Source organism: Erpetoichthys calabaricus, chromosome 18, assembly GCF_900747795.2.
Source record: "Erpetoichthys calabaricus chromosome 18, fErpCal1.3, whole genome shotgun sequence".
NCBI classification, from domain to species: domain Eukaryota; kingdom Metazoa; phylum Chordata; class Cladistia; order Polypteriformes; family Polypteridae; genus Erpetoichthys; species Erpetoichthys calabaricus.
Window position 1 is genome coordinate 75668912 of NC_041411.2, and position 576716 is coordinate 76245627.

The window sequence follows — 576716 nt, forward strand, 5'->3', positions numbered from 1 at the left end:
CAGGACAATCAAACCCATAAGAAAGCCAAATTACCAAGATGGCAAACATCACCTCAACAAGTGGTATAAGGGGATGGGGGGGGGGGGGAGTTTGGGCATAATTTGCACCAGAATTCTAATGGTCTAAATCTGAATCCATTAAGTACCACGACACACCCTATTGGCTGTAGGGTTTGGACCAAGAATGTATAAATTTGGCTCCTTACCTCTCTCTCACTCTCACACCATCATGATGAAGGAGCACACCATGGACTGGAATGAAGACCACCCTGAGAAGCACAAATTGGCAGCCATATTGAGACAGGCATGCGGCCCATCCTGAACAGAGCCATAAAATGACGACTTAACTAGAGATATTCTAAATAACTAACAAGTCTGTGTGCCACCTGAAACACCACCTCTGCATTCATGAGGTTGTATGGTTGACAATATTCACTTGTACTTTGCTTATTATTGATAATTTTCATAAAATAATAATACATTGTTTAAATTGGAGCTTAACTCCTGCTTGTCTTTTACTACACCTAACTGTCTGAGGTCATAGATGTGGAAGGGAAGGTGGGGAGAAGTCATAAAGTACAATACCGTATAAACAGGGCTACATCTGTGAGATCTGAGGCATTCTGACAAAGGCTACATAATAATACAAAAGGGGAAGGCAGAGTCATAGAGAACTGTAAGACGAGACAGGTAGCCACGCTACGGACACAGTGGGTGACATAGTAACGTCAGAGTTTGATGACCTGAGGGGGCGTTGTTACCTGCTGGGTGCCGTTAATGAAAGTAAAAGTGCACACGCTCCGTCCACCACGCTTCTTAAAGTCCGTCATACTGTATGTACACAGAATTTGTGCTACTGAAGGAGTGTGCACTGTGGACAATGAGGCAGAACAACCCCCCACCCCTCTTTCACACCCCACAGGTGGTTAAAATTCTAATAAAACAGACTACCTGATATGGATGACGAGGGGTGATAACTGCCCACATTGCCTAGGGTTCCAAATAGACTTCAACTGGCACGGCCCACTACACTATGATCAATGGTTCAGCCTACGCGACCAGTCAAGTTCTGGTCATGATGTTACGAGAACTGCAGAGCAGCCCTGGAATATTGGTGCAGAAGAAAGCAACCAAGGACGAGTCCTACTGTAACAGATTCAGAATGAACAGCGCGAGTCTCGAGCAGAGGAGACTGCATGTGGGGACATCATCCAGATCTTTAAAATTATCCAAGGCTTTCATAAAGAAGATTCCTTTCAATTTAACGGTGAACCACATCCTCGGACATCGGTGGAAATTAAGGGTAAGCGCTTTCAGGATTGACTCCACAAAGCACTTCTTTACGCAAAGAGTTGTGGGAATCAAAGAAACTGCTGAGACATGGAATAGAAGCAGAAACCTTGAGATCCTTTAAGAAGGATCAGGATGAGATATGGGGACAGCATAGCTATTAGCCTAAGAAATGAGCAACACGTGGACTGCATGCTCTCTTCTTGTTTGTCATATTTCTTACGTTCACACTGGATTCTTGGGAATATGAAGGGTTGCAAGGGAGCCCTGACAACTTGCCACTTCTTCTGGTTTCTTAATAAGCTGCCTCCATTGCCCCCCCATCCTAAACACATTAGGAAGTTACATTTTGGCCTCATTGTTTTCAGTACTTGTGAATGAGATTAGTATCTGAGGCGGCTCATCCACCACCAGTGGACCAAACTCTATCCATCTGAAATCACAAGTCACTTCACCAGTAAAAGAAGGACCTTCATCACTTGGACGTTTAATCTGCAAGGTCGGAAGCAGGCTGGCACCTCGAACATGGTCTCTGTATAATTATTAGAATTCTTAATCCATCCACCCTTTTTGCCATGACTGCATCACCGAGGTTCTGGCGCCAATCACAGCAGAATCTGATCCAGAGAAGAAGCCAAACCACACCTGGGAAGCCAGTTGCTCTTACTGCGATTTCATTTCTAATATTACCCTTCTTCAAGTGCCATTAAGGTGCCACTCTGCCTCCAGAAGTGAAATGAATAAGTAATCGCCTCCCTTCAGATGTATGGCGTACATCAATGACACTTCTTAATTGCCCTGTGCCGAATTCTGTCATGTGAATAAATCATCGCGCTATAATTGGTTGCCTAGCAGCACAGCGAGCCTCCCCACCCGCCTCCACCGCCATCTGCCACCTCTCCCGCCTGCCAGGAAGGAGCTCTTCAACTATTTGCGCTGACTCAGTCGGCACACCGCGCTGCTTATTAAGACTGCCTGACCTCCTCAGAAAAGCCGGCTCGCCACATTTGACCAGGAATAATGCGCCTCTTCTTAAATCTTAACTAGTGGAACACGCAGCCTTCTGGTCCTAAAGTGAATGGGACGTGAAAATGTATGCACAGTGTCTGGATGTGGGGGGGCTCTCATAAATCCCAAAAAAAAGCAAGGAACTGTTGATACATCTCACGTGTTCTAAAGAGCTGCTTCTTTCATTTCCGGTCAAAGTAGGGCCATCTTAGCATTTGGGCATAATGGGCAGTGGCTGGGGGCCCCAGGAACAGGGTTTCCTATGATGCTGTTAAGACAGCCCTGGGTCAAAGTTTCAACGTCTTATTAGTTCTGGTGGATCACATCAAGCAAACTGAGCATTTCCATTTTGGCAACCCATTCTTTTGTATTCTCTATATATAATGTGTGTGTATTGTAAAAGGAGCTATATAGGCGCCTGACCCGACACAGGCTCACACCCGGAGGCACGTATAAAAGCAAAAGCAAAAGAACAGCTTATTTTCTTCACCTGTGGGTCACGTCTTCCCCGTGACCCCCACAGGCTCAACACAGTCCCCAGTACACAAATAAAGCACTCCAAACACTCTTCTCTAGCACCACCGCTTCGTCGTCGTCCTCCTCCTCCCGACTCTGGCCATGGAGTGGTGGCTGCTGGCTCCTTTTATAGTCCACCCAGAAGTGCTTCAGGTGGTTGATTGCCGAGTTCCGGCTGCACTTCCGAGTGTGGTGAATACGCTGCCCATACGGGCTCAGAAGTCCCAGCTGCAGCACCCCCTGGTGGCACCTGCGGGACCCAACAGGGCTGCACCCAACTCTAATTCCCATGGAGCCCTGCAGGAAACCAAGGCACCGCTCCAACCCAGGGGGGTGGCCACCTAGCGTTCAGGGGGAGATGTTGCACAGTCCATGGCTGCTTCCCCTGACCATATAACAAAGGGGCATCCTGGTCCTTGCTTCTTCACTGAGAGGACTGGGGGAATAAGCCTGGGCAGAACATTAACCTCCCCCCTTGGAATGCTAGATGGCAGTCCCCATGGGTTTCAGCGGTGCCTCATGCTCCCACAGAGCTTCATGGGAAATGGAGTTGTCTACAGCCCTTTTGGGATCTGGGGGTGCTACAGCTGCTCCTAAGCTCGTATGGGGGATACTTTCACCACACCCGGAAGTAGGTCATCAAGCACCTGGAGCACTTCCAGGTAACATCTAAAAGGAGCCAGCAGATGGTACTTGGTGAGCCAGAGTCGGGAGGAGGAAGATGAAACTTGCTGAAGGAGGAGTGGAGGAAAGAGAAAAAGACAAAGAAAAGAATAGAGTAGTGTGCTGTGATTGTGCGTAGTAGGACTGTGTTGTGACTGTGGGAAACGGGGAAGGTGTTTCCCACGAGGTGAAGAAAAAATTAAAAAAACATTTGTTTTTATAAGTGCCTCCTGTGTCTGTCTGTGTCGGGTTGAGTGGCTGCTATGCCCTCTACACTTGTCACAATGTGTATGTATATATGTGTTTGTATATATGTGTCCCACAGAAAACACATTGCCGATCTAACTTTTTTGAATTTTGCTCTTCAACCAAATATTGATGTAAGGATGCAAAAGCAATGCTTGCATATGGGTGGAACTTATGGGTGTTTGACGATCTCCTCGTTTGTTGTTGTCGTCGTCCTTGCATTCTGTATCGTGGAGTGTGGCTGGCATGTCAATTTGAATGAATGAGCCACAGTACTGGCCGGCTGCTCAGTGGCCCTAAATTCAAGTTTACCTCTCACTGTGTCCCTGGTGCCTCAGTGTCTTCTCACCTTATTGTTTCTCGTTCTTCATCACCGAAGCGACTGCTGTGTTTGCCTTGACGTTCAGTAGGTCTCGTCGCCGGAGGTCTTTTCCTTTCCGGCATACCGCTACGTATGCTTCTTGTCTTGCGTCCAGTGCTGCTGGGATAATAACAGCATCATAGGGTTAGGGTAAAGTGGTACACTAGGACCCCTGTTTTGATCGTAAAACAGAAACATACATAGGCATCAGAGACATTGTGGGCCCCTATACTCCTTTGACCCCCAGCCCATACATTAAGACGGCCCTAAGTTTTGATAAGCAAAGTATTGTGTTAGTTTACTCTTAACCTTAAAAAGTAATCGGACTACATGACACGTGTTACTTGTTAACGTGTTACCCTCCTGCTTCCAAGATCGTGTTGCTAAATTCGGCGCTTTACGTTTAGCTCATTAACATCTTCTTTTGGCTGCCCCCATTAGGGGTCACCACAGTGGATCATCTTTTTCCATCTCTTCCTGTCCTCGTCATCTTGTTCTGTCACACCCATCACCTGCATGTCCTCTCTCACCACATCCATAAACCTTCTCTTAGACCTTCCTCTTCTCCTCTTGCCTGGCAGCTCTATCCTTAGTACCCTTCTCTCATTATACCCAGCATCTCTCCTCTGCACATGTCCAAACCAACACAATCTCACCTGTCTGACTTTGTCTCCCAACTTGAGCTGACCCTCTAATGTCCTCATTTCTAATCCTGTCTATCCTCGTCATACCCAATGCAAATCTTAGCATCTTTAACTCTGCCACCTCCAGCTCTGTCTCCTGATTTCTGGTCAGTGCCACCGAGTTTCAGCTCATCAACATAAATGTATCAATTTTTGAAATACTGAGACGGATCATTTCAGCTAACAACAGGAATAATGAGATCATCTGAAGCTTTGCCTCAGGAAATTGATCTTTGTGGAACCTTCTACTCTTGGCTGCAGAGAGCGTGCAAAGCTGTAGCAGGCAAACAGAGTGAAACGGACTACAAAAATCTTCATTGCTTACCCGGTTAAGGGTTTTACGTGGCCACTTAATCGGGTTATTTGCGGAGAAATCGTCCCCCGTTAACCTGGTTTCTCTATTCTGAATAAGGATATATGTGGCATCGGGGATGTACCACAGAACTCTGGGGCCTTTACATAAGCAGTCTCTGTGGGCCTCTCCTCTCGAAAACAAACTTATCATTCCCTACACCCTTTCTTCCCCCCCACTACAACATCCATGAGTGGCATTTTAGAAATCAGTTTTCTATGAATAACCAGGTTTATTAAGGCACAGGTAAACACTCTGAATGACTTCTTTATCCACTAAATTATTTTTTAATTAATAATTAATATTTTCTGTGACAAGATGCTACACTTTTCTGAGTGGCCCATTCTTTTTAATGTAATGAGTCCTGTTTGTAGGACCGTCCCGACCTAACAACGTTGCGCTTTAACAATGGAGACACAAGGAATGCAATTGAATGGCATTGAAATGCCGTCATAAGCAGTTGTATTACATACTGTATATATTGTTGTTAATGTATTAGTGTTTTTCAAGAATTCTTATTTACGTGATATGTGAGTTATGCTAATGTTGGGTTACTTGAGGTTAGGCTAGCTTAGGGTAGGTTACGTCATGGCAGTCACAGCAATGGAAATAACACGAAAGCTCAACGTGGAATGCAGCAATGCAGACTGGTGCCTTGTATCTAAAGTCAGCATGGCCAAAATGGCTTTAGACACAGCGGTACACACCCCCGTGTCCTTAATATACAGTTTGCCAACTTGCTTAACAACCCAATCGACTAATGACACTCTGGCTGAACCGTTGCACCATCATTAAATGAGACATGACTGTACTTGGTCTGTCCGAGCTGTATCCCTAGTAGCAGTGCCGCTCCTTTTAGGTCGCCACAGATGTTCCAGTTGTTTGTGTGCGTGTGTGTACTTTGACAGGCACAAGCGCTTAGGTGTCCCCTTCAAGGCTCTGAAGAGGTAAACAGTTCCACCCTAAGCCAAGAGGTGGCACCACTGCGAACACTCTTCGTCTCTGTCGGCAGTTCAGTTGAGATGTATCGACCTGCTGAGCCACAGCACCATTCCTCCCCGCAGGTCTATGCCAGCACTTTCAGGGTGGAAGTGACATCATTTAGATCATTTATGTGAGGTAGACCAACACAAAGGGTTAGGGTGGGCCTTCACATCTCCTCGGCCATCAGCATCGGCACCGGCTCTCCTCAGGGCTGTGTGCTGAGCCCTCTGCTCCTCACGCTGTACACACATGACTACGCAGCAACACCATCGTCAAATTTGCAGACAACACCACTGTGGTGGGGCTCATCTCTGGGGAGGATGAGTCCGCCTACAGGGACGAAGTGGAGCGGCTGACAGCGTGGTGCATGGACAACAACCTGTTCCTGAACACAAGTAAGACCAAGGAGCTCGTTGTGGACTTCGGGGAAAAAGAAAACAGACATCAGACCACTTTACATCAGAGGGGACTGTGTGGAGAGGGTGTCAGACGTCCGATTCCTGGGAGTCCACATCATGGAATACCTGTCCTGGGGTGTGAACATAGCTGAGCTGGCCAAGAAGGCTCAGCAGAGAGTCCTCAGGAAGAATAACGTCCCCCAAAAACTGCTGGTGTCCTTCTACCACTTCTCTATTGAGAGTCTCCTGTGCTGCTGCCTCTGCGTGGGGTTTTCCAGGTGCACAACAGCGCAGAGGAAGACACTTCAGCAGATCGTAAAGACGGCCCAGCAGATCATCGGCTGCACTTTACCCTCTCTGGATGAACTGCACAGCTCTCACTGCCTCAGGAAAGCAGAAAACATCTTAAAAGACTCCTCACACCCCACTCATGACGTGTTCCACCTGTTGCCATCAGGCAGAAGATAGAGGAGCATCCAAACAGACTAAGAGACTGAATAACAGTGGAGTTTGCATGTTCTCCCCGTGTCTGCGTGGGTTTCCTCCCACAGTCCAAAGACATGCAGGTTAGGTGTATTGACGATCCTAAATTGTCCCTAGTGTGTGTGTGTGTGCCCTGCAGCGGGCTGGCAGCCTGCCCGGGATTTGTTCCTGCCTTGCGCAGCAGTGTTGGCTGGGATTGGCTCCAGCAGACCCCCGTGACCCTGTAGTTAGGATATAGCGGGTTGAATAATGACTGACATAACAGTTTCTACCCTGTTGCTATTAGGGCACTGAATGCCACCTAATCACCTCCAATGCACTAGAAGACATCTTGTACAATAGTGTTTCATGCGCACTAAGGTCTTATGTTGAATGTTTGTGTTCTACCTCATTTCTTCTTTTCCTTTCCTATCCTTTTGTAATTATATTTATTTATATTTTGACACCGCAGGGACTGCACCTAATTTCATTGTATTTGTTACAATGACAATACAAATATTCTGAGTCTCATGACCTTTGAACCCCTGAAGATTTTTTTTTTTTCCTGCAGGCCTCTGGAGTTTTTGTTTTTATTCTGCGTTCCCAGCCTTCGGCCCTTACTTTAGACAATACTAAAGAACAAAGAATAATCTTATTTTATTTTATAAACTTATCTTTCATGTAGTAGTAGCAGTGATTGACCCCCTAACCTCATTTACCGTACACGCTAAGCATACTAACCCCCTACCCTTCACTTCTATCCTGTAACTGCTGGTCTAGACCTGAGGTGACATACAGTGGGTACGGAAAGTATTCAGACCTCCTTCAGTTTTTCTCTTTGTTATATTGCAGCCATTTGCTAAAATCATTTAAATTAATTTTTTTCCTCATTAATGTACACACAGCACCCCATATTGACAGACAAAAAAAGAATTTTTGAAATTGTTGCAGATTTATTAAAAAAGAAAAACTGAAATATCACATGGTCCTAAGTATTCAGACCCTTTGCTGTGACACTCATATATTTAACTCAGGTGCTTTCCATTTCTTCTGATCATCCTTGAGATCACCTTCATTTGAGTCCAGCTGTGTGTGATTATACTGATTGGACTTGATTAGGAAAGCCACACACCTGTCTATAGAAGACCTTACAGCTCACAATGCATGTCAGAGCAAATGAGGAACTGCCTGAAGAGCTCAGAGACAGAATTGTGGCAAGGCACAGATCTGGCCAAGGTTACAAAAAAATTTCTGCTGCACTTAAGGTTCCCAAGAGCACAGTGGCCTCCATAATCCTTAAATGGAAGACGTTTGGGACGACCAGAACCCTTCCTAAAGTTGGCCATCTGGCCAAGCTGAGCTACCGGGGGAGAAGAGCCTTGGTGAGAGAGGTAAAGAAGAACCCAAAGATCACTTTGGCTGAGCTCCAGAGATGCAGTCAGGAGATGGGAGAAAGTTGTAGAAAGTCAACCATCACTGCAGCCCTCCACCAGTCAGGGCTTTATGGCAGAGTGGCCTGTCGGAAGCCTCTCCTCAGTGCAAGACACATGACAGCCCGCATGGAGTTTGCTAAAAGACACCTGAAGGACTCTGAGATGGTGAGAAATAAGATTCTCTGGTCTGATGAGACCAAGATAGAACTTTTTGGGCTTAATTCTAAGCGGTATGTGTGGAGACAACCAGGCACTGCTCATCACTTGTCCAATACAGTCCCCACAGTGAAGCATGGCGGTGGCAGCATCATGCTGTGGGGGTGTTTCTCAGCTGCAGGGACAGGACGACTGGTTGCAATCGAGGGAAAGATGAATGCGGCCAAGTACAGGGATATCCTGGACAAAAAACCTTCTCCAGAGTGCTAAGGACCTCAGACTGGGCCGAAGGTTTACCTTCCAACAAGACAATGACCCTAAGCACACAGCTAAAATAACGAAGGAGTGGCTTCACAACAACTCTGTGACTGTTCTTGAATGGCCCAGCCAGAGCCCTGACTTAAACCCAATTGAGCATCTCTGGAGAGACCTAAAAATGGCTGTCCACCAACGTTTACCATCCAACCTGACAGAACTGGAGAGGATCTGCAAGGAGGAATGGCAGAGGATCCCCAAATCCAGGTGTGAAAAACTTGTTGCATCTTTCCCAAGAAGACTCATGGCTGTATTAGCTCAAAAGGGTGCTTCTACTAAATACTGAGCGAAGGGTCTGAATACTTAGGACCATGTGATATTTCAGTTTGTCTTTTTTAATAAATCTGCAACAATTTCAAAAATTCTTTTTTCTGTCTGTCAATATGGGGGTGCTGTGTGTACATTAATGAGGAAAAAAATTAATTTAAATGATTTTAACAAATGGCTGCAAAATGACAAAGAGTGAAAAATTGAAGGGGGCCTGAATACTTTCCGTACCCACTGTACAGTATGGTGCTGCGGTTCTGCAGTTGGATATTCTTGGCTCAGTTCAGACACTCGTGACCAGAGGAGCTGTGACATCACTTCCTCTTTCAAGCCCCGCCTCTTCCAGGATATCAACCAGACGAATGTGTTCAGATTGACCCAGGAGACCAGACTGCTCACTAGTCACACTCCTCTTTATTTGTTCTTTATCTTTATGACAGCTGGCTGGAACTTTGTGCACTTGTGTGTGTGTCAGCATTTTTCTCAAAATTTCACAAAGTTGTTGGCATTTTTTCAACCTATGCCTCTATTACAACTTAGAATCTGGCAGGAAAGCACAAATACAGTAGGTGATTGCAATAAAAGTGTACGTGAAGGTGGTGATCAGCAAGATTCATCCCAACGTGTTCAGGAAGCAAAATCATTGTCACCATCCAGCATAATCGGTCACTATGATGGGCTCAGACTCCTCTCAAGCACCGTAGACAAAACTTGGGCACGGAGAGTCTCTGACAGAATTTCTTTCTAGGATGTTTTATGAGGTCCTTGGCGTAGTTTTAATGGACACCAGGCTCTTTTATGTCCTCCTGCTGTCTCTGAAAATGCATTCCTCCCACAGTCTACTTCTGAATGGTGATGCGGTCATTCCAGCAGGGTGCTCTCCTTTTGGGACAGTTGAGCACAGCTTGGTCACTTCCATCCCTAGCAATGCAATCGGGTGTGAACGGCTCACGTCACCTGCAAGGAGGCGCCTTAGAAATCCACCAAGAGAACACAGCGAGCTTTCTGAAGGCCTCTGAATGCTGCCAGCCATCCAAATGAGCGGCTCAGTCGCTTGCACCCTTGTTAACTCGGCTTTGCCTTCAGGGCACAGATAAACGCTTTTAAGGTTTATCCTCCAGAGATCAAATTAATTATATTTATATATACTAGACAAAGAGCCCGTTTCGACAATGTAAGATTAAACGGGCGCGAGTGGAACAGTAATAAGTATAAGCACCACAAACCTGATATAGGTGTATTGAATGAATGCGTAATTAGGCCTGGAGTTGTAGTCGAAATCGCCTTTCAGGCCTTTAGAGCTTTAATCGAAGTCGCTTTTCTCTTTGAATTTTTGCGGCCGTAAATCTGCCACCTGCCGCGATGTCGGTCTTGTAAGGTTTTTCGGGCAGCTGCACAGAAGGTGAGTGCGCACTCGGCTTTGGACGGATGTGAGTGAGTGAGGAGACTGGTGAATTATATATAAGATATTTATTTTTGGGTGTCGCATAGGTGGAGAGTGATATCTGTTATATAGTGCCTTTCATATCTCTGTGGTGTCATTCATCTTCATTTGTCTATGTCATATAGTGCCTTTTATATTGTTATCTATCTATCTGTTTAATAGATATATAAGAAAGGCACTATATAACAGATACATAACAGGCACTATGTAACAGATACATAGATATATAAGAAAGGCACTATATTACAGATATATAGTGCCTTTCTTTTTTATCTATGTATCTGTTATATAATGTCTTTCCTATATATATGTGTATCTGTTATTTATCCATCCATTCTTCCATTATCCACCGCTTATCTGAGGTCGGGTCGTGGGGGCAGCAGCCTAAGCAGGGAAGTCCAGACCCCCCTCTCTCCGGCCACCTCCTCCAGCTCCTCTGGGAGGACCCCGAGGCGTTCCAAGGCCAACCGGGAGAGAGAATCCCTCCAGCGTGTCCTGGGTCTGCCCCATGGCCTTCTCCCAGTGGGATATGTCCGGAACACCCCCACCAGAGAGGCGTCCAGGCGAACCACCTCAACTGACTCCTCTCAATGTGGAGGAGCAGCGACTCTACTCGAGTCTCTCCCGGATAACTGAACTCCTCACCCTATCTTTAAAGGAAAGTCCAGCCACCCTGCAGAGAAAACTCATTTCGGCCGCTTGTATGCACGATCTCGCTCTTTCGCTCACTACCCAAAGTTCGTGGCCATAGGTGAGGGTAGGAACGTAGATCGACTGGTAAATCGACAGCCTCGCCTTTTGGCTCAGCTCTCTCTTCACCACGACGGACCGCTGCAGAGCCCGCATTACTGCAGATGCTGCACCGATCCGTCTGTCAACCTCCCGCTCCATTCTTCCCTCACTTGTGAACATATCTGTCATATAGTGCCTTTCAAATTGTTATCATTCTATGTATGTTATATTTCATATCTCTCTGTAGTGTCATTCATCTTCATTTATGTTATATAGTGCCTTTCTTATATCTGTCTCTGTTATAGTGTCTTATATATCTGTATCTATTATATAATGTCTTTCCTATATAGTCATATAGTGCCTTTCATATTATTATCCACCTATGTATGTTATACTTTCATATCTCCCTGTAGTGTCATTCATCTTCATTTGTTATATAGTGCCTCTTATATATTTGTCTATGTGTCTGTTATATAATGTCTTTCTTATATATCTGTATCTATTATATAATGTATTTCCTATATAGCCATATAGTGCCTAGCATATTGTTATCCATCTATTTATGTTATACTTTCAAATCTCTCTGTAGTGTCTTATTTATATATCTGTATCTATTATATAATGTATTTCCTATATAGTCATATAGTGCCTTTCATATTGTTATCCATCTATGTATGTTACACTTTCATATCTCTCTCTATAGTGCTATACATCTTCATTTATCTGTTATATAGTGTCTTTCTTGTATATCTGTATCTATTATATAATGTATTTCCTATATAGTCATATAGTGCCTTTCATATTGTTATCCATCTATGAATGTTACACTTTCATATCTCTCTCTATTGTGCTATACATCTTCATTTCTCTCTTATATAGTGCCTCCTCTCTCTCTAATCCTGGCGGCTCTACCAATAATCCCAGTACTGTAACCTCCCTGAATATGCCGGGCTTCATCTCCGTGCCCCCCGCTGCCTTAAGATGCCAAGCCCCTCTCCCCGTACTCGGCGCTACAGTTAGTGAAGAGATCTTCTCGTCGGTATCAAGAGAAGACGGATGTAATCAGATGTGTGTCTTATGGTTCAGTGAGCAATTTATCGTTCAAGGGAGACGGTTATTGGCAAGAAAACGCTGTAGCGAAGGTGATTACGACCAAATCAAGAAACAATCTGGCCGAGTACACTTGTGACAGCAACACCGAACAGCAGATGGCTGAAGCAATAACCCCTGTAGAAAAAAATAAATAAATTCCAAGTGTGAATCGAAATTACCACCTCGTAAAAATAACTCCAACGTGTTAAAAAAAAGTAAAATATCAGAAACAAAGAAGCGCTTTTAACAGATCTAGGAAGGCCACTGACCTGTCACGTGATGCTCGGTGACGCATGACATGACATGACATCACACAACGCGGCAGGACGTCCCTTAACAACTGGACCACCCTTAGGCGCTGCACCCCCGCGCGACCCCCGAGCTAGCTATCTGCCGTTGACTTGTGTCGATGCCAGTTTGTTTGTTAGCTGGCCTGCTGCACCCTGGTTGGTTTTCCCTTCATTGAGAAATTCACCCCTGGGTGCCATTGTGCCGTTTTTTATCGTAACAAACGTCTCCATCAGATTGTTTTGTTTTTCACAGTGAGAAACAAGTCATTCAAAAAGCAGACGTGAAGTGTTACAGGGGCGAGAAAAAAGTGTGTGAACCCCCTTTTTGGAATGACCCGATTTTCTGCATTAACTGGTCTTAAATTGTGACGGGATCTTCGCTGAAGTCACAGGTGTAGACGAACACAATCCGCTCAGACTAACGGCACACGAATTCTTCGAGGCTTTGATGCCGGCTTTGAACAAGCATTTACAAATCCGTAGATGGATTTAAAAACTGGCCGAGCCTCCTTTTGGCAGACTGGTAAAGGTTCATTTTGTATGCGCTAGCGAGTTTTGGTGAGTTTTTATTTTGCGTCTTTTTTTTTTTTTACTCTGGATTTGTGATTTGGGACACTTTTGCTTTTGTTTTAGGCAACTCCATTTTGCCACGGTGATCTTTTGGGTCCTCACCGTATCCCATTTATGGAAATAAAAGACTTTTCATTTTTATAACGTTTCTGTGTTTGTCCGTTTTAAGTAGCCGGGATTTGCCGGTTTATCGCCCTCTAGTGGGCATTTGTGGGACTTGCAGTCATAACCGAAAGCTATACAGAGTCCTGATTCTTTTTGATGTCTATTAAATATTTTGTTATTGAGCACCTTTTTCTCCTGTATTACATATTTTGTCTGTTAATTATTTTGCATTTTTAATAATGTTATTTTTTCTTATCTGTGTTTTTTATTTCTGTGGAGCCCATGGTTGCAGCCAAGGACCACCCTCCGGCCTTCATAAGCCTGCTTACACTGCGGTGCTTCGGTTTCATCTTTCATAGATTTTTGTTATGTATTTTCTGAATCAGAGTTAGGATTCATAATTTGTTATGATGTGTATAATTATGTTCTGATATTCCTTGTGTTTTGTGGGTGGAGCTCCCAGGAGGCGGGGTCACCCTGACATCACCACTCCCAAGCCCCTCCCTCTGTCTATACCAGTCCGGCGTGGTCAGGCACAGCTCTTGGGTGGCATTCTGTGTGACCAGAGCAGCAGAGACACATTTTGCCTCATTGTCCACCTAAACTTGTGCTTTTTTTGGCTTCCTTAATGTATCCTAAACCGCCCCCCCCCCTTTTTTAGACCAATGGCATCTTGTACTGTAGGGATGACTCCCCCAGTTTATTCCTGTCCCATCAGGGCACATCTTGCCCCCCGTTGAACTCCAGCTGCCGGATAGTCAGTCAGTTCCTGCTTCCCCTTAAATATTTTTTTAATTAAATTGAAAAGTATGGCTACTTAACCACAATGCTATCCTATAAAGTATTTATCATAATATTCTTTGTTAGATATTATTAAAGTTTTTGCTCTTCATTACATGTATATAGTTTGAATATGTATGGATTTTGCATAATTTCATCACAGTGAAGCAGAAATGGGTCACTTCAGTCACTGTGCTAAGAGGGGTACCTGGTGGGCCCAGCATAGGGGAACCAACGAAATTTCAGAACAAACCACGGCCTATGGTGGTGTACCGTGCAAAATCTGACGAGAAGCTTAATGGTGCAACAGTGATGTTTGTGGGCTTAAATAATCGGGAGTCCAGGAGCGTGTAGCCCCCTGGTGAGTGCATGTGAGTGAGCATGCGCTGCTCCAACGTTGATTGGGGTGCTTGGCTGATCGTGCATCTCGGAGCGGGTGGACAACTGAACCTGCACCTGATTGGTGCGTTAAAGGGAGCCTGCCTGGCAAAATCAGGGGTGACGATTGGTTAATCACAATAGTAAAATTATTATTATTAATAATTCATTACAATAATATATGGAGTTTTTATCACTACTCAAAGCACTACCACACAGGGAGGCCAAAAGAAAGGGTTTTGAGAAAACCAGACTGCAGCATATATCAGTCAGTCAGTCAGTCAGTCAGTCAGTCAGTCAGTCAGTCATCGTCCAACCCGCTATATCCTAACTACAGGGTCACAGGGTCTGCTGGAGCCAATCCCAGCCAGCACAGGGCATAAGGCAGGAACCCCGGGCAGGACGCCAGCCCACCGCAGGCAGTATGTATGTATATATATATATATATATGTGTGTGTGTATGTATATGTATATACTATATATGTATATATATGCAGTGGAAATATCCCCAGTTCCCCTTCCGAAGTTCACACTCAAGTCCAAGGTTCCAGCTCAACTGTTAGCTGCAGGTGAAATGAAGTGTAGAATTGGCGGTCGACCCCAAACAGTGAACGTCTTAACTGTAAAATGTTCTACAGTCAGTCTGCGCCATTGAAAAGAAACATAAGGTCTTTGTGAGCTCAGCCGAGTCTGCTAGAAATAACAGAACGCCAAATTGACAATTCCGGAGTGAATTTCCGACTTCCATCTAACAGACGGGTCTGGCGGAGCTACAGAACCTCCTCTCATGGCCCGGCCAGATGTTGATCTGTTTAGTCCGATTTTTTTTTTTCCATCTTCTTCTTGGCTGTTTTAACAGTGCGGTTTATGCAAATTTCCCCGAGGGGGGAAAAAAAAAGGAAACCAGATGTCCCGCCTTCCGGGGCGCCGCTGCCAATCATAGCCTGCAGGGCTCTCCACACAAGCACACCTGACAGAGAGCAGAAAGACACATTGCGTCTGTTTATGTGGCGGCGCTACAAGCTGAAGGGGCAGAAACCGCTGCTGAGCACCGCGTGAAACCAGCAAGCACTGACCGCACCCCACCAGACTCCAGGCTTCTGCAGCCGTAAAACGGTGACTGAACTGCCTATTTAATTTACAGTCCTTGATTGTATGGAATGGTACATGCTTTTAATAAATTAGAATAATTTACAATACAGGCAGGTGAACGGCAGATTTGGTCATCAGATTTTTGTTTTGTTCTTTATTTCGCCTTATACAATTTCTTGTATTAGGAATTTGTAAGTTTTCGCATACCCCTTGGGGTCAGAGCGCAGGGTCAGCCATTGTACAGCGCCCCTGGAGCAGTTACAGGTTAAGGGTCTTGCTCAAGGGCCCAGCAGAGTAGGATCTCTTTTGGCAGTGACGGGGATTCGAACCGGCAACCTTCTGGATCCTTAGCCTCAGAGCCACCACTCCAGTCTCGGAGTGTAAGATCTCTGCGTCTGTTTGTAAAATGGTATCTAATGGAGCATGTCAGGTCTCAAGGCTTTTTTTTTTTAAAAATATTTTGTATTCCAGAAGTATTAAGTTTTTAAAAAATAGAATACTTCTACAAGACCGCCAGCCAGTCATCTTCCTAACCTGCTTATGCAGGGCACAGTCGCGGGGGCAGCTGCAGCCTATCTCGGCGATCACAGGGCACAAGGCAGGCACAGTGGTGGACTGAGCACCATCATATAAAAAAATAAATATGTGTGTGTGTGTGTGTATATATACAGTATATACAGTACTGTGCAAACGTTTTAGGCAGGTGTGAAAAAATGCTGTAAACAAAGAATGGAAGTGTTAATCATTTATTGTCATCAATCAACAAAGTGCAGTGAATGAACAAAAGAGAAATCTAAATCAAATCAATATTTGGTGTGACCACCCTTTGCCTTCAAAACAGCATCAATTCTTCTAGGTACACTTGCACACAGTTTTTGAAGTAACTTGACTGGCAGGTTGTTCCAAACATCTTGGAGAACTAACCACTGATCTTCTGTGGCTGTAGGCTTCCTCACATCCTTCTGTCTCTTCATGTAATCCCAGACATACTCGATGATGTTGAGATCAGGACTCTGTGGGGGCCATACCATCACTTCATACCAGGACTTCTTGTTCTTCTTTACGCTGAAGATAGTTCTTAATGACTTTGGCTGTACGTTTGGGGTTGTTGTCCTGCTGCAGAATACATTTGGGGCCAATCATACGCCTCCCTGATGGTATTGCATGATGGATAAGTATCTGCCTGTATTTCTCAGCATTGAGAACACCATTAATTCTGACCAAATCTCCAACTCCGTTTGCAGAAATGCAGCCCCAAACATTCAAGGAACCTCCAACATGCTTCACTGTTGCCTGCAGACACTCATTATTGTACCGCTCTCCAGCCCTTCGATGAACAAACTGCCTTCTGCTACAGCCAAATATTTCAAATTTTGACTCATCAGTCCAGAGCACCTGCTGCCATTTTTCTGCACCCCAGTTCCTATGTTTTCATACATACTTGAGTCGCTTGGCCTTGTTTCCACGTCAGAGATATGGCTTTTTGGCTGCAACTCTTCCATGAAGACCACTTCTGGCCAGACTTCTGCGGACAGTAGATGGGTGTACCTGGGTCCTACTGGTTTCTGCCAGTTTTGAGCTGATGACACTGCTGGACATCTTCCAATTTCGAAGGGTAATAAGCTTGATGTGTCTTTCATCTGCTGCACTAAGTTTCCTTGGCCGACCACTGCGTCTACGATCCTCAACATTGCCCGTTTCTTTGTGCTTCTTCAAAAGAGCTTGAACAGCACATCTTGAAACCCCAGTCTGCTTTGAAATCTTTGTCTGGGAGAGACCTTGCTGATGCAGTAGAACTACCTTGTGCCTTGTTGCTGTGCTCAATCTTGCCATGACATGAAACTGTCTTCCACAACCTCACCTTGGTAGCAGAGTTTGGCTGTTCCTCACCCAGTTTGAAGCCTCCTACACAGCTGTTTCTGTTTCAGTTAATGACTGTGTTTCAACCTAAGTGTGACATTGATGGTCATTAGCACCTGTTTGGTAGAATTGGTTGATCAAACACCTGACTAGAATCCTACAAAATCCCTGAGTCTGTGCAAGTGGACCCGTAAGAATTGATGCTGGTTTGAAGGCAAAAGGTGGTAACACCAAATATTGATTTGATTTAGATTTTTCTTTTGTTCGCTCACTTTGCATTTTGTAAATTGATAACAATAAACAATCATTATTTATATTTCTGATAGCATTCTTTGTTTACAGCATTTTTTCACACCTGCTTAAAAGTTTTGCACAGTACTGTAGTACAGTATATATATGACTTTTTTATGCCTTAAATCATATGTGGTGGCACAGATCCGAGTCTCTAATGATTTCTTCCTTATCATTGTGACCTTTGCCAGTACTGTAAATAGAATGAAGTCGAATCCACCACTAAGAAGGTCTTAACTGCAGCTTTGGAGCGCCATCTGCTGCCAACAGAGGTTAAATGCAGTCATCGGAACAGCTGAAAACCGAACAAATACGCAGAAACTTAGCCTTTCCAAACCTGCTTTGTTCAGTCCAGAGGTCATAGAGATGGGGTGGGGGGTATTCGATCAAACACTAGGATGGAGCCCACCCTGTCTGAGTCACTGTTCTGACTCGTGAAAGAGACCGAGACGTTGTTTTTAATGAAAGAGGACTGAGAGATGTTCATACATTCAAAAGTCGGGCCAATTTCATTATCAAGAAGTCAGAAATGCTCTTCGTCTGAAACGAGAATAAAAACTCGCCTGGAAGGAGTGGAGGAGAAAAGAGAGGCAGAAAGACCAAGAGGAAGAAGAGGAGCTCATGGTGCTTTTTTTTTATTAAGAATATAAAATCAGCCCTGTGAAGGTATTTGTGTTTCAATAAATCTTTTATTTGAAACTGGGACTTGCGTCATTGAGATCGTGTCTGGGGTCTGAGGCGCTGCAATGCCCCCCTACAGGTCACACTGTCTGTCTATGACCGGGGTGGGCAATGGCAGTCCTGGAGGGCCGCAGTGGCTGCAGGTTGTCTTTCTAATCCACTTGCTTAATTAAAAAAACAATCCACGCCAATCTGTTATTTAATATTATGGCTTGTTAATCTGCAATGTTAGCTTCTTATATCGTAGACTTTTTCTCCTTTCCAAGGATATCATCCAAATGATCTGAAGTCTAAAATGGATCATTTTCAGTCTGTCACATTTGTCTCTTAAGTGTTTTATTAAACCCAACGGTGCAAAATGAATCCACACAGTTGTGCATGGAAACAAGTTAGATGGAAAACTGCTGGCTCCTTTGTCTTTTGCATTTTATTGCTAATAAGGAGCCACTAAAAACAGAATGCAGCTGATTAAGACTGAAATAAGCAATTTATAAGGGTGGGGGGACTTAACAAGTGAGACCACTAAAATAAAGGCATCAAAATGTCACTTGAGCAATAAGTGCTTCATCAGCGATAATTAGATAGATACCTCATTAATCCCAAGGGGAAAGTCACAAATGTTTCTTATTAAGACACTGGGCTGGAAAAAAAAACTTGCAGCCCTCCAGGACCGATGCTGCCCACCCCTGCTCTATTATATAGTGCCATTCCTATCTATCTTATCATCTGTTATAGGGTAGGCACTATATAAGAGATAGGAATGGCACTCTATTTATGTCTATAGATCTCTTATATAGTGCCATTCCTATCTATCTTATCATCTGTTATAGGGTAGGCACTATATAAGAGATAGGAATGGCACTCTATTTATGTCTATAGATCTCTTATATAGTGCCATTCCTATCTGTCTCTAATGGGCAAGGTGCCAGTCCATCACAGGCTAAGGACCTGGCCAAGTCAACCCATGATAAATAATCCCACAATACATTTAGATAAGAACATTCTTCCAAAAATTGACATATATTCCTAAGTCTAGCTATTTAAAGCCATTGATTTTCTTTACTCCAAGTCAAAAACTGTGTTTGATTCCTCTTTTTATGTCAAATGTTCTACCTGTGAAATCCGTCCTTTGTATTTTGCCTGTATGGCTGCCCCAGTGCTCTGATCCGGCACTCTGTGAAGAACGTTATGCAAAAATCAAGTGCATCTGAATTGAATTGAATTGAATTGGGGCGGCACGGTGGCGCAGTGGGTAGCGCTGCTGCCTCGCAGTTGGGAGACCTGGGGACCTGGGTTCGATTCCTGGGTCCTCCCTGCATGGAGTTTGCATGTTCTCCCCGTGTCTGCGTGGGTTTCCTCCGGGCGCTCCGGTTTCCTCCCACAGTCCAAAGACATGCACGTTAGGTGGATTGGCGAATCTAAATTGGCCCTAGTGTGTGCTTGGTGTGTGGGTGTGTTTGTGTGTGTCCTGCAGTGGGTTGGCACCCTACCTTGTGCCCTGTGTTGGCTGGGATTGGCTCCAGCAGACCCCCGTGACCCTGTGTTCAGATTCAGTGGGTTGGAAGATGGATGGATGGATGAATTGAATTGAAGGAGGCGGCACAGTAAGGAGTCCAGAGTTGTCATGCCAGGTGGTCCCTGTGTCTATGTGGGGTTTTCTATGGGGGCTCCAGTTTCCTCTCACAGTCCAAAGACATGCAGGTTAGGTGGGCTGGAAATGCTAAACTGGCCCTGTAATGGACTGGCAGCCTCCCCAGGTGGTGTTCCTGCCTTGCTATCTCTGACTGCTGTGGTGGGCTTCAGATGCCCTGCATAAGCTGATTAGGAAGTGAACTGAACGAGTACCTCACCTACCGTAAGTGCAAGCACTGCTTTCAGGCTGCAGAGGCTGTTGTTACTTTCTCTGTCCACCAGATGTCACTGAAAGCAGGGGTTTCCATCGACAGTTCAAGAATGTCCGGCATTCAGAAAGTGTATCTCGGCGGCAACTGGTGAATATTATTTTAATATTTCAAACCAACAGTAGAACCAGTGTTGTATAAAATACCTAACAGCCATATTTGATTTAAGAGTAGAGATACCTTTCTTTAAAAGTGAAACAAGCAAAAGTAACATTTGTCCATCAGAAAACTATTCAAGTGGAAGTTTTACACTATTTGATATTAAGTTTAGAGTACAAGAACATGTAGGATCTCTCCCTGTATGATATCCCTCCATCCATCATGTAAACCGGATTATTCAGAGGAAGGTCTCGGGGAAGCTGGAATTTATCCCAGTAAGCACTGGGCACAAGGCAGGAGCAATTCCTCTAAATAGCGCCCGTCCATTGCAAGTTGAACACACACACCACACAGGGTCAAGTTAACCTCAACAGTCCACCTAACCTGCATGGATTTGGATTGTCGGAGGAAACGAAGGCACCTGAAGGAAACCCACATGGACATGGATGAAGCTGGAGTCTCCCAGCAAATATCAGGCACTAGGCAGGAGCAACTCCTGGTAATGGCGCCAGACCATCGCAAGTTGAACACACAAACACACAAGGTCAGGTTAACATCACCAATTCACTTAACCTGCATGTCTCTGGACCGTCGGAGGAGACACAGGGAGAACTTGTAAACTCCAGACAGAGACCACCCGGGATGTGAACCCTGGTCTCCTTGCAGCAAGGCAGCAGACCTGCTATTGCACCACTGTGCCACCCTCCCATTTTAAGTATTGCCACCAAAGGTTCTTGCAAACTTACAATAAGTCGGACTATCGTGTTATTACAATCAGTAAATGAGCCAAGGTGCTGCACTTTGATGAGGTGACATTCTGTGTGAGCAGACATCTTAATGATTGTACCGTAATTCAGTGGAGTGGAGTGCAGGTTTTTTCCACTTTTAAAAGGGGATAATCCTTTACTGAAGACTCATTTTGTAAAGTTAACTTCTGTGACACCACCAAATTATCATTATTGGTGTGTTTGTTCTTTATACAATTTCACACCCGTGGTCCAACCTCGGAAAATCCCACTTTGTCAGGAAGGGACACTAGACTACTTTGGAACTCAAAACTAACCCTGGGGGGTCCTAGGACAGGGGGTGTCTTTTTACTACAGTTTTAAGGCCAGTAAATTTTCATATTTTTGGAGCCCTAAAATAAATTAAAGTGTAGTGACAAATTAAAGAAACACCATGTATAGACTTTCGATGGTTCTACTTTAAAATTGCTTACCCGGGCAATGGTGTGCACTGCTGCTTCTTTATTATAAATGTAAACCTCTTGTACCCTGTTAACTGCAAAATAAACGAAGAAAAAAAAAAATTTAAATATCGCTTTTAAGTAGAATAAAAAGTACTCAATTATTATATTAGCTGAGATAAAAATCGAAAGCCACAGTGGGATCCCAGAACTTTTCACAAACTCCAGCTGTGAAACTGCACTTGAACTCGGAGATACAGACATGCGCTCACCTAGTGAGTCGGGTCTGAGCTTTTATTTTGATATGCATCTTGCGCCGCTCTTATGTATCGGCGCGATTGAGTGCTTATATTTTGGTAGGATTTTAGGGAGGCTTTACGAGCCGGAAGTGATCATCCAAAGCCGTCCTCGCAAGTTAACGCTTGAAACGCCGCCTGCGAATGGCGCGGGGAGATTTTAAAACAGACGTGACTTGTGGTTTAGAAAATCTTCCAGTGTTTGTGGATACTGGTGGAGCATCAGTAGGGGACGGCTGGCGCAAGTTTAAGGTAAAGAACGCAGCCATCATGACGCAATTGTGATATTAAAGGGGGGGAAAAGTGCCGTTGGATCTGCGGGTGCGGTGGACTGGAGGTGTCCTGCTTTGCCCCCCGCGCTGTTGGTGTAGGCTCCGACTCCCGCGATTATAAATGACTGGATACAAACAGGAAGATTATTCGATCGATTGCTTTTCACTACGGCACGCAGTTTTCGTGTCAGTTTAAAATGCACTACACGCACGCATTGCATTTGAAACGATGTTCGCAGATCGCGTGTCATAACTAAAAGCAAAATAAACGCGTTGCCTTTCGCATAGCGGCAGCGCCGTGTGTATTTCGATTTAAATCTCAAGACCCCGCATCAAAGGGGCTAAAACTAAACGTAATCAAATGACCAATCAGCGTCAAAAGGTGGGGGCAAGGGGCGTCAACAGCCACGGTCCGTGGTGTTTTAATCCTCCAATAATTACTGATCAAGTAATGTAAGGAGAGGGGATGCTATTCCATCCAGAATAAAGGCATGAGAGCAAACGTAGAACACACCTGGTCCTGAAACGGAGCGGTGGAGGGGAACAACACCAGCGTGGGGTTGGGTAGGCCTGGGGGGCTTGGAGAGAGGAGCATAGCCTCACTCATCATATTGGGTGGCAATTTGGATGAAGCTGGAAAAATGGATTGGTATTCCAAAAAAAAAAAAATGGAGCTCCATATGCAGATTATAGAAGGCTATCTGGAGCTCAGCAGGAGGTGACATCTGCTGGAATACCCTGGGGCTTCCCACTTTGGTCAGAATGCTGAGGATACTGACGGACCACCAGAGCTGCGATGGTCTGCTTCACTGCTGCAGTTGGGGAAAGTGAACTGGGAGGACTTGGCTAGAAATTCTCATTTTTGGGGCTTCTCTTTAAACATCCTTAGTGGTATTGGACACCTGCATTTTAGTACGCAGTAATTTGCAACACAAAAGCAGTACTTGAAGCGATTTACAAGTCATTTTTTTAATGTAATATTTGAACAATTTTAATTATTGTAGTCAATCGCTGTATTTATCCACATTATTAATTTAAGCAATGGTAGTTTTTATCCATCTACGCCTCCGTGCATTTCTCCAGGGAAACTAATCCCAGATCTGCTTTTCCGTGGACACGTTTGCTGTGGCTAAGGGATTTCCAGATGATCCTACGCTTTCTCTCATTTCTAAAATAAACCGTTTCAGCCTGGCTAATTTTAAAGCTTTCAATTGGAAGGCCCCTAGTGTTGCCAGGAATGCCAATTTTTCTGCGTTCTTTTCAAATGTAGTGCCTGACTAAACTTAACTTAAATTCCTATTTTCAGCATTCATTCTTTAGGCTGAACCAAAAACTTGCAGTGACTCCCAATGCTTTTGGAAGGGAATTTTCTGAGCTCACTTTGTGACATCACAACTTTGTAATGTTATTTTTCTTTTCACATGTAGTTTTCCTTGTGGCTTTGTGAGATATGTTTTTGGTCTGCTGCCTGCTCTGCACGAGAGGGTACATACAGTATCATATTGTAGTTAAAGTTATTGATAAAATGTTCAGACTCCAGCCCAACTTAACTAAAGTTCTAGAACTTTGATGGCCGGGGGGACTTTCAGCCAATACATTATTCAGTAGACGCGTGTCATGAAACGCTACGGGGGCTCCTTTATACCAACGGCCACACGTCTTTATGGAGCCTCGCCGTGACTGGGACTGCTCTCTTATCCTTAAGTTGAGTCCGAATGTTTTTGTTCTCTTCTGTAATTCTTGTGAGTTTGTTGTCATCTATCTGTAATTTATTCTTGGGAACAAAAAGTGCTGTCTGTCTATTATATTGTATATTATAAACAGGGGGACTATGAATAAAAAGTGTTGTAATATCTACACGGTGTAACCAAAATGTATGCAAATCCCCTTCAATGAGAGTCTGCAGTGTGCACTTTCATCACACCTGAATTGTTTGATTTGTAATTTTAAACTGTGGAGCACAGGGGGAAAAATATCTTTATCCCAAACATTATGGAGGGTGCCATATAACCCCTTATATCTACTATATACCCCACTATCTCACACCGCAAGTATCGATGTTACCGTATCCGCTGGTTCACCACAGGACCGCCATCTGTCTCCTCTTCTGTTTATTTTGTATTCAAATGACTGCAGGTGTTCACATAACGACAGGCTCATTTTAATATTTGTGGGCAACTTCTGTCATTTTGATAAGGACGACAGTTATGGACGTGTCGTTTTAAAAGAGTTTGTTCAGTGGTTTTATTGTTCCTGTTCACAGCTAATGCCTCGTTCACGTGTGATCCTGCGAGTTCCTGTGATGTTTCACTTTCCCATTTCAGTGCATTCACAAAAATTTCCAGATGGACATTTCAGAGATAAGTGGGATAACTGTTGATTTTTTTAAATTTTTTTTTACAGACCAAATAAAAGAGAAGCTGTAAAGGTAAACAGTATTTTTTGTCATGAATATAAATAACAAACTAAATGTAGTAGTGCATTCCTTCACTCCAAATGCAGTTCAACCGCAAAAATTGCATTTCTGGCTGACCAGGTTATATTTTTGATTTACGGTTCTGCACCGAGCCTATGCCATAGACGCATATCTCCTCAAAAATGTGACTTTGTCACGTTGACGCAAACCCTTACACAGAACCCTACATCTCTGGTTGGCCAGTTTGGTAACTATGTATTTCCTGAAACGCGTTTCCGTCTGTCTTCAGCTATTCTGAAGTAACCAAGGAGCAGAATGAGAAAAGACTTGTCAAAGGAGGCTGAAAATATACACATTTATACAATACCTAATCATAACGCCACAAAGACAATCAGATGGTGGTCAATTTGTGGAGCAGAATGTCGGCTAACATCGGTTTGGAAGTCGGCGAATATATGAAAAAGTGGGAAAGTATAAAGGGTAAAAATATGTACCAAGAGAAACTCTGATCCAGAAGGGCAAAAACTGCCTACGCTTTAATGGGTCGTTCGTTTTTCTTGCGTGCTACAAACACTGGCAACTAACATTCACTAATGGAGCTTCAGCCCAACACAACGGCAAAGTATAAACGGCTTTCGATGGCGTAGACTCGACTCATCAGCCCTAAGGAGAAATGGTAGCACTGTGGCACAGCTTAGACAATTTGGGTAGCTTTGTTTCCTCTGAATTGTCCAGCATGGTTGTCCCAAGTTCATAGAGTGTTCACGTGAAATTTCCATGTGATTTCGGCACATGGACACGTGATCATTTACAAGGGGAGTTTGGCCAACTGGTGATTTCAGGGTGTGGACACTTGATAGTTTCTTCAAAGGGAGGGCGGGGAGATGAAAAGGCCACACCCAGGGACACCCTGATGGTTGATCCGCCCCCTGGTGACACACCTCATGATTTTAGTTTTAGCTAAAGGGTCACTTTACAGACATATTTAGTAAATTTATAGTATAAAAGTATTACGACAACAGACCAAGAAGTGTGACCATGCAGTAATGATCTGTTGGCATTTTTATTTCCAATTCATCGTTCTGAGGGTGAGGCTGTTGTCCCATTTGGGTACCTGCAGCAGCCACTCTAAGAGTTCAGTCTACTGAACTCTACTGAGGAAAGCAGGCTCTATTGTAGGCACGGAGCTGGACAGTCTGACATTCGTGGCAGAGCGACGGGCGCTCAAAAGGCTCCTATCAATTATGGAGAATCCAATGCATCCACTAAACAGTGTCATCTCCAGACAGAGGAGCAGCTTCAGCGACAGACTGCTGTCACCGTCCTGCTCCACTGACAGACTGAGGAGATCGTTCCTCCCCCAAACTATGCGACTCTTCAATTCCACCCGGGGGGGTAAACATTAACATTATTCAAAGTTATTGTCTGTTTTTACCTGCATTTTTATTACTCTTTAATATTGTTTTTTTTTTTTTGTATCAGTATGCTGCTGCTAGAGTACAGTAATCCCTCACTTATTGCGGGAGAGGTTCCAAGGCCGACCGCGATAACTGAATTTCCGCGAAGTAGGGACACCATATTTATTTAATTATTTAACGTGTATTTGGATGTTTTTAAACCCTCCCTGTATTGTTTACAACCCACCCTTTACTCTATTAATAACAGGGACAACTGCTAAGCAATATGAAATCGGTAGATAAGTTTGCACTTACTGTATAGCAAAGTACACGTAGCTATATATGACGTGATGAATATGCTGTGCAGTAAAAATGATGACGATGAAGGTGATAATCCCCTGAATGCAGTAGCAGGAGCACGTTAATGCTGAATGAGTGAGATGAGACTTCCTGGTTAATGCAGCACTCCGTCGCTGAGCCAATCAGCAGCACATAGGAACTTAACTGCGTGCTCTGATTGGGTAGCTTCTCAGTCATCCGCCAATAGCATCTCTTGTATGAAATCAACTGGGCAAACCAACTGAGGAAGCAAATACCAGAAGTAAAAAGACGAATTGTCCGCAGAAACCTGCGAAGCAGCGAAAAATCCGCGTTATATATTTAGATATGCTTACATATAAAATCCGCGAAGTCGTGAATCCGCGAAAAGTGAACCGCGAAGTAGCGAGGGATTACTGTATGTGAATTTCCCCTTGGGACTAATAAAGTATCTATCTACTTTGTCAAATGTGATGAACAGTCACCTTTTCTGGTCTAGAGTCCACATGACCAGAATAGCTGATCCTCTCAGCAGACCCTCTTGGGTTGTATCCATCCTTCATTTTGGTGTGATTGCCTTGTGACACTCTTCCAGTCTCCTTTTCAAAGTAAAACAGGATAGGCTTTCAGAAATTTAATGTCCCACAGCCTCTTTACAGGGCCTTCCCTGTGATCTCAAGACGTTTAACCTGTGGACACATCAAGTGATGACAGCATATTTTTTCCTTCCATACTGAGAGATCTTCATAGTTCTGGTCTTTGATACACTTTTCCAGGCTGAAATCTTTTTTTGCTCTTTTGCAGTATTCTCCAGAGAATGTTAGTGGCCCTGGAGCGGCCCTTGATCCCAGTGAAATAACATTTCCAGGATGCGACTGCCTCTCTTCTTCCTGTCAGTCAGACTCGTGCCTTTGTCTCCAGCGTCATGGAACGGCATACACCGATGATCTGCGACTCGCGAGCAGTGCAACTCAGCAAGAAGCGGGCTTTTCCAAACCAGTTTTTGAATGCAATATCATGTGCAAATGTGGTGACTCCTGTAAGAACCGAGTTGTGCAGAGAGGTCTCGCCTACAGATTTAAGGTGTTTGAAACTGAACTGAAAGGCTGTGGCCTGCGCACACTGGAGCCGATCCCTCAAGGGAGTTTTGTGTGCGAATATGCAGGAGAAGTCCTAAGTTCAGCAGAAGCACACCGGAGATTACGGCGTCAGAGTTCTACCGATATGAACTACATAATCGCAGTGAAAGAACACGTGAGGTGTGGACAAGTGATGGAGACCTTTGTCGATCCAACTGCATTGGGCAATGTTGGGCGATTCCTGAATCACTCCTGCCAGCCCAATTTGTTCATGGTACCTGTGCGCGTCAATTCTCTTGTGCCCAGATTGGCTTTGTTTGCTGGGTGCGACATCCCTGCAAATGAGGAGTTAACATTTGACTACTCGGGACGGTATCGAAATTCAGAAGGTAGCAATTTTGTCCCTGAAGAAGCGTTGAGTGACATTCCTTGTAAGCCATGTTACTGCGCCAGCAAGACATGCAGTGGTTTCCTCCCATTTGATATTTCACTTTAGAATCGTGTCAAATAAAACTTGTTGACCTGGGATTATTTCTTTGCACTTTTTAAGTCAAAGTAACATGCTATTGTATTTTTCTGCATGTACCCTGTTTCATTGTGGATCAGAAGAGATTGCATATCAGTAAAGAAGATTATTGGGAATTTAGTACGGTGTTAACACTGAAGACAGCTTAACAATTCACTTAAGTTTTACGAGTAGATGCTCAGTTCTTAATCAGACCAGTGGACAGACTAGAGGAGTTTTTCATCTGTTAGGGAAGTACAGAAATGTTAATATCACCGTCACAAAATAAATCCATTTACTTAACATCCATTATTACAACAGGCCTGAAGGAGCCTTGTCATGTAGTCAGATCAGCATGACAAGACTAAGGAATATGACAAGGTAGCGATCTTAAACTGTCAAGAAATGTATGAGTTGTGTCAATCAGCATACAGATAAATGGTATAATCTTTGACTCACCTATATCTTAATATTATCTAAAGATCCCAAAATAGCTTAATGGATTAAAAGTCCTCGGTGCACATCTTTATGTGAAAAGGAACTTCTTAATTGTAAATTACTCCTGAGAACAAATATAACAAGTATTAATGATTATGATCTCATTGTTTCTTCAGTAATATGCGGAGTTACAGAGTGTCTTCGCTAAACAGGCAGTCACAGTCAGAAGCACCTTACAAATTCATACAACACATTTTATCCTAACAGTTTCTCCCTTTTGGTTCTTTAGCACAGCGAACTGTCACAAAACACGGTCTTCAGTCAGTGTTTCGTAAGTAGTTTGTAGCTGGATGGCACTCAAGGTACCCCAAAACCCAGATAAAGTACAGGGTCTCAGAAAGTCACCAATGTTTATTACAAAAAAATTGATAAACCAGTAATTGTAGATGAGTGAAAGGACAAAATCCACAAAACAAAAAAAAAATAAAATGTTAACAATCCAGCTGAACGAAATAGTAGCATCCAACAAACAGGACGAATTCAATAAAGTACTGAAAAACTTCCATGCATAGTAATTATAGGTAAGGGCTCATAAAATGTACATAGTCCAAAGCTGCCAAAAAAAAAAAACAGTAGAAAGAAAATGGTCGAATAACTCTTTCAATGGCTCTGTAGCAGCCAAAAAAAATCTAGGAGACTTACTTGGCTTAAAAAGGTTGGAAAAATACCATTTAAGACAACGTTGAGCATACGGGGGAAACAAATTAACCTTTGTAATATGCAGAATAGTGACACCAATCCTCACCACTCACCCCTAACTAATGGCACTGAGGCCTTTTAAGTATTTGTACCCATTCGCTTAAAGGCAATGGGCTTCTACCATTCAGAGAGAGAGGAGGAGGAACACCGCCTTATCCTTACTTTTTTCCTACATACAGTATATACCATCTTACATACATGTCACACATCCCCGGAGATTACATTTAAACTGTTAAACAATAACAAAACATATAATATATGAACGAATGGAGTAAAACTATTACTATACTGTACCGTGATTGCTTTCCCATTTCATTCTTCCTGACTGTTGTGAAATCAGCTGTTTGCCAGCTTTTAGCAGTGTAAAGGGAGTACGCAGCCACGCGTGCGTAAAATGAAAACTGCCTGTCAACTGACCACTAACATGGCTAGTCTGCTTAAGAAGAGGACTCCACCCAGCCAGTTAGTGAAGGCATTATCTAAAATCAAAAATCTGATATTTACTGGAATGATGTGCTAACATTAAGTGTCTTATGGAGAATCTTCACTTTACGAGTCTTTCAGCACTGCACCTGTCAACTCTTTACTGTACTTTATTTAGCTAAACAAAGGCTGCTGCTGGTTCTTCTCGCTACTCACACGAACACGTTAACTAATCTGCGTTTTTAACACCAATATGAGTGTACCAATCAGATTCATTCTGAGCCTCAGTTCAAAAAGAGATCTCAATAAATGCAGTTCGGTCTTCTGACAGAAAGACAATCACAACAGGAGTCCCAATTGGTGTTATGAGCAGACCCTGCTACCTTCTTAGAATAGGAATTTGTGATCAGTTATTCATGCATTTTTCAATCACTACTTGTCCTCACAGGTGGCGCAGTGGTAGTGCTGCTGCTTTGCAGTAAGGAAACTGTGGAAGATTGTGGGTTCGCTTCCTGGTTCCTCCCTGTGTGGATAGCGCTTTGAGTACTGAGAAAAGCGCTATATAAATGTAATGAATTATTATTATTTTATTATTATTACTTGTTCCAGTTTTGTAGGGTCTGAAGTAAGTGCAAAGCCATCACAGACGGTTCATCATACCTACATGAAGTGGATAACGACTACCTGGTTTATGAAATTCCTCATCAGTTTTAACAATTGGTAAGATTTGCTCCTGTGCAGCCTTTATGCCAGTATAAAAGACTAACTGACTCTACTCATCAAGAAACAAATAGCCTTTCACATCTCGGCTAGCCACAGTGACCACTCCACCCAGTTGTTCCTTATTTTTTGCCGTTGATGCATTTAGCCACAAAAACCCCTCCTGAAGAGCTAACTTAGTCTGCATTTATTTTTAAACAAAGACGAAAAAAAGGCCAAGACGTAGATGTTTGTCTCAGGTGGCACAAGTTATAAACCCATTTCTCTCCTACCCCCATGATATTATATTACTAGCATCCCAGTGGACAAATTGCATTAAAGACAATTAAAAGCGTGCCTTGGGGCCCACTGATATAGTAACTGAGATTAATTTCTTCAGTGACAATTTGAAAAGCTGTCCTAGTTAAGAAGAATCATTCTTAAATTTCCTACTTTGTGGACTCCTTTTGTAATTTATGACTATTTCTGTTGTTCTCTCACTTCACTTTTCACAAGTGTTCCATCTTATATTAAGGTCGGGTCATCATGAAGGTGAGAAAAAAAGAAAATGAAAACTGATTCAGTATACAGTAGATTCTCAACGTGAAGCCTGTGGCTAGCACTGTGTCATCTTTTTAGATTTAGATTTGTGGTTTTGGTACTCTAGGTCTAGCTGACTGTCAATACAGAAGTTGTAAACCAAACATCACAATGGCTGTTGCCCACAACACACCCTTATTTAATTCTGCTTTTAGGCACAACACCTTTTTAAAAAGTGCCAGTAAGCTCCACTGCACTTTGGCATCTTGACGTGACCTTAACTCTATGATTCTTTATTTTGTTCAGGTCAGGGCTCAGTGTTGGCTGCTTTTGCAAAAACCTCACATTCACATTTAAATCTCATCAAGTAGACGGCCCCTGAGGTGTCACAGTGGTTTACAAATAAAAAATAACAGAAAAAACTTGGAACATTGTGTTTATGAACGACTCACAGGTGAACCTTCAGATTTTACAGATTTGAGTCTTGTGCGCATATTCCCAACCAGCATAACTGAAAAATGCAACACAATATGCAAGAATGAATGTAGTGAGTACATACAGTAGATAGTACAGTAGTCCTCCTCAATATCTGCAGGTGATAAGCTCTTAAGACCTACCGTTGATACCTGAAACTGCAGATGGTAGCAAAGCCTATATATGAAATTTTTCGTTTACATACATGTACCAATGATAGTCTTATTGTATGTAATTGATCAATTAAACTCTACCAACGTGAGATTAAACACATTATACATTATTATACTTGTGCTTTCTCTCTCGAGAATGAATGATGTTCAGACACAGATGCACGGTCCCCTCAGATGCTGGCATGTGCTGGGTTTTCGCTGCACGCGGAATGCGGTGACGTGGACAGGGTGCAATGTATTCAAAGTGGTGAAAACATTTACTCAGAATGGCTCACAATCGGAAACTTATGAATCGTTTTTTTTTCTGGAATTTTCCATTCAACACTTTTGGCCCACGGATAACTAAAATCGCAGAAACCGAATCTGTGGTTATGGGGGTTCTACAGTAATAAACACACATCAGAAACTCCAGTTTAGACAACCCATGTAACGAATAGGTGGCTGATGCTGATGTGTGTGTTTAGAACCAGATTACTGCATTCATTTTCATACTACATTTCAGCATGCAATCGCATGGGCCATGTCATCCATCTTGCGGTAGAATTTATGTATTTTTGGTTATTTATTTATCATCACCAGTTTTTACACATAAACAAGCATTTGTTGAGCACCTTTTCTCAACCTGTGTTGCTGGACACCTTAGATGGGCTCTCAGCTTAATTTTAAATGGAAAAAAATTTGATCTGTCATCGCTTTCAAGTTTGTTTTTTTCCTATTGATTGTAAATTTTAGCTCTGCACCCAATCAGAAGGGCATTTTGCTCCTGCATCTCAAACTGAAACGAATGATGCAAGTCCAGATGACAGCCTGTTATATGCCACACACTAAACTAAGAACTATGGACAAGTTCCTCAAAAGCCCCATAGCATCGCCTACTCTGAACTCTTCCAATTCCGTAACAGCCTCACAAGATTCATCCCAAAAACCTGAACCAAATAGGAATGTTAAAAGAATATACAACCCAGATTTTCTGAGGTATCGACAGGGCCCACCATGACTCACTCCCATTATAAACAATACCAACTCAAGACCCATCAGTGGCAACCCACTGTGGTTAAGAAGAAACTTCTCTACATAATACCAGACGCTCAATCTACAAACCTAACATCTGAAGGTGTAATAAAAAAATGGCAGTTACTTGTAATGCTGAATCTATTATGGGCTGAGAAGCCGTTGTTTGATTTTGGGACCCTTGGACCTTTCACTGGCAGAGAGGTATTGCTGGCTAAAGGCTGTGGCCTTGAGAAGGCCGTGACACAACATTTTGAGGTTGAAAGCATCTCTTCATCTTAAGTTGGCCTTCTTACTGTTTTATAACATGAAGTATAACAGGAAGGTATTTCATTCAGCTGACAAAATGTAGGACATGCACAGAAACGCAGAGTGTGAATAAAGACTGTGACACACTCTTCAATTACCAAAATGAGTACAGACACAAATCCAGCATACAATATTTGAGGGAATTTACTGGTAAATAAAGACAGCAAAAATGCAAAGAAAACAGAAAAAAGTTAGCAAAAGTACAAAAAAGAATGTTACATAGTAAAAACAAAATGCCATATGAGAAATCATACCCATCTACTGAACAGTGGGCATGATAAACCACAAGAGTTTCCAGATCTTGACCTTAAATCGCAGTCACTTCTGGTGTCAGATGGACAACTGAAGGCTTTGTCACATTACACGACATTTTCCGTCGATTTTCAGTCGTAGTACTTGCACTGCGTTTTTATTGCTCTTTAATTAATATTGTTTTTATCAGTATGCTGTTGCTGGAGTATGTCAATTTCCCCTTGGGAATTTAATTAATTAATTATGTATCTATCTATCTATCTAATCCTGCCTACTATACTAAAGTCTATCTATGTATCACGTAACTTTAGAGAGTCGGTGGCAGGCTCCCGTGAAGGTCAGTTATTTAGTCGGGTATCACCAGCGACTCACTCTGACTAGTCCACGGCCCACCCAGTCTTTAGTTGCAGCAGCAAACCATGAATGCTCATCTGGAAATCCAATGCATAGAATGCAGCTATGAGGATTGACAAACGCTTGTGTTTTAGACCTCACAAACAGAAAAGAAGTTCATATGTCTGATGTCTCATCTTTTACGTACCCCGACAGATTGAAAGAGATGGCAGCCGAACTTGGCGTACATTTTTAATCCTTTGTACAGCACGGCTCTGTGAAGCAGTCATGAAACAGGGCAAGCAAGATTGTGCTAGAAAGTCGTCACGCAATGCCCAGCAATTTACGGTCATTTAGCTTCCTTAGTGTTAGACCCAAGTGTCACTCAGGCAACAGTATAGACACGTCTCCAGTAAGACCCGAGGTTTACTCGGGCTGTAAAAATGTCAACAGCATTAGTGCCAAGCATTGTTCAGGCAATGGTATAGCTGTGTCTTACATAAGAGTCAAGCCTGAGTGTTACTCGGGCAAACGGTGTAGACGCTTCTTCTCCTGGCCTCATAATGGCGTCTCGTAAGAAACGCCTCTCATTAGCAGTGATGACGAAGTGAAACTGAAACGGTCAGTGAAACCAAAAGTGATTCTAAGAATCCGAAAATGACACTCCTGTCACACATGTGCAGTGTGCCGTTCACATTATTATTATTATTATTATTTGTATCGGTATTACACTTTCTGCACTTCTGACTTTGTGCTTTTAGTGTTTTGCACATTTTACAGGAGAAAGATGAGATTTAATAAGCCAAAAACTGCTATGTGTTTTACATATTTTTTCGAGGGGAAAATATAATGCTAAGGAGGTTCGTTTGACATGATCAAGTGTTATTCAGCAAGTCAGACATACTTGACGACTAGAAATTTTGCAATGTGACTTTGGCTTTGGCTACGTGTGCCTTTAGAGAGCCACACATCCCAGATCCTCCAAGAGGTGTACTAAAAACCACTCTTTTAAAGAGCTGACCTGTAATTGATAGTGCGACTGCACAATGAAATGGACAATGGCCTAAAAGAGGATGTGGGTGTAGGCAGTCATCCTCTGTAGAAGATGAAGAAGGACACCTCAAGAAGAAAGAAATCAAAACAAATAGTGAAGATTTACCCTTTCAGCATCACATGACCACCTGAAACTGTCCCCATCATCTTTATGACACTGCACAGCATAAGAGGTGGCCGGCATCTGGAAGATTTTCCAATAGCTGCAAACTTTCTTCAAGTATGAAGGATCCTATAACTTAGAATTTTGAAAGACTGTAAATGTGACCAAAAAAAGTTAGGTTCCAGATATTACAATACTGTATTTACCTGCATTTTTAATTTGCAATTTCAAATTACTGTAACAGTAATGTGACAATTCCATAATTACAAAATAATACTTTACCTACTGCCGAGTTAAAAAAAAGAACAACAACAAAAAAAAAAACATTATTCCAAAGAGTCTTGAGAATGGACTAGAATGGTGTCCCAACGCCGCTTCAGGTAAGTCGTTACATGGCGTCTCCTTCCAAGGGGCTGCATTATAGTTTTGGTGTCCAATTAACCCAGCAGCTCCCCAGTCACGTTGTGTGCCCCTCATGGTTCAATTGCAGTTACGGAGTCTCCGACTGAAGTTTTTGAGCAAGCATCTGCTCAGTGCAGATAGCTTGGCAGGCTATCGGCAGCACAACGAAAACCCAAATTTGAGGCAGAACTGTCAGGGGTGTTCTGGCTTCGGGCAGCACATCGATATCTGTAGCAATGCGACTAAAGAAATAAAAAGAAAAAAAGAGATTACCAATACAGCCAAACATTATCATTCGACAAGTGTGTCAGAAACCAGCGTTTCTCAAGCACAGGGTCGTGGGTTGCTGTAGTCGGTGGGTGAGTCGGTCGCCTAAGTGATCAACAGCGCCAAGTGAAAATTATCTACAATTGTCTCATGAATGGGTATCACCCGCCAGTCCCGCTATTAAAATGTGATCTCGTTAACACCAAAAGGGGACCTGCTCCACCTGCTCGTTTTACCAATGGAGACCCCCAACCCCCTTCATTGTGGGTCCTGAAAAACTGGGTCATGACATCATAAAGGTTGAAAAATACTGTCTTAAACAATTCGTGTGTAACGTGTCATGTTCAAGTAGTGCTGGCAAAGGCCATGTCACATTATGCGACTTTTTCAGCAATTTTCAGTCGTAGCCTTCATTTATATAATCTTAGGGAGGTGGAGGCAGGTTAGATTTTATATTTCTACATTTGCTGAGGAAGAGAAACCAAAAATGCTGAAAATCAATTAAAATTTGAATTTATAACAAGCACTTATTTTGCAAAGACTGAAATACATGTGTTTACAATCAAACATATTTGAGCATACATAAATATAAAGCTCTATAAGGGAGGACTGAATTCAATCATATAGGTCAGGGGTCCTCAGTCATGGTCCTGGAGGGCCGCAGTGGCTGCAGATTTTTGCTCCAACCTAATTGCTTAATAAGAAGCCCTTATTGCTCAAGTAACACTTCTATTTCACTTTAGTGGTCTCGCTTGTTAAGATTTTGAACCCTTATTGCTTATTTTAGTCTTAAACAGCTGTATTCTTGGTTTTTAATGGATCCTAATTAGCAATAACATGCAAATGATTCCTCCATTTAGCTTGTTACCATTTACACCTGTGTGTATTTATCATGCACTATTGGGTTTAATTAAATACTTGGAAGGAAAGTGAAGAGAAAAAAGTGAAGGACTGAGAATTGCTCGTCCATTTTAGCCTTCAAATCATTTGGATGATACCTTTAGAAAGGGGAAGAAAATCCAGGATATGAGAATGAGCTGACATAGCAGAGTTAAAGCACTAACAAGCCATGAAATTAAATTATTGGCAAGAGTTGCTTTCTAATTAAGCAACTGGGTTAGAACAAAAGCCTGCAGCCACTGCGGCCCTCCAGGACTGTGATTGAGATCCCTGATATAGGTGAATAGAAAATTAGTAAGGCATTAAATTTGGCCAACAATTTAAAAAACACAATAAATGAATACTTGTACTAAGTACACAACCTTTAAAATAACAAATTCATAATTCAGCTGTAATTACATTTTGAAACTTGTATTGATTTGTACATATTCTTTTGTTTGCAATGTCTTACTAATTTTACGGTGAAAAAGGAGACTAATATAGAGAGATCTACTTAATCCAGTTCAACACTGCTAGGTCATCAAGCCCATCGAGACATCCACTGCAAGGCTGGAACCAACCTTTGAAAATTTAAAGAAAAAGACACACAGCCATACACGGCTGATTTAGAGTCACCAATTAACTGACCATGCATTTCTTAAAAGCCATGTCCAGTGATTCAGTCATAGCCTTCATTTTTATTTAGCCTTCTTAGTGAGTCTGAGGCAGCTGACTGAATGCTAACTATGTAACGTGACATACCCAGTAACTCACTCTGACAAAAATCAAACGTTTATAGTCGTAGGAGTGGGCTCTGTGTGAGTGAGCCAACAACCAATCAATGCTTATCCCGAAGTACAATGCATATAATGCAGCAATGACTAATAAGGAACGGGGGGCTTTGGGCCTCACAAACTGAACGTCTGTGTGACTGTACCATGACAGAAAGGCTGTCACCGGACCACGTCCGTTTATAAGAATGAAAATCGCCGGACATGTCAAATGTTGCTGTAACCTGCAGGAACTGAACTAAAGTACATAAATAAATATGAAATCAGTTTAGGAAACTAGCATTTCTTTCCCTAAAGGTGGATGTACTTCAGGGAAGTTTCTAGAGTGAGAGGTAGAGGAGCCGTGAGTACCTGAGCACAGGTGTGAATACACAATACGCAGAAAGACTGTGAAAACAAGGCACGTAGCAACGGCGACTTCGATAAGCAGCATTTCAACAGACCCGGACTGCGCTAAGTGTGTCTTTAAGAGAAACTAACAAAACAGAGGATAGAATCTGACACCTGAACGGCAAGCTGAGAGGAAGAAATTACTAGAAGGAATCTTTTTTTTTTTTTTATTTGTTGATATAGGGACATGTTATAATAATCTAAGCAGAGAGGGAGAAATGGAATATTAAAGTGAATTTTATTTTGATCCTGCACTTTGTTTTCATATTAATTGGACTGATACTGAGAAAGAAAAAAATACATTTGTTGAAAATTTTGGCTTTATGAAGTCTTATTTACACTTATTGAATGTTTTGTGTAAATAGTTGCTGTATAATAGATGAATAAATTGCTTTTTTTTCCCCTTCTATTAACAATGTTGTTGGTAATTACAAGCCAGTTGTGTGTGTATTTTAGTTAAACTGAATATATTAGGGCTTCCTAGAGACTGTGAGGGCACGGGTCAGCCCCACCACCACCAGGTCTTTCCAGGGAGCCTGTTGAACCCGCTAGCACCAATAACGTACCTGAGGGATAAGGGGATAAGCCAGCAAGGGGTAGCTGTATAACTGCTTCAGTTCTTTTTATTAAAAAAAGTCAAAACCAAAGTGTTCAAAACAGTGCAGTGCAAGAGTTCAATAAATAACCCAATAAAAAGAATTGATAGTTGGGATTAAAATGAATCAAATAAATGATTCCATTAAAACTCTGTCTGGCAGGAATCTGTCCTTTACATGCTAGTCCCCGTTGCTTCCCTTGAGCCTGGTGTCTACTCCCCTTATCCTAACCAGAACTTGAAGGAGGAGAAGACTCCTAACTGACAGTCACCATAATCCTTCCACAGGTCCGGGTCCCCACCATTCTATGACTCCCTATCCAAACCCAAGGCTTGGGTCCCCACCATTCTATGGCTCCAATAAGGCTCTCACGCTGAACCTCATTGACTTCCGCCACCATCCCGGACATACACGGTAAGTCGCCTGCTCCACCTGATCAGTCCAGCTCCCTCAATCACTCAGCCAGTGTGATCCACTTCACCAGCCCCAAGCGTCAGCCACACGCTCCCTCCAAAGGGGCTCTCTTCCCAACTGTCTGCCGTCACTTTTTCTATCACGTACTTACACATGCACTGGCTGTCTCGTCTCTCTCCTTGCTTCTCTCTGTCCTGTCTTTTAACCTCCGGCTCCTTCTCTCCTCTTCTGCCGATCTGTTTTTCTTTTTCTCGCACCAGCTCATCCTTACATGCCTCCATGGACTCTGTGTCTCAATCGTGCGCTGCAGGAAGCCGATGAAGCAACTTGAGTCAGACCTCACTGACATGTGCAGGTACGACTCTGCCCAATTACTCCACTGAGCAGATACACCCACAGAGATTGAGTCGGCCAATTAATTATTTATTTTAAATTGGCCACCTTTTTCTAAGCCGCAGACCCACTATACCACAGAGACAAATAATATTAACATTGGACATTAAAAACCATGCCCTAAAAATTTAAAGGGACGTTGCATAGTGATCGCCTTGACGTCTTTCCAGCACAGTTATGTGCATCCCTTTTTGTGACAGCCTACAACGTGCTGCCTGACAGAACCAGAGCTGTATGAAGGGTTAACAGGTGTGAAGAGTTCAGCTGCAGCTTTGGCTCCTTTTTTTGGTCTTTTCCACATTCTGTTGTGGACATCAGACAGAGGTGCTTCTCTTCTGCTTTGTGCCCCTTATTCCTCCTCGTATTCAATGTTATTGAGCATTCATTGCTTGCCCGTTCGGAAGGCTACAATTGAAAACTGCTGGAAAAGTCATCAAGTGTGACATGGACTTCACCAACGCCATAGCTGTTTTTACTGTGAATATTAATATTATAGAAGCCATACAGAAGGCATGTCACACCATGAAAATAAATGGGGTCAGCACTTGGTCCATGCTTGGACTACAATGCACACACAGAACATGTTCCTCTGTATTAAACCAGTATGTGACCCGTGTTCATGATTAAAAGAGGACATCTCTGCTCCAAATGTTCTATAAGATTTGCTTCTGCCTGCTTCTTTATTCTAAATCTCTCTATTATAAAAAAAAATCCTGTAGGAGGGAATGACTAGGAGATGATACGTGATCTTCACGTTAAGATCACGGAAGACAAATAAAAGACCTGCGAGACGAAAGAGAATGGCCATGGAGCGTCTTGCAGGGATATAGAACATGAGATTCTTGCAAGACATGCCCTACTTACAAGCAATAACAGAAAACGGCTAGCAAAAAAAAAATCAGTGGTGTAAAGAAGGCACACAGCACACACAGATCCAGGGGTCTCAGTACATATAAAGTGGATAAAGGACAAAACATAATAAATTAAACATCGACGACTAAAAGATCGCATTAAGTCAAAGTCAAAGTGAACTTTATTGTCATCTCAACCATATACAAGTATAGAGATAGACGAAATTGCGAAGCTCAGGGTCCACAGTGTAACAACATGACGTGCAAATAATAATTTAAAAATAGAATTAAAATTTAAATTAAAATTAAAACATAAACAAGACATTGTGCAAAGACAAGACAAAGACGTAGCAGCAATATCGATGTGTAAGATATGTAATATAATAAATAGTAGATATAGATAATACAGAAATGATCAGTGTATGATACTAGTTGTTTAAGACCTGTGTAAACAATGACAGGTCAGAAGGATATCAAGAGTGTCAAAATACTTAAAGGTCAGTATGAGATTTTCAGTTCTTCTCCACCTGCACACTCGTCTTTACAGGACAGTGCCTCGCATGTATAAACGTTCTGTTTTTAAAGGTGGTTGAGGCCGTGTGGAAGGGCAGGGGGCAGCCTGGTGTTAAGTAATTAGCGCAAACATAAGGAAATTAATCATCAGGACCAGGTGTAACTGAAAAAATAGCAGGACAAAGCGAAGGTCAGAAATAAAAGGCAAAGAGCAGAAAACAAAGTCTTTTCGCCTTCGCAACATTTAATGCACAAAATGTACTGTAGATTTACACAATAATGGAACATACACTATGAGAATCTGTGGTCCCGCAACAGTTAAAGCAACAAGTTTAATTTAAAAGAAAACACAATTCGGTCAGGTGTATATTTATGATCACGGAGAAGCGATCACAATGCGAGTAGCAGAGACACAAAGTGGCAAAAAAGACAGCGGCTGTACAGGCTTTAAAATGATCAAAGGGCAGCTCCCCCCCCCCCCCCCCCCTCACAACACAAGCAGCGCTATATGTCCTGCAAGAAAGAGATTTAACCACGCCCGGGGCCCGTAAATAAAGAACAATTATTGTTTTTAAACCGTCACGCAAGATAAGGCAGAGAGCCATCATTTAAAACAAGTCCACAGTCATCTAACCTAGCAGTTGTTGGATTGCTTTTTGCAGACATGCATCATGTGCTCCCAGCTCTTAAAACAACGACATGTGACAAGCAGAACAGGCAGCTCACCAGCAGCAGAAAGACAGCAGATGACCAGACGGCATATCCTTAGCGTGCGTTCAGCCGCCCGTCCCTTCACAACGCGAGCAGCATTATATGTCTTGCGAGAAAGAGATGTAACCACGCATGGGGCCGGAAATAAAGGACAAGTATTGTTTTTACAAAAGTGTTTAAAAGTAAAAGTGAAAATAATGCATATGTAAAAATTCCCACGAAAATAACAATCTCTTTAAATTGTATATCTGGTAAACCAAACATGGGGGTTGGGCAAGCAAAGCGAGCAGGGGGCTCCACCTAGTCTTTAAAAAAAAAAATGTCCACAGTCATCCAATATCTAGCTTGAAATGACATCTAAAGACCACTTCTGTTGTCTGACTTATTTCTTATCTTAATGGTTATTTATGGGAAATTTCCACGTTTTCCTCGGCAGTAAGGCGACTGCAGCTAATCAATGGGTGCTGTCACTTCAGGCTGGGGCGAGGAGGCAGCCCTCCCAAAGAGTGTTAAGGGTAGCTGATAGGGAGGTCCCGTCTGTGAATGGCTGCCTAGCAACTGTATCACTGGACGCAATTTCAGCGGATTACATTGTGCTTACTGTTATGTGTTTATCATATCTGCTCCAGACCCAGTAAAGGGTGTCCTTTCAAAAACAAGAGCACTGGGCTGGGTTCAGTTCTGGAGTAAGATGCACACTGGAAGCGAACAAATAGCGATAGATAGCATTGTTTTCACGTCTCTAACCTGACTGATAAAAACAACCTTCTGCACTCCGAAGACTAAGGCAATTTTATCTTAATGCACCATGTTTTTCCCCAAAGGCATCTTGTCAGGAAACCACTCCACTATGAGAAATCCATGGAATCCTTTCTATTATAACATTATGTTTACAATATTTTTGTTCAAATAATGATGATTATGGTTTCACACTAGAAGATTACATTTCCAACAACTAATCAAAACAGCAAGCTCAATATATGGCTGTTATGGCTTTTGAATGGTTTAAACCTTCTTAGTTTTCTACATTTGGTTTTAAAACTCTGCTCTGAGCTGCTCAGACCAGGGTCTCTGAGCTTAAGCACCGGGCTGGGTGGCACAATAGTGTTGAAGGCAGAGCTTTAGTCAATGAATGGCATCCTGATATGGGTGTTTTTCCTTTCTAGATGTCCCAGAGCAGTGTGCAGGATGAGGGAGATGGCAACATCCACAGATCTGTGAAGCTGGTATGCAAACTGTAGGGTAGCAGAGATGTTGTGGATAATGCTGAGTATGACCAGTTTCTCCAGACACTTCATCACTATGGAGGTTAACGCAACAGGCTGATAGTCATTCAGAGCAGATACAGCTGATTTCTTTGGAGGGAAAATGTTTTCAAAAATTGGTTTGGACATTAGCTTTATCCACATTTCCCTTTCCATTAGCCTTGTGCACATTCCCCAGCATTTGAGCCCTGGATTGCCGAAGTCCAGTAATGATGCCCCGTCCATTTTATTTTATCCTGCGTGAATTTGTTTTCAGCTCTGTACACTTCTTGCCCTTTATGCAGCTTTTTCTTCAGCACTCACTGTATGTCCTTTAAAATCATGAACAGGAAAAGGGACAAAATTCACTTGGGTGGGATTCTGTGCCTATTATAACTGGACTTGAGTCCTCAGATACAGGAAATGAACAGCATGTAACAGCAGCGCTGTAGTCAAGACCACAACCTATCGTGGTCAACAGGGGCTTGGAAAGTTTCCAGTTTTAGGATGCAAGTGTTGCATCCCTGCCAAATGATGATGATGAAGATTTTTAAACTTCACCAGACTGATCTCTGGTGTGGTTTTCAGTTCAGTGTGATGCAGTCAGGATGAGATTGCATAACACTAAATCTAAAGTCAGGGTCCTCCCTCCTCGAATGTTTATAAATACTGCTGTAGTCAGAAAGCAGTAAAATATCTATTTTTGGGTACATGTTTAATCTCATAAAATTGTAGTTTCTAAATTATTAAGAAGAGAACAAAGTCACATATGCTCTGCCAACATCACCAAATACCCATGCCGTAAACTCGCATTCTTCAAGTATTAAAGAAGTCTTGTATGTGACTTGTGTGCGTATTCAAGTACTAAACATTTTATTTTTGTCCCAGCTTTTGGTTGGTTCTCAGAGATAAATCACAAGAATTTGAGGATCAGATCTAGCTGGAGAATCATAAAATGTCAAGGGAATTGGCCAGTTCACATTTCTGTTGTTTTGTGTCCATTGTCATCTGTAGATTGCTTCAGTAATCCTCACTGCTGTATAAGAATTGTAATGTCCATACTAGGCCTGAAAAACCGGTCAATAAAATTCAGAAGAAGTGCAAGCTGGGATTTTTAAGGAAAGAGTCTTGCGGGTTTTTTTTTCACTTAGGAATTTTGACATAAAGTGCTTGTGCTGATGAAACCCTAAATAGACAAATGGGATTAATACTGCAAAAAAATATGGCGGCAAGAATTAATAGGAAATCTTAAAATAAAGCTGTTGTTTATGTGGCATCTTTCATGAGAACCCTGTACTGCTGCACAGTTTCTTAAACGTTGGGGGTCACAGCTTTGCCAGAGTTGTGTTGCAAAGGGTCACAGCTCACCGATGCATTTAATGGGAATGGATCACGGACGGTTTGTGAAGTTGCTCACCATTGCTCCACTGTGATGTTGGTGGTTGTTCTCCAAGGAGAGGCCCAATGCTGTGACTGTTGGCGGGGATTCTCCAAGGGGGAAAACTGATCTGATGGTTACCATGGACTGGGTCACAAAAATGCTAAAAAGGGCAAAATTGAGTCACGAGAAAACTTCAGTTCAGAGTACTCAGGTTTTTTGGGTTTCCAAGAGTCTGTAAAAGTAATTGCTGAGCCTTAAATTAAAGGAATACAGTTATCCCTTGTGATTCCTACAATCTGTGTATACCAGGGTTCCACGATCAAAGCCCTTCTTGTCCTGGCAGTTCCAAACTGCTTCCATTTGACAATTGCTCCTGGGAACATTCAAATCCTTAGAAATGTTTTTAAAACTTTGACCTGATCGCTACCTTACCACATTTTGATTACTGAGGTCTACAGAGTTTGTGGAAGAATAATTTTAAGGTAACATAGCTTTCACCTTAAAGAAATAGCATAAAGGGTTAATGAATGTCAGAAACCTTTGCAGTTATGTCAGGAGACCAGATAATGGTCAAGTGATTGGCGATTCTAAATTGGCCCTAGTGTGTGCTTGGTGTGTGGGTGTGTTTGTGTGTGTCCTGCAGTGGGTTGGCACCCTGCCCAGGATTGGTTCCTGCCTTGTGCCCTGTGTTGGCTGGGATTGGCTCCAGCAGACCCCCGTGACCCTATGTTTGGATTCAGCGGGTTGGAAAATGGATGGATGGATGAACAACAAAATGTACTGAAAGATGACTAAGAGAAGATTAAGAAATCAGCAGCTGTCCTGTAAAACAACCAGAATGGATAGTTGTCATATGCACAGAAATTTCAAGGGTGGTGGCTCAACTCAAGGGTACAAAGAAGAACCAGAATATAATGAAGCAGACTTTTATTTTATACTAGCTGTAAAAAGTCTGGGGTCCTAGAAACTATTGAAATCGTCAGAAAAAAATTGAAATGTAGAGATATCAGGTAATTCAAAGGAACATCTCTCTCCTAGGAGGTTTCATTTTGCTGACGTGCTCGCATCACTTGTGTATTAGCATCTGGAGGAAAAGTAAAAGGGATACCGTTTTGCCGATGTGCACGCCTCGCTTCTGTATTAGCGGCTAAGCGACTTTGTCTTTCTTCGAAGGTTTCGTTTGGCAGACATGCTGGCCTTGCTTGTGTTATTTGCAGCTAAGTGAGTTTCAGTTTAAATTTAGAACACTCTAGACGAGAACAGGCCATTCAGCCCAACAAAGCTCGCCAGTACTATCCACTTATTTCTTCCAAGAAAACATCAAGTCGAGTTTTGAAAGACCCTAACGTCTTACTGTCTACCACACTACTTGGTAGCTTATTCCAAGTTTCTATCGTTCTTTGTGTAAAGAAAAACTTCCTAATGTTTGTGTGAAATTTACCCTTAACAAGTTTCCAACTGTGTCCCCGTTTACTCGCAGGTGGAGCCCTTACCCCGACTCCAACTCTCACTTCCAGGCCAGGCCAGGCCAGGCCAGACAGACAGACGTTTATATATAAGAAAAGTAATTTGGGTGTAAATCAACAAATCAACCAGAGTAAATGTATGCATTGATTGACACTGTATGTAAATTCAACAGTTCATGAAATGAACCTCTATTGTTTGATTCTCTGATCATTCGGACCAAGGCTGTAACAGACTGCTTTTGAAGAATGCTCCCTCCAAGACATTTTGCTGAGGAGTAATTAAAAGATACAATCAACAGCTTTTCTCCTTTCCGATAAATGATTTGTCCTGTTAGGGGATGGATGTTTCTTTAAAATGATGTTAAATTTCTACCACAAGTTCCTTGGACTTCATGGCTTGCTGTTTGCCCTGATATGCACTATGATCTGTCAGACCTACTACACACAGGTACACGTGATGATGCGCTCTCAATTCAATTGGCCACAGGTGGACTCCCATACAGTTCTGGACACATCACAAGGAGAATTAAAACAAACAGGATGGACCTGAGCACAATTTGGAGTGCCACAGCAAAAGGTCTGAATACTTCTAGGAATGAGAGATTTCTGTTTTAGATTTTTAATAAATTTGCAAATCTTTCTGAAAAGATGTTTTCACATTGTTATTATGGGGTATTGAGTGTAGATTGATGGGCAAAATTGGCAAATGTATCCATTTAAAATTCAATCTACAAAACAACAGTGTGTACAAAGTTAAGTGGACTGAATATTTTCTGAACCCCACTGCAATAATTACAAGAACAAAATGCTAATAAATTCCCTTTCATACAAAATTAATAAACAAACACAGAAATAGCCAAAAATCACACCACCTGTTCAGGGTCACATGGGGCTGCTGCTTGGATAAGGTGCCAGTTCATCACAAGTTACACACACATGCACACTTGCACTGAGACAATGCAGAATTGGTAATTAACATAACACAAGCAGTTTCGGTATATGGACGGAAAATAAAGTACTGGTCGGCCCTAGAGATTTACGGGTTTATGATTCACAGATCCACCCATTCACAAGTTTGTCATCAATACTTAAATGGAAATTAATTTGCAAATTTTGTAACCAAGCAAGGAAAATCATAGATGACACAGTAGCAGCTCTATTTAAATGGACTGCAAATCCCAGCAACCCTAGGAGTACTGGGTCATTGGGCAGCTTCGCCAGCTGCTGCAAGGGCTGCTGGGTAAAAAATGAGGGCACTAGTTTTAAAAGTGAGTACAAGTTTGATAAAACCTCTTTGAGGCAGAAACCAGGCAGGAAACCTGTTCATTGCTTCTTTAATTATCTCTTCAGCAAATGCCAAAGAGGGAGCATGCATCACATTCTGTTATAGAATAGTCAAAAATGGAAGGGCAGTGAATCAGTAAACAACTGAATTTACATAATAGTAGTACTGAATAATCCTGACATTTACTGATTGGTTCATTGGCTTACACACCCAAATAACTTATGAGGAAGAAAAAATAAACATTATTTAACTGTAATGATTATAAATATTTAACTCACAAATACAGTACCGAGGACTGTATTTTGTATTAATCATGCTGCAGAGAGCTATATGATTTTTACTTCTATATGATTTGTTCTTCATTTAGGTAGAAAAAGAATTAAGTTTGTGCACAGAATTATGACAGTAACTTGCATTCTTTTATGAGAAAATGCTGACCTCTTGATACTAACAGAACACCCTGTGATATTATAAATCAATGTGATAGTTTCTGAATTCTTGGTTAAAACTATAAGAAACATGTCCCTTATGGATTAATAAATAAGGATTTATTAATCTAACCAAACAAAATCTAATGAAGATATTAAAGCTATAAGAATGTAATTTCTTTATAACTAATGTACTGAACTATAAGAAACTGCTTTAAACTGGTCTTGTGTGTGTGTGCTGATAAAGGCCCTGATGACTCTTTAAGTTGGTAATAAACTCTGTACACTCTTGCATGTAATAAATTAGGATGTAACCATAATTTACAGCAATCTATGTATGACCTGCCATGTTTTTTCTCTTTGGTTAATGAATAAGCTAGGTAATATAAAGAGAGGATTTCTTTCTTTTAGGGTGCTGTCTGTTCTGACCAGTCAGTGGCACTGAGCTGGAGGGGCGGCAGTCTCTTTAACTCACCAAGAATAAAGAAATTGCTTTTTATTTTAAATTGGTGTTTTTGTCTCCTGTTGTTTTTCTGACTTCAACGTCCACACTTATCCAAATAAAAAGACTATTCTACTACACTCCTGTTTTTCCTCATATCTCTTAGATTCAGCTGTTAGCCTTGAAATCTGTGTGTATGTCACAACCGTCCAGTCTGGTTATTTACAGGACATCTGCTGATCCCTCGGTTAAATTAATCATTGTTGTCATTTATTACCATAAATATACATACAACTTTGATATAATAATTTAAATTTTGTTAAAAGTTATAGTTCACTAAAGAACTATTGAACTACAAACTGGGGGATGCTCCCCAAACCTTTGTCTTGGCAGCCAGCATCACACACGTGATCGTTTGATCTTGTGTTTCTCTCAACATTTTGCATCTTATTTATCTTTTATAAACTGAAAATATACAGAAATCATGGGCCCAAAACGTATTCATGGATTTTCACATTCGTTCACAAGAGATAACTGTATATGTAATTTAATCTAAAATTTTAATACAGAGGGATGCAAAAAACTAACAGTACGAGCACATAAAATCTCAACATCAGCATCAGTCCCCTGAGGATTTTAGGGAACACCACTACCCATTGTGCCACTATTGAGTTAATGTAAATATTTATATATGCCATATTCATAAAAAAGGACTAATGAAATCAATTATTGGGATAGGCACTGCCAGTTTAAGTGTGTCTGGAAAATGAAGACATGAATAAATTACTGTAATGTGAATGTAATAATCTTACCAACAAAACACAAAACATCCATCTCCCCATCTTCCAATTCAGAATGTCTATGACCCCCAAGGGTCTATTATTTGTCCAAAGTAATCCCAAATGAAGATTAGGTTGACTAAAATAATTTTATGGATTACAATTCTCTATGTAAATAATTGAAATGTTACTTCAATAAAGTAGTAAATTTAGCAAAGCCGTGCATTAAGGTTAAAAATGAACAGTGAAAATGTACTTCTAAAACTGAAGCTTCAGTTCGGCAGAATGAGAGAAAAAAAAATGCATTATTAAAATCTATTTTGGTATTTTCAAGGGTTTTGCAAACATCTGGGGATTTTTCACAACCTTCACCAAAGGCGCTGCACACACTGACCCAGTTTTGTCATCTAAACTCAAGGTTAAATTTCAATGTGATGAGCTGCAGTCTGACCTTCTGGAAAAAAAACGCACCTTTGTTAGATTAATCAAGATTCGAGAGTGGTCTCTTAACCTCCCTAGAGGGTGTGTGAAGGTATCGTGATGTTTTTGTACATTCACTTAGGCACATGGCTGGCTGCACAGTCGGGGAGGTGCCACCTGTTGACCTAAACTGTAGTCTTAAACCACAACTATCTCCGAGCACATGCAAAACAGTGATGGCACCAAATGGCCGGCTGAAGATGGGGGCATCTTTCAAACATATTTTTAACATATCTGGACAAAGCAAGATTTGACCTTCCTTTAATCAGAATCTATAGATAAAAGTGATGTACAGTAATTGAAAAATATAATGAACATTTCACTTTGCAATAATGTATTCAACGAAACTGAACAGATATGCCATTTCCATCTGTGGAAAAGTAGGCCCCCCACCCCCGCTCTAATATCTGGTGTTGCCCCCTCAAGTCATGTTTCCTATAATTGTCAAGCAGTCGCTGACATCGACTGAAATATCACCCTAGCTGCAGCGTGTGCTTAGATCTGCTGACCTCAGTAACGTCATCTGTGGAAAAAATCCACTCTTGGATCAAATAGGTGGCATTGCAATTCCTAACTAAAGTATCTAGAAGCCTCTGACATCAAACAGGAGAAAGTTTTTCCTGCTCATCCAAGCAGAATTCTTTCAACTGTGAGATGTTTGAGGGGCATCTTGCATGCACAGCCCCCCACAGCACCTCAATGTTGGCTTTGGCTTGGCCAGTCTAGAACCCTAAATTTCTTTCTTTTCAACCATTCTTTTTGTGGATTTACTGGTATTCTTTGGGGCCACTGTCATGTTAGAAGGTCCACGTTTGATTCAGCTTTAATCTTCTGAAAGATGGTCTCACATCATCATTAAAAACCCTCTGGTATAGTAAGAAAATCACACTAGACTCTATGATGGTGAGCCGCCCAGGTCCTAATGCAGCAAAGCAACCCCATGACACTACCATGGTTTGTATCAGGATTTTCTGGTCAAATCCCACATGAATGCCACATTGGTTGGACGGGCATCCCAACCAGAGAAAGTAAGGAGCCAGACATGGAAATGACAGCCGGAGGAGACATATGGACAGCCCACCGGAAGTGGAAGATATTGCTAGGGACTTTTTATTCCCCCAGAACAGGAGATAGCAGCATCCCTCTGTATCAGCACCCATTTGGGAAGCAGTAGGGAATTGTGGGAATGTTGTCCAGCAATACAGCCCTGCTGGGAACCATGGGTGCCACAAGGGGGCGCTGTCGGAAAATGCACTCCCTAAAATGGGATTTCCGTATGACCCGGAAGTACTTCCATTGGCCTGGCACCTGAAGTACTCTCGGTACGTTCTTAATAAAAGGGACCACAATCCCTTGTCCAGGTGAGTCGGAGCTGGGAGAACATGGAGCAACACTCAACTGGAGGAGGGCAGTGTGGTGGTGAAAGGAAATACTGTGGAAGGAGAAGAAATTATTGTGGAGAGAGAAACCTGTGCTTTGTGCTATTGTTGAAGGAATTTGGTTAATAAACCATCCTTTATATGAACCCAGGACTCTTTGTGTGTTCATGTTGGGGTTTGGAGCAGGCTGATGCTCATCTTTGGTTTTTGCCAATCATGTCTTCTGGTGCTGTGGCCAAATAACTATTTTTGGCTTGTCTGTCCAGAGCACATTGTTCCACGTCCTGGCCTTTACCTTGATGTTCATGAGCTAATTTTAGTCTTGCCCTGATGTTCTTTCTCGACACCAAAGGTTTCTGCACACCTCCCATGTATATCTCATTTGTTCAGCCTGTTTCTAATGGTAGACTCATGACATCAGCAGCCACACATGCTACCTGTAGATCCTGTGATGAAATCCTGGAGTTCTTGGGGATTTCTTTCAGCATCTGGCATTCTGCTCCCAGGCTGAACTTGTTGGGACCATTTGGCAGTTGTATGATATCTTCTCCAGGTGTAGATGATCTACCGGATAGTGGAATGGTTGATTTCCAATTGTTTGGAGAGCTGTTTAAATCCATTCCCAGACTCCTAGGCATCTATAACCTTCTTTTTGAAGGCATCAGAGAGCTCCTTTGACCTGGACATGGTGTTAGCACATACTTCAACAACAAAGAGCAAGCCAAACTAAAAGTGTGAGTTAGTTTAAATAAGAAGACAGGGCCAGACAAGATCCTTTTAATCCTTTACACATCATCTGGTGCACCCGATTCTAATTTGAGGTATTTAAGGTTGGGATACACGTAAAGGTTCACTTACCTTTTCCCACATGCTAAATTTCCATTTGTTTAAATTATACAATGGACTACAAAATGCAAATGTGTGTTTATGTTTGTAACATAGTAACACCTTTATCTATAGATATTGTTTAACTGAAGATCAAACCTTGATAGGTCCACACTTCACAGTGTGTACTGTCTTGTGACTATATGTACTTTCCAAAGACTGAAGAGTTTAAACTAAGTATAGGAAACAATATGAACCATCTGGATGAGAATAGGCCAGGCCGTTCACACCAACAAAGCTTGCCAGTTCTGTCCACTTCATTCTTCTAAAATAACATCAAGCTGAGTTTTGAAAGTCCCTAAAGTCCTACTGCCTACTGCACTACTTGGCCATTTATTCCATGTGTCTGTGGTCCTCTGTGTGAAGAAAAACTTTTTATTGTTTGTGTGAAATTTACCCAGCTGTGTTCTCGTTGAACTCATTTTAAACCACTGGACTAATTCCCTTCATAATTTTAAACACTTCAGTCAGGTCTCCTCTTGATCTCCTTAAACTATAAAGGCTCAGCTCTTTTAATCTTTCCTCATAATTCAACCCTTGTAGCCCTGGAATCAGCCTAGTCACTCTTTTCTGGAGATGTGATTGTGACTTATATGAGCTGAGATAGACACTGGTTACTGCCATCTAGTAAAAAAAAAAATATATATATGCGTGTTTTTAACAGTGACTCCTAATATGAATGCTTTGGGTGACATAAATAAGCCTGGCAGGGATTCTTTGCAGCTGTCCTTATACACACCAGTGCGTTCAGCAGTTAAGTACAGCAGACAGCTTACATGAAAGTCATAGACGGTGGAACATTCCGATCATGTTCCCCACACGCTTCGTAGACCTGTGATATGACTATATATGAATAATAATGAGATGCATGAATAGGGAAGTTTTCAACATTACAGGAACTGTATGCTTCACTGCATATGTCTTTGTACTTTACAGAAATATTTACTATGCATGTAACATTTTTATGTAAATAACAAGCATGTTTGAATATATGGGGTGGGCAAAAGTAGGTTTACAGTTGAATGTGAAACACAGAGTTTATTCTTGTATTATTATTTACTTATTAATTATTTTATTATTTATTTGTCATCTTATTATTATTATTAAAATGTGCTTGAGCATAGCAATCATAACCTAATAGCAATAATAAATAATACATTTTATTTATATAGCGTCTTTCTCATGCTCAAACCTACAGGTCTTTTTCCATATGAACAACTGTAAACCTACTATTGCCCAACCCTGTATATTACAGTAGGACATTTAGAAGTTTCAAGTCAACTCAGCTTTTCATTGTTCCATATGCCACTATGCAGGATGTGATTATACTCATACAGTTATGTGAAAAAGCAAGTACACTCTTACAGGAAATGTTTTTTTCCTTTTTAACATATGTGGATATATCTAGATTTGAGCTTCACTTAAACAGTACCTTTAGGTAAATGTGATGTGATTTGGAAATAAAAAAAAAAATCAATGATGAACTGACGCTGCAATAAATTATTCAGCGACAAAGGAATAGACATGCCATTTCCATCTGTAGAAAAAGAAAGCCCCCAACCTGGATCTATTAGCTGGTATTGCCCCCCTCAAGTTGTGTTTCCTATAATTGTCTATCAGTCTCTGACATTGACTGAGATGTCGCTCGAGCTGTACTGTGGTGACCTCACTAGCAACGTCTGTGGAAAAGGTCCACCCCTTGGCTCTTATAGATGGCATTGCACTCCCCAGCTGTCTGGAAGCCTTTGATGTTGAATGGGAGAAAGTTCTTCTCACTCATCCAAGTAGAATTCTATCACCTCTGTGATGTTGGAGTGGTGTCTCTTATGTGTACAGCCCATTTTAAATCCAACCACACAGCACCTCGATGGAATTCAGATTCAGATGGACCATTCCAGAACTCTGTTTCTTTCTTTTGACCAGTTCCACGGTGGATTTACTGGGATGTTTAGGGTCATTGTCATGTTAGAAGACAGATACTCTCACGTTACTCTCAAGCATCCTCTGGTGCAATAAAGAATTCCTAGTAGATTATATGATGGTCCGCTGTGCAGACCCTGATGTAGCAAATCATACCCCAAACCAGAACATTTCCACCACAATGCTTTACACTTGGTATCCTGTTCATCTAAGAGTGTCTGTGATTTTTCCAAATACTTCCTCTGGTACCGTGGCCAAGTAACTTGTGTATCCGTGCGTCATGTTTACTGCACTACTCAGTTTCTCTTTCCAAGACTCTGCTATTCTCAGGATGAAAACTTTTTAACATTACTGAGACATTTACACTCCACTAGCTCCCATCTGTTCAACCCACATTCTAGTTAAACTAAGATCTAAAATCAACCATAATAACTCCTTCCATTTTTTATTATAAATTTGGATTTTGTAAAGTTAGCGACGGACTTAAACGAAGCCACCTTTACTTTTCCACATGACAGTACAAGCAGAACCCATTATTGTACAAGTCAATGTGCTTGGCGTCCAAAGGAATCATGCGTTGTACTTTCATACACTCGGGAGCTTTGTAGCTTTAAATGGCGACAGCACTAAACGACACCAAATTATGTTTCATCAGTTTTATCAAATCAGAGCGATCTCCATCCAGAGACTCTAATTATAAAGTGAGCACTGATAGTTAGGTGGCAATTAAGAAAGGAGATCTCAATAGTACGTTTTCAAGATTATTCCACCAGCTGCAGACAATTATCAAATTCGGAGAAGCAGGGGTTGAAGCAATGTATTTAAAACAGAGCTCTTTTTTCCCCCACCGTGCCCAACACAGATTTTTAGCTGACCAAGATTTCAGTAACTACGTAATTCCTCTGAATATATAGAACATTAAAATACTTGGAAGCAAAAGATATGAGCAGCTCAGGAGCCAAAAATGTTGTTATAAAACTGTACTTCTGCTTCTGCCCTAACCCTAACCTTAACCCTGAAATTACATTTGACCTTTTTTTATTATTATCTTATGCATTCTGAGCAGCCTTAAGTATTAAATTATAAAACACACACAAGCACTAATGATAAGCCCAGAGGGCTACAAGGTCATTCATTGAAATTCACAGCTGAGCCTGCTGGTGACAAGCCACTAACATTTTAAAAACCATTTGGAAAAACTGAATTAAAAATATTAAAATGTCACAAGACAAGTGAAAGTGAATGCCACATGCTATTGGTTAATAAAATAAATAACCGGCTTGGAAATGGGTTCAACCTGAATAAATAAGTAAGTGGCTTCCAAACCACCAATTAAAAATAATGTAGCAGACTCCATTGTTTGTCATAAGTCCGCCTGGACCCTTACTGGCTGCAAAGCTAGGCGTTAAAGCACACAATGGTTTTAATAGTTAAAGTAATGCTCACGGGGGGGTGAGTTTTCACAATTTCTGAGAAAACATCTTTCTGACGGGCCCAGGTAAGCATAATATAATGATGTGCCTTGACGTTTTACAATGTTTTATTACAGTCACATAAGACTGATAATATGTTTACTTCTGAACACACAGTATAGATAGATAGATAGATACTTTATTAATCCCCAAGGGGAAATTCACAGTATAATGATACTGAACTGCACAACATATTGAACTGCATGAAAAACCTATTCTCACATTTGATAAAATGATTTGGAGTGTAAATGACAAGATGGCCAGTTAAGTTCCCACTATCATGTCACTATGTGACCCCAATCAAGCCATAGTCTGTAATTGCTAACATTGTGGAAATGTAGAAACAAATGTCCTGTGCAGCTAATACTTGTGATTCACTTCATACAAAAGCAACTGAAAACTAAATATGCATTTTGATTCTGAAGAACAAATTAAATACTTCACAAATGCAAAAATTAATTTAATGTAGTAGTTTTCGTCAGTAGAACGTCAATAGCTAGCATTGTAACAGTTTCATGTTTACATGTTCTCAGTGAAAAAGTAATTACACCCCATGAAATGTGTTTTTTTTTCTTTTCTAACATATGTGGACATATCAAGATTTGATCTTCATTTTAAACAGTACCTACAGACAGAATTGACATAACATCTCATCTCATCTTCCCATCTGCTCTTTCTGGTGAGGGTAATGGTTTGATATAACATTTTGCCACATTTTCATTTTGTAGTCCATTGTATTATTTAAATAAAAATAAATGCAAATTTCACATGTGGGAAAAGTAAGTCTACCCCTCCTTTTACCACTACCTCAAATTGTCTTATCCTGTCTTATGTAAAACTCAGGCATGTAGTCTGGTGTTAACTGTCGCTGTTATCACCAAGCTCAGATCAAAAGAATGTTATAGATACCTAGGATTCTGGGAAGAGATTGCAAAAGACCTCCAAACAGTTGGAAATTACACATTTATAAGTGAAGAAGATGTCAAACAACTGTCAACTTGCCCAGACTAGGACACCCCAGCAAGTTAAGCCCTAAAGCAGAACACAAGATACTGAAAGAAGTCTCCAAGAACCCCAAAATTTCATCACGGGACCAACAGGTAGCTCTTGCCACTGTTGATATCAAAGTGCAAGAGTCTAGCATTATAAAGAGTCTGCACAAATTAGGCCTGCATGGGAGGTACGCCAGGAGAACTAAGGCTTGCCATGAACACCTAGGCAAAGAACCCTAGAATTTCATCATGGGATCGACAGGTAGTTCTTCCCCATTTTCATACCATGTTGCATTTCATTTTGTTTCTGGAGGCGTTCAAGGCCAGACTGGGTCAGGTGTACAGACTCCCACTTACATCAAAGGATAGTTTCTCCATAAATGTGAGCAAGACAAGGGGATGACAGCTACAGTCTCACACACCAGCACATATATTTTAGTTATACAACTTAAATCTTAAAACAATACAAAAACAAACAAACTGACAATTATTATGCATTCTTATTTTTCTACACACTTATTATAAGTTTCCAGGTAGACAGACAGACAGACAGACAGACAGACTGACTAAGTTTAGTATAGTCGGCAGGATTAGATAGACAGACAGATGGATAGACTTTAATTTTAGTATAGTTGGCAGGATTAGATAGATAGATAGATAGATAGATAGATAGATAGATAGATAGATAGATAGATATACTTTAATTTTAGTATAGTTGGCAGGATTAATTAAGATAGATATACTTTAATTTTAGCATAGCTGGCAGGATTAGATAGACAGATAGATAGATACTTCATTTATTCCCAGTGGCACATTAAATAGACTATAGATTAATGATTTAAATAATCTTAAATGCATGGCTATCAATCAAACCGGCTGACAAGTGTCTAGTTATCAATTCAATGATAAATAAACAAAGTACGTGGATTTTCACAAATGCACACCAACACTCTTGTTTACTATCACTTTATTTCAGTCAATTTCATCCTTAGTGTCGAACATGAATTACGTACGTTCGCACCCACTCACATTCACACAAAGGTCAATTCTGAATAACTTTATTAGCTCATCTTTGCCAATGTGGGAGAAAAACCAAAGAAATTTGAGTAACGATCCCCCACAGAGACAGGGAGAACATGAAAAGTCCAATTGGACAATGCGGAGGGGTGGGTCTGTCCTGATCCTTTTAATCCATATTAACAGCACTTCAGTTAACCTTAACTTGTACCAGAATTGAAGTCCTAAACTCAAAGTAGCTGAAAGCATGCTATGTGGTGAGTGCAGGGGAGGATGTTTTAATATTAATTAACCTAATTAACTAAATTTCACCTATAATTAGAATTGCCCCCTCCCCATTCTGCCCACACTTTAAACTGCGGCTTTTTCTGTTCCTCCTAATTTAGTATCTTTTATCCAAGTGTGGCTAGCCACAAAAAAACATTAGTAACGGTCAACTTTCAAAGTTCTATTTTCAACCAGCAATTTTAGCAAGTGTTGCCGTCTGTGAGAGTGTGATGCTGTTCTTTTTCTGAATTTTAATCCAGTCACTGTGGAAACAGTTTCTAATTCAATAGGTTAAAACAGCACATGAAGGTTATTTACAGAGCAGGGTGCGACTTTGCTTTACTGTTGCCTTGTTACTTACACAAGGCACAGCATATACTTTTTGAAAAAGCTTAAAAAGAATGGGGAGTGAGGTTGAGGTTTAATCTGTGAATGCTAAACTTTCTTTCTACATAAAATGTATGCATTGATTTGTTTCTACAGTATTAACTCTTCTCTGTTTATTCTGTAATTCCTAGTTGATTTCTAGTTACAATCATTAGGATTGTTGTTGGCTTGCACTCACCTTGTGACACATGTATGAACCACCTTTCTTCACTTTATCTGTTCCACTTTCTGGGCCCTTCTGAAAAGAAAAAAAAAAGTAAAAACACGATAAACAAGTGAACAACCAAAACAAGAAATATACAAAGCTGTGCAAAGGTCTTAGGCGACCTCGATTTTTGCTATAAATGTTGTCTTAGATGTTTATTTGTTGTTCCCTGCATTAATGAAAGAGCAGAATTCCTAAATTAATTTTCTAAAAAAACTTTTTGTATTTTTTTAAAGTAACAATATTAAGTAAAAGTTCATTTTTCATACGAAAGCTTGGTGACACTGTCAAACTCGACTCACCGACCTGAATGTCATGGATGATGTGGCACACGCAACTGACTCTACAGGAGGCTGTTCTGCAACTGGAACACGAAAGGAGGAAAACTGGCCTTCAAAACAACAATTTGAAAACAAAAGGCACGCCAGTTCACCCAGTAGGAGACAAGAAGGTCAACAAGCTGACCAAGTTCACCTATTTAGACAGCACTGTTACCAGAGGCTCTGATGAATATCCATAGCCAAGCAACAGGCGTATTTGAAAGGCTACATCAAAAACGGTTAACTGCATCGACTGCTCATGCAGCCAAGATCTGCCTCTACCATAGCATCACAGATGGCCACATATGCCAGAGAGACCTGAAGGACAGCACAGAGACTCAGTCGACAACTTAATGTATTCCATAAATGGTGCCTGCAATGGATTCTTGATGTCACCTACTGCAATCCCATCAAAAACAAAGGAATCCTATGGCAGAGGGACTAACCAAAGCTATTGGGCAACATCACCATCCGCCAGATGTGTCTCACCAGCCACGTACTCATGCTGTCCCCAGGATGGCATTGCACTGGAAGCTAGAAATGTTAAAAGGAAGCAAGGCTGCCAGTGCAAGACCTGGCGAGTGACTTGCAAAGGGGATCTCTAAGCCACTGACATCGATTGGGATGAGGCTGCAAAAGTCACAACAGACCGAGTTCGTTGGAGGATTCTTGCTGTCTAATGCACCAAATGGCACAGATTGGTTTAAGATTAAGTGAGACTATGAAGATCTACAGCCCAGTGGAGAACTAAACAAAGATAACAAACAGGGGCTAATGATCGATGAACTCGTGAGCTGTTTGAACCACACAGATGCAGAAAGAACGGCCAGCAAACAAAAGGCAAAGAAGTGACAGATGGAAGAGTCTAACCTTCAAACCATCAATTCAAGACTGAACACAGAGTGTCTTCCAGAATCTGCAAGGTCTCTCCCAAAAAATGGCAGTTTCCAAGGTGTGCTGTTCAAGTTTTTGATCAGAAGTGGTTGGCCACAGAAACGAAGAACAGCAGATGAGACAGACGTCAAACTGTTGCCACTTTAAGAAGTGGCCCAGTACTGCTACTAGATCTCTCAGTATTTACCGCAACCCCCTACAGTCTGGTGATGCCTTGTTAGAAGTGGTCCTTTTGGAATACTTGATGTAGAACAAAGAGCAATATAGTATCCAACCATCCACACAACCACCCATTTTCCAGACCTGCTTATCCCTGGAGCTGGAAGCCTATTTCTGAAAGCATTGTTCAAAAGGAAGGAACTGTCCCTGAACAGAGCACCCCAAAAACACACACAAGGCCAAATTCACCAATGCCATTCCACCCAGCTTGCATGTGCTTGGACTATGGGAGGAAACCACTGCACTGATAGGAAACCCATGCAGACATGGGGAGAACCTACGCACTCTATGTCAGGAGCAGCTCTGATGCAAACTTTAGTCCCCTTGTTGTGAGGCAGATTGCTACACACTGTTCCCCCAATCCCCCTACCCCAATAGTATCAAACAATAAGAACATGAAGAATCACTGGAAAAAACATCTTGTGTGCTCCATGATTTAAGTAACTGGAAGCAAGAATTACAAGTGACATGTAACATCTACAGGTGCTGGTCATAAAATTAGAATATCATGACAAAGTTGATTTATTTCAGTAATTCCATTCAAAAAGTAAAACTTGTATATTAGATTCATTCATTACACACAGACTGATGCATTTCAAATTTTTAATTCTTTTAATGTTGATGATTATAACTGACAACTAATGAAAGTCCCAAATTCAGTATCTCAGAAAATTAGAATATTGTGAAAAGGTTCAATATTGAAGACACCTGGTGCCACACTCTAATCAGCTAATTAACTCAAAAGCCTTTAAATGGTCTCTCAGTCGAGTTCTGTAGGCTACACAATCATGGGGAAGACTGCTGACTTGACAGTTGTCCAAAAGATGACCATTGACACCTCGCACAAGGAGGGCAAGACACAAAAGGTCATTGCTAAAGAGGCTGGCTGTTCACAGAGCTCCCGGTCCCATCCGGTGTCCCACCACAAGGGGCAAGGATGCCACGAAAGGGGGGCCGAGCTGGCAAGCACCGGGGTGCCGGTCAAAGGGGGGAGCGTTGCCCTTATAGACGTCAGAGAGACGCCGAGTGGCGGCGTCTGGGCAACGTCTCCGCCCCTTGTTCTGTCTTCTTTTTTACAGGACCGGGTCCTGGAACAAAGTGTGTCGGCTTCCCGCCAAGGAAAACCTGCCCTCGCGGAATTGGCTGCTTGTCCCTGGGGTCTCAGCTTGTGGGGGGGTACTGTGGCAGACGGCTGGGTGCCACCCCCAGCCGGGACGCCCAGGAAGACAGGAGGAGGGTTCATGCCTCCTCCAGAACACGAGAGGGCGACCGCCCTGGTTTCATTAGGGGCCACGGGTGCAGGGCTCCACCAGGGGACGCCCCCATGCCTGAAGAACTCGGAACCCCAACACTTCCGCCACACCAGGAAGTGCTGGGGGGAAGAAGACTGGGAACACCCGGAGGGCTTCCGGGAACACAGCCGGCACTTTCGCCACACAGGGGAGTGTCTAGGGAGTGTTGGGGATCACCTGCACTTATAAAAGGGGCTGCCTCCCTGCAAAGAAGGACTGGAGTCGGGTGAGGAGTGGACAAGGTTTTGGAGGAAGGAGAGAGGAGGCGGCCTGACGAGCAGGCAGAGAGAGTGAGAGCCTGGACTTTGGGGGAGATTGGTGCTGGAGGCACTGGGTTTGTGCACAGTAATTGTACAAATTATGTATGATAAACGTGTGGTGGACTGTACAATGGTGTCCGTCTGTCTGTGTCCGGGCAGCTTATCACAAAAGGTAGACTTTATATGTTCAGTTGTGTAATGTGCAAATTACTGCGTAAGTCTTCAAAATGTGGCAAACAACATGTAGTGATGGTCACCTACACCCAAGCAGCAAGCACCACCAGAGAGCATGCAAAACATCCAAAGATACAGGAAGATGATAATGTACAATATGATACAGATGTAAATTATTTAAAACCAATAAACATCCTACAAATTGTGAAGGTGTTACCTAAGCAAATGTGCATCATGAGTAACTAATGTACGTTCACCATGAGTGCATGACGTGGAAGTACATAGTTATTTATCTTCCACAGTGTTCCAACTAGTTTTTAGGGCTCCTGACTTTAACAAGAAACTCTGAAACACATCATACTATATTAAAATAAACATCACTACCAAATAAATATTCATATTGCTTTAGAATTGATCAAACCAATGTTTACATGTACAGTGATCCCCTGCCTATCGATGAAGTTACGTTCCAGACCCATCAGCGATAGGTGAAAATCTGCGATACAGAAAGACCATATAAATAAATATTTTTTTATAGTTTAAGCCTTAAAATACCCCTCCCACACGCTTTAAACACATGTAAACTTATTAAAGCACACTTGTAAACACATATGATATGTGGATGTTGGGCTAAGGATATGAGTAACATAATAATAATAATAATAATAATGTAGCGTACCGCCGATTTATTCAAGCCGTAATGGTGCGTGATGTCTGTGTAACGCTTTCCTTCCCTTCTTAGAAGATGCAGGACACTTGGGAGCTATCACATGGCTTAATACAAAACAAAACGTTCAGAAAAAGTTTGCTCACAACAATCGGACAACAAGCAAGGTACGTGATACGCAGAGAACTGAGATGCATCGGGGACCCACTCTCGCTGTTCTTGCGAGAGCACACCACGTTAGCAGCAGCCAATCAGAGCCCAAGAGAATGAAAATCCCGCTCTGATTGGTTGAGTCTCCTCTTTCAGCCAGTAATGGGCCTTGTAAGAAATCATCTGGATACTGTAACGCAAAACTCTTTGTTTCAAACCGTATGCTTTGTTATGAACTGGCTGCAAAGTATGCTACAGGTAGGATGTATTTATTGAATTTTTCCGCGATGTAGCGGGGGCGCGAGAGATGAACCGCAATACAGTGGGGGATCACTATATTTTCTTAGCAGACGCTTTTATCCAAAGTGACTTACAAAAGAGGTCAACATAATCAAGTAAACATCAGTCTAGGGCAGTGGTACCCAAACTTGGTCCTGGGGACCCCCTGTGGCTGCAGGTTTTTGTTCCAACCAGCTTCACAATCGGTGATAATAATCAATAATAACTGATCTCATTTAATTAGCTGGTCTTCTCATATTCTGCATGCAGTAAAACACAACAGTATGGCTACATTTATAAGACATTTAGAGATATTTCTCTTTTTTTCTAAAGCTATCAATGGTTAACTCTCTTTTGTTGTTTTCCTATTATTTTCCCTTTTTCCTGTGTACTTTGCTCCCTTCATTTAACCCTAACAGTGACATTTAACAACCAGCACAGCAGACACCCAGGATGATGAAAGCAGCAACGACTTCAGTGTCAGACTCGCTAATTAGTAAAGAATCAATTAAATAACTAGAACACCTGGAAAAGCAGAATGAAAATTAGGTTGAAAATACTGTTAACGACTTAAAAAAAAGACATATTCCCCATATAACTGCTTATTATATTTTAATAAAAATCTACCATACTTAGTTTGTAATTTCTACATTGACTCCAAAACACAGAAACTGGGAAATAACGACTCACTTAATTAGGCTAAGAGTCCAATGAAAAACGGAAGTTGCTTGGAACAAAAACCTGCACCCACAGTGGGTCCCCAGGACCGAGTTTGGGAACCCCTAGTCTCGGGCATAGTTCCTTAACTCTTGAGGTATGAATATTTTTTTTCAAAACACTCACGTTTTCTGTAAAGCACACAAGCCAATGGTTTCACAAATTAATCAACGTAAAACATCTGTTGCTGCGTGCTGTGGCTGCTGTCGGTGTCTCTGGCAGCGGCGGCTGTGTCGGGGCAGGTCGATGGCCAGCAGGAATACGTGGTGGGCCAGTTGCCTGGCTGTCGTCATGTGGCAGGTGGGTGATGGTGGCAGTCGCAATACAACACCATCTGGTTTGTACCGCTTGTCATTGTAAGTGGTGGTCCTTCCAGTTGAACGTTGCTACAGGAGCATCACTTACATGAACGTGTTCAGCACCACAATCAGCTGATGCTGGTACCTCATTTTCATTTTCCTGCCTGGCTGTAGTCATGTGGCAGGTGGGTGGTGGTGGTGGCAGTCGCAATACAACACCATCTGGTTTGTACCGCTTGTCATTGTAAGTGGTGGTCCTTCCAGGTGAACGTTGCTACAGGAGCATCACTTACATGAACGTGTTCAGCACCACAATCAGCTGATGCTGGTACCTCATTTTTGTTTTCGATCTCCATCTCCAGATCACTTACATCAAAATCGGAGTCCGACATGTCAGAGTCCAATTAAAAGATAATACACAAAACATCATCCATGGAGTATTTTGCTTTGCGCATTCACTTTGGTCTCTCGCCAGATGTTGATGCCATTTTAGAGGTTACTTGCTCTTCACTACTCAAGAATACGCAGGGAATGGAAGTGAAATCAACTAAGCTAACTGTTCTTCTAGCAAAGAGAGTTGACCTAAAACATAACACTGAGTTTTGTCACAGTTTACAGCTGATTACTGTCCTGGACCCCTGAATTTTGACAAAAGTCAACATCCGCCCTGAAAGAGTTAAACTATGGGCAGCATGCTGTCCGATTGCGGTTCGCATTAAATCTCGAACCACAATAGTACTTGTGGGAAAGGGTCACGTATGGATTGCGAAGTGTCTTGCGATGGGTCGCCGCAAGTAATTGCCATTGCTCTGGTATGACCTGAGAAGGCGATTCTCCAAGGGGATGACAATTGGAAGGGATTCTACAAGGGACTTAACCACAGACAAGGATTACAATGGGCACAAATCCCAAAGGAGGGTGACGAACGTCAGAGATTCTCCAAGGGGGGCACCCCCTGGATGACAATCGGTGGTGATTCTGGGTCTCGAAGACACAAGCAGGGCAAAATTAGGTCACAATAAGTGAAAGGTTTAACAATCATTGGTCTATGGGGACTGTTTATGAACTCTGTCACACACGTGCAAATAGGAGGCCGCCCATAGGCCCGAAAGTTAGTAATTACAGGCAGGTCCTGGGGGTGGCAGTGCTCAGCAACCCTTTCTCTCTTTCCCCTGCAGACCAACCAAGGAAAATCCCACCTGAGCCTGTCAACATCACATCCAGTTCTGGCCCCCAATGAGGTCACTTCCTCCGACCTGGCTATAAAAACACCATCTTGTTACCGTTAATTCAGTTCTGTCTTCAACACAGTCTGTAAAGACTTTCTGACTGCTAATTTTTTGCTTCAAGTATATGGGGTGGCTACCCCAAACCTTTTGCTGCCTCCCTGTTATGTTTTCACAACATGTGTTATAAAAGTGATCATCACATGTGAAACACTCAACAAACAGCTAAAATCAAACTGAACTTCAGCAAACAAGGGAGTCTTCAAACGCATTGAGGGAGTCAGCCTTTCAAATGGAGGTGGGCAGTTTAGACATACACATGAAAAGAGTCAGGATTAGGATTTGATGCCATGCAGTAAGCAGCACCACCAGACACTGTTCATGAGAAGTGGTCAAGAAGATGTATAGGACCTTGCAAGTGTCTCCATATATACAGTATATACTGTAGGTGCTGACCCACTGACTACTCTGTAGGCAAGCATCAAGGATTTGAACTTAATACAAGCTGTTACAGGGAGCCAATGTAGTGATCTGAAAAGTGGAGTAACACGTGCCCACCTCAGCTGGTTGAAAACCAGATGTGCACTGAATTTTGAATCATCTGCAGCAGATTGGTGTCACATGCTGTCAACAAAGAGTTGCAGTAGTCTAGATGTGACAAGTGGGTTAGAGTATGAATGGATGGAATGGGCCAGCAGGTATTATAAAACCAACATTTTTGTGACACATAATGGTAAAAAAAATGTGGCATAGTCCTATTCATAGTGGATCGTGACCTGTCATCATTACAGTCCTGGACGTTTGCCTGGACAGTTTTGCTTGTGCAGTGTTAGAAAACTCAGTGATGAGACATGTGTGTTGCTGGCATATAACGTATTCCAGAACTGCAGTTTGTCCCATACTTTTACTTCCTCCAGGAACTGCTTCACACTGAATTTTGTTTCCCTGTTCTTTATTGCAAATAAGCCATGTTTTAAAAGATTCGTAATCTTCCCCTATTGTCTGTTTTTATATTTCTCTGTCATCTGCTGTGTGCTTTCAGAACTTTGAACCATATAAGAATGTGTAAACTTTATACAATGCTAGTTGTTTTTGCAGTGAGCTGTTGATATCTTGTCCTTTCTAGACTCTTCACTCAGACAACAAACGGAGAAAACAAAAAGTGTTCAGTATAAAGGAGTACTTGTTCTGTCTTTAAGAGACTTACTAATTCACACATTCTGGGGAAGTCCACTGCTCTGAAGCGAGGAGGTGACTAGAATGCAAATATCCTTCGAATTGACCTTTATAACATTTTTCTTAGGTTTATATCAATCCAATGATATGGATAAGGATTTTGTGAATTTCATGACAAGTTTGTATTCAGTCACTAAATCATATAATGCCATAGTTTGCAGAAGGAATTAGAAAATCCTTTATCAAAGTATAATGAATACAGCACATGGGTTTTCCTCTCACATGCCAAAAGGTGTGAGTGTTAACTAGCAACTCTGAATTGGTCCAGTGTGTATTTGAGTGTACCCAGTAATGGACTGTCTCCAATTCAGGATTGGGTATGGTTTTGTTCCTGATACTGCCAGGATAGAAATCAGTTGTTCTCAATCCTGGACTGGATATACAGTGTGTGTCTGTGTATGCGTATATATTGTGATGGAACCGGGCCGTTATCGATCCTCCAAACCCCTAAACACAAACACACAAAGGGTCCCGGGTTAAATAATGGTAGGTTTATTCCACACAATACCTCCAAAAGCTGCAAAAGCACAAACACAGGTTTTTCTTTCTCTCTCTGTCTCTCCACAATATTCTCTTCTCACCACCACGCTACCCTCCTCTAGTCAAGTATTGTTCCACGTCCTCCCGGCTCCAACTCGCCTGGATAAGGGAGTGTAGTCCCTTTTTATGAAGGACTAGGGAATAGTTCAGGTGCCAGGGCTACTGTCCAATGGAAGCACTTCCAGATCAAACAGAAGATCCATTTATTAGGGAAGAAATCTCCCTGCAGCGCCCCCTTGCGGCACCCACGGACCCCAGCAGGGCTCTGTTGCCAGACTACACTTTCCAGAATGCCCTACTGGATCTGTATTGGGCAACGATATCCAAGGCCACTGCCATCTAGCATCCTGGGGGTGTAATATATCCCCTGTAGCGTCTTTTACAACTGATGGGTTATCCGGCCATCCCATCTGACCATCTCTTCCCGGTCTGACTCCTCCCTCTCTCATGGACGGGATGCCCATCTGTCTGCTTGGAGCCTCCCATTCAGGTAAGGAACTATCCCCTTTTCTGGTCAGGATGCCCATCCAACCCCTGTGGCATTTACTATATATATATATATATATATATATATATATATATATAATATATATAGATAGATAGATAATATATACCTCAGCCACAAAGGCCAAACTGAGCAGTCAGAATGCTTGGAGGGAATGGACACACACACACACAAGAGACCTTAGACAATATGGCCAAACTAACCAATCAAATTACTCAGATAGGCTAGGCACACACACACAGACCTAAGACACAAAAGCCAAACTAACCAATGAGATTGCTCGTAGGGACTGGGCATGTGCCCACACACACACCCACACACAGACCTTAGCCACCAAAGCCAAACTGACCAATGAGATTGCTCGGAGGGAATGGACACACACACACACACACACATAAACACCTTAGCCACTAAAGCCAAACTGACCAATCAAAGAGCACAGAGGGAATGGACACGGACGGATACACACACACACAAAGACCTTAGCAACCAAAGTCAAACTGACCAATCAGATTGCTCAGACCGAATGGACAGACAGACACACACACATGCACACACAGAGCTTAGCCACCCAAGCCAAATTGACCAATCCGATTGCTTGGAAGGACTGGGCACACACACAGTCCTTGGTGTTTTATTATATTGCAGATATATGCCATATAGTTGCACTTTAATGAATTTTCTGTACTTTCAGTCATTATTATTAACATGCATTCACTTTGGCTAGAATTAACTAACCATAATTGCAATCTGAAACCTTGGTAATTGTGTTACTTTTATAACATGTGCACTAAACATCAGTATATAGCACAAAAATGTCAAGCAATTGTATTATTAAATAGTGCACATTTTGAGGTTCTTGTGCTGCTATAATGCATAAAGACAAATATAAATATATCCCTTTCAGTAAATGTATAGCATATACATTAATAAACACATGTATTGCACAAATGTGAAATGAAAAAAAAAAAACTTTTAGAAGCTACCAGGAAATTACAACCGGTCGGCAATGCAAATAAACAACTAAAAATAACAGTGCTTCCCCTTTTCAAGGAGGAAACAGGAGGGTTCACTTTTTATGTGGTGCCATTCCTATCTTTCACTGCAAATAAAAACAGGCAGAGGAGACAGAGAGGACCCATGCAAATCCTAATGCCTAGATTAGCAGCCACCATAAATAATCAATCCTTTCATGGCTAAGCATCAATTAAAACCCCTGGAAACTTCCTTTGAAGTGCAAATTATCAACAGACTCTATTAACGCATCACAGACAGTAAATGACACAACAACTAAATACTGTACGCTGGAGTCCCACCTCACTGTGAGTGTCAGACATTGGCATCCTTTAATTGCATTTGTGCCATATAAGATATCAACAGCATTATCACAGCCATTTAAGGTATACAAGTGAAAGAAATGTTATCATCGTGCAATGTACAGTTAGGTCCATAAATATTTGGACAGAGACAACTTTTTTCTAATTTTGGTTCTGTACTTTACCACAATGAATTTTAAATGAAACAACTCAGATGCAGTTGAAGTGCAGACTTTCAGTTTTAATTCAGTGGGGTGAAGCCTTCCCTTTACGGACCTCGCAGTTCAGAAACAGTTTCATCCCAAGAACTCTACAGACACTCAATCAGTCCTTGTAGAACTGTTTGTACTTATAAGTACAATCACCTCACTGTAAACTTGCAATACAGTTATAAAGTGGCTCAGGTTGTGCAATATTATAAAGCGCGTATTTACATATGATGACAATATCATTTTTAAGATGAAATGCAGCAAAATATGTTTATTATATTATACAGATAAAACTTTAACTATAACTACATGGTGCCGCAGCGCTAGCGAGCTGCTGGCGCTCCGTTCACGGATTGTTCCTGCCTCGCGCTGTATTCTTGCTGGTGCTGGAAGGATAGATGGATAGAATAATTAAACACGTACTACGAAGATATTTCTATGTTCCTTAAAAGTTCTGAAGAATCGGCGTTCTAAGCTTACAGATGGCTTAACGTCTATTACTGAGCTGCTTGTGTGGTGATTGGGTATTTGGAGAAAGAAAAGTAAGGACAGGAATTGGAGGTTAGTACGTTTGAAAGAGACAGTACTACTGCAATAAAGTATTTCATCGAAGGTCGCGCATGGCGCAACAAGCATCTTGCGTGAGACATGAACAATCACTGCGCCTCCGTGTTCCCATGTTTAATAACATGCTTTAACTCCTATCATCATGAAAATGATATCACGTATGCATCTCAGTATTTTAGTTATTCAGAGAGCTGTAATATCATGAATGTAATGGATTCTGTGTCCTGTCGGAGGAAGAGAAAGAACGGAAGCACGTAGTGATTCACACACATAGAGCACATAGAAGATCAAATACAAAACAAAGCATTTAACGTGCTACTTTAGTCATGATGGGATTTGAGAAACTAGTAAATTAAACGATTTTAAGATTAAGTTTATGATGTTCTACTTTAATGACAAAATAAACTACGTGATTAAAGTGGAAATTTCGAGATTAAAGTTGACATTTCATGCTTTTTCCCCTAATAAGCTTTCATATGACACTCAGACGATGGGCTACGACTCGCCTTTTCACAGCGACTTTGATATGTGACAACTTTTTTATTTCAGGCACTGTGCGACTTTGTGAACGTGAGCTTTCGAGTTTCTCCAATACGCTATGTCACTCGATCAACTTCCTTTTGTTGTTTATACCACTGTTTAAACCAACAAATAGTAAGTTTTTCCTTGCCTCCACTTGGTATTCACTGAAATTCTTCTGTTTTCCGTCTTGCTTTTGCCATTGCCTTTTCACAGAAGGCTGAGCTTAAGGGCTATTTATATTGATTTGCATATTCAAAGAGACGTAATTCTGGGAGGAGTTGGGGCGGGACAGAAGGCGCATGCATGTACGTTACTTTTCACGCTGGCCAGGATTTATGGAGCGGAAGAACGTGGAAGTTGGTGTTCGCACAGATTTATGCATCTGGATTTTTTTTGTGCGTAAGCACATTTCCACTTTTGTGCTTAAGTCATGTTATAGTGCGAATTCTACGCACGACGTTATGCATGAGGCCTCTGGTCTCTGTCCTTCCACTATAACAGAACGACCAATAAAAAAGGCAGGTGAACAGATGATTACTCACTCATAGAGAGTAACAATAATTTGCTGCTGTCAAGCTGTTAGTGTCACCATATTAACTGCACTTTACTCCAATGACCAGATGGAGAGAGAAAAAAAAAAGGATGAAAGTGGATTTTTAAAATTAAACTTACCAGAAATTACAGAGGTCCAGCCACCTTTATACTGAAACTGGCAGCCCATATTTAACAGTGTATTAACTGAAAAACTAACATAACTAATTTAACTTATTGTGTATTGTTACTGTCTTGGATTTAATAGGTCTGTATTGGGATTATAAGGTTGTTTGCTCAGCAGTCAGGTACCCAAGCAACTGAAAAGACTAGGACAGAATATGTCAGTTAATTTAAAATCAAGGTGGGACACAGCTTTTAGACACATTTTCGAACATGGATTAGGAATAAATTCATAAACTGATTACATCTTTGTGCATGAACAAGCACTGCTTTCTCATACATGATTAATACATCCGTACCTCTAATGTATGAGTCAAACATCTGCCTTTTTCCCCAACTAATAAAATGTTTCTTATCTATGCAAGTTGATTTAATTTATTTTGAAGAAGCCAAAATATCAGGGTACAAAACTATTTGCACACAAAAGGAGATAGCTTTATAAATCAGTGGAAAACCATGAAACCAGCTCAAGATCAGATCAGACCACACATGAGTCCATGCCGAAATTAATCAGACTATCAGAACATTCTGTGTGCCTCAGAAGATAAAAACATTCCATGCTTTTTTAAGACAGAGAAGAATTTTGTTTTTGTTCAAAGCAGATCTTAATGGGCTCCAGTCCATGTCTGTCATAGACTGCGCTTATCAATAAGATATGTAATTTTGTGAAGTTTGGGACACACTTGAAATCTTTTTTTATTGCCGATACAAAGTAAGTTTCTTCACAGGGTGGCTAGGCTGACACTCCATGATAGGATAAGAAGCTCAGTGATTTGAAAGAGCCTCAGAGCAGGAGAACAGAGTTGCTGCTCCTTGGGATTGAGTTGAGGTGGTTTGGGTATGCCCCCCAGGCGATTCTGCCTTTAGCTGCTCTGGGTACATCCCACAGGGCGGAGACCCTGTGGCTGACACAGGACATACTGGAGGGATCATATCAATCGGCTGGTTTGGGAACGCCTGGGAATCCCCCCAGGAAGATTTGGAATCTGTAGCTGGGGATGGGGAAGTCTAGGTTGACCTGCTTGGCCTGCTGCAACCCTCACCAGGAAAAGCGAATAAGCAGATGAGATGAGGTGTTGTCATTATTTGTATCCTGGAGTCTTCTATTCTGACTTTATTTCAAATCAGTTAAATACGAGTAACATTTTGTTACACTGCCGGATCTTTTTAACATTACCTTTCAAACAAAATAAAGGTATGACGTTAACTGGGTAATGACACTAAAATAATCAAGTTTGAGGTCCATAAATTGTTACTACTGTAACAATCTTTTATAAATATTAAAATCATCAAATACTGCAGAAACTAATTTTGGATCCTGGAGCTCAAATACTTTAACAGGTCAAAGACACTCTGCACCTAATTCAAAGTTAGCCAAATATGGACAATGTCAGACCGAGTGGGTAGAACAGCAGAGGAACTGTGCAGAAAAAAATGATGATGCACCTATGACTTCCATGTTGCTTCTCTTCTCATTTTCAAAAAACTTACTGTTGCACTTGAAATTATGAAAAAAAAATCTATTTTCTTTTCTACTTATCAGGAATGCATTTTTAAAGAGATGCAAAACATTTCTTACTGGGTTGTGAGTCTCATCTGTGGTGTGATGTACGTTCCACCAGTCAGCTGTCCATTCCCATGCATTTCCCACCATATTGTAAAGGCCATATCCATTAGAAGGAAATGAGGTTACCTAAGAATAACAACATTTACTAAACATAAAATGCTAAAACTGAGTTACCTAAAAATAACATTTATGCAATATAAAATGCCAAAATGGAGTTAACTAAAAATAACATTTACTCAATATACAATACTATAATAATCAAACACCAAAGCTGACCTGACCAATCAGACTGCTCAGAGGGAACTGTTCATTTGCTGTAGTTATTTTTCCAGGGGTAAGCACAAAGTAGAGGAAAAAAGAGAATTCTAGAAGATTGCAAAGTAGTCTTATCTATCAGCATTGTACCGTCAAACTCTCCCTTAGAATTTAAATTACTCAAGAATTGCAAAGCTGCTGAGCTGGAGTGTGTTAACAGCAATGAAGCCTTTAAATATGGAGCATGCTATGCCTATACCAGCACATTCAGGCTATAAAACGGACAATATCACAGTGATAATATGGAACGTGTTTAATATCCCTTGACTGAATTAATATAATTTTATTCTCAATGGATACTAAGAGCCTTAAAAGAGTTCAAAATGCCGTAGCCAAAGTCCTGAAATATACAGTTCTGTTTTATTCATATCACTGTTATGTGCATTAAGTACAGTGAAACCCTTACTTGTATGCTTGACCAACATGTAACACATTGCCACTTTCTACCACCACACCATGACCATAAAGTGGCCACTTACCTTGATAGCTAAAAGGTTTGTTAGTTCAAAAGGTAGCCTGGAAGTTCAGAGATGCGGAGCAAATATTGCAATAAGTATATACAGTACTATAACTCTATTTTAATCTGTGACAAATTCAGTTTACTTTCTCAGATGATTCAAATTCAATCTTGAAAATCAATATCAAGAAATCATCTCATCAACTTTTAAACCTGATACTGCAGCATTTTGACATCATCCAAAATGTTTAATTGAACTTTTCAATATGTGTGGCCAAGTATGCTCTGATGTCTTACAGCCGGTTCAAATCCCAGGCTCACTCACTTACTGTATGAGGTTTACAAGCACTGTATCCATTTTGTCCCCGGAGTACTCTGGTTTTCCTCACACATTACAAAGACATATGTCAATTGATGATTCTGAGTGAGTAAATGCATCTTGTGAATGCTTCTGGCCATATCTTCAGTGATGTTCCTGGATTCCTCAAGTGTTTTGGATCTTTTAACATCATGCACTCTCCTGCAGGAGACCCAGTTGAGGTTGATGAGGCCTCAGTTTGTGACCAGACAGAAAATAGGTGATTTCACCCCGATGGCTCTCATCTCTTGAGTCATAGCCAACTAACGGCTTTTTCTGCTACTTTGATGGTGTTGCTGATGGCTAATGACCCAAGAATTCTGAACATGGACTGGCCTGCAAAGTCTCTGCATCCTACCACTACTGGTAGCACCTTGCTCTCCAATCATCTTGTCTGCAATCACTGACCTGTCCCTCATACTTGGTGAATTTTCTCTCAAAGGCTTCATCAATATGATCTTTCCATAGGACCATCAGCTCCAGCAGAAAAACTTGTTTGGTGACTCCAGATGTGAGTACATCATCTGGTCTCATGATAGTGACTGCAATATGCTTGGAGAACTCCAGTTGTCTCTCTAAGTTCACTATCAGCTGTCAGTCCTTTGCAACAGCCAAGATTCCTGTAGATCTTTTTCCTGGGGGATTTAACTGTTCACCAGCTTTAGTGAAGGTGTTCACCTGTTTAGAAGGACAAACCTGTTTGCATCACTTAATCCCCTCGCTGATGATTTCTGTCACAACCTTCAAAAAACTTGACTATGATGTTGCCAGCATCTTCACTCTCCCAGTGCTCAAAATAGTTACTCCAGGGTTCCACTTTTGTAGCATTGTGGGCAAGCTGGTGTCTGTACTTTTCCCTGTATGTGGAGATTAGATAGACTGGGAAGCACGTCATATACTTCCTGCTTGAGAAATTGGATCTGTTGAGGGTCAGCCCTCCACATCCCTGCCCAAGTTAACTTCCTCTTCAAAGTGCTGTTCTAGTCTCTTCCATGCACCTTGCAGGTTTACTGCCACCATTCAGCAGGACCATTCTTCCTCCACTACTGACCTCACTTGCTCCTGGACTAAGTGCCACTTCTCTTTCCTTATTTGTCACTATAGAAAGGATCCCAACCCAGCCCTACTTTGTAGCAGTCTCGAAGAAGCTCAGATTCATACTGTTTGAAAACTGTGATTTGTTGATTATACAACCACAAGTCACCACACCAACCAGCTGGTTATGCCTCAATCTTGCTTTAAGTGGCTCGACAGCTCCTTCTACCTGCCACTTTTTCCCAGTGCTCACCTCAACTCTGGCTTTGGTTATCTTTGGTTCATGTGAACTCCAGGACTGCAGCACTTCCCTGGTCTTTGTTACCTTTAAATTCCTCTTTCAAGGATTTAACTGGCACCTGCGCTTATTGCTGTACCTCTAGAGTGAGATGGCACTGGTGTGATAGAGTGTATGCGTTGGCATCCCGCCTCACACCTCAGTGCTGTCAGGAAAGACTTTGTACTGGGTAAGGAAGGTAAAGATGGTGAATGGTTGAAACTTTTAGAACAATACCCTAACTTTGCATTACCAGTACAATTTTCTGCAGTACAACTTTCAATGTTTCACTTATGTGTTGTAGAAGATCGGGGGTCAAACAGGCTCAGCGACAAACAAGTCCCAAAAGCACACATTTATTTTCTTTTTCTTTAGCACACAGTGCACAAATCACCAATTACTCTGTCCCTTTCTTTTCTCTCTTTCCTTTTTCCTCTTTTTTCTCTTCTGCCTCCACTCCACCTTGCAGCTTTGTCCACCACCACTCGACTCAAGCACCCCAATTGGTGGTGAGGTGGCTCCTTTTATACTGTAGCACACCTGGAAGTGCTCCACGTGTTTCTTGACCTTCTTCCGGCTGCACTTCCGAGTGTGGCGGAAGAGGTTCCTCTGAGGATCCAGATGCACCTACAGCACCCCCTAGCAGCACCCACGGAACCCAAACTCCAAACTATAAGTCCCGGCAGTCCCTGGGGGAATCCGTGGTGCTGTAGCAACCCAGGGAGGCTGCCCTCTAACATCCCGGGGGAGATAATGTCCCAAACACGGTCTCTCCCTCGGTCCTTCAACCCAGCTGGCATCCCGACTAGGTAATAATCCTGGCCATCTGCCACAGTGTACATTTTTAAACAGCTTTAAAATACACTATGAAGAACTTTACAATGGCATTTAAAGCAAAAACCTCACTAACTGAAAACACCTACAAAATATAATGCTGCTACTTAACTTACCGGACAAGATCTGACATAGCCATCCTCGCCAGTGTTCTTATTTGGGAATTCTCCTTGCCAAATATTGGCATAATGTTGTCCTTTGGGATTTAATTTATTACCCCATGGATATAACCTGCAAAAAAACAAAACACAATAGTAACAGCAAACTGCCACAATTCAACATGTAATATACTTGTTAGCTTCAACTTTGCTAGAATGATGTCAAGTACAGAAAATAAAATGTTAAGCTCTTGATGTGAGGGAATTCAATTAAAAGGTCAGTACATTGACTCAGTAAACATGTTGCTTATAGTTTATAGAGCATAGGTTAGGTTAAAATCTGTACATTAAGAAGGGGATTGGAATTTCCAGTTTAAAAAATAAGAAACAAGACTTGAACAGCACTAGTTTGTGTTTTCCTCTGCTTTCTGACTGAAGTTTTTTCTTAAAGTTACCTAAATACAATCACATTTCTATGTACTAGAAGAGGGGCATTTCAAAATACAAAAAGGTGTCAAAAACCAAATTTTAAATGAATTTTCCAATCAAGACACTTTTTACATCCTTCATCATACATGATGCAGTTTCTCTATCAATATGTGCAGCTTTTCTATCTGACAGAAAAATGTCTCACCTGCTCATTCTCACCATGCCTGTTTGGTTAACTGGCAATTTTAAACTGACTGTCAGTGGGCCCTCCAAATGAACAGGCATCAGCCTACCCACGTCATGAACTGGATCAATCAAGTCTGCTTGTAGTGTGTTTAAACACTAGGAAGAAGCAGTTTTGAAGAAAATGTATCCCCCCCACTTCATGATGAGTGTGAACTGTGTCGAAAAACACAGAGGCCTAGATTCTTGTAGATTTGGCCTATTCAAAAGGCAGCCTGCAGCCACCATGCAGCCCAGAAGCAACCTGGCCCAGCCTGTGGTCCCATTAGAAACTCAGAGAAAAATGGAGAAAAACCTATTTTGGGATGCCTACTGAAATTCCTACATAAATTCCTACAGTAGTACAGACCATGAATGTAACACCCCGCGTAGCCTAGCAACATTCAACCCACAATGCAGTGCATTGTTGTGTGTCTGGAAGTGGTGGTAGTAGTTTATGATATAGTGCTAATTTTTTTTTTTGTAACTATATCTCAGCCACAACAGCTGGTCACGGCATCAACTACATATTAAATAATTCTATTATCAATTGTGTGCTAAGCCTTAGTTATATTTCAGTTTCATCAAGTGAGTGTGAATGTGGGTTTTCGCAAATTAATCTGTTACTCCAATGAGAGTCTCGTTACTGACAAGCACTGTCTCTGCACTTCTCTTCATACAATTGGTTGGTCCTCCACTCACATGCGGCTTTCATGGCTGTTACAAGGACGACAATCAGTCACTGACACTCAAAGCAAAGAACGAATTAGAAAGACTGCATTTGATGTAAACATGCAAAAAAGTTTGTAATTATCTTTAAAACTCAGTCAAATTAAACACTGCTTGCTTTGTGGAACTACATAACTTTTTTATAGAATGCAGAGCTTGTTATTATCCTACGGTTAATATTCTTCAATTTTGGAAATTCTATGTTTGTAATTTTAAACTATAAAGCACAATATTATGCAGTAAAATACGCCTACGAAAGGAGTCGTAATGAATGCGCAGGTGCTTCGCAATAAGGAGATCATGGGTTCACGTCTCGGGTCCTCCCTGCAGGGAATTTTGAGTAGTGAGTAAAGAGAGAGGTTAGGAGCATGCACCACATGATGAACCAACTCAGGATCCCAGATTAGGACCCGAGTGTAGCCATGCAACGGGTGACACCTCAGCACCACACTAGTTCAGGTAGAATGGAACAGTGTGAGGTTTTTTATGGTGGCCGGAGTGCTAATTCTGCCACCAACCCCCAGGTTTTTTAATCTGCATTTGCAGGTTAAGGGCCTTGCTCAAGGGCCCAACGAAATAGAGTCACCTTTGGTATTTACAGGATTTGAACCGGTAACCTTCAGATTGCCAGTGCAGATTCCTAGCCTCAGAGCCACCACTCCACCTGTAGTGAGTAAAGCGGTGTATAAATATGAAGAACTAGACAAAGAGCCAGTTTCGACAATGTAAGATGAAATGGGCATGAGTTTGTGTCAGCAGTGTATGAAGAACAAATGATAAGTAACAAAGAAGTTGTGATGTAACGATTGTAGTCCGCCCAGGCCTATAGTATAATATTGAATGATGAATGTTCCAGTACAATATGGAATAGTAATAAGTATAAGCACCACAAATCTGATATAGGTGTATTGAATGAATGCGTAATTGAATCAGAATGCGTAATTAGGCCTGGAGCTGTAGTCGAAATCGCCTTTCAGGCCTCTAGAGCTTTAATCGAAGTCGCCTTTCTCTTTGAATTTTTGCTGCCGTAAATCCGCCGCCTGCCGCGATGTTGGGGTTGGATGTCGGTCTCGTAAGGTTTTTCGGGCAGCTATGCAGAAGGCGACTGCGCATTTGGCTTCGGACGGACGTGAGTGAGTGAGTGAGGAGGCAGGCGAATTATGTATTAAGATTATTATTCTACTTGACGATTTCTCCATTTAAAATTTTAAATGTTATGTTTTTTCACCAAATAAACAAAACTTGTGGCACTAGGACTCTTGTCTTCTATATACCTTCACAGTACTTCAAACCTGACTCAAATGCAATGTACTGTATGTGTACCGCCACCTTATTACCTGCTCCTTACTGGCCGCTGAAAATGTCTGGCCTAGCTAAATTTCTTGGTTTGAAAACCTGAGTTTCTAATTGAACAGCCCTGCTGTAGATCTTTTTCCTAGGGGATTCAGCTGCTCACCAGCTTTAATGAAAGTGTTGGCCTGTGTAGAAGGACAAACCTGTTTGCTCCACTTAATCCCCTCGCTGATGATTTCTGTCACCGCCTACAAAACTTGATTGTGGTGCCACTGCTATCTACCAAGCTTCATTTTACTATTACGATTTAGAGTTAGAAGTTAAAAATCTTAATCACACAGGCATGTACAGTTGTGGCTAAAATAACCAAAGTAAAAACCAGTAGGGGAACCAAAGAGAACACCTGGGAAGATGGAGACCAGTGCCTCACACAACACACAGTAAGCCACCGTTAACATACAGGAACTACAACATTATGAAAGCCTGCTTTATTCTGTTTATGCATCCGTTGTATTTTACATTTCACGTACTTATTATGCAAATATAACTGGAAAGCAAAGAGCCAGCTGTTGTTATAAAGTACACAGAGGAAAGACTTAACAGAAGGACTGAAACTATAAATGGTGTAAATAATGGTATTTAGGAAAACAATTGTGTGCAGCTGATTTTTCTTTTTTTTGTGTTATTCGCCAGAATGGGAGGTCGACCACAAAAAAAAAAAAAAAATTGATATTATTCCATTTTGAACAGAAAAAAAAGCAAAGCCAGAGCCAAATAAAATAAATGACCTCTTTTGGTAAAATGGGTCTTTTCAATGAGCTATTAATTATTTTCAAGCCATTTTAAAAGGGCAGTTCTCGAGCCAGTTCATCCCTTAATAATCTAGCAAAACAGGAAATATTTTAGGGTTATCTCTTTATTCTGATGTATCCGTAGGAAAGGATATCAGACGCTAATACACAGCAGAAAGCCAAATAAAGTAATTACTACCTCAGAAAATACAGTGTCTTTGAAAAAAAACTAATCATATCAGGTTTAAAAGGAGAACGTTTCTGTAGAATCTGTATTCCCTCTAGTAATAATTGACTATCAAAATCCCAATAAGGACAGTTAAAGGTCTTCTGTCTAGCAGGATAGAATATCAGAACACCCAGATGGAAAACATCAGAGCTACACAAGACTGAATGATCAAAGCAACCCAAGTCCTGCCTCTTTACCGATTCTCCAGTGTGCCACGGCAAGCGTATTCCCATTCAGCCTCAGTAGGTAGGCGTTTGCTTGCCCAGATGCAATATGCCAGGGCGTCATTCCAGGAGACATGGACAACAGGATGTTCAAGGCTGTAGGTGAACAAAATAAGAGATCACAAATTAGTAAGCAATGTACAGTATAATATGCTTTACTTTCCAAATTAGATCTCTCTTACACCTTCCATCCATCCATCCATTATCCAACCCGCTATATCCTAACTACAGGGTCATGGGGGTCTGCTGGAGCCAATCCCAGCCAACACAGGGTGCAAGGCAGGAAACAAACCCTGGGCAGGGCGCCAGCACACGCACACACACACACACAAGGGACAATTTAGGATCGCCAATGCACCAAAACATGATCCGAACATGGAGTGACTGCATCCACGTCAAAATGATTTGCCTTATTTTGTGGTGGTGTAGAGCAGGATGAGGCTCTACCCTCTTACACATTTATTGAGTGTGCAGTGTAGCGAGTGTGCTGCATGTCCAAGAAGATTTTTACAGTGACAAATGATGTTAAGGGAAGAATTTGCAGCTTTTCTTGCCAACTACAATTCACATTCATGTGTAAGGTAAGAATAAAAACCTGTTTTTAACTCACAAGATATTGAATGAAATGAGAAAACTTACACACACACACACCCCCGGATCAAGTTGGCCACCCTTATTACATGTCAGCAAATTTAGGTGCTTTTTTTGGGCCTCAGTTCTCTTTGAATTACAACACTGCATGTTTGAGACCCCCTGCACATCTTGTGTATTGATAAATCACTTATTTATTTTTTGTTAATTTAAAACATGGCACTCGTCAGAGCCGCCCTCTATGCCTTAATGAGTGAAAGTGACAGCTTTAAATTTAGTCATATTTCATGTTGCATCAGGAGGAACATCCATCCATCCATCCATTTTCCAACCCGCTGAATCCGAACACAGGGTCACGGGGGTCTGCTGGAGCCAATCCCAGCCAACACAGGGCACAAGGCAGGAACCAATCCCAGGCAGGGTGCCAACCCACCGCAGAGGAGGAATATTATGGACAAAATTTTAAAAAATAGACAACAAAAAACCTATTCCGTGACACATTTATTTAATTACACTCACATTTCATGCTCTTTTTCTTTCTTTATTGTCACATTTCACAGCACTTTTATTTATTTGTACATTTATTTATCATTTTGCCAGAACATTTCTCCATAGACATGAACATAACGCAAAACACAATAATCACTCATCTTCATTTTTTATTTCCACTTTGCAGTAAACACTAACATGTTTTAAAATAACTTAAAACTACAAGAAAGACTAATGAATTGTCATGAGAGGTTAATACAATATTAAGCATATCTGTCCATCCATTTTATAAATCTTCTTAATACAAGTTGATGCTCATGAGGAGTCAGAGCTCATCATGACAGCACAGCAGGAATCAACGTTGGATGAGGTGGTAATCCATGGCTGGGCACACCAGGTCAGTTTAAGGTTGGTGATTAATCTAGCCTAAAGGTCTTAAAAGAGAAATGCATAGCCTGGGAAAAAAATCATTCAGGTGGACATGGGGGAAACATGCAAACTCCACACATACAGGGATGAGGCTGGTATTCAAGACCAGCTTAATGAAGTTATGAGGCTGCATCATTAACCAATGTACCACTACGGTTAAGCACAGCCATTTTCTAACCCATTCATCCAGCCGGGGTCACCTTGCTGCTTTATACTGAGCAGATACAATCTTGAGTTGAAAACAGCAAGTATTCAAGCCATCACAAGGCCCCACAGTCAATTTTTCGGTCACACTTTACACCAGGGGTGTCCAACTCTGGTCCTGGAGGGCCACAGTGGCTGAAGGTTTTCATTCTAACCATCTTCTTCATTAGAGAGCAGTTTTTGCTGCTAATTAACTTCTTTTGCCTTACTTTTAATTGACTTGACTCAGGCCCCTTTTTCGTTAATTAGCAGCCACACAATAATGAGACACAAAACAAGCAGCCACATGTACCCGTCACACAATATCTGAAAATAAAGAAGGGTGAAGGTCTCAAAGGTTGATCTCTCAGGTCACCAAAACATTTTGAAAGTATTCTAATAAAAAACAGAAAATCAACAGTTTTGGAAGTGTCTGCTGTGGCAGAATGAGAGCAACAACAAGCCATGGAATTAAATGATGGGTTTAATTAACAGCAAGACTTGGCTTCTCATTAAGAAACTGGTTGGAGTGAAATTGGCTGGAGTTTGAAGCCCCAATTTAGCTGGTGATCTGTTGGCTTGTTTCACGTCTCATTTCTGTTAGGCAGTCATTTAATGAAGAAAAGAATAAATTCAGAGGACTGAATCGTTAAAAACAGGGCTATTAAAATGAAGGGAAAATAAGTCAATTAACATTGAAAACAGGTCACTGATTAGGAAAAGGGTTAGAATGAAAATCTGCAGTCACTGCAGCCCTCCAGGCCTGGAGTTCAACAGCCCTGCTTTACGTAGTTCGTCTCACAAAACTAAGACTTTATGTATAATCCATTTAACTGGCCAATCAATGCACCAATTGACTCACCATTATGACTACACATTTACTAAAATGTAAGGTAATCTGCTTCAAACTGCACCCTCTCCTAATACAAACAACATGAGTTTTGTGGTCAGATTCTGGGCCTGTTTAACAATAACCTGTTTATTGGATATCCATTTACACTGTCAACTAATAAAAGTTAGTTGTATGATGTTACCTTTCATAAACTAGTTAGTGATTGGATACCTCTGTGTTTATTTCAAATTTAAATAAAAAACTGGTTACTTAGCTTTTATGTAAAATGTTGATTTTAACCTAGGTAAGCATCATGTTAATACAAGGAGATGTGCTATTCAGATTTGCAGTATACCACATTTAAGAGACACAAATGGGAAATTCAAATAAAAAGCAGAAGAACTATAAATCCCATCGACTATACAACCTGTGTCTTGATTCTTAAATAGGATTTGAGTGTACCTGTCAGCAATGCTCGAGTCAGGACCGTAAGGATGCCTCCAACTGGCACCCTTGACAGGCAGCCACCATGGCGCAGCTGCAACCTTGAAAGAAAGAAGGTAACAAAAGGATCAGTTTTAGTGCTGGAAATGGTAAATATATTGTTGAGTATTACATTGATTATGTCACACTTTTGAGCCATGTAATCGATTATGAACTATACCCTCAATATCACAAAAAAACATGATCTTTCTGGTACTGCTGTGGTCATAGACTTTCTTTGTTGTAGGAGAATCCCAATTATTTATTTGTTCCAGTTGTTATATGGACTCTGGGTCACAGTGATGTTTCCAAGTTTCATCCCATTATGAAACTGTTCTTACATTTTACACTTTCCGAATTCATTAGTGAGAGACTCTCCTTGGAACATCAGATGCAGCAACGCTTCATTACAGGAATCAATGTTCTGGACCGCCAACATGCACAGACCTTGGTGATGTTTAACCGTTCATGAACAGTAGATTCAAATAATCCATAACTAATCCCTACTATCTCACACATTGTCACTCTTCAGTACTCCATTTACAATTCGCTCAACAAGGGCAAAATTTTCTTCAATGTTGAAAGCCAGCCAGACCTTAGGTCACCTTTGAGAGACATCCTGCCGTAAGGGAACTGACGTGACTGTAGCATATGAAGGGGGACTGGTCTTGGTACACTGCAACAAAGCAAGAATAAATCTCTGAAGGCCCACACTTCTCTAGCATTTGACATTCAAGAATAATGATTGACTTGGTTCAGAAGGAAGAAGCACACATTTTAAACCACACACCATGCCATAATTCAGTTAAAAATTGTTCATCTTGTTAAAAATTGTCAAAAAATGTACAAAAGCGCAAGCTCCAACCTATGAACAACGCCATCAAGTGCATGCATCAATAGAACAAGTGTTTTGGAAATGCCCTACGTGGAAACTGTTTTGAGTAAAATATTTGTTTATCTTGTCTGTATAAATACAAATATAGTATCTAACTACATATATATATATATATATATATACAATATATATATATCCATATCCATATATATCCTCTAGCCGGAGGACCTGAAGAGGGCTTACGCCTTCCCCAGATCATGTGGAGGTGACCACCTTGGCGGCTATGGGGACCACAGGCCCCTACAGGGTTGAGCTTCCATAGCAGCCAGGGGGATGCCTTGGGAGCCCTGGACCTCAGCATTTCCGCAACACCCGGAAGTGCTGGGGGGAAGAGGAGCAGAGACACCCGGAGTGCTTCCGGGGATGCAGCCGGCACTTCCGCCACACTGGGGAGAGCTGGTGGAGGATTGCTGGGAAGCACCTGGAGCACATCCGGATGTGTATAAAAGGGGCCGCCTCACTTCATACGTTGACTTGAGTCGGGTCGAAGAAGGCCGAGGTCTGAGAGGAGGCAAGGAGGCGGCCTGAAGAGAAAGTGAAGGCATTGTTGACTGTTGGCCAGGACTTTGGGGACTTGGGGACTGAGGAGCACTGCTGTAAATAATGGACTTGTATAATAAACGTGTGTGGGGTGATTACAGCGCATCTGCCTGTCTTAGTCCGGGCCAAGTTCCACAATTATATATATATATATATAAGAGAGAGAGAGATATATCAGGTCAACAAAACAGCTCGGGACCCTGGTAGGAAACTGCACAGGCAAACACGTGGTCCAGTCCCAGCCTTTTGGAAATGACCTCTTATCTGCCACAGCCAGGTGTTACGTGCTCGTCCCCTTGGCCTGGTTATACAATTAGGGTCCTCAACAATGAGGGTCCTGTGAGCCGGATCACCCTCTGGGAATTGAGCCACATGGCTGTAGTGCCGTAACTGATGCTCCCTCACAATGCAGGTAATGTGCCTCATTCAGGACTCCATGAGCAACACAAAGTCAAACCAGCGGTACCCAAGGATTCTCCAAAGAGACACAGTACCAAAGGAGTCCAGTCTTCATCTCAGGACACTCATGTCTGGTAACCATATAGCAAAACAGGAAGCACCAGGACTTATATGCATATACACACATATATAGTGAGGGAGAGAGTCATGCATGGGTGCCTTGTGATCACCTTCCAGGCTTAGATAAGGTATTCAATAACCCACCAGGACAAGATGGAACGCCATTGCCAACAATGCTATTTCTTTCTCCTCTATAGCTCTGAGAAGACGCCCAAGGAGAGCACATCAGCCATGCCCCAACTCAACTAAGCTACGCCTCTTCTGGTTGAGATGATACAAATCCGAGGACTCCCGGAAGATGTCATCTCAGTCAGAGTTGACATCTTTGGCTTGCAGAAAGGAAGGAGGAGGAGAATGAAATGGAAGGTGGTTATTGTTTGGAAGGAGCTTCCTTATACAAATCTTTTCTTTGTAAAATTGTCAAGATGGTGGATTTCGACATGCTGTACATATTAGCGAGATCGGTCACATGTGCGCCGCTCTCATATTTCCACACAATTTTCTTCTTCGTTTCGATTGTGATCGCTTTATTTACCTTCATTACCTTCTCTTCCTTCCTTAGCAATTATCGAAATAAATTATATAAATCATTGCATGACCGAAATTACGTCCACAAACACACGTATCTGGGCTCCGACTGACACTTACAAACGCTCTCGGCTGTTTGTTTACAATCGCACAAGCGGATACACGTGACTGCATTTGGATCGTAATGCAAGACGTTGGTCGTAATTCAAAATAAAAATTTTGGTCGTAAACCAAGTTGTTCGCATGTCAGGCTGGTCGTATATCAAGGGTCGACAGTACTTAGTACATTTTCTTAATTTTTCACTTAAGCTGGCACTTAAGTGTTCAATCTGCCTCGAGAATGATTTATGATAGAAGAGGTGGGGGAAGTGATGGCGAAGGTGGTAGGGATGAGAACGTTGCCCGTACGCATGTGTTGCCCTGCTGCAAGCTGCCGAGAGTTGATTCTACAATAAAATAAAATTAAAATAAAAGGTGTAATAAAAACCATCACACCAAAAGCAGACAGTAGATGTCATGTAGTATATGTGTACCAAATTTCAGGTCAATAGGTCAAACGGTCTGTGAGCTACAGGTGATTTAAAATCCTGGACAGACAAACAGACAGCCACGGTAGCATATTATATAAGAAGATTTTCCTCCATTCAGTGCCAAGAGGTAGCTTATTGATTCTTTTTTTTTTACTCAAAGGTGGTTAACTGTTTCAAGATTGTGGGTGACAGAGTGGCACAATGGTTAGTAGTGCTGCCTCACTGGTCCACCATCCTGGGTTTGAATCCAGCAGCCAGTTGCTGTGTTATATTTCAGCACAGTTTCCTCCCCTGGCTTGCTTTCAAGTCCTTTACGTTCATTTTTACTTTGCTTAATTAATTGCATTGTTCCTTGCTTTCAATTTTGCTGTATTGCCGTTGGGTGGTCCCCAAAAAGGCAGGGCTGCGTGACAATCACTATCAGGAACTGTGGGAGACCCTTGCGATATATGGAGCGGAGGACAGTTCATTTAGAAGAGGCGAGTTCTTGTGCTTTTTGTAAATTCTATGTGCTTTGTGATTTTTTCAACCTTTTGCTCTGTGTTTTGACCCTTGCTATTGGAATCTGTTTTATGACTTGTCTGATTTGGACTTCCTTCTTGTTACAGGAAATGTCGTTTTGCTTTTGTGCTCCAAGGAGCTTCATTGTGATTGGAATACTTTTTTTTTGAAGAATAAACCTTTTATTTTATAAAGATTTTGTTCTTGCCCTTATTGATAGCTGAGGTTTAACGATGATATCCCCTTCTACCTGGCATTACTGGAAGTGTTTGGGGCTACATGGTCAGGAACTCTTTACTGCTTGGGACTCCTAGTTCGTAACACACTGATTGTGTGGAGTTTGCACGTTCTCTCCCTCTCTGCATGGGCTTTTCTCCAAGCACTCTGGATTTTCTCCCACATCCCAAAGACATGAGTGTTAAACCAACTGCAAAAAGTAAATGGAGGAAATATTAGGTGTGAATGAGTAGGGCTAGCACCCCATTCAAGGTTGGTTCATTCCCTTTGTGCCCAGGTTCTGCCATGATAGACTCTGGCTCCATGAGCCAGAATTGGGTTCAAAAACAGATGAACAGATTAATAGTGGTTATAAAAAAGCTAATTTATCTTTATTTGTTAAGCACTGGCAGCGGATACATCTATATTGTACATTGCTAGTTTTTTGACAGATTTTGGTCCCGCATTTGTTGACTAAGCTGTTATGTATCAAAAGCGGCATTTTAATCTGGGATTACTTATCAGTTTTTCTGTTGTATTTTGTTGAGAGTAACGACTGTCACTTCAAATCAGCTTTGCTTCTGACTCTGGTTTTAATGTTGCATGTTGGATGTGCTCTTTTCTAAGACTAACTGCATATTTTTATTATAAGGTTTATAAATTGGCATGAATATCAGGCTCGAGGAGTGAGGACAGAAAAGCCCTAGTGACCTCTATTTGCTGCCAAGGACAGAGAAATGATTACAGATAAATATTGTAATACTTGGAGACTCTGTAATGTTAAACCACCCCTTTTACATAATCAGCTTGTCACTACAATATGGGCACAAGACAGGAAACCAATTCAGATCAGGAGGCCATCCTCTGCAACATTTTACAGTTTATGACTGTAGAGATACACAGTATTAGTTAAAAGAGTGAATTTAACACTTAGCCAATGTTGCTCCTTTGTTGACATTAAACAATAGTACAATTAAGGTAGGCTGACCGTCATAGTTAACAACAGTGCAGCACTCCCAATGATGGAACAGTACAACCAAAAGGAAGAATGATTACTAATTAATTACTAATTAATGACGCTGTTCTACAGGAAGCAACATCTGAAAAAGATTTTGGAACGAAGCTCCCAAGTTCAGTACAAGCAACCCCTGGCACTGTGGGTTTTTATTCCAGCCAACTTCACTACTAGTAAATTATTTTTAGTTTTAATTGATCTCATTGTTTAGATCAGTAAACTGTGTGGGTACATATGTTGTGTGAACTTTATGGTACTACAAGTCACCATGCCCTATGGCATGTGCAGATTCATAGCTGATATCCAAATGTGCAGCAATAGCCCGGACAACGTAATCCATCAGCCTTCTCTGATAGATAGATAGATAGATAGATAGATAGATAGATAGATAGATAGATAGATAGATAGATAGATAGATAGATAGATAGATAGATAGATAGATAGATCTTATAGTGTAGTCGGCAGGATCGATAGATAGATAGATAGATAGATAGATAGATAGATAGATAGATAGATAGATAGATAGATAGATAGATAGATAGATAGATAGATAGATAGATAGATAGATAGATAGATAGATAGATAGATATCTTATTAATCCCAAGGGGAAATTCACTTACTCCAGCAGCACCTTACTGATACAAAAAACAATATTAAAGATTGATAAAAATGCAGGTAAAAATAGACAATAACTTTATATAATGTTAATGTTTACCCCCCCCTGGGTGGAATTGAAGAGTCGCATAGTTTGGGGGAGGAACGATCTCCTCAGTCTGTCAGTGGAGCAGGACAGTGACAGCAGTCTGTCGCTGAAGCTGCTCCTCTGTCTGGAGATGACACTGTTTAGTGGATGCAGTGGATTTTCCATAATTGATAGGAGCCTGCTGAGCGCCCGTCGCTCTGCCACAGATGTCAAACTGTCTAGCTCCATGCCAACAATACAGCCTGCCTTCCTCACCAGTTTGTCCAGGCATGAGGCGTCTTTCTTCTTAATGTTGCCTCCCCAGCACACCACCGCGTAGAAGAGGTTGCTCGCCACAACCATCTGATAGAACATCTGCAGCATCTTATTGCAGATGTTGAAGGACGCCAGCCTCATAAGAAAGTATAACCGGCTCTGTCCTTTCTTACACAGAGCATCAGTATTGGCAGTCCAGTCTAATTTATCATCCAGCTGCACTCCCAGGTATTTATAGGTCTGCACCATCTGCACACAGTCACCTCTGATGATCACGGGGTCCATGAGGGGTCTGGGCCTCCTAAAATCCACCACCATTTCCTTGGTTTTGCTGGTGTTCAGGTGTCATTTGCCATGTTGAAGGTCAACCAGATCGAGCTTCATCATTTACACTTGTTCTTCCCTACTTTCTCTGCTGGCGATCTGTGCCACCACCACCTGATCAGGGCACCATGCAGTCCCTACATTGATGGATTGAAGGCCAGATGTCCACATGACCATCATCATCTAATTCGTCCATGTGAAGCCTGAAAACCACGAGGACTGATTTAGATCACTTATGTGCAGAATTGCCCAGTGGGAACCACTGCAGATTTTTTTTTTTTTTTTTTTTTTACCAGCTCTCTGGAGTTTTTTTTTTTTCTGTCTCCCTAGGCATTGGACCTTACTTTATTCTCTGTTACTTAGTATTGCCTAGTCTTATTTTTATATATATATATTTTTTTTATAAACTTTTCTTTCTTCATCTTGTAAAGTACTTTAAGCTACATCTTTTGTATGAAAACGTGCTATAGAAATAAATGTTGTTGTTTAAACCTTTCTGCCCATTCCTAAACTTTTCATTGTGTCACACTGTTTTCACTTCTGTACTGAGCCAACATCCTTTGGTGAATTTCAGCAGGTTTCATTCCCTCTGCCTGAAGAAACCCCACTAATCCATGTTGTTCAATAACGGTGTGACCCTGCAGCAGAGGTCATGTTCATTTGACATTGATTTCCATTAGACTAACAGCAGAGAGCTGCACTGTGTGTGTGTTCAAGCTACCCATAAGCCATTGCAAACATGTTGTATTGCATCAGCTTCTGTGTGTTGCAGTTACCACGTAATTTTCATATTGCCTTTACTTGTTGATTTACCTTTGTATATTTGGGAAGTAGAAGGAAATCCCACAAAGACATAAGGAAAATTGTGTTAAGTCCACACAGACAGTGACTGGGCCCAGACAGCCCCACTAACCATGACATCAATGTGCCCCTCCAGAGTGTGTGCACTATTTCAACAGAAGCATTACTGTATTTGTAAATGTGCTCTTCCAGATCAGGGCATTAACATTCATGATACCAGACAGAATGAATTCTCCTAATTACATGTGACATTGAATGTGTGCCCATCAACTTGCACAGTAGCCACCTTAAAATGTATGTGTCTTTAGCTTCATGATGTCTTTTTCTGTGAATCAGAAGGTCTAATTTATAGGATCATCTATCAGCTTTCTAATCTGCAAGGAGCCGGTGCCCACCAAAACTGCAAGGTGAGAAATAAACTCCAGACAGAACGGCAGTTTATCACAAGGCATACTCTCACTCTAATTTAGAGTTTCCAGTTAACCTAACCTATCTTCTTCTTCTTTCAGCTGCTACCATTTAGGGGTCGTCACATCAGATCATCTGTCTCCATCGATCCCCATCTTTTACATCATTTTCTGCCACCCTGACTGCCTTCATGTCCTCCCTCACCACATCCATAAACCTCCTCTTTGGCCTTCCTCTTTTCCTCCAGCCTGGCAGTTCCATCCTCAACATTCTTTTCCCGATGTCCCCCTCATCTCTCTTCTGCACATGCCCAAAACATCTCAATCTAGCTTCTCTCACTTGGTCACCAAATTATCGTACCTGTGTTATCCCTCTAATATACTCATTCCTAATCCTGTCTACTCTCGTTATTCCAAACGAAAATCGTAGCATCTTCAATTCTGCCGCTAACAGCTCTGCCTCCTGTTTTTTCGTCCGAGCCACTGTCTACAAACCATACAGCATAGCTGGTCTCACTACCATTTTGTAGACTTTCTCCTTATCTCTTGTAGGTACTCTTCTATCACAAATCACTCCCGTCACTCTTCTCAACCCAGTCTGCCCTGCCTGCACTCTCTTCTCCATCTCTATTCTGAACTCTCCGTTGCTTTGGACTGCTGAACCCAAGTATTTAAACTGGTCTACCCTCACCACCTCTGCTCCTAGCAGCTGCACCTTTCCACCACGTTCCCTCTCACTCACGCACATGTACTCTGTCTTACTCCTACTGACTCTCATTCCCCTTCTCTCCTGTGTACCTCCACCTCTGCAGGTTCATCTCAACCTGCTGTCTACTCTCAATACAGATCACAATGTCATCCGCGAACATCACAGTCTGTGGAGACTCCTGTCTGACATCCTCTGTCCACCTGTCCATCACCACTACAAACAGGAAAGGGCTCAGCACCGATCCTTGATGTAATGGCACTCTCACCTTGACAGTCACACCGTCCTCATACATATATTACACCACCCTCACATACTTTTCTGCTTCTCCCAACTTCCTCATACAGCACCATAACTCCTTGGCACCCTTGTAATTGCCTTTCTTTAAAGCCAGATTTATACTTTATGCGATGCGACGCATGCTGCAGCGGATGCTCCTGCTATGCAAGCGTTGTATTGTTTATACTTGCGCGTGTACTTTACGTAAATCTGGAGGAATCCACCAGGTGGCAGTGTGAGATATTATCACGGTGAGAACAGGTTCAGCTTCGCTGTGTTATGAATTGCCTGGAACAGCCATTAAACTCCGATGACACCTTACAGCAATATCTCTGAAAAGGATGTTTAATGATTAAATCCATCAGTCCAGGGATTTGTCCATTTCAGCTAGCATTGGGCACGAGGCAGAAATAATCCCTGGACGAGGCATCATCTCATCACAAGGTGAATACAAGCACTCACATATACTAGCATCATTTAAGTGTCACCAAATCTGCATATCTTTGAAAGGAAACCCAGCAGGAAAACATGTAAACTCCAGGCAGGGAATATCAGCAACGTGACTCCCTGCAAGACAGCAGCGCTAACACTCCACAACCGTGTCACCCCCATGTGTGTAATTATTAACAGTATTCATTACTTAAACGAAATTACCAATTTATCTGTAAAATGTAACATACATAATTTAATGCATTTCATCATTAAAGTGATATCAAGTATAAATCAAAGGATTCTAAATGTGCAGAGAGTTGGAATACCATACAGTTAGGTCCATAAATATTTGGACAGAGACATCTTTTTTCTAATTTTGGTTCTGTACATTACCACAATTAATTTTAAATGAAACAACTCAGATGCAGTTGAAGTGCAGACTTTCAGCTTTAATTCAGTGGGGTGAACAAAATGATTGCATAAAAATGTGAGGCAACTAAAGCATTTTTTTAACACAATCCCTTCATTTCAGGGGCTCAAAAGTAATTGGACAATTGACTCAAAGGCTATTTCACGGGCAGGTGTGGTCAAGTCCGTCGTTATGTCATTATCAATTAAACAGATAAAAGGCCTGGAGTTGATCTGAGGTGTGGTGCTTGCATGTAGAAGATTTTGCTGTGAACAGACAACATGTGGTCAAAGGAGCTCTCCATGCAGGTGAAAGAAGCCATCCTTAAGCTGTGAAAACAGAAAAAACCCATCTGAGAAATTGCTACAATATTACGAGTGGCAAAATCTACAATTTGGTACATCCTGAGAAAGAAAGCAAGTACTGGTGAACTCAGCAACGCAAAAAGACCTGGACATCCATGGAAGACAACAGTGGTGGATGATCGCAGAATCATTTCCATGGTGAAGAGAAACCCCTTCACAACAGCCAACCAAGTGAACAACACTCTCCAGGGGGTAGGCGTATCGATATCCAAGTCTACCATAAAGAGAAGACTGCATGAAAGTAAATACAGAGGGTGCACTGCAAGGTGCAAGCCACTCATAAGCCTCAAGAATAGAAAGGCTAGATTGGACTTTGCTAAAGAACATCTAAAAAAGCCAGCACAGTTCTGGAAAAACATTCTTTGGACAGAAGAAACCAAGATCAACCTCTACCAGAATGATGGCAAGAAAAAAGTATGGAGAAGGTGTGGAACAGCTCATTATCCAAAGCATAGCACATCATCTGTAAAACACGGTGGAGGGAGGCAGTGTGATGGCTTGGGCGTGCATGGCTGCCAGTGGCACTGGGACACTAGTGTTTATTGATGATGTGACACAGGACAGAAGCAGCCGAATGAATTCTGAGGTGTTCAGAGACATACTGTCTGCTCAAATCTAGGTAAATGCAGTCAAATTGATTCATGATACAGATGGACAATGACCCAAAACATACAGCCAAAGCAACCCAGCAGTTTATTAAAGCAAAGAAGTGGAAAATTCTTGAATGGCCAAGTCAGTCACCTGATCTTAACCCAATTGAGCAGGCATTTCACTTGTTGAAGACTAAACTTCAGACAGAAAGGACCACAAACAAACAGCAACTGAAAGCCGCTGCAGTAAAGGCCTGGCAGAGCATTAAAAAGGAGAAAACCCAGCATCTGGTGATGTCCATGAGTTCAAGACTTCAGGCTGTCATTGCCAGCAAAGGGTTTTCAACCAAGTATTAGAAATGAACATTTGATTTCCAGTTATTTAATTTGTCCAATTACTTTTGAGTCCCTGAAATGAAGAGATTGTGTTAAAAAAATGCTTTAGTTGCCTCACATTTTTATGCAATCGTTTTGTTCACCCCACTGAATTAAAGCTGAAAGTCTGCACTTCAACTGCATCTGAGTTGTTTCATTTAAAATTCATTGTGGTAATGTACAGAACCAAAATTAGAAAAAAGTGGTCTTTGTCCAAATATTTATGGACCTAACTGTATATTTAATGTGCACAGTGAGGCGATCTATTGCTGGCGATCCGCTGCTGTCAGGACCAGAGGAAGCCCTAGAAAAAAAGACGTCACAGAAGACGGTATGTTAGACTTTTAAAATGTATCATGTCATTACGATTGGGAATATAAAAGCACCACAAACGCATGTGTATGTCGGCATTTTGCTTCACCACATCGAACCATACATCAGACATCAAAGCGCGCACATCAATCTCGTAAGTCCACAAACACACAATGCAATTCCATCTGACCTTCTCTGTACTTCTCTATCAACACTTTTAAAGCAAACATCACATCCGTTTTACTCTTTCCTGGCATGAAACTATACTGCTGCTCACCTTGTTAACCTAACCTATAATTGTTTGAAATGTGGGAGGAAAAACCTGTATAAACACAGGGGGAACATACCAATTACTCATAGTTTCCAGATCCAGATATGGTTTTAAGTTCATTATACATGTCAGCTAGAGACAGTCAATACTAAATGCTCTTGCAATTACATTCTTCTTGTACATTAGGCTAGTAGATATCAAATAAGGTGCAGTGCATAGCAAGTATAATGACCAGTCAGGAAAGAATACATCACATTTACAATAATATTACACAAGAAATTAATTAAGGCCAAATTGTCTACTGTATCTCTAGAATACAAAAAAGCAAAGAGTAAAGCCACATTTTGTCATATTTAATCTATATATATAATCTGTGAAACTAGTTCAGGGAAAATAGTAGCACTGAGAAAGACATCAGCAGCTTCTCATCACGTCAGCATCTCATCTGCTGCTGAGCAGGTACTGAAAGAGTGAAGCCGCTGTCAGAATTTGAAGAACACAGTTCTGCAGCAAGTCAGCAAAAATTTCTTAATAAGCAATACATCATATGATTAACATGCAATGACCAAAAAAGGTACAGTCACCTTTCATAAGGCTTGAACTTAAACATTTTTAGTTCTACCACATCATGTGATAAACGTTATAGACTAACCCTACATATGAAACACCTTCTCTTCTGTGTCTCCTTTCACCCATCAGAAAGGATGTGGCTCCAGCCTGGTGCAACTCTTATTTTAATAAAAGATCCTTTTTTTTGTCTCCATCAGCACTTTTTCCTCCTCTTCTGCTGCTATCTCTTGTGGAGTTCCCCAAGGATCCATTCTGGCCCCAACACTTTTTGTCCTATACATGCTTCCTCTGGTTATTCAGAATCATAATATTGCATTTCATTGCTATGCTGATGACACACAGTGATATCTACCCCTCAAGCCAACTGATAGGAGTTCAATTACCAATCTTCTTGACTGCCTTAAAGATATTACATGTTGGATGGCTAACAACTTCCTTCAGTTAAAAGAGAATAGGGCATTAGTGCTGGTTTTCGACTGCCCCATTTCCATCAGTAGACTTGCCAATAACATTCCTCCTCCCCAAATGAAAACATATGTAAAAAAAACCTGGGGGTGATTTTTGAATCTTCTCTCTGTTTCAGCAGATTAATATTATGGTCAAGGGTAGTTTCTCTCTCTTTATCTCAGAAACATAGCCAAAATCAAGCCATTTTTATCTGCCTACAACCAGGAGACTGTCATCCATGCCTTTGTCTCCAAAAGGATGCATTATTGCAATTTTCCATGTGTTGGAGTCAGTCAGGCTTCCCTGTCTCATCTTCAGTGGGTTAAAAATGTTAATAGGTTCCTGCAACAGGGAACATATTACTCCTATCTTGGCCTCTCTTTACTGGCTGCACATCAGAATCAGCATAATGTTTAAAGTGCTTCTTTTTGTTTCTAAAGGACTCAGAAAAGCTCTTAATAATAAAATCTGGCTCCTCCATATAAAAATCAGTAAAATCAAAATTCTCCATAATAAAAATATAGCCCCTGTGGTGGGCTGGCGCCCTGCCCGGTGTTTGTTTCCTGCCTTGCGCCCTGTTTTGGCTGGGATTGGCTCCAGCAGACACCCGTGACCCTGTAGTTGGGATATAGCAGGTTGGATAATGGATGGGATGGATGGATAAAAATATAGCTCTTCCATATATTTCAGATCCATCCATCCATCCATTTTCCAACCCGCTGAATCTGAACACAGGGTCACGGGGGTCTGCTGGAGCCAATCCCAGCCAACACAGGGCACAAGGCAGGAACCAATCCTGGGCAGGGTGCCATCCCACCGCAGGACTATTTCAGATCTCCTCATTCAATATTTTTCTTCCAGCGCACTTAGGTCAACCTCCCAATTTTTCTTACCAGTGACGCTTTCCAGTGACCTGAGACAAAAACTGGACTCCTTTGGTACTGTGTCTCTTCAGAGAATCCTTGGGTCCCGCTGGTTTGACTTTGTGTTGCTCATGGAGTCCCGAATGAGGCACGTGACCCGCATTGTGAGGGAGCATCAGTTATGGATCTGACTCACAGGACCCTCATTGTTGAGGACCCAAGTGGCTGGACAAGGCCAAGGGGACTCCCACATAACACCTGGCTGAAGCAGATAGAGGGTCGTTTCTGGAGGGTGGACTGGACCTCATGTCTGCCTGGGGGGTTGCCAACCAAGATCCCAAGCTGTTTCGTTGTGCGGTAGGTGCGGCAACACGCTGTACCAGTGCATGCTCCCCAACCTGACCTGACCTGAGTGTCACATCCTTGCCTCATAATGAAAGGCGACTGAGCTTTTTCAGTGGCTGCCCCAAAAGGTAACTCATTCCCGAGTTTATTTGTCATAACTGCTTCCATGGTCCTGACGTTTAAATCTTGTTAAAAAGACGCATCTTCTGTGGAGACACTGAATAATGTTTTTGCTTTGCTACAGTTTGGAAATCATTATGTCCTTGTAATCTTTGGGGTTTGGAGACCAAATTGTATTGTCTTTGTATAGTTTTATTCAGTGTTTTAATGTCACAGTTGTATTGTTGTTTTACTTTGTACAGCACTTTGGTGTTTTAAATGTGCTTTATAAATAAATTTGATTTGATCTCAGAATCCGGTTCACAGATGTGTGGGGCTGTGCTTTGCTTATCCTGATAGTACAGCTCTGAAGATGATGCCCATTTATCACTTGGCACAGCTCTGGACAGGATGCCCGTTTATCACTGGGCACACTCATACACACCCACACTGACTCACAGCACCAATTTAGACTCATTTGTTTTTGGCATGTGGGAGGACAACCACAGTACCTGGATAACAATAAACATGCTGTATATAAAGGGACTCGTCAGCAAATTCCGCACAAACAGCATCCAGACGAGGATTTGAACCCAGGAGTTTGCACAGGAAATTTCCATTAAATGACAAAACATAGAGAGGAGCTTGAGAAAGAACTGAACATTTTATTTTTGCTTAATATTATTTTAGAAAATTATAGTTTAGTCATGTTTATGCCACAATCATTTTAAACAGTGAATTCAGAAAGTCTTCAGATCCCTTCACTTTCTGTACAAATTAGATTGGGCTTCAGGTTCCATGCATGCTCTGTGGGGTTCAAGTCTGGGCTTGGGATGAGCCGCTCGAGGATAGTCAGAGACTCTGGAGCAGATTTTCTTCAAGGAGCTCTCCGTATTTGGATGCCTTCATCCTTACTTCAATTCTGACCCATCTCTCTGTCCCTGCCACTGAGAAACGACCCCATAGCATGATGTTGCCACCACCATCTTTCACTGTAGGGATGGTATTAGGCGGGCGATGAGCAGTGCCTGGTCTTCTCTAAACATAGTGTTGGTGTTGAAGTTCTGCCCAAAGAGTTCAATTTTTGTCTCATCAGATCAGAGAATCTTTTATCCTCAGGCACTCAGCGTTCTTTAAATGCCATCATACGGTGTGTCTTTTACTCAAAAGTAGCTTCCATCTAAACGTCTGATTGATGGAGTGCTACTGAAATGATACTCCTTGCTACACGTTCTCGTACTTCGGCAGGGGCTTCTGAAGCTCAGTTAGTGACCATTGGGTTCTTGGTCACATCCCTGACCAAGGCCTTTCTTGCCTGGTTACTCACTTTTAACTCTAGGAAGGGTCCTAGTGGAATCCATCTTTTTCCATTTTACAATTATTGAGGCCACTGTGCTCTGGGGAACACTCAAAGCTTTGAAATGGTTTTATCTCCTTGCCCTGATCTGTGCCTCATCACAATTTGATCTTGGAGGTCTACAGTGAGCTTCTTGGACTTCATGGCTTGGTTTATTGTCCTGACATACAGTGTGAATTGTGGGACCTTCTACACACAGGTACATGTGTGCCTTTCTAAATGTTGTCCAATCAATTTGGTTTGCCACAGGAGGACTCCAACCAAGTTCTCGACACATCTCAAGAAGGATTAAAGCAAATAGGACGGACCTGAGCACAATTTGGAGTGCCACGGCAAAGGGTCTTCTAGGAAGGAGAGATTTCTGCTTTTCATTTTTAATAAATCTGCAAACCTTTCTTAAAACATGTTCTGACTTTGTCATTATGAGTTACTGAGTGTAGATTGATGGGTAAAAATGGCACCTTTATCTATTTAAAATGAAATCTATAACACAATACAGTGTGCAGAAAGTCTGAATACATTCTGAATTTGCACCCTATTAAGCAGGTCTCATAATGTTCTGCTATGCTAAAGGTCTTCAGTTTGAATTTAAATGCCTGTATTTTGAGTTCAAATCCCATGACTGGGTGGTGTCTGTGTGGAGTTGGCATGTTCTCCCAGTGTCTACATGAGTTTTCCTCCATATACTCTGACTGTCTTCTCACATCCCATTTAAGTTATCAATTGGTCCTGTTGGTATGAGTAAGTCTAGTATCGGACTGGGCCACTGGAAAAGGCTCCGATCCCTGGGATTCTAAACTGCATTAAGCAATACTGTTAATGCTGTGTTAACTGAAAACCAAGCTGAGAAGAAACACAGTGAAAACAAATTCATTCTAAAACTCAAATGCTCTACGAAAGGAAATTAACCACCATTCCTAAACTATAGATTGGCTCCTGTGTCTTTGTTTTTTTAACCCTGGGAAATTAAAGAAATGACCATCCTGCAAAAACTATAGAGCCACATGTCTATGATTATTACAAATTATGGAACCGCCCCGGGAAACAGAAGGAATAAGGAAAAGCGGAGATACTTGCTGCATCAAGCCATGTAATGATGGTAAAAATAAATCGTTCTGGCATTTCAAAAGAAGAAAAAAAAAATGACCTTCATCACCAAGCACGTCCCCTGGGATCAACAGTCTTGAGAAAGGCTACATCTCTTTGGCTAAGTAAAAATAGAATAAACCCCGCAAGACGATCATGAGCATATTAGCACATGCATTCTATAATATTTGTTTAATGTTTTGCGCAAGAAAGACCAAAGTACTTAAAGAGTCTTGCAGACGCCTTTTTAATTGTGCACAGTGTTAGAAACGCTGCATCGCAAATTATTATTTAAACCTGACTTTCCTTTCTCATTGCCATAGTAACTGTCTAATGTTCAAGAGGTACCATCTGTAAGTGATTACGCATCACGCTGTATGTTATTTGAGCAACTCGAGCAAAAGTAAATAAAATGGACATTCGATTCAAACGCTCTTCTTCCGCATCAGCAGCTCAGTAAATTTTTTTGTAAAGAGACCTGACAACTAATTAGCTCACCTTTTGCTATGCAACTGACCAAAAAACAAAGTCACGGCTAAATAATGTAAAGCTCTGATATCGGAAAGGTTCAAGCTGACACTAGACACAGCTTTTAGGAGAATAATCAGCTATTACTACTGCTCATTCATCTTGGGTAATAAAATGACTATAAATGGTCAGGTTCAGATAACACATGCTGTAAAGCGAAAAGCTCAGTGAAACAAGGCATGTAAGAATCCCATTCTACCGAGACTCAATTCATTGCTGAGATGTGGCTGCAAGTACTTTGTTAAAAGATGGTTTTTTTCACATTGTGTTCAATAGTAAATTTAGCTAAACATGTTCTGCCGCATTTTCAGTTTCATTTTTGACTAATATTACATTTGAAAGTAATGGTAATTAAGTATTTATCCTGTGATCACTCAGTTCCATAAATGTAATAACACAGTCCATTAAGGGTTTCTCCGCACTAAGCTTTGAGCAGATCCTAATTACTACAAATAACAAGCATTACAAAATGGGACATAAAGTATGAACAGGCTCACTAATGAGAGTCGACCGAACTAAGGATAGAATTACTTCACCTCAGCGTGAAGTAGAAAAAAACGTCACCCAATATAGAGGAATGTTAATCTGGATGAAGCTGGGCATATAACAAATATGTCTGGAGACAACCGTGAGTGAATTTTGCTTTAAAGTGGGTGGGAACAGTTAGGCGGCTCATTGAGTGTCACATTCCTGAACCAATCCAACGCCTCATGAACTGCAAAGATCAGAGGTACTCTCGTTAATCTGGACCAACAGAGAGTAAGCTTCCATTTACAAAGAACTCTCTACAGCTGAAAAGCCTCCTAAAATCCCCTATTAGACATATAAATGAGTGTTGTATGTACAGAGAGCACATTATATGTTTTAAAAATAAAAACAAATAGGGAGTAGACTCCCCTATACTTTCTCGTATACTCAGATATGGGGATGGATATTTGAGGAGTAAACCGCAAGACAATGATTATATTATTATTTTATGTACCTTAAAGAACCATCAACAACAAATCAAATCAAATTAATAATATATTGAACAATTATTATAAAAGTAAAGTTGAATAAATTGGCAGCTGCATTAATAAAAAAGTACCACTTCCAGTTAGCAGAAATAGCTCAAAAGTTGACAGAAATCTACATTTGTACGTAATACTTGTATGCAAAATTTGGTTTATCTAAGTAAAAGTGTACTCACATTATTATGTTTACACACACACACATACACACACAATTCCAAAAATGGTATTTTCTCGGACTGGGGGGTCTAAAACATCAAGATTCATCAAAATGGACGATTACAGTACTTTCCCTATGAGAAAGTAAATCGGACTCAGGGAGGTCTAAAACGTTGAGATTCTTCAAAATCTCGAGGTTGAATTTTTGGACGATTACAATACTTTCCCTATACTTCGTTTACGAGAAAGTAATAACCTGTTTTAAAAATAAACTTAACCTGATGCAAGGGAAAATCATTTCTGTAGCATCAGATTATACTGTACATTGACACTCAATGGCATCAATAGACGAAGGGCAAACGTGAACAATATGTTACAGGTGCTGTGTGTGCTCTCTGTTGTTCACAGTTACAGCGATAGTGTAGACGTTGATGTAAGCTTGAAAGAATTGACAGCTATATTCATGAAAATACGAAATGAAGAATATGCTTTTGAAGTAAATGGTGTGTCACGCTCAATCAAAAGAACTGCTGTAAAGAGAGCTGACAATGAAGAGCGACAGGCAATGCAGATTTCAGTACTCAAAACACCTGAATCAACAAATCTGCCCAACACTAGTAGATGTTATTTATTAGAACGCATAGTCTGAAATCGGGACTGTCTATGTCCCAAGGACTTCCGTTAACCCTAGTAAATTATACTGTCTGAGAAAAAGTGAATCATTATTATCCACATAATAATAATAATAATAATTCATTACATTTATATAGCGCTTTTCTCAGTACTCAAAGCATATACAGTAATAGAGCAGTAAAGTTCCTTTAGTATAAGGTGAATACTAAATAAATGTAATAGTTTGCACGCCACGTAGTACTTCATTCATACATAGATAACCTTTTGTTTTCCTTGCTTGCATTTTATACTTTTACAGTTAAGAAGATTGTTTAAAATACCTGTTAAGAGCATCAGGAGGAGTGACATGCTGATGTACTGGTTGTCTTCCATTTGCGCTCAAGCAGCTGCGAAGACTTCATATAGCAGAAACAGTTTGCTAATGCAGACATTTCCACATTCCTTACTGCCGCCTGCTGGTCCATATGCACAGGCAGCTCATGACACTGACCTCCTACCCCGCACAGTCTGCTAGTGTTTTATTAACTTGTATTGGGGATCTGTTTGTCATCATTAGAGGCTAGAGGAGATGAAAAAGAAGAAAATATGCAAAGATGGTATACTGTAACTGCTCTCAAGGTAATATTGAAATAGTAATTCGTAGTTGAAGTCGCACAGAACGTTTGTCTGTCAAAAGATAGGAGAATTTGCAGATTCACCAAATGCTTTCAATATACAGCGCAATCTGTTTGAGATATCTCAATGAAAATTAAATAGTCTCGACAAATTTCTTTGAAGGGACGCACCTAACGGCAGTAAAAAAAAAAAAAAAAAAATGGGATATCTGTCACACCAAATACCAAAAACCAAAATGCTAGACAAAAAACATGGACAAAATATCAGGCACATGTCAAACAAACAGCAAGGAGTTTGTCAAAAAGGTTTAGATAAGGACACTTAGAAAAAGGGCTTTGAATCTAGCAATTCGGATAGTGAAGTAGCTCCAAGAATTAAATTTTAACCCATCACATCATAATTCAAAGGTCACAACCTCTGAGCACAAATCTGTTATGAATTCAAGAACTCGTATGGCACAAAGTTCTTCTAAGAAATCCCCACTAGCGTAGAAACCGTCAACTCCGGCTAGTGACAAGAGCAAATACGGAATCTTCATAAACGAAAAAAAAATTGTTCTTCACAGAAAAGCTCTATAAGAACAAGAAGCTCCATGGAGCACAAAAGGCAAAGGCAATCCAAGACCAACAAGACTAAATCATAAAGCCAAAGAAAAGTTGCAAAACCAGACCAGAATCCAGTAACACAAAAAGCACAAGAATGAACCATAAATCCAAGGACTCACCATGCACATTTGAATGAACTGGAAGGAATTGTGGGTTACCCCCCCCCCACACCTTTATAGGGCTGAGGGCAGTCCCTTATAGTGATGGACAAGCCTTTTAGGAGACCACCCACAAAACACAAGGCACATACTGTAACAAAGGCATGAATGTGGATACGTAAAAAGCAAACAATAATGCAAAACACAAACAAAAGTAATATTAACATAAACAAAGGAATCAAAATTAAACAAGAAAGTCATAAAAATAGTACTTGAAGCTGAAAAAACAACAACATCGTGATGACAACAACGTGGGAGATGCCATAAAAATGAAAAGACAAAAATGTCAGGGAAGGTAACTAAAAAAAGACAGTGGGGAAAATGGCACAAAACATTTATCCATATTAAAAGTAGGTTTTAAATCAGAAAACCCCTGTTAAATTTGAGTTCTAGGCAAAAAAAATAAAAAATTTAAATAAACAAATCTACTCATAACAAGATTGCTTTCAGCAACTTAAGATTTTTGATTAATTTTAAGCAACCCGTTCAGCACATAGATAATTAAAATACGTTTATAAAATACGGTACTTTGGAACCTGTTCTGATAACAATTTTTGTGCCAATTATAACTATAGTCTTCAAGCATGCCAGTGCTGTGCAATAGGATCTGGCCACCTCATGATCTTGAATTGGTTTGAGAACGTTTTGTAAATTCTTAAAAATACAGTGTTGTGTTACAGCCAGGCTTCTTCCTTATTTTTTTTTGTAGTACTGTACAGGGCAGCACAGGGAAACGGGAAGTTTTGCAACTAGGTGTTGGCGACCCTGCGCCGTCAACAGTAGTTTTGGACCAATGTGACCTCGTTTAGAACCCCTTGCCATTAGTTATAATGGAGCAGTGGAGTGGTGCGCAATGAGTGTTCACTGTGAAAGCCTTTTATAAGAATGGAAATAGTGTGACTGGTACGCAAGGGGAATTTCAGCGAATATCAGAACATCATGATCGTGTCCCGTCTGTTCATGTGATTACAACATGGGTGCATAATTTTGAAGAAATGGGATCAGCTTTAAAAAAGAGCATCCCCAGGTGGAGCCACTTCACAAACTGCCCGACAATCGATGGCAGCTATTTGACAATTGTTTGGAAGGCGTGTCATTTCACACAACAGTGACATTCCATGGCCTCTGAGATCCCCAGATCTCACCATTTGTGACTTTTTTTCTGTGGGGACATCTTAAAAGCCAAGTGTGCTGCAGATGAACTGCAACCATTGCTGAACTAAGATGGAGGATTGAAGAGGAAATCACTGACATTCCACTTGACATGTTACGTCAAGCGTTGCAGAATTTCCACAACAGGCTGTCAGAATGTCTGCGGAGAAATGGACCACACTTTCATGATGTTTTCTTCAAAACATAAAATGAATATTGAATGGATATTGATTACCATCATTAATTGCATATCCTGTACAATACATTTCATCATTAAATGTATTTTGTAATGTGTTTATTCGTGTATTGAATGTCAATTGAAAATTTCCTGTTTCCTTGCGCCACCCTTTGTTTTTCATGTTGTTATGGTATTTCAGCAGTTTTTATGTAGCATTTAATATTTAAACTCTGTATTTTTAAATATGCTGCTGTTTTGGTTTTTTTTGCTTTGGGGGTGAAGCCCAAGGAGGCGGGGCCACCCAGACATCACCACTGCTGGGTCCTCTTGCTAGCTTTATATTGTTGTCAGAAAGACAAATCCAGCAGTAGATCATTGAGTTTCCAAGTAGTTGTTTGTAAGTATTGCTTTTGTTCCATTTTCTCTGGTTTATTGAATTTATGCTTTGGTTTGTTTATCGGGACTTTTGCTTTGAATTTCCTTTCTCTGCTCTTTGGATTTATCATTGTCTGTTGTTCACAAGTCAGAGGTTTACAGTCATCCTTTACCTTTTAGGACATTATGGTATATTACTGAAACCTTCTTTGTATTTTGACACAAACAGCAGGCAACAGTCGTAAGCTGGCTGACTTGGACTAAGCCTCTTCTGGGCTGGTCAGTAAAGGTCTTGGCCTGTTTTATGATCTTTTGGGAGCCATACACCCCTTCTTGTTATCTATGTGACTCTGGGATATAACATGCAGAAAAAAATTGAACAGCTAATTTGTTAAGTTACTTTGGTATAGTGGGGCAAGAAGCCTCCAGATGAACACTTTGGGGTGTAGAGCAGATCTGTAACTGACTGAAGAGAGATTAATTTCTAAGCCTGGTATACCTGAAGGAAATATATATTATACAGCCAAAAATGTAGAACAAATATTAAAATTTAAAAACTAATCCCTAAGAAGTTATTAAGTTTTTAAGCCCTTTTTCAGAAATTTACTAAGAAATCAGATCAGCTGCTTCCCTAATGAACAGTCATCAAAGAAAAAGGAGCACTGATGTAAGACAGAAACTCCCTGGACAACTAACCCAAATTATCATTTCATTGCCCAAATTAGTGAAATTATATTTCAGATTATCTTTCAACAAAGGCCTTTTTAATATGCAATTTTCATTTTAATGTCCTATGTTTTAATTCTTTCAATCTAAAGTAATTTACAATTTCAAACTGAAAATAACTAAGTGAACCAGAACAGACTGCCAAGATATTAGACTGGCTCAGAGTATGGCACACATTTACAAATATATTAAAATTTTAAAAAGTGGTGCTACACAAATATAACATTTTCCAACTTGCCTAATCCAACCCAGCATGATGTTGTGTGTGTGGGTGTTGGGGGGGGATTGGGCACCGTGTCTTTATGGACCTGACATGGTGCTCAGGGGCACAGTCCTGGTGGAACAGAAAAGGGCCTTCCCCAAACTGCTGGCAAATAGTTGGAAGCACACAATTGTCTAAAATGCTGCTGTAGCTCCTCAACACTTCCACTTCACAATAACAGTACTTAAAATTGATCAGAACAGGTCTAACAGAGCAGGAATTTCATGTACGGGGTTTTGGCAGAGGTGGCATCCTATGACAGTGCCATATTTAAAGACACTGAGCTCTTCAGTACGACCCAATGTTTGTCAATGGAGATTGTATGGCGGTTTGCTGTTTTAATGCACCAGTTACACAATGCAACGCCTGAGCTCGTAATCTAGAGGGTCGTTCACACACGTTTTTGTTCATATGGTGGATCTCATTCATTTTAAGATACCTTACATTTCATTTGCAGGTACAGATCTCTATCTGATAACCTGGATTACCACACATTTGTACTGTACATTAATATTTAATGAAAGGTGAGGTTTGCTCACTTCTCTGTCTAAACCAGTGAATCTTAACCTTTTTCGAGTCACGGACCCCTTTAAGAATCTGATGAAAGCTATGGACCCCCTTCCCCAGAAATATTCACATAAACACGACTTTGCATGCAATGAATATAATGTACTTTATTTATCTAGATTTGATTGTCTCTTACATATATGACATACACAAAGTATTATTAAACTTTAAAGTGAACTATGTAAAATAAAAAAAAACTCCCTTTTTATGCAAAAAATAATGGCCACTCATTACAATTACGAAATACAATCCTCCTGTGAAAATTAAAACAGATTTACTACTACTACGTTTATTACTACTACATCTACTCTCAATCAACAGTGCCAGGCTGTATAGTGAATATAAATGTTCATTGTTTATCTGACCCTCACGGACCCCCTGAAACCCATCCATGGACCCACCTAGGGGTCCACAGACCTCAGATTAAGAACCCTGGTCTAAACAGTACACAGACTAGTGATAAATATTTTAGCGAACAATGTATGATATTATTTGATTTTTAGACACTGTTATTCACATAAAATATTTTAAAATTCATACTATGAACACATTCTACACATTCCTAACCCTTGCTATGAATAATGGTCCATTATGTTTGATTTTAATATATACTGAAAAATGCGATTGCTAGTTTCTTTATTTTAAACTAGTTATCCCCCACGGTTCCGGCCGTGTAGTAGTGAAACAGGACAAACTTTAAAAATCAATAAACAAACAGGTATCGCTAGCTAGGCAGAGGCAAGATACGGTCCAAGACATGGCCAGAGGTAGACTGATCCGAACAGAAGCTGGCGCGTGAGTGAGGAGGGCCCTGCCCGGCTCTCCGCTCCTGATGTTACGCTACCCCCTCCCCTCGGCCCGCAGCCTCTGTGTCGGATTAGCACAAATAAATCGCTCCTGCAAGTGAACTATGATACATAGCGCGATGACAGAAGTCACAAAATCAACCAGAATGTTCAAGCAAATTACAGAAGAAAAAAAAACAATCTAAATCCGTTAAGTAGTTCTCTCGTGAAAAGTGGACAGACATGCATACAGACAGACAGACGTTGGATTTTATATAGAGAGAGATGATTAATCAGTTCCTCACAACCTTGGCTATTCCTAATATATTTATTTGCTCAGTTAAAATCTAAATATCGTATACCAATAGTAGTGTTGGACTGGTAACAAAATGGTTCCCGAGGCAAATAACGAGTAACTCCAGCCTTGCTGATGTGCCACACAATTGGCTCACCTCCACGGTGCACCGCACCATCAAGACGCTCTACGCATGACTTCGCTCCTGAAGACGTGGCGCACCAATCACGTTGAAGCAATAAAGGGGCAGGAAGGGGAAGTCCTCTGAGAAGTCCTGATCACGTCAAAGCAATAAGTAGGTTGAAGTCCCAACTTAGTCAAAGCACATAGCGAGTGTCGAGGGTATTGATTGACAGGAAAGCTGACATTTATTTTCGGTACTGAAAATCTTGAAACGTTGGCACCGTGCTGTTTTACAATTTGGATTTTACGGTACTCTTCCAGTACCAGTATACCATACAGCCCTGATACCTTAATAACATTATAAAAATATATATATTCTGGTTAAACATGATAACTAATATATTTGAACTGTAAGATCTCAGCTATTTCCTTTTGTAAAATGAACTGCCACAATGTGAGCATAGTAGAGGGCAGCTCTATACTTCCTGGATTGTGCACAAGTGACATTCGACACCATGCCTTGAAACCCACCCACAGGGAGAGGCTATCTTAGTAACAGTACTTCCTAATACAATAGCCACTGTTGTATTTAATAACACCCCCACCCCCCCCCCCCAAAAAAAAGATGCTTTAAGAAAATGAAAAACACTATCAATATCCAAGATTAAAAGTACCTTTACTGAGTAATAAAGATACTGTCGTTTGACGCTCTAATCATCTTTGATGCATCAGTTAATTCAATTTAGCACCATTGTCTACCTCTAATTTAAACAACTGAGAAATGTGGCTTGTTTAAAAGACAACTGATAAGTACAGCACCATTCATGCCATGTATGATTATTTGCATAATATATATATAATACTCTTCAGGTAAAACTGAAAACGCATTCTAAAATTAGGTGGTCAACTTGTGTGGGCTTTAGGCAAAGATGTAAAATCATTGTCAAGCTGCAACAGAATCAATGTTATCATCAGAATAATTTGTCCATATTTTTCACATTTATTTTTGTGTTCTGTTATGAGTTCTTTTGCTAACAATGGTTATACTCCCAGGGGAGCCACCTCTTTACAGACGCTTGCTTTTACTTCCAAATTATGATCTACTTTAAAAGTCCAGCTTTGTTAAACTTGTTTGTATTTTTTTCATTTCCAAAGCGGGAAGAGATGACTGTTGATGAGTCACACAATATTTCCCTCCTCCAGCTCTGGGCAAAAACACTGTGTCATTTGGCACACACTCCACACAGGTTCTTTCGGCCTCTTAATGCGAAATCTGCTAAGCTGTTCAAGATCTACTGTAGTTTGAACTGAATAGGCAATTCTCATCCATACCAGTGCCATCTACTGCAGAATTACCAAATAATACAAAATGAAGCAATGTTGTAATGGCGAGAGTGAAGTGCAATTTTACATCAATGGCCTGTTGCTGAAACATGGCATGCAATATACTGTAGAGTGCATTCACAAAGTATTCAGGCCCCTTCACTTTCTTCACGTTTTGTTATGTTGCACTAAAATCTTTCAAATTATTTTTTTCCCCTAATCCGGGAACACTCAATCACCCGAACTGACATACCAAAAAGAGAATATTACAATTTGTTTCAAACTTAATAAAAATAAAAAACTGAAATATCTCAGAACACTTGCTTTGGCTCAGATGCATCCCATTCTATTAATCATCACTGACATATCTGGAGTCCACCTGTAGCCAATTCGATTTATTGCACATGATTAGGAATGGCACACAGCTGTCTACAGAAGGTGCAACAGCTGTACACAACCAAGCCGTGAGGTTGAAGGAATTGCCCATAATGCAATTTGATTGAAGGTTCCCAATAGCACAGTGGTCTCCATAATTCTTAAATGGATGAAGTTTGGAACATTCATGGCTTTTTCTAGAGCTAGTTGCCTGGCTAAACTGAGCAATTGGGACAGAAAGGCCTTGGTAAGAGAGGTGACCGAAAACTGAGGTTGGGAGCATCGACACGGCACTAGGGAGGCAAATGGTGCAAGGTGGCCAACAGCCTCTCTTTTAACAGTTGCACTCCAGAGGAAGGACCAAACTGACATCGCTTACCCTGAAGAACTTGTCTCTTCTGCCTGGTGGCTTACTTAACCAATACTGTTTCCAGAAGTCAGATACAAACCTGAGGAAACCGAGCATGGAGCTCCATGAAAGAGGGCATCCTCATGACCGTGAACAGAGACGCATAAAGTCCACCACTATTGGGCTGACTGCTTTATTTTCTTTTTGCACCCCTTTTTTGTTTCGATTAAACAGGGTGCTGTCAAGTCCTCAACACTTAATGTTCTCCCTCTTTTGTATCTCTCATTACTGTACATGTATATATACAGTGGTGTGAAAAACTATTTGCCCCCTTCCTGATTTCTTATTCTTTTGCATGTTTGTCACACAAAATGTTTCTGATCATCAAACACATTTAACCATTAGTCAAATATAACACAAGTAAACACAAAATGCAGTTTGTAAATGGTGATTTTTTATTATTTAGGGAGAAAAAAAAATCCAAACCTACATGGCCCTGTGTGAAAAAGTAATTGCCCCCCTGAACCTAATAACTGGTTGGGCCACCCTTAGCAGCAATAACTGCAATCAAGCGTTTGCGATAACTTGCAATGAGTCTATTACAGCGCTCTGGAGGAATTTTGGCCCACTCATCTTTGCAAAATTGTTGTAATTCAGCTTTATTTGAGGGTTTTCTAGCATGAACCGCCTTTTTAAGGTCATGCCATAGCATCTCAATTGGATTCAGGTCAGGACTTTGACTAGGCCACTCCAAAGTCTTCATTTTGTTTTTCTTCAGCCATTCAGAGGTGGATTTGCTGGTGTGTTTTGGGTCATTGTCCTGTTGCAGCACCCAAGATCGCTTCAGCTTGAGTTGACGAACAGATGGCCGGACATTCTCCTTCAGGATTTTTTGGTAGACAGTAGAATTCATGGTTCCATCTATCACAGCAAGCTTTCCAGGTCCTGAAGCAGCAAAACAACCCCAGACCATCACACTACCACCACCATATTTTACTGTTGGTATGATGTTCTTTTTCTGAAATGCTGTGTTCCTTTTACGCCAGATGTAACGGGACATTTGCCTTCCAAAAAGTTCAACTTTTGACTCATCAGTCCACAAGGTATTTTCCCAAAAGTCTTGGCAATCATTGAGATGTTTCTTAGCAAAATTGAGACGAGCCCTAATGTTCTTTTTGCTTAACAGTGGTTTGCGTCTTGGAAATCTGCCATGCAGGCCGTTTTTGCCCAGTCTCTTTCTTATGGTGGAGTCGTGAACACTGACCTTAATTGAGGCAAGTGAGGCCTGCAGTTCTTTAGACGTTGTCCTGGGGTCTTTTGTGACCTCTCGGATGAGTCGTCTCTGCGCTCTTGGGGTAATTTTGGTTGGCCGGCCACTCCTGGGAAGGTTCACCACTGTTCCATGTTTTTGCCATTTGTGGATAATGGCTCTCACTGTGGTTCGCTGGAGTCCCAAAGCTTTAGAAATGGCTTTATAACCTTTACCAGACTGATAGATCTCAATTACTTCTGTTCTCATTTGTTCCTGAATTTCTTTGGATCTTGGCATGATGTCTAGCTTTTGAGGTGCTTTTGGTCTACTTCTCTGTGTCAGGCAGCTCCTATTTAAGTGATTTCTTGATTGAAACAGGTGTGGCAGTAATCAAGCCTGGGGTGGCTATGGAAATTGAACTCAGGTGTGATACACCACAGTTAGGTTATTTTTTAACAAGGGGGCAATTACTTTTTCACACAGGGCCATGTAGGTTTGGATTTTTTTTCTCCCTAAATAATAAAAACCATCATTTAAAAACTGCATTTTGTGTTTACTTGTGTTATATTTGACTAATGGTTAAATGTGTTTGATGATCAGAAACATTTTGTGTGACAAACATGCAAAAGAATAAGAAATCAGGAAGGGGGCAAATAGTTTTTCACACCACTGTATATATATATATATATATATATATATATATATATATATATATATGAATATTTTGTGTGTGTGTGTGTAAAGAAACTAGGGCACTTTGCTCGCCAACCCCCCTGCCTGTGCTATGCGCCAATAACTTTGCATCTCTGCCAATCACAAACAACAAAACTTTTAATTCTCACAGATACACCTTTTCCCTACTTTTCCCTGATGGCAACACGAATTAGACAATCTACAAGTCTCCGACTTAAACTTTAAACTTGAACAATATATTTGATCATTTTTCGCTGTTCCGTTATTTCACCGAGTAATAATTTCCATTTGTTTGCGCTAATGTGATCTTTATTCTCATTTTTTTGGGACTTTCGAATTTTCATACTTCCATTATCTCTAACCTGCTCTGCATATGTATCACCCAAACGTTTTTGAATTCTTTACTACGTTCTACTTTGTCATCTACTCTTTATCTTTAATTTCCGGCCCCGGGCATGGTTAAATTTCTTGGCAAAAAGTCTTGTCTCGTGGGATGTGAAAGTGTCTCTCCTCAAAAGATCACGTCACGTAGCAGAATAAAAAGTCTTGTCTCCCAAGATTTTTTTATTACAATAGAGAGATGTAATGCATTGCAAAGCACAGCAAATGAACATTTGAAATTAGTATTCTGAATAAGGATTTAATTATTGAAAATCCATTTAACAAATATAAATTGTTTTGGATACTGGCACAGACATTAGTAAATGACAAAATGCACCAATATGTCAAAAAGTGTGAACTGTCCCCTTCATGGAGTTTTATTTAACGCTCTCCAACTGAATCAATAACATAGCACTATCAACCTACCAAGTATAACAGCAGCTGTACCTTCAAGTGTATTTATTGTAACAGAAAGTTGCATCAGCTAGGGGTGTGTCACCCATAGTATGATCTGGCATCCCATCACCAGTGACAGGGGTGCCTATAAAAACAGCAAGCCTGCAGAATCGCAAACAGTATTCCATCTAGTGCACCAACAACTTGTAGTTATTTTTATGGATAGTAAGCCACCTAAAACAGCCAGATAGAGAGCAAAAGAGGATCCACTCTGGCACTCAGCACCAGCAACACATTGGTGCCATTCACAGGACGAGGAACTGACCAACACTCTGATTCAGCAAGGTGATGAGTGCCTCCATGTCCTGCAATGGACTTGATTGGCTGTTCTGAGGAGGAGTTCCTGGAGAGTCCTGAGGACAAGATCCAGGATCTGGAAGTACCATTTACAGCATCAGTGCAGGGAGGAAGACAGGCGAGTGACTGGTACCTCTGTAGCTCCACCACTGCTTCTCCATCTGCTGAGATCTATTGGCCTGGGTGTACAGACGCTGGCAGAGATTCCTGCTGATGGTGTTAGGAACAAGTGTGGCAGATTGAATTGTCACTGACCCCAGGTGAGCTACAGTATGTCAGGAAGAGCTGGTGGTAAAATTGCACAGGCGAAACATAATCGTAGAGGCTTTACAGAGCAGCAGTATAGGGAGAATCTCAAAGCTGAGATCCATCCTGGAACAGTTTTTGCCGCATAAGTTCAGTGAAGGAAAACAGTCAACGGACTAGAACATCCGCAACACCTGACAAGGAGGTTTGCCTGTTCACTTGTAATCCACAGATCACACCTCTGCAGGACTGCATGACTGAGCAGCACTCAACATCCCTGCTGTTCCATCTGACAATGCAGCACTCAACATCGCTGCTACAACCACCAAAAAGCAAAGTGCTCAAGAACCCTGCTGATGTACTTTTTTCAAAGGCCACCAAGACCACAACAGAAATGAAGACCAGCCCACCGTTTCATTTCAAAGAGTTGGAAGTGGTTGCTGGGGACAGTAGCCTCAAAGGGATGGCTATGTAATGGTGCTAATAAGGTGCATCAGCAGCAAGGCAGCCCATAAAAATGACAATCCTGCAAAGTCACAAATAGAATTCCATCTAGTGCAGCAACAGCGAGTAGTCCATTTACAGACGTCAAGCTACCTAAAAGAGCTAAGTAAACAGCAAAAGAATCCGTTTGACAAGGTACTAAAAGAATGAATTTCACGTTTTGCCGTATAAATTATTAACTGATTAATTAATTAGATGTTTTGCTTAGGAAGAGTCCAATGAAATCCATTTTAAAACAGTTAATAATAAACTCACAGTAGAAAGAAAAATAAACCAAAATGTCTGGAAACATCTTACAGTACAGCAACAGCATTGTAGTGTGTATTCAAGAAAAAAATAACTTACTGCTTGTTTAATTTCATTCTTTACTTTGTCACTCAAGAGACCTTCAAACACAAAGGAGTCTCCAAACTTTTCAGCCTAAAAGGAAATGAATTATAACATTAGGAATTGTACAACATAGTCATTTTGCATTGTCTTGTACAAGTAAAAAATTGTAGGCCTAGAACTATTCCAGAATAGTTTTGCTACATGCTGTAATTAGTATAGAGAGGTCACTGTGCATTTATTCCATAGAGGTTGCCTCTCAAAAATTTAAAAATGCTTAGATTTTATCTTTAGAACATAAGATGTCTGACAAACAAGACGAGACCACTCAGTCCGTTGGGCTTCTTCAGTAAGTTAACAGCTAATTCGCCAGTCATTTAGTATTCTGCTTCAACTACTTTACAGTACTTTGGTCCACTTTCCCACAATACTCTGTGTGAGGAAGCACTTCCTAGATTCCATTTTTAAATGCCGTCTCCCTAATTTTCAGCAGTGTTCCCAAGCTTACAGTTCACTATTTTAACTGAAACAATCCAGTGCCACAGAGAATTTTAAACAATTTGTATTTGGTCCCTACACAGATGTCTGTTCAATCCTGAAAAGGCTCGACTCCATTTGCAGATTTCATATAGGGAGAAAGGATCTTGGTTTCAAGTTTTAGAGTATCTACCGTATAGAGGATTTCTTAATAATATACTCTATCTCTTAAAAAAAGAAATGCCACATAATGGTATAAAATGTTAATACCTCTGTGAGATAGCCGGTTGCATTAACAAATTTTTCAAATTCCAGGTTGCTGACTTCATACATGTCCATGTAAAATGACTGAATGTGCACCCTTCTGGCTGGCCCCTCACCATCCTGAGGGATGCCAGGTTCATCAGTGCCCATAAGGAAAGCTCCACCTGGGATCAACACCATCTGGAAAACAACACAATCATCATTACTCCTACAGTCTATCTTAGAACACCTACTGCATTATGTGCTTTCTTGTTTCTTAGTGTTGCTATAAACACTATATGATATAGGGTTGAAATATTTATAAGGAAGAACCACAAAGATACCAGTTTGACTACCAAAACTGGCATCTTCAGTATAGAGATTGCAAAGCCTTCCGGTGTTCACACGGAGTTCCTCTACCTGTCCAAATAAATGCTGCTAGGGTGTAGAAAAGTAGGTGATGAACAGATTATTTATATTCTCTTCTGTTAGATTAAGTTCTTGTTTTTCACAAGGTTACCATTTTTTAAGTACTATTTAAAACTGAAATAGATAATAATTTTTAATAATGCCATGTGAAGTTCTGGGGACTCGGTCCAGGGCTGATTTTTGTCTTATACCCAATGCTGCCACCATTGATTTTATCCCCCTCAGCCCTGAACTGAATGCATGTTTGATGACATTATGATGTCTAATGAGCCTTCCTTGTGCGTCTTGTTGCCTTTGTTCATTGAAAAATTCTACCCTTACGCCCATCTTTCTTTGTATATCTTGTTGCTTTTATTCTTCGGACACTCTAGCCCTAACATCCCTCTTTCTTTGAGCTTTGTGTTTCCTTTGTTTAGCAGACATTCTAACCCTTATGTCCCTCTTTCTTTATGCACCTTGCAGTCTTTGCTCATCGGACATTCTAGGCCTTAAGTCCCTCTTTCTTTGAGCTTCTTGTTAGCTTTGTTCATCGGACGTGCTAACCCTTAAACCCCTCTTTCTTTGTGCATCTTGTAGTCTTTGTTCATCCAACATTCTAACCCTTACACCCCTCTTTCGTTGTGTGTCTTGTTGCCTTTAGTGGACTGAACTGAAGAAACGTGTCCAAGCAAGGAGGCTCACACACCTGAGTTCATCAGACATTCTAGCTCTTATTGTCCCTTCCTTTCTTTGTGCTAATTTGGGTCTTTCTACATTGGACATTGCAGCCCTCTTGTGGATGCACCATAACATGTTATATGCTGTTTGGTTAGGAATTCATAAAAGCAGTGTTAATGTTTGTGATATGCAATCCGTTGAAATGACAAATGCAATGTATATGTCTGTTGTATGTTATCTGATATGAGAGTCATAAAAGCAGTGTTAATGTTTGAGATGTGCCATCTGTTGGAATGACAAATGCAATGCATTTCTTTATTTAAAATGTTTGTGATGCGCCATCTCTTGCAATGAGACAGAGCAACCGGACGGACTCAGAGACAGACACACAGACACTTATCCTCGTGTGGGTTTCCTCCCACTGTCCAAAGACATGCTGGTTAGGTGAAATGGTGATGCTAAATGGGCCCACGTGTGTGTTTAGAGTGTGTGTGTGTGTGTGTTCGCCCGGAGATGGACTGACGCTCTGTCCAAGGTTTGCTCCCGCCTTGCACCCTATTATAGCTGGGATAGGCTCCAGCACTCCCCGCAACCCTAGTCTGGATTAAGTGGTTTAGTAAATGCCAATTTAATGCCAACTTCAGCAACTATTAACTTGGTGTATTTAAAGTTTTAGCCTACTGAAAATTCATCATTAAAAGCTGAATTAAATCTGGTTCCTTAATCATTATTTTGGAGGATGCTTCTTACAGGCGGCACGGTGGCGCAGTGGTAGCGCTGCTGCCTCGCAGTTAGGAGACCCAGGGTTCGCTTCCCGAGTCCTCCCTGCGTGGAGTTTGCATGTTCTCCCCGTGTCTGCGTGGGTTTCCTCCGGGTGCTCCGGTTTCCTCCCACAGTCCAAAGACATGCAGGTTAGGTGGATTAGCGATTCTAAATTTTCCCTAGTGTGTGTTGGTGTGTTTGTGTGTGTCCTGAGGTGGGTTGGCACCCTGCCTGGGATTGGTTCCTGCCTTGTGCCCTGTGTTGGCTGGGATTGGCTCCAGCGGACCCCCGTGACCCTGTGTTCGGATTCAGCGGGTTGGAAAATGGATGGATGCTTTTTACAGAAATGAAGTAGACACTGCTCTTTTCAATCTCCATGCTTCCATTAGGTCAGATTATCTCAAGGCACAACATGAGCTACCACAGCTTTGCCAATGACACACAACTGTATTTATCAATAGCGCCCGATGACCCAGACTCTCTTGGTTCACTGGCCCCAATGTCTTACTTGTGTTTCTGAGTGGATGAGTAGTAATTTTCTCAACACTAAATAAGGAGAAAACCGAAATCTTAGTGATTGGCAAAAATGGATATAGTGAGGGTATTAGAAATAAACTTGATCCATTCAAGACAGAGCTAAAGAATTTAGGGGTAACTATTGACTATGACCTAAATTTTAAATCACATATTAATCAGATTACCAGGAGAGCATTTTTTCACTTAAGAAATATAGCAAAAGTTAGACCCCTTATAACTTTGCAAGATGTAGAAAAATTAGTTCACACTTTTGTTTTTAGTCGGCTAGATTCCTGTAGCGCACTCCTCTCAGGACTACCCAAAAAAAGACATCAATCAATTGCAACGAGTGCAGAATGGAGCTGCCAGAATCTTAACTAGGAAAAAAAATCCGAGCACATCTCTCCATTTCTGATGTCACTACACTGGTTACCTGTGCCAGTTAGAATTGACTTTAAAATACTGCTTATAGTTTACAAAGCCATAAATAATCTCCCTCCATCCTATATTTTCAGAATGTCTATCACCTTACATTCCAAATCATAAACTTAAATCTTTGAATGAGTGTCTGCTTATAATACCAAGAGCTAAACTTAAAAGAAGTGGTGAGGCAGCCTTCTGCTGTTATGCACCTAAAATCTGGAATAGCTTACCGATAGAAATTCGCAAAGGCTAATACGGTGGAGCACTTTAAAAAAACTGCTAAAATCCATTATTTTAACATGGCTTTCTCATAACTACATTTTAGGATAACCTTGATATTCTGTATATGCACTGAATTATCATTTTTATCATGGCTTCGCAATCTGTGCTAACCCCTACTTTCTCTGCTGTTCTTTTTCTGGTTATTCTGTGGTGGCGACCTGCATCATCACCACCTGATCAAAGCACCATGCAGTCCCTACATTGATGGATTGAAGGCCAGAGGTCCCACATGACCATCATCATCAAGTTATTTCACGTGAAGCCTGAAAACAATGAGGACTGATTGAGATCATTTATGTTAGGTAGAATGCCAGTGGGAACTGGGTGGTCTCATGGCATCGGAACCCCTACAGATTTTTTTTTCCTCCACCTGTCTGGAGTTTTTTTTTTTTTTTGCTTCATTTTGTTTTTTCTGTCCTACCGACCATCGGACCTTACTTTATTCTGTTATTTAGTAATTGCCTAATCTTATTTTTATATTTTTAAACTTTTCTTTCTTCATCTTGTAAAGCACTTTGAGTTACATCATTTGTATGAAAATGTGTGATAGAAATAAATGTTTCCGTTGTTGTTGTAGACACTCGAATTGACTAAACACAAGAATTGGTTGGTAACATGATACGTGTGAAGCTGAGTGTTGGGTTTGAAAGTTTTTCCTCAAGGTGTGTGTAAACGTATGGCCACAACTGTATGAACACTTCCACAAAATATTTAAATACAAATCAACATGAGTAACTCAACTATTAAATAAATTATTTAACTTCGCACAATTATGACAGAAAACAAGATTTAAAGTGAGAAAATTAAAAATAAAAAGAATTGGTGTCATGTAATTAGTGGAGGCTCTGTGACACATTCCTGCAACAGTATTATCGTTAGAACCTGTAAAAATTATTCAGTTAGCATAAAACCGTTACATCCCGTAGAGATAATCAGTTAAGTCATTGGGTTTTGTTTTATGTGCCACTAAACCATCCTGGTCAGCGCTCGGGACACCCGTGTCAGTTTTAAAACTCTCTAACCTGATTGAGTTTTCCGGGTGCAGGCTCTGTGCTGACTTCTCTTCTCCTTTCGTGACTGTCGTCTGGGTTTGCATTTTTCTCTTTGCTATATTTCTTTACTGCCTCTTTATAAAACGAATCGTCTCCGCGATCGTTTCCGTCTCTATTCAGAGAGTTACAACCACACTCAGAAGAAGGTGCGGGTGAATTACACCCTTCGGGAAGAACCACGTGAAATTCGCTAAAGACGATCAGTAGCACAATCAATGCAAGGTTTGAGGCACTAAAGCGATGCCCCGCCACAAGCTGCGAAGCACAGCTCTGCAGAGCCATGTTGGAATTGGGTCACATGTTCTGTCACATGATATGACCATCGGCGCGCCAGTTTAGGTTACCATGGTTTCAGCCTCAAGGTTAAAGGATACGCTGCAGAATCTCCGTATGTCACTGACGCGCACGTGCGACAGAGTTAAGTAATGTACGGGCACAGAGGTTTATTCGGCAGCCGATTGTTATAATTTAACATTTTGACACGAAACTAAGCCGAGTTCACCGGTATGAGCGACTCCTAACATTGATCTTTCATAGTTTAACATGTCAGATGGTGACATGGTGGCAATATCCAGAAGGTACTGAGGGCAGATGATCCGGCCTAAATCTTTGATTGTCCGTGAGTTGTGTGACTATTCATGTTTCTAGGTTGCGTGTTGCCGAAGTCAACCTTGACAATACTGGGCTCATGGTGAGTGCCACACACTGAATGAAAACACAAATCCGTCGCAGGGCACGCTGATTGGCAAGTCAGCGCTTTCATAAGACTGGGCAGTGCACCTGATAAGCCACTGAAAAGTGGGAAGAAACATAAGTCCTGGAGAAACGCCACGCACATAAGAACAAACGAATCAACTTCACAAATTAACGTATGCACCAGATGCACGTAAATTCGAACAGCGGGTGGGGGGCTGCACAAAGATCAGTGGCTGGATGCCAGAGATCAGGGGCTTAAGCCTCTGAAGTCCCATAACGATGTCACGGGTATGCCCTCACAAGGCAAATTCACAGGGCACACTATATTTATAGGGAGCCACAGTGACACAGTTGTAGCCTTGCAGTAAGGAGACCAGGGTTCCTGTCCTGGGTCCTCCCTGCGTGGAGATTGCACGTTCTCCTTAAGGTTAATGGGAGGCGCTAAATTGACCCTAGTCTGTGCTTGGTGTATGGGTGTTCGCCCTGCAATGGACTGGTGCACTCTTCAGGGTTTGCTCACCACAATTGTATGGAGTTGTCATCTGTGTTACCATAGCCTTTCTGTCATCTCAAGCCAGTCTGGCCATTATCCTCTGACCTCTCTCATCAACAAGTTGTTTCTATCTTCTGAAATGGCTGCTCACTGTATGTTTTTTTTTATTTTTCATACCATTCAAAGTAGACTCAAGAGACTGTTGTGTGTGAAAATCAGACCAACCCATCTAGCAACAACAGTCATGCCACAGTCACTGAGATCACATTTTTCCCCATTCTGGTATTTGATGTGAACATTAATAATAATAATACATTTTATTTATAACTTTAACTGAAGCTCCTCACCTATCTCTCTTTGTATGATTTGATGCCATATGATTGACTGATTGGATAACTTCAGGAACAAGCCAGTGTACAGTTCTCCCTAATTATTTGCTAAATAAGTTCATATTCTTTAGGCTAACTAGGATAGTCCCCACCTTCCCCACCACACTGCCCTGGATTAACAGATTAAGAAAATGGATAGATGGATGAATTTGTATTATAATCACAGAGTCATGTTAAAAGTTGGTGTCTACTTTAATAGCATTGGACACAAGACAGGAAGTTACCACTGCCCTGGATGGGGCGCCAAGTATATGGTGAGAACTCTCTCTCTCTTGACCGCCAAAGAGCCTTTCTGCAAGATTTGGGATGTGGGGCACGAGAAACACAAACAATCTATATATTCATACCTTCATTTTTAATCTTAGTTTTCTCTAAAACACCTTTGTGGTGATCTAAGCCTACCTTGCAACACCCAGAGCAAAGCAGTCAAATGAACAGCCACTCACATACTCATAATAAATTAATAAATTAATTCAAGTCACCAATCAATGTGACCTACAAATATTTATGGTGTGGGAGGAAACTCTACACATCGACTATACATTTAGATGTGCCATAAATCTTAAGCCATTTTGCAAATATTTATACAGGGCAAGTATTGACTATTAAAGGAACACACTTGGATTAGGGGGAAGTGGTGAGCTCTGAACTAGCAATCCATTTCAAACTGAATTTTATGTACCGTGCTTCAATAGTGGACACCATTCCAAAGTGCTCCACATATACAGTAGAACTGCTTGCATATTTCCACTGTGAAAGCGCTGGAAAGGTGAGTGACCTATTTAGGGTCAGGCAGTACGTTAGTGGTGGGAATTAAACATGCAGAATGGTGGTTTACAATTAAGAGCTTTAATTCATTCACTAATTCACTAATTCATTCTTTCTTCAAAGCCATTGGCTTCCAAAAACAGCCCAACCATTTTCTGAATCTGTTTTCTGTATAAGTAGCTTAGCTAGATGGTTGGTTTTAAGCCTTGAATTACATAAAACAGATAGATAGATAGATAGATAGATAGATAGATAGATAGATAGATAGATAGATAGATAGATAGATAGATAGATAGATAGATAGATAGATAGATAGATAGATAGATAGATAGATAGATAGATAGATAGGATTCTGGTGTGATTCAACTACAAAGCACTTGGCATAGTTGGCAGGAGTTGCACAATGGACAGGATTAATATAGCGGTGGTGTTGCAGATAGATAGATAGATAGATAGATAGATAGATAGATAGATAGATAGATAGATAGATAGATAGATAGATAGATAGATAGATAGATAGATAGATAGATAGATAGATAGATAGATAGATAGATCTTTGTGTCCAGGGGGAAATTTGGGTTGTTACAGAAACTCAATAAATAAATAACCAACATTATTACATTATGATGAAATACAAACCCCTCTCAAATACACAGCATAATGACTAAAAGAAAGAACATTTCTGACTTGGAAGTTACAGTCCCAGTGAGGAACTATAAAGGAGTAATGCTGTTGGTATAAACAAGCCCCCAGTAGCATTTCTTGACACACTTTTGTTAAATAATTTTTTGGCTGAAAGTCGACAGTGTTTGTGTCACACAGCGGGGATGTGCAGCAGTGTTCATATCGGCTGTCAGTTTTGTCTTTATTCTCTACTCCACTGCGACCTCCAGCAGGTACAGAGTGTATCCCACTACTGAGCCAGTCTTTTCTACTTAGTTTGGAAGGGTCTCCTGAAGTGATGTGACCAGCCCAGCACGCCACAGTGGCCATCACAGAGTTGTAGAACATGTAAAGGATGTCACTATCCACACTAAAGAAATGTAGTCTCCTAAGAAAAATGGGTCTGCTCTTCCCTTTCTTGTATAGTTCCTCTGTGTTTCATAGCCAGACCAGTCTGTCATTGATGTGGACCCCCAAGAACTTGGAGCAGTGCACCACTTCCACATCCACTCTGTAAATGGTGACCGGGCATACAGGCTTTTTGGTGTGGTGAAAGTCAATAAGCAGTTTCTTGTTTTTGCTGATGCTGAGTTGCAGACAATTCTCAAAGTTCTCCACCTGGCTCCTCTTCTCTGTTTTATCCCCTTTATCAATGCACCCCATTAGCGCAGAATCTTCATAGAATCACTCTAAGTGACATGACCAGGTGTTATATTTATAGTCTGAGGCATACAGAGTGAAGAGAAAGGGAGACAGAACTGTTCCATGTGGTGCTCCAGTGTTGCTGACATCCACATCAGAGACATCATTGAGCCTCACTATCTGTTGTCTGCTGGACAGATAGTTAGTTATCCAGAAGACCAAAGGGTCATCCACCAAAATAGCCACAAATGTGCAAGAAAGATATCTGTTCATGGCCAAATCTAGTTCAGAATATTGGGGTTCAAAGTCACATCTGTGTCATCCAACAAAAAGTAGGAACAAATCCTGAATTGAGCACCACTACAGCTGTAGCCTCAGTCATGGACCAGACTTGAGAGAAGCCACACTCATGTTGGGAAAAACAATTTACAAAATGACATCCTCGTCCTCTAGGCTTGCACAACTTATACGTTGCTTCCTCACTTATAGTTATTTATGTTTTTCTTTCTCACCACCCCTTGCCCCCCATATTTAATGTTCTCTTCCCTTGCTGAGTCCCCATGACCCCTCTCTCTCTTTATCTAAGTGCCCTTGCCATCTACTGATCTTTGGCCTACAAGTACCCATGTTTTCCACTAGGCCACCCATCCTTTATTGGTGCCTGGGCCAGGACAGGACATCAGTCCATTGCAGGGCAAGCACACACACACACCCCAACCAGGAGCAATTTAGCAATGCCAATTTATGGCATGAGCAGACCAGAGCACCCTGAGGAAACCCAAGTGAACAAAGGAAAAGCATGCAAACTCCACACAAGGAATACTCAAGATGTGAATCTCAGTCCCCATATCCTAAGGCAGAAGTGCTACCACTGTGCCACCATGACACCTCTGTTTCTTATAATGCAACAAATAATATTTGTTATACATGTCTATTATATACTGCGGTGGGTTGGCACCCTGCCCAGGATTGGTTCCTGCCTTGTGCCCTGTGTTGGCTGGGATTGGCTCCAGCAGACCCCAGTGACCCTGTGTTCAGATTCAGCAGGTTGAATAATGGATGGATGGATGTGATAAATAATGTAAAGATTAATAGGTAATATTATAAACCATTGACTTGGCACAGCTGGGTTCACATCCTGGGTTTGCATGTTCTTCCCATGTCCACATGGTTTTGCTCCAGTTTCCTCTCACAGTCCAAAGATATGCAGGTTAGGTGGACTGGCGACACTAAATTGTCCCTGTTGTGTGTGTGTGTGTGTGTGTGTGTGTGTGTGGTGTGTGAGTGTGTTCACCCTGTGATATTCTGGTTCCCTGTACCTGGGATTGTTCCTGCCTTGTGCCCTATGATAGCTTGGATAAGCTCCAGCCTCCTGCAGCCCTACTCAGGTTTAAGCAGGTTAGAAGCTGACATGACTTATTACTTGGCTGACTCCTGGAGAAATCAACTGGGTGCATTTCTTTTTATTTTTCCAATTGGAATACCAGCAGTGAAGTGACTTGCTCAAGATCACACAGTGACAGTATCGGGATTTGAATCCAGTCGTATTTTAAAATATAAGAAATAAGCAATCACGTATTTACAACCGACTGATTTAACTACATACCCAAATGGTAATGTATAAAACAAATTTCAATCTAACTCTTACGGAACGCACTTTCACTTACGACATCTCAAAATGTATGTGTGTCATTAGTAAATTTCCATTGTACAGTGTAGGATGCCATGTAAAAGAATATTAGTATAAATGTATTGCACTTCTGAAAACTACGATTTTATTGAGGTTAAATGTTAACTAAATAATGCTAGAAATGCAGTGAATGAGTTTACTTAACTTTTCTGTCATTTTGCTGTTCCTTATAGTTACAGTTTTACGTATAAAAGGATATTATTGTGTGCACTACAGCTGCTTCAAATTTATAATTATCACGTTAACTCTTAATTATAGATTATGGGTAGGGATAAAATAAAAATGTGCTTCTAGCACTGGTAAATATATGTAATATTAAGAAAATTCTTAATTTTTATCTTCCCTACATAGAACATTGTTTGATTTTTGCCTCTGGATAATGCTATCGCATTTCTGTTAAAATAATCTTCAGCGTGCCGATTTGAGGTGCATCATGGGATTTGCAGTCTTTGAGTAGCACTCGTGCTTCTGATTGTTAGAGAGTCTCCTTTCGATTGGACTACATTTCCCAAGGGTCACATCTGCTATATAAGAAAGACGAGCGCCTCTCTGCCGCGCTCGAGTGCTCATGTGGACATACAGCTGAGTGCAACGTCTGTAAGCTCTTCTTGATCCGCTTCTTGTAACGGAGTTTAAGATGGATTTATATTGTACGGGGGCATCGGAAACTTTCCACGTTTAATGTAGCTGGCGGCTGAAAGGTGCGAGGAGAGCTCTTCTCGGAGTAGAGGTGAGGCCGCCTCGGGGGGGCGTATAACTCGTAACTTTAAAGTTCAAGAAGAAAGTGCTCACGCGTTGCGGCGCTTCGCGTTTTGTGGACGGCGTCTGAGTGTCAACATAATGTGAAGTTTTTTTAAGTGTCCGCGTAAATTGTTCACTGTTGGTATGACGTGCTGGCAAGCGAGCCGGCTGAACGAGCGGGTCGGCAGGAGTTAATTTAATTCGCCGCTGTGTTCTTCCCGAAGTGAAAGCGGATAATCTGTCTGACTGGCTCCAGAGAAGCTCAGTGTACAAAAGTGCGCTAGTAGTTCTCGTTGGGCTTTTCTTGCAAGGGGATGCGCACACTTAACGCGGCTCACCAACCTTTAATCAACCAGAATTCTGATTTTCTTGGCGGCTGAAAGATCACAGCTGTATAATTAAGATCCGCTATTTGGACTGCTGCACACCCAGGAGTGGGCGGAGTTGTGGGGGGTTAGAGGAGCGGGCGAGACAGGTGGCCCTAGTCTTGATTGGCGCTTGCGTTTCGGGAAACTTCGGCATCCGTCGTCTTTCGGGAGCAGGCAGGACAGATCTTGGGTTAGAGGCAGTCTTCTTGTAATTACTGCTTCTTCCGCGGATTGCCGGAACGTGTACCCTGGCGGGGGTCACGCTGCGCGACGTTATGTGCACCGAAGGAGGAGGGGGGAGGCGGCGATAAATATATGGCTGCTTACGGGCTAAACCCATCAGCAGCAGGTGTCAGTCGTTTTCCTCCAACACTGAAGTGACTCTAAGTTTCCCACGGCGTGGGCACTGGGATAACTGGTGGGGCGCAGTGGCCAGTAAATTCGGCAAAAGACGGGGATGGCACTCATGGTGCACGGGGCCTCCAATGAAAACCATCGCTTTTTTTTTCTGAAAAATGCCAGTTATCATGAGATTAAGGTTTTATTAATCGCTTTATTTTCGCATGTGCCAGGCTGCTGAATAGTTTCTGTCGTTGCCCAGCAAACAATACCTTGCAGAATATCACCAAAAAAATGCAACATGAAGGCGCAGTACGGTAAAGGACTTCGATGTTGTTGATGGACAACGTCCAGCCCCGGAGTCCGGGCTGCAGCTTGGTTGTCGAAGCTCGGTTACCAGGGAGTCCAAAAAAAGCTTTAAGCGGGTTTTGAACATATAGTTCATATTCATTTAATATATCTAGTAGTAATGTCGAAGTTTTTTTAAGGTCATCGAGATACTGGCGTCAAGTATCTTGATACAAAACTTTTTTTTGGTGTGAAGTACAGTATTAGTACAGTATCTGTCCTTCTCCATCCAGACGCCCTCTTTGGTTTTCATGCTGTGAAGCAGGGGTGTCAAGCTCGAATCTTGGAGCGCCATAGTGGGTGTAGGTTTTCCTTCCAGTCACTTTAATTTATAAACCCTTAATGCTCTTATTTTCCTTTGATAATTAACTTGCATGTGTTTCTCCGTAACTGTCAGCCAAATATTATAGAGATGCAAGCTAAAAGCTTACTCCGTTTTGACTCTAATCAATCTTCAATTTTGCTCTTATTTGTCATTCTAGTGTCCTCATTTTGCCACACCAGTCATTTCTAAAATGGACTTTCTTTTTCCCAGTAGTTCAGCATCCAAATACCACAGAGAATCATTGGTATTTGTCAGACTTTCACTTTCCATTTCCATGTAAATGGAAGTTTGGTGGTGGGCTGATAAATTCGTTAAGTTCAGATTCTATGATCAAACGTTCAGAAAAGTTGATTTTAGCATGATGTCTGTGGAAACCTATGCATAATAACTTCTGGAAAAAAATCATGTTTTTCAGGCAAGGTGCTTCATGTTTTCCTTTTTAAGGGCTCTGAGAATTGGTTTTGATCTAGTACTTATCCCCATATCCTTCAAAGATTTGACCTATGTCCAGTGATAAGTGCCATAAAATGGTTTAGTTTAACTAGGATTTTTGAAGTCTGCTCTATTTAGATATTGGACAGTGTCTGTTGATCTGCAAAGTATTTCCAGTTGTAGTTTTTGCAATACTTAATTTATGTATGTACAAATGGACATCTCCAAGAACATGCAAAGACAGATTTTTCAAAAGGAATTTTGGTGAAGATAGCTGACAGCATGTTTACCCTACCATATACTTGATGAAGAGAAAGATGTGACTATGCAAACACCTCAATAGATTTGTAAAGTTAGACAATTACAGGGGTCACTTACTGTAATGACCCTGTGCATATCTACCAATCTGTGCAGCTTTTTTTTACGTCATTTGACACAATGTGTTTAATTTCAAATTAAATATTAGGTAAGTTGTCCATTTTATTTTACTCTGTACTTGATGTATATTTATGAAATACACATCGACGTGATTGCATATAATTGTACAGTGTAATAGTTTGTATTGCAGAATCATTCAATTAATTATTTCCTGCAGTACAGTTGAAGTGAAATTTACATGGAGGTGCCATATGGAGAATTCCACACTACACGCATACCCAAACTCCTTAACCTTCAGGTACCTTATTGAGACCCATGAAAGGCATGGGTAAAAATGAAATCTGATTTATCTGGTCATCTCTTGTGTCCTATTGTATCTCATTGGTTAAAGAAAAAATAATTAAAATACAAGTCAATTTAAACTCAGCATGGCATGGCAGCATTGTATATTTGATCAACATTAGTATTTGGTTATGAATGGGGGAAAATTGCTAGAATGAAAACCTGCATCCCTACTGGAACTGATTTTGACACACTTGTTGTAAAGTAATAGCTGCCATTCATTTTGTATTTTATATTCATAAGTTTAGTTAGAATGGAAATAGTAATGCTTAGACTCATCAGTCATGGCTCTTGTCATCATGTTACTGAAATATAGAAAAATTTAACAGAAATTTCTCGTAGGATGGAGGTGGCTTGTACAAGACTGTTACTAGTAATTTTGCACAAGTAAAATGTTTTCTTTGCTTAGGAATCAGGTTGTGGATGTTGATTTGTAAACTTGAATTTAGTTTTGGTGTCAAGGTATAGTTTAAGCATCACCCTACAATTGCACACAAATACGAGTAAAACTTTATTTAGAAAAACATTGGCTCAAATCTGAAATTTACCCAAATCTGTCCAGGATTTTGCTGACTGTAGGGTTTTGCCAGGCAATATGGCATTCAGAATAAGGGAAGAGATGCTGGTTCATAATTTCCTTTCTCTGACCCCTAGCAGGTCCTTTAACCTGTTCTCCACATGTTTTTTGAGGCTAAGGGCTTTGGGACAGCAGTGCTAAAAAAGTAATTCTTTGTGAACTGCTTTGGCATGGTGGAGGCTGTAAAAACAGACTGTTTAAAATGTGGTATTTCTGATTTTTTTTTTTTTTTTTTCTTCAGCAGCAAAAAAAATCTAGCTGTATATAGCTTCAGTACAGTTGCTACAGTACTAATCCTAGTCATAATCTTGTAGTGACTTCATATAATGCAAGCAGTTCTTAGAGACAAGTCTGCAGAATTTGTTTTGAGCTCTGAGCTTGAAATATGTGATGTTACTGTCTGTTTGATACTACATTTTAGAGGAAGGTTAATTGAGTTTGATACTTTTAACACTCTTGGGTCTTTGTTTTGAGATTGTCAGAAATTGTAAAGTTTATCTGCTTTGTTTTCTTTGCCTTTGGAAAGGGCTTTGGCTCATCTGCTACCGTGTGTTGGACAAAACAGGATCAAAAAAGTTTTTCTAAAAACCTTAGTGTGGTTGGGGGGATTTTTGAATAAGATTTGTATTTTATTATAAAGCAGCAATATTTATTAGCGTAGATGATGTGAAGCTTCTTTAGTCTGTCCTAATGTCTAGGGAATGTCACTTGGTGTGACTGACTGACTTCCTTTCTGCGTTTAAATTGTAATATTGGATTCATCTTTAATGATGATTGCATTACAATGGACTTTCTAAATTTTGCAGCATCTGTAGGTAGGTAAGTAGGTATAATGTGCTGCATAAGGCTCATTTGGCTAAGTGCCTTTTACACATCACAATAGAAGGATCATTATACAGTTAATTTTATCAGTAGCACTCTGTTAATTGCTGTTTTGTGAAACTAAATACAATTCCTTTTTAGCACTGACTTCAAGTAAAACATCAACTTTGGTTGTGAACAGTTCTCTGTACCCAGCTAATCTACTCATTCTTGACTTAATCTGTGTGTATTTTTTGTATAATCTTAAAACTAGTATGCATTTTGTTTGCAGTTGTAATGTCACAAGATGTCTTCCTGTGTTATCACATTTGAGTATATAACAAGTCAAAGCTTAAATTATTTTTGCAGCACTTGAAACAGTCTTGCTTAGTTATCACCACTTGATTATGGTGGCATCTTTGTTAGTCATGTTTTCTCCTTCATATGTATAGAGTCTTGTTGCATTGTCCTTGAAGTTTCTGTTTGTTCTCTAAGTATCATGATTCATTAAAAATGTATATGTATGTATGTATGTGTGCCACTTATCCAAGGCCCCAAAAACTGACAACCATCTTATCAGTCTTGATTTTGAAGACTTGAGAATGACTGTGGGGAAAGCTTGCTGTAATCCAAGTCTGTAGAGGACAATGTCATAGAAAAATATCCTTTAATTTTCCCTTAACAATTAGCCTACATATGATCCACTAATGAGCCTTCCTAATCTTGCCCTTGCCATGAGGCTTCTTGTGTTTTTAAACACTATCTGTTTGTTGTGATATAGCAGAGAATTAAATTGTTTCCAAGTACTGTAACTGCTGTCATCATTGTCCTCACAGGTGGCGCAGTGGTAGTGCTGCTGCTTTGCAGTAAGGAGACTGTGGAAGATTGTGGGTTCGCTTCCCGGTTCCTCCCTGTGTGGATAGCACTTTGAGTACTGAGAAACGCGCTATATAAATGTAATGAATTATTATTATTATTATTATTATTATTATCAATACACAGTACCTGATTCACTATAGACGGTAGAATGGGTTAGGATATATATCAGGGTTTAACAGCAATTCCTAGTTTTAAATTTACTTTTTGTTGTGCATTCTTCCATTAATTAAACCTATTTAATTCATTTCAGGATTGTGGAAACTGTAGCCTATTCTTTCAGCAACAGCTGCATGGTAGTAACTAGCCCCATAACAGGCATCTTTTGGTGTTCCTTTATGAATATTTAAGGCGACTTAACTATTGTAATACTTTCCTAGCCTATCAAACTGAAACACTAGTTAATCCCTTCATTTGAAGAGTCAGTCCGTCATTTTCTAACCTGCTTAGTCCTGAATAGGGTTACAGGAGTCTGCTAAAGCCTATCCCAGCAAGCACAAGGCAAGGTTAATAGATTGTGTTTGTATTTAACAGATTCCTTTATCTAAGGTGAATTATAAACCAGGTTATTATACATACAAGAATGATTAGAAGGTGCAAGCATCAAAAGCAAGTGTACAAGATAGGAAAAACAAGCAAGAGGGAGGAGGTCTATTACTATATATTTTAATTATGCCTGCAACAAGACTAAAACAAATTTGTATCCTAAGGTCTTTGTCAATACAGCAGCAGCTATACTGTAGAAGAGAAACTGAAGAGTATCTTTCAAGACACCAAAACATGAGGAAATTTGGTGCAGACAAAAGGGAAATTGTTCCACTGCTTTGTAGTGAGAATGAAGTCTTGTTTTAACAAGTAAATGTGTATAGCACTTGTACATAGGAAATGTACTATTAACAAAAAATTAAATAAAATGATGCATGTCATATTGGGAATTAACTTTTTATAAAATCTAATTTTGTTTTGAATTTGGCACCTTTTGGTTTGTTTATGGTAAATCTAAATTGTAATACTAATGAATTTTGGAGTTAAGTTATGGACTGCATGTACTTGAACAGTTGTATAGGTGAGCATGGCTCTGCCTTTTACCTGAAGTTCTACTTAAAAGAACATCTTGCCATGCAGTATTACAGTAAAATTTAAAGTATAGCTGAACACAGAAAAATACTATCTGCTATAAGTTAATGGAAAGTTGAGCAGATAGTTTTTATATGCTGGTTGGAGTCAAGTTTTTAATTGATTGGGGATAGTTCTGGTAGCAGACTCCTGCTACTGTCTTTCCAGTCACACAGCCCTACAGTTGGTTCACAGTATGGTATACGTCAAAGTTGATACCAGCCTAAGATAAAGGTCTCACACTTAGGTACGTTTGGTGACCAACAGTTCACTTCAAAATTCAGAAGGGTTAGTTTGACCAAAACTACAGTTCTGACACGTACCACTGAATGACACAGAAAGGCTTTAATTGTTGGCAGGTGCTAATAAAGATAATTACTACTAATAAATTCAATATGACCAGCCTCTGTACTAGCTTAAAAAAAAAAAAAAAAAAAAATTTACTGTAATTATTTTAAAGGTTGTTGCCGACGGGAGGTGGTAGGTGCTGTTACATAATATTGGCAAGTAGATCATTCCAGAATTTTAGTTCCTACAGCTGAAGCTTCTGCTTTCTATTGTAGATTAAATTGTCTTGGGATTTAAGCTGGCCTAAATCTAGTTGACAAATTATAGCCAGTCTTTTTGTAAGCTAAAAATTGAGTTGGTTACTTCTAACTTTAACCGATGTAATAAAGAATTGTAGTGTGCATTTTTGTTTTTTGTTTTTTTTTTTTTTTTTTTTTTACTTGGCTCAGTTTTAAGCAAGTTTTAAAGATTCCTTTCATTTTTCCTTTAACCACTGTTAAATTATCTACGCTGCAATGTTTAAGGATTGTTTGGCTAATTCACAAGTAGCCTTTGCTTTGTAAATATAAATTTCAGCATAGTTTCCAAATTATGTCCAGTTGGCAAAATAAAAATTTTATAGAAGTTTTGCTCAATATAGCTTACGGTAACGGTGCTGCTACTTTTCTGTAAATATGAGATACTGGTCTTGTATGCTGTAAACTGAAGGCAGTGTCAGTCTAATCAAATTCACAAGTGCCTGCCCTTTTATAGTTTATTTGCACTTGTGTGCCAAGAATAAACTGCCTAATATTTTTGTTCAGAGGGAGACATTTTTTAACTGTTTTTGTAATGAGCTTTGTATGAGGCTGCCGCAGAGATACTGTATATAAATTACATATTTCCTCATTGTGATCACTTACAGATCACGTGATTTATTCAAGGAAACAGTGGTGTGGGATGTTCTGCATAACTCGGAAGTGGACTATCATGTTACAGCTTTTTGTTTTTCAGTGGATTTGCCAAGATTCTAGTCATTTACACTGTGCTCTTGTCTCGACGTTTTTAACATTAAGAAATTTAATAGCAGCCTTGGTCTGTTATTTGTTGCATGCAGTTCATAATTCATATAAAGTAGATTTGAACTTTAGCTCTTTATAGTTGGTGCCTTAGGCACTAGTTGGCATACTGCATTTTAAAAAACATTGTATGCGCGTCTTGTAATTTCACTGAAAGTTAATGTGACTAAGAGTGACACCATAGTGTGCGACATCATTTGTGTAAGGTTTTTAGGATAGAAACCTTTGCCATGCAGTTGTTGCTGTTCCCTCATAGACAGTGACAGTCCGTTGACTCCACAGTTGCAAATGCCATCTTAATTTTGATTTGATGCCTGGCCATTTACAAGATCTGGAGTTTCACTGTGCCTTTAACCTTATTGGTGTTTTGTTTTATGCATTGTAATAAACCTTGTGATGGCCATGCTGCTAAAAAATGTTTTTTGCATAATGTTGTATTGAATCTCTGGATCTTTTTGTAGAGTATTGATGTATATGTGAGTTGGGAGACCAAAGTCAAATTGACTGTTTAAATTTGTCCTACATGTACTTTAAGAGCTGCAGAGCTGTGGTCCCTTTAGACAGCACTGATAGTATTTATCTGCCTGTTTTGGAGAGACTGCTGTTTCTGCTTCATATGGTTGTAGTCTGTTGCACTGACAGGTCATACTTTCATCAAAGCAACAGCTTTCAGATCCTCTTGCAGTGTGAGAGGTCCCTTGGGTGTTCCCAGGCCAGCTGAGATGCAGTTTCTCAGTCTCTAGTCTCTCTCAGTGGGCTATGATTGTTATCTGTAGTGGAAGCTGCATAATCCAATCCAGTGATCAAAAGAAGCAGCTTTTGGGCTCCTTAGAGTAATGGTAAAGTTATGTTGCAGTTCAGGAGACAAATCTCTGCAAAGTAGTCTTGAAGCTTAATACATTCCTTACCAAAACCTCTCCTTGAAGGCCTTTTGTGTATGTTTTTCATCCTACAGATGCAGTTTGCCTGGATGGAGGTGCCTTCACATTGTTTGTGTTGCAAGTTTTTTACTGCTTGGTCTTTCAACTGAACTGCTACTTGCCTATGTGTCTAGCAACTTCTGCTTTTTTCCCTCTTGCAGAGCATAAATTGTTTAGGCATTTTATTTTCATAGTTTCAATAATTTTTGAATTCAAAGTTAACAATTGTCTGACCATGTTTAAGGGGTATGGCATGCTTCTGGTTTACGTTGGTTAATTGTGATGCAATTTCTAAGGTTTAAAAAGATGAGCCCCAATGACTTTATACGTCTCTGACGGGAATGAAATGCATCCGGTCATACTTTGGTGCACTGGTGGTCAACCATTTCTGTAACTTACTTTATTGGATCATAGAGACAGTTCTTTAGTAACATAAATGAATTTTTTAGAATTTGTGGTTAAAAGTTGGTCAAGCTTGTTGCTTTGATTTAAAGTTATGTTGAAGTCCTATTCAGTGTCTTATGAGGAAATTAGTGATGCTGTGATCGAACAGCCAATTTAGGGCAAAAAGGATAAAGAAAAACTCTGGCGGCTACTTGTGACATGAAATTGGTGATTGGTGTCAGTCTGAGCATCTCTAGAGAAACATTATCACTGAAATCTTAATCTCAATTTGGTTCTATTTGCTTGTTTACAGCTACTGGGAAATGTGCCCTCTTGTGTGTGTAAAACCACAGAATTGAATCTAGATAATTTAGTCATGTTCTGATAATACTAAAATTATATTAATAGGACCTTGACTGACAAACCAGCAGTTTGTCTAAAAGCCAGACATACTATAGTCACTTAATCCCCAGGTTCACTAGCTAGCCGTTGTCACCAGACTTGTGGTTCTCTCATAATTTGCGTCTAGTGTGCTCATTTCTCCTAAATAATGGAGCATCTCCTCATTTGTGAAGTACACCCACTGAGCAATTCTTAGAAGCACTACTGTATACTAATATTTGGGTAGGGTCTTTTGCTTGCAAAACAACCTGTTTTTCATGGCATGAATTCCACAAGTAGTTGGAAACATTCCCTCAAGATAATGCTTCAGGTTGACGTGATTGTGTCATGAAATTTCTCTGACAGAATGAATGTGCAGCTGACAGATCTGCAGTCTTCCCCTTCTACTACATCCCAAAGGTGTTCTATTGGTTTCTAATGCTGCCGAAGGACTAACAGTCATGTTCAGGAAACCAGTTTGAGACCTTTGCATTGTGACATGGTGCATTACCATGTTGGAAGTAACCATTAGAAGATGAGTAAATTGTGGCCATGGAAGGGATGGTCAGCAATAATCCTCAAATAGGCTGTGGCATTCAAGCAGTGATTGATTTGATATTAACAGGCCCAAAGTGTGCCAAGAAAACATTCCCCATACCATTACACAACTACCACCAGCCTGGACTGTGGACACAAGGCAGAGTAGGTGCATAGATTCAAATTCTGGCCCATATGTATGTCTGCAGAAATCAAGATCTGTCAGACGAAAGGTGTTTTTTATTTATATATAATATAATATAATTATATATAATAAAAAAAAAAACCTCAATATACCCCTTCTGGCACTAGCTTCATGCAACTGCCCACCTCTGAGGCCCCCCAGTGTTTGATGTCATTAACTGAAGCTCCTGACTTGTAGAAGCATGATTCGGTGCTTTGTACTGCTGCCACATAATTGGCCGATTAGATAATTGCATTGATAAGCAGGTGTTCAGTTCCTAATTTGCTTTGAGTGTATACTTTGTTTTCTTCTAGATGGGCAGTGGTATTTTAAATTAATTGAACAGGTCAGCCAGTCTTTCAAACTTCTTTCACAAAATCAGATTTTCAGTACGAGGCTCAAAGCTGTACATTCTAACTACTGTATTTGGGTATTTTAATGTTTCCTTTAAAAAGCATTTTATTCAACCAATTAGTCTGACTAAATCCTGTTTGTCCCAAAGTAACACACTGATGAATACAGGTCATTATTTACACAATTTGGGTGCGAGTTTTGTAAATGTGAGGGTTTGGGCTGGTGTTCCATCCATAAGTGTTTCTTTATTCTTTTTTGAAAGTTTACTCTCTTAAATCTCACACCTTGTGTGCCATGTGGTACACATTAAGTCCATCTTAAGCTGCCTATAGTATTAACCAGATTGCCAACGGCTAAATATCCGCTTTGGCAAGAGGCTTGGTAGCTATAGATTGTCCAACATAGTGCACTTTCCACAGCTCTGTGGTTGTTGCTTCCTAAGTGCCTTTTGTGATTTTAATTGCACATCCGACCCTAATGCAGGAGTGAAAAAGCAATTTTAAAGTAAACTGAGAGCATTTGTATGCTACTTATATGGTTGCATTAAGTCCTTTCTAAGCAGAGGTGGCTGTACCTGTTTTATTATCTTCTGTGGTCAGAGATTGGGCTATAGGTAGCACCAGTCTTCAGTTAGAGTGAATGAATTAGATTGAGTTTTAAATTGCCAGAGACTCTGATGTGACACTGTAACAAAATAGAGATGCAATATTTTTAACAATAATTGATAATCCTAGAGCCCATATAGCAATAAAGGCTTGAGTGGATTTCAATGTAGAGTTTGTAAAAAAGTGATTATCATCTTCTACCTAACTTATCTTACAATGTGCAACTAGTGAGTTTTGTTCACTTACATTCTGTTTGGTGATTTATAAAAGTACCACTTTTCAAGTACTGTATTTTCTTAATTAGTATCGCATGAATTGCTGAATACCATTATTATTCAGTATGTCTTCAATTACAAGCTGTCTAAGGCTGCTTTAGCAATAATATGCTTAAAATCACATTTATTGGAAAATCAATTTTTCAGGTTGAAATTTGTTTATGGAGGAAATACTGGTTAAAACACACATTTCCTCCATGGTATTTCATAGACAAGTCAAATTTGAATTTCAAAAAGACTTCTAATGCTTTAATTTTACAAATTTCTCCTTTTTTCCCTACTTGTCCCATTTTTAAGGCAGCCTTTTGTAAAATGAAACTTAATTGAGGATTATATTCCACCAGTAACGGCGCACTGCACGTTACACTTGTGCATTCCAAGTTTTCATCCTCTTTCTCTGTACATTTAGCATTCATTTGCTCAGAGGTTGATGCGATTGCTGCTTCCTGAACAGCTCTTCTTTTCTCCACCCTTGCAGCCCGCTTCTTCTCTTCATTAGTCGGCATCTTTTCGCATTAATACTGATTAAGTTAATGTTTGTGTTGCAATTACTTAGTATGTTTTCCTTAATTTTTCACTTAAGCTGGCACTTAAGTCTTCAATCTGCCTCAAGAATGATTTAAGATATGAAGAGGTAGGGGAAGTGATGGTGAAGGTTTTAGGAATGAGAATAGCGCCAGTATGAATGCGCTGCCCTGCTGGCCGCTGCAGAGAGTTGATTCTACAATAAAATAAAATAAGGAGTAACGTTGGAGGTCAATCACCATGAAAGCAGATAGTAGATGTCAAGTAATATATGTGTACCAAATTTCAGGTCAATAGGTCAAACAGTTTGTAAGCTACAGGTGATTTAAACTCCTGGACCGAAAAACGAACACCCACAGTAGCGTATTATATAAGATTATTTTGGAACTTCTGTAAAGCATTCTTTATTCTGGGTTTTTATATATGTATATATATGTATACTAGCAAAATACCCGCGCTTCGCAGCGGAGAAGTAGTGTGTTAAAGAGGTTATGGAAAAAAAAAGGAAACATTTTAAAAATAACGTAACATGATTGTCAATGTAATTGTGTTGTCATTGTTATGAGTGTTGCTGTGTTTTATATATATAAAATACACACACACACATATAAACATATATATACATATACACATATATATACATATCTACATATATATATATATATATATATATATATATATATATATATATATATATATATATATATATACACATACATATACACATCCACATCTCAACATATATATATATATATATATATACACATATATACACACACACACGCTTTATGGGTGATGATTGTTTTACTCTTTTTATCTTTATTTTATTTTATTGTAGAATCAACTCCTATCTGCGCACAGCAGGGCAGCCGTGGGCGGATGCGTATGGTGTATTCACTCCATGTTATCGTGCATTGCGCTGTCAGTGGTATTTTGATAAAAGAATTTGAACAACATATAAGAAGCATATAAATTATTAAACAGTAAAACATTAACATTTAAGAAGTAAAGTTACATTAAGTACTACTGCAGTGCCTTCGGGTATACCTCATTTTTTGTTTGCCCATTACATGCTTAAATGTATACATTTTTTGGTGCACCTACCCGAGAACACCCGACATATAACAGAGCGTGGGAGAAGCATGGATTTTAAACACGCGTTGAGTTCATCTGCTGGTCTCCCTCGTGGAATAACTGGTAATGTTTGACTAAAATCTACAGCGAGTAAAACGACATTACCTCCTATTTTTTTTTTTTACGATCTCTGAGATCTTGCTTTTTTCGGTTCAAGGCGTCATAAGCTCTTTTATGTTGTATGGTGTACTTATCCCAAACCATCATCTTTGAATGTTGCAAGACTTTCGCCTTGTATGTAGATCGGGGTAATTACATTCATTGCATTCCTAGTCTGAATCACAATCTGATTGTATGGGTGGTTACCTGGCACTGTAGGGTTGCCACCCGTCCTTTAAAATACGGAATCGTGCCGCGTTTGAGAATGAAATTGCGCGTCCCGTTTTGAATCAATACTGGACAGGATTTATCCCGTATTTTTTTTATCATTTTTTTTTTAAAGCAGCGTCTCATGCAAATCATCCCACACGCATTTTATGAAGATGCCTCCTTTCCTAGTTTTGATTGGGTAATACTTGATGTCATCGTTAGTTTGATTGGTGTTTTTAACTGTCCAGTGAGGAGGGCGTGTCTTTTAAGTACAGTCTGCAAAGTGTTGGCACTGAGATGTGGCGTCAGCGCCATAGTTGAAGCCCCTAACGTTGCGGTCAGCAAGTCGGCTAACATCCGCCATGTGCCGTCTTTCAGTTGCGAGAAGCAGATCATAGAATGGTTGAAACTGTTGCCCCTAACGTTGCGCCACGGCGTGTGGTTCGTTTATACCTCGTGTCTTCTCATTAAACTTTTATCTCGTGAATATGTTATTGCAATCCGCAGCGGGAGCGTTTCTATAAACTTAATTTAAACTTACGTTTTACACCGTGCTTTGTTTCCCTTATGAACATGCTTGTATGCTTAACTCGCTCCGTTCTCAATTGTTTAATTAATTTTTTGCTCTTCGCTGTTTGCGGCTGTTCCTCCATTTCCCCCTACTTCGTTCTTTTATCTCGCGAATATGTTATTGCAATCCTTAACGGGAGCGTTTCAATAAACTGATTGAAAATAGTTTTGCATTTACCTTTTTAGTAAAAGGCGAGCTTTTAAGCCTGAGAAATCACCCCGTAAATGCACACGTTTAATTGGACATGTGTTAATATGTATGGTTACACAGTATTAAAAGACAGTGAACAACGTCAGTTACCGTTGTTCCCGCGTTTGATAAAAGGTGAGCTTTTAAGCCTGAGAAATCACCCTGTAAATGCACACGTTTAATTGCACATGTGTTAATATGTATGCTTACACAGTATTAAGACAGTCAAAAATTAACGTCATTTACCTTCGTTCCCGCGTGTGACTCGTGCTGTAAATGTCTTCCTTGTTTTTAGTTCACGTGATTACGTAGGAGGCGTGATGACGCGATACGTGACTCCGCCTCCTCCATTACAGTGTATGGACAAAAAATATGTTCCAGTTATGACCATTACGCTTTGAATTTCGAAATGAAACCTGCCTAACTTTTGTAAGTAAGCTGTAAGGAATGAGCCTCCCAAATTTCAGCCTTCCACCTACACGGGAAGTTGGAGAATTAGTGATGAGTGAGTCAGTCAGTCAGTCAGTGAGTCAGTCAGTCAGTCAGTGAGGGCTTTGCCTTTTATTATTATAGATGTGTGTATGTATGTGCCTCATTGTAAGTAATCACAACTCTGCTATTGCTTATGCTTGGGCACTGTTCCTGAATTACTCAAACAATATTGGATCGGCTTTAACTGGCGATTGCATCCCATTTACTTCCATACTGTTCAAAACGTTTTGTGCTTTCGCTTAATTTATTCTTTTTTCATTCTGTACCAATGAACATTATCTTTGTTTCGAAAGAACACAAATATGATTTGCTAGTTAGTTTTCCAAAATGAAGTATGCTTTTTAGCAGCTCTGCTAACTTCCCATCTCTGCAATTGTGCACTTTCATTAATGCATTACATCTTATACGATTTGCCTCGTGCTTTAAAGTATTATGAGTTCAGCCTCACAGTTGTCTGGCTGAGGTTTTAAAGTTATGAGAATTTTGTTTTGTAATAAATATATGGAGCATGTTCTGTCATTGTTGCAGAGTAGCCACATGTACAGAGAACCTCACTATTAGAACCTTGCTTTTATTGTGACAAGCAAGTTTAATTTTTTTGAATTGTGGGATTGTCTGGGCATATTCATAGCTTTACAGTGTATAATAGGTGTCAAGAATATGTGTGGAGTGACTGTTTCTCCATGTTCTTTGATTTACACAACTTTATGAGAATATATTCATGTAATGAATTTTAAATAATTTTTAAGTGACCCATTCAACTAGGGCAGAGGTGTCTAACACATCGCTCACGAGCAACTGGTAGCTCACAACCCCTTTCCTAGTAGCTTGTCAAAGGGTTAATGAATCCTACATAAATTTGAAAACTTGATTAGTCAAATTAGGGGTGGGTGATCTTTCTTTCCTAAAAATCATATAGTAACCCTTTTAACACAAAATCACGATCCACAATCTGAATTGCAATGTGTTTTCAATGTGGCATACGCTTAAGAGAATATCCAGACTCACTCATCAAGACTTAAGTAATGCTTTATTTTAAATATCAAACAAAGATACCAAAAACATTTGTAATTGCAACAATTTTCTGGGAGAAATGGTGCATTTTCTGGGAAAATTCTAGGGGTGCCAGTAATTTTGGCCATGACTATATAGTTGCAGCTTGTGTACTTTCACAAAAAGATTCTGTTTTAAGACCCTCTGACCAGCTGGTGCAGTGAAGCATTTCATCTTGCAAAACATGAAAGCTTGTTAAGTGCACTTTTACCTAGCAAGGTCCAGTTGGTTCAGGACACCTTTTAAAAAGATGTAAATTTTAAACTTGTTACTGGCAAGACAAAGGCCACATTTTATTCATTTTACTGGTTTTTCCATAGCGCCTGGAATGTACCCAGAAGCAGGCACGTCACATTTGAGCATTGCCCGACACCAAGAATTGCACTGCTCTTACTGTGCTCTGAGTGCTGTAATAGTTTCAGCAGACTGGCAGGACAGATGACTGTCCCAATTCTGATGTTCAAGTGACCACTCCAAAGCAGATCTTTACACATTGGATTGGTCCATCTGAGTGATGTGTGTGGCAGATCCAAAACAAAATCTGTTCAAAATGCTGGCAGAAGCCATTCCTGCATTAGTGACAGGACAGCAATGATTATTATTATTATTATTATTATTATTTTTAAATCCTAGCAAAATAAATCAACATTTTAAAGTTCATAAGGTAGGGGTGGGGCTATATAATAAGCTAAACCTATTTAGAAAAGTTTGAACGTTGGATATATCAAAATACTTTTTTTTTTTAAACTTTATCAATGTATTTTTATAATTGAAAAGTTTTTATAAATTACAATTAAACAAATCAAAGCAAGAACTCATTTATGAAATACTGTTTTAGAATGAAACCTGTGGTAACTGTGCAGAAATCTCCTAAGTCCCTAATGTGCCACCTCTAATATTTTCACACAACTTGGAATACAAATTAAATAGCCAGTAGTAAAGTGTGCCAAGTGTCTTTGAGAGTAGCAAAGCTGTCAATACATGAAGTACACAGCCAGCACAAGTTTGTTGGGAAAGGAAAACACAAGGTGGCATGTTGTGCATGTAAAATGCATAGCACACGTCACTGTGTCAAACCAGACATGCATGGAGAAATGAGAATAAACATGTGCACGCCTCTGCTGTTGAACCGTGTGGGTGTAATTCATTGTTTGAGTGTATGTGATTCAATACATGTCTCAGCATTTCATGATATACTTTTTTTTTTTTTCCCCCTTCCTTAAAAGGTACTGTATTCATGGCCAAGTACCATGTTTCATCAGTTCCATGTTCACAAAGAAAGCCCACTGTTAATTCTCACATTTGCATACATCGTCCGGTCTGGAGGAACATTGTGAGTGAGCCTTCTGTTTTATCACATGTACTGCAGATTGCTCGCCTTATGTGTTTCCCTGTTTCCATGTCAATTTGATGTTGGTGGTGTACTTTGTATTCCAAGTGTGCAAATATTGCAGTGTGATTTCAAATGAGTTTTACTTTTTTTAGCAAACTGAAATAACTGGTACACTCCTAGCTTTCAGATTAGTGTTTACATGTACTGAAATTTTAAATGCAATACAGCATGGTGGTAAGTTGGCATTCTGTTACCTTCTGACACAATGGGGCACATGGTGGTACAACAGTGCAGATGGGGGGGGGGGGGGAGGACAGGAATAAACATTGGGCTTTCGTTGTGAAAAATGGAAGAACTGATGGGATGTGGTACTTCCCCATTTATGAGGTTGCTTATAGAAAGGGGGGGGGGGGGTGGTTTGAGTACCTCGATTTTGAAATGTTGGTGCACGTACTGAATCACATGCTCATCAAAATGCACTTAAAATACATTTTAAAATCTAAAAATGTTTAACTTCTTTCATATCAAAAAAAGAAAATAATGTCATGCTGCACTCCCACCACTTAACATTAAATCTGTTCAGTCATCATCCAAGTACTCAACATTCTTTTTCATCTTCTATCCTTGTGTGCATATTACTGGCTGGATGCATTCCTGCTAAATGTTGGAATCCATAAATTATTCCTAACATCTGGACTAAAGTGAGCTGGATGTGGTCATTATTTCAATGTATCATCACTCAGCTTTTTTCAGACTTTTCAGTGATCTAAAACATAAACTTCATTTGGATGACCTTGTATGAAACCTTTTTTCATGGAGGAGCCATAGAAGCCCCTCTTGCAATTTTTTCCCTGTCTAGAAGCTGGCCTGTATTGGCTGATGGTTCCTTTATAAGGCACTTTTCCACCATTATTGCCAGTAAACATTTCTAAAGTAATAAGTTAAACTGTTCACCACTGTCACTGTGTCCATTATTTGACCCAATGGTTCATTTTTCCTAAACATACTTTTCTGAGCTCCAGCTTCTCAGTGTAGTGCCAGTCTGCCCTGTCTTAGTGACTAAATAGTGCATAAGGTTGACATTCTCATTTTATTACTTCGCGTCCAACTGCTGAAACAGGTTAAAAAAAACAGATTATGTGCAGGAGGGAAAATAAGGGGAATGTTGAGTGCGTTGTGTGGTGGTCCATATACAGCCTCACTGTGCCCCCCTGTATTGTGGCAGATTAAAGTACAGAGATGTGTCTTCCAGGGGACAAAGCACCCTAACCCTTTTCATGCTGGACTGAGGCCTTTGCTCTTTTGTTAAAGGCCAATGGCCGTAAGCACTCTGTTGAATTAGGTTTATCTCTGTGGGGACAAATATCTTGCATACCCACTTCAAAACAGCTTGTTGTTCCCAAATAGTATGTGTAAAACAATTTAAGAACATTACAGATCATTCAGACCAGCAAAGCCTGTCAACCTTATCCACCTAATTCCTCCAAAATCAAGTTGAATTTTAAGTGTCTGTGGAATTCTCCTGCCACCCCCCACATTACTTGGCCAATTATTCCATGTGTCAATAGTTCTGAGTGAAGGAAATGTTTATAATGTTTATGTGCAAAATTAACCCCTAAGGTTACAACTGTTACCCATTGTCCTTGATTAATTTTAAAGCATCAGTCTTGATCAACTGTAATAATTCATTTCATAATTTTAAGCACTACTTTGTCACCTCTTAAACTAAAAAAGTGATCCTTCTTCAGCCTTTCCTCATTACTTACACCCTCATTCCTGAAACCAGTCTAGTGGCTCTTCTCTACACTTTATCTAATACTGCTAATGACTCATTTAAAAAAAAAAAAAAAAAATGAAATTACAACTGCATGCAGAACTTCAGGTGAGGTCACGCTAGTGAGTTACAAAGCTTAAGCAATTCCTCACGTGATTTGTACTCCACACATTGTGAGAGAACCAGACATCATGTTACCCTTCTTAATGGTTTCTGAACACTACCTGGAAGTTGATTGGGACAAGTCTAATATGATTTCATCTTGCAAGGGTTACTTTCAAATTTCAGGCCTCCCATTGTGCATTCAAATCTAACTTTTTTTATTTCCTACATGTAATACTACACTTGCATTAAAATTCATCTGCCACAAATATGCTCAAGCCTGTATGCTATCCAAGTCCCTCTGAAGAGTGCATAGAAATCCAGTTAAGCCTGTTGCTCCTTTCTGGAGAAAAGACCATCCCTCGTTCTCCAGCACAGTGTCTGTTCTGTGTTGCTATTACCAGCTGTCTCGATTTCAATTCTGTTAGCTTGATGTCACCATTTTGGTCCCTTCTCCAGGTGGTTCTTGGTCTGTCTTGCTTCCTCTTTCCTTGTTAGTTCCAGGTTAAGCCCTGGATGTTTCCTAGCCAATACAATATTGTCTTTAACTCCAATCTGATAATCTAGAATCCAATAAATTTATTTTAATCTGTAAATATGCTGGTTTAGTTTCTGCTTTTGTCTCAAAGGGTCACTTGTGCAAAGTCGATATTGGGCATTTGCCTTCCAACTAAGGCTGTGATTTTTCTGGTGTCTGATATTAAACTAGTCTAACCCTGTATTTGCTGAATCAAGTAATACATAAATATATATAAAATATATAATTTCTTTCTCTTCTGGTTCATCCTGCTTCCACTTCAAAACCGACACGGCATTTCTCGATTCCTATTTGTCCTCTTCCATGTCATGCACTATACTGGCCTGCGGAGCGTAATACATCCAAGTACTCGAGGTGCTGTCACAATGGTAAAGTAGCTTTACCACCTTTGTGGGAGCCACCTGTGTCTTTACAACAGCTTCTTACACAGCAAACATCAGAAGCTAAAAATTATCGTGAACACATTCGAGACTACAACTCTTCACTAATGTTTGCTCCCATGGGTGCATAGATAAGTCCACCTCCTGGCCACAGACCATACTGTTTTAAAATACACTGGCAAATTTATCACCAAATCTCCCCACTATATGCTAACACTTCTACATCTCCAGGATATGGACAGTTGTATATTTTTGACACAGCACAAGCTACTGAAGTACGCTTACAAAATAAAGCAAACTCTACATGCAGTGAAAATGTACTTCTCCAACTAGATTCCATGCTCAGAACCATCAACCCCTTCGCTAAATCATACAAACGCATGCATGAAATCGCTCAGTCCAATCCAACAGCATCTGTACGAATGGTTTTCAAGGAAAACCCTAGGCAGGATTTACGACGATACAATGCCCCGACATGTCACACTGATGTTGCAGCGATTTTCGTCTGAGAAGATGGCAAAATGCCTGCCAAAAGGGACATTTGCATCTGTTCCATAGGCAACTCCTGTGAACAGATTTCCGCGCTCAATATGAATTGTGATCCTATGGTTTACCCACTTTTATTCCCTTACAGAGACCTTGGCTAGCAAAGATTTACAACCTGATCCCAGTAAAAGAACCGCCAAACGAAAAAGGCTTTCTCAATGCCAATTTTATGCGTACAGATTAGCAATGAGGAATACATTTAGTATTTTGCACTCCAGCTGCAAACTTAACATACACATCTACGATGTACTGTTGGAATAAACAGTCGAGACACGCGCCTTCTATCTCAGATTACATCAACAAGATCTGTGCGTGGAACTATCAGACGCTCTGCAAACAAACGCTGAAAATAACGTATGTGTAGGCAAAATGATTGTATTACCGTCCACGTTTCCAGGAAGTCCAAGATACATGCAACAAAACTATCAGGGTGCCATGGCCATAGTGCGTAAATTCGGAAAGCCTGATTTATTTATCACTTTCACATGTAATCCTGCTTGGCCGGAAATTCTACATGCACACTGCGTCTTTCAAGAAGTATTTTTCTTCTTGATTTCTGAATTCCTTTCTCACCATTTTCCATTCCTATTCTTACATCTCCGTATTCTACGGCGGGCGTCAGCTAGTTTTCAATATTTGTCCATGGGTGATCTGAAATGAATTCTCCTCCTCCTCCCCCCTCAAGGAACAGCATTTCATACCTTTGGCTGAACCAAACACAATAGGCAACTTGGGGCTTTATTTCACAAACTGAGCATTGAGTAAAAGCTTTTTTTTTGAGTGAGGTTTTCTTCATGGTTGGAGCTTTGAAATGACAATTAGTCTTGTGTTGCCTGAAATTAGAGAATTCAGATAAATGCTGCAATCAAGAAAAGCGCACCTTCACAGGTAGAATACCTGTGCTTGTCCCTGGCTCTGTAGGGTGCAGAGTAGCTTGGGTTTTGGAGAAACTAGGCGATATGAAATCAACAGTAAAATGCATCTCTTCCAGCAGTACTAATAAGTAGATGGTTTTTCTGTTTTACTCACAGAGCGATAGACATGCTAGCTGCCTAGCCTAAAGGCTTATCTTCAAAGGGGCCAGCTTTCTGCAGTTTTTAATATTTTTTTTTTATTTTTTTTTTTTTTTGCAAGCAGTCCTGAGCAAAGGAGAGTAAAGTGGATCTCTGCTTAGTATCTGATCCTACGCAAGGGGGTACTCACAGCAGAGTCTTTATTTAAATCTACAGCTGTTTTCACACACAAGATGGTGCATTTTTAGCACTTTATCTGCTGCCTTATCTATTACATAAACACTGGTAGATGCACTAGATTGCTATTGTTTCATTAAATTGTACACTTCTGGTAGACCTATTCAAGAAGCAATGTACACGAGTCCATCTTAATTGCTCCTTTTTCATTATGGTGAACCTGTTCGTTGCAACTTTAATTTGTGAGAAGTTGTAACTCGTTCCATTGCCTCATCATGCACCAGGAAAGAACCAGCACCAAATCTGGTACCATTCCATCTCAGGAATTTCTTGCAGATATCAAATTTGAACACCAACTTGAGTGTCCAGTCAGCTTACCCTGCACACCTGTTAGCCCTAACAAATGTTTTAGACAAGAAAAATAGAGTGGGGTCGGTAAGAACAAATTTAGCATAGCTAAGGGGAGTGAGAGGCAGGACATAGCTGCTTTATATGTATCAAATATATAACCAGTAGCACTTCTAGAGTTATTCAGTAAAGTCCCAATGCTACCTCTAAAGGCCGTGTCACATTAGGTTGCTTTCCAGGTTTAATTTTTTTTTTTTTCGTTCTCCCATCGCCAACTTCATATATATGATTAAACAATTGCAGGCAGTCACAGTGTGCTCCTATGTCTTACAACTGTGTAATGTGACATACCCAGTGACTCAGTCCAACTAGTCTGTGGCTTGTCTCAACCAGTACTGGTTTTATTTTTGTTTTACGTCATGTGGCAGGCTTGTGTGTGTGGGTGCTAAAAGCCAATGACAGCTCACATGGAAATACACTGCATGAATTGTAGCTACGGGCAATAAGGAATGTGGGCGTTTCAGACCTCCAAAAAACAAAATATGTGGGGGGTAGGGGAAAGAAAAGGGTAAAGATTGCAGTTCAACTCAGTACCTTTCCTGACTTGGCACAGGACGTGGCTCTGTCTGACAGCACGTTATTGGCTGTCGCGAAAAAGGGTGTAGTTCAGTTTTTTAAAAATATGACACTGTGCTGGAAAGTCATTATGCAGTCATCTAATTTGACTTTCCATGCTACAGTATTTTTAATTGTGTAATCTGACGTACTCAAGTGGTGAGTTGGACAACTGCTGTTCAAGTTTGTCATCTCCGACTAAGCTGATGTCGCATTACACAACTTTTAATGTGTTGGAGGCAGATTATCCTAACAAATGTGTGTAGCTAAGGCTGCTCAGAACAACCCAGTTCATTTCTAGAAATTGCATCCTAAATGTGTAGTACTTTTTACACCACAAAAAGTACAATTAACTTCTGTATCGATACTGACTTTTTTGAACCTCTATACCAGTACTAAAACTGTTCTGATGCCAATAAGTGATAACTCCAAAACCACAAGCCATCTTAGTTAAACCTCCCTGATGTACTGCACTACGCACACATCAAAGCAATAAAGGGGATGGTCCCTTGTGAGGTGGTCCCAATTCCGTCAAAGCAATTAGTAGTCAGCCTGTGGTTTCATTTTAATGAAGTCGGCAGAACAGATGTTTTTTCTATGTATACAATTTGCGGGGGGAGGTTGAGGGATTGAGAGTAAAAGGTAATGTTTACTTCCAGAACCAAAAATCATGAAATGCTGTTATTGTACTATTCTTTTTTGGTACTTTTCAGAATCTGTTTACATTGCAACCTTAAAATAAAACAGTCAATCTTTTGTGTGTAAACAAAAGAGCCCTATTTTTTTAAATACATAGAGGTATCCACCATAATAAAGACAATGGTGGAAGGATTAGAAAATCAAAAATACCAAGCAAGGGTCTGAAAATTGATCTTATTTGCCTATGCTGTTAAATGCCAGCAAAAGCAGCTTGATAGTGAATTTCTTGCACCTTCTTAGACCATGTGAACAAGGTTTATAGCTGTTATTCTAGTGACTGTTTTTGCATGGTGGGCACGGGTGATTGAAAGTAATTGACGTGCTCATCAGGAAACCAAAGCCCTGATACAACTAGGCTAGAGCTGCTAAACCAGACCTGTGTGGTTATGATAACTGATGGTGTTTTTTCCAGAAAAACACTTTGTGAGAGTGGTCAGAACGAGGCGAGAGGAAGCAGTGAAATGGGGTGCCTCAATCTGTAGAGGAAAAGGCTGCTGCAAGGGAAAAGGATTGGGTACATAGTATTATACCAGATCAGGGGTGGGCAAAGTCATTCCTGGAGGGCCGCAGTGGCCGTGGGTTTTTGTTCCAACCCAGTTGCTTAATTAGAAAACAATCCTTGCCAATAATTACGTTTCATGGCTTGTTAGTGCTTTAACTCTGTTATGTCAGGTCATTCTCATAACCTAGATTTTTTTTTTCCATTCTAAGGATATCATCCAAATACTTTGAAGTGTAAAACGGATGAGTAATTCTCAATCCTTCACTTTTTTTATCTTCTTTCCTTCCAACTATTTAATTAAACCAAATAGTGCATGATAAATACACAGGTGTAAAGGGTAACAAGCAAAATGGATAACTGCTGGTTTCTTGTCATTTGCATCTTATTGCTAATAAGTAGCAATTAAAAACTGAGAATGCAGCTGTTTAAGACTTAAATAAACAATAAGGGTTCAAAATCTTAATGAGGGAGATAACTAAAATGATGCAGAAGTGTTTCTAGAGCAATAAGTGCTTATTAAGCAATTGGGTTGGAACAAAAACCTGTAGCCACTGCGGCCCTCTAGGAATGACTTTGCCCACCTCTGTACCAGATCAATAAGCAGACCACATCAAATACAAAAAAAAAGTGTTTTACATTGACTACTTAGGCTTCAGCCTGTCTTGGACAGTTAACTGTGCACAGCTAGTTCTGAAATAATGGGTTTGAAATCGAACCATGTCATGTAATGTGACATTGGCTTGAAGTGGCCATGTTGCATGTTTAAGGAAAGTGTGTTTGGGTTACTTTCCTATCAGGCAAATCTTGTTCATCTATGTTGTCTATTTAAACTTGGCTATTTAAGTATGCCCTTGTTTTGTGAGGGGTTTCTGCATACTAGTGGAGTTGCACATTCCTTTGACTAACCTCTACTGGGTTTTAGGTATTATTTATTTTTAAATAAAACTTCGTAAGAATTTTCCTTGGCTGACCATTGTATGGATCCCAGGATGGAGAGCTGTCACTGCGGCTTTCATTATCCTTTTTTGATGCTTCCTTTCTTATTGCAAAGGTGGTTCTGTTGTGGACTTGAATGTTGTTGGCAAGGCATTACTATGTAATTTGATTAAATGTGGTGTAGTTCCAGATCTAAACAGCTGATTTTTTTTTTTATCCCTTTTTTTTAATGCTTCCTCGATCACATTTGTCTGACTGTTGCATGCTGACATAGCTGTGCAGTGTGCTCATTTGTCTTCACACTGTCCTCCAACATAGGATTTGCTTCTGCTTGTGAAAATTGGCTCTTTACAGTATGTATAACAGTTTTGAGACTGAGACCTTAATAAGCAATTGTTGAATCTTGATATGAAATGCAAAATTTATACTAATAACCACTGGCCAACAAGCATTTTGCTACTGGGAATCTTTTACCTGTACTTTAACAAATTTCACTTGCTGACTTCAAATCTGAAAACCGTTTTCGTCCAGCACGTCCCGTTTTTTAGTTATGATATTCCAGGTCTTGGACAACTAGGGTGACTGGACAGTAAAGGCGATACGTTTCAGCATTTAAGACATAAGTTTGATCTCGAGAAAAGTGAATGCAAAATTAAGGAAGGTGTTTGTTGGCCCTGAAATCCGTGAACTGATGCTTGACGATGAGTTCAAAAGGAAACTGAAGCCCACTGAACCAGCATCCTCATTCGTGCAGGTTGTCCAGAATTTTCTTGACAGTCACAGAGCAGAGAATTATAATGAGCTTGTGGAGAATATGCTGAAAGTATATTAGCTTACGTGAGCCAGAATGTCACTGAAGATACATTTTTTACATTCTCATCTCAACTTTTTTCCACCAAATCTAAGTGATGTCATAGATGAGCATGGGGAAAGATTTCATCGAGATATAAAGGTGAGGAAAAACTGATATCGCGGGAAATTTACTCCAAGCATGATGGGTGACTACTGTTGGTTCTTGCAAAGAGAGACGGATGTGCAGTACAAGCGCAAAAGCGAGTGTCTCCAACATTTTTGGACACGCTGACCTCACTTTTATATTGAGGTAAATTGACATAAATATACTTTTTAATGTGTCTCTGGTATCGTCTTCTGGTTTTGGTTTCAGAATAAACGCATCAAAATAATTTTGGTGGGATATAGTCCAAACTCCAGATATCATGTTGATATATTGATATTCAAAAGTGTCAAAACATCAATGATGTGTATTTCAAAAACCTGACGTGCTGGCTTAATGCTGATTTTTATCATAGATGAAATCATTGTAAAAAAAATCTTAGAGCTGCTTGGAATTTCCCAGTAGCAAACAAAAGATATTTTTTGAAGACCAGTGTAACGTATTTTTTTTTTTTTTTTTTTTTTTTGGTTTGGGGTACCTAACTTAATATTCCACCTCACTACCTATATATATATAAATAAATCTCACTTGACTGCTCAAGGATTTTTAGTGGGACTACCCCAGAAACGATGGTTATTTACAGGCAAAACCTTTAGTAGTTTTTCACCCCTGGTCCATGAACGCTGACACGCTGCTCATACTGAACCAATGCCTAACGGCATGTTCCTTTTTCGGCCACAACAAGCTGGACCTGCTTTATTCAAATGTTAATGCCTTCAAATGTATATCTGGACAGGTCTGACTGGCTCACTGCCACCTATACCTCTGTTATTGATTGCACCAGTTCTTCAGTATCCAAGCCAAAAGTTCTTGTTTAGGCCCTAAACTTTAGGGGGTGGTTTTTTTTTTTTTTTTTTAATATATGTATGTGTATGTATGTATATGTGTATGTATGTATTCTCTCGAGCTTTTGTAGTTCTAATTTCCCCTTTGGGACAAATAAAGTACACCTATCTATACAGTATTCTTTTGGTGCAGTATGTTTTCTTTGAATGATAAAAGTTCTCTGGCAGAATCTGACGCAAGACAACAGCCAACAATGAATATAGGACACCAGTCAATTGCTGAGCCTACTGACACCCCCCAGGTGTGGCCAATTACGAAATAGGTTAACAGAACTTGCCTGGGTTTTGGGGATTAAAATGGAATATTGCAGTACTGGGAGGAAAATCCATATAGAATTAGGGAGACCATGCAAATTTCACACAGATAATGTCTGGGCAGGGGATTTAGACCTAGACTGCTGCTTCCATGAAACAGTAGCACTAACTAGTCTGGCACCGTGAGAGTTTGTTAGAATGTTTTAGGAACTTTGGTTTTTATTAACATGTATGGTTTCTTGACTGGTTTTCTTTGTTTCAGTTTGAAGTGCTTTTAAATTGTGAACTGCATTTGAACATTTGGTGCTTGTGGGTTTGTGTATAACAGAATTTGCAGTGGGATTTACTCCCATACACTAATAAAATGGGGCAGGTCTTTATAGACGTATGGGATTTCAGAGAAGGGTTTTTAGAGCATATGGTCATCATGGACTGCCTTATCTTGCTATGTAGAGTATACTGTATGTAGATATAGATAGATACTTTATTAATCCCAAGGGGAAATTCACATATTCCATCAGCAGCATACTGATACAAAAAAACAATATTAAATTAAAGAGTAATAAAAATGTAGGTAAAAACAGACTAACTTGGAATAATGTTAACGTTATCCCCAATCTCCCCCCCCCCCCAATTCCGGTGGAATTGAAGATTCGCATAATTTGGGGGAGGAACGATCTCCTCGGTCTGTCAGTGGAGCAGGACAGCGACAGCAGTCTGTCGCTGAAGCTGCTCCTCTGTCTGGAGATGACACTTGGTGGATGCAGTGGATTCTCCATAATTGATAGGAGCCTGCTGAGCGCCCGTCGCTCTGCCACAGATGTCAAACTGTCCAGCGCCGTGCCTACAACAGAGCCTGCCTTCCTCACCAGTTTATCCAGGCATGAGGTGTCCTTCTTAATGCTGCCTCCCCAGCACACCACTGCATAGAAGAGGGCGCTTGCCACGACTGTCTGGTAGAACATCTGCAGCATCTTACTGCAGATGTTGAGGGACGCCAGCCTTCTAAGGAAGTATAGCCGGCTATGTCCTCTCTTGCATAGAGAATCAGTATTGGCAGTCCAGTCCAATTTATCATCCAGCTGCACTCCCTGGTATTTATCTCTGTCGGCTTGTCCCTAAGGAGCAGAGGTTGGATGGTGTTGAAGGCGCTAGAGAAGTCTAGAAACACAATTCTTACAGCACCACTTCCTCTGTCCAAGTGGGAGAGGGATTGGTGTAGCATATAGATGATGGCATCCTCCGTTCCCACCTTCTCCTGGTATGTGAACTGCAGAGGGTCGAGGGTGTGGCATACCTGTGGCCTCCGGTGGTGAAGCAGCAGCCGCTCCATGGTCTTCATCTCATGTGACGTTAGAGTGACCGGCCGGAAGTCGTTCAGCTCACTAGGACGTGATACCTTTTGGGACTGGGGTGATACAAGATGTTTTTCAAAGCCTCGGGACTCTCCCCTGTTCCAGGCTCAGGTTGAAGATGCGCTGTGGAGGACTCCCCAGCTCCAACGCACAGGCCTTCAGCAGTTGTGGTGATACTCCATCTGGACCCGCTGCTTTGCTGGCACGAAGTCTCCTCAGCTCTTTGCTCACCTGCGCTGCTATAATTGTGGGTGGGGATGTTTCTCCTATGCTGGTATCAGCAGAAGGATGGGTGGAGGGTGTAGTACTCCGAGGTGAGAGTGGGTTAGGGTAGTCAAACCTGTTAAAGAAGTTTTCAGTTTTTTTTTTTTTTTTTCCAGTAACTAAAAATACTCCTTAAAAGTCAATACTAAAAAAAGAGGGAGGATAATTTCACTAATGCAAACTCTTAAACTGCTTTGTAACACACTTTTGAAATCAGATTTGTTGGAATATTACCAAGGCTTGACCTTTGTTGTAGTGTGATTTGTTTGCATCAGGTATATGGACAATATTTTAGCTGGTTATTTTGCTGAAGAATACCATTTATTGCACAAGTGAAATTATTTTGAATTTTCCAAATCTTTCCCACCTTGTTTCAGATTTGTGTTAAAAGGAAGGTGGGGGAGGGAGGGGGACTCATTTCAGAGTTACAAAATGTTCGTGTGTGTGTGTGTTGGGCTGTTTAATGAGGACACGTTTCTGGTCTTAAAAAAAAAAAAATCTGGTAGCCGACTTCACAAACTCTGCAACAGATTAATTTGCCCAAAGGCCCACTTTTAGTGTTAAAACGCCACAACTAAAACTTCAACCCTTTATAGGGGAAACTAAATCTGTTGCATAAATATGAAGGGGGGGAGGGAGGGGGGGTTAAGTAATAGCAAGCTAATTGAGTTGTTCGTAGCTTGCGAATACACCAGGCTTTGCATTTTAAAGCGGACATCAAAAGGCTTCCATGAATTCATTTATTAAATGTAAATGGCATTCCTCATCCTATGAGCTCAATTGCAATTCACAATAACAAAAGTGAAAATTAACACTGATTTGAAAAGTGACAGCAAATCCATTTTTTCTCCCCATCTTAATTTTTTTTTAATATATAACTTTACAGCTTGGCTTCATTTTGGAAGCTTCAACCTCAACTCCATCCATCCATTTTCCAACCTGCTGAATCCGAACACAGGGTCACGGGGGTCTGCTGGAGCCAATCCCAGCCAACACAGGGCACAAGGCAGGGAACCAATCCTAGGCAGGGTGCCAACCCACTGCAGGACACACACAAACACACCCGCACACACTAGGGCCAATTTAGAATCACTAATCCACCTAACCTGCATGTCTTTGGACTGTGGGAGGAAACCCACGCAGACACGGGGAGAACATGCAAACTCCACGCAGGGAGGACCCGGGAAGCGAACCCGGGTCTCCTAACTGCCAGGCAGCAGCGCTACCACTGCGCCACCGTGCCGCACCTCAACTCTTAAATTCAATACTTTGGTGCCTCCTCAAACTAATTATGAAGTGACAAGAAGTGGTAGACATTCAACATCAACCCGAAACTGATGGTGCATACAGCAGACTTCATTATAAGCCAGGCTTGCTGGGTTAGCATCCACTCCATGCACAATGTTGAAAGTGTGAATTTTAAGTGTTTGAATTCTGGGATTCTGGCCTTTGGTTGTTCTCGGGTCACTGACTCCTGACGTGACGCAGTTGTATTTCCAAGATTAATTTAATGAGCATGCATGCTTTAGTTGATGTATGCAATTGTGTGGTAAGTGAATTGGGTCAATAAGCAGTTCCCAACCTTGAAGACTCCTCTGTTTACCAAGTTTGTAAGCAGTTTTTGCACTTGTGTTGACTCTGTTTCATCCTTCCAGGTTTTAAGGCTAACAAACTGTGCAGGTGGCAGCAGGATTATCCCACCTTTCATGTCCGCAAGACCATTACTTTTACTTTCATACTTGCCATCAGTTCAGCATACTGTCAAGGGAGATAGTTGTCCTGAATTGGGAATCTTGGCTATTATAAAAGGTACAAGAAAAAAGGTCAAACTCTGTTTTGTACGCTTTTCATTTCGTAGTATTCAGTCTTTGAGGTACCTTCATCTGAGACATAGTAGAATCTTGTGGCTCTTAACCGTTAAAAGAGCCACATTTCTGGACTATCTGCACTGTATTTAACTGGTAGCTAAAGCTTCAGACTTTTTCTGGGAAAGTTAGGCTTTGCTGGCTGTCACACACCTAAAAAGCCAGCTTCAATTTTCTCTGTCACTAGAGAGCATATTCAGCACAGTGGGGACTGCAAGTTGTCCTGAATGGAAAGACCTGCCTATCACCTCTGTGTTCTTTTTCACTTTCTATATTTTGTTAGAAGTTACTGAATAATCTGTGTTCTGGCTGAAGAGTTTCATAAAATACTATTGTTTTCACTTATAGCTATTGCTTGTTCACAGAAATGCAGCAGAACATCAAGCAAATACAAACCCAAAAAGAGACCTTGCAGTAATTAACAGTTGAGGGCTTCCATATAGAAACGATTGAACACCAGTATAGCCTTGCAGTTATCACAATCTAAAGGTGTGTTTATACTCTCTTCTGTACACTTGTTCTATATATAAGAATTCCCACATCTCAAGTTTTCTTTGTAAAGCTGGAATGGAATATTTGGCCACTCCAGTCTCTGTAGCCGAAACTGATCCTTGCTGAATAAGTGGTCTCCTGTAAAAAAAAAATGTAGTGTTTTAGACGTGTTTGTTAAGAGAATACTTTCTCTTTAATTCTTGATTCAGCCCTTTAGTATTCCACCTCACAGAGTTAACTGTTTGGTCATGAAGATATTGCTTCTGAACTTTTGTCATTTTGTAGTCTTAAGATGAGGCAGCTTTGACCATAATTTCCAGTTTTACCAGGAGTTATTGCCATGAAGCCTAATGTTATGTTGGCACTTATAAGAATTAAAAACATAGATTAGAAATAGCTTGCTGTCTTTCTCTCTCCCCCCACTAACAGTTGTCAATATTTAGATGTGTTGGATCTAAATCTACTACTTTTAAGTTAACTACTTGTGATCAATTCTGTTGTATTTTATATTTGTAATTAAGACCACTTTGCACATGTTTGTCATTAATCATTTTTGTTTTCTTTTTATCAATGTCAAAAAGGCCGAATTATGTACATGGAGATTCAATGTTGTATAAGAATAAAATGTGAAAGCTTCCACAGGGATGCCTACTTTTTATAGGCACTGTCTTTCCATTGTGCTATTGTAAGTTGATTATGTTGCTTCTAATGGAGCAAAATGGTGTGATGTGCTACAAGAATAGTAATCTACCACCATTGACTGTTCATTAAGCAGTGTTATCTTGTTGAGTATTACTCCGAACAGTGCTGTAAGTGGATTAGAGATTAGTGACTTAATGTTTCCTGTATAGACCTTATAAAAGTCATGCAACATATGAACAGTTTACATTTAATGCCCTGATTTGGCTAATTTCTGAATAGTCTAAATCATGGAAAATTTGTACAAAAATTTATAGTGTATTTTTAGTCAGGGTGACTTCTGTTTATCTGAAAATCCCATTGAAATATATTATTCCCAGTCCTGCTCAAATTGTGCAGTTGAAAATAGTTTTTTTTGTCTACACTATTGAACTCAGCTTCTTGCTTATGGCCTGGCGCGCTGCATGTTATGAGAGAGATTAATGCTATTGGCTGCTTTCTGTGAAGGAATTGTCTCATCTCTGCACTACACCCTTTACTTGTGTCACCATGTACTGGTTCAGTAGTTGAAGAACCGGCTGGTATATCTGACACGTCCTGGTACTCTTTGGTTGTGGCAGATTGACACTGCCATGTCGGTGAATTTGAGCAGTTTGGAGGCTTGAGGTGCTCCTGTATAGAGATGTTGTTCATCAGCAAAGTGCCTTTGCAGAATCTTGATGCACCTAGCCCGAGGAGATTATACACAGCAACTCTCAGACTAAAACCGAACTAGCAGATTAAGAAGTTTTTAGCTGTGTGTGTGTACCTTGTCCACCAAAGGGAAGCTGGTATCCCTTACATATCTCTTCCCCACGGCTTTGACTGCATAGTTATATTTAGGGGTCTAGCACATCAATGGTGAACGTATGAAAATTGTACCTAGTACTACTATCCGTCAAATCTTCCGGTAGTGATTTACATTCACTAATGTAAGAGCATACTGTATATTAAGTGGAAAGCTTAATTAAATATTTAACTGGGCTTAAAGGTCTCATTTGTAATGAAATTGTTCATTTTAGAATTGTGAGAAATAGAAAAAAGGCATTTATATCCTGCAGTGACTCTCTTCCTTAATGATATAAACCTGCAAATCCCAGCACATCAGATAGCTTGCTAATTTTACGACTGTGTGCTGTCATGTATAGGTCAATAGGTCAAAGGCATGTGCTTAATAACTCTCACTTCTGGAATGATTATACGGATTGGTGGGTTGTGCACTTGTCGAAGCGATTGAAGTAAGCAACATTGGATGATGTATTGGTTGTCAAATGAGTTGGTTTAATGCATGCCTGCAGTTGATTCCAATATACCAGCATGACTGCAACCTCATTCCTACAGTTGGAAAGTATCAGGAATTCAAGATTTAACTTTATCCCGCCTCTTTGACATAAAGTTGAATAGGATCTGTAGGTGGCAGTGGTATGTGTATGTCTGCTCACTGAAGGAACCTGACACAAGTTTCAGTTGCTACAGAGGTTGTTTTTTAACCAAAGCCCCACCAAACCCCAAGGAGACTGGCTTGTATAAATGCTTTAATTGGGGAAATCACTTTTTACTAGTTTGATGCTATTTTAATGCAGGCTAATGTCGATGGAGGGAATTGCCATTTATTAAACACAAGTACCAGTCTAAATGCTGGCCATGGTGTATATCTGTTTGTAAACTCACTGAAGCACAATCCACTGAAACACTTCCTTTTAGCATGTCAAGTTCTATCCAACTCCAAGGTCTGAGCACATAAGCAAAGTTTAGCATTATTATTTATATAAAAAAAAAAAAAAAATCCTCTTTTGAAAGTCGTAACTGCATTTCAGAGTGTAAATCCAGGTGCTTGAGTTGCATGGAGCCAGTGTCTACCCTGGCAGGGTCTGGCACAAGGTATAAACCAATCCAATGCAGACAATACTTCCTTACACACCATACATAAATTCATTCTGGGCAATTTAGCACAACCTGTTTAACTTGCCATCATTGATCCAGTATGTCTAAGGGAAATCCAAGTGATCCCTGAGTAAACTACTGTACACATAAACGGTGTATCGAAGTGCAACAGTTTCTGTGAGGCAGGAGCACTAACCACTGTGCTGCCCTCTACCTGCAATTTGAAAATGTACTTTTTTTTTTTTTTTTCCCCCTTCATTCCTCTTAAGAGGATTTACAATCCAGTCATAAATCATTGTCCTCTAACTTTGAAGGATAATTTTGACAGTTATCGCTTGCCAGTATCTTTCTCTTGGTTGTCTGAAATACTGTTGTACGTAGCTGTTGGTTTAATCATTTCTGGAAGTGAATGTGTGTGTATGTGATCAGTCATCTTCAGTCTGTGATCCTCTGTTTTGAAACATTACATAATGTGAAGGAAGTGTTTTTAGCATTGAATGAATTATTTTTGATGTTTTAATCTTTAAGAAATATGTATATATTGAGTTGCTTGAAAAGGTAAAACTGCTTTCAGTTTTGTGCCTAATTCTTGTTCCGTATTTTGTTTCACTTGCATATAACATTCTGTTCAGTATACGCACTTTATAGTGTAAGTTGTGATATTTTGATGGTTTTAATGGTATATTCTAAAATGTCTTGATAGCTAAAGGTTGACTGTTTTCTTTTGCAGGGAGAAGAAGAAAAGATGTCTGATAAAATGTCAAGTTTTTTGCACATTGGGGACATAGTCTCCCTGTACGCTGAGGGGTCTGTCAATGGCTTTATTAGCACTTTAGGGTAAGTATTCAGCACTATACAGCATGGCTAACCCCCTATTCCCAAATGGAGAAGCTGTAGGCCCTAGATCATTCTACTGAGGAACTCCGTAAGGCAGTTAATATTTGCTTTTTATGTTGTGCTAGCTTAGCTAGTGTGGTATCTTTTTTTTTTTTTTTTTTTTTTTTTTTTTTTTGATCTGGATTTGACTTTGCATAGAGCTGTATTTGTATGACATGTTAACCTTTATACTGAGATTTTTACATTTGGATATTTTGAGCCTTATTTAAAGGTTTACATTTGACAAAGAAAAGGCTGGAAATAGTCTGAGCTGCATTTTCAGTTCTTGTTAAGTAAATAAACGGGCTGTTTTGAGCATCTTCTGTTGGATATTTCTAAATGTGTTCGCTGAACACAATCTGCTCTTGAAATTTCAGCTGAGTCTGAGTTCAGTAAAATGTTCTGCTTTATAAGTGAAACTCGGAAAGAAGTTATCTAGCAATATTCCAAAAAACCAAAATATTTAGGATTGAGAGATGCGGATGTGGATTCTAATGTGGGACAGATTTGAGACTTGCAATATTTTTGTCATCAATGAAACAACTTTATTACTTATTTCCAGTTGTGTAAATGAGACCTGCATATTCAAGAAAACAAGTTAGGCTGACTGCTTGACTAATGCTTATTTGCTTTAGTTAAAAATTTAAAGTTGAAAGCACATTGCATCAAGATTACAGAATTAATCTAGTCTCAGAGATTTATTAGTCCGTTCAAGGCTGGCCAGTTGATGCCATGTTCATTGTCTTCAGATCGAATTCACTTTTCCTCATTTTATGTTGCAGCCTTGTCCAAAAATTAATACTTTCCCCATATCAAGAAATACTCAATACCACAGAATGACAAAGCCAAAATAGGATTTAGATATTTTTGCAAAAATGTAATTGTTTTTCACCTTGGTTATTCTGGGGTATTGAATGCTTTGAGGGAATAAATGAAAAATGATTTTAGAGCAATGCTGCAACATATTTGAAAAGTGAAGGGGTCTGAATACTTTCTGAATTCATTGTTTATGGGTGTGAATTCTTATGAGTGGAAGCCAGTTGAACATTCTGGTCTTCTGATATTACAAGATGGGAATAAGTAGCTTTCTTAAATAGAAATTTTGGTTCTGGTCAATTCATGTTACTACCCCCACCATAGTATTAAAGTATTTAGAGGGATGTCACATTGACCATAGTTGTAAAACTGAACTAAAAAAGAGTGATATTTCTCTATGAAAAACGAACACATGATTCTTTTGTCTCTAAACTCGGACCTCCTGATATATAAATGTTTGATTGTTGGACATGTTTGCAGTTGGAAAGTAGAGATTTAGTGTTAACCTGCCTTTAAAGCTTCTCATTGCATGTGTGCGTCATAGGGAGTTTCAGGGCCTGCATATTTTTTTTTCCCTGTTAATCAGTTTGTTTTCCCTTTAGGCTTGTTGATGATCGTTGTGTAGTTCAGCCAGAAGCTGGGGATCTCAACAACCCACCGAAAAAATTCCGAGGTAAAGAACTTGTGATTAAATTTATTTTCAGTGCTACTTTAGACCATTAAATGTGGAATGTAATAGTGAAAGCTACAGAAAGGAATATGCATCTCACTGGGGGAAAAAACAAGGAGGCTGGCCTTACAATGTAGCGTGTGTGTTTGTAGTAATTGGTATCCAGATGTGGTTTGGGGGATTGACAGTTCAATTTCCTACCCTAATAGGTGTTTCTGTGTGCTTCGATGCATAGCTATGATAGTTACTATAGCCTTAGTGTTCTTTCTTGCACACATGGTCTGTTATGAACTGTAGGCGGTAGTTTTAATACACCCCAAGTATTGGTTTTTAGCCTATCTGTTGATATAGAAACATCCTTCAGGGCACTGCATGCTTAATTTGGGGTGTGTTCCCATCTTTTTATTAAATACCCAGCTATCTGTGTGTTAGGAACCCATCTAGGGTATCCTGGACAGTAACTCCAGGAGTTCCATAATGTAGTAAGCTACCTTTTCCTTGATAGTGGGTGTATGTCATAATCTTATAATTCCTGTTGGTGAGACCTAACATGGGTTACATCATGCTACAAAAAAATCGACTTGTTTGGCCACTTCTTAGATGTTCAAACAAGTTAAAATCTATTTTGTCTTCAGAGTCGTATTGGTAGCATATTGGGTAAACAAAGTGAGTTATTAGTGAAATTGCTCATAGCTTAACAAACAGAACAACAAAGTGAATATGTATACGTGTGTTTGCCCTGCAGGTTACGAACTCCCCTGTCTGGGCTTGGTTCCGGTCTTGTGCTTAATCCAGTTATGATAAAACCTTATGGTCATGAGATGGAATATTCTATTTTAGCAAATGTGTGGCTTAGGTGTGTGTGTATATATTGGTGATGCTTATTTTGTAATTTGTGCCTCTGACAATTGCATATAAAATCAATGAGTTGTCCAGTGCTTGTGGTGTTGTATTAAATCGTACATGGAGTACTCGGTGGGCCCAGGATCCTGAGTGCCCATTGTGACTAATCTGCTGTGGAGTCTCCATTTCTTTGACCAAAATGCTAGTTTAATTAAGTCACTATGGAGTCACTTTGCATCAATCTCCCTTGGAGCAAGCAGTTTCCTGCTCCAAAGTAGGAGTCTTCTGCTGTAGCCCTCACTAGTGCTGATTTTGGGCAGCTGCCAAAGTGCTCTGTTCACAATGCTTCCTCACAGAAGTATGTACACGATTTCCTGTTAATGTAAGCAGTGCAGAGCTCATCCAGCTGATTTTTGTCTAGAGGATTATTTTCAAGCACAAGAACAATATGATTTTTAGAGGATAAGAAGTACAAGGTATATGGTCAGGGTGATACCCTTTGTTGGTTATTGTCAGTGATGAGCCCTTAGCAAATTATGGTCAATTTTTTGTTTTTAAGAAAAAGGAAAGTTGGCCTTCTCCCACTGACTAGCTAGAGATGAATATTGTCTATGAATATTCAACAGCATACAGAAATGCAGGAGAACTTTTGTGAAGAAACATCTAGTTTGCAAGGTCCAAGCATAATTAAACCAAAAAGGGTGAAGTCAAATGCCACTGTGGTGGGAAATGTAGGAATAAATTGGCAATGACTAATCACAGCAATCATCATCTAATCAAACAATAATGTTAACAAATATGAACATGTTGGACTAAAATGAGTTTTCTGTGACCCTTTTTAATGCTGCAATTGAGTTCCAATACTAGTAGGTACCTCATTCTGGATGGGAATGTGTTTATGGTTCAACATTGGATTGAAAATATTGTATTGTTTCTTACTTAGGCAGTTTTGTTTTTGAATAGCTTACACATCTGCTTTTAAATGTTCATTCTGCCTGATCTAATTGCAAGAAAGAGTCAAAGTCCCTGTGTGTTGAAAGTTTAATTTCATGTCTGATTACACTTGATGTCTTTGGTCATAAGGTATGGATGGTAGTACTGGTAGCCTGTGAACACAGTTCTTTTGATCTTAAAGGTGGTGGTGGACTGTGGGAACCTTGGCTCCTTAAAATCCTGCAAGTATTAGTGTTTGTCTTGATTTGAGCTTTATATTGATATGCTCACTCAAAACCTTTGTAGGGAAATAAACTGATACTGTAAAAGGATGCATTTGAAAGACAAACATACAGGCTAAATATTTCCTCACCTTGTCTCTGGCACCATTATATTGCATGATGTAATACTGATCACTTACGTACAAATATACCTTTTGTTACATGAAATGTGGTTCATAGTTCTTTGAGCACTATTTTGACATGTTTATTACTTTGCTACCTTGAACATCTGTCCTGGTTTTGGTCTCATATATATATATAAAAAAAAAAAAAAAAAAAAATAACTGTTACACCTTCCAGGTACCTTAGGGCTTAGATAAAATTTTAATTGTCCCAAAAGAGAAATGTGGCTTTTTACAGAAGATACATACCTACCTACTTACCTTGTTCCATAAGGCTTATTCCTGTCAAGACAAAGGTGGCAGCACTATGATAGTGTTTTTGATTTCTGTAATGCCTTCAAAACCATCCAGCCTTCCATGTTAATGGATCTGTAGGTGGATGAGCCGATGGTCTCCTGGGTAAAGAACTTTGTCCATCAGACTATTTTGTGAGGCTCCAGGTCTGGGTCTCTAATGTGGATGTGAGCAACACTGAAGCACTACAAGAAACAGTCATGTCTTTTTTTCTCTTTACTCTGTACACCTGTGACTGTAAATATAACTGAAGGTCGTGTCCCTTGCAGAAATTGTATGATTCTGTATCAATGGGGTCTATTAACAAGGAGCTTAAGGCAGAAGGTGGGAGTCCGGAAGAGAACTTTGAGACTCAACATCAGCAAAACCGAAGAACTGTTTGACATTCGCTGTCCCTGTCATTATTTGGGGAGTTAATGTGGAGGTGGTTCGCTGCTATAAATGCTAGAGGGTCTATGTCATTGACAAGCTGGACTTATCTAGTAACTTAAAAGAACAATTCTATTATTTTTTTTCTTTTCTATGTTGTGGTATGCTGATAATATCATTTCAAGAAAGACCCCTCAAATTAAGGTAATTTAAAAAGATGGGCATAGTTATGGGACTCTCCCTGGACCTGCTGGAGGTTGTAGTGATAGAGAAAATGGGGAAGGAAAAAAAAACAAAAAACTAATGGTCATTGAACAGTGCTGCAAATTAGCATATTAGTATATGCTTATTAACATATTAGTATTGAGGGCTTTCAGACAACAATTTATTCAGCAGAAATGTTTCAAGAAAAGCTATTTAGCAATGGTTGTATCTGTGAATCATTTAAAGCAATCTCTCTCCCTTATTGCCTAGATTTCAATCACTCCAACTTTTCTTGGGCTAAAACTGAAGGTCACGATATTAATTCAGTGCTTATTGCAGTTGAAATGTGTATTTCTGCAATTGTAATTGGGTGAATGATTAAGGGAAAAATGTCAGTAACTGTGTTCATCGTGAAACTTCTACCAAATAAATGTTAGAGTGCACTGTGATAAACATCAGCCCATCATTTTGAAACACTTTAGCATTTCTAGCCTTTAGCCTGGCTAGAAACAAACCGTTCTGTCACTTTTGTGAGAGCCCCATGATTTCTGTGCAGATTACTTTTTTCCCCCCTTTAAATCTGCTTTGTATTTGATTAACTGGCTGGCCAACCTGAAGTTTGTCCCTGCTTTCTGTTCACTTGCCTTATTTGGTAAGACTTCTGCAGCAGCTGAAGAAATGTGGGGGCTGGTCCGCCAGTTCTGGTGATTTTGATGTCAGCGTTTTGCCTTTTTTTTTTTTTAAGTCCATGCCCCTTCCCACCCTTCATCTGTGCAGCTTACATTCATAAAGATAAACTTTTGCCAACTGTCCATATCACTTTACCAAGATTTCTGTTACATTTGCCAAATGTTTAACTTTTCCTGTGGAACAGATGAGCTGACATTTTAACCATTGCTTGTCGTTTAAATAGATGTGTAATTATATGCAACTGTTAGGCAACACAAATAAGTGTTTTGACCTTGTTTCTCATGCTATGTAAGAATATTTCTTTAAAGAAGTCACTTTATACTTTACACCCTTTACCAGTCATTGTTCCTTATGTTTTCTTTATCCAGACAACAGGGAAAATATTACTATTAACTGTCAGTTTAGATCATTTCTTGATAATTGCTGCTGTTCTCCCACCCACGCTAGTTTGTAATGCCAAATATGATCTCTGCTTACCAGAGGTCAACTACAGTCTGCTTACTCTAATTTTAATTCATGCAAAGGATGCTGCATGTGTGCACTAAGTGCTGTAACTTCTCATGGTACAGTATCTGGAATGTTCCTGGTTAATCACCATAAGAATCGTTTGTGATTTTTGTTCACACTACTCCATTTGATTTAATTTTCTGTTTAGTAACATTTACGTGTTGTAGGTAAAACAGTGAGGGCTCAGGACAGAGTAGTGTTCATAACCACAATTGCAAGTGTGTGTGGTTTTTAATGGCTGGTGGGCAACAGTAGTGTTTTTTTTTTTTTATTTATTAATATGTGATATATAGATATAGATAGATAGATATATCTATCTATCATATATATTTTTCATCTCTATCAATCATAGATATAGATATATTTTCATGTGTTCCACTTAAAGCAAACCTTCTCATTATTTGCAGTGTTTAATTCAAACCCGGAAGATGCTGTTAAGGTATAGTTAGCTGGTTCAGTAAGTGTGAACACTAACCTGATTAAAGCCAGAAAAGGTCTGTTTAAAGCTCTGCTGCGATCACCACTGGTGATGAGCTCAGGGTATCCTAGAATAGCGTGATCTGGGCTTACATCTGTTTTTGCCTTTGTCAGGTTTCATTCCACAGAAGTACTTTAAATCCACAATTTGACATTGTATAAAATTGTCTTGTTTACACTTACTGCTTTTTTTTTTTTTATATAAATAATGCTCCTTTATGGCAAATGTAATCTTTTACTAGATTTTATTACATTGCACATTTACCAAGAAAAAACCCACAGCTGTGTTAGATTCAAAGTATTCAGACTTCTTCACTTTCAGTATACTTTGTTTATAGATTTTATTTTTTTATAGATAAATTTACAATTCTCCCATCAGTCTATACTCAATAATCCATAACAAAGTGATAACATGTTTTCAGAATGGTTTGCCAATTTATTTAAATCTAACTGAAATCTCTCCTTCCTAGAATTCAGTACTTTGTAGAAGCTCCTTTTGGCAGCACATAGTTTTGAGGCTTTTTGACAAGTCTCTACAAACTTTGCACACCCAGATTCAGGCAGTTTATCCCAAGATTTTTGAATATTCCTGGAGACCTACTGTGCACCACACTACTTGTTAATTTTATTTCACATCTTTAGTGTTTGCGAACATTCATGTGAAATTAACCCTTAAGTTTCTGACTCTGCCCCATGTTCCTGTTCAATTAATCTTAAAATAACAGACTGGATCCACTGTACTAATCCCTTTCATAATTTTAAACAGTTATGTTGTCCTCCTAATCTCCGTTTGCATTCACTGTTAATGTTCAGCTCCTTCCATTCTTTCCTAATAGCTCATACCTCTCAGATCTTAATAAGCCTACTCACTCTTCTCTGGACCTTCCAGTGCTGCATGTCCCTGTAGCCTGGAAAGCAACATTGCATGCTGTACTCCAGGCAATGAAAGTGAAAAATTGAAAAAAGTGACAATTTACTGTACTATGCATCCATGTTAGCGATAGTTGCTACAAATCTCTATCAGAACTACTTTCCTTTCTTTGTATAAAAAAAAAAATCATATAGAAGTTGCTTGTTTGCAATCACAATGTGGCTGTAAACAAATCTTTTTGTATTTCACGAGCTTGTTTTTTATCTTCCAAGTTGTTTTAAGTTGAGATCTTTGTAATCAGAGATCCAATTGTTTAACTTATTTTACAGTGGAAAATTTGTAACATTTAGTTTGGAGACTGCAAACATGATGCTTAAGTACAAATTAAATAAACAATGTCACATAACTTGGCAATGACTGGTTATTCCTGATACTGTACTTTCATTTGCAACAGTTGTAGGACAAAACTGGGATTTAGGTGGATTTTGCATTTAGTGGATTTCCCAATAAAAGGCATCTTTTTCCCCAGTAGATAATCGGACCTAGATGCAACTCTGGTTATACATACCCAATTTTTGTATCTATTAATTGATTGTGGTAAATTCCAATTTATTAATTTCCAATATGTTTAGTGTAAAGTTAATCTTCAGATTCACTGCTCCTCAGTGAATGTTGTCTCATTATGTGCTACATTAGTAGAACTGCTGCCTGCTTGACCTTTTTTTTTTTTCATATATATATATATATATATATATATATATATATATATATATATATATAAAAAATAAATAAATGTTGCTGTTCTCAGCATACCTACTGCTTGTCCTAGCTATGGTAATTTATTATCTGTGCAGGTGCTAGTTTCCTTAGGGACAAAAGATGGCTTATTAAGCATTTTTACTCATTGTTCTTATTTTTGTGTAATCACTTGGATGGGTACAGTGTTTTAGGGAATATTCTCTGTTCCCTATGTGCAGATGAGGTCAGTTCTTAAAACCATGAAGTTTTCTGGTCCTCTCTTTGAACCTTCCATGTTTAATAGGGCAAGGGTGAAGAGTGGTTGGGGTGGGGGGTGTCTGAAGTTGTCTTTGTCTTGTATAATGTAAGTTATCATAGTTGCTTATTCTGTTGGTTTATCTGAATTAAATTGATTGCAGTAAAAATGATTCTACATTGTCTTATCACCTTCCTGATGGTTTCAGTAATCACCTGCTACTCTTCACTTCTTTTTTCTTTTTGTAGTTTCATCATCTCACAACAAGAATTAGACCCAATTTTATAAGTTGTAACTGATAGTTTTGGGTTTTCACATCTGCTCATTCTGCTTGCCTTTAAAAGTTCAGCTCTGAGTGTTTGGTATTTGATATGTGAAGAATTTGATCCACAGATTAATGTGTAGCTAACATTGAGATTAGACGGCACTTGTTTGTGTCCTGATATGACATCGGAGCAACAAAACTGATAGTTCAAAGGTTACAGGCGGTATTTGTTGAATAACAGTTTATATCGTTATTGGGAGTAAAACACTTACATTTTTCTCCTGGCTCCTGTCAACTGCTATATTTGGTGCCCTAGCCTGGAAGTTATCGTAAACTCTATTTTAGTACATAAACAATTTTGTTGAAAAGGCCATTCAGTCCAGCCTAGACTGTCCTACCCTGTTCATATAACTTTTATTACAAGTTTTGAAGGGCCCCAAAGTACTATCCATCATAATACTTATATTCCACATATTTATACAGTAGTTCTGTATGTGAAATCTTCTAGTGTTTATGTGAAATTTACTTTTAACCAGCATCCTTTAATGTGCCCTTTAGCAAACCAATCTTGAATGACTTATCACTAGACTTTTTCCCATGAATAACTGGAAATATATGACTATCCAAATGGTTAGTTTGACTACTCCAGCTGTACAATTCCTTACGGTTGTAAAGTGGCTTTATCTGAAGTTTCTCTCGGTGATCCTGCAGAATAATCTCCCTCTGGTCTCCCCCAAAGTACTGTTGTCCTTGCAAAGGCTTGTTCTTTAATACAGTTTTTTAAGGATCATCAGTATGTCTGTGCTTTGTACATTTTCACCCAAAATGTGGCTTGCGTTATGGTAACCTCTAATTTCAAGAATTTTATTTTCAGGAAGTCCTTTGACCAGTTTGTGCTTCATTTGTTTTGTGAAATTCAGTAAGTTAACTTGTGACCCTAGTCTTGCGTGGCCGCACATGATTCTTTACACACGTTTGGGGACAAATTGTTACGTTTGTAGTGAATAGCGACCAAATCTGCCAATGAGAATGCTCTCAACCATAGGGTTTCTTTTTAAAAAAAATTCTATTTCCTCCAGCCCTTACACTAAACATTTGGAGTTGCAGTGTCCTATTTTCTATGTATGTTATGGACAGCTATGTAAAATACCTGTGGAGAGATGGGTAGAGTGAAAAACTCAAACTTGACACTAAGAGAAAATGGAAAGCTAGAGTTACTGTTATCAATTCAGGAGTTCAGCAGCACAAGATAAGCAGTTAGCCCAGCAAAAGAAGAAACGGACGCACACCGAGACCCATTACAGGTACCAGGCCTCGCGTGTTTGAGAAGTGCTACTGCTTGCTATGGTAGACTTTTTTGCAATTTTTAACTATTGCATTACTATATAGTATAACAGCAAACAGTTTAGATAAGTGTTGTGGTTTTTGTATACAGTATACCATGTGTTAAAACACTGACAATAAGATGACGTGGCATGTTTGCATTTACTTTTTGACAGTAATGTTAGATATTTGTTTAGACATGATGTCAGAAGTTGGGTGTTGTGCTTCCTCGGCTGTGGTTCTGCTGAAGTGGTGTCAGTGGGCACGTTCACTGTTTTGGGTGTTTCAAGTTTTGAAATCTGTATCTCTTGTGGCTCTTCATCTCTAACCGCAGTCCTTTTCACCACCTTTTGATAGCATATGACATACAGGTTACTTTTATATATTTTCATAGATGTAGCAGCCATTTCTTTTAGTCTTGTATCTGATTATTGCTGTAACTGAAGAACAGCACCAATGTATCCTTGGATTGGTTTAGAAATGTGACACTCTGTGAGCCATCAAACTGTGCTCTTCCACTTAAGTAAAGTTCACCCCTGGTAGTCTCCAGACATGTGTTATCTCGCTGTGTGTGGCTTAAGTGGTCCAGTCTACATTTCAGCCTGTACCTCCAAGTTACAATGGGTGGAGATCCAATAGTACTACAGAAATGTTTATTTTGAAAAGCTAAAGTAGTTTGCACTCTTAAATTTATAGAACACTAGCTGATTACCCAGTGGCTTCACTCAATGAGTGCAAGGGAAAAAAATAAAATGTATTTATAAAATAAGTTTAATTGCCAATTTTATTTTTCAACAAATAAAGAGCACTTACAATAACATAGAAATCAATATAAACAACATTATTAACATCATTATCATATGAGAATATGAAGTAATACATAAGAAGCTCATTGCATATAAATATAAAATTATTAAACAGTAAAATCTTCTATAATACGCTACCGTAGCTGTTCGTTTGTCTGTCCAGGATTTTAAATCGCCTGTAGCTCGCAAACTGTTTCACCTATTGACTTGAAATTTGGTACACATATACTACGTGACGTCTACTATCCGCTTCTGGGGTGAAGATTTTATTACTCTTTTTCTTTATTTTATTGTAGAATCTACTCTCGGCAGGGCGGCTGTGAGGTGCATGCGTATGGGCGCCTTTCTCATTCCCTACCACCTTCGCTAATCATTCTTGAAGCAGATTGAAGATTTAAGTGCCAGATTAAGTGAAAGGTTAAAGAAAACTTACTAAGTAATTGCAACACAAAAACTAACTTAATTAGTTTTAACGCAAAAAGATGCAGACGAAAGAGAAGCAGCGGGCTGCTAGGGTGGAGTAAAGATGATCTGCTGAGGAAGCAGCAAGCACATCAACCTCTGAGCAAATGAATGCTAAACATACAGAGAGGATGAATACTATGAATGCTCAAGTCAAGTGTATTCGTGCAGTGCGCCGTTACTGGCATTTTGATAAAAGAATTTGAACAACATATAAGAAGCGTATAAATTATTAAACAGTAAAACATTAACATTTAAGAAGTAAAGATACATTGAGTACTACTGCAGTGCTTTCGGGTATACATTTTTTGTTTGCCCATTACGTGTATAAATGTGTATATCTTTTGGTGTACCTACCCGAGAACATGCAACATATAACTGACATATGGGAGAAGCATGGATTTTAAACATGCGTTGAGTTCATCTGCTGGTGTCCCTCGTGGAATAACTGGTAATGTTTGACAAATCTCCTGCGAGTAAAACGACAATACAGTAATCCCTCCTCCATCGCGGGGGTTGCGTTCCAGAGCCACCAGCGAAATAAGAAAATCCGCGAAGTAGAAACCATATGTTTATATGGTTATTTTTATATTGTCATGCTTGGGTCACAGATTTGCGCAGAAACACAGGAGGTTGTAGAGAGACAGGAACGTTATTCAAACACTGCAAACAAACATTTGTCTCTTTTTCAAAAGTTTAAACTGGGCTCCATGACAAGACAGAGATGACAGTTCCGTCTCAATTAAAAGAATGCAAACATATCTTCCTCTTCAAAGGAGTGCGTGTCAGGAGCAGTGACTGTCACAGAGATAGAGAGAGAAAAGCAAACAAATCAATAGGGCTGTTTGGCTTAAGTATGCGAAGCACCGCGCCACAAAGCTGTTGAAGGCGGCAGCTCACACCCCCTCCGTCAGGAGCAGACAAAGAGAGAGAGAGACAGAGTTTGTTTTTCAAGCACAAATCAATACGTGCCCTTTGAGCTTTTAAGTATGCGAAGCACTGTGCAGCATGTCGTTTCAGGAAGCAGCTGCACAAAAGATAGCAGCGTGAAGATAATCTTTCAGAATTTTTAGACGAGCGTCCGTATCGTCTAGGTGTGCGAACAGCCCCCCTGCTCACACCCCCTACGTCAGGATCAGAGAAAGTCAGTGCAAGAGAGACAGAGAAGTAAGCTGGGTAGCTTCTCAGCCATCTGCCAATAGCATCCCTTGTATGAAATCAACTGGGCAAACCAACTGAGGAAGCATGTACCAGAAATTAAAAGACCCATTGTCTGCAGAAACCCGCAAAGCAGCGAAAAATCCACGATATATATTTAAATATGCTTACATATAAAATCCGCGATGGAGTGAAGCCGCGAAAGGCGAAGCACGATATAGCGAGGGATTACTGTACCTCCCATTATTTTGGTAGGATCTCTGAGATCTTGCATTGTTCGGTTCAAGGCTTCATAAGCTTTTGTGCCATGGTGCACTCATCCGAAACTATCTTTGAATGTTGCAAGACTTTTGCCTTTCCAGAGCCCATGCGTATGTTGGAAATTGGATTTTCGTCATGAGCGAGGTTTAATGGTAATTGCAATGCCGAATGTGCTGTATGGCCTCCATCTAATGTAGAAGCAATTCCCCATGACGCTACAGCCAGAGCTATGTCACCATTCGCTCTCTCGGCAAGAATCGGGTTTTATTAAGAATGTTTTTCCTGTTCTTCTGTGGTCATATGTAATTTCCGTTTCAAACGCTCATACGTAATTTCTGTTTCAAACGTGAAAAGAATTGTATATATTTTAGATTAGGAAGTACCTTTCATTACAGTGCTCACTAACTAGACTGTAATAACTTGATTCTCAGTGAGGGTGGCTCCAGATGCCAGCTAAAGATACTTAAATTGTATGGTTCTTGGCAGGTAGCTATCCTTACTTTCTAGAAATGTAGTCATGTACTGTATGAGTTGTTTATGGCTTTAGTTTTGAGATTTTAATTTTTGTTTTTTTTAAACCCCCTTCCCTTTTCTGTCCACTTGTGGTTCCTGTCAAGGATATTTTAAAGTTGTGTTTTGTGCTCAATGTGATGTGGGGATTCATGGCAAAGGGAGATATGTAAATATTATAGTTAATGTGCTTATTTTTATGAATCAGTTCATCTCATTTCACAGTTCCATCTCTAATTATGTACTTTTGTTTTGTTTTTCTTTTTAAATTAGATTGCCTTTTTAAACTCTGCCCGATGAACAGGTACTCTGCACAGAAACAGTTCTGGAAAGCTGCGAAGCCAGGAGGGAACAGCACTACAGATGCGGTGTTGCTAAATAAATTGCATGTAAGTGGATTTTTGAGTGTTGTGGCTAAGCACCTTTTATTCACTTCTGTCATTGTTCCAAATTTCCCATGTTATCTTTAAGCACAGAAGCTTTATGGAATGTTACTTTTGGCCCATGAGGCTTAACAATATCAAAAGTCACTGAGCATGAATGCTAATGATTGGGACCTCCAATTAGAAACTTGACCTCACTACTATTTCCATCTTACAATTATGACTTATTTTCTTTGGAGTATAGGAAAAAAGTGACCCAAAATGCCCCTAATTGTTTTTATTGTATGTTCAAGTTTAGTAATCTTGTCTACAGTTTCAGAGGGAACTTTCTGCACATACAAAATAATTATTAAATGGCAGCACGGTGGTGCAGTGAGACCTGGGTTTGCTTCCCGGGTCCTCCCTGCATGGAGTTTGCATGTTCTCCCTGTGTCTGCGTGGGTTTCCTCCCACAAATCAAAGACATGCAGGTTAGGTGCATTGGTGATCCTAAATTGTCCCTAGTGTGTGCTTAGTGTGTGTGTGTGCGCACGCCCCCTGTGGTGGGCTGGCACCCTGCCCAGGAATTTGTTCCTACCTTGTGCCCTGTGTTGGCTGGGATTGTCTCCAGCAGACCCCCGTGACCCTGTGTTAGGATATAGCGAGTTGGGGAATGACTGACTGACAAAAAAGACAAGGTTTCATGTCCGTGGTGCTTTCTGTGTGAAATTTGAATGCTATATTGGCCCTAGTGTGCGAATGTCCTCCCTGTGATGGGATGAAGCACTGTCCAGATTGTTCTTGCCTTGTGCCTGATGCTCCCTGAGAGGCTCCAGTTTCCCTGTGACCCTGGTCAGGATAAGGGGGTTTGGGAAGTGGATGGATATAATTTCAGGCAATAGTCAATGCTTTGACACTTTTTTTTTTTTTCTTTGATTTTCAGTATGTGTATCATATCATTTAACCAGGACTAGTGATGTTTCTGTGGTCATTACACTCCCTAAACTGAGCTTGCATTCCAGTTTTTATATAAAGGACAAAATGAGTGTGTATTTTTTGTCTCCACCTAAACTATTTCTTTGTATTTTCATTTTCTGCAGCATGCAGCAGATCTGGAAAAGAAGCAGAACGAGTCTGAAAACAGGAAGCTGCTTGGTACAATTATCCAGTATGGTAATGTCATTCAGGTAAAATAGTTTTGTTGTATTTTAGGCCCATTTTAAAGGTACAGCTTTGGAGCCGCCCATTTGGTGGTAGCAGTTTTTAATGGATATATTGGTAGCTATTCTTGGTAATGAAATACTTTTAATTCTGTCTTGTTAGTACTCATGTTACCATACCACAAATTTTCAAAACTGAGTGTATGTTGTTGTCAAATGATTCTGATACAATACTAAGTTCACTCAAGGTTTCCATTTGGAAAAAAAGTGATGTGTAAAGCATGGAAGCAAACAATTTTTAAAGTACTATTAAAAATAAACTTCCTCTGTGTACAGAGATTAATATAAAACAATCAATGAAAAGCACTTCAAAAACAAAATTTAAATGCTTAAAACCTGCACAAAGATGATGAATGTGTAAAACAATGTGGGGAGAGCTGGAAAGATTCCTTTTAATGCAGGAGAAATGGTAGAAGCTTAACTGCACATATTTAGTGCTTATTTTTAAATATTTCTTCTCACCTTTAATTTTGTGTAATCTTTTTAACTTTGTGAATTTGCATATAACCAAGTTCAATGTATATGTTTTAGCATTTTGGCTTTATGCAGCAGCAACAGTTTTCATTAGCTGTGAGGTGTATTTTATATTTGCCGTACATTGCATCAAAAGTTTTTAGTGTGTTTTTTTTTTTTTAATGAATTTCATAATCAGGGCTGCAGTTGCTTTTGGGTTGCCAACAGGCTGTGGGTTGTCCATGCAGACATTATCAAACCTGAAGGTATTAGAGGAGGTATAACCTTGGCTTTTTGAAGCAGAAATTGGTGTGGATTGTGTCATAAAGTTATTCCAACAAGAAATCGGTGTCCAGTGCATTTAATTTACTGTATACAGTTGTGGTTTCATGTCCTTTTAAACCTTACTTGCTTAAAGGCTGTAATTACTACGGTTACTTTAGCGTATCTTTTACATACTAGGATAAAATGCATGAGGTTAATATCCATTGGTCAGCAGGGAGTGTCAAGTGAGTGGTATTGGAAACATTTGTAATGGTTTTATAGCCCCACATGCTGTTCTGTCCAACTAAGCTGGGTTGAAATCTAAGTAATCATTCTAGTTCTCTACATTAACATTTTCAGGACACCATGCAATGCATATGTCTCTTATGCTGTCTGTTATGGTATTTGTAAAATCACTGTTAATGTTTGTGATGGGCATCTATTAGAATGACAGACACAAGAACCGGATGGACAGTTACATGGGCGCAAATTTTTATTAGGGTGGATTATTGAAATTGTTAGGAACACAAAATTTTGGCTTGAAGGTGGTTATGTGGATAACTGCAGCTATTCCTAAGTATTTTAAATTTTACCTGAAATCCTCTCCAAGGATACAAAATGTCATAAGACGTTTTTGTGCGAACAATGAACCTATTTGACCATAAAGATCCATTGGGTGAAGTGGCAGTAGGTCTGAATGAGATCACGCATGATGTTTGTGTAGACCATTTTCACACTGTTTACCTTGAACTTTTGATTCACAGTTGTTACACTTGAAGAGCAATAAATATTTAACTGTGAACAAGCGCCTTCCTGCCCTATTGGAGAAGAATGCCATGCGAGTAACATTGGATGCTGCTGGAAATGAAGGCTCCTGGTTTTATATTCAGCCCTTCTACAAACTGCGGTCTATAGGAGACAGTGTGAGTATAGCTTTGCTAATGACTTTGTTAGGATGCAACCTATCTAAACATCTTATTTTGGGCAATAGAGTAGCATGAAAGTGAGTGATGTTGGATTCACTCTAGGACACCGTTTGAGTTCCACCTGGTTGTCATTTGTGTGGAGTCTGTGTGTATTTGTCTTATCCGTGAGGGATTTTCTTTTTATTCTAATTTTTCCTTGTCCCATCCAGATGTCATCCATTAGATTGACTCTAAGTTGGTATGTGTGAGGGTATCCTTAAGTGAAATGGTGCCCGATTTTTACACAGCATCCCTGGAATACAAGTTATAAGAAGCCAAAGCTTAACTTGGATTAAGAGATGTATAGATAATTGATGTATTACTCTTGGACTGACTCATTAGGCACATTACAAACGAGCCAGGGACAGAACTATAGAGGTGTGGCTGTTATAGTACTACTGAGAAACAGTGCACATTAAAATAGAAATGCCTGGTTGTGTTATCTTATTATTTCCCTCTACTTATCCTTTACCTGATTTCTCAAGGGTAAGTGTTCTCGTCAAGTTCGTTATCGGGTTGGTGTACTGTTGCACTTTAAGATGCACACATACATAGCTATACGCATACACACAGACCCTAACCACAACAGTGCCCCATGAATGAGACACTCACACACGCACTGATTAATCTTTAGCCCTTTAAACCACACAAGTGCCTTAGAAATAACACAGCCTGTCACTCAGCACTTCAAGAGACTTATCAGCACGATCAACATATGATGTTTTAATGATATCTCAGACCTAAATTACTTTTGGTCTACAAGAATATACATTTGAACATACAAAGACTCCGCACTCTTGACTAGGCCGTTTATCAGCCAAGAATACCTGTTCGTACTGTTACAACTATTGAGTGGAGCTCCTCACTCTCAGCCTTCTAAACCTTGCAGCACAGATATAATGGCAAATGTCCGTGGCTGCTCCAGGTGCTCAAAGAAATCTAACTTATTATTTCAGTCACTCTAGACATTGACAAAGCATAGAAAGTTAAAAGCAGCATGGTATTTATTACAAGAAGAATAATACCACTGGAACAAAGAATAACAGAAAATAGGTACTGATAGGAAAGTCTGGATATATATAGTCTTTAGAAAAAGCTTACGAAAAAGTTAGATGTCAAGGACGAATGTCCCAGGGAAGCGTTTGATTTAGCAATCGATGTTCATGATGCTTTTCTGACGACCAATGATGTCTTCGTCCGTTCCTCTTCTTCTTCTCTGACATTGCTTCCAAAACGAGGCATATTTATTATGAAATGTCATGCCGTGGTTTCACAACAAATGCACCTGATTGTTGGCTGACAATATAATTGATGAATTTTGTTCAAACTCGTTCCCAGATAATAAATTTTTTTTGATGTTGCCTCGTGTCCATCTTTCCCAGGCTGTAAACCAAATTGTTGTCCCAGATGTCCATTTCAATAGCCTGAGGTGTCGGTTTAGTCTTCCTTTCCCAGGTTATAAAGTAATTGAGCCATCAGCATGTCTTCCTTTCTATGTTGGAACAGCTGTTTTAAAAGTGAAATGTAAGGGATGAAAACCTGCTTTGATTTGTATTAAATGTAGTTCATCTGTTGTCTTGTCTCGAACAAAATATAATTAAACCAAAATGTTCAGATTTTATACACCATAACACTGGTTTAATTGGTTAATGTGCTATGCTGAAGCCCTGTAACTGGTGATTAGTATGCTTTTTTGTTTCGGATCGTGGTGTAAGTTGTTCTCATGTTCCAGTGTAACACTTGACAAATGTATAGATATCATTGAACTTGGCCTATACCATATGCAGTGACATTCTGTCACTGTGCAGGGTTCAGTACTTGGGTAAAGTCCTATTCATTATTACCGTACATTTTTCTTACATGCTGTGCATATAAGCGCAACCATCCAAGGTTCTTGAAGTAACATCTATTAGATGTAGAAAGATTGTCTGCAAATTGCTGCTTAACCTGTGGCTGTTAATGCTGTCCCATTTTTATTGGTGTAAACATGCTATTGCATCCTACTAGAAAATGTATTTTTTTCCCTTAAAGGTGCAGCATATCATTCTATACTTTATCACAAGGGGTTTCCAACTGTATAAGAGGCATACATGTAGCTAATATAGACTAAGTACTGAATTAATTTAATTTGTCTCTTTCCTTTAGGTTGTGATTGGTGATAAAGTAGTTCTCAATCCAGTAAATGCAGGACAACCTCTGCATGCCAGTAGCCACCAATTAGTGGACAACCCTGGCTGCAATGAGGTGGGTTTGAGATTATGCTCGATTTAGTTCTCTTGTGATTTGCATAATAGTGTTTCAGTTCACCATAATGTGCATGCATGCTGTCCTATCTTTAGCCTTAACAAACCCAACAATTTTTAGAATTTAACTGACTCTTGTGCACTGTTGGCTGGTTTCAGATACATACATGTGAAGCTCCATGCTGTGTGGTTGCTCTTGTGCTTCAGAGTAAAGATGAAATTATGTACATGGCAATCCTATATATGCTGCCCTATGTGCTGTATGATTGTGTTTCTTTGTTTGCTTTTGTTATCATATATGCTCATGTTTTATCCAAATATGAAATTCTATATAGTCTGTAGTCTCCAACAGAGAGCTCAAAACAGTTAATATTCTAGTTTTTGTTTTTTGTAATGCTATGACAGTAAACGCAACTTTTTCCCAATTCAAAAATGGTTTTATTTTTAAGGTCAACTCTGTGAACTGCAATACAAGTTGGAAGATTGTGCTTTTCATGAAATGGAGTGATAATAAGGAGAGTATATTAAAAGGGGTGAGTGAGCATAGTTACCATCCTGTTTTTTGACTAGATCCAACCTATACCCTTTCACAACTGACAGTACATATAGGGATTTATTCACTGCATAAAGATACTAGATTTGACAAGTCTTAATTTTATAAGAACCTTGGTTTTTTAACTTCACAGGGAGATGTGGTGAGACTATTTCATGCAGAGCAAGAAAAGTTTCTTACTTGTGATGACCACAGAAAACGGCAATATGTCTTCCTGCGAACAACTGGCAGACAATCTGCCACATCTGCAACAAGTTCGAAAGCTTTATGGGAAGTGGAGGTAATTGACAGAAAAAGAATATATTGCTTAGGCATAAGAGTTAAAGGTGGTGTGGGTCATTACTACTGTAACCTGGTTGCAGGTTGTATTACTAGTTTTTAGTGGATGCTGTAAACATTTTTTGGTAAGATGTACTAGGTTTTTTTTTTCTGTTGTATAGATTTTGGTTTATTTATTAACACATTTTTTTTTTCCCCTTGTTAACCCTTAGGTGGTTCAGCATGATCCTTGTCGAGGTGGAGCTGGCTACTGGAACAGTTTATTTCGTTTTAAGCACCTTGCTACTGGGCATTATTTGGCAGCTGAGGTAAGAATAGAGTGGGAGATTTTTGTCCCTTGCTTGTTAACACTGGAAATATAACCACCTTCTCTAATTAGCGTAGCTGCCATTGCTTTGCCAAGTGGTGTGCGTTTTTTTTTTTTTTTTTTCTCACTTTTGGCCCATCAGTTCAGCATCTTGTTAACATGTCCCTACTACTTTGCCCCAAAAAATACCATAAATAGGTTTACATGAGATTTTCCAATTTTGGGGAAATCTTCAGTCTAGAGTTGTGCTGCTGCTCTGTATAAAACCACTTTAACTGTAAAAAGCAAAACAAAACTCCGTTCGAGCAGCTACTTCTGCCCATTTTGCTGCATCTACTTCATATGTTTGACTGGTGAAGCACTCATTCTCTGAGCAGTTTGAAATGGATACTCTTGTTTCATTTTGTTTTGTGTGTTGGATGGATTGTTCTTATTATTTGGACTTCTGTGGTGATTGGCAGGAATGTAAATTCCTACTCATTCAATTGGGACTAATACAGTATATGAATATAATAAGGCCCCTTTTTTAGACATTACAGCTTTGCTTTCCTATTTTTATGGTAATCCTTTCATTTTTAGTCTTCACTGACATTTTTTTTAGATGAAATACACAGTACAGGTGAAGCAACACAAACATTAGCTCATCAAAGTTGTATATAATTTGATTCTTTTCCATGTTCTTTACCCCCCAGTTCCCAAGTACCTGAAATATTGTATTTATTTTTTTTTTCTTAGTATATTAGGCACAGGCAACTTTTTGGAGAACATACCTTAAACTAATTCATAATCTATTATCCATTACCGTACTGTAATGATTCAGTTTTCTGAATTTTAACATCCTGGGACTCTATTGCATGCAAGTGAACTTCATTTAGCTAACTGAATTCTGCAGTTTGACTTTTTTCCTGTCATATAGCAGGGTCTGCCTCAGAAATTACAACCAGTCTATATTTTTAGTTTATGATGAGCGGTTTGTCTGGGTGTATTTTTTTAACTTTCTACAACATTTTTCAAATGAGATCCCAAACAAGAAACTTAGTACCCTGCTTGCACAGAATTAACTTTCATATTCTCAAAGGTAGGGGGAAGACAAAAATGGCAGTGGGCAAACAAACCAAAAAATGTGCCTGAATAACCAGGAAATGTAACTGTGCTGTAAGTGAAGTGCAACGGTGTACTGTAATTCAGTTTCAAGACTTTAAAGGTGATGTGTAAAGTGACTAACTATGGAATCTTTGGGATTATTAATATACATCTTTATTTTCTTTGCTTGTTCTTTGTTACGTTTCACGATGCTATGAGATTGTCTGTTAAAGTATGATGTAACATTTGTAAATTTTCAATTTGACTAGTGTATGAAAGGGTATGTTTTCTGAGCCTTTAAAGTCTGATGGGATCAAACCACAATCCTGCTTTTTTGTTTACAGATTTGGTGTTAAAGTGGAAAAGGACGTCTGTGTGCCTTTCCTTTACAAAAACAATTTTTTTTTAATCCTATCTTCACATCTTTATTTTGAGCTGCAGAGTACCTTCCATTCCTATAAAAAATTTGTATTGTTTTGTTAGGTAAACCCTGATTATGATGAAGAGTTTCAAGAATCAAGGTCATCTGTAAGTAGTCATACTATAAACAGGTTATACAAGCATTGATTAATGTGTTCCTTTTTTAGTTAACTTTTTGACAAATGCCCTTTGCACTGTAATTGTTTAAACCAAGAGATGCTTGTTTGAATGTATTGCAGTAATTTTAATACCAGCTAAACGTGCGAGTGACATTTCTAGTACTGACCACTGCAAAGAGGCATGTTGTTGGAAAAAGCTGATCAGCTGAGAATTTTTCCTACACCAGTGTGCACCTAGTTTTCTTGATTTGAAACTACAGTGGAGCAAAAAAGCTACTGTCTTATCAGCAGGTGGCAGTGCATCTTTCAGCAGGTCTGCTTCTCTTTGTTTTAGAAAAACGGACATGGCATGCCTTTAGCTTAATAGTGCTTAAAGTTTGTATAGCTGTGCTTCAAAGAAGGTAAGATTTGAAACGTTTAAGTTTCTTCTTAAACTTGCATCTCAAAGGGGACTAAAATGTGATGGAGGTCTTGTAGATCAATGACAAAAGTGCTGTGATGAAAGAGCCCAGTAGGATGTACAGTATAAAGAACACATAGGCAGAGAAAAGAAGAGAGTGCACCCTAGAAAGCTGTGAAACAGACTATGCATCTAGAGAGTTTGTGGTCAGAAGCTGGCTTCACACAGTCCTGTGGTTTCCTGTAGTCATCACAGCAGGTATCTGACCCCAGCATATCAATATGTACTTCTATTTGTTGGGTGCTACATTATCTACAGTTTCTTCAAAAGCAACAATCGTATAATGTACAAGGTAAAAGTTAATACTATTTACTGTAGCTTTTTTGCAGGGAACTGCTCAAATGTTTGGGTATAAATTGCAGAATATGGAGGTTGTTCCTTAACCTACTGTTTATTATCAAAGACTATTGAACTAGAGTAGAACTGCAGAACTCCTACTTAATCCACGGTTTAGTCTTGTGATTACTTGTACCAAAAGTGAACAGTCTTGCTCTGGCTTTGCTTTCTTAGTTCTGCATGACTTTTTATTACTTTCGAAATGTGCCTTAGAAAGGCCTGGCTTCAGTCTTTTGTGTTTCAGGAAACCTACCTATATTTTGTAGCTGTGTGGTACATGTCCAACAGTAACGATGATCAACATTTCAAGGCTCTTAAACATGAAGACGTTAACTTGAATACTGAGTTATGTTCCTTTATTGTATTGCCAACTTTAATCTACTGTATTTTAAGCTTTCTAGATTCTAGTCCAGTTCTTCTATAAATGGCATTACAATCCAGTAGTACCTTAAATGGGAGATCTGAAACTTGAAAAGATTCCTTATGATAAGGACCTAGCAGTCCTAGTGGACTCCCCACTATCTACATCCAGTGTACAGAAGTGACCAAGAAGTTAAGCATAATGCAAGGTTGCATATCATGTGTACAGTACATGTCAAGGAAGGTTATGCCCAAGTTATATAATGCACTACGGAGGCCTACTTGTGTGCAGTTTTGGTATCCATATTACAGAAAAATTCATAGCAGCACTAGAGAAAGTCCAGAGAACAGTGATTAGGCTGATGAGGACTGAGAAGTACGAGTTAAAGGGACTGAAAGTTTAAGTGGGTACATAAGTATTGGAATTATAAAGGGAATTAGTACAGTAGATCTCAGTTGTCACTTTAAAATTGAACGCTGGGACACGGCTGGAAACTTCAGGGCAGATTTCGTGCAAAAAACCTTAGACACGTTCAATAAATGACAGGGTAGTGTGGTGGAAAGTAGGAGTTCAGGGCCCTTCAGATCTTGACTTGCTACTGTTTTGGACAATCCTCATTGAATAGAGTGAACAAGTTTGTGCAGGATGACATGTTCTCCTCACAATTTTTATAATGTTCTAAAAGCCATGTTGAAACTGGGAAACTGTGCATATGCTACAGTAACAAAAACGGGGCCCTGCATTCAAACCAAGGATGCTTTTCACATGAGTTAGAAACATCATCCACTGCACTAACTTGTTTCCTTAAGGTGAATTACGCTTTATTTATTTATTTTTATTTAAATATCTCAGTTCATTTGATAGGAAGCCACTGGTGTGAATAGCAAGTACAAATTTTAGTATTTTGATATAAAAAGGTGTCTGCTTATTTATAACATACTTTTACAGCAAAATGATAGACTGATATATAGACCCTTAAAAAGCAAATTTAATTCAGTTTGGAGTCTCTTGCTTTCTGAGAAGGGTTTAGATTCCTTATTCACAGATTAAATGATCTACTTTGTGCTTGCTTCAGTAGTTCTTATGTGCTTGTAATTTAGCCATCTCTCTTGTTCCAGATGGACTCGGAGCAGGATGTGCTGAGGACCCGTCTCCGTACAGTCCAGGAGAAAGTAAGGTATACCCTGGTGTCTGTACCAGATGGAAATGATATCTCCTCAATTTTTGAGCTGGATCCTACAACTCTGAGAGGTGGTGACTCTCTAGTGCCAAGGTAACCATTTTAAGAGTAATTTTTTTTTAATAAAGCACTAACCCTGTCTCAGATTTTTTGGTTCATGTTACACTTAAAAAGTAATGCTTTCATATGTAGTCTGATCTTAGATGTTGATGGATGAATACTTGCCACTAACCACCTGTCACCTTGATTAGGATACTATACCTGTTCTTTCTTATATTATAATAGTGGGAAAGAAATATATTGTAGAATAAAAACCTACCACCCTTTCTGCAGTGCCTATTCAAAACCACTTTTGAATATTCAGTACACACCACATCCAAAAAATGCGAGTGAAAAGCAGTTCAATTATTTTTTGCATCTTGAGTTACAGTAAAGGAAACCAACTACAAAAAAAGACTAAAAAATTGTTTAGCTGTTTGCAATATGTAGGATGTGCCGTATTCTTTACTCCCAATAATTGTACTATAAAGGACAAAAAGAAAATTCCAACTGAAAGCATTACAGTAAAATGTTGTACAATCGCAACATGTTGCTGGGACAAGGTTAAGGTAGACACAAGACTTCATCTTGGACAATGTTCTCCCTTGCAAGCCACTGGGAAAAGAATCCTGTGGTTTGCTGAATCCATCTTTGATCACGACTCCACAAATGTGTCTCCGTAGGCCAAGTCCAATAACTGAAGAAGATTTCAATTGTTCTTTTCACCACCCTGCTGAAAAAAAACTTAAGGTATTTAGGAAGAGAGTATAGTGGAAGGAAAAGATTACCAGACCCTGGTTATTGTTAAACCACTCACACATCTGTCTAGTACATGATTAGAAATTTTGTGTGAACAATTTTGAGTTGTCTAAATGATGACAACTATGTGCTAATTGCTTAACACTAGAATCCCTTAATCCTATGAAAAAACTCATAATCCCAGCCCAGCTTAACTTTTGTTGTCTATTTTCCATTTTGCATCACAGTTCATCCTAATTGCAAACATGATGAGAAATTTTATGAATGATATGTTTAGACATTACAAAAGAATGAATGAGCTCTGCAAATGCCTATCTAGGTGAACATTAAAGTTTTTCAGAAAGTGATTCAATAACCGAGTTTTGGCCTTTGACAATACTGTTCTGAGAATCAGGATTAGTATGTAAGCAATGCAGAAACTAATTTACAGTGTAAATTGAAAGTTGTTTTTTTTTTTTTGGTCACGGGTTCTATATTCTTCCAAGTGTGTGCCTGACATAATTATTAGGGGAGATTTGTCATAACAGATATTTCAGCTTATTGCTTTGGACAGCAGCAAGGAGAATGTTCATTCTTCAACCAGACATTGCAAGTTTGATTGTATCTTGAAGGGGGAGGGTAAGAAGGGCTGAGGGGGATGCCAGCTTAAAACCTTTTATCTTTTGGACACTTTCAATTTAAGGTATCCTGCTTTGATTAAATTTGTTCATGTTTGTGTTCCATACAATATGAAGTCAACACAAATCTTAAGTTTTTAATTGTTGAAGCATATTCACCGTGATTTTATTTAAAGCACATGGTGATTTTTCTCACCTTTTTCGTCTAGTTTTGTACCATTTTAAGCAAATGGAATGTTAAAATGTAGTTTAATTTTTTCATTTTAGGAACTCTTATGTGAGATTGAGGCATTTATGTACAAACACCTGGGTACATAGCACAAACAATCCAATAGACAAGGAAGAGGAAAAACCAGTCATGCTGAGAGTAAGTCCTGTGAATATAAAAATGGTCTGGTCTCTTAAGTCAGATACTTTTTTAGCATGGCACTTTATTTTTATAACCTCCCCACCCTCATTTTTTTTTTTTTTAAAGTGTAATTGGTCTTCATTGATACCTGTCCCGAGTCCCTTTACTGGGTTCCACAATATTCATAACACTGGTACATAGAATAGTAGGCAAGCAAGCAATTTCCTCAGTTTTGTTGCTACTCTATTTTTCTACACTTGTCCAGTTGGGCCAACATTAATTAAACCCGGTCAGGATAAATTTCAGCTGTGGTCCAGTTTTGGGTACTGTTGTCTTGCAATCATTGTTATCAGTCATGACTTCTGTCTGACATTTTGCGAGCACTATGAACAAATTGTCTATGCCACTTAAACTTATTTGGAGTTCTGAGTTACTGTGTTTTTTAAAAATAAATGTACACCTCTTGAAATCCTAATCAAAGCATACCTTCAGTATCGTAACAGTGAAATTTTTTGCAGAATTTTTTTAATGTCTTGTTTAGATTGGCACTTCTTCGCTGAAGGAAGACAAAGAAGCTTTTGCTATTGTTCCTGTTTCTCCAGCTGAGGTGCGAGACCTGGACTTTGCTAACGATGCCAGCAAGGTGTTGGCATCAATTGCAGGAAAACTTGAAAAAGGCACCATAACCCAAAACGAACGGAGGCAAGTTGCATATTGGCACATGTGCAGTGTATTCAGAAGTAGTGAACTGGAATTGAATGGTCTTATGAGCAAAACATTTTTGCTAATTTGGTTAAATTTGTAACCACTTGTTATCGCTCAGTAAAATCAAATTGAAGTGTAACTGGATAAATGGAATTTTTTCTGCATAAACATACTGCTCTTTAATAAGAGTGCCACATGCATGAGAATTATGCTTGACATTCTGCAGCTTCTAAAAGCTACAAAGAACTTTTGAGTATGGGTTTTGTTCTCTTCTGACAGGTTCGTAACAAAATTACTTGAAGACCTCGTATTTTTTGTTGTTGACATTCCAAACAATGGGCAAGATGTTCTAGAAGTTATGGTCAATAAACCTAACCGAGAGAGGCAAAAACTCATGAGGGAGCAAAATATTCTGAAACAGGTAACCTTTCTTAAATATTCTGAAATGTCGCACATTAAGACTGAACGTATTATCAAGCAGTTTCTTACATGATCAATTAGATTTTTAAGCTGCTGCAGGCGCCCTTCACGGACAGTGGTGATGGGCCAATGCTGAGACTAGAAGAGCTTGCCGACCAACGACATGCACCATTTCGACACATATGCCGGCTGTGCTATAGAGTGCTGAGACACTCTCAACAGGACTATCGCAAAAACCAGGTAATCCTGCTCACAAGGAGTTTCATAAATTGATAAAATATTCGTAAAATAACTGAATCCATATTATGGTTTTTACTTTTAAGTGTATATAATGCCTGTATTGCCATAACTGTGGAACTGCATAAAGTTTGTTCCTCAGTCATAAATTGCTTCACAGCAGACACCAGTTTCCACAATTCACAAACAGAAGTGCTGTCCCTTTATTGATCTGTAAACAGTGTTCATTTCACTGCAAAAGTAGCTGTAACCTAATAAAGTGAATATGGCCTTCACATGTAAAGACTTGATTATTTATTTTTTTTTGGACAAGATACAGGAAGTTGTAGGATATGTGCTAAATTACTCTAAATGAAATTTTTTAAACTGACTGTAAATGAATTGTGCCCCATAAACCTTCATGTAGCTACAGTATTTAATGATTGTTGCTTTAAACCCTAGGGAAAACTAAAAATGTAGCATTTGTAACATTTTAGCAATAATTCCTTGAACATTTTTTTGGTCCCCTGCTGTAGGCTAGATGGCAAATAGATGAATTATAGGAATGCAGATTAAAATACTCCTTTTCTATTTCTTTCATCCTCCACCAAAAATGACCTTGCAACATTCCTTGCAGAAAGTATAGCTGACCACCTTTGGTGGAGGGACACTAGTTGGCACTCTCCTTTACTTTTTCCAAGTACATTGGAGTGTCAGTTTACTATTCGGCAAAAAAATTATGCATATCAAGTGAAGTGAGCTGTTGTATCCTCTATTTCAACCTAAACGTTTTGTCTTGTAATGGGTGTGGTGATGTGCTGTATCGGTGTAAGCTCCCAACCTCTAAATGCTTTTTTTTTTTATAACAAGAACTTAAAATAATTTACTATTAGAGCATGTTAAATTGTACTTTATTTTCTCTAATAGGCATTTTATTGGTGTTTCATTACCTTCCTGAGCTATTGTCAGTCCCCATTATTTTGGATAATGCTTAACGGTACTTGAAAGTACTTTTGTTAATTGACAACTGTTGAAAGTTGTTTGGTTTGCATTAAGTAAAGATATCAAAAAAACACAGGGCTTAATTGGCACAGCTATTTGAAGTGTTTAATCTCACTTTGTCGTCTTCCTATTGTTATTACTACATTAATTTGACTGTTGAACTATCTTGGCCTTGTTTTCTAGTTAATAAGCTATCCTGCTGTTGTGCTCTCTCTCTCTCTCTCTCTCTCTCTCTATTTATTTTTATATATATATAATATAAAAAATGAATGATGCCTACAGAGATCAGTATCTTTAGGTTGTTTCTACATTTACCACTCCATAATCTAAAAACTATAATTTAAAACCTACCAGTCTTTTTGCATGTATCTGAAGTATTTAGCAAGTCATACCTTCAGTGTAATCATTGAAAGCTAGGGAATAATGAAATGTCAATAGCACTAGATGGCATACTTGGGCCACATCAATTTTTATTTATTTATTTTTAAATATTCTCCTTAAAATGTAAATATGATTGACACCTGCTGAATAATTAGGGTCAATACAGCCCTCAATCCCATGAGATTTGTTTGTAGGCATAAGTCTCTCACATTTGCCTATTCCTGTTTTCATTTTTCTAGCTTTAAGTCAGAAATTGTATCTTAATTACACTTACCAGTGTTAACATTTATCACATATTTGTCATAATTTACAGTATTTGAGTTACCCTGACAACTATACTTATTTTTTTTTCTCCTTTTTTTCTTAAAGGAGTACATTGCGAAGCAGTTTGGCTTTATGCAAAAACAGATTGGGTATGATGTTCTGGCTGAAGACACAATAACTGCTTTGTTACACAACAACCGCAAGCTTTTGGAAAAGCATATTACTGCTGCAGAGATAGATACCTTTGTCAGTTTAGTGAGGAAAAACCGTGAGCCAAGGTAAATTGTGTGATGTCAGTCCCCCCCAATCCCTTCCTGTCTACTTTCTCAAACTCCCAACTTTTATCAGATGTTGCCAACGGTGGTACTTTTAAACAGCTATTACAAAATAATTAGTGTCTGACTAGGTGTCTTGTTCATATAAACATTTTTATTTTGTAACTTCAGCTACGGAGTGTTTGGCAGCATAGCTTTGCTTGCTGTGTGTGTTTTAAGATTTGCAGCCTGGGAATGTTGAAACAATTTACAACTGTAAGACAATTTGGAAAGCAGTCACTATTTGAATATTGTGTTTTAAATTTCTCTTGCCACTCAATATTTCAACATTTTGGTTTTAAAAAAACAAAAAAAAAACAAAACCTTGCTGGACTTCAGTTTTTTTTTTTCATAATGGGAATATAGCATTGGGATTGTATAGTAAATTGCAAAAGTATTCAGACATCTTTTGCTTTTTTCACATTTTGATATGTTGCAGTTTTGTGCTAAAATATTTTTCCCCACATGAGAAACCAAAAGCAGGATTGTCAAAATTTTTGCAGACTTATTAAAGATAAAACTGAAATATCGAATTGACTGAGGTATTCAGACCTTTGTAACTTTGTAGTGATTTACAGCCTGGAATCAGAGTATGGAATAGGTTTCCATTAGATATCTCTGTAGTTTGTGCTGTTCAGCTGTCCCACAAACCTGTCCAATCTCCCAGTCCCTGCTGCTGAGAAACAACCCCATAGCCTAATTCGGCCTCCACTGTGCTTCACTGTTGGGATGGTATTACGCAGGCAATGAGAGGTACCTATTTTTCTGGAGACACTGTGCTAAACTTGGTTCCATCAGACCAGAGAATCTTGACTCCTCAGTCTGACAGTCTTTTATTTATCTTAACTCCTAGTGTGCTTCCATGCACCTTTTACTGAGGAGAGGCTTCTGTCTGGCCACTATCATAAAGCCCAGACTTGCGGAGTGTTGCAGTGATGGTCGTTCTCCTGAAGTTTCTCCCAACTCGTCCAGAGTGACTGTTCTTGGTCACCTCTCTTATAATGGTCCTTCTTCCAGAATTTCTCAATTTAGTCAGGTGGCCAGCTGTTTCAAATGTGTCTAATGTAAGAATTATTTAGGCAACTGTACCCCTGTGAACCTTCAAGTGCTGTAGGATTTGTTTTTGTAGCATTCCCAAGATCTGTGCCTCAACAAACTCCTGTCTCTAAGCTTTGCAGGAAATTCCTGTGACCTCATGGCTTGGTCTTTTCTCATGTGGGACATTCTGTAGACAGGTGTGTGTCTTTCCTAATCATGTCAGTCAACTGAACTGACCAAAGGTGGACTCCAGAGATGATATAGAAACCTTTCATTGATGATCATTAGAATGGAACCTGAGGCAAATTTAAACTGTCATAACAAAGGGTCCAAATACTTAGGTCAATATATTTCAGGTTTTATTTAATAATTGTGCACAATTTCTAAAATCTTGTTTTCACTTTGTCATTGTAGAGTATTCCATATTGCTTGATATGGGGGGGAAATGAATTTAAACAATTACAGCAAAAGATTGTAACGTCATAAAATTTACAAAAGTGAAGGTCTGAATACTTTCAGAATCCACTATAACTGAGAGGAAGGAAATGTTTTAAAACATTTCAGAAGAAACTCTAAGACATATTTTGGGGGTGCTTGGTGACATGTTTCACAAGTCATTAAATCTTCACCCAACCCACATAGTCAATTTATGGCAAAACTTCATTTTAGTAAGTTAACTTTGTTTTGGACCTTATTGATTCATGTCCCATGAGTCAATACTCAAGTACAAGACCAACCTTTCAAACTGCTCGTATCGGTTATTTCTTTGCTGCAATAACTTGTTTAACCTAAATTACATCTCGGAATGAGTTGCCAACATTTAGACCATGGTAGCTGACATAATATGGTATGACCCTTTGTACTTGGAGTGAATATAAGGTGCTCTCAATAGACAATAGTATTTAATAGCAGAGTGGTATAGGGATTTAATCTCTGGTTCTCAGTTCTACATTCTTTCCATAGTACAATCATAAACAGTTCTACATTTTCCAAAGCATCCACGCTTCAATGCAGGGCCTTAACTACTGTACTCCTGTGGCTCCCACCGACTGGAAAGTCATCTCATTAACAATTTTAAGTGCTCAGCCTAAAATCGCACTGGCAGTGTTCTGACTTTCCTAGGAGATATGCAAGCTTTATCTTTGAGTCTCTGAAATATTTTTTTTTTAAAAATGGTTAAGGTTTTTAGATTACTTATCGGACCTTTGTGTGTCAATGAACAAATCCATTCCTGTTACACAAGAACTCATCTGCACTGCGGTTTTGGACCCGGCCAATGCGGACATACTCATTGAAACCAAGTGAGTTACTATCCAGCTGTATGTGTATTATGTACAGTAAATGTTGAACATTTCCTGCTATTAATTGCTTCTGCTGTTTTCTGTGGCAATTTGTAGGCTGGTACTGTCCCGGTTTGAGTTTGAAGGTGTGCCATGTGGAGAAACCCCTGCTGAGGACACTGAAGAGGATGAGGAGGAAGTCTGGCTTTTCTGGAAAGACAGTAGTAGGGAAATTCGCAGTAAGAGTATCCGTGAATTAGCTCAAGATGCCAAGGAAGGACAGAAGGAAGATGTGGAAGTTTTAAGCTATTACAGGTGGGATTAAAAAAAAAAAAAAAAAAGTAAGCTAATATACTGTAGCTCTAGCGGTAAATTGAGCTAGGATAGTGTTTGCAACTAAAAAATTCAATAAAATAGAGTGATTGTTTAGAAATGTCCAGGTACTAAGAATCTTGCACATATTGTGCTTGGAGTTATGTTGGCAGTTTCTAGCAGGCATTTTGTTTGTACATTTGGCACAGTCCATGAGGTGGAGTTAACTTTTCAGTATTCAGTTAACACCTTAACTGCTCCAGTGTTAAGTTCTAATCATTATTGGCGTTTTTAGCCGAAAACAAAATTGCAATTTATTTCAAGAATACTGCATTTTAACACCAATTGTCTTAGTCTGAGACACAACACATTCTTTCTCATTTCTACTGTCGGTTTTTGTACAGTTAATTTCTTTTCCTTGATCTTTTCTGATACGTTTATTCCTAGTGTGTTTTTTTTTTTTTTTTTTTTTTTTTTTTTTTTGAGGATGAAAATTCAGCCTTTTTTTATATTCTGTGGAGTTTCATATTTTACTATTTTTTTGGAATGTATGAAAATATGCTTTATCTGGAGTGGTTAATAATATAAACTGTGCCAAAACACTGGCACAGTGTAGAGATTCTAATGTTTTTTTTTCCCCCTATGTTGTAACCCTTCATAAACCAAGAGTAGGATTATAACTTAAACGTTTTGTTCAAGTGCTGCCTCTGCAATAAAAATTGAGCCCCATAGTTGAAGACTATAAGCTGATGCCCATAAATATCCCCTTTCTGCTTTTCTTTTATACATAAGGCTAATGGGATGTGCTGTGGTAGACCTCTTGGGACAAGCCTGGAGAGTGTGAAAAACTGAATATATACATTTTTATTTGAGGCTGGTGCCAACTGTGTGCTAGTGTTTCAATAGATTTGATTAGATTGTACTTTATTTGTACCCAAGGGAAATTTTTAAAATAGTATAGCAGAATATCTTACAAAACAAAAATTTGAGCAATCCGCGATTCAGTAAACCAATGAGATATGTAAGCTTTCTTTCTGATAAATTTACGTCTTGTAAAATTGGAGTTATGTAGCTCAAATTGTATTTGGCCAAATATCTCCAGACTCCCACCTTTTTCTGTCTTTTTTGCTTAAAGACTGGACCTTTACCCAAAATGTACTATTTAGAAGAGCAGTTTTTAAATATAATGGTTTTATTTCTGTCTGTTACCTCTTGAAGTTCCTTGGCATGCATTGCCTAACTGTTTATTTTTATCTCCCCCTTTAGATACCAGCTGAACCTCTTTGCTCGGATGTGTCTTGACAGACAGTATCTTGCCATCAACAAAATCTCTGGCCAACTGGATGTGGACTTGATCCTACGATGCATGTCTGATGAGAACCTGCCATATGACCTCAGAGCATCCTTCTGTCGGATGATGCTGCACATGCATGTGGACAGGGATCCGCAGGAGCAGGTCACTCCTGTGAAGTATGCCCGCTTGTGGTCAGAGATTCCATCCAAAATTGCTATTGATGAGTGAGTGACTTTGTTTGGAATTTGAAGGGGGTGTAGTGATGATGGGCTGTGCGCTGTTGAGAGATTAGTTGCACAACTTATTTTGTATACAATAAGCTATTTATGCAAATTAACATTTATTTTAACCAATGGCTTTTGCTGTGCATCCTGCATTGTATAGCTCAGTTAAAGAGACCTGAGGTACTTCAAAATTAAAATAATGGAAACCAACAGTTTAAAGCCAGGAATGATTCTATGGGTGCCCATCTTCTTTGTTAGTTCTCGGGTGTTGGGCAAATCCCTTTGTTACCAACTTGGTCGTCGTTTCATTTTATTATGGCTTCTGATGTGCCTCGATATTTACTACATATATTGAGAATGGTCAGTGATGGTCTTTTGACATGTTGACCCTTTATATTCAGCTTATTAAAATATGATTTTAGTGAACTTCATGTTGCTTACATCTCAAAAGTATTCAGTGGAAAGTTATCAGCTAGCTAATGGTGTTTTTAATTTTATTGAAATCAGATGTTACATACAAACAAGTCAATTTTTACAAAAATAAGATCGAAAACAAATCAACCCCCACCCCTGAGAGAGAGCTCAGCCAGCAGAGTAAAACTTAAAGCTAGTAAAAATAAGTAGCTAGCTAATGTTTTGAAGGACAGTTTCTTAGTTTCTTGCAGTTGTTGGCTTTCCTGGCTGTTTATGCTGTATGCAGATACCAAATACTGGAGCAGATGTTGACTCTTTTGGTCAATTAAACATGTTGCTGCTTATTTTAGCATGCATTTGTGTGTAATGGCACTAATAGTATTTTTTAAAGTTGTGTTTAAAGAGGTGTCCCTAACATGAGGGGTTTCTTTGCATGTATGTAGTTTTTTTTTTTTTTTTTTTTCCCCTTAATATTCTCAGAGCTTTTAAAGCTGAGGCTTTTCTTTGGCAGCTATGACAATAGTGGCACTTCAAAGGATGAAATTAAGGAGAGGTTTGCACAGACAATGGAGTTTGTTGAGGAGTACCTGAGGGATGTTGTTTGCCAAAGTTTCCCATTTTCTGACAAAGAAAAAAACAAGCTCACTTTTGAGGTATGTGCATTTTTTTAGCCCTTTTTAGTTCTGCAACTTTTTAAGCTCATTTAAAAATGATAGTCATGTATTTAAGCTTAGACACCATATTATATGCTAGGCTGTCTTTTAGAGAAAAGGGCCTGTAAGCCCCATTATTTTCTGCAGTTTTCCAAACTTGCATTAAAAAAAAATATATAGTCTCCAGAATTAGTACTGTTTACGCATGCTTTCTCTTCGTAGTAAGTGTTGAGCCATTTTCGGAAGTTCTCTGTTGCACCATGGGGTAAAGTTAAAGTAGCATGTGCATGGTGGCTGAGGTGTACTTTACTGGCTCCAGTGTCCCTCTTGTCAAGTGTTTTTTGTCTTGATATCTTCTCTGCTACTGATATTGAATAGATACGCATACGCTTGTTTTTTTTTAAATCTCCAACCCCCCTCCCTATCTTATATCTTAAAGGTTGTGAATCTGGCCCGAAATCTGATTTACTTTGGCTTCTACAATTTCAGTGATCTCTTGAGATTAACAAAAATTCTTCTAGCCATATTGGACTGTGTTCATGTCACTACCATGTTTCCAGTTAACAAGCTGGAGAAAGAAGATGAAGCCAAAGGTACCATCTGCCTTTTAGCTGCTTTGAACAAAACAGTTTCTTTGCTTGGAGACTTATTCAATAAAGCATATTTTTGCTTTTTCAGCTGAGCAGAATTTTAAGGAGAAATAGGTTAAATAGCTTATGCTGTAGCTAGTGTAAATAAATGGAAAAAAAACCAGATTGGAACATTTTCGTCCAGTACTGTTAGAATATGCTGTATTTTTCTTGTAAATTATTGGCTTTGGAGTTTTTTTTGCAGCAGCGGGGTAACACACGAACATCCAGTCTTGTGGGAGTGTAAATTGAGGGAAACAAGATGTTCCATATTGGCTTTCCCTTTTTTGTCTTGTATGTTTTGTTTGCTTTTGGGGGTGGATTATTTTATTTATTTTTTTGTGCTAAAACAGAGATGCATAATCTGATTTATTTCTTAATAGGAAGTAATGTGATGAGGTCCATACATGGTGTAGGGGAACTCATGACACAAGTGGTTTTAAGGGGAGGTGGCTTCCTCCCCATGACTCCAATCAATCCTCCTGATGGTGATGTTGTGAAGCAACAAAATGAACCTGAGAAAGAAGATATACTTGTAATGGACACCAAGTTGAAGATTATAGAAATACTTCAGGTATGTGACTATAACTGTGTGGGTTTGCGGAAATCTCTTGCATTACCAAAGCATAACATATAATCCAGTAGATGACGAGTCAAGTTCATATACTGTACATACAAAAAGTATTCTTTTTTTCATAATTTATGTTGCAGCCTTATGGTAAAATCATTTAAATTCGTTATTTACCCCAAAATGACAAGGTCAAACCAGGATTTTAGAAATTTTTTCTAATTTTACTAAAAGTAAACTAAATACTACATTGTGACAATCATTGGCTTGGGTGTATTTCATTCTGTTACGTATTGATGATTCTACACCTTGTTTGGAGTCTATAAATAGTCAATTGATTTGATTACACATGAAAGTACAACAGATGACAATGTGTATCAGAGCAAGAGCCAAGCCAAAAGGTTGAAGGGTTTTCCTGCAGAAATTAGACATGATTATATATAATGCTGCGTGGTCTGAGTAGAGGCATAGATCTAGGGTACATTAAAAAAAAATGTCTGCAGTATTGAAGGTTCTGTAGAGTAAAATGTCCTTTATAATTCTTAAATAGAAAAGTTTGGAACAACCATGATGCTGATTTAGAGACTGGACAAGCTGAGCGATCTGGGAAGATGAACCTTGGTAAGAGGTGGCCAAGAATTTGATGCTCAGTCTGGCTGAGCTCCAGAGAACCTCTGTGGAGATGGGAGAAACTTCCAGAACAACCACCACCACTGCAGTGATCCACTAATGTTGGTGTATGGAACAGAGGCCAGACTATATATGGAAAGCCCACTTAGTGTGCAAAAAAGGCATCTAAAGAACCCTCAAAGTATAAAACACAATTCATCTGGTCTAACGAAACCAAGGTTGAATTGTTCGGCCTCAATTGTAATTGTCATGTCTGGAGGAAACCAGGCACTACTCGTCACCTGTGCAGTACTATTCTATCGTTAAAATAGGGTGGTAGCTGCATCATACATGTGGCAGTGACTAGGAGAACAGAGTTGAGGGAAAGCTGGGTGGAGCAAAATGCACAGATCTTTAGTGTTCATTCATCTACCCTAGAGTGCTATGTGCTGCGTGTTCTCCTTCCAGCAGCACAATTACACTAAGCACAAAGCAAAGACCATACAGGAGTGGCTTATTGTCATCCCTGGGAATGTTCGATCTGATCCAGCTAGAACTCAATTGAGCAGATCTGCAGAGACCTGAAAGGTGTGCTCCAATAGTCTTTATCCAGCCTGACAGTGCTTGAGACTATCTGCAGAGAAAAATGATTGAAACACCTTATATCTAGGTGTGTGATGTTTGTCACATGAAGACTCCATGCTGGAATTGCTGCCAGTGGGGCTTCAACTAAGTTCTGAGTAGTGTCTGAATTCTTGTCCCTGGGGTACCTCTTGCTGATGCTAACCCTACTGAACCATGCCTCCACATACAAGTGCAGACGTGTGTGTGTGTGTGTGTGTGTGTGTGTGTGTGTGCACGCTCATGTAATATAAATTCGCAGGTCTTCGTAATATAGACCAGGGTGGCCAACTCCGACCCTGGACAGCTGCAGTGGCTGCAGTTTTTTTTTTGTTTCAATACAGTCGTACCAATCATAGATCTTACTTAATTTCATGGCTTGTTACTGTTTGAACTCTACCATGTCAGTTCATTCTTAAATCGTAATTTTTTTTTCTACCCTGTTCCAATCATACATGTGTCATTCAAGTAATTTGAAGCCTAAAACGGCTGAATAATTTTCAGTTGTCCACTTTCTCCTCAGTTTCCTTTTGAGTACATAATTAAACCAAATAGTGAACGACGAATACACATGGGTGGAAATGGAGACAAGCAAGATGTAGAACTTCTTGTTCCTTTGTCATTTGCATCTTATTCCTAATAAGAAACGGTTAAAACAGTGAATTCAGGAATGTAGCTGTTTAAGACTAAAAAAAAATCTTAAAAAGCAAGCCATCTAAAATGAAGCATAAAAATGTCTCTTGAGCAATAAGTGCTTCATCGGCAATGAATGATTTCTCATGAAGGAACTGAACAAAAACCTGAAGCCACTGTGGGCCCTCTAGGATCGGCATTGTTCAGCTGTGATTTAAACGGTCTGACTCTTAAATAGCAAATAAATGAAATAGTAGAAAAAAACTAGTCAGTATCTTAAGTTGTAGCCAGTGTGGCTCTCCAGGATTGGAGTTGGCCACCTCTGGTTTAGACGATCCTTCTTACTCGTTTGGGATGGTCCTGTTTTGAGTAAATTTTAAGCACAAAAATGTGTTGCTTATTACCCTGAGGGGCATGATTGATATCTAAAACATGGTTCATGTGAATTGCAGATTTTGGAGAGGACACTATCTCCTAGCTGGCTACTTTGACATGGTTGTGCAGAGGACTATTATGATATATACTTACCGAGGGTTTTTTCCCTCTCAACATGTGCCTTCTCTTCATTTGTTTTTTTTTAATCTGTGTTAACAATCAGCTGATTTATTTTGTCAACCAGAAGGCATACATATATACATTTTCGGTTTTCTCTCTCAGTTCATACTCAACGTCCGACTGGATTACAGGATTTCATGTCTTTTGTGCATATTTAAACGGGAGTTTGATGAGAGCAATGCTCAGAGTGAACTGCCATCTGGAAGTGCCATAGAAGGAATTGCTAATGTACCAGGTTAGTATTAGGATAAACATTCCCCTTAAAGTATCATTGTTGGGTTAGGGTTCATACATGCACTTAATTTTTATTACACAGATACTTAAGATATTTAATTTCAATTAACACTTCACAGAAAACCAACCACATACCTTCCTGAAGTCCAGAAGTAAATTTTCCTTGCATTTACCTCTTATTGGATCTACATTTTAGAATATAACTTGTGGAAATTTGATTCCATTGATAAAATTGTTACTAGTATTTTTGATTTAACTACTTAGTTTTATTTATATTTATAATATAAATTTATAATTTTGTTTTCCCTCTGAAGTGCTTAGAGTCAGACCAACCACTATGGGCTGTACCACGTATTAGTTGAAACATGTGGCTCTTGATTGGCTCACTGTGGTATAGTGGGACTGTAGCTCAGATAAAGGTGGCAGTTTTTAATAAATATTGGCTGGTTCATTTTCACTATGTGTGCGTACTCATGCAGCTGCAAGGAGAGTTGGCGGAGTGATTGGGGCGAGAGGCACCTGCATGTCAGGGTGCAGTCTGTTTCAATTGCTTCATCAGCTTCCTGTGATGCGAGTTTGAAATGCTGCACCTACGGAGGCCTATAAGAATGAACCGGTAAGAAAAAAAAACAAAATGGAATTTAATGAAAGGAGGAAAGGGAGGAGTGAGAGTAAGCTAGTATTTAGAGAGAGAGAAGCAGGTGGATGGAAATGGTGCCCCAGAGAGTAGCATGTCACCAGCATGCAAGGGGGCTCGGGGATCAATCCTGTTGTGACTTGGGAGCAGGAGTGATCATCATGCTCCGGAGTGTCCTCTCGTTGGGCAGAGCCGTATGGCAGCAATGAACACGGAGCAGAGCAGGGTCCAATGGCTCACTATGAAAGGCCATGGATTGGGTGGTGGGAACACGGGCCTGGACTAAAAGGTGTCTGCACCTGTTAGCTGATGTCCCACTAAGCTTCAAGATCCAAGTAGGATAAAGTCAGAAAGGCATCTGTTTTTAAAGGGAAGCACCGAAGACTGAGAATTTTAAAGGAAACTCCTGCATTGTTTTAACCTCATTTTTAATGGATTATTTCTTTGGATTTTTAACCTCCACTATCACAGACTCTTAATGGAATATTTATTGAAGAGTTGCACTGCACTTTGGAACACTGGCTTTTGCTTTAATAAAAGCACTAAGCACCTTTTTCGCACCTACCCCTTGCTATGTGTGTTTTGTCTTCATGTGCTAAGCTCATCTGGGTCATGACTATCTACTGTTGGATTCAACAGGCTTCTGAGATCATCTGGGAATGTGGGGCCGACCTGCGCCTTCATTCACAATACCGTACATTTACAATTTGCTTTAAGACGAGGGTTTTGAAGTAATCGACAGAAGTTGGGACACCTGTTTGCTTCAACTTGCAAAGCTTAATTTACTTCAATTGCTGTAGAATATCTGTAGCTTGTAACCTATTAGTTGTTCCCTTGAACGGCTCATTTGTAATATTCTGAAATTTCCTTTTTTTCAGTTTTTATTAACCTAAACTTTAAAATGAATCCTCTGGCAGTTTACTGCTTACCTTTTCACTGTTTTAGGTCAGTCATTGCATTTCACCCGATTACATTTAGAACACCTCAGCTTTTCAAGTTTTTCTTTAAAACTTTTGCAGGGTAGTGTATATTCCTTCACCCTTAAATGTTTCAATCGTTCAGTCACTAGTTCTTAAACCCCTCCTACAATATGGTAGAGCCAAGTTCCATGGAACTCCAAGTCTACATGTGCTTGCACTATTTGAATTTTGAACATAAGTTCATGACAACTGTGTTTGAACTTTCCACTTTCAATTTAGGGGTTCATCCTACTGTGCCATTCATACATGTTTAATCACCCAAGCAAATAGCAAAGGGTCATTTATGCTTTTTGAATAGTGAATTATCTTGTGATCAAGAGTAACCTCTTCACCTTTCTGTCTAGGAACTCTTGATTTTGAACATATTGAAGAACAGGCAGAGGGCATCTTTGGTGGAAGGTGATGTACTTTTCTATGTTAAGTTTTTGAAATATCAACTGGTCAAATGGTGGGCTGCTTGTGCGGCTTTGGCATGTGTAACTTTTTTTTCTTATTTCAGTGAAGAAAATACACCATTGGATTTGGATGATCATGGAGGCAGGACATTTCTTCGTGTTTTACTTCATCTCACAATGCATGATTACCCTCCCCTGGTTTCAGGTGCTCTTCACCTTCTGTTCAGACACTTCAGCCAGAGACAAGAGGTCTTACAGGCCTTTAAACAGGTACCTTGTATTTTTTGTAAGCATGGATAATGAGATCTTTGTAACTGAACAAATTATTGTGCATTTCATTAGGGGATAGCTAAGTGGAGCAGTAGATGGTATGAAGAGAGACTGCTCTAGAATTCTGGGTTAACATCCGTGTCTGAACAGTGTTAAGTTTGTATTTTGTTTTTCTGTTGTCTGTGTAGATTTGAAACCTGCTTTCTCTACCATATCCTAAAGTCAATATCAAATTACTCAAATTCTAGTCATGTTATGTCAGAGCTGCTGATCTTACCACTGAGTTATGCCAAATTACACAACTGTATATCCCTGGTCATGTCAACTTTGGTGACTGAGTACCGACTGAGTGGTCTTGGTTGCCCCTCTTTTGAAAGGTAATAGAAAGCCACCTGGCAAAGAGTTAACAGGTACAGTAAGTTCAGCCATGACCTTGGTCCAATTTTGTGATATGTAAAACACCAGACAAGTGTCTTGTTTGTAAGGTCCAAAACACTTGCATTCATTAAGCTTCCTCATTGCATTATATGCATTGTATTCCTGGATAAGCATTCACTGGTTGTTGGCTCACTTACACACAGCCCTCTCCTACGACTAATGATAAAAGTTTGATTTTTGTCAGTGAGTTACTGGATATGTCACGTTACATGGTTAGCATTCAGTCAGCTGCCTCAGACTTGCTAAGAAGGCTAAATGAAGGTTATGACTGAATCACTGGACATGGTTTTTAAGAAATGGATGGTCAGTTAATTGGTGACTGTAAATCGGCAATGTATAGCTGTGTGCCATTCGATAGAATTTTACATTTTCATAGGTTGGTTCCAGCCTTGCAATGGATGTCTCAGTAGGCTGGATAACTTAGCAGCATTGAACTGGATTAAGCAAATCTCTCTATATTAGTCACCTTTGTCACCATAAAATTAGTAAGATGTTGCAAACAAAAGAATATGTAAATCAATACAACTTACAAAATGTAATTGCAGTACAGCCTAATTATGAATTTGTTGTTCCAAAAGTTGCTTACTTAGTACAAGTATTAATTTATTGCACTTTTTAAATTGTTTGCCAAATTTAATGCCTTACTAATCTTCTGTTTACCTATATGATTGAATTCAGTCCTCCCTTACAGAGATTTACATTTATGTATGCACCATATGTTTTATAGTAAATGCAAATATTTTAGTCTTTGCAAAATGCATGGTTTTTATAAATTTAAAATTGATTTTTCAGCTTTTTTTGGATTTTCTTTTTCAAATGTTGGAAATAGGGATTCAGTTGACCCCTGCAAAGTCACGGTTCAGAATTCGTGGCCTCAGTCATTCGCGGATTTTTCCTTAGAACCTAATCTAATAATTAGCAGAAACAACAAATATTCGCCGCAATTTTTATGGCTTTTTTTGTGGCAATACTGTAATGATGAGAGAACAGGAAGCAACTTTAGTGGAAACGTGGCTTGGGATGGTGAAAGTAGCCAATAGAATTTGAAACTGTGACTCCCAGCAGTCCCTGAAGTGGCTCTGATTGGTCTTCTGGGGTTATTTGGGGTCAAAGGATGTCAGCATGGCTTTTACAAAGGGGGCCGGTGACCAAAAGCAAAAAAAAAGTTTTTGTAATTTGTTTCAAGTTCCTGTCTCTCTGCCTGCCTTCTGTTGGGTTACTTATTCGTTTTGTCCTGGATTGTTTCGTGTTTTGCGTCTGCTGTCTGCCTGTGTACATGAGGACTGTAAGTGGATTCATGGCCATCCTGCAAAGAAAGAAGTGCGCCTGAACCCCTCTTCACCATTTCAGGAACTAGCAGTAGGACTGTCTGTTTTCATCATTACATTTCATCCGTTGCCGTTTTTTATGACGTGTGTTGGTGCTTTGTTGTATTTTAATGTGTAATCGCTGTAAAGGGAACAGGGGTGCTATCGTTTTAATTTATTTCATTTGTCTTCATTATTCTTTATATTTGCTGTTTGATTACCAAATTGCTTTGTTTTTCTGTTTGTGAGTGTGTGTGGGTCAGGTCAAGGTTGGGTTTGTCCTGGAATCTCCACCATAAAAATAAATAAATCGCCGTCTTCTCAACGGTGTGAATCTTAGCTGCACCGGACCGCTACAGCGTTATTCATTTCTTCTTGCTGCTGATTGACTGTGATGCATCTCTAGCTGAGTGTTCTTGTGTTTTCTGTTTTGTTCCTCTGAACCCTTAAACCGACACAACCAGCTATAGTTGTTTCCCAGTGCCATTTGTGAGCACGCAGGAGCGGACTTAAAAGCCTGAACAGCACCTGTCCTTTTTGGCTGATTGCTTTTTCTCTCTCCTCCCCCAAACACCCTCTGCTCCTATAGGGGGTTGTGCTCCCCTATGATGTTTGTCTATTCTTTAATTGATAACTAACTGCATACTGAGCTTGTTTTACTTCTGAAAGAGACAGGTTTATTTGTTTGAAGTGTTTGAATGAACTTCCTGTCTCTACAATCTCCTGCGTTTCTGTGCAATTCTGTGACCCAAGCGTGACACACTGCAGCCTCACTGTCTATGGGATTGAGACCGCGTCAGCGTTTACCTCTGTGTGTTTTGTGTGCTGCCAGTTCAAGCGCAGTTGGCTCGGTGATTTACTTAATTTCTTCCATGGCGTCAGTTGCATCTTGTTCTTATTGTTCCAGTAGTTTTTAAGTTTTTACAGTTCATTAGGAGTGTGTAAAATGATCAGTGTTGCAGTAATTGTGATGCTTTTTGCATAGAAGAAAAATGTTCTATTAAAATTTCACTTTTTCTTTGTGAATTGTGACGTTTACTTAAAGTGCAGCAAAAAAGTATTTGGCGTCCAGGGATGCATTAACCCCCAAGTATGTGGCAGTTTTAAGGGTTAAAGCCCCAAGATGCCATCGAAACGCCCTGCACCTTCTAAGGCTTCTGGCAATGAAAACGTGCTTGCATGAACTTCAGTACATATAGCGGTAACATTGGTATTTTACATTCTAGCACTGCGGGAGACATAGCAGTACAGTATACAGGTTTACTTTTACATTCTTTTTTTGTAGGTAATGCATTAAGCTGAGTTTGAAATTAAAATGTTTTGGGGGAATATTTTTAGGGTTTAAACTATAAAAATAGGCATTTTTTTTAATCACATCCAAAATTCAGTTTTTCACAATTCGCGAGTGCTCTAGAAATGTAACCCCTGTGAATTTTGAGGGTGTACTGTATTACAAATTCAGTCTGTCTCCACATCCTTCGCTTAGACCCCTTTTACACAAGATTTGTGTTTGTGTACAAGAATATATAATCTTGTATGGGTAGGTAAAATATTTTGGCTAATGGCTAGTCTTTTTCTGAAATTGACTGTTCATTGTACTGTCCAGTAATTTTCTCTGTAGATAATTGCATTTTGTGACGTTCATCTTAATTTTTTCATGGTGACCTGGGATTGGTTCCTCTTGAAAGATTTATGCTATTAAGTTACTTTAATTTTAAGGTTCAGCTACTTGTAACAAGCCAAGATGTTGACAACTATAAACAGATCAAGTCAGACTTGGACCAGCTGCGTTCAATTGTGGAGAAGTCTGAGCTCTGGGTGTACAAGCGTCAGGGACCAGATGAGGCAATTGATGCTGGAGATGGCCCAGCAGGGGAGACAGAAGTGAAGACAAAGGTAAGTCTCAAAAGTTGGCTATACATGTAGTGGGAAGTCCTTAGGGGCTGCCACATTAATAATGGCAGTGCATCATTTTTTTTTTTTTTTTTGTCATAAGCTGACTTTGTATACACTGAAACCTTACTAAAATTGTTAATATTACAAATAAACTCATACTGTAGAGCGATTGTGCAGGCAATGTATGCGTGTACTTTGCTTTTAACAGTTTACTTGAAAATATCAGGTTGTGTTTAGATGATAAACTCATTCTCATGTAAAGTTGATTGTTGAGAATGTTAGAAATGTGACAAATGAGAGGAGACCATTCAGTCCTTTTAAGTGTGTTTTGTCTTGCTAATAGCTAAGCTGTCTGTCTCATCCAGATGCTTAAGATTGTCAAGGTTTCTGCTTGAATTCCTGATTGTTACTCCTGTCTTACCCTGCAGGAAGAAGCTGATGTTGGTGGTTCTGACAAGTCTAGTAAACATGAAAGTACCAGCAGCTATAACTACAGGATTGTGAAGGAAGTAAGTGCGAAATGTTGTCCAATTATTTATATTCCAAACAAAAAAAAGGTGATGAGTAGCACAAGCGATTCCCAGCTAGGCCTATTGGAAATAGGGGAGCATGCAATGGCAAGGAAGACTTTTCTTATGAAGCCAGTACAAATGGAAGATCCTTTACAATCATATCAACCCCCTGGATGTTAATAGGGTACTCTGGAAGGGCTAGATACAAGAGCACCAAAGATGTGAAGGGCTAATTTGGGGGAGAATTGGTCTATGCTTTCTTAGGGAGTTATAGGGCATTTGCAGATGTTCAGGATATCTAGTCCTCTTTGTGATAGGACATCACAGTACCACTCTTAACAGAACAAGTAGTGGAAGTGCAGCGTGTGTGGATATAGTCTGAACATGTGATGGTGAACAGGGACAATAGTCACAACCAGAGAGCTCTAGAGTGTTACTTTTTGACTGTGTACCTTTTTGCTAATTTTTCATTGTTACTCAAGCTGAGCATTGTCTGCAGAAATCCTGCAAAGAATAAATTTGAACCTGTACTGGCTGAAATTTTTATCTTCATTCTTTTACAGATTCTGATGAGACTTAGTAAACTGTGTGTCCAAGAAGGCACAACAGGTAGAAAAAACAGAAAACAGCAGCAGCGACTCCTGAGGAACATGAGCGCTCATGCTGTGGTGCTGGAACTGTTGCAGATACCTTATGAGAAGGTACTGGCTTTGTTTGTGAACTAACTATGCTGTGATCCGACCTACACTGCACATGCTATAGAGAGGAGTTAGACTATGGGGAGCGATTATTGAAAGCTGTTGGCAGGAGCAGGTGTAAGGGTGGATCAGGGAAATTTTCAGGGTTTAAAGCAATAATGGTTTAAAGGATCTGTTAAAGGGGCAAAGCAAGTGATTTTGTAAACTTGCAACAGGTATACCCTATGCTCAGTACAGAACTTAAAATTTAAGAGGGTACTCACAACTCTAGCAATTTGTTCTGTGCCCAAGCACATTTCTCCACATAGAAGTCCCCTAAAGTCTAATTCGTTTAACTAGTCTGATCATTCCATGCTGGGACAACCAGCATGGCCTGCTTGGAAGAGATGTGCCTGGGAACAGTGTAATCGCTAAATGTCCCAGAGCATGGAAAACAGTCAAGTCAGATGTACAATTCTCATTTCATTCGATACCACTGGAGTTAAAAACGGGTTGTTTACTCACCTTACAGGTGGATATAAATTTTGTAGTTGGCAAGGAAACACTGCAAAAGCCTCCCTTAACATTCATCTGTAAAAATCTTCTCATACGTGCGGCACAATTCACGGCAAATACACTGCACTGCAAAAATATGAATGGGAAGCAGTTAAAAAAAAAAAATAAATAAATAAATAAATCTGCTAGTGGGGCCAATGGAAATCACAAAGAAATGCATTCAAGGAATTTGCGAAGAAAATGTTCAACTACAAAACACCAACCTGCATCCATCTGGTTGAAAACATCCTTCAAGCATACAAAACCACGAAAAGCAACATGTCACTAAAGATTAATTTTCTGCATTCATACTTAGACTTCTTCAGCTCTTATGCTGGTGCATTCAGTGACAAACATGGAGAAAACTTTCAACAGGACATGGCAACGATGGAAAAGTAGTATCGGGGCAAGTGGAATCTGCCTGCTGGCACACTGTTGGACACTGAAAGCATCAGCTGTGGAGTACAAATGAAAACTGGCAGCAAAACATTACCTAAATTGATGTAATGTGTCAGAAACATCAAGCTATTAAGTATGCTAAATCAATAAAAACTGATGTCCTGTTCTCCACATTTCTACATGATGCAATCAATTAGGTTATATTTATGTTCAGGTTAAAACTGTCAATTACTATTTTTATCTGTGTACTTTAGTGATCCTGTGTTTATACATGCACATATGGTGCTTCATTTGTTACAAAAACCCAGTTTTACAAACTAGCTTGTTTGTAGTATTAAGTTGGCTTTTACTTAAACAGTCATGTAGAAGTATGGAAACCTGCCATGTAGTGTTGCTGCACTCCTTATGTTGCAGTTTGGCAAGGGGTATACTTTGTTATGAAAAATGTGACACTGCTCATGGACAGCTGTATAGTTTTTAGATTTGAGCTTTTCTAGGTGTGCTGAGAGTTCAACACCAAAGCTCAAAGGGTGATTTTTGTGTTGTCACATGTAATGTTTAAAGTCTTCACCAGGGAATTTAGATGGAAAGTGACCATACCAACATTTCTGTTCAGAATTTACTGACTTGTAAGCATGGCAAGTTATTTCTAAAACATGATGTGATGTGTAATAACCAGCATATTATAGGCCCTCTTTTCTTATGTTGCTGATTTTCACTGTAGTTGGAATTAAAGTAGGTTTTAGAATGCTATGGTGAGAATATTACTGTAGTTGGTGTTACTCAATAGTATGCTAAAATGTTTATTTGTGAAAGTTAACTTTTTTATATTATAAAACCTAATGGTTTCTTTTGTTAACTTGCTATAGTGGATACTTGCATAACTTTGTCTAAGACAATATAGTGTTTGATTTGGCAAGCTCTGAGATGTTGCATGTTTTTTGACTTTGTTTTCCAATAAGGGGGAAGATATTCGCATGCAGGAGATCATGCGATTGGCTCACGAGTTTCTGCAGAATTTTTGTGCTGGGAACCAGCAAAACCAAGCACTACTTCACAAGCACATCAACCTGTTCCTTAATCCTGGGGTAAGGTGCTAATTGTTTGTTCAAACCTCAGACAGTTACAGGCTCGGCTTCTGCACTTAGAGCCACACATAATTGTGATTCTTGTTTTCAGATTCTGGAAGCTGTAACCATGCAGCACATCTTCATGAACAACTTCCAGCTGTGTAGTGAGATCAATGAGCGTGTGGTGCAGCATTTTGTGCACTGCATTGAGACCCATGGCAGGAATGTTCAGTACCTCAAATTTCTCCAGACCATTGTAAAGGCTGAAGGAAAATTTATTAAAAAGTGCCAAGATATAGTAATGGCAGAGGTAAGTTGCATATGAGAGGTCTACAAAATGGACAGCAGTCTTTATCCAATAATACTACCAAATGTACCTTGCATGCCTTCATTAAAATGGAGCAGCATACATAAATTTCCACCACTATCTTGTTTGTACGAGCTACATTATGTGGAAACTGGACTAGGATTCAGGGAGTCTTGGTTGCATTTCACTGTAAACCTCATTGTGGAACAGTTAACACTTTTTATCTAAAAGCAATGCAGCAAATGAATACATTTTATAATGGACTGAGCGAGGAGTAGCTGGAATGAGTCGATTTCCAGAGTGTGTGTGTGTTTAGTATCCTTGGGATTAGTTTAGGGATGTTGGGAGTGCTGAGATCATTTTTGTAAAGCTTGAGTTATTTGTATGGAATGTTGTTTAATTTTAATAAAATCAGTAAAATTAAAATTGTGGAACAGTGTGAAGACCAGAATGTTTTCAGTATCAGAACTGAAAGTATTGCATAGTCAGACTTCTGAGAATAATCATGAGTGTTGTCACATCTTCAATATACCATCTCGATGAACCACAGTCTTAAAGGAAGATTTTGTATAAATGAAGTTGGTAGGATGGTGAGCTTTGTTGGGTTGAATGGCTTGTTGTTGTCAAAATTCTTTTAATGTGTCAAAGCCAATAATCAATTTACTCTGCAGTAGTTGCACAGTCCCTGCTTAGTATAAAATTGTGTGTTGACTTCAGTTATTTTTCTTTTTAGCTTGTTAATGCTGGGGAGGATGTCCTGGTCTTTTACAATGACCGAGCATCTTTCCAAACACTGGTTCAGATGATGCGCTCTGAGCGGGACCGCATGGATGAGAACAGTGCTCTAATGTACCACATCCATCTGGTGGAACTGCTAGCAGTGTGTACAGAGGGTAAAAATGTTTACACCGAAATAAAGTGCAACTCCCTTCTCCCACTGGATGATATTGTGCGTGTGGTGACTCATGAAGACTGTATCCCTGAGGTAAGTTTCCGTGGTGCCACAGAATGAACTTTTGGGGTTTTCCAGAGTTAATGTGTGTGATGTAGATGTGTCTCTAATTTAGAAGAGGTATTGATGAAGCTTTTTAAAGGGTGGTTTGTGGTGTTTGTTTTCCCTTTTCTGCAGAATATAATTCATAACTGACTCCATTTCACACTGTGACAGCAACTCATTAAAATATTTGTAGTGTAAAAACAGATATACAGAAATTGATAGACCTGTGCAATGCAGGTAATCCACTGCATACCAATAAAATTATAATCAATGGCTCTCTTCTGTGGAGTAATGAAATGTATTTTATTTAGAAATGAGACCTCCTGCATATTTTCTGCACAAATAAACACAAATATACAATTGTGCACATTTATTGTATTCTCTGCAGAAAAACTCTCTATACATGAAGCCCAGCACTTGCCATTACTTAGCAACCAAACTTTGTTTCATGATTCCTGTAGTTAAGGCTGAGGATATGCATATGGAGTATTTGTCTCTTGATGCATCTTCAGGATTGTAGTCTCCAAACTTGTCATTGTGATTGGCAAAGTGAGCATCATACTGCTGGAACAATCACCACAAATATGTAATGTCTACATATGACTGGAAGTGACTTTAATCCTAAATAGAAAACTTTCTTTTAAATCCACATGTACATTTAATCTGCCCAACTTCATCTAGGTCACTTGTTGGTAAATGACAGTTAACAGTATAAATTACATTTTTGGTTTATTTTTGATTCTTGCAGTGAAACTGCATTGTGTATCACTGCTTATAAGAATATCCAAATGATTTGATTATAAGTGGAACCATGATTAGTCTGTAGACCCATCTGAATTTGTGGAGAACAAAAGCAAACATTGTACACACTTAAGCAAGTTTGAGTTAATCCTTTAAAAACCTTGCGTATAAAAACCTCCTGATTTGCTTAAACAATATGTCAGTCACTATTCCACCCACCCAGCATTAAAACTTTGGCTTTTCCATGATATATGAATTAGGCGGGGGGTGTATTTGCACTTGGATTCTTAAAGGGTTCTGTGCACTTTACACATTTTGAGTAGCTTATTTTTGTGAACAATTTTCATAATTAAACATGCTGAATATTTTGAGCTTTATAAACTTATCGACCCTGCTTTTTCCCAAAATATATTGCATTCTCAAGTGCTTTATTTTTGAAATTCTACGACATTTCCTTTAGTAGGAAAACCTAAAGTTTTTTTTTTCCCATACTTAAATTGATTTTATTTCTTTTTGGCTCAAACTAGGTGAAAATTGCCTATATCAACTTCCTGAATCATTGTTATGTAGACACAGAAGTGGAAATGAAGGAAATCTACACAAGTAATCACATGTGGAAGCTCTTTGAGAATTTCTTGGTGGATATCTGTAGGGTATGTTTTTCTACCATTTATTTGCAAAGTAATTTGCAGTTTTGACAATGGAAGAGTTCGATTTTATTAGAAAAGACCAACATTTGGCAAGAATGATTTCATGAGTCAGTTTCAGATAGGTTTTCTACAAATATGAAATCTTTTTTTTTTTTTTAAACTGAATATAATTTCACTGGCAAATCTTTGCTGTTGTAGTGTTTGACCTACTGTCCCTTCAAGTGTTAAGAGTTTAAAGTAGTAGGTAATGTTTTCTTGTATTGAAGATTGTGGTGCCACATACTTGGAAACAAGTCTGAAATGATTTTGTTGTATTGTGAGTTTCTGCATGAGTGCTATGGATGTTTTCGAAGTTCTCCATCTGTGTTTGTAGGTTTGCAACAATACGAGTGACCGTAAGCATGCAGACACCATCCTGGAGCGATACGTGACGGAGACTGTAATGAGCATTGTTACCACGTTTTTCAGCTCTCCCTTCTCTGACCAGAGCACAAGCTTACAGGTAAGTGCTTGAGACATAAGAAATGCCAAAATTCCTGAAACATTGTACAGTTTTTCCTCTTAAATCATTTAATCTTTATTTTTTTTTTACATATCCCAAAGGGAAATTTAGATACAGAAACAAAGATACCAACTCGCAGCATAACAAATCAATTGGCTATTTCTGCCCAAATATACATTTATCTATTTATTAAACAGAGTATAAGAATTGTGTTGAACCTCGGGAGGAAGCTTTGAATTTCCTTATAGCAGTTGGCAGAAAAGATCCCCATATGCTTCCTTTCTAAATATGAAAAGTATGAGCTGTATTACAGTTTGTACGAACACTGATGTCTAGATTTTTTTTTTTTTAAGAAAGCGTTCTTGATCTCCCAGTGTTGCTCCTGCATACTTACTGCCTTATGCATAAGTACTCTATTACTGTACCAATTATTTTGTTCTGCATACTCTTTTATATGGCAGCTAATAAAGGTTAGGGAAAGCTTTGCCTTAGCCTTTTTTTTGAAAATGTATGTTCATTTGAACTTGTAAAAGATTTAATATTTGTAATTCCTTTGGGTTTCTGATCTACTGGAGTGGTCATGCCTTGCTTGGCTGGTGAGGAGTCAGTCCTTGTAAACCACCTCTCCCCACCTTAATGGAAAAGGCTATGCAAGTAGCATTTTAACACTTCAAATTTTGTAGAAAAGCTGTTAATGTGGCAGTGAAATGTATGTGTCTTGTTTTTTTTTATGGTACTAATTTTGGAAAGATGCTTTAGAGTGCTCAGCCTTGCAAACAAAATTCACCATAAATGAAGTGTATTAAAGGGATTGAAATAAATTTGATGTCATTCTTGTTCTACATGGGGGACAAATGTGAAATTTAGAAGAGATGGCAGAAGATGCTGAAAAATCATTTTTTCACTCTATAGCATGTCAAGCTTATCGCCCTGTTGGCAGGGAAAGGTCCGACTTTGACACCAAATGTTAGTATGTAAACTTTTTAAACATTTTTTTCCAGTTTCTGAAGTGGGGAACAAAACAGCATGGCACTTTAATTGTAAACTTGATGGCTTTAAGAAATATTTTTAAATTAGAGATTGTTGAAAAGACACTGAATTGAGCTGACTTGTATTCAGTCAATGGGCAGGAATGAATTGGAGAGTTGTTTAAGCATTTGTTAAATTACTGAAATGCTAAGTCTTAGGTTTCTATGCTTGGCTTTCGTATTTATGATTATTCTCACATTAACATATATAAGCATGTAATGGAAATTATTGCATTGTTTAGTTTAAGGATTGGGAAATCTGAATCAAACTGCTTACCTACACTTTGTAGACTCTGATACTCTTTCAGTTTGTGTGATCCAAAGGCATCCAACAATTTTATTTGATTAGCTGGAGATTTGCAATGCTTAATTACTCTGATGGGTTTGTTATCCTACATTAGATTGTTTTAAGATTAGACGGCTGTAAAACATTTGATTTTTCTAGCTTAATAAAGGAAAGTTATTGGAAGACTTAAACATAAGGAAATGAGACAGTCGCCATTTTAGAATTCAATACCTGGTAATTATTATCTAGAATGACACCAAATGCATAGAATGGAGCTTATGCGTCTTCAAAACAGTTGGAAAGTGCAGCCCAGGAGTTGACGGTGAGGGGTGTTTAGTTTTTTTTTTTCCTGCCTCTGAACATTTTAGATTGATAGCGTATATTCCATTTACCTGACCCTTCTGCGTTGACTGGAGAACCATCTAACAAATGACTTTTTAAATGTCTTTCATAGGTCTGTTTCCTCATTTATGTAAGTATCATTGTATAGATGTAACACCTTGGCTCTTGTAGCCCTTAGTGTGTATTAGTGTTTAGTTTGTGCTCTCTACATCCTTAGGCATAGTATGCAGAGGTTCATGACTTAATGGTACATGATGAGCAAGCAGTGGCTTAGGCTCTAATTAAAGGTTTGCACCAAATGTGTGGAAATCGACTTGTCTTTTGATTTTGATTCTGATGTGGCATTGGGTTTGTAACTGTGGAAAATAGAAAATAAATCTCTACGTTAGTTGCATCCATTCCAAGATGTATTAATGCTTCAATATTGTTTAAGGAGCAAGTGTCATACTGGGTAGGTTTATGCTGTGATGTTACTTTCTGGTGAACTTGTGCAACCTTAACTTGGAAAGTGACGTTTAAGCCGCCTTGTTTTTTTTTTTTAACTTTTACATATTTAACCAGTAGATATGTTCTACCTAGATCAGGGGTCTATAGAGTTGGTGATGGAGGGTCACAGTGGCTGCAGGCTTTTTTTTTTATTATATAAACAATTTCCTAATGAACAGTTATTGCTGTTCAAGCACTTCTCAAGCAATATTTTTATTTTAGTTGTCTCACTTGTTCAAGATTTCACAATCTTAATTGCTTATTTTAGTCATTAGCAGCATTCACTGTTTGCAATTCCTCCTTATACTAGTAATAAAATGCAAATGATAAAAGACCCAGCAGTTCTCCATCTAACCTACAGTATATCCATTTACACCTGTGTGGATTCCTCATGAACTTTCTGGTTTATTAAATTCATTTGGGAGGAAGCTGAACAGAAGGGTCTGAGAATTATGTTAAGGTTTCAAATCAAGGAAAAACTCTGCAATATAACCATGAGCTGTTAAGGCCAAAAAACAACCAGCCATACAATTAAATAAGCTCTGTTATTGGCAAGGATTGGTTTCTGATTAAGCATTCAGATTGCAATATAAATCTGCAGCCGGCTATGGCCCTCCAGGACCGACCTGCAAGACCCCTGACCTAGCTGCATTTAGAGAGCAGACCTTTAGCTGTGTGCCACCGCCTTATTTTCCAAGGGGTACCAGCTATGTGTAACTGTCACTCTGACTCAAGTTCTACAGAAACATTTGAATGAACATTAACGGGCCCCCAAAGGGGTCTGTGTCACGCTATACTATTTTAGGTAAGCAAAGTATCGATAGTTAGCTTCCAGGTGTAATTGTTCAAGCAAAATGCTGTTGATATTTTTTCATAAAGTAGGATTATTAATTATTTGGTGCATAGCTTGCAGTAACCAATAGTTCATGAAGTATATAATCCAGTAAATGTGCAGAGAAAACTACAATTTCCAACATCTTTGTGGGCAAAGCACAGTTGTTATAAGGTCAGCTAAAGAAAACAATTGCAGAGTAAATAAAGAACAAAATAACAGAACATCACAAGAAGTAAATCTTTCACTAGTAGAGGGGGAGTGGGTTGGGGGAAATAACAAATTTGGGATAAGCCAGTAGATTTCTTTATAGAAGAGGCAGATGCATTACTACCAAAATGATGGCAAGATAAGAGTGAAGATGAAAACAATGATGTTTTCAAAGGTTCATTGGGATCACACTTAACCAACTTCTATACTCAATTTTAGCTTTTTGGTATTTTTGGTATAAATATGTTTTATCTAACTGCCTTACCTTAACCTTTCTTATTTCTATTTGTCTGTTTTATTTCATTCTGTCTGTTACCTGTTAGATGCAACTGAGAAGGCAAATTTCATGTTTTCCTGTGTAAACATGACTAAATAAAGAAACCTAACCTAACCTAGCTTTCAAGCTGCAGAGAGTATGTGAACTCTAAACTTTACATAGTACAGGACATACCTTTTGAACTTGCAAGGATTAGGGGTGGAAGGCAGCAGGTCTTTTTATTTTATGCAATACAAATCAGTTTCAGTATTTATGTTTTTGGGTTACACGTCCTTGGAGTTTCTGCAACCATTTGGCAAGCTGCAAAAATATTCCATTTTAATTGTTCATAGTGAACTTGCAAATAACCAAAACCACAAATGTGACATTCACTTGGGCTGCTTAAAATACTATTTAAGCATGTTATACATTAGATGTGCACCTTCTTGATCTTGAACCCTAAATGACTTCAGGCACTTAAGTTCCCTACACTTCAATATGTCCCCACACCTTTTGACTTAAACCCTATACGCTGTACTTTGAGTAGTCCTGCTTTAGACTTGAGTTAACCTGTGTTAATATGAATTTTATTGTAGTGTTCTCTGACCAGAACCTGAATTCTTATTTTAAAAATAAAACAAGTTTACATATTTGGGATTGAGTGCCTTAATGGCATGTCTCGCAACAGGACTCTAAAGACTTGGACCTTCGTCCTTTTGCATGGATATTGGGAATGGTGCACACCCCTTCCCAGTGACCTCATGACCTCCTCATGCTTTCCAAATCCATCTGACTTTTTTATAGGAAGTCTCCAGAGACCTGAATGTTGCTGCTGGGGTAAATAAACCCCTCAGCAAGGTCGACACTCTCTCCGCAGATGCGCACACTGCCGATTTGCTGTTCCCTAGAGTTTGTGCGAGACCTGGATCTTGATTTTTATCCAGGACACTTGCAACCCTAGACACCCCATGTTACCCCATGTAATTTGTAGTGACGGCAGAAACTTTTAAAATTTCTGATAGAATAGGTGTTTACGGTGACCAATTCTGGGTAACAAACAATATGAAAACATCCATGGAAAAATCTCTTGTGTTGCGTAATCCACTTGAATGGTCATCCAGTTGTATGCTCAAAATGTCCCAAACACATGCATTTCACTAAAATAAATCCCGTCCGGCAAAAGCTCTTGTGAACTGAAATGGAACTCATTTGGATGTATCTGAGCATGCCATATAAATGTGGTAAGGTAGGTCAATATTTTTGGGTTCTCTGTTTTGATGGAGTACTAATTTTTATAGGGAGAAACAAACTGAAAACAATTCTTTCAGCAAGAGAATTTCATGCATTTGTTTAGTTGAAATCTGAAACTTGGATTACTTTCAGCGCCTAAAGGGAAGGATTTTTCAAATGTTCTCAGCTTGTTGTTACTAAGGTGTTTAGCAGATTTTACAATGTCTGTTTTTGCTACTAAAATTTTATATATTTTTTTTAAACCCTTTCTTTGTAGCAGGCTTCTCTTTTGGGAAGAGTAACTGAGGTATTTAATACATCATTCTGGTATTTTATGCACAGTAGTGGTGCTGGAGTTGCTGGGCCTTTTGGATTGATAGACATCTGGGAAGGAACTGTTATTATTCAAGGGCTAAATGTGTTGAACACTCTCAAATCCAGCATCTTAGATTTGTCGTTCACTGCCTGGTTGCTGCCTGTGTTGACATGGAAAGTTCTTCTTAGCACATGGATTTTCTTATTAACATTAACACACACATGTAACTCTCCCTGCTGTGGATTTTTGCATTAGTGTGTTGTGGCTGGAGCCCACTGTTTATAGGGATAGTTTAGCATCCTATGATCTTAGTACACTTGGAGATAAAAAGCATTCTCAAACTTTTGAATGACATGTTTTGCAATAGATAGATAAATTCACATACTCCAGCAGCAGCATACTGATAATGAAACAATACTAAATTAAAGAGTGATAAAAAAATGCAGGTAAAACAGACAATAACTTTGTATAATTTTAAAGTTTAATCCCCCCCCGGGGTGGAATTGAAGAGTCGCATAGTGTGGGGGAGGAATGATCTCCTCAGTCTGTCAGTGGAGCAGGACGGTGACAGCAGTCTGTCGCTGAAGCTGCTCCTCTACCTGGAGATGATCCTGTTCAGTGGATTCTCCATGATTGACAGGAGTCTGCTCAGCGCCCGTCACTCTGCCACAGATGTCAAACTGTCCAGCTCCATGCCTACAATAGAGCCTGCCTTCCTCACCAGTTTGTCCAGGAGTGAGGCGTCCCTCTTCTTTATGCTGCCTCCCCAGCACACCACCGTGTAGAAGAGGGCGCTCGCCACAACTGTCTGATAGAGCATCATCTATATCAAAACCCAATATGTGTTGGTATTTATTATGACACATACTGTATCAAGTCAGTCCTTAGGACTGCAGACCACAGTATGGGGACAAGTACGTTTAGCCTGCTTGTGAAATGTACAAAAGAAACTGGAATATAAATAGTGACAGGATCAGAGCTTGAGGAAATGTAAAAGGCAAATGCTCTAGTCTCCACATGGCCATCCAGTAAATGTAAACCACCCTGATAGTGCACAAAATAAGCATAACAATATAAACTGCTCTGCTTTTTTGCAAATCATTTATGGATTTTCGGGTCTTTTGGTAGTCTTTCCCCAAGCCACATTCAGACAAGCATATTATACTATTGTGATGTTTGTAGCCATTTTTTGCCTGTGTGTTGGCTAAACTGCAGTGTGTCCGGCTACAGATCCCACTCCTTCAAGGCTATGGAGGATGAAAATATGTAAATGTCTTTGGTGTCCACAGTATAAGGAAGTTTAGTGTTTACATTTTCAGGCAGACTCCTCTATGGTTTTAAACCACTTAAATATTATTACTAGATTTTTTGTGCTCTTTAATCAAAGGACCAAATAGGTTATTAGAACGGACACGCACAGACAGGTTTAGGTAATAAACTGGAAAAACAGGCTTAAAATATCCCAATGTGAGCTCTTTTGAAATACAGAAATAACCACAACATTTTATTTAGCAGGTTTTCATACGGTGTAGCTCAGTGTTTTACAACATGAAATAAAATGAAGTTTATTATAAAACCAAAACAAAATTTAAGCTGCTTAAACAGTAATGTAACAAAGAAAAAGGTAAAGTCAGATGGCCTGGAGGACTGAAGAAACAAAAAAACACCTCTAGTTAGGCTGGAGGAGGGGGAAAAAAAAATCAGAAGGGGTTCCAAAAGACCACCCAGGCCCCACCTTGGTATACTGCCTAACGTAGATGTTCTAAATCAGCCCTTTATGGTTTAGAGGCTTCACATGGAAAGAATTGAAGGTGATGGTGGTCATGTGTACATCTGTGACATGTCATTCAATCCATAAACACAGGGGGCAGCATGAGACCTTGATCAGGTGGGGGTGGCAGCACAGAAGAACTGGAAAAGGAGGTAGAGAATAGTACTGATTAGTAGGGAATTGCAGAACTCGGAGGAAAATAATTCCATGCCCATATAGACCAACAGGATACAACCAAGATGTAGTTACGAAAAATTGATTTTTAGCTGTTTTTTTTTTTTTTTTTTATATTCTTCTACCTTTTAGATCTCTAATATGTTTTGCTTATTTAAACAGCAGATTACTATTTCCTTCTGTGTTTAAATTGTGACTAGTAAAGCTGTTGGTTCTAGATAATTTCTCTATAGATCATTGTGTGGTAAGTGTATTCAATAGCTTCCAGTGACCTGGAAGTCCCCTGTTTCCGAGGGGAATATCTCCTAAACCTGCTATGGTGTTCTTCCACAGACTCGTCAGCCAGTTTTTGTTCAGCTCTTGCAAGGCGTGTTCAGAGTTTACCATTGCAACTGGCTGTTGCCTGTCCAGAAGGGCTCAGTTGAAGGATGTATTAAGGTCTTATCAGACGTTGGTAAGTGTGACACACACATTTGTTGCTTTTAAAGAATATGAATAAAGCTGCCAGAGGCTTGAATTATTTAAAACAAAATGCCTGTAAAACTAAGACCTGTGACAGACTTGACTAACCATAAAACACCTGATCACCTCAACACTCTAATCTTGATGATCAAGGATTTCTTATTGATGTAGTTTTAGCATGAGTGGTTGTTCAGTGTACTTGTATGTTTAAATATTTATTTGCAAAAAGAATTGTACTTTTAAGACCTTGCTATTGGATACTCTGCAGTTTCTAAAAGACGTTTTGTTGTATATCAGTTAAATGATTCAGTACTTAGATTTAATGTGTTAAATTATTTATGCTCAGGTATTGTGACTTTGCACAATATTATTTATTAAAAAAAAAATCCAAAATATTCTTCCATAGTTTAAGTGTGTATAGTGAATGTTTGTGTTTTTTAAATGGGGGGCTCTTCACAGAGCACACTGACACGGTGGTCTGCAAATAAGCAAGAACCTGATTCAGAACAGCAGTATGAGATTAAGGGATGTGAAGGAACATCTGTGGTTCAAACATTAGAACATGTGGATAATGGAGATCCATCTTGTAAATGGAAACATGATTTTGGGTTTCCATTTCTTTCTGTATTCAAAACAGCAAATACATAAGCAGCTGGAATTTCTAATTGCGGACACTTGCATTTAAAGTTCTCAAGTAACACTAGCTGCTCTGTCACAATTTTTATTGACGAAATGATTAGAACAAATGTCGCATCTATGGTTACTGTGGGTCCATCCTTACGTGGTAGAACCCTTGTTTACTCTTGCATTGTTTCTCCCTAATCGGTAGGTACACTTTAGAGTGTCTGATTTAGAATTTATTATCTGCTTTATTGTATATTGCCAACATTTCTTGGTTATCAGTTGGTTTTAGCTCCTATAATGTGAATGAGCTGTCTCAAACTTTTTCAGATTTTGCCTGGACTGTATGAATTTTTAGTTTATCTGTATAGATTGTGTGTGTGTGTGTGTGTGTGCGCTTGTTTAACACCTAACTTGAATAGAGTCGTAACTCCTTTTAACACCAAAAAAACTGAAATATTTTGGCTCAACTGTGTGTATAGTGTGTGGATTTTTTGTGTAGTAACCTTTTTCTTCCTCATTGTTAGCTAAAAGCCGGGCAATTGCTATCCCTGTGGATTTGGACAGTCAAGTCAACAATCTTTTCCTCAAGTCTCACAATATTGTCCAGAAGACTGCTATGAGCTGGAGAATGTCTGCCCGCAATGCAGCCAGGAGAGACTCTGTCCTTGCTGCATCCCGGGACTATAGAAACATCATTGAGCGACTGCAGGTAAGACTGTTTTACAGAGCTCAGCAAAGGGGCTTATGGACCAAGTTCCTACCCTCCAGGAATCTTGGAGGGTAGACTCCCTTATTTACCTTGCCTGCATCCAAATGTTTGTCCTGTTATAAAGCACATTGTTTTAAGGTCATGTATGTGTTAAAATATTTAATACTGCATGATGCTGGTATATAAAGTGTTATCAACATAACCTGTAAGTCGGGTGGAGTGGTGGCTCTGAGGCTGAGGATCTGCGCTGGTATCCCGAGGTTTGCTGGTTCGAATCCCCGTCATTGCCAAAAAGAGATCCTACTCTGCTGGGCCCTTCAGCAAGGCCCTTAACCTTCAATTGCTCCAGGGGCGCTGTACAATGGCTGACCCTGCGCTCTGACCCCAAGGGGTTTGTGAAAACTAACAAATTCCTAATACAAGAAATTGTATAAGGTGAAATAAAGAATGAAAAAAAAAAGTCAGAACTCCAAGATACTGTTCATAAAATTCATGGCAGCACTGTACTTAAACTTTTAAACACACCATATGACAAAACTGCCAAGATGCTGTGATTCAGGTTAAGTATGAAGTGTTTCTCAAATATGTAAGCACTACATTGAATTCCACATTGCAGATGATTTGAAGTAGCGCTACTCGTGGGCAAAAGGAATATCAGTTTATAAACACAAGATGGTTGCAAGACTCTGTTCTAAAGGAAGCATCCTCCGAAATGGTTTTGTATTGTCCTTGTTCAGTTTCCTCCAAGAACACTCCTGAGGCGTAAATGACATTAAATCCTGCTATACAAGCGATGGTCATCCCAGGATGGCTAGTTTAGGAGATTATTAGTAGAGTAGCTGTGGGTACCATCACTGCAGGATGTCTGGACTGTACTTTGGCCTACTGACTCTTGAAGTGTCTGTTATTTCATGGGCAGGGCTGAAGAGATCTATAACATGAGAACCCTGTGGAATTCCACTTAAGCAGGGGTGTTTTTAAGTAGGCAGGCATGTGGGTGATGCATCCTGTGGGCTGCAGGTACCTCTTGAAATCTAGGCAGAGCTCTGCTACCTTGTAGTAATTTGTATTTTGAGGAGTGATGGGCAGACTTTGTTCTACAAAGCTTTAGAAGATTGCAATATTAGAAACACTGGGCCAGCTTTAAATGGCATCCTGTCAACAAAGCTGTTTTAACAGAGCAATCGACCTTCATGAATCCTTCATCAAACACCACAGGAGCCACCAAGAAAGCAGGAAGTTCACTAGCATCCCATGCCGCCTTCTTCCGTGCCTTCATGTCATCTTTCACTGCTGCCAGTTGGCTTTTAGCTGCAGCTATGCTGACACCCTCCATCTTCCAGAGCTTGGGTTGCTGCTGCTTTTGTTTTGTGGAATTGCAGTGCCGGTTGGTTAACTGCCTTCCATGTGTTCTCAAGTTTGCTCAATTGATATACTTCTGACCTCCTCAACCAGATAGTAAACCCCAATGCCAGAATCCATGCAAGGTATCTCCTTCTGTCTTGTGAAGTCAGTTGTTCACTTCTCAGCATACTGTTTATACCTTTCTGCCATTAAGAGACGAACCTCTCTTACAGTCAAGTTCTTCTGGAACTCCACATTCTGTTTTGCAGTCCCAATGAAAGATCAGTTGGTCAGTTTGGATCCTGCAGAGTAGATCTCCTAAAATATGGACCAATGTGTTGCTTCTCCAAAACATATTTCTCCTTGATCACTGAACCTACTTGATCCTGCACAGACACAAGATGGACACAACTGCCAAGACTGACAAGATTTTTGTAAATAGTGAGAACAATGCCGGGCAGTATCATATTAGTCCTGCTCAAGGCCAAGCACTGGATTTTACAAAATGAGCAAAACACTACCCTCAGAGGTGCAGGTGGGAACCTCAAAGTTCTGTAACAACTACCTCTTCCTTGTTAAGAAATAGACTGGTCAGCCTTTCTTAAAAGGTAATGAATTAACAGAGAAGACAACCTCATCACTTTCTTCCACAGGCTTACAAGAGGAAGGCTTTGCATTGGCCAAGGTGGAAGTGTCTTGAAAGCTGCTGCTTTTGCTCTTTTCAGATGAGTTCCTTTGTAAAGTAGGCTTTAGGAATATGGGTAATGGTTACAGACACTTGGGAGAATGAAATACAAAATGGTGAGGAGCACGTCATGCTACCCCATCATCTTCAACTTCACCCGTGTGTGCCTGCTTTACAGGAGTGGTGCTTTCTGGATGCCCCGTTTCCTCGGGCATCTGCTGCTTGGCTAGTTCATGAACAGTGTTTAAGTATATACTGTATTTGAATGTAAATGTTATGAAGCAGTGCGCTACATGATCATGCATCATAGAATGCTACAAATGGAAAACGCGTTTTCTTTTCATTTTAGATCATGCAGTGGGCTGGTAAAGACCAATTTCTGCTTTGCTTAACTCCTAGGATATCGTGTCTGCTTTAGAGGATCGTTTGCGACCCCTGGTGCAGGCTGAGCTGTCTGTCCTTGTTGATGTTCTCCATAGACCAGAGCTGCTATTTCCAGAAAACACAGATGCAAGAAGAAAGTGTGAGAGTGGAGGGTTCATCTGCAAGTAAGTTCTGTTTTAATGCGTTTAGTGTAATTTGCTCCACAAAATGAGTGCTTTGAGTACCATTACACAAGTGTAACTGTCCGTTACTGTGCTGTAATCTCCTTCTTTCCTCAAAAAAAGGCTGCTTGACTTGATAAACATGATTTAGTCTTCTAATATGAAGTGGAAGTGCTTCAGTCTACAACCTAACCCGTGTTTTAACCTGTTTTCACACACCTGGCCTGTTTACTTTATTCTGAATCGGGATGATTCAGTAATTTCTTTCAGTTTCCAGTTTGGTTGTGTTTCACACTATAAACTTTCAAGTGAACTAAACATGTCAATAAACATCCCATGGGTATATAGTGGACTTTTTATTGGGCAGCATTTTTTTTTTCCTGGGAAAAATCATTTGAACGTTAACAGTGGTGTTTATGCATTGTTCATCATTTTTTGGTTTATTTACTGAACAGCCCCGTGAAATAAATGCCTATAAAAAACCTACTTAAAGAATGCGCTCGTACACATGGTACAAAAAGGACGTTTTATAAAGATTTTAAGAAGGGCTCTGCTGAGGGCATACACTGATGTGCTTCAGTTGTAGAACATCAGATCTATCGGATGGGTTTGATTTCACTTTTGATGTTACTGGTTTACTCTCCAGCAGCCACAATATAAATGTAACCTCATTTTACTTTATCTCCAGTCACACATCTACTGGCTTAACTTATTTGACTGTTTGTTAATGTTCATTTTGGTCTGTAACATTTACTACGTATGTCAGTTACTCCCCCTCCTTATCCACATTGTGCTTGAAAAGCGGTTGTTTTGGGAGGACACCTCACCTGCGTGCATCATTTTTGAGTAGCAAGATTAAGGGCCCTGCTGTTCGTGTCTCGTCACCTTTTTGTATGTTTTTTGATTGACCCAATTATAAGTGAATGTATGCATTTTTCTTTAACTCCAGTACAATTGTGCACATAGGCATTTGTAAGTTGCTTAATCAGGCTTTGCTACGTTTTGTCTGATTTGGATGTTGAGTTGAGTTATGTGAATTGTCACAGCTTTACCTAATGTAAAGGTTTATATTTACCTTTTTGTGTTTTGTTTTTCCCTCCAGGCTTATTAAACACACAAAACAATTGTTGGAGGAGAATGAGGAAAAGTTATGCATCAAAGTCTTGCAAACTCTTCGGGAAATGATGACCAAGGACCGCGGCTATGGAGAAAAGGTACGTCACGCTGAAGGGTGTCCATATCCTCACAAGATGATCTTATCCAGGCCATTGCTAAAGATGCTCCTTTGTCATGTTCCTCTCCTAATTCTGTTTTTATTCTTTTTAACGTTTACTGGAGATATTGTATTTCAAATCTGCTTTATTTGGATCACAATTTGCCAGTCCACTCTCTATCCTTCAACTTTAAAGACTGATGCATGGCATACATTCATAAGCTCCTTTTGGTTGTATACCAGTGGAGCTGAGAAACAGTCGTAATAATTACTCAAGTGTATTGTGAAATGTGACAGATGAAGTAAATACATAAAGAAATAATCAACAAAAATTTTCATGGCACATTTATGTGCAAATATTGTGGTTGTATTTTAGTGATGTTGCACACAGCATGAAATATGCCTTGAAATTAAAACTGTCACTTCCCCTGTCAAAGTTGAGAAGGCGCGCCATAGTGAGTGCTGTTTTTCTAGTATTTCCAAGGCAAGCAAAGCTCAGGATCAAAGTTAACTCGGCGCGTTCATGATGTATAAAGTATGACTGAATAAAGTTAGCAAGAATTACTGTACGAAGCGGTTACTTTAATTCAAGAAGCTCTGAATTCATCATCCTCCCTGAAGCCTGCATCTGATTGTGGAAATGACTGTTTTAATGTCAAGCAGAAATTCTTGTTGCGTGTGGTGTCCCTGAGGAAAATTTTAAATTTAGAAGTAATGTAAATACATAAAGAAAGCGGCAACAAGAACCACTTCATGACACATTTAGTTATGTTCACATATCATTGTTTTTGTCACATATCACATTACATTTTTGTGTATTTAAATTTGTCTGAAATATTCCTCTGCAGTTCAGTTTGTCTCTTTTATGAACTTAGTCAAGTCTGTGTGATGGAGCTTTTCTCGTCTACCTTTGAGAATCTTTCACTAGTGGCTGTTACCTTTTAGATCAAAAATTTTTTACTAGTGGAGATTTTCAAAATTCTTTACTGAGATGCTTATGTGGTTCTCTGGTGCTGGAAAAATACTGTTTTGTTACCACTGGCTCATAGTTGCATGCAATTTAGGGCAGTCTTGGGTAGTCGGTCAAGCGGTTTAATGCTAACTGCGTTCTTGGGGGCTTGGAGTCGTTTGAGCTTCTCTGTAGGTCACTTTTAGCTACAGCTCCTAATTACCAATTGAGGTTACGTATACCAATGGTAGTATGGTAAACAATACACAGCCTCAAGATCCATATTGATTCTAGTTTGTGACATTTTTCCTAATCTATACTTTTTCAATCATGGGCCTTTTTGTTTTTGCTTTGAGTGCTTTGTGATCTAACTCTCATTGACTAACTGGTTAACTTTCTTTCCTCTAACCAACGTTTTAATCTGAATTTCCTCTGTCCTGTGCTTGTGCATATTTTACTAATACTTGCTTTCAACTCTTCTTTTCACAGCTGATTTCCTTTGATGATGAGTTGGATGTTACTGAGGTTGATAGTTTTATTCATTTTTGGTTTGCCTTTAGCAGTAATGGTGTACTATGTAGCAGTTGTATGTTCTGTCCTGCTGGCAGTCGATCAATGTTTGTCTGCACCTTAGTCCTGTATATGTCAGTGATACCGATGTTTCACTTTGAGTACCCATCGTCTCAATAGTATGTATGTGTGTCCGTCTTAAATGCAAGTCTTTCAGCTTTATATTGCCTTTTTTATGCTTTAATTGTTTTTCAATTTTGAGTACACCTCTAATAGTAAAATTGAATTAATTTTGTAAATATTTAAGCGTATTTCTAGTGTAATTTAACACGACTTGGTTATGTCAAATTTGAGTTGATGTTTAATATGCAGGCCTGACTCTGTTAAATTTACCACTCATGTTTGGCCTTTAGGATGGAAAAGGAGCCCCATAGATCTTTGCTATTAAGTTTTTGCTTCGATGGCATAACTTGAACAGCTTTTTGATCAGGATGCCCAAGAGTTAAAATATAAAGTAGAGCAAAGTCATCAGTTTAGTTTACTTCCATTTTTGTCCATTTATAATGCCTAATCAACTACCCTTCCATGTGCACCTCACTCAGTTTATAGACTAAACCATTTTTTTTTATTTTATAATTTTATTGATTTTATTGAAATCGCACAGCATTCCATACAAATTTTACAAAAATAGGATTGAAAACAAATCAATGCCTACCCCTGAGAAAGAGAGCATGGGCAGCTGAATAAAACTTAAAGCTAGTAAAAATAAATAAATAGATGAATTAATAAGTGAATATAGGTAAATGGAGAAGAAAAAGAAATGGGGAGATAATCTACTTCCTCAGTGCTTTAAAAGCTTATTCTAAAATGTTATTGATCCTACCTGGTTTTGAAAAATTTCTGCACAGATCCTCTAAGTGAGAATTTGATTTTTTTTCCAATTTCAAATCATATACAACATCAGTTACCCACTGACTTAAAAGAGGAGAGTTAGGATTCTTCCAGTTTAGCAAGACAAGTCTGCAAATTGAGCAGGTTCTGTTTAACAAAGTTTCTAATTTGAAGGTAGTGAAAAATGTGTTGCTAGGAAGTTTAAATTTAGAATGTAATTGTTCATAGGATGCAGAGACATGGTCTATGTACAGATCTCTAAGTGATTTACTCCCAAATGTTTTCCAGACATTAAAAACTACATATGTTTGTGAGGGTTGAAAAAGGTGGTTCTCGTGCAGAGGTGCCACAGATAAAAGCTTCTCAATCTTAATGCTTCCTACATTGGTTCCATATTCTGAGTGAAACACAATTGGATTGTTAGTGTATTGGCGATAACTTGCATTTATTGGGGCACAAAGCAAGGAATGTAAAGTAGTACTGCAGGATTTTATTGCTATTGCAGACCAAGCCTGTGTATGTTCATCTATTTGTGTCCAGGTTTTTATAGTTTGTAGGTTTGCTGCCCAGCAATAAAATTGAAAATTAGGTAGGGCCATGCCACCTTCTGCCTTTGGCCTTTGTAGGGTCGCTCTTTGGATACATGGATGTTTTGAATTTCAAATAAATTTGGTTATGGTTGAATCTAATTTCTTAAAAAAACGATTTATTGATGTATACTGGAATGTTTTGAAATAAAAAGAGAAGCTTAGGGAGGATATTCATCTTAACAATGTTAATTCTTCCAGCTAAAGTGAGATGATGGGTTGACCATCTATGCAAGTATTGCTTAATTTTTTCCATACAGACGGCAAAATTTTGTTGATAAAGAGCTTTGTTAACTTGTGATGTTTACCCCTAGAAATTTGAACTGATCTGCAATGATAAAAGGGAAGGTGTCCAATCTAATATTGTGTGCTTGAGAATTCACTGGAAAGAGCACACTTTTATTCAAATTAATGCTGAGATCAGAAATCTTTTGAAATTCTGTTAATGCTGTTAGGACTGCAGGCACAGTATTTTGCTGGTCTGATATGTACAGTACAGTACCATATCTGCATATAGAGCAATTTTCTGTTAAAGTCCTTCTCTGATAATCCCCTTTATCTCCTAAGCATTTCGACAGTGAACTGCCAGTTGCTCAGCAGTGGTGACAAGGGGCATCCTTGTCTGATACCACGTTCTAGTTTTAAAGTAGTCTGAATTAATGTTGTTAATACAAACTGAAGCTTCTGGATTGGTATACAGTAGTTTGATCCATGCAGAAATGTGCGGGCTAAACCCAAATTTCTCCAATGTAGTGAAAAGGTAGTTCCATTCAATCATATCAAATGCTTTTTCTGCATCTAAGGATATCTCTGGGATGTTTGACTTTGCAGGTGAGTATATTACATTAAACAGGCGTCGAAGATTGGACATTAAGTGTCTGCCTTTAATAAATCCAGTTTAATCTTGTGATATTACCGAAGGCAGCATTTTCTCCATCCTTCTAGCTAGGACTTTGGAGAGTATCTTAACATCATTATTCAGAAGTGAAATTGGTCTGCATGATGCACATTGTAATACGTCCTTATTTTGTTTAGGAAAGACGGTAATTAATGCTTGGCAAAGTTTTGAGGTAGAATTTTATTGTCTCTAGCTTCTGTGAATATTGCTAATAGAAGGGGGGGCTAGCTGAGTGGAGAACTTCTTATAAAATTCAGCAGGGTAGCCATCGGGGCCTGCTGCTTTCCCACTCTGAAGTGACTTTATAGCATCTAGTAATTCTGATAGTGCCAACGGCTTATCCAATTCCTCTGCACCAAGAGTATCTATTTGTGGTATCTATAATGCATCCAGAAATACATTAAATTGTGTGTTCTTTAAACTCAGTAGAATATAAGGATTTATAGTAGTCTCTAAATGTGTGCATTATATTTTTATGGTCAATGATTTTGTCTGTGTTGGTGATTTGCTGGGATTGCTTTGTGGACTTCTTGCTTGTAGATTTGTTGAGCTAACAGCTTATTAGCTTTCTCTCCATGTTCATAGTAATGATGTCTTGATTTAAAAATGAGTTCAGTTTCTTTAGTTGTCAAGAGGTTGAGTTCTGAATGCAGAGCCTTTTTCCTATGAAGAGCCTCACTTGGACACCTGACATGTTCTTGATCTATTCTAGTAATTTTGCTGGTTAGCTTTGATACCTTCTTGGTTTCCAATTTATTTTTGTGGGAAAGAGATGAGATAATCTGTCCTCCTTAAGAAGACCTTCAGGGTTTCCCAGAGTATTCCTGCAGAGACCTCCAAGGATGTATTTGTCTCTAGAAAAAAACTAATTTGTTTTGATATAAATTCTGTACAGATCTCGTCTGCTGATAAAAGTAGGTTAAGATGCAAGATGAGTATGTGGGGCATAATGATTTTAGCTCCAAGATCAGAGGGGCATGGTCGGAAATAACAATAGCGTCGTACTTGCTGGATTTAATCATAGACTAAACCATTGTTTTTTTAAAAAAAAAAAAAAAAAAAGATTGGGTTCCAGAGTGACCCCATTCTCTCCCCTTTATACTCTTATGTAGACCTGGATAAAATGTCCCATATCCCTGCTGTAGCCCTCATATGTTACCTTTTATTTTTGACATCAAGCAACAAGATATAGTATTAAAACAAGCAAATGAAAAAGCAACCCCTTTATTAATGTTATAAATATGTCCATAATAAACTGATTACTAGCCAGGTTGTATTCATATTTTTTCCTGAACACTCCCATTTGTGCTTTGTTAATCTTGCTTAGACCACCAGATGGCTCTGTCTTGATATGGTCCAGTGTGATCTGGCAAAGGTTTCTCCTCAGGATGGAAAATACTGAGAGAGGGAGACTCTTTGTTACCCATTCCTTTTATATTGGTCTGACTTCCTTGATGTACCGTACCTCCTGGACCAATGGGATATCCTAGTGTAGGCTGACCTCCCTGCTTCATTTCAGTCCTGTTTAGGCATGGCTCAGCTCAGGCAGATCCAGCCCCCATTCCAGTACATGCGTCCCTGTTACAGGGGCAAGGGGTGTCATAAATTATGCTATGACAAACTCCATAGTGTTAGCACCCAGATATGAGTAGCAAGAAGTTGACTGGAGTGTAAATTTGTAGGGTGCCTGTAACTTAGTAACATTAATAAGAAATCGGTTTAAGCACTTCTAAAGCCTGGTGTTCGGGTCATGGCTAGCTAATAATTTACATGGCACTAACTCTGCGTCATGGATAGGAAGTGATATTCTTCCACCGTCAGGGTTTACTTCTATTCAGAAATGTGCACCCTTTGATCTTCTTAACTGTAGTGCCAAACAGGCTGAAATACAGCAGGCAGAAAATCCTGTTTATCTGAAGTATAACATGTAAATTATGTAAAGCTGGATGCAACTGTAGCACTTTTGGAGCTGGCCATTGTAGGGACAGACACCTGCTGTAGTCATTTACCAGCAGTCTGTTGTCATGTCAAAACCTTAAGTGTTAGGGGTTTGTTTTTTTTTTTTCTTTCGTGATTATGGCAGTTGTCCCAAGTCTGTGTGTCTGTGTGTGTGTACTGAGCATCCTGCTGTATGGAAGTGAAACATGGACTCTGTATGTAAAACGAGACTAGAGGTTGAACTCCTTTCACAAATGGGATGCCTTGGGTGCATAATGGAAATCTATTGGCAAGATAAGGTTCATGAATCAACAGTACTAGAGAAGGGCCAGCACCACTTCCATATTTACACTTCCAATGCAAATATGTCTGTGCTGGCTGAGACCCATCAACCACATGGCAAATGGGCGAATCCGAAAAGACCTCTTTGGCGAGCTGGTGTCATAGAGAAGGGAGTTAAGAAGACCCAAGCTGTGTTGTAAAGATGTCTACAAGCAAGATCTGTGGAATCTTGCCATCAATACTAGCACTTGGAAATACTTGCCTCTGCCAGAAATGCCTGGAACCAGAAGCCAAAGAAAGATCTCTCCAGGGACATGACCAGCCTGGCTCAGAGAGTGGAGGAGAACAGAGCCAACAGAGATGCCATCTACATGTTGTTCCACTACATGTGGCAGGGATGGTCACTCCCACATTGGACTGTACAGCCATGACAGACGATGCACAAACTGTGGCATAAATGCATGGTCCCTGGTGTGTGTGTGTGTGTGTGTGCTTGTGTTTATATAAAAATACCTTTTGCCAGGTAGTTTACTTGTAGAGTACTTTGTAGTGAATTACTAGAGGACAGGATTAGGATATGAATCATTTTTTTGAATCCTTAGGCAGCTAACTTGAGATAAATTGGCGTGTGTGTGTGAGACACTGTGATAAACTGGTGCCCTGTCCAGGGATTTTATCCTGTTTTGTGCCTGATGCTTAATGGTTTAGGTTTCAGCTTCCCTGTGACTGCTCTTGATAAGCAGGTCTAGAAGATGGCTGAATATAAAATAAGCCTACGGTCTACTTTAAAATGGAACACGACCAAAGTAAAAGAAACAATCGTCTGTAACATGAGTACTTGCTGGGCATCTTTACTCCTGCACTATGCACATTTTTTTCTCTGGAGTGTTTGCCTTTTGTATGACTGACAGTATGAGGAGTTTTTTTAAAATCCTGTAATTTAGGCTGTCCACACTACTACGTTTTCATTTAAAAAGTGTTTTAAAAAGATAATTGTCTCTTTTTACACTAGCATTTTCACATCATTTACAAAGGTATTGCCCACACTAAAACAATCAAAAACGCCTGTGACAGAAGTTCTTTCACTGGGTATGCATGCATGCATTGGTGGAAACAGGAAGAGGACATTTTCTCCCTGAAGGGACGGTTCTGGTGCCAGCCACGGGATTTATTGCAAAACTTTAGAGACCTGGAATTTTTGGCTTTTTCCCTTGTATACAGCATTCAAACTGGGCAAAACTCAATTTACATGCATGCAGTGTAAGCAACACAAGTACCATGGAAAGCAACAACTCGCTGTCAGTCATGTTGGAAATATTAATTTCTACAATAAAAGGTGACCAGTCATGACATGGGATATTATAATGAGCAGTTTCCACTCGGTGAAGTGCCATGTAATAAGCACAAACCAATCTGAGCTCTCCATCCTCATCCATCCATACTGAAATATATGGCTGTTTTTAGTGGTTAGAAATGCCAAGGTTGTGTGGATAAAAGGCCAAAACTAAGGCTACTTCCACACTACAATTACATTAAAAAAAAAAAAAACAAATTAGTCTCAGTTATAGCCTTTGGAGAACTTTGAAAACTAGAATGGTTTACAGTAATGCAGGGGTGGGCAAAGTCATTCCTGGAGGGCCACAGTGGCAGCAGGTTTTTGTTCCAACCCAGTTCCTTAATTAGAAAACAATCCTTGCCAATAATTACATTTCATGGCTTGTTAGTGCTTTAACTCGGCTATTTCAAGTCATTCTCATATCCTAGATTTTCTTTTTTTCCATTCTAAGGATATCATCCAAATACTTTGAAGTGTAAAACGGATGAGTAATTCTCAATCCTTCACTTTTTTTCTCTTCTTTCCTTCCAAGTATTTAATTAAACCAAATAGTGCATGATAAATACACACAGGTGTAAAGGGGAACAAGCAAAATGGATAACTGCTGGTTTCTTGTCGTTTGCGTCTTATTGCTAATAAGGAGCAATTAAAAACCGAGAATGCAGCTGTTTAAGACTTAAATAAGCAATAAGGGTTCAAAATCTTAATGAGGGAGATAACTAAAACGATGCAGAAGTGTTTCTAGAGCAATAAGTGCTTCTTATTAAGCAATTGGGTTGGAACAAAAACCTGCAGCCACTGCGGCCCTCTAGGAATGACTTTGCCCACCTCTGGTTGAATGTGTATTTTGAGTCATATTTGTTGTATTAATAGTTTGATTGCACCTTTAAAAATGTACTGAGAATTGCGCAGGATTTATCATTAGCGGTCTTCCCTTTACATCTTGCACTCTGTGGCTATGGATTTTCTTTTGTGTTGATAGTACCAGGCTATTAGTTGCAAGTTTACTCTTGTCAAAAGAAGAGCTCCGACGTCAGCATAGGTTCCTGGGGGCTACTTATTAAGAAGCAGCTGGCTTTGATTGTGACTTGAGGACAGGAAAATTTTTTTCTTGTGTGTCGAGTGACCTTTCAGAATGTTAGCTTTAGATGGTTTCAGGTTGAAAAGTGAACATCCTTCACCAGCTTCTCATTTACTCTCCTAATGTGCTGAAATGAGTGAGCAAAGAAAGAAAGATGCGGTGACGAGCCATAGCTACCTGACTAGGTGTGAAAGACTACAAGGCCAGCCTAGTGCACCAAGAACCCTGAAGTGACATGCGTCTGCTGCAGCTCCAGATTTTCAAGGGCTAAGAATGTTCTAGCTTTTTTTGCTCGAGTATACTGCAGGTGGTGCTGCCTAACTTGAAATTACTTGCTTGGCCTTAATTGTATCCTCATCCCTACCACTAGGGGGCACTTGTGGTCCATTTCTTACTGTTGAAATTGTGGCCTATTTTTTACTTTCTCTAAATCCATGGTAGCTGCACGATTCTTGGGCTCCCGCCAGCTCTCAGACAGTAGTTACATAAGAGCCGCCTTTTTTCTTTTTTTTTTTTTTTCCTGGAATTCATACTCTCCACTGATGTGTGACCTTCAGCAATAATTGCCAATAAATGTGCAGCCGAGCTGTTTACTGTTAGATCCTGGCAGTGAGTGGAGATCAGCCAGAGTGCATGGAGGGGGACTGGAGACACAGCCTGCTTTCACAAACTGCTCCTGTTAATGCTTGCCCGTGCTGGCAGCCTTGTTAATTATTAAAACACGTTCAACTGTCAGTTTTGCAAAATGAGACTTGCGTAAGCTGCTTTTTTTTTTTTTTTTTGACCGGAAGATATTTTGTAAGATTGAGGAGGTGGTTTGGATTGGATGGGATTTTCGTGTCCTTTTTTCTTTGTGTATTTTGCTGTGCTCATTCAACACCCACAGTGAAACCATACAGTCCTGAAAGGAGGCCACCCTAGATGTGGTGCCAGTTCATCGCAGGCTACTTACTTGACCTTTTTGATGTTGCCTTTTTACTACTTTGGTGGGACTGATTTGTCATTTTCTCTTGGATCAACTCCCAGCCTGTCTGACAGACTAGTTATTTGTTTAAACTTCTTCCCTTGAACAGTGCTTTTAAGTACTGCTGATGTGTACAGGTGTCTGCTCTTTCAGTGCCAGCAATGCTAAGCATGTACAATTTATGGTTAGATTTGTACCAAAATGCAGTCTTTATACTGATGGTAACATTCGTGATGAACGGTTTACTAGTGTTTATGGGTGATTAACAGTTTTTGCAACTCAAGCGGGTGGTAAAGTCATATGGTTGTGGCTTTAGACCTCAGTTAACCTTGAACCCTCTTTAGTTCACTGTGTGCTCAATAAGCTTTGCAAAACTGCCGTCAAGTATGATTTTCAACTTGACCATCTTTCTTGTGGTTGAGCAAGTTGTGAAGACATGGCACTTTGAGCTGGAAAGAGTAGTGCTTAGGAAGTTTACACGTAGACCAACTAGATCCAGTGAAGGACGAACGTTATTTAAAAGAAAATAGTCTGTTAAACCTTTCTAACTTGATGTGCCATGCTAGTCGATGGAGGTAATTTAAAGGAATACTCCACCCTAAACTATTGTGCTCCTTACCTCATGTAGTTTGTAGTGGTGACACATTTTTAATCTCGTTTTCATGAACAGTGGCGATAAACCGTGGAATAGAATAAAAATCTATTGGTGACCAGTGCTGGACAGCACCAAACCGTATTAAACATCATGAAGAAAGCTCACATTACTAATGGCTCATTATCCACATGTTAAGTAGTCGAGTCATATGCTCACAACTAGCTATGAATGCGTGGGGTGTTTGCGACTGAGGGACAGGAGAAGTTACAAATGTATGGGGCATTAGTTACTAAACTTCACATTCATAATTTCTCATGACTGTCAGAAGCGAAGAGAAATGTGAAACCGAACATCTGAGCAATGGTAACTGAGGAACGTTCATTTGAAGACAATCCTGCATTTTTAACAGTTTAGTGCTTTTCACAGTTGGAACTGAAGTCTTGTACAAGGTAAATGAGGACAAATGTTGTCCAGCGCCTTTTCATAGTTGTGTATGGAGAGCAGTACAGCAGTGCAGGCATCGAGTGTTGCTGCTTTGCAGTAAGGAGACTGTGGAAGATTGTGGGTTTGCTTCCCGGTTCCTCCCTGTGTGGATAGCGCTTTGAGTACTGAGAAAAGCGCTATATAAATGTAATGAATTATTATTATTATCAAGAGCAATTTCATACTTGGAGTAGCATGGTAGTACAGTAATTGTCATTGCTGCTTCACACATCCAGGATTCAGGCTTTGAATCCCACACACAAACCACATGGAGTTTTTCACTTTTCCCCCATGTCCGCGTGGTTTTTATCAGGGTAGTAGTTTTCCTTCGACATTCCCAAAGACTTGCAGGTTAGGTGAATTGGCAACTCCCCATCCCCAACAGAGGGTGTGGGCATTCTGTGCTATCCGGGTTCGCTCTGGCATCCTGTAATCCTGAATTGGATTAAGCAGGCTTGATGTTTTCACTTTGTGTATAGTATTTTTGATGCAAGTATTTCAGACAATATTTTAGTGTTTTATATAATGATCACAGCTAACAGATTTTTGCACTGGCAATTTAATAATATAGTTTTAATAGGCAGTAGATCCAAAATTGTGTTGAGAGATTAGTGAAATCCTTCAGTTAGCTTTCTTAGCGAATATTACATAATAATCCAAATGAGTCAGCATCTCACTATCAATGATTAGGGCAGAAGTTAATTTAATAGATTGCCATTGTTTTAAGAGAAATTATTTAATACGAATGTATGAATAATGAAATTCTGTTTATAATGTGCATGTTTGTGAACGTACTTGTGTATAGATTTACAAACAATGCTGTTCAGGGGCTTTTAGCTTGACATCTTAAGTAGAAGAACAATTTAGCCACTTGAAGCTAGCAGTGTGTTCCCCATCTTGTATTCCTGTTCTGTTTCATCTTTGTATACCCCAAAATCTTTTTTTTTTTTTTTTTTTTTTTTTCCCCCCCCCCCTCCCACATAAACATTTTGACTTTACCAAGGTAGCAGTTGGATCCTTCTGTTTTATTTTTGCTGGACTTTTGTGTGTGGAGTTTAAGTTTTATTTTTTTATTTTGCTTAATTTCATACTTGAGGAATGTGAAAGTTAAATGTACAGGAAGGCAGAAAACTCTGTAGCATCTGGAACAAGTGCTTGAAGGCAAAAGGGATCCCCCTCATGCAGGCAGGAGTTACATTTACATTTGCTCAGCAGATGCTTTTATCCAAAGTGACTTACAAAGGAAGTCCACATAATCGAGTAGCATCAGTCAAGGGACTGTTTTGAACAGGTTACAAACATTGATCACCACAAGTAAAAGAGCCGTAAAGCTAGCAGAAGTTACAATTGTACAAACTGTTGTTGGTTTTTTTTATCACATTTTCTGTGTTACTTATTCCACTGGTAACATTGCCCCTGTGTGACCCACTGTGCCCTGAAAAACCTACAAAGATGAGTCCCTTTTTCTTGAGGAAATCAGCAAGGCAGAGACACTTCTGTAAAAGGGTTTTATTTCGCACATGAGGCTGGGAGATTCTGGAAGTCTGTTAGGAAAATGAAGTTTGTTTTAGCAAAGAACTGATAAACACCATAGTTTCCAGCAGGGTCTGTTTGATATAAAGGAAGAACTTCAGGGCTCTGTTAGAGTGTAAAGCTGTATTAGTTGGACCTGGCATGGGGTTATTTGCTGAACAATTCAGTGTATTGTCAGACCTGTGCAACACGATCTTATGTGGTGCCATAGAATTTTAGTGGCTTTGGTCTTCTATTACAAATGACTGGCAAAAGGTGATAGACAGCAATAATACCATTAAAACAAATGAACATTCACTACAGTGATAGCAATATGTGAAGAAAGAGGCTTCAATGTTTTGAAAAAATCTCCCCAACTTGGCCTCAAGTTTCATTTTATTACTGTCTTTTTCAATTGATGCAGTGTACTATGAAATTGACGACAAAAGAAGTCACTTAAACCGTCAACTTTTAAGGGCTTGTGTTGTGTGCAATCAAATATGGAAACGGATGTACATGTTGAGGTGTTCAGTGAGCCCCTCATCAACTTGGCATGTAAGTTGTGAACATTGTGGCCCAATCCTGTTCCAGAGGATTAATGCTTTTTTGTGAAGGTCCGTTTTTTTCCTTAAAATAATGGACCTTAGGCCAGTTGCAACATTCCTTAGAATTAGATGGCTTGTTATATATATATATATATATATAAAATTCATTTAGACTGTTAGTGCCCGTTATTTACCCCACTCCCTTTGAGATTTTCATTTTGTTATTCAACCGTAAATCACAAAAGATTTAATTGATTTTTTTTTTTTGACACTGATCAATAGAAATATTCTTTAGTATAAAGTGAAATCATATTTGAAAAGTGAGCTGAAATTCAAAATTGATCACGTAAATATTCACTCCTTTAATATGACACCCCTAAATCCTCACTGGTGTATCTCATTGGGTTTTGGAATAATCAGAATTAGTTGAATGAAGATCACTTGTCTGAACTGTCGTCTAACTGTAGGACAAATGCACCTGAACATGGGAGGGCCACCATGTGCTGAATCAGTATGGTGGATAAACCTTTACTGTACAATGAAGACAAAAGGACACTCCCAGCAACTCCAGGAAAAGCAGTTGTCTGGGTGATGGAGACAAGAAAATATCCAAGTCATTGAATATATAGTTAAATTGATCAATAAAGGGAAATAGTATTAGAGAGACGTAAATCTGCTATAGCAAGCTGTCCACAAACTGAAGACAACTAGTGAGTGAGGCCACCAAGAGACATAAGAACCCTGAAGAAGTTACAAATTTATACTGGCCAAGGTTGGAGAGACTGTCTAGACAACTGTTACCCAGGTGCTTTACCAGTCCCAGCATATTGGGCGAGTGGCAAAGAGAAAGCCACTGTTAGACACTGTATCAGAAGGCACATGGAGACTCTGAACTCTTCTGGAAGGAGGTTTTGTGGTCTGATGAGACCAAAATTGAATGGGTTGACCATCAGACTAAATGTCCTATTTGAACAGTGCAGGTTACCAAAAAAGAAGTATCCCCATTATCGAGCGTGGTGGTGGTGGCAGCATCATTGAGCTGTGGAGATGCTTTTCTGCAGCAAGACCCGGGAGGCTTGTGAGGGTAAAGGGGATCTGACATACAGAAAAATGAGGGTTAATTTTCGAGGGAAGCTTGACGCAGGTGCAAAAAAAAAAAAAAAAAAAACTGCCTCAAGATTTTTTGTTTTTTCTTTTTCTCTTCAGCACTATACAATGACCCCAAGAAGAAAGCCAAAATTCATAAATGGCTTCAAAGCAACAATACGAATGTCCTGGAGTAGCAGAGGCATAGACCAGATTTCAGTCTTAACATAAAATTTATGGCTGGACTTGAGAGGCAGATCATTCACAGTCCCCATGACATCTGACAGAGCCTGATTTTAATTTTGCAAAGGAAGGAGAAAAATGGCAGTGTGGACATACGCAAAGACGGTGGTGTTCACTGGTCTCTCGCTCTCCCAGACCGGAGGCTGGCATGGCTTCTGCCTACTAAATACTGACTTTAAGGGGAATAAATACTTATGTGATTGTATTTTTTCTTAGGTTTGTAATTAATTTAGACCACTTTGGCATTAAAGATCAGTGTCAAAACCCCAAACTAAATCCACTGTAATTCAATGTCTTTATAGGAATAAAATGTGAGAACTTCTAAGGCATGAACACTGTTTATACACGCTGTATCTTTTAAATGCACACAATTTAGCAAGACTTCATCAGGCTAATTTAAACACTCTGTCCCATTTAAAAACCCTTGAAATTACTGTATAGGTAAAGCTCTTGTCCTTAACTGCTATTCTATTAGCAATGCTCACAGGATTCCTGTCATTCTTCTCCCAATTAAAAAACCTCCTTAGCTTACCAAAGGTTAATGTTGCAGAATCTTAGTCTTGCAGGTAAAGTGTAGTTTGGAGGCCTGCCAGATTTGAGATTTGTAGGCTTTATGTAAACAGACTAGCATTAGTAGGTGTAATAGTTGGACAGATGTCTTACCTGTTTAGCCAAACTCCATTGTTCTCACATTCACACCCTGATAAGCTGTTATGTGTAGCAGCATGTGTTTTTCTTGTGTGTTTTTGTTTTGCGGTCTTGGCTGAATATTTTTTGTAACTGTCTTTGTGCCTCTGTTTCACTTTAGATTAATGTAGCTGCATTTCTGTAAATGATGTTTGCTTTTTTCCAAATTTAAAGGTGTCTGGCTGCTATTCTTGTTTTTATGGGAGGGATGGTTTCTGTGTGCTTTTCAACTTTAAATCCCAGTTTTTGCAACCACTTGGTGGATTAACAGTGCGGCATATTATGGTTAATTATGTAGCTCTGTGCTCAAACAGCGTGCATCTGCCACTCTTTGCTTCTGAAATTATTCAGCTACAGCTCCTTCATTGATTGAGTGCCAGCTTCATAGCTTGAAGTAAGACTGGAACTACTTGGGCACGTGTTCTTGCCAGCTACTCGAGCTGACCCCCGACAGTCTTCATTTCTCTAATGCTCACCCCTCATTTACGTGACTTGGTGTGGATTACTGTACATGTATTTATTTGACATTATCATTTTAATCACATTTTTTTGATTAAGTTAGTTTATTGTATAGCCAGTTCAGCATTTAGTACTACCAGTTTAGGCTACCCTTAAGATTTCAATATCAGTAGGAGAAAACCACTAGGTTGGCCATTCCCTAATCTTCAACAAGGCATTCCTAATTAGAATTTTTATTATATTTGCCTGTCTGAAAAGTGCAATGGCAATTTGAATCTCCAGTAATGGCCACCACCTGATTTGACTGGTACAATAGCTAAACCCATCCCTCTCTGTACATCTAGAATCTCGGGCAACAAGATCGAGCACCAAAATGGCAGGAAAGGAGGTTTGCACTTTTATTCATGCATTATAGTAACAATCTCTCTAATTTAAGGATCCTAATTTGCCTAAAGCAGAAGCAATGTAAAATGAGTGTGACAAATACAACTTGGATGAACAGCAGCTTTTCTTGCTAAAAGTCTGGGCTGAGTGTGCCTAGATGGCCACATCGCTGTTGGTAGGCAGTAAGCGGATCAGTCTCCGAACCTATTTGGTGTCTAGATGGAACTGCTGCATTGAGACATTAAGTTTCTCTGATAACACAGATCAATTGTCTAACAGTTTAATTTTTCCCGTCTTTATTTAGCCTTCTGTTCCTTTCTCCTGCCTTTGGGTTTTTTCTAATATGTAGAATTAGTTGCTGACCTTTTGGCACCCCATCCAGAGATTGTCCGTGCCTTGTAACTGACGTTTCCTGGGATAGGCTCCAGCTGTCCCACACCCTACTCGGGATAAGTGGGTTAGGAAGAGGATTAGAAGGCTCTTTTTCACCCGTACGTTTAATAGTCAAAGTAGCCTGTGTGTGAAAGTTAACTCTTCTGTCGCTACCCAATTGAGGAGCTGCACTTTTTTTATATTGCTGCAAATGAGTGTTTGGTCCACATCAGCATCTGCAGTGGTCTCTACAAAAGTATTCTCAGGAGATTAATATATAGCATTTAAAAAAAAGACACATTTGTGATCTGTTTACAGCAGTTTTGTTTCGAGTGGCTCAATAGGATCCCTACTTTGGGTCCTTGTTTACGCTGCACCATGCGGATTAATATTTGCTTTTGTTTGATTCTTAGACATAATGTCTCATGCTGTAGGTCCCCAATTAGTAAAACATCTTTAGATCACATTCAGAATTTGATTAAAATATGCATTTTGAAAATGTGGCAGTGACTTTTAGTATAACATAATGTAGAAGTGTATTAAACTAAAAATGAGATTTGTAAAACACATAAAAAGATGACTTATTCTATTCACAAAGTACATTTCTGCATTAGACAACAAAACATGAACAGATTTTATCGTATTTGAGATGTTCTCAAAGGCATCTTGTCTTTGTCTCTACTTATTCCCAGCCCTAACTGTGTAACTAAACGGACACATTTTGAGCTACAACAGCATCCTTTATTCTAAAACCTTCAGACTGCTGTGTCGTTAGCCTAGTAGCAGTTAATTGTATTTGGCAACCCTTGCTTGTCATTGAAGATATTTTTCCAAATTCCTGCATACACAGCTGAAAATGTCATTCACTTTGTAGTGTTGGCTGTTGTGCTTTTTAACAGGTACTTCTTCTTTCCAAATAGCTTCTCCCACCACCTCCTCCTCCACCTCCACCTCCACCTCCTCCTCCTGAACCAGAGGCTTCTCCTGAGGTGTGTGTATGAGCAAGTGAAGTATTACTGTGAGAATTCAAAATCTTCACTCTGTTCACCATACTTCATCTGTTCATCCAGACAATTTGTAATTTTACTTTTCATTTCCATCCAGCCTGTTTGCATTGTTCAGTATAAGTTTGACATTGTCTGATTGGCCAGTTGGAGTCCAGGAGGGGAAGTTGCCTTTCCCTAGACTGTTAGGACTTGGCATCATGTGTCTTGAGTTAGGATACTGGACTGCCCAGCTTGCAGGTTTGGTTGGTAAGCCTTCTCCTGTGTAAGTTTGGTGCTTGAGAGCTTGTGAATGTGAAATGACCAGCCTGCATGCCTTTATCAGAATTTTTAGAAAATGTCTAGGGTAGTTTAGCAAGGTGGACCACATACTAAGTTATTACTTTTGGATGATTAGGATTCATTCTGTCAGCCCATTTTTCTGTAGGGTCACTGATGGCATGTTTAGTCCTAGTAGGTCATACAGTTCTTCAGAGTAGTGATTTGCGATTTTTGCCAACTATTTTTTTTTCTTTAAACCACTTTTTTTTTCTCTAGTGTCATGAGAATCGATTCTTCAGCACAAATGAATTGATTCCATAGATCTAAGCGAATACATGGTCCCATCTGCCTCTTTCGTTTAGGGGTTTTTGAAGTGGGATGTGCAAGTAACGCTCATCTGATTCATGATTTCCATTCCCTTCACTTACTGTATAATTCTTTCATGGTTAAGCTAAATGATTATTGGCAAACGAGAACTGTCATTGAACATTCTCTTGTTCATCATACAAGTACAGTGTAGTAACATTTTTTACAATGTTTTGTAAAATTCATTAGTATTGTTTTAAGCAGAATATATAAACTAATATGTTCATGTCCCTTTGTACATTCCAACAAAACCGGACATTATAAAAAATTTAATTTCTAGCAATTATTTGCTTTCAGTTTTAGTCCACACTTTATCAGCTCAATGAATGCACCAAACATGTCTCATTCAGTAATTCTTTAGAGTTTGAACTGAATCATTTACTCAAATGAGTCACATGATTCTCGTTCATGGTCCCGTGATTCTAGAAGTTAGCAAAAAAAGCATAATAAAGACTATATTGCCATTCTTCAAGCTTGAAAATATTTTTAATATGATTAATGTATAGGTTAATACGTATTTAAAAAAATAGCAAATTGCAATTCCTTCTGGAGGGACACCCTGAAAGGTATATTATTATAGCTGAATTAAACAAATCAAGTGACTTGGTTCAATTCTTCGCTTTACCAATTTGATTCCTTCAAAGTGCACAACACTACTACAGAGTATTAGGATTACTTGTGGCTTGAAAACGACAGCACGTTTCTTTTACTGATTAATTTCTTTTTTTTTTATTAGATAATCCTATTGGTCAAAGTCTTATCCCTAAGCAAAATCGCAAAGTGCCTTTTAAATGCTAATAAAATGGTGCATAGAGGAGAGTCTTGACACCAGTATTTCCCATGGGTTCCCTTCACAAAACTGAAGTTTTATAATTTGCATTGAGTCTTCACTTTAACAAGTCTAAACAAATTCAGTTTTCCCTCTGCATGCCCATTTGAGCCTTGTGATGGATTAGTGAACATTTTTGTGCTGTGAAACCAAAGGACTGCAGTGATGATGGCAGGTGGCCTACTTGATCAAGTTAATTTTAATAGTGTTAGAGGGATGCTCCTGTCTCTCACACAGATTTGCTGTGTCTTTTGGGTATGTGTTATGCTTGAGGTCCAAAAGCTGTCCAGTGTTTCACCCTAAAGTGAATTTCTCTTGCCTGCCTATTGTCTCTCTACATACAGTACATTAGCCAGGCCATAGACAAATGTGTATGAGGTCCTCCAGACTGATACCAGGTTATGTGGAGCTTGGCGTTATGATCGCACCTTCTCTTGTTGTGTATAGTGTGTCAGATTCCAACTCCTGGTTATCTTCCCCTTGATACATATTTCATCTGCCAACACAATGTTTACAATATTGTGAAGTGTTTTCTGGTGCCACCTCTTGCCTCTCTGAACTTCATTGCATGCTAGTCAACAATTGAGCCCCAAATTAGTAGTGGATAGGAGAGTGCGCATGTTTTCTGATGTTGTGTGGAGATGGTCTTTTAGGCTTTGTGAGCCTGTCCATGCCACTCCATGGAGAGTCTTGAGCCGCCTGCATCTACTTCTGCCTGCTTTGCATGGATTCCTCAGTCCGCCACTAGCTTCACTGCATGCAGAAACCACTATGTGCATTGCATGGTTATAACCAGGAAAATGTTTCTTGACCATTTTAACACTTCTGTTTTTTTGTTTCTGCACTGTAAACCCCCACAATTACTCTTTTTGTGCACCCACTTTGACTGTCAGCAGGAGCTTGATCAAACTCAACCACTGAAGCAGCTGGAAGATCAAAAAAGGGTATGTAGTCTACAAACTGAGAAGACCTCGCCTTGGTCAAACTGGGGGTCATATGACATTTATGCAGAGATTCCTGCTATCCTACAGCAATTTCACTCTACTGTGCATACTCACTTGTTGGATGTATCCCTTCACTTTGGTTATTAGCCAAAGAAAAGTAGCAGCTGCCACTTCTGATTGTGACTATACAGCACTATGCATGACGTTAGCACTACTAATCAGGGACCTAGAACCAGACCACACATGTCATTACTGCATATTGATTGTGGTCAGACTCTGAGAAATGCTGTACAGTACATTATATTTAGGATCAAAATCCAATTTACAGCTGAATTGAGCTTCATAAGCAGTGCTCTCGATTACTTTCAGCTGTACATTACACCTGAAAAAGGACTAGTAACCTTTTTGTCCATCCTTAAATCAATATCTTGAGTTACTAGAAAAAAATCTTTGTTCCATGACGCCAGATCCGCCTGATAGGATGTGCTTGCAAGGGACAGTATCATCAAACTTTTAAACCACCTGATCTTTCTGCCATTTCGTTCAGTATATGACTAATGGAGAAGCAGCCTTATAAAATGAAGACTGTTTGAGTACCTGTGTTCACACTTCCTTGTACTTTAGTCTAAGATGGTTAGTATGCTCCTTTTTAATGTAAGATGCTTTTTGGATAAGAAAAGCAGTTGTAAGATCTGTAGAGGTGAACACATTCATCCTCCAGCAGCTGCTAACACATTTCTGCTGTGTCTAAAGGGTGAAGCACTCAGGCAGATTTTGGTGAACCGATATTATGGAAACTTTCGGCCGTCTGGAAGACGCGACAGCCTCACAAGTTACAGTAATGGGCCTCTGTCACCTGGGGGAGCTGGCAAATCTTCTGGAGCAGGTGAGTGACAAGTTTGGGGGGGGGGGGGGGGTATGGTGCCCCTTTTTAAAAATGTTTGGTTTTTAATATGGAATGTTTGAAATTACTTATGTTTGCCAGAGTCTTTTTTTGCCATGTTGACTAATTTGGATATTAGTGAATGGAGTAAGTTTTAATTTTAATTCATCCCCATAATTGAATCCGTGGATCAGAGTCACTAAATTTTGAGGAGTGTCTTAGTTTAATCATTTACCTACATCCAAGTCAGATTTATTCTGTTACCAATGGATTATTAAAAATGCAAAAATGTCCTGTACTGCTGTAAAGTGAATGTTTACTACTCTTGTGTGCCCATGTAACGAGTGCATTTGAAAACGGCAGTGTCGGCACTTCAGTATTTATAGGCAAATACTAAAATTTGTGCTTTAGCATCTTGTAGTGATTGACATTTATTTACTGTAAGGTCAAATGATTTATTGGAATTTGGCAAGTGATCTGCTAGTCTTGAGGCACTTTAGTAAAGCTGGTTTATACAGGGAGATTCTAATGGGCAGGGCCCCGGGTTATGATGCGTTAACATTTATTTCTATTGCACATGTTCATACAAATGATGTAACTCAGTGCTTTACAAGATTAAGAAAAAAAGTATAAAAATAAGATTAGGCAATACTAAGTAACAAAGAATAGAGTAAGGTCTGATAGACAGGAGGACAGAAAAAAAAACAAACCCCAGTGGGCTGGAGGAAGAAAACAAAATCTGCAGGGGTTCCAAGGCCACGAGACCGCCCAGACCACACTGGTCATTCTACCTCACATAAATGATCTAAATCCATCCTCATGGTTTTCATGCTTCACGTGGAAGAATTAGATGGTGATGGTCATGTGGACATCTGGCCTTCAATCCAATGTAGGGACTGCATGGTGCCCTGATCAGGTGGTGGTGGCGTCACAGATCGCTACCACAGAAAACTGAAGAGAACAGCAGAGAAAGTAGGGCTTAGTATGGATTGTGGAGCCATGATAAAAACGATAATTAAATGCATATACAGAATATCAGGGTTACACTAAAATGAAGCTCCGAGAAAGCCATATTAAAATAATGGGTTTTTAGCAGTTTAAGTGCTCTACTGTATTATTCTGGCTAATTCTTATCAGTAAGCTATTCCAGATGTGGAGTCACATCATAATGAAGTGATAGCAACTAAATACACACAATGTATACCTTGATAGATGTGTAGTATCTATCTATCTATCTATCTAAACGATCCAATCACATTTGGTGTTGGAAACGGTCGCTACCTTCTTGGAAACACAGATCGATGCGGCACTCCATATTGGCAAAGGTATCCGCAAGAATTGTAGGGCTGATGGCAGCAATTTCCTGTTGAATTGTCCCAGTGTACGAGGCTTGTTCTTGTACACTTTTCCTCTTGGCGCTCCCCAAAAAATGAAATCCAGAGGTGACAGGTCCAAGGAACAAGTTGGCCAAAGTCCCTTTGAAATGACTCGATTGCCAAAAATCGATTCAATTTGTGCCATGCTGTGAGCGGATGTGTGACAGGTTGCCACATCTTGCTGGAAATCTTCACTCATCTCATGGTCATCCACGTCATTCACAAATAAAGTCAAACTCCATGCCTCATTCGTTCCTACATTTATCCAGGAATACTGCGATTTTTATTTCGATTGGATTGCTTCGTTTTTAAGACAGTAACATTCATAACTCTGGGCCCTGCCCACTGGAATTGCCCTGTACTTCTGTGCCGTAGCCCACATAGCCTGATGTGTGCTTCCTCCAAAACATCACTACGAGTCACATTGATGCGATTCCTTTGCAGACTCCTATGACTGACTGGCAAGTTTGGTAACTACACATTTCCTGAAACGTGTTTTCGTTCGTCTTCTACTATTCTGAAGTTAAACATGGAGCTGATCAAGAGAAGAGCTGTCAAAGAAGTTGGAGAATATACATGTGTAGTGCTGTGGTATCATATAAACAAGACCAATCAGATGGCTGTCGATTTATTGCACGAAATATCAGCTAACATTGACTTGGAAGCTGGTGAATGCACGAAAAGTAGAAAAATGTGGTGGACAAATACATTTGTCTACAGTAGAAAATGGGTAGCAACTGACGTGGTGATCCTGGAGGGCAAAAACTGCCTGCATTTTCTTCTGTGCTACAAACACTGCCATCTAGTGTTCAGGCATGTGCCTGCAGCACTACACAATGCAGAAGTACTAATCAGCCTTGAGCTTAGGCTACAGCTAGAGAGCAGTTAATCATCCTATACTGTATACTGTTGGAGTAATAAAATTAAGGGACGACTAATCAAGTGATCAAACATTCATGTGAGCCTGGCAGTGGTCGTTTGTTCTAGAATAGTAATATACAAAAATGGAGTTTTTCGTGTATCCATTTTTTGTAAATAAGTATTATGTACTTTACATACTGCAATGTATGGTGGGTTTTTAAACTAAGTACTAAACCAGTTTGAAGAGGGGTTTAATGTGTTTGTGTGGATATTTTTTTGTTTGCAGGATCAGTTGGTGGAAGTGGAACAACCAATCGAAGTGAGATGAGTCTGGCAGAAGTTCAGTGCCACCTGGATAAAGAAGGAGCTTCAGACCTGGTCATTGATCTAATTATGAATGCAGGTAGTGACAGAGTGTTTCAGGAAAGCATTCTGTTAGCAATTGCGCTCTTGGAAGGTGGCAACACTGCAATACAGGTAGGTGTACTCTCTTAAATGACCTTGCATATCAGTCTATGGAGGAAATCTGTCATGTGCACTTGGTTAACTAGAATGGGAAGAATGTTTGTTCCCAGTGAACAATAGTACTGCGGAGTCCCAGTAGGACTAAAGGGTAGCAAATCTAAAGGCCATGTGATAGAATATGCTGTCATATCCACAAATGATTTAGAACTATAATTAGTCTTTAAGGATATGGCTTTTGTTTGGCAAAAATAAGCTTCTGAGTTACTCAAGAATGTAAAAACCAAGTCACAGTGACACATAACTGAGTCTAATTCGTGTCCTGTTACTTGACTGCAGAACTTGTTGTGTTCATCAACTGCAAAAAAGTCACAAGGATATGTAGAGAAGAACATCTTGAGCAAAGGTTCACAGGGGACGAGCTGAAGCAAATAAAATTTTGTTATTTAGGTTAACTAAAAGTGTAAAGAAGGCTATAATGTTTCCATGTAACCTTTTTCTCTCTTAAATGTTCTTTTGTTATTACAGGTCATTTTAATGCTCAAATTTGCCATATATGTACAGTACAATAAAATTCTTACTTATAGCTGTAATACAGTACCATTGGTTAAAAGAAAGTGAAATCAAGCGCATACACAAACATTTGTCCATATGACTCGCTGTTCAGTAACCTTGTGGTCTGGGATTAAATTCTTTGAGCATACTGGTCAGTGCTAATGGTCCTGTAACACTGTACATGATAGCTGACATCTTTAATAATACAGCAAGTGTTTCATGTCCTGACCCATAAATTTGACTGCTTGCCAGTAATACACTAAAGTGACTTGACCACGTTCTTCATTGCTTTGTAGTGCTGAGCCGAGCAGGATGTTGTGCAGCTGTTGTGTATTTATTACAGTAGGGACCTCTAGACATTTGTGTGCTATCATGATTATCACCAAGATATGTTGGCCAGTTGTACTGAGTGCCGTGTGTCTTAAGTAAATACCCTTCTCTATAAGCCATTAAAATACAATGGCATTTGGGAAGCGCTTGATTGCTCTTTGAAGGAGTGAACTGGTGATGAATGTAGCTTTGACTTATCCAGAGCTCTGATCTCAGAATGACAAAGTGTGAAATGTAAAAGGCTGCATGGCACTTTTTTTTTTCTTTAACTCCATATTTGGCTTAATAATGAATAATCGAAGGTGAAAGCCATCTTGGAGGTGTTTGAAATGAGGGATTGGAAGGAAGCAAGCAAGCAAATGAGCCAAAACTCAGTCTCTGTAGGAGGATATAAAATTCCTCGGCTTGAGAGAAATCATCAAGAATAAATTAAGAAGGGAAAGCAAAATGACCACTTGAGTTCACAAGCCGATTCTTGTAATGTGGTGGAGACGTTCAGCCTTTTTTCAGACAGCTCTTCATGTGCTGAAGTTCTTGGATCATCCTAATCCTTATTTAAATACAAAAAGGCACTTTAATTTGGGATAAGTGTCAAGGTTAATTACATTGAAGACCTAAGGTTCATATGACAAGGTAGCATAGTGGCTAGTGAAGGTGTTGTCCTGTGCCTGCAGCTGCAGAGTTTCGAGAACCAGGAAGATATGCCTTTAGGAAACTGATACACAAATTAAGATCAAATGGCATTTAAATTATTTTTTATAGAGCTTTTGAGGGGAAAGTCTTATACCCACTAGATAACCTGGTCAAATTCCTCGGTGCAGTGGTGTGCATCCAGCTGTAAGTCTAGAAAAGGAACTGTTTAAGCTCAGCCTGTGTATTGCCCAAAAGGCCTAATTCCATTGCATACTAGTGTTGATGGAGTGTTCTGTGACCATAAAGCTGTCTGGGCGTTGGCACGGCTCAGGCAGCATTTTACATTTGATACAAAGCCAACAAAGGTCACATTTTGTGGATTTTCCTATAGGGCTCACTTGTTTGAAGATTGTAGAACTGGTTTCTCTGTCAGCCTTTTTATGCACTGCTGGCAGCAGTGACATTTGTGTCATTGCTTACTTACGTAAATGCTGTATGCATGAAAAACTTGGAAACCGCGAAGTTTTAAAAAAAGAAAATTTAAACGCTTACATTTTAAGCAGGTTAACATAATTTGCGGACCTTCAGGGTAGGTTGAGTGTGTTATTTACGTTCTGACATGTGCAGATCTTTACAAACGGCTTACATTGAGGTAAACCAGATTATATTTATGTGTTGGAGAAGACTTGTGAAGAGTGGCGAGACTTTTTTTTTTTTTTTAATCAATACAAGATCTTGACAAAACATTTAATGAAGATCTAGATGAAAATAAATGTTACATAAGGTCGTCGAAGCAATCCCAGTTGAAATGGCTAATGGCAGTCCAACAAAATAAAAGTGCATGACTGTTCTTGTTGTCATGCAGTGTAGTAACAAGCAGAACAACCTCCTAAAAGCCTCTCAAATCTGGTTATAAAAGGGACAATTTATTGCACGATAATGCTTGGGTCAATATCCATTGGGGTTTTTTTTTTTTTTTAAATTGGTATAAGAACATTTCAGGCATGTCAGTCATCACAGTAAGACTTGCAGTCCTCTTCTATAGCGTTTTACACAACCATTGGCAAATGTGTCCCTTTTAGCTCATTGTGCTGCTTTGTGAGAGAAGTTCTTACGTTAAGTGGGACTGTAGTCCAGTTGGGATTAGACGGTTTCATATTTAAAATATGTATTCTTTTGTATATATTCAAATATGGATTCAAGAACTATTAACATACGTACATTCGTCATGGCATGGCACCCAGCATTCAAAATGAGTTAAACACCCTTTGGTTATCAAATTTCATGCCAGTTAACCATTGGTAGGGAGACACCTACCCTTTACCCCCCCCCCCAAAAACCGAATTGATACATGGATCTTCAATGCAGTTTAGGTCAGTCGTGATACAGCATAACATTAAAATCCTAACAAAAAAATTAAATCCTTGTATTTGATTGTTAGTCTTGCAATGCTACATGGTCTGGAACCATCCCTTGCTACCAATGTGTATCTAATAAAATGGTATTTTGCAGATTAAAGTTGATCTGGTAAGGGTGCTGGGAGAGAAGTCAGTGCTGTGTGGTCGCTGGGTATAGGAAGCTCTCATAGATGTTTGTCACCTGTCAGTTTTATTGGTGGATTGATGTACATGGAATGACCTTTACTGTGTCACTCCCTACCCTTTGGTACCCACCCGTTTGGATTCTGGTTGGTCTATCAATTGTTAGATGAGACGGATACAGACCTTAATAATGCCACTAGGCATTCTACCTAACATAAATGGTCTAAATGAGTCCTCATGGTTCTCAGGCTTCACATGGAAGAACTTGACGATGATGGTCATGTGGACCTTCTGGCCATCACAGAAAACTGGAAAAGGAACAGCAGAGAAAATAGTGGTTAGTACCGAATTTCTGAGCCTTGAAAAATAAAAAGATAAATGTACATATAGTATATCAGGGGTTCACTAAAATGAAGCTGAGAACACCATGTTTTTAAAAAAAAAAAAAAAAAAAAAGCTCCACCATATTAGTCTGGCAAATTTCTATCAGTCAGCTATTCCAGATTTTCTGTGCATAACAGCAGAAGGCCGCTGTTTTGTCTTGGTAGAGTAATATGTTGCTGTACTTTCCCCTATTGTATTAAGTAGCCTTTGTCAAAATGCCTAATCTCGCAGACTTACCACTGTTTATAAGGTATTATAGTATACTGTACACCTTCTCCCCACCTTCCCTTCTATATCTATAACCTCAGGCAATTGGGTGTAGTAAAAAGACAAGCAGGATTTAAGTTACACATAATATAATGTATCGATAATAATCATAAATAATAACTATGCAAAGTACATTTGAATATTGGCAACCATACAACCTGATTAAATGGTGATGTGTAGTTTCAGGCGGCACGCTCTTGTTAGTTAATTAAAATGTCTCTAGTTAAGGCATTTGTGCTCCGCTTTCAGCCACATGTCTGTTCAATATGGCTGAAGCCGAGCTGTGCTCTCCATTGTGTTGTCCTTTCAGTTCATGGTGTGATGGTGGTCTTCATCAGAGATTAGTAAGAAAGAGAATGTGGTTGAAGAAGCAGATTTATAGATTCTGTCCAACCCGTACAGCCAATAGGGCATCATAGTACTTAAAGGCCTCTGAGACGAACCAATTCCAAACAAGCATACTTCAGACCAATGGGGAAATAGAACATCTTAATACCCGCCATCCCCCAAAACCATTTGTTGAGCTAAAGTTTGCCAGTTAGGCAACCTGGCTTCTTTGTGGGGATTTGGGTTTGGGCTGAAAGACTCTAGCAGAGAAACACCCGTGTCAAGCACCCCCTTCTCCCAACTCTGTCATAAAATTCAAAGAGACTCGGTCGTAAAGGGGGGCAAACACGAATGCCTCTCACCAAAGTAACACTAAATTACATTGCTTTGCCTAAATTACAAATAAAGACATACAAAATATCAAGTTATATGCAAAATCTCACATCACAACAGTCGCCTCACCACTTCTTTTAAGTTTAGCTCTTGGAATTCTAAGCAGACCCTCATTTGAAGATCTAAGGTTACGATTTGGAGTGTAAGGTGAGAGGTATTCTGAAATATAGGATGAAGCAGATTATTTACGGCTTTGTAAACCATAAGCAGTATTTTAGTCATTTCTAAGTGTCACGGGTAACCAATGTAGTGACAGATCAGTTGCTGGAGCCGCACTGCCTTCCTCACCTGTGGCATTCTGCATCAAGTGAAAAAGAATGGCATTCCTAAATGTACAATGCTGTTTTAAACTGGAGCGCCCTGGCATTTTACACTGCAGTCTCTATGAATGTAATATGAGGAAGTTGTGGGGGTAACGACGACGACAACTCCATTTTTCTGTATGTGTGATTTATTAAAAATTCGGAGCTTGTCAACAGATTGAATGTTTTGACTTTGTTGGAGGGTATGTCAGACTTACCGAATGCAGTTGCTGATTGTGTTGCCAGAACATTTCAGATTTACTCTGGGAGTAAGTAGGCAACTGCATATCTTTCCAGCTCTATTTGTACTGGACATTTTTCTGATGGCCAATAACCTACTGCCTAAAAGAGCTGGTGCTGTTCAAAGGATTAACAGGAGTGACAAGCTTAGCCATCTTGACGCTTTTTTCTGTTCTGTCATGGTATGTAAAACACACAACAGAAGCAAGGCTCATCTGTCTGATATTTACCTGGTCCAAAATACTTCATTCCCTGTTTCTAATCACTGCATTCTATACATTATACTTCTGAATGAGCATTCATTGGTTGTCGTCCCTCGTGCACACAGAGCCCACGCCTTGCGTCTAAAGACCAAATCAAACCGGGGCGAGTCAGATTTGTTGGACTAAGACACTGGGTATGTCAAGCTATATGACACAGTCACCGAAGATTATGTAAATGAAGGCTACAACTGGAAATCGTTGGAAAAGTCGTCTAATGTGACTTGGCTTTTCGGTGTACCTGCAGTTCAGCGGTGGTTTTAGGCTATGTGCTTCCCATTTTCCCTCCCGGAGACTTCCATGTGTGGCAGTCAGTTTGCTAATATAGTTATGAGCATCACACAAAGACGACGGATGTATTCAAACTTTAGGTTTTTTTTTCTTTCCAACTTTTTTCAACTTTTCCAGTCTACCAATTGCAGAGAAGAGTCTGTTTGCTCACTCCCTCCAACATATTTGAAACATGCATCTGTTTAGTGCAGGTCCCTGCGACAGCGAGCATTTCCAAGCAGTCTGGAGGCGGACGGCTCTGAAAACAAGGTCATGACGTCTGGTGGTTTCTCTCTCACGCGCTCGCCTCCCTGCTTCTCTCCAAGCATTTGGCATCAACAAAAAGATGTTATATAACTTCTATTTATATCTCGTGTGCTTGTTCGCTCACTCTCTGAAGGCACAGAAGCACAGCAGAGAGGGGGATTTAATGAGCTCTCGGGGCCTTTGTGCCTTTCAGGCCTGCTATTAGCCCGCTTGTTTTGAAAAAGCAGTAATAGCAAATGAATTTGGTAAGACGTGGGTGTGCGCTCAGTTACTTGCCGCCGAATGAGGGAGATGTCAGATATGCTGTTTGGATTCTAGTCTCCCACCGGAAGCGCTTATGGATTGTTTACCCGTTGTGTATGATTTTTGAATGGTCTGCCCCACTGTGTGATTCATAGTCCAGATTGACACCCACTCATAGAACATCTTATGAAATCTTTTGGATGAAGGACACTTCCTTCCTTCAGTTGCCCATTTTCTTTCTTTGAAAGAGAGGTGTCATTAATTGTGTTGGGTCTGCAGGGGTCCCCAACTTGAAGCATTTTGGCTTCCGTGTCACTATCAAATGTCTCGCACGTTTCCCTTTCTGAGAGCGTTTCTTTAGGATTCCTTGGGGTTATGACTGTTCAGAATTAAACTATGCAACAGCAGCAGCAGCAGCTTATTTACAGTCTGTCCATCAGTGTGCTTTTGATTAGTTTTTATTTTTAGTGGAGAAGAGGATTACCTGAGCTGCATGTCTCCCACAGCTGTTGGCCTTTTATCACAGGCCTCTGGGAGCTGTGTGGGCTCTGCTTATATAACCAGGCATATTCCTGATGCCACCTTCTCTAGAACACGCTTCTATTCGGTTGGAGTCTTTCCATCAATTTGTTGACAGTGCAGCTTGCAAATTGTCTCAAGCCTGTCGGTCTTGCTTTTAAGTTTCTGAAGCCCACGTCACCCCCTGGTGTTGCCGTGGGTCTCTTTCATGGCGGTTAGCTGTGCTTGCGCGCCTGTGCAGTTTGAGCGTCAGCAGTGTTTGCTGCAAGTCAGTTTATGACAGCTTCAGGGCCCGTACTTTGGGTATGTAGGTCATGTGTTAATGGATAATGCTGCTGATTGACTTGCTGCCTGAGTAAACCTCAAGGTGTCAACCTCTGTTATGCAAGAGATTCGAGTGGCATGGTGTGGCGTGACATGGCACATGTGCTTTAGAAATCTCAACCAGCAACACCTCAAAGCCACCTGCATATATTATCTCTTTGCACGCCCCCACCCCCTGCCAATACCCTCTAATTCAGGTTGGCGCTCTTTAACAGACTGATTGAAAACACTGCACCAATGTGAAGAATGCAAGGGTATCTTGAATTACAGCAGCATATGCAGCCTTTTACTATCGTCTGTCAAGGGAGTGTGCTTAGCCTTCTGGTGTGTTGGTTTACCTCCATGTTCAGAAAGTTTACTACCAGCTTGACTAAACTGCATTATCTGAACTGGTTTTACGTGCACAGAAAGCCTGTGCTGTCAGGATAGATTACGGCACACAGCAACTTCAAATAGGTAAAGCAGATTAGGAAAATGAATACTTACTTTAGTCGCTAACATTTCGTTCTTCTCCTTAGAAGCTTTCCCATTATCATATAACACTGCCATTTTTTGCCTTTTATTTGCAAAAACTACTCAAGTTCTGTGAGGTTGTATGGTGTTCATGATTGAACAACCATTTTAAAGTTCATCCACTAGATGAGATTCACATTGTTGTTTTGAAGCCTGCCCATGTAGATTTGTTTTTATGCTTGATTTGTTTTCCAGCAAGACCATGGCACCTTCTCCCAAAGCACAGGTTCCTTGTGGACTCCATCAGGTTTTTCCCATATTTTGTTGCACTAATTTTACCCTCCAAAGCCTTCCAGGGCGTGATGCATTTTTGAGGATATCCACTGTTTAAGCAAACCATTTATTCTGATGGCCAAAATGCTCCTTTTTGGTCTCATTGGACCATAAAACCTTCTAACGGATTTGAGACTTTCTCATGCTCCTTCTGGCAAACTCTAGCCAACATGTTTTGTGTGTGTGAGTGCCACTCTCCCATAAAGCTCCAGGTACACTAGTTGTCTTTAGTCTCTCCAATCTTATCCATGGTAGCTTATGACTCCTTCAGAGGTCTCTTGGTGGCGTATTGCATGATCACTCCATTTTTGTTGATGGCCTGCTACAGGCAAATTCTGTTATACTCTGAATGGCTCCTTTAGATTGATATTCGGTAACTTGGATATTTTTTGTCTTTGTGCCCCGACATGTAATTTTCATGGATTTGCTTAGTGATCTTTTGTATTCATGGTGGTGTTCTGGTCACCATAATGACTCACCAATTTGCCCCTTCCACAATCAGCTGAAACTCCAGACAGGCCGCAGAAATGATTTCTAATCTATTATTATATAATCTATATAACAGATGTATGATGGAGTCTCTCTCCACGACATATTCATTTTAATGGTTTCATATTTTAGATTGTGATTATATCTAGGAAACTTTTCTGCAATCTCCAGTAACTGAATAATAATTGACAAGTGCAGCCCTGAAAGAGCATTCTCTGCACATTAACAAAAATGCAAAAAATGGCCGATGTACAGTAATTGCTTGTTTTTCTACCACTACTTCATTTAATGGAAAAATGGGGAATATTATTGATAGGTAGCAATATTAAAATGTCATGATCTCTAATTTAACATTTGATTACAATAGCTATATTTAAGGGCAATTTAAACCAGATTAAAAATAAAAACTGGCATTAGCTACTTGATTTCTTAACTTGTTTAGGCCCTACAGCATTATTTTACATGTCTGAAAGGAACACTCCAACCATAATGTATTTCTCCCATATGGTTTATCGTGATGACTGAGAAAAAATTTTAATCTTCTGTTTTAATCTAGAACAGAAGTTTCAGTTTCAATCTATGGTGACCAATTCCAAATAACAGCAAACAGTAGCAAAAAGCTTGCGTAAAAATCAAGTGTTAATAATAAGTTGCATTTATAGAGCACCTTTCACAAACAAAAGGTCACTTTACATAAAGATTAAAAAAAAATGTACACAGAAGACAAAAGGTTATAGAAGAGGAAAGTTTTCAGTTGAGATTTAAAGGTGGAGGGAAAGGAGCAATCTTGGAGAGAATGAGGAAGAGTTCCAGAGTTGAGGGGCCATAACACTGAAGTGCCTGCCTGCCTGCCAGGGTGGAGAGTCTGGTGTGTGTGGGACAGTAAGGAGATGATTGCTCGAGGACCTGAGAGAGCGACAAGGAGTGTACGGAGCTAGGAGCCGAGCGAGGTAGAGGCTTTGAAGGTGTGTCACATAATCCACATGTGGAGTCGTCCAGTTGTATTCTCATAACATCCCAAGCACATGTATTTTCTTTACTAAAACTTTTTTAAATGAATCACTTCTAGAAAAGGCTGTCGTGAACTAAAACTCTCTGAAATATAAGAGCACCCCCATTTAATTGGTCACCGTTCCAGCCCAGTAACAGCCTTACTCACTGGCTAATATTGTGCTTCACTTGATATCAAGAGTGAACTTTTCCCTAAGAGTAATGTAACTCAAGATTTAAAATTGAACAAAAAGGAATGAAAACCTTATCAGGAAGATGCTTCAACAAGCAGAAGGTTGATTCACCCATCCACCTTCACCAACTGGCACTAAACAATCCCAAGGTACTCCAGTTGTGGATATGAATAATCTTCTTTAATAAAATCCCTTTGTGCGTCCAGGTGTCCGTGTGTGTGTGTCTTCTGCTGAAGTGCGCGTGCGCGGGGCACGGGGCGATATTACTGTCAGAAAAAGTTAGAGGTGTTTTATGGAAATACAAACCAGTATTACTGCGAGAGGAAATTAAAGGTACACAATACAGTGATGTATATTAAAGCCACATACAAGCCAGTATTACTGTCGGAGGAGATTAAAGGCATATTACCGACGCGCACGCCTGTATTACCACCAGAGAAAATTAAATGTATATTACGGACGTACAAGCCAGCGGATATACAAGACCGTATTACTGAAACAGAAAATTAAAGACACACAATACACGGCGGCAGCCCACGAAGAACGGTCAGCTCAGCAAGTAAACATCAACAAAAGAAAGGCTGAAAAAAAGAAAAATACGACCAACAAAGAATGAGGTCAAAGTCCCTTGCCATTTAATATAGACTGTTCCTACTAATGTTTATGCACTACTGTTCTAGCGCCCGTTATTGTAATGAGCTTAATGTCTAGTACAGCATAATTGAAGAGCTCAGTTCCAAAATCAGCGAAGTACAAAAGATAAATTTTGGAGATAAATAGGAAAATCTGGGTCCGTACGCAGATTTTGAAACTAAATCCCTAAAACTATAGCGCTACACTGTTGCAATTAGCAGGTTTTGAAGCTCAAACATATTTTCGGCGCATGACCAACTGCATGAAAAGTCACAACCACGTGTTCACAAAATTTTACCAAAAGGTGTAATTAGCAGATTTTGGAAGTCACATCTTCATTTGTAACAATGGGGGGAGGCAGGTGTACAATTCAAATGCTCATTTACATCTGAGTGAGCTCCATTTTAGTTCACGTTGTTTTCTGGGTGTGACTTGTGTAGCAATATTTTAGTATTTAATAAAAAAAAAAGTTTGGGATGCTGTAGCATATGACTGGATGACTTGACATGTGGATTATGCAACATGATGTTCATGAAAAAAAAATGTTAGTTTTAATATTGATTGGTGCTGTTGGCATTGGTCAAAATACTGTATCAAACTTTTTTCTTCGTTCTACATGAAAACATGGTTATTTTTTTTTTCTTCAGCCGTCACTACAAACTACATTAGGTAAGTAAAATAAGAGTATCATTTTGGGGTGGAGTACCACTTGAAACACTTGTCCCTCAAGTTATCCTTATCACCTTGTTTTACAGTGGTCCACTTAGAAGATGCATGAACCTTAATTATTCAAAGAAATGGACTTGATAAGAATGAGGCAAAGCAGTCCAGCACCATGGGCCAATCTAAAGAAATGTGCAGAGCAAAACAACAAGGCTCTTTCTCTAATAAGTGGTGGTAGATGTGGTGCTAATGTGGACTAAACACCCAACAGTGTGCATTAATGGTAATGTTCAGCATTATAGCAGGCCAGAAGGAACTTCTTCCATCACAGCAAATTAGAGTATTAATTGGAGTAGAGGGGATGTCTAAAAGGTGCCGTTCTTAGTTGTGCATTCTGCGGTTTGTTGCAAAGTAGTGCTAATCATGACCAACATTACTGTCATCTGAAAGGTTTTATTTCTTGTCTGTGATGGATAAGGCTGCTCAAAATTGAAAACACCTCTGATACACACACGACAATCAATTAGGTCTTCATTCCACTCAAGTGGAGTTGAGAACATTACGTTGTAAATCAGATAGATAGTGTGGCCCCTTAATGGTTTAGCCCCTGAACTCACAAGTCACGGACTTAAATGAAACTTGACTCCTGACATTTGAGTCCCTGAGTAACTCATTTCAGCTGTCACATTATTGGAGTTGGGAAGCCCCTGCAATTTACATTTATGTGCTTAGCAGATGCTTTTATCCAAAGTGACTTACGAGAGAGGTCAACATAACTGAGTAAACAAGGCATGTTACAAATCAAAGTTAGAAATTGATTATCACAAGCGAGTAGCTGAGTAAAATGCTTTATATGAAGGGTGGTCTTTGAATGGTCACGTGTAGCGTATTCAGTTTCCTTGATTTTTCTGAACAAAGATGCACTTTTTACTTCATGTGTGGTGTGGTGATTTTGACCAATCTGGATGCCTTTTATTACGACAAATAGCCATTTGCCAACCATGTGGTTTGTATATTTGAAGTTACTGGATTGAAATATTTGGTGCCGTCAAATGCAGGGATTGCTGCAAGTAGCATAGTGTCTGGTACATGGAGCATCCATAATGGCTAACCCTCTGTCACTTGCCCTTGTGCCCCATAACCCTTTTTAAAAATCACAGATGAACCATAAGATACATTTTATTCTTTCCCTTCAAGTCTCTAGTGCTGCCTAAGGAAGTATTTACTGGCTGTAGTCCGTGATTGAATGGCAGGAGGGTTAGCATTGGAAGTGTACGTGATTAAACTCACTCCATTAGTTCTGCCTGGAGTTCCAGAAATGTGGAGTGGATTCATGAAGTATTGAGATCCCTTCACGTTTTGCACACTTCATGTTGTAGATTTAATTTTAAATGGATAAATTTCACATTTTTGTCCATTACTCTACATTCAGTAATCAGAATTGACAATGTGGAAAACAAGTTTTCAGAAAGGTCTAAAAAATATTTTAATAATCAAATACTGAAAGATTTCATTCATGAATGTTCATCCCTTCTGTACTTTGGTGTCAATTCCAGCTTTGCGTCCTCTTGGTAAGTCTTTAAAAGCTTTGCACGCCTGGCTTTGTGCAGTTGATCCCATTCTTCCTGGCAGATCCCCTCAAGCTTCATTAGATTGGATGGGAATGTTCTGCAAACTGCCATCTTCATGCCTCACCATACATGTTCTATGAGGTTTGAGTCTGTGCTTTGGCTGGGACACTCGAGGACACTTGGCGACTTGTCCCAAAAATCACACCAGCATTGTGTTGACTATATATGTTGTGCTATTATCCTGCTGATAGGTGACATGTTGCCCAGGTCTGAGGTTGTCACACTGTCCCAACCGCAGAGAAGTGCCCCATAGCATGAACATGCATCCACCATCCTACCATTTTCACTGGTGGTAAGCAGTGCTTGGTCTTCATCATTCACGGTGCTTGAAGTTCTGCCTAAAGAGTTCAGTTTTTCTCTTCATTAGACCAGAGAATCTTTCTCCTCATGCTTGGCGTCCTTTAAGCACCATCATGTACCTTTTACTTGAATAGGTTCTATCTATCATTTAACATCTAATTTGATGAAGTTCTGCTGAGATAGTCCTCCTTCTGTTGAATTCTCCCATCTCCGAGAACTCTGTAGAGCTCTGTGGGTGACCATTGTGGTGTTCCTCACGTTTCTATCCAAAATCCTTCCTACCCAGTTACTCAGTTTGGTAGGACAAACAACTCTATTAAGAGCTGTGGTTGTTCCAAACTTCTGTTTCTCGATTATTGTGGTCACTTTGTTTCTGGGAACACTCAAAGCTTTAGAAATGAGTTTTATCCTCTTGCCCTGATCTATGTGGACCTGCACAGTGAGGCAGTTTCTTGGACTTCATGGCTTAGTGTTTGCTCTGTTGTGCTGTGTGAATTGTGGTACCTTCTACACAGCAGGTAGAGGTGTGCCTTTGTAAACTATATCCAGTCGCTTCAGTGTGCCACAGGTGGACTGCAAGTTCTTAACACATCTCAAGGAGAACTAAAGCAAACAGGATGTACTTGAGCACAATGTGGAATACCACAGTGAAGGGTCTCAATACTTCTAGGAATGAGAGATTTCAGTTTTCTTTTTAATTTGTGGACATTTCTGACGACGTTTTCACTTTGTCATTATGGGTTATTGAGTGTAGATATATGGGCAAAATGGTAAATGTATCCATTTAAAATGAAATCTACAACAGTGTGTAGAAAGTGAAGCGGTCTGAAGACTTTCTGAATCCACTGTATGAGCATCCATTAATACCCATATTTTGAATTATGTAAGGACAAAAAAATGAAACTTAAGTCTGTCAGAAGTCCAACCAACCCTCCATTGATGAGACAAGAACATGTAGTCAATGGGGTAAACACTGCGTTCAGGGTGAAAAATATAAACCACATTGATTAACGTGATGGCTGGCTGCATATGTGCGTCATGAGCATAAGGTGCAATTCTTCTTTTCATTGATATTACCAATGACCATTATCAGAGTCTTTCTTGGGAAGCTTTTTATAAGATGACCACTTTAAGGTGGATGCAGCTTTAGATCATCCTGCTCTCTGTAGAGGTTCACTCCTTTGTGTGGGGGGCTGTCCCTTGTTAACCTGTGGGCTTTTGCAGCAGTGCAATTGAACTTCTCGCCCATATGACACTCTTCGAATGGAGCCGTCTGCCAAATGTGCTGAAGAACACGTCTGCTACTGCCATTCTTTTCCTTTCCTAATTGGGATTTGAACACTTGAACTGTGTTGTCTGAGATGCAGAGCTGCTACGACAGCCTTGAATGTGGATTAGTTATGTAAGAGGCCTTTCACGCCGTCCTAGATAGTGCAGACTTTTTTTTTTTTTTCTCCCCCGCTCTCGAGCAGAGCTGTTGTAGGATTAGATGCAAGTTTGACGTTGATGTTTCTCACTGCCCTTACACTTAAAGTTTTACAAAATTTTTTTATAGATGACCAGAATTTACCATATAGAGAGATCTTTGACCACTGGTTAGGAATCTAGCGTTTAGACTCTGTTTTTGACATTCTGTAATTGTAGGTAATCAGGAATGGGATCCATAGGACTTGCACCCAGTATGCAGACCACTTTTTACATGTATGCAATTCTGGGAGTTACTGGTAAATTGTAGCGTCAAATCTTTGTAAATACAATGGAGTTCTGTACAGAGTCCTGATTTAGTGTAATTAATGGCAATTGTCTGTTGGCTTACTTGAGCAAAGCCAGAAAACTGCCAGTTAAGGCACACGGTGATGGTGCCATCTTGTATGATGCACTGATGCTTACGCACTTACAGACTTGAACAATAAAGTGGGACAGTTGACGACTAACTTTTTTTTTTATTTTTTTAATTTTAGCCATTTGTTAAATAGTACAGATTTTTAAAATAAGTGAGATGCATTCCATGAAAGATCAATGAGGAAACTGTTGATCCCAAATTACTGCTGGATACACTCATGTACTTTTTACTTCTCAGCCAAAATAGTCTTTGCATAGTATTCAGATCATTTTTAGCTCTTTACCTGCCCTGAGACTTGTGTCTACGTTGCATTCCTGTCATTTATGTGAGTGAACTCTTGGGCTTTATGTATAAAAGTGATTCACAGGTCCAGTGTTCATGGGCATGCAAGACCGAGGTAGCTCTAGCATTAGGAGTGTGTGGTAAATCGGACAATATTACTGTTGACCTGGTAGGATTTCAAAGATGTATACTAGATCAGTTCAAGTTGTATTCATTATAAGCTATAATAGACGCACAATGTCTCACTGAGCACTGTGTGGTTTACTGGACAGGATTTTGGCTGTGCCGTCATTTGTGCACACTGTTAACTGCCAGTGACAAGACAGCCGCAGAATGCAGTAGTTCTTTTGTGTTAATGGAATGAATTGAGTCATCTACAAGGAGCTCCTCTCTGACAGGTGAACTGCCTACCTCAATGCTGGAGGGCAAAAAAAATAAATAAATACACAAAACATTATCCGCACCGCACTGCTGCTCTTTTGTCAGTTGACCTTTTATACAAGAAAATTGAGACGTTCAGTCAAAATGGCTTGAAAGCAAAATCCTTTACTCGTACACTCAGAGCAGCAGTGCAGGTTTCCATTGAAGCCAAAAGTAATATGCAAGCAGGAATGTTTATTACTTTTACTCCTGAATTTGGTAAGCATCGATAAACGATGCTGAAATGGGCATAAACTATATAGAACAAGTCAATATATAAAAGATATTAAAGCTGTACAATAGACAGGTAGTCTTATTGGGGCCAAGGAGGATTTTTTTTTAACCAAATATTTTAATATAACAAACAACCACCCTCCTCAAATACACACAAATTACAAAAAAAAACTTGACTTGGCTGAAGATAAAGCTGTCCCAGTCCCAGTGAGGCATTGTAAAGGTGTGTTGCTGTTTCTTTACACACGTCTGAATTGTTAATCTGTCTAATATGTTTTATTTTTCTTCAAGTTACCTTTTGGTCACAGTGTGTGTGTATATGCAAACTGTTTGGGGGGAATAAAGGTAAAAGGAAATAAAATATTGATACCGGAATTGGCAGATATGACCTAGACAATATCGGTTACAGGCATGAACCCAGAATTTACACCCTGGTCCAATCCTGCATTGCATTTTGAGGATTTGGAGCCTGTGGGGTGACTTCATTGCCTCATGACAGCTCCAGTATTCTGCTGTTGTAAGAGGACTGACACATCTGCCAAGTGTGTTTAGACACAACTCCACAGTCACATGCGAGTTGAGAGACCCTTCCATTACCCACAGTGACTGCTTCCATTGCTGGCCCCACTTGGGTAGTACATTTAGTGCTTGGATGCCAAACAAGAAACCCTCTTCTAAAAAAATGTCTGACAAAGCAGCTGCTGTACTACAATTAAATTGTCACTGAGCACATTGTTTGCTTTACCTTCCAGCCTCCACCAGTCCATTCCTAAGAACTTTATAGCAGCACTCAAATGCTTACCTGATATTATTTTTTTGATCTTGGCATCATCAGGTACAGAAACTGTTGTCTGAGCCCAGCTGCTCCACACTTATTCTTGGCTTTGTGGTGCTAGCTTATTTCTGTGTTCCAATTTTGATCATTTTGAGAGCAATACCACAGAAATCCTCTTTCCCAAATTACTCGTGGCTGTTCTGTGTCAAACATACCATCAAAGCATCTGGGCTGAGCAACACAGTGGAGGAATGAAACTCTTGGCTCACTTTGCAGCACAGAGCCCGGAGGCTCCCATGCTGACCACCTCTGCCTGCTCCCTTAATCTCATAAATGGTGTGAAACTGTCACCACTGCCTTTGCCACTTGCACTCCGATTTGTACAGGGTGGTCCAGATCTAATTATGCAATTTTCATTACGCTACAACTTAAGTTTATTACATAGAAAATTGTTGCCGACAGATGGCAGCACCTGCCCTGCATTCGTTTATTACAAGATATTTGGAACAATTCTTTTGTCTTGCATTGTTTTCCTGCATTGCATTAAAAGTTGCATAATTAGATCTGGACCTCCCTATATTAAACACTATTGAAAAATCAGTCTGAATAAGCTGCCGAGCTATGGAATGTTGAGCAGACACACCACCCAACATGCATGAAGTCAAATCCGATACACACCTTGAGTAAGACCTGCAATTTTCTACTGGTGGACGACAGAGTGCTGCCTACTTAAACAGGGACCCTGGCAAACTTGCTATTCCCGTCTTGTTCAGTGTCTGCGTGGGAAGGAGAGCTTTGGGACCGTAACCTTGTATGACATCAGTGACCATCTTTCCAGTTTTTACGTGTATATACATTTTGCAAACTTTTTGGTGTCCTTGGTCTGCTTTCCTGTACTTAAAGGCATATACTGCAAGTCCCATTTTAGTGCTGAAGTCGAGTATAAACCTGATTAGGTGCCACAGGTCAAAAGTTTAGAAGTGCTAGACTAGTTGTGGTGAACCTCCTCTACTGGGCTCGGCCTGTGGTGGCCTTGATGTACCTGTAAAGCCTTTGCATAGATTAACTTTTTTTTTTTTTTTTTTGTATGCTGTGCTTAACATGGCCATTTAACTTAATGATATCTAAATGACCTTGCTGGTCTCATTTTCAATTTTGCACTACTAATTGCTCACACTTAAGCTGTATGGTAGCACAACCAGTTCTCAGTACAGAATGCCTAACAGGACTTTGCCTCTTTCTATTTCAGCGTTCATTTTTCTGTCGGCTTACAGAGGATCGGAAGTCTGAAAAGTTTTTTAAAGTGTTCTATGATCGCATGAAGCTGGCTCAACAGGAAATTAAGGCCACGGTCACAGTCAACACTAGCGACCTGGGCAACAAGAAGAAAGACGATGACTCATCTGACAGAGATGTGCCAGTTCGGAAGAAAGGTATGTTCTAGGATGTGGGAGTGAGACAACGCTTTTGTGAAAGATCTTCTGGACGGTAATTGAGAGATGGCCAAAGATGCAGTTCTCCTTTCATGACACCCAAATATTTGCTTTGCAGTAAAAGTGGGGGCAACTCCGATGGCTTACTGTCTGAAACTGTTAGCTCCTTTCTGTGTGTAGATTTTAGCGGACATCTGTAGTGCAGAACAAGTAGACTGTTTCTGATGAGACCTTGATTATAAAATGCTCTTTAACCATTCTTATTCATGCATCTTTAATTTTCCAATGGCACTTGGAATGAGGTTCTCAGGAGCACATCTCAAAGTAGGTGTCGAGTCATGTACCATTATGAGTGTCCAGCCCATTTAATGTGGATTTTGGGAGTTGGGTGGTTACCACTGGGTTGAAACCAGTTTCAGCACTGGAGTACCATGCAGCCTCCACATTATACCACCTAGTTCTCAGTCCATCTGATGCTGTGCAGTTTGTTGACCTGTTACTTACTCATGTTACAGAATCAAGATGCTTTTGGTTTTCTTTATTCCCATTCTCTGATTTTTACTTTTTAAGAATAAAGTAATATGACTTGTTAATGCCACGTCACATTACAGTGTTCCAGCAAACTTCAGTCACAGAATTTACTTGCATAATCTTAAGAGTCAGAGGCAGTCCTGGTGCGTTTCTGTGACCACCAGTCATATAGACCCTTATATCCTATGATTTGTCTCACAGTCTGAGACTCTTGTGTCTTGTGTTAAATGTCCCAAAATAAAATGAAAGAAAAAAGGGGTCTGTGGTGATAGGGGATCCCTCAGGCAGCATGTTGTTGTTTATTGGCTGCTGGAGCAAAGGGCAAAGTAATACTTGGAAAATGTGAAACCATGCTGAAATATCCTCCCACATTTGTGTAATCTGACATGCCCAGAGATTTCTAGCTACCATATATACTCGTGGATAAGTCTGGACTTGATTTTACTGTATAATGTCTGGTATTTTGTAATGTCGGTCATACAAGTCGAATGTGGAAAACTCACGCTATTGGTCCAAGAGATTGATATGCTAACACCCACCTGAGAGAGCCACCACGGAGCACACGGCCTTTTTTTTTCTATGTGGGTGCGGCAATGCGCTGTATCAGTGTGTGCTTCTAACCTCTATCTCTGTCTCTATTGTGCCAACGTGACCACACAGTAATACCCAAACTATTCCGAAGCAACATTTGCACTGATTTTGTGATTTTTGTATCTCACACCCTCATACACCTTTATCGTAAGAGCATCCTTTATCTGTGATGGAGCGTTCGATCAGACTCGCAGGGGTGGGCAGTCATTCCTGGAGGGCCGCAGTGGCCGCGGGTTTTTGTTCCAACCCAGTTGCTTAATTAGAAAACTATCCTTGCCAATAATTACATTTCATGGCTTGTTGGTGCTTTAACTCGGCTATTTCAAGTCATTCTCATATCCTAGATTTTTTTTTCCATTCTAAGGATATCATCCAAATACTTTGAAGTGTAAAACGGATGAGTAATTCTCAATCCTTCACTTTTTTTCTCTTCTTTCCTTCCAAGTATTTAATTAAACCAAATAGTGCATGATAAATACACACAGGTGTAAAGGGTAACAAGCAAAATGGATAACTGCTGGTTTCTTGTCATTTGCGTCTTATTGCTAATAAGGAGCAATTAAAAACTGAGAATGCAGCTGTTTAAGACTTAAATAAGCAATAAGGGTTCAAAATCTTAATGAGGGAGACAACTACAACGATGCAGAAGTGTTTCTAGAGCAGTAAGTGCTTCTTATTAAGCAATTGGGTTGGAACAAAAACCTGCAGCCACTGCGGCCCTCCAGGAATGACTTTGCCCACCCCTGGATCAGAAGAAAATATGAAGCTAGTTTAAAGTAGCGAAAGAAATTGGTTAGTGCGCTGCTGCAACAAAATTCGATGTGCCTGAGAAACTGGTGCAAGATTGGAGGAGGCAAGAAGATAAAAAAAAAAAAAAAAAAAAAAAAAATCAGACCCATGACTTACACGCCTGTTCAAAAATGCAACACTTTTTTTACATGATCAATTTTTTTCGGGTTTCAAGACCCGACTTATATGTGACTATATACAGTATGTAAACTGACATACTTGGGCAAGGAGATCAGCAACTGAAGTTGTCAAGTATGACATCCCCTGCGATTAGAAGTTGTGTAAGGTGACGCTGGCTAAGGTACAGTGTGCTTAAAATGGCTTCTAAACTTTGAACCCCTTTAGGAGAAAGGTGAAGTGGTGTTCATAGCCAGATAACCTGCCAGATTAGACTTCCAGGCCCCATAGATCACGAGGTATCAGTTTTCTTAACCCAGCTATTCTCTTCAGGGTTTCAGTGTTAATGTTTTGTGTAACTGCTGCAATTCAAGGTCCATCCTGCAAGGGGCACCAGTTGATTGTGCACACGTCATATTGATTCCTTTACCTTTCAAAATTATTTTTAAGGCCATTAAGTGATAGTTTTATGATAATAAGTGAGTGTGCAGCAGCGACTGCCCTGCAGGGGTGACGGTCGTACCTGCTTGTTTACTGGCTCATTTAATTGGTTTTAAATTAGTCACATTTTTATTCTCAAACCTATTTAAAGTAATTAAATATCCTATTTCAATTTTGACATTTCTAGGGTGTTCAAGGGTAAAACTTGCAATTTAAAAGGGAAACTTTTTTTTTTCTTTAAGCTAAAGATTCATCTGTTCAGATAACAGAAGAAGTGCGAGATCAGCTGCTGGAAGCTTCCTCAGCCACCAAGAAAGCCTACAACACTTACCGCAGGGAGGCAGACCCTGAGGAGCACTTTGCATCCGGGGAGTGCCAATCAAGCGCAGGAGACAAGAACAAAGATGATGGGGAGATGAGTGTCATTATAGCTATCATGCAGCCCATCCTGCGGTTCCTGCAGCTGCTGTGTGAGAATCACAACCGAGATCTGCAGGTCAGTGCTCTACAATCCAGAATGTCCCTGGATGGTCTTGTTAATTGGTCTCCAAAACTGAGATTGGCTACTTTTCCTAGTGACAATGAATGTCTCCTTTTAATAATTTTACCTGTAATGATCCTTAACTGAACTGACCACTGGTACTTGACAGATTTTTACTTCTATCTGGCTTTCTTAAATATGTGGATGCACATTAACACCATACACTGACACAGGTGCCGAGTAAGAGTGAAGGCAGTGCTTCACCTGCAGGACTCTTATGGTGCCTCCACATGTTATGAATACCAATAAAATAAAACTACAAAACATATCTAAAGGTTAAGGCCGAAGAAATAAATGAGTAGGGTTTGTAAGAAAGACATATAAGCCGTAAATATTCACTGTAAGCCTTGATCTCTACACAAATCCAATTGTGCATCTTTTTTGCCCCTACTAATCCAGGTCACTCTGTTTTTCCCTGTCCAGATTCTTATTTGTATTTCTTTTTGACCAAATAAAAATACAACATGAAGTTTACCAGGACTTCTTACTGTTCTTGTCAAAGAAACATCCAGTGCTGAAATTAAGTAAAAACTACTTGGACTTTTGGAGCAGAAATGCCATCCCATGTCCAAGTGTAATATGTCATTAGATTTCGTAGACCGACATATGCAAATGTATTCAGTGCTTCTAAAACAGTATTAACCCCTTGGAAGTTTTCACATTTTGTTATACAACACTCAATGACAGTGAAATTAATTTGGCTTTTTTAACCCTGATCAGCAGAGAGTCTCTGATGTCAAAGTGAAAACCAAACACATACTGATCTCACGAGTATTCACCCCCTTTAATATTGAGCATGCATGTTGAGCAGACACACCACCTTAATATGGCACCCCTAAATTATGAGTAGGGCAGCCAGTTAGCTTTAGACGTCACAGCATAGGGTCAGTGGGATTTATCACTTGTCTGAGGTTTCTATTGACTATAGTATAAATGTATATTAATGTGGAAGGGACAGCTTGTGGTGGGTCAATATGGTGGACTAACCTACACAAAGACAACAAAAAAACTCCACACAGGTCCATAAAAAGGGGATTTAAAAGCTCAACTTAGGACAGAGAGAAGGGAATATCCAGTTAAATCACTCATGAAAAAAGAGCATGACACATCCGTAAACCTGCAGAGAGCAGGCTGTCCACAAAAAATGGAAGATGAGTCAGAAAGGCCACCAAGAGACCTGAGAACTCTGACGCAATTACAATGTACGGCGGCTGGGAGTGGAGACACACTGCAAATGGCCGTGCCCACCCAGGTGCTTCACTAGTCACCGCTTCATAGCAAAGATAAGCGGGACTCTCACACACACACACACACACAAAGGAGACATCTCAGCTGGAGTTTGTCAGCTGGAAGAAGATTCTAAGGTCTGAGACAGAAACGTAGCTTTTTAGCCATCAGGCTATATGTCATTTTGGCTTAAACCATATACTGTGCATTATCAAACACAATGTGAAACATTGGTGGTGTCATCATGCTATGGCAATGCTTCTGTGCAGTAAGCCCTTGAAGGCTTGTGAGTTAAAGTGAAGACTGGAGGAAAACCTGGTGCAGTCTGCCAGAAACTTGTGCTTTGGGGAAAGATTTGTGTTCCAGCAAGACGGGGAAATCCAAGCACAAAGCCACAGCTACACAGGAATGGCTTCAAAGCAACAATGTGAATGGCCAAGTCTACGTCCAGATCTCCATCCAAATAAGAATTTGTGGCTGGACTTGGAAAAAGACTGGTCACTCAAGATCACCATGCAGCCTGATTAAATTCACTGTGATTCAACATATTCATGCACTAATTTATGCCCAAGTTGAAGAAATTCATACTTAAAGCTGAAGGTTGTAGGGAAACAATAGCGTAATGTTCTAGAAATTGGTAGAAGCAGCCACAGTAATAAACCTTTTATTTTATCACAGGCGCTCATATTGTCTGACTGTTGGAGGGCCCTTTTGAGCTTTGTTTTCATTAGTGCTGTTCCACATGGCTAATTCTTATGCATTCGGCTCACAAACCAATGATTGCAACCTGCGACCCTATGGCAGCAGCACACTGGTTGAGAAACTCTGGCTTAGACAACCCACTGGTAAATCGGCGACTGCTACCCACAACCCCATGTGGCATAACCCTGTCGATGAAGACCACAGCCTTACATGGACCCAGCATGCGGACACAGACTTGAAAGATCAGTTTGTGCTGCCCTCTACTGTTAGTTAGCGTGTCCTACCGGTGACGCCCACCAGACCCACACAGCCTCAGTTTTGACATTAAGCCAAGTGCCCATCCTAAATGGAGCTGTAAGCTGGCACATGACTCTAATTGTATAACAAACTAGTGAAAACATCCAATGGTTGTGAGTACTTTTTATAAGCATTGTAGATCTACTCCTTTAGACTTTGTCAGGATGGAAAAGCTGTGTCAGGTGTAGCACCTTGAAATAGAATATTCTGAAATCGGCTCATTTGATCTACATTTGATTTTGAGAATCTAAAATGTAATTTCATGTGGAATGTTTTTCTCCCCAGTAGTGGTCTTCTCTACATGGTAAGGGACTGGGAGGGGGTTCAAAATGTTTCTCTTGTTTGACTAGTGCTTATCTTCCTTACCTGCACCACCTGTTTACTATTCAAGAAGATTATTATATCATTTGTTGCAAAGAGGTGGTGGTTTTCTTTTTCTCTCTCCCTTAGAATTTTCTCAGATGTCAGAATAATAAAACCAATTATAACCTGGTATGTGAGACTCTACAGTTCCTGGACTGTATTTGCGGAAGCACTACTGGAGGCTTGGGTCTACTTGGACTATACATCAACGAGAAGAATGTGGCGCTTATCAACCAGACCCTTGAGAGCTTGACCGAGTACTGCCAGGGGCCCTGTCATGAGAACCAGGTGTGTACTTTTACTTTGAAATTTTCCTTTTCTGTAGTCTAAACAAATGGCTTTCCTTAGCTGAACAGACTCCTCTTCTGATGGGTGGTTGGCCACAAATTAAACTGCGTGTATCCATACACCTTCAGATGGTTCTGTTCACAGTTCAATCCTGGACCAATCACCGGCTCTTTTGGAAGTTACCCTAAAATGAAAGGGTTACCTGCAGATTTCCGTCTGTTTTATGAATACTAATATATAAGTGAATCCTATAGGAAGAATGCTTGGTTGGTTCAGCTAACTGCATGTGGCAGATAATTGAAGGGGTTTTAGCTGCAGACTGCTGGAGCTTTGCGATTCAGGAGCTCATCTGATGAGCTGTACAAAGTGCATGGCTGTCACATGATCTACACCTTTGAAACCTCTGAGAAGGTTCTAGCAAAGGCCTGCTGCACCACATGACAGCGTTGCTACCCAAGTGACAGTTCTACTACAAGAAAAGCCTGCTTGATAGTCGTCATTACTCATGAGTAAGATAACCCTCTTGTGACCCCAATCTTAAGCATTGCGTAAGGATGTTTTAGGATAACAACGCGTGGGGGTATGCCTTGAAATGGGTGTGTGGAGAAAGACCCAAATGACTAGGTAGGTGTATTGTGTAACATGATTGATATTCTATAATGAAAATCCTCAGATAGGTGCAGTTTGATTGGTTCCTCAATGGCACAGAGCTCTGGCTGTCTGCAGCTTGACCTTATGATGTGAACATTTTTTTTAGGAAATCTCTAGTTCCTTGATCATTTTGAAAGAGGCAGTTTTCTTTTTTCATGACCAACTCCAACAGCGAAGGTCTTTGTAATAAAAACAAAGAAAACCGAATTACAGTTCATTACAGCAGAGTTTTTGTTAACCTATTTATTTTTTGTAAAAAAGGTTACTCCTGGTTTGGAACTGCTCTGTCTTAAGTTGGTTAAATGAGCTGTATGGAGCATGTAGTGAAAGGCACTATAAAAAAGGCTGGTCGTTCCTGTTAAGTTTGGGGTGGGCTTTTCTTTTGACTTTTTTTTTTTTTTTTTTGTGTGTTTGTTTCAGAATTGCATAGCAACTCATGAATCCAATGGCATTGACATCATTATTGCCCTGATTCTTAATGATATCAATCCCCTGGGAAAGAAGAGAATGGACCTGGTGCTGGAGCTCAAGGCAAGTCTGGTGTCCGTATGGTGGTGGGTTTAAGGCAGGTTAGATGTCTTTCTGCTAAGCTGTGACCTTTAGTTTTGCATTTGAATGGAACGGAGTTATTACTCTGACACTGGTAAACTACAAAAGATTATCTCAACATCATTAGCCATTAAATTTAGAGACAGGCATGTCTGCTTTAGATAGATATGTGAATTTCCCCTTGGGATTAATAAAGCAAGACTGGCAGTTCAATTTTAGCTCTGTGAAGGGAAGCCACCCAAGGCACAAAAAGGCTTCTGCTCTTCCTGGCTACGTAAACATCACAATATTTGCATTGGGAGACATTAGTCCTCATCCCTAGGGTAGGTTTCTTTATCCTGGTACACTTCAGGAACATCATTCTTGGTCTTTACATTCTGTCCAGTGTGATGTCTGGTGGTCAGCTTCTGATCATAAACAGACGTGCTGTTTATCCAGGGAAATGAAATCTGTTGGAGCTGCTAGTTCACGGAGTCACTCCAATAGGATTACTGTCTCCATTGGACCAGTGCCACCTGTTAGAAAATGAAGCTGTACAAGAGTTGACCCTTTGCTTCTCAACTGCCCTGCAGTTAAGGTAGTAGAGACCATAACGGCCACTGATGATCATGCCTTGCTAAATTTTTCACACGTTACTTGTTCATATAAAATTGCAACAGCAGCAACTGACACTTGTGTGGCCTTTTATGTGAACGTGTTTTTCTTCCAATTCCCTAGGAGGAAAAAAATAACCTTCAAACTATAAGGTTTTGACATCTCTCTTGCTGTCTCTTAATAAATGCACATCATATTTTAAGTTTGACCAAAGGCAAAGGTGGATTTGAAGGTAGCAGCAGGATCAGAACGCTGGTTGATTGTGTGGTCTTTTGTCAGGCTACGGATGTATTGTGTGTCTCACCCCATGTTATGGAGATTTCACCTCGGACTGTCATTTAAGTCCACACTGGAGTCTTCAGTAAGCCTTGCGTCATTCCCACAGTGAGACCGGCTTTGTAACCATGCATCCCTGGATAACACAAATTAGACAGGTGAATGTATAAACTGAATCAATCCAACATGCACACTTAGCAGATTTTTTTTGTTGTTTGGGGATTGGCTCCCCTTAATCAGCTTTCTGTTTCACGGCTCCTTTGCTGTTTAGCCCCATTTTCCAGTGGCTTCTGCGGGTGTCTTCTGTTTATAAGTCATTGTATTTTCATGCATTTTGGTCTCTTTCCCTACTTCCATTTCCCACAGTGGAGCCCCCAAAACTACAGAGCACTCGTTCTGCCCTGCTGGAAGTCTTAATACAGAGTAGCGTTTAAAAGTGTGGAAGTCTCGCATGCTAATTTTAGACTTGTTTCTTATCAGAACAATGCCTCAAAACTGCTGCTAGCAATCATGGAGAGCCGGCATGACAGTGAAAACGCAGAGAGGATTCTTTACAACATGCGACCAAAGGAACTGGTAAGTTACCTGGCAGGCTGGCACGAAGTGGAACTTGAATCTCCTTCCATTGTTGTTGTGTTCCGCTTGACTTTGGCGTTTTTCAGTTTCTAATACTGTTGTGGTTATCAGCTCCTGCTTAACAGTTCCTCTGTTTCTTAGAGTTGGAAGTTCATGAACCTGGTGCTTTGTAACTTGCTTTTGCAATGCACCTCAAATAGACCTTGGAGACACATTTTTACTGTTGTGTGGTTAAAGATTGTCAAATGATGGCAATGGATGCAGGCTTGTATTACAACCCAACTGCTTAATTAGAACCCAAACTTTACGACCTATCTTGGGTTATATCCACACTAGCATTTTCATAACTACACTAAAACAGAAAACTTGCATGATATATCCGTTCTGCTACACTGGGCATGTCATACAACAAAGGAAAAAAATCCTTGAAGGCATGATAATGCTGCCAGCCATGGGATTTACAGTATCACAAAACTGTAGCAATTGCTAAATTTGCATTTTGCACATATGTTGCATTCAAGTGCATTCAATGTACAGTATATAGGTAAGCAACACAACAATTGCTGTAGAAAGCAACTCTTTATCCACCATGTTTGGAATGTGATTTTAATCCATGAAAGGTGCCCAATAAGGGAATGAGCTCGATCTAGTCCGTGAAGGGCTAAATAATGAGCATGAGTGCAGTTACCGTTGGTGTTTTCAAAACTCTCCATTTTCACATTGCAAGGCTCAGCCAGTGTGTTCAGAAATATACAGAACTGGGGAGAGAGAGAGCTTTCAAGAGTTTTCAGGGATTAAAATTGCCAGGGTAGTGTGGACAAAAGGCAAAATCAGAGACTAGTGTGTGTGTGTTTTAAAAGGAAACCTAGTGTGATGGTAGCCATACACTGTGTGGGGTGGCAGCTGTCTTGTGTGACCTGCTTACTTATTAAGAGTTTTCTGCTTCTTTGTCCTGTGTGCACTCTGTCTGTAATTCCACAGCACATAAGGACATGCCTAGATTGTACACTGCAAATGGGAACAGATTACATTAGCGATCTTTGAAGTTTCCACAATCGTATGAATGGTGGTTTAATATTGAGCTCTTGTGTGCCATTACTGAAATATTCAAAATCTTGCAGTTTGATTCCTCTTTGTAGGCAGGAAGGTGAAGGTGTTAGACAAATTGCTACGTATTTTTCTACTACTCTTGCTGTTCTTGAAAGCTAGAAGAATAGGAGATGGGCTTCTTCTTTCGGCTGCTTCTGTTAGGGTTTGCCAGAGTGGATCATCTCATTCCATATCTTTGTCCTCTCCATCTTGCTCTGTCACACCCATCACCTGCATGTCCTCTCACGACATCCATAAACCTTCTCTTAGGCCTTCCTCTATTCCTCTTGCCTGGCAGCTCTATCCTTGGCACCCTTCTCTCATTATGTCCAGCATCTCTCCTCTGCACATGTCCAAACCAACGCAATCTCACCTCTCTGACTTTGTTTCCAAATCGTCCAACCTGAGCTGACCCTCTGTCCTCATTTCTAATCCTGTCCATCCTTGTCACACTCAATGCAAATCTTAGTATCTTCAACTCTGCCACCTCCAGCTCTGTCTCCTGCTTTCTGGTCAGTGCCACCGTCTCCAGCCAATATAACATAGCTGGTCTCACTACCGTCCTGTAGACCTTCCTTTTCACTCTTGCGGATACCCGTCTGTTACAAATCACTCCTGACACTCTTCTCCACCCCTTCCACCCAGGCTGCACTCTTTCACCTCTCTTCTGCAATCCCCAAAAATGGGCATAATTCCTTATAATTTGGAAGTTGCTGTCTGTGAGAGTATCGGCTGTATACAGTTTTAAAACTTACACGAAAATGTTCACACTTCAAAACTGTTCTGGGAAACAAAGGATGGTAGCTGGAGAATAGTTGACTCCAGATGTATTTTCACTTTGTTATTTTACAGGTTGGCAGTTGTGAATGTATGGATAAGCATAACTTGCAATTATCGGGCAACTCCAGTGGTGCCTTTGGACAAACACATTGAATTAAATGGATAGTCTTGCTCAGCTCAACATGTTTTTGGACAGAGTCTGGGTGAAAATAGTGAATATGGCCTGTTTGAAATGATCCTCCCCATGTTGTCTAGTGTGTCTTGGCCATTCACAATGTATCAACTCCCCACACAGCTGGAAACTCGGATTTTAATTTTACATTTTATCCTTGAAGATGCAAGATTTGATCTTAATACTATAAAACTGATCTCACCTTAAGAATCCTGCTCCTGTAATCCACTGTCCAACTTCCTTCACTTTTCTCCAGCTGATATTATGGTGACGTGCATGCCTGGTGCTCTCTTGCCATTTTGTGAAGGTGGTCCCTCTGCAGGAAGCCTCTGGTTCAGATCTGCCTCCTTGTGTGCGTCAATGTCTGCAGTTCATCTAGCACTGCAGCACTTGACACAGCTGCTGCCTCAAGTGGGAGGCTGATTTCAGCTCACTTTGAAGTGTGCTTGATTAACAACTTGAAAGCAGCAGCTGACTAAGTGTACTTTAGGAGCCGAATCCAGCTGGTATGATAGGTATGGCTAACCGTCTGTTCTGTTTCAACTCTGTCTTTAGAATTGTGAGTAGGGTCTAATGTTGAGTGGCACTGTGCTTAGTCCAATATAGTCTCACAGAGCCAGACGTGTTTCAAAAGAGAAAACCAAAAAAAAAAAATCATGAGTGCATTTTGTTTCAAAGTGGATGGAAACCATTAAACGATTCACTGAGTATCACAATTCTAAACCAATCCAACACCTCATGAAGGCAGGGTAGGGATTTAAACAGAGTTACGGTGAGCTTGTTGACCTGATCTGACAGACCTCAAACCTGTGGTCACGATAGATACACCTATGGCTGAAAAGTCTTCTACAAGACCTCTCTTAAACACAAACATGGAGAACAAGTTTGCTTAAAAGTAAACTTACCCTGCTGCAAAGGTAAAACATTTCCGTAAATGCAGATTGTACTTTGCCATTTCAAGACATCACTGGGCTACTGGTAAAAGTGAACTGCTGTGTCCGTCGTTTTATTGTGATGATACCACCACTGTCCCTGCAAGGCTGAAAGAAATGAAGGTGACCTGTAAAATACACATTTAAACTAAACACCGTGCCTCACATCCTATGTGGGGGACTTTCCTGCCGTGTGCCCAGTGATTGCGGGGATAGGCTCCAGCTTCTCTGCCATCTTGCACTGATTTAAGTGGGTTAAGATGATTGATGGATGGACTAAATTAAATGGTGGGCTGTCACACCAAGTTAAAAGGAGGTGAAAAAACTGACATTAAGTGAGCTGATAATGAAGACCCACAGGAGATGCACGTTTCAGTCCTCCACTCAAAACAGTAAATTTGCCGATCAACTACAGCAGAACCACGGACCAGGTACACAACACCCAATGCCTCTCTGCGTGACTAAACAAATATCTAAAGGAAGTTACCATTACTGTCTGAATGGAAGTGCTAAACCTGCCATACCTGACTGTGGCTGCAGTATTTTTAACACATGGGCGTGTGTATAGATGGATATTGACCACCGTGCTTCTCTAAATATTATTTGCTGCTGTTATTCCATGTAATGATGCAATCACAATAACATCGATTTAATATAAATTAAATATATAATTAACTTCAGGTACTGAGCTTTTGAATTGATAACAATTTTTCTGTCTTTCCATAGTAGTGAAAAGTCAAGCAAAATCCATCCATCCATCCAAATGACCCCTTTTATTGGCTAACTAAAAAGATTACAAATATGCAAGCTGTAATACACAGAAACTGGAGTTCCCTATGTGTGTGTGTGTGTATATGTAATATGTATATGTGAATTTATGTATATGTGTATGTGTATATTTGTATATGTATAAATAATATACACACACACACTCTAGGACAAGAAACAACATTGGTAAATCTTTAAGTGAGAAGTCTTAAATGTAAAAAATTAAGACTCCTTCAGGCTAGGGTTCATTTAACAAGGGAGAACAACAATCTATGGTCAAGATCTTTGGATAAGATAACTGTCCAACAAAGTCCTTTGAAGTTTCTAATGAGTTTTTCAATATAATGTGGATCTGTAATCAGGATGTCTCTCAGTCCGAGAGATGCAAACATTCCTCATACCTGGCCATAAGACCCATGTCTCTATTCAAACCATGTTGCAATGTGTTAAATTTTAGCATGAATTTAACTTACCATTCTTTTCTCTCTTGCTGTGTTCTGATGTTGCCCATAAGCACTGTGACTTTAAAGTCCCTCTGTGTCCATGGCTGTTGAAGTGGGCCGCTACAGGAACATCTGTGTTGCCACGTTTAATGTGGAACCTGTGTAAATTCATTCTCTGGCGGACTGTTTGTCCAGTTTCTCCCACATAAAATGCAGTGTCAGGACATTTCATGTAGAGAATTCAGTAGACCACATTAGATGATGTGCAGGAAAATGTTCCCTTTATGTGATCTAGTCAGCAGTATGGTATAACTATACGGTCTGTATTATAAATGTGGGCACACGTTTTACATCTTTTCTGTAGGCAGGGAGATGTGCCATTTTCTGTTGGTTCACTTAGGGAGCTTCAGACAATTAGTTGCTGCACGTTTGGTGGTTGTCTGTATGCCTGACAGGAGGGGAGGTTCAGGAAATACATTTTTCAATGTTTGGTCATTGTTTAGCATTGGCTGAAGTTCTCTTATAATTTTTCGAAGTGCTTCAAGATGTGGGTTGTAGGTGACAACAAGCGGGATGCGGCTCTTGTTGTCTATTTTTTTTTTATATTCCAGAAGGTTCTCTGGGTATGGCAGTAGCTCTTCTTATTTGAGTGTCTGTTGTTTTGGGGGTGTAACCTTGCCTGATGAAATCTTGTCTGAGCTCCTGCAGTTGTTTATCCCAGTCTGTCGGGTCTGAGCAAATACGATTGTACCGTATTGCTTGGCTGAAAATCATGGAGCGCCTTATATGCTTGGGGTGGAAGCTATTACTTCTTAGGTAGGTCCGTCTGTCTGTTGGTTTGTGAAAAACAAGTTACAAGGGTGTTGTTTTTCAGTTGAACGGTGGTGTCAAGGAAGCTGACTTCTGTTTTTGAGTAATTCAACTTCATCTTTATGTTGGGGTGAAAAGAATTCATTATGAAAATGGAGGAGGTCCTCCTCACTGGCAGTCCAGATTATGAAGATGTCATCTATGTAACGGAGATACAACATTGGTTTTAAGATGCACTTTGACATGAAATCTTCCTCGAATTTTGCCATAAATAGGTTTGCATAGTGAGGTGCAAACCAACAGCCCACTGCAGTCCCCATTTGTTGCAATTAGAAATCTTGTCCAAAAGAGAATAAATTGTGTCAGTGAATTGTATCATTTCTATTCTGCATAATTATCAAATACATTAGTTGAAATGGTACATTGGAACCCCGGTGTTTTTAAAGTGTACAGATAGAAGAAATTTGGGGGCAAAGTTTTAGGAAGAAACCCAATAGGTGGAGGATTTTTAACTGGATTTTGCTGCTTTTCACTGCAAACTTTTTGTGTTCTCCCAAGACGTTATTCTCATTTGAGAATCGCTTCTAGCTCCAGAAGACCATGTCCAGCATGGAGAAATAGAATTCAGTAGAATCTTAGTCTAAGTCAGTCAATCATTTGCTGTGGTACCTCATGTGCTGGCTTGTCTTCTCTCTCATCTCTGCTTATTTGTAATCCTGACTTCATGTTTTAGGAAGAAATAACCCAAGCTGATTTACACTCTCAACCCTTGTGCCCAGGTGGAGGTAATAAAGAAAGCCTACCTGCAAGGTGAAGTGGAGTATGAGGACAGTGAAGATAAAGAGAATGGTGAGGACCATGCTGCATCACCCAGGAATGTCGGGCACAACATTTACATTCTAGCACATCAGGTATGCTCTGCATCTCCTTAAAGTCGCGTGAGTGCCACACATGGAGGTACACATGATAACCTTTGGAGGTTGTGAAGTGTGTGTGATCCATGGGAGTGGTGCTCTGGAGGAAGCAGTTACTGGGGATTAACGCACTACTGTTTGTTTTGTTGTTGTTCAGTTGGCCCGTCACAATAAGGAGCTTCAGCATATACTGAAGCCGGGAGGACACAACGGAGAAGGGGACGAAGCCCTGGAGTTCTATGCAAAGCATACGGCTCAGATTGAGGTTAGTGGGGTTAAGAGAGGAGAGTTCAATTCTGGATATTGACCATCTTAAATATGTGACTTCAGTGTGACACCTAGAGGGACCCACTTGTTGTTCTCATAACCCTTTCTACCTGGTAAGAAACTTTGCTCCTAAACAACAAACTGGAGCCCTGCTTATCGGTATTCTGTATCAGTCACTACTTATGGAATATGCAAATCAAAAGTAGCCCTTGGGAATAATTACCACTGAACAGGTGATCACCGTAATTGATGTGTTTATAACCAACTATTGCATCTGTTTTATTCCATGATACACTTAGAATCTTCAGCCAGACATGTGTAGTATTTGGGTAATGCTAGTTCTCTGAACACATCACAAAATAATCATCTACAACAGTCTAATGCATAGTATGACATTACATTTTGGTATTTACCATAAAGGGCATTATACAATTGATTTAATGTTTCTAAATGTATTCACTGGCCATGTGGTGTGTGTTATTGTATTTAGCTGATGTCTTTATCCAAGGCAACATAACATTTGAGATGCAACTGGTTACATTTCTTTTGGTTTTCTAATCAGAGTACAGGCAGTTGAAGTGAGTTGTTCATTTTCAGTGTCAGTAGTGGGATTTGAATCCACAGCCTCTGAGTTTCATGTCCAAAGTCTTAACCACTGTGCTTCCATGCCTCAAAACTGTCAGGTTAATATGGTCACTAAACTGGTCCGGTATGATTTGTTTTTTTTGGGGGGGGGGGGCGCTGGGTAACAGAAGTAATAACAGATAAAGAACAAAGTTGTTGAAGTGGTAGCCAGATTCATCCTCACAGCCAAACTGGACAGTTAAAATGCTAAGAAATCTTTCTTTTGAATGAATGCTCTTATGCTCATGAATGCAAGCTAAATATATAGTATGTAAACATATATTCAAAAAAAGTCAAGCATGTCCGCTTAATCATTTAAAGTATGACTCAAAGTGAACTATTAATTTATTAATACTCCCCTCAAAAGTGAGGGTTGCTGTGTACACAAGTGTGCCCTGCAATGAACTGGCGTCTCAAGGGCTGATCACTGCTTTGTGCCAAGTGCTTGTGGGACAGAGAGTAGGTTCAAGCTACCCTGTAATGTGAAAAAGTGATCCTGAAAATGAATTGGAGGGTTTGCTCCAAACCCGCTGACCTCTGCTAAGAGTAGGTGAGGTCTTGAGATTTGTGCTCAAAGCATGGGACTGCAGGCTTTCCCACAACCTCCGCATCGCCAGACATTTAGCTAATTAAATTTAAATTCATTCCCTGACCTCTCGTTCCCGTGATCATGGGGCTGGCAGTCATGTGCGCTATTAAGGGAGTGATTTCCTCCCATCAGGATGTGTGTGAAGTTTCTTTTGACAGCATGCCCTCAGATCAACAGACCATGTCTCACCGTTACAGATTACCAGGAGTAGTGATGACTGTTTTAAGCTGTTTAGAGGATCTGAACTGGAGTTAACACTGAGAGAAGTCACTTGAGGGGAAGTCCTGCACCCCTCCTGTTAGATTTATAAACAGTTACTGATCCATTTGATCTTTCTTTGATTTGATTATTTCTATTCTACTGCAGGTGCTTTCCTTTTGATTGATCCCCCTTACCTGTGCAGGTCTCTCACAGCAGTGTGTTGTTGCTCTGTTTTGAGGTCTCCCCAAGTGACACTGTCTGCTTCTGCTTTGCACTAAGTGCGTGTAGTAGAGGAGGGTATATTGTAACATAAGCTAGTTCTCCAAGCTGCCCAAAGTAGCCGATTAGCAACTTCTGGTAGAGCCAACCGGAAGCTTAGGTAGAAGTTAGGGGATTTTGGTGACATGAATGAAAGACTGACTCCAGATTGCTTCCTAGTGAAGCGAAACCTTCTTAAATTAGTGCTGCTTCCCTTTAACAATGGAACAGAAATCCCCTGATCTACTGTGCTTGCCCACGACATGCACCTCTGTATGTCGTCTGAATTGACTGGCTGGAACAAAGCAGCTTCTAATTTGTAGGACCTCCGGCTACCCTGATCTCATTTTAAATTCTCTTCAGAATTTTTTGTCTTTTTTTAAACAGCAGTGATGTGAGTGACACTAATGTCAGCTATTGTCTGTAACTCTTCCACTCCAACCCCACTTCTCAGAATCTCATTCTTAAAAGGCGCATTTGGGCAAAAACCCAGTTGTTGCGTACTAAAAAAGTAATTTCCTGTAACGGGATGGTTTCAGCACAATCTTCTGTGATTTCTCCTTTTTAGATTGTGAGGCAAGACCGCACCATGGAGCAGATCGTCTTTCCAGTGCCCAACATTTGTGAATTTTTGACCAAAGAGTCGAAGCTAAGAATATACTACACAACTGAGCGGGATGAGCAAGGGAGCAAAATCAATGACTTCTTCCTGCGCTCAGAAGACCTCTTCAATGAGATGAACTGGCAGAAGAAGCTGAGAGGTACCAGGAGCTGATGGCATCAATTATACATGTGCCTCCCTTTAGCTTTCTGTCTCTGTCTGAGTCGTTGCCATGTGTGTATTTTTTTGTAATGTAGCTTACCCTCAGTTTAACAAGCAAGAAGTCTCATGCACAGGCATTTCAGTTATTGTGAAAACCAAATTCGGCAAAGCCTAGTACATAGATTACATTATAATTTAATCGCTGCAGTTGTTGTCCAAAAACACACAAATAATATAAAAAAAAAATGCGAAGTGTTGTCTGTCTGGCATACAAATTGGAAAACCATTGGATCTTGGTCTTAACACATCTTTAATTGTTACATGTAGCATAACCTATGAATTAAACATTGGGCTTCCATGACCATGAAATTGCACTTTGGGTGGTCTTGTATGCATGCATGCATGTGCTATGACTGAAAGGAAAATATGGTGACATCTGCTGACAGTATGGCACATTGCAGAGGTCAAATAGAAGCACATCGGCTACAAACCATTATACCATAAACACAATCCATGACCTTAGTGCGGTGCCAAGCCAAAAGTGGGAGCCATTTGATGACTGATAAACGATGGGACACTGCAACAAATACCAAAGCAAGAGGTCAGCTTGAATATAGTGTGGCACAGACTGCAGAACAAGAATGGCAGCACCATCTGCTTGGCCCCAAGTGTGACATTCACAATACTAGCACTGATGAATGACAAACATCACTTTATAACATCCTCGGGATGTGCAAGAACAAATTATTTATCAACGCAAACGCAGTATCAACAGCTGTGCGCATCTCGTGCATAACGGAAGGTGTTTCAATGTGGATACAGAATATAACAACAACAGAGAGGTGGACTAGTAGTACTTTGGACATTTCATGAGCTCTACTTAGGAGTGCAAAAGTAAGTCCTACATGGCCAAAGAATTGGAGGTGTGGGCTGCCTCTGCCATGTAACTGGGATTCATGTTCTTCGCAAGTCATACTCCAAACACAATTGACCGTCTCGTACACTGGGCACAAGAAAGGTGATGGATGGCACCTTTGGTGGAGTGACTTGGTGTACTGTGCTTCATTAGAAGTGCATGAACCATCTTTCTTCAAGAACTGGAGCTCTTGAACATTTTCTTTTATTATACATTTTATCGCTCCCAAAATGCACACAAGTTCACATTTTTTAATAAATGTGGAACAATGCCAAGATGTAAAGTAGACTCCTCTACCAAGTGGTTTTCTTCTAAACCTATGCTGTTGCCTTAAGAGCTCCTTGAATAGTGAGAATTAAGCTTAATGAAGTCATGAATATTCAGATAATATCAATTATGTGCAAATCAGGGTGGTTCACAAGCACTGTGGCCTGTATAGCTCCATAAGAGCTGCCCTCCAGGTGACCTCCTGCTTCATCACGTCGCTCTCCACCCCCACACTCGGAGCACAGGCAGCAGTTTGGAGAGCTACATGGCCGGGCTGCTCTGCTAACTCCGTTTGCTCTTTGGTGTCATTTTGCTTTGCTGTAATGGAAGAGTAGTGTGTGTGTGTGTGTGTGTGTGTGTGTTTTTTTTTTTTTTTTGTTTAACAAGATGTTTAGTGAAAGGTCTGCCGTTTTTGTCCTTTAATTATTTGAAATAGAAAGTTAGACTAGAAATCCCCTAAGCTGCTGCTGTTCCTTTCCTTCTAACAGCAGCTGCGCTCCAACCTCTAAAACGCTACCCACTGAAGTTATGCTTTGTGGTGTCCGATTCAGCTAATTCTTTCAATACACAAGATTTTCAGACCCTCATTGAAATTTAAAAAAAAAAAATCCCTTGTACTCCCATCCCCTTTATATTTCCTCTTCACTAATGTGTTTCTTTCTTGTCCATAGCTCAGCCGGTGCTCTACTGGTGTTCTCGCAACATGTCTTTCTGGAGCAGCATCTCCTTCAATTTAGCAGTGCTGATGAATCTTCTGGTTGCTTTCTTCTACCCTCTAGAAGGAATCCGAGGAGGTATTTTAATATTCTAGTTATTGACCTTGTTCACTGTGTCATTCTCGCACACAACAACCAAACATTAGAAGTTCACACATGATGCAGACGTTGGGAATGAGGGGAAACGTTTTGCCAGTGGAGTGGATTCACTAAAGCGCACACCTTTAATTTCACTGGACATTGAAGATTTTACTTCCTGAACACTTCCATAGACTCTAGCTGTGGACCTCCAGAGCCACTCCTTTTGAGAAGGCTGTCGCTTAGTATAAGTCACCTGGTTACACTAAGGTTAAGATTTGGGTTGGGGGAGGCTTATCTGACTCAAGTAAAGTGACAAAAACCTGCAATCCAACTGGCTGTTCAGCAGTGCTACTGAATTGTGGAGCTGTAGAGGTCTGCAGCTAGACCCATTCTTAAACACTTTTGTGTATCTTATGGATTCTGACCTGTTAATTGCAAAAATCTCCAAATGTTGTGTATGGTTTTATTGCAGCTGTCTTGTTTTTGTAATTTCCTCTCATATGATCCGTATACATACAAGTAACAACTGGAACATCTATGGTGATCTAAAGGTATTAACACTACAGCCTTGATGTTCCAAATACTGCAAATGGGATAGCCATATGAGTCACATGACATTTACCTGTAATGGCAGAAAATGTGCCAGTCCAACAAAGGTATTTTTGCCAACCATATAAATCTTGGACTGAGGAAAAATGTTACGAAAGCGATGAACAAAGAATATGAAGGACTTTGACATTTAAGACAGATGTTTCATTAAACAACTGTTACCAAGATTAAGGCATTTTCGTTGGTCCACAAATAAGAGACATCCTCAATGACGAGCAGTGTGACTTTTCTTGGCCGCTACAGAGCACCGAACTACATCCAGCTGGTTGACGGCCTGGTTCAAGCTTATAAAACCATGAAGCTCAACATGTCCCTAAATATTCATTGTCTACAGTCCCACTTGGACTCCCTCCCTGCTAATCCTTGTGCAGTCAGATACAAACACAATGAAAGGTTTTATCAGGACATTGCAGTGATGGAGAAGCGGCATTAGGGCAAGCGGATTCCATCAGTGCTGGCTGACTGTTTGGGTGCTGATTTTCATTTGTACTCGGCACTTACAGCATCTGATTTCTGTGCCAAACATTTCAAGCTCAGTTGAACTAATGCATCGTATCCGTATCATCGAGTGATTAAACACACTAAATGAAATTAACATTCATTTTTGCTTTTAGTTTTCTATCTACAGTCAATCTGAAATTGTTTGTGATCATCTTGAAGAATTCTGTCATCTACAGATCTATCAAAGGCCGGAGGGTGCAGAGAGAGTGTTATCCAGTGTTTTTCTTTGGCCTGAGTGAATCTCGCCATCAAAGTCTCGTCTTAATTTTTGTCATTTTTTTGATAGCTGGCCAGTAGTCTCCTTTTCATAGTTGCGGCCAAACAAGTTAATGGCCCTTTAGCCACAAGAGAGGGACAATTTTCTTTTCACATTTGACCAGTCTGCTGCTTTTTTTTTTTGTCATGTTTGAATAGGCAAGCCAAAGTGTAAAAGCTGAATAAATCCGATGTTTTACTGGCTACTTCTAAAGCTCATTTTGTTGCTCGTATTCAAGGTTACTAGAAACAATGCAGCCATTACAGTGTGCAGTAAGGGCTGCTGCTGTTGCTGCCATAAATTCTGATTTTGACCATGAGAAGTACAAGGCAGGATATGCTTTCCTCTCATAGTGTTTTACTTCTTGTGTAAAATGGCTTTAGTTAAATCTGCTACTTGAACTGCATGATTCTGTTTGCTACCCCCTCTCCCAAAGAGGCAATGCTCTGTTAGGCCGTGGTGTTCTCAACACTGGGAGAAGTATCTCCCACCTCTCTACGGTAAGGTGGTGCCACGTGATGACTAAACAGGAGGAAAACTCTGACATTTCAACCCTGTATGTTCTGCTTCACTTGTGGGGGTGGATTTTCTATTTTATGCTCTTCTCTCCCACTGCCCAGGCTTCTACATGCTTGAACTACTTCTGGATTGTAAAGATTTAGTAGCATTTCAGCCATCACATCTTGTTCCACCTTTCACATAAGCTACTCAGTTACTTACAAAACTTCATTATTAAATAGATTTTCGTTTCACATCACCTTTAGAGGTGAGACTCTACCACAATCCCAGAATGACAAGAAGCAAATTAGTCCCCAGCCTGCACAGCTACAAATCAGAAGCCTGTTGTGGAGCCTGTTCTCCAGACACTCAGTTGCCAGATGGCACTGCTGTTGGAAAATAAAATGAGATGCTGCATGAAATGAGGGAGAGGCAGTGTGGCCTCTATTGACACTAACACCAGACTGATGCAGGCAACCAGTTCCACTGGACGTATTGATATATTCATCCATCCGGCCATCTTCTAAGCCTGCTTTATGCTGGGTGGTGTCATGGGAAGCTGGAGAAAGAAAGCAGTGCCTGTTTGTGTACTGATCAAGAAAAAGAAAAAACAAATTGGCGCCTATTTTAGGGAATTGATACTTGATGCCTCCAAAGCCAACTGTTAATAGATTGTATTTGCCATGTCCAAAAAGCTCATCCATTCATTTTGTCAGAATTCTGTACTTGTATGTGCAGAGCAGCCACACCTGCACTGGATCACAAAGTGATTGAAAGTGCTACAGAGAGAAATGGTGCTACAACTCATTGGCCGTTCATTAAAACAAGAATTTTTTAGCCATCATTGATATTTGTGTGACCTTAGGAGGACAAAGTGTCCAATCCTCAAACTACAGATTTTGAGACAGACTGAACTACAGTGGAAGAAGCTATGACTGCATAAGCAGTTGCAAAACTGAGCTTCCTGATTTAGAGAGGTGGTCAGTCAGAAAGTAAACTCTTCCTTAACTAATCGTGCAGATGATCTGAGGAAAGTGTTGACACTATAGTCTGGTTTGCATAATTGTGTAGATTAAAACCATTAAGAGGTGGGGGGGTGAGGGGTTTTGCATATGAAGCTGGAACTGTGCAGGCAGTTAAATTTCACAAGTGTTTTCAGGGACCTAGTAAAATGGGAACTTACTCTGGTTCCTGGTGCTAGTGGAAATGGAGCACGAGTAGTACTACAAAGTTTCTGTTTCAATGTGAGGAAGTAGTTCAGTCCACAGTCCAAGCATGTTTAGCTAATGGCTAAGCTGTCTCAATATCTCTCCATGAAACGTCCTAAGGGTTATCAAGGTATCTGCTTCAACTACATGCCTCGGTAGTTTGTTCGAGACTCCTACAGCTCCTTTTTAATAAAGAGGTGCTTCCTAGTCACAGTCCTGAATGCACTTCCTCTTAATTTCTGCTGGTGTCCTCAAGTATGTGATTCACTGCTTAGTTGTTGGATCTACTTTACAATGCCTTTTGAGAATCTTGAAGACCTGGATTAGTCTTGAGCAGAGGAGGCTGCATGGGGACCTAAACACATTTAATTCCCCCAAGTCTGTCGGAGTAGGACATGTCCTAAAATCCCAGGAGGAATATTTTGGACAAAATTAAATAAATAAATGTGCAAATAAACAAGTATCCCGACTTATTTTTGCTTACATTTCATGCAGTTTATTTTTGTTCATGTTCGCCCATCTGCTTCATGAAATATGGCTTGAAATAAAACTGTCACTTTCACTCATCAAAGCTAAGCGGGTGGGCTCTAGTGCATACTGTGCTTTGATTGGAGAGTCTTCTGTAAATTGCTCGTGCCTAATATGTCAGAGCGGAAAATGGTAGTAAATGAGAGAACACAAGAATTAGAAAAATGCTTACTACTGCCGATTTAAATGGATTCTGCCAAAATTATCACGTGTTTCAGAGGGGAAACTTAAAATTTATCAGAAGAAATTACAATGTTGGCAGCCCTTTTAGACTGCAATATTGATGGAACTATTTTTGAAAAACTTGAACTGGTGCAACGGAGTAGGCTACATGCCAGTTCATTTGACGTCATTACCTGTCCTGGACGCCCATCCTTTGATATTCCAGCTGAGCCAATAGTACACATTCTTATGCAGTTTAATGTATGACAGATTGCAGATCTATATGGTGTATTAGAGAAAACGATCACGAGGCGAATGAGCCAGTGTGAGATATGGCAAGCTGCACCTGTATCAGTGCAGGCATTTTGACACACAGCCCAAAGCAGTGCCAACTAATATTCTGAACTGAATATCTGACCCTTGTTTTTAAGTCCAAAGTCGGGTGCATATTTGTAAACAACTTTACAGCTCTGATCAGTGGCAGACATACTTTCTTAGCCTACCACACTGATCTGTGATATTTAGCAGGCACTGTAAAGGGATTTAATCTTGTTTGGCCATCAGACATTTAGCAATTTTATGGTAATAATCACCCCGATTTAACCCTAACCCAACTGCAATTTAACTGAAGAGTGCTTCTTCTCAGAAAACTGTCAAGTTAGATGGCCCAATGCGATTTAAGCAGTGTGTGCCAGGTTTGCCAGGTAATTTGACAAGTATCATGTTTTAAGATATAACCTAACCCCACCGCTCACTGGCTTATGAAACTAAGCAAGTCACGTTAGATCAAAGTGTGAATCCAAGAAGTGACAGGTCAAAAGTGTCAGTGGAATAAATGTGGTAGTGACACTGAAAATGTTATCTGTTACAGAATGCAATTAGAGAGTATCTGTACAAAGGTCTTTCTGTTGCAGGGTTGAGGGGTGCTGGAGCATTCACTAGGAGCCCTGGATTCAAGACAATACTAACCCTGAGCTAAGATATTAGTCGTTTGAATGGCACACTCGTACACACTACACTCTCGGAGGTTCATTAGATAAGTGCCAGTGGTACGTGGGTGCATACTTCTTTATTTATTCATCTGCATTATTTTGATTGATCCATAGCACCTCCTTCCTTTATGTTCTAATCACTTATCATTGTGGAGGGAGCCACAGTGTATATCTTTCTGTTTAATGGTATGGTTTTAAAAATGGCCATTTGGTAGCTGATACATCAAAGGCATACAAGCATTTCATGAAGGCAAAAATGAAACATTTTTTTCCATTTCTACAAGCTTATTGGGCTTCCTGGGAGTTTTTTGAGGGTTAATTTTTTACCATATGGTTTTAACATGGAACTTGGTGACCACTGTGTTAATGAAATTTTGTACCTTCTCTTCACCCGTTTATGTAGGCACTCTGGAGCCTCATTTATCAGCTCTCCTTTGGACTGCAGTGCTGGTGTCTTTGGCTATAGTCATTGCTCTTCCTCAGCCTCACGGTATCAGGACTTTGATAGCTTCCACAATATTGCGACTTATATTCTCAGTTGGACTGGAGCCCACCCTGTTTCTTCTGGGAGCTTTTAATGTGAGTACTCAGTCTATTAAAATGCATTACTTTTAAAAGGATAAGTTCAGCATTTTTTTCAAGTCGAAGTTATTTCTTTAGTCCTTTGTATGACGTTAAATTGCATCTAGCCCTGCAAGCAGTCCTCCATCTGGCAGGGAAATCTTGGGGGTTGGCGGTAGGATTGGCATCTCAGCCACCATAAAATCCGCTCCGAAACAGCAGAGCTGTCGCCTCAGGAGTAGCTCCGCTGCCACTCGTATTATGAAGGGGGTGAGGGAAGCTCTTGGGGGGCCTCATCCCTGGAAGAGTCAAAACTGTCTGAGCCTGGTTTGACTTTGTGTTGAGCGAGTGGCTGCTCATGGAGTCCCAAATTGGAGGCGCATTACCTGTCTTGTGAGGGTGTCAGCTATGGCACTATGTAATGTGCGATTCCCTGAGGTTGATCTGGCTCGTAGGATTCTCATTAACGACCCAAGCGCTTGAACAAGGCCAAGGGGACGCTCACGGTAATACCTGGCTGTGGTTGGGGGACTCCATTTTTTTTTTTTTTAAACTGCATTCTTATTACTACCACGTCCCTGGTAGTTTTGCTTTCTCTGCCAAGTGTTTTGAAGGCAGTACATTCAATTGTTTTACTGAAAATATCCAGTTAGTCTACCTTTTTATAGAAGCTTTGAGGCTCACACCTAAAATTAAAGTCACATGTGGTTGCACATTTAGTTCTTGTTCCCCTTATTTGTAAGTAACTAGTACTGTACAATTGTCTAATTGTGTGTTTGAATCTTCCAGGTCTGCAATAAAATAATCTTCCTGATGAGCTTTGTTGGGAATCGAGGCACTTTCACGCGAGGTTACAGAGCTATGATTTTGGATATGGAGTTCCTGTATCATCTTCTGTATCTGATCATCTGCAGCCTTGGGGTCTTTGTGCACGTGTTCTTTTACAGTTTGCTGGTATGTCACGACAGTGTTTGTGTTAATGTTGGGTATACTACAAGTGTTCCATGGGAAATGTGATAACTAAGCATATATAATTTGTGTATTGCGTAGCAAGTTTAGGTACTTTATGTAGCTTTTTACAGAAACACGATTAAATATTGTTACAGCAAACAACCTTCTTCTCAAATGCACACCAGAATAATTTTAAAAACAGGGAACTTCTTTTCATCTTTAGCCAAGGCAGAGCAATCACTGAGACATTGTAAAGGCATATAGTTGTAGGTATCAAGGAGCCCCCTTAGTAGCTGTAGATGCATTTCTGTTGATTGATTAGTTGGCTAAAAGTCCTCAAAATTACTGTATCAGAGGATGCACAGTACAGTTTATAATAGCAGTATAAGTTTTGTCTTCATTTTCTCTTCCACTGTGACCTCCAGATGGTCGATTGTGTGTCCCTTAACTGGGCCTGCCCTTTGAATTAGCGTGTTGATTCAGCGGGCCCTTCTTGAACTGATGTTCCTGGCCATTAGAATTGTAGAACAAGTAAAGGACGTCACTTCCCGTGTTAAAGGAATGCAGTCTCCTAATAAAGACTTTGCTGTATCCTTTTTATGTAGTTCCTCTGTGTCAACACCAGTAATGCATCATCTGTTGAAAGTTTGATGGATGACTTGTCTGGCTATTTTCTTGCCAGAGTATTGAGATTATCTGCTCTAGAGGTGTTTATACTATGACACGAATGTTTGAAGTATCAAAAGTGAAAATACAGAGCACTTGTTCATGTAATATTGATTATTTGTAGCACCTCAAAGTATTTTGGCATGAAGCACTTGGATGTTGATATTCCTGCTATATTATGCAATTATGTACCTCTCTTAATCGTAAACTGCTCTATTTCTATTGTCATTCAGGGTAAAGCCATTTTATTTCAGCTTAGCTTAAACACTGTCATTTCTAAGTGAAATTATTTGTAATAAAATTTTCTTCTGTGCAGTGGCAGGTATTCATCTTCATGTCATTGCTACAGAAAAGCACTGTTCGCATCATGGCTACTTGTTGTTTAAATGTTTTGCACAGATTCTTGTTGCCTTATATGGCAATCAGTCATTTTTTTATTGTATTTAAATCTTAGACTTTAGACTTGGTCACAGCGATTTTTGAGACAGTTATCCCAAGAATAGAGAAGGTTTGGAGTACAAAAGCAGTGCCAAGAACTAAACCTGCAAGTTTGACTGGAGGCCATGCCGTTTAAGATCACATGGTTAAATAATGCACGGCAACAAATGTTATAAGCTGGTTATGTAATAGTAAATATAATTTAAGTTAATATTAATCTCTAAATAGAAATAAACATTTTATGTTAATTTCTGAATTATCCTTGAAATACCCTTTGGGTTATGAGGGGTGCTAATATGCCAGTGGTACACTCCCTCATCTCCCAGACCCCCAGGCAGACGGTGACAGCCCACAAGTTGCACACACTCCTACCATATGGCTGTCCTTGCCGAAGTGCAAAACAAGCTGAGAGAGAGGAATCAATGACCGGAACATTTGCTATGGAAAAGCAGAGGTCCAGAGCACACAAACATTGTACAGAATCGGACTAATGAACTAACGGATTGAGTCCACCCTCCTGGTTAAAGATTAGCAAAACGCAGTTAGAAACCTGTAATGCGAGGTGTCTGCATGACATTAAACATGCCACACACTTAGCAACATATGTGGAATACAGTGACAGGTCATTTGTGTGTGTGTGTGTGTGTGTGTGTGTGCTGTAACTACATGTAGTTTTCACAAAGTGAGAAGCCTAAGATGTAAAAATGACTAATGCAGTTCATTGTTTTCTGCCAGATTTGAGACCTTGGTGTCCTTCTGTTTCCACAGTTACAATGTAAAGTGGAAGAATTATGAAAAGTAGATGCCACAGAGCCAGCAGGGAACTGCCACTTGGCACTCATTTCTCTTATTGAAAGAACCTAAAAAGTGCAAAAGAGAAGAAGAAACAAAACGGAGGATACGTCCAAACTATTAGGTTTTTCATTTAAAAATGGCCTTTGTGAATGAAGACTATTTCTGTCCATACTATTTTCACATTAAGAGTTTCTCCATCTACACTAAAACAATGAAAGGCACCTATGATGTAGTTGTTACCAGCCTATATTTCCTACCCAAAATTGACAATCCTTGAAGGGATGGTGACATTGTCTGATCCCAGAATTCATTGCCAAACTGTACAAAATGTAATTTAAATACATACTGGAAAGCTCCTCTGTCTGCTCTATTGGAATGTGTACCCACCAACCCACCCAGATTAATGCTGCCAATCAGGGAATGAGATGTTTTAAATAGCAGGATCCAGTCAGGGTAGGGTCATGTAATAAGCATGAACAAATCAGAAGGCAGTCAGAGACTGTCTTTTTAAAAATCCACATTTTTGCCCATTTTCAGAAGTGAACAGTTTGCAGGAATATTTTTAAAAGTCCATTTTTTTGGGGTTAAAAACTCTGGGTAATGGTGAACACAGACAAATGTCTCAATTTTTAAACAAAAACACAACAGTGTGGATGTTGCCTTAATAAAACACTCGCATACTTCATGAAAATATATATAATGTCTGCACTTGGATGCACTTAACCATTGAGGAGTCAGGCTCTCGGTCACTCCATGTTTATAGGATATCCATTTTAGATCTTGGCTGTCAAAATTATACTGAAACACCAACACTGCAGTCTCCTGTATCTGCCAGGAAACCTTACTGTGACAGCCTATCATTTAGCAGATTTAACTCTTTCCAAGTCATTAAGGCATCGGTTTTCTTCTCGTTTTACCATGAAGGGCACCAGCACAGGAGCTGCTAGCATAAAGTGGTGCAGCTTGTTGCCTGCTGTCTTATGCACAAAACTACAAAGACGTTTACTTTAAGAATGTGTAGATGAAGTAATGTGCGGTACATCTGACTCCATGTGCAGGAAGTCAAGACACATATATTTTTTTTTTCTACAGATAGCAAGCAATTTCTATTGGGCATTATCGTGTTTTATCTTAAACCTGATCTTTTCTATGGGTACTTAATACTGCAGCTAATTATCAGATGCACTGGAAGTGTCGTTGCACCAGCAACATATGTCCTGTAAGATATCACTGTGTTTTATATTTAAAAAAAAAAAAAAAAAAAAAAAAAAGTTATTGGTGCTACATACGCTCACTTTTCACTCTGATAAAGCCCGTCTTCATACAGGATAGACCCCAGCAACTATAACCTGAGTCCGCACCATACAGCCCTGCTCCAGAAATAAGGAATTTTCCTGATATGTGGTGCCACTTAAATGGCCTCGGCATTCTGGAATTGAAAGTTTTATACATTTGACTGTTTTGCTTTTCTGTTTTAGTCTTGCTGCAGTGGATTAATTTAATGTCTGATTTGTCTTTATTTTTCCTCTTCACAGCTTTTTGACTTGGTTTACAGAGAGGAGACACTACTAAATGTAATTAAGAGCGTCACTCGCAATGGCCGCTCCATTATCCTAACTGCTGTCCTCGCTCTCATCCTAGTCTACCTCTTCTCGATTGTTGGTTACATATTCTTTAAACATGATTTCATCCTAGAAGTGAACAGGATACCAAACAAAACACTAGGTAAGGAGTAAATAAGTGTATGCCTTGCAGAAAGTCTGTTTTAACACTTTTAGCTGTAATCACTGTGGCCCTTTGCTAAAGACTGGTAGTGATGGCATAATGTGTTAAACTTCAATAGAGAAACATCCTTAGTTTGCAGGAGGAAACTACTGGTCTCATCTCATATACCAGGTCTTATCATCTCAGCTGCTTTTCCTGATGAGGGTCGTGGTGGTACAGGTCAAGGCAGACTATTCTGTCCCCAGCTCTGCTTGGGGAATTCCTAGGTGTTCCCAAGCCAGCTGAGAGAGAATCCCTCCAGGGTTTCCTGGGTCTTCTAACAAAGTCTCTGCTTAGTGGGATGAACCTGGAGCAGCCACACATTGGGGGGGCGTGGACTTCCTTATAACAAACCCAAACTACCTTAGTTGGCTCCTCTTAATCTTGAGGAACAGTAACTGTACTCTGAGACCCTCCTGTATCACTGAGCTTCTCATCCTATCACAAAGTGTCAGCCTAGCCACCCTGCAAAGAAACATTTCTGCCACTTGTGCTTGCAATCGTTTCTTTCACTACCTATGGGGTGATTGTGTGACTGGTAAACCGAATGTTTTAGACTCTGCTCCCTATTCATCATCACAGACTGGTAAAGCCTCCGCCCCAATCCAAATGTCCTTCATGAGTGACAGAAATAGAACTTGAGATGAAGATCACAAGATACTTGAACTTCTCAACTAAGGACAGTAGTTCCCCAATTATCTGCAGAGAGCAATCCATTCTTCTTTGAGAGAACCATGACCTCAGACTTTGAGGAGCTGATCCTCATCCCAGCCAAATCACACAAGTGCTTTTCAAAGGTCATGGTTTGAGGCAAAGAGAAGATCATCTGCATAAAGCAGTGATACTACCCCTAGCCTCCCCAACCAGACACCCTTGGCTCAGATATCCTGTCCATGAAAACCACAAACTGGAGTGGTGACGAGACATAGCCTTGACCGAGTCCGACACCCACAGTGAGCCAATTCGACTTGACGCCAAGTATTCAGATGCAGCTCTCACTGCATTCATATAAGGGAGCAAATCACACGGTTACCCCATATTCCTCTAGCACCTCCCTCAACACATGCTAAGGACACATCATGTGCTTTTTCAAATCTACAAAACACACACAGACTGCGTTATCACACTCCCTAGAGCTGGTCTACCATTCCACAAACCGGACAGAACCTTCATTGTTCCTCCTGTATCTTTGGCTCAACCGTCGGATGGATTCTTCCTTTCAGAAATGTACCGGGTGCTACCCTGAAATAGCACGTGCTGTCGCAGTGTTTTAGTGCGCGTCTGACTTATAAAACACAAGATAAATCGAATTTGTTACGCACTAATCCCTTCTGTTTTGAATTTTCAGAAGCTGGTGCCAGCATGGCTGGCGAGTTTTTCTCTTCCAGTGTGTGCCATTTGGAAAACAATGAAAACTGCTCAAGGCAGCTAGCTGAAGGTGAGATTTGCAAAGTGCTTGGTGGTGCCTTGTGAAGCAGGGCGCTTGGAGTCCTGTGGTCGCTTTTTACTTTTTTAATAAATCCCTTGAGCTGGTCATGGGGTTTGTATAATTGGATGGCTCAGGCCTTTTCAGATGCTGCGTCTCCACTGGAATGTGTCATGTTGATGTACATGGAACTTAAGATGGCTGAAGCGGCAGACTTTGCAGATGGTTAATTTCATGGCTTTTTCACCTTTCTAAAGGTGGGAAATACAGTGAAATGCGAAGGTTTTTATTTTTCCTCTGAATTTGTAGCTGCTGATGCAAAAATAATGCACGTTGTAAAGTGCTCATTCTAACTTATCGGGGCTGTTGACACCCCTTCCCACGCTTCAGTGGTGTCGCCCAAACTGCTTCTGACATGACTGGCAGATTGCAGCTCGTTTCCTGTTTACACGTATGATGACCCAGTTTAGTGGTGATGCACTGATACTGGGCAGAGTCCTGAAAACATCGAAGTGCATCAAGCATGCAAAGGTTTGTGTGTAGTGCCTTCTGCCGTGGTTGCTGTATTTCTGTTTCACTCTTTATGAAGAGTGGTCTGTCCGGGAAGAGTCCATTCCAGTTTGACATGCCCAGAATTCTGCCCCACTCCAAGACTCTGTTCTGCATGTCCATTTTCTTGTTTTTAATGTCTAATCAAATGTCTTAACACTTATGAACAGCAGACCGAGAATCCAGGTTTAGAAAAGACCTCTTAATCTGATGGGAATACAAGACCAATCCATCACAGCACACACTAGGCAGAAGTTAGTCATCCCGGTTCCTCACTTTTAATGATGGAGTATTTAAAGTTGTGACTGCATGTAGCCCTAAATAAGACGCACACCTTCTGTTCCGAATGTTCTAACTTTAATGTGCACCTTGTAATATGAGCTGGTGTTTCAAAATGAGAGGAGACCACTCAGCTCATAAGTCTGGTAAGGTATGTTAGCTGATTACTTTTTAAGAAGTTCTCGCGAGATTCTGATCCACATGCGTTTTGAGCCCAGTCTTTATAACAGATTGCTCAGAGTAATGCAGAGACCGACTCTGTACCCTTTGGTATTGACACTTCCGTATTCCCTGCTTATACTGAAGTGCACTTCCCACAACTATGAAATGAACATTGTGCTGGTGCATTCTAAGAATGGTGCTCTAGAAAAGGAAAAAACTTTTTTGTAGCCAGGATTCTCCTTCACTTCATTCCTAACATCTTTTAAGGATGGTTTTGCTGTTGTCCAAAAGAATTCTGCCTGCACATCTTTGATACCTTTTGAGCAGCCAATGAAAATCTTTTTGGAGATTTGAGGACCCTTAACCTTTATAGATGATGGCCTCTAAATCCAAACATGTACCTGGAGCGAGTATAGCATGAGGGGATGTTAGTCGGTGGGCTCCAAGTGGTCTGCTGGGCTTAACTGTTTGCCACCCCTCAGTTACTTTCAGTTACCTCTATAGATTTATGTTCTAGACTAATTAACATTATTGACCCTGAATTGCATTCTGGTTGATAACATATTTGATTAACTGAGCCACCTGTCTAAGACAGTTTGAAATCTGAGAAATCTATGTAGACCACCACATGACGTTTCCAGTGCACCATCTATTGGAATGTATTTTGTGATGCATGTAGTAATAAAATGCATATTACATCTGTCATTTCAACAGATGGTACATAAACATGTGTACCAATGCATTTTGTTACTACAGATGGTTCTAATGCTCCTCTGTTGGAATGAGAGATGCAATGCATTTTTTACAACAAATGTTTGATCTTTTGGAATGACAGATGTAGCAACCAGACACTTTCCTTTTATTAAGATGGATTTGTTTGCTGAGGAGGAAGGAAAAACGTTGTGCCCTCCTCACACGGATAAATAGAACTCTATTTGTCCCATGGGAAAATTTTTAGGATTTTACAGAAGCTCGCTTAAAACAAGAATACTTAAATCTTATAAATACACAGAATTCCCGACAAGAAAAAAAAAAAGCACATCCCCTCGGACTGGAAGTCGTGTAGGGTGCCACCAGCTGATGAGCCCATGAACTGTGCTGAAGCAATGGGCCCAATTGAAGTGACACTGGAAATGATTGGCTGACTGACCCATGAGAGGGCAAAATTCCAGTAGATGAGGCTGGTTCATTGGCAGTAACAATGCAGTAGTTAGCAGAGTGGAGGGGTTTGGGAAATGGTAGTTCAAGGAACAGGAAATCACACTAATATCCATGAAATGCATTTTAGTGTTATGGCTTTTTTGTTCTCTCCTCTGCCTTCAGGTTTGCCTGAAACAAATTGACATCAGTTAGAATTGAAGTGCTTTTTGCTTCATTTGCTTACATCATCGGACACAAGTGGCATTACATATTCTAGAAGTGCAACAGGAGCCTGAAAGAAATGGTGGCACTGAGAATGTAAGATGTGTATGAGGAAGCAAAAATGGCAGATACTGTACATCTAAGTATGTGAACAGTGCATTTTCTGTAGTAAAATTGGCGTGTTGAAGGAGGGACTGATCTTTTTCTGAGCCTTGCTGTTCACGATGGTGATGGATGTGGTGAGCGCAGTGGCAAAATCGATGTGATCATGAGCATAGCGAATCCAAAGAAAATGAGTGAAATGTTTTGGGTTTAATTTTGAGAGTTTTGATTACTTGTACTGTATATACACAGTTGGTTTTGAGATCTAGGTTAACCTTTCACTTCAATTTTGCAAAAGGAGAATCTCTTCCTCAGACTCCGCTATCAGATGGTCCAGTTGAGTGTGTGGTGTGGAGAAGCCCACACAAGAGAGCAAACTTGAACTCTTTCATGTGGACGTTTCATCACCTGCAGATTTTTTTTTTTGGAAGGGATCTGTTGCTGTCCAAGGCAATTGAATGGTCATCATCACAAAAGTGTTTGGCCAATCCATTTTCCAGTCGGTACTATAAATTCTGCCATTAGACCCACCTGACCCAGTTGTAATGTTTTTCTGATGTAACTTTGTTCTTTTGATTCAGGTTCACAAATGAAAGTGGAGGATGATGAAAATAAGGAGCACACTTGTGAGTCTTTGCTGATGTGCATCGTTACTGTTTTGAGCCATGGACTCCGGAGTGGAGGAGGTGTTGGTGATGTTCTACGGAAGCCTTCCAAAGAGGTAGGCAAAAGAAGAGGCTTGGCGAAGAGCTTTTGTCGAGTGGTGCCTTCAGGAGTCCTTTTGAATCGGTCTGTGCCATGTCAGTTGTTTTAAAAATGACTCACAATGTTTGTTTTTTTTTTGGTCACATTTCCATGCTAATAATGAAACTCTGGCCTGTTTTATAGCCTGAAGCTAAATGTGAAGGTCTCTGGTGGATCTGGATAGGGATAATAGGCCATGCTAGTCAGTTTTCTTACGCCCCTCTGTGCTCTCAACAGGAACCACTGTTTGCTGCTCGTGTCATCTATGACCTGCTGTTCTTCTTTATGGTCATTATCATTGTCCTCAATCTCATTTTTGGAGTCATCATTGACACGTTTGCTGATCTGAGGAGTGAGAAGCAAAAGAAGGAAGAAGTGCTGAAAACCACTTGTTTCATTTGTGGTAAGCAGGGGGAGGGAATTCTGTCATGCTGCTTCAATGTGGTGGCTTCATCGGAAGTATCATGCGGCTTTAGACAGTTCTTCGAGTCGCTCATGGTAAAACAGGATAAGCCCAAATTAGGAATCTCTCCTGCTTTCTTTTCCGCCTCTCTGCAGTTGGTCTGCATGAAGTCATGCTGGCAGGATTTTAGAGCTGCTGCTTTAGAAGAGGGGGGAAAAAGCCACGCTTATGCACACAGATGTCTTTATTCCCTGTAGAAGAACACGGACTCTTGCAGCTCTTCACTTCCTTGACGTTACAGATACATTTTTAAATTTAGATAAGATTGGTAGCTGTGAGGTCACCTTTGGTCAGGGGAACTTGGTAAAATGAGCTCACAAAGAGAGGGAATGTCATGCCTGGACATTCCTCCCTGCTCCTTCAGTCTTATTAGCATGTAATTAATCAATGAATATTCTTAACTTCAGCATTTGAACTGTTCAAAATAATAGATGTCATATTTTTTTTTTTGTGTGTGTGGTCTCTACTGCACCCCTGTTTCAAAGACTCGAGTTACCTTGGATACCGAAGGTGGCTACCAAGCAGATTAATTAAATACACAGAGACTTTGAGGGTTGTCATTTGTATTTTAGTCACGTTCAGCATTGTGCGAGATGTCGGCGTGCTGGATGACGGCAGCATTTCCTACTCCTGATCCTGTCGACCCACAGCGTCTGCTGGCTTTTATGTCAGCAGAATTTAATTGGCTGCGATTGTGCTCTTGGGCAGAACTGTATGCCAATACACAGGAGAGATGCGGGGGCGGCCGCAGACTGAGAATATGCAGTAGACACCCGCTGCTTAAAGGCTGTTTACTTATAGGTCAGCAGGGATTTCATGGACTCTGCTGTCCAGGCTCACCTCCCTCGTCTCCGGCTGGGCTATACAAATACTGGCAGTATGTAATTATAACAAGTGTGCAAGTGTGAGGGCTATCTATAATTTTGAAAGCACACAAATACGCAGGTCAACATTTTACATTCTTAGACTCGAAGTTACTGTTGCTCATCAGTAGCTTTAAAACTGTAATTAAAAAGGCACCCAATGCAGGCAAGGCACTACTGGATTAAGTTTACTTTTAAAAGTTCTAGACAAAGAATTTTAAATTTTAAATGCCCAAAGTGCATATGGGTGAAGGTACCACCTTGTGTGTATTTGGCTGTAATGCCTATGCTTTGGATATCTGCACTTCAAGCTGTGGCATTATATAAAGCTGATGTCATGTTACCTGACCTCTAGTTGGAGGGAATGTCAGACTTGACGACTGCATTTGCTGATCTTGATTCCCTGAACGTGTCACTTTACAGGGCTAGAAATTATCATTGGGGATGAGAAATGTGAAAGTATACCAGAAAGTTGTCACACAGTCATGTAATTTGTAAAGTATCATAAGCTTTTCTGACAGCTAATAACATGCTACCTGATGGAGCTCTGCAAAAGGTCAGAGTTCGCCTGCCATCTCAGGTCCCCCCTTCTTTTCTGTTGTGATATGTAAAACACGAGACGTCAGACAGACAAGCCTGTTTTTTCATCACTAAATTCATATACATTGTACTTTCAATTGAGTGCTCATTGGTTGTCAGTCTACAAATTCGCTGGAAAAGTGGTGTAATGAAACGTTGCCTTAACCATGACCCTAGAGGACCTATGTGGAGCCCTTCATTAAAATATAACTGTGTGGTAGAGAGGAGTTGGAATCAGTGTTCCTCCTTCACCATATAAAAGTGTGTATATTCTGTGAAACGTTCTATATAAAAACAATGGGGGGGGCAGCTGCCAGGTGATTTGACTCCGTTCACGGTGTTCCTTCTTGGTCCGGGCACCTTTTAATGTTTCCAGTCCTTCCCACTGCTGTGTTGTGGATGGTTTCCAAATTACTGCCTACCAAAGTTGTCCAACTATTGTGAGTGAAGTGTGTGCTCTTGATGTTGAGAACCGAGGCAATTGAAGCATATCCAGGACATGGTTAAAGGCTTGTAAGGTCAGTTGTGGGAGGCACTCCATTCTCTCCTTCACTACTCCCTCCAGGTGGGGGTGGGGGGTCTGAAGACAAAATGGAGTGCCTTTATGAACAATGCTGCACATCCTCTCCATGACACAATTCTGCTGAATAATTTGTTGGCTGAAAGTCCTCAGTGTTAGTGTGTCAGGAAACACAACTAGGACTCCTTCATACGATACATTTCCTGAAGTGCCTCACTGTGACTGGCACTGCCGAGTCAGTTTTCTTTCTTTTTACTCATTCTAGTGTGTGCTTAGACCATAGTATGTGTGTGTGTGTGTGTGTTTTTATTTAACGAGCTTCTGTAAAAATCCAAATGTACCCTTGAGGACAAATAAAACTATCTGTTGCTTTCAGGTGTACAGGGCACAGTGAAACTCTTACTTCAAAGTGTAAATCAACATGCAACACATTGTCACTACCTTACCTCAAAATGTCCGTCTTCTGAATTGTGCTGGAGATTTTTCTTCTTTCGGCTGCTCCTGTTAGGGGTTGCCACAGAGGATCATCTTCTTCCATATCTTTCTGTCCTCTGCATCTTGCTCTGTCACACCCATCGCCTGCATGTCGTCCTCTCTCACCACATCCATCTTTCTACAGAGTGTAAACTCTTCAGTTTGACCCTATGTGGCTGTTTCTCTGACTTGCCTGACTTTAGGTCTAGAAAGGGACAAGTTTGACAACAAGACGGTGACATTCGAAGAGCACATCAAAGAAGAACACAATATGTGGCACTACCTCTGCTTCATTGTCCTAGTAAAGGTGAAAGACTCGACTGAGTATACAGGACCTGAAAGCTACGTGGCCGAAATGATAAAGGTGAGTCTGAGAGAATGTTTATTTTTTTATTTAAAGTGATCTAAACACGAGGTGGTGAATTCCTAGCCAAATATCAATGGGAGTTTTGTGAAAGTGTCCTAAGGTGAATCTCGTATAGAAATTATCATGTAGAAGTAGATGCTATAAAAATAGGCTTCCATGGCCCTGGTCTTGCCTGTAATACTGTAGGTACAAATAAAAAAAATTACAATTGACAAAATATGGCAGATTCAGAAGATCACACCCCTTCACTTTCTCTGCACACTTTGTGTTGTAGATTTATTTTAAATGGATAAATATTTTTGTGCCTCCATTTTCACTCCATTACCTGTAATGACGCATTGAAAATGTGTTGTAAGTTTTGCAGACTTATTAAAAACGAACTGAAAACTCTCATTCATGCAAGTATCCCGACCCTTCATTCAGTACTTTGTAGAATCCCCGTGGCAGCAGTCACAGCTTCAAGTCATCTTGGTTAAGTATTAGGGAGGTGATGAGTAGGGCTTGGTGTTCTGCTTAAGAAATTCAATTTTTATCTCTTCAAACCAGACAGTCTTCTTCCTCATACTTTTTAGAGCGGTTTAAACTGTCACATGCCTTTTACTCAAGAGTGGCTTCAGTCTAGCCTCTCTACTATAAAGGCCTGATTGATGGAGTGATACTAAGATGGTTGTCCTTCTCTTGAGTTCTGCCATCTCAACAGAGGACTTCTCAAGCTCTGCTAAAGTGACCATTGGGTTCTTGGTTACCTCCCTGACCAAGGCCCTTCTTGCCTTGAGAATAATAACACACTACAGTAATCCCTCCTCCATCGCGGGGGTTGCGTTCCAGAGCCACCCGCGAAATAAGAAAATCCGCGAAGTAGAAACCATATGTTTATATGGTTATTTTTATATTGTCATGCTTGGGTCACAGATTTGCGCAGAAACACAGGAGGTTGTAGAGAGACAGGAACGTTATTCAAACATTGCAAACAAACATTTGTCTCTTTTTCAAAAGTTTAAACTGTGCTCCATGACAAGACAGAGATGACAGTTCAGTCTCACAATTAAAAGAATGCAAACATATCTTCCTCTTCAAAGGAGCAAATAAATCAATAGGGCTGTTTGCTTTTAAGTATGCGAAGCACCGCGGCACAAAGCTGTTGAAGGCGGCAGCTCACACCCCCTCCGTCAGGAGCAGAGAGAGAGTGAGAGAGATAGAGAGAGAGAGACAGATAAAAAAAATCAATACATGCCCTTTGAGCTTTTAAGTATGCGAAGCACCGTGCAGCATACTTAAAAGCTGCACACAGAAGGTAGCAAAGTGAAGATAATCTTTCAGCATTTTTAGACGAGCGTCCGTATCGTCTAGGTGTGCGAACAGCCCCCCTGCTCACACCCCCTACGTCAGGATCACAGATAGTCAGCGCAAGAGAGAGAGAAAGAAAAGTAAGCTGGGTAGCTTCTCAGCCATCTGCTAATAGCGTCCCTTGTATGAAATCAACTGGGCAAACCAACTGAGGAAGCATGTACCAGAAATTAAAAGACCCATTGTCCTCAAAAACCCGCGAAGCAGCGAAAAATCCGCGATATATATTTAAATATGCTTACATATAAAATCCGCGATGGAGTGAAGCCGCGAAGGGCGAAGCGCGATATAGCGAGGGATTACTGTAGTTTGGTCAGACAGAACTCTATAGTTGGAACCATTAGGACTCTTTCTAATTTTTTAGGTCACTGTGCTGCTGGGGACACTAAAAGATTTAGAAGCAGTTATATCCCCTTGCCCTGATCTATGCCACACCACAGTTTGATTGTGGAGGTGTACAGACAAGTTCTTGGACTTCATGGGTTGTTTTTTTCTCCTGATGTGGAGTTTGAATTGTGGACCTTCTGTACACAGGGACATGCAAGTCTTTAACGATGTCCATTCAGGTCAGTTTGCCACAAGTGAACTCCAGTCAAGTTCCAGACACATCTCAAGGAGAATTAAAGCACCTGAAAACAGTCTATAGGACCACAGTACATGGTCTGAATACTTCTAGAAAAGAGATAATGATTCTTTACATTTATATAGTGCTTTTCTCCATACTTGGTGCCACTTCAGCCACCTCTAATGTGTAACATTCATGTGGATGATGCGAGGGCAGCCATTATTGCACCTGTATGCTCGCATTAGTAGTAGTAGTAGTAGAGAAGATTAGAGACTGGGGATGATTACGCAGCTAGAATGACCAGGTGGACAAGTTAGTCAGGACATTGGGATACACCCTACTGTTCACGAAGGATGATCTTTTATGACCACAGTCAGGACCTTGATTTTTACGTCTCATCTGAAGGACGGTGCTGTTTTTGCAGCACACTGTCTCCATCATTGCACTGGGATCCACATTCAGACCACGGGGTAAGCGCCACCTGCTGGCCTCACTAATACCTCTTCCAGCAGCATCCCCAATCTTTTTCTGGTTGGTCTGCTATCAAAGTACTGGCCATACTATTTTTAATAATTTTGCAAACCTTACTGAAAACATGTTATCACTTTGTCATTATGGGTTACATGAATGTATCCATTTAAAATAAAATCTACGACACTATATTGTGCAGAAAGTGAAGGGGTATAAAATCTTTGAGTGTGCCGTAAGTACCGGTAATTAAATAATCAAAGAGAAAATACCATAGAATGAGTATTGTAGGAAGCCTTGGGTTGTTGAATTTATAATGGTGTCGCAAGAGGGAGGCAATACTGCATCACTGATGGAAAAGAAAATGTAAAACTGAAGAAGCAAGGCAGTTTTAGAGAAGGCACAACAGCATGAGAGTATCTGGTAATATATTATAAATAGGGTCTAAAATAAATTAAGGATAATGTGTGCAAGATGAGAATAAGAGCACACAACTACTGGTCATCTGCTTGCTTCAGAGAGCTGTGAGTGGGTTGCATCATTTTTATTTCAACATGTTTGTTGCACCATCTTCTAATTCTGTGCAATTTGAGACAAATGAGCAAAGTGCTTCTGAGGAAAATGCCCCCCTGATCTATCTTACCTGTTGTATCTTAAATGCAGATATCCTTCCAGGGTCAATCTTTGTTTGAGATGAGGGTGCATGAGACTCCACAGTGTTGTTAAACTCGTGACTGACAGGTGTCTGCGTTTCTTTCACTTTTTCTCTTCGCTAATCCAGGTGGTTCGTCGTGTGGTGGGTGCGTCACATGCTCCCAATCTCTCCTCTCCTCCTTAGGCTCCCCCTATTTTGCACCTTGTCAGTAGGCACTTGGGGTCTGCAATAGAGGGGAAACAGTTGTTTGTTAACAAACATTCATTTTAAAAAAGCAAAATAAAAATTTCAAATAACTTTTGGAATATTTCAGCTTTTGTAGCCTTGGGTACAGGAATTCTGAATGATAACCACCAAACCCCCTTTATGCCTGTTTCTGCTCATCGCATGGTATCCCCCTTTTAACTGATACTGTTAGAGGCACAATTTAAAAAATGCCACATGGGTTTTTGAAGAAAAGTAATAAAATGTAATCCATGATTACTAATCTTAATAGAGAGAATGCATGGCCAAAGATTTACAAGAATTGTGATTTAAGAGGGTGAGTATGACACTCCCTACTGGACATAAAGATTAACCCAGGAAAAAGCTTTTTATAATAAGACTGTCTTCTTAATGTGGCCATTTTTGGAAGATCTACGTAAAAGTAATTACGTTAGACGAGAAGTTTAAAAAAAAGACTCAGTGATAGGAGCCTTTTTAATTTTTATTCTAGCCTTCCTGTCCCATGATCTGGTTATTTATGAATATGTGGTAAAGCATAATTACACTGTAAAAATAAATAAAAACCACAGTAGTGTTCATCTGACATTCTGAAATCCTTCAAGCGAATTTTACAGTTCAGAGAAGAGTCAAATGAGAAAATCTTTAACCCTCTATGGTCGCCCCAGTGAAGCTGGTTTTATCAAATGTTTTGATTTTCTTATAGATCTTGTATGTCTGCCAACACAATATACACCTTTCCCAATTCCCTAAAACTTGTATAATGACCATGTTGAAGCTTCTACAATCTGTGGTAAAAGATCGGATTTCACTGGTGGTTATGTTCTTGACACTGCTCATACCCCCAGAGTTCTATTGGCCTCCCACTGTATTTTGATGAGAACACACCATTCAGCCCAACTTGCCTTATTGATCCTTGCATACCTGCAGAATCTCCTCAAGGAAGAGGGGTTGGTGAGGCCAGTATGGGACGCTTGCCCTGTTATCTGTGTGCGGATGCCAGTGCTGTAAAATGGGTGCTGTTTGGATGGGATGTAAAACTTCAGTCCAGACTCTTTGGTCAGAAGATCCCTAAGCATCTTTCAAAAATAATAGGGAGGGTGGTTTGGTTCCTGATGATGATCAGTCTAAATTGCCCACCATGACTTTGTCCATTCTGGACCCCTAAGCATCCTCTGTCCCTTTATTAGCTATCTCTCGCCCCTTCACCTTCTAATAGCTAATCTGTGGTTCACTTACTAGCACAAGAATGGCAGGTGGATGCTATACCTTGGTGGTGGTTGAAGTCGTTCCCCACTGTCTATGAAAAGTGCTTTTAGAAATGTGATGATTATTAATCTAAGATTTGATGGTCCCCAAGTGCCAATGTCTCTCACACTACTTGGTACCTTACCCCGTTGTATTGTTTGTTCTCTGTATGACCAATGTCCTTTCCCCCTCAGTGTCTTCCATCTTTTGTTAAAGAATTCGTTTTAAAATAATTGAAGTCCATGCTGATTTCCTTCCTAATTCTGAACACTTTGCGGCGTGTTCTCTGAACCTCTGTTTAAACTGGAAAGGTTCAAATCTTTCATGTTTCCTTGCAGCTCATAGCCCCAGTCTTGATCTAATTGTTTTTCTCTGGAATTTCTCAAACTCTGCTCTGTCTTTGTGATTTACAGAATGTAGATTTAGCTTTAGTCATACTACTTTAATTCACATGAATGATTGGGAATGTTTTTTGGTGGTTGTTTATATTGAGGCTTTATTGTTGGTGTTTTTCACCAGGTACTCAAAGATGTCTGTTAGACTGATTGGCAACTCTGGATTGGAGCAGTACGAGTAATTAGGGGTTTTATTGCATCCTGCAATGTACTAACTGGCACCCTGTCCAGCTTTCACCTGATGCTCCTGTGATAGGGCACTAGGGGGCCAGAATGTTTAAGTGGAATATGTCGGTTTAATAATGGATACATTATCTTACACGAAGGGAGAACAACATTACTATTTCTTCATCTATGTACTTTCATACTAAAAGGTGGTACATACATATTTATAAATGTCATAAAGTAAATTTATGTTGGAGGCTTGTGTATGCCAAAGTGTGTTTTTGTCATTTTATAGTCCTAGGATGGCTCCGCTGTTAAAACAGAAGGAAACTGTCAGAGATGCAGTAGCATTCATATTGAGAGATTCTGGTGAGCCCTGAACGCAGACCGTATTGCGCCCACTAAAATTAGTTTTTGTAATGCTTTGTAAAACAATGTTAAACTTCTTGCTGTACAAGAGACAATATAAAATGGAGTGTTTTTTTTTTTTTTTGGCCATTGTTTGTTCTGCCAATATCCTGCCCTAGGAAGTACTTGGGCTCTGAGCCACTGGCTTTGATCTTTCCCACGTCAGGGTCAGTGTGTGCCATGACCTGTTTTTTTTTTTTTTTTTTGTTTTCCTCTTACACAGCCTTTATGTAACTGGTGCTTAAGGTCTTGTGAGATGTCACCTGAGTGGATTAGTGGGTCTAATGCTAGGCAGAACAGAAGAGCTGCCTGCAGAGGCCATGTGGCTAGCTCTGACATTTTATACAATTAGTTTTTTGACTTTGACTCGTATTTGTCAGTTCCCTCCTAAAGGTGGGTTTACATTTTGGCTTTGCCCTCCAGTGCTCTGTTCTGAACACATTTCCTTGGTAGGAACCAACTGCATTTAAACATTTTTATTTGCACTTTTTTTTATTAAATCCTATTTATGCCTGATGAGCTCTTGCACGTTGAGCTGATGTATGAGGCTCTTTTCTTTAGAACAGCTGACTTAACTGGAATCAGGGATTCATTCTAACCAGTTCATGTTTCTTGTTGAATTGGGCTCCTTTCATATCACTGCTCTGGTCTCCTTCCTGATCACCAAGAGTGTCCTCTTCTGATTATGTATTCATTTGGAAGAGGTTTTAGTGAGGCCAGCAGGGGGCGCTTACCATGGGGTCTGTGTGGAGATCCCAATTCCGCTGTTCAGGGATGGAGACACTGTGTTGTAAAATTTGGTACTGTCCATCAGATGAGACACAACTGAGGTTCTGAGACTCTAGTCATCAGAGATCCCTGGGCACCTTTTGAAAAGATCCCCTGCCTAATTTGGCCACCATGGCATGGTCATTATGGATCCTAATGATCCCCTGTCCCTGATTCTCTCTCTCTCTCTCACCCCTTCACCTCCTAATTGCTGATGTGTGGTAAGCTTATTTGTGCACGAATGGCTGCACATTGATGGTAGTTGAAGTGGCTCCCCACTGCCTGTGTAAAGCACTTTGAGTAGTTTAGACAGGTGCTATATAAATATAATAATTAACATGGGCAGGAGACTTGGAGTGCATTTATTTTGAGCCGTTCTGCTTTTAACTAAAATTGTTTTTATGAAATTGTACTACTAAGGTTTTGGATTTGAAACTGTATTGTAGTAGTTTTAGTTGTATCCCTGTAAACTGTAACGCAGAACATTCTCAGACCAACTCGATCCATTTTAGGTTTGTGGGCACCTGGCAGTACTGAGCACAAGGCCGTGAGCCGAACCCTTACTGCCACACACACACCCCTCCAGAGTCTGCCCGTATCAGGTTGGACTTGGTCAAGGATAAAGACTACATGTGGGATTTGAACCTAGGATCAGTGAGGCAGCAGTGCTACACTGTCGTAGTAGTTTGACGTACATTGTAAATGATTACATGAAGAGTGTGTCTGTCTTATGCTGAAGGCACTGCAGGGGTCTTCAGCAGTGTGTCTGTCCCTGTTATTTGAATGTTGTAGTTCAGATGTGAGTCTGAGTGAAGTTTCCCAACATTTGGCATACCTCGTTTCAGAAGTGAGGATTTAACATCAAAGAGGTGCTTCTTGACTCTCCTGACCAACTTCTGCTTTTAGTTGGACCAGACCCACGCCATTTTCCAAGTCTGCTTAATCCAGACAATGGTTGTGGGGGGGTCACAGCAAGGCAGAACCAATACCCTGGACAGGGTGCCAAACATGCACACTCAATAAGGGCCAATTTAGTGTCACCAATCCATCTAACCTTTATCTTAATTATGCATGCTGTTATTCATTTCCCAGTTAAATTTATTTTTAATGTAAATCCAAATTTTTCTTGTATTTTTATATGAATGTAGCAGACATTTTTATGTTACACAGTGAACAGTTTTGCTTACCTTTATTTTTAAGTCATGGCATAGATGGACATTACGGAGGTCTGAATGGTCTCCTCTTGTGTGAACTGCTCCTAGTTTTTATACTCCTACCTGCTCCCCTTTAGCTTTCTGTGTGATTTTTTTTTTTTTTTTTTTTTTTTTTTTTCCCAACACTGACAATGAACAGAGCATTGTGGTTAAGAGTGTGAACTCTATAGAAAAACATTTAAAGGGAATGTTACACACATGTACATGTAAACTATTGAACGTTTCCCAGTACAGAATGGCCGACTGATTGAGCAGCTGGATTTATTAAAGTGAATGATTGGTGGCAGGTTTTCACGTTTTAGAAGGGGGTCCCCCAGGACCGGAGCGGAGAGCGCCACAGCTCTGAAGAACAGATGCTAACTCAGACGAGCCTGAAATGAACTGAAGTGGAAAGTCTGGCGGCTGGAAAGGAAACTGACCAATTTCCCAGTTCCTTCCCCTTTTTTTGTTTTTAAATAACTCTGCTGAATGGTATCTCACATGGGAGATCAGCCGTTCGGTGGTACTGTTTTGTGTATAGTGCCTTTCACAGGAAACTCCATTAGAAGATACATGATGCACCAAACGAGGTCATAAATGGCATGCCTCATTGTAGTTTTCGTACATTTTTAAGATTCAAAACTGAACTATCTGGGGAGTGTGGGCAATACAGCGGTCAATTTGCCCAGCTTCCCATTTCCAAATGCTTGTGAGGTAAATCCACCAGACTCTTTAGCTGAGGGCTGGTAGCGACTCTTGGGGTGAGAATACATGACAGCTGAGCTGTATGTGCGAGAGCTCAGTGTCACCAATGGTTTTTCTCCTCTCCCCTTTCGGCTGCCTTTGACTTGACTGGCCTTTTCAACTCTCTTTTGTCCTTAAGCTACTGGTTACCTGTGAGCAAACGTGGGTGCAGCTGGACACCCAGCTGCCTGTTTAATATGTACCCATGAAGCGTCTCCTGCCACACACGTGTGTGCTTCACGTGTACGATCTGCTGTCTCAGCCAGGACCATTTAGGAGTTGAAAAAACTTGAGTGCAACTTTGTGTTTCTCGCAGGAAGCTGAGAGGCTGCTTTTCTCAGAATAAGTAAGTTGACGCACTCAACTGTGATTTCCCCTTGTGTTTATTTTTCTTTTTGCATTTGTTTCATGCTGTGGCCAGTTGGGAGGCTGGTCAGCACGCCCCCGTGTCTGAGACTGCCACGATTGCGTTGTGGGGATTTCTTCTTCTACCTAGAAGAGTTCACCAGAAAGCCTGTAAATGTGGCAAGATCCACTTCCTCTTGCGGTCTTTGTGCCCTCGAGATGAAAGCCGCTGGCTCGCTGTGCTGCCGGGAAAGAGCAGCTCTTCACGCCGCCTCCCGTGCAGTGATCAGGCTTGTAGGAGGGCCACTTCAGACTGTACACAACGGCACTGGTATGCGGCAGGACCTCAGGAGCAAAAGAAGAGGCGGCAGCCAGGAGGGGTGCAGGCACTCTGCCCAAAAAAAAAGCTGTGTTAACAAGCCCTCTATGGTATAAATAAAACACTCCATAGCAGGAGGAACTTTAAATTGCATCCTTTACTGAGCACAAGGTGCCATGCAAAGCAAGCGAGTACAATTCACATATGAATACGAATATTAAGGCACAAGGAATAGACGTTCACCTCGTTAGTCGTTTCTAGCTATGAACACCAGCCCCCTGGACTTTATCACTGCCTTTATGCAAGGTGACTTGTGACATTTGAGAGAGAGCTGAAACACAGGACAGTGGAGCGACTTGCTTATGGTCACTCGGTGCCAGTAGAGGGGTTTGAACTCCAAAGCCTTAACCTCTATGCCCCACTGTGTGAATGTACAGTATGTAGCAGACCAGCGGGTTTGTGTGTTGCTCTTCTCTTCGCTTGACTTTCAGTTTAAGATGTTGCGTTGACCACCATGGTAGATGCCACCATCACTGGTGCCTCACTGTGTTATGGTAGAACTCTTTGGCTGCAGTGCTACCTGGGAAGTCTGAATGGTTCATTGATGAACACTGCTCTGGGTGATTCATCTTACTGGTGCTGCTCCTGGGCAGACTTTGTTTGGTTCCGACTCGCACTGGAACATTGGCCCCAGTCAGTTTAGTGTTTCCAATAAATGAAGCCTCATCTTTAATACATTTTTTTTTTTTTATTTGCTATACTTTAATCTCCGAGGGGAAATTGTCTTTTCACATGACCTTTTGGTGGTATAGCGCAGGATCACCTATTGTTCAGCACCCCAGTCCTATTTTCTGGGTTTAGGGTGCTGCTCCAGGGCCCAATGGTGAAAGATCTTGGGATTTGAACAGGCAACCTTCTAGACACCAGCGCAGGCCGTTCACCTCAGAGCCACCACTCTGCACTTGTGTGTCCTTACACAGTCCACTCATTTCTTATTGTGCTTTTAGAAGTATAAGGATGACCTTTTCCATATGCCTACAATATGAGCACACGGAGTCGGTATAGAGGGTTCACAAGATGATATTGCTTTGGCCACTGGGGGCAACGCTACCAAACTGATTTGACTGCGTTTGCTTTAGTTTAGAAGGTCATTACTGCCCCAAATATGGACTGTACAGTGAGCTGCTTCTTTTCAAGTGCTATTGAACATGCAGCACATCACCCCTCTCTGGCGTCATGATTAATATTCCTACCTTGCCTCAAAGCTTCTGTTGTCCTTATCTGAAATAACCTCCTTACCTTGAGTGGTGAATGTGAACTAACAGCACCAGTGCATTCCGTGGCTGACAGGTGGTCAGTTCCTGCAAGTGCTGGTAAAGGTGAGATTGTTCACTCCAGAGAGATTACAATTCTGCAGATGTCTGGTGCCAGATGGTACCAGTGGACAGATGAGCCTAGCTGTACTGGAGTGGGGAAGCTGCCCTGGCTGTCAATATGGAGGTAAAAACAACAAATTCTATCACATAAGATTTGTCATCTTCTGGTTAATTTTTCTTTTTTGGTGGTTGCTGTCTCTGCAATCAAAGTGTCCAGCCAAGCTGAGGGAAATTTTGGGCTTTGTCTGACCCTAGCCAATCCATGATGAACTTTGGCTTTTTTTTTTAGGCTGTTAAAGGCACTATGTAACACACTAATGGACTTTTTGCATCACATTAACAATGGAAAGGAGTACAGAAATATAACTTTATCTGCTTTAAAAATTTCCAGCATCATCACATGTGTAGCGTTTGTGTTGCAGGAGCACAACCTGGATTGGTTTCCACGGATGCGTGCCATGTCGCTAGTAAGCAGCGATGCTGAAGGGGAACAAAATGAAATCCGCAACCTCCAAGAGAAGCTCGAGTCAACAATGAAGCTGGTTTGCAACCTGTCTGGTCAGCTGAATGAACTCAAAGAACAGGTAACGGCATTGTGTGCAGCATGTCAGTGCTGACGTCCTAATTTGTCCTTTACCATTCTTTCCATCTTTGTTTTTGTACACAGACCCGTTTGAACTTTGCACTCTTTTAATCTGTGTAGCTGCAGTGTAACCAGGCACTTTAAAAACATGGGTACAAGTTGAAAAGAGTAAATCCCGAGTCTAACATGCTAACTACTCCAGCTGTGATTTGGGAGGTGATGGGCTTTGCTAGTTGGCACGAGGCAATATGGGGCAGCCCTTTAAGTCTGGATCATGTTGGCAGGTGTAGGACATCTAGTTGACTTCATTAATACAAACTCATGGTTGTTGACAGTCTGTTGTCAGAAGTACTAATCAAGGGCCCATCCCTAAGCCCACACACAGGAAATGGAAATAGAGATGGAGTGGACAATTAATCACCCAAACACGCCTAACTTGTGAATTTCGGCTGACAGGCCACTTATTGTGCCAGAGCCTCCCATCTCTTCACTAGACAGCATGCATGGATTCCCTCCCCTCCTCTTAAGTTTCATCTTATGACCATATCATCACTGTCCCTGCAGCATTGCCATCTTTAAAGGGCACTTAGACAAGCTGCTCTTAGTCAGACCTTTGTGCTTCCCATTAGCACGTTGAGAATTAATTTGCCGCATGACCTGAACTTGTAAGAGTCACATGAGGCCCCAAGTAAACCATGGAATGCTTGTGACATGGAGGTCCAGGGTGAGTGGTGCAAATTTTGGGGTTGCCTCTTTCTTTGACACCTAGTCTTACCTCCTCAAGCTTCCTGACTGCACTATGGGCACACAGGCACAGACCTCCAAGCAGGACTCCATTAAACAGCACTGTAGCAGATACTATGGTTTTTACCATCGAATTTCATAAGAATAAAGTTCAACCACGTTATTTTTAAAAATGTTACACACGCATCATTAACCCTTTTTATAGTAGCAGCTTAATGACTAGTCTGACAGTGAAGTGCCAGCCTCTTCTCTATTAATATCTTTTTGTGTAGCTAACTTAAAAATGTTAAAGGGTCTGTCTTGTTTCTGGTTCGACTGCGGCTTGCATGTGCCGACCTGACATTTCAACAGGAAGCCCATCTTGGTTCCAAGTACAACACTCCTCATAATTCTCTCAATTTTTCCAGATGACTGAGCAGCGAAAGCAGAAGCAAAGAATTGGACTGCTTGGTCACCCGCCCCACATGAACGTGAACCCGCAGCAGCCTGCCTGAGTATCCTGTGCCTAGCTTGGGCAATCAGTTTGCCAAATCCCAGTGATTGGATGGATCTGCCCACCAACACAGCCCCCCCCACCCCTTGACAAGTCTCCACACGGAAGAGCATATCCCAGCCCACCAACCCTTCATTCCCACTTTATTTAACTGTGCCAATTATTTTCAGGGAAGAGGAATGCCTTTACTGGATGAACTTGAGGATTAGGACCATACTGGACAATGAAACAAATAAAGGGCAACAGGAAAGACTTTGAGGACTACCAGTATTTAACGTTTCATTTTTGTATGTTGTGCAATATGAATTCAATTTTATGCAACTATCACAGTGTGCAACTTGTGAATTATGTCTTAAAGGGATGATGGGTTGGGGGGGTGTCATGTAAAGGTAAATAACGGTCACTTAGAAGCACACTTTAACCACTGAATTCTTTCAGGAGTTTACGTTCTTTCCAGCTGGTAGCACAGCTAGTGGTGCCAGTCCTTGCGCTGTAACAGCCAGTGTTGCGTCTCGGCCAGAGTTGTCATTTGGGTTTGTGTACCCCTGCATATGTCTCATAAGAGTATCGTGAAGTACGTATTATGCTGCATTTGTGGGCCTGAATAACAGATTCCTCGCTCTTGGATATTTGGGAGCTGTATGGCCAGCAATTTTGCCAGCTTCTCTCTAGGAAATGCCTCCGCTTTCTGTTAAGAGACTTCCTGCCACTGCTGTGGGTCCATTCAGCACCTTTTAAGATGTGCACGAGGGCACCAATTAGCTACCTGAGAAGAGAACCCCTTGGTCAGCCCGTGTACCGTCTCTATGCTGCTTTAATGGATGATGGCTTCCACCACTCCCAGATGCCAGCTTTGTCAAGCAAGTGGATTTACTGATATTTTGTACGTTTTGTCTGCTGAGCCTTGTACTCTTTGTATAGCACACTTGTACTAAAGGAAATTTTAATTAACTGTGGGGACGGGAAATGTACACTGAGTATTAATATAAAAGGACTTGTTAAAGTTGTAAATTCATTGCAAGTTATTTAATAAAGTTTATGAAGCAATGTTTAATCTCCTATGTTCGAAAGTGACTGTGAATTGTATTTGTTCAATAGACCCAAGTGTAGTGTTGACCACCTGAAGACCCACCTTTACAAGTACCCCAAAGACAGAAGGTCTGAGGTGTGCTGTCCTTCTAAACTCTCCAGCTTTTCTTTTAGGTATGAAATGCAGAGCGGTAATCGGTGATGGCACCACGTGGGCACACAACTTCTACTTAAATGAGGTAGGCATGTATGAAAGGTATGGCACTCCCACAAACCTCTTTGTAACTGAAGGAATTTGTCTGTGGATGACTGGCCCAATATTTCGCTGAGCTGAACAAGACGTTATTTCTCTTAAAGGAGGTAATGTTACCTTCTGTGGCCAAGGGTGGGCTTGCCTTTCCCCAGTAGACCATCCGGTGGTGACATTATTGAATAAATGATGGAGAAAGCAAATGTTCCTTTATATTTTTGTGCAGGTGTGTGTTGGCATTGTTTGCATGAAGACCTGCTGTCTGACTGTTGAAAAAAGTTAACCATTTCCATGGGGTGTACTTACTTTTTCACATGGCTGCATGTTTGCTGGAGGCCTTGCAGTAGCCTGACAGAGTGATGCATTGATTTAAATGACATGTTAACGGCACATAAATGAAGTTCAGAGCTGCTCGTCATGGTAAGCAATACTGCAAAATCATCTTTTACAAAATGTCTACCTTCACATTTTTTTTTTTTTTTTTTTTTTAGCATGTTCTTTCGCTCGACTCTCTGTAGAGCGTGATTGATTGCTCGGGGCTGTCATCTCGACGCGCCTGGCTGAGCTGCTGTGACCCCTGGTTGTTCTGATGCATGGTGGGGGAGGGGGAAGTGTCTGCACCGTGAGTCTCGAGCCTTCCGCGTGACACTCGTGCTGTCTGGAATGGGGTGATAGAGCACTCGGGCTTGTGCATCATGTCAGGCATCCGTCATTTGTTTACCAGCTAAACAGTCTGAACAATGCCGACTTTGTGCTGCAGTCCCCAGCTGATAAAGCTGCCATGAAACTGAACTCCTGGACTTGTCTGTAGACTGAAACAGAGTGGCCATGTCTCCATGTTTGACTTGGATGGCTGCAGTCTGCCCCTGCCACGGTGTGACCACAGTCCTCTCCAGTCAGGCTGTTATCTAGTGCTGTCATGGTTCATCTGTGTTGGCACAATGTAAAGATGCTCAGTGAATCGGAAAAGGTTGCCAGGGTTGAAAAAAGTAAACCTGTATGTTGGCCTCTTTGAACGGGAGCCTCCGCAGTGAAATATCTAGCAAATTGTCTCGGCTGGGGTGGAAACAGGCCTATTCTAGTGACCTAATGATTGTAGCTCCTGTTTTGGATAAGCATGGCATCAAGTGCTATTCAGTGTCAGCCATTAGTGATGAGAGAGCCCTGCTGAATTTGCATTGCCTTGAGTGGTGCTGAGGTGTCACCCATTGCACAGCTGCACCCAGATCCCAATCCGGGTGGTTCACGGTGTGGTGGGTGCGGCAACCCACTGTAATCGGCACACCCTCCCAACCTCCTCCTCTCTCCATGTTAGGCATCACAGAACTTCGCCAGACTATAGTGAAATGCATTGAAGTCTGTGGGGAAGGTGAAACTGAATGAGGTGTGAGTGGCTTATAATGGTGCATTGTTCTTGTAAGCCTCACTTAAGGGCCAGGGAAGAATTTGCCAACTATGGTGAACCGATTTTTTTATTGTGGCCAAATGGTAACCTGAGCTGTGAGTCTGCCATCCTAACCACTGTGTCTTCCTTAGATAAAATTAATAGAAGTAAATATCAGAGCAGTAAAATGGTCTGCAGGCGGTGGCAACAGGAGCAGGAAGCTTGAATTCAGTGAGGCTTGGCCCCGACAGATTCCACAGCCTGTAGTCACCTCTCTCGAACAGAACAGCTCAGTTTATGGTCTTGCTTGAAAGCAAATCTTCTCCCAGGGCACAGGTTCCTTGAAGGCCACATCAGGTTTTCCTCCAGGATGTCCCCGTATTTTTCTGAATTCATTTTACCCCCACAATCCCTTCCAGTTCCTGCCATAGAGAAGCCTCCCCTCAGCCTGATGCTGCCACCACCATCTATCATCGTGGGCATGCTGTGTTTCTGATCATGTGCAGTGTTCAAACGTGGTGTTTAGTCTGATGACCAAAAAGAAGAGGCAAAGCTGTGACCATAAAACCATCTGACAGCAGAGTTGTTTTTCATGTGCCTTTTGGCCAACTGTCGCTGAGACGTACTTTTTTTTTTCCTTTCTCTCCTCTCAACCTCTGTAGCTTGTCACTCCTTCAGACTTCTCACGGGTCTCTTGGTAGTCTCCTTCACTCGTCTTCAGTCTTGGTTGGACGGCCTACTCATAGCGGATTTCCACCTCTGCCATACTTTTTTTTCCTTCATGATTGGTTTAACTGGTCACTCAGTGACTTGGACATTTTTCTTGTCTCCATCCCCTGACTTGTTGTTTTTTGGAGCTACTTGGTGTGTTCTTTCTGTCTTTGTGGTGTTGGGCAGACCATCATACGGACTCCCCACCAGTTGGGACTCCCACATTCAGTTGTACTTTTATGGCACTCGGATGAAAGCCCAAGACCGGTGAATTCCATTGAGCTAATTCTGGGATTTCTAAACCCAGTGGGTTGCAGCAGTACAGCTTAAGGTGTGTCCTATTAGCACACATGCAATCAATTTATTTTTCTAATTTTAGACCACTTTGCAGAGAGCTGTTTTCACTTTAACATTAAAGAGTCTTTATCTACTGATCAGTGTCAGTGTCAAAAACAAAACAAAACCCTCTGTACTGAATGTTGTATAATAAATTTAAAACTTCCAAGGGGGTGAGCACCATAGACTTGAAGGTCAGGAAATGGATGGTTCCAAATTGCTCCCCCAAAATCAGTGTTGAACAAATTGGGCTGCTGTCCCTATCTGCACTGGAGTAGAATTTTGCAGCAGTGTTCTTAGTTACATGGAGGTGAGACACCCCCCCCCCCCCCTCACACACACACACACACACACCCCCCCTACGCTGACGTTTCAATGGTGACTCCATCTCACGGGCTCATTTGCTTGAAATTTGCTCCCATCCCAATTCTGTTGCATAGACTGCTTGTCCCACTGGAGCCATCTGTTGTCTCCTTGGTGGTTTTCTGCTGAGCCGCCTTTTCCGTATTACAGGTCACACATCGCTCATCAGGCCTTTGCCAACTATTTCCAAAACAAAATGAAATTGAGCTTTGAATCTCACAGGGGTGCTGTGCACCACAGAGTCACGGAAACCTCCTCTGTCACCGGCCTTAATTTCCCGATTCCCCACATTTCTATTCCGAGTGACGCCTATGCCCCTGCTCAAGGACACGTTTCACCGACTTTATTTCCTTGATATTTATAACCTGCGTCAGGCTCTGTCTGCTCCTTCAGTCTGCCCTCTGCCTGCTAGTCCTGTGTCTGTACATGGGGACCTGTGCTTGCCTCCTGAGTTGCTTTGGCATGCTGGTGTCTGCTTGTGAGGAGTCCACTGGGACCCTCACGACTGTCTTTTTTGGGGGCCGGGGGGGGGGGTCACACTTAGCTACTGCTTGTAATTTTCCATGCTGTGCATAAATGTTTTTATTCTGCCATCAATTCACACCACTAACCCAGCAGACTGTAGATTCTGGTGCAGATCTACTGACTCGATTTAGTTTGTTTCCATCAATGTCATTTGAACTGTGCAGTTCTCTCCTCCCTTTTCAAGTCATAGATTTACAAATGGATTCTAAATATTTAGGAATGTGGTAAGAATTTTTTTTAAAGATTTTGTTAGTATTTGAGCCATTTTTATTAAGTATGCAGGTGGCGGTCACTAAAAGAGCCGCTTGCCTTTTGCATTCTGTCATTTGCACCTGTCTGCTGTGCTCGTTAATCGTCCATATTTTTAATATAAAAATGAAGGCAAATAGCCTTTCAAGTATGCCTGATAGGGGAACCACACCATCTTAAGGGTTCTGCTAGAGCAGTGTTTCCCAAACTCGATCCTGGTGAACCCCTGTGGCTGCAGGTTTTTGTTCCAACTGGATTCCAAATCATTAACAACACCTGATAGCTAATTAAATGAGATCAGTGCTGTTTTTTTTTTTTTTTCTTCGACATTCAGAAAAGCACAGCACCATGGCTTTTACATTTATAAGACATTTAGAAATATTTCTGCTTTTGCTATAGATTTAAATGCTTAACTCTATTTTGTTGATTTGATTTCATTATACTTTGCCCTTTCTCTGTGCAGTTTTCCCTCTTCATTGTATCTTAATAATGACCATTTAAAACGAGCAGATCAGACACCCAGGCAAACACTGAATAATCAAAGGCTGCAACTACTTTAGTCAGACTCACTAATTAGTAAATAATGGATCAATTAACTAATTAAAACATCTAGAAAAGTAGAATGAAAATCAAGATGAAAATACTGTTTAAAAAAAATAAAAAAATAAAAATTAATGTACCAAGTAGTTATATAGTAATAATTTTTTAATTTCTATATTGTTCCCTAAACACAGAACTTGGGAAATATCAGTTCACTTAATTAGCCCAGGAGTTCAATTAAAAACAGAAGCTGGTTGGAACAAAAACCTGCAGCCACAGGGGTTCACCAGGACCGAGTTTGGGAAACACTGTGCTAGAGCATGGTTTCCTAAACTGTGGGTTGGTTGTTGCTGTTGGGTCCCTACTCACTGTTGTATTAGAAGGGAATGGGTCGTGTACAGTCTAGGTGGCTGGCAGTTGTTTAAACAATTGACATTACTCCTCCACCACATTGGTGGTGATTCTCTAAGACCACCTTCTGCTAATGCTGTCATTGGCAATTCTACAAATGTGGGGGTTGCCCCCCCCCCTTCCAAGATATGACGGTTGTTATGGACTGGATCTCGAAGACACTAAGAGGAGGTTGGATCAGTTGGGGGTGGGTTAAGGTAGAGAGAGCTTATGAACCTAACCTAGAAGTGCAAGTTGAGGAGATTTTCAAGTGAATTTGTCTTGAGTGCAATTCCGCATACCCTCCCCTTCTGACCTGTTTTCAGTGGAGAGGTGAGCTCTGATCATTGGCTTCATTTTGTATCACCGCTGAGTCAAGCTGCACCTTGGACACACACACAGCGGGGATTTCCTCTGTGCTACACTGTGTGGTAGCTTTTACGATGTTGCACTTGTTTCAGATTAGGTTGCCTAACAGCTCGTGGCTTGCTGGATAGAAACGTTGAGCATTGTGTTGCTGCTGTGCCAGAAACACAAGGTGCTGTCTTTGCACGTCCACTGACACTTTTGAAGCACTGAAGTGTCTAACTGGGAGCTCAAGAACTAGTAAACTTAGAAGTTGGACAAGTGTACCTCCATGGGGTAGTGCCATTTTAGTGTGTGGGGGCTTCTACAAACATCCTTGCTTGTGTGCTCACAAATCTAATCGGTCAACTTCCGTCTGTCGAACTGTCTACAGTGGTCATGAAGGCTTATATCCCTTGGGTGTAGAGTGCTGTGGGGGCTAAATGCACCTCTTTTTTGTGCATCCCTAGGAAACTTAAGTGCCAGACATTTACATTCTGGCTTGTCGTCCTCCAAGCTGGGGGGCTCCTGATTCAATAAAACAATTGCAACCCTTCATTGGGAAATAGTCTTTCTCCCATTGATTGCAAGTCCCATTGCCTTTCCAAAGGATTCATCAAATAAGCCCAAGAGCTTAATGCCAGTCTGTACCACAGCAAACACTTTCTGAGGCTCTAAATCGGAATCCCCCGCTCCATCCCAATACAGTGAGGAAGCCAATGCTTCAGTCAGTCCCTATTGGTGATCTCTCTCTTCATGCTACAGCTTTTCAAAAGGCCACTCAAGTAATGGGACCCCCCACCCAAGCATTGCTCCTGTATTCCTTCTCCTTACTAGGTGTGCTATGGTGGAAAATGCCAGTGTTGCTTTGGCACATTAGCTTCTCTCCTTCAGGGGCTTTTTTTTATTTTTAAAACCGCTACAGGGAAAAAAGTTGATTAAGACCCTCATCCTACTCTGGAGCAGATTCTGAAAGTAATGACGTAATTTAGGGAGGATGCCCCAACTCGTGCCCTGACCCACCTGCTGCAGTTGTAATTCAACCTTCATGTACTGTAAGTTAGGCTCCAATAATTGAAGTCGGCTTTCTTCACTTGTGCTGCCCACCCTGAGAATGCGGAGTAAGCCCACTTTGTTTTCAGGCAACATTTAGTAAACTTGAGTTTTACAGGCAGAGCACAGTATTTTTCCTTTATGACAGGCTTGTTCCTCAGTGTTTGAAGAAGTTTAATGTAATAAATTGATTAGTCCTTTGAAGCCCCCCTAGCATTGGAGGTACAGTTTAGGGTTAGAAATCGAGCAGGAAACTGGCAAGAGTTTGATTTGTACCACTGTTCATACAAAGCTGTGACATTTCAAACCTGTCCTTTAATGTTCAATTTATAAATTTGGGGGGATAAAAGTGAGATTAACATTTGGGCCCACCTATCACTAACAGTTAAGAGCCTCAGGGTGCAGTGAACTTCTGAGTTAAGGGTCCGCATAACCTGTGCCATGTCACTAAGTGTCTGGTGCCATCACTACAGCAACATTTATTACTGGAGCACATTTTCAGAGACGGAATGCACTCAAAGTGCTTTACAACATGTCCGAGAAGTAGTTACAAGCAAATAAACACAAATTAAATGTAGATAATGAGGAATACAGAGTATAACATAAATGTACACTTATGTAAGATAAATACAGAATTAAGAACTCCAAGTCTCTAAAGGATAATAAGGTCAGTGTGGACAGAAAAACAAATAAGAAAACCTTCAGCTGGAAAATCAAAATCTGCAGGGGTTCCAGGCCAAAAGACCACCCAGCCCCATTGGACATTCTGACTAAAATAAATGTTAAGTTGCTCTTAACAGTTTTTTAGGCTTTATTTTAGAGGATTTGATGCAGTGGGTCTTATGGCAGGTTGGGGTATCTGCTTTCATTCAGACATCACAGGTGCCTGCACAGGACAGACCTACAAATACGAATGTGGTAAAAATACACAACTTTATTTTAAGTAATAGAAAATACAAATTGGCTTACCTAATTGTACAACTTCTTTCTGATTCTATGCTCCAGTTACCTGAAACCTGGGGGTAGTAAAAAGCCAGAGAGTCGTATCTGTTAATGGAAGGACTTAGTTATAAAGAATGCAAAATATGTGAATTAAAAACTCCTGCAGATGCATATAATTAGAAACCTTAAGGATTTACCTTCATCTGTTTGCTAGTCTTGCTGCCCACCAGTCCCCCACTAAGATAAGTACTCGCAATCAACGAGCAGCAAACGGCCACTCCTCGAACAAGTGTACTGCATAAACTCCCACCACCCTAGTAAAGACCCTGTCCTCTATATGTGGGAAGGGCACGAGCCATGACAGGCTGCGCCGCAACATAAAAAGAGGCTCTGGGGTTCATTAATAGACAAACACTCTGCAATATGCAGAAATACGACAGGATAGAATTCATGGCGGTTGAAGTGCAAAAAGTAAATACCCATAATCCACCTTTTTTTTTTTTTTTTTTTTTATTGAAATATAAAACAAACCGTTTACTTGTTGGAAGGCACAGTTGCAATGGAGTAGGGGCCTGAGGGATATTATTGGTTTCCTTCTATGGTGGACGACCTCCTTGTTCTCACGACTGCTTTGCTAATGACATTTCACATATCCTACTGTGATATGAGTGATGGTGAACTTTGGGTGGTGGATTATAAGCTACATTTATGTTGCTCTCTGCCAAATGCCTGATTCTTCCCCCCCAATTAAAAGAAGAGATCGCAGTGCTAAAAATGTGTGTGGTGCAGCCAGCATTCGTTCTCCAGGAACATTATAACCGGCGTGGTCTGTGTTGGCCTCTAAGGGGGTCTTGAGAGTAACTGACGAAACCTCAGGCTCACCATACACATTTCATGCACTCCACCATGCTTCCAGCGGTGCCCTCCATTATGTACAGAGATGTGGTCACTTCTCAAGTAGCGAGAGCCCACTTTATATGTGCTATTGATGCCTTAGTAGCCAAACCCTCTCTGGACAATCATGGACTGGCAGCCGCCACCTTTCTTTGGGGCTAGTTTGACCATGTGAGGCTATGCCGGAGATCATTTCACCCACTTTGTGGCCATTCTTTGCAGGCATGCCATGCGCCATTACCAAATGGGGGAATGCACACCTTCTGTGTCTTTTGTTGAATGGGTGGGGGTGCTAATTCATCATTGTTTATCCAATTCTAATGACCATTCCCGTTGCTGTGGATTTGGAATTGTTTCTTGCATGGTGTCAGTTCTATTTCTGGGCCTCTTGCACTGCTGCTTCTCAGAGGCCAAGCCTATAACGTTTTGAATGTGTGGATGATGAGATTCAGGGCTGTAGTGCGGAAGTGTCCTTACTTCATCACTGGGCACACACTTAAGACAATTTACTGGATGTGGCTGTGGCATTCGGAGTATCAAACGATGCAGATCATCTTTACTGTTTCTTACACATGTGTTCTTAAAGCCCATGTCATCTAATTTAGGAACTTGAGCGCCCGGAGCCTGTTCTGACAGCACTTAGGTACAAGTGAGGACCCACACACACACACACACACTCCACCCACCTACCTGTTGTCAGTTTACTAGTTCAGTCAAGTATTCTCTGTGTCTGCGTTCTCACAACTGTCGTACATTTAAGTTTCCGTAACAATAAACAATTTGGTTAACTTGTCAGTATTGCCTATTCCACATCGGAAACTGTTGACATTTCACTTTAATGGGTAATTTCTGCGGGAAGATCTCGGTGAAGTGAAAACTCTGGCCACTTTTTCCACATAAATACCAATAATTATTGGCTGGTAAGATTGCCGTATGAATGGGGGTTTTAATTAGGGCGGTAGTCCTGTCATAGTCCTTGACATCCAGACTGATGCCTGATTCCTGGCCTGGCTGACATACAGAAGCTGATGTGGTCTTGCATCAAGTGATCTGTAAGGTATGTGTTGTGTGTCACTTGATATCTTGGGCTTGCTGATGTCTAAAATGGTAAGTTATTTTTATGGAACCTAGAACACAGAACTCGACAGTATGCCAGTCGGATGTGTTCTGTTACTGACACTCATGTATACCACAGATGGAAACACTCCAAGGTCCTGTCATTCTCGCACTCGTCTTTACTTCCAAATTTAGTGTCTTAAGTTGTCAGGCCATTCATTAACCAAGCCCCCTGTTTTCCACAAAATGGTCGGGGGTGTCCCAGCATCTCTGAGGACCAGCCCTGGATGGGGTATCAGTCCATGATGAAGGTGATCCTATGCCCACAGTCCATACTGTGGTAATTAGGACCAACCATATAAACACGAGAGGTCCATCAAAGACACAGTAGCCCCTGATGACTCGGCACCTTGGAACATCTGGATAAAAGGAGCTCTCATGCTGTTAATTGTAGATGATGGTGCGACCTTCTTTATCACTGCAATTTTCATCCAGACTCCTCACTAAGCTCCTTGACGTGGGTCTCGGGGTGTCTCGGTTCAGGACAAGAACCCCTCTCACAACAGCTGAGAGATGTTCACTGATTTCAGGAAGGAACACTTGCATTGAGGATGAGGCTATGGAAAGAGTCAACAGTTTTAACTTCCTGGAGGTTACCATCACCAATGATCAGAGGTGGACCAGACCCCCCACAGCAGGCCCATCAGTGACTTTATTTTTTGCAGACACCTGAGGTAGGCCCAAATGTCTCCAGCAACCCAGGTTAACTTAACAGCCCAGGGGACTGTGAGCCCTTGCAGAGGGGTGGTGAAGATCATCAATGGCACACATGTACTGTCACTCTGCAGGACCAATTTGGGAAAGGCAAAAGGAATCCTAAAGGACACCAGTCAGTCTGTCGGTGTGGACATTTTTTCTGGTCTTCTATCACGCAGGGCACTAAAGAACTATTAACAGCAGAACTGTGACATTTAAGAAAGGTTTCTGCCCGCTGGAAATATGGCTGCATGATAAACTGTGTAATCGACTGAGTGAAAGAAGTGGCCCGTCTTCTTCTGGGGTTCTTGGGTACGTTGCGTTGTGCTTACCTATGTGGCCATTATTATTACTATGGGGAATAGTAAAGGCTCAAACTTAAATCTGGTATTTCTTGCAGACACAATGAATCAATGTAAAACATCACACAAGTACGAGTTTCACTGTACACTGCACAAATCGCATTGTAAAAGACTTCGACCGGTCCCAGTTAAACACATTGAAACTACACACAGACGAGCTTTGAACCACCAACTCTGGATGCTGAGATAGAGCAGTGCTAACCTTTGTGGTTTTACAATCTGGGGCAGTATGGTGGCTCACTTTGTAAAACTTTCTGACGTGCTCTGGTAGGCACAGTCAGATCTTCCACTGACTCAGGCCTCAAGTATAATAATGAAAGTGTACTGGCAAGGCTGTACGAGGTGACAACTGGCACAGCCTGCGGCGGTGTCTTTACGTGACACTCTCTGCTCATAGGGGCATACGGCTATAGTTAACAACATGGAGCAATTCAAAAGTGAATATCGAATCTCCAGAATCTCCTTGGGCCTGTGCCCGTTTTCCACACACCGTGCCCTCTATAATGTTTGGGACCCATTTTGCCTTGATTTACCCCTCTGCGTCACAGTTTAAAATTATGAATCCAACAATTGAGACTTGTGATTAAAGTGCATACTGAAGGCTTTCCTTTGAGGGGATCTGCACCCTTTTCAGTCGCACAAAACACTTTTTCTACATGGGCCCTCTTTGTAGGGTTGACACAGCATTGGAGGGTATATTAAAGCAGTCGTCATATTTAGGACTTTGTCTTCGAAGTCTACGATTCATAGACATCAGCAGGTGCTGAGGATCTTCTCTGGTGATGCTCTTGTTTCTTGTCCCCTGAAATTCACTCCTGTGTCTGTGTGAAGTGCAGACACTGTAAATGTTCTTGTGCTTATGGCTGCCATTTCTGAACCGTGTTTTCAGACTCCCTGTCCGTCCTGCTTGTCAGGGCCATTTTCTTTCAGCATTCTCGTTATTCACGTCCGTCTATCTGTCCGTTTTTAAGAATGTTGGTTTGATCACAGCTTCAACACTCTTTGATTTGGAAATAGAGGTGATGTGTTGCTGGTTCGCCCGTCTTGTCACAAGTTTATCACTCAGTAAGGTTAGTGAAGAATGACTTCTGCTGCGAACAGCTGAATTCGCCCTCAAGCTGACACTGGGAGAAGGTCAAGTAGCCATCAGATTTACAGGTAAAGACAACTCTGAGACGTAGTGGAAAGCTGCTTGAGCCCACTTCTGTCACAGACTTTCTCCACTTTTGGGCGGATTCTTTACAAGACTTCCTCAACACTTATGACTTCTTACCAATTATGGCTGAATTTACCCTCAATTACACTTCCTGGTTTGTAAAACAGCTGCTTACAAATGGTAACATAAAATCATCTCTCCATGGACTATTTTCATGAGTGACTGCCATGCTTCCTCATTTCGTGGTCCAGCCCCTGTCCTATCAGCTATTCTCGTCCGTTTGCATGCAGAGGTCTGGAATGGTGCCGTTGCCTTCCTTTCCATTTGATGTCAGTCAGTCAGTAAATAAATAAATAAATGTGATGCTATATACTGCAAAGCCCTAACCGCTCCAGGGCTGCCACTTGTGCCAGGCACGCAGATGACATTTTGACTGATTTCTGCCACAGGCTCAAAGATGAATTCGGCAGATGTGTCAAACAGCTTCTCAAGCCCTCGGTCACACATTTGAAACGGATGATCAATGGCCTGACTGGCCAGCACAAACAGTCAAACCTTCTGACCCCCAAACCCCCCCCCCCCCCAACCCCACTCTTTGAAGGCAATTCCACATTAGGTGTTCATCCTTACACCTGCGTTCACATGGGCATGAAAGACTTGTACCCATAGGGGTGGGCATGCTGAATGATACTGAAAAAAAAAACTACAGTTCCTGAATTACGCTTACTCCCTGAGCCTGGCTTGATTCAAAGTGTGAGAAGTTTGAATTCACTAAATGATGTAGCGCAACTGAAACAAGTGAAACACTTTCTAAAAATTCAACTTGTAAAATCTGTGTCATCTGTTTTTTTTTTTTTTTTTCTATTATTATTCTAGCAACCCTGAAGTTGTGTGCCGAAGACAATTCATTCGTAACTGCAGGGAGCCCCTCACAGACGTTTGTGGTGAAACAATCTCAGTGTCCCCGTTTGGACTGACACTTGTAAATAAGATTTGTCAGTGCCAGGCTGGTATCCTCCACCTCCACAGTCAACTGATTGTGACAAAGAGACATGAAGATGGAAGAGTTGAAAATAAATACTTTCAGAAATTTACCAGTGAGTTGCATCACTACACAGACCCTCAAATGCACCTGGGCACTCTGTATAGGCGCAATGACTGTAGTTTACTGGCAAACATGCTTCACTCACTAATGAGGCAATGCTGCTTCTATAGTCATCCCTATAGAAAATGGGAGTATGCAAATCTGTATGCAATGACAATGATCATAAATAAAGTGAAAATGGGACCACTCACTTACAAAACAAAAAAGAGCTTGGAGACAGCAGCCAACAGTTAGGGACTGTATGTGCTACTTGAACCAAAGAGAATCGTTCTGAATAACAAACGGCCAAAACTATTAGAATAGATAGGAGGAAGCAATGGCATCAGTTTCTGTAAAAGGGAAAGTAATGAAATCATCTGGTCATCCACTTTCAAGATCACTAAATTCAGTTTAGGGCCACATCTGGCACAAGGCGGGAACAACCATGGACAGGGCACACTTTCACTTTTATTTTATATACAGTAAATATATATCTCCACCCTAATACAAGGCTAAATGTGTTTATCTGTGAGTCTTTGTCATTTCAACACAAGGTGCATCACACACATTAAAACTGCTTTTACAAACGTCAAACTGAATGGCATCTACCGTAGGAAAAGGATAAGCGTCTGTCTGTGTCCGTCCGCTTGACAAGTCTCTGTCACTACTTTTACAAATCCCATACAGAGTCATGCATTACATGGTGCACTGCAAAGATAAACCTGTCTTCGCTGAGTAGCACACCTGGTCGAATAAAACATTATCAAACAAACATAACGCAATTCAGTGCCTTGAGTGAGGCTGGAGTAAATCCTGGCAACATCAGCTGCGAGATGGGAATTAGCCGTCAACAGGGCACCAGTCCGTCTGAGGGGCCCACTCACGAATCTACTTATCCTCACCCTGAGCCAACTTGGAGTTGTCCATTTAGCTGACAGGAAAGCAGGAGACTGTAGCACGAGCCACTGTGTAGTTCCCATTAGCAAACATTTTCAGCATTCCTTTAATTTTGTTTAGATCTAGAATTCCTTTTCTACACAAATATGGAACTGTGCTGTTATTTGTCAATTGCACTATAACAGAACTGGGAGCACAGTGGTGCAGTTAGCAATGCTGCCATGCGTCTGTGCAGTTTGAACCCTGGCCTTGTCACTGTCATCACTGTTTTTTTTTTTTATTTGTTAAAGTTTGAAGATCAATCAATGTAAGAATGGAAATGTTCTATCTCTATCTATCTATCTTATAGTGTCTTTCCTATCTCTATCTATCTATCTTATAGTTTCTTTCCTATATCTATCCATCTATCTATGCAAATGCCACACAGATAATGTCAAGGCCAAGATTCATACTTGGCACTGAAGTGTTTTAAAGTAGCTGTGCTCCATATCCTTAAATTGGTCGTTGTTAGTATTTTTTGTATGTGTACCTTGAACATTTAGAAACTCTTCAGGTGGTCTCATCCCCACTAAAGCTAGCAACTGAATGGAGGAAAGTGGCAACAACTTTCCTAGTGGAGAGGAACGGTGATCAGCACGATGAAGGTGACAAAAAGAGAAAGGTAGGACTTAAGTTGGAACTGGGACAACTGGGCCTCTATACCCCCATTCGTTCGATAATGAACTGGCATGGTCCTGGTGTTTGCAGCTATTTCTGTACTTGATGATCACATGTATGTATTTATTTTATATTTAAAATAAGAGTGCCATGATATGGAACTTCATAAGTCAAACAGTACTGCATTGACCTACACTGTGGGTGGGAACAGCAATGCCTCACAGGCCCAGGCACTTTGACTTTTCCTCCCAGGTTAATCTACATGATTGAGTTTTGAGTATGTCGTCACCTGTTTAGCACCCAGTGTGGGTGGGACAGGCGTTGGCCCCCTGATTCCCTGAGATCGAACATCGATAGATGTACATGATACACTCCAAGCAGGCCTAATGAGCCACCCCACTAACGCTGTCTGTGTCTGCCACCCACCTTGTCTCTTTATGGATACTCCTTACAGGCCCAGGTTTTTCTAGACGCTCTTCTCTAAGGCTGCTTCTATTTCAGACTTTTCCTTTTAATCCTTAACCTTAAAGCATTGACATCCATCATGTCAGTGTCTTCCTCCTCAGCCATGAGCAAGGATGCTTAAAAAAAAATTCAAACCCACCAGTCCACTCCTCATTCACACTTGGTAATTTATTCAGGATATAGCTCATGACCCTAAATCCTCCAATCTAATCTTGAGGTTGCGAAACCCTGCAAGCGCATCCTTCACCACTCAGCCACCCACAAGCTTTTCAAGTGACTTTATTACTCAAATCTCAACTACCACTGTAGCCATCTGGAGTTTTTTTTTGGTCTGCTGAACCTAACAACCTGCAGGGGTTTTCCAACATTCTTTACCGACGTGGCCGTTGCCGTTGGCTTCTTGCTTGTCACGACGTTGCTTACATCTTCGCTTTCCTATAAGTGAATTCATTTTTTATGAAGAGAGTGAGGTGTTATTTTTAGGAACTCGAGTGCAGCGCCTGTTTGGTGCTGAGACGTGTAAAGTTGTAATCGAGAGTGCATCATGCACACAGGGCTGTGTGTCAAACGCAATGACAGGCTCAACCTTAATGCTACATCTGGACCAGGGGTCTCAAACTCACTTCCTGGAGGGCTGAAGTGGCTGCTAGGTTTTCAACCCAACCAGTTTATTAATTTGCCTCTAATGGAAATATCCATCATTGCCTCGATTTAAATGGGCTCCTGTTTTAAGATTTCAAAACCTAAACTGCCTACTTTTTCTCTTAAACAGCTGGCAGTTATCAGGAAGCACTATGCTGATGGATTGGATGATGTTCTCAGGAAAAATATTAGAAAATGTCTGACGTGTCAAAATGTGTGCGCTGTGAAGACATATAAATCAAGTAACGTGTACTGTATTATCAAAAACAAGAGCCGGCTTCTAATTATAGAGATGGTAGCAGCAAAAACCTCAAGCCTTTTTGCTACCCACCAGGAACAAAGTTTGAGACCCTCGATCTAGGCAGGCATACGTCTCCCAAATGAAGGACCCTGTGACTCTGCGGACACTGAGGTGTGGTGTACAAGGGCTGATTCAGCTCCTGGCTGTCATACGCCCTTGCACTTCCTTCAGGTTTGTTTCTTTGGCTGCATCGACAAGTCTGTCATCTTCCTCCTCTTGACTCAAGTTTTAGAGTGACTGTCATCCTTTATCGGTTTCCATGGAAAGCAGCGAGTTGGCGGTATTAGTCTGCAACAGTTAACAACCTCCCAGAAAATGTGACTGGTCCCCAAGACTACAAAATAAACACAGCATCTCAACTTGGAAATCCCCCCCGCGTTATTGCTTGATGTTCTTTTATTTCTGCTTTCATGTGGTGTGAATCCTTTCTCCAAACATCCTCTGATATGCCAGGAATTGGGACCGAGGGTTCATCTTGCAGTACAACAAAAGGCTCATATTGTATTTAGCGACTTGAAGATGCCCATCGTAAGCAGATGGACTGAGACATGTTAGAAGTAGTCCGTTTTATAACTTTTCCAATTGGCAGATCTCAGTTCTAACAAGAATTGAGTTAGAATTATTGAGCCAACAATCAATGGCTTCTATTTTAAATTCTAAATACCAAATCAAAAAAATCAGCTACATGTGCTTTCTTTCTTCATCAAACAGTTAGTATTCTTTGCAAGGCACTGGCTATTTTCTACCTGTTTACCATGTCTGATTTTGACTGTAATCATTCATAATCAAGTCTTAACAAATATAGAAATGTTTGATGTATGGATTAATAAATATGGACAGCACCGAGAAGGATCGCTAAACTCTAACCTTGATCTTCCCTCTAATGCCCACATCTGACACCATACATTGTTGTACTTGGCTCTAGCTAACAACCTTACAAAACAGGAAAATTAATTTCTGTAAATTTCAATATTGTGGTCCACTACTGGTCATGAGGCAGAATGGATGAGGAGAGGCAAGGAAAATAGTGTTAACTTTCCTCAGTGCACCTGATCATTATGACACCCACTTCAGGACCACAGAGGCTGAAGCTGATTTGGCAGCATCATGTGTAAGACAGAAACCAGTCCTGGCCAGGATGTGACTCAACTGTATATTCACAAACACCCACTTGGGGACAATTTGGTGTCTTCAGTCAGAGTGGTCAGCAGTGTTTGTGTGTCCAAGTGTTCCCACAACAGCAATTCAGCCACTAGATTTACAATTTATTCAGTCAGCAAAGATAAACAGAGAAGTTGGTGCTTTTGTTTAGCAGTTTCTTGGATAAAATCATGCACATCCTTTACAAATCCTACAACCTGGCAACTACCGTATATACTCACGCTTAAGTTGGGCCTTAAAACCGGAAAAATCAATCACAAAATCAGATCCCGACTTATACGCCTGTTCAAAAATGCGACACTTCTTGCCTCCTCCAATCTCACACCAGTTTCTCAGATGCATTGAATTCTGAATGCTCCATCGTAGGCAAGTTTTGCTCTTACGATAAAGGTGTATGAGGATGTGAGATACAATAAACACAAATCAGTGCAAACGTTGCTTCGGAATAGTTTGGGTATTACCACGTGGTCACGTAGGCACAACAGAGGGGGATAGGAGCACACGCTGATACAGAGCATTGCCGCACCCACATAGAACAAAATGGTCGTGTGCTCTGTGGTTACTCTCTCATGTGGGAGTTAGCATATCATAATCTCTTGGACTAATAGCGCGAGTTTTCCGCATTCAACTTATATGACCGCCATTATAAAATACCAGAAATTACACTGTAAAATCAAGTCCCAACTTATCTGCGAGTATATACAGTAATACAATCAGGACGGTTTGCATTTATAAAGCATCAACAGATATTTCTGATCTGGGGATCTTTGCATTAAGCTGCCATGGGTTCACCCAGACCCCAATGGAGAAGGCCCAAAAGTGTCATCACACCAAGGTGGTACCCTGAGTTCTATAATGTGTGGTCTGCTGTTTTACTGTACCAGAATGATCTACAAAGATATGTGCGTTTGTGCTGACTGTGTTCTCTTTTACTTGTTGCTTTACACCATGCCAAAGCTGTTTTGTATTTTTTTGCTTGCTCTTGAAAGAACAAGAGTAAATAACAATTTGATTGTACTATTTGTAAATGAAACCATATTAAATTTCAAAATGAGTTAAGTAGTGAGTTGTAATGACACATATTGAGAGTCAGTATAATAGGCAAGGAGAAAAAGACTAGAAACAAGGCAAAGTGAGGTGAGACTAGTAGTGAGAGAATGTCAAAAACCTGAATAGTCACTGAATGTGTGAAAGCAATAGCTTGGCAATTGTTAAGATTAAACATGGAGATGGGGCCACACTGACATGTGTACAGTAGACCAGTATCTCCAGAAGGTAATATGGTTGGGTCAGCTGTGAGGATAGTTTTGGAGGAAAGAACTGCAACGTAATAGAACATTGTTAATTCAAGAGTATTTCACCCCAAGGTCAGGGGTGTAGGTCAGAGCCTATCACAGCAGCGTCAGCGCAAGGCAAGAATCACAGAGGCCATCATACACAAACACACACACTGGGACAATTTCGAATTATTAATCAACTAAACATGCATATCTTTGGTGCGATTTAGGAAACCCTGCATAGATGAATGGAGAAGGTGCATACTCCCCACAGAGAATGACCAGTGTGTTGTCTCGCTGAAGCCACATTTATAATACAGATATCTGGAGATAACCGTGAGTTACTGTAATTTTGCTTAAAACTGGGTGGGAATGATTAGAGCGGTCATGCAGTGTCACATTTCTGAACCAATCCAACGCCTCATGAAGGTGGTGCTCAAAGCAGGGGCGGTGATTTTAAACTTCAAACCTCAGAGGTGCTCTCGTTAATCTGGTCCAACATAGAGCAAGCTTCTGTTTATGATGAACTGTCTATAGTCAGAAAATCTCCTAAAAAACCCTACTAGAGATAAAATGTGTGTCACATGTGCAGACAGCACATTACACGTTTTAAAAATAAACATAACCTGATCCAAGAGGTAAAAACTTTCTGTAGCATCAGCTCATATATTGGGACTTGACAGCCTCAATGGATGAGCGGTAAATGTGAACGATATGCTGTCGCAGGTGTGGTTTGTGCTCTCTATGTTGTTTGGAGTTACAACAATAGTGTAGGAGTTGATGTAAGCTTGAAAGGACTGACAGCTACCGTATGTTTGTGAAAATATGAAGTGCAATGGTGTAACACTTGAACACTATGAAGTAAATGGTGTATCACTCTGCATCCAATGGACTGCCGTTGAGAAAGCTGATAACAAAGAGCCATAGGAGATGCAGATTTTTTTACTCAAATCACCCGAATGAACAAATTTACCTAACAACACCAGCAGAACAGATGAGGCTGTGCAACATCCACTGTCTGACTGCACTTTTAATGAATAACTAAAGAAATTTTACATTACTGTCTAATTGGAAGTCCAAACCTGCCAAGATTAAATAGCCACAGCGTTTTAACATGGTGGATATCGTTAGAGCACAATGCTTACCTAAACTTGATTTGCTGTGGTTGGGTCACAGTGATGTAATAGTTAAAATGACAGAAAGACACTGTAGCAGATGGAGGCACTTCTCAAACATGTGGGGCCCAGTAACTGCAGTTGTCCACAAGCGTGTGTGTCTGTCTCCACTGTCACAGCACTCATTACAATGTACAAATGAATGATTAAGCTTCAGTTAACTTCGCTACTAAGTTCTTGAATGGCTAACAGCAATTGTAGCTTTTTATTTTCTCTCGGCGTCAAGTCTTTTGTTCAGTGTCTTTCACTCTTTCCCTAAAACCCCAGCAGCAGTTTAAAATGCACGGACTGGAGAAATTGGGAGCAGGTGTTATAGAAGGAAGCTGCTATTCACTACACTACACTTTTAACGTGTTGTCATTTCAGAATCATGTCTGATCCCATGAGACTAATCAATGTGAGAATCAAACCCAGACTTGGATCTGATAACCTTTTCTCCACAGTCCTGCCCGCAACTGCAATAGTTCTAACAGTACAGATAATGAAGGCATGGCAATGAGTTTCTACTCTACACCCGAGGGCGGAACGTGGTTTTAGGTCACAGCTGATTTGTGAGTCAACATCAGGCCACTGTCAAAAAATGACTGCATGGCTGGTCATAGACAGTTACTTAAAATGTCCCTTCCTCTTATAGGCAGGCTGTAACTTTTCATGAAAAATATACATTCTCGTTACCAGTAGTACTGAAACGTTTGACTGTTTTCTTACATTAAAACTGGTAAACACACTTTAGCATATGTAAGATAGTCCATCCACATTTATTTATTTATTTTTGCTTTATTGCTCATGAAAAATGAAACCCTCATGTCTGTGTGTTTCTTTTCCCTTCGCCCTAATAAGTTGTTTAGTGCTACGGTTTATCTGAAGACTAGACTAATTTTAAAATCAGACAAGACTGAATTTGCTTGAAGGCTGATTGGACAAAAAAGTTCAAACATCCTACTGAAGAGCAGACAACCTAAACCATGAATGAGGTTTGTTGTAATTCTGAGGTGGCCATGATAGATTGGTCTTCAAGCTCTGTGATGAGGATTACTTGTGTTCTATTTAGTGTCTGGTATTAACCCCATTTTTGACACCCATTGCACACCCAACCTACCTGGAAGGGGGTCTTTCTCTGAATTGCCCTTCCCTAGATTTCTTCCATTTTTTTCCTACAAGGTTTTTTTGGGAGTTTTTTTTCCTGAAGAGATGCAATGCAACTAAAGCATTTGTCCAGGAGTTCAAGACTTCAGACTGTCATTGCCAGCAAAGGGTTTTCAACCAAGTATTAGAAATGAACATTTTATTTCCAGTTATTTAATTTGTCCAATTACTTTTGAGCCCCTGAAATGATGGGATTGTGTTAAAAAATGCGTTAGTTGCCTCACATTTTTCTGCAATCGTTTAGTTCACCCCACTGAATTAAAGCTGAAAGTCTGCACTTCAACTGCATCTGAGTTGTTTCATTTAAAATTCATTATGGTAATATACAGAACCAAAATTAGAAAAAAGTTGTCTCTGACCAAATATTTATGGACCTAACTGTATGTTTTTTAACAAGACTGAAGATAAGCAACAACCTTTTGCACCACCATTTTGACTTTTTTTTTTTTTTTTTGTTGACGGTTACTAATTTAGGCAAGGTGAACAGAAAGTGGGCAGCGTGTAACAAATCCGTATCACGTTGTGCACTTTGTAAGTGTTATTGACTAGATTCAACCAAAACCTACAAACTACCAAAAACAAAAATAAAACACTTTAGAAAACAAATGGCTGACAAATGCTGGCTCTACTATTCGATAGATAGATACTTTATTAATCCCAAGGGGAAATTCACATATACTCAACTGCTATTTAAAATTAACACTTTGGCTTTATTTAAAAGTGTGTTTATTGGTTTTCGAATTTGTACCCCCTCTACTACACTATGGTTTTTGTGACCTGTATTGAGCCTTGGTCATTTGTTTTTGGACTTTCTGCTTGCTCTTTTGGGTAGGATTCATCCACTGATTTGAATGTGTTCACTGAAAAAGAGAGTGTTTTATGGCAACAGAGTAACCAGGAACATGCTTTAAGAAACATCAGTGGAAGGAGAAGCAGAAGGCAAGTACAAAACACTGGACACGGTGAGGTTAAGTTTTTAAGTTTGCTCGTGCACAATGAGGTGGCACAGAGGCAGGTGGAGATCTGGGCTGAAAGAAGAAAATCCAGGGAAGATTTGAACATCATCAGCATAGAGATGATGTGATAGAAGTGCTCTCTAGTTTTCAACTTAGCCTTTCCTTAATTAATCGAGTTTTTATTTAAATGACACATGAGTAGCATTTCCAGTAACGCTGATCAAGTTTTAAATGGTTCTAATTAATCAAGACGTTTTGCTCCATTAGGTCCTCGACAGCCTCCAGGTACTACTGCCCTTGAGGTCTGAAGCAGACCGGCCCAGAGCTTGCTGGTTTGTTGTATTTTTTTTTTCTCACACAGCTCAGATGTCATTCTTCATCTCACTGCTTCCTTTGTTCTTTTGCTTGCAAGAACATTTGAGGTTTTTTTTTCTTTTCTTTCCTGCAGGGTAACCAGCCTGAAAGTGGTGCTATTAAAAATGTATCAAGAGCTGGATTTGAGTTACACCCCTTCAGCTAAATCAAACTCGCGACGCACAGTCCAACTTGCTGATTCACCTTCTCCACACACTACCAGCGGTTTATTCATTGCAGCTGCAAAATGAAAAATGACTTCCAAATGCAGTCTTTACAGAGTTCAGTGTTTCATCTGCTTCTTTTGTTCTCCTAAATAAATATTTTAGCACTCTACTGAGCAATGCCGTTTCAAAATCTCAGTGCATAAACAATAGCGGAGAGGAGGCAGGGCACAGACTCCGGAATATAGCTTGGCAGGTTTTTTGGGAAATGCCTACAGAATTTAATGATCAGTCCAACTATACTTTAGAACAGTGTCACGTGCATGCACTTGGGAGGCCGTTTAAGGGCCAGTGAGGACAAGATATATATATATTTTTAATGTATAGTAAACTATTTACTTTAGAAGATACGTTCATATAGCAAATGCATATATGTCATGTTTGTGAAGAAACCGGTTCAGCTCCAAAGATACCAAACCTATCCTTTAATTCCAACTTTGTGCTTAATGCTGCCTGGAGAGTCAATGGCCCCTGCATAAACATGTATTGGATTAAGTAGGTTTGGAATGTTATTTCTCCTTAGAGTTCTATGTGCCCAGTGTACAGTATACAGTACGTCCATGTGGAATATAAAGGAACACTCATTAATGACTGTGGTGACTGCTTACATGTGTCATGCTTTGACCTCAATCCCACCTATTGCCATCCTTGATAGTCACCTTTTCCAGGTAATGTCAATTATCACTTCAGGTCCTTTTTATTGCTTATCACATTTTTGTATCCCCCAGATTTGCATTTGCTTTGCTTTTATGTTCATATTTTTGCTGAATCTGTGTTTCAATTTACTGCTTGCATTTTATTTTACAACATTTTTGCCTGATTCCTAGGTTTTTATTACTAACTGATTGGCTTACTGACCTTTTTCCATATTTTTATCCGACATGCTTCATCAATTCCACCTTTAAGTAACATCATCAGCACCTTTCAATTGTGCTTGCTGGCAAACGTCTTCCATGCTCATTTCCACCATAAAGCTCAACCTGAGGAAAAGAACAGACAGAGTGAAAGCCTGGCCATGGACAGGGAGATGACAACCTCTCTCTGCTACTGGCACACCTTCAAACTCCTACTTTTGCTGGCTTTCTTTACTTAGATATGGCACTGTTCAAACTTTTAAACATGATAAAAATGTGGTGATCTATGTACATACCTAACATTTTTACTCTCCCCCAGTTTATTTTGCCTAACCAGGTGCCTCTTATGTAACTTTGTATCTAAACTGAAGTTTATTCAAGCAAATATCACAGTGAAGCATTTTTGTTTTTATTTTGATGGTGAAGCTCATACAAATAAAACATCATTACAAACATACAGCAGAAGGGTAATGGTAATTGTCATTCCACAAGAGCCCCTAAACAATCAATTTAATTTAATGTGAGTCAATGTGAAGTATTACACGTAGGAAGAAAAAATGTGAGGTTTGAACACACAATGGGAGGTCTGAAAATCGAGAGTACCCCTTATGAAAAGGACTTAGGAGTCGTAGTGGACTCTAAGCTATCGACTTCCAGTCTGTGTTCAGAACCCACTAAGAAGGTTAACAGAATGTCAGGTTATATAGCGCCTTGACGTGTGGGGAGTACAAGTCACAGGAGGTTCTGCTCAAGCTTTAAAACACACTGGTGAGGCCTCATCTGGAGTCCTGTGTGCAGTTTTAGTCTCCAGGCTACAAAAAGGACATAGCAGCACTAGGAAAGGTCCAGAGAAGAGCAACTCGGCTGATTCAGGGTAACAGGGGATGAGTTATGAGGGAAGATTACAAGAGCTGAGCCTTTACAGTTTAAGGAGATGAAGAGGAGACCTGACTGAAGTGTTTAAAATGATGGAAGGAGTTAATCCAGTGGACCATGACTCTTACTTTAAAATGAGTTCATCAAGAACACAGCGACACAGTAAATTTTGCACAAACCCTCAGTGTTTCGTATGGCCTGCCCCATTCATCGTAACAACAATCAAGTTGTTACAAGTGGCAGGTGTACAGCGGCTACCTGCTTAGGTGCTGGTGCCTTACACCTTTCCCTGACTCCCCAGAGTGCAGAGGTGAGGTGCTATAATGCCACGCATGATCTTGTGCTCTCAGTTGCAGAGTCCAGTCAGATAGTCTTGAGTGCAGGTGCCGGGGTCTCGATGCATCAGGCTGCTCTACTAACCAATGCAGTTCTGCAGCTTCATGATTGCATATATAAGAAGCTGATTAGGATGCTCCATATATATATGGATGTTTCAGGGTGACGTTCTAGTCGCATTACACGTACAGTACGCACGTTTACAAGGTGATTGTGAATTATAAATAATTTGAGTACGCCAGATTTTATAAATCTTTTTTGTTGCATGCATTTTCCTGTTTGTTTTTTTGGTGTGTGCAGATTTTCACACTTGAGTCCATGCAAAGATTTGAAATATGAAGCCCCTGGTAAGCCATTACATGGAACATTCTTGGATGCCAACAATAAGCCACTACACATATTCAGGGGGCTAACGCTTCCCTTGAGGTGCCCACAGACGGGCAGGGTGTGGCGCATGTATGATTACTGGAACCTGCTTGAAACACCAACCAACGGGGAATAAGATGTTCTTTGCTTTTAGTTTTTGGAATAATTTCCAATGCAACTTGTACTATTTCTGCTGGATTCACTGATAAATTGCAGGCAGTATAATGTTTATTGTTGTTTTATAAATCACTTTAGTGGCATTGCTCAGTACACTGTAAATTCTAGCAAGAGCAAACTCCAGCAATGACACAAAACATTTAATCATGACAGGCAAATGTTGAAAGGAACAGAGAGAAAGCATTTTATACAGTGTGAATGGTATTGTGTAATTAGCCCTTATGTAGCTTTCAAAGGACTGTGAACAAAGTGGGCTGCTCTAATAGCATCTGCAGGGCTCAAATGATGTCAATAATACAACAATACAAATCAGAAAATAACCACAAGGTGAGACGAGCAAAGGGAGCACGACATTGAATTCAATCGAACAAAAGGAAAATGGCCTTCTGCCTCTCTGGGCCTTACGGGGTCTTTTGGTGGGGTGCCTCACCTACGTATCCATCACAAAGCAGAACTCTTTTATTCAGCTCCCATTTTTCTTTCCCTCTCTTTTCGCCTGCTCTCTTCCTGAATTTAGAGCACTTGTCCCTACTTACTTACCAGCTACTCACTCCTTCAGCACTTGATTGTGTGCAGCCACTTAAATCCACACCAGGGTTGCTTCTGAGGCAATTGCTGAGACGGCTCCCAAGATCACCTTCTGGTGTCTACTTTCCAGAGCTTCTTTGGGGGTCTCTCATCCACTAAGGTATACATTTTATTTAAAAAAAGCTCATCGGTGTGGTCTGTGCTTCATAATATGCAGCTGGAGTCCAAATATACTCAACTAGACTTTCTTGCCACCAACTATCAACCTCTCTCATCCTACTGTCTGGTCATTTAGCCATTTCTTCATTTCAGAGGGTAAATACTCCTGTAAAAGATCCTCCACAAGTAGCTGGGAGATGAAAAAGTAAACTCTTTGGTGTTTTATGACCCCCATGGCAGTGTTGTGCCTTTTCACAGTGGCAGGACATGTAACACTCCAATCACTATGGCTTTATATCTATATTCTAGGCCGTTGTCTAGTTCGGTCTTTGCCTTAGTACATAGCACCTGCCTGCTTGCTGTCACCCTAGTGCAGCTCACTGGACGCTACAATAAAAAACAGCACACATGAAATGGCCTTTTTTGTTTAAAATCATAAATACTAATTCTGTACTTTCTTACCATTACCCAAAAAGCTATCTTTTTACAATTACTGCTGATGCATAGAATATTAATAATTAAACACAAGCAACTTTAAATCAATTCATTTCTATGGTGTACCACTTTGGGCACTTGACTTTAATCCTTCATTTTACTGGTTTAATTCTTGCCATTGATTAATGGTATGACCCTGAACAAATCACTTAACCTATCCAGGGTTAAGCTGTTAAGTGTAAACAGCTTTACCGTGTAAGGAGTAGGCTGAATAAACAATAATAATTGTTACAATAATGTAACGATACAAATCTTGAATATATTTTCTGAACTCAGTTTGAACTTCAAACAATTCCACCCACAGCCCCTTCGCCGCCTCTGCAGCAACAATCCATGCTATGTATATTTGGCTGTTTGTCAATGTCCCAAACTACTGAATACAATGAAACTGCACTGTAGTGCCATCAGAAGATCCCTAAAGAGGCACTCCCTGTTTCCAGTGCTTTAGTGTCAGTTGTACACAGTACCAGGGAATGCATCTGTCTTTTCTCAGTTTCCTTAAGCCAATGTCACATTAGGTGAACTGGCAGATAATCTTTTAGAGCAAAAACCTGGAGATGCACGTAAAGAACAAAACAAAACAAAAAGGTACAAAGCAAACCAAAACTGAAGCCCCATATGAGAGACAATAAGTGCAGTCAAAAGAACAAGAGGGTCAAAACAAAAAGAGCACAATGATTAACTTTGAACACGTCAGAGATTTGGTATCTGCAGACCGGATAAGGATTTTCACTTATAGTCAGTCAGTCAGTCATTCTCCAACCCACTATATCCTAACACAGGGTCACGGGGGTCTGCTGGAGCCAAGCCAAGCCAACACAGGACGCAAGGCAGGAGCAAACTCTGGGCAGGGCGCCAGCCAATCGCAGGGCACACACATACCAAGCACACACTAGGGACAATTTAGAATCGCCAGTGCACCTAACCTGCATGTCTTTGGACTGTGGGAGGAAACCCACACAGACACGGGGAGAACATGCAAACTCCACACAGGGAGGACCGGGAAGTGAACCCACGTCTCCTTACTGCGAGGCAGCAGCGCTACCACTGTGCTACCGTGCCGCCCATTTTCAGTTAGAGCCACCCTCTTATCCCACTGCATCAATTACACAGGAGTCCCAACCTTGGGAGTCACAGACCTAATGACAGAAATAAACAAAGGCAGCATTTGAGGACGTAAAATCATACCAAATCATGACAACTTCTACTCAGGGTATGTCAGACTTACTGACTGAGGATGCTGATCTTGTCGTCAGACCATGTCAGTTTACATGGCTGTAAATTGTTGGGCAAGTCAAATTTAGTAACTGCATTCTGCCTTTCCAGCTCATCCCTTTTTCTGACAGCCCAAGCTAATAACGTGCCACCTGAAGGAGCTGCTGCCCATTGGAAGTCATCTCAGGTACAGCTCCTTTTTTATTTTTATTTTTTCCATTCTGTTGCACTGCGTAAAATACAAGACATCAGACAGGCGAGCTTCTCTTCCGTTTGTGAGGTCCAAAACACATGCGTTCCGTACTTATTTTTGCTGCATTATATGCATTGTACTTATCAGCAGCTGAATAAAATTGATGAATACATAAAAAACATCAACATTCACTGCAATTTATCTACTTTAATAAAGTGAGAAGTGTCTGTGTGTTTGTCTGTGCATCCGTCTCTGTCATTCACAAACTTTAACACTGCCTTTATGAATCCCATACCATATGACATATAACATATGCATTGCATTTATCATTCCAACAGATAGTGCATTACAAACATTTGTAGTAATGCATTTTATTACTACACATGTTTGTGATGTGCCATCTGTTGGAATGACAAATGCACTGCATTTTATTGCTACATGCATTACAAAACAGATGGTGCACTGCAGACATTAACGCTGAGATCTGTGTTTATTACTTAGATTTTAACCTGTCTTACTCGGGTAGCACAGCTAGTATCTTTTATTTGAATATTTTGTCATTTCTTTTTTCTTGCATTATTTTGTACTGTACTCATATGGAGTTTTAAAATGCTTTGTGACGGCACTGTATTAGGAAGGTGTTACATACATCAAAGACCAACTGACAAGTATTTGTCAGTCCATTATTATTATAGTGCAAGGTCATAACATAACATTCTCAAGCTTTCTTAATTGAATGTAGAGTCATGGGGATTTATCCTTATTCTAGAAGCATCAGGTGTAAGGCAGGATCCAACCCTGAGCAGGGGGCCAGTCCATCAGAGTGCCTACCCATCTATGGTAAAGTGGTATACTCATGGGCCTAATGCAAGGCCAGGGAAGATGTGTATTGTGGTAGTTCGTGGAGACTGACGATTTATACATGTTAACTAGTACAGAGGTGTTGACAACAGTATTCTGAGAAAGAACTACTGCGTGCTTTCCTATGAAATCAACTTACATTTTAATGATGCAGGAAGACACTATAGGTTCATAACATAGCTGAAATTCATTCCCTGGATGGCATACTCAGGTTTGTTATCAAGCCAAATATTAGCCAAGAAAATGTGTTTATATTCATAATAGAAAATATTCTATAACAACAATCTCAGATTTCACTTTTTGCCAGTGTGATGTTAAATGTAACACCCTCAAATGTGCTTAATCCAATTTAGAATCAGCACTCACTCGACTCAAGGCAGGAACCAGCTCAGAATGGGGTTCTAGTCCATCACAGGCCCAGCCTGCACTTGCTCAAACAGGACCAATTTAGATTGGTCATGGGATTTCCAAGACAACATGCAAACTTCACACAGGCAACAACTGGGAATATGATTTGAACCCAGGACACTGGCTTCAACAGGCAGCTGCAATGACCACTACAACACCCCAAGCCATGTTAAAGATAGCTTGAAATTAGATGATGTGTAAAAACATAGAACCTGTTCCAGACCGCCCACTAAAATGTATAATACACACATTTCTATTAAATCAAAGGTTCCCCACCTTTCTTACTCCCCACACCCCTTGATTTATGGTCACACCTCCTAAAACTTCAAAGTCACATTTAAAGATGAAGAAGTAAAATTTCTATTTTTGAACCACATATAGTGGGCGAACAAACTGAACTATATATAAACTGAGCAATTTACATTTAAAACCTGTGAAGCTTAGACACTCACTATGATGTTCTAGAGATTGGAGTATCCAGTGAGGAATTAAGCACGGATAAGAAATAACATATGATCAACAACCGTGGAGATTGGAGACCCCCATGAAGCAATGGGAGTTGGTCCAATACTAAGCAATGAAACACAGTTGCCGAGCTTTGTCCCCAATGACACCTGCACTGCAGTTCAAAAAGTATGCACCACACAGTTAACATTGCTGTGCTACTGCCAGGACCGCCAGCAGGAGAGACGGGCCGTGTCTAAGCAACAGGTGTCCTCCCAACAGCAAAAAATGTCAATCCAACTATCAAAATTGGTGATGTTTCTGATCAGGGCTTGCACAGAAATCAATAAATCAATACTAGACCTCACCCTTCTCTACGGATCATTGCAAGATCCAAAATTCCATTCTCTTTTTCACCTTTACAAACGCTGACACAGAAAGAGACCCACAGGAACATGCATTTCTATGGCTCATTCCCAGGTGACAATTGTGTATGTAATGCTTGATTCTTTTCATATAATATAAGGGGAGCACCAGCTATTAAATGACGACACACTGCAAGACACCAATTGCACCACTATAAAGTCAGACAACTCACCTCACTCAATTTTGGCGAATCGCGACTTCCTGTTTGCCATATCCCCTGAAATGACATCTTACAGCCCCCTGGCATTGTGGGCATCCCAGGTTGGGGACCTCTGTATTAAATATAGATAATACATTAAAATCTGAAACAGGAACATACTATATAAGTCAGCTGTTTAAAATTATCAGACATAATAAACTGCACTCTTATAATTTTGAACAAATCACTTAAAAATAATCTTCTTGTTAAGCAAAGAAGTTGCACAAGGCAAAGCATATGACTGACTTTACCTTGCTCAGTGAGACAGTAGAACTGGAAACAGAAGACACTTGGAACTGATCTGAGTGGACCATACACATGACTAATACTGCTGTTTTACTTGTACCATCTCTCTTCATTATATTTTAACAAGTAGTGCATTATTTTAATTATAACACAAATCAAAACAGTCACCATCAGCACCTACAGGCCATTAATTAAATATTCATTAATGTCCTTTGAGAACTTAAATTAGTCTGGAAAATCTAAAGTCCTAAATACATTACAAAGTTTATTAATGTCAGGGTCCAAAGGTGCCATCCTACATGAGGCGCAAGTAGAAGGTGCCTTGGCAGGGATGCCCAGCTGGTGTTGTCGTGGCGAATAATTGTCACCAGAGGGCTTTTTACCTGAAATGAAGGCTATTAGGAGTCTCGGGATAGGCAAACAGAATCTATAATTTTATTGCAATAAAATAACCATAAAAATAACACGGACTCAACCCAATACGGCCAAATTGAGCTGAGCCCCGAACAGTTCAGGACTTCAAACTACAGGTATAGTCATTTCTTATCACTCCGACCTCGCTCAGATTAGCTCATATGCTCTTTTTCTCTGACTCCCCTCTGCTCCTGTCCAGCCGATACCTTGAGTTCCCATGGGAACTGTTATTATCTCCTGACTTTCCCTGCAGCTGGCCCCTCCGGTACTTTCACTGTCTATTGTTAATTTTACTTTCTGTTTTGCTCATTTCTTTCACTAGCCAAGGCGTTTCTTCCATATATGGGCTTCCTCTCATCATTTTCCCTTCCTAGCCTATTTGGTGGTCAAAACTAAGCTTTAATTTAAAAAGAAATATGGCATATGATTTTATTCAATTATTTACTTGGCAATCCTGACTTGCATTAGTATCTACACTAAGGTTAAAGCTTATATATTTGTCTAGATTTATTTATGCTAATACATGAATACACTAATTTTACTTTCCATACATTACATCATCTTCCTTTTGCCGTTTCTGCTGACTCACTGTTCCAGCTGGCTTCTTACATGCCTACCAGGGCCTATTTTTTACTGAGCTTTCTGACTTTCGAACACAGGTGTCCTGGTCCCCCCTTCTTCTGTCCTCGGGTAGTTTCTGTGTGTCATACTTGTCCTGTTCTATTCTTCCTCTCTTAATACTGGTAATTTTTCCTTTTTTACTAGAAAATGCAATATGACTGATTTTTTTGATCTTATTTGCTTAACATTCTAATTTATGCTTAATTCTTAATCATTTAGAAGCTATTAATTACTTTTATGGCTATTTATGCTAATATGCTATTTATACCTAATGTATAAAATTTTTTCCTTCTATAATCCTCCCTTTGAGGCTAATTTAGCCTCACCACCTATCCTGAAATTCCAAAAGAAAAGTAAGGGATGTTGGTTCAAATCTTCGTCAGGGCCTAATACAGACCCTTTACAGTTCTTCTTAATCTTCAACACCTGTACCTCTCCTCTGGTGGCACAGGAGCCAAACATCTCCCCTTATCAATCAACAGAGACGAGTAAAAGACTCCCTGGCCCTATCCTTACAGTCAATATGTGTCTAATCAATCATAAGTGCAGAAAAAATTGAATGACATGGGAATATAACATAATCCATGATGGTTAGAAGAAAATAATACAGAAGGCTTAAAATAATAAAACAACTGTCCATAATAAGTGCTCTTCCTTTGCTTGGAGAAATTTTCTTCCAGTGAAATAACAATTTTTTTTCAACCCAGGTACTTTGCACACCGTAGAGGTTCACCTCCCTGGGGTGTGGTTACTAGCACTTCACCCAGGGAGCCTTTTTGGTTTAATATTTCATTATCCACATTGTCATCAAGAAGAGAATCAAAATCTGTAGCTGAAGATGCCCATGGTTCAAGAATCCACAGAGTGTTGGATTACTCTGGTAATAATTAACTAGAAAACTGGCAACAAGCAGCAAAATACCATTCAAAGACACAATGATGCAACCAAGAGAGTAATTCCTACTTTGGAAAACATAGGTCCCCATGTCTCTAGGTTCAAATGAAGCCAGTACTAAGTATACTGGTTTTACCTTTTTGTTTCTAAGATGAGTTCACACTAAACACATAATGTCAGAATTGTCCCAATTCCTAAATGTGGTGAAATAACTATTTAATATACCTATATAGTTCTTTGTGATCATCTATAATCAGACCTGTTGGTGGCGACACAGATAGCCAAATATTTATTTTTTAAAAAACTCAAAAGTTCTCAGTTTTATGTTGTCAATGATATGCACAATAATAATCAGAGATAAAGTCCTTATAAACCTCACCATGCTCACATCCTAACACATTCATTCATGAAGTTGCCCATATTTACTCCTAGCTGTGGTCTCAACCTGAACCACCTTTATCATATTAATGCAGTTATTTTGTGGACAGTAGGTGTCAATCCTCCCTTCAGAAGATGTCAGCACTACTTTCCAAAATGCAAGTCACTGGGTCATCTCCAAGGTCACATTCAAATTTCAAGGGTTATACCCAAGCTTCTCATTAAGGGTTCAAATCTTCTGTCACCAGTAGAGATCTTCAAACTTTTCATCTGGGCTTTTTACTTCACAGACCACACATTCACCACCACATGTATAAGACACTCCATCTCCTATGGGCCAAATTATTACTTTATTTCACCATCTTTTATAATACATATACTCAAAAAGCCATAATGTTAATCATTTGTCCTGTATCGCCATCAACATGTCAGCTTAAACTGTGTCATCCTATTCTAAAGGTTATGGATGTCCTGACCTACAGTAAGTGTCCCTTATTCCCAAAATACTTGTTATGTGTGTCATCCCATAAGTTTACTATTATTCTTCTCAATTAATAAATGTACCTAAATGTTAAGCTCTACATTATTTGTTATAATATTACAATCAATAACCTAGAATATCTAAACTAGACTGGCCCTAACTAGCAATGGTGGAATGCTTCTATAATGACAGTCACTTAACAATCTCTAATAGTTATTTCATGTTAGATTAGATTAGATTCTGATTAACTCCGGATTACACAAATCATTGGTCCTTAAAGGTAACTTATTATCTCACACTAAATATCAGAAGGCTGCGTGTTCAAATCACGTTGGGGTCACCAAAGTGTATAACAAAGGAATACTCAGAAATAATTATTCTGAGGCTAAGGGCAGTGAAGGAAGCAGGAACAGATGTGGCAGATTTCCCAAGCTGAAGTAGCAGCACTTAAGGCCAACCTGCATACTCTGTTACTGAGGGCCCTGCAGATTTGCAAATTCTTTTCAGTAGGCTTTCAGTGGTGCCTAGGGCTGCAAGTAGGAGCTCTGGAGTTTTAAAGGGTAAGGTCTGGCCTGGAAGACATTGTGGCAATCTTAACAGGATAGGACTTAAAAGAGACCACTGACCACAGGCCCTGTGAGCTTCAGGTGAGTATTAGCAAGGTTAAGGACTTACCTGGCTGGAGGGAAAACAGCATGAGATGTCTAAAAGATGACAGGGTGGTAGATGAAGCATCTGTGAGTGCCATGCTGATGGACAAGTGGACCAGTCACCTCCTAGGACAAGAAAAGGTTGTTTTTAAATAGACCCAGAGAAAGTATAGTTCTTTATTATTTTATTGTATTTTTGCATTCCTGTAACTGCTTGTGATCTGCCAAAGCTCGTGTGTACTTATTTTTTGTTAAACAAATATCATTTATCTTGATCTTATTGGTTATTTCCTAGTTTGAGGTCTGCTTTACAATACACCCCACAGGCCACAATATTGACTAAAGCAATTTGTGACTCATGGACAGCTACAATATTTCTGTACTGGAATTGGACATTTTGGATGCAAACCTTTTTTTGTAGTGTTTACCAAAGTCAGCACTAAACAAGTAAATTAAACCAAACCTTTTGGTTCTAGAATTATGAAAAGCTATAAGGTACTCTTGATACCTTTGATTGCTATGAAAGCACCTGCCTTAATGTTCATGTCTTATTCAACAGTATGCAGCCTGCAGAATACAATGATCAATTTAAAAAGCAATGCTAGACACGAGAGTGCCAAATTCACCGCCTCTGCACTGAGTCAAAACCTGCAGACACGGGTCAAGTGGGACCTCAAGTACCGACTGGCTGTACTGTGACTGATATGTGACAATGTCTCCATACACGTGACTTTCTTAAGTGCTGGCACAAACAAGTGTCTACGTGTCTCTGGCTGACAGTTCTGAGAAGTCTCCCTTACTCCCACTGTATATCTAATTGGTTCTCTACAGCCTTTAAATCAAAAAGACGTATAAAAGAAATTATTGGACTCTTGTCTCAAGGCTTGTCATGTGAAACCTCAGCCTCAACAGTTTCTGGAGCTGTCTAACTGTGTAAGTGTTTGAAACACACACTTGTGTCATTTCAAATAGGAATATGTCAGCTTGATTTTGCTGTTTATTAAATTTGGCCACGACAACAAAGTAAGCCTGGTAGATTAAAAATGCATTTGATACTTTAACGCAATAAAGTACTGTGTATATATCAGCTGGCATTTAGCAGGGATGGCTCCATGCAAATTGCTGAAGGCATTCATTTGAAACATGTCCAAATTCCTTTTATGTTTGCTCCTTTAATATGTCTTAAATAGGATGAGCTGATACCTGGCAGCAAGACTCAAACAGATTTCAGAATTAGTCAGATAGTCTTTCTGTAAAATTTTATTCAAAGTTTCCAACAAAGCCACAAAAGCAAATAAAACAGCAATGTGATTATGCTGCAGGTATACAGAGAAATTGTTGAAAGCCCTGGTATCTGACGGGAGTTATTTTAATGTGTGATGTGCACTTTTAAGAATTTACAAAAAAGGTGTCCTCTCTCTAACAGATGACACTTGGCCCATATTAATAACTATCTCTGCTTATACAGATTCAGAAAACGTGTAAATGATTTTATGGATTGTCTTTCATGGTGCTGCAGTGGTAGCGCTGCTTCCTCGCAGTAAGGAGACCAGGGTTCACATGCTGGGTCCTCCCTGTATGGAGTTTGCATGTTCTCTTCATGTCTACATGGGTTTCCACCCTCGGTCCAGAGACATGCAGGGTTAGGTGGTTAGGGTTATCTGGCGATGCTAAATGAGCCCTAGCATGTGTTTGGTGTGTGTGTGTTCACCCAGTGATGGACTGTCACCCTGTCTGGGGTTGTTCCTGCCATGTGCCAAATGCTTGCTGGGATAGGCTTCAGCCCCCTGCAACCCTGCTCAGAAAATGGTATGGTAATATAAATATAAATTTCACAATGAAGTGGTTGTATTATGTGAAACTGTTTAATATCCCCTACCCTGTACTATGACCCTAACCTTGAACCTTCCTCATAATCATCCATAATGTGCTTTAAATGCACATACACTCTTACTGCTTAGAGTTCCAACAATGACTTTTAGATGTCACAGTATTGGAAATGACATCCTGCTTTATGGTCTACACATCCTTCCTACATTCTGATCTTGTCCAGCGTCCATACTGACCACCCTGTTTTACTACTAAAACCTTCCCTGTGTGTTATCTCCCTCTATACACATGTACTCCGATTTATACAGACACAGCGTGAAATGCAAACTCCACAAAGTTGCCCATCACGGCCTTGTCCACTCTGGACCTTTAATCAGTCCATCTGGCATTCACAAACGTCCCCCATTTTACCCTCAAACACCCTACACAGCACTCATTCACCATTCCTCACTGAACCCTCCTCCTCATTCACAAGCTCTCCTCTGCTCTACACGTATTCACCGATAAAAATAAAAACTGCTTTAATCCCATAACCTGTCCTCCTCACCTGGTCCTGCTCCTCTCTTTTTGTCAGGCATTACTCTTTGCACCCCACATCTGCGTTACTTTTACAGGCCCTTCAGATTTCTCTTACTTCTGCAGATACTTCTGTATTCAAATGCACCTTGTGCTTTTTTCACCTTCCTCATTTTACATTTCAGGCATTTGTAACTTTTTAAACAGACCACTGTCACACATGCGTGTTAAGGCGGGGGTCATCCTTCAGGCTCATTTAAGGTACATAATACCACCCCAGAACAAGAGAGGGCGCTGGCACCAATTGTGTCCTCTTCCCTTCCCTCCAAAGTGCCATGAAGACACCCAATCATGGTAGCTGACTCCGCCCTTTCTGGCCCATTGCCTGTAAGTTGCAAGGCCATCGGGAGAAAGCGTCATTCTATGATAAGAGCACCCCGCAGGATGGAGCTCCAAACTTTGTGACCTATCACCACAAACATCCTTTACCCAAACACCTAAGAGGAGATCTACTTTTTGTTTTGACTTCATTTTGCACCTCAGAGCGCCTGTTTATATTTGCCTTTAATCAAGGAGCCTTGAGAATTAAACGGGGACAACCAGGTTAGTGCACCCACATTTATTCTCTCCAGCGCAGCGTTCTTTACTCAACCACACCATGTGTGTCCTTCTTCAGCACCCCACTTCATGTTTGGCAGCTCACAGTAATGCTGACGTGATCTGCTTCACTCAGATATGCCTTGCTCTGTTTTCTAGACCCCACAATATTTTTAAGACATCTAAAAATATTTTTGCCTCACATTTGTCCCTGTCACTCTGTTAGACAAGGTTTCATCCTGCAAGCCCCAAAGTTACCTAAAAAATGTGAAACTTAACTTCATGAAAGCCACAATTGCATCATATTTGTATTCATGTCAGTCTCTTGATATGTGACTAATTCATGTCTTTAAACATAATACATTCCTAAAATATATCTCAATTTAAAAATGGAAATATGAGATTGCCTTTCCCAGGAGGAATTATCTGCATTGTGTTTTGAAATTTTATGCATAAGAGGCATTCCTGAATTCTATTAAAATTTCAGCTGATTACGAGTTTTGAACTGGTTAAATGGATGTAAGCAGTCAGGACTTGAAGATGAGCCACACTTGAATGTGGATATTCACTGTGTTACTCCTAAACCCGAGTTAGCACATCAGCCATTTACCCCCATGTCTGTTTTCAAGAAAAGAAATAAGTGACTTCAATAGCAGATGTTTGCAGTACTGGACAGAATAAACCCTTAGCCTCTTACATGTTAAGAATCAGAGAAATGTGTAATAAGTTGCTATTGAAGAGAAAAATGTACCCCATTGGATAATTCTGAATGTGGAGAAAAATACAGGGCTTATTAGACAAATGAGTTAATTTATACCTGTGGATCTGGCTGTTAGATCCTAGAGACAAATTTCAGTAATCACTAGCCTTTAGATTATTAACTCACAAGACCTGGGTGTCACAGCCTCATTTTTTTTTTTGTTTGATACTCATGTCAAAACCTGTTCTTCAGTTCATACCCCAGATAACATTCAGTCAATACAGCTTGGCTCTCAGCCCCTGCTGAATGTTTGTTTTAAAGTTATGATGCAGATGGTTCTCATCAGTTCTCATAATACAAAATAATAAAATACGTAATTAAATTCAGGATTGCAGAAGGCAAAACTGGAAATTACATCACCACCACCTGATCAAGGTCCTGTGCAGCCGCCAGTGATGTTTGAATGAAAGCAGACCCCCCAATATGTCACAACACCAACTGCATCATCTTCTAAGATGGAGCTTAAAAAAATAAAGAACAACTTAAAGACATTTATGTTAGGCTAAGTAGGAGCTGGATGGTCTTTAACCCCCCTGAACCAGATTTTGTTTTTCTTTCTCTCTCAAGATTAACTGCATTTTTTTTTTCTGTCCACATTGGCCCTTTAACCTTATCATCATACTGTCATTTAGAAACTAAAAAAAAATACAATTCAGTATTTAAGGACACTACTTCTCTTAATTACTGTATATATCTTTATTATACAGTAATCCCTCCTCGATCACGGGGGTTGCGTTCCAGAACCCCCCCGTGAAAGGTGAAAATCCGTGAAGTAAAAACCATATGGTCATATGGTTATTTTTATATATTTTAAGCCCTTATAAACTCTCCCACACTATTATAAACATTTCCCGCACAATTATACAGCATAAACCCTTTGTATTCTCTTAGATATTAGATAAGATTCGTTGAAATTATGTACGTATGTAAACACAGTTTATATACAGTAAAACCTAAATATTATTTTAAAGATATCGAGCGTCTCCAATATCACATATGTTACAGCCATTACGACAGACAGGCCACCAGCAATAAATACGTACAATGCAAGAAAAATTGTATACAGTAAAATGTGTGTACAGTGACACTAAACTATGTACATGTAATAAGTACTGTACGTAGAAAATTAATTATGGTTACTCACCAACAATGACACGACGACTTGTCCGATAACGATGAGTTTAATTTTACTGCACAACAAAGGAGAGCGTTACAGCTCTTCTAAAGGAACCTCTTCAGGCGATTGTGTAGCACCGCCGTTGTTCTTCTTCCGGCAGTCTTCAATCCAAATCCCTAAAGCAGATTCCATCCGGACTACCGCCTTATTACATCCACTTACAACTCATTTTGCACCCTGGTTAAAGAACACTGCGGCCGTGGATCTTATATGCTTTTCCTCCTTTTTAAATATAAAGAATCGTGGACTCATTGATGCCGTAATGGCGTCCTACAGTGGTGTAGCTGTTCCCTGCCTTCAACATATCCAAAACTTTTACCTTTTCGGCAATCGTTAGCATCTTCCGTTTGCGCTTGGGCACAGCCCCTGAAGCAGTAGCAGGAGCAGATCGTTTTGGAACCATAACGAAGGGCTTGACTATGCACAAAGATAAACAAAAAAGACCACAAAAGTTGAGTCTTTACACAGCGAAACATGTTGATGCTGAATGAGTGAGACGAGACTTCCTGGTTAACGCAGCGGACTCGAATTCGGCGCTCCATCACTGAGCCAATCAGCACACAGGAATTTAACTGCGTGCTCTGATTGGGTAGCTTCTCAGCCATCCCCCAATAGCGTCCCTTGTATGAAATCAACTGGGCAAACCAACTGAGGAAGCATGTACCAGAAGTAAAAAGACCCATTGTCCGCAGAAACCCACGAAGCAGCGAAAAATCCCTGTTATATATTTAGATATGCTTACATATAAAATCCGCAATAGAGTGAAGCCGCGAAAGTCAAAACGCGATACAGCGAGGGATTACTGTATTCTATGTATTATTTGTTCATTGTTGTACGTATCTAAATTTTATTTGGTTTTCTTTGCATGTAACTACTTCAACATGGAAAGAACTTTGAGCTACATTATGTGCTATAGAAATAAATGTTCTTATAAGGCGGGAAACTGTCTTAGACAATGTGACTGTCTCTTGCAGGACCCTCTCACACATATCCACAACTCATACCCACACAGAGCCAATTTATAATCACCAGTTACTCTAATATGCACATGCTACAGGAAATGAACTATCCGGAAGAAAACCCAGGCTCAGGTAGGCCAGCCAATACTGCTCCGATGCAATAGGGGGCTCTGTCGCAAACCATATTTCCAGTTTCCACCACAGGTCCGCCCAAACCCAGGAGATGACACCTAGTCCCATCCCCACTTTGGCTTCCAAACCCCACCCCTTTAGGGCTCGGACTTATTTAATCAGGTGGCCTACTGAGGGAGGTCGTCACTTTTGGTCCCCACACAAGACGGAGCTCTCAATAACATGTCTGTGTTCTAGCTTGTGCCATGACACTGTTTTTCTTTTGTTTAGAATTATTGTTACACAGCCAAGTAGGTGTTTTTCTGATACTCCAAACCCTTGCACTTGTGTCTTGTGAATTCTTCACATCACATACAGACACAGGGTGAAATGCAAACTCCACAAAATTGCCCATCACGGCCTTGTCCACTGTGGACCTCTAATCATTCCCTCTCTCTGATTGTCAAACTAACTCTCTCGCCCATTCACTACCTAACAGCTGATGTATGGTGACTATACTGGTGTAAAATGGCTGCTGGCACATCATCCAGGTGGATACTGCATATTGGTGGTGGTTGATGTGGCTCCCCACTGTCTATGTGAAGCACTTTGCCTAGAAAATATAATGATATAACTATCTACCTAAGTGGGAGGAAAGCCAAAGTAACTGGAGAAAAGTCTACAAAGTAATTAACTGGACTGAGAATGAAATTCAGTTGAAGCTGTAAGGTGCTAATGGCTGTGCCATCTACAAATATACTTAATTACATATCTGAATGTAGAAGCATCATACATGTTTTAACTGTGTTTGACATAGACATCTGTCCTGGTGCTACAGAACCTGTCTGATTTAGATGGCTAGTTCGTTTTTGTGTCCAGTCCATAGCAAGGCTGAGCAGATGAGAGTCTTTCATGAGGGATACTAAACTCAGTTACCATATACAATTGAAAGCCAAATCATTATCAATTCACATATATGCACGTTAGTGTAATAGCTTCACGGATTTTCTTACATTTATAATTTAGTCTAAATACTGCATATGCAATTGAGCTCTGCTTTTTGCACTTATTATGAAAATAAATGTTTCAAATTAGACATTTACTGCATTATCTCTGTGGTTGTGTACTGGGGAAATGGCATCGGTGCAGGTGATGCCCACAAACTGATTAAAAAAGCTACTTTAGTCTTGGGAGTCAGGCTGGAGGAAGTGGTAGAACAGAAATCACTCAGGAAGTTGCTTACTATCCTGGACAGCGACTTTCACACCCTGTATGAAGATTTGGCTAAACTGAGGAGAACCTTCAGTAACAGACAAGAAGCACTATGTAAAGTTGTTTAAACCCTCTGCCATTAAGCTCTGTAATGAGTCTCCCCCCGGCTGAGCTGCTGATGCTCTTTGTGTGCACTGGACTAGCAAATATCCCTTTAAATTTGGCCTAATTTGTTTTGGACCTGATGGAGGGACAGAACAATAGTGCAAAATTTAAAAGAAATGCAAAAAAATGTGTTTCCTTGCTGCTATAATTAAAGTGCAGTGTTTGATATAAAAATGCCATATTGCATCTCCTAATAACATGTTGTTGCAGAGGTTTTCTTTCTTCCAACAAGAACGGCTGAACTGGTACCTCCTCGGCTTTCTTGAACGTCCCGATTCGAATGCGTACAATTTGATGGACAGACTTTTATTTGCTAAATGAGAGGAGTGTTTCAGCTGTCAAATGACACCACATTCAACTTTCTCAATTTGATTTTTTTTTTTTTTTGTAAAGATGTTTTTAAATCTTGAAACTATTGGTGTTGTAATTTGGATACACAGTAGGATTTCTTTAGCAACTATATATACTCTGACAGTAGGATTTACCTTGCAAAATGATTCATAGGCCATAGGTTTTCAATAATGGATATGTATGCTAGGGATGCTTATTTAAAAACAGCAAAAACAGAAAAAAATTTTTTTTTTTTTTTTAAACTGGACATATTACTATTACATACTTCATAACTATTTTTCCGGATTGTTCCTGGTGCATTCACTGACACTTTTATAATGTTTGGAAGCCTATTCCAACACCTATGGAAATAAGAATAACATTTTTGGTAGAAATTGCAACTAAGTCTGCTGTAACTTATGTGTACAGCATAACTCATTCTCCTGCTGTACAAATTCTGAAAAAGAAAAAACAGATGTCTAACCTTTACTTTGAGGGGTAGAATATGTATATTGAGTAAAGGATGATGGAGTTAGAGACAGTTAAATCAAAGCTGCAGAAAGCAGCCGAGTTCTGGCTCTATAATGAGAGGCTGAGGTGGTCCTGTTCCCTGTGTTTAATGGTACTGAGCTGGTCAAGCAGACACTTTAACAGTGATACCCTGTGCAGTATACTGGGCCAATGACTGACATTCTGAATAGCGAAATTGGAACTGATGAGTTAAGTAGAACTCTAATCATTTTATTTGAAAATGCCTACACTTTGTTAATTCACTTTTAGATAATTCTTGTTATATGTATATTTGTACCTTGTTTTAGCATACTTAGCATTATGATAATTCTTTGTATTGTATGTTTTGGTACCTTGTTGGTATACTTATGATTATTCTTGTTATATGTTTATTTGTGGCTTTTTTGTCTTCTGTAACTGCAATTTCCTTCGGGATTAATACAGTTTCTGTTAATCTATCCATATATCTATCCATTAAATAGTGTCTTTCATATCTATCTAGCTATCTTCTAATAATAATAATAATAATAATAATAATAAATTCTTTACATTTATATAGCGCTTTTATCACTACTCTCCACAAAACGTTTAGATTATTTGAAGTTATATTTACATGAATGGTTTTTCCAGACTTTTCTATTTAAAAACAGCACACAAGTATCAATGCCTTCTTCACAAAGTGTTACGTGACAATATAGACCACCTTACCCCCTTTCCTCATTCTAATCAGAGCTACTTTGCATTTCCGACTCACAAGCACAGCTTCTATCCGCTACTCCCCATCTGCCCACTCGCTGTCTCCGTCTCTGAGACGCCGCTGCCACGAACTTTGCGCGCCAGCAGGCATTTCCGGTGAAAACACCGCATGGCGTCACTAAGGGGCGTGCCATCGGCGAGCTCAGGGAGCGCACGTGCAGCGGCACATGGAAGCCTCCGCCCGCGCTCTGCGGGGACAGCTGCACAAGAGACGTGATCGGCTCGCACATGCGTACTGGTGGAGAGGAAGCTGACTCAGATTAGGCAAGGCAGGCGAGCGCAGTTGTGGACCGCTCTGGTAATAAGTGATCGCCCGCCGTAGAGCCACTATTTGCAGCACACGAGAGCCCCACTGACCGGAAGTGCAGTTCTTGGTAAATTGGCATACAATTCCCTTCTTTTAGGCAGAAGTGCGCTATGCTAGCGTAAGGAATCGCCGGTGTGGCACTGCTTACAAAATGCGAGAGCCGCTCTGATTGGAAGTGCTGCTGTTGGTAATTTGACATTGAACTAACTTATCTTATATAAGCACAATCACGCGCTTTAAGCATGGGAAAGGTGCCATATAAATGAAATGTCTTATTATTTGTCTTTCATTATAAAGTATTAGTTGCTTATAAACCGAATTCTTATCAACTATACTTTCTTAATGATGTTTAGCTTTCATACTTTTGTTTTGTGAACGTACCTATAATCGTAAGGAAAATGATCAATTCAGACAGCAGCTGTTTATTATGAGAGTAAAGTGTAGAAAGGCAAGTTCGGAGGTCGCAGGCGGTCACTTGAGGGCGAAGCACCTGTTACTTTTTAAACTTCATGTTTGTTTAGGTATCCTGACCTAATATCATGCCCGGGGGCCATTGCTTATATATTAACTTTGGATCTCTCCAGAAGACGGATGTTTTTCCAGTATGATTTTGTAATGAATGTCTTGCCGCACAACAGCACTTTGGGTTACACTTTATACCGGCGTTCGTGTTTTCCGTTAACAGTCACGTCGATCTCATAAATATTTGATCACCAACCCCCAATCCTCACAAAGTAGGAGAACAACTAGAGATTATTTTCCTTGGATCATCAGGAACCGCTCTTCACCTCAGACTGTAGAGGTGTTATTGTAAATAGCTCGTTTTCTTCTGATTATATAAAAAAGACAAAGTTTGAAAACAATATTTGAAATTCCCTGCAGGTTGTCCATATGGAACACTGTTCACATATGGAACTGTTCTCTCAGCACTAGATAACGTCTGGTATACTTGATTTTAACGGAGCTTTCGCGAATATTCACTGTCGAAGTACGTGTACGCCACTCTTAAAAATAAAAAGAACCCTTATTTAGATGATAACGGATTTGTGAAATACCAGCAGATTCCTGATTTTACAAAGGTTTCTTGCCACATAAAATAACACAGACTAAGTTCAGGTTTTCTTAATCTGTTAGCATCCAGCCCTGCACTATACAGTAAAGATGTTTGTTGTGTACACATCTTCTCAAAGCTTAAAGAAGCAATTTCATGGGCCAAGAACCCTTCCCATAATGAAATAGTTCTTTGTCAAGTAATGGATCTAAAAGGAGCCAGACAATCCCGTAAAATGCCATTAGAGAAGAAATATTTTAGGAGTGAATAGTGCTAGTTTGTGTTTTTTAAATAAGATTGTCATTTAAAGTAACAAATATTGCTTTCATAATGCATTTTTACTAAAGGATATTATGCAAATACAGAAACTACCTAGAACTAATTTTTTCCTTGTTGAAATGCCCACGTCAAGCAGAGTGTGATAATTGAGCCCATAAACTGCACAACATGGCCTATACAGTTGCTAAGTTTAATTTACTTTAAATAACCTCGCACCAAACTACATCAGTGACCTCCTCCATCACTATGTCTCTGCCCGCCCACTAAGGTCCTCTGATTCTGGTAATCTTGTTGGGCCCCTCACTAATCTACACTCTATGGGTGACAGGGCCTTCAGCTGTATAGCGCCCAGACTCTGGAATGACCTACCAAAATTAATCCGGTCAGCTGACTCCATGAATTCTTTTAAAAAACAACTCAAAACTCATCTGTTCAGGAAGGCTTTTAGCTCTACTTGACTTTATTACCTTTCTCTCAGTTTACTTCTCTGTCAAGATGCCAACGTAACCTGTATGTGTGTGCGAGACCATCAATTATGTTGTCTGTTTTTTTTTTTTTCAGAATTTACTGTCTTAATCTTCTTTATTTATTTATCTGGTTTGTACAATGCTATATACTGTATATTCTGCCGTTCTTTATTATATTCTGTAAGTGCCTTGAGCATGGGAAAGGCGCTATATAAATAAAATGTATTATTATTATTATTAAGTTGTTGGAATGTAAACCACAGAGTTACAGGGTGAAACTCGCATTACAACTCAATGTATCCCCCTTAATCAGTCCAATGGATTAGCAGCGCTCAGGGTATGACAGTGTGAGAACAATCAGAGGTACCCTATTGGGGTGATATTTAACTGGAAGATGTCCTAAGGTGCTATTTAAATATGTCTAATTAGGAAGCTGTGTTTGCTGATTCGGTCTCAACTGTGTAAGCACGAGTGAATCATTTCACCTACCAGTGTTGGCATTAAAGAAATAAAGAAAGTTTTGCATTTCACATGTAAAACTGAAGGTTGCTGATTTATACTAGACATCTGAATCTTTATGCCTGACAGTCCTCACTGTAGACGTATACAAGCAGTTGGAGTGGTGTTCTCTACAGACAGGCGATTTTAAAAGTTTGCAATTTAAAACACACGCTTGCAATGAGAAGTAGAGCAAAAGTACACTTTTTTTAATTGGGTAAAAGTGGTGTCATTTTGCTTGACTTCTCATTGCAAGCGTGTGTTTTTAAATTGCAGACTTTTAAAATCAGCGGCCGAAATGAATTTTCTCCGCAGGGTGGTTGGACTTTCCCTTAGAGATAGGGTGAGGAGTTCAGTTATCTGGGAGAGACTCCGCATTGAGAGGAGTCAGTTGAGGTGGTTCGGGCATCTGGTTAGGATGTCCCCTGAATGCCTCCCTGTGGGGGTGTTCCAGGCATGCCCCACTGAGAGAAGGCTACGGGGCAGACCCAGGACACGCTGGAGGGATTATATCTCCCGGCTGGCCTTGGAACGCCTCGGGGTCCTCCCAGAGGAGCTGGAGGAGGTGGTCGGGGAGAGGGAGGTCTGGGCTTCCCTGCTTAGGCTGCTGCCCCCGCGACCCGACCTCGGATAAGCGGTGGATAATGGATGGATGGATAGACTTTTAAAATCGCCTCTCTGTAGAGAACACCATCATAATGGCTAACATGGTACAACACCCTACTGCTACAAACACACATCTAGGAATTGAGGAGTCTACCACTGAGTTCCTGTGTGACAATAAGGGGGTCCGTTAACTGGCTAGTGCTCTGACTGCACTCTTAAAAATCCTGGTTCCTTAATGGCACAATATAGGTCTTTACTGGGTTGTATGGTTTCTCATAGAGCCTTTGATGGCCAAAGCTCCATTTCATTCTGGGAAGAGTTCTTTGCATATGAAGTTGGTTCTTTGTGCTTTGAAAAAGTTCCACATATGTACAAAAATGAAATCTTTAATGTATGGTAGGGTTCAGGACACTGATAGATTAAGAAAACCTGAACTTCACCTGTGGTGTTGAATGTATGCAGCAAGAGTCCTTTTAAAATCATGAGCAATTGGTATTTCACCGATTTGTTGCCATCATGGTTATTCACACCATGGACACTGTTCTATATAAATAAATGGTTATTTCTATAACATTCACGTGGATGAGTCTTTTTGGAGGGGGCATCACTCTGAAGATCCACACTGGCACCTTTATTTTTAAGAGTGTGCGTGTAGGAAAACCAAATGAAGTGCATCTGCCATTTCTAAATCACTTTGTGTTCAAGTGGCAACTCTTTACATGAAGTGTACTTTAGCCTTTCGTGCATTTTGTTGTGTTCCTTCACTTAAGTAAAGCACACAGTACGGAGTTATAGACACAACCCTTGCCTTTAAAAAATAAGTACTTCAGCATCGAGCTCTTCACTTATAGAAAAACGTGCTGTAGACATTTAGTCGTCGTTACATTGAAAAAACGAATCAAATTACTTTTTAAAATGTTTTCTATTGCACACCAAGATGATTGTTTATGTTCATTACAGTATGAGTATTTATATATTACTTTTATGCCAGTAATTAAAATGTTTCATTTACACTGTCTGCCTTTATTACAAAAAATATTTACAATTTCAAGACAGCAGGCTATTCATGCCTGAAGATTCTCAGTAACGGTTTCACTCTTAGCAAACACGGGCTTACCCTTCTAACAGCCTCGTAATCGGCTCTTCTGTTTGTATTAGGTGAGGTGAAGTGTTCAGAGGTGAAAAATGAAAAGTTACACACAAAAGACCTGCATGCAGTCATCATACCGCGTGAAAACAAGCGTGAGCTAAACGTATGTCACTTCATTTCAAACTATACACTCTTTTAAATTAAGACTATTTTAGATTTGATGCTTGTGTACAGTCCTTAAAAAGTGTCAACATTCACTTTGGATTTTCTACCAAGATTGGCTGCACCTCCCTGAAATATTCATCAAGTACACGGACCAGGCAGCTCTAATATCTGCATAAGTGACTGGTGTGGGCTAGAATGGGCGCTCCGAATTACTGCCGGGGGCTTGTCTTGTTGGTGGAAAAAAAAAAGAAGGTTGTAGAAAGTGTGACATACATGTAGTGGCGATTAGGTCCACATGTAGGAGAGTGGGGACAGCCTTACCACCCAAGCACAACCCTTCAATTACATTTTTTTTCCCCTCAGTAAAGATAGACGAACCCACCACACAGATAATGACCGCTTATATATTATCAAGAAAAGAAAGTAATAACACCATTATAACTGAAGAATTGTTTACAAGGACAGGGTCAGGTATTAATATTGTAATGTCACTCCTTTAAGGGATGGGAGTGGTCCCATGTTCGAGATGGGGTGAGTTAATAAACTGGTGCAAAGTTCACCAAGACTTTGGATTTCATTTTTTTTTGTCTAGGTAGGGAATACTAAAAAGGAAGCATTTTAGGTTGTGATTCTGAAATTTCTTTTTAGCTTTGCCAAGTGTGAGCGTCTATTCAATGGAATGTCAGTACCATGTCCCCTGTCTGTGCCATTACAGACTTTAAAACAGAACGCTTAACTTTGGAAAAAGGTGAGAAGATGTGATCCATTACAATGTAGCGCCCGAAACTTCAGAGATATGCTCAGGCCTCCCAATATCTAACATTAGATTAGGTTTATTAAGAAAATGGAGATAACTCATCTGGAGAGGGAGAGAGATTTATTTTTTTTTTTTTAAATATGTTTATTGTATGAAAAAATAAAAATTGTAACAAATTCAAAAACATTTTCCCTCCAATAATTGTGTTTTTATGAGAAAGAAATCACCATAATCTGAATTGCAATATATGAATATATATATATATATATATATATATATATATATATATATATATATATATAGTGATGGATGGCTGGGGATCATGTCCTACCGGGAGACCAGGATTTATACCCTGAGACATGAGAGGTTAGCCCCCCTGGGTTGCATTGGGCCATGCACTTGGGGCTTAGAAGCTCAAACCTGTTGGGGTCCGTGGCCAGCGCCTGGACAGCTCTGGAAACAAGATCTCCAGCACTTCCACCACACCCGGAAGTGCTGCCTGAAGAGGAGCTGGATTCACGAGCAGCGCTTCCACCACACCCAGAAGTGCTGCCAGATGTTAACCAGGAAGCACCTGGAGTACTTCCGGGTGCCCTATAAAAGGGGCTGTCTCACTTCATTCAAGGAGACAGAGTCGGGTGGAAGAGGATGGAGCTTGCGGGAGGGGAGTGGAGGCATCAGAAGAAAAGAAAAAGGAAAGTATAGGACTGAGCATATTTGACGGTTGGTGCACTGTGTGTTGTGTTGAAAAGAACTGAAAATAAATAGAGTGTGCTTTTTGGACATTGTGTGTCTCAGTGTCCATCTGTAGCCAGCTAGGTAACCACCTAATAATCACATTGCTATTCAGACTTGAAAAGAATATATACGAGTATATGTGTGTGTGTGTATATATATATATATATATATATATATATATATATATATATATATATATATATACAGTGGTGTGAAAAACTATTTGCCCCCTTCCTGATTTCTTATTCTTTTGCATGTTTGTCACACAAAATGTTTCTGATCATCAAACACATTTAACCATTAGTCAAATATAACACAAGTAAACACAAAATGCAGTTTTTAAATGATGGTGTTTATTATTTAGGGAGAAAAAAAATCCAAACCTACATGGCCCTGTGTGAAAAAGTAATTGCCCCCTTGTTAAAAAATAACCTAACTGTGGTGTATCACACCTGAGTTCAATTTCCGTAGCCACCCCCAGGCCTGATTACTGCCACACCTGTTTCAATCAAGAAATCACTTAAATAGGAGCTGCCTGACACAGAGAAGTAGACCAAAAGCACCTCAAAAGCTAGACATCATGCCAAGATCCAAAGAAATTCAGGAACAAATGAGAACAGAAGTAATTGAGATCTATCAGTCTGGTAAAGGATATAAAGCCATTTCTAAAGCTTTGGGACTCCAGCGAACCACAGTGAGAGCCATTATCCACAAATGGCAAAAACATGGAACAGTGGTGAACCTTCCCAGGAGTGGCCGGCCGACCAAAATTACCCCAAGAGCGCAGAGACGACTCATCCGAGAGGTCACAAAAGACCCCAGGACAACGTCTAAAGAACTGCAGGCCTCACTTGCCTCAATTAAGGTCAGTGTTCACGACTCCACCATAAGAAAGAGACTGGGCAAAAACGGCCTGCATGGCAGATTTCCAAGACGCAAACCACTGTTAAGCAAAAAGAACATTAGGGCTCGTCTCAATTTTGCTAAGAAACATCTCAATGACTGCCAAGACTTTTGGGAAAATACCTTGTGGACTGATGAGTCAAAAGTTGAACTTTTTGGAAGGCAAATGTCCCGTTACATCTGGCGTAAAAGGAACACAGCATTTCAGAAAAAGAACATCATACCAACAGTAAAATATGGCGGTGGTAGTGTGATGGTCTGGGGTTGTTTTGCTGCTTCAGGACCTGGAAGGCTTGCTGTGATAGATGGAACCATGAATTCTACTGTCTACCAAAAAATCCTGAAGGAGAATATCCGGCCATCTGTTCGTCAACTCAAGCTGAAGCGATCTTGGGTGCTGCAACAGGACAATGACCCAAAATACACCAGCAAATCCACCTCTGAATGGCTGAAGAAAAACAAAATGAAGACTTTGGTGTGGCCTAGTCAAAGTCCTGACCTGAATCCAATTGAGATGCTATGGCATGACCTTAAAAAGGCGGTTCATGCTAGAAAACCCTCAAATAAAGCTGAATTACAACAATTTTGCAAAGATGAGTGGGCCAAAATTCCTCCAGAGCGCTGTAAAAGACTCATTGCAAGTTATCGCAAACGCTTGATTGCAGTTATTGCTGCTAAGGGTGGCCCAACCAGTTATTAGGTTCAGGGGGCAATTACTTTTTCACATAGGGCCATGTAGGTTTGGATTTTTTTTTCTCCCTAAATAATAAAAACCACCATTTACAAACTGCATTTTGTGTTTACTTGTGTTATATTTGACTAATGGTTAAATGTGTTTGATGATCAGAAACATTTTGTGTGACAAACATGCAAAAGAATAAGAAATCAGGAAGGGGGCAAATAGTTTTTCACACCACTGTATACTGATTTATATGCATACAACAATCAACCAGACATACATTTAACTGGGACAATGCACAAATAAGATTTAAGGCCAGTACTAAAAGTGCCAGATAGCTGGCTGAATCTTGGCTATCAAACAAAAACGTCATTAACAGACATTTGGACATAAACCCAGCATATGCAAACTTAAGAAGAACATCCTCATAATAAATAAAACTTTACGTCCAATACCCCTCCTAAACCCACCTCATTACCCCCCCCCCCCCCCCACCTTTTTTTGCTATATATTGCCTTTGATTCTTGTATGTCTAATCATTATCCTCTGCACAGAGGGGGCTAGGCGGTCTCAAGGTCTGGAACCCCTACAGATTTTATTTTTTCTCTCCAGCCGTCTGGAGTTTTTTTTGTTTTTTCTGTAACCCCTGACCATCGAACCTTATATGTTAATTAATGTTGTCTTATTTTAATTCTTACTTTGTCTTTTATTTTTCTTTTCTTCATCATGTAAAGCACTTTGAGCTACATTATTTGTATGAAAATGTGCTATATAAATAAATGTTGTCGTTGTTGTTGATGACGGCTCCCGGCAGGAGCTGAAAGCTCAGGAATAAAAACTACTTTATGATACGTGATTCATTTTCTTCCTTTGTGGATCTCCAGCTACAAATATGCAAAACGTATCACAGAGCTTAATTTCCATATATATATATATATATATATATATATATATAAAAACAGCTTAAATAAGTATTTAAAGAAAAGAGTTCAAGCTTCTTCCCCAGCACTAGAAATCCCTTCACCCTACTCAATCCGCTATTCGTTGCACATTCCAATTTAACAGGATAACATGACATAATTAAATCTTTCAAAAATACAAAACTTTTCTAGTATCTTACAAATTATCAATCATGTTACTTAATCACAGTTTACGTTTAAGCTGCCCTTCAGCAATGGAACACAGCACCTCCTTCAAATCCCCACAGTTCTTCAGTATTATTACACGTGCTTTATACATTCTGTGGTTAATTCTCGAGGTAACCGTCACTTTAAAAGCAACAGACAGGCATGCAGACAGAAAGATAGATATTTATTTTTCTTCAATTACTAATGCGCTATATAAATGTAAAGAATTATTTTTATTACCACATTGACCTCTTCTACTCTACACTTACATTCATACTGTATATATCACCACCACTACCCCAGTGCATATGTACTTCCTGCTCCCCACATAAACTCAGATAAGTATCTGCTATATTGTTATATATGTTACTTCACCAAAATTAGTATCTCAATACACCCCTTCTACTCCGCACATACATTCAGACCAATATGTTTTATATGTATATGAATTACTGCGGTGGGTTGGCACCCTGCCGGGGATTGGTTCCTGCCTTGTGCCCTGTGTTGGCTGGGATTGGCTCCAGCAGACCCCCGTGACCCTGTGTTCGGATTCAGCGGGTTGGATAATGGATGGATGGATGTATATGAATTACTTCACTAACACTAATAACCCGGTGTACGGCTCGTACTCCGCACATACAACACATTCAGACAAATGTCTGGACATCGATAGAAGTGCAGCCTTCAGTTAAATGTGACAATTAAGGGAGCCAGAACTGTGACCGTCCACTCTGGAATTTTGGGTCAGCTGTCACGCAGCCCGTACCTCAGGACTGAAGCGCTAAGAGATCATGCGGCCTGTTTTTTATCTGAAATATTCGCATATATTAAAAAAGGTCATTTTATAACTCTTTATCAGGGGATGTGTCAGCTGATCAGGAATAATCTCCAAGTTAGCATCCAAGTGGGACTATTCAGCGGGTAGCTCTGCCGGAATCACGTTGATTAGTCACGATCGTGCACGGTGGTGATAATCATCACCGCAGTGCACATGAATCCATGCATGAGGTGCCCCGCAATCTCCCAGGAAAGCGTAAAAAAAACTGCGATTTGCAGAGTGAATGTTGCAAAAAAGAAATTAAACCTTTTTTTCCGGAAAGCGTGAATTGAGTGTGACGTGCTCTTCTAGCGGCTAGACTCCAGCCTGACCCTCTCTACCTCCCTCTCTCTCCCTCCCTCCCTACTTCTTCCGATTCTGATCACGATTTGAGGAGGGGAGGGAGGGGGGTATCCCTAAGGAAGCTGTCTTTATATATCTCTTGTTTCGTGACAGCTGGGAAGGAGTGCACGGGTTTCACGCCGCAGCCGGATCCTCCCCCCCCCTTCTCCTCCTCCTCCTCCTCTTCTCAGGAAGGCGACAGGGCAGTGCTGCGGGGTGGGGGGCGGCGTTGGGTAGTGCGCCACCGGCAGCGCTCGCCGACACGTGAGTCTCATGTGACGGAGGGAGGCAGTCACTTATAGAGCTCCAGACACAGACGTGCCTCCAGTCACAGGCGGCTTTATTTAACACGTAGCCTAATCCACCCACGCCGAAGCATTTATTCCAGCTCGCGGCTTCGCACAACAGCAGCCGACTTTCCCGGGGATCTCGGTAGACGTCGCGCGCACATAAAACAAGCGGAGCTTCATCGGACTGGTACACTTGACTGCAGTGTCTTATTCACTGTGAGACAAACCGAGGGCATGGAAAGGATTACCAGTGCGCAACCACCACCACCACCGCCTTGTCTGGTGAAACACGCGTCTCAGGACAGCTCGGACCTGGCGGGGTACGTGCAGTATTGTAATGTTCTAAGAGGAGGGAGGTCGGTGGCGTGCACTAAAGCGTTCTTATCTAATATTAATGTTTTTGCCTCACTTACCTTGCAGGAGCAGGATGGATTTTCCACACATGTATGTCTACAAACCAAGAAGAGGAATCAAGCGCGGGGAAGACAGCAAGGTGAGTGCTCACCCTCGGCGCGCCTCCCTGGCTTCGCGCTTCCCGCCTACCCAAGGTGCACGCAGCGGCTCGCGTTAATGAAAACGAGTCCGGCTGATGGGTTGAAAATAGACTTTCAACTTTCTTAATGTGTGTTTAGTAGAAACAAGGTATGATTGGAGTGCGAATAGTAAACCCGTATTAATATATATTTATTTGTTTAACGTAGGAAACCTACAAGCTGCCCCACAGACTGATCGAGAAGAAGCGACGCGACAGGATCAACGAGTGCATCGCGCAGCTCAAAGATCTTCTACCGGAGCATCTGAAGCTTACGGTGAGTGAAGGACACTGAACGTAGCACAAGAATAGGATGCGATTAACATGCTACATGGTGCACCAGCACCGGCAGACAAAAACAAAGGTCGTGACTGCCAAGATGGAGACGACATCTGGTTGTCACCCTTAGTGACAGGTCGCAGTGGAGCCCGCAGAAGTAACCCTTCCTTACCTCCTTGATTTGCAGACGCTGGGTCACTTGGAGAAGGCTGTCGTCCTGGAATTGACACTAAAGCACGTGAAAGCGCTGACGACTCTCCTGGAGCAGCAGCAGCAGAAGATCGTGGCGTTGCAAAGCGGCATGCAAGTCGGTAAGAGCCCGTCTTCCATCGTCTTTTTTTTTTTGCGTGTTCTTCCATATGAGCACGTTTGTCTTATTAAATAAATTGTTACTCGAATCCAGGTTTGCGCAATATAAAAGTTTTAGGTGACCTTTATTGGCAGCAACATTTCCCGGCGTTTCTAGTACTAACGTGTTGTACCGTGTTAGCCATTATGAATGTAGAGAAAAGTCAAGCAAAATGACACCTTTTATTGGCTAACTAAAAAAGATTACAATATTGAAGAAGGGGCTTGAGTTGCCGCGAAAGCTTGCATATTGTAATCTTTTTTAGTTAGCCAATAGAAGGTGTCATTTTGCTTGACTTTTCCCGGTGTTTCTAGTTAAAACTTCGGATTTAGTGACACCAAAATAAAAGTTTTGCTGCACATTCCGGATTATGCAGGTCTGATTGCTCATGCATTTCGTGCACAGATCCAGTTCTTCTATTCAGGTATAAACAGGATCTTTATGTTATATAGCCTCATGGACAACCTACACTATCACAAGATGATTTCCAGAGCAGACTGGGCAATAACACACAATCCTGAGATTAAAAATTTAAAAGTGAAGAATCACTAGTAATAGAAATCTTTTGTAATTGCGAATGCCAGAGGTACACCGTACCCCAGTTTGTCAATGACTTCTAAGATGTTTTATGTGACAGGTATCCTGAATAAGGATTTTGTTAGGTTTCACCAACTCCAATGTTACTTTTTCCATCTAGGGGAGCAGACAATGCCACTTCACGACAGCAGTGAGGAGATGTTCCGTTCTGGCTTCCACTTGTGTGCAAGGGAGGTTCTGCATTTCCTGACAAAGCAAGAGGATGGCCAGCAAGTCACACCTTCCCACATGATCAGCCACCTCCAGAAAGTTGCTGCTGAAATCTTGCCCGAGACCCAGGGATTGCGGATGGAGCGTGACAGTCAGAAAAGCCAGGATGCAAAAGACAAATCTTCTCCTCCCCAACCGATGAGTTTTGAAGGACATGGCAAAAACTGTGTTCCAGTCATTCAGAGGACTTACGTGCAGGCTGGCAGTGAGCAGAGTGGCAGTGATACAGATACTGATAGTGGGTATGGGGGTGAACTGGAAAAACTTGAGACTAAGGCTGACCGTCACTACTGCAGCAAAGAAGATGAACTCAAATACTCATTCAGTGACCGGATAACCACAATCAAACAAGAGACTGATGACCCACCAGCTAAAAGGGCAAGGGCAGGGTCAACAGAGGATAATGCTCTTTCTAATAAAGAGTTGTTGGGTATTCACAGTAATTTATTGGGATTTTCTTCACATCAGCCCCCTTTGTGTCTGCCTTTTTATTTAATCCCTCCTTCTGCGGCAGCATATTTGCCAATACTTGAGAAATGTTGGTATCCTGCCTCAATGCCAGTTCTCTATCCTGGACTCTCCAATGTGTCATCAACACTTTCAAGCGTTATGAACCCAGAGAAGCACCCCCCATCTCTTCTTGTATCTCCAGGCGTGGGCTCACCGCACACATCACAGTCCTCTCTGGACTCTCCAGCACTGCGTCAAGCTTTAAAGCAAACTTCACCTTTGAACTTAGAAACCAAAGACTGAGAAGCTTTTACATGTAACACTATGAAATGAATGTTGCCACTGTCTATAAATAGGAGTGCCTGTTTGTCTGGGAGTCATTTAAGCTGGCAAAGCACTGGACTAGGCGCATGGTCAATGCTTACTGCGGCCAGTTAAAAAGTGATGGGCATGTGTATTCCAGCTAAGTGGCCCTTGCATCTTTATGACTTAAACAAAGAAAATAATGAGGCTGCCCAACAAAAACATTGGGGATGGGGTTGCAGACATCTCATGCTGTGAACGGTGAAAGAGAAATTGTCAAAGAATGGCACAACTACAGAATCATTGTTTGTGTGTGTATGTGTGTGTGGCCCTCCTTGAGGAACTAAATATTGGGTGTTTTTAATTAAACAATTGCCACCCCCTTACCCCAGATTGTCAGGGCAACTAAGAATATTTACCTACCTTTTGCACTTACACCTTTGTTGAATGTAAGAATCCTGTAGATGCTGCTTTCAGCTTGACTGCTATAAATTGGAGAATGGAACAGACTTTTTAGCTGTCTTGTACGATTTTGCTGAAGTATCTGTACTGCCCCAGACGTTAACACCAAAAAACTCTTGTACTGTTTTATTTTACTGTTTTGTTGCGTGTCAGAAGAAAACACAAAAAGGGTTGGATTGGCAGTGACTATATTGTGACCTGACTGTGATAGGAAACTGGTGCGCGCAATGCTGATGATCATGCCTGCTAATCTGAATGCCCAGACTGATAAAGACTGTTTAAGTAGCAAACTTCCGAATTCATTTTGTTAATGTATAATATTATCACCACATGCGTTCTGAGAGACTCAGTTCCACCAATTCTGAGGTTACAGGCCTTGAGAAGTGTACGATGTTGTAGAGGCTCTGTGAAAGGTTTCTTTCGCCCTTGGAACTGTATTTTGGGGTGGCCATCAGACTGCTAGGTTACTGGCAATGGTGTCTGACCATTTAAGACACCAGTGCATTCATTTTTTTTTTGGTTTCTGTTATATATCATGTTGCCTTTTATTTGTAAAATATATATCAAAAGCCTGTCCAGTTTCTTTGTGTAAATATTTGAGTGTAAAGCGAGAGATGAATGTATCATTTTAAAACAGTTTAGTTTTGTATGTGGGAGCGGTACTTGGGATTTTTATTGCAGAAACAGAAGAAGGTTGTTTTATGTATATATTTTGTCTATAATTAAATGTTGAAATATATATATATAATATTAATAAAATAATTATTTTTCTTGTGCAACATTTAGTGTTGCTTTGTAAACAGAGGTGCCCTTCTAGTTCCTGACTTGTTCTTTGAAGGTGTGGCACGTGTCAATCGTGGAGTTGTACGTAGAAGCGTGCCAGTAACGCAGTTCTCCAGTAACACTAATGCATCACGTATTGCACAGAGTAGTTATAACCTCTTTTCTGGCCCAGTGGAGTCGAAGAATGCACCCAAGAGCCATGCAATAATCTGCGCAACGCAACTCTCCTGACTGACTAATCAAAGTGAAGTTTTGTAAATTAGAAACGAAGAGGCTTTGGAACAAAACCTCTCTCAGTCCATATCCTCTTACTGCTCATTGTGTCCACTTTCACATACGGATTTGGCTTTTATTTACTGAAAACTTGATAACAAGTGGTTAAGAGTTCAACCTTGTATAAAGTCTTTTTGTCAGTGACATGCATGGAAATCTTGCTAAGCCAATCCGCCATGTTCTATTCACTAACTCCGCTGTAGTCTACAAAACTAGTTTCAGCAAGTGACGGGAGGTTTTTTACTTTACTACTAAACTGCCTGCACACGGTAGCTTCATGCTGATAAGTAATGTGCGGCTGTAATTCCCCCAAAAACATGAGCAGGTTTTGTAGCAGATGTTGACTCTTCCTGATTTCCTGTTAGATTTCCAAAGAGACGAGCATTTGTTTAGCCTCAAAGGACAAAAAAGTGGCCAAGAGCGTTTTACACATAAGTTCTTCACTAATAAGAAGTGCAGGGAACCAAACGGCCATAATGTTAAGCAAACAAAAGAAACTCTGCAATAAATGTGAGTCATATTTATGTTTTATTATTCTGGGTTACTATTGATCTTCAAAGTTTGGCTGAAGTTGTTTTGCAATAATCCTGTTTAATGGTTACAAATATCAAGAAAGCGGCAGTACTCTCGCTCTGATACCCAGGCTTCTAGGAAGGATCACTTGTAAATGCCACATACTTCCTCTGCTGGCTTGCATCCCAGTGAGACTCATGACCACAGTGTCACCCATCTTGCACACATAATTGGCTGCTGCTGTCAGCGTCTTCATTTCTGGACACATCTCCTGTTCACAGCTCGCACTGAGCGTGTGATGTTTTGCACCATTCAGATTGCACAAAGCAGCCTACTGTCTTTGGTTTGATGGATTCCTTCTTTGGGGGGGGGGGGGGGGGGTATCATGGAGGGGGGTTACAAGACAGAGTCTTGCGGTGGCTGAAACTCCATTTCACCTGAAATCAATGTGATGTATCACAGAGTATCCTTTTTATTTTGTTTTTGTTTTTTTAAGGGTAGACTGAACTTCTAATAATTATCACGGCTGAAGTGTTGAGCCTATGTAGATTGCACAGGAAGCATACCACACATGTAGAATGAGCCCATACAGTCCCCTGTAAAAGAAAAGAAAGCTACTTCTCCTCAAAGTCAAGGGTGCAAACATCATACTGTTCTGTGGGCAACTGCAGCTGAATGTAGTCTTGAATTAAAACATTATGTGTGCAGCATTCAGACTATACAAAACACAATTTAGATGCGTATAGGTAAGTAACGCCACAAGTGCCATGGAAAGCAACTCTTCTGTGGCCGCTACATTAGAATATATTTTTCTTCCACAAAGGGTGACAAGTAAGAGAATGAGTTTTTGTCATGAGCAGGATCCAATCTGGGAAAAGGCTAAGAAATAAGCATGAAGAAATCAGAGCACAATTTTGAAAATTTGCATTTTTGTCTATCTACACCACAACTCTGTAGCTATTTTTTCAGAAGTACACGGCTCTGGAAAGCGTTTTCATAAGTGTCCATTTTCAGGAGTTGAAAACGCCGGGGTAGTGTGGACTAAAGGCAAAAACAGAGACTAATGTATGTGTTTTTAAATGATAAGGTAGCAGTGTGGATGTAGCCTGGGATGTACTGTAAAACTGCTGTTGTTAACTTACAAGCTGAGGTGTTGTGCTATGAACCAGTGGGAATTTATTTTTCACTTGGTGTGAACAAAGTCTAATCTGAAGTACAATGGTTCCGAGACCAAAGACATGGCAAATGATTTCAGAAAGAATCCCCAGTTTGCTATATTGAGACAGTATTGGTGTCGACCATGGAGAAGATAGATAGATAGATAGATAGATAGATAGATAGATAGATAGATAGATAGATAGATAGATAGATAGATAGATAGATAGATAGATAGGAGAAGGTAAATTACATCAAACTCTTAAGATAAACATTGCTATTTTAAAAAAAGGGTGCAATTGTAGCTGTTTTTTAGGGCATCTTTAGAATTTTCTGGTTGACCAGTTACTGCTGATCATTATAGTTTAATGAACCTGGTTTAACTTTGTCTTGATTTACTGATTTAAATTTTGTGAATCTGAGGAGTTAAAACATGCATATGGGAAAATTGTAAAACCACAAAAAAAGACCCTGGTATCAATCTTTCTTTACAAATGTTTAACGCGGGCAATTTTATTCTGCTGGACCCTTTGTGACCTTTATCAATGAATTTTAGTTTCCTCTCTTAGAACAAATGAAGGATTCCAAATTAGGATTAGGATAATTCATATCCACAGCTGTAGTCTTGCACTATCAAATATGTGTTAGATAAATAAATACATGGGAGATGGTAAAGTGTTGATGACCAACCAGGTGCTCTATTTAACATGAAACAAAAAATAAATAAATAAAAAGTCCAAACCATATCTCAGACATCAGGTATCCTTTCTGTGCCTTTCCTTCAGGCCTGTTTCAATAGATCTACGCTGTGGAGCTCCATCCTCTTTGGATCAAGGCTCGTCAATGAATGCAGACTTCCAGGGTCTCTGTTCCTTAAAAAGCCCCCTGGGCAGAAGAGGCAGAAATTCCATGGCTAAACCAGAAGTGACATTAGAGCTTGTCATGGGATTTGTCTTCTGGATCTGCGGATGAAGGAGAAGAGAGTGTTAGCAACTCTTCAGGCACTGGTGTCGGTATGCTTACCTTAGCAGAGCTCTGTAGAGGCTCCCATTGGGCGCATAAACATCAGTGTATATTTGTGTTAAAACATACTGTTTGGATTGAGGTTATTATCTTATTATAAAACAAGCTAATTTTGGGGTTCAGTGGTAGCACTGCAGCCTCGCAGTAAGGAGACCAGGGTTTGAGTTCCATGGAGTCTTCATATTCTCCATGTGTCTGTGCAGGTTTTGTGCAAGTGCTCCGATTTCCTCCCACTGTCTAAAGACATGCAGGTTAGGTGAACTGGCAATTGTCCCATGTGTGTGTTCACCCTGCAATGGACTGGCACCTTGCCCAGGGTTTGTTCCTGCCTTACGTCTTCTGCTGGCTGGGATAGGGTCTGCCACCCATGACCTTGGTCTGGATTAAATGGGTTAGAAAATGATATGACTAATTTTTTACACCATGAGGTACAGCCTCTACCTCCAGCCAGGTACCAGGACATTTTTCATAGTCTGCTGTGTCACATCCACAGAAGGCATGAGGCTTTTCTTATCTGGGATTTTTAACACCCTTTTTAGGCTCAGGGCTTGATCTCTTATCTATTTGCGGGCCCACAAAATATCAATGTGACTTCATGGACTACAATCCGTTTGCCACAGGAATAGTTTTGTGAGTGGACAAGTGTGGTGAAGATAAGGCACTGATCTGCTTGAGTAGCCCTAATTAAAGGCTGGAGAGGCCTGAGGGTCATCCACTCAATCAGGCACCATAGCCAACCACGCTGCTGCTGTTTTAATTCTACTGCCAGAGTCGAGGTCAGAAAGTTCACTCAAGATTTCAATAGCAAAAAAATCTTTACAGGAGCACTTGCATGCTGTGTGAAGGCAGACATCCATATTGCCTTCCCACTTTTATTGATATACTTCATGTGTGGGTGTGTTGGCAGCAGTCTTTCTGACTGTGAAAAGAACATTAAACTGACATCACCCACAAAGAAGACAGTCATTCAGAAGCGCAGTACATCTTTAGGATTTTCCTGAATTGAATATAAATATGTGTGCTTAAGTGGTGACATGTCATGACATGACATGCAAATGTCAACTGACTGACATCCGTATTAGGAACACCAGCCTCAAGTGTTTCCCTTCTGAACAGCCTGAGATGTTCAGAGAACAAACTTAAGAAAGCTGAGGGATGCTATCCCATAATTACTCTGAAGAAACCCTCACCTTTTGCAGATTCACTGATGGTGACCACACAGAAAAGCTTGTTCTATCTTATACCATAGACCGTATTTTCCCAACCTTTGTGGTGTCACAACCCAGTTTTTCACATGCCAGAGTGTTCGCAACCCACCAGTGGCCCCCTCCGTGAATTTACAGCAATTCACTAGATCCAGCCCCCTCCCCATGAATTTAGAGCAATCATAGGAGCCGAAGTGAAATGGTTCTTTGGCATTGCGTAATCACCAGAGCATTACACCAATCAAACGCAGTCATCAATGCTGAATCAAGCATGATCTTCAGAGCACAGTCCGTGGAGGTTGTCCAGTCCACCTGTGATGCTGCTGCCATGAATTGAGTGTGATCATAGGAACTTTTTCATCTGGAGGTGGCCACAGCCCATAGGTTGAGAAACATTACCATTGACGATTACCTGGATTAATGTCTAAAGAATAATACCAAAGAACAGAAGTACAGCGTCTTCAGTAAGTATCCAGAACTCATCTTTTTTTCACATTTTGCTGTCTTAATAGTCTTTTGCTAAAATCTTTTCAGTTCATTTTTTTCCCTTTTGCCTCCTGACTCACCAATACAAGAAAACATGCGCTATACCGTTCAACTCAACTTGACGTCTGGTTATGCAAGATATTAAGCTTTTTGGGGTTCCCCCCTATTTTTGGCCCACTAGACCCCAAACCGCCTCATCTTTATGTTATTTTTGGATCATATTTTGTGCAGGAAATTACACCCTGATGATAGAGAAAAGCCAAGCAAAATGACACCTTTTATTGGCTAACTAGAAAGATTACAATATGCAAGCTTTCGAGGCAACTCAGGCCCCTTCTTTTACATCTTGCCTGAAGAAGGGGCCTGAGTTGCCTCGAAAGCTTGCATATTGTAATCTTTCTAGTTAGCCAATAAAAGGTGTCATTTTGCTTGGCTTTTCTCTACATTCATAATGGCTAACACGGTACAACACCCTAGTACCCTGATGATAAAAAGCAAACTAAATAAATGGTAAGAAGGACTTTCAGTTGTACATGGCACATCAATTGACCCCAGGAGATTACCCCTAATAAGAGGTTAAAGTTTCTCCTTTTCACAAAAATTTGAGAAAAAATGAGGGTCGGTAATATAGGCACATGGAGTGTCAATTTATGCTATTTCAAGGTTGCTGATCATGAATCCATCTGCCATTTTGAAGCCGGTCTCTAGCCCAGATTAATGGGGAGGATTGACATCAGGAAAGGCATCTGGCCATAAAAATCATGCCAAAACCTCTATTAAAAACGTCTAAGCAAAAGAAATAGCTACCCCATATAAAAATGGAAATAGCTATGGAAGAAGAAGAAGAAGAAGAAGAAGAAGAAGAAGGTTGCAGAAAAGTTTGGTAATATAACATATGACATTCCATATGTCTATTTCAAGGCTGCTGATCACAAACATGATACTATTTTTGATATTTTATTCTTTACTGGTGGTCCTAGCCCCTATAAGAGCCACTCCCAGAAGGTTAAAAATAATGATAAATTTCAAACATACAGTATGCATGTGGGGTATCATTTTAGACTATTTCAAGTCAGTGATTATAAATATGGTGTTATTTTTGATCCTTTACTAGGGGTCTAGCCCTCTACTGACCTCTATTAGTGGGGTAAAATGGCAAAATTCTTTTACAATGGAGAATATTTACACTTGAAACACCTGAATTAATGCACACATTTTAATATTTCAAATATATGACCCAACTATCCGTATTTATCATGTACTACTATCTCATTTCTTATGAACATCCCGAATCATGGCATCTTAAGCTAATTCAGACTTTTTCCATCTAAAATCAAGTTTGACAAGTTGTGCATTGTTATTGGACCCCTTTGGTATCACAATAAAAACATTTGTTATGTAACCGGTTCTGGCCCACCTATTCTTCAGTGTCCAACCTCTGCTGGCCAGTCTGTTTCCAATCACAGGGCAACAGTGGGCTGAATGTTTGTTTGGTCAGTGATCTCAACTTATTTGTGATACTGTAGTGGGCAAAAACCCTCAAAGGTCTGCTGCTTCTAAGGCAGCCACAATGGCATTCCTGATGTCCTGTACAATACTGTATATTTATGTGTGTGTGTGTGTGTAAATGTGTATAATAAAATTCTCTTAATTATACTGAAGTGGCTTTCATTTTTACAAAAATAAAACCAGAATTCTTAAACACTGCCAGGTTTTAGGGCTCTTGCTGCCCTTCAGGGGACATTTTCTAAAGGGCTAAAAGTGTTATACACTGTAGTGGCTAAAGTATTGGTATATTAGGCACAGTGTTGCTCTGGTTACCTTAAAAAATACCTGTAAACAATTATGTTATAGTTCAAGTGACACAATGGCGTTGCCCAGTCACCTCCCTGGGTCTATGTGGGCATTCATCCCTTATCCCCACAGACATTCAGGTTAGTGTTAACTGGTGACTCTTACTATGGCCCTGTATGGTAGATTCTGCCATGGACTGGTGCTCCATTTAGTGGTAGTTACTAAGATAGCTTTACACAGATCTGAACTGGATTAAGTGGGTTTGAGAATGTTATCTTATAGTTGTATTTGTAATGTGCTTTAGATTGGTGTAAGGTACTATAAATACAGAGTGCTCGGGTTCGCAGTGATTCCCTGACCTACGCCATGGCCAAGTGATCATGCCACTGCTAACTCTCAATTTATGAGCCCCATGGCGACCCAAACAAAACTCCACAGCAGTGGAAAGTTTTTGCCCTTTAACTTTACGGATGTAGCTGAGCACACGCAAGCAGGCAGGCTCATGCAGGAGCCTGTGAAAGGCAGTCCTGGGAGAGCTTGTCGCGATCTCCACCGCCCTCGTCTTGCTTGCCTGCAGATGGGCGTGCTCATGCTGGGAAGCATTTGTCTGAAGCGCATTATCCTGACCCGCACTAACCACTCCAGCAATGTCACGTTCCTGCCTGTGGCCTTTCATGTGAAACCGTGAAACCCTGGGCTAAATTTGGCCCTGTGGATTCCAGAAGCAGATGTGCCTGGCACCCAGTCAATAGAAACCTGATCTCGCTGTCAGCTCAGCAGGGCGATTGTTAAAGATGCAGCCGGCTTAATTGAGCTGTAATTTATGAAAGGGGCTTTCTGAGGCGTCCATTTAGCTGTGCCACAAAATAATGCTGACAAAACAGACAGAGGACGCCTTTGAAATTTCAGGCTGGTGCCAGGCACATCCAGCAGCCAAAAAGCTGGGTGGCATCTGTTGTTTGTTTTAAAGGCTACTAATAACTGGCATAAATATTTTTTTTTTCACAATAATGAACGTTTCAAAGATTTGGGAAAAAAAAATGATGACAGGGCATTGGCAATGCAGGAAGGACTATCCAGGAGACACACACTTACACCTGGGTGATGCCATCCAAATAGAGTTTGTAGTATTTTCCCTGTTTTCACATTCAGTGAAGGAATAAGAGGGGGCAGGGTGGGAAAATATGTTTTGGGTCAAGACTGAAACATGCCAAAAAAAAGTATATTTTTTTCACATGGAAGAAAAAAAAAAAGGTTTTTAATAAATAATGAGGTTACGGGAAAAAATATTAACCACCGTCTCTGGCACGGAATGGCGTGCCTCCCTTGGGAATGCAGCCTCCTTCAATGGAAAGGAGGTGTTTTCCGGTTAAGTTGGCTGAACCAGACGAAAGCAAGCAGCCTGGGATTTTTTCAGTCCTTCTGCCATGACCTCTGAAACTCAGTGCAGTCAACATGTTGCTCACACGCAGCTTGACTCTGCTTTTCCAGATGGATTTGTGTTTGCAACAGAGAACCTCACAGTCTGTCAGACCTGAAGCAACCTGTGATTTGCTCAGACGATAATGAGCTCTTGACCCTGCAGTCATGGTTTTGGTGGCTGTACTTGAAAACGGATTTTATAAAATATGTGTATCGTTGCATCTAGCAAGTACAATGTGTAATATGGTCTTTCCTAAACAGTTCATCTCACAAGATAATCTCCCGAGTTCAGAACGTATTTGTAGTCTACCATGCAGCACAGTGCCGGAAACAGTCTACCTGTCGATCATGCTTGCGGTTGAAGACAACCTGCACGGGCTTAGCAACATGTAGGGTTACCTAAGGTCGTAATGCACTCAGGTGGGTGTGCTACTCCTTTAAAGGAATGGCTGAGAATGTAGAGAAGATTAACAGAGTCTGATTGTGGGCAGCAAAGGTGCGGCCTCAGAGATTACTGGATATTACTGTTTAGCTTACAGTAGGGGTGCCCAGTTTTGGCAGGTTTTCATTCTAAAACGTTTCTCAACTTCCTATCAATCCTTGTTGATAACTGAACGTTTTTGTTGGATCAGGTGTCTAATGCCAGATTTTAGCCTGCATTCCCTGAAATTATTACTAGTACAGGTTTTATTTCTCTTTGAAATTTTCAAAGAATTTTATTGCTGCTATGGCGTGGTTCGCCTACTAATTAACTATAGACACTCATTGAGCAAATTATTAGGTACATCTGTTTATCCATGCAATGATCTAATCAGCCAATCGTGCGGAAGTGGCGCAATGCATAAAATAATGCAGATACAGCACCGAAGATTCAGTTAATGTTCATATAAAACACAAGAATGGGGAAAAAATCTGATCTTGGTGAGTTGACTGTGGCATGAGTGTTAGCGCAAGACAGGCTGCGTTAAAGAATTTCTGTAATTGCATATCTCCAGAGATTTTCACACACAACTGTCTCTACAGTTTAATTCCGAATGGTGCAAAAACAAAACACACTACATGAGCGAGAGTTCTGTGGCTGGAAAGGCCTTGTTGATGAAAGAGGTTAGAGGAGAATGGCCATCGTTGTTAGAGCCGACAAAAAGGCAGTGGTATCTCAAATAAACACTGTAGAAATGTGTTGAGCAAAAAATCGTCTCAGAATGTACAACACATCGAACCTTGTGGCAGATGGTTTACAACAGCAAGAGACCACATTGGGTTCCACTCCTGTCTAGTAGCCAAGAGCAGAAAACTGAGGCTGCAGTGGACACAGGCTTATCTAAACCTGACAGCCTGGAAAAGCATAGCCTGATCAAAGGAATCTCAATTTCTGCTAAGGCACACAGATGGCAGGGTCACAATTCGTAACCAATTAATCCATGCAACCCAACCTGACTTATGTCAATAGTCCATGCTGCTGGTGGTGGTGTAATGATGTGGGGAATGTTTTCTTGGCACACTTTGTGCCCGTAATACCAATCAGTCTTCACTTGAATGCCACAGTCTGTTTAAGAATTGTTGCTGACCATGTGCATCTCTTTATAGCCACAATTTACCCATCTTCTCATGGCTACTTCCAGCAGGATAATACACCATGTCACAAAGCAAAAGTCATCACAAACTGGGTTCATGAACATGACAATGCATTCAGAGTTCTTCAGTGGCCTTCCCAGTCACCACATCTGAATCCAGTGGAACACCTTTGGGACGTGGTAGGATGGGAGATTCGAAGCATGAATGTATGTACTCGAATGCAGTCATGTCAACATGGACCAGAATGTCCATGAATGTTTCCAACAACTTGTGGAATCCATGCCATGAAAAACTGAAACTATTCTGAGAGCAAAAGGAGGTCCTGCCCTGGTATAGCGTTCCTAATAATTTGCTCAGAGAATGTACTGTAAATATCAAGGCAATCAAATTTTGTATCTTGTATATGTATTTGTATTTTACGTTTAAGAAATTAAACATTGGGATAAAAAAGTTGGAAGAATTGAGGGGTTCTAATCCTTTAAAGTCTAGAAAATATATTGTGGATTTCCAAGAACAGTAAAATACAGTACTGGTATCAATGTCCATCATAGACAAATGCTGTTAGGAACAGAAGGAGAACCTCTAATTAAACAACACATTTTGTTAACCACAACAACTGCTTTCTAAGTTAGACACTGACTGGAGTGAAAGCCTGCAGCCACAGAAGCCCACCAGGACCACAACTGGACACCCATGTTTAAAGACTCACAATGTATGAATAAAAAGGAAGAATGGAAGCCAAGTGCAGGTGCTGGTTGTCTTATCATTAATGAATGCTATGAAAGTCAGCAGCCTTCTTGCTTTTAGCGTCTCTCGTTGAGCACTTGGCATTCCCACTCATCGCACAGCTGCAATCATTTGCGAATTTAGCATGGTATTTGAAATAGAAAATCTCACTTACCCGTTACTCTGATTTGGGTGTTGTCTGGCTTCGCAGTCCTGCCCTTCAACTGCTGTCATGTTCAGCTGATGGTGCTTCTTGAGGATCCTTGGTAAAAGAAATGTCATCTTGGGAGATGGTCGGAATTATTATTCTTCATTTCAGTGATGCCTTTATCTGAGGCAACTTACGACATTAGAAATACAATTGGTTACATTTCTTTTTGTTTTTTCAATTAGTGCACAGGCAGATGAAGTGATTTTTGGCATAGTTGCACAACGTCAAATCTCAAGGTTTGTAGTCAATCTTTACCCACTATGCCACACTTCCTGTCTAAACTGAAGGGTAGCAAGGCTAGAAAGAAAAGAATTGTCCAGTTTAAGAATGTTACAAAAAATCCTGCAATCACTAACAGCATTCCCTGGAAACTCCTCACCCCCTATGCCTTAAAACCACAGGAATACCTTCACAGAAATGATAAAAGCTTTTTGGGACCCTCATGTCTGACAGCACCTAAACATGTCCTTTTATTTTGAATGCAGTTTTTTCAAGGCCTGAAATCCAAACACTCAGTTACATGGCACAGTGCTAAGGTGGCGCAGCCCTCTTCTAGATGAACACAAACCAGCTCCTGTTTATTGCATCAACTGGTTGAATCAACAGGAGGTAATAGAATGGCAAAAGGCCCTAACAGGTCATTTCAAGAGTTACAGGATTAATAGAAGCATTTTAGAGTCACACGTAAAATGTAAAGGAAATATACATTAATTAAAATAAAAGAAACTGCGCCTTAATTTCCCTAGTGCAACAACCTGATTGACGTCTTTTACAGAGAAGTAGTTGACCTCTGCATTCAGACGCCAAAACTAGAAGGCAGATTATGTGAAACAATGGCCCTGGGTCAGGAAGTGACCGACAAAAAAGCAGGGGGTGGGAAACGTCAGCTTCACTCTTGGTTTCATATGGGAGGAGATAGTGACCTGCCTCAAGTGTTCAAACTTAATGGTTGTAATGTTTTCAAACTTATGTCATTAGTACATTCTGGAGACGCATTGAGAACTTTGGTTTAAGGATGGGGAGAGACCGAGCCAGAAGTTAAGTGTCAGAATACCCATAAGGTCACTTTACACTAATGACCTTACTATACATGAGGTCACCTGGATGTCCATTACATGTTACTCTATTGTAAGGCACAGAGCTGGACAGTTTGACATCTGTGGCAGAGCGACGGGCGCTGAGCAGACTCCTGTCAATCATGGAGAATACACTGCATCCACTAAACAGGATCATCTCCAGACAGAGGAGCAGCTTCAGCCACAGACTGCTGTCACCGTCCTGCTCCACTGACAGACTGAGGAGATTGTTCCTCCACCACACTATGAGACTCTTCAATTCCACCCGGGGGGGGTAAACGTTAACATTATTCAAAGTTATTGTCTGTCTGTTATACCTGCATTTTTATTACTCTTTAATTTAATATATATATTTTTTGTATCAGTATGCTGCTGCTGGAGTATGTGAATTTCCCCTTGGGATTAATAAAGTATCTATCTATCTATCTATCTATCTATCTATCTATCTATCTATCTATCTATCTATCTATCTATCTATCTATCTATCTATCTATCTATCTATCTATCTATCTATCTATTACCTCTGAAATATGGCACAGCTCTCAACAGCAGAGTACTTGTGACTGAGACAAAGTATTCATGTTTAGTTGTGTGGAGACTGTGACTTGAATAACATTTACATTTATTTGCTTAGCAGGCGATTTTATCCAAAGCGCCTTACAAAAGAGGTCAACATAATCAAGTAAACATCAATCTGGGGTACCGTTTAGGAACAAGTGTTACGGGACAAGGTTACAAAACTGATTGCCACCAATGAAGATTTCAAAACACAATTTCTAGGATAGAAATACCTAACAGCTATCAATTAGACAGAAATTCACCAAACGAGGGTCTTCAGACACTTCTTACATATATTGAGGGAGTCAGAACTTCAGATGGAGGTGGGCAGCTTGTTCTACCAGCTGGGTGCTAGAGGCTGGTTCTCTTGGCAGGTGCCTGTGAGATGTTGAGGAAACTTTGATTTATACTTTTGGCTTATTTGAGGTCTGCAGTGAAAAATCATTTGTTGGTTACTGTTGTTTGTATACTTACTAAATACTAAAGTATGGCAGGGTATAGCAGAAACAAATAATTGGTTTGACTGTGATAATCAAGCCACTAAGCAGTCAATCTACCATTATGGAATTCTAAATGCACAATAATTGCTGATTTTCCCTTAAAGATCCATCCATCCATTTTCCAACCTGCTGAATCCAAACACAGGGTCATGGGGGTCTGCTGGAGCCAATCCCAGCCAACACAGGGTGCAAGGCAGGAACCAATCCCGGGCAGGGCGCCAACCCACCACAGGACACACACACACCAAGCACACACTAGGGACAATTTAGAATCGCCAATCCACCTAACCTGCATGTCTTTGGACTGTGGGAGGAAACCAGAGCACCCGGAGGAAGCTCACGCAGACACGGGGAGAACATGCAAACTCCACGCAGGGAGGACCCGGGAAGTGAACCCAGGTCTCCTTACTGCGAGGCAGCAGCACTACCACTGCGCCACTCCCCCCCCCCTGTAAAGATCAATCCCCCATAAATTAGTCAAGAACCTTAGAATTTTGGGAAGGTCTGACTGGCACACTGATCCACTTTCTTAAAAGAAGATAACAGAGATATGTTTAGAGTATATAAGGTCCCGTTTGCTCTGACATGTAAAGTCAAGTTGCCTTCTTAAGAATACAACTTTCCTGGAATATGACTAAATGTAGGTGACGCCCATTGCCGTCATTATCTTGGTTCCTGATTGGCATTTCTCCAAAAGCAGGGTGTGTCACAAAATGTTGGATCCATGTCGTGGGGGTCCAGACACAACAGGGCAATGACACATTTCCCTTTCCACTGCAGCATAATTCTCTCTCTCTCTCTGCCAGGAGCACAGGCTACTTCACCTAAACTTGAATGCCACATGCACAGAACCTTTACGTCATATCTGACCTGAAAGACCTTTGAGTCACGCTGGCAACAATTCTGAATTGTCGTTTCATTTGCTTTGTGTTGTACGCTTCAGTGGGTCCAACCGGTGATTAAGGACCTTTGACCTGACAGGTCAGAATTATACGCAGTGAAGTGATGGCAGATAGGTTTAGGCTAACATATTTTGTTTTTTGGAGTACTGCGTTTTAGAAAAATTATTTCTTTGTAATAGGCACACTCAAAGTCGAAGACCAGCAAAATGTGTTTGTGACCTTTCCTTAATTATTAGCCAGTACTTGCTTTTCCCTCAGTTAAAAAATAACTCAGCTAACTAGTTGCTTCATCTAAGTTCTTAAATCTCTGTTTTTTAAAAGTAATTTATTGTTGTCAAGCACACAGGAAATCTGTTATTAGCACTGTGACAGCAGACCATGTAAGATGTAAAATGTTACAAACATGAAAAACAAAGATTCAGCCAGATATTGGACAGATGAAGAGCACCGGTGCTTCTATATTTGAGAACACATTTGACTACAACACGTGTGGTCATCTGACAAGGAATCCTGGGAGAACAAGTAAAGCCGGCATCACATTACACAATTTCTAGTCAGAGGGAATGTCAGACTTGACAACTACAGCTGCTGATCTCGTCAAGTAATGATGTCCGATTACACGACTAGATATATAGGGTATGACAAATGATACGAATCCACAATGATGTTCCAAGAAATTGCCCCTTTTTCTGACAGCCAATAATGTGCTGCCTAACAGAGCTGGTGCTGTATGAATGCTTTAAAGGCATGGCAAATCTCTGCCTTTTTCCATTCTGCCATAGTATGTAAAAATGAGACCTCAGATAGGAAAGTTTCTATTCTGTTTGAGTGGTTTAAAACACACATGTTCCTTATTCCTCATCATTGCTGCATTACATACATTGAGCATCCCAGGTGGTTGTCGACTCCCATCACACACAAAAGACCTCCCCTTCGGCATAGGACAAAATGGGGAATTCATAAACTAGTTGGGCTGAGTCACTGAGGATGTCGGACTACATGCTTTGAGGTCACAGGGGCATGCCACCACTGCTGCCAACTTGCTAAGATTATGTAAATTAAGTCTGCGATTGAAAATCCCTGGAAAAGTTATGTCACAGTTGCACTATGATGAGGACACTTTAGATACAAGATTAATGCCACCGATGACCAAAATGATTTGGGTCAATGACAGCCTAACATGCTCACTTCCAGATTGTATGCCCTTCTACCATCTTGAAAATCATTAATTCAATAACTTCTTTATCACGCATTTCACAGACAGAATACATGTGTGTAAATGAGAGGAAGATCAGTGGAATGGTGAGGATGCAGGGAGTAGAGTTAGTGAAGGTGGATGAGTTTAAATACTTGGGATCAACAGTACAGAGTAATGAGGAGTGCGGAAGAGAAGTGAAGAAGAGAGTGCAGGCAGGGTGCAGTGGGTGGAGAACAGTGTCAGGAGTGATTTGTGACAGACGGGTATCAGCAAGAGTGAAAGGGAAGGTCTACAGGACGGTTGTGAGACCAGCTATGTTATATGGGTTGGAGACGGTGGCACTGACCAAGAAACAGGAGAGAAAGCTGGTGGTGGCAGAGTTAAAGATGCTAAAATTTGCATTGGGTGTGACGAGAATAAACAGGATTAGGAATGAGGACATTAGAGGGTCAGCTCAAGTTGGACGTTTGGGAGACAAAGTCAGAAAGGCGAGATTGCGTTGGATTAGACATGTGCAGAGGAGAGATGAGGGGTATATTGGGAGAAGGATGATAAGGATAGAGCTGCCAGGGAAGAGGAACAGAGGAAGGCCTAAGAGAAGGTTTATGGATGTGGTGAGAGATGACATGCAGGTGATGGGTGTAACAGAGCAAGATGCAGAGAACAGAAAGATATGGAACAAGGTGATCCGCTGTGGCAACCCCTAACGGGAGCAGCCGAAAGAAGATGATGATTTGGGATGTGATGTAAATGTGTAGCAGTACGGTAACTATTTTTTATGGTTTATCTAAAGCCTAAATGTCATGCTCAGTTCATACGCCTCATTTATAAAACGTTTTGCAGACTACTATGTAAATATGTGCACACCAAAAAAAACAGGAAAATGCGTATGCTAAAATAAAATTTGGATTTATACTACCTGGCATATGCATAGTTCTATGCAATTTACCTTTTACAAATCACAATCACCTTGTAAATGTGTGTATGTGAACTTGCCTTAAACACTGCCCTGGAACATCCATGGAGTATGCTAATCAAACTTATACATATGCAGTCATGATGCTGCAGAACTTCATTGGCTTGGCACTGCTACCACCCACCTGACACGCTGAGACTCCACCACCTGCATTCAAGAGAATCTGGGTGTGTTTCACAACTGAGAGCACAAGGTCATTCACGACGTTATAGTGACTCTTCTCTGCGTTCTGGGGATCAGGAAAGATATAAGGTGACATGGTCTGAGCTGTTAGCCGCTATTACCTGGCACATATAATGAAATGATTGCTGTTACAATGAACAGTATATGAAAAACTGAGGGTTCAGCCAGTTACCTTACCAATAAGACATTCACCACGTACAGTTCCGTCATGTCTGCCAAAGCTGCTTTGCTTCAAAATAAATGAATCACAGGTTTAAACCAGGTCACAGAGCCACGATGTTTGTCAGTCTGATCTTGGCAACACAGATGACTTGTGCATTAATGGAATGTCACTGCTTTCGGTTAAGAAAACCAGCTTCACTCTAGCTAGATGCCTTTACTGCGATAACAGGTGCAATAAAGTGCTCTAATTACATTAGAAAAAATAGACACAAAACATGGCAAAAACATTTTATGTATGTGCACCAACAACATACGAAAACCAGATATAGTGCCTTGTGGGTTGGTTAATGTCCTTCAACACAGCGGACATGACAGAATGAAGCTTGGTATAGAAGTGGGCAGCTTGGCTGAAAAATAATTACTGATAGCTGATATAAACTGACGAAAAAACAAAAAATATCTTCTGTACAAATATACAGCACTAGCCCTCTTAAAAATTAACTACTGTGTGTACATCACATGCATTACTTTTGACGTATGATGTTTGTCAAGTCGACGCACATTATACGCGAGTCCTCACTTAACTGGTTTACCTGCATTTCCCTACTTGATCAAGGGTGTTGTCATTTGTTTCTCAAGTTTTCCTTTTTTAAAATCCCGACGTTTGCTTATGTCATTGCATATGCACATTTCGAGCCTCTTTTTTTAGTGTACGCAAGCTTTGTAAATGAGGTCCCTGATCCCCCATGTGCTCGTTTTCTCTTTCGAATCCTTAAGAAATTCCTACGCGGACAGAGATCTCCTGATGGCAATGGCCCTAAGGAGACAGAAACGGGTTGGTTGGAGGTCCAAGATGAATCTTTCTAATCCAGCGATTAAATCACTAGAGGCGAAGTGGGCCGATTGTGGTGAAGTCAAGGAGGTTTACGTTAAGATAGATAGATAGATAGATAGATAGATAGATAGATAGATAGATAGATAGATAGATACGTTATTAATCCCAATGGGAAATTCACATAGATAGATAGATAGATAGATAGATAGATAGATAGATAGATAGATAGATAGATAGATAGATAGATACGTTATTAATCCCAAGGGGAAATTCACATAGATAGATAGATAGATAGATAGATAGATAGATAGATAGATAGATAGATAGATAGATAGATAGATAGACACTTTATTAATCCCAAGGGGAAATTCACATACAGTAACGTGGTGAATTTGACCATGCTAGTTGATAAATCATTGAACACCCCTGATGTCGACACACACACAGAAGCCCTTCATCCAAGCATCGACGCGCACAATTTCCGCTCATAACCGACAATCTGCTGGCTCCAAACGTGCGGGCCCTTTAAGGTAAGTCCGCCCATTAATCACACCGTGGAGTCCGCAGACAGTCTGTCACGTGCGCCCCCGTGCTGTTTTTCCAGCCCTTTCTCGCAGCCTCAGTGGGCACGCAGCGTGAATTAAAAACCTGCCAGAAGCCCCCTCGCCAGGTGACAGCTGCAGACCCGTCCTCCTCCTCCCGCATACCCCACATCACTGCAGCCGGAGAGGGGAGATTCCCAGCCCACTTGTCGCGCTGTTCACTTCTTCTGAAAAGCATAGTGCTGACATTTTCTTCTCTATCTTATTTAATTATTATTTTTTTTGTGCAAATGAAGCAGCTGTCTAGTTCCTCCGGCTTCCTCAACAGACTGGCAGAAGGAGAGAGGAGGCGGAGCTGAAATGCTTAAGGGGCTGCCGGCGAGAAAATTTCCGCATTTTGCATGTTATATACATACCACCCGCCACGCTACTGCAAAACAGAACCCCAGCCGCAGTCTAGAATATCTGGCATGTGTCACCGCCCACACATTGTGCAAAATATTAGATGGCGTTTGATTAATTTTTGGTTTGTATTCAAATAATGCGTACAGATTCTCACTATAAACCATACGCCCGGGGACAACGCTATAGTGATAGTCCAGCTGTTTCAAACACCTCACCTGAGCGGAGTTTTGGTGAACTACGACACTTTGACGACCCGAGGCGGCGTGGACTCTGAAAATGAGCCAATCAGCTTGAAGGATTTAGCGAGGCGGGCTCTGGCTTAGTCACGTGTGTTTGGGGCTGCGCGCCTACCGCTCTGGGAGTCGCGTGTTTCGTGTTCCAGGGACGCATGCTACAGGACTTAAAAGACGTCCCCATTAGTTTACACGGGCGGCATTGTCTGTTTCTGTTCCCTGTGTATGGCCTAACACGGGGGTAAGCGTCGTTAATCCTGGATGGCCGCAGTGGCTGCAGGTTTTTATTCCAGTCCAATTTCTTAAAGAGAAGTCAGATTTTGCTGTTGTAGCAGTTACTATTCATCCATCCATTATCCAACCCGCTATATCCTAACTACAGGGTCACGGGGGTCTGCTGGAGCCAATCCAGGAAGCCTTTTTTCTGCCTCAGTTTAGTTGTTGTGCTTATTCAGGATCGTGCACCCTTGATTGCTTATTTTAAATGGCAACATTTTAATCATTAGCAACAAGTAACGGCGTACTACCATTGACTTGAGCATTCCTAGTTTTCATGCTCTTTCTCTGTACGTTTATCATTCGTTTGCTCAGAGGTTGATGCGCTTGCTGTTTCCTGAGCAGCTCTTCTTTTCTGCACCCTAGCTTATAGCTTCTTTTCTTCTTTCGCCGGCATCTTTTTGCGTTAAAACTGATTAAGTCAGTGTTTGTTTTGCAATTACTTAGTATGTTTTTCTTAATTTTTCACTTAAGCTGGCACTTAAGTCTTCAATCTGCCTCAAGAATGATTTAAGATATGAAGAGGTAGGGGAAGTGACGGCGAAGGGGGCGGGGGGAGAACGGCGCCAGTACGCATGCGCCGCACGGTCGACCTGCTGGCCTCTGCTGAGAGTTGCTTCCACAATAAAATAAAAAGAGGAATAACCTTGGAGTTCAATCATCACCCAGAATGCAGATAGTAGACGTCAGGTAGTATATGTGTACCAAATGTCTGGTCAGTAGGTCAAACGGTTTGCCCGCTACAGGTGATTTAAAATCCTGGACAGACAAACGGACAGCCATGGTAGCATAGCGCAGGGGTAGGCAACGTCGGTCCTGGAGTGCCACAGTATGTGCAGGTTTTTGTTCCAACCCAGTTCCTTAACGAGAACTCAATTATTGCTGATGAAGCACATATTGCTTAAGTGACATTTTGATGCTTCATTTTAGTGGTCTCGCTTGTTAAGGTTCTCCAACCTTAATTGCTTATTTCAATCTTAAACTGCTGCATTCAGTGTTTTAATTGCTCCTTATTAGCAATAAGATGTAAAAGACAAAGCAGCCAGCAGTTCTCCAGCTAGCTTTTTTCCAATTACATCTGTGTGTGTTCATCATGCACGGTTTGATTTAATAAAACACTTAATAGAAAAATGTGACAGACTGAAAATGATCTGTTTTAGGCTTCAAATCATTTGGATGATATCCTTGGAAAGGAAAAAAATCTACGATATAAAAGCCTTATATTGCACAGACTAACAAGCCATAAAATTAAATAAGGTCTGAGATTGGCAATGATTGGTTTCTAATTAAGCAATTGGTTTGGAATGAAAACCTGTAGCCACTGCGGCTCACCAGGACCGACATTGCCTACCCCTGTTTTACATCTTATTGCTAATAAGGAGCAATTAGAACACTGAATGCAGCAGTTTAAGATTGAAATAAGCGATTAAGGTTGGAGAACCTTAACATGCGAGACCACTAAAATGAAGCATTAAAATGTCACTTAAGCAATATGTGCTTCATCAGCAATAATTGAGTTCTCGTTAAGGAACTGGGTTGGAACAAAAACCTGCACATACTGTGGCACTCCAGGACCGACGTTGCCTACCCCTGGCATAGCGTCTTCTATATATATATATATATATATATATATATATATATATATATATATATATATATATATATATATATATATATATATATATACATAAAATATGTCAATGTATGTTTGGCACGGTGGCGCAGTGGGTAGCGCTGCTGCCTCGCAGTTAGGAGACCCGGGTTCACTTCCCAGGTCCTCCCTGCGTGGAGTTTGCATGTTCTCCCTGTGTCTGCATGGGTTTCCACCCACAGTCCAAAGACATGCAGGTTAGGTGCATTGGCGATCCTAAATTGTCCCTAGTGTGTGCTTGGTGTGTGTGTGTGTGCGCCCTGCCCAGGGTTTGCTTCCTGCCCTGTGTTGGCTCCAGCAGACCCCCGTGACCCTGTAGTTAGGATATTGTGGGTTGGATAATGGATGTATGTTTGTATGTTCCAGCATCACTTCCAAACGGCTGGAGCAATTTTCATGAAACTTGGTACACTGACTAAAAATACTGTAGTGTAGAGTGAAATCAACCTTCGGTTGTGGCGGTGATCTTGCAGTCTTGTATGCATGTTATCATCCAGTTGACACTCGACCACCAGGGGGCAAACTGGAGGTAACTGCCAGAATTCTTTATGTTTGAGCTCCACCACACCCTTGTTGCTTTTGAAATTAAATCGAGTTGGCTGTTTCCGACTGTCAACTGGATGATAACATACATACAAGACCGCAAGACACGCACATTAGTGAGTCTTCATTGTTTGTTAATTTATTATTTTTTTAAAGTTGTGTTTTTTTTTTAATTATATTTTTTCTCAAACAATTAAAAAAAACACTTTATTTTCCTACCAGGCAACCCCTGGTAGTTTAGCTAGTTGTATATAAAGATAAGATGCAAATAACAAAGGAAACAGCAGGCCTCCTTGTAACTCATATCCATTTACACCTGTGTGTATTCATCGTGAACTATCAGGTTTGATCAAGTGTCTGGAAGGAAATTAGATTGATAGATAGATAGATAGATAGATAGATAGATAGATAGAATGATACATAGATAGATACTTTATTAATCCCAAGGGGAAATTCACATACTCCAGCAGCAGCATACTGATACAAAAAACAATATTAAATTAAAGATTGATAACAATGCAGGTAAAAACAGACAATAACTTTGTATAATGTCACCAGTTTGTCCAGGCGTGAGGCGTCCCTCTTCTTAATGCTGCCTCCCCAGCACACCACCGCGTAGAAGAGGGCGTTCGCCACAACCGTCTGATAGAACATCTGCAGCATCTTATTGCAGATGTTGAAGGATGCCAGTCTTCTAAGGAAGTATAACTGGCTCTGTCCTTTCTTACACAGAGCATCAGTATTGGCAGTCCAGTCATTAATTAATTCATTAATTAATTAAGTCATTAATTGAAGAGTTAAAAAGTAAAGGACTAAGAATTACTCATCTGGCTTCAAATCATTTGGGCAATATTCTTTGAAAGAAAAAAAATCTATTGATATAAGCATGACCTGACAGGGCTGGAATGTTCACAATATATATATTTATAATACTGTATATAATACTGTATATATATTTATTAATTTATTGTGTTTTTGTGGAACTTGGTTAAACTGCACCCTTTCCAGTTTTGCACCATATGGTCCATGGTAAATCCGGCAATTAAACATTTCTGTGGTGCCCCCCACCCTTACCTTTTTCCCCCTAAGCACATCTCATGTGCAATGGAAAAACCTAGTAACTGGCATTTTGTTCAAGTACTATTCAAATTCAAATATAAATAAATTCTATACTTAATATTTGGTATACGTAAAGACTCTTCTGAGTTAATTAAGAGCCACAAAGCAAAGACGTCTTCCAATCTGTGTTGATTTCTACTCTTATGAGAATATTATTGTTGATGTCTTTATTGCTTGTTTGTTTTCTTTATTCTATTGTAACATTTGAATATTAATTGTATTGTTATATACATTTTAAATATTTTGTATAATATTGTATGTAAAACTTTATTGTTCAAATAAAGAACTAAAAAATAGTTCTGAACAAATGCATTTCTAATTTAGCCATTTTGTAATTAAAGTAGTTTGAGGTTAAAATTAAGTAGAATTCATAAAGCCTGGAAAAAACAGGTAACTAATTTCTTGATAAAACCTGGAGAAGTGAGCAAAAGGCAAACAAAAGTTAAAAAGACCCTTTGCTTTTTGCAGCAGACGACCTAAATATTCTTTGTTCACCAAGTGTGGAGTTATGGTCAGAAACATACTTAAACCACGTAGCTAAAACATGCAATTATCTTAGTAATTAGAGCAGTGATTAAAATTAACATTCATTTGATTTATTTGAGAGATATTTGTTTGTACAAATTGTACATGTCAAATGGTACTTGGTAAATGACTCAGAACTCTACATAAAAGTAGGCCAAACCATGTGCTTTTTCTCCTTTATTTATAGATGAGATGAGGGGTTTATTCACACACACAGAACAGATATAAATAACTCTAGTGCATAATCAACCAAAACCCTGACAAGTGGGTCTTCCTGTCTCTCAGACACTCTACATGTGTTAGTACATTTAGTCTAGTTTCTTTGGCCATCCCATTCCAACTCTTGTCATTGTGCCTGTTTACATGTGCTTTAATGACCTGGTTATTCCCAGAAACCTGGTTTCAAAAATGTCAGGTATATCCTTTTCCCAGTTAGAGAAACTATGATATTGTTCTCTGAGAAACCAGGTTAACTCACATAGATTTCTCCGCTGGTAACTCAGTTATGTGCAGAGGTGGGTAGAGTAGTCAAAAATTGTACTCAAGTAAGAGTAGCGTTACTTCAAAATAATATTACTCAAGTAGAAGTAAAAAGGTGTATATGCAAAGAAGAAAAAAAATTTATATTATACATCGCAATAAACAAAACTGTATAATTGTTCACTAAACGTATTTATAAGCTTGTATGTTTTAATTTGTGCTAATTGGGGTAGTGAACTGTTGGATGGTCCATAAAATAAAATAGTCATTAATCCTTTTATTACTGTCATTGTTGTGCCTAAATGACCATTTCTAGGAAATTATTCTTTACAATAGTTTTCAGAATTTATATTATACCTTCTTATTCTACAGGTAGGTAAATTAGGGTTTTATAGTTTTGATTACGGCAAGTAAGTAAAGGTCATCCTATAAATAGGCCACACAGTTAGAGTTTTTTTTAATCTTCCCTAACTTTCGAGCAGGGAAAGTCGACATTTTTTTTTTTTGAATAAGCGAGATGGAGTTTTCGACCAGTCAGAAAGGCAAGCAAATTCTCAGTTACAAGGGATTTGAATATCTGCGTTTTCACACAACAAATGGAATAGATACTTGGAGGTGCGGTGAGAATCGATCAACAAAGTGCCATTCCTTAATGAAAATGAAGAACAGAGACATTGTACAAGAGCAAACCAGTCATTGTTTTATTATAATAAAAAATGTCTAGCAGTATAGGTGGAGGATATTTTATATTTGTAATAGTTATATGTCGCCGCCGTGTGCTTTTTTCCGCGTGCGCACTTTACGTATGCGTATTCTTCCATGTGTGGTTTTTCCCGTGTGTGTTTTTTTTTCCCATGTGCAGTTATTTCCCGTGTGCTTATATGACTGCGCGCTTTTTTCTGTGCGGATATTTCCTGTGCGCTTCTTTCTGGGATTCAAATAAAAAAGATGCACAAATAACACAACGTTCCAAATCTCAGTTTTTCACAACAAAGCTTTTGAAGCCAATACCTACAGTAGGTAACATGTATGTTTGAACAGTGCAAACTACTTACAGTGACAAGATAACCTGACTGTACACTGACAGTATAATACTGCATATTCACTTGCCCTCCAAATAGCACAGCTGATAGAAAATAATATTAGAAAAAGGCAGCTTTTGCACGTACAAGAAGTCTCACTTTGCCATGACTGTCTGTGTCTGTGCATGTTTGGTTAAAACCTGCTTGTTCTTCACTCAGTGAAGTGATGGTTAAGCTTCAGCAGGAGTTGGCTCTCAAGGTTCTTGCAGTGAAACTGTGACTGTTTAGCAGTGAACAGGAGCCCCACATGACTAAAAAAGTCTCACAGGCTGCAGATGCAGGAAGTTTGTGTGTGGTCATGTGACTGCATGGCTATGTCTGATTGGTGAAACGGAGTCATGTGATTATTGCTGCAATGTCTGATTGGTGAAATGCAGTCATGTGATTGTTGTTGCTACATCTGATTGGTGAAACAGTCTTGCAATAGATCCACTGGTGACTTCTCTCTGGCAAAAATATAGTGTATCTAATGTGTAATTGGAAAAAAGTAACGAGTCAAGTGTTGCCCAATGAAGCAGAGTAAGAGTAGCGTTTCTTCTTCACAAATGTACTCAAGTAAAAGTAAAAAGTATGGTGCAGTAAAACTACTCTTGGAAGTACAATTTTTTTAAAAAGTTACTCAAGTAAATGTAACGGAGTAAATGTAACTCGTTACTACCCACCTCTGGTTATGTGGCCATATAAACCTGTAACTTGGTTGCAGTTAAGGATTTCTTAGTCTGTGCTTTGCATTCCTGTGCATGTCGCTGTTTTGCACGTATCCAGCAAACATGGTTTGCAAATGTCGTTGGTGTCCACAAAGAAAAATTTCCTCAAGAAAATGCTCAAGTGATCATGTTATTCCTTCTCATGGATGAAGTAATCTGTTTCAAAATTTCAGAAATCACTAAGTTTATGTTGATAATATAGTGCTGAGCTCAGCAGCACAATCTCAGGGAAAAACCACACACTACAGGTAAGGTGAAAAATAACCCAAAACTGAATCTGCAAGTGGTCCTCCAACCTGCAGGGAAAACTTGGGGGTTGGTGGCAGGATTGGTACTCCAGCCATTGTAAAAACTTCTCACAGCTCTGAAACAGCAGACAGGACTTTCTTGTTCCTCGCCGCAGAAGTAGCTCTGCTGCAGATGCCCTAAGGAAGGCTGCTCATATTATGAAGGGGATGGGGGAAAGTCCTCGGGAGCCTCATCCCCGGAAGAGTCGAAACCGCTGGAGAGCCAATGAGGTCACGGTTGTTGGGGATCGGAACTGGTGTAGTGTTGAGGAATCACCTGCTGCATGGCAGCACTCGAGTCCCAAGGCTCGTTGAGTTGAGGTGGCCCATCCAGGTAGGCACATGGAATGTCTTGTCTCTCCGGCATGATGATCATCTTCCTCTGCTGTCAGAGGAGCTTCACAAACTCTGCATTTCAGTGGTGGCACTCTCTGAGGTGTGCAGACCTGGCACTGGCCAGATCTCTGTAGATGGGTACTCCTTTTATCTGTCTGGTTGCTCTAATGGCTGTCATACTCAGGGAGTAGCGATTGCTGTGGTGGATCGGCTCCTTTCAATGGTGTCCATTGTCACTCCTTTCAACGAGTGCATTATGAGACACTGACTAAGGCATTCTCTGGGTGTCTTGTCTGTTGTCTCAATGTATGCTCTGACCACAATGAGTGATGTCTTGGTTAGGGAGACATTCTATTTGCAACTTCACTCTATGGTTGATGGGTGCCAGTGAGGTGGCACTCCTCTGGTCATGGGTGACTTCAATGTGAAATGTGATCACTGATACTGACAGGGCTGCATTTGAGGATTGTGTCAGACCCCATGGATCTGGCGACCGTGGTGAAAGTGGCTCCATGTTCCTTAACTTTGCAAAAGGTCAGGGGCTGTGGATCACTGGATCCTGGTTCCAACGCCCTGAGGTGCATCATTGGACTTGGTACTCCAATATTAGCGGTGCGGTGAAGAACATTGATCACATCCTTGTGGGCAAATGCTGGAGGCTTCTACAGAACTGCAGGGTCTACAGAAGTGCCCAGTTTGTGAATTCTGACCACAGGCTTGTTGTTGCTACTCTGAAGATTCTGCTTAGGTCCAGCAGGCTTCCATCTACTAAGTGAATGAGGCTGTACCTAGCCAGCCTCCAAGATCAGGCTGTTTTAATTAGTTTGAATGCAGTTTGTGTGAGGAACTTGCATGCTTGGGTGTGACTGATGATCCCAATGTGATGTGGGAGACCTTCCGTGACAAGACCCTGAAGGCTGCTGAGGGTTGTGTTGGTGTTACTGGAGTTCCCAAATGGAGGTGTTTCATCTCGCAGGGCACCCTGGATATCATCGAGAGGAGTCACTGTGCATGGCTTGATGGCAACTCTGGTCTTACCGGGAACTGAGAAGTATGGCTGCAAGGGCTCTGAGGGCAGATAAGGAGGTGTTTATTAGAGGAATCTGTGAGCAAGTGACACACCATCTATGACCCACATCCTGCTTACAGAGGAATCAAAGCATTACACACATCCGAATCTGATTCTTGTAGAATTGCTGTCAGGGAAGGTGATGGAACAGTACTTAGGGATGATGCTGCAGTTGTGACCTGCTGGGCTGGCCACTTTGAGCTGCTGTTTAAAGCTGATCCTCCAGCTAGTATGTTGGACATCTCTGGGTTCATGGTTCTTGAGGCCGATGCTCCAATTAGCTGTGAACCACCCAATCTCACTGAGAGTGCACAGGTGATGAACCAGCTGAGGGTAGGGATGGCCGCAGGGATCTGTGGTATCCAGGGTGAACTTCTCTAGGTTGATGGTAAGGCTGCCCTCCTGGCACTGCAATCAATCTTTGCTTCCATTTAGGCATCATCCCGACTGACTAGAAAACGGGACTTGTCGTCCCTATCTGGTAAGGGAAGGGTGATCCCCTGGATTGTGGAAACTACAGAGGGATAATAGAAATCTCATTGTCAGGAAAGGTCCTCGCTAGGGTCCTCCTCAATAGGATCTGTAATCACTTGCTCACCTACCAGCAGTCTGGTTTTACACCTAAGAAGTCTACTATCAACTGTATCCTAGCACTAAAGCTTCTCATTGAGCGCAAACACGAATATCGGCAGAGTTTCTTTGCAGGCTTTGTCGATTTTTGTAAAGCGTTCAACTCAGTTGATTGAGCTGACCACTGGGACATCCTGAGACTTTGTGGAATCCCTCCAAAGTTGCTGGATATCATTGCCGATCATTACACCAGTACTATGAATGATGTGCAGAATGGAAGGAGAACCTCTGTCAGGGGTGTGTTCTTACTCCTACTCTCTTCAGTGCTTGCATGGACTGGGTGTTAGGCAGGGTCATGGGGTCCAGTAGCTGTGGGGCATCTGTTGATGAAGAAAGTTCACTGATCTTGACTTTGCCGATGATGTTATGGTCTTTCGAGAGTCATTGGAGGCTCTGATCGGGGCTCTCGTGAGACTGAGCGAGGAGTCTGAGTGTTTGGGCTTGCAAGTGTCCTGATAAAAACCAAGATTCAGGCCTCTTGGGCACAGTCACCAGCATTATGTCTGTCTGTGGAAAGAGTGTCGACCTCATCGAGAGGTTTACTTAACTCAGCAGCAACATTCATGTCTCTGGTGACTCATCCTATGAAGTCATTAGATGGATTGGGAGAGCATGGGGGTCAGGAAGTCGCTGGAAAGGGGTGTGTGGCTCTCCCAATATCTGTGCAAGAAGATGAAGGTCCAAATCTTTAGAGCCATGGAGCTTCCTGTTTTGCTATATGGCTGCAATTCATGGATGCTATGCAGTGACCTGAGATGAAGACTGGACTCCTTCGGTACTGTGTCTCTTCAGAGAATCTTTGGGTACTGCTGGTTTGACTTTGGGTTGAATGAGCAGTTACTTATGGAGTCCCAAATGAGGCACATTACCTGTATTGTGAGGGAACGTTAAGTATGACACAGCGGCCATGTGATGCGATTCCCTGAGGTTGATCTGGCTCACAGGATCCTTACTATTGAAGACTTGAGTGGCTGGACCAGGCCAAGGGGACACCCACGTAACACCTAGCTGTGGCACATAGATGGTCATTTCCTGGGGTGGGACTGGACCATGCGTCTGCTTGGGGGGGTCACTAACCAGGACCCCGAGCTGTTTCGTTGTGTGGAGGGTGCAGCAACACACTGTATCAGTGCATGCTCCCCAATCTGACCTACTCTGTAGTAAAAGAATAGTTGAGGGGATGAAGAGTAATAAGAAGAGAAAGGTAAGATGGAATATACAGACAGTGTAATAGCCAATGCTATAAACTTGCATTTTTCAGAAATTTTCACATGTGAGGAAGTGGATAACCTCCCCACAGTAACAGAGCTTACTAAAGAGGTAATGAGCGATTTGGAAATTGTAGAGGGAGAAGTGCTGTTCAGATTAAATAGGCTGAAACCTAACAAATCACCAGAACCAGAAAACATTTATCCCAGAGGGCTTAAGGAGGTTAGTGACTGCATATGCAAACCCTTGATGCATATTTTTAGAAACTCACAGCAAACTGGGGAGATTCCTAAGGACTGGAAAATAAAAGGTGTTATCATATTATATAAAAAGGGTAATCGGGCAGATCCAAGTAACTATATATATATATATATGCCACTTGTAAATTATTGGAATAATAAGTCAGCATGGGTTCTGTCAGTTGCGTTTTACTAATACAGTATGCTGGAATTCTATGAGGAAACAACAAAAGGATAGAGTAAGAGAGGTATATATGATATTATGTACCTTGATATTCAAGAAAACACTTGATAAGGTCCCATATGAGAGCTTGGGCATCAGACTAAAATAACTGGGAGTAGTGGTGCAGAATTGGCTAAAACACAGGAAGTAGAGGGTGTTGGTATGAAGAACCTTATCAGAATTGGGTGATGTTAAAGAGTGCTGTCACTCTAGGGCTGCTACTATTTGTAATATACTGTATATGCATGATCTGGATAGGAATATAAACAACATGCTGGTTAAGTCTGCAGATTAAGCTAAGATAAGAGAATTGGCAGATAATGTAGAATCAACAGGATGATTACAGGGGGACCTGGACAACATGACCTGGGTAGACTTGTGGCAGATGAAATGTAATGTAAGAAAATGTAAAGTATTACATGAAGGAAGTAAAAATGTTAGATTTGAATATGCAATCGGAGACTTGAAACTTGAAACTTGAAAGTACCCCTTATGAGAAAGACCTAAGAGTCAAAATGGACTCGTCTTTCTCAACCTACAGGAAGCGCTCAGAAGCCATTAAGAAGGCAAATCTTCTTCTTCTTCTTCTTTCGGGTGCTCCCGTTAGGGATTGCCACAGCGGATCATCTGCTTCCATATCTTTCTGTCCTCTGCATCTTGCTCTGTCACACCCATCACCTGCATGTCCTCCCTCACCACATCCATAAACCTTCTCTTAGGCCTTCCTCTTCTCCTCTTGCCTGGCAGCTCTATCCTTAGCATCCTACTCCCAATATACCCAGCATCTCTCCTCTGCACACATCCAAACAATGCAATCTCGCCTCTCTGACTTTGTCTCCCAACCGTCCAACCTGAGCTGATCCTCTAATGTCCTCATTTCTAATCCTGTCCATCCTCGTCACGCCCAATACAAATCTTAGCATCTTTAACTCTGACACCTCCAGCTCTGTCTCCTGCTTTCTGGTCAGTGCCACCGTCTCCAACCCATATAACATAGCTGGTCTCATTAAACATCATGTAGACCTTCCCTTTCACTCTTGCTGATACCCGTCTGTCACAAATCACTCCTGACACTCTTCTCCACCCATTCCACCCTGCCTGCACTCTCTTTTTGTATTAGGTTTTATAGAATGATGTGTAGAATACAAGTTAAAATAGATTAGCAATAACCTTTAAAACACACTAATAATCTGCGGTGGGCTGGCGCCCTGCCCAGGATTTGTTCCTGCCTTGTGCCCTGTGTTGGCTGGGATTGGCTCCAGCAGACCCCCGTGACCCTGTGTTAGAATATAGCGGGTTGGAGAATGACTGACTGACACACTAGTAATCAGAAACAGAATACTTTATTAATTCCAAAGGAAATTACTTAAGCTTCACCTGAAGTACCATGTGCAGTTTTGGTCTCTGGAATCCAAGAATGACAAAGCAAAGCAAGAGAAAGACCAGAGAAGAGGGGCTTGGCTAATTCCAGGACTGGAAGGTATGACTTTTGAGGAAAGACTGAAGGACTTTAGGAAACAGAGATGAAGAGGTGACATGATTGAAGTGTTTAGAATAATGGAGGGAATTAGTACAGTGGATCGAGGCTATTACTTTAAATGACAAACAAGATAATAAAAAAGAACATGGGGAAACTTGTTAAGGTTCAATTTCACACAAATGTTAAGGCGTTTTTCTTCACAAAGAACTATAGACACATGGAGTAAGTGACCAAGTAGTGTGGTGGACAGTAAGATTCTAGGGGCATTCAAAACTCGACTTGATGTTATTTTGGAGAAATTAGGTGGTGTCACACACATAAGTAGGGGGCATTCTGAGGGGTGGTGTTCCAATTGTAATTCCACCCCGAGTTAAGAGGGGGCGCTGTCATTCATATCTTCTCCTCTTTCATCTGCAGACCAGAGGTTTTTCCGAAATTTGAAGACCCATGAAGTCATTTCTGCTTCTGCAAGTAGCCCTGCTGCCTCTCCTGGTGTGAAAAACCATTTAAAGGTCCCGACTACCACAAAGCTTGAGTCTTGTTGATGGACTAGCATCTGGAGAGACGTCTCAGCTTTTCTCATTTGCTGTAAGTTTTTTCTTCTTTGGGCAAATTATACCGGGGTCATCGGCAAGTGCCCCAAATCCTTATGTGTGTTTTTTGTTATCTTTTGCAGTGGGTAGGATTTGTGATCACTGTTAGGCTGAATGGCTTGTTCTTGTCAAACGTTTTTCTAATGTTCTAATTTTCTTCTCAATACCAACATTACTTTCCCTCTAGTTCAGGGGTCTCCAACCTTTTTTCCCCCCGAGAGCTACTTTTACAAAATGAAAATAGCCGAGAGCTCCTCATGTTTTCTAATGTTTATTCTCATAGCTTATTTCGACCCAAACAAACTGAATAAGTGTGTTTTGCCTGAACATTTACAAAATGTTGGTGTCCACAAATCACATTTTGCATTAAAACAGCACAAAAAAAATATTGAGTTCACCTGCAAGTGCATTTTGTATGTCTGTATGCATTTTCTAGCATATCTCACACTATTAAATTAAAACATGAATGCTGTCAACATAAAACAATACAATTCCAAATCCACAGATATGACTTAGTCCTTGTCATTTTGTTCCATGTCACTGTGTCACTTTATTCACATGTCCAGTTGCATGTGTGATGTGTTTTTTAGTTAGTGAGATGACTGGCACTGCATGGAGTCAACAAGAGAGGCAGGTGTATGGTGGAGTGGAGCCACTTCGGTTCACTCCTATGGAGTCATTTAAATGTTCATCTGTCAGTCTTGTTCTGAACTTTGATTTCATGACATTCATGTCAGACACACAGAGGTATGGAGACCTAAACAAAGCAGACATTTTCAGAGCGGCCTGGTGTTGATTCTTATAGTTATCTGGCTCAACTAAGCTCCAGAATAGCTGAGACTTTAACTGCACATTATTTTGAATGTTTACTAATATATAATATATAAAATCCAATGTCTCTCTGTCAGTATGTCTGTCCGCTTTTCACGAGAGAACTACTTAATGGATTTAGATTGGGTTTTTTTCTATAATTTGCTTGAACGTTCCGGTTGATTTTGTGACTTCTCTCATTTCGCTATGTATCATAGTTCGGTTGTGGTAACGATTTATTTGCACGAATCTAAGAAACACGCAGTGGGCTGAGAGTGGGTGGCTCTCCTCACTCACTCGCCAGCTTCGGCGCATGTCCCTTAACTCCGCTTAGCTAGCGAATGAGAGAACAATTGAATTCAACTTTGTTTGATATTTAAAATAAAGTGTTACTTAGGTCTTAATGAGTCTGAGTCCAGATATTCTCTTACGTGTATGCCACATTGAAAAGATAGATTGCAATTTAGATTGTGGATCGTGATTTTGTGTTAAAAGGATTGTGATATGATTTTTTGGAACGATCACCCACCCCTAATTTGACTAATCAAGTTTTCAGATATTATGTAGGATTTATTAAACCTTTGGCGCGCCACTTGGAAAGAGGTTGTGAACTAATGGTAGCTGTCGAGCAACATGTTGGAGACACTTTTTTGTTTTGTGAGCTACTTTTAAAATGACCAGGTTGAAATGATCTACCTACAGTAAAAAAAAAAAAAAAAAAAAAAAAAAAAATATATATATATATATATATATATATATATATATATATATATATATATATATATATATATATACGGTGGTCCAGATCTAACTATGCAATTATTGCATTGCATTGCATTAAAAGTTGCATATTTAGATCTGGACCACCCTGTGTATATATATATATATATATATATATATATATATATATATATATATATATATATATATATATATATATATATATATATATATATATATATAAAATCCCTATGTGCGTCCAGGTGTCCGTGTGTGGGTGTCTTCTGATGAAGTGTGCATGCGCGGGGCACGGTGCGATGCGCGATATTACTGTTAGAGAAAGTTAGAGGCGTTTTACTGAAATACAAACCAGTATTACTGCGAGAGGAAATTAAAGGTACACAATACAGTGATGTATATTACAGCCACATACAAGCCACTATTACTGTCAGAGGAGATTAAAGGCATATTACCGACGCGCACGCCTGTATTACCGCCAGAGAAAATTAAAGGTATATTATGGACGTACAAGCCAGCGGACGTACAAGACAGTATCCTTCAATAAGGGCGCGCACAAAAAGGCAAGCCTCAAAAGGGCGACCTCAATTGGGCGCAGCGAATAAAGGCGCGCGTAAATAAAGATCTGCACCTTTGTTGCTCTTCACATATTCCAGAGCCATTTGAACTAAATTATCTACGAACGCCTTTATTCGCCGCGCTCAATTGAGGTTGCCCTTTTGAAGCTCGCCTTTTTGTGCGCGCCCTTATCGAATAGAGCCGTACAAGACAGTATTACTGTCACAGAAAATTAGACACACAATACACGGCGACAGCCCACGAAGAACAGTCAGCTCAGCAAGTAAACATCAACAAAAGAAAGGCTGAAAGAAAGAAAAATACGACCAACAAAAAGAATGAGGTCAAAGTCCCTTGCCATTTAATATAGACTGTTCCTACTAATGTTTATGCACTACTGTTCTAGCGCCCGTTATTGTAACGGGCTAAATGACTAGTATATATATATATATATATATATATATATATATATATATATATATATATATATATATATATATGGAAGAGAAGGTCTGTGATACGGTTTGCATATTTACAGCTGGAGATCCACAAATGGAGAAAAATGAATCATGTATCATAAATCTTGGCTATCAAATGAGAACGCCATCAACAGACATTTGGACATAAATCCAGCATATTAAAACTTAAGAAGAACATGTTCATAATAAATAAACTGTACACCCAATACCTCCCCCCTCCTGATCACACTGACTTAGCCACCTCCCCCCTCCCCATACCCCCCCCCCCGGTAATATATTGCCTTTGATTTTTGTAAGTCTAAGCATTATCCTCTGATGAAGACCCCTGGCAGGAGCTGAAAGCTCAGGAATAAAACTACTTTATGATACATGATTCATTTTTCTCCCTTTGTGGGTCTCTAACTGCAAATAGATATTATATATACTGAGTATACTTTATACTTAAAATATATGTTGTCGTACTTTGCATAACTGAATAAACCTTACGGCACAATAACACTTCAATACATTTATGGTCAGTACAGTATTTGGATTTAATAATCTTCATGTGGGAAAAGGCTGACTCGTGTAAGTAGAGCCGAATAATGCAGTCAAGGAGGCAGCACATTTCCTCACATTTGGGTACTTTTCCTCTGTAAGTTCCAAAACTGTCCAAGAGCCCAGACTTCAGCTGAATGTCATCCTGTAGTCTCAAAATTTAATCCTCCAGTGTAGAGGAGTTTTAGGTGAAACAGTGCTGCAATTTTTGATGCGGGTGAATCCCCCTCAACATCTTCCCTAAATGGATAGCACTTAAATGTAGCGATTGGCTCAAGTAAAGCTGAGTCTTGAAACCGTCTGTCAAAGTCTGACTTACAGTTTTCAATCTGCTCTGTGTCGCGTATGCTGTCAAGTTGCGCACACGCCTTCCATTGTGTCTCCTGCTCTGACGCGAGGTTTTGGATGTTCTCCAAATCAAGGCGCTGCAGCTTTGAGGACAGATGTTGCATTTTTCGTTTGGAAGCATTAACTGAGCTAATCATATTGACCATGCAGTTCTCTTTTCCATGCAGCTGTAAATTAAGCTCATTCAACATGTCGGTCAGATCGGAAAAAAAATGCCAAGTCTAGCGGCCATTGAACGTTATTAAGTTGCTTGTATTCTGCATGTTTAATGACAAAGAGAAACTCCTTTTTCTCCGGCCAGGGGTCTCGAAATCTCAGCAGGAATTTCTCCCTAGTCATCTGCCTCAATGAAGGCCTCTTTTATCATCTGTCCATCTTGGAAGGACTTTTTACGCTTAATGATCGAGTGACTCACCCTGAACGATGCTACGGTGTGTCTGCCTTTGCTTTTGAATTCAGCCGAGTGAAAAATGACGGCTGTCCGATTTAACTGCGATTTTAGTTCTCTCTCCTTTCTCTTTCTCAGATCGCTTTTCGGAAGGAAGTCAGTTTCACAGTTTTTATGAACAGTTCGAAAGTGCCTTTCCACATTTTCCTTCTTTGGAATAGCAATGATAGATTGACAGATCAGACAAACGCACTTCGATTGTGACATTGTGAGAAAAAAAATCCTCTTCCTGTTCCACATCCAGCCCATATCCTCCCACGAGCAGATTTTTTTAAAAATCCTTTCTATAGTCGATATAAATTGGAAGGCTAACTAGATCACTTAGATAGCTGGAGTTTTGCAGTAGCTCGTTCGTTTGATCATGCGTGCGGGATGACCAGTGTGTTAGAAGAAAAGAGATCTCAGACTGGCCGCCCTGTATGTCAATCAAGTGGAAAATGCCATAGGGAGGATATATGATAGACTAACATTTAAAAAAATTTTTTTTGAATGCAACGCTATCTACCCGCACTATCTTTCTGATCTACCGGTCGATCGTGATCGACGTATTGGGCACCCCTGCTCTAGAGGGTCAATACAGAGATTCATTGCACAGTAAAAGTGCTCAGATCCACAAACGAAAAGACCTGTATGTTGCCTTAGCTGTAGTGGGTTTCTTTGCAATCCATCTGAACAGGTAAATAAAAATAATTTAGAATTTTGCCCACTAAATCATTTATATTATTTATGAGAGATTTAATTCTGATCAAAACTCTAAATGGTGTCAATACCAGAAAGTCAGTTTAATAAGAAGAAATGACTTATCTGGGAGGATACAGAACTTAAAACCAAAAGGGCTGAAGCTCACACCAGTTTGAGGGGTGAGTGTGAGCATCAGTGCCAGGCTACATAGTAGACTCTGTGGGTTGCTGAACAGACAAGACGTCCACTGTCTTTCATAGGTTGGTCTGCTAGACAGAAGTGAGACAGCTGCTGCCTCTTCTGGTCAGCTGTCAGGACAGAAATAGAACATCCTCCAATGGTGCTAGTTGGCCACCAAGGCTGAAACATGACAGCCGCTGCCCATGCTGGTTGGCTAGCTAGACAGATGCAAGAACAAAAAAGGGCTAAAGAAAGAAAAGAAAAGTCCAGACTATTGTCCCTCTTGGTATATTAATATATTCACCAGTTCGCCAACTGATGTGAAATCCATCCTAAAGCCCCTCTACACTTATGAAAAGGAAACGTTTTGGTTTTTAGCTTTTGACTGGTGAAGTCCTGCTCAGTTTAAAGCTCCAAAATCCATCCATCCATCCATCCATTTTCCAACCCGCTGAATCCGAACACAGGGTCACGGGGATCTGCTGGAGCCAATCCCAGCCAACACAGGGCACAAGGCAGGAAACAATCCCGGGCAGGGTGCCAACCCACCGCAGGACACACACAAACACACCCACACACCAAGCACACACTAGGGCCAATGTAGAATCGCCAATCCACCTAACCAGCATGTCTTTGGACTGTGGGAGGAAACCGGGGAGAATATGCAAACTCCACGCAGGGAGGACCCGGGAACCGAACCCAGGTCCCCAGGTCTCCCAACTGCGAGGCAGCAGCGCTACCCACTGTGCCACCGTGCCGCCCCAGTCATTATCCAACCTGCTATATCCTAACACAGGGTCACAGGGGTCTGCTGGAGCCAATCCCAGCTAGCACAGGGCGCCTGCCCACCGCAGGACACACACACACACACACACCCACACACCAAGCACACACTAGGGACAATTTAGAATCGCCAATCCACCTAACCTGCATGCCTTTGGACTGTGGGAGGAAACCCATGCAGACAAGGGGGGAGCATGCAAACTCCACGCAGGGAGGACCCACTTTAAGAAGTACCTGAATGAAATACCGGAACGGCTTAACTATCACCAAACAAATGAGTTTGGTGGACTGAACGCTCTCCTCTTGTTTGCCAAATTTCTTATGTTGTTCTGTTCTTATGATGCTGAAATACTTTTGTATTTTGTAGCAGATGCAGTGGTTGCTTTTCTAGTATCCCTCCACTAAAAACGTCAAGACTGTGTTTCTTTTAGAAATTCAGTCACTTACTTCACCTTTCCAGGTATATTTTAAGCCTGACGGACTGGAATTTTAGTTGTCCCGCACCACACCTACATTCACGAATATGCGGACATCCCACATAACTTGTTGCATTTCCTCTTAACAGTAGTGTGTTGCTTGTCTGCCACCTTGTGGACATTTAAGGAATTTTAATTTAATAATGAGGTAATGTTTAAAAAGTGTACCGGACGGACAATAAAATAAAATTGTTAGGACTGCAGAGGAGCTGATGGCCAGTTACTAAATCACACTGCAGTCCCAGTGAATCCCCGTCTGACCCGGGATGGTATATCAAGGAGCTCACTCTGCAGAGTTCCAAAGCTAACAGGTAAGCAGACTGTTTGGTGAGACCCTTCATCTTGATTAGGCTGCCCTGAAGCAAAGTAGAATGAAGCGACATTGAGTATAACAGCGTTTCTCAACCTTTAAGTATTTGCGATCCGAGTTTTCATAACAGTTTTAATCGCGCCCCAACTAACGTTTTTTTGAAACCCTAGTAAAATTTATTCCTATATTTTTTGCTGCCGATACACCGCTACAAGTTTGAAATTTTCCTATGAATAGCGAAATTACGCCACATATGGTAACATTCGCGCCCCCTTTTTTGTTACGGGGGGGGGGGGGGGGGGGGGGGGCGCCCCACAGTTTGAGAACCGCTGGAGTATGAGATAGACAAACTTAAAAAATACATAGGCCTAAATAAAAATAAATGGAGGATGGGAGTGTGTTTGAGGTGAGTGAGGTGGTTTCCATGGATACCGGAAGCTGGCAGGTACAGCGGTGGGTACCGCCACTGGTTTTGTTCTGTCCTGAGTTTTCTGGCAGCAGGGCGGTTGGAGTGAAATTTCATTGTGAACATAGCTCATCACGAGACCATTAAGAATTTGCCAGAAAAATGTCGATCTACTCGTACCGTTTAATTCAATCTTGGGCATCGACACTAAGAATGTTTGTACTTCATTGGCAATGTGACAAAAGCGCTACTGGGAACTTGATTAAAACTGCTGATATGGCGCCCTCTACTGGGTATTACAGATAAATGAACGTACTCTATAGCCGGAAAGGAGTTAAAGATGCTAAGATTTGCTCTGGGTGTGACGAGGATGGACAGGATTAGAAATGAGGACATTAGAGGGTCAGCTCAAGTGGGAGACAAAGTCAGAGAGGCGAGATTGCATTGGTTTGGACATGTGCAGAGGAGAGATGCTGGGTATACTGAGAGAAGGGTGCTAAGGATAGAGCTGCCAGGGAAAAGGAAAAGAGGAAGGCCTAAGAGAAGGTTTATAGATGTGGTGAGAGAGGACATGCAGGTGATGAGTGTGACAGAGCAAGATGACGAGGACAGAAAGATATGGAAGAAGATGATCTGCTGTGGCAACCCCTAATGGGAGCAGCTGAAAAAAGAAGACTCTATAGCCGGAAAGAACTATCTGTTATTTGACATCAGTTTGTTATAAGTGGGCGGGATAAAACTTTTTTTTGGAAGGGAAAATGCAGAATGTATTCAAGTGAATGGGTAAATATAGACTTCTGTTAAAACAAAGGCAATCTAAACATATTTAGTATATATCTCTTTATTAAATACTAAAATATTTTTACCTGCATTTTTATCACTCTTTAATTTAATGTTGTTTTTTATCAGTATGCTGCTGCTGGAGTATGTGAATTTCCCCTTGGGATTAATAAAGTATCTATCTATCTATCTATCTATCTATCTATCTATCTATCTATCTATCTATCTATCTATCTATCTATCTATCTATCTATCTATCTATCTATCTATCTATCTATCTATCAAAAATACAGGAGAATGACACGGTGGTGACATCAGAGCCAGTACCTGAACTTTGGGGCTTATCTTTTTATGAACGTGCCCGCAAGAGTTTTCATCACTTTCTTCTGACAATTCAGAAACATGAATGTTAATTTAATTAATTAAATCTGAATTTGGAGTGGCTTGGGTGTGAGAGAATGTGGGTATATGCAAGGGGCAAGGACGGATCTGCCATCACGGGGCCCATGTACGGCAAGGGGGCCTTTTCACCAATTCCCCCAAAACACCAATCCACATCCCATTCCATTTGATAATGATCATGGAGGGGCCAAATGAAATGATTGGGAATCTACGAGTTGAAATGACCAACGGGTGGCCGTGCCAATCCAATTCCCTTCACCCTCCCACTAATCGCTAGATCATGTGAAAAGTGAGAAATACCATGCTGCATTTAACAACCCAGCATCCGCACACTGAAATTACATCAACTGTCTGTTAAGGAGCTAAGTCACTCAGGGGCCTGTGGGGGTCTTAATCCCGCCTTAGTTGGGTGTATGCGTGAGTGTTCCGCAGAGAGCTGCACAAGTGCGGATCCTGTTTTGTGCTGAATTCCTACAATGAAAATTTAAGAATGACCTCCCTGTATTGATATGAAAGAAACTATATACAGTAGCAGATAGATAGATAGATCGATAGATAATTTGTAGTATAGTAGGTAGGATTAGATAGATAGATAGATCGATAGATAATTTGTAGTATAGTAGGTAGGATTAGATAGATAGATAGATCGATAGATAATTTGTAGTATAGTAGGTAGGATTAGATAGATAAATAGATAGATGTGAAAGGCACTATATGATAGATAGATAGATAGATAGATAGATAGATAGATAGATAGATAGATAGATAGATAGATAGATAGAGAGATAGATAGATAGATAGATAGATAGAACTGAGTGAAAAAGTAAGTACACTCCATGGAAACTGTTACATTTTTCAACGTATTTGAACAGGCAGTCATTAGTTCTTCCAGCAAACAATGCCCATGTCCCATTTTCAGTTCAACTTTAACTTTCAGACAGATGGCTTCACATTCTCCTGAAGCTCACTTTGATATGATGCAGAATTCACTCGATGTCTTCAGGCTGCTCATTTCCACCATCATGCTTCAAATACTGTCTTCGGTTTGTGTCAAGCATGTCTACTGTTACTGTGGCCAAACAACTCTATCTTTGATTTGAATTGGCTCATTGTTCCAGAAGGCCTGGTCTTTGTCTAGATGTTCAATGGCAAACTCTAGTCTTGCTCTAATTGGAGTGCCACAACAAAGGGTCTGAATACTTATGTGAATGAGAGATTTCAGTTTTTGATTTTTAATAAATTTGCAAACCTTTCTGAGAATGTGTTTTCACTGTATCATGAGTTATTGAGTATAGATTGAAGGGTAAAAATTGCATGTGTATCCGCTTAAAATGAAAAGTAAACTGTGCAGAAAGTGAAGGAGTCTGAATACTTTCTGAATCCACTGTATATTGTGATCACTAGGAGGCATCTCAACCTTTAAAGCTCAGACATAACCATGCAGGCAACAGTCCTGTGTGCAAAAAATATTTTTTATTTTACAAAATAAACTTTGCCCTTCTCTTTTTCCATAACAGAGTCACAATCACAATTCTTATTCTTCTTTTCTTCTTCCAGTTGTCTCCAGCAAGTGTTGTCCGCCTCCTCTTGACTCCAAGTCCTCCAAGGGAAGCGGGCGACTTCCTTTATGTTGGGCCCAGAAGTACTTCCAGTGCTAGAACAGTGCACCCAGGAAACCATTCGGAGTCAGGTGGAACCGCCATACAATATGAGAGTCTCCTGCTGGCAGTGCCCCCTGGCAGCCCCTGAGGAAATCAACAGGGTTGTCTTCCTGAACTACAATTCCTATGAAGCCCTGCAGGTGTTCAAACTGGAGCCAGACCACACAATGACTGCAACCTATCATAATGGGGGAAAAATATTTCTGCCTGGAGGCTTCCCCCAGTTTGTCAGTTATTCTTTCTCCCTGACTGGAAAAGGTAATCAGACCCATTCTGGTTGAGATACACCTACATCTGCAGTGTCTTCCCAGCCAGGTAAATGACCTACCTCAATCCCAGTCCATCCATTATGGCAATTACAAAAGATAGATAGATAGATAGATGGATAGATAGATAGATAGATAGATAGATAGATAGATAGATAGATAGATAGATAGATAGATAGATAGATAGATAATGTGTAGTATAGTAGGCAGGATTAGATAGATAGATAGATAGATAGATAGATAGATAGATAGATAGATAGATAGATAGATAACAACATTTATTTCTATAGCACATTTTCATACAAATAATGTAGCTCAAAGTGATTTACATGATGAAGAAAGAGGAAAAAAAGACAAAATAAGAATTAACATAAGAGAACACTAAATAACATAGAATGAAAATAAGGTCCGAGGGCCAGGGAGGACAGAAAAAACAAAAAAACTCCGGACAGCTGGAGAAAAAATAAAATCTGCAGTGGTTCCGAGGCCACGAGACCACCAGACCAGCCCCTTCTAGGCGTTCTACCTAACATAAATGACATCAATCAGTTCTCATTGTATTTAGGGTTCTCGTGGAAGGACTTGATGATGACAGTCATGTGGACTTCTAGTCTTCAATCCATCAATGTAGGGACATCATGGTGCTTTGATTAGGTGGTGGTGGTGCAGGTCACCACCACAGAAAACCGGAAAAAGAACAGAAGAGAAAGTAGGGGTTAGTACGGATTTTGGAGCCACCAGGAATAATAAAGATAATTAATTGAATATAGTGAGCATCAGGATTAAACTAAAATGAAGCTCTGAGAAAGCCATGTTAAAGTAATGTGTTTTCAGCAGTGTTCTAAAGTGCTCCACTATATTAGCCTGGCAAATTTCTATCGGTCAGCTATTCCAGATTTGAGGTGCATAACAGCAGAAGGCTGCCTCACCATTTCTTGTAAGTTTAGCTCTCGGAATTATAAGCAGACACTCATTTGAAGATCTAAGGTTACAACTTGGAGTGTAAGGTGTCAGACATTCCGAAATATAAGATGGAGCAGATTATTTAAGGCTTTATAAATCATAAGCAGTATTTTAAAGTCAATCCTGAATGACACAGGTAACCAGGGTAGTGACGTCAAAACTGGGGTTATGTGCTCAGATTTTCTTTTCCTAGTTAAGATTCTAGCAGCTCCATTCTGCACTAGTTGCAATCGATTGATGTCTGTTTTGGGTGGTCCTGAGAGGAGAGCGTTACAGTAATCTAGTCAACTGAAAACAAAATCGTGAACTAATTTCTCAGCATCTTTCAATGATATAAGAGGTCTAACTTTTGCTATATTTCTTAAGTAAAAAATGCTGTCCTAGTGATCTGATTAATATGAGATTTAAAATTCAGGTCACAGTCAACAGTTACCCCTAAATTCTTTACCTCCTTCTCGACTTTTAATCCTAATGCATCATGTTTGTTTCTAATAACCTCATTATATCCATTATTGCCAATCACTAAAATGTCAGCTTTCTCTTTATTTAGTTTGAGAAAATTACTACTCATCCACTCAGAAACACAAGTAAGACATTGTGTCAATGAATCAACAGAGTCGGGGTCATCAGGTGCTATTGATAAATACAGTTGTGTGTCATCAGCATAGCTGTGGTAGCTCACATTAGGCCCCAAAATAATCTGACCTAATGGAAGCATGTAAATCGAAAAGAGCAGCGGACCCAGGATAGAGCCTTGTGGAACACCATATAGAATATCATGTGTCATAGAAGTATAATTACCACAACTAACAAAGAATTTTCTACCTGCCAGGTAGGATTGAAACCAATTTAAGACCCTGCCAGAGAGGCCCACCCACTGACTAAGGTGATTTCTAAGAATGTTGTGATCAATGGTATCAAATGCGGCACTCAGATCTAAGAGGATGAGAACAGATAAATGGCCTCTGTCTGCATTTACCAGCAAGTCATTGACTACTTTAACGAGTGAAGTTTCTGTACTGTGATTTGTTCTGAAGATAGATAGATAGATAGATAGATAGATAGATAGATAGATAGATAGATAGATAGATAGATAGATAGATAGATAAGAAAGGCACTATATAATAGATAGATAGATACTATTATTACAATTAACCATTACAGATGGTGGTTTTGTATGCATACAGTTAGGTCCATAAATATTTGGACAGAGACAACTTTTTTCTCATTTTGGTTCTGTACATCACCACAATGAATTTTAAATGAAACAACTCAGATGCAGTTGAAGTGCAGACTTTCAGCTTTAATTCAGTGGGGTGAACAAAATGATTGCATAAAAATGTGAGGCAACTAAAGCATTTTTTGAACACAATCCCTTCATTTCAGGGGCTCAAAAGTAATTGGACAATTGACTCAAAGGCTATTTCATGGGCAGATGTGGGCAAGTCCGTCGTTATGTCATTATCAATTAAGCAGATAAAAGGCCTGGAGTTGATTTGAGGTGTGGTGCTTGCATGTGGAAGATTTTGCTGTGAACAGACAACATGCGGGTCAAAGGAGCTCTCCATGCAGATGAAAGAAGCCATCCTTAAGCTGCGAAAACAGAAAAAACCCATCTGAGAAATTTCTACAATATTACGAGTGGCAAAATCTACAGTTTGGTACATCCTGAGAAAGAAAGCAAGCACTGGTGAACTCAGCAACGCAAAAAGACCTGGACGTCCACGGAAGACAACAGTGGTGGATGATCACAGAATCATTTCCATGGTGAAGAGAAACCCCTTCACAACAACCAACCAAATGAACAACACTCTCCAGCGGGTAGGTATATCGATATCCAAGTCTACCATAAAGAGAAGACTGCATGAAAGTAAATACAGAGAGTGTACTACAAGGTGCAAGCCACTCATAAGCCTCAAGAATAGAAAGGCTAGATTGGACTTTGCTAAAGAACATCTAAAAAAGCCAGCACAGTTCTGGAAAAACATTCTTTGGACAGATGAAACCAAGATCAACCTCTACCAGAATGATGGCAAGAAAAAAGTATGGAGAAGGCGTGGAACAGCTCATTATCCAAAGCATAGCACATCATCTGTAAAACACGGTGGAGGGAGGCAGTGTGATGGCTTGGGTGTGCATGACTGCCAGTGGCACTGGGACACTAGTGTTTATTGATGATGTGACACAGGACAGAAGCAGCCGAATGAATTCTGAGGTGTTCAGAGACATACTGTCTGCTCAAATCCAGCTAAATGCAGTCAAATTGATTCATGATACAGATGGTCAATGACCCAAAACATACAGCCAAAGCAACCCAAGAGTTTATTAACGCAAAGAAGTGGAAAATTCTTGAATGGCCAAGTCAGTCACCTGATCTTAACCCAACTGAGCAGGCATTTCACTTGTTGAAGACTAAACTTCAGACAGAAAGGCCCACAAACAAACAGCAACTGAAAGCCGCTGCAGTAAAGTACTGGCAGAGCATTAAAAAGGAGGAAACCCAACATCTGGTGATGTCCATGAGTTCAAGACTTCAGGCTGTCATTGCCAGCAAAGGGTTTTCAACCAAGTATTAGAAATGAACATTTTATTTCCAGTTATTTCATTTGTCCAATTACTTTTGAGCCCCTGAAATGAAGGGATTGTGTTACAAAAATGCTTTAGTTGCCTCACATTTTTATACAATCGTTTTGTTCACCCCACTGAATTAAAGCTGAAAGTCTGCACTTCAACTGCATCTGAGTTGTTTCATTTCAAATTCATTGTGGTAATGTACAGAACCAAAATTAGAAAAAGTTGTCTCTGTCCAAATATTTATGGACCTAACTGTACACACTGGATAGGCTGCCAGCCCACTGCAGTGCACACTTACACAAACAACCAATTGCACTCACACAGCAAATTTTAGACTTGATAATTAACATAACATATATGTTTTTGATGGTATTGGAGGAAAAACTGAAAACCAAGACAAAAACTCATACCTGTGTATTTGTATAAAATATTATATTATATAATATATTATATAAATATTAGATAGATAGATAGATAGATAGATAGATAGATAGATAGATAGATAGATAGATAGATAGATACTTTATTAATCCCAATGGGAAATTCACAATTATTATTATTATTATATTATTGAGCCTCCCGGGAGTCTCTTGCTAACCTCTCGACTTTTTTTTTTTTTTTTTTTTTACCCTCTTTTAATATTTAATGAGTTCGTCTTGTGCCGAAGTTTGCCGAAGTCAGTGGCTCTCCGGTTTCTACTCTTCCCGTATCTTTGTCAGCACTTGCCTCATTCGCCAGCAGGGGTCGCAAGGCGAACTGCGCCTGTGGTTCTCCTCACGTTGGGAGTCATATGACAGGGCGCACTTCCGGTAGACTCTTGGCACTCGGGGCCGATTCCGAGGAGACCCGAGTGAGCCGTGCTGTTTCCCAGCCGAATCTCTCATCTTGTCTTTATTTTCTTTTTGGTTTTCTTTTGTGTCGCCCGTTTTTCTTTCGGCCGCTGTCAAGATGCTGGCCTTAATAAACAGGCTGCTGGACTGGTTCAAATCCCTGTTCTGGAAGGAGGAGATGGAGCTGACGCTGGTGGGGCTACAGTATTCGGGGAAGACCACCTTTGTCAATGTCATAGCGGTAAGTTTTTCTTTTTAAATGCTTTCATCACGTTAATGTCTCACTTTTGGCCAGCGGTGCTGTACGCGTTCCGGGGTGAAAGCCACGCGTCGACTGTGTTGTCTAGGGAGACGGCGGTGAGCAGCCATCCGTGTGGGCTCGAGGCGGTCCGACTGATGGACCCTCGAGTCTCCCGTTCAGTCAATTCGTGCCCCAAAGCCGTCTGCAGAGTCTCGCCACCGCCTTTGTGTGACGTTCTGACTCGAGAGTATTGGGGAACCGCGGCTCGGGGAATGGAGTTAAACGGAGGAAGTGGGGCATATAGGCCCGGAAGATGAGGAGGGAATCGTGCGGTCCCGACGGGTCACGCCAGCAACAGGTGCTTCATCTTGTAACAGCCACTCTAAGGGGGGGCAAACAACCGGGAAGCGATGAGCCAGGTGTGTAAGGATGGGTCGGGGTGAAAGAGGAAAGCTAAATCAACAGCGGAAAGGATTTACCTCTCCAGGCGGATGAAGTACAAACTACAAAGGCCTCGTGATTAAACACAGAACAGGAGCTGCCACAGAGTCTCCACCAATATCACTGGTGGGCATTGGCAGTTTGCTGAGCTTTTAATGGATGGCACGAGCACTTCTTGTGCTTTCAGTCATGTGAAAAAATAAGTACATCACATGGAGACTGTTGACTTTTTCAACGTATTTTATTAACCGTGCCTACAGGTAAATTAGATATACTTGAACAAGTGACTCATCAAATTGATATGCTGTAGTCTTTATCATCATGTAATATATGTTAACAAGCATGCATATTGGTGTCGTTAAAAAAATTAAGTCCACACTTTAAACATTTATCATGACTTCAAAGCCATCATTATTAGAGTCAGGTGTTTGAGATAAGGTACCAATGATTAGTTTCTCCTTTGGGAGTAGGCAGGTGGACCCCCATCATATTTAAACCACAGATATCTTGGGTCTGACGTTCTGTTTGCTGCTGACATGTGTGCAGTCATCATGCCAAGATCTAAAGAAGCTCTCCTGAAGGCCCTCAGAAAGAAGATTGTGGATGCCAATGACTCTAGCAGGGGATTTAAGAAGATGAACAAATTATTTGACATCAATCATTCCACTCTTAAGGAAAACCAACCACAAGTGGCGTAGATTTCAAATGACTGCTAATTTGTTCAGGACTGTCCAGCCCAGCAAATTCTATCCCAAGAGCTCACTGTTTTGATACAAAAAGAAGTTTCCAAGAAACCCCAAAATTTCATTGTGGGATCTGCAGGAAACTCTCTTGGAGTCGTTGGTGTCAAAGTTGCATGTGTGTACAATTAAGAGATTGCACAAATGTGACCTGCCAGTGAGGTGTGCCAGGAAAAAAGCCTTTGCTGTCTCAAAAGTATAGCAGAGGAAGATTAGTTTGTCACTCAACATCTAGGCAAAGACCAGGCCCTCTGCACACTTTTAATTCTTTGTTCTTTAATAAATACTGTTCACCTCTGCACTGGACAGTTGTGTCTGCCTACTTAATGAATCAAAGACAGAGCTGTTTAAGCACAGTAACAGTAGACATGTTTGGTGCAAATTGAGGGTGGCATTTCAGGCGAAGAACCTCATGCCAACTGTGAAGAAAAGTGGAGGAAATGTTCTGGTTTTGTTTTTATTTTTAACTGCCTTAGGGCCTGAGAAGATTGTTGTTATCAAGTCAACTTTTGAATTGTGAACCATATCAAAGCGTAATTGAGGGGAATGTGAGGCCACCTGCCCAAAAGTTGAAGTTGAACCGGAAATGTCCATTTCAAAGAGAGGGAGTGGGGTTGATGCCACGCCCACCGCACAACGAACCACCTGGATTGGGACCCGAGTACAGCGGGGTGACACCTCAGCACCACACTGGAACAATGTAAGGTTTTTGTTTATTTGTACAGTGGCTACAGTGCCAATCCTGCCAACCAACCCTCAAGTTCTCCCTGTTAGTTACAGGGCTGAATGCAGATTAACGTCAAACCCAGGATGAAGCAATTGCAGGTTCAGGGGTCTTACTCAAGGTCTATAGAATGATACAAAGCACACCAGCAAATCCACCAGGGAATGGCTTAAAGAGAAAATATGGAGGGTTATGGATTGGCGTAGACAGAGTCCTGATTTGAATCCGTTTGAAATGTTGTAAGGGGTGGAGGGGATTTGAAATGGGTAGTGCGTGCAGGAAAACTTACAAACATCTTGCAACTGAAGGAATTTTGCGTAGAGGAGCGGTCACACATTTCTCGGAGTTGATGTCAGAATGCAAAATACCTACAAGAAGTCATTCCTGCTTATCGGAGCAACACCAGCTTTCGGAAGACAAGGGAGAAATTTTCCCTCCAGTAGACCATTACATTTTTGGTGAATGTGTGATTAATAATACTTTTTAAAAGCCACGCTTATATTAAGTTAAAAAGTATTGCTAATATTTTATTGATTGATGAAAAGCACCCATGCTTTTATTTTACGAGTGATGTATGAGAGACTTATTTTTTACTTTTTAGTATACTTTTTAACTTAATATAAGCGTTTTTTTTATTTATATATATATATATATATATATATATATATATATTACAGTAGAACCTCTGGTCACGATCGTTACCGAACACGTACAAATGGGGTTACGATCAAAAAGTTTGCCAAAATTTGGCATCTGTTCACGACCACACGCTCTGGTGGCGAACAAAAACACTGGCGGCCAGTTTCCCTACGCATGTTCATAAGCGCCAATGTTTTACCATTCTCCGTTTCCCATTTTCTTTTGTTTGCGTATTCAGGGCCTAACAAAACAGCTCATGTTGCAAAAGGAGTTACAATGTTAACCAAGCAGAGGCCTCAAGTGCTGGAAGAGGTGGAAAAACTGTTGCTAGTGTGGTTGAACGAGAAGGAACTTGCAGGGGATAGCGTAAGCGAGGCGATCGTACGCGAGAAAGCCAGGAAGATTCATGGCGATTTGCTGAAAAAAAAAATCCTCCTTCGAGTGGCAAAGGTGAGGAATTTAAAGCCAGTAGAGGATGGTGTGAAAAGTTTCGCAAGAGAAGTGGCATTTAATTTTTTTTCCCAGTGCTTAAAACTCAAAAAAAAAAAAAAAAAAAAAGACCCTTACGAACCGCTCGCTGTAAACACTAACGCCAACTCTTACAATGTTAGCTTTCTCAGTGTTATTCAATGTTTTTACATTTAGTTTACTACTAAACTGTGCATTCTATAGTATGATTAACTATTTTTGTGCTTAAAAAATATATATTTACATACAGTTCATACGGTCTGAAACGGATTAATTGTATTTACATACAATCTTATGGGGAAATTACGTTCGGGTCGCGACCAAATCGGGTTGCGTCCAGAGTTTTGGAACGAATTACGGTCGTGACCAGAGGTACCACTGTATTTTCAACTTTTTAGTCTTGGGTTTGTTTTAGTATAATTTTGTAATCAATATTTTAACACTTCCTTTAATATGATTAATTGATCAATTAGTGAAATTGATTATTGATTCATGTATTGTCATTGGAAGTAAGTGTGCAAAATTTTAAGTCATTTGGACAATAGGGAGTTGGCTAAATATAGATTACAAGATTTGCACCAGACAACAAACAGGTGAAGTTAAAGGAAGCGTTTTATAAAAGCAAATGTTCCTTCTGTTTTTATTCAAGTATTCTACCATTATCTGTAGACAGTGTCTGCATGAAAATCAAATCTATTATAAAAAAAAAAAAAAAACAAACTTGGAACGAGACTTTTTTCCGGCGACGAGACATGATCTTTTGAAGAGAGACGGACACTTTCACGTCCTGCAAGATATGTCATACTTACAACCTCTGGAAGCAAGTCCAGTGATGCACATGCAGAGCAGGTTAGAGATAATGAAAGTAGGAAAATTTGAAAGTCTCAAAAAAAAAAAAAATGAGAGTAAAGATCACAGCGCAAAGAAACGGAAAATAATGGAACAGCGGAAAGAGATTGAATAGTGTTTGAGGATGTCTGGGGGAGAAGAGAGACAAGGCAGTGACTTTAAAATGTTCGAAGCGCCACACGAAATGCAGATCACGCAGCATGGGAGCAGCAGCAAGCCAGCAGCTGATCGAGCAAAGAGGAGGGAAAAAAAACCAACTGTTATTTGATTCCCATTGTATCACCGTTAAAGAGGGGTTTCGGAGGAGTGAATGCATCTCCTTGGGGTGCGTTCAGCCCCCCTTTTGACAATGGCGTCTACCATTCGGTGTAAGGGATAAGCATGCGAAGTGCAGATCACGTGACATGGCAGCCACAGCAAGCCAGCAGCTGATTGAGCAAAGAAGAGGTAAAAAAAAAACAAACTGTTATTTGATTCCCATTGTATTACCGTTAAAGAGGGGTTTCAGCCATGTCTCCTTGGGGTGCGTTCAGCCCCCCCTTTTCACAATGGCGCATAGCGCTTGACGGGGATGGGGTGGAGAAAGGGGTTTGCAAGCAAAGCCCCCTACTAGTAATAATACATTTTATTTCAAGGTGCTTTTCTAAACAGCCAAGGACACTGTACAGATAATAAAATAAATAAAAACATGCATGTACACATACACATAATGTTTGCTTGTTCGAGTATGTGGAAAAAAGTTAATATTTTCCATGGGATGTACTTACTTTTTCACAAGACTCTATTTGGATACAAGAGTCTTCTCAGCGTGTTGTGCAAGAAACATGATGTCCTAATGGATTTAGAGACAGATGTCACTTTGGCAACAAAGACATGCTGGTTGTGACCTTTCTATTTTAACTGAATGCCTGATGAAAGATAAGATGGCAGTGGTTGCCTCACTGATGATTTAATGCTTGGTTCCAAGAAGAGCCTGAGTGTGGTCATTTGTATTGTGGCACAATGTTAATGGATGCTTGCGTTTCTTCTTCATAGTTCTTAGGCCTAGATGATATTTTGTGATCGTTTTCATGCACATTTATGCTTATTTGCTTAGCAGATGCTTTTGTCCAAGGCTGCTTACAGAAGAAGCCAACATAATCGAGTAAACATAAGTCTGGAGTACTGATTGGGAACGAGTGTGATAGGACAGGGGTACAGAATTGACCATCACAAGTAATAAAATACAAGTGAGTTACAGTCCAGTTAGACAGAAATTCACTAAACAAGGGAGTCTTCAAATGGTTCTTCAACACATTGAGGGAGTCAAAATTTCAAAGGAAGGTGAGCAGCATGTTCTATCAGCTAGGAGCTCCCTTTGGAAAGAGTCTGGTTTGAGATTTCGTGGCATCAGCAGACCTGAGTGGTCGAGAAGGGATCGTAGGGCCTCATAAGTGTCTCCATATATATATATATATATATATTTGTATATATGAGAGCTGACCTGTTGACTACCGTACTCGAGCATCAAGCTTTTGATCTTAATGTTTTCTTCTACAGGAAGCCAAATATAGTGATCTGAAAAGAGGAGTGACATTTGCCCACCTCAGCTGATTGAATACCAGATATGCCTCTGCATTTTGAATCTTCTGCAGTGGTGTGATGACACATTGTTGGTGCTTATGCCAGCAGAGAACTGCAGCAGTCCGGACATGACAAGTCCAAAGCCTGGACTAGGTTTTGTACTGCATACTATGTCAGATATGGAATGATCTTCCATATCTGCAAGAGTTTGACACCGTTGTGGCATGGTCAGTGAAGGACAGACGGTCATCCATCACCACTCCATTTTTGTGTACAGACTTAGCGGGTGTTAGCAATTATGAGCCAAGCTGAGCAGTTAAGGGAGGTAGAGTGGTGGCTCTGAGGTAGGGATCTGCACTGGTAATCTGAAGGTTGCCGGTTCAGATCCCGTAAACGCCAAAAGTATCTCTACTTCATTGGGCTCTTGAGCAAGTCCCTTAACCTGCGATTGCTTTGTCCTGGGTATGACGTTAATCTGCATCCAGTAGGGAAAAACCTGGGGGTTGGTGGCAGAATTGGCACTCCAGCCACCATATAAAACCTTCCACTGTTCCATTCCATCTGAACTAGTGTGGTGCTGAGGTGTCACCTGTTGCATGGCTGCACTTGGGTCCTAATCTGGGATCCTGAGTTGGTTTGTCATGTGGTGGGTGCCGTGTCAGCGCATGCTCATAATCTGAGCAGTGATGGGGTGTGGAATAGATGAACAAACTGGGATAACTCACCAGGTTGTGCTTGAGAAGGTGTTCCATCACCTAGGTTGCAATATCAGTGAGACATGCAGAGATTCTAGCTGATGATACCACATGGTCCTCTGGAGGAATGACCGGTAGGTAGAGCTGCTTATAATGTAGTTTTATTCTCTTTCACAGTCTTGAGATGCTGGCGTGTAAAACAATAAAATTTCTGTAATTGTTTTTAAGTGATAGCATCTTGAGGCAACCTCAAGGATCCAATTTCTTAGCTTCTGATCTCACGCCCATGTAGAATTTTCACATTCTTCCCACGTCTACCCATGCTTTCCTCCAAAACACTCAAGGGCATGCAGGTTAAGTTAATTGGGGATTCCAAATTGGCACCAAGTCTGAGTCGGTGTGAGTGAGCTCAGTGAGAAGAAGACTGGAACCCAGTCCAGGGCTATTTCCCGCCTTGCACTCGGTGTTGCCCCTTTAAAGTGATACTGATTTGGATTAGGTGGATATGAGAATGTTCTTGTGCTCAGAATGTGTTAACCGTGTTCTAAATTTCTTCTCCAGTTAGTGGATGTCCTGCTTTGCAGACAGACAGAATTCACTTTTCTTAGGACCCTGAGATAGGACAGAAGCATTTTGAAAAACTGATAAATGATGGGGTGTGTTCGAGGACTTGGTGACCTTGCAGATGCAGCCTTGTGTCTCAGGCACTGAGAAATGTTTTTGGTGACAGCACTTTTCATCCCTGTATACCATCTTGGCTGTGTTGGAAGTGTTGAAATGAATGAATAAGCAAATGAAAGCTGAAGTAAGGTGTAAGCGTGTCTTAAGTCCGTTCACAAAGCTTTATCTTGTGGTTATTAAAAAGTGGTACGGTATTTTGCTTTTTGTTTGTTAGTGTCCACACTGTGCAGTGAGCTGGCATCTCTCTCTCTCTCTAGTTTGCCAGCAGGTGCACCCAAGCAGGCCTTGTTAATTACAAAGTGACACCGCTATTAATCTGACACCACCATCATGACATTTCCAACCATATTGTAAAAAAGATTGTTCGGATAGTCTTCAGAGGAAGCTCTGACATTTCTGTAAACCTTTGTTTTTTTTTTAATTTTTTTTTTTTTTTTGGCGCATACATGATATCTCCCAGATCCTGCCAAATTAACTCTTTGAGGGCTTGGTATTTTTTCCAAAAACTCAGTTTTCTGAAAAGCACACAAAGCAATGGTTTCACACATAAACCAACTTAAAACGTCTGTTGCTACGTGCTGTGGCTGCTGTTGGCACATTTGGCATTTCTGGCAGCAGTCGCTGTGCGGGGGCACCTCAGTGGCCAGCAGGACTGCACGGTGGGCAGGCTGTCTTCGCATAGCAGGTGGGCAGCGGTGGCAGTCACAGTGTGATGCAATATGGTTTGTACCTCTTGTCATCATCATAAGTGGTGGTCCTCCCAGGCAAACAAACGTGTTTAGCACCACGATCAGCTGGGGACCGATCAGCTAATGCTGGTACCTCACTTTCGTTTTTGATACCTATCCTGATCACTTGCATCAAATTCCAAGTCCGAAAAGTCAGCCATAATACGTAAAACGTCCATGGAGTATTTTAATTTGCTCATTCGCTATAGTCTCTCACCAGATGTCGATGCCATTTTAGTGGTTGTATGCTCTTCGATATTCACGCAGGGAATCGAGGTTAAATCAAGAAAACTACTTAACTTTCCTTCTAGCAAAGAGAGTCGAACTAAAACATTTACAGCCGATTACCGTCCTCTACCCCTGAATTTCGTCAAAAGTCGACATCAGCCCTGAATGAGTTAAGGCCTCTTTCTGCTATTTTGGCAGTTTCATTGCTGGATAATGTTTACTTGTACGCTCCACTCATACACATCTTATTGGGTAAAAGTGCATTCATAGTACAGTGGTACCTCTGGTCACGACCATAATTCGTTCCAAAACTCTGGTTGCAACCCGATTTGGTCGCGACCCGAACTAATTGCCTCCATAAGATTGTATGTAAATACAACTAATCCGTTCCAGACCATACGAACTGCAAGTAAATATATTTTTTTTTAAAGATTTTTTAATCACCAAAATAGTTAATTATACCATAGAATGCACAGTGTAATAGTAAACTAAATGTAAAAACATTGAATAACACTGAGAAAACCTTGAACAACAGAAAACTAACATTGCAAGAGTTCGTGTTAGACCAAGTTCGTACAAGACCCTTACGAACCGCTCGCTGTAAACGCTGTTTTTTTTATGAGTTTTAAAGTACAGGGAAAAAAAATCAAGTTTGAAAAATCCTTAATTTATACAAAAACTAACCCTAAACAACCAAGAAAACTAACCTTGCATGAGTCGAGTTGTGACGTCAAGGAAGTGAGGAGGTTTCAGTTTTGAGAGAGAGTCCGGCTCCGCGACGGAGGGACGTTCTCCTTCAGGTGTTTTCTCTCTTGTGATTTCTTCTATTTCAGGGGTTTCTGGTGTTTTTAGCCATTTAGTTGGTGGACCAGACTTCACGAAATAGCGGTCTAATGTGACTTGCCTTTTCCTGCGCATTAAAACTTTTCAGAAATGCGAGACGACATGGTCGTTCATCATGTTGATCACTCTGTTTGCGACCGCTTTGTCAGGGTGGTTCTTCTCGAACAAGTCCTGGCACTCATTCTGTTTTTCCATGACGGCTTTTATTGCATCACTTCTTATGCTCCTCCTTCTGGAGTTCAGCGAGTTCCTCCGTCGTCAGCTCCTTCTTGTGATCCAGGACCGCGGAGAATGGGAAATCATTGGCGCGTACGAACTGGAAGGGAAACTGGCAGACAGTGTTTTTGTTCGCCACCAGAGCATGTGGTCGTGAACAGATGTGAACTTTTTGATCGTAACACAATTTTATACGTGTTCGGAAACGTTCGTGACCAGAGGTTCTACTGTATTAGGTAAAGCAGCTACACACTCACGTGCTGCGATATGGAGCTGTAATAGTTGTTTAGTAGTGTCAGTGGCATTTCCAGCCAAATATTGTCCTGTGCTCCATGGAGCATGTGGACTGGACTGTAGATAAACCCCATAGAATGTCCAGTTTAACTTTTGAGACATGAAGGGGTTAGCATGTCTAGAAAGTGTCCATCGTGTGGACTTTTTTCAGTCTTCTGGGAAATGTTACTATGCTAGTCTGTCACAAAAGCTGCTAAGAGTGGTTGATGGGATCTCCTCAGTATATCATTCTGTGCTTTTGAGGGTGGGATTGGTGAAAAAAGCCATAACAATATGGGACAGGTGACAATTGGGCAATGTTATTGTTGGCAATGGAGCAGTAAATCTTGACACCTTCAGTTCTGGGGTCGGCGCGCCTTTCAACAAATAACTGTCTTGTTTGCATCATTTTCCATGTCATGTCCAGTTGTACAGCGATTGTCAGTTATGCAGGATTAATTACTGAAGGTTGTGAAATGCCAGTCCGTTGTTGTTGTGGGTGTTCAAGCCTGGCAGCAGTTCATATTTTGTGTTCAGTGTCAAGCACTCTAACAGATAGATAGATAGATAGATAGATAGATACTTTATTAATCCCAATGGGAAATTCACATTCTTCAGCAGCAGCATATTGATACAATAAATAATATTAAATTAAAGAATGATAATAATGCAGGTGAAAAACAGACAATAACTATGTATAATGTTAAATGTTAACGTTTACCCCCCCGGATGGAATTAAAGAGTCGCATAGTTTGGGGGAGGAACGATCTCCTCAATCTGTCAGTGGAGCAGGACAGTGACAGCAGTCTGTCGCTGAAGCTGCTCTTCTGTCTGGAGATGATACTATTAATTGGATGCAGTGGATTCTTCATAATTGATAGGAGCCTGCTGAGCGCCCGTTGCTCTGCCACAGATGTTAAACTGTCCAGCTCCATGCCAACAATAGAGCTTGCCTTCCTCACCAGTTTGTCCAGACGTGAGGCATGGAGTCCCACATAACATGAGACATTACTATTCAACAAGATGTCACCTGTCTTTAGCATGGACCCAAGCTTAGTGATGGTGCGATGCATAAACTGCTAGTACAACCATGGTATTGTTAACGTGAACCTCCAGGAACCTTCCAGTCAGGTGCCAAGACCCTTAGTACAACCATCATCAACATCATAAATGTCATCCTACTTTCACTTCCTCATGTTCAACGTGTGATAGTATTTTATTGGCCTGATCACCTGCCCTCACAGAGACCAAAGAGTGGGCCTTATCATGCAAGTTTATTTCTTAATGCAACTTCCCAAAATGTCTTCAGTGCTATCTTGATCTGTCATAAGGTGTCACCATGATCTGCCCTAGAAGTGCTGCTACATTTTTATGACAAGTGTATTGTGCATCCTTAATATAATAATGGACATGTAAACTGACCATGCTGGTATTCTGCAGACTCAATCGCTGTTTCTGGATGCATGTTTTCCCACAGGGTCATAAAAGATGAAACATTTGATTCAGGTGTAAACCCTGAGACCTTCTTACTTCCTTAACTGATGATGTCTCTTGCAGTTTTATCAGGGACACCTTCTGTTTTTACTTATAATCAGCAAATGTCTGTAGTTGTTTAAATGTGGGGCTTTAGAAAATGAATGTGTTTTGGGGGGGAGGGAGGTTTGTTTTAAGGTTAGTTCAACACTTTTAAAATAACCAAGCAAATCGCTTTTTATATTTTTTTCTCTTGAGTGCATAGTTGGAAATCTTCCATCAGATGTAACCTCCATGTTTTCCTATCACTTCACAAAATCATGTGAGGATGAGTATCACGCTGACAGTAATGGCCAGCCTGCCAAAAGTATGCATCACTTGTGTGATGTAACCTGAGAAGCCTGTGCAGGGACGCTGCCTAGCTTTCTTAATGCTTTGGGCTCATAATTCTGCTTTGTTTTGGTGTTGTCAGGATTGTGATGATTGAATACATTTCTCTGAGCATTTACTTTTATAAATAGTCAATCAAATTCATCAGTTAATTAATGGATTATCAGATTAAATGGGATGCATGCTGCAGTTGGGATGGCCTTTCTCAAATTGCACTTATACAAATAGTTGGAGCACTCGGGATTCTTGTACCTGTAGCAGTGCATTCAGCTACAGTGCAGCTTATAGCTATACAGTGGTACCTCTGGTCACAACCGTAATTCGTTCCAAAACTCTGGACGCAACCCATACGAAATTTCCCCATAAGATTGTATGTAAATACAATTAATCCGTTCCAGACCGTACGAACTGTATGTAAATATATATATATTTTTTTAGAACAAAATAGTTAATTATACCATAGAATACACAGTGTAATAGTAAACTTGTAGCAACGCTACTATTAGCGAGAACTGCATCTCCCAGCAGTCCCTGCAGGGGCTGTTGGGGTCAAAGGTGGTCAAAGGAGTTTAAAAGGAGGGCAGGTGGCCAAGGGAGAGAAGTGTGTTTTGTTGTTGTATTTTGTGTTCCGTTTACCTGTCAGACTGCCTTCTGTTGATTAAGCCGTAATTAGTTGTGTGTCCTGGATTGTATTCGTTGTTGGACAGATTGTCTTCTGTCTACCTGTGTCCCGAGGATTTATTGTGGATTCATTGACTTCCCCACAAGAAAAGGAGCGCTCCTGAACCATCCATCCGTCTGTCTTCACCCTTACAGTGGCTACCGGTAGGACTGTTTTTTCATTCCCTTTCATGGTGCAGATCTCTGGACTCGCTATCGTTAACTTTCATTTCATCCAGTGTTGTTTCCATAGACTTTGCTGTGTGGAGATGTTTGTGTTTATATGTTTAATGTAATATCGCCGTAGGGGTACAGGGGTGGTATTATTGGTTTCATTTATATTATTTAATTTCATTATATTCTTAATTTTTATTAGTTCCCAGTGTGCTTTATTTCTTCTCTGTTTTTGAGTGTGTGTGGGTCGGGCCAAGGCTGGGGGCGTCCCTGGGATCTCCTCTACAAAAATAAATAAATCACTGTCATTTTGCAGGTGTGAATCTTAGCGACACTGGACCGCTACAAACTAAAACCTTGAATGACAGAGAAAACTAACATTGTAAGAGTTTGTTCTAGACCGTTACGAACCGCTTGCTGTAAACTTTTATGAGTTTTAAGCACAGGGAAAAAAAAAATTAAATGCCACTTCTCTTGCAAAACTTTTCAGACCATCCTCTACTGGCTTTAAATTCCTCACCTGCACCGCTCGAAGGATTTTTTTTTTTTTTTTTCAGCAAATCGCCATGAATCTTCCTGGCTTTCTCGCATATGATCGCCTCGCTTACAGTTAGGTCCATAAATATCTGGACAGACAACTTTTTTCTAATTTTGGTTCTGTACTTTACCACAATGAATTTTAAATGAAACAACTCAGATGCAGTTGAAGTGCAGACTTTCAGCTTTAATTCATTGGGGTGAACAAAACGATTGCATAAAAATGTGAGGCAACTAAAGCATTTTTTGAACACAATTCCTTCATTTCAGGGGCTCAAAAGTAATTGGACAAATTTAATAACTGGAAATCAAATGTTCATTTCTAATCCTTGGTTGAAAACCCTTTGCTGGCAATGACAGCCTGAAGTCTTGAACTCCTGGACATCACCAGATGTTGGGTTTCCTCCTTTTAATGCTCTGCCAGGCCTTTACTGCAGCGGCCTTCAGTTGCTGTTTGTTTGTGGGCCTTTCTGTCTGAAGTTTAGTCTTCAACAAGTGAAATGCCTGCTCTATTGGGTTAAGATCAGGTGACTGACTTGGCCATTCAAGAATTTTCCACTTCTTTGCTTTAATAAACTCCTGGGTTGCTTTGGCTGTATGTTTTGGGTCATTGTCCATCTGTATCATGAATCAATTTGACTGCATTTAGCTGGATTTGAGCAGACAGTATGTCTCTGAACACCTCAGAATTCATTCGGCCGCTTCTGTCCTGTGTCACATCATCAATAAACACTAGTGTCCCAGTGCCACTGGCAGCCATGCACGCCCAAGCCGTCACACTGCCTCCACCGTGTTTTACAGATGATGTGGTATGCTTTGGATAATGAGCTGTTCCACGCCTTCTCCATACTTTTTTTCTTGCCATCATTCTGGTAGAGGTTCATCTTGGTTTCATCTGTCCAAAGAATGTTTTTCCAGAACTGTGCTGACTTTTTTAGATGTTCTTTAGCAAAGTCCAATCTAGCCTTTCTATTCTTGAGGCTTATGAGTGGCTTGCACCTTGCAGTGCACCCTCTGTATTTACTTTCATGCAGTCTTCTCTTTATGGTAGACTTGGATATCGATACGCCTACCGCCTGGAGAGTGTTGTTCACTTGGTCGGCTGTTGTGAAGGGGTTTCTCTTCACCATGGAAATGATTCTGAGATCATCCACCACTGTTGTCTTCCATGGACGTCCAGGTCTTTTTGCGTTGCTGAGTTCACCAGTGCTTGCTTTCTTTCTCAGGATGTACAAAACTGTAGATTTTCCCACTCGTAATATTGTAGCAATTTCTCGGATGGGTTTTTTCTTTTTTCGCATCTTAAGGATGGCTTCTTTCACCTGCATGGAGAGCTCCTTTAACCTCATATTGTCTGTTCACAGCAAAATCTTCCACATGCAAGCACGACACCTCAAATCAACTCCAGGCCTTTTATCTGCTTAATTGATATTGACATAACGACGGACTTGCCCACACCTGCCCATGACATAGCCTTTGAGTCAATTGTCCAATTACTTTTGAGCCCCTGAAATGAAGGGATTGTGTTAAAAAAAAATGCTTTAGTTGCCTCACATTTTTATGCAATCGTTTTGTTCACCCCACTGAATTAAAGCTGAAAGTCTGCACTTCAACTGCATCTGAGTTGTTTCATTTCAAATTCATTGCGGTAATGTACAGAACCAAAATTAGAAAAAAGTTGTCTCTGTCCAAATATTTATGGACCTAACTGTACGCTTTCCCCTGCAAGTTGCTTTTCGTTCAACCACACTAGCAACAGTTTTTCCACCTCTTCCAGCACTTGAGGCCTCTACTTGGTTAACATTGTAACGCCTTTTGCAACTTCAGCTGCTTTGTTAGGCCCTGTATATGCAAACAAAAGAAAATGGGAAACGGAGAATGGAAAATCATCGGCGTGTACGAACGTGCGTAGGGAAACTGGCCGCCAGTGTTTTTGTTCGCCTCCAGAGCGTGTGGTTGTGAACAGATGCAAAATTTTGGCAAACTTTTTGATTGTAACCCGATTTGTACGTGTTCGGAAACGTTCGTGACCAGAAATTCTGCTGTACTTGGTTTTCATAAAATACCATCATAAGCAATCTATATTTGATTTTTCAGAAATATTCTATACAGAAGATCAGTGGCAGGCAGGCACTTTGTTAATTCTGTAATCCCACTAGAACAGGCAACATTGTAATTGACGTGAAGACTGATGGATAGAAACACTCCTACATTTTTATGGTGCATTTCCTTGTGAAACATTAACGCAACAGGAGATGTGAGAGTATAGTATCATTTTTGTTTTTCATGGCATTTAAATATTTTACTGAGTTGGAATTGGCATCACAGTAAGCTGTTTGCTTTCCGAGAAGCTAATAATGTATTTATTTAGCAAATATTATTATTTCCAAAATGACTTCTAAATCATAAGTGCATGAACGCAAAAATAGCAGAGAAGCCGCAAAAGTACCAACTAAAACAAAGTCGTTGTTAGTCATAATGGAAACTAAAATACATGGACAACCACAGAAGTGCCAGCTAAGGAGAAGTCTCAGTTATTCAAAATGCAAGCTAAGCATCTCATGGTGAGTTCATTGAGCTTGTGTGGAAGAAAAGACTAAAAGTTCCAAGGGATGTTCTTCAGTACTAAAAGAAATTGAGTTATTATTACCTGGTTGTCGGCATTTATATTTTTGACCTGGAAGAAGTATAGCAGAATTGTCTGCAAAATAAATGTACACAATGAGTACTGCATTAAGACTGACTAGAGTCCCATATCCTTGTTGTCTTACGAAAAATGACCACAAGTAACATAAAGGAGTGCAGTCATGCGCAGACTTGTAACTCCATTTGGGACTAATTTGACTGCATACCAAACTGGCCGTATGTTGGTCCCAAAGTGTGTGTGTCATTGCACTTGAGGCTCTGTGGGTCTGGTGTCGGTCTTGGGTTCACGTACTCTGTCAGTACAGATTAGAATAAACCGATCTTTGCATCTCGGTGGCCACTTGCAGGGTCTGTGTAAGGTGGCAGTGTTTCTCCACTACTGGATTGTCCCACCAGTTTGTTGCCAGTTGCTGCCATTGTTTTTTGCGAGTGGTTCACAGTGGATCACTCGAGCCAGTGTTTCCCAACCAGTGGGTTGCTAGTCTCCGATGTTGGGCACTGCACAATGTTTCCCCATTTCTATGAGAACTTGTTTCACCAAGGTGGACCCCCGATGGCGCTAATTTTACCAAGGGTTGCTTTGCAGTTGCTTCTAGTGGATTGTCATTGAATCTAAAAAGGCAAAATTGGGGTGCAGGACTAATAAACGTCGAGAAACACTGGTGTAAGGAAGGCAAAGAATTAGCCATGTGGAACAGAGCTGATCACAACAAGCCATTAAAGCAAGGGTCACCAACTCCAGTCCTGGAGGACCACCATGGCTGCAGGTTTTCATTCTAACCCTTTTCTTAATGAATATCCTGTTTTTACTGCTAATTAACTAACTTCTTTTGAAATAATTTGAATTGACTTGCTCTTGAAGACTCAGACCCCTTAATTGTTTCTTTTTCCTTAATTAGCAGTCAAACAATAATGAGACGGGCGGCACGGTGGTGCAGTGGTAGCGCTGCTGCCTTGTAGGTAGGAGACCCGGGTTCACTTCCCTGGTCCTCCCTGCGTGGAGTTTGCATGTTCTCCCGGTGTCTGCGTGGGTTTCCTCCCACAGTCCAAAGACATGCAGGTTAGGTGCATTGGCGATCCTAAATTGTCCCTTGTGTGTGTGTGTGTGTGTGTGTGTGTGTGTGTGTGTGTGTGTGTGTGTGTGTGTGCGCGCGCGCGCGCGCGCGTGTGCCCTGTGGTGGGCTGGTGCCCTGCCTGGGATTTGCTCCTGCCTTGTGCCCTGTGCTGGCTGGGATTGGCTCCAGGAGACCCCCATGACCCTGTAGTTAGGATATAGCGGATTGGACAATGACTGACTGACTGACAATAATGAGACACAAAATGAGCCAAAACTACTGGTGTCCATCATACAATATCTGAAAATAAAGAACGATGAAGGTCTCAGGAATGTTGGTCTGCTCAGGTCCCCAAAACATTTTAACAGCGCTCTTAGAAAAGAGAAAATCAACAATTTCAGAAATGTCTGCTAATGCACCACGAGAGCAGCAAATAGCCACGGAATTAAAGAAGGAGTTTAATTGACGACAAGAATCGGCACCTCATTTAAGCAGCTGGTTGGAGTGAAATTGGTTGGAGTTTGAGGCCCTGACTTAGTTGGTCTTCTGTTGGCTCCTTCACTTCACATTTCATTTCTGTTTGGGGGCCATTTGAGTAAAGAAATGAAGCAATTCAGAGGAACGATGAAGAAATCTTAAAAAAAAAAAAAAAAAACAATTTAATTTAAGTGAATTCACAAGACATTAATTAGCAGCACAAGCAGAGAACTCATTAAAAAAAAAGGGTTAAAATGAAAACCTGCAGCCACGGTGGTCCTCCAGGACTGGAGTTGGCGACCCCCTGCCTTAAAGTGCATTTCAAGAACTAGAACACATATGAGACCCTGTGAAATAATAACGCTAATGAAAGATTTATTACTGTGGCTGATTTTTGCCAATCTCTACAACATTATTACATTTATTTTCCTATGGTCATCAGCTTCAAGTACACATTGCCTCAACTCAGCTGGCTGGAGCCCGGTGCTTAACTGTTTGGCAGTCTTACATGGGATTAAAGTATACCATTATCTGTTTAGTGGAAAAGTAGATCAAATTCTCTTCCACCAAGTACATGGCATGGATTTGGAGTTTCTGAAGGCACAGGTGTTGTCCAGTCAGACGCACAAAAGTTGAGCTTCACTCAGTTTGGATTGTAGTCTATCTGATCGGTGCTGTGCAAACTGCAGGATGCATTTGCATTGTTGGCCAGAAAATCATTCAGCCCCACCACTGTGATTTTTGCAGAAGGTATAGAAGTTTGTTTTCTTGCAGTTTTTGCCTACATTAATGTGTATGCTTGTAAAACTTTCTAGTCATAATGCTAGCTTCAACAAGAAAACTGATTTGCAAAACAAAAAAATAATGAAGCTTGTAATTGCATCATTGCGTTCTGTTTGCTAGTCATTCAGTCAACGTTTGGTTACGTTTTTTAAATTAACAGAAGAAAAACTGACCAGATATTTTAGGTTATTTCGAACAAAGGTCCCTGGGGTTGTGCGGAAGTGGCACTATTTCCTGTTCTGCCAGAGTTTTGCTATATAGCCCAAGGCTGGAAATGCATTCTCACTCTTTTTGTACTAGGACACTACATTTCTTTAAAGCAAGGATATCCTACTCAAGCGACTTTTCCACAAAGTGATGGCCCTCACTTAGTTTTCTTAGTTTTCCACAGGTTGAAAGAAAGGAATACACAGGATGTAGAGCTGCTATGTTAACATTTTCAAATTCTGTGGCCTTAGCTGGAGATGGCAACTCTTTTTGTGTTTTGACGGAGTGTGAAGATTAAATCTCTAGAAGCATCCTTGGCACGAGATCTGTTTGTTTTTGTTTTTTTTTCCTTTTTCATTCCAAGTCATCGTGACAACCTCTAAGAGCGCCCATAGTGCCAGACCTCTCAAAGCTCATCACTGACTTGCACTGTTTAGTCTTGAATGGGAAGATCTTCTCAAAATGGAACACTCATTATTGTCGAGAATCACATGGCTGTGCAAAGCCTCTTTAGTAACTTAATGGGTGTGATTGAAAAATATTATCCTGAATACTACGTGGCATTCCAAACTATTAAAAAATGTATACCTTTAGCAGAGTCCAGCTCATTAAACACTCTGATTTTACAGTTTGATTAATCTGTCAAAGTTGCGAAGCGTAAGAAAGACACAAGAGATTTAAAGATTTTTGGGGCACCTCGAAGGCCAACCCTATATATTGTAATGCTTGTAAATATGAAAATAAAGCACGTGGTAATCGTCAAAATGAGTTGTTCTGACTTCTACACTCAGTTGGACTGCTCAGGATGTAGCCTGTACCGCTTAAGATGGATTCTGGAAGGAAGAGGCAGGTCCAGGTGGTCTGACCCCGGAGGTGACGTCATGAAAGGAGTGGTGGCAATCTTCCATTCTGCAGAGGAAGGAGAAGATCGATCGTAATTAGCCAGCGCAAACCTTGTGTCTCAGTGGAATATTACAGTTACTTAAGTCCCTTCAGCTGTTCCCCAAGCCCATGATGTGACAGAAGGTATATCACCAGTGGATGACCCAACAGTTTTGGGGCCCTGAAGCTTGAACTGTTATGGGGGCCCGCTTCACAACTAGAAATGAGGTCTGAGTAACCACGTCTCTTCTTTAGTGCAGTTAATTCCACAACAGATCACCAATTCTTTTAAAAAGTCTAACCATAGTGACCACAAGCAACAAAATATGCTTTAATTTTTTCAATTACTGCTATGCTAAAATAAATATAATTTTAATCTTTGTCCTAAATTTTAACAGTTTTTAAATTATTTGTAATTATTTTGTATTATATATATTTAGATTGAAAACATCCTCATTTTGCATATGGTTTTTGTTTACGGCTAGCCTACATGATACTTTAATAAACTTCATTTTTATTTTAGCTATTATTTTGTATCAAATTACACTACTGTATATACTCTCGGATAAGTCAGGATTTGATTTTGCCATATAATTTCTTGTATTTTGTAATGTCAGTTGTATAAGTCGAATGCGGGAAAACTCCCGCTATTGGTCCAAGAGATTACGATATGCTAACACCCACCTGAGAGAGTCGCCACGGAGCACACAGCCTTTTTTTCCTAGGTGGCTGCGGCAATGCGCTGTATCAGCGTGTGCTCCTAACCTCTCTCTTGGTCTCTCTATTGTGCCTACGTGACCACACGATAATACCTGATCTATTCCGAAGCGACGTTTGCACTGATTTGTGTTGTTTGTATCTCACACCCTCATACACCTTTATCGTAAGAGCATCCCTTATCTTTGATGGAGTGTTCGATGAAAAGAAAATATGAAGCTGGTTTTAAATTGGTGAAAAAAAACTGGTAACTGTGCTGCTGCAACAATATGTCTGAGAAACTGATGTGTGATTGGAGGAAGCTAGACGACAATTAAGTGTCACATTTTTTAACAGGCGTATAAGTCGGGGTCTGATTGTATGATCAATTTTTTTGGGTTTCAAGACCCGACTTGATATACGTGAGTATATACGGTATATATTTTTTAAACCCCTTCTCATGCAGTAGATACCCAACATTTTTAAGCAATGTGGACTAAAGTCGCTTCTGAGGCCACCTAAAGTATTAGGAGCCCTGAAGCTTAAGTTTTATTATTTTTACAGGAGATCTAATCCTGTATGTCACAAATTACTTTATGAAATATTTTAGTAATTTTTGTGATGGTGGGTTGCAAAAGTGGGTAAAAATGGGTATGCATTTTGCTAAACACACAATTCTTATTCCATGGTACATAATATTATTATGCATTTCAGCCCCAGTAATACAAAACAATATGGCTCAGTGAGAACGGTTAAGTGAGTGCTGCACTACCTTGGCACATCACATTTTGGCTCAGCTATGAGTATGTGATTGGGTGTTCTTTGTTGAAGTGTCAGCCCAATTTAAACACCTTGGGTGTATGTAAATGTGTGCTGTTCTTCTAAAAGCAATCCCAGAAACCTGTTGTACGGTTTATGTACTTGTGTTGAAAGGAAATTTGCATTAGATTTAAATAAGGATTACAAAATCTGCCAATGTGTAATTATTTTTAGCTGTAATTATGGAAAATTCGTTGTCATCCAAGTAAACACTTTTGTTGAATATGTTGGGATGAAAACCCAGCCATTGCTATTGTTATTCAGTGCTATGATCCTGGTATAAAACTACTGTAAGAATAATACAGTATGCTGTCTTTAGTCTTAAAAGTTTATTGTAAAGATACATTTATTTGAATGAATCGTTTTTCCCTACAACCAAAATGGAACTCAGCAGGTTTAGAAAGTGGAAATAATTGTTTAATTACTTTAAGTTATTGGATTATCTGACCAAGTAAACCTATTGTGTTCTTGTGACCTTTTTAATATACCATGTGATGGCACCGTTTATGAAATGCTCAGATTCAAATAAAGATTGATTGAAATGTATTCATATTTTGTTTATTAGCTATTCACTTATTCAGCTGAATGTTTTCTTAAACCATTTTTGTAAGGGGTGCTGGTGTTATAAATATTGTTTAAAATGTAGCAATTTGTTTAATTTTCTCCTGTTATGTTGTGCACTGTAAAAACCTTATGCTGGCTAATTGTGAAGTCTAAAATGGCTGAAGATTTTCAATACAAAATGTTTACAGCCATTCCTCTAATTGCAGGCTAAATGTTTGTTTTCAGTATAACTGTGTGCTAAATTAGGTGACATAATTTTCTTTGTATCCAAAGTGTTGATGAAAAAGTAATCCATCCATTTATTTTCACCCCTGACGTTGCTCACCCCGGTCTAGTTTGCTTGTTTAATACTGCTTTATATATATATTTTTAAAAAGAGCTAATTTGCATCGAACAAGCATAGGTGTGCCTCATAATTAAGGTGTTGCCTCTCAACAGGACAAACAGTCTTTTACCTACTGATGCTCTCCAGAAGGAGTTTTCCAATTTATGATCCGGTTCAGCAGATAAGCATTTTTGAAGAGACACAATAAAGTTGTATGATGAAGCATTTCAAACTAGGCATAAAAATGTATGAAAAAGTGAAACCTGCCCATTTCCAGAATTGTCTTAAACCAACTATGATGATGTAGAAAGTTGTTAATGATAAGTTACTTAAACCATGTTTTAGATGGGAAAATTGGAGCCAGCCTCTTTCAAATCCATCAATAGAACACAAAAGTAGCATATTATATATGTACAGCACAACAGTGGGTTGGTGACAGTGGAGGAAAAGGAAGCCGAAATGCTGGAATGATGTGAATTCTTAAGAAAAACAAGCCATGGGGCCGAAGGTCTTGCCATAAAGTAAACGTCTGGCATACTTTTGGCTATGTGGCTTCTTGGCTGCTCATTCAGGATTTACTTGCATTTACAGTAAAGTACTGGCAGCTGGGTTGCCAGAATTTTACCATAAAAAAAAAAAAAAAAAAAAGGAAAGGTGACAGTATTTTTAGGTCTATAAAAATGTATTTTTACGATAAAAAACTGCCAGCTGGGTTGGTTGCCAGAATTTTACCGTAATAAATAAGGTGACAATATTTTTAGGTCTAGATAGATAGATACTTTTTTAATCCCCAAGGGGAAATTCACGTACTCCAGCAGCAGCATACTGGTAAAAAAACAATATTAAATTAAAGAGTAATAACAATGCAGGTATAACAGACAATAACTTTGTATAATGTTAACGTTTACCCCACCGTGTGGAATTGAAGAGTCGCATAGTGTGGTGGAGGAACGATCTCCTCAGTCTGTCAGTGGAGCAGGACGGTGACAGCAGTCTGTCGCTGAAGCTGCTCCTCTGTCTGGAGATGATCCTTTTCAGTAGATGCAGTGGATTCTCCATGATTGACAGGAGCCTGCTCAGCGCCCGTCGCTCTGCCACAGATGTCAAACTGTCCAGCGCCGTGCCTACAATAGAGCCTGCCTTCCTCACCAGTTTGTCCAGGCGTGAGGTCTGCGATGTAACTTGTACTAAATAACTGTTTTTTTCTTTACAACACATTCCATCAGAAGGGAATGTTTAACCATAGCCAGAAATCAATGCACTATAATAAATATGGGAATCAATAAACCATTAGAAAGTATTGTCAGAGTCAAACCCCAGTATGTAGTTTGCATCAGCAAAGTAACAACAATCAATAGCAAACATCCATCCATCCATCCATGTTCCAACCCGCTGAATCCGAACACAGGGTCACGGGGGTCTGCTGGAGCCAATCCCAGCCAACACAGGGCACAAGGCAGGGAACCAATCCTGGGCAGGGTGCCAGCCCACCGCAGAATAGCAAACATGTACCATTTAATTATATACATTGAAATCGATTCAGTGTTTAAGGAAGTTACGGCACATTGTCTGGTGGGGAAGTAAAGTTTGCTTTTGTGGTGTATGGTGTCCTACAGGTGTGCCAGCTTATCGAATACAACCCACCAGAAATCGGCTTCCATAACCTCAAAAAGCCTTCAGCACGCAGGGAAAGATACGTCTTCTTAGGGCTGGGCGATTTGGCCTAAAATCAAAATCTCGATTAATTGAACATTTTAACTCGATTACGATTAATGAACGATTATTTTATTTATTTATTTATTTTTTTTGCCTTCATAGTTCACTGACAAGTTTTGTACAGTAAATATGCTCACATATTACAAGTGAGAGATTTTTGAATGAAGGGTGCATTACTTGATTTTAAAATAATTGAAGGAAACACACTATCTACTATCTGTGACTATTTATTGAACATTAATGTTGAACAACTGAAATTAAAGCACACATTGCCTAAAACGAACAGTCACTTTGTTCTTATAAAAAAAGTAAAAATAACTTGCACTTTTGGAAACAAAATAAATTATTTTCAATGTTTTTTTCTTATTAAAAGTAGAAAATAAGCAGTATCTCTTCTAAATAAAATAACTCTTATATATCCTGTAAATAATATTTTAAACAGTGCATTTCTTGCATCTTCTGTAAACAAATATTTTAATGTTGTAATGAAAATAGAACTCTCTAAACACTGTTGCATGAGGTGATCTTAGCGATCTTGTCATGTCACTATATGAACATGAATTTACTCTAAGTTCTTACTAAGAAACACGAGCATGTTAACCTTTTCAGGTTTCAGGCAGGACCTGAGGCATGTAACAATGTTTCCGCCCGAACTGAAAACCCGCTCTGATGGGGAGCTAGTAGCTGGTATGCAGAGATACTTTTTTGCCACCTTACTTAGAGTGGGAAAGTGTACATGATGCTTCCTCCACCAGTCCAGTGGATTTGCCTCACTATCCAGCATGGGGCACACCAAATAGCTGCTCATCTCTGCTTCTAGCGATTGCTGAAGTGACAGAGTGGGTGTAGCTGAAGTTGCTGAAGGTGTTGCCTCACTCCCTTTAAAAAAGCTTCCTAATGACCTCTTTTGTTTTATGCTATTATATTTAATTAAGCTGACGTGTACTTACCAATTGCAAGGTGTAGGCGGTGTCCAAAACACTGCTGCCGTAACCATCCATTAAGCGCAGCAGCTTTGACAACATTAAGACCGTTGTCTGTCGTAATGGCTGAAAGTTTTTCTTCCGCGAGGTCCCATTCAGAAAGCATATCTTTCAGACCTTGCGCAATCATATCTGCCGTGTGATCGGCTGGAAAATATGCCATCTCAAGGCATCTCTGGCGCAGCTTCCAATCGTCGTCAATGTAGTGCAAAGTAAGGCTCAAGAATGGGTCCATCGTCCTACTTGACCAGAGATCAGATGTGGCTGCAAAGTGTTGAACATTTTTCAGTTCAGCAGCTCTATTTTTACAACGTGTCTTGTACATGTCTGGCAGCGCAGTTTTAGAAAAATGTGATCGCGACGGCACAGTGCATCTTCTGTCTAGAGTTTTAACGAGGTGTTTAAACTCGCTTCGCTCCACTGTAGCCAAAGGAGTCATATCCTTTGCGATGTAATAACAAATAGCTTCAGTTATTTCTTTCCATCTTCTTGAACTCTTCTCATACTGTGTGGCATTTGTGAACGTTTGTGTTATCGACATCTGCTTTGCGGAGGCACTTGTTGCTGGGCGCTTGTCAGTCACTTTTTGTTTTTTTTTGAGCCATGCACTGTTCATATTCAGTAACGTGATTGTGCTTCAAGTGTTGAAACAAATTGGTGGTGTTACCTTTGGGCTTCGAAACTGTTTTTCTACAGTGTCTACATCTGACTTCATTTTGTTCGAAGTCATCCTTACTGAAGCCAAAATGTGTCCAAATGACGGAGACTGCGTTTTTCTTTGGTACAAGCTGCTCTTGTTGCTCAGTTGTGTCAGTGTTTAAGCTCCCCATGCTCGACATGTCGGTGGAATAACGTAACGGAGCGGGGTCACGTGACTCCACATGCGGTAGTGTTTTTAAAGGGAAAGTAATCGAAATAATTGACCTGGAAAAATTTGATCGATTATAGGTTCTGAATGTCGATTTCGATTACTTTTCGATTAATCGCCCAGCCCAACGTCTGCTAACTTTAAGTTTTTCTTTTCCCCCTACTGTGCAAAGGTATGTGGTTCACTAGGAACAATATAGTTAAAGGGGGCATGTCCTTATACAAATATCGTAACTTCGGTGTTCCTGAAACTGCGCTTTTCCGTTTTACATTTTACAGTTGTTTACCTTCCCTATTTAACTGTTTTACACTGTAGATTTTTTCAGTGTAATTGTAATGCATCAGTAAACGTTATGTAGCATATTTTGAAGGTAAAACAATATTGATTTTACAGAACTTGTTTAAGATATATAGGTAATTTTCAGTAGAACATAACATAACTTTCCTGTTTTTCACAAAAGATATTTTACTTTCACCATTTACAGTATTTTTACCATTAAATTTACTGATATTTTTTGCAGTGTATAACAAAAACATGTGGCTATATGTAAAAGAAGCTTTTTAGCTGAAAAACGATGCCTCTAACTTTCATGTGTTTTCGCTTTTAAGCATCTTCTTAGGGTTTGTTTTTCAAATGACTCGGCACATCTCCCTTCTAAATAGCCTGCATGCGAAGCCCTTTATTTATCTTGTTTGTTTTTTTCTTAGCTGTAATTTGCTGATTTTAGTGCCTTTCATTTATAAAATTTCTGTCAGGAAGCAATGGGGTTAAGAATCTAAACCTCACATTTGATTAGTAATCCTAATTTTTTTTTTCATTGTCCTCCTTCCTGGCTTTCTTGTTAACTAAGAATCATATGACCCAAAACGTGCTCAGATTAGCAGGGTTATGAAGAATTTGTAACTTGTAGTTTTCTTCTTTTGTAGTTATTAATGTGTATTTGAGGGTGTGAATGCTGTTTGATGTATTTTTTGAGCTTCTGTGAAAAGCTACATTTCCCTCTTGGGACAAATTAAGTACTATCTATCCAGGAGTTGAATGGCTGAGAGACGTCTACAACACAATTATGTGTGAAGGGAGAATTTCACAATGTTGGAGGAAAAAAAGTGTTCTCATTCCAGTCTACAAAGAAAAGGCATGTAAGGATGAGCTACATGGTTAGCATTTAGTCAGCTGCTTCAGACTCACTAAGAAGGCTAAATAAAAATGAAGGCTATGACTGAATCACTGGACATGGCTTTTAAGAAATGCATGGTGAGTTAATTGGCGACTCTAAATCAGCATGTATGGCTGTGGGCCTTTTTCTTTAAATTTTCAAAGGTTGGTTCCAGCCTTGCAGTGGATGTCTCGATGGGCTTGATGACCTAGCAGTGTTGAACTGGATTAAGCAAATCTCTCTATATTAGTCACCGTTTTCTCCATAAAATTAGTAAGACGTTGCAAAAAAAAGAATATGTACAAATCAATACAGTGTCAAAATGTAATTACAGCTGAATTATGAATTTGTTATTTTAAAGGTTGTGTACTTAGTACAAGTATTAATTTATTATGCTTTTTAAACTGTTGGCCTAATTTAATGCCTTACTAATTTTTTGTTCACCTATATCAGGGGATCTCAATCACAGTCCTGGAGGGCCGCAGTGGCTGCAGGTTTTTGTTCTAACCCGGTTGCTTAATTAGAAAGCGATTCTTGCCAATAATTTAATTTCATGGCTTGTTAGTGCTTTAACTCTGCTATGTCAGGTCATTTTCATATCCTAGGTTTTCTTATCCTTTCTAAGGATATAATCCAAATGATTTGAAGACTTAAATGGAGGAGCAATCAGTCTATCACTTTTTTCACTTCACTTTGCTTCCAAATATTTATTTAAATCCAGTAGTGCATGATAAATACACACACAGAGGTGTAAATGGTAACAAGCTAAATGGAGAAATGCTGGTCTCTTTTGTCATTTGCATCCATCCATCCATCCATCCATTATCCAACCTGTTATATTCCATCTACAGGGTCACGGGGGTCTGCTGGAGCCAATCCCAGCCAACACAGGGCACAAGGCAGGAACCAATCCCGGGAAGGGCGCTAACTCACCGCAGGGTACACACACACACACCCATACACCAAGCACACACTAGGGACAATTTAGAATCGCCAGTCCACCTAACCTGCATGTCTTTGGACTGTGGGAGGAAACTGGAGCATCCGGAGGAAACCCATGCAGGCATGGGGAGAACATGCAAACTCCACGCAGGGAGGACCCGGGAAGCGAACACAGGTCTCCTTACTGTGAGGCAGCAGCGCATGTTATTGCTAATTAGGAGCCATTAAAAACCCAGAAATCAGCTGTTTAAGACTAAAATAAGCAATAAGGGTTCAAAATCTTAACGAGCGAGACCACTAAAGTGAAGCAGAAATGTTACTTGAGCAATAAGGGCTTCTTATTAAAACCTGCAGCCACTGTGGCCTTCCAGGACCGTGATTGAGGACCCCTGACCTATATGATTGAATTCAGTCCTCCCTTATAGAGCTTTATATTTATGTATGCTTGCATAAGTTTGATTGTATGTATTTCAGTAAGTATTTGTAGTAAATTCAAATTTTAATTGATTTTTAGCTTTTCTGAGCCATTGTAGTGTGCGGTATATCCAGCAATCAAGCTTTCAGAGTGGGTAATAATGGTGGTGGAGTGAGTGTTAGAGAAAAGAGATGTGGGATCAGGTTAAAGCAAAGTGCACTTTGGTTTAATGGCTGGCAAGGAAACCGTGACCTTTGGTTGACAGGGTGCTGTGAGAGGTGATGAACTGGGAATTGAGAAAGTTTTGTGTGATTGAATGGCTCGTATGTCTGATGGTGTAGATGTATTAGGAAACTCAAATGATGGCAAAGACATTTGATGGGGATAGCGAAAGTTTTGCACCAGGGATATGTTTTCCAGTTGTTGCTTTTCTGATTAGTGACACTCGCCTACCAGCGACCGGAGCAGGATGGTTTTACACCTAAGAAGTCTACCATCGCCCTCATCCTGGCACTGAGGGTTCTCATGGAGAACAGTTGCGAATATTAGCGGAGTTTCTTTGCAGCCTTTGTCAATTTTCGTAAAGCGTTCGACTCAGTTGATCGAGCTGCCAATGTGGGACATCCTGACACTTTGTGGGATCCTCTCAACGTTGCTGGATGTCATGGCCGGCCTGTACTGTGAGTGCTGTTCAGAGTGGAGGCAGAACCTCTGCATTTTTCCCAGTTGATTCTGGGGTTCGTCAGTGGTGTGTTCTACTCCTACTCTGTTCAGTGCTTGCATGGACTGTGTGTTGGGCAAGGTCATGGGGTCCAGCAGCTGTGAGGCATGTGTTGGCGAAGAAAGATTCCCTGATCTTGACTTTGCTGACGATGCTGTGGTCTTCACGGAGTCAATGGAGGCTCTGATCAGGGCTCTTCGGAGACTGAGTAAGGGGTCTGAGTGTCTGGGCTTGCGAGTGTCCTGATATAAACCAAAGAGTCAGGCCTTTAATGACCTCTTGGGCACAGCCATCAGCAGTGTGCCTGTCTGCAGAGAGAGTGTCGACCTCGTCATTGAGAGGTTTGCGTACCTTGGCTGAGACATTCATGTCTCTGGTGACTCTTCCTATGAAGTCAGTAGACTGATTGGGGCATTGGGGGTCATGAGGTGTCTGCAAAAGGGGTGTGTGGCGCTCATGATATCAATGCAAAAGGACAAAGGTTCAAGTCTTTAGAGTCCTGGTGCTTCCTCTCTTGCTATGTCGTTGTGAGACATGGATGCTATCCAGTGACCTGAGATGAAGACTGGACTCTCTGTGTCTCTTCGGAGAATCCTTGGGTACCACTGCTTTGACTTTGTGTTGCTCATGGAGTCCCGAATGAGGCACATTACCTGCATTGTGAGGGAGCATCAGTTACGGCACTATGGCCATGTGGTGCGATTGCCCGAGGGTGATCCGACTCGCAGGATCCTCATTGTTGAGGACCCGAGTGACTGGACCAGGCCAAGAAGACACCCACGTAACACCTGGCTGCGGCAGATAGACGGTCATTTCTGGAGGGTGGGGAGTGGATCGTGTCTCTGCCTGGGGGGGTTGCCAACCAGGATCCCGAGCTGTTTTGTCGTGTGGTGGGTGCGGCAACGTGCTGTACCAGTGCATGCTCATCGACGTGACCTGGCCTGATGGAGTTTGTTGACCAAAAAACTTGTGAAGGATTGATTGCCGGTCATTTCTGGAGGGTGGGGAGTGGATCGTGTCTCTGCCTGGGGGGGTTGCCAACCAGGATCCCGAGCTGTTTTGTCGTGTGGTGGGTGCGGCAACGTGCTGTACCAGTGCATGCTCATCGACGTGACCTGGCCTGATGGAGTTTGTTGACCAAAAAACTTGTGAAGGATTGATTGCCGCATGAGCATTTGGAGACGGTACTGGAGTAGGAAGCTAGTCTGGAAGTGAAAGACCAAGCTGAAAGTTGGAGGTGAAGGGACAGAAGGTGTGGAAGTGGCAAGTGCATGGCCTTGCAGCCTTTATGGTAGAGGTGTTTGTCTAATTTATAGGTTACTTTAAGTGGAAACATAAGAGTTGTTGTGTTCTCAAGGGTGGTCTGCAAAGAGCTATTGTGACCTTTATTTAAAGTATGCGTGGAGGGGTAATGCTATTGTAAGTGCAGGTTTAGGTATTGGCAATAGAGTTGTTTTGGAGAAAGTAGGGAAGTTCTGTTCCTTGAGTGAAGTACTGAATGCAGATGGAGGTGCTGACACACTAGTGAGACGTACATGGAAGAAATTCAAGGATTTGTCCCTCATTCTGACTTTGAAAGTAGCCTTTCTGACATTGAAGGGAAACATTTATGAAAGGTGTGTGAGGAGTAGTATGAGAATCTGATGTGGCCAGTGAAGGCAGGAATGAGAACGATCAGTTGGATGTGTGGCCTGTCATGAAGTGAGAGGAAGACGAATGCTGAGCTAAACACAAGGCTTGGTGTGAAGGTAGTGGATGTCGTTTTTAAGGGAAAAATAAGATTGAAATAGTTTGGTCATATGAAGCAAAAGGAAGCCGATGATTGGCCAGTAAGGTGTACTTCGATGAAAGGAAGTGGAGGTCATGACGACCGGGAGACACTGACCTGAGAAAAATGGGTCTTGCCTCAAAGGATGTCTGGGACAGTGGAGGAGAAAGATTTGGAGTTGATGGGGCAACTGCCCAGCCTGGATAAACTTGGGTGAGCAAGCTAGTGTCCTAATCTGATTGGTCTCTTCTTAATTATTACATGATTAAAAAAGAAACACTGGCATTTTTGTCTTTTTAAATTGTATTTTTTTTAACGGTAATCCACTGCCTCATTTATTTTAAGAGGCTCTAGGATGTAAATGTCTAGCACTTGTAATTTTTTCCATGAGACGTCTTTCACTCCCAGATCTAAACTGCTGAGTGTAGCAAAGAACAAGCACAAACTATGATAAGACAACAAAACTGCTCTCTGGCAATAACCCACCAATTGGTAATTTAATATGCATAGATGCTATCACACCCTAGGCTTCTGCTAGAAAACCCCAAAGGTCACGTGACGCTTCACTGCCTTTTTCTGTAGCAGTACATGCAGCTATTAGAGTCTGTAATGGTTTTGTAGAAGTCTCTGTGTATTTTTATTTCTTTTTTCCAAAATTATAGTAGCTGTTTACTTCATTTTAAGAAAATGCAATTCTCCTCCGGTAGTCTGCTTGCTGTGGCTTATCTAAGAAGTGCTCTGGTTCAATCAGTTCTAGGCCTCATTGAACGTTTGTAAAAATGGGCCAACAACACTCATCCCCAATGGATGTTCACTGCCTTTGTAATAGTTTTGTGCCCGTACCCAAACTTGTGCTTCTTTATATTTTCATTTCTTATGTCTTGAATGATCTTTTATCTGTTATCCTTTAAAGTTCCCTTCTAAAATAAAAGTGTGGTTTTATTCCCATGAAATAGTGGATCAGATTAATTTGCCATCTTTCTATGTTTCAGCAATTAAGCATATGATCTGTTATGTTGTATGACATGGCCGTTGTCATGGCCGCACTTGTTCATGTCTGATTTGTACTTCATCTTCTTCATATCATACAGTATTAATATCTTATGCAGTGTACATGCCCAGCAGATGTCATTACTCATTTTCTCTCTGCCATGTGTCCTGCTTCATCAGTTTGCCATAAGAAAGATGTGAAAACTGATAACTTCATGGTAGTTGCCATCAGCTAAATGTTGTGCTTCACCAGCCTCAGTTAAAGGCCTAAAGCTTTCATTAAGACCAAAATCAATGTTGTAGCCCCAGTGGTTTGAGAGTAATCTCGTAACCGACAGGCCCAATACATAGCATTTTATGTACAGTATACAGGGGGTCCTCAGGTTACGACACATTTCCGTTCCTACAACAGTGATGTAAACCGAATTTTGGTGTAAGTCGAAACACACCCTAGCCTAAGTCACTTACCTATCCTAACACATTTGCAAAATCATAATCTAGAACATAAAAAAACAACTAAGCCACAGAAAAAGGAAAAGGACATAAATATACTGTACTGTAGTAACAGAAAAAGTGTAACAAAAAAAAATCCTTACCTTTATTCCTTCTCATGTCTCAATCTTTTAAAGTTTTTATGGGAGTGAGCGTTGTAAACTCGAAACTTTGTATGTTGAGACGTTGTAACTCGAGGACCCCCTGTATAGATTATTTATACATTTTTGAGTTTTTAATTTTTAAATTCAACATAATGAGGGAATTGCTAGGCCAAATGATCTTGGTATGTCTTGGTCCACACTAACATGGAAAAATTTGAAAATGCCATTTTTGTTTCAAATGTTTTCCATCAACACTGGTGTGTTCATCATTTTTAAAATGTTTATTATCCACCCTGAAAAGGCAGAACCACATAAACTACACATGCCCAGTGGAAAAAAAGGTCTGTCATCCAAGAGCACTGTTTATAGAGAAATGCCAAAGGTATGAGCAAAAGACAAAAGAGACTTCTTTGTGTGGACAGATGATGACTACTGTTAAATGTTACAAATAAGAATAAGGTTATTAAATCCTTGGAAAGACCTACTAAAACAAATACGGTGACATACCGAAATGTTTCAGGGTACATATGCTATGTGTATAAAATAATAATACAGTGCGCGAATACCTGTTTTGGATAACTGGGTTTAAAAATATCTGGATCTTTAAATATTAAATATTTATTTTTTAAATAAAGCATGTTTGCACCGAGTATTTTGGAAGACTAAGTTACTAACAGATGTGTTTCTCTGATGTATTGTGTGACTGCTTATTTGAGAGCTGGTCCTGTGATGGACTGATAATCCATCCTGGGTTATTTACTGCCCTGTGCCTCATGCTTTTGGGTCCGTGCCAGTCCCCCTACTGCCTTGAGTTGGATTAAGCAGGGCTGAGAGTGCTTGGTTCATGTTGCCATTGTTTTTCTACCGTTCCTCTTAGATTCAACGTTGCTGTCTGTTGTTAACATCCACTTGACTGTCCCCTTCGTCTGTCTTACCACTATGGGGAGCAGAGCATTCAGTTACTGTGCTCCCCAGCTCTGGAACTCACTACATTCTGAGCTTAGAAATATTGAATCATTTTCACTTTTCAAATCTAAACTTAAAACTCATTTGTTTAAGACTGTTTTTTTCTCTTTGATTACAGTTGCACTGTCTGATTTTAATTTTTGTATTTTAGTTTTGTTTATAATCTGTGTTTTATCTATTGTTCGGTGTCCTTGAGTGTTTAGAAAGGCGCCCACAAATAAATAAAATGTATTATTATTATTAACTGGGTTATTATCACAAAATGCTGCTCTATAATCACAGAGCAGGTCTAGTGGAGCAGACGAGTGTGCATTTCCTAATTATGACTTTTGCCAGAAATGCTGTTGGAATGCATCACGGGACTCTTTCTTCAACTTCCACGTAAGACTAAGTCAGATGACTTTGAAAAGTATGTGTGTCTTGTGATATTTCATCCAGATTTCTGTAGAGAAAATGAAGAAAAAGTAGTGCATACTGAGAGCTGACTAATGAGAAGAAATAAGTCACTTTTTTTTACCCTAAGGGCTTTTTACTGTTATTCCAAATGTCATTAAGGCTGCATCATTTATTAAATCCCAAGGTTGTCAAAAACTGAGAGCACCTTGTTTACGATTTTTCCTCTTGTTTATAATGGTGAGTTTTTGGTTTTTTTTGTCCTTTTTAGATATTTGTGAAATAATTCTAACATTTTTGTTTTTGATAATTTATGTATTTCACTACTGAAGATTTAAAGAATGACGTGCAAAAAGAAATTGTTTAGCTGCATTAGCATTTGCTGTGTAAATGCCTTATGTGAAAGGCACTGTATAGGTGCCCAACCCGACACAGACTGGACACGGAGGCACACGTAAAATAAAACAACTATTTATTTTTCTTCAGCCACAGCACAGTCCCAAAAACACCAAACAAATAGCAAAAACCACACTGTTTCTTCCTCCACTCCTCCAAGGCAGCTTCATCGTCCTCCTCCCGACTCTGGCGCCTTGATTAGTGGCTGCAGGCTTCTTTTATAGCCCACCCGGAAGTGCTCCAGGTGGTAATTGGCCTAATTAGGCTGCACCTGGCAGTGGCCACAGAGCCCAACAGGGATGAGCTCCAGTGTAACATAATTGTGGCCCCGATGCAGCCCAGGGGGGCTGCCACCAAGTGTTTCAGGGGACGTAATGTGCATCCCATGGCAGCTCCCCGAATCCAGTGCCTAAGGGGCATCCTGGCCGGGCATGGGTCCCGGCTGTCCGCCGCACTTATTACAATAAAAAACTGAAGCAGGAGCCACAGTTTCTCTCTGGGGTTTCCTTTTAATCTTAACTTGGATTAATTCCTTTTAATCTTAATTTGGAGAAATAGTAGCTGCTTTGTTTACCTGTTTTTGCATTTATTATGCCATCTATCCCCAACTTTAGTCCCAGAAACCACCACTACTACTACTGCTGCTGCTTTTGATTCAGGTGTGTTTCTTGAGTTAATGTATCCATCCATCCATTAAGGGGGCAGGGCCCTTCATCATTTCATGGCATATTCAGGATCTTTGTATTTGCACACGGCCCCAAGTTATTTGTCGGAACTGCTGCACCCTTATGTACCGTCTCGCTCTCTCAGGTCAGCAGACCAGATGCTTTTACGTGTTCCCAAGGCACGACGCAAACTCCGAGGTGATCGGGCTTTTTCAGGTGCAGCCCCAAACTCTGGAACAATTTGCAGTTGCACGTTAGGCAGGCTCCTTCACTAATTGTCTTTAAATCTTATTTAAAAACACACCTTTACTTCTCTGGCTTTTAACCCAGTATGATATGTTGGCTATCTGTATACTTTTTATTATGAATCTCTTCAGCTCTTGTGTGTTTATGTGTTTCTGTTTCATTTACCCTTTGGTTATTGTGTGTGTGATATGTTGGGTTTTTATTGTACAGCATTTTGGTCAGCCTTGATGTTGTTTTTACAGTGCTTTATAAATACATTAATAAATAAATGGCAGTCACAGAGCTTAGCATTGCTGCTGCTTTACAGCTCCAGGTATTGGTTTTCAAGTGGCAGTTTAGTCCGTTTGTTGAATTTGCATGTTCTGTCGATGTTGAGCTTTCTCTGGGCGCTCCTTTTCTGTAACATTTCAAAGACGTTTGTGCTCCGAACCTAATGACTATAAACTGGCCTGGACGGTGCGAGTGTATGTGTGCTCACGTATGCGCCTTACATTGGACTGAAGTTTCCACTGAGGTTGGTTGGTATTTTGTGGCCATGGTTGATGGGATATACTCTCTTAACCCCACAACTGAATTAAGGAATTAAATAAGAAATTAAACATCTCAACACTGAAAGCAGGGTTAATGAAAGCTTCACATTTTGTTATAGATTGAATCTGACTAGGCAAATAAGAAAAGCCTTAAGCTGGAGCTCATTTTAACAAAATAAAGTGGCAAATTATTTGTCCGTAAAGTTACAATGCCTTCCTTACGATCATGGTGCTCGATATTAATACTCTTCTGCAGATGGATAATAGTTAATGTTGGCGGAACAATAAAGTGATGGGGTGTCTTAATTTCACCACAGATACTGCTAGGGTAGTGAACACAGTGAGATAAGCTGCTCTCAATAATCTGCTGTTAAATCTTTCTCAGACGTGGCATAGGAAGCATATTGAGAAGAAGCTGAACCCTGCCTTGAAAATGCTGATGAACTGTCTACTTTCTTTGGGTCAGAGTTCTTTCCAGAAGATGCATCGTGTATTTGGTTTGAGACCAGAGACTTGGGGGATCTTAGGCTTCTTTTGTTACTTTTTATGCATTTTTCTAATTTCATCAGTGCCACTGGGAAGCAAAAGGGAACTTTTTCAAAATGAGGTGACGGTAAAAGTGGTGTCCCTCAGGGACCAGTGGAAGGGCCGCTGCTCTTTTTAATATACAGTAGATAAATGGTCTGGACGAGAGTATGAAAACAAGACATAGCTGTAACAGTGCTATAAAATGGCCAGAGAAGAGCTGTTTGGCAGAGGTATTAGCTCTGAGGAGCGATTAAAAGAGCCGAACCTTTTCAGTTTAAGCAAACGGAATTTAAGAGGGAACATGACTGAAGTATTTAAACTTATAAATGAATTAATACAGTAGATCCCAGCTGTTACTTTAAGTTCTACAACAAGAACATGGGTGCATGGTTGGAAACTTTAGGGCAGATTTCACATGCATGTTGGAAGTTTTTCTTTACTTAAAGAAGCATAGACAAGTAGTGTGGCGGACAAGTAGAGTAGGACTTTGGGAACCTTCAGATCTCAATTTAATGTTATTTTGGACAATCTTAAGTGAATGGAAGGACAGGCTTATTGGGCTGAATGGTCTGTTCCCATCACAATTTATCTAATGTTCCAATGTTCAGGGTCCTTATTGTCAAGTGTACAGGGTACAGTGAAATTTGTACTTTTATGTACTGCACTGTTAATTTCAACCATGCTGCATCAGTGCCAGTGGACAGATGGATGCTAGTAAAGTTAGACATGTTGTACACTTTGATTCTTTTGAAAACTGCAGATACCCTGAAGGATTATATTGTAACTCCCAAATATCTGTGTTTCTCATAGGGGTGTGCGATACTGGAAAAAAAAAATATCTCGATATTTTCTGGGATTTTGACGATAATGATAATTTCAAGATAATTTAATGTATTATTTGAAATTGAATTATATTTTTGTCATCTATAGCTTTACTTATCAGATGTTTTTGTATTTTTAAATGTCATAATAAATAAGATCAATTTAACCTAAACTGCATTTTACAGAAGAACCCCAGATTACTCACCAATCGCAATATGAAGCCTATGCCCAAAACAAGGTATAATCATCTGTTCAGGGAAATGCTCATTTTCCTTATGAAAACAAAATTATCCTGGAGGCATTCTGCAGCACTGTCACTTGGGTCATGTGGAGTTTATTATGGATAAAGTTCATGTTTTCGCTTAACTTTTAGTATCTATAACTATGTGTATAAAATTGAATTTCTCTTTGCCTGTCTGTTCAAGCACCACACAAAAACCACTGCACCACTATTTTTGCAAAACGTTATTTCTGTTATAGCCTGTCTATAATATAGGCTAATAAATGTGCAGGATTTTGTAAATGTCTGTTTGCCTTTTCACGCCCTTCGGCCTATTAAATTGTCTCATTTCATTTCTTATCTATGACTGTGAAATATCAAGACAACATTCCCACTTTAAAAGTTTAAAACCTGTCAGTTTTACAGATAGCTACAGTTCACTCAACTAGACACCTTGCATTAATAGGTCCTTCTACCCAATTATCTATATAATATATATATATATATATATATATATATATATATATATATATAAATAAATATACACACAGTACAACCTCTGATCACGAACGTTTCCGAACACGTACAAATCGGGTTACGATCAAAAAGTTTGCCAAAACTTTGCATTTGTTCACGACCACACGCTCTGGTGGCGAATATAAACACTAGCGGCCAGTTTCCCTACGCGCATTCATACGCGCCAATGATTTCCCATTCTCTGTTTCCCATTTTCTTTTGTTTGCGTATACAGGGCCTAACAAAGCAGCTGATGTTGCAAAAGAAGTTACAATGTTAACCAAGCAGAGGCTTCAAGTGCTGGAAGAGGTGGAAAAACTGTTGCTAGTGTGGTTGAACGAGAAGCAACTTGCAGGGGATAGCACAAGTGAGGTGATCATATGAGCGAAAGCCAGGAAGATTCATGGTGATTTGCTGAAAAAAAATCTGTCTTCGAGTGGTGAAGGCGAGAAATTTAAAGCCAGTAGAGGATAGTTTGAAAAGTTTCGCAAGAGAAGTGGCATTTAATTTTTTCCCCTGTGCTTAAAACTCATTTATAAAAAAAAAGTGTTTACAGCGAGCGTAAGGGTCTAGCGCCAACTCTTACAATGTTAGTTTTCTCTGTTGTTCAAGGTTTTCTCATTGTTGTTCAGTGTTTTTACATTTAGTTTTTACTATTACGCTTTGCATTCTATGGTATAAGTATTTTTGTGCTTAACAAATATATATATTACAGTTTGTACATACAATCTTATGGGGAAATTACGTTTGTGTCGCGACCAAATCGGGCCGCTTCCAGAGTTTTGGAATGAATTACCACTGTGTCTGTCTATCTATCTATATCTGTATCTCTATATCTATATCTGTATCTATATATATATATATATATATATATATATATATATATATATATATGTGTGTGTGTGTATGTGTATATATATATATATATATATATATATATATATATATATATATATATATATATATATATATATATATATATATTCACAGCGCATCACTGTTTCCACATTTTGTTATGTTACAGCCTTATTCCAAAATGGATTACATTCATTTTTTCCCTCACAATTCTACACACAACACCCCATAATGACAACGTGAAAAAAGTTTACTTGAGGTTTTTGCAAATTTATTAAAAATAAAAAAACTGAGAAATCCCATGTCCATAAGTATTCACAGCCTTTGCTCAATACTTTGTCGATGCACCTTTGGCAGCAATTACAGCCTCAAGTCTTTTTGAATATGATGCCACAAGCTTGGCACACCTATCCTTGGCCAGTTTCGCCCATTCCTCTTTGCAGCACCTCTCAAGCTCCATCAGGTTGGATGGGAAGCGTCGGTGCACAGCCATTTTAAGATCTCTCCAGAGATGTTCAATCGGATTCAAGTCTGGGCTCTGGCTGGGCCACTCAAGGACATTCACAGAGTTGTCCTGAAGCCACTCCTTTGATATCTTGGCTGTGTGCTTAGGGTCATTGTCCTGCTGAAAGATGAACCGTCGCCCCAGTCTGAGGTCAAGAGTGCTCTGGAGCAGGTTTTCATCCAGGATGTCTCTGTACATTGCTGCAGTCATCTTTTCCTTTATCCTGACTAGTCTCCCAGTCCCTGCCACTGAAAAACATCCCTACAGCATGATGCTGCCACCACCATGCTTCACTGTAGGGATGGTATTGGCCTGGTGATGAGCGGTGCCAGGTTTCCTCCAAACGTGACGCCTGGCATTCACACCAAAGAGTTCAATCTTTGTCTCATCAGACCAGAGAATTTTCTTTCTCATGGTCTGAGAGTCATTCAGGTGCCTTTTGGCAAACTCCAGGCGGGCTGCCATGTGCCTTTTACTAAGGAGTGGCTTCCGTCTGGCCACTCTACCATACAGGCCTGATTTGTGGATTGCTGCAGAGATGTCCTTCTGGAAGGTTCTCCTCTCTCCACAGAGGACCTCTGGAGCTCTGACAGAGTGACCATCGGGTTCTTGGTCACCTCCCTGACTAAGGCCCTTCTCCCCTGATCGCTCAGTTTATATGGCCGGCCAGCTCTAGGAAGAGTCCTGGTGGTTTTGAAGTTCTTCCACTTACGGATGATGGAGGCCACTGTGCTCATTGGGACCTTCAAAGCAGCAGAAATCTTTCTGTAACCTTCCCCAGATTTGTGCCTTGAGACAATCCTGTCTCGGAGGTCTACAGACAATTCTTTTGACTTCATGCTTGGTTTGTGCTCTGACATGAACTGTCAACTGTGGGACCTTCTATAGACAGGTGTGTGCCTTTCCAAATCATGTCCAGTCAACTGAATTTACCACAGGTAGACTCTAATGAAGCGGCAGAAACATCTCAAGGATGATCAGGGGAAACAGGATGCACTTGAGCTCAATTTTTTGAGCTTCATGGCAAAGGCTGTGCATACTTATGTACATGTGCTTTCTCAATTTTTTTCATTTTTAATAAATTTGCAAAAATCTCAAGTAAACTTTTTTCACGTTGTCCTTATGGGGTGTTGTGTGTAGAATTCTGAGGAAAAAAATGAATGTAATCCATTTTGGAATAAGGCTGTAACATAAGAAAATGTGGAAAAAGTGATGCGCTGTGAATACTTTACGGATGCACAGTATATATGTGTGTAAAAAAAGCCAAATACCACTGACTCTGACTCATCACAAAATCTCCCAAACCATGAGGACTTGGGACTTGAAATTTGGAATGTAGGTTACCCCTGGCCCCTAGGTGCTCGCTAAGAAACGGTTTTAAACATTTCATGATCCAAGCGCGAAATTTCTCAGTTTTTCACATCCGTTTATATGTCTGTCCACTTTTCACGTGAGAACTACTTAACGGATTTAGATTTTTTTTTTTCTATAATTTGCTTGAACATTCAGTTGGTTTTGCGGCTTTCTCATTGTGCTAAGTATCATAGTTCGCTTGCAGTACCAATTTATTAGCATGAATCTGAGACACTCATTGGGCTGCGGGGAGGGGGGCGGGGCCCTCCTCACTCACGCATCTGCCTCTGGGCGTTTACCTTACTTCCTCTTAGCTAGCGAACGAGAGAACTACTTAACGGATTTAGATCTTTTTTTTTTTTCTTCTATAATTTGCTTGAACATTCTGGTTGATTTTGTGACTTCTCTCATTACGATAAGAATCTTATTTCGCTTGCAGGAGCGATATATTCATGCTAATCCGAGACAGAGGCTGCGGGCCAAGGGGAGGTCAGGAGTAGAGAGCTAGGCTGTGCCCTCCTCACTGTCCTGTTTCACAAAAACGCGGGCGAAGCCGCAGCGGATGATTAGTCTGTATGTGTATAATATATATATTGTGGCTGTCGGCCGGGGCTCATGACCGGCCGGGACGCCCCTTCGTTATATGTTCAGGGGGAGCAGCCATGGACTGTGCAATACCTCCCCCTGGACACTAGATGGCTGCCCCCCTGGGTTGGAGTGGTGCCTCGGTTTCCCGCAGGGCTCCATGGGAATTGGGTGCAGCAGGTGCCACAAGGGGGTGCTGCAGCTGGAACTCCTGAGCCCTTATGGGCAGTGTTTTCACCACACCCGGAAGTGCAGCTGGAACTTGGCAATCAAGCACCTAGAGCATTTCTTGGTGGACTATAAAAGGAGCCAGCAGCCACCACTCCGGGCGCAAGAGTTGGGAGGAGGAGGATGAAGAAGAATGTGGTTTGGGGTGATTTACTTTGTGTGTTGTTTTGGGACTGTGTTGTGCCTGTGGGGATCACGGGGAAGGTCAGTGCACTCCGCCACCCCCTGGTCTGGTGTGAAATTCCTCTCATTTAGACCCTTTAGCTGTCTCCCATGCAAACGTGTGTGACAGTATGAAAAGTGTATCTAATCTGAATGAGACATCCATCATGCTCTCTTATGCTACATTTTAAATTAAAATTGAGAGAATACATTTTATGCTACATAGTGGCTCTGATTTTATTTCTGTGTAGCAGCGGATTTATTTTAAATAATTTACTTTTTTTTCTATTACATGTGTCTTCTTTGTCATTGTTCGGCCTTGGCTGAGTTGTTATGTTCATTTTATGACTTATCCTCACTCAACCCTGCTTGCGTGGCACAACTAAGTGAGTAAATAAATTAAAAATAATAAATCCTAAGTGCTGCACTTTATAATGGCCTCCAAAAGAACAATAAAAGTAATTAGTTTTCACAGTAAAAGCACATTGAGAACAAACCGATCATTTAAAAGCCATAAACATAATATGGAAGTCTCGGCTAAATAATAAAGTGGGGCTGCTGCGGAAGTGTTTTATTAATAGTGAGCAGTGGTATTCTGGGTACAGCAGTATGGCACTCTGTAATCTTAAGGAGATTTGCGAGTTTGGATCTTTGCTGTAAGATGAAGCCGTAACATGATTATAGGCATTCCTCAATCAAATGCCCAATGCGCAAACATTTTGTTTTGTAGCAATTTTAATTTTATTGCAATATTTGTAATGTTTGTTGCTTCTATTATCTTGCTTTCCTTTTTGCTGTGTCCTTGGCCACACAGTATTGAAAGGGGCTCCTTACAATGTTTAATGTGGTATAATGTGAAAAACAATTCTCATTAATATTTCACCTTTTATGGAGCTCCTTGCAGATGTGCAAACTATCATCAGCGTTTGTAGAATTTTTCTCAGAATACCTGCATGCTTGCACAAAAATGTAATTGTGAATGAGCAAACACCAGTACACATTTGGGATTGCTAAATTTCCTGCCTCCTTTGAAACTGGTTATGGTAAACTACAGCATATGTAAGGAGCTGCAATTAAATGAATGAATAGAAACTCTGATAACAGTAAGTGTGTCCAGAGGTTAGTGGTGGATCGATGCTAAAGTTTTGACTTTGCTACTCTTATCAGCTTTCACATCTCAGTACCAAAACAGTACCAAATCAAATAATGGGTAACACAAAGCCTGAAAAACTCCCAGGCTCCCATCTGCTTCACTCCTCAAAAGTACATCCATACCGCCCAGGTTCAGAAGCAACCGGACTGCCACACTATCCCCTTCTGCCAGGAACTTTTGGAAACTATATAAGTATAAGCTCATGTATGTGTTTTGGGGAGTACTTTTTGGCTTCATTGCAGGATGCGTGTGGACCATGTAGGAAAAGTGTGGTCATTGCTATATGCTATGACTGCAATGTTTGCAAATCCAGTTAAATGAAAGTCTGCAATGTGCACATTAATCACGTCTGAATTTTTTGATGTGTAATTTTGTATGTAAATATTAAGGACCAGTAACGGCGCACTGCACATTACACTTGACTTGAGCATTCCTAGTTCTCCTCCTCTTTCTCTGTACATTTAGCATTCATTTGCTCAGAGGTTGATGCGCTTGCTGCTTTCTGAGCAGCTCTTCTTTTCTCCACCCTATCCGCCCGCTTCTTCTCTTCTTTCGTCCACATCTTTTTCGCGTTCATACTGATTAAGTCAGTGTTTGTGTTGCAATTACTTAGCACGTTTTCTTTAATTTTTCACTTAAGCTGGCACTTAAGCCTTCAATCTGCCTCAAGAATGATTTAAGATATGAAGAGGTAAGGGAAGTGACAGAGAAGGTGGTAAGGATGAGAACGGCGCCTGTAGGCATGCGCCACCCTGCTGCCCACAGCCGAGAGTTGATTCTACAATAAAATTAAAAGAGGAATAACCTTGGAGCTCAATCATCACCACGAAAGTGGATAGTAGACGTCACATAGTATATGTGTACTAAATTTCAGGTCAATAGTTCAAACGATTTGTGAGCTACAGGTGATTTAAACTCCTGGACAGACAAACGTACAGCCACGGTACCATATTGTATAAGAAGATTGTAACCGTTCACATGTTTCACCGCTTCATTTATATTTTTCTTTTGGGCGATTTATTTCATTTCATGTAACCACAGCAATCAGTAGCTGAATGTATCATTTAGACAAATATTTCTTTTCATCTTTAATTTAAAACCAGCTCAAGTAAAAACTGTATTTTACAATTACGGTAAAAGTTTTCTTTTGAAATGAAGGAGTTTTCAAGGTTAAAGGCAATAAAGTCTCTAAAATTTTGACGTACCTCTAAATTTTCGTTAAAACAAAATTAATTTTATGGCTTGTTTTTAGGATTTCCTTGTATTTGACTGTCTGTATGTGATATCTGATGTTTAAATAAATAGGTGCTTAAAAAAGGTTTGAGAATGTGTAAAAAATTATTCTGAAATCTTTTGGCTGCACTCTTGTGGCTAGTGAGTGGTAGGATGCCTGACAGTTTCTCAAAAGTGTGCATGTAGGCTGATTTAATGTCACACCAGACTAGCTACATGTAGGGTTTCTCCCCCCCACCCCGAATTAGCCGTTCAAGTATTGCACTAGGATGTGCACTTTTTTTGCAGAGGTGTTCGTTTCTAATTAACATTTAAACCAGAGGTGTCCAACTCCAGTCCTGGAGGGCCGCAGTGGCTGCACGGTTTTCATTCTAACCCTCTTCTTAATTAGTGACCTGTTTTTGCTGCTAATTATCTTCTTTTGAATTCATTTTATTTGACTTGCTCTTGAATACTCAGACCTCTCAATTATTTCATCCATTATTTAACCCACTATATCTTAACTACAGGATCACGGGATCTGCTGGAGCCAATCCCAGCCAACACAGGGCGCAAGGCAAGAAACAAACTCTGGGCAGGGCGCCAGCCCAACGCAGGGCACACACACACACCAAGCACACACTAGGGACAAATTAGTATCACCAATGCACCTAACCTGCATGTCTTTGGACTGTGGAAGGAAACCGGAGCGCCCGGAGGAAACCCACGCAGACACGGGGCGAACATGCAAACTCCACGCAGGGAGGATCCGGGAAGCGAACCTCAATTGTTTCTTTTTCCTTAATTAGCAGCCAAACAATAATGAGATACAAAATGAGCCAAAACAGGACTAGCAAACTATGTTCATCATACAATATTTGAAAATAAGGAAAGGTGAAGGTCTCAGGAATGCTGATCTGCTCTTAGAAAAGAGAAGATCCACAATTTCAGAAATGTCTGCTATTGCACAATGAGAGCAGCAACAAGCCATGGAATTAAGGAACAAGTTTAATTAATGACAAGACTCAGTGCCTCATTAAGCAACTGGTTGGAGTGAAATTGGTTGGAGTTTGAGGCCCTGACTTAGTTGGTCTTCTGTTGGCTCACTCACTTCACGTTTCACTTCTGTTTGGGTGCCCTTTAAGGAAAGAAATGAAGCAATTCAGAGGAATGATGAAGAAATTCAGGGAACCATTTCTTAAAAACCAAGTCAATTAAAATTAATTCAAAAGAAGCTAATTAGCAGCAAAAACAGATCAGTAATTAAGAAAAGGGTTAGAATTAAAAAAAACCTGCCTCCACTGTGGCCCTCCAGGATCAGAGTTGGGCACCCCTGATTTAAACCACTATATGTGTATCAAGTGTCAATACATTGCTTACAAACTTGAAAATTTCACTGTTGCAGCTGAAGTGAAGTATATGCCGGAAAGAAAATTCAAAGTGCTGTGTATGTGTTCTGTTTCTTATGTGGCATTCAGCAGAAACATGCCTACTTATTTGATTCCATTTTGCCCCATTTCCACAGAATTTTTAAACTTGCCCCTACACTAAATTTATATTTTATATAGTGCCTTTCACAGAGTACAACATTCTTTCCCATAGTAAGTAATGGAAGCAAATGTTTCTATTTCATAGCTGGAACTAAATGGCAGTCACTTTATAATTTAGCTTTGTAACACTCTGCTGGATGTGAATTATGCAGATAAATATGCTTAAGCAATTCCTTAAACGTTTGTGGCTGCTGTGGAAGCAATGCCTTCTGGATTTTTGAAGTGAAAATGAACCCAGCTGTGACAAGTGTATGTGTGTCTCATTGTTAAATGTCTCTGTGTCTTTCACAGGAAAGTATGAGCAAATTAATTTCTTCACTTTTGCTTCATGCTTCTAACAAACTTGTTATATTACTTTGTCAACTTTCATTTCCTTCATTGCATTTTTTTGTATTCATTTACATGGTGTGTTTGTCAGGCCAAGTAAAAGCAATCTGATATGGCAGCAAATTGTTACAAAAAATAAATAGCTACTGTATATGGATTTTTTTAAAAGTTGTCTCCGTTTCTTTAGATCCTTACTTAAGGAAATGCAAATAAAAGTGAAATGCAAAGCAAATGAGTATGCAGTGAGACAATGCAGGACCTTTTGGCTTGCAGAGTAAGCGTCGGCACTGCACACTTGATGGGAACAGTCAGGCAGGTACATTTTGCAAGTGCGCACTTTGAGATTTGTGTGTACTCAAATAGAAGGAAGGAAAGAAGAAAAGAAAAATGGCAATTTTTACAGCTTCATGGAAACTAAGGTGTAGTTTCAGGTAGTGCTGGGAGGTATACCGGTTCATACCAAAAACCATTTTTTATTTTTGTTTTGATATGGATTTTTCTTATACTGCAATATCGGTTTAAATAGCTTAAACAATGTTTGGAACGTGGTGCAGTGGAAAACTGTTTAGTGGGGGGGGGACCTTTTTCATTGCTACACCACTAAACACGCATGCAACGAAGTACATGCATTAGTGGAGGTATTGGGCGATGAAAATGGACAGAGAACATTCAGAAACTGAAGCTGTAGGAGATGATAAAGTTGAACATGATGACACAGAAGAACTTTTGCCGAATAAAGGAGCCGTGTCTGTTGTCTGGAGATACTTGGGTTTTAAAAGGTCGGATGTGGACCAAACAACTATTTACTGCAAATGCTGTCGCGCTAAAGATGTCGCCAGAGGCGGCAACACAAGCAATTTGCTGCACCACCTTAGCTACAAACTTGCTTTGTTGTACCATGAATGTATGGAACTAAGATTGGCACCCTCCACATCCTCAGGTAAAACTGAAAAAGCTAGAGGACACTCGAGTCTGACGCATTTGCCAAAGGTACTGCCTACAACAAAAAAAGCAAGCGGTGGATCGAGATAACCAACGCCATTACAATTCATATAGCTAATGTGTCAGTGGACAGAGATTGGTAACATTAACAGAAAGTGTAGTTGGTTTACAAAAAATATTTACTATTTATTCCTTTTCTAAGACATGTTCAATGCAATACAACTTTTGACAAGCACCTCTGGATATTTTACGAAGTCTAAATATTTGGTTGGTTGAAAATATGTTGTCAAAATCATAGTTTAAGTTGTTTGCAAAATTTGTTCAATAAAAAGGTTCTATATTTTGAATGCAGCTGTCATGCAGTGTGATTCCTTCTCTTCATTAGTGCCACCCCCTTGAAAACTATCACTTTATGGGGCCATGCAAACCTGTATTAATGCGTGTGTGCACATTAAAATGTTTTTTTGTACAATGTACAATTCTCATGACAGTGGAATAGGTTATTCTTAGCCAGTCTACTGCAGAAATTGCAATGGAAAATGTAGTTAACATCCACTCATGTACAGGGAAAAAATATAGTCAATTACCATGAAACCAGGATCATTTTGAAAAATACCGTGATATAGAATTTTGGTCATACCGCCCAGCACTAGTTTCAGGTTTGCAACTGTCAAGGAACGGTTCTGTATTAATTTTTTGAAAAAACGTTCTTATTCTAAAATTAGAAAGTTGTAATTAAAGGGGATGATACGTTCAATTATTTTTGCTTGTGCATTTGATTGCACTGTTTTTTATACACCTCACCTAAAAAGCGGTTTCAAGTAAAGCATATTTCCTTAACCTATCATGCTTACATGCAGTGAATCTCTTCTTCTTTTTTCTACTGCTCCCGTTAGGGGTTGCCACAGCGGATCATCTACAAGCAGTAAATTTATTCTAAACACAAATAAGTTGCATTTTTCTCTTATGGTGGACAGCAAAATACTCTCTAATGACCAAAATGTCATGCATCATACCAGTTAAAGTGACTAATACAAAAAAAGTTTGGTTGTGAAAGTAAGATGGAACAAGAAGTGTCAATTTGAGGACTTGCAGGCTGTTGAGGAAACATAACCTGTATCATGATATCATGTGCAGGTTAGATTGTTGGTGATATTAAAGTGACCCATGTGATTTTTGGGTGTGTACCTGGTGTTTCCTGGGTTGGCTCTGGCTTCCCATGACCCTGAATCGGATTAACTGCATTTGAAAATATGTCATTACATTATATTATGCTTATTACTAGTATGAATGGAGCAGTTGCAGTGATGCTCTGATCCTCACTGCTTTTAATCTGTGATTTGCTTATTTTGTTTCTGAGACACCAGGAAAGCACCCCACTACCACACTCACACACAGAGACACGTATAGAGGCACAAATGAATCAATGAAAGTATACATTAAACAAACAAAGGGGGGAAAAAAAACAAAAACATATCACATGCAAATTCTTCAACAGATCCTAGACAAATAACACCCAACAAAACAGATAACGATAAACACTCACAGTCCACAAAGAGTCCGGTTCTACAGATATGATGATGGTGAAATTGAATTGAAATGCCAAGTGAATAGTTTCCTGAATGTTGTGAAAGTTTCAAGTTGTTGCATGAAGATCTGTAGAAGCTGGGAGCACTCTGTCACAGGGCAGTCTTAACGTATTGGGCACAATGGGCACTAGCCAGGGGCCCACGATGTTTCTGATTCCTGTATGTTTCTGTATTCCTTGTATGTTTGTATGGGTCCCAGCACACTACTTTGCCCGGGGGCCTATGATTCTGTTAAGATGGCCCTGCACGCTGGACAAAGATATTTATCAACCCGGGCGAAATTTCATGAACAAGCAGGCGGAGGAAAAGCACAATACAGAATTAAACTAATTCAATGTCAGTTGTATTCTAGAGGTGGAGTGAAAAGCAGTGAATAAAAACAGATGATAGTGAAGCTTTTTGGGGTGTTTTGGCTCCTTCTTGAAGAGAGCACCTAATCATCCCTCTTCCCAGCAACCTCCATGACAACCTTCATGAAGTTGCATAATGATGTAATATTACCGAGGCTGCTGGGATTTGTAGGTCTTTTAAGTAGCACTGCTACTTGGTGAAGCCCTTCATATGTATATCTGCCTCTCTCCTTTGGTCAAAGCCAGGTTACAAGATACCATCCATCCTTTCAGTCTCTAAAATGTATTTGTGTTTTAAGTTGTGTAATTTATTTTTGACATGCTTCTCATTTAGGGGATTATCAGTCGTTTTTAGTGGATCATCAGTCGTTTTTAAATGGTGTAAATTGTTCATTTTATTTACTCACAATTTAATGTCTCATTTGTGATAACTGTTTTTGTTATTCTAGTCTGGCCAGTTCAGTGAAGACATGATACCAACAGTGGGATTCAACATGAGAAAAGTGACAAAGGGCAATGTAACGATAAAGGTAGGGGCTTTGAATGCTTTGTAGTTGTTGGTAGGGAATCAAAAGAGCTACACTGAGTACCGCCATTAGTATGAACTTCTGTAATCTTTGTATTTTTAACAAGCTAAATTAAACTCCAATCCAAACAAGCATCAATCTACGAATAGCAAATTTTAATGAAAAACTCTACTTTCATTTCATAAAGTTCTACTTTCATTTAAATGCATATTTAACATTGTGTAGAAATTATTGGTGGTTGGTTCTAGAGAAAATGTGAATGTTGATTGCATTGAGATATGATTAATTTATATTTGACTGATTTATATTTTCTGTGATTATATGAAAATATCAATGCAACAAAGAAGACTGAATGTAGTCTTATTTGCCTTGAACACTGTTGTTTCTTTGTTTTAAGAAGGTGTCTCTGTTTTTAATCTGTAACTAATCTAGCTTCTTCTTTTTCTCAGATTGTAAACTTTAGCGTTGTTGTTACTGCACCAAGGTGTATCTACAGTTATAGGTGTTGCAACACTGAAACGAGAAGTGCTTAACAGAAGTAGAGTGCTGCACAAATGTCACTTCCTTTTGATTCTTTCCCACCCCTTTGTTAGAAGCACATGTTAAAAGCATATCTGGAGCACCACCTTGTGGACTAAAGCATTGTAATCTCACTACGGCCACTACCCAAATCTAATGTGCCCTTCTAAAAAATTTGTTTAATCCTATTGAGTGCATTGATCATCATTTCGAAAAATATAATTAATGCATTTTTTTTATTTTGTGCTTTTTTTCATACAGATTTGGGATATAGGAGGGCAGCCAAGGTTTAGGAGCATGTGGGAGCGGTACTGTAGAGGAGTTAATGCAATTGTGTAAGTTGCTGTTTTGAAATCTGTACCTCTTGCAAATGACTGAACAAAATCCATCCACTCAACTTTACTGAGTAAAATGTACTTCTACATTTTTTCTTCAACGAATCCTAGTCTTAAATAAAGGTGGTCTTTAATTTTTTTCACACTTGACTATCAGTTGATGTACCTACAGACTCCAGTATCAGAACATCAGTAAACACTTTAACTAATACAAACTGTTAAACAGAGACTTCATCTGCATAGAAGTGTTGTGACATACAAAGTAATGGGTGGCTCTACCAAATAGCAGTGCTGGCCATTTGTCTGCCCCAATTTCCACTTACTGTTTGTAAAAAATAAATAAATAAATAAATAAAAAAGGATGAAGCAGAACAAGGATAAAGATATTTTCGTTGTGCAAAATTCAACTTTGTCTTTACAATGGGTCAGTGTACTTTTTGGTATTTAAAATTTCATTTTAGAAGCAAAAACGAAAATGAAAGGAATTTTCAGATTTTGATTTTTGATTAATGGATAAAATTAGGGAAAATAAGGTATTTTTTTAATTCTGTGGTAACAAATAGCAGTCATAAACTTAAAATTACACACTGGATTTATTTGTGATTCAGATAATGAAAGTGTAATAGCTCAAAAACAACAAAACAGACAAATTTTCGTTGTCTGAAACCAGAGGTGGTACTACTTCTGTGTGATTTCTGACGACACGTGCGAACAGTCCTCCTCACAACACATTAACCGACGGCCTTGAAGTTACACTGCATGGGATCAGCAGAGGATGGGCCATTATGTTGTTTTTCAGAACAGTAAAATAGTGACACTCCGAGATGAGGACATGACTGCAGAAAAACTGAGTCGCATCTTTCAGGTAAAAATACAAGCTTTGCAAAGTTTGCTTCATTGATGTAGCAGTTCTTTTATGAACGTTATTGTTGTTACTTACTGTGAAACAGCTAACGTTTGGTGATTTCATTTACCAACACTAAGTCTGGCAATTTTTATACTGCTAGCGTTTTGAATGGTTACTCATTGACTTTTACTGGCTACTATAGCTAGTAAACATTTCGAGTATCAACAGTGCGCACAAGTGTAACACGTGTTAGGAGAGCAACATGATTTACAGAAAGTTTTCTTAACATGTGTTACACTTGTCAGTGAGCAACCATTCACACATTTACACACATTCAGAATGCTAGCACTATAAAAAATTGCCAGACTTAGTGTTACTAAATGAAATCACCAAATGTTAGCTGTTTCACAGTAAGTAACAGCAATAACATTCATAAAAGAACTGCTACATCAATGAATCAAAGTTTGCAAAGCTTGTATATTTACCTGAAAGATGCGACTCGGTTTTTCTGCAGTCATGTCCTTGTCCCGGAGTGTCAATCTTTTACTGTTCCAAAAAAAACAACGTAATGGTCCATCCTCTGCTGATGCCATGCAATGTAACTTCAAGGCTGTCGGTCGATGTGTTGTGAGGAGGACTGTTCGCATGTGTCGTCAAAAATCATGCAGAAGAAGTACCAACTCCGGTTTCAGACAACGAACATGCGTCTGTTTTGTTGTTTTTGAACTATTACACTTTCATTATTTTACGTGTAATTTTAAGTTTATGACTGCTATTTGTTACCACAGAATTAAAAAATACCTTATTTTCCCTCATTCTTCAATCAAAAATCAAAATCTGAAAATTCCTTTCATTTTCGTTTTTGCTTCTAAAATGAAATTTCAAATACCAAAAAGTACACGGACCACAATGCTTGACTTTCAGTTAGTATTCTGTAAGTATAGCAAGTGAAAAGGAATCATTGTCAAAGTTTAATTTTCATTCATGATCATCAACATCTCAAAAGTTTGTTTTTCATATTGGTGACGTTTGTCATTGCAATTAAGTGTTGAAAAGAGGCATTGGCAGTGATGTTATTTATGACAGATAGATAAACCCTAGAAAGAAAATTCATACACTTTATCCATCTGCTTTCCAGACTGCTTGTACTTTTACACCGTAGATTTAACGGAGTATAAGCAACAAGTAACACATTTTCTTTTCCTCAGCATCAATCTCTAATTTCTCTTGGAGGATTCCAATGTCACCTGTATACCTTACTATATACCTGAATCACCTTAAATCGGCGGTCATTAACTCCGGTCCTGGAGGACCACCGTGGCTGCAGGTTTTCATTCTAACCCTTTTCTTAATGAGTGACCTGTTTTTGCTGAATTCATTGTAATTGACTTGCTCTTGAAGACTCAGACCCCTTAATTGTTTCTTTTTCCTTAATTAGCAGCCCAGCAATAATGAGATACAAAATGAGCCAAAACAACTGGTGTCCATCACACAATATCTAAAAATAAAGAGAGATGAAGGTCTCGGGAATGTTGATCTGCTCAGGTCCACAAAACATTTTACCAGAGCTTACAGAAAAGAGAAAATCAACAATTTCAGAAATGTCTGCTATTGCACCACAAGAGCAGCAACAAGCCATGGAATTAAAGAACAAGTTTAATTAACAACAAGAATCGGCTCCTAATTAAGCAGCTGGTTGGGATTTGAGGCTCTGACTTAGATGGTCTTCTCCTGGCTCGCTCATTTCACATTTCATTTCTCTTTGGGTGCCATTTAAGGAAAGATGCAGCAATTCAGACCAATGATGAAGAAATTCAGGCAAACAAATCTTAAAAAAGCAATTTAATTAAAATGAATTCACAAGAAGTTAATTAGCAGCACAAACAGGGCACTCATTAAAAAAGGGTTAGTATGAAAACCTGCAGCCACGGTGCTCCTCTGGGACTGGAGTTGGCGACCCCTGCCTTAAATGGCTCCTTCTAAACTGGAGGAGCAGCTGCTTTACTTCAAAGTCTTTACTTGCTCATAGAATGAGTGACCTTAGGCTTCATTGCTATGCTATAGCAGCCCTGTGCTTCTGGTAGTTTCAAACTTCATACAAAGAGATTCCGAGCCAGACTAATTGTGATCCAGGTTTACCTACCATGGAAATTCCAGTAATAACACTAAGAACTTTGCCGACAACAGAGCGATCCGGCCTGACATCTGGATGTAGGGTTTGGATGTGTTGTTTGTTAATGTATGCCAGTTGACTTAGAGCCATTCTGTACATAAGGAGTGGCCTAGTAACACAAAGAAACATTTTGCGAGTTTGTGAAACCTGTTCATTTTAGCCATTCCGTAAAATGTGGAGCTCTGTGCTTTTTTATTGTTTTTTTACTGTTTATTGCATAGACAACATACAAATGGCAGTACACGCTTTGGTCTTTAGGTTTCTTCAACTATAACTTCACTGACATATCTGAAATGTCACTGTTTGTTTGAAATAAAGGTTAAAAAATGCATTTGAGTGTCAGAAGATACTTTATTTTGTATTTATTCATTTTAATCTTGCTAATTAAAGAAATTAAAAGTGAACATTTTATAAAATAGTTATGACTTCTATAAATCAAATTATCCAGAACAGATAAAACAAAAACGTTTACTTACAATCCAGTAAATGGGCAGAGTGTGAATATCTCATAATTTTAATGCTAATCTGTTTTAATCAACAGTTCAGTAAAAATGACTATTACCTAAGCAGAGACATGGTTACAGCTGTCCTTATATACATGAAAATAACTGAAAGCATTTTATAGCTCAAGGGAATTGAAAACAGAAGCTGCACCAGGCCTTGCATCACGTCAAGCTGATATCGTATTGGGTAACTAAAAGTGATGGCAGAGATTTTGTTTCTCTAAACGGGTGGAATCCCATTGTAACGAAATTTATGGGACCATCAAAATATTTAGTTATACCAGAAATTTTGTTTTGGCGAATAATGGGGAAAATATGTATACTATTGTGGGACTGTATATTAAAATAGTCAACTGCTCTTTAATATTGTGTACGGTTTTAGTAGTTCACAACAAGCAATAGTGCATGCATCTAACCTCCTAGTTATACATCTGTTTGGATTTATTCTGTAAAATGTGGTCTATTTTCAATAGATGATTATAAACAAATTTTTTCTCAAATATAGTACACACTTGGGTAAATGAATTAGGAAAGTCTGAATTTCAGGAGTTAGGTATGCAGACATTTTATGATTTCTCTTTGGATTGTTCTTTCTGTCAAACAGTTACATGGTTGATGCTGCAGACCGTGAAAAGATCGAGGCCTCCAGAAATGAGTTGCACAATCTTTTAGACAAACCACAGCTACAAGGAATACCGGTGAGTCCTCCCAAACTTTGCCATATGCAAAAATCTAAACAACTTCTGTTATACCTTTATTTTCAACTGTTTCTTTATTGTGTTTTAAGAAATATTTTTCTCTTATTGCTAGTTTGTGCCTACTGCAATAGTAATATTTAAGATTCAAGAAAATTTTACATTGACAATATATTAAACATTTTGTTACAGAAATGTAAGCATAGTTGTAAGGTTTTTCACACCTAGTTTGTTTGGCCCAGTTTTTTCGGACTCTGGTGCCATTTTCCTAAAAGTCTGGTTTGTTTAGGTGTATGTGAACACTCACAATCACACTCGGTTGTGGACTCTTTGGAAAGGGTGGTCTCGGTGTGGTATGAAGTGAACCCTAGAGTGGTTTGCATGAGGTCCGAATATGATCTGGCATGGAACAGACATGAAATGCTGCGCATTATGCGTGACGTTTTGTGTGTTGTGGCAGTCACATTGAGCATCTTCAGCAGGTAATTGGGGAATTTCATTCATAGCATAATGAGTTGAGAACTAACACGGATCATTAAAAAGGTAAAATAAATAAATAAAAATAAATATATGCAAATATAAGACCATTTGCATTAAACAACTTGCACAATTACTCGCTCAATCAGAGCAGCACCTGATTCAGTCTCACAGCCTCCTGTTCAAGCGATTGCATAGCAGTTGACTATGGAAATTGGGTCTATCAGAAGAACACAGAGTTGTTGAGAAATGAGCAGCAGTGCCCTGTGAGATCTCTGATCAAACACCTTAATCTTACACCATGAATACACCAATGCGTGCAGCTGGTGCGTCCTCTCAATGCACACACTAACAGACATGTTAGTCAGTGTTAATCAAGCATTCCAAAATAACATTAATTGCAAGTACGTACAAGAGGTAAGCCAGTAGACATGTGATTTGAGATGCTGAAAGTAAATTGAGGTTATTTTCATATTGTGGCCGCTGCAGAGTAAATTTGCAACTAAACACAGTTAAGTGAAAATTGTATAATAAGTTTACTGTCATAAAACTTAAAACACATCAGTGGATTCCTTCAACAGAGTCCATCTTTTGTTGTACACTTGGCTTTTTGAAACATGTCCTTTAGCACATAAACTTGGTAGGTCATAATTTTCAAGTATTCTATCAGTTAATAATAATGGAAAATATGGCAGTGTGCAAATACCTTCTGTGGAATTTCTTTTTTATCTAGGGGGAAAAATGTTTTCCCAATGAAAGAAGGCCACAACACACCCATAGGATGTTTATTGATATTAATTTCCATAAAAGTTTACAGTGTGGAACGCAACTGAACTAACTGGATATTGAAACCAAGTCTTTGATTGCCTGTCAGACAGCCTTGGTGTCACAATCCCTCCTAACTCCTTAACAGCTGTGTTTGATTGACTTCCAGATGGGCTTAAAGTGGAGAAGGACAAATGAACTGTAATTGCCTTCACCTCACTTACTAGCACATAGACTTATTTTACTAAACTGGAAGAATCCCACCCCACCAGTTTTAAGTTGGTGGGTAACTGGTGTTCTATACAATTTGAAATTGGGGAAAAAATCTAATCGTCACTTAGAAGAAATTTGTTCAAAACCTTTTTAAAATATGGCAGGATCTAATCAGTAACATTTTACAATGAGCATTTATAGCAGGGAAAAGAATACTCTCCCTTCTTTGTTGTTTTTAAAGATTTGCTCTTGCTGTTGCCTTGCCTCTCTTTCTCTTGGGTGGGGTTGAATTCCGGTTTGTTAAGTTTGACTTGATTATATGTAATATTATTTTCTTTGTTATATATGTTAGATTTGATTTTATGGAATGTTATTTTCTTCAAATAAAATCAACAATAAAAAAACGGAAGTTGGGGGGAAAAAAAGAAACAAAACGACCCCCTATTCAGAACAAAACAAACGGACTAGGAGTATGAAAACGCCTTTAGCCATCAACACCAGTATTTTTCTATTTTCATTCATTTGCTTTTTTGGTGAGCCTTGAATGCATAGGTGCCTCTCTTCCATGTTAAAAATTCTATTTATTAGTATTACAGTATTTTGCAAAAAAAGTGGAAATCCAATGTGACCTTTTACTAAATTGCATTGCTAGGACACGTAATTTGATTGATCAGTGTCTTCTTAATTTAACCGGGTGTTTTGCTGTGGGAATTTGAGAAACACGTGGGATATATTATAAATATTAAGGCTAAAAATTCAGTATTCAATTAAAGGGGTCTGAATACATTCTGAATCCAGTTTGTTTATATAGTATGTTGTACATTAATGTAAAGCAGCTAGTAGAAAAACACATTTTTACACTAAATTTCATTTGTCACACACCTGTCCAACTCAGAATTCTGTCCATGGCCACCTGTAATGAATTTCCTGACTCTAAGGGTATGTGCCATATTGTTTTAGACATCTCCCTAATTTAGTGTCACCTACACACTTAACCAGCTTGTTAGTAACTTTCTCTTCAGGGCCATTTTTATGTATTGAAAGCAATCTATAGCCTCAGTGCTGACCCCACATTAATTCGGGGAAAAGCACTTGCGTCAGTACCTGTTCCTTCTTGTGTTTTAAGCCTCTTTTATACACACATACCTACTCTTGCTTTTATAGGTCTTGCACTAGCAGGAATGTAAAAGAACAGGACTGGCGCACATTCACAACACTTGGTCGGTGTGGATATAGTTGTGAAGAAGGATCTATAATGACATACTAAGGGATCTGACGTCCTGTCTTTGGATTTTTCTGTGGAATCTCTTAACTTTTGCTGTGGATTCTGCATTCATTTATATATCTATGACAGACTGTTTATAGAATGTTATCTGCAGAGTGTGGTCAAGTGATGGAATGTGATTCAGATTTAATAGTTCGAGGATAATACATACTAATTGTTTTATACCAGGCTGAACAATCTTTGTAATTGTTTTCATTTAAATCAAATGACAATATTTTTTTTCAAACTATTTGTTTTCCAGCTTTAACTTGCATTTTTAAGATGTCATTTTAATGTCCTACTGGCCCTGTGGTAATTTCCAATAAGCTATAATTACCATAAAATCAGTTTCATTCTTAATTTTCCAGCATTACAACTCTACTATTTTGCTGTCCTTATGAGGTGGTACAAAAAGAGAGAGGCTTGTCAATTGAGTGAGGCTAAATTTCAAATTGATTTTTTTTTTTTTTTTTTACCTACTTTATTTTTTTAAACATGATGAAATACAATTAATGAGTAATAGTCGATCATTGATGTATTGGTTTTAGTTTTGGCTCTGAGGCTAGGGATATGCACTGCCAATTGGAAGGTTGCTGGTTCGAATCCCGTAAAATGCCAAAAGGGACTCTGCTCTGTTGGGCCCTTGAGCAAGGCCCTTAACCTGCAATTGCTAAGCGCTTTGAGTAGCGAGAAAAGTGCTATATAAATGCAAAGAATTATTATTATTATTACCTCACAGTTTCATTTTTTGATTCCTTAGGTTTTAGTTCTGGGAAACAAACGAGACTTGCCCAATGCATTGGATGAAAAACAGCTGATTGAAAAAATGTGAGTATGTAGTATTAATAAGGTAGCACATTTTTAATTATTGTGGATTTAAAGCTCGCATGCTGTTCTTAATTATTTCCAGTCTAATATTTTATGGTGAATTTGCTGAAACATTTGGGGGGAAAAAAAAATCATTAGAAACATCAAAATAATTGTCGTTTGAAGAGGAGTCAGAATGATTGTGTGTGACAGGAAAATATGTTTTTTAAAAAAAAAATAATAAAATTAAGGTTTATGTGCTTAAGTTGGCAGTTTCTGAACATTTTAAGTAGTTATGTAAACATGATAAAATGTTAGCGTGTTAGCATTAAAAATTCATATTTTTCAATTGCACTTTTTAAAATCAATAAATGTTTTAATTGGAGGTATTGTATACTGCTTCCTTAATCATTTGACTCTGTAGACCTGACACAAAGGAGAAGGACAGGAATGCAGAGATACAGACTTTTAGATCTTTTTGAGGAACTACACTGATACAAATTTCCTACCAGATACTTGACCTTTTTGTCTGTTGTAAACAATTTTCAGGGCCTGTAACACGAGTTACCAGTATACTAGCTAGTCCTAGTGGCTACCTATTCATAGCAAGGTGGACTAAATTCACAATTGTTCAGTCATTTAAATATTGTGCAGCACTGCTATCTATTAACTATTGTGACTAAAGTGTTTAGAATATAACAACATTCTTGATGATATCTACGTTGTCTTAATATTCAGTGTCCACAGTGCAGAGGGATGATAGTTGTTTTATGGTGTAGGGGGTATTTATGTGTGTGTGTGTGTGTGTGTGTGTGTGTGTGTATGTGTATATATATATATATATATATATATATATATATATATCTATAAAACACATACAGTTAGGTCCATAAATATTTGGACAAAGACCACTTTTTTCTAATTTTGGTTCTGTACATTACCACAATGAATTTGAAATGAAACAACTCAGATGCAGTTGAAGTGCAGACTTTCAGCTTTAATTCAGTGGGGTGAACAAAACGATTGCATAAAAATGTGAGGCAACTAAAGCATTTTTTTAAACACAATCCCTTCATTTCAGGGGCTCAAAAGTAATTGGACAAATGAAATAACTGGAAATCAAATGTTCATTTCTAATACTTGGTTGAAAACCCTTTGCTGGCAATGACAGCCTGAAGTCTTGAACTCCTGGACATCACCAGATGCTGGGTTTCCTCCTTTTTAATGCTCTGCCAGGCCTTTACTGCAGCGGCTTTCAGTTGCTGTTTGTTTGTGGGCCTTTCTGTCTGAAGTTTAGTCTTCAACAAGTGAAATGCCTGCTCAATTGGGTTAAGATCAGGTGACTGACTTGGTCATTCAAGAATTTTCCACTTCTTTGCGTTAATAAACTTGGGTTGCTTTGGCTGTATGTTTTGGGTCATTGTCTATTTGTATCATGAAACACTGCCCAATCAATTTGACTGCATTTAGCTGGATCTGAGCAGACAGACAGACAGACAGACAGACAGTCAGAATTCATTCGGCTGCTTCTGTCCTGTGTCACATCATCAATAAACACTAGTGTCCCAGTGCCACTGGCAGCCATGCACGCCCAAGCCATCACACTCCCTCCACCGTGTTTTACAGATGATGTGGTATGCTTTGGATAATGAGCTGTTCCACGCCTTCTCCTTACTTTTTTCTTGCCATCATTCTGGTAGAGGTTGATCTTGGTTTCATCTGTCCAAAGATTTTTTTTTCCAGAACTGTCTTGGCTTTTTTAGCTGTTCTTTAGCAAAGTCCAATCTAGCCTTTCTATTCATGAGGCTTATGAGTGGCTTGCACCTTGCAGTGCACCCTCTGTATTTACTTTCATGCAGTCTTCTCTTTATGGTAGACTTGGATATCGATACGCCTACCCCCTGGAAAGTGTTGTACACTTGGTTGGCTGTTGTGAAGGGGTTTCTCTTCACCATGGAAATGATTCTGCGATCATCCACCACTGTTGTCTTCCGTGGATGTCTAGGTCTTTTTGCGTTGCTGAGTTCACCAGTGCTTGCTTTCTTTCTCAGGGTGTACCAAACTGTAGATTTTGCCACTCGTAATATTGTAGCAATTTCTCAGATGGGTTTTTTGTTTTTGCAGCTTAAGGATGGCTTCTTTCACCTGCATGGAGAGCTCCTTTGACTGCATATTGTCTGTTCACAGCAAAATCTTCCACATGCAAGCACCACGCCTCAAATCAACTCCAGGCCTTTTATCTGCTTAATTGATAATGACATAACGACGGACTTGCCCACATCTGCCCATGAAATAGCCTTTGAGTCAATTGTCCAATTACTTTTGAGCCCCTGAAATGATGGGATTGTGTTAAAAAAATGCTTTAGTTGCCTCACATTTTTATGCAATCGTTTTGTTCACCCCACTGAATTAAAGCTGAAAGTCTGCACTTCAACTGCATTTGAGTTGTTTCATTTAAAATTCATTGTGGTGATGTACAGAACCAAAATTAGAAAAAAGTTGTCTCTGTCCAAATATTTATGGACCTAACTGTATATATATGTATATATTGTCGGGGAAGATCTCAAGCCCCTATTAGACATTGAACTTGATCTCTCCAGCGAGACTGGGGGAGACGCCCCCAATTTCCCAGAGCGGCTGGCTGGCCCATCTACAACTTCTCAACTTGCAAATGCCTCTGAACACAAACTGAGCACTAACGAGCAGACGGATTTTGTGTGCCTGCAGCATGCCGATAGCTCATTAGAATATGCATTTAAAGAGGCTTGCTCCGCTAGTGACTCCAAGAGCGTGAATCTGGGAGCTTAAAAACCCTGCACTTCCTTGAAAAAGATGGCTGCTTTTTTAGAGTTATATCATATCATTTAGTGGGGGAATTTATTGAACAACTAGTTGTACCTGAAGTACATAGAGACATTCTTTTGCAGGTAGCTCACTCTCATATCTTGAGTAGGCACCTGGGGGCTGATAAGACTAGAGATCGTTTATCAAAATGATTTTATTGGCTGAATATGGGAAAAGATGTTGAACGATTCTGTACTTCATGTCCTGATTGCCAGATCATCTCTGCTTATAAACCTCCTCAGGCTTCCCTTTCTCCTACACCTATTCTGGAAGTACCCTTTCAACGGGTGGGATTAGATACTGTAGGCCCTCTTCCTAAGAGTAAAAAATTGGTATCAATATATGCTTGTGTTGGTTGACTTTACAACGCGATATCCGAAAGTGGCTGCTTTGAAAAAAGCCAATTCCTCCACTGTAGCCAAAGCTCTGTGTGAGATTTTTACTTGTATTGGCATCCCTAGAGAAATTTTAACTGATCAAGGCACACCTTTTACTTCACGCGTGATGAAACAATTGTGTGACAGCCTTGCTATTAAGAAATTAAGTACCACTGTTTACCATCCACAGACGATTAGTTTGACTGAACGATTTAACAAGATTTTAAAACAAATGATCAGATGAGTTGCTCATGATGATCCGACGTCTTGGGACTCTGTCCTGCCTTTTATTATGTTTCTGGTACGGGAATCACCGCAGGCGTCCACTGGCTTGAGTCCTTTCGAGTTGTTATTTGGCAGGCGCCCATGAGGCATCTTGGTTGTTATACGTGAGGAATGGACAGGAATCGGGACAACAGCTCACGGGCCGAGCTTTGTGGATTGGGTAATTTCGTTGGAAGATAGGATTTCTAAACTTTCTTCTATTGCTGTGGAGCATCAGCGACATGAGCAGGAAACCCTATGATAGGCGCTGTAAGCTTGGTGAATTCAAACCTGGGGATCGTGTTTTGGTACTGATTCCATCTGACCTGCACAAATTCCTAGCGAAATGTCAGAGCCCAGAATACCGGGCTGGCACAAACCATTCCAGATTTTACATGTAAATCTCTTGAAGGAGTGGCATGACTCGCATGGGGTTTCTGCTTCCTTGGCTGCTGTCTCTCAGACATTGCCATTGGTGACGATTTGACTGACTCGCAAAAGACAGAGTTGCTAACTGTGATTGAACAGAACACTAATGTTTGTTCCACCCTGCCGGGTGTGACGAACCTTGCAGAACATAAAATCACTACTGAACCTGGTGTTCAGGTGCAGATGCGCCTGTTTCGGATCCCGTATGCGCGACAGAATATTGTGCGCAAGGAAGTCAAACAGATGCTGGCATTGGGTGTAATTCGTGAAAGTAAAAGTGACTGGTGCTGTCCGGTCGTATTAGTCCCAAAACAAGACGGTACGGTTTGCTTCTGTATCGATTCAGGTACTTGAATAAAGTCTCTAAATTTGATGCTTATCCAATGCCCCGTGTTGACGAGCTGTTGGAAAAACTGGGTCAGGTGACCTATATCTCCACGCTAGATCTCACGAAAGGTTACTGGCAGGTGCCTCTTGACGGACTTTTTGAATTTACTAGACTCCCGTTTGGTCTTCATGACACACCTCTAACTTTCCAGCGTATGATAGATCAGATCTTGTGTCCTCATTCCAAATATTCTGGCATGTACCTTGATGATGTCGTGATTTTCAGCATGATTGGCAAACACATTTAGAATGTCTTCAAGCTGTCCTTGATAGCTTGAGACAGGCTGGCTTGACAGCTAACCATGTGAAGTGTAAATTGGGTATGTCTGAGACACATTATCTGGGTTATTCAATGGGCAGGGGTTTACTCCGGCCATAATTTAGAAAAGTGGAAGAAATGCTTGCTTACCCACGTCCAGAAACGCAGAAACAAGTTTGTGCTTTTCTGGGGCTTGCCAGTTATTATAGAAGATTTATCCCTGACTTTGCAAATAGGGCTGCTCCTCTTTCAGATCTTACTAGAGGCAGAAAAAAAAAACGCCCTGTTTTATGGACAGAAGTTTGTGAACGTTCCTTTTGTGATTTGAAAACTACTTTGTCGTCTTATCCGGTTTTGTGGAATCCCGACTTCTCTAAGGTTTTTGTTCTACAGACGGACGCAAGTGCATTTGGTTTAGGCGCCGTCCTGCCACTTCAAGAAATCATTATTGCCGAGTTTATTGCGTGTGCACATTCCATAATGCAAGTAAGGCATCCCCAGACAAAAAAGGGGTGACGATAATAGCCCAGTTTTGTTTGTCCTAGCGCATCAAAGTCAGCACATGCTTAAAAGCTAAAATCAACATCTCTGGGTCAGCGGAAGGACCCATCTTCGTCAGCAGATCCTTAGAATTAGCAGAGGGATAAAGCGGGACATTTTGAGCGATTTGAAACAACTCCTCGGCGTTCATCTGTGAAACCACTCCTGGTACTACTTGTCACGCTTGGGTCACAGATTTGCACAGAAACACAGGAGATTGTAGAGACAGAAACTTTATTCAAACACTGCAAACAAACATACGTCTCTTTCAATAGTTTAAACGTGCTCCTTGACAAGACAGTGATGACAGCTCTGTCTCACAATTAAAAGAATGCAAACATATTTTCCTCTTCAAAGGAGTGGGTGTCAGGAGGAGGGAGGGAGGGAGAGAGAGAGAGAGACTTTTACGTATGCGAAGCACTGCGCAGGAAGCATATCACGCGATAAACTACCTTTACATTGCTCTTTCTTGCGGCTGCTCTAGCAACGTTTTTTAAGAGGGGTGTTTCGAGGAGCGTCCGTGTCTTCTAAGGGTGCGATCAGCCCCCCTGCTCACATATTTTATTTTGGACACACACTGTACAGGTGTAGTGGCATCTGCATGGTATAGCAGATCACATTCATCTGTCCATGGTGATAGTATACACATGTATACATTTTTTTATTTTTTTCTCTCCTTACCATAGTGATCAAGGCCTCTGGGCCAGGAAAATTCTCATATGGTTCAGCAAACATGAAAATGGATTTATCTAAATGTTGCAGTTTTTCTAGTCTGCAAATTTTAATTCAGTCAAGCCTAGGACAAGTTAAATTGAGCTACAACAGTAGAAATTCTCCGCCAGCTAAAATACAACATCTGTGTGACATTTTCAAGTTGTCCTTCTGTATACTTTTAACATTCGGTATTTTTGCCTTGATAAATTTGGGCTATTCTGATGGCAAATGGGGAAGGTAATCACATTATTAGGTAGGTGTAGCTAAAAGTAGCTCTTCAGTTTAACACTCTTAAATTCCTGGAGTGCTTGACTCAATGGTGTGCCTTCTAGGTCTTTTTTGACAGAGTACTGAGACCCCTTTTTTTAAGTGTCCTGTACATCTTTTTCTTTTTTTTTCACTCTGAACTTACTTTATATTGATTGACCTTCTTAACCTGTAGTAGTTATCTTCTTGTACTTCTGTAGCTGTTCCCATTTTTATATGGGGTCATTAATATATACTGTATACATATTTATATATATATATGTATGTATATACAGTACTGTACAAAAGTTTTAGGCAGGTGTGAAAAAATGCTGTAAACAAAGAATGCTATCAGAAATATAAATAATGATTGTTTATTGTTATCAATTTACAAAATGCAAAGTGAGCGAACAAAAGAAAAATCTAAATCAAATCAATATTTGGTGTTCCTACCTTTTGTCTTCAAACCAGCATCAATTCTTATAGGTCCACTTGCACAAAGTCAGGGATTTTGTAGGATTCTAGTCAGGTGTCTGATCAACCAATTCTACCAACCAGGTGCTAATGATCATCAATGTCACACGTAGGTTGAAACACAGTCATTAACTGAAACAAACAGCTGTGTAGGAGGCTTCAAACTAGGTGAGGAACAGCCACGCTCTGCTACCAAGGTGAGGTTGTGGAAGACAGTTTCGTGTCATGGCAAGATTGAGCACAGCAACAAGACACAAGGTAGTTCTACTGCATCAGCAAGGTCTCTCCCAGACAAAGATTTCAAAGCAGACTGGGGTTTCAAGATGTGCTGTTCAAGCTCTTTTGAAGAAGCACAAAGAAACGGGCAATGTTGAGGATCGTAGACGCAGTGGTAGGCCAAGGAAACTTAGTGCAGCAGATGAAAGACACATCAAGCTTATTACCCTTCGAAATCAGAAGATGTCCAGCAGTGCCATCAGCTCAGAACTGGCAGAAACCAGTGGGATCCAGGTACACCCATCTACTGTCTGGAGAAGTCTGTCCAGAAGTGGTCTTCATGGAAGAGTTGCAGCCAAAAAGCCATACCTCCGATGTGGAAACAAGGCCAAGCGACTCAAGTATGCACGAAAACATAGGAACTGGGGTATGCACGAAAACATAGGAACTGGGGTGCAGAAAAATGGCAGCAGGTGCTCTGGGCTGATGAGTCAAAATTTGAAATATTTGGCTGTAGCAGAAGGCAGTTTGTTCATCGAAGGGCTGGAGAGCAGTACAATAATGAGTGTCTGCAGGCAACAGTGAAACATGGTGGAGGTTCCTTGAATGTTTCTTGAATGTTTGGGGCTGCATTTCTGCAAATGGAGTTGGAGATTTGGTCAGGATTAATGGTGTTCTTGATGCTGAGAAATACAGGCAGATACTTATCCATCATGCAGTACCATCAGGGAGGCGTATGATTGGCCCCAAATTTATTCTGCAGCAGGACAACAACCCCAAACATACAGCCAAAGTCATTAAGAACTATCTTCAGCGTAAAGAACAAGAAGTCCTGGAAGTGATGGTATGGCCCCCACAGGGCCCTGATTTCAACATCATCGAGTGTGTCTGGGATTACATGAAGAGACAGAAGGATGTGAGGAAGCCTACATCCACAGAAGATCTGTGGTTAGTTCTCCAAGATGTCTGGAACAACCTACCAGCCGAGTTCCTTCAAAAATTGTGTGCAAGTGTACCTAGAAGAATTGATGCTGTTTTGAAGGCAAAGGGTGGTCACACCAAATATTGATTTGATTTAGATTTCTCTTTTGTTCATTCACTGCATTTGGTTGATTGATGAAAATAAATTATTAACACTTCCATTTTTCAAAGCATTCTTTGTTTACAGCATTTTTTCACACCTGCCTAAAACGTTTGCACAGTACTGTGTGTATGTGTGTGTGTATATGTATATATATATATATATATATATATAATATGGGGTGTTAGATATATATAGTTTTCCAATAGCAGTTTTGGCTGACTTTTACAGCCAGATCCTGATTCCAACCTTCTCCATTTATCTGGGCTTGGGACCGGCTCCAAAGCGGATGTTGGGTTCTTAACCTGTAATAAACTCTTCTAACATAGTAGACTGTTCCTTTTCTGTGGGAAGTGACATTCTTCATATCTTCTATAACTCTGTGATGGTCAGTGCGATTTTTCTACACTGTGATGTTCTGGGCTGGTAACATCACTTGAAGAGAGGCCCACTGAATTAAACAAGCTACTTAAATGGGCAGGTTCAGTTATGGATTGCACTCAGGACCCTCCTGGAGGTCGATGCTGCATATCCTCTCATTGACACACTAACACTGAAGGCTTTCATTCAACAAATTATTCAGCAAAAGTCTGTCAAGAAATGCAACACAAGCCCCTACTAATACCAACAGCAATATGTCTGCCTAATGACTCGACTGTGACAGCCATGTTAGAACTTTTCTTTCTAATTTTCTTGCTTTATAGTCATTCTGCTATGTGTTCGGTGCTAAGTGTGTGTGTGTGTATTTATTTATTTACATATTTATTAAAGATCTTCTGTAAAAAGCCAAATTTCCCCTGGGGACACAAAAGTTTGTTCTATCTTATAATGCCTTTCATATCTATCTGAACAAGTGACATTTAGGATTTATTTAATGGGAGGTAAACAAACTATCCTAACTGGAGAGTAAAATACTTTAAACTGATAGGTATTGTGTTATTTGCCTGGAAAAGTGACAAAGCTTCAACCTGAACAGAAGAAGTTTAGTGTGCTTTTAATGATTTCAAACACAAAAAACAGGTCAAATATCACCCCAAGAAGCTCACACAATGGTGACTCTGCAGAATGCTATAAGGGGAGTTTAGCCATTTTAAGCCATGGTAGCCTTTATGACCAAAGCAATTTACCTGTTTTATCTAATGAAGTTTTAAACTGAATATGTAAACAATCTGCATTTGAATCTTCTTTTAACTTTGAAATTTCTTTTTGTTCTTCACAGGAATTTGGCAGCTATTCAAGACAGAGAAATTTGTTGCTATTCAATTTCTTGTAAAGAAAAAGATAATATAGGTAAGTGAATTCATGACTGCCAGAATAGTGGATCACTGGCAAGCAGTATGTGTCAGACAAACCACTTAACACATTATTGGAGCCATTTGTTCACTCCAATTCGATTCACCATGATTGTTTTTAAATTGGGGTCATTATCTTTTACCCAGTCAGGCCTTAGGAGAGTATCTGAAAACTCAAGTGACATTCTGATGTGATGAATTTACAGCAGTCATGTAATTGCATAAACTGAACATGTGTCTTTGGTTTTGTGGGAGAGCGGTCATGTTGGTTATCACTTTAGGTTAGGGCTGTCAAATTAACCAAAAAATAAGGTTTAGATATTCAAATTAAGGATAAGTAAATGTTTGAATATATTCAAATGTAGGTTAACTAGCTGTCCCCCGCAGCTCCACCCACAAAGTAGTAAAATAGGACAAACTTTAAAAATGTAATTAAAAAAAATGTCATTTTTGTCAAGGTAGGTACGCACCAACGTCAAACTTTGGCACTGTATCTGTTTGTGTTCAGCTCTGACGGAATAGCGTCCCCCACGTGGGGTGAAAAGCACATGCCCGTGATATCTCTGGCAGACCCTCTAAAACACACATAGCTCTGCTCTCTCTCTCTCAAAAATGTCAAATGATACTCCTTAACAATCTGTATATGATAATGTCTGTTCAACAGAGAAGTATCGCCACCTAAGTGGAGGCAAGGTACATCCAACACGTAACGAGAGGTAGATCAACTCGAACAGAGGCTGGCGTCTTAGTGAGGAGGGCCCCGCCGAGGTCCTGCTTTCCCCTCCCCTTGGCCCGCAGCCTCTCTCTCTCTAATTTGTGAAAATAAATCATTGCCGCAAGCGAACTATGATACTTAGCGCAATTACAGAGAGTCGCAAAATCAACCGGAATGTTCAAGCAAATTATAGAAAAAACCCGATCTAAATCCGTTAAGCAGTTCTCCCGTGAAAAGCGAACAGACATGTAGACAGACGTTCGTTTATTTATTTATTTATATATATATATATATATATATATATATATATATATAATGGATAGATATATATATCTATGTGGTTGAAATAGTTTACTGTCAAATAATGCAAAGAGTACGCGACCACGTGTTTCGCCCTAATTCTGGGCTCATCAGGCGTACACACTCACTGCACTCCCTTACGGGAATCGAACCTCGGACGTCAGCACTAGAGGCGAAGCCCCTAACATTGCGCCATGGCATGTGATTCGTTTATTTGACAGTAAACTATTTCAACCGTTCTATGATCTGCTTCTCACAACTGAGGGCACCGTGGCGGATGTTAGCTGACTTGCTGGCCAACCACAAGTGTTACCTGGTAGGTAACCACCCATACAATCAGATTGTGATTCAGACTACGAATGCCGTGAATATATATGTATATATATGTGTATATATAATATATATATATATATATATATATATATATATAATCTGCCTACCTACAGTGCATCCGGAAAGTATTCACAGTGCATCACTTTTTCTACATTTTGTTATGTTGCAGCCTTATTCCAAAATGGATTAAATTCATTTTTTTCCTCAGAATTCTACACACAACACGCCATAATGACAACGTGAAAAACGTTGCAAAAACCTCAAGTAAGCTTTTTTCACATTGTCATTATGGGGTGGTGTTGTACTGTACCTGTCCACAATGCAAATCCTGCCGACTATGCCAAGTGCTTTCTTGTAGAGTCACACCTCTATCTATGTATGATATGGATGATTCTGGGTATGATTCATGTATGTTTGTATGTGCTTTCTTCTAATAATTTATTATTAAAGTATCAGCCACAGAGAAAGAGTAGACAGCAACACCAAAAAAAATCCTAGCGGTACTCAGACCTCTGTTATTTAAATACGTATCACAATACGTGTGCAGTGCAGGGACACCAGAAGAGTGCTACAAGACCCATGCAACATTGTCATAAGCACTTCATGATTTGCAGAGGCACCTCAAGTGAAAGAAGTACAAAATATTAATAAAGACGTAGGGGAGTGTGGCTCTAGCTCTTGTTTCTCGTAAGGGTTTTCATCTCCTTTTTTTGTGGCTGCTTTTATGGCTTTCTGTCCTGACAAGGATCTCAAGGAATATATGGGTCAGTCAGTAAGACCACGACAAAGTGAGAATAGGAATCAAAGTAAAAGAGCAGCAAGAGGCAGGCAGGACAAAGGCAGGCTAGTTTTAATATTTTGGAGGTGTCCAGTGAGCAGTGGCAAGGTACAATTAATATTGCTGCATTCAGAATAAAAAGCCTGTTGGCACACGTAGATTCACCTAGAACAGCAGCTCCTCTGTGCGGACCCTCACTTGGTACCATAAATCCACAATCCGTGTGCTTTTTTTTTTGTTTTTCTCCTTTACAGATGCAGCAATATTTTAATACAAGTGGCTCCCTGAATATTCTGAGTTGCACCTCATTGTTTTGGACATTAGGTGTCAAACCGGCAGCCACGTAAAACGGAGACTAATTTTGGAACACAGTATGATGACTCTTTAAGGCAGGGATTTTAAAGCATTGTAATAAAAGGAAATCTGAATCGAGTTATTTACCATTTGCTTTACTGAGAAAGTTGTACAGGTGAAGAGAAATCAAGGAAAGCCAAAGCGGAGATGAATGGATAAAAGATGATCTGAAGGAAAAAGGGCTTGTCTGGCAAGGAGCTGTTTGGAGAATTTTGATCAAACACTTCGACCCCACACAGAAGTGGGGAAGGATGAAGATGAACAAGAAGGTCATAGCAATAAACAGTCAGGAATCTCGGGTTTAAGAATTAATGGTACAGAATCAGATGCAAAGTAATACTTTCAGAGAACTGGAAAAACATTTAGAAAAACTGCTCAGTGTGCACTTGTTGGATGAAAAAAAAAATCTACTGTTGTGAGAGGGTCTGGCTGTAAGGTTTACTAATAAAATAAGACAAGCTAACCATTCAAAGTTAGGAAATGGCTGATCGCGGAAGTGAAGTATAAGAACAGATCTGTAAAAAACTGCACCTCTGCACAGCCCGTCTGGAGTAACTCCGTGCCAAATTTAGTGCTTGTAAAGTAATGAACCATAATTCTACAATCTAATGTTATCGAATTTTGCCATCGAAGAAGGCCTTTTCTTAAAATAAATTTGAATTACGTTAGAATAGCAACAGTTAGTTGGACAGCCTTACTTTGGGTTAAACGGTTGACAACAAATTAGCACAAATTCCAGTTAACCTTATTTTCCTTGCCTGAATTATCAACATCTTTTAAATAAGGTACACAATATTTTTCAGGTTTGCTTACTTTATGGTAATTATTTTTATTTTTGCTTTTTCAGATATTACTCTACAGTGGCTTATCCAGCACTCAAAATCCCGAAGGAGCTGAGTGAGTGGGAAATGCACCCTGTGTCACATCTATTCCACCGTCTCTGCTCACTCGGTGACAATGTAACCACATCTACCAACAGATAATTTTTTTCCCCCCTCTAGTTCACTTATTATTTTTCTAACATCCCATTCTGTGCACTGTTCAAGACCTGTAATGCTGAGTAAGAACCAATGTGAACTGAAAAATCTCATGATCTCTAGTGGGAGTTAGAATGCTGCTACAGTGCTGGTCCGTCATTGCCTTTGATATGCCAAATCACAGGAATTCAGGTGTTTGTGCTTTTCTTTTTTAAAACATTGGAGAATGATTTTGTTTTTTCATTTGTAACTTTTTTTGATATTGTATAAGGAATTTATCACTTAAGCACATTTGTTAAAAACCGCCTTGTAAAGACAATAAATGGATTGTACATTATTATACAGTACGTAGTGTAGGCTGAGACTGTTGCCATATTATACTAGCCTGCTGAAAAAGAAGTTAGTCCAACTTTCTTTACCTGCTGGTTGTTTCCTCCTGCCGTCTTAAGTTTTATAAATGACGTGGTCCTACTTTCATATTTGGACATGCCACGATTTTTGAAAACCCAAGTAATGAGTTGATTATGTTGGCTCAATTATCGTGTAGTGCTATTTTTGAGATTTAATTTGTACATATGAGAGTGTAGATGTTAAAACAGGCACTCTACAGTGAATGTCACAAATAATCTTTCACCATTTTTGTAAAATAGCTACAACTTGCAATGCTTTTCATGTCCACCAGATTGTGCTGCAGAGTTTCAATGTGCCTTCTGCAATAGCTCCCATTGCTTAGACCAAAACTGAGTTCCAGCAGGTGCAGAAGAAAAATAAATCCTGCAAATCACAAACTGTTTGTTTTATTTATTTTATTTTTTTGGTAATAAAAAGCATGCTTCTGACATAGGCTTGACATAATTTGTCACTTACATAAGGTCATAATGCTGTGGTGGTGGATAAGATTTTTATTTACTACTTCTGTATTGAACTATTATATTATGGTAACTGTAGCAATCTTTTATTTAATGTATTTTCTGTACATGTGTATGTAATATAAAATGTCAATAATGATAATGCTGGAGCACAGAGGTAATATTCTTTTCCCCCACTTAGGGTATATACAGTCAGATTATTATTGTTCACAATTGTACAGTTTCTCCATTTTTTTTTTTTTTAATCATTTGGTAATGGAGACTCTCCCCAAAAATTCTTGAAGGAACAAAGAGAGCGTAAAATGTTTAATTTTTTCATCAACCGTAGAAACTAAGAAATGAAGGTCTTTTACGATAATTCTTTTAAGAGAAATAATTATTCATTCTTATAAAATAGAGCAAATCTAAGTCTTTGTGTAATTGCAGTTAAAAAAAAAAAAATCCTGTCCTCATATTGAAGTCTTCCATTACTCTGTTAAATTCATGAAGAACTGGAAAATAATTCATAGTCACAACAGCGTATAAACGTACCATTCATCCAAGTTAACTTTTAACTTGCATTTGTTTACTGGTATAGCTAAATTTGACTTTAGGGGGTTTAGAGTTGATGGATAAATCTCAGAGGGGAGGGTCCTGCACCTCTCCTTTCCACCAAAAAGCACCGGCTCAAGCAGATCCTTATCGGTTTCCTGCCGAGTAAAGTACTACGGTTTGTCATTTGGGTAACAAAAACAAGTGAATTTCGTTTTTTGTCCAGCGTATGAGTTACAGACAAAAAATGACGGGGACAAAACAGCTTTTTAACGTAACAGTTATTACTGCCTCCCCATTTTCAGACATGGTAGCCATAAATTGTGACATGCCATCAGTTATTCAGATAGTCTTTATTCTTCTTTCCAGCGTATGAAAGCTTCCTGCCCCGCATAAAAACCCTCTGGGAATGCGGACACCTTACAGGTCACTGAGCTGCATTACGCCATCAGAAATGATGCGTATGACAGAAGGTTATACTTGTTGCTTCCTCGTTTACACAAGCATACCATCACATGTTGAAAGTTCATTGTGTTTAAAGTTTTGATAAAGGGCGGCGCCTCATGTGCCCCATGTGTCTGTGCACTGCTTGTTGCAAGTGTTTACAGGTCATTATCTAAGACCTGTGTCCCCGCATTCCTCTCAAGAATGTGCAGGCGTTACACCATGCTGGTTTACAAGCTTACAGAAAGAAAACAGTAACCCTCTCTGTGTGTGTTTAGGAAACAAAAATACCATTGGAACCTGTCTGTGTGAGATCAGTGTCAGATTTCATGTACTCCTTTTTATCCAAAGGGAGGCAGAATCTTCACTTTTATATCAAATCACTTTACAATTACCTAGTCAAATAGCACATTATTAAAAAACAAGAATGTCAAAAAGCCTTATATTTGGATTAATGTTCACCTCTTCGGTAAAGGTGTTCCTAGACACAAATGACAGTAAAGCCTACATGATGCGTCTTACTTGGGAAGTAAGACAGAAAGCCATTATTGCCACTGCAATGCTGTCATTTAGAGAGAATTTTGTGTTTTTAGGACGGTTCTGAAGTTCAAACATTTAGAAAAGGAGCAAGATGAAAACATGTAATTATTGTATGAAAATAAATTTTTTTTTCCAGTAAAGTTTGAGTTTCAATGTTCCTTTTCGATTTGCAGACCACTTTCTATTGTACTTTAGAATTGGTTTCTTCAAAGAGGTTTAGGGTCCCTCATCCTATGTATAGGGGGTGGAACATATAAAATATTGTGTGCTTTTGGCACCAAATCCGAGAATTACTTGTTTTTTGTTTTTCCCAAATATAAAAGTAAAAACTGACACAGTTGTGGCCATTGTTAAACCAATACTCCACCCAAAAATTGTATGTTGCTTACCCCATTTGGTTTGTAGTGATGGCCCAAGAAGAACTTTTAAGCTTACATAAGTCGCATTGCATAATCCACATGACATTCTGTCAGATTTTTATAATGTGTAAAATGCATCAAAGGTTTGGGGTCATCCATGAATTTGAATGTTTTTGATAGTAGAGAAAAGCCAAGCAAAATGACACCTTTTATTGGTTAACTAAAAAGATTACAATATGCAAGCTTTCAAGGCAACTCAGGCCCCTTCTTCAGGCAAGATGTTTTTGATAGAAATTGATATATTTATTTATCAAGGTACTATTAGATTGAATTGCAAATATAACCAAGGCATTACTAGTGTACTGTATATAATGGCCATTAATGCTTGAAATGACTGAGTTTTAATTATTATTCACATATGGCTGAAAAGCCCCAGTTCAGTGTCCTAATGGTCAACTGTCTTCACATATCCTTAATAAGCCATATTTACAAGCTGTTTGGTTTTTAAAGAAACCTTTGTAACTGCATTAGCACCGCTGACACCTGTTGTTCTGTTCACTTGGGTTGCAAGGTACTGGCATTGCTAAAGTTCAGTTCTCGATTCAGAATGTACAGATTTAAACAACTTTCTCAAGAAACATGCCAGTTGATAATTATTTATTTATTTATTTCTTTGCAGATTGGAGGTTTCTGTTACTGTCTTGAGAGAAGAGAGTGAGCTAGATATAACTAGGATAGTAAAAGAAGGGAAGTCCCAGATGCATAACTACATAAAAGGAGAAGACCATCAGAGTGTGGAGTGTGAGAAACAAACATCTTGCAGGTTGTCAGGTGGCTTCTTCCTCAAGTATACACCACATACCAGTGTTAACTACAACAGTGAAAAAATTACTGAGCACAATGTGCTTTTCCTGTCTTCTTCCATCCAGTGTCTGTGTTCTTTTGCTCACTTTAATCTTTTCTTTTTATTTGCCAGTTTCACATATGGCTTTTACTTTGAAACTTTGCCTCAAAAGTCAGCATCCCAGATTTGCCTTTTCTCTGCTGCAGATCATACTAGTGTTTAGTGTGTATTTAAAGAAGTTGTCAGCTGAGGACCAGTAAGGCGTTTGTTTCTCAAATTAAAGACACTGTTGTCTTTCTACTGTTATGCATTTGCCATTCTGGGCCCTTCTCTTCTTTTTCTAATGTGGTTAGGTCCTGTTTGCCCTCTTCTCTCAAGACAGGAATAGACACATTTGTATGAAAGCTTCAGTTTCTTAGCAATCTGGCACATGGTATAACCTTCATTCTGTATAAAAAAACCCGATGTTTTCCTTGAGAAAACTGTTTAATTCTGCCCAATGTGGACCCAGAACTGAACTTTAGGAATGCTGGTACCTTGCAACCCAAGTGAACAGAATAACAGGTGTCAGTGGTGCTAATGCAATGAGAAAGGTTTCCCTAATAACCAATTAGCTTTTAAACATGACTAAGGTTATGCTAAGGAGGTGTTGACCAATAGGGTGCTGAATGTATTGCTGTTGGAAATGTAGGTTTGCTGCCATATGTGAATAATAAATCAATTAATTTACACTCTAATGGCCATTATACGTACTAGAAATGCATTGGCTATATTTTAAAATCAATTTAATGGGGCATTATCGTGATAAAAAAAGGTGTCAATTTCTACCAAAAACATGAAAATTTCTGGATGGCCCAAAACCTTTGAACAGTAGTGTATGTCTTAGTAAAATATTATTGAATAAATACCTTCACACTACACTACAGCATATGAATGGATGATGTTTCAGTAGTTTTTGCATTAGTCACATAGGCTCCCATTCTATTTGAATCATTGTGATTTCCCTTCTCTGTGAAAAATTTCCTTGGTCATCACTAACAGACTACATGGGGGTAGGTAAGATATAAAAATAAAAATCAGTTTTGGTTGGAGTATTCCTTGAATTTCATAATGTAAGACAAGGGTGCAAGATGGCAGGCAGGTGAATGTGCGTTTCTCTGGAGATTTCTTAGGAGGACTTTCAGAGATATATATATACACATTATTTGACAGTAAACTATGCAATATATATACTGTATAATATAAAATTGGCACACCTTTCTGAAATCATTCACTTTGTCATTCTGAGTTATTGAGTGTAGATTGATGGGGAAATAATGCAGATTTATCAGTTTAAGATAAAATCCACAACACAAAGTGTGCAGAAAGTAAAGGGGACTGAGTACTTTCTGAACTCTTATGCATGTATCTATATCAAATTATGTATGCATACACATAATTAGACAAAGGTCCACCAAGTACTATTTAAAAATTACCAATAAGAATCACGTGTTAGGAATTCTGAATTCTAAGTGCTGCATCTAACTGTCCATGAAAGCTGCACACAGTCCATCTTTTCAAAAGAAGACTTGCATTACAGTAAAATTATTTTTTCAACTCACTAAGGTGGGAGAGGGACAACACAATCTGAATCTAATAAAACATGACATTGAGGTCCAATATTATACAGTATGTCAGTTTATTATTGTGTGCCACACAGTTCCACCCAAACCGTAGACTTTCTTCCAACACGCTACAAATGACTCTGAGTTCATAGAACTGTCCTGTCCTTTTGCAGTCGTATTCTGCATGTGAAACAGGAAACCCAAATCCAGCGAGACGGCAGCACTGAACAGTTTTGTAATTTGACTTAAAACAAATGAAGAAAAGCATTTAAAGCTGGCCTGTGTCAGGGTGCACCTGCAAAATGGGGGAAAAAAAAAGTTGACATTAATGCAAATATAAAAATTACAGTTAAGAGACCAAATTACAGGAAGTCTCAACAGACTAAATTTTGAAAATGCACTCATCTGTTTATGTTAAGTAAAGACTAAATACTTGAGGCTTGTTTTGACAGTTTGACCGCAATATGTTGTTAGTGGAACAAGGGGGGGTCTTCACTATCATTTGAAAGTAACAAGACAAAATACATACTCCAGAAGTCCATGATGACAACAAAATTATTCACAAGTCATTGTCCTTTGATTCAGAAAGTATTGAGACTCCTTCACTTTCTGCATACTTTGTGTTGTAGATATAATTTTAAATAGGCACATTTTAGACTTTTGCTTTTCTATATACACTCAAAAACCCATAATGACAAAGCGTGTGCACATATTTATATGTTTATTGCGCCTTCCATTATGTTTGAGGCAAAGATGCACTTTTATCCATCCATCCATTATCCAACCTGCTATATCCTAACTACAGGGTCACAGGGAAGACACACTTTTACACAGTCAAAAATTACAAATCGAACAATTCAGATATGATTAAAGTACACATTGCATACTTTTCATCTAAGGAGATTTTCACTCATGAAACCGTGAAAGACACCTGAGAAATCACAAACATCTGTGGCACCAATTCCTGAAATGCATAAACCATGTAGAAAAAAGTGCTGTCATTTCTACAGTACATGGTATGGGCGAAATGTGTGAAAATCCCCTTAAATGAAAGTCTGCAATGTGCACTTTTAATTTATGTTTTAATTATTTGATTTGTAATTTTAAACCGTGGAACTGAGGGGTAAATCAAGGAAAAATGTGTCTTTGTCACAAACATTATGGAGGGGAATGTGTATGTGTATGTGTATATATATATATATATATATATATATATATATATATATATATATATATATATACAGTGCATCCAGAAAGTATTCACAGCGCATCACTTTTTCCACATTTTGTTATGTTACAGCCTTATTCCAAAATGGATTAAATTCATTTTTTTCCTTAGAATTCTACACACAACACCCCATAATGATAACGTGAGAAAAGTTTACTTGAGGTTTTTGCAAATTTATTAAAAATCAAAAAACTGAGAAATCCCATGTCCATAAGTGTTCACAGCCTTTGCTCAATACTTTGTCGATGCCCCTTTGGCAACAATTCCAGCCTCAAGTCTCGTTGAATATGATGCCACAAGCTTGGCACACCTATCCTTGGCCAGTTTGGCCCATTCCTCTTTGCAGCACCTCTCAAGCTCCATCAGGTTGGATGGGAAGCGTCGGTGCACAGCCATTTTAAGATCTCTCCAGAGATGTTCAATCGGATTCAAGTGTGGGCTCTGGCTGGGCCACTCAAGGACAGTCACAGAATTGTCCTGATGCCACTCCTTTGATATCTTGGCTGTGTGCTTAGGGTCGTTGTCCTGCTGAAAGATGAACCATCGCCCCAGTCTGAAGTCAAGAGCGCTCTGGAGCAGGTTTTCATCCAGGATGTCTCTGTACATTGCTGCAGTCATCTTTCCCTTTATCCTGACTAGTCTCCCAGTCCCTGCCACTGAAAAAACATCCCCACAGCATGATGCTGCCACCACCATGCTTCACTGTAGGGATGGTATTGACCTGGTGATGAGCGGTGCCTGGTTTTCCCCAAATGTGATGCCTGGCATTCACACCAAAGAGTTCAATCTTTGTCTCATCAGACCAGAGAATTTTCTTTCTCATGGTCTGAGAGTCCTTCAGGTGCCTTTTGGCAAACTCCAGGCGGGCTGCCATGTACCTTTTACTAAGGAGTGGCTTCCGTCTGGCCACTCTACCATACAGGCCTGATTGGTGGATTGCTGCAGAGATGGTTGTCCTTCTGGAAGGTTCTCTTCTCTCCACAGAGGACCTCTGGAGCTCTGACAGAGTGACCATCGGGTTCTTGGTCACCTCCCTGACTTAGGCCCTTCTCCCCTGATCGCTCAGTTTAGATGGCCGGCCAGCACTGGGAAGAGTCCTGGTGGTTTCGAACTTCTTCCACTTACGGATAATGGAGGCCACTGTGCTCATTGGGACCTTCAAAGCAGCAGAAATTTTTCTGTAACCTTCCCCGGATTTGTGCCTTGAGAAAATCCTGTCTCTGAGGTCTACAGACAATTCCTTTGACTTCATGCTTGGTTTGTGCTCTGACATGAACTGTCAGCTGTGGGACCTTATATAGACAGGTGTGTGCCTTTCCAAATCATGTCCAGTCAACTGAATTTACCACAGGTGGACTCCAGTGAAGCTGCAGAAACATCTCAAGGATGATCAGGGGAAACAGGATGCACCTGAGCTCAATTTGGAGCTTCATGGCAAAGGCTGTGAATACTTATGTACATGTGCTTTCTCAATTTTTTTATTTTTAATAAATTTGCAAAAACCTCAAGTAAACTTTTTTCACGTTGTCATTATGGGGTGTTGTGTGTAGAATTCTGAGGAAAAAAATGAATTTAATCCATTTTGGAATAAGGCTGTAACATAACAAAAGGTGGAAAAAGTGATGCGCTGTGAATACCTTCCGGATGCAGTGTATAAACTCCACAAAGAGCCATAACAAGGTTTGGGGCAGCCACACGTATATTTGGTTTCCTGGCTGCAGATCGCAAGTAAATGATAGCACTGATGTGCACAAAACAGAACTGAAGGAATAGGAAAAAGGTGGAGGCTTTTAAAGGGGAAGACAGGAAGTGAGGTCAAAGGGGTCCGGATCATGAGGGTCTTCAGCCAAAGGTTTGAGTCCGGAAGTGACATCACAGGGGCTGGAGCCGGCAAGGTCTTCTTCCATAGGCTCAGACCCGGAAATGACGTCAAGAGGGCCAGGTGGAATCTCCTGTGAATGGTCTGAAGGAAAGGGAGAAAAAGAGTCGGTGCACTCTGCCACATCCTGATCTGATTCGGAATTGCCCTTTAGCTGCCTCCCATGCGCACATGTGTCACTATAAAAATATAAAATACACACACACACAAACACTCACTAAGCAAGTTATTAGGAGCATGTTTACACTCGCTTATCCATGTGGGGTGTGTCCAGACCCCTTAATTGTTTCTTTTTCCTTAATTAGCAGCCAAACAATAATGAGTCAAGTCAAAAGTAAAAGCGAACTTTATTGTCATCTCAACCAAATACAAGTTTACAGATAGATGAAATTGCGAAGCTCAGGGTCCACAGTGTAACAACATGAAGTGCAAATAAAAAATTAAATTAAATAGAATTATTGGTTGAGGCAGTGTGGAAGATCCCAGGGGGCAGCCTGGTGTCAAGGAGTCTGACAGCTTGTGGGTAAAAACCTATCCTGCAGCCTGGCAGATCTGGCTCTGATGCTGCAGTATCTTCTCTTGGATGGCAGTTAATGTGAGGGGTGTAAGGGGTCCTGCTCAATGCTGCAGGCCTTGCGGACACTGCGTTTGTAAAATATGTCCTGTAGTGAAGGGAGAGGCACCCCAATAATGTTCTCTGCTGTCTTCACTATCCTTTGCAGGTCGGATATGTTGCAGTTGCCATGTCAGACAGTGATGCAGCTGGTCAGAACACTCTCAATGGTGCCTCTGTAGAACATGGTGAAGATAGAAGGGGGAAGACTTGTTCGCTTCAGCCGCCTCAGGAAGTGTAGCCTCTGCTGAGCTTTCTTGATTAGTGATGAGGTGTTAGGCGTCCACGTAAGTTCCTCAGTTATATGCACACCGAGGAACTTGGTACTGGAATACAAAATGAACCAAAACGTGACCAGCAAACTGTGTCCATCATACAATATCTGAAAATAAAGAAAAAGGTATCAGGAATGTCGATCTGCTCAGGTCCACAAAACATTTTCACAGTGCTCTTAGAAAAGAGAAAATCAGTAATTTCAGAAATGTCTCCTATTGCACAATGAGAGCAGCAACAAGCCACAGAATTAAAGAACGTGTTTAATGAACAATAATTAAGCAATTGGTTGGAGTTTGAGGCCGTGACTTAGTTGCTCTTTTGTTGGCTCACTCACTTCACATTTCATTTCTGTTTAAGGAAAGAAACGAAGCAATTCAGGGGAACAAACCTTAAAAAACAAGTCAATTACAATGAAAGGAAAAGGAGTTAATTAGCAGCAAAAACAGGTCACTAATTAAGAAAAGGGTTAGAATGAAAACCTGCAGGCACTGTGGCCCTGCAGGAGTGGAGTTTGAGATCCCTGTTCTAATGGCTACTTCCAGCATGATAATACACATGATGAGGAGTTCAGCGTTCTTCAGTGGCATTTTCCAGTCACCGGATCTGAATCCAGTAGAGCACCTTTGGGATGTGGTAGGACGGGAGATGAATGTGCAGCTGACAAATCTGCAGAAGCTGAGTGATGCAATCATGTCGGCATGGACCAGAATTCTCAGAGGTGTGTACATACTATGTTGTGCGGTTGAAATGAAAATCGGGACTTGCACCTTTATCTGTTACATCTGCAAATGGTTACTTCTGGTGGCAAATCTATCTGAGTTACACTTGTGTGTTTGTATTTTTTTTATGTAAACAGCTGCAGTATCTTTAGATAAATGAAAACCGAAAAACTGTAAGTGCACCAAAAAACTTTGCATTGTTTACCCAGGTGGTAGGAAATGGTGGTGGAGAGCTGTGACGCTTTTCAGTTAGGCTGCAGCTTTTGATTATGTGATTTAGTTGCACTGAATAATAAGGATTAAAAATGTCTTTCTTTTGTTACAATGTGGAGGTCCTCTACATACCTCATATATGCAGTACTCTATACTGTACATGTCATTATTGTTTGCATTATGTGGAAAATGTGACTTTACATTTAGTAACTGTGAATCAGAAAGCAGTGTGGTGCAATAGTAATCAAAGTGCTGCTGAATATCATTTAATTGCCTTTTATATTAAATCTTTGCTGAAAGATGCAAATGTTTTATAGCAGTAAAGTTTGTGCAAGATGGATTCCCACACAGCTTACTGATTTGGACAAGCTACAGTGTGTGAAGTTTGCAACCCAAAACACATCGCAGCTCCAAGGACAACACACGTCCCCATGCAGTGGCGACAGCTGAAAGTTGAACATCTTCCACATGATACTTAAAGTCCCCAGGGGGAAATTTGGCAATCTATCTATCTATCATCTACTGTATCTATCTAATCCTGCCTACTATACTAAAATGAATATCTATCTATCCCTGCCGACTACACTAACATTAATATCTACTGTATCTATCTAATCTTGCTGACTACAATAACATTATCTACTGTATCTATCTAATCCTGCCTACTATACTAAAAGGAATATCTATCTATCTATCTAATCCTGCTGACTACAATAACATTAATATCCACTGTATCTATCTAATCCTGCCTACTATACTAAAATGAATATCTAATCCTGCTGACTACACTAACATTAATATCCACTGTATCTATCTAATCCTGCCTACTATACTAAAATGAATATCTATCTATCTATCTATCTATCTATCTATCTATCTATCTATCTATCTATCTATCTATCTATCTAATCCTGCTGACTACACTAACATTAATATCTACTGTATCTATCTAATCCTGCCTACTATACTAAAATGAATATCTATCTAATCCTGCCGACTACACTAACATTAATATCTACTGTATCTATCTAATCCTGCTGACTACAATAACTTTAATATCTACTGTATCTTATCTAATCCTGCCTACTATACTAAAATGAATATCTATCTAATCCTGCCGACTACACTAACATTAATATCTATCTATCTCTATTATATAGTGCATTTCCTATCCATCCCTCCCTCCCTCCCTTACACTCCTGATCCAGCACCATGCAACGTCATTCCAGTTAAGAGGCTGTACATTGTTGCAGAATCACCCCTGATGGTGAGGTTAAGGAAGCAGTGCAGACCCGAATTTGAGAGAAGCCGAAAAGTTTCCTCTCCCAAGGAAGCAATGAAGAAGTTAGTGGAACAACACAAGAAGTGACAGAACAATTCTGTTCATCTACTCACAGTTACCGGTCTTAAAGGTACGTTGCCTTGACTTTTTTTACTTTTTAATTCTCCTTTGTAGTAATGCTTGACAGTAAAACAGTGGATTGGCACCTCATCCTCAACCCTGATTGTAATTTGATGGATATGAAGTGGTGATAATTGCAGGTGTGGACTTTTTCCAAGTGACCAATCTTCTTTTTTTTGTTCATTTAGATTATGAGAAAGAATGCACCATGTCCATGTCTATCATATGTGTCATTTGTTTTTCTCCATGGGTTGTACTTAACTTTTTCACATGACTATAGATTAGTGCTTCACAAACTCGGGCCTGGGGACCCACTCAGATTTTTGTTCCAACCAGATTCATAATCAGTGACAACACCTGATAACACTGATGTCATTTAATAAGTGGGGATTTTTTTGTTCTCTTTTTCTCCATTCAGAAAAGCACAGCAGCGGGATTTTTACATTTATAAGACATTTAGAAATATTTCTACTTTTGCTCTAGATTTAAATTCTTAACTCTCTTTTGTTGCTTTCATTCTATTTTGCCCTTTCTCTGTGCGGTTTGCTCCCTTCATTGTATCTTAATAAAGACAATTAAAAATGAGCAGGGCAGACCCCCAGGGAAACAACACTGAATAATCAAAGGCTGCAAATACTTTAGCGTCAGACCCACTAATTAGTAAATTAAACAACTGGAACACTTGGAAAGTAGAATGAAAATCAAGATGAAAGCAGTGTTAAAAAGAAAAAAATACATTATTCCCATATAACTTCTTGGTACATTGTAATATACCTATACATTTTTTTTTCCAAACTTAGTTTTCTAATTTCTGTTTTGTTCTCAAAACACAGAACTTGGGAAATAACAGTTCAATTAATTAGCCCAGGAGTCCAATTAAAACCAGAAGCTGATTGGAACAAAAACCAGCAGCCACAGGGAGTCCCCAGGACCGAGTTTGGGAATCGCCGCTGTAGATAGATAGATAGATAGTGGATTCATAAACGATTCCGCCCCCCTTCACTGTCTGCACACTTTGTGTTGTTTTTAATTTACCATTTTTGCCCATTAATCTACACTCAATAAGCCATATTAACAAAGTGATAATACATTTTCCAAAAGGTTTGCAAATGTATTAAAAATCCAAAACTGAAATCCCACATTCTTAGAAGTATTCAGACCCTTACTTCAGTACGTAGTGCTGCTGCTTTGCAGTAAGGAGACTGTGGAAGATTGTGGGTTCACTTCCCGGTTCCTCCCTGTGTGGATAGCGCTTTGAGTACTGAGAAAAGCGCCATATACAGTGGGGCAAAAAAGTATTTAGTCAGCCACCAATTGTTCAAGTTCTCCCACTTAAAGATGAGAGAGGCCTGTAATTTTCATCATAGGTATACCTCAACTATGAGAGACAAAATGAGGAAAAAAAATCCAGAAAATCACATTGTCTGATTTTTAAAGAATTTATTTGCAAATTATGGTGGAAAATAAGTGTTTGGTCACCTACAAACAAGCAAGATTTCTGGCTCTCACAGACCTGTAACTTCTTCTGTAAGAGGCTCCTCTGTCCTCCACTCATTACCTGTATTAATGGCACCTGTTTGAACACGTTATCAATATAAAAAACACCTGTCCACAACCTCAAACAGTCACACTTCAAACTCCACTATGGCCAAGACCAAAGAGCTGTCAAAGGACACCAGAAACAAAATTGTAGACCTGCACCAGGCTGGGAAGACTGAATCTGCAATAGGTAAGCAGCTTGGTGTGAAGAAAACAACTGTGGGAGCAATTATTAGAAAATGGAAGACATACAAGACCCCTGATAATCTCCCTCGATCTGCGGCTCCATGCAAGATCTCACCCTGTGGGGTCAAAATGATCACAAGAATGGTGAGCAAAAATCCCAGAACCACACGGGGGGACCTAATGAATGACCTGCAGAGAGCTGGGACCAAAGTAACAAAGGCTACCATCAGTAACACACTACGCCGCCAGGGACTCAAATCCTGCAGTGCCAGACGTGTCCCCCTGCTTAAGCCAGTACATGTGCAGGCCCGTCTGAAGTTTGCTAGAGAGCATTTGGATGATCCAGAAGAGGATTGGGAGAATGTCATATGGTCAGATGAAACCAAAATAGAACTTTTTGGTAAAAACTCTACTCATCGTGAGTTGCATCCAAAGAACACCATACCTACTGTAAAGCATGGGGGTGGAAACATCATGCTTTGGGGCTGTTTTTCTGCAAAGGGACCAGGATGACTGATCCGTGTAAAGGAAAATGAATGAGGCCATGTATCGTCAGATTTTGAGTCGAAACCTCCTTCCATCAGCAAGGGCATTGAAGATGAAATGTGGCTGGGTCTTTCAGCATGACAATGATCCCAAACACACCGCCCGGGTAACGAAGGAGTGGCTTCGTAAGAAGCATTTCAAGGTCCTGGAGTGGCCTAGCCAGTCTCCAGATCTCAACCCCATAGAAAATCTTTGGAGGGAGTTGAAAGTCCGTGTTGCCCAGCGACAGCCCCAAAACATCACTGCTCTAGAGGAGATCTGCATGGAGGAATGGGCCAAAATACCAGCAACAGTGTGTGAAAACCTTGTGAAGACTTACAGAAAACGTTTGACCTCTGTCATTGCCAACAAAGGGTATATAACAAAGTATTGAGATGAACTTTTGTTATTGACCAAATACTTATTTTCCACCATAATTTGCAAATAAATTCTTTAAAAATCAGACAATGTGATTTTCTGAATTTTTTTTTCCTCATTTTGTCTCTCATAGTTGAGGTATACCTATGATGAAAATTACAGGCCTCTCTCATCTTTTTAAGTGGGAGAACTTGCACAATTGGTGGCTGACTAAATACTTTTTTGCCCCACTGTAAATGTAATGAATTATTATTATTATTATTCCTTTTGTAGAAGCCTTTCTCGCAGCAATTCTACAGTCCTGACTTCTTGATGACTTCTCTATCAGCTTAGCACACCTGGATTTGGGCAGTTTATCCCATTGTTCCTGGCAGATCTTCTCGAGATCCAGTAGATTGGATGAGAAGTGTCTGTACACTGTATTTAATTTAGACCAATTTGCAGAGATCTCTATTGTCTTAAGCATTAAAGAGTCTTTTTCTGCTCATCAGTTGTCAGAAAAGCCAAATTAAAAATTACTGTGATACATTTATTTTTATAACAATGAAATGTCAAAAGTCCAAAAGTGTGAGTACTTTTTATAGGCAATGCAATATTTGTCTTTGTTTAATTTATTGTAGCTGTGGAACAGCATTTTATTTTTGAACTTTCCACCTGCAAACAAGTTTTCTGCTGAGACCTAAAGCAAAAGTCAGTTCACTCACTCAGGATCTCATGCTGGTTTGGTGACACTTGAGGGTATAATTTAAATATGCAGAACTCGGGGGCAGCACCCTGAAGAAACACAAGGGAACAAAACTGCAATGCTGACGAACGTCAGTCGCCAGGAACCACTTTGAAGCTCATTTTGAGACGCCTGTCTCTGTCCGAAGAAATGCAGTTTAAGTAAGTTAGTGGGTACAGCTTGGCCCCTGTGCGAGTGCGATTGGGTGGGACTGTAACCTGAAAGAACCCTGTTGGGCCGGTGCCATGTTTATGGCTCTTCCCTCCCTTGCACCTACTGTAGTGCTGCCAGCATAAGCCTGTTCTGCTCCAACGCTGAACTGGATTAAGCCGCTCTGGGAATGTTGTGTCGTCATTCTGCCTGTTATCAATTTATCAATAGGACAACATTGGCAAATGGCTGGGGTACTGGTAAAACAGGTTGGGATTACATTACCAAGGAAGGCCTGCTGTGCTCTGGGCACCAACACAAGCTCTGAGGAGACCGAGAAAAGGAATGGCTGTTGACTAAACTGCCGACCGTTGTAAGCAGTGCCTCATTTCCTCCGCACGTCACTCTTGTTAACCTGCAGGTCTAAGGGCAAGTAAATCAGCAGTGGTAATCAGGGTCCAACATAAGAGGGGAATGGCTGGAGATACGAAAAACTTCACGTTTTCGAGATTAAATAGATGGTTGCACTATAAGCTTTTATCAATAAAACAATTTTTAAGCAACTGCTGCAAAGTAAAGAGAGAATATTCTCTCAAATTTGGATATCCACCTTAATAAAAGGACAAGTGTCTGATCTGTGTCCATCCCATCTGTCATTATAACAGAGCACAAACATTGGTGATAATAAAATGCATTGCAGTTGTCATTCCAACAGATGGAGCATCACAAACATTAACACTGCTTTTATGAATCCCATAGCAAATAACACATAACAGAGACATATGCATCACATTTTTCATTTCAACAGATGGCACCTCACAAATATTTGTATCAATGCCATTTTATTACTAGAAATGTTTGTGATGTCACCTTTTGGAATGACAAATGCAATGCATTTTATAATTCTACTAGTCATTTAGCCCGTTACAATAACGGGCGCTAGAACAGTAGTGCATAAACATTAGTAGGAACAGTCTATATTAAATGGCAAGGGACTTTGACCTCATTCTTTTTGTTGGTCGTATTTTTCTTTCTTTCAGCCTTTCTTTTGTTGATGTTTACTTGCTGAGCTGACCGTTCTTCGTGGGCTGCCGCCGTGTATTGTGTGTCTTTAATTTTCTGTGAAAATAATACTGTCTTGTACGGCTCTATTCAATAAGGGCGCATAGATAATTTAGTTCAAATGGCTCTGGAATATGTGAAGAGCAACAGGTGCAGATCTTTATTTACGCGCGCCTTTATTCGCTGCGCCCAATTGAGGTCGTCCTTTTGAGGCTCACCTTTTTGTGCGCATCCTTATTGAAGGATCTTGTACGTCCGCTGGCTTGTACATCCGTAATATACGTCCGTAATATACGTTTAATTTTCTCTGGCGGTAATACAGGCGTGCGCGTCGGTAATATGCCTTTAATCTCCTCTGACAGTAATACTGGCTTGTATGTGGCTGTAATATGCGTCACTGTATTGTGTACCTTTAATTTCCTCTCGCAGTAATACTGGTTTGTATTTCCGTAAAATGCCTCTAACTTTCTCTGACAGTAATATCGCGCATCGCACCGTGCTCCGCGCATGCGCACTTCACCAGATGACACCCACACAAGGACACCTGGACGCACATAGGGATTTTATATATATATAGATGAATTACAAAATACATCCCGACAATTGCCTCTTCTCTGAGCTGTGTTCAAGGAAATGTTCCAGCTGTCTGGAGTTCAGTTCAGAGAGTCTGAGAAGGAGCTTCTGTCCACAGTCCCACCACTTCTTGAATAAGAAAAGGTCTAAAGCTACATGAGGCCCTACTGTTAACTTTCTTACACTAAGTTATGCACTTTAGTTACTATTTGTACTAGTGTGAATTTCCCCTTGGGATTAATAAAGTATCTATCTATCTATCTATCTAATCCTGCCTACTATACTAAAATCTATCTATCTATCTATCTACAGTGGTGTGAAAAACTATTTGCCCCCTTCCTGATTTCTTATTCTTTTGCATGTTTGTCACACAAAATATTTCTGATCATCAAACACATTTAACCATTAGTCAAATATAACACAAGTAAACACAAAATGCAGTTTGTAAATGGTGGTTTTTATTATTTAGGGAGAAAAAAAAATCCAAACCTACATGGCCCTGTGTGAAAAAGTAATTGCCCCCTGAACCTAATAACTGGTTGGGCCACCCTTAGCAGCAATAACTGCAATCAAGCGTTTGCGATAACTTGCAATGAGTCTTTTACAGCGCTCTGGAGGAATTTTGGCCCACTCATCTTTGCAAAATTGTTGTAATTCAGCTTTATTTGAGGGTTTTCTAGCATGAACCGCCTTTTTAAGGTCATGCCATAGCATCTCAATTGGATTCAGGTCAGGACTTTGACTAGGCCACTCCAAAATCTTCATTTTGTTTTTCTTCAGCCATTCAGAGGTGGATTTGCTGGTGTGTTTTGGGTCATTGTCCTGTTGCAGCACCCAAGATCGCTTCAGCTTGAGTTGACGAACAGATGGCCGGACATTCTCCTTCAGGATTTTTTGGTAGACAGTAGAATTCATGGTTCCATCTATCACAGCAAGCCTTCCAGGTCCTGAAGCAGCAAAACAACCCCAGACCATCACACTACCACCACCATATTTTACTGTTGGTATGATGTTCTTTTTCTGAAATGCTGTGTTCCTTTTACGCCAGATGTAACGGGACATTTGCCTTCCAAAAAGTTCAACTTTTGACTCATCAGTCCACAAGGTATTTTCCCAAAAGTCTTGGCAATCATTGAGATGTTTCTTAGCAAAATTGAGACGAGCCCTAATGTTCTTTTTGCTTAACAGTGGTTTGCGTCTTGGAAATCTACCATGCAGGCCGTTTTTGCCCAGTCTCTTTCTTATGGTGGAGTCGTGAACACTGACCTTAATTGAGGCAAGTGAGGCCTGCAGTTCTTTAGACGTTGTCCTGGGGTCTTTTGTGACCTCTCGGATGAGTCGTCTCTGCGCTCTTGGGGTAATTTTGGTCGGCCGGCCACTCCTGGGAAGGTTCACCACTGTTCCATGTTTTTGCCATTTGTGGATAATGGCTCTCACTGTGGTTCGCTGGAGTCCCAAAGCTTTAGAAATGGCTTTATAACCTTTACCAGACTGATAGATCTCAATTACTTCTGTTCTCATTTGTTCCTGAATTTCTTTGGATCTTGGCATGATGTCTAGCTTTTGAGGTGCTTTTGGTCTACTTCTCTGTGTCAGGCAGCTCCTATTTAAGTGATTTCTTGATTGAAACAGGTGTGGCAGTAATCAGGCCTGGGGGTGGCTACGGAAATTGAACTCAGGTGTGATACACCACAGTTAGGTTATTTTTTAACAAGGGGGCAATTACTTTTTCACACAGGGCCATGTAGGTTTGGATTTTTTTTCTCCCTAAATAATAAACATCATCATTTAAAAACTGCATTTTGTGTTTACTTGTGTTATATTTGACTAATGGTTAAATGTGTTTGATGATCAGAAATATTTTGTGTGACAAACATGCAAAAGAATAAGAAATCAGGAAGGGGGCAAATAGTTTTTCACACCACTGTATCTATCTATCTATCTATCTATCTCACATAAATGAGTTTCATTGGCACAGCTCCCAACCTCATGTTGAACAATGGCAACTACAGATTCCAAAGGGTAGAAGCAAGCTGAGGTGTCTCAGGAAGCAATGAAACTCACCTGAGGAATCACAAACACCTGGGACAGCAATTGTGCCAAACATTATGGTGCCCTGAAATGGGGGGACCGTGTAGACAAAGTGTTGTCATTTCTAGGCGGTGTGACCTTAACGTATGGAAAGCCCCTTCAATGAGTGTCGGCAATGTCCACTGTATTATCACGTCTTAATTGTTTGATTTGCAGTTTTAAACTGTGGAGCGGAGGAGCAAATCAAGGAAAAAATTGTCTTTGTCCCAAACATTATGGAGGGCACTGTATGTGTTTACTTGTGAAAGTGTCTTTTTTTGTGCGCTGATCCCTCTCTTGATGATGATAATGATGCTGACAGGCATTCAAGAAATGGGGTTTTATGCATGGGCATACATTATACAGAGGTTTCCAAATCTGGTCACCCAATAATTTACCGTCAGAGTGCCACATTCGCTTTGTATCCATAATGGTCAGTCGATCTAGTAAAGTCCACCTTTCACTTCTGTTATTCCCTAATATTTGCCCGAACTGAATAGCTTTGCAAGTCCAATTTCATAAAAATGATTTTGTTTTGGTTCTTAGGTTATGTTAATTTTCAAATGCAAACTGTCACCTTGTGTGTGTGTGTGTGTGTTTTGCATCGAGAAAAGAATGTTGAGGATGGAACCACCAGGTAAAAGGAAAAGACGAAGGCCAAATAGGAGTTTTATGGATGGGGTGACGGTGGACATGAAGGCAGTCACTGCGGCAAAAAATTGATGTGAAGGAAAGGGACAAATGGAGACAAATAATCGGCTGCGGCAACCCCTAAATGAGAGTACCCGAAAGAAGAAGAAGAAGTGAAAGTGGTCCCAGTAACGGACTAGAGTCCTGTCTTCAGCCTTTTGCCCAATCCTGGTGAGGCAGTGTCTGGATCGAGAAGGTTTTATAAGTCCCCTACTGAACAAGGCCCACTGCAAGCTACAAAGCTAGCACAGTCCTCGAACGCACCTGAACGTGACACCACGCGTACATTTTCTAACATGTTCATACAGTATTTATAAAGCTATGTACTGTGGTTATTTTCTATAATATTATCCTTAAAGGCTCAGTCATTGGTGTTGGGTAATTAAGCATTTCACTACATATTGTACTATTCGTATAATACGTGTGTGACAACTGAAATTTGATTTGATCTGACCGTATGGCATCTCAAAATGATTTACAGGTGTAACTTTGATCATCTTTCTAAAGTATGAGTGCCAGCAGGTAAAATAACTTGGTTTTTCATATTTAAGTAGTGATTCAGGCTTAGACATCAGTTCGTATTGCCTACTTGTAACGTAACACTGCCATTTTAAAAGAAGCGATGTTTTATTGCTTATTAACAATAACGTCCATACTTAAATGACCGCTAACTGAATACACCACACTGCTACCTGCGCGCATCAAACCGTGTGCTCCTTTCTGTTTCGATTTCTGTCGATAGGTAGATATCGTAATGCTTTTGGACGTGCTTTGACTTTGTTGTTCTCTCTATAACGTGCCTATGTAATACAGAAATAAAACCAAAACTTCTTTCGCTAAAATCCGCCGGCATCAGCTCCAAGGCTCGCACATAAATCTTCTTCCGGTCATGTGTCAATGGCCCGCCCATTACGTCACAGTTTGCCACGACTCCTTTGATTAAAGTTTGACGGACAGCTGGAGTAGCCATTAAAATCCACACCCGTCTGCGCACAGTAGCCAATCATGTGCCAAGCTGGAGTCGCTGCTCAATCGTATCCGCATGTCTTTTTTTTTTTTTTGTGTGTGTGTTCAGGCGAATGGAAGTGGAGTTGAGTGAACTTTGTAGCTGATGTTCTCGTGAAATGGCCGGTGGAAAAGTATGACTTTTAGGGTCGAATCAAGGCAAACATGCAATGGAGGTCGATAGTGCTGGGCTTGCTGGTGCTGAGGCTGACTCTGAGCTGCATGATGTGGTTGTCACCGAGTCTGAGTCCCAGCTCGGGCTTTTATCACAACTTTCCTCTGGGCTTCAGTTTGGGCATGCCGAGGGACAACAAGCAGCGCCAGGATGATGACGACCACCTCTCGACAAGCGAGCATTCCTGCCGAGCCAGCTCAAGGGAAGGCAAAGCCGCGTACACCAGCTACTTCGAGGATAGCCATGACGAGTACGCCAAGAAATACAGTTCCTTTCCCGAGAACCTGAAGGCCAAGATGAAAGACATGGCTAAAGCGATGTTTTATTTCGGCTACGACAATTACATGAAGTACGCCTTTCCCGAGGATGAGCTCAACCCTATCGATTGCGAAGGTAGAGGTCCAGACGCCAAAAATCCGTAAGTAACTGACGAACTAACCGAAGTTCGGCAAGGCAACTCTCGGCTCACGCCCTTTGGGCGGCGGTTGTGGTGGTAGTAGCAGCCAGTAAATCCCGACGTTTTCCGGCATATTCAATTGTGTATTTCCAATATTGTGTCGTATATGTACACGTAAGGTGTAATGTAATGTAAAAACCGAGATCCAGTGTAAGTGTGCGCGGCAAGTCCCGACGCGGGTCCCGCAGATTGGTGCGGACCTCGCCGGCGTTCTGCTCCCAAGTTAAGGCTTGTCGTGTTCGGGCTTCGTCGGAGAGCTTCTCCCCTAACGAAAGTGTTGCGAGTTTGATGACGGGATGATCACAAATTATACCTTGCAACGCCTTACGACTGTAAGTGCTAACTGAATGTGGGGCTTGCAGTATTCACATGTACAGGTGGAGCACGGGCAAGGTAAATGACTCGTCTCGTTTGCAGTCCGTCAGAAGTGGCAGAGACGGTCCGTTACAATAAAAACGCTCCGGTCAGTGGATCACGATGCCTACCTCAGGTACAGCACAGGGATTTGTAAAGAAAAATGCTCGCGTTTTGGTTATTGCAGCAAATGATCACGAGGAGCGAGTGAGGCGAATAACGACAGCCCGTCCTGTCTTGACGCCTCAATGGTTTGTATTGCTGTGTGCACCTAAAGACTGCAGGGAGGTACAGAACATTTTTAAAATCATCATTTTATTAACAAAAAAAAATTCGTTTACTTGGAAAAAAAAAAAATTGGTTCCGATCCTTAGGTGTGCAGGAAAGGTCACAAAGAGTGCCATCCAGTATTCATAATAATACGAGGCGAGTTAAAGTTACTGTATGTTAGCATTTGAATGGCGGAAACAATTTATTCACAAAACACACTTCATATGTGCAAGATGATTTACAGGAATGTCTCAATCTGTTCGCCATCACGTTCAACACATGCACCATATGTGGCACAAAAATTGTATAAGTACACTCCATCCATCCATTGTCCAACCCGCTGAATCCGAACACAGGGTCACGGGGGTCTGCTGGAGCCAATCCCAGCCAACACAGGGCACAAGGCAGGAAACAATCCTGGGCAGGGTGCCAACCCACCGCAGGACACACACCCACACACCAAGCACACACTAGGGCCAATTTAGAATCACCAATCCACCTAACCTGCATGTCTTTGGACTGTGGGAGGAAACCGGAGCGCCCGGAGAAAACCCACGCAGACATGGGGAGAACATGCAAACTCAACGCAGGGAGGACCCGGGAAGCGAACCCAGGTCTCCCAACTGCGAGGCAGCAGCGCTACCCACTGCGCCACCGTGCCGCCCTATAAGTACACTGTCTGGCCAAAAAAAAAAAGTCGCCACCTGGATTTAACTAAGCAAATAGGTACGAGCCTCCTATTGGATAATTACTGCTTGGGCGATTATCTTTCAGTTGGCAACAAGTTATTTAACCCCAACTGGTGCAATGAGTTGCTTCTCATTTCTTAAACAACCATGTCGAAAGACACATCTCGTGGTCGTGGAAAAGATGTTAGTCTGTTTGAGAAGGGTCAAATCATTGGCATGCGTCAAGCAGAGAAAACATCTAAGGAGATTGCAGAAACTACTAAAATTGGGTTAAGAACTGTCCAAAGCATTATTAAAACTGGAAGGATAGTGGGGACCCATCGTCTTCGAGGAAGAAATGTGGCCGGAAAAAAATCCTGAATGATCGTGATCGGCGATCACTTAAACGTTTGGTGAAATCAAATCGAAGAAAAACAGTAGAACTCTGGTCTGTGTTTAATAGTGAAAGTAAGAGCATTTCCACACACACAATGCGAAGGGAACTCAAGGGATTGGGACTGAACAGCTGTGTAGCCTGATGGCACCGGCATATTCCAAGATGACAATGCCAGGATTCATCGGGCTCAAATTGTGAAAGAGTGGTTCAGGGAGCATGAGACATCATTTTCACACATGGATTGGCCACCACAGAGTCCAGACCTTAACCCCATTGAGAATCTTTGGGATGTGCTGGAGAAGGCTTTGTGCAGCGGTCAGACTCTACAATCATCAATGCAAGATCTTGGTGAAAAATTAATGCAACACTGGATGGAATTAAATCCTGTGACGTTGCAGAAGCTTATCGAAACAATGCCACAGCGAATGCGTGCCGTAATCAAAGCTAAAGGTGGTCCAACGAAATATTAAGAGTGTGTGACTTTTTTTTTTGGCCAGGCAGTATATATACATAGCAGTACTATTAGTGTTAACATGATTCACCCTGTATTAATTTAGATATTATCCATTCATATCCATAACCCTGCCATGTAAATGCAGACGTCTGTCTCTCGGTCTGTAACATTAACACAATTCCAGCACAGCGAGGTAAAGTGACTTGCCCTAGCACAGGGGAGTCCAACTCCAGGGCTGCAGATTTTCATTCTAACCCTTCTTCCTAATCTCTGACCAGGTTTCACTGCTAATTAGCTTCTTTTTCCCTTCTTTTTAATAGCCCTTGTTTTTTAAGGATTCAGTCCTCTGATTCTTTCCGTCATTAAATGACCGCCAAACAGAAATAACTTGTGAAACGAGTTGACGGACAACCAGCTACACTGGGGCTTCAAACTCCAATCAGTTTCTTAATGAGAAGCCGCTTCTTGCTGTTAATTAAATCCATTATTTAATTTCATGGTTTCTTGCTGCTTCACTTCCAAAAATTCTGTTTTTTCTAAGAAGACCATAAAAATGTTTCAGTGACCTGAGAGATCAACCTTTCTGAGGCCGTCCCTTTTTCTGTATTTTCGGATATTTTTATGCAAGGGCGAGCTGGTCATGTGTTGGCTTGTTTTTGTGTCTCATTATTGTTTGGCTGAGTCAAGTTAAATAAAACAAAGGGAAAAGAAGTTAATTAGCAGGAAGAACTGGTCATTAATTAAGAAAATGGTTCGAATGGAAACCTGCAGCCACTCCGGCCGTCCAGGAGTTCGACTCCCCTGCCCTAGCAGAAACATCTGGAGGGTGTTAGTTGACGGCCTTGTGGTTTAACGACCAGGGGCTGCACAGTTCTGTACTTGAGGACGATCAGATGAATATATTGAGTGGCACTGCAGGAATAGGAGGACAGGTGCACAGTTGTACATGTAGACGGGTTAGTCCCCAGGGGGAAAATTTGGCTTTTTTGTAGAAGCCCTTTCAATAAACGCACTTAAGATCTGAACACACAACAAATGACTAAAAAAAAGGAGGAAAAACTTGAAAAAGAAATCTTCTGACCTTTCAGTTCCGGACTCCGTGAGGGATTATGTAGGTGTATTGCTGTTAGTGTAAAGCAGGGGTCTGCAACTCTGGTCCTGGAGGGCCGCAGTGGCTGCAGGTTTTCATTCTAACTCTTTTCTTAATTAGTGACCCGTTTTTGCTGCGAATTAAGCAAAAATTAATTCAGAAAAAGTTAAACTGTAAAGGCTCAGCTCTTTTAATCTTTCCTTGTGATTCATCATCGCATACCTGTATATATTTTGCCACTTGAAATTGTGTTGTCAAGTGAAGCGCTTTCTATGAATTTAAACAAATACCGTGCTCACACTAGCGCTTTACATTATAAGCTTCTAGCTGCCTCCCGTTGCTCCAACCGCATAATAGTGAAAGGGGACAAACTTTTTAAAAATCAATGGAAAAAATAAAAAAGACGTCATTCGTATTGAGAACTTATATTGAAAGCTTTTGTATCCAAGGACCTCTTGAAATATACAGTATTTTTGGTTTTGCTATCAGGGGAACGAATGTAGCTGTGATTTCTTTGGCAAAAATGTAAAAAGTTGGTAAGGTATCCCTAACCAAATGGAAGGTAGGTACGCTGTAACGTCAAACGTTGCCACTGTATCTGATCGTGTTCAGCTGTGACGCAGAGCGTCCTTTTGGGGAGAACAGTAGCATCTCTGCCAATGAGTGGCTACCCTGTAAAACACACATAGCTCTGATCTCTCTCAGAAACATCAAACGTTACTTCCTAACAATCTGTAGATGATAATGTCTGTTGAACAAACGGGTATCGCTAGCTAAGCGGAGGCAAGGTGCGCTCCAACACGTGGCGAGAGGTAGAGCGACTCGAACGGAGGCTGGCGCGTAAGTGTGGAGGGTCCCGCCTGCCCCTCCCCTCGGCCTGCAGCCGCTCTCTCTCTCTTTTGGGTTTTCACAAATCGGTGCAGCAAGCAAACTCTGATACTTCGCACGATGAGAGAAGTCGCAAAATCAACTGGAATGTTCAAGCAAATTAGAGAAAACAACCCGATCGAAATCTGTTAAGTAGTTCTCTCGTGAAAAGTGGACAGATAGAGATATAGATACTGTATATTGATCTAAAATCTAATGTCAGTCTATGTAGATATATCGATCGATCGATATATATGTATAATATATATATCCTTGGGATTAATAAAGTATCTATCTATAGATAGATAGATATACTGTGTGGATATAGATGAGGCATGAAAGAAAAGCTTAAAAACTTACCAAATATGTCCATTATTTTCAAGCCAAGACCGTTGTCGAGTATTGATCGCTATCTTGCGTTTACACACACTTTTTAAAATCGTTTTATACGCGTCATTTTTGAACAAAATTATAAGAATCCGCCATTTTAAAAGCAGACCAGCGGTAGGCAACAGATCAACACTTAGTCTTCCAGCGCAACAACCTTTCACAGCCACTTGGCAGGAATTTCTCTCGAAAGACCAAATCACAGTAAACTTTCTGTGCCACGTAGTTGATTTTTGTTCTGATTTACTTCTATATTTGTGTGAGAATTTAAACAAGTGAGTTGAAAATGCTTCCTTTCCATAAGAAAAAACGGTACCAGGAATAAGTGATAATACGAGTGTTTCCAGAACCCTTTTGATATCGCATGAAAGGCACGGATCAACACTCGACAACTAAAAATGGACGTATTTTGGTAAGCTTTTAAGCTCTTCCTCCATGCCCCATACAGTCCATTGCAAAGCTCCAGAGCTTGCAAGATATATATATAATAAAATAAATTTGTAGAAGCGCTCAACTTTAGAACACAGTTTTGTGTGGCAAATGCATATATCAAGTTTGCAAAGAAATAACTTGGACTTGAAAAATATCAAACTTATCCTTTAAGCTTAAAGTGGAGCAGTAAGCCTTCATTAAAATAGTACATTTTGTTGTGTGTGTATTTCAGCAGTGACATTCATGTCTCTGGTGACTCTTCCTATGAAGTCAGTAGACAGTTTGGGAGAGCATGAGGGGGTCATGAGGTCGCTGGAAAGGGGTGTGTGGTGCTCCTGATATCTCTGCAAAAGGACGAAGGCCTCTTTAGAGTCCTGGTGCTCCCTGTTTGTGAGACATGGCTGCTATCCAGTGACCTGAGATGAAGACTGGACTCCTGTGTCTTTTCAGAGAATCCTTGGGTACCGCTGGTTTGACTTTGTGTTGCTCTTGGAGTCCAGAATGAGGCACATTACTTGCATTGTGAGGGAGAGTCAGTTATGGTACTACGGCCACGTGGCATGATTACCTGAGGGTGATCCTCATTGTTGATGACCCGAGTGGCCACAGGGATGCCCACTTGACCCTCAATCTGCCACAGCCAGGTGTTATTTCCAGAGGGTGGGACTGGAGCTGATGTCGACCTGGAGGAGTTGCCAGCCGGTGTCCCGAGCCGTTTTGTTGTGTGCTGGGTGCGGCAACACGCTGTACTAGTGCATGCTCCCCAACCTGACCTGACCTGACCTGACCTGTTTTGTGGTTTAAACAGGTATTATAATTAGGGGCTGACTCAGACTTTTGTGCTTGTTTAATCTTAATTGCTTGTGTGAAAGAACCAGGCTGTCCGCAAGCCCTGAACACGAACACACACAGAGTCCCGGGTTCAAATAAAGGATGGGGTTATTTACCACAATACCTTCACTGTCACGCAAGCCCAGGTTTTCCTCTCCACAATATTTTCTTCTCGCCACCACACTACCCTCCTCCAGTCAAGTGTTGCTCTGCTTCCTCCCAGCTCTGGCTCACCTGGATAAGGGAGTGCGGTCCTTTTTTTTATTAAGGACCCAGGAGTACTTCAGGTGCCAAGGCTCCTGCCCGATGGTGTACTTCCAGGTCTTACAATTTCCCATTATTTTGGCGGAGCACATCACCCTGCAGTGCCCCCTTTCAGCACCCTCAGACCCCAGCAGGGCTGTGCTGTCAAACTACAACTCCTGGCATTCCCTGCTGGTTTCTGAATGGGCAGCAGTAAGGAGGGGTGCTGCATTTTTAGCACCTGGGGTAAATGAACGTTCTCCAGGGACAGTCCCTCCATGGTGAGGGAGGGTGTTAAATTCAACTGGGGTGCCTTTATGTTCCCTTGGGGCCTCCCGTCCAGGTAAGGGATCTTCCTGACTCCTGGCCCGGGACACCTGTCCATCTTGTGTGCTTCCCACATTTGTTGTAAATGCTTACAGTTGTGGCCAAAAAAGTTTTGAGAATGACCCAAGTGTTGGTTTTCACAAAGTGTGCTGCTTCAGTGTTTTTAGATCTTTTTGGCAGACGTTTCTATGGTACACTGAAGCAGAATTACAAGCATTTCAAAGGCTTTTATCAACTCGTAGAGGGCTGAATATTTTTTCCAAAAAAACTGTTTTCTGAAAAGCACACAATGCAATGGTTTCACATATAAATCAACATAAAATGGCTGTTGCCATGTGCTGTGACTGCTGTTGGTGCATGTTTGGCATCTCTGGCAGCAGTGGCTGCATGGTGGGCCGGCTGCCTTCGCACAGCAGGTGGGTGGCAGTGGCGGGCACAGTGTGATGCAATATGGTTTGTACCTCCAGTGGTGGTCCTCTCAGGTGAACATTGCTATAGGCGCATCAGCTACACGAATGTGTTCAGCACCGTGATCAGCTGGGGACCAATCTGATGATGCTGGTACCACACTTTCGTTTTCGATATCTATCTCCAAGGCACTTGAGTCAAACTCGGAGTCCAACAAGGTCAGAGTCCTGTTCAACGAAATTACGTAAAATGTCCACGGAGTATTTTAATTTGCACATTTACTTTAGTCTCTCACCAAATGTCGATGCCATTTTAGAGGTTGTTTGCTCTTCGCTGCTCACGCACGCACGCACGCACGCACGCACAGGTATTCGAGGTTAATCCAACAAAGCTGTGTGACTTTCTTTCTAGCAAAGAGAGTCGAACTGAACCGTAACGGCGAGTTTTGTTGCTGTTTACAGCTGATTACCGTCCTCTACCCCTGAATTTTGACAAAAGTTGATATCAGCCCTGAAAGAGTTTCCTGGCCATGGACCCAAATTTTCGATGTTTTGTTCCCCGAGCCACTTAGTTCTCACTTTTGCCTTATGGCCCGGTGCTCCATAACACAAGGCATTGTGGGTCATCAAATTGTGCTTGGATGGTTGGGAGAAGTTGCTCTCGGAGGATGTTCAAAAATTTTACATTGAAATTTGGGGTCCATGGCCAGGAAACTCCCCACTGAGAAGTTGTGGTCAGTCCTCAAGAGGCGGGTGGACGTAGAAAAACCCACCAATTCCGACAAACTCTAAGCATTGATTCTGCAAGAATGGGCTGCCATCAGTCAGGATTGGACCCAGAATTTGATTGACAGCCTGCCAGGGCGAATTGCCGAGGTCTGGAAAAAGAAAGAAGGGCCAACACTGCAAATATGGACTCTGTGCATAAACGTAATGTCATTGTCAATAAAAGCCTCTTGAAAGTTAGGAAATGCTTGTAATTCTACTTCAGTATACCAGAGAAACATCTGACAAAAAGATCTAAAAACACTGAAGTAGCAAACTGTGTGAAAACCAGGAGATGGTGGCACTGACCAAAAACAGGAGACCGAGCTGGAGGTAGCAGAGTTAAAGATGGTAAGATTTGCATTGGGTGTGACGAGGATGGACAGGATTAGAAATGAGGACATTAGAGGGTCGGCTCAGGTAGGAGACAGTCAGAGAGGCGAGATTGCGTTGGTTTGGACGTGTGCAGAGGAGAGATGCTGGGTATATTGAGAGAAGGGTGTTAAGGATAGAGCTGACAGGGAAGAGGACGGCCTAAGAGAAGGTTTATGGATGTGGTGAGGGAGGACATGCAGGTGATGGATGTGACAGAGCAAGATGACGAGGACAGGAAGATATGGAAGAAGATGATCTGCTGTGGCAACCCCTAACGGGAGCAGCCGAAAGAAGATGATTGCTTATGTCATTCTCAAAACGTTTGGCCACGACTATACACCCTAACATCTCTTTTTCTAGTGCTTAGTATGGTGCATAGATTTTGAGAACTGTTATTAATTTTGTTAGAAAAGTGTTTGTTTTTTGTGGGAAAAAAACTAGAGGGGACCACTCAGTCCATAAAGTTTAATAATACATTTTATTTATAAAGCACCTTTCCCATGCTCAAGGTGGTCTTGTTGTTATCTTCTTGATTCGTCATCCCAGTATCTCTTTCAGATACTTTATGAAAGTTGCCAAGTTTTCTGCTTCAAACACAAGTGTGAGGCTTATGGAAATCGAGATGTCCACCACATTTAAGAACTTGACAAGGCCATGCAAAGTTTATCGAGGATAACTTAACTTTGAGTGTGTCCGGCGTAAGGTTGCTCATCGCTCCAGGACTAGATAGCGGAGGTATGACATTGCAAGTGGCACATTAACACAAAGAAAGGCATGTGAATTTGGACAAGGCACTTGGAGAAACAGAGTAGAGCTGCGCTTCTAGCGGTGTCATGTAGTCCTTTGTGTAACACACAGATGCAAGTTCTCAAGATGGATCTAAAAGTTATGTAGCACTTTGCATTTCAAAGCTTGGGAGCAGGAACTGACTGTTCATTATCCTTATTTGGGCTGGAGTGACGAGGCAGTGTGGGAATAAACTGAATATTAGTGGAGGAATCGACAGATTGAAAAGGAACTGAAGGTCATGATGTTCACAGCCATGGCTTGAGCAATAGTGAGGAGAAACCGGTCTTGCCTGCAGCGAGATCTCAATGGAGAGGCTGGAGCTGAGAATCACGGCACGTATGGCGAGATGTAAATTATCTAGGATCATCGGGGGATTTTTGGAACAAGAAGGTCAAAATTTAGACATGGATGAGTAATGTTGTAATTTATTGCTGCTTTATTTAAATTCAGTCATTTTTTATTTTGTGTTACAGGTCAAACATTAATATTAATGATGTGCTGGGAAATTATTCATTGACTCTAATTGATGCCCTTGACACACTTGTGGTGAGTGAAACTCTTTGCTGTCTTAAATATTTTAAAGACTCGTGTATTTAAACAGTACTCTGCAATAGATCAATCCCTCCCAACCCCTCAATCCCACAGTTCTTTCTGGCACTGTGGTTAGCAGTTCTACTTTATACAGTTAGGTCCATAAACATTTGGACAGAGACAACCTTTTTCTAATTTTGGTTCTGTACATTACCACAATGAATTTTAAATGAAACAACTCAGATGCAGTTGAAATGCAGACTTTCAGCTTTAATTCAGTGGGGTGAACAAAACGATTACATACAAATGTGAGGCAACTAAAGCATTTTTTGAACACAATCCCTTCATTTCAGGGGCTCAAACGTAATTGGAGAAATGAAATAATTGGAAATCAAATGTTCATTTCTAATACTTGGTTGAAAACCCTTTGCTGGCAATGATAGCCTGAAGTCTTGAACTCCTGGACGTCACCAGATGTTGGGTTTCCTCCTTTTTAATGCTCTGCTAGGCCTTTACTGCAGCGGCTTTCAGTTGCTGTTTGTTTGTGGGCCTTTCTGTCTGAAGTTTAGTCTTCAACAAGTGAAATGTCTGCTCAGTTGGGTTAAGATCAGGTGACTGAATTTTCCACTTCTTTGCTAATAAACTGCTGGGTTGCTTTGGCTGTATGTTTTGGGTCATTGTCCATCTGTATCATGAATCAATTTGACTGCTGTATTTAGCTGGATTTGAGCAGACAGTATGTCTCTGAACACCTCAGAATTCATTCGGCTGCTTCTGTCCTGTGTCACATCATCAATAAACACTAGTGAATGTGAATTTCCCCCTGGGATTAATAAAGCATCCATCCATCCATCCATCCATCCATCCATCCATCCCAGTGCCACTGGCAGCCATGCACACCCAAGCCATCACACTGCCTCCCTCCACCGTCTTTTACAGATGATGTGGTATACTTTGGATAATGAGCTGTTCCATGCCTTCTCCATGCTTTTTTCTTGCCATCATTCTGGTAGAGGTTGATCTTGGTTTCATCTGTCCAAAGAATGTTTTTCCAGAACTGTGCTGGCTTTTTTAGATGTTCTTTAGCAAAGTCCAATCTAGCCTTTCTATTCTTGAGGCTTATGAGTGGCTTGCACCTTGCAGTGCACCCTCTGTATTTACTTTCATGCAGTCTTCTCTTTATGGTAGACTTGGATATCGAGACGCCCGCCTACCCCCTGGAGAGTGTTGTACACTTGGTTGGCTGTTGTAAAGGGGTTTCTCTTCGCCATGGAAATGATTCTGCGATCATCCCCCACTGTTGTCTTCCATGGACGTCCAGGTCTTTTTGCGTTGCTGAGTTCACCAGTGTTTTCTTTCTTTCTCAGGATGTACCAAACTGTAGATTTTGCCACTCGTAATATTGTAGCAATTTCTCGGATGGGTTTTTTCTGTTTTCCCAGTTTAAGGATGGCTTCTTTCACCTGCATGGAGAGCTACTTTGACCGCATGTTGTCTGTTCACAGCAAAATCTTCCACATGCAAGCACCACACCTCAAATCAACTCCAGGCCTTTTATCTGCTTAATTGATAATGACATAACGATGGACTTGCCCACATCTGCCCATGAAATAGCCTTTGAGTCAATTGTCCAATTACAGTGGTGTGAAAAACTATTTGCCCCCTTCCTGATTTCTTATTCTTTTGCATGTTTGTCACACAAAATGTTTCTGATCATCAAACACATTTAACCATTAGTCAAATATAACACAAGTAAACACAAAATGCAGTTTGTAAATGGTGGTTTTTATTATTTAGGGAGAAAAAAAAATCCAAACCTACATGGCCCTGTGTGAAAAAGTAATTGCCCCCTGAACCTAATAACTGGTTGGGCCACCTTTAGCAGCAATAACTGCAATCAAGCGTTTGCGATAACTTGCAATGAGTCTTTTACAGCGCCCTGGAGGAATTTTGGCCCACTCATCTTTGCAAAATTGTTGTAATTCAGCTTTATTTGAGGGTTTTCTAGCATGAACCGCCTTTTTAAGGTCATGCCATAGCATCTCAATTGGATTCAGGTCAGGACTTTGACTAGGCCACTCCAAAGTCTTCATTTTGTTTTTCTTCAGCCATTCAGAGGTGGATTTGCTGGTGTGTTTTGGGTCATTGTCCTGTTGCAGCACCCAAGATCGCTTCAGCTTGAGTTGACGAACAGATGGCCGGACATTCTCCTTCAGGATTTTTTGGTAGACAGTAGAATTCATGGTTCCATCTATCACAGCAAGCCTTCCAGGTCCTGAAGCAGCAAAACAACCCCAGACCATCACACTACCACCACCATATTTTACTGTTGGTATGATGTTCTTTTTCTGAAATGCTGTGTTCCTTTTACGCCAGATGTAACGGGACATTTGCCTTCCAAAAAGTTCAACTTTTGACTCATCAGTCCACAAGGTATTTTCCCAAAAGTCTTGACAATCATTGAGATGTTTCTTAGCAAAATTGAGACGAGCCCTAATGTTCTTTTTGCTTAACAGTGGTTTGCGTCTTGGAAATCTGCCATGCAGGCTGTTTTAGCCCAGTCTCTTTCTTATGGTGGAGTCGTGAACACTGACCTTAATTGAGGCAAGTGAGGCCTGCAGTTCTTTAGACGTTGTCCTGGGGTCTTTTGTGACCTCTCGGATGAGTCATCTCTGCGCTCTTGGGGTAATTTTGGTCGGCCGGCCACTCCTGGGAAGGTTCACCACTGTTCCATGTTTTTGCCATTTGTGGATAATGGCTCTCACTGTGGTTCGCTGGAGTCCCAAAGCTTTAGAAATGGCTTCATAACCTTTACCAGACTGATAGATCTCAATTACTTCTGTTCTCATTTGTTCCTGAATTTCTTTGGATCTTGGCATGATGTCTAGCTTTTGAGGTGCTTTTGGTCTACTTCTCTGTGTCAGGCAGCTCCTATTTAAGTGATTTCTTGATTGAAACAGGTGTGGCAGTAATCAGGCCTGGGGGTGGCTACGGAAATTGAACTCAGGTGTGATACACCACAGTTAGATTATTTTTTAACAAGGGGGCAATTACTTTTTCACACAGGGCCATGTAGGTTTGGATTTTTTTTCTCCCTAAATAATAAAAACCATCATTTAAAAACTGCATTTTGTGTTTACTTGTGTTATATTTGACTAATGGTTAAATGTGTTTGATGATCAGAAACATTTTGTGTGACAAACATGCAGAAGAATAAGAAATCAGGAAGGGGGCAAATAGTTTTTCACACCACTGTACTTTTGAGCCCCTGAAATGAAGGGATTGTGTTCACAAAATGCTTTAGTTGCCTCACATTTTTATGCAATCGTTTTGTTCACCCCACTGAATTAAAGCTGAAAGTCTGCACTTCAACTGCATCGGAGTTGTTTTATTTAAAATTCATTGTGGTAATGTACAGAACCAAAATTAGAAAAAAGTTGTCTCTGTCCAAATATTTATGGAGCTAACTGTAGATCTAATGGTAATGTCCTGAAATCCTGGCCTGCTCCCCTTGTCTGTCTATCCAGTCATCCTCTTAATTTGCTTATCCAGGGCAGGGTTGAGGGGCAGTTGGAGCCTCTCCCAGCAGCAATTGGGTGCAAGGCAGAAACAGTACCTGGACAGGGCACCAGTCTTTTGTACGGTTAAACACACACACACACACACACACACACACACACACCTTGGTCAATTTTGCAGTGCCAGTACTCCTAACCTGCATGTCTTTAGGCTGTGGGAGGAAACTGGAGCACCCAATGGAAACTCGCACAGACACGGGGATTACATGCAAACTCCTTGTGAGATGTGAGCCCAGGTCCCCTTAATGTTAGGCATCAGTGCTGCTACCATGGCTGAGGGGTCGGAGACAATTTTGGGTACCTGGAAATGTAGAATGCAGAAATGTACCAACTCCAACTCCTAATTTAAATTGTAATGGGGAAAAAAAACAAAGCGTTTGCTTGAACTAAAAGACTTTCTTGAAGACATGGACAGTAAAAATGTTATATTAACAGTAAAAGAACTGGAAAGTCTACTTTCCTACCCCGTTACTGTCACCAAGAGGTTGCAATATGAAGATTTAACACCTGTTAATTTTTTCTTGGCATGGAAGAGCTTGATATATTGCCCGAGCAAAAGTGGAGGGTTAATAGCTGATGGCATCGTATCTTCAATGAAGAAAAGGGAGTCTCTTACTGGATATCTTGTTAGCTGCTATTTATGTTGATCCAATGAGCCGAATTTTGACCAGATTGCTAATGGAAAAAAGGCCCTCTATGATGTAGCAGTTCGCCTGAAGGGATTAGTACTACCTGAAACCCCACCACTGGATGAAGCTATAAGCACTGGTAACTCAGGATTATCCTCTTCAAATGAAGCATTAAACTTTGAAACTTCCATTTTGTCCAAGTAGGAATCAAACGCAAAGTGACGTCGCCTATGAGTGAACGATAAACGACCAGAAAATGTCCAAATAAAGAGATTCCAGCAGGAGTTTTTTTTTAAAGAATTAAGAGAAGATGAAAAGTATGATCACTCATCGACACTGATTGTAGAAGAAGCCATCCTTGTTTATCCAGAGATGATTAGTGATGTGGCTAGAACTGGAACAGCAATGCCACCCACCCAAGTCCGTGTCCGCTCTAAAAATAATCGAGTCAGATTTAAGAGCTGCTGTGAAAGAGGATCTGGCAGAAACAATTCTGATTCTTAGAACACTAAATTGAGTTAATTTTGGATTGCATTTAACAGATATTCTACTCTACAATTGTATTCCAAGTTCAATATATAAAATGTTTTTTAGGTTTTCCAGCTTTTTGTTTTTTATTCATGTAGTTAACACTTTGATTCAAAACTACCAAAGAATGTGGTTAATATTTTTGAACTGGTAAAGTTCCTGATTTTTATGCATGCTACTACTTCATAGCCACTTGATTAAAAACAAATAAAACTTTATTGTTTTCATTTTTTGTCTTTTGTTTAAACCGGCCAATACGGTAGGCAGTAGTTCTGTGGTTAAATGACGTGTATATTGCCTTCCTTCAACCAACATGGAAAATACATTAGCATATTAAATACGGAGGAGTCAGAAGTACCGGAAACTAAGGAGTCGAAGGATTTATCTACCGACTCCACAGCCCTGGCTACCACTGCACCTCCATGCCTTCCCCTTTTGTCCATTTTATGTTTTTCTCAGATTTTCTTACTTCCCATAGATGTGCTTGTAGAATTTACTGCTGCCTCTAAATTTTATCCTGAGTTAGGAAATGCCCTTTACCTGATGTTGTTGGGTAGGGTCCAGTTCAACACAATTCCATAGCAGACTTTGAGTGCATTTAATAATGAAACCCCCCAGTAGTGTTTTATTCCTTCCAGCACATTTCTAACCACTTTCATTTCACTCTTTTGGTTCTGCAGGTCATGGGTAATATTTCTGAATTCCACAGGGCAGTGAAGTTGGTAATTGACACGGTCTCTTTTGACAAGGACTCTACAGTTCAAGTTTTTGAAGCTAATATCAGGTACTTTGTTTCTTTTGATAGTCCAGATTATAGTAATAAGCCAAAAATTCAAATAGGAAAGCATAGTGCTCAGTGCTGCTTCTTTGCAGATCTACTGTAGCATCCTGGGTTTCAACTGGGGCTACAACTAACAACTGTTTTCCTAATTGTTATGATCTTTTGATGATTGTTTGAATTAATTGATGTTTTTGAGGGTTTTCCAAAATACAATGTTTGTACAATGGTGCAAGTCTTTTATACTAAAATGAAAAAGTTTTTATTCCTTGCATGGTGTTCTCCTTCATAACAACACTACAGATATGCTCTAAAGCAGGGGTCGCCAACACTGGTCCTGGAGGACCACCTTGGCTGCAGGTTTTCATTCTAACCTTTTTTTTTTTTTTTTAAAAATGAGTGCCATGTTTGTGCTGCTAATTAACTTCTTGTGAATTCATTTTAATTGATTTTTAACATTTGTTCTCTTGAATTTCTTCACCGTTCCTCTTAATTGCTTCATTAGATAGATAGATACTTTATTAATCCCAAGGGGAAATTCACATACTCCAGCAGCACCTTACTGATATAAAAAATAATGTTAAATTAAAGAGTGATAACAATGCAGGTAAAAACATACAATAACTTTGTATAATGTTAACGTTTACCCCCCAAAGGGTGGAACTGAAGAGTCGCATAGTTTGGGGGAGGAACGATCTCCTCATTCTGTGGAAGATTGTGGGTTCGCTTCCCGGTTCCTCCCTGTGTGGATAGCGCTTTGAGTATTGAGAAAAGCGCTATATAAATGTAATGAATTATTAATTATTATTATTCTGTCATTGGAGCAGGACAGTGACAGCAGTCTGTCGCTGAAGCTGCTCCTCTGTCTAGAGATGACACTGTTTAGTCAAACTGTCCAGCTCCATGCCAACAATAGAGCCTGCCTTCCTCACCAGTTTGTCCAGGCATGAGGTGTCCCTCTTCTTTATGCTGCCTCCCCAGCACACCACCGCGTAGAAGAGGGTGCTCGCCACAACCGTCTGATAGAACATCTGCAGCATCTTATTGCAGATGTTGAAGGACGCCAGCCTTCTAAGGAAGTATAACCGGCTCTGTCCTTTCTTAAACAGAGCATCAGTATTGGCAAGCGAAGTGAGCAGTGAGGAACTTCCTAGTAAATAAATATATAAAAACTACATAAATAATTGAATGGCTGGCTCAGTCTCTGTGGGTGTGCATGCTCGCATAGCTGCAGGAGGTTGGTGAGGTATTTGGGGTGAGACGCACCTACATGTGAGGGTGAGGTCTGTTTCATTTGCCTCATCGGCTTTGTGCAGTGCCCGATTGAGACACTGCACCCCCAGAGGCATATAAGTGGGGAGCTGGCACAGAGAAAAGCGAGAGACAGTAGACTGGCCAGTGAGAGAGAAGGGAAAACTGAAACATGAAGGAGGTTAAAAGAAAAGGAGGAAAAAAGAGGCAGGGACAGAGTGGGAGAGCACCCATGCTGAACCGAGTGACTCGGGTGGTCTGGCGTGAGTCTCTGGACTGGTCTTCTGCGAGGTTCAGACAGGATAAGGGGAGGAGACGCCCAATTTCAGAAGGAAGCATTTTGGCTCATTGACTTCATGGACTGTCTCTGGTTTTATCCTCCTTGTTTTTATTGGATTATTTATTTATTGACAGATGGGAGCACTGAACCATTTTGGACCCTGGAATTGATTGTTTTAATAAAAGCACCAAGGCCCTCTTTCACCTACCTATGTTTGTGTGTTGTGTCCTCATTTGCTAGGCTCATCCCTCAGGTACGTTATTGGTGGTAGCGGGTTCAAGAGGCTCCTTAGAATGACCTGGTAGAGTGGGGCCGACCAGCACCGTCACATGAATCAGGACTCTGATATCTCTTCACTGTGTATAGGCTGTCAGGAGACTTAAATTAAGCTTTAAATTGTTGTGACTTTTTGTTAGTCCTTTGGAGCCCAAGGAGTGATCAGTCATTCATCATTTTTATTCCATTAGGCTTCTTTTTTTGTCATTTTTAATACCATAGGAGTGTATCCTGCAAATGAATTGGCAATTTAACTGTGGTTCATTGTCTTTAACATGCAATAGTATGACAGCACAGTGTGTGTTCTCGATATACCTTCTGTCATTTGTAAAATGTTTTCCACAGATTGCAGGTACAGTAAAACCTTGGATTGCGAGTAACTTGGTCTGCGAGTGTTTTGCAGAACGAGCTAAAATTTTTTAATAAATTTTAACTTGATAAACGAGCAAAGTCTTGCAATACAAGGAGTACGTATACGCTTTGTCTGCTGAGCGTCACATGATCACAACTGAGCTGATGGTTCTTTCTCTCTCTCACTGCGGGATTGTGGGTAATAGTCTCCCATTCTCGATCTCAGTCGGTGTGCCTCACTCATATTGTCAACATCCGTACGCGCGTATGTGTGTGTTTTGTAATGTGCGAGTCCCTGTCTTGTACCCCAAAACATGATGCCGAGTCTCAGTACTTGAGCAACAGCAGCTTTATTCAGCGTGAAACAGGAACCGCACGGTTATTTATTGTAACGGTGTAGAAAGAAAATGTTTTACATTAGCATAAAAATAGCAAATTAACATAAAGAGCCATAAAAATTAATTAAAAGCTTCTAAAACATTAGATTAAGCATAAATTAGAATGTTAAGAAAATAAGATAGGGCAAGTAAATAGTTAACTAAAAAATCAGTCATTTCTGCATTATTTTTTAAGCTTACAGCAAAACTGCTAGTGTGGGAAAGAACAGGATAAGAAGATTGAGAACACCTGTGTCCAAGGATAGGAAGCTAAAGGAATGATACCACAGAGAAAAGATGGCTCTGAAAGGCATGTACGAAGCCAGCTGAAATATTGAATCCGCAAAGATGGCAAGAAGGCATTGCTGCCAAGGTCAGGTGATGTAATGCAAGGAAAATGACAAAATATGTTCTAAATAAGTTTAGAAAATTAGTAATACTAGCATTTAACCTAAGTACAGAAATTAAATGTAAATCAAGCATGCCAAGCAAATGATTAAATAAAGGCACGTGCCATAGTTCAATTTTAATTAAAGCTTAAGCTTCAGGCCACCATTATAAAAAAGTTTGGAAGGCTTAGAAAAGGAAATGACAAGAGGAAACCCATATATGGAATTAAGGCCTTGGCCAGTTCAAGAAATAAGAAAAAACAAACGAAGTGAACAATAGACAGTGAAATACCGGGGGGGGGGGGGGGCAGCTGCAGGAAAATGAGGAGATGATAAGGGTTCCCATGGGAACTCAAGGTATCGGCCGGACAGGAGAAGAGGGGAGTCAGAGAAAATGAGGTAATTTGAACGAGGTCGAAGTGATAAGAAAATGATATATAAGTTTTGGGTTTTGAACTGTTCGGGGCTCAATTCAATTTGGCCGTATTGGGTTGGGTCCGTGTTGTTGTTGTTGTTATTTTATTGCAATAAAACTATAAACTCTGTTTGTCTGTATCCTGAGACTCCTAATAGCCTTTATTTCAGGTACAAAGCCTTCTGGTGACGATTTTTTGCCACGACAACAGGATCTGCCGCTCTCCTATACCCAGACACAGCAGTCAGGCAGGGTCATAGCCAAGTAATACTGTGCCCTACGCATTTATAATGTTCAGTGCATCACCCATCGACGGCAGGCTCTTATAGCATGTCCCCAATCTTTTCGGATTCGCTTTTACGGCAAACCGTTACAGTACTGGGAGCCTGCGGTTGCTTCGGGACGCTCTTCCCCATGTCATTCTGTTGGGTGGAATCCCAAAAGAGTTTTGAAACCTTACAGTGCGCAAAGTATTTTTTTATTTTGTGTCCAAGTGTAGTGACTCTTCAGGCAAAAGCAACCGTCATTAGAGAGGCTCCTTGATAAAGTCGCAAAAAAGAAGATTCCAGTGAGCCAACAGGTAGCAGGGATTCCGTTAGAGTGAAAGTCGTCCCACATGATAACCCTCCTCTCTGTCGTCTACCTTTGAAAATTAAAGAGTCGTGGCTGGTGTGAGGGAAAGTGAAGGTTAATTTGTTTTATGTATTTTTACTTTATATTTTGTATTAATCATTTTTATATGAATAGTTTTGGGTTGTGGAACGAATCATCTGAGTTTCCATTATTTCTTATGGGAAAATTTTGCTTTGATATACAGTCAAAGTAAAAAGTATGTGAACCCTTTGGAATGATCTGGTTTAATGCATGAATTGGTCATAAAATGTGATGTGATCTTCATCTAAGTCACAGGTACTAATACACACAATGGGCTTAAGCCAATGACACACAAAAATTCTACTCTTTCATGTCTTTATTTTACAAACGCATTCAACGTTCACAATGGTAGTGGAAAAAGTAAGTGAACCTTGGGATTTAATAACTGGTTGACCCTCCTTTGGCAGCAGTGACCTCAACCAGGCACTTCCTGTAACTGCAGTTCAGACCTACACACCGTGCGAGGGGAATTTTTGCCCATTCTTCTCTGCAGAACTGCCTTAACTCTTCCATATTCTTTGGTTGTCTTCTGTGTATGGCTCTCTTCAAGTCATTCAGTAGGATTGAGATCTGGGCTCTGACTGGGCCACTCCAAATGGCCGAGTTTATTCTTCTGAAGCCATTGTGCTGTGGATATGCTGTGATGTTTAGGCTCGTTGTCCTGTTGCATCACCCAGCCTCTTCTGAGCTTAAGTTGACGGACAGACACCCTCACATTATCCTGGAGAATTTGTTGATAAACTTGTGAATTCATTTTCCCCTCAATGATGGCAAGCTGTCCAGGCCCTGATGCAGCAAAGCAGGCCCAAATCCCGATGTTCCCTCCACCATACTTTACTGTAGGCATGATGTTTTGATGTTGATATGCAGTGCCCTTTTTATGCCAAATGAAGTTCTGCCTGTTCCTCTCAAATAGTTCAATTTTGGTTCCATCACTCCACAAAACATTTTCCCAGTACCATTGTGGAGTGTCCAAGTGCTCTTTTACAAACTTCGGGCATTCGACAATGTTCTTTTTTGATAGCAGTGGCTTCCTTCTTTGTGTCCTGCCGTGGACTCCTTTCTTGTTCAATGTTTTGCGTATAGTTGACTCATGAAGAAATCATTAGAACTGGCTAACATCTCTGTTCAAGTCCTTTGCGGTCACTCTAGGGTTCTTCTTTACCTCATTGCTGACTTTGCGTTGTGCTCTTGGGGTCATCTTGGCAGGGCGCCCACTTGTGGACAGAGTAGCCACAATACTAAATTTGTCTCCATTTATAGACAACTTGCCTAACAGTAGACTGATGAATATCTCAAATCTTTGAGATGACTTTGTAACCCTTTCCAGCCTTACGTAAATGAACAATTCTCGATTGTAGCTCTTCAGACAGTTCCTTTGTTCGAGGCATGATTCCCATCTGGATATGCTTCTTGTCAAAAGCTCATACTCAAACTTTATAGTGGTTTTGATCAATCAAAGTCATTCTAGGGCACCACACCTCTGAACTCGCTTCATTAAATGGACTCCACATGCGCTAAATTCTGACTGCAATGAGCTTTTTAAAAAGTCATTAGCTTGGGGTTCACTTACTTTGTCCAACCTTCAGTTTCACAGTTTGAATGATTTATTCGATCAAAAATTCTCAGAAAATCTGTGTATCTTTAGTTATAGGAGACTGTGTTTGTTCATTATTGTGACTGACATGAAGATACGACCAGGTTTTATATGGGAATCAGACATCAATATTGATAATTCCTAGGGGTTCACATACTTTTTACTTTGACTGAGTGCTTTGGATTACAAGCACGTTTCCGGAATGAATTATACTCACAATCCAAGGTTCCACTGTAATGTGAAATGTAAAGAAGCTGAAATTGCAAGGAACAGGGGAAAACAAATTTAAAATAAGCTTGTGCACAAACGCCGTTTGTCCTTCTGTATGGAAGAATACTTTTTAATGACCTATCGTGTCTCATTTCCACAAAGGAATACTGCTTAATTGCAGCTATTTGTCTCGACTTGGAGTATTGCAACTTTGCACACATTATTGCTAAATTAGAGAATGGTGCAACAATAAGAAAAGATTTCACCATATTGTATCTTGATGTGAAAACCCCTGAGGTTGAAACTCCAGGCACAAATGGATGTGGAACGTAACGTGTAACTCACAAGGGAGAGCCATTGACTAATCCTCATTGGACACGTTTATAGGTTTATTTTCTCAGGCAGGCATACGTGTTAAGTGAGGAGCAAAGCTTGAGCTGTGCTTCATTTATTCCACATGCTACGGGGTAATGTAGTATGTGTTGAATATTTATGGCAGCATCTTTAAATACAAAGTTGTTTTCTACAAAAACATCTGTGAAGATTCTCAGTCATCCAGGTGAAATTTATCTGGTGGTTGAGTCATGGCAACTGGACTTCTTCCTTGTTAGATACGTTTCACTGCTCATCCAAGCAGCTTCTTCAGTCTGAGGAATGTTGTTGGAGACCACAAATTTATCCTCCAGGTTAGTTTCACTACACACCTGCCCTGAATAGGCTTGTTGAGGAAGACAAAGGAAGGGGGAGGTGTGGGTAGATGTAACCGTCACACCTTTAACAGCCCCTTCTACCCCCATAGAGTGGGTCGTTAGGAGTGGTCCACCTGGTGGAGGGTGTAAATTGGGCCTGATTTTCCTGGGGATAGATGAAAGGGCAGTATGACAAATTGAAGACAGAGCAGAGAACATCCCCACTTCCACAGAAGCTAATAGGAAGGAAAACCAGCATCTAAGAACACCCCTTAAGATCTGTGGATATTCCAAGTGGGCCTTTGACAAGGCAGGATCCTGTTCCAGAAAAAGGACAACAGAACAGTCAGGAGTCCCAGGGCCAACAGGAGAACCTGGTCATTCCATACATGCCTGGTGTGTTTGAAAAGCTAACAAGGATTTTTGAAAAATACCACATACCTGTTTCACTTCATACCCACTAACACACTGAGACAGACGCTCGTCCACCCCAAAGACCAGATACCGAAACAGAAGAAGAGCAATGTAGTATATGTCGTTCAATGTAGCGAAGAGTGCCCTGAACAGTACGCTGCAGAGACCAAACGGCCGTTACACAGAAGGATGGCCCGGCACAGAAGGAGCAACACCTCCGGGCCAGAATCAGCTGTGTACCTCCATTTGAAGGACAAAGGACACTCATTTGAGGGCATTAGCTTCCAGATATTGGATAGAGAAGACAAGTGGTTTGAGAGAGGGGTGAGGGAAGCTTCGCATGTGCAAATCAACAACCCCTCACTCAACAGATGTGGAGGCCTTAGGCATAACCTGTCTCCAATTTATCATGCTGTCCTTTCATCTATCCCCAGGAAAATCGGGCTCAATTTACACCTCCACTAGGTGGACCACTCTTAACGACCCACTCTATGGGGGTAGAAGGGGCTGTTAAAGGTGTGACAGTTACATCTACCCACACCTTCCCCTTCCTTTGTTTTACGTGCAAAAAGTACAAAGTATAATAATAATATTAAAATGAATAATAATGCTAATATCGTATATATTGTCAAAATATATCTTTTGTGTGGTATATCTTTGAATGGAAACCTCCAGCATATCATCCCCAAAAGCCACTGGACCCTACGAGAGGGAGCAGGCAGGATCATTTGATCTTCTATTCAGGACCGTCTTAATATATGGGCACTGGCCTGGGGGTTTCAGGAGCATAGGGGGCCCACCATGTTACTCATGCCTATGTATGTTTCTGTTTTGCTGTCAAAACAGGGGTCCCAACGCACTTCTTTGCTCAGGGGCCTATGATGCTAATAAGAAGGCCCTGCTTTATAGTTCGATAAAACAGTTGAATTTTGAGTTGCTCTCTCTGACCATATTTTTGCCATTTTTTGGGGAAAATTCAACCACAGTTACTGTGATACTGGAGATGTTGCAGCAAGAAACTCTCCTCGGGTTCCCACTAGTAATATAAATTAATAATGGCCAAGTCAAGGCACTCTTGGAGTGAGCCATAAAGGTGAAAAAACCAGCAACCTTGCGGTCGACAGTCCAAGATGTTTGCCATCAGAGGGCCGAACGACCTTCAGCCAGTCAAGCCCCTCCAGAATCCTGCTGAGACTTATTTGAGTATCGCAGGGACAGAGAGCCCATCACGACAGGAACAGACAGTCGGCATCAGAGCGGTAAATAATTACTGACATGTTATAGAATAGACTCCTAGATCGCAAAGCCTACTGATACTCGTGTCCAAATTTTTCTTATTAAAGTTTTACTGTGAATTTTATTGAAAAACCTTACAATTCCTAAGCATGGGTATGAGTGTCTGCTTGGAAAACTGCATGCTTTTAATCTGTAAATTTCACAGCTATGCCGTGGCTTGTGTGAATAAGTTAAGTGCTTATGTCAGTATCTTTATTTTCCTTTTAGGGTGTTGGGAAGTCTGATCTCTGCACACATTCTGTTGACCGACTCAAAACATCCATTTGGTGATGTAGGACTAGAGAATTATGATAATGAATTGCTGCATCTGGCTCGTGATTTAGCTGTCAGACTTCTGCCAGCTTTTGAGAACACCAGCACAGGAATCCCATATCCTCGGGTAAGTGCATAGTATCAGTTAGACCTTTGGTTTAACCTCAGTTGATTATTTGTATTAATAATCTTAACATTTGCTCTTTGTGTGTGTAGGATAAGATAATTCGCCTTTGTCATTTTAGCTTGGCATTGGTAATACCTGTTACATCATGTTTGGTTTGAAGTTCTCCCTATAAGTTGTTACTGCTTGCAAGTGTGGTCCTATTATTATTTGCACTCTCGACACCAATATTGTAATAAATCCTTATGTTAGGGAGACTGTCCTGGTAGAATTTGTACATGTCAATTGTGTGTGTTTTTTTTTTAATCATTTTGTGATGCGAACACACAGTCTGTTAAATGATCAGTTGGTCTAAGGTGAATGTCAATATTGAGTGTAGCTTGGTTCATCAGCCTTGTAAAGCTGCACACCAATTAATAGTATAAAGCAACACCCACTCCATTTCTGAAATGTCATGCTTGTGCCACTTTGTTTTATATGGCCTGTGCTGAATGCCCCTTAGAACTTTTGTCTTAGCACAAGTCTTATCACAACCTTTCCTTAAAACATAAGCCTATTTTCAAATACCCAGGTTCTTTTTGAATGTGGACCTAAAGTATCTTTTATATATAAACGTCTACGCGTGGAAGTGTGTGTGTCTGTCTCTTCGGCCCGGATGTGAGAGGTGGAGTCAGGGTAAGGGCTGCACCTCAGAGGAAACAGAAACAGAAATACACAAGTGAGGCGTCCACATCAGCAAAACGAAACCTTGGAAGAAACGGATACTCGCTTAGCCGCTTAATACACAAGCGAGGCGAGAACGCTGGCAAAACGAAATCTCCTAGGAGAAAGATGTCCAGAGCTGTTCCTTTCAATTACCTGACATCTCTACATTTCAGTTTTTCTTTTTCTGACCATTTCAATAGTTTCTAGGACCCCAGGCTCTTTACAGCACAGGTTTACACAGCTAGTGTTTAATAATTTTCTCACTAGTCTCTTACACTTACCAGTGTTTCGGGGATGTACAGTTCACAGTTGCCTTTTCCCTGTTCCTAGGGCTGTGGTCCACTCCCTTACCATCAGTAATTCCTTCATCATCACTATAGTCTTTGTATTGGGAGTGCTGTCTCTCCCTCGCCCCTGATTCTCCTATTTGAGAGAACTTGGTTCCCAGCCCTCGGTGGTAAAATTGAGTAAACATACAGACGCTTAAGCATGCGTTATTCAAATAGTGTCAAAAATGAAAGCTGAAGGAATTGTGGCAAAGTACATCATACAGCCTGGTACTGTTAGATGTTTAGTCTTTCCAGGTGACTCTCTTTTCTATTACTGATTTACATTGAGTGTTGGCAGTAACTCGGAGAGCATCTGTAGCCTCTAACCCCCAACACAAATGTTCTTCCCTTCTCCTTTTCTTAGTTTTGATCAGCACTTCTACTTATGGTGTTAGGTTTATTGCTGTTACCCAAGGTTCTTAAAACTAAAGTAATGTTTCCAAAATCGGCTGCTTTATCTGGCGCTCTTGACATCATAAATGGGAGCCAGCAATATTCCAGGTGACCCCTGGTGGCAGAGGAAAGCCTGTTAAGATTGTGCCGAGGTTTCACTTACATTGCTTTTTTTTCTTTATTTAACTTACTACTATACATTAAATTGTAATGAGTCAAACCTACTTCACTACGATATTGATTTGTTCAAGAAGGATTCACAAATCGGTTACTTCAGCCTGATAAAGAAATCCACCTGCTACCAGTTTTAACATGGAGCCACTCTTTGTTAATGTTCAGTCCTTTTTAGGTGAGCAGATGAAGGGCACAGGTTTTGGAAGGTGATGTCGCCAGTCCTCAAAGTGAAGAAAGCTGGGTTTAATCCACTCTTGTTGAGTCCTGTTCACATTAAGCTCACTCATGCAGCTGGCTCCATTTGCAATGATGACCCTAAACAGATTGCGCTGTGCCCTGCTGTTTATGAGACCTGTGCGTACAGTGAGTTATGGGGTGGCTGCTTGGTATTGCCCAGTTGTCTAGTCAGCAGTGGTTGTGTATGACAATTCCAGCTTGGCATCTTAATATAATAAAAGTGGCACAAGTTACCCTAACTCAGATTGTTACCTGTGAAAATGCTACTCAAAATTCAATTATTTTTCTCTATTATAAATTACCAGTAACGGCGCACTGCTATAACGATAACGTGCAGTGAATACACTTGACACGAGCATTCCTAGTTTTCCTCCTCTTTCTCTGTACGTTTGGCATTCATTTGCTCAGCAATTGATGCGCTTCCGGCTCTTCTTTTCTCCACCCTAGCTTCTTCTTTCGTCTGCATCTTTTCACGTTAAAACTGATTAAGTCAGTGTTTGTGTTGCAATTGCTTAGTACGTTTTCGTTAATTTTTCACTTACATTGGTCCTTAAGTGTTCAATCTGCCTCAAGAATGATTTAAGATATGAAGAGGTAGGGGAAGTGATGGTAGTGATGAGAACGGTGCCTATATGCCTGCGCCGCACAAGAGCCCTGCTGCTCGCTGCCGAGAGTTCATTCTATAATAAAATGAGGAATAACCATGGAGGTCAATTATCACCCGAAAGCGGATAGTAGACGTCACGTAGTATATGTGTACCAAATTTCAGGTCAATAGTTGAAGCGGTTTGCGAGCTACAGGTGATTTAAAATCCTGGACAGAGAAACAGACTGCCACGGTAGTGTAGTATATATAAAGATCCCACTTTTGCCCTGTGCTTTGCTTTTATAATTTTTGTAATTGTGTGATACAGGGGGTCCTCGGGTTACGACACAGTTTCGTTCCTACAACAGTGATGTAACCCGAATTTTGGTGTAAGTCGAAACACACCCTAGACTAACACATTTGCAAAATCATAATCTAGAACATAAAAACACAACTAAGCCACAGAAAAAGGAAAATGACATGTACTGTTCTGTAGTAATAGAAAAAATGAGTGTTTGTGGGAGTGAGTGTTGTAAACTCGAAACGTCGTATGTCAAGACCGCCTGTATTTCTTAATTGCTCATTGAAAGAGTGTGTTTTTTTTTCTTTTTTAAATCCATGCACTGCTCCTTTTTAGTTTTTAGTTGTTCTTCTTATTAGTTTATGGAGTTGCTAATAAAACATTTGCTCATTATACTACCTTGTTTTGGTACTTTCTGTGAAAATGTTTGGTATATAATAAATTTAAAGACTATACACCTGTTTCTGCTGGATATGTTTTATATATAAAATACATATAAATACAGAGTCTACGTATACACCAGTTTCTTCTAATCAGAAATGACCTGCCTTGGTGCTTAGGCAATACCATTGCCTTGATTTCTAAAACACAACCTTCCACTTCAACAGCTCTGCTGAAGAGCATTAAAAGGTTTTATTGTGCCATCTTGTGGCCAATAGTAGGTATATACTATAATGTTCAGAAAGTAGAATTGAACACTTAACTGTTAAGATTGGTTACATTTTTCATAAAGAATCATTTCCTTTTTTTATCCCATCCCCTGTCTTTTTTTTTTTTTAATTTATTTAAAAGATGACTTTTACGTTTAGGTTTCTGGATGTTTTGTGTTTGCTTATCTTTCAGAATTTTAATTTTGAGTCCGTATCATTTTCCAGGTGAATCTGAAGACGGGAGTGCCACCCAACAGTGTGAATGAAACCTGCACTGCTGGTGCCGGCTCTTTGTTGGTGGAATTTGGAATCCTGAGTCGGCTTCTTGGCGATTCGACCTTTGAGTGGGTAGCGCGGAGAGCCGTCCGGGCTCTCTGGAAACTGAGAAGCAATGTGACCGGATTATTAGGCAAGTAAACCTTATATTTTGTGTTCATAGCATAATTTGAAGTATTGTTTACTAATCTTAATCGAGACTGATCCATTTCAGGAGCTATTTACTCTAAACCTAAATATTTAATTATTTTAAAAGAGCATACATGCACAAACTCGCATTGCAGCCTGTGTGTGTATTTGAACCCCTTTTGTCTAACTTTTTATTTCAGTTTTACATTTATGCATTTGACAGATGCTTTTATCCCAAGCGATTTACAAAAGAGGTCAACATTAGTGAGTAAGCATCAGTCTGGGGGACTGTTCAGAAACGTGTTAAAGAATAAGGGAACAGATGTGATCATCACAAGTGTAGAGCTTTAAACCAGACAGAATACAAAACTCAATAACCTTTCCTTAGCTGTAAGAACTAATCGGAAGTATTATAAATTAGATGTTCACAGAACAAGAGACCCCACAAATGCTATCTAAAACACACTAAGGGAGTCGGCAGTTCAGACTGAGGCAGGCGGTTTGTTCCACCAGCTTTGAGTCTGGATTGAAAGTTTATGCCATTTGGAAGTGATATCACCAGACACCATTTATTAGCAGACCTGAGTGGGTGAGAAGAACCTTAGAACATTAGAACACTCTAGACGAGAACAAGCCATTCAGCCCAACAAAGCTCGCCAGTCCTATCCACTTATTTCTTCCAAAAAAACATCAAGCTGAGTTTTGAAAGTCCCCAACGTCTTACTGTCTATCACACTACTTGGTCGCTTATTCCAAGTGTTTATCATTCTTTGTGTAAAGAAAAATTTCCTAATATTTGTGCAAAATTTACCCTTAAGTTTCCAACTGTGTCCCCGTGTTCTTGATGAACTTATTTTAAAATAAAAGTCTTGATCCACTGTACTAATTCCCTTCATCATTTTAAACACTTCAATCATGTCACCTCTTAATCTTCTTTTGCTTAAACTTTAAAGGCTCAGCTCTTTTAATCTTCCCTCATAATTCAACCCCTGCTGCCCTGGAATCAGCCTAGTTGTTCTTCTCTGGACCTTTTCTAATGCTGTTATGTCGTTTTTGTAGCCTGGAGACCAAAGCTGTACACAGTACTCCAGATGAGGCCTCACCAGTGAGTTATGAAGCCTGAGCAGAACCTCCTGTGACTTGTACTCCACACATCAAGGCGCTATATAACCTGACGTTCTGTTAGCCTTCTTCATGGCTTCTGAACACTGTCAGGATGTCGATAGCTTAGAGTCCACTGTGACTCCTAAATCCTTCTCATAAGGTGTACTCTTGATTTTTTCAACCGCCCATTGTGTATTCAAACCTAACCTTAGGACCCTGCAAGTGTCTCTGTATATACAGGTGCTGATCCATTGACTAGTCTATAAGCAAGCATCAAGGATTTGAACTTAATGCCACTGTAGCAACTTAGCTGGAATCTGTTTTATTATCTATTTATACTTTCCTTGTACACTAAGCTAATGAACTTGTGGCTGCCTTACTTGAAGCACATAAACACATTTCTACCAAATAACACACAGATCTTGTAGCTATAAATAGGAATGTGGAAAGTCCTAAAAACCTTGCAAACATTTCAGTTATTTCTTGTTCATGCAGATTCACTCTGTAACATCTGCAAGCTCAGGCTGTATCATGCTGTAGTTTTATTGTATTCATCTGCTTAGTTAAGACCAAACTGACTAATCATGATATAGTGAAGCATCTCTCAAAAATGGTGATCAACTTCTCAACCCACTATTTGAAGAATCTGTGAATTCCTCAGTGACGGCGGCCTTATCAGATATCAAAAAGCCGGTTTAAGGAGTGGTGAGTCATCAGCTACTACATCACACAGATTTTAAGATAATTAGTTCTGATGTTTCCAGAGTTTATAGTGTGATAGATGGCCAGGGATTTTGCCTGGTCGGGACGCCCTTTTGAAGAGAGGACCGGGGAGTGGACATATCACCAGCAGTACCTCCCCCAGGACACGAGAGGGCAGCCCCCCTGGTTTACATTGGGGCCACAGAACTGGAGCTTAGAAGCTCAACCCTGCTGGGCTCATGGCCACCACATCCAGAATTGCTACCAGAAGGAGAGCCGGATTCCCATGTAGCTCTTCTGCCACACCCGGAAGTTCTGCTGGAACTTGATCGAGGAGCACCTGGAGCACTTCCGGGTGCGGTATAAAAGAGGCCGCCTCACTCCACTCGGAGAGCCAGAGTCGGGAGGAAGAAAACCGAGCTCGTGAGAGGAGGAGTGAGGGAGACAAAGAAGAAGGAAAAGGCAAAGAAAGGACTGAGCCGATCAACTATTGTGGGTTAGTGTGTTGTGTGTGCTAAAGGAAAAATTAAACTGGCTGTCCCAGTGTCTGTCAGTGTCCAGGCTTCTTCTACAATAGTAACTGATTGTTTTGGTGCGTGATTATAGTGGTGTGTCTCTACAACAGGCAACATCCATTTTAATACAGAATTATTCCAATAGCATATGTAAAATTGTATTATCATCCACTTTGGTGTTTGCAGCTTAAAAATAAAATGCTTTTGCTGTTTTTAGGTAACGTTGTAAATATCCAGACGGGTCAATGGGTTGGCAAGCAAAGTGGACTGGGAGCTGGGATGGATTCCTTCTATGAGTATCTGCTGAAGTCTTATATTCTTTTTGGTGAAAAGGAAGACTTCAAAATGTTTAATGCTGCTTATGCAAGCATCCAAAACCATCTACGACGAGGGTATGAGAATGTCTCAACAGTCATATCTGTTAAGTGTTTAATGACATACTGTGTAGTGGAGACTTGTGCACTTTAAATATCTGATAGTATAATTACAAAAGTGCTTCCTCTCTTCTATATGTGCCAGTAGTTCAGGTGATTAGCATAATGTTGGAGAACAAAGGCTTTTTGGAATGTTTGCTTCTGCTCCACATTTGAAAAGATGAAACACTGGGGACATTTTGAATCAATCAAATAGTTAGTTGTAGTTGATGTGCTGACATGTGTGAGTATTCTTCAGAACCAAGAAGATGAATTTGGTAAGGATTGCGTTTTCAGGTTCAGTGGCTCTCAGTATATTTCTGATGTCACCTTTTGAAGGAACAGTGCAATGGTTATGTATTTGTAGTGAACAAAAAAAAAATCCAACAATCTCATACGCTTACGCAGAACTTGGATCACAAAGTTCCTGATATAGTGGGCTTCAATGGAGACCTGGCTTGACCAGCTGGATACAATATCAAAATGCCCATGGGAAAAAAAATCTCCGGTTACTTGTGTTCTATAATCCAAATGGCAGGTATCACTGGTCAACAAGCATTTTGCTACTGGGATTCTTTCACCTGTACTTTAACAAATTTCACTTGCTGACTCCAAATCTGAAAACCGTTTTCGTCCATCACATCCCAGTTTTCAGTTATGATGTTCCAGGTCTTGGACAACTAGGGTGACTGGACAGTAAAGGTGATGCATTTCAGCATTTAAGAAATAAGTTTGGTCTCGAGAAAAGTGAAGCCAAAATGAAGGAAGGTGTTTTTGTTGGCCCTGAAATCCGGGAACTGATGCTTGACGATGAGTTCAAAAGGAAACTGAAGCCCACTGAACCAGCACCCTCATTTGTGAAGGTTGTCCAGAATTTTCTTGACAGTCACAGAGCAGAGAATTATACTGAGCTTGTGGAGAATAAGCTGAAAGTATATTAGCTTACGGGATACAGAATGTCACTGAAAACGCATTTTTTTACATTCTCCTCTCGACTTTTTTCCACCAAATCTAAGCGATGTCAGAGATGAGCATGGGGAAAGATTTCATGAAGATATAAAAGTGATGGAAAACTGATATTGGGAAAAATTTACTCCAAGCATGATGGATGACTACTGTTGGTTCTTGCAAAGAGAGATGGATTTGCAGTAGAAGCACAAACGCGAGTGCCTGCCATCATTTTTGGGCACGCTGACCTCACTTTAATATTGAGGTAAATTGACATAAATATACTTTAACGTGTCTCTGGTATCGTCTTCTGGTTTGGTTTCAGAATAAACGCATCAAAACAATTTTGGTGGGATATAGTCCAAACTCCAGATATCATGTTGATATATTGATATTCAAAACGTCAATGCTGTGTATTTCAAAAACCTGATGTGCTAGCTTAATGCTGATTTCATATATGAAATCAGTGTAAAAAACTTAATAAAGAGCTGCTCTGAAGTTCCCAGTAGTAAACAAAAAATATTTTTTTGTAGACCAGTGTATCCAGTCATATATGAGGTGTGTCTATTAAATAACGAGACTGATTAAATAACTCACCTTTATTTATATGTATTACAAATTTAATGCTCGTCCCCTTCAATATCCTCCCCATTTGCACTAATACATTGCTGCAGTCTTGTTTTCCACTTGTCGAAGACATGGAGCAAATCAATTTCTGTTGGCTGTTTTAACACATCCACCATTTTCTTCTTTACAGCAACAACTGACTCAAAACGTGTCCCTTTAAGCATTGATTTAACTTTTGGGAAAAGAGAAGTTGCACGGTGCTAAATCGGGTTAATATGGAGGATGTTCAAGTGTAGTAATGTGCTTGTCGGTCAAAAACTGCTTTACAGAAAGTGCTGTGTGAGCAGGCGCATTGTCCTGGTGAAGAATGAAACCATTTTCCCCACAGTGGCGGCCGTTTATTTTCTGACTTTTTCTCTCGGCTTTTTGACTGTCTTTTGGTTTCAGGATCATACTGGAAGATCCAGGTTTCGTCACAAGTGATTACTTTATGAAACCGGTTTGGATCTGCGTCAAGTTGCTGCAGAATGTCAACACGACATTCCTTGCGACATTCTTTTTGCTCTGGTGTGAGAACCCTTGAGACCATCTTTGCACAACTTTTAAACTTGGCATCACAGTCTCGTTATTTAATAGACGCACCTTGTATATTCACAGCATCCAAAGTCGCACCTGTTTTGGCTAAACAAACCACTTCTGGAAAAGCGTGTTCAGAGTTTTTAAATTGAAGACCATGCTGTGTTCTCCAAAAACATGATGCTAAAAGTCAACAACACAGGATAGATAACACACACACACACACACACACACACACACACGTGATATATTTTTTTGGGTAGAAGTATACCAGCTTTAGTTTGAAAAAGAACTTTTGAAAATTTCTAAGGTTTCGAGTTCTGAGTAGCTACCAGCTATTTTCTCTAGTTCTTCATGCAGAAGTAAAATGTATAACGATTTATTATATAACTGGCCATGGTACCTGTCAAAGACAGGTAACATAATAAAAATATTTGCTTTTGCTCTATCTGTACCTTTCCTTTCTTTTTGCATTTGTGAGGGTCTCCCAGGTGGCGCTCCCTCCTTCCAAGCGTGTTCCCATAAAGCCTTCTTCTCAGACTCTCATTATTTTCGTGGCGCTTTTCTCCCTTCCTGTCGGTCTTTCTTATAATTGCCATCTTTGAAGGCGACCCTCTCAGCATTCTGCAAATGCCTTTACTCCTCCTCCTGCATCTCACACTTCCTCTTTTGCTGCGTCACCAAAGCCAAACTGACCAATCACTTGCCGATAGGGACTGGACATACGCCCTTCGGTGAGATGCAGCCTCTGTGCAGGTCTGAAAGAACAGCCATTAGACCACACATTTCATAGTCAGGTACTGTAAGTGGCCACTGCAGTACACAACAAGACCTGTGAAGATCTTCATGGAACATACCTGGAAAGATCAAAGATGCTTGTATTCCTGTTCCTAAGGGTGAACCTAGTTGTATGCTTTTTTGTGTTTTGCTAGCATTAATTTGGAATGTGTGCAGTATATGGGTTAGTGCTGTTAGTTATGTTGTTGGCTAATCGAGAGTTATTTTTGGTGGCAGGATTCATGAAAATACTTGTAATAATCTTAATCTTTTTTGTTTTTTTTTTTTTAAACTCTAGCCGGGAAGCTTGTAATGAAGGTGAAGGAGATCCACCACTCTATGTTAATGTGAACATGTTTAATGGACAGATAATGAATACGTGGATAGACTCGCTTCAAGCTTTCTTTCCAGGCCTTCAGGTATTTTTTTAAGGGTTAGCAACACTTTCTTGTATTTGTTTTTTTTAATTTCATTCCTTTTTTGGCTTAAGCTAGTTACGGAATGGATAAATGAGATTATAAATGATGTTGTATAAATGGAACCTTGCAGTCTGTTCACAAAACCCTCTTTTAAATTTATTCTGTAAATAGATCCATCCATTTTGTGTGTGTGTGTACACACCACCAGACAAAAGTTTTTGAACATACTTTTTCATCCAGTTTTTGTTGAAATTTAAGCAGTTCAAGTCCAGTGAATAACCTGAAATGGTACTAAGGTCTTTTTTTTTAATTATTTGTGTTGATTTTGTTTTTCTAACTGATTGTAATTTTGATAATAAATTTTATGTAAAAGAGCCTTTCAAGGTACCCAGGGACTCTGTACAACAATATACATAAAATCAAACCATCCAGTGTACAAATAAAATTAATGAGAACAACGAAAGGCAATATTCAAAAGATAAGTTTACATTTAAAAACAGAAAGTGAGGTACAGATATGGCGCTCCAAAGGCAGGGAATTCCATAACTGTGGCCCAAATACCCATAGTGCGCACAGTGGAACGGTTAACAGCAGGGAGTCCGATGAACGAAGTGAATATGATGGAGTGATATATAGTGTGCTGTATCCTTATCTTACCATATAAAGCAGCTTATGATGATAATGTAACACTCTCTGATCTGCTCAATGTAGTTTAGGGTTGCTGGGGAAGGTTCAAGCACATTGCAGGAGCTGACCCTGAATTCTCATGGAGCCAGTTAAGAATTTCCACTTACCCTAACATTTGTGTTGTTAAAGACACTATATAAAAGAGTTATTTATTGAGTTGTTCTATATAAACGTCTACGTGTGGAAGTGTGTGTGTCTGTCTGTCCAGCCTGGAAGTGAGAGGTGGAGTCTGGGTAAGGGCTCCACCTCCGAGGAAACAGAAAACTCGCTTTGCCGCTAATAGTACAAGCAAGGCGACTACGTCAACAAAACAAAACCTCCGAAGAAAGACAAAGACGCTTAGCAAAATGGTATCCCTTTCTTAGCAAAATGGTATCCCTTTTACTTTTCCTCCCACCGCCATTGCACAAGCGATGCGAGTGCGTCGGCAAAACAAATCCTCCTAGGAGAGAGAGACCCACCCTTTCAATTACCTGAGATCTCTACATTTCAAATTTTTTCCTGATGATTTCAATAGTTTCTAGGACAGGGGTCGCCAACTCCGGTTCTGGAGGACCACTGCGGCTGCAGGTTTTCATTCTAACCCTTTTCTTAAATGGTGATGTGTTTTTACTGCTAATTAAGTCCTTTTCCTTTCATTTTTTTTTTTTTAAGACTTGTTCCTCCGATTTTTTTCCTTGTTCCTCTGAATTGCTTCATTTCTTTTACTTAAGTGACACCCAAACAGAAATGAAATGTGAAGTGAGTGAACCAACAGAAGACCAATTCAGTCAGGGCCTCAAACTCCAACCAGTTGCTTAATTAGGCGCTGATTCTCGTTAATTAAACCTGTTTTTTAATTCCATGGCTTGTTGCTGCTCTCATGGTGCAACAGCAGATTTTTCTGAAATTTTTGATTTTCTCTTTTCTAAGAGCTCTGGTAAAATGTATTGTGGACCTTAGCAGATCCGCATTCCTGAGACCTTCGTCTTTCCTTATTCTTAAATATTGTATGATGGACACAGTTTGCTGGTCATGTTTTGGTACATTTTGTATCTCATTGTTTGGTGGCTAATTAAGGAAAAAGAAACAATTAAAGTGGTCTGAGTCTTCAAGAGCAAGTCAAATAAAATGAATTAAAAAGAAGTTAATTAGCAGCAAAACCAGGTCACTAATTAAGAAAAGGGTTGGAATGAAAACCTGCAACCACGGTGGTACTTCAGGACCGGAGTTGACGACCCCTGTTCTAGGACACTACATACCAGGTGGCTGCAGGGGCAAAGATCTACCAAATCTGCAGTGCTGGGTATTTTATGTGTCTGTGTCTGTCACCATTTCCACATTGCATCTGGCAGTTTTTGGTTTTTAGAATTTCATACCGGTTAAGTGCTACATATCCTTTGCAGGGTTGCTTGCAGAATTTTTTTGAATTCTAGAAAGTTTTGTTTTTCTTATGTTTATTTCTTTTCAAGTATTGTGCTTTGCAGCAATTATTTTTTTTTATTTTTATTTTAAATATCTCTGTTGTAAAAAGAATGGGATAATCGTTTTATTTAAGCTTCGTGGCACATTTTAATAGAAATCATTCAAGACATGTATTATAAGATGGCATATATTAATTCTTTGCTCGTATTTAATGCTGTAACACACAACAGTGTTCCATTGTTGCTCTTTATTGAAACATCAAAGGCCTACTGCAGAATGTAGCACTCTGATGTATTGGTTAGACTGAGATTACATTATTTACATTTCTGCCTTGTAATGAATTTCTGTTTAAGTAAAGAAGATTTTCAAATCAATTTTAGGTGTTAAGTGGTGATATAGAAAATGCAATTTGCCTTCACGCCTTTTATTATGCCATATGGAAACGCTTTGGTGCCCTTCCTGAGAGATATAACTGGCAGCTGCAGGCACCAGATGTGCTGTTCTATCCCCTAAGGCCTGAGCTGGTGGAATCCACTTATCTTCTTTATCAGGTATTTATCTAGTACTTCTCTGAGATCAGAATTGTGCCTTACACTGTGTTTAATTAACTACATTAAGTGTTTATTTAAATACATACAGTATCATGGCTTTATTACTGTATATGCACGCTTGAAGTCAGGTCAGTTATTTACCTCCTAACACTCTGGGCCTGACGTATGAAGCGGTTGTACTCTTAAATTTGTGCAAAATGGCAGCATGCTACAGTTTACTTATGCAACAAGTATAGCATTGTAAGTACAGTATGTTTGCTTTATAAATGATTTAAGTGCCTAGTAAACCATATTGATTCCTGGCCCTTTTCTTTGTTGAATTTGAATATATAGATTTGTGTTAGTGTAGCACTAGTTTACTGAATTTGAGTTTGGTTGTCTTGTTGTATGTCATAAAATTTTCAACAGTGAAGAAAAAGGTTAAAAGAATAAAAGTATACAAGTAAAATTATTAGACAATATACTACTTCTAATTTGGTCTCTCTCTAACTCAGAGCTTAAATCATTTGGAAGGTACATTACACCTTGAATATTCAAAATGTAGTTCAACTTTCAGATTGTTGCCAGTTAACATTTTGCAAGTGTGGATGTCACAGTATGTAACATTGTGATTAGTTTTACACAGTATAAACATTTCCATGCTACCAGCTTATGAGCCGATGCGCAGTTGATGCCACTCGGTTTGACTTCTGGGAGACGTCGACTGAACCTCATGAATGCGTCCCAGACTATGGGTGCTCACGATAGCATCATGGGAGATTCTGTTGTACTTTTTAACACCATCAAAAATGTGGCTAGGTTTCAACAACAAGTGCGACCATCTGATTACTTGACCTCTAAAACCGCAAGACACAGTTTCAGTTCTTTTAGAGGTTTTTATTATTAGAGGCTAAAGAGAAACAGTAAAAAAAAAATTAGAACAAACGGCAAATCGGCTCTGAGGCTAGGGATCTGCACTGGCAATCGGAAGGTTGCTGGTTCGAATCCCGTAAATGCCAAAAGGGACTCTGCTCTGTTGGGCCCTTAAGCAAGGCCCTTAACCTGCAATTGCTGAGCGCTTTGAGTACTGAGAAAAGCGCTATATAAATGCAAAGAATTATTATTAATTATTAAATCATGATAATTAGAGAGAGAACAGTAAAGTGAGGAAAGGCCAGAAAGGTCCAACAGGAATAGATCTTGAGGAGGCGGTGGAGAGGAGAAGGATTGAATAGTTTCACCGCATGATGCCAGAGAGCAGCACCATTTGGTGGACATTCCCAGGACATTCGGAAGAAGATGCTGAGTAGTTGAAGAGGGCAAAGATGATATGGGGGATCTAGCTCAAAGTGTCTCATTGGGAGGTCAAGTTTATAATTTTTGGGGGAAAAATGTAAACTGTGTGCTCATGATTAGGATTTTTGAAATAATTTGTAATGTTCTGAAAATGTTTGCCAGCACAGCACAAGTGTTGAGGAAACGTTCATCAACCACTGAGATATGATAGGGAAGTTTTGAGTAGGGACTAGTTCCAGGTTTCAACTTAGGGGTTGAAGAAAATGGTTGTAAGGAAGTGGAAGAGAAGAAGAACTCCACTCGCTCTAAGCACTGACCTCTGCTTCAAGTAGAAAAAGTAGGAGGTGAAAGGTAAGGAATGCCTAGGCCCAAGAGAAAAACTTTTCCAACACTGACTCAGTAAAAATGTTTTCAGGTGCAGTGATACCTGATTGGTTGCAAGAGGAGGAAGTGGAGATAGGGCAGCCCCCAGCATTCAGGGCAGAGTCGTTAAATTAAGAAGTATGAAGGCATCATCTTGGCAGCAGGCCCATCAATTTTTCAGCTCATCCCTATATCTGAAGGGCGTAAGGTGTAACGGGGGCAACGATAAATGTCAATAGACTAGTAAATCAAAAGCTTTGTCCATGCTAGCAGGAGTTTCATTGTACTCTGTATACATGACAGTATTGAATCTTCTTGTTTCGGCTGCTCCCAATTAGGGGTCGCCTCATCAGATCATCCATCTCCATCTGTCCCTGTCTTTCACATTTTCTTCCACACCGACTGCCTTCACGTCCTCCCTCACCACATACAGAACCCCCCACCCCCTTATCTTTCCTTTTTTCCTTCTGCCTGGCAGTTAGATCATCCACAACATTCTTTTCCCAGTGTACCCCTCATCTCTCCTTTGCACATACCCAAACTATCTCAATCTAGCCTCTGTCACTTGGTCACCAAACTGTCGTTCCTGTGTTGTCCTTCTAATATACTCATTCCTATTTCTGTCTGCTTGGTCTAAGTGTTGGTTCCAAGCCCAGGTAGGCTGGGGGGGATTGGGTCAGGAACAGCAACCAGCATAAAACCTGTGCCAAATCAGACATGCGAATGAGAAACAGAATGTCCATACCAGATTGGTCAAGGCCTGGATTGCCAACAGTATTGACTCTATAAATCTATAATTTAATGTTAGTGTAGTGCAAAACCATCCATATTTAAATTTTTCCATTTAGTTTCTGAGTTAATATGAAACATTTCTTCAGCAGTGGCCGTTTTTAATTTATTTCTTGCTTAAATGCCTTATTGACCCATTAGCCGTGGGTCCTAACTGGATCTGTAAAGAACTTATAATACTGCTGGCCACATTACCTGGTAAAGAACCACTCTTGCCTGGCCCTCAATTTGTCAAATTCATTTCTGTAAAACCTGCTTCTAAAACAGTCAGTTCGAGGCATCTTGTTTGCCTCCTGTCCAGTTTTATACTTCCCGACTTTGAAGGTGACTCTCAGCATGCCTCTTATGCCTTTTACTTCACCTTGTGGGTCTCGCATTCACCCTTTTTTTTTGATCGCGTCACCAAACTCAAACTGCCCAATCACACCGCTTGGAGTAACCAGACACACACACACACACACACACACCTTACTTACTGTTTATAGCAGATGTTTCCTTTTATGAAAATCGGAATGTTAACACTCTGCGTGAAGTTGAGACTGCTCCACTGTGTCATCCATTACAGTTGAAACTACTCACTGGGTACGGTGCAGGGGCAAATGTTTTGAACAAAAAAGCAAGTACGGCAAATTTGGCTGCTTTCTCTTTCTACGCCATGCTAGAGGAATGCTATGGAAAGCATTGCAAGATCCACTGCTGTTTGATTTCCTCTCCTTGCTGTAATCCACTTCTATTTCTCAATCGGTAACAGTGAACAGTGTATCAATGTCTCCTATCCGGAGGTCCTGAGAGCTGCAGTAACTGCTCCCAATAGAGTCTGGTTGCAATGCAACAGTAAGTTTGTGATTTGGTAGTCTCAATAGAGTACAATTTAGAAATAAGCCTGTGAATGCAGTGGTTCATTTAGAAAACAAATGTTGCAATTTGCCATGCTCATCCAAAGATGCGACTCACTAAATTAAGCGTGTGCACACACAAAACCCTTAACGTGTGGTCCCAGCCCACTTTCACATGCTTTGTAGGGACAGCTTAGCTATTAGCTAAACAATGAGGCTTGATAAACTGAATGTTCTCCTCTCATTTGTCAAAGTTCTTACATTGTGCGCTGACAGCTTTCACTTTCACAACATTATACAAATGGTGAATAACCGCTCTACCAAAATGCAGTCAGTCTGGCGTGTTATTCCTTAATTCTGATTGTTCAATTAGATTTTTAAAGCCCTGACTTTCAACAAAAGATGCTTTCATTTGCCTTGACTACATGGCTGAAATGGAACAATGTCATACAATATGTGATCCAAGGCCACATTTCACATTGGCAGCATTTTTTATTGCAAAATTCGTCACACAGAAATTTATCTTGTGCCTAAATAGCATAAGTTATGTTATAAATATTTTAATGTTTCGCAAGCATTGGAATATATTACGAGGGATGTTCAAAAAATTTTCATACTTTTTTTTTTTTTTTTACTCTATTTATTAAGAATTTCATAAACAAATGACATCACTTTTCTACATAATCACCTTCCTTTGTGATGCAATTTTCCCAGCGTCGTACCAACTTTTTAATGCCAAATTACCTGTCCTCCCGCCTTCACCGTTTCCAACGAAAATATAAAAGTGTGGAAACATTTTGAATGTCCCTCCATAGTTAATTTGCAGTTTACATATTTTTACTTTAATTTTAGATAGAATTTTATTAGTCCCTGGGGGGAAAATAATCCAGGGCTTGTTGTTTGGAAAGCAACGTACAGTCTTTGTGGGTACGACTGTGTCGACACAGAAAGTAAATTCTGTTGTCCCCATTTGATTCTCACATCATTTCCCAGTGTGTCATTTGGAACCAGTTGTCCAGGGCCATTTCATCCTCCAGGCGCCGCTTCCTCACAATTCTGGTGGTAACAGGTTGCTGTCTAATCAGGGCTGTGGAGTCAGTAGATAAATCCTTCGACTCTGACTCCTTAGTTTCCGGTACTTCTGACTCCGACTCCCCGACTCTGACTCCTCTGTATTTAATATGCTAATGTATTTTTCATGTTGATTTGAAGGAAGGCAACATACACGTCATTTAACCACAGAACTACTGGCTGGGAAGCTGACTCTCTACCGTATTGGCCATTTAAACAAAAGACATGAACCCCTGAACACACATCAGACCATAGCACACACCTCCACCTACATCATTACAATTGTTTACACTCTAACTTGTTAAACACAATATATCTGAAATAAAATGAAAAAACTTTTTGTAATGTACCATTATCCAGATTACAATATGTGAATGTCAGGTTGTATAATAGCTCAGCTGAACTTCACACTAGTAGTAACACAATTATCCACTGAGCTTTATTCTTACATCAGAGAAGTATTTAATTATGACCATTCATCCATCCATTATCCAACCCGCTATATCCTAACTACAGGGTCACAGGGGTCTGCTGGAGCCAATCCCAGCCAACACAGGGCGCAAGGCAGGAAACAAACCCAGGCAGGGTGCCAACCCACCGCAGTTAATTATGACTCTTGTTTGTGAAATGGGACATTTGAATTTGCTGTATTTTTATTTTTTGAATACAATTTAAATTTATTAGGAGTCCGAGTCGGTACATTTTTGCAGACTCCAACCCCGACACCAGGTACCCAAAATTGTCTGACTCCTCGACTCAGACTTCAGCTCCACAGCCCTGCGTCTAATAACCCGGCTTGTAGCTGGGAATACAATTAATCAGATTGTGATCAGATTTGCCTAAAGGAGCACGTAGATCACACTTGAAAGCATCTTTAACATTTGAATACAGCAGGTCCAGCTTCTTCTTTCCTCATGTGGAACCGGTCACAAACTGATAAGAAATTTTTCATCGTTTGCTTTGAAGTTGCCACATAACTGCAGAGTCGAAGTGAGTCCTCATTAAAAGTGTTGGTGACAGAATGAATCATTTCCATTGCTAGGTCCCCGTTGAATTTGGCTTCATCTGTTTCTTAGTTGAGACTTTTGAAAGCCATTAAGATTGATGTTTACTTACATTAAGTGTTTGTTTTTCTGGAAAGTTCATTTAGTATATTTTAATTTATTTCAGCTGTGTTTCTTTTTAGGTTTAAAGTTGATAATACTATGTTTTTTTTATGTAGTCTAGTATTTAAAAAAAATTCTACCCATTGTATCTTTGTAGGCCACTAAAAATCCCTTCTATCTCCATGTGGGAATGGATATTCTTGAGAGCCTTGAAAAGTACACCAAAGTGAGGTAAATGACCGATAAAGCTGCCTCCATGCAACATGGGCTTCTTTTTTAATTTTGTTCCATAATTATTGTGTTATATTTGACCCATTCATTTTGCATTTTAATTTTCAAGTAAAAGCATAGGTTTAAATGTTGATCAGAATGTATCTTTATTGTGATTGTGCTACTTCTGAGGATGCATTTTGGATAAAAAGAAATTTTGTGCTTTGGAAGTGGCAGGGATACAGGTGAAAGGGCACATGCGTTTTGGTATGGATGATTACTCAATAACTACAGTGGAACCTCGGTTCACGACCATAATTCGTTCCAAAACTCTGGTCGTAAACCGATTTGGTTGTGAACCGAAGCAATTTCCCCCATAGGATTATATGTAAATACAATTAATCCGTTCCAGATGGTACGAACTATATGTAAATATATATTTTTTTTTTTATAGATTTTTAAACACAAATATACAGTGCATCCGGAAAGTATTCACAGTGAATACTTTTTGCAAAATAAATTTGCAAAAATCTCAAGTAAACTTTTTTCGCGTTGTTATTATGGGGTGTTGTGTGTAGAATTCTGAGGAAAAAAATAAATGTAATCCATTTTGGAATAAGGCTGTAACATAACAAAATGTGGAAAAAGTGATGCGCTGTGAATACTTATCTGTAGATAATTACACCACAGAATACACATCATAATAGTAAACTAAATGTAAAAACATTGAATAACATTAAGAAAACCTTGAACAACAGAGAAATCTAACATTGCAGCAGTTTGTGCTATAGCCTTACGACCCGATCGCTGTATGAACACTTTTTTTTTAATGAGTTTTAAGAACAGGGGGGAAAAAAAGGAACATTTGAACAAATCCGAAGCAACCAAGAAACTAACATTGCAGCAGTTCGCGCTATAGCCTTACAACCCGATCCCAGGGAAAAAAAATGAACATTTGAAAAATCCATAACTTAATAAACAACCAAGAAAAGTAACATTGCAACAATGCTACGAACCGAAAAATTAACATTTGAAAAATCCGTAATACAAGAAAACTAACCTTGCGTAAGTCAAGTTGTGACATGAAGTGAGGAGGAACTGGGTGGAGAGGAGGTTACAGTGCTTAGAAGCCATGGTTAACTTCAAAAGCACACGAAATACTGTAGAGCACAAAGAGTTCACAGGTAAAGCCTGCACGTCTGACTGAGAACAATGAACAGGGAGAGGCTGAACACGTGCTTAAATACAGTAATCGGAGTGTATGAACCGGAAGGGAAATGAAATAGAGCACAAAGAGTTCACAGTGAAAGCACGCACGCATGTCTGACCGAGAACAATGCAACACGTGCGGAAATCATCGGCGCGCACAGACCGAAAGGGAAACTGGCTTGTTCGTATACAGAGTGTGTGGTCGTGAACCGATGCAAAAGTTTGGCAAACTTTTTGGTCGTAAACCGATTTTGTACGTGTACCGAGACGTTCGTGAACTGAGGTTCCACTGTACCTTGTTAACATAGAGAAGATTGTTTTTGTGGGTGCTGGTGTTAAATCCATCCATCCATTTTCCAACCCGCTGAATCCGAACACAGGGTCACGGGGGTCTGCCGGAGCCAATCCCAGCCAACACAGGGCACAAGGCAGGGAACCAATCCTGGGCAGGGTGCCAACCCACCGCAGGCTGGTGTTAAATTTACAAGAAATCTTGTTAAGTCACAATATAGCATGGCCCATGTTTCCTTACTTGGCTCAGTAAGCCCCTATCTCTCTTCCTGTTACTATGCACATACTTTTTTGCCAAAATATACTGTGGTATTTTGGAATGTGCCTACACTGCAGTTAATCAGATCAGTAAAGTTACCAATGAATGTACTGCCCTAGACACCATAAAGAAAACCGGAGACCCCAGTATTTTAGATGAAGCAGTTTTCTACATAGTAAGGAAGAGGTGGCACTTGAATCTGCAACTTAAGAGTTTAATGGATGGTGCCTCTGCCTCTGTGCTATACCGCCTACATGTCTTGTACTGTAACTGTAATGCAAGACTGAGAGCATTACAAAGTGTCACATTAATTACAATTATTTCCTTTTTCATATAGTTCTTGACTAAGTTCAATTTGCTGTGCATCTTTGTGCTTAGACATTTTTAAAAGGACGCCAATTCCTTGTTGCTAGAGCACTGCTAATACCATTCAGATAACTTATAGCTTGGAAACCTTTTAAACACATTTGTCTCCTTCTCCATTCATGGATCTTTCCTTTTCTCACAGGTGTGGGTATGCCACACTGCATCACGTCATTGAAAAGTCAAAAGAAGATCGGATGGAGAGCTTCTTCCTTAGTGAGACTTGTAAATATTTGTATCTGGTATGTATGACCTTCGTTTATTTTTAAGGAAGACTCCTGTTGGTTGCAAATGAAGTTGCCTTTTAGTTTTTTTTTTTTTTACATTTATTTTTATTCATAGTACTCTATTACATTCAGACTCTATTTTTGAAATGTTTTCATTATTCTTGTGAAATCTGATCAAAACCTTTAGTGATGTATAATAGGCATACTGAAGTTAAGTCGTTTTTTCCAGGGAGTATAGGGAATTATTCAGAACACCAACCAGTATCAAAGATATGTGTATCTAGAGCAGAATTTTTGCAGGTTTTGATGGGACCCACAAGGTTGCTAAATTTTAAAACCTTTGTTGCCATATACAGGAATTGGAAATGGAAAGTCAACAAATAATCCATTCAGTCTAGGTTAATGAAACTTTCTACCTTTTTTAATGTCCGTATGTAACCTTTGGGTTAATTAATTGATTACCTTGCAGCAGTCTGCCTGTCATGCAGATTCAATCTGTATAACGTCTGCATGATCAGACCATATCTGTCGTCTTGTCTAGATATGGGCCACATCATGCTCCGTGCATCTTGACTATTGCAGCCTCTTACTGGCAGAGGTACCATCATTTACTGCAGATACTCATTTTCAACCAGCCAAGATGGGTGCACGTCGTTTCCCATCCAAGTTAAATCCATTTGGTCCCAGTAGCAGCAGGCGTCAGGTTTATGTCATTGATGTTTGCCTTCATAGCAGTTAGTGGTTCAGCACCCATTTATTTTGGTGGCCCTTGTCCTAATCTGGGATCCTGAGTTGGTTTGTCATGTGGCGAGTGCAGCAATGCGCTGTATCAGCGTGTGCTCCTAACCTCTCCTCTACTTATCGGGCCCAATGCTCGTTCCTGTCCACTCAGGTCTACTAATGATTGGTGTCTGGCAATACCACCTCCACGTGGCTTCGGATTTCAGTCCAAACTCTTCATGTGTTGCCCCTTCTCTGGTGGAATGAACTACCCACACTCATCTGAGTAGCTGATTTCCCAGAGTATGTTTAAGAAGCATTTGAAGACTTTCCTGTTTTGTGAATACCTTTCTTACTGCTAATGGTTTTGATGCGAGATTATTTTTGTAGTTAAGGTGAGGCTGATGAGTTTGGTGCTCTCTTTAATGGGTGCTTTAATTTTAAGGTTGTTTTGGTGATTTGTGTGACATAGTGTTGTAACACTTATTTAAATACAGACCCCCTAAGTGACCTCAATTGTGAGTTGCTTTGGATAAAAGCGTCTATTTAATGAATAAATGCAAATTAAAATATAGGATGGTCATTGTAGTCAAAATAGGTATTAATGAGCTCAAACTTTAGAATAGGCAGATGTCATCAACATAATCCACATGACATTGCAGATATGTATATTTGGGAAATTAAATTTCTGTTGTTCTTGAAATGAAATGTATTGAATGTTACCAGGAATCTAGCTTAGTACCACGTTTACTCTTTAATAATTATTGAGTGGTGAAGTGACGCAACACTTTTGAGTTAGTAGACAGAAACAGCACACCAAAACTCCACATTGTGTAGTAGCCCACCAGCGTCCATAGCAATGAAATTAGAACACTCTAGACAAGAACAGGCCATTCAGCCCAACAAAGCTTGCCAGTCCTATCCACTTATTTCTTCCAAAAAATCATCAAGTCGACTTTTGAAAGTCCCTAAAGTCTTACTGTTTACCACACTACTTGGTAGCTTATTCCAAGTGTCTTTCGTTCTTTGTGTAAAGAAAAACTTCCTAATGTTTTTGTGCAAAATTTACCCTTCACAAGTTTCCAACTGTGTCCCCGTGTTCTTGATGAACTCATTTTAAAATAACAGTCTCGATCCACTGGACTAATTACTTTGCAGCCTAAGGTGTAAGAGCCACATTTGTTTTAAGAGTGTGTTTTCCCTCTCCCTTCTCAGTTATTATCTCTAATGCTTGGGGGGAAAAAAATACAAACCCACACCCTTCTTCAGCACCATCTTCCCTGTCCCTTTTGCTTTTGCATTGCCTGTTTTTTCTTTTTCTCCAATCCTCTGTTCCTGATGATTTGATTACTTGTCTCTAGCGCTTAAATAATATACAATGATAAAGAAGAAATATCATTAACGAGTCTAATAAGGTGTGTCTACATCTCGGTGTCTGTTAATACAGAAAGCAAGCTAAGCGGTCACCATCGCACGTCTGTGAAGTTATTCTTGTTTTGAAGTAGTACCTCCCGATCTGGTGCTTATTGAAGCAAGCCTCATGTTGCTTTTCCATTTACAATAATATAAATGTGTGAAGTTGGGTGTATAGTTATAATGCAAGAGAAGCAATAGCTCCACACCTAATGTATGCATTGCTCTCTTAGTTCATTCAGGTTCTCTGATTGAATTTCTAAAATGTAGCATAACTCTATAATATTTTTAGGGCTCATACAAATATTTTAGCTATATGTTCAGATTAGTCATCTGACAGTTCTGCTGAACTATAGGACATGGTGTGATTGAACGTATGTAGTACAGAGAGAAATGTTTTGTTTATTTTTTCAGTAATATCTGTAAAAAAATAATAGGTGTGAAGTCTTGGCACAAACCAACTTAGTCATATCATCTTTTCCAAGCTCTCAAAAATGAGTTGCATTATGGGTTACAAGAAAAGAAAATACAAAAAACACAAACTAGAGCAGCATATGAAGTAAAAAATTATCCAGTGTTTGTTTCGACTGTACAGCTTTCCCTGTGCACTTGTGGACACATAGTGTGTCTGTACTCACAGTGGCAACGTTTCCAACTTGATCATTCAGTTCCTCTTGTTATTTTCTAGGAATAAACATGGCTGCTCCCGTCTCCGTTTGCACCAAAGAAGGAACAGTGAACCACTTTTGAAGGTGCATCAGGGGCCAAAATCCACAGAAGGCTTCCTGAACAATATGAAGACCGTATTTCACTATGGTGGGATGTTTAATATATACGGATTGACAACCATTAAGCATGACGAAGGAGCAGAACACCCTTCCACCTCCACTACCGTGCAGATCCATTTCAATGATTCTGATGTAGCGATGAGGATTTCGGCTCCTGGTACAGACCATAAAGAGCGGATCACTACTCGCTGCTTTTCTTTGGTGCAGATGGAGAGTTGGAGCGGCCATGTATACTCCTAGAAAACGTCAAGAGAAACTGAAGGATCAAGGTTGAATCTTTAGCACTGCGACCACAGATGCACCATGTTTCCACATATGCCTAGGAAAGGCTATACAGCCAACCCAAACAAAATTATCACAATAGTGCAAATAATTATTGACTTGCTCTTGACAAAATATTTGACTTTTGTCACATAATGTCACCAAACACCATATTAGAGTTGGGTCTGAAATAATTTTAGATAAGTTAGAAGCTAAAGCAGAATATTAATACAGTGAGACCTCTGTTCACGAGCACCTCTTTTCCCGAGTAACCCAATATACGAGCATTTTTCCATCATGAAATTTGTCTCCATACACGAGTAGTTACTCAGAACACGAGCGTTTTCCAGTGTGATCAAACATGTATGCTTTGCACTGCGTCGGTTAGACAAAGGAATCTTGAGTCGGTCTGAGCCGGTTCTTTGCCAAATTTAATATGCGAGTTATTTTATTGCGAACATTTTAGCAGTTTTTTTGTGTATTTTACTTTTGAGTTACAAAAGTATAGATAGACAGATACTTTATTAATCCCAAGGGGAAATTCACAATATACTATATATAATATACAATATAGTATACTACCAGCATGGTGCCAAAGAGGGCATTAAAGGATGCACCCATGAAGAAATTAGTGCAAATAACCATTAAACTGAAAAAAGAGATCATCAGAAAACACCAAGACTGTGTGTTTGGGCGATTTGTGGCAAAGCAACATCGACAAAATGTAACATTCTTAAAGAGAAAGAAAGATTCAAGAGTGCCAATGTGGCATAAGGTGTTAGTGTTAATGAAACAAACACCTAAAGCAATCGATGATGTTGAAAAGTTGTTGCTAGTCTGGATAATTCAGAAACCGTTAGCAGGTGATAGCGTATTCGAGGCGAGTTGCATGCTGATCTCATTAAGAAAACCTCTGGAACAAGTGCGTCAGAAGCAGAATCGTTTAAAGTGATCAGGGATCAGTTTGAGAAGTTTAAAAAAAAAAAAAAAAAAAAAAAAAGTGGTATTCAGAGTGTTATAAGGTATGGCGAGGCCACGAGCTCAGATCAAGTGGTACCCCTGTACAAACTCTTACCTTATATGTAACTTTATTATCTTTTATATATACAATAAATAAAAATCATTTATTGACCCACTATATACAATGTATGTTTATCAACAGTTCTTTGTTGTGGAATGGATTAATTAAATTTGCATTATTTGTTATGGGAATATTCGATTTGGAGCATTTCTGTTCACGAGTAACTTTTTCTGGAACGGATTCATCTCGTGACTCGAGGTTCCACTGCACTTACTTGCGTCTGATAATTCTGGTTGTGCAGTTTCCAGATATTTTGATATTTGTCATTTTTGGATTGTATAGTTACTGGATATTTTGCAAGGTATCATTGCATATTCTTTACTTTCCCATCAGCTGTTTGATGAAGATAACCCTTTGCACAAATCTGAGAACAAATTCATCTTCACCACAGAAGGGCATGTGGTGCCAATCGACAAGAGGTTCAGGGAAAGGTTGTGGAACGATGTGTTCCCCAAGGAAGACTCAACTGATGAACTGGGAACACAAGATTTAAGGCCAGCTAATTCCAGCTCAAAAGTACGTGTAGTCGAGGGGGAAACAAGGACTTTGGCATAAACGGAGCAGAACAGAACTGAATGCATGCTGCCTGAGCTTTGCTTTAACAAAGTTTCTTAATCTTGTTTCTGACGAATGTGCTTCATTTTAGATTTAGGCAGTAATAACTAGGCAGCGTTCACAATAATAAAAAAAAAAATTGAATTCTGTTGTACGAAGATCAAACTCAAGCGCAAAATGCGACAATATATGTATGTAACCTACTGGTTGAAGTCCAAATTAGTTTTGTCTAGAAAACAATGAGCAGTGACAGTTCAAATATTATTTCCTATTTTAGACACTTTTTTAATAGCCTGAGAGTTCATAATTTAGTTTCAGTTTAATTAGATGGTTTGGCCAAATAATTAAGATGATATGCTATAAATCACAAATTTCTCTGTTAAGCTGCAACTGACTCATTTTGTCACCATTGGAGATTACTTTGATGAGAACTGAACTGTTTCACATTATTCATTTGTTAGTCACTTTGAGAAAAAGTCTGCTGCTAAATATGTGTAAGGTAATGTAATTGGGGAATTACTGCAGGAGAAAATGACAGTTATGTGTTTTGTTTAGATCAGTTATAGAATATTTCAAGTTAATGTGTAATTTAAACAGCAAGAAATACCCTTGGTGCTCAGTTATGCATTTTTTAGAGGGTGAATGTGATCCCATTAGTAACCACACTCAAGCTGTATTGGACAAGCTTCCGCTGACTTGCTTTTAAAAAATGTTTGTAACTTATATAAAATATAAGTGTGTGTATATATAGGTGTGTGTGTGTGTATATGTATGTGTGTATATATATATATATATATATATATATATATATATATATATATATATATATATATATATAATATTATATATAATATTATATAATATTATATAATGTGTGTGCTATATGTAGTGTATGGGTATTTGTACCATACATGTGCTTATCTATCTATCTATCGAGATAAATATACAGATATATATCTATAATATATGGAATATCTAGTGCTGCTAAAATGTCTTCACATTTTATTGTTCTACAACATTGAATCTCAGTGAACTGAATTTTATTCATTTGACATTTCTTGGCAGAAAAAAAGACCCTTTAATGGCAAAGTGAAAATAGTTCTCTGCAAACTAGGCTAGATTAATTACAAATATAAAGCATACAATTGTTAATGGCAAAATTATGGGGATCATGAGTGAAAAGCTTTTTTTCAAGTCTATCCACAAATTCTTAATTGAATTCAGATCTGGACTCTTAAGTCATCTATTCCAAGGCATTCCCATTGTTTTGAAGTATTCCTGTGTAGCATTGTCTTTAATCTTGGGGTGGTTTTCTTTGCTGGAATACAAATCTTCTCCCAATATGCAGATTTTGTGCAGACTGCATCATATTTTCCTCTGGGATTTTCCCATACTTCACTGCATTCATTTTACTGTCACAAGCCTCCCAGGGCTGGCTGCAGAGAAACATCTCCATGGCGGGGATAGTGTCTGTTTTGGTCATGCTCAGTGTTTCACACCGAATTTTTTAAGTGTCACAGTTAAAATTCATCATATCCTAGAACAGAACAGGGGTGGGCAAAGTCAGTCTTGGAAGGCCGCAGTGGCTGCAGGTTTTTGCTCTAACCCAGTTGCTTAATTAAAAAAACAATTTTTGACAGTAATTAAATTGCATGGCTTGTTAATGCTTTAACTCTGCCATGTCAGGCCATTCTCATATCCTAGATTTTTTTTCCTTTCTAAGGATATCATCCAAACGATTTGAAGTCTAAAATGGACTCAGTCTTTCACTTTTTTCTCTTTACTTTCCTTCCAAATATTTAATTAAACCAAATAGTTCATGATAAATACACACACGTGTAAATGGTAACAAGCTAAAAGGAGAAATGCTGCTTTCTTTTGTCATTTGCATCTTATTGCTAATAAGGAGCCATTAAAAACGGAGAAAACAGCTGTCTAAGACTTAAATAAGCAATAAGGGTTTGAAATCTTAATGACGGAGGCAACTAAAATGAAGGAGAAGTATTACTTGAGCAATACGTGCTTCTTATTAAGCAACTGGGTTGGAACAAAAACCTGCGGCTCTCCAGGAATGACTTTGCTCACCCCTGTCCTAGAACCTTCTTCCTGCTGACTTCAGAGTCTCCCATGTGCCTTCTGGCTAACTCTAGCCAAGACGTCCAATGTGCTTTTTTTTTTTTTTTCTTTTCCAACTCTTCAATAAAAATGTGACTGGTGAAGCCCCAAGGAACATTTGTCTGCACAGTCTCCTCAAGCTCAACCATTGTAGCTTGTTACTCCTCTTGGTGACCTCCTTCACTTGTCTTCATCTTGTACAATCAGTCAATTTTTGTAGACTGTCTAGCTGTGCTTTTACCAATTTTTAATGACTGATTTAACTGAACTGCATTAATTAAAACCTCAGACAGGTGATCTCCATCGTGACTTACTTCTAAAACCAATTTGCAGCACCAGTGATGATTTTCAAGTGCCATGTTAAAGTGCTGAACTACTTATGCCATCAGTTATGTTGAGTTTTATATTTGTAATTCATTTTGGCCACTTTGCAGAAATCTGTTTTCACTTTGAAATTAAAGAATATTTTTCTTTTGCAGAGTGTCAAAAAAAGTTAAATTCCCTTTGACTCGATGTTGATGCAGTGAAATGTGAAGCCTAGGTACTGAATGTATTTGTGTCTGTATATGATATAAATTATACGTGTGGGACCATATTTGTGTCTGTGTGTGTGTATGCATATTTGTGTGTGTGTGTGTGTGTGTATATATGTATATATATATGTATATATATATATATATATATGTATATATATATATATATATGTATATATATATATATATATATGTATATATGTATATATATATATATAATATAAAAATAAACTTTTTTTTTTTTCCTTCAAGTGTAACCGAATTCCCGAAGAGCGGAAGTACTTCTTGCCTTTGAAGAGTGTGTACATGAGACAAATTGATCAAATGGTAGGATTGCTTTGACATGAAAGAAGTTGGCATTGACGGAACAAGATTCGAGTGTCCAACCTTCATCTGTGAATGGGAACCTCAAGCAGCAAAAACCGCAGCCCTGTGCTTTGTGTAACGTATTGCTGATGAGCCAAGTTAAATCAGCATCCTATTTAAATGTGTTTTGTAAAGTCCTGCTTAACATGGAGAGAAAGTATTTAAAAAGGTGGGCAGTGCTTTACAGAAGTGTAAGGCCTTACCCCGTCATTCCATTACTTTTTTGTAAGTTGCAGCAGATGCAAAGCAGTATTTATGTTTTATAAAAAATACAGAGATGAATGCTGTCTGGAGTTCATTGGTTGTTTCTCTCATTTTGCATGGTGCATATTTTGGACTAAACATCAATTATGTTTCTCTCTAAAACAAAAAAAAAATTCCTTGTCCTTTTTGTTTACGTCCGTTTCAGCTATGTTTGATAATCTTGATGCCAAACTTAAAAATGACAAGTGTAATACAGAAAAAAGATTTGGGTCTACTTGTAAGTGCGGCTCTTGAAATGCTGCACGGTAAAAAGCCAACATTGAAATCTTTTTACCCAAGCACCCCTCACCCCTTTTGTAAGAACAAAATTCTTGATTTGTGGAAGCCTAAGAGCCAAAACAATGTTACCAAAGACCCGCATTACCCAGCTTATCTTTTTGGTGTATGTTTATAACCTGGTTTAAACCTTGTTTATTGTTATTTCTTCCGAATTATAATGAAAACCAGAACAAAATATGACTTATTGTCAGGCCAGTATTTCGTCTAAAAACAAAATGGATTATACAGAAATGCTACTTTTTAAGTGTGTGTATCCATTTGTTTTGTATCTATGTTAACTGATTTTATAGAAATACTTGATTATCAGAAAAAAAGCAGGTTGTTGGTCTTTTTCACGTTTCTAAAGTTATCTGCCATTTGCATGAATTTTGTCTTAACTGACAATTACCTGGCAGATTTTAGGAAACTACAAATTTTGTTTTATGTCTTGTATTGTTTACTAAAAATAATTTCTCTTGGCTGTTCTAAACAAGACGGGTCACTGTGATCACTGGTGTCTTCCAAAATAAGGTTTAATGAGGTCACATGCATGCTGTTATTTTGTTTTTGTTTTTTTAAATATAATTAAAATAAGAGTTGTAGTTGTGGTATTTATCATAGTTCTTGCAACTGATGAACTGCTGTAACTATAAGAGACTCTGCCCTGTTTTAAAAGAAAAAGATTTAATAGCTTTATAGTGACAGAGTGATGTAACCAATCCACTATTTTCTTCATTCTCGTTTGTTGCTGCTTTCCTGGTTTCGATTTTCTGTTAGAATTTTTGTCTCCTAGTTTGTTCCAGCAGGTGTCCAGTTGTCTTCCTGCCTGCCTGTCTGCTTTGTGGCCTTCTTTACACTTATTGCACATCTTAATTTGCCTTTTGTTTTCGTGTCTTGACAGACGTTTTATAGATCTTTTCCTGCCCCCACATGCACTCTTAGGAAACGTAACCGACATGTAATATAATTGTGTGTTGAAATTGTTCACTGTGCTGTCACACGAAATCCCTTTTTTTTCCCCCCCTCATTAAATAGATGAGCAGAGCAGAAAGATATCTTGGGGGGCATTGTAGATACTGTACATTTGAACAAGATTGCAATGAGAAAAGCCACCACGAGAATGTGCGAGGCACCAGTTGAAGCTTTGCATAGAGAGTTGTGTTAAGTGTCTGCCACTTCATGTAGTTGTTGCCCTCTGAAAGCCATTGACTAATGTGTTTTCCTCCCTTTTTCCATTTTCATTATTCTCAGTTGTGAAAGGAATTTTGTTTATTGCTGCTCCCATATCCTCCCTGACCTCAGGTTTCTATTAGATTGCTACAGCAGATACTTAGGATTTGTCTGCCTGAGTCGTCGTATGTGCAACATGGTAAACATTTAGGCTCACCTTGTGGCACTTGTAAAGTGTGTTTTTAGTAGTTCACTTAACTAATATAAATACGTTGATTGCGTTTGCATGCTGCCTTTTAAAAAGTGCACATCTTAGAAAAACGTTTTGTTGACAGCGAGTCGTACAGTGTCGCTGTTCTCTTTGCAGATGAGCAGCCCATGCTTTAGTGAACCCCACTGAGTGTGTCACAGTATTCCCTTAAGTATTATCGTTCTTCCTGCTGCATTAACGCCCTTCCAGGCAGGATAAAACCTTTGTTTTTTGTATTACAGCTCAATTCTTTGACGTTGGTTGCCTACAGAACATGAAACGTGCGTTGTTATCCATTTAATTTGGTATTTTATAGTTTCCTTCCATTTTAATCAAGTCTTGTGCTTTGAGTTTCAGAGACCTTTAAAGTTCGCTCGAGTCCCAGAAGTCTTTGTCGTTACTCACTGATTCATTAGTGCATTTTAGTCATTCATGTGGTCGATGACGCACACCTTTTTTTTTCTTTTAAATTATTATTTTGCAGTCAAGTTAATGTGAATTCACGTTTTCATCAAACCCCTACCTGAAAGCATGAGCAGACGTGGGTTTGCAATACAGCCTCCTTATATTTATTGTAATTTGTCATTTTGACATTCCATTAGCTGAAAGTAGTCTTTTATTTTATTAGTTTTGTATTTTTTTTTTTAAGCCCACAATCTGAAAATTGTGTTTTGCACCTCAGCTGCCATACCACCCGAACTTACTTAAGACTGGTGTAGTTTAAGTCTGCCATTTTTTTTTTTTTTAATATATTATATGAAATATTGTGAATAGTACAATCATGCGTCCCCACCACTTGGGAAGAATAGCCATCTTTGCCTGAGAAAACCTGTTTATATGTTTCTTTCTTTTGTCTATTTTGGAAGTGTCAGTTCATGGTCTTGCTAATTAAATTGGATTCTGAGATGCTGCTTTCTTCGCTGTATGATGTAGTCGTCCAGTAACTGCAGATCCTGTAAAGGAGAATGCAACAAAACATATAAAAATGTACTTTTATACAAGTTAAAAAGAACCCAATGCATTGTGTGTATAAGAGTGGGGCTGACGGTCTTCAGTACATCCACCCCCAATGTGAATAACTCTTTTATTTTAAGTATTGTGTTTACAAAACATTTTTCTTATCAAAAAATTGGTAACTGTGCCTTCCTATCATGGGCAAAGTATTAACATTCCTAATAATGTTTGTTTAACATAACCTTGTATATATGTGAGTGTACATAAGTGTATACTGGGAAGTGCGTGTGTATATGTAATTTTTAATTAAACTCAGGGAAGGTAGAAGAAGAAGCAAAAGGACTAACTTTACATTTACACCAAAGTACCTCCAACAAAATAACGAATATAAAGAAGAGACATTTTTAGGAAGCATATTGCTGTTGTGTGTCTTTCTGCATGTGCACGTCTCTATGGTTGTTAGTGCCTCTCAGAGCTGGCACTTCAGCTTTGTTTCTTTATATGGAACTTTGGGCTAACTTTTGTAATGATCTCCTTTGCTGGGGAAAAATGCAAAGCTAAGAGTCGTTCACAGCAGAAGCTGCTTCTGCCTTGAGCAGTGAATGCCTTAATGTCGTAACGTGTCTTGGCCTAAAGGGCCTAGCTGTGTAGTGTTCAGAGCTCAGGTTTTACAAAATTAAAGCCAATGCATTCTGCGACGTAAGTTCCAGTTTTATTTTGGCCCCCTCAGTTTGGATGGATTGTCATAAAGTGGAGCTGTCTCTCCCTCACACCCACACACATACGGGAAATATTGTCACGTCTTATTGAGATAAGCACAAGATAAGTTGTAAACTGTTCCAGAATCTTCTGTTTTTTTTATAAAAAGTGGAGAGTATCCCCATGTTCTAATGTTGCGACTTTCCAACCGGCTCCGTTACGCAAGTGTGGACCATTGTTAGCCAGCTGTCTTTTATTATTCTACAGGTCATAGAGGAAGAATGCTGGCAAAATTCAGGGACTTGCCAGTGCTTATGACGCCATTAGGACACTGGAAGGTTCTCATGGTAGCTGTTTCCAGTTTCTTTATAGTTAGTTTGCTTTCATAATGCATTTAATGCAAAATCATCATGGGGGGGGGGCAATTTTTAACGAATCATGTGAATTTTTGTCTGTTTTGAATAGATGGGACATGCCAGAATTTATTTCTCTTTTTAATGAATACAAACTTTCACCTAAAGTGCCACTCCTCTGAATGAATGTTTGTCTGTAGCTTCTGATTTTCTCTGTGATGGAGCTTTGGTCCCCATTGTTCTAATGAAACATTAAAGTGCAATACAGTTTGTTAAAACTGAAATGTGTACGTTATTGTCATGTTTGTTTTTATTAATTTAAATGACGTTTGTAAAAAGATTGTTCTTTAATAAAAATTAGCATTGAACATGTTTCTGAGGTTATTGTTTGTATTGTATTGTATTTTGGAGTTCTTTTCTTTTATTTTGTGGTTCCACTAAAGTGCTGACAACCCTGGTTTTGCCATCAATTTAGAACACTGCCAGATCTCGTTCAGCCAACGTCAGGATGGTGAAGCCAGCCCTACTAAGGTGGGCTTTGGTATGTGTTTCTGCACTGTTGTGTTTATTTTAAAACTGATTTGTGTTTCCAGATGACCAGTTCTTGTTTATTTTAAGGAGAGAAGAATTGTATTGTGAGCGCTGCCCGCTGTGAGGATGCTGTGGAGACTCTGCTTGCCATCGGGACCTGCAGCTTCCTAAAATAAATAGAAAAAAAAAGTCCAGCTCTTGTGCCAGTCGCCACTTCATGAAGCTCACCTTAACTGTCATGACAGGTGCTGACGGAGATCCTCATTCACTGGTTAGTTAAGGTTCAACGTATTTGTCCTGTGTGCAAAGTTTAATGACTCTCTTACTTGCATGAGAAAGGTAGAAAACAAACACACAATATAGAATAAGCAGGAAAAATAACACATAGAAGTATAATGAACAAATTGAAAATGGAAAGCACAAGCCAATCTATTAACAGAAAAATGTACAATTCTACTAATTATGCTGTTAATATATATAAAAGCACAAATATTTTACTATAAAAAGGAACCAGTTTTACATAAGAAAAAATAATGCATGCAAAAAACAACTAACTGTGAAATACCATGGGAGCCATGTCATAGTTAAATCCACAATTAACATCTGAAATGTTGTTCCAATAAACTGAAAATTCTATTCAGATTCCCATGTGAGTACACACAAATTACAAAGGTTGATTATTTTTTTTTTTTTCAATATTACAATACCCTGTAACCCTTCCAAAAGATAGAGTATAGATAGATACTTTATTAATCCCAAGGGGAAATTCATACTCCAGCAGCAGCATACTGATAAAAAACAATATTAAATTAAAGAGTGATAAAAATGCAGGTATAACAGACAACAACTTTGTATAATGTTAACGTTTACCCGCCCAGGTGGATTTGAAGCGTTGCATAGTGTGGTGGAGGAACGATCTCCTCAGTCTGTCAGTGGAGCAGGACAGTGACCGCAGTCTGTCGCTGAAGCTGCTCCTCTGTCTGGAGATGATCCTGTTCAGTGGATGCAGTGGATTCTCCATGATTGATAGGAGTCTGCTCAGTGCCCGTTGCTCTGCCACGGATGTCAAAACTGTCCAGCTCCATGCCAACAATAGAGCCTGCCTTCCTCACCAGTTTGTCCAGGTGTGAGGCGTCCCTCTTCTTTATGCTGCCTCCCCAGCACACCACTGCGTAGAAGAGGGCGCTCGCCACAACCGTCTGATAGAACATCTGCAGCATCTTATTGCATATGTTGAAGGACGCCAGCCTTCTAAGGAAGTATAGTCGGCTCTGTCCTCTCTTGCACAAAGCATCAGTATTGGCAGTCCAGTCTAATTTATCATCCAGCTGCACTCCCAGGTATTTATAGGTCTGCACCCTCTGCACACAGTCACCTCTGATGATCATGGGGTCCATGAGGAGCCTGGGCCTACTAAAATCCACCACCAGCTCCTTGGTTTTGCTGGTTTTCAGTTGTAGGTGGTTTGAGCCTAATTACCATCAAAGAGTGTTAATGCAAAGGGGGAAAAGGAAAGCAAAGCCAGACAATATGTCCAAAAATGAATACAAAATAAATATATAACAAATCAAATATTATTAGCCCGCTTTGTGAACTGATCATTCCTAAGTCTGTACCAGAGATAGCGTGGAGGCCTGGAGGAGCCTTTGGCATTTTTAACAATTACTGGAAGTTGTTTCCTTGAGTTCCTGACTCTTCCACGTGATAACAATATGTTGGCTCGCGCATTTTGAGGAAGAACAACTTTTCCAGCAGGGCACAGCATACTAATTTTAAAAATGAAAAGAGAGGCTAAACATAGATAAGACAATTCATAAAGGAAATAGAGGATGGTGACAAAAATGGACACCATCATGAAAAATCCCCTCCAGGAGATGTTCACTTTGAGCACTTTTGCCCACAGGCTCATGCCACTTCAGTGTACTAAGAAGCACCTCTGAGGGGTCTTTTCTGCCCACTACTATTGGGCAATTCAATGCTTCCTCCCAATGTACTCGTTAAGTTTATTTTAAAATGTCTGCACAATTTACATTTATTTATTTATTCACCAATTGATTGTTTATATTATTTGTCCTGTGAGTCTGTATCTTTGTTTTTTTGTTCCTGCTGCATCTGAATTACCACTTGGGATTAATAAAGTTTTATCTAATCTAATAACCTGCGGTGGGCTGGCGTCCTGCCCGGGGTTTGTTCCTGCCTTGCGCCCTGTGCTGGCTGGGATAGGCTCCAGCAGATCCCCAACCATACCCCCCCTGTGACCCTGTGTTAGGATATAGCAGGTTGGATGATGACTGACTGACTAATCTAATAACTCCGGTAAAGTAACGGAAAGGATTCAACTACCTATTATACAAAGTCAGGTGTTCATTATAACTGATCCATCTTTCTACCAAGTAGTCGGAGGAGTAAACTGTCTAAACAACAATGAAAAGGTTACTTTAGATCAGGGATCCTCAATCACAGTCCTGGAGGGCCGCAGTGGCTGCAGGTTTTTGTTCTAACCCGGTTGCTTAATTAGAAAGCAATTCTTGCCAATAATTTGATTTCATGACTTGTTAGTGCTTTAACTCTGCCATGTCAGGAAATTCTCATATCCTAGATTTTCTTACCCTTTCTAAGGATATCATCCAAATGATTTGAAGGCTAAAATGGATGAGCAATTCTCAGTCCTTCACTTTATTTACTCTCTTCATTTTCCTTCCAAGTATTTATTTAAACCCAATAGTGCATGATAAATACACACACAGAGGTGTAAATGGAAACAAGCTAAATGGAGAAATGTTGGTCTCTCTTGTCATTTGCATGTTACTGCTAATTAGGAGCAATTAAAAACCAAGAGTATAGCTGTTGTAAGACTAAAATAAGCAATAAGGGTTAAAAATCTTAACGAGCGAGACAACTAAAGTGAAGCAGAAGTGTTGAGCAATAAGGGCTTCTTATTAAGCAATTGGGTTGGAGCAAAATCCCGCAGCCACTACGGCCCTCGAGGACTGTGATCGAGGACCCCTGCTTTAGATTAATTCATTGAGTGCATTGTCGCATCCACCACATGGCAAACCACCAAAAATTAGGACCCGAGCACAGCCGTGCAACAGGTGACACCTCGGCACCACACTTGTTTGAATGGAATGGACCAGTGTGAAGTTTTTTTTTTTTTTTTTTAAACTGTTGCCGCCAACCAAACGCCCCCAAGTTTTCCCCGCAAGTTGAGGGACCTGCTTGCAGATTAGTGTCAAACCCACGACGGAGTGATTGCAGTTTAAGGGCTTTGCTCAAAGGCCCAAAAGAGAAATCACTTCTGCCATTTATGGGATTTGAACCAGCAGCAACCTTTCCTATGTAGACAGAATGAGTTAAAATATGGAATTAGAATCCAAAATCAAAATAAACATTTACAACAAAAAAAAAAAACAATTAAAAAAGAACTTTAAGAAAGAGCATATAAAAGAGACTAGAGGTGATCACCCTTACTTGGTAAATACTGGGCAGAAAATCTTGAGTGACAGAGACAAACAGCAGACAATGGGAAGCGCACAGTGCATTGAAAACAACATCGGGTGACAGACTCGAGAAACACACGTTAGCTACATTCATGTAGTTGTCAGAATAATCAGCTGTTGAGTGATCTGTGGATAAAAACTGTTCTTAAATGTAGTGGTGGGAGTGCTAAAGAATCTGTGCAGTATGCCTGAACAGAATGGAAAGAAAATGACAGTGCAGGATGGATGACGGTGATCTTTAATCATCTTCTTGTTTGCCCTTCTAAGGCAGAGATGTTATGGTGGCCCCTGCCTGTTTGGGAGTTCCAAACACAAAACCCAAGTCACATAAGAGAATACATTTTTTATTATTATTATTATAAGAAAAAAAAATCTTGAAAGAAGACGAGGCTTTCTCAGAGAGACACTTTCACGTCCCGTGAGATGAGTCTTTGTACCAAGAGATTTAACCATGCACGGGGCCGGAAATAAAAGACAAAGAGTAGATGACAAAGTAGAACATCATAAAGAATTCAAAAATGTTGGCGTGATGCACATGCAGAGCAGGTTAGAGATAATGGAAGTACGAAAATTTGAAAGTCTCAAAAAAATGATAAAGATCGCATTAGCGTCGCTTGGATGGCAGCATATGTTGCTCCAAAACCTGTATGTACCTTTCAGCATTAATGGTGCCTTCACAGATGTGCAAGTTACCCATGCCATGGGCACTAACACACCCCCATACCATCACAGTTGCTGGCTTTTGAACTTTGCGCTGATAACAATCCGGATGGTCCTTTTCCTTTCTGGCCTGGAGGACACGACGTCCATGATTTCCAAAAACAATTTGAGATGTGAACTCGTCAGACCACAGCGCACTTTTCCACTTTGCGTCAGTCCATCTCAGATGAGCTCGGCCCAGAGAAGCCGGCGGCGTTTCTGGGTGTTGTTGATATATAGCTTTCACTTTGCATGGTAGAGTTTTAACTTGCACTTGTAGATGTAGCGACGAACTGTGTTAACTGACAATGGTTTTCTGAAGTATTCCTGAGCCCACATGGTCAACACCTCTTTAGCATACCCTTTGACACGTTTAAATGCTAATTAGTTATTAGAGAAACCTTTCTCATTGCATAAGCACCACTGACACGTGTTATTCTGTTCACTTGGGTTGCAAGGTTCCAGCATTCCTATTCCATTCAGTTCTGTGTTCAGAATGGATAGAAGTAAACAGTTTAATCAAGAAACAGGATGAAGGTTATTCCATGTGACAGTATACAGTAATCTCTCGCTATATCGCGCTTTGACTTTCGCGGCTTCACTCTATATGTAAGCATATTTAAATATATATCGCAGATTTTTCGCTGGTTCGTGGGTTTCAGTGGACAATGGGTCTTTTAATTTCTGGTACATGCTTCCTCAGTTGGTTTGCCCAGTTCATTTCATACAAGGGACGCTATTGGCAGATGGCTGAGAAGCTACCCAACCAGAGTGCGTATTACGTATTATATAAAACTCCTCAAATATATTGTGAGCACGGGGGCTGTTCGCACCCCTAGAGGATACGGACGCTTGTCTAAAAAACGCTGAAAGATTACCTTCACATTGCTCCCTTCCTTGTGGTTGCTTTGTTGCGCGATATGCTTCCTGCACGGTGCTTCGCATACTTAAAAGCCCAAACAGCACCTATTGATTTTTGATTGTTTGCTTTTCTCTATCTCTCTTGCTCTGACATTCTCTGCTCCTTACGGAGGGGGTGTGAGCAGGGGGGCTGTTCGCACCCCTAGAGGATACGGACGCTCGTCTAAAAAATGCTGAAAGACTACCTTCACATTGCTCCCTTCCTTGCTGGGCTTCCTTGCAGCTGCTTTGTCAAGCGACATGCTTCGCATACTTAAAAGCCCAAATAGCACCTATTGATTTTTGATTGTTTGCTTTTCTCTCTCTCTCTCTGACATTCTCTGCTCCTGATGCGCACTCCTTTGAAGAGAAAGATATGTTTGCATTCTTTTAATTGTGAGACGGAACTGTCATCTCTGTCTTGTCATGAAGCACAGTTTAAACTTTTGAAAAAGAGGCAAATGTTTGTTTGCAGTGTTTGAATAACGTTCCTGTCTCTCTACAACCTCCTGTGTTTCTGTGCAAATCTGTGACCCAAGCATGACAATATAAAAATAACCATATAAACATATATGGTTTCTACTTCACGGATTTTCACCTTTCGCAGGGGGTTCTGGAACGCAACCTCCGCGATCGAGGAGGGATCACTGTAGTATGGAAAGAACACACCTTGACACACAAGGTTTGGGGCAGCCTCCATGATCCATGAAGTGTGGCTGAAAAAAAAAGGAGCAAGGTTGTTACAGATATGAGTCCAAAACTGAACTGATTGGCAGAAGGAATATGGCGGTTTTTAAAGTCGGACAGGGGAAGTGATGTCATCAAGTCCAGGCAGAATTTCCTGTGTTTGGTCTGCAGGGATAAAAGAGAAAGGATTGGTGCACTCTGCCATCCCCTGGTTTGGCATGGAACTGCCTCCTTTTTTTGCCCATTAGCTGTCTCCCATGTGCAAGTGTGTGACAATAGATAGTGAATAATAGTTAAATAGAACAGTGGTAACAAAAACACATAAGTACAGTAATCCCTCCTCCATCGCGGGTGTTGCGTTCCAGAACCCCCTGCGAAAGGTGAAAATCCGCAAAGTAGAAACCATATGTTCATATGGTTCTTTTTATATATTTTAAGCCCTTATAAACTCTCCCACACTATTATAAACATTTCCCGCACAATTATACAGCATAAACCCTTTGTGTTCTCGTAGATATTAGGGAAGATTCGTTAAAATTATGTATGTAAACACAGTTTACATACAGTAAAACCTAAATATTATTTTAAAGATATCGAGCGTCTCCGATATCACATATGTTACAGCCATTACGACAGACGCAGGCCACCAGCAATAAATACGTACAATGCAAGAAAAATTGTATACAGTAAAATGTGTGTACAGTGACACTAAACTATGTACATGTAATAAGTACTGTACGTAGATAATTAATTATGGTTACTCACCAACAATGACACGACGACTTGTCCGATAACGATGAGTTTAATTTTACTGCACAACAAAGGAGAGCGTTACAGCTCTTCTAAAGGAGCCTCTTCAGGTGACTGTGTAGCACCGCCGTTGTTATTCTTCCAGCAGTCTTCAATCCAAATCCCTAAAGCAGATTCCATCCAGACTACTGCCTTATCACGTCCACTTACAACTCATTTTGCGCCCTGGTTAAAGGACACTGCGGCTGTAGATCTTATATGCTTTTCCTCCTTTTTAAATAAAAAGAATCGTGGACTCATTGATGCTGTAATGGTGTCCTGCAGCGGTGTAGCTGTTCCCTTCCTTCAACATATCCAAAACTTTTACCTTTTCTGCAATCATTTGCATCTTCTGTTGGCGCTTGGACACGGCCCCTGAAGCAGAAGCAGGAGCACATTAATGCTGAATGAGTGAGATGAGACTTCCTGGTTAATGCAGCACTCCGTCGCTGAGCCAATCAGCACACAGGAACTTAACTGCGTGCTCTGATTGGGTAGCTTCTCAGTCATCTGCCAATAGCGTCCCTTGTATGAAATCAACTGGGCAAACCAACTGAGGAAGCAAGTACCAGAAGTTAAAAGACCCATTGTCCGCAGAAACCCATGAAGCAGCGAAAAATCCGTGTTCTATATTTAGATATGCTTACATATACAGTGGTGTGAAAAACTATTTGCCCCCTTCCTGATTTCTTATTCTTTTGCATGTTTGTCACACAAAATGTTTCTGATCATCAAACACATTTAACCATTAGTCAAATATAACACAAGTAAACACAAAATGCAGTTTTTAAATGATGGTTTTTATTATTTAGGGAGAAAAAAAATTCAAACCTACATGGCCCTGTGTGAAAAAGTAATTGCCCCCTTGTTAAAAAATAACCTAACTGTGGTGTATCACACCTGAGTTCAATTTCCGTAGCCACCCCCAGGCCTGATTACTGCCACACCTGTTTCAATCAAGAAATCACTTAAATAGGAGCTGCCTGACACAGAGAAGTAGACCAAAAGCACCTCAAAAGCTAGACATCATGCCAAGATCCAAAGAAATTCAGGAACAAATGAGAACAGAAGTAATTGAGATCTATCAGTCTGGTAAAGGTTATAAAGCCATTTCTAAAGCTTTGGGACTCCAGCGAACCACAGTGAGAGCCATTATCCACAAATGGCAAAAACATGGAACAGTGGTGAACCTTCCCAGGAGCGGCTGGCCGACCAAAATTACCCCAAGAGCGCAGAGACGACTCATCCGAGAGGTCACAAAAGACCCCAGGACAACGTCTAAAGAACTGCAGGCCTCACTTGCCTCAATTAAGGTCAGTGTTCACAACTCCACCATAAGAAAGAGACTGGGCAAAAACGGCCTGCATGGCAGATTTCCAAGACGCAAACCACTGTTAAGCAAAAAGAACATTAGGGCTCGTCTCAATTTTGCTAAGAAACATCTCAATGATTGCCAAGACTTTTGGGAAAATACCTTGTGGACTGATGAGACAAAAGTTGAACTTTTTGGAAGGCAAATGTCCCGTTACATCTGGCGTAAAAGGAACACAGCATTTCAGAAAAAGAACATCATACCAACAGTAAAATATGGTGGTGGTAGTGTGATGGTCTGGGGTTGTTTTGCTGCTTCAGGACCTGGAAGGCTTGCTGTGATAGATGGAACCATGAATTCTACTGTCTACCAAAAAATCCTGAAGGAGAATGTCCGGCCATCTGTTCGTCAACTCAAGCTGAAGCGATCTTGGGTGCTGCAACAGGACAATGACCCAAAACACACCAGCAAATCCACCTCTGAATGGCTGAAGAAAAACAAAATGAAGACTTTGGTGTGGCCTAGTCAAAGTCCTGACCTGAATCCAATTGAGATGCTATGGCATGACCTTAAAAAGGCGGGTTCATGCTAGAAAACCCTCAAATAAAGCTGAATTACAACAATTTTGCAAAGATGAGTGGGCCAAAATTCCTCCAGAGCGCTGTAACAGACTCATTGCAAGTTATCGCAAACGCTTGATTGCAGTTATTGCTGCTAAGGGTGGCCCAACCAGTTATTAGGTTCAGGGGGCAATTACTTTTTCACACAGGGCCATGTAGGTTTGGATTTTTTTTTCTCCCTAAATAATAAAAACCACCATTTACAAACTGCATTTTGTGTTTACTTGTGTTATATTTGACTAATGGTTAAATGTGTTTGATGATCAGAAACATTTTGTGTGGCAAACATGCAAAAGAATAAGAAATCAGGAAGGGGGCAAATAGTTTTTTCACACCACTGTAAAATCTGTGATAGAGTGAAGCCGCGAAAGTCGAAGCGCAATATAGCGAGGGATTACTGTATAATAAATTAAAAATAATACTTTAAAATAAAACAGAAAAAGAACATAAGCCAGGAAAAACACCCTGGCTGAAACATGACAAAGCCAGCGGTGCCAGTGATATTCTGTGCCATTTTCTCCACACTGCAGTTCTCTGTGGTCCTGACCTGAGCAGTTGCTTTCCCAAGATATGCAGCTAGGGGGCCTGCAGATATTGGTGAGCATAGATAGAAACATCTGGGCTTTATTCAGATGTCACAGCTAAGGTGCTGGTGAGCCTTTTGGGTTGTAGCCAAGATGTCTGCTTGTGCTGTCATTCTAAGTGTTCAGCATTTATTTGGCACAGCAGGTGGTTTTCTCTGGTCAGGGTTGGGTGTGACGAACGAAACATTCGACCTGCTTGTCCTGCTTTATGCTTTACAAGTGACGGCAAAGGGCAGCTACTGTCTGGCTGTTCAAGACGAGTAAAAGCAGCCAAAAGATTCAACATCTGTGCCACTGGGTTTGAAAGCCGGAGTTCATTTCTATAATATAAGCTGCAAGAAAGTATTTGCCCCTTTCCTGATATGTGTTTTGCTGGCTGTTGTAATTAATGAATGGCTTCAGAGCTTTGGGTAGAATGGAATATAAAAGGGAACAAGTGGAAACATAACACAGTTTCTAAATGACAACTTAAGGATTACTTCTCCCAAAGAAACTATGTGTATGCATGTGTGTGTACTGTATATACAGTATAATATATAATATAATCTGTATATGTGTGAGTGTGTATATATATATATACTGCTCAAAAAAATGAAAGGACCCCTTTTTAATGAGAGTATAGCATCAAGTCAGTGAAACTTCTGTGTTATTGATCTGCTCAGTTAAGTAGCAGAGGGGCTTGTTCGTCAGTTTCAGCTGCTTTGGTTCAACAGAGGGGCAACAATGAGACGACCCCCTAAAACAGGAATGAATGGGTTAACAGCTGGAGGCCATTGACATTTTCCCTCCTCATCTGTTTCCTCACTCGTTTTGCATTTGGCTACGGTCAGTGTCACTACTGGTAGGTATCCTGAGGCCATACCTGGACCATACAGACCTGGCACAGGTAGTCCAACTTCTCCAGGATGGCAGGCACATCAATACATGGCATTGCCAGAAGGTTTGCTGTGTCTCCCAGCACAGTCTCAAGGGCGGGCATGGAGGAGATTCCAGGAGACACAGGTAGTTACTCTAGGAGAGCTGGACAGGGCACCTCATAGAAGGTCCTTAACCCATCAGCAGGACCCACCGGTATATGCTGTTTTGGGCAAGGAGGAACAGGATGAGCACTGCCAGAGCCTACAAAATGACCTCCAGCAGGCCGAGCACTGGTGTGAATGTCTGACCAAACAGAAACGGACTTCATGAGTGTGGTCTGCGGGCCCGACGTCCTCTAGTGGGCACCGTGCAGCTCGACTGGCATTTGCCATAGAATGTCAGAATTGGCAGGTCCACCACTGGCACCCTGTGCTTTTCACAGATGAGAGCAGATTCACACACTGAGCGCATGTGACAGATGTGAAAGGGTCTGGAGAAGCCGTGGAGAATGTTATGCTCCCTGTAACATCATTCAGCAAAACCGGTTTGGTGGTGGGTCAGTGATGGTCTGGGAAGGCATATCCATGGAGGGACGCACAGACCACTACAGGCGAGACAACGGCACCTTGACTGCCATTATGCATCGGGATGTAAAACTTGGACCCATTGTTAGACCCTATGCTGGTTCCTGCTGGTGCATGACAATGCCCGGGCCTCATGTGGTGAGAGGATGAAGGAATTGATACCACTGACTGGCCTCCACGCTCACTCACCTGACCTCAATCCAATAGAACACCTTTGGGTGGGACGTTATGTTTCAGTCCATCCGACGCCTCAGACTGTACAGGAGCTCAGTGATGCCCTGGTCCAGGTCTGTGAGGAGATCCCTCAGGACACCATCCGTCGTCTCATTAGGACATTGTCAGGCATGCATACCAGCATGTGTTAGGGCCATGCAAACTGCCGAGTACGATTTGGAGTTGCTGCAATGAAATTTCGGCAAAATGGATGAGCCTGCCTGCCTGCTGCATCATTTTTTCACTTTGATTTTCGGGGTGTCTTTGATCAACCTACAGAGGGCTGAATTAATTTTCATTTCCATCAAACGATGTGCCATCCTTTCGTTCCTAACACATTACCAGTCCATATCAGTAGAGATAGCCAGCAGGATTTTTTTTTTCCCAATTGAGATCTGATGTGTTTTCAAAGTGTTCCCCTTTAATTTTTTTGAGCAGTTTATGTAATGTGTGTATGTGTGTGTGTATTATTTATATATATATATATATATATATATATATATATATATATATATATATATATATATATATATACACACACATACACATATATACAAGGTCTTTCTGGAAAAAGTCAAGCCATTGTTAATATAACAAGGATGATTTGTGTGGCATCAATGTAGCCTGGCAGTCGAGGAGAGTGGACTGGAATGCGCATGCGTGAACAAAGATAACTTCACTGGACCAGTCAGTGGGGGGCACTAGACACTGTTGAGTAAGTAAGTGTGTACTGTGTGGCTGTTGCATTCAAAATGACCGAGCGAGTAGAGCAACATTATTAGCGAATTATTGCGTTAAGCTTGAACACTCGTCAGTGGAAACTATTCTGATGATTCAAGAGGATTTCGGGGGACGATGCAATGAGTGGTGAAACATCAAATTACCTGGGTGACTCCGTCCCCCTACAGCCCAGATTTGGTGCTCTGCGACTTCAGGCTTTTCACAAAACTAAAATCGCCTTTGAAAAGAGAGATTTCAGGCCGTCGATGAAATTCGGGGATGTCGATTCCAACAAAGGATTTTGCCGAGTGTTTTAAACAGAAGAGACGGTTGGAGAAATGTGTGTTGTCCCAAGGTGCCTGCTTTGAAGGGGGCTGAGGCGTCATTGTCCTATGTACAGTGTTTCTTGTATCTTCAGTAATTTGATCTATTGTTCATATTACATAGCTGGATACATTCCCTGCAGACGTCATATGTATGTGTGTGTGTTTGGTTAACCGGAAATACAATTTAAAGAGATTGTTATTTTCATGGGGATTGTTAAAGATGCATTATTTTCACTTTTACTTTAAAACTTCAGTTAAACAATGTCTTCAAGATTGCATTGAATTTTGATTCCGTGTGTGGAATTACACCGTGACAATGCAACGTATAAGTGCCGTGATTGAATATCGTTTTTCTCTCTAATAAATAAAACTACTTTTTTGAATATTTGTCCCTGTGATTTGTTAATTGTCATAGTAAAAGCTATTCTAACGGAAAACTGTAAAAGTTTTAATACGAATGGCATATCAAGTTCTCCTTTGGTGTCTAATGTCATTAGTGAAGATGTACTACATTACCTTTCTTGTCGCCTGTTAAAATTTTACATGTCAGAATTGTTCGACCAATTTTGAATACAACTAATCTTGTCCCATTGCATAGCACATCACTCGGATGGAAATTGCGCAATAGCCTTACGATACATCCTTCTTTCAACAGTAATTCGTGCGGTGGAAGACTGGATGGTGTTAATGGTTGTAGATATTCTACGGGATATTGTAATTTGATGTTCCGCACCATCACCACCAACTGCTTCAGCATAGTCTATTGATACACATTTAATCAGTTTGCTGTGTAACCAATCGACAATTTTCACGTTAATTCGTTTGACTTTGTTTGTCGCTGCCATATTTAGATGAATGGGTAATTCTAAACTGGATCTTCGTAAGTGTGTGTGTATATGTTCATAAGTAAGCCCTTTAATGGATTGCTGTCTGTCTCGGTTAAGTGCTGGAATGCACCTGATGACTGAGGTCTTATTTGAAAATAGTTGTAAGTGTGGCATAACTTGAAAGAATCTCATGGTAAAAGTCTCTGTCTCGCGTGACTTCCTTCCAAAAAGTCTCTTCCAAAAAATTTTTTTTTATTATAATAGAGAGATAATATATATACACACAGTTGTGTCTCACCTAATGACAGCCTATGGTTCCGACCAGTGTATCATTTAGTAGATGACGTTCTTAAGCGCACTGACATGTGTTAAGGGGGCGGAGGGGTGCCCCCTCTGTGTCAGATGTCGTTTTCGCAGCCCTGAATTTCATGTACAGCACACGGCGAAAACGTATCAGCACGCAGGGTACACACCTTTTATGTCATCTTTGCTGTGATGACGTCTTGAGTGTTCACTTGTCCTGATGTAACTTTCCCTAACCTAACCTCCAGTAACTTAACATTAGCATAATGCATATATCACATAAATGAATAATTATTGAAATACCATAATGTAGCGGTGCTACTGGGGATTGAAACTTCAACTCCCAGCAGTTCCTGCAGTGGCTCTTATTGGTTATCAACTTAGGGTGCAGGGGCTGTTGGGTACAAGGAGGCCAGTGTGACATTTAAAAGGGGGCCAGTGATACCATAAAAGAGAAGTATTTTGTTTTTCATGTCTGAAGTTCCCGTCTGTCTGCCTTCCGTTCTGATACATGTGGATTCTTGTTTTGTCCAGGATCGTCTCTTGTCTTGGGCTATGGTCTGTCTGGTGTCTTCCTGCACATGAGGACTTTCTGAGAATTTGTTGTCATCCTGTGAAGAAAGGAGCGCACCTGATCCCATTGATCCATCTTCTTTTCGTCAAGAAATACCGGTAGGACTATCTTTACATTCCCATTCAATGTGTTGATTTCTGGACTATCTTACCTCCATCATTGCATTTCATCCCTTGCCGTCTTCCATGGACTTTATAGTGAGTGGTTATTGTTGTGGTTTGCTTGTATTTATTGTGCATGGCCGTAAGGGGAACTAGGGTGGAATCGTTGTTTTCATTTATTATTGTTTAATACATTCTTTAATTGTTGTTTTATTACCAGTGGCTTTTTTTGTCTCTGCTTGTGAGTGCGTGTCGGTCGGGGCAAGGCTGGATACGTCTCTGGAATCTCCACCAAAAAAAAAAAATAAATCGCCGTCTCCTCGACGGTGTGAATCTTAGCGGCACCGGACCACTTCATAATGTGTATATCGCATATTGAAATACCATAATAATACATTAATAACTTAATACTGTTTCAGTGCTCTTTGATTTCATTTATTGTATCTCTTTGGAAGCTCCATCATTTAAGCACAACATCGTTAATTGGGACATTGTTAAGAGTCATGACTGTATATTTATTTATTCACAGTATACTCCTAGAAAATCACATTAGCGTGCATGCAGGATCAAACAGCAATGTATTGTTTACATATGTTTATTATATTAGAGTGTCAAAATACGTTCTTGTTAAATTGATTTAGAACAATATTCAATACCGGAATAAACTGGGTGGTTTGTTAAATCTTTATTACATTTCTTTTTAATTTTTATACTCGCATGAAATGTGATGGAAACATTCTAATTATATTTTTATTGATTTTTATGAATGCAAATAAAAATTAACATTGACAATTAACACCATTTTTTTTTAGTGATTTTTTTTTTTTAATATTGCAGACCTGTGTTAAGTGCCTCGATGAGACAACATGAACTAACGCTCCCGTTACTTTGCTTTTCTTGGAGCTCACCAGCTTGGGATTGTCTGAGGCTGACTGTGCAGGATGCACTACTGGCCTCTAGAGGGCACTGTTGCACTTTCTTCCTCTCCCCAGGTATTCATCCCGTACTGTAGATCTGTTAAGGCCGATTCATCAGGTGCATTTTTAGCAGTAACCTTCATTTTCTTGCTCTCCTCAAATTGGCCATTATTTGCTAAATGTTTCTTACAAAAGAAGAGCGGACATTATCATTTAGGGGAGCCTTGACTAATTTCTATTACCTTTTCAAATGTGTAGAAAAACTGCAGATGAGGAAGAAATGTCAAAAGCAGGATTTTTTTTTTTCTTCTCTACTCTTGGGTTTCCTGTTCTGTTCACAGGTTGTAATGGAATTTCAGTAGCATCTTCTGTGTGATCCAAGCATCCACTTAGTTTTTGATTTATATTACACCTTTAATGGAAAATCCTTTACTACTTGAGCATTTTATGCTCTTAGCTGTGTAAAAGGTTAAGCAGTGCTCAATGTTGGGCTAGAAGCGGGAAGCCTGGTTTGGCTTTGGCTATTGGTCAACCCTGTCATGTAATTGTTACGACTACAGTAGGTTCCAATGCATGCAGTCCCAAAAATGCCCACTAGAGGGGGAAACTGTCAAACCTGGCTAGTAACAAGGGTGAACTGCAACTCGCTTTATATATTCACAAGAAAAATGCTCTATGATCTGTGAATCTCTGAAGAGTGCAAAAAGCATAGAGTCCCTGTTAAAGGCAAATCCAAAGAGTGGTCAAAGAAATCCAGGGAATCAAAAATAGTATAAGAACAGCAAAACCACAAAAACCTCCCTGACTCCCTAACACATTCAAAATGAACTGTTGGAGACCCTCTGGAGGGCAGTTCATGGTGGTGATATGTACCCCAGCCAATGGAGGAACCCATGGTCTAAATATAACCATAATATGATGGGGTTGTGATTGGTTGGTTGCTTGTCAGATGTGGCTTTGGGTTTGGTGATTGGCTTCTCCATTTTCACTCATGAATATGCATGCATGGGGAAGTTGACTGCAGGGTCCTCTTTCCTTTGCCTTTGACCAGTCCTAACTGACTGGGGGATTGGCCACTGGCTCCTACCTTCTTGGTCTTAGCCAGGGTCTGATTGGGGGGGGGGGGTCTGGGGACTCAGCCCCATTTGCTCTTGATCTTGCTTGATTTAGGGTTTGGCCATTGGCTCCTCTCTTCAAAGGGAAATTTTGGGGAAAAAAAAAAATGAAAAATCGGGGGTGATCATAAATGCAGTTCCCCACAACAGTCAAGTTTCCTGCATTTGGGGGAAGTCTCGGGGGGGGGGGGGGGGGTCCATACATCCATTTTTTTGGTCATGTCCATGTCTGATTTGCTGCCTGAACAAGGGCTCCTCTGTTATTGCCCTTGAACAAATTTGACTGGGAGCTTCCCTACTGGTTCCTTCTTTTTTTTTTTTTTTTTTTGTTCTTGACCACGCATTAGATAACAGGCTTCATTGCTGGCTCCTCCCCTTTTGATCTTGAGTAAATCAGATTGTTGGCTTGATTTCTAGCTCCTCCCTTCTGCTCCTGACCATGTCTTATTATTTTTTGTAGCCACTGGCCCCTCCCTTCTTGCGCTTGACTGTGAATGTAGGGAGGGCTTGACTGCTGGCTCCTCCCTTCTGCTCCTGACCATGTCTGATTGGGGGGTTGTAGCCACTGGCCCCTCCCTTCTTGCACTTGACTGTGAATGTAGGGAGGGCTTGACTGCTGGCTCCTCCCTTCTGCTCCTGACCATGTCTGATTGGGGGGTTGTAGCCACTGGCTCCTCCCTTCTTGCACTTGACTGTGAATGTAGGGAGGGCTTGCCTGCTGGCTCCTCCCTTCTGCTCCTGACCATGTCTGATTGGGGGGTTGTAGCCACTGGCCCCTCCCTTCTTGCGCTTGACTGTGAATGTAGGGAGGGCTTGACTGCTGGCTCCTCCCTTCTGCTCCTGACCATGTCTGATTGGGGGGTTGTAGCCACTGGCCCCTCCCTTCTTGTATTTGACTGTGAATGTAGGGAGGGCTTGACTGCTGGCTCCTCCCTTCTGCTCCTGACCATGTCTGATTGGAGGGTTTGTAGCCACTGGCCCCTCCCTTCTTGCGCTTGACTGTGAATGTAGGGAGGGCTTGACTGCTGGCTCCTCCCTTCTGCTCCTGACCATGTCTGATTGGGGGGTTCTAGCCACTGGCCCCTCCCTTCTTGCGCTTGACTGTGAATGTAGGGAGGGCTTGCCTGCTGGCTCCTCCCTTCTGCTCCTGACCATGTCTGATTGGAGGGTTTGTAGCCACTGGCCCCTCCCTTCTTGCGCTTGACTATAAATGTAGGGAGGGCTTGCCTGCTGGCAGACTCGCTGTTATTTATGATCATGTGAAAGAGAAAATGAACTGCTTGCAAGCTACTACGGGTTAAAAGCTGGCAAAGCTGTTTTGCTCTAATGGCAGGTTATTCATACAGATGTCTGTCATAAGCTGACCAAAAACAACTTCCTATTTAGGAACGTGTCTGTTAGACACAGGAAAGATGACGTTACCTTCTTTAGGGTCTATCTGACACGTCCACAAAACAGAAACTGTTGGCCGATTTGCACAATGTAAGATGAAATGCTTAGATAAACAATATTATGCTTATTGATAAGGGCGATGGAGGACAGATATCAAAAACTGATCGAAAAAGGGGAACTTAGCTGTCCTGCTTTGTATCGCATGAATCCTATGTACTCATCTGTGACTGAAAAAAAGCTGATTGATTGAACTATTCCTGTCTTCCTCAGAGATCTCCTTTCACATCACAAAAATTACAGAACATGTTTAATAAGCACCAAGAAAAAGTGACAGGGAATGGCGTACGAACAATACAGAGCCACGCTGAATACTGCAAGTGTGCTACGCCGAGCAGCGAAATTCGCAACTAAGTCGAGATTGCACGCCAGGTACAGGTTCCGGTTATTTTTGGGTATCCCATCGTATGTTAAAAAGAGGGCGTGAACTTACTTTCTCATATGTCTCATTCTTAACGTCGGGGCGTTGCTTCCATGCTCAGTTCTTCAGGGGTAACTTGCAGTCCAGCCCCATGCCAGCCCACCCGGATTACATCACGTGTGCCCTTCAAGGCAACAAAGCTTCACATTTGGGCAGCATGAGGTAATATTTGGTGGGGGGGGCGGGGGGGTCTGCCCATTGAAAACTCCTCCACAATGCATCGAACGTTCCATCTGAGCATTTACAAAGCACGCAAACTCATGCAGAAAGATATTTTGGGGAAAAAGCTTAACCTCCACTTTAGCTGCAATATTCAGAATTTTAAGATTACACAGCTGAAACGGGCAATTATACACTTTGGTCCTAAAAATCAATCGCTGCTTCTGCCTCAGAAATTGACCTTTTAGGTGATGAGCAGGGCCGTGCAATCAAGGGACCGAGTTAAGAGCATCTCCTCCGTCGGCGCCTGACCTTCCCAGCTGAAGGGTCTGCATTCTTGTCTGAATCCAGAAGCGGCGGGAGTGGCGTCGCCTGCTGAGCGCTCAACGCAGAGTCCGGCAGATGGGAGGGGTGGGGGGGGACTTGAAATGTGGGGTCTGCTCACGTCGATGGAACGCCAGGCCATAAATGAAAATTTGAACTTCATATCTGAAGTTTGAAAAGCCTGCTTCTTTATTACATCTTTTAAGAAGTTATTTTTGCCTTGTAATGACTCCTTCATCTTGAGGAGCGCTTTTCACCAATTAGAATCTCAAGGACACCGTTTAAAATGAACAATTTTTTTATGGCCATTTTTACTATGTGGCTATTTTCTTTGTCTATAACTAGAATTGCTTGGATTTATTTTTAGTTTTGTAATTTCTTGTAGCTCCAGCACCTGAAGGATTCAATCGCCACCACCGCAGCTCTGCATCCCCGTCTGAGAATCCAGATATTTTTTTTTACCGCCCTCTAGTGGTCACTATCGTACTGTACCTGTGTGAAACTGTGGCCCCCTAGTGGCCATTGTGATTCTGGCATGAATCATTCTGGCTGGGAATGGATGGACAGTCGTGGCCAAAGTTTTGAGAAAGACCAAAACATACTCCAAGAGCAACTTCTCCCAATCATCCAAGAACAGTTTGGTGACCACAACAATGCCTGGTCCAGCATGATGGAGCACCGGGCCATAAGTGATGACTAAGTTGCTTGGGGAAGAAAACATTGAGATTTTGGGTCCATGGCCAGCAAACTCCCCATTGAGAACTTGTAGTCAATCCTCGAGAGGTGGTTGGGCTGGTCGGGGGACAAGCAAAAACCCACCAATTCTGGATTCTGCAGGATTGGGCCCAGAAGTTGATTGACAGCATGCCAGGATGAATTACAGAGCGGGGTCTTGAAAAAGAAAGAAGGGCCAACACTGCAAATATGGACTCTGTGCATAAACTTCATGTCATTGTCAGTAAAAGCCTTTGAAACTGATGAACTATTTGTAATTCTACTTCTGTATACCAGAGAAACATCTGACAGAAAGATCTAAAAACACTGAAGCAGCAAACTTTGTGAAAACCAACACTTGGGTCATTCTCCACACTTTTGGCCATGACTGTAGAAGCCTCATAACTTATTCTCACGTCATCCTCTGACGCAGGCCAAGTTCTTCTCCTCCTCGGACCTTCATTGTAACTTCTTGATGCTTGATAGACAAGGACACAGGTGTGTGGGTTTTGGTTCATTTTTGAGGCCAATCCCCATCTTGTGTGCTGCACTTCTCCCAACATGCCCTCCTTGCCCGTAATTGTATCGTTTTCTCTCTTCCGTGGTTTCACTTCACAGCATCGGAGAGGAGTACGTGCCGACCTCTTAGACGTACCGCCGATGTTGGTGTTTTGGAGCTCCTTCCTCGTGCCTGATCGTATGGCAGTGAAAAAGTTAATGCCAGCTTGTAACGCACTGCGTGCTGCGATGGCTCCAATTTTGACGGCATCTCTTGATTTGCTTTTTAGTCTGCTGCCCTTCAGTGGCTGTTGAAGAGGCGGCCGGTTAGAAATGAAACGGAAGGAATGACATTTTGATGTGTTTTTATTTTAATACAGGTTTCAACCGAATGAGGACATTATGACTTCAGCGCTAGAAACCCATTAAACGCTGCGATCCTGACGCGGCTTGAGTGCTCACTTACCCGTCTGCCGCTGCTGCTTTTATTCCACCCTCGGATGACTCAGGTCAGTGCCATTTCTGTACGGCTGGATTTCTCATAACTCCTATGGATCTGCTTCTGTCGGGATGACTCCATGCACCCCTTCTGGCCTTCAGTGTGATAGGCTGGTGGGATGGTGATGATGATGGGTGGGTGGGTGGGCACAAACTCTTGAGAACTGAGAGGGGAGTTGGGATAGATAAAGCAAGAGGGAGGCTTTCTAACTGGTTGCATGGAGATGTAAGAAGCTGCCACCTAAATTCTGTACTTTGTATACGGGAGAATCAAAAAGTTAAGGCAACTTACTATTTAGCAGCAGTAACTGTGAGCAGATGAACGTAACACTTCTATCACTTTCTTCACACTTTTTATTTATTTGCCAGCGAATGGCACTTTATAAATAGAGCTGTAAACAAAGAAAAACAATTAAAACACACAATGACAGGCAGTGAAAATTTAAAAACCAGCTACTGTAACATTCAAACTGAAATAACCGAGAATGGCTGCCCATATGCTCACCTAAACGGGCACGTCTTCAATTTTTTTTTTTTTTTTTAATTTCTTGAATACAGGGGTGGGCAAAAATATATTTACAGCTGTTCGTGTGGAAAGAGACATGCAGGGTCAGATTAATACAGTGGCTTTATTATCTCAAGCGGTCAGGGTCACGTCCATATTGAGACGAGACGACGGGTCTCCATGAGCTGCGGAGTAACGTATCTACATGACGTCTGTATATTACACAGATTATATGTGTTGTGAAGCCCACCCGGTCACACATAGGCAGGACACAGGTTCAAACACAACACCTGGCTTATTTACAGAATTCAGTGTGCGCAAATCACCAATACGCAACACAATCCCTCTATGCTCTTCTCTGCCGACGGTCCATCCGCCTCCTCTCCTTCTCAGGCTTTGTCCTCTTCCTCCCGACTCTGGCCAAAGAATGGTGGGGACTGGCCCCTTTTTATAGCCCAAACCCCAGCAAAACCCCCCGAAAGACTCCAGGTCCATATTTCTGCCACACCCAAATAAGGCCCTGGAGAGGTTCATGCGCCCCCCTGGCAGTGGCCACGGGTACCAACAGGGTTCAGCTCCCACGCTCATGACCTGTGGCCACCGCTGGAAACCAAGGGGGCTGCCCTCTGTTGGCCCGGGGGGAGAAAATGTCCTGAAAATACTCTCTCCCCTGGTCCTTCTACACTCTGGGTGTCCTGGCTGCCTACCACAATGCATGTATGTAGGTATGTAGGTAGGTAGAGAAGCAGCCCGGACACAGACAGACTGACATCATCATGTCACCCAACACACGTTTATTATTTACACTATTTACAAATGTCACTGCACAAACCCAGTGCCTCCAGCACCAATCCCCCAAAGTCCAGGCCTCTCCTTCCAGTGCCTTCCTTCTTCAGGCCGCCTCCACTCCTTGCCTCCGAGACTTACGTCCACCTCCACCCAACTCCAGTGATTGTTTGCAGGGAGGCAGCCCCTTTTATACACATCCTGATGGGCTCCAGGTGCTTCCCGACACTCCTCCGCGGACACTCCCCTGTGTGGTGGAAGTGCCGGCTGTGCTCCCGGAAGCACTCCGGGTGTTCCCAGTCTTCTTCCCCCCAGAACCTTCTGGTGTGGCGGAAGTGCTGGGGTCCAGGGCTCTCCAGGCACTGGGGTGCCCCCTGGCGGTGACCACGGCCCCCTACAGGGTTCCCAGCTCTGTACCCATGGCCCCCAAAGGAACCAGGGCGGTCATCCCCTCGTGGTCCGGAGGACGCATGAGCCCTCCTCCTGTCCTCCTGAGTGTCCCGGCTGGGTGCCACCCCCAGCCGTGTGCCACAATATATATATATTTAGATATATTTATAAATAATAATCAAGACGTGAAAAAATAAAAAGCTTGAAATAACGTCTTCACTTGAGCCGTGGACACTCGAGTTCTTAGTTTTGAATGAATCCTCTGATGATTAGATGGACCTAACATGAGATTCAAGATAATAAACACCTGAGTTCCGGACACGAGATTTAACGAGCCTAACAGCAGAGAGCGCTGCACGTGTTTGAATTACCCATAAGCCATTAGCAAAGTGTTGCAGTACATCAGCCTCTATCTGTCGTGGTTACTGCGTAATTTTCATGTTTCCTTTACTTTTTGATGAACCCGCATCGTACTGTTTGTCCACATATTTAATTACACACATGGGATTCTTCTCCATTCCTGGACTGAGAGTGGGAAGGCGGTGATTGACACCATTTCCCTTTAAGGGTGGGATTTCTGAGTTCTTTCTGGAACTGTCCCTCTCAGTACTGATCCTGGTGTGTACAGTTTAGTGGAGGAAATGAAAGGAGAGAAGGTTGCGACTTCCGTCACTGTCGAGGAGGTAGAATTAACATCC

General features: G+C 40.3%; 6 protein-coding genes and 2 long non-coding RNA genes across 15 annotated transcripts; 5 read left to right on the forward strand and 3 right to left on the reverse strand.

The window, feature by feature from the left end:
- Positions 1 to 4501: 4501 nt before the first annotated feature.
- Positions 4502 to 393282, reverse strand: LOC127526220 (uncharacterized). The gene is made up of 2 exons (XR_007933859.1): positions 393228 to 393282; positions 4502 to 4849 (listed from the first exon to the last, which is right to left on the reverse strand). It is a non-coding gene; the product is annotated as an uncharacterized LOC127526220 (long non-coding RNA).
- Positions 21993 to 27939, forward strand: setmar (SET domain and mariner transposase fusion gene). The gene is made up of 2 exons (XM_028824958.2): positions 21993 to 22183; positions 27139 to 27939. Exons 1-2 carry the CDS (start codon positions 22076 to 22078, stop codon positions 27907 to 27909), a joined length of 879 nt encoding a protein of 292 aa, XP_028680791.1. The 5' UTR covers positions 21993 to 22075; the 3' UTR covers positions 27910 to 27939.
- Positions 32866 to 115945, reverse strand: sumf1 (sulfatase modifying factor 1). Of its 2 annotated transcripts, XR_007933843.1 has the most exons (10): positions 115618 to 115945; positions 111554 to 111727; positions 110825 to 110899; positions 80672 to 80754; positions 77659 to 77781; positions 73787 to 73901; positions 70407 to 70520; positions 56695 to 56754; positions 34489 to 35129; positions 32866 to 33427 (listed from the first exon to the last, which is right to left on the reverse strand). XR_007933843.1 is itself a non-coding variant. In XM_028824603.2 (9 exons), the coding sequence occupies exons 1-9, from the start codon at positions 115927 to 115929 to the stop codon at positions 35016 to 35018; spliced, it is 1170 nt and encodes a 389-aa protein (XP_028680436.2). In that variant the 5' UTR covers positions 115930 to 115945; the 3' UTR covers positions 32866 to 35015. The 2 variants fall into 2 exon arrangements, 1 of the variants encoding a protein (XP_028680436.2); XM_028824603.2 differs by having other exon boundaries at positions 32866 to 35129.
- Positions 121557 to 308113, forward strand: LOC114669269 (inositol 1,4,5-trisphosphate receptor type 1-like). Of its 6 annotated transcripts, XM_051920995.1 has the most exons (62): positions 121557 to 121718; positions 155177 to 155283; positions 156741 to 156811; positions 168452 to 168567; positions 169641 to 169727; positions 171242 to 171400; positions 173588 to 173686; positions 174135 to 174218; positions 174372 to 174518; positions 174730 to 174825; positions 176391 to 176435; positions 178722 to 178876; positions 180466 to 180565; positions 181089 to 181249; positions 181532 to 181673; positions 181754 to 181912; positions 183641 to 183813; positions 186069 to 186188; positions 186285 to 186482; positions 187746 to 187997; positions 188923 to 189064; positions 189504 to 189657; positions 190077 to 190267; positions 192782 to 192914; positions 194875 to 194929; positions 195030 to 195195; positions 198660 to 198836; positions 199265 to 199345; positions 199912 to 200049; positions 201942 to 202067; positions 202159 to 202359; positions 203090 to 203341; positions 204622 to 204747; positions 205118 to 205246; positions 210197 to 210223; positions 212511 to 212631; positions 213788 to 213972; positions 216401 to 216549; positions 217649 to 217760; positions 219198 to 219233; positions 234482 to 234550; positions 236918 to 236965; positions 237719 to 237851; positions 240372 to 240562; positions 257892 to 258075; positions 260787 to 261040; positions 263762 to 263962; positions 265034 to 265144; positions 266513 to 266608; positions 272382 to 272513; positions 272674 to 272781; positions 275024 to 275216; positions 277073 to 277195; positions 282356 to 282531; positions 283303 to 283467; positions 286899 to 287088; positions 288476 to 288565; positions 291589 to 291728; positions 291989 to 292154; positions 294854 to 295014; positions 305658 to 305819; positions 306970 to 308113. In XM_051920995.1, exons 2-62 carry the CDS (start codon positions 155192 to 155194, stop codon positions 307054 to 307056), a joined length of 8337 nt encoding a protein of 2778 aa, XP_051776955.1. In that variant the 5' UTR covers positions 121557 to 121718; positions 155177 to 155191; the 3' UTR covers positions 307057 to 308113. The 6 variants fall into 6 exon arrangements, with proteins under 6 accessions (XP_051776955.1, XP_051776949.1, XP_051776950.1 ...); XM_051920989.1 differs by lacking the exons at positions 121557 to 121718; positions 155177 to 155283; positions 156741 to 156811; ... (10 more) ...; positions 181089 to 181249; positions 234482 to 234550 and having other exon boundaries at positions 181536 to 181673; positions 236915 to 236965; XM_051920990.1 differs by lacking the exons at positions 121557 to 121718; positions 155177 to 155283; positions 156741 to 156811; ... (10 more) ...; positions 181089 to 181249; positions 234482 to 234550 and having other exon boundaries at positions 181536 to 181673.
- LOC127526217 (uncharacterized) lies at positions 315095 to 333233 on the reverse strand. Of its 2 annotated transcripts, XR_007933856.1 has the most exons (4): positions 332896 to 333233; positions 330594 to 330715; positions 322461 to 322615; positions 315095 to 315246 (listed from the first exon to the last, which is right to left on the reverse strand). It is a non-coding gene; the product is annotated as an uncharacterized LOC127526217 (long non-coding RNA). The 2 variants fall into 2 exon arrangements; XR_007933855.1 differs by lacking the exon at positions 332896 to 333233 and having other exon boundaries at positions 330594 to 330967.
- Positions 359917 to 363956, forward strand: bhlhe40 (basic helix-loop-helix family, member e40). The gene is made up of 5 exons (XM_028825508.2): positions 359917 to 360315; positions 360416 to 360488; positions 360697 to 360804; positions 360994 to 361117; positions 361853 to 363956. The coding sequence occupies exons 1-5, from the start codon at positions 360230 to 360232 to the stop codon at positions 362713 to 362715; spliced, it is 1254 nt and encodes a 417-aa protein (XP_028681341.1). The 5' UTR covers positions 359917 to 360229; the 3' UTR covers positions 362716 to 363956.
- Positions 393283 to 408536: 15254 nt separating the features above from the next.
- arl8ba (ADP-ribosylation factor-like 8Ba) lies at positions 408537 to 479074 on the forward strand. Its single transcript, XM_028824524.2, has 7 exons — positions 408537 to 408833; positions 456307 to 456387; positions 457165 to 457238; positions 461366 to 461459; positions 464936 to 465003; positions 474033 to 474103; positions 477433 to 479074. Exons 1-7 carry the CDS (start codon positions 408711 to 408713, stop codon positions 477480 to 477482), a joined length of 561 nt encoding a protein of 186 aa, XP_028680357.1. The 5' UTR covers positions 408537 to 408710; the 3' UTR covers positions 477483 to 479074.
- Positions 479075 to 498030: 18956 nt separating this feature from the next.
- edem1 (ER degradation enhancer, mannosidase alpha-like 1) lies at positions 498031 to 554482 on the forward strand. Its single transcript, XM_051921018.1, has 13 exons — positions 498031 to 498578; positions 507747 to 507819; positions 513220 to 513323; positions 521724 to 521895; positions 525493 to 525676; positions 528211 to 528385; positions 531573 to 531693; positions 534165 to 534335; positions 539933 to 540006; positions 542253 to 542349; positions 546931 to 547113; positions 550053 to 551251; positions 551292 to 554482. The coding sequence occupies exons 1-12, from the start codon at positions 498151 to 498153 to the stop codon at positions 550140 to 550142; spliced, it is 1872 nt and encodes a 623-aa protein (XP_051776978.1). The 5' UTR covers positions 498031 to 498150; the 3' UTR covers positions 550143 to 551251; positions 551292 to 554482.
- The last annotated feature ends 22234 nt before the right edge of the window (positions 554483 to 576716 follow it).

What these genes read in the sequence shown, in the direction of transcription:
- LOC114669269 (XM_051920995.1), top strand. Translation starts at nt 155,192, where the DNA reads ATGTCTGATAAAATGTCAAGTTTTTTGCACATTGGGGACATAGTCTCC. An exon ending in TCTAGAAGGAATCCGAGGAG is followed by an intron (nt 277,196 to 282,355) that starts GTATTTTAATAT and finishes CCGTTTATGTAG; the next exon opens with GCACTCTGGAGCCTCATTTA. An exon ending in TGTTCTTTTACAGTTTGCTG is followed by an intron (nt 283,468 to 286,898) that starts GTATGTCACGAC and finishes TCCTCTTCACAG; the next exon opens with CTTTTTGACTTGGTTTACAG.
- arl8ba (XM_028824524.2), top strand. Translation starts at nt 408,711, where the DNA reads ATGCTGGCCTTAATAAACAGGCTGCTGGACTGGTTCAAATCCCTGTTC. An exon ending in CCTTTGTCAATGTCATAGCG is followed by an intron (nt 408,834 to 456,306) that starts GTAAGTTTTTCT and finishes TTGTTATTCTAG; the next exon opens with TCTGGCCAGTTCAGTGAAGA. An exon ending in AAACAGCTGATTGAAAAAAT is followed by an intron (nt 465,004 to 474,032) that starts GTGAGTATGTAG and finishes TGTTCTTCACAG; the next exon opens with GAATTTGGCAGCTATTCAAG.
- bhlhe40 (XM_028825508.2), top strand. Translation starts at nt 360,230, where the DNA reads ATGGAAAGGATTACCAGTGCGCAACCACCACCACCACCGCCTTGTCTG. An exon ending in GACAGCTCGGACCTGGCGGG is followed by an intron (nt 360,316 to 360,415) that starts GTACGTGCAGTA and finishes CTTACCTTGCAG; the next exon opens with GAGCAGGATGGATTTTCCAC. An exon ending in GCAAAGCGGCATGCAAGTCG is followed by an intron (nt 361,118 to 361,852) that starts GTAAGAGCCCGT and finishes TTTTCCATCTAG; the next exon opens with GGGAGCAGACAATGCCACTT.
- setmar (XM_028824958.2), top strand. Translation starts at nt 22,076, where the DNA reads ATGGCGCGGGGAGATTTTAAAACAGACGTGACTTGTGGTTTAGAAAAT. An exon ending in ACGGCTGGCGCAAGTTTAAG is followed by an intron (nt 22,184 to 27,138) that starts GTAAAGAACGCA and finishes GCTCTTTTGCAG; the next exon opens with TATTCTCCAGAGAATGTTAG.
- sumf1 (XM_028824603.2), bottom strand. Translation starts at nt 115,929, where the DNA reads ATGGCTCTGCAGAGCTGTGCTTCGCAGCTTGTGGCGGGGCATCGCTTT. An exon ending in AGAATGAAATTAAACAAGCA is followed by an intron (nt 80,755 to 110,824) that starts GTAAGTTATTTT and finishes CTTTCTTTCAAG; the next exon opens with GTTGCAGCTGCGCCATGGTG. An exon ending in CAGATGAGACTCACAACCCA is followed by an intron (nt 56,755 to 70,406) that starts GTAAGAAATGTT and finishes TTTTCTTTTCAG; the next exon opens with AAGGGCCCAGAAAGTGGAAC.
- edem1 (XM_051921018.1), top strand. Translation starts at nt 498,151, where the DNA reads ATGCAATGGAGGTCGATAGTGCTGGGCTTGCTGGTGCTGAGGCTGACT. An exon ending in CAATGTGACCGGATTATTAG is followed by an intron (nt 525,677 to 528,210) that starts GCAAGTAAACCT and finishes TGCTGTTTTTAG; the next exon opens with GTAACGTTGTAAATATCCAG. An exon ending in GAAAAGTACACCAAAGTGAG is followed by an intron (nt 540,007 to 542,252) that starts GTAAATGACCGA and finishes CTTTTCTCACAG; the next exon opens with GTGTGGGTATGCCACACTGC.